The 576,716-nt window shown below is 37.5% G+C and overlaps 1 protein-coding gene and 3 pseudogenes across 1 annotated transcript; 2 read left to right on the top strand and 2 right to left on the bottom strand.

Annotated features, from left to right (window-relative positions):
* Window positions 1–178,721: 178,721 nt before the first annotated feature.
* Window positions 178,722–180,485, bottom strand: Acat2-ps2 (acetyl-CoA acetyltransferase 2, pseudogene 2; annotated as a pseudogene).
* Window positions 180,486–322,189: 141,704 nt separating this feature from the next.
* Kctd8 (potassium channel tetramerization domain containing 8) lies at window positions 322,190–567,098 on the bottom strand. Its single transcript, NM_001100172.1, has 2 exons — window positions 565,761–567,098; window positions 322,190–323,691 (listed from the first exon to the last, which is right to left on the bottom strand). Exons 1-2 carry the CDS (start codon window positions 566,728–566,730, stop codon window positions 323,231–323,233), a joined length of 1,431 nt encoding a protein of 476 aa, NP_001093642.1. The 5' UTR covers window positions 566,731–567,098; the 3' UTR covers window positions 322,190–323,230.
* Hspd1-ps4 (heat shock protein family D (Hsp60) member 1, pseudogene 4) lies at window positions 365,873–368,103 on the top strand (annotated as a pseudogene).
* Window positions 556,777–557,649, top strand: Rpl7-ps23 (ribosomal protein L7, pseudogene 23; annotated as a pseudogene).
* Window positions 567,099–576,716: the final 9,618 nt, after the last annotated feature.

Genomic DNA, 576,716 nt, shown 5'->3' with positions numbered 1-576,716 from the left:
TAAGATAACTGTGATTATTTCTATCTTCTTGCATCTGTTGAGGCCTGTTTTGTGACCTATTATATGGTCGATTTTGGAAAAGGTACCTTGAGGTGCTGAGAAGAAGGTATAATTTTTGTTTTAGGACAAAATGTTCTCTAAATATCTCTTATATCATTTGCTTCATAACTTCAGGTAGTTTCTCTATGTCTCTGCTTAGTTTCTGTTTCCATGAACTGTCCATTGATGAGAGTGGGGTGTTGAAATCTCCTACTATTATTGTGTGAGGTGCAATGTATGCTTTGAGCTTTAGTAAGGTTTCTTTTATGAATGTAGGTGCCCTTGTATTTGGAGCAAAGATATTTAGGATTGAGAGTTCATCTTGGTGGATTTTCCTTCTAATATCAGAAATACCTGATGTTATCTCATGTTGATCAGGTATAAATTTATTTAGGGACCTGTTAATTGTGACCAAGATATGCATGCCACTGAACCCTTAGGGTTATTATGCCAGGCTTGTCACTCTTTTAATTCATAGGCATCCTACAGGGTAGGACTATTCTTTATTTCCATTGTTTGAAATCTTGAGTGCCATCTTCTGATACCATAAAAGCTAGTTTTCAAGTAGGAGGCATTTGGGTCAGTTATAGCTCCCAACCATTGAATTGTGTGTTCAAATTATGCATTTGATTTCTTTCAACAATAAAGAATTACCCTTAACCATTAGGAGGAGATCAAGGGCAAAAATAATAGCCTATAACATTTTTGAAGCCTGTTGACCAACAACTAAACAAAACAGGAAGACATCTCATGCCTAGTGTTAGAGTTTTTGTTAAATAGTCTATGACTCTTGTGGGGAGCTGTGTTAGCCCTGATGGGAAAGTTTTACTTAAAGTGTGTACATGTATATATGAACTTATGTGCCTTATATGTAATTTTAGGTAGATAAGTAATACTATGATTCATTGTCACTTTTTCAAACATCCTCACTGCTATTTTACCTTTTTTCTCTTATGTTTATCTCCTTAGGTTCCCTAAGTAAAGCTCCCTCCAGTTTTCCATCCACCATCAATTTTCATGTACCCTGCCACAGACATTTCCATCACCCTTCTTTTATCCCCAGTGGACATTTATTGCCCTCTTAATTTTTGCAGTTACTCAAGATTATATATTGATATCTGAAGATATTTGTGGTGGTTTGAATGATAATGGACCGCATAGGCTCATAGATTTGAATGTCAAAAAATTAAAATTCTTTAACAGAATTTGAAGGGTTAGGCGTTTTGGCCTTGTAGGAAGAAGGGGTTACTGGGGGAAGGGTTTATTGGTTTCAAAAGCCTTTGCTTGGGGACCAGAATGTAATTCTTAGCCACTGCTCCATTGCTGTGAGTATCACCATGCTCCTGCCATGCACCCATTGTGACAACAATGTCCTAACTCTCTGAAGGCATAAACAAACTACCCAATCAATTACTTTATTGTGTAAGAGTTCCCTCAGTTAAAGTAGCACTTCATGGAAAGGATATGTTACAAAGCAACCTGTTGAGCTCATGAATTTTAATCAGAGGAGGGAAAAGTAAATGGGTATTGTAGCGAATGTAGTTTTGTGGATTTTTATCCCATCTTGGACCATTTCATTCCCAAGTAAAAGACACATAATCTTTATATTTATTTAAGCCTTAAAGCCCTTAAAGCATTAGAAATGTACAGATATCTACCCTCTATGCTAGTTTGTCTATTTCCCTGTCAATAACCCTAAGATATCACTTGCCATGATTCCTACAGGCCTGCCCTCATGGCCTTGTGTTTGTAATCCACCTAATCCATGGAGATTCCTTCCTTTTCTTGTTTCTTCTCTTCTCACCCTTGGTCCCTACCTGATACCCCAAACCTGGGAACTTTGGTCTGCCCACTCTCTTCTGTCTTGCCCAGGCTGTAGGCCTTTTTATTAACCAATCAGAGATAATTTGGGGACCAATCTCTTTACACATCAGAAACTGGTATATGTGAGGATCTATTGGTCTTGAAGCAACTGGATCTTGGAATGCATTATTTAGCGTTTGAATACCCATCAGCACCAGCTCAACCCAGTACAAATGGACAGGGTTTCAAACTACCCTCTGAGGCAATTTCCAGTGTCCTATGTATCTCCCACTAGACTCAAAGCTCTTCCACTACATTCTAGTAGCGCCACCTTAAAGACTAATGTTTTAGTCGAGAGTTTTCCAGGCATACCTAACTCATGAAAGTTTTTCAGGCACACATCAAAGACATTTACTGTGGGTTTTTCATGAGACATGTGATATTCTGAGAACTTCAAATATATTTCTCACTTATTTATTTATTCATTCATTTATGAAGTACTTCACAAAGTGAAGTAGTTAATAGGATCTCCCTTACATGACTTTTATATCTAATACAAGTTACCATACAGAAATTTAAATGTTCTAATTCTTATATTACTAGACGTAGAATTTAAAGTTTCCAAGAGTGTGCAGTATATTGATACACATTCAGTTATAAGGCTTCTTCTTCCATAGATTGGTATTCTTTGAGATGAAAAGTACTGGCTTCTGTGTAAAGCACAGTAGTTGTCCATGATATACCCATCTATGTAGAATAATAAAGAAAATGCAGTCTTCAACAAATATTGCTGGGGAAATATTGATAGCATTATATAAATGAATACATCTTACATACTTTCTAGTAATTAACCTGGACAAATAAACAGCTTGAATGTTAAAGCCTAAGTTATGAAATCCTCAAATGCAACATTCAAAAATATATAGATAACATGATGTTCAATGGGGATGTTTTAGTTGCATTAACAATACCATGTTCCATGAAAATATCATTGATAAAAAGATTTATTATAATGGACAATGTTATCTGACAGAACATTCGTAGTAAAATGGAAACACAAAGGGTATAGGGTGGATAAATGAATTTGAGAAGACCACAGTTGTAGAATAAATAGTAACAGATTTCAAGTCATTGTATAAAGCATATACCATGAGATGTTATGCTATTGCTATCCAGACAAATAGGATAGTGAAGTAGAAGCGACAGTTCAGAAATACATTCATAGCACACCTGAGTTAATAAAAAGGAGTAAAATCAGTTCATACAGAATGTTAGCCTTTCAACAAATGATCCTGGACTATTTTTATCCAAGAGAAGAAGCCAAATCCTTATGTAATGCCTCATAAAAATAAGATAAAAATGACTATATACCTAAATGTAACAGCTAAAATTATAAACCTACTAGACTACAATAAAAATATCTACTTACTAATGTACTAGCCAAGTATTTATTACTAGAAATGTCACAATCTGTAAAAGAGAAATAACAAGTGAGTAAGATTTCAGCAAAATTCAGTAACTTTGTTCTTTGAAAGGCTCATAACACAAATCAAGCTACGGACTTGGAGAAATATACTTTAATTGTATATTTAATAATGTAAAAAAGACTAGATTATGAAAAAAATCCAATGAAACTGAAACTTTTTGACTAGCTATTTTATCCCTAATGATATATTTGCAGTAAAGAATAAATGAAAGAATGCTCACCATCACTAATTATCAGAGAAATACCAATTAAAAACACAGTGACATACTACTACCTATGAATACTTATAACCAAAAATTGAAAATGCATGTGGAAGAACTGAGTATAGAAAATATAAGGAGAGCAATATTCATGACAGTACTGACCAAGTTGTATTTGTATTAAAATGAACTGAAAATAAGATCATTGTTAACCATCAATGTAAAAGGGATTATCATATGAGGAAATTTTTATTTGGTTTATCTTGTAGACAAACTTGAAAAAAAGCTTTCTAGACAAATATAAGTATTAGAAATAAAGGTGAACTAGATGATCTCACTGTAATTACATTTTATTTAAAAGTCCTGTCTTGTTAGTTGATAGAAAAAATAGATTGAAAAGTGACCCATTTAAGCGTGTAAACCAACTTGATCCAATTGTTGTTTACAGACTACTTCAGAGTGCATAGTATCTTCTCCTTTTATTCTGTTCTGAAAATCAATTATTAAGAGTTGAGAGAGTTCCTTCATTCTTTCTTTAATGTCATAAGAAGTTCAATGGATTATATCTGACAATGGGTGAAAGTAAGTAGAGGGGAAGAAGAGGGGGAAGGGATGGGGAGAGAGAGCATGGGGATGAGAAACAGAAAAGAGAGAGAGGTGGGGGAGGGAGAGGGAGAATTGGTAATCTAATCCTTTAAAAGCCTACTCCCAGTGACACTGTCTTCAACAAGGGCATACCACTTAATCCTTCCCAAGTATTTCCACCTTCTGGAGTTCAGGCATTTTAACACATGAGCCTATGGGTCAAAACATCCAATTTCCCTTTCCTCTGATCCTTAGTTGATCAGGTTCAGATTTCTTAAACTTTAGAACTGGTCACTTCAGATTACATTTTCCCCCTTTATCCCTCATATCTTCTTATGCAGATTCTGGCAATATTTTCTCTAGCGTTAAATTCTACATTGTTTAGTTACCATTGTTTAGTTTAGACCCTTGTTTTACTAATTACCAAAAAACATTGTTCTTTCATTCATAACTCTCCAGTCTGCTTTGTCCCACATTAAATGGCTGAGTTCTATTAGAAACTTTCTTTTTTATCTTCATTCCACTGGGCCTTGAGCTGTGTATCCAAATCCTCCTGAACTTTATCTATGTATTTTTCCAAGGCTGCCTCTCCATTCTGAACATCCTAATCCCTGTATTTCATCCCAGCTGCTTTCTCATTATTCAACATGTTCTCCTGAATCCTACCCTTAAGCCTGAATTCACACTGTTTCCTCCAGCGGTTCCCAGTTCAATCATGCAATTTTGTTCACATCTCAGTTTCAATCACACAGGCATTAAACAATTTAAGAAGAAACATTAAAATAAGATTCAAGTCTCTGGCCATTTTCAATCCTGGTCAAAGTCTTTTTTTTCCTTGGTGAAAAGTTAAAATGAAAATGTTCATCTTGGTTAGGATGCATTTTCATGTTTTATTTCTCTCAATAAGATTTTGTTATAACCACAAATGGCATATATTATTTAATCATAATAAAATCCACATATGTCACCTGTTTAACAGTTTCATGGGCAATATAATTGCAGAGGAAGGTTTTAGAACTCTGAAGATGGTAAAAAGAATGTGATGCCCTAATTATTTAGAGTCTTCTAAGAATGATTACTGTGGAAGAGAGATTTACTATGCAAGTTTTTGATGCTTCCTGCTCACATTTGTATATAGTATTTAACCTGGTGTTTTAGTCCCAGGATAATGGTGCATATTTGGAAATGATTTTTAATGTGCACAATTCTTCTCCTCCTTTAGTTGATTAACCAGCTTCTCCTAATCTGCATCTGAAACAGAAACCTTGCATATAGCTGCCTGTACATTACTGAAAATGCTTCAGTACACTGAGGTTATCTATAAGGGGGGACAGATGGACTAATGGACAAACACCTAGACATAGCATTCTAAACAGAAGCACCTTATTTGACAGCAAAGTCCACCTTTTCCTGGCAACTGTAGCCATTTCAAATCATATCATATATATTTATATGTATATATTATGTAATTATATATTATAATGGTATGTATACATATATATGATATTTCTTTATTTTATAAAGACTGAAATTCTTCTGATTCACTATACCATGGTTTTCTGTAGGAATGAGACTTTTGAATAAGAGCATAACCTTTTACAATACCCTGGAACACAGGAAAAGCCAGGAAATAATTGAAGTTGACAGAGCACTTACACTGTGAGGAAGAGGCTCCTAAAACATACTGTATAATTGCAATATAAACTCACCCATTTGGACTAATAGAATTTTCAACTGATAGAACCTATCTCATTTTTCCTAATATAATTTTGCCAAAATTAGATGTATTATTTAGTTAAGGAGTTAATTTGTTTTATTCAGATGTGAGGTAGATGCCATTTTTCCAACATTATTCCAATAATAGTTGGCAGAATCTTTATTCACTGATTTTTGAGGAGGTAAGATTACTACTATATAATAATATATGTACATAAATGATTTATAAGTAATACATTTCATCATTAAATAATAAATCCATAATAACATATATTCATCTTTCCCTTCCCTTCTGTTCAGTCTAAGTCATTGTAAATTTCTCATATTTATTTATGTATCCTTTAATCATATTTTGCTTACCCGAGTTAACAAATTTTTATACTTTTTCTAATTTTATATGGAAGGTACCATACTCTAGGCATTGCTTTAAACAAGATGTTTCTTCATAGGGTACTTTTAAGGACTTTCAGTATGAGTGTCCTTGACTTTATTAACCCACACTTTTTCACTTATATGTGTCTTCCCCTGTTGAAAGACAGTAATATGACTATATCCTGGCCTTACTATCGATGCTGCATATGTTACATGAAAAATAAACTCTGTACATTGTTCTCTGGCAACAGACATGCTTAGAACAGTTCTGTGAAAGAAACTTTAAAACAAACTGATTAGTTTCTGGCTTTAGGAATTACAGTAATTTTTATTCCCACCCACAATGAATTATTCTGACTCCTCAATGATTTAATCAATAAGGAATGTAATCAAATTTGAGATTTTCTATTTTTTCTTTTTCCTTATAAATTAATTGAGTGAATGATGGCATGGTGTAACTTCAATTTGTATAGCTTTTGCTACTGCAAGAAATCTGTGTATCTCTCAAAGAGCAATAAGTGGTGTTTATTTGTACCTTTGCTTAGCTACTTAACTCTGGCCAATTTGGCTTTACCTGTCTCTGGTTACAATTTATCTCTAAAGTTTGTTTTCCCCTTCTTCTTGGTATCATTGTCCAACTTGAATACTTATATACACATATTTTTACAGAGACAAGACATGCTAACATGAGTCCTTCATAAAAGAGAGTGAGCAGGTGTATGTTTCATATTTTAATGGGACACTGAAATATAAGCCAGCATTCTCAGGTTTTAGTTTGTGAAAACTCCTCAAGACCTACAAAAGAAACCTGTGTTTCAGGGTATTGTTGGTCAGACTGGCTTCTGTTTTATACTCTGCTGTCTTCCTACCTGCCAGCATCTATCTGTAACCCTCTGGATTGGTCTACAAGCTCCTCTCACTCTTCTCATTCCTTCTCTTCTCTTCTTTGTCTATCCTATTGCACTCAATTCAGCACAAGACCCCTCAATCGAAACTAGGCAGCTCAGAGGAGATAGATTTCAGGAACGTAGTTGACCGTGGGCTTCCATGAAGCAGCCGTTCATTTAGTGTGGCAAATGGAAAAAGTTAAACAGCGTTTATAGCAGCAGGTTTGCAACTGGGAACTTTTGGTAAATTGTATCATGGTTTTGATCATGTACACAAAGAACAGAGTTTCATGCCTATCTATCAATAATTTCTGGCTGTGGTTCTTAGAATATGTAAAAATGTGCTTTTTCTTTTTCCTGGTATAGTTATCATGCTGAAGTCTAGGCAAATGATTTTTCTCTGAAGGAATGCAGGCTTACCCTTCCGGCAGAGCTGATACGGCCAATGCTTGGGTAATTGAAATCTCCCATGAACAGTATCTGATTGTTACTGGTTCTTTTTTCATCTCTACAAATATTTTGTGATTTGATTTTAGTAATGGCTTTTACAGATCCATATGAAACAAGATGGATCATGTTTACATTTTATTGTTAAAAATACCTGGATAGTAGGACACTGTCAAAGCAAGAACATTCAATGATTAAATAAAAATATAATTATAAAATTATAAAGTACAGACAAACTAACATGCTTTAATATTATGGCCCCTTTTTTATTTGGAATGGCATACTATTGCACTCCTAGTGGTACTTAGATTTAAAATAAAAATATTTCAAAACAGGACCAGTAAAATGTGTCACATGACTCAGTGAATAAGCATCCTTAACTCAAACTCTGAAACTTGTATTTGATACCTAGAACCACCATGGCGGAATGAGAAACCAATACTCATGAGGTCATCTTTGACTTCCACACTCATGTATTGCATGCTTGAATGCGGCATTCATACAATTTCACATGTGCGAATGCATAAAATAAAAAAGAATAAAAATGTTTTAAAAGCAAATGCTCAAGACCAATTGAATATCAATCATGTAGACAAATCACACAAATCAAATTTTGTTTTATGATTCTCTTTATATTCTGTTTTCTTTTAAAATTGTGTATGTTTTCATCTTAAAATTATTATTTAAATTAATTTTAATGCTCTACTAAAACACATTTCACACATTTACTGGATATCTTACGATTTTCAACACATGTATATATTATATAATGTTTAAAACTAACGAGAAATCTGTCTCATCATTTCTTTGAGGTGTCAAAATAATTCAAAATGCACTCCTACACTTAAGTTTATTCCAAATTACATAGAATTACATAGTAACTTTCTGAACAATGTTAGAAATAACTTTATTAACCATTTTATATTAAGAAAACAACACATTTAGAATATCTTTTGCATACAGATAGTGTTTTTATTGCCTAGGAACTGGAGTTTTTCTTGTGTTTTACTATCGAGTTTAAAGTGTTTTTGCCAAACCTTAGGTTATGGATAGATTTCCTCTTATTATCTCCTAGATATTCTATAGTTTGACATTTTGTGTTTTTTCATGTGATCCTGTTTTTGTAATGTCTGCTTATTTTTTGAATTTTCTTTTTATTATTATTAATTTTTTGAAGCAAAGGAATGTTTGCTCTATTTTACATTTTTCTTTATTGGATATTTTTAATTTACATTTTATATATTATCCCCTTTCCCAGTTTCCCATCCAGAAACCAGCTATTCTATCCCCCCTCCCACTGCTTCTATGAGGGTGCTTCCTCACCCACTAATCCACAACCTCCCATCTCCCTGCCATGACATTCCACTACACTGGAGCATGGAGCCTGACAGGACCAAGAGACCCTCCTCCCATTGATGCCTGATAAGGCCATCCTCTGCTACATACATAGATGGCTGGAGTCATAGGTCTATCCCTGTGTACTCTTGGGATGGTGGTTTAGTGTCTGGAAGCTATCGGAGGTCTGGTTGGTTAATATTGTTGTTCTTCTTATGAGGTTGTAAACCACTTCATCTCCTTCAGTCCTTTCTCTAACTCCTCCATTTGGGACCTCGTTTTCAGTCCAATGGTTGGCTGCCAACATCCACCTCTGTAAAGCCTCTCAGGAGACAGCAATATCAGGCTCCTGTTAGCACTTCTTAGCATACTCAATATTGTGGGTCTGGTATATGGGCGATCGATCCCCAAGGTGGGGCAGTCTCAAGATGGCTTTTTTCAGTCTCTGCTTCATCCTTTTCTCCATATTTCCTTCTGTGAGTATTTTTGTTCACCCTTCTAAGAAGATCTGAAGCATCCACATTTTGGTCATCCTTCTTGAGCTTCCTGTGGTCTGTGGATTGCATCTTGGGTAATTTGAGCTTTTGGGCTAATAATATCCACTTATTAAGGAGTGAATATCAAGTGTGTTTTTCTGTGATTGGATTACCTCACTCAGGATGATATTTTCTAGTTCATTCCATTTGCCTATGAATTTCATGACGTCATTGTTTTTGATAGCTGAGTAGTACTCCATTGGGTAGATGTACCACATTTTTTTAAATCCATTCCTCTGTTGAAAGGCATCTGGGTTCTTTCCAGCTTCTGGTTATTATAAATAAGACTGCTACTAACATAGTGGAACATGTGTCTTTGTTGTATGTTGGAGCATCTTTTGGGTATATATATGCCCAGGAGAGGTATTGCTGGGTCCTCAGGTAATGCAATGTCCAATTTTCTGAGGAACATCCAGACTGAGTTCCAGAATGGTTGTACCAGTCTGCAATCCCACCAACAATGGAGGAGTGTTCCTCTTTCTACCTATCCTTGCCAGCATCTGCTGTCACCTGAGTTTTTGATCTTAGCCCTTCTGACTGGCGTGAGGTGGAATCTCAGGTTTGTTTTGATTTGCATTTCCTTGATGACTAAGGATGTTGAACATTTCTTTTGGTGCTTCTCAGCCATTTGATATTTCCCAACTGAGAATGGTTTGTTCAGCTCTGTACCCCATTTTAATATGGTTATTTGGTTCTCTGAAGTCTAACTTCTTGAGTTCTTTGTATATATTGGATATTAACCCTTTATTGGATATAGAATTGGTAAAGATCTTTTCCCAATCTGTTGGTTGCAATTTTGTCTTAATGACAGTGTCTTTGCCTTACAGAAGCTTTGCAATTTTATGATGTCCCATTTTTCAATTCTTGATCTTAGTGCATAAGCCATTGGTTTTCTGTTCAAGAAATTTTCCCCAATGCCCATGTGCTCGAGGCTCTTACCCACTTTCTTTCTATTAGCTTGAGTGTATCTAGTTTCATGTGGAAGTCCAAGATTCACTTGGACTTGAGCTTTGTACAAGGCAATAAGAATGGATTGATTTGCATTCTTCTACATGCTGACCTCCAGTTGAACCTGCAACACTTGTTGAAAATGCTATCTTTTTTCCATTGGATGGTTTTAGCTCCTTTGGCAAAGATCAAGTGATCACAGGTGTGTGGGTTCATTTCTGGGTCTTCAGTTATTTCATCGAATTACCTGCCTGTCTCTGTACCAACAACATACTGCTTTTATCACCAGTGCTCTGTAATAGAGCTGGAGGATAGGGGTGTTGATTCCCCCAGAACTTCTTTTCTTGTCAAGTATAGTTTTTGCTATCCTGGGTTTTTTGTTTTTCCAAATGAATTTGCAAATTGTTCTTTCTAACTCTGTGAACAATTGACTTGGAATTTTGATAGGGATTGCATTGAATCTGTAGATTGATTTTGGCACGATGTCCACTTTTACTATATTAATCCTGCCAATTTATGAGCATGGGAGATCTTTCCATCTTCTGAGATCTTCAATTTCTTTCTTCAGAGACTTGAAGTTCCTGTCATACAGATCTCCCACTTGCTTGGTTAGAATCACACCAATGTATTTTATATTTTTGACTACTTTGAAGGGTGTCATTTCCATAATTTCTTTGTCAGCCTGTTTATCTTTTGATGACAGGAAGGCTACTGATTTGTTTGAGTTAACTATGTCAAGCAACTTTGCTGAAGTTGTTTATCAGCTGTAGGAGTTCTCTGGTAGAACTGCGGAGGTCACTTAAGAATACTATCATATCATCTGCAAATAGTGTTAATTTGATTTCTTCTGTTAGATTCGTATCTCATTGAACCCTTTTTGTTGTCTAATTGCTCTGATTAAGACTTGAAGTACTAAATTGAATAGGTAAAGAGTGGGCAGTCTTGTCTAGTCCCTGATTTTATTGGGATTGCTTCAACTTTCTCTCCATTTAGCTTGATGTTGGCTACTGCTTTGCTGTAGATTGCTTTTTCTATGTTAGGTATGGGCCTTGAATTCCTAATCTTTCCAGACTTTTATCATGAGGGGCTGTTGGATTTGTCAAATGTTTTCTCAGCATCTAATGAGATGATCATGTGGTTTTGTCTTTGAATTTGTTTATATAGTGGATTATGTTGATATATTTCCATATGTCCAACCTCCCTGCAATTTTGGTTGAGGTTTTCTTGATCATGATGAATGATCATTTTGATGTGTTCTTGGATTCAGTTTGTGAAAATCTTTTTGAGTATTTTGGCATCAATATTAAAAAGGAAAATTGGTCTGAAGTTCTCTTTCTTTGTTGGGTCTTTGTACGGTTTAGGTATAATTGTGGCTTCATAGACAAATTGAGTAGTGTCCCTTCTGTTCCTATTTTGTGGAATAGTTTGGAGAGTATTGGTATTAGGTCTTCTAGGAAAATATGATATAATTTTGCAATAAAGCCATCTAGTCCTTGGATTTTTGTAGTTGGGAGATTTTTAATCACTGTTTCACTTTCTTTAGGGGTTATAGAAATATTTAATGGTTTATCTGATCCTGATTTAACCTTGGTACATGTTATCTGTCTAGGAAATTGACCATTTCATCCAGATTTCCCAGGTTTGTTCTGCATAGGATTTTGTAGTAGGATCTGATGATTTTTTGAGTTTCCCCAGATTCTGTTGTTATATGTCCCTTTTCATTTCTGATTTTTTTTTTAAATTTGGATTCTCCTTATGTCCTATGCTTAGTCTATCTATGGATTTATCTATAATTTTAATTTTCTCAAAGAACCAGCTCTTGATTTTGTTGATTCTTCATATAGTTCTTTTTGTTTCTGCTTGGATGATTTCAGCTGAGTTTGATTGTCCACTCCTCTTAGGTGCATTTGCTTTATTCTAGAGCTTAAGGTGTGCTGTCAAGCTGCTAGTCTATGCTCTCTTCAGTTTCTTTTGGGAGTCACTCAAAAGTATGAATTTTCCTTTTAGCACTGCTTTCATTGGGTCACAAAGTTAGGGTATGTTGTGCCTTCATTTCCATTAAATTCTAAAGAGTCTTTAATTTCTTCCCTGAATGTTTTTTCATTGAATAGAGTGTTGTTCAGGTTCCATGTATATATGGGCTTTCTGTCCTTTTTGTTGTTATGAACACCAGCTTTAGTCCATGATGATCTGATAGTATACATGGGATTATTTCTATCATATTGCATCTATTGAGGCCTGTTTGGGACTGATTGGTCAACTTTGGAGAAGAAACTGTGATGTGCTGAGAAAAAGGTTTATTTTTTTGTATTAGGATGAAATGTCTTATAGATATCTGGTAAATCCATTTGATTCATAGCTTCTATTAGTTTCATTGTTTCTCTGTTTAGTTTCTCTTTCCATGACCTGTGCCTTTATGAGAGCAGGGTGTTGTAGTCACCCAATGTTATTGTGTGCAGTGTAGTGTGTACTTTGAGATTTAGTAAAGTCTCCTTTATGAATACGGATGCCCTTGCATTTCAAGCATAACTATTCAGAATTGAGAGTTCACTGTGGTAGATTTTTTTCCTTCAACAAGTATGAAGTTTCCTGTCTTATCAATTTTGATAACTTTTGGTTGATAGTCGATTTAATTCAATATTAAAATGGGTACTACAGTCTGTTTCTTGGGACCCATTGCTTGGAAAAAATGATTTCCAGCCTTTTATTCTGAGAGAGTGTCTGTCTTTGTCACTGAGGTATGTTTTCTGTATGCAGCAAAATACTGGCTCCTCTTTCCTTATTCAGTCTGTTAGTCTATGTCTTTTTATTTGGGGAACTGAGTCAATTAAAGTTAAGAAATATTAGGTAATAGTGTTGTTGTTCCCTGTTATTTTTGTTGCTAGAGGTGGTATTATATTTTTGTGGCTATCTTCTTTTGGGTTACTTGAAAGAAGATTACTTTCTTGGTTTTTCTAGGATGTAGTTTCCCTCCTGAGTTGGAGTTTTCAACCTATTGTCCTTTGTAGGGTTGAAATTTTTCCCCCCAGTGGTGAAGGTCTCTTTTATTTTAACTTGAGTATTTCTTATTTACATTTTGTGTGTTATTCCCTTTCCCAGTTTCCAGGCCAACATCCCCCTAACCCCTCCCCTTCTTTATGGGTGTTCCCCTCCCCATCCTCCCCTCATTGCCCCCCTCCCCCCAACAATCACGTTCACTGGGGGTTCAGTCTTAGCAGGACCCAGGGCTTCCCCTTACACTGGTGCTCTTACTAGGATATTCAATGCTACCTATGAGGTCAGAGTCCAGGGTCAGTCCATGTATAGTCTTTAGGTAGTGGCTTGGTCCTTGGAAGCTCTGGTTGCTTGGCATTGTTGTTCATATGGGGTCTCAAGCCCCTTCAAGCTCTTCCAGCTCTTTCTCTGATTCCTTCAACGGGGGTCCTGTTCTCAGTTAAGTGGTTTGCTCCTGGCATTCGCCTCTGTATATGCTGTATTCTGGCTGTGTCTCTCAGGAGAGATCTACATCCGGCTCCTGTCGGCCTGCACTACTTTGCTTCATCCATCTTGTCTAATTGTGTGGCTGTATATGTATGGGCCACATGTTGGGCAGGCTCTGAATGGGTGTTTCTTCTGTGTCTGTTTTAATCTTTGCTTCTCTCTTCCCTGCCAAAGGTATTCTTGTTCCCCTTTAAAGAAGGAGTGAAGCATTCACATTTTGATCATCCGTCTTGAGTTTCACTTGTTCTAGGCATCTAGGGTAATTCAAGCATTTGGGCTAATAGCCACTTATCAATGAGTGTATACCATGTGTGTTTTTCTGTGTTTGGGTTACCTCATTCAGGATGATATTTTCCAGTTCCAACCACTTGTCTATGAATTTCATAAAGGCATTGTTTTTGATAGCTGAGTAATATTCCATTGCGTAGATGTACCACATTTTCTGTATCCATTCCTCTGTTGAAGGGCATCTGGGTTCTTTCCAGCTTCTGGCTATTATAAATAAGGCTGCTATGAACACAGTGGAGCACGTGTCTTTTTTATATGTTGGGGCATCTTTTGGGTATATGCCCAAGAGAGGTATAGCTGGATCCTCAGGCAGTTCAATGTCCAATTTTCTGAAGAACCTCGAGACTGATTTCCAGAATGGTTGTACCAGTTTGCAATCCCACCAACAATGGAGGAGTGTTCCTCTTTCTCCACATCCTCACCAGCATTTGCTGTCACCTGAGTTTTTGATCTTAGCCATTCTCACTGGTGTGAGGTGAAATCTCAGGGTTGTTTTGGTTTGCATTTCCCTTATGACTAAAGATGTTGAACATTTCTTTAGGTGTTTCTCAGCAATTTGGCATTCCTCAGCTGTGAATTCTTTGTTTAGCTCTGAACCCCATTTTTTAATAGGGTTATTTGTCTCCCTGCGGTCTAACTTCTTGAGTTCTTTGTATGTTTTGGATATAAGGCCTCTGTCTGTTGTAGGATTGGTAAAGATCTTTTCCCAATCTGTTGGTTGCCGTTTTGTCCTAACCACAGTGTCCTTTGCCTTACAGAAGCTTTGCAGTTTTATGAGATCCCATTTGTTGATTCTTGATTTTAGAGCATAAGTCATTGGTGTTTTGTTCAGGAAATTTTTTCTAGTGCCCATGTGTTTGAGATGGTGCCCTAGTTTTTTTTCTATTAGTTTGAGTGTATCTGGTTTGATGTGGAGGTCCTTGATCCACTTGGACTTAAGCTTTGTACAACGTGATAAGCATGGATTGATATGCATTCTTCTACATGTTGACCTCCAGTTGAACCAGCACCATTTGCTAAAAATGCTATCTTTTTCCATTGGAAGGTTTTGGCTCCTTTGTCAAAAATCAAGTCCCCATAGGTGTGTGGGTTCATTTCTGGGTCTTCAATTCTGTTCCATTGGTCTATCTGTGTGTCTCGGTACTAATACCATGCAGTTTTTATCACTATTGCTCTGTAATAGTGCTTGAGTTCAGGGATAGTGATTCCCCCTGAATTCCTTTTATTGTTGAGGATAGTTTTAGCTATCCTGGGTTTTTTGTTATTCCAGATGAATTTGTAAATTGTTCTGTCTAACTCTTTGAAGAAATGGATTGGTATTTTGATGGGGATTGCATTGAATGTGTACATTGCTTTTGGTAAAATGGCCATTTTTACTATATTAATCTTGCCAATCCATGAGCATGGGAGATCTTTCCATCTTCTGAGGTCTTCTTCAATTTCTTTTTTTTTTAAATTTTTTTTATTAACTTGAGTATTTCTTATAAACATTTCGAGTGTTATTCCCTTTCCCGGTATCCGGGCAAACATCCCCCTCCCCCCTCCCTTTCCTTATGGTTGTTCCCCTCCCAACCCTCCCCACATTGCCGCCCTCCCCCCACCAGTCTAGTTCACTGCGGGTTCAGTCTTAGCAGGACCCAGGGCTTCCCCTTCCACTGGTGCTCTTACTAGGATATTCATTGCTACCTAAGAGGTCAGAGTCCAGGGTCAGTCCATGTATAGTCTTTAGATAGTGGCTTAGTCCCTGGAAGCTCTGGTTGCTTAGCATTGTTGTACATATGGGGTCTCGAGCCCCTTCAAGATCTTCCAGTTCTTTCTCTGATTCCTTCAACGGGGGTCCTATTCTCAGTTCAGTGGTTTGCTGCTGGCATTCGCCTCTGTATTTGCTGTATTCTGGCTGTGTCTCTCAGGAGTGATCTACATCCGGCTCCTGTCGGTCTGCACTTCTTTGCTTCATCCATCTTGTCTACTTGTGTGGCTGTATATGTATGGGCCACATGTGGGGCAGGCTCTGAATGGGTGTTCCTTCAATCTCTGTTTTAATATTTGCCTCTTTCTTCCCTGCCAAGTGTATTCTTGTTCCCCTTTTAAAGAAGGAGTGAAGCATTCACATTTTGATCATCCGTCTTGAGTTTCATTTGATCTAGGTATCCAGGGTAATTCAAGCATTTGGGCTAATAGCCACTTATCAATGAATGCATACCATGTATGCCTTTCTGTGATTGGGTTAGCTCACTCAGGATGATATTTTCCAGTTACAACCATTTGCCTACGAATTTCATAAAGTCGTTGTTTTTGATAGCTGAGTAATATTCCATTGTGTAGATGTACCACATTTTCTGTATCCATTCCTCTGTTGAAGGGCATCTGGGTTCTTTCCAGCTTCTGGCTATTATAAATAAGGCTGCAATGAACATAGTGGAGCACGTGTCTTTTTTATATGTTGGGGTATCTTTTGGGTATATGCCCAAGAGAGGTATAGCTGGATCCTCAGGATGTTCAATGTCCAATTTTCTGAGGAACCTCCAGACTGATTTCCAGAATGGTTGTACCAGTCTGCAATCCCAACAACAATGGAGGAGTGTTCCTCTTTCTCCACATCCTCGCCAGCATCTGTTGTCCCCTGAGTTTTTGATCATAGCCATTCTCACTGGTGTGAGGTGAAATCTCAGGGTTGTTTTGATTTGCATTTCCCTCATGACTAAAGATGTTGAACATTTCTTTAGGTGTTTCTCAGCCATTTGGCATTCCTCAGCTGTGAATTCTTTGTTTAGCTCTGAACCCCATTTTTTAATAGGGTTATTTGTTTCCCTGCGGTCTAACTTCTTGAGTTCTTTGTATATTTTGGATATAAGGCCTCTGTCTGTTGTAGGATTGATAAAGATCTTTTCCCAATCTGTTGGTTGCCGTTTTGTCCTAACCACAGTGTCCTTTGCCTTACAGAAGCTTTACAGTTTTATGAGATCCCATTTGTCGATTCTTGATCTTAGAGCATAAGCCATTGGTGTTTTGTTTAGGAATTTTTTTCCAGTGCCCATGTGTTCCAGATGCTTCCCTAGTTTTTCTTCTATTAGTTTGAGTGTGTCTGGTTTGATGTGGAGGTCCTTGATCCACTTGGACTTAAGCTTTGTACAGGGTGATAAGCATGGATCGATCTGCATTCTTCTACATGTTGACCTCCAGTTGAACCAGCACCATTTGCTGAAAATGCTATCTTTTTTCCATTGGATGGTTTTGGCTCCTTTGTCAAAAATCAAGTGACCATAGGTGTGTGGGTTCATTTCTGGGTCTTCAATTCTATTCCATTGGTCTATCTGTCTGTCTCTGTACCAATACCATGCAGTTTTTATCACTATTGCTCTGTAATAGTGCTTGAGTTCAGGGATAGTGATTCCCCCTGAAGTACTTTTATTGTTGAGGATAGCTTTAGCTATCCTGGGTTTTTTGTTATTCCAGATGAATTTGCAAATTGTTCTGTCTAACTCTTTGAAGAATTGGATTGGTATTTTGATGGGGATTGCATTGAATCTGTAGAATGCTTTGGTAAAATGGCCATTTTTACTATATTAATCCTGCCAATCCATGAGCATGGGAGATCTTTCCATCTTCTGAGGTCTTCTTCAATTTCCTTCTTCAGTGTCTTGAAGTTCTTATTGTACAGATCTTTTACTTGCTTGGTTAAAGTCACACCGAGGTACTTTATATTATTTGAGTCTATTATGAAGGGTGTCGTTTCCCTAATTTCTTTCTCGGCTTGTTTCTCTTTTGTATAGAGGAAAGCAACTGATTTATTTGAGGTAATTTTATACCCAGCCACTTTGCTGAAGTTGTCTATCAGCTTTAGTAGTTCTCTGGTGGAACGTTTGGGATCACTTAAATATACTATCATATCATCTGCAAATAGTGATATTTTGACTTCTTCTTTTCTGATCTGTATCCCCTTGACCTCCTTTTGTTCTCTGATTGCTCTGGCTAGAACTTCAAGAACTATATTGAATAAGTAGGGAGAGAGAGTGGGCAGCGTTGTCTAGTCCCTGATTTTAGTGGGATTGCTTCAAGTTTCTCTCCATTTAATTTAATGTTAGCAACTGGTTTGCTGATTATGGCTTTTACTATGTTCAGGTATGGGCCTTGAATTCCTATTCTTTCCAGGACTTTTATCATGAAGGGGGGTTGAATTTTGTCAAATGCTTTCTCAGCGTCTAATGAAATGATCATGTGGTTTTGTTCTTTCAGTTTGTTTATATAATGGATCACGTTGATGGTTTTCCGTATATTAAACCATCCCTGCATGCCTGGGATGAACCTGGTGGATGATTGTTTTGATGTGCTCTTGGATTCGGTTTGCCAGAATTTTGTTGAGTATTTTTGCGTCGATATTCATAAGGGAAATTGGTCTGAAGTTCTCCTTCTTTGTTGTGTCTTTGTGTGGTTTAGGTATAAGAGTAATTGTGGCTTCGTAGAAGGTATTCGGTAGTGATCCATCTGTTTCAATTTTGTGGAGTAGTTTGGATAATATTGGTATGAGGTCTTCTATGAAGGTTTGATAGAATTCTGCAGTAAACCCGTCTGGACCTGGGCTCTTTTTGGTTGGGAGACCTTTAATGACTGCTTCTATTTCCTTAGGAGTTATGGGGTTGTTTAACTGGTTTATCTGTTCCTGATTTAACTTCGGTACCTTGTATCTGTCTAGGAAATTGTCCATTTCCTGAAGATTTTCAAGTTTTGTTGAATATAGGTTTTTATAGTAAGATCTGATGATTTTTTGAATTTCCTCTGAATCTGTAGTTATGTCTCCCTTTTCATTTCTGATTTTGTTAATTTGGACACACTCTCTGTGTCCTCTCCTTAGTCTGGCTAAGGGTTTATCTATCTTGTTGATTTTCTCAAAGAACCAACTTTTGGTTCTGTTGATACTTTCTATGGTCCTTTTTGTTTCTACTTGGTTGATTTCAGCTCTGAGTTTGATTATTTCCTGCCTTCTACTCTTCCTGGGTGTATTTGCTTCTTTTTGTTCTAGAGCTTTTAGGTGTGCTGTCAAGCTGCTGACATATGCTCTTTTCTGTTTCTTTCTGCAGGCACTCAGCGCTATTAGTTTTCCTCTTAGCACAGCTTTCATTGTGTCCCATAAGTTTGGGTATGTTGTACCTTCATTTTCATTAAATTCTAAAAAGTTTTTAATTTCTTTCTTTATTTCTTCCTTGACCAGGTTATCATTGAGTAGAGCATTGTTCAATTTCCAAGTGTATGTGGGCATTCTTCCTTGAATGTTATTGAAGACCAGTTTTAGGCCGTGGTGGTCTGATAGCACGCATGGGATTATTTCTATCTTTCTGTACCTGTTGAGGCCCGTTTTTTGACCAATTATATGGTCAATTTTGGAGAAAGTACCATGAGGAGCTGAGAAGAAGGTATATCTTTTTGCTTTAGGATAGAATGTTCTATAAATATCCGTTAAGTCCATTTGGCTCATGACTTCTCTTAGTCTGTCTACATCTCTGTTTAATTTCTGTTTCCATGATCTGTCCATTGATGAGAGTGGGGTGTTGAAATCTCCCACTATTATTGTGTGAGGTGAAATGTGTGTTTTGAGCTTTAGTAAGGTTTCTTTTACATATGTAGGTGCCCTTGTATTTGGGGCATAGATATTTAGGATTGAGAGTTCATCTTGGTGGATTTTTCCTTTGATGAATATGAAGTGTCCTTCCTTATCTTTTTTGATGACTTTTAGTTGAAAATTGATTTTATTTGATATTAGAATGGCTACTCCAGCTTGCTTCTTTTGACTATTTGCTTGGAAAGTTGTTTTCCAGCCTTTCACTCTGAGGTAGTGTCTGTCTTTGTCTCTGAGGTGTGTTTCCTGTAGGCAGCAGAATGCAGGGTCCTCGTTGCGTATCCAGTTTGTTAATCTATGTCTTTTTATTGGGGAGTTGAGGCCATTGATATTGAGAGTTATTAAGGAATAGTGATTATTGCTTCCCTTTATATTCATATTTGGAAGTGAGGTTATGTTTGTGTGCTTTCATTCTCTTTGTTTTGTTGCCAAGACGATTAGTTTCTTGCTTCTTCTAGGGTATAGCTTGCCTCCTTATGTTGGGCTTACCATTTATTATCCTTTGTAGTGCTGGATTTGTAGAAAGATATTGTATAAATTTGGTTTTGTCATGGAATATCTTGGTTTCTCCATCAATGTTAATTGAGAGTTTTGCTGGATACAGTAACCTGGGCTGGCATTTGTGTTCTCTTAGGGTCTGTATGACATCAGTCCAGGATCTTCTGGCCTTCATAGTTTCTGGCGAGAAGTCTGGTGTGATTCTGATAGGTCTGCCTTTATATGTTACTTGACCTTTTTCCCTTACTGCTTTTAATATTCTTTCTTTATTTTGTGCGTTTGGTGTTTTGACTATTATGTGACGGGAGGTGTTTCTTTTCTGGTCCAATCTATTTGGAGTTCTGTAGGCTTCTTGTATGCCTATGGGTATCTCTTTCTTTAGGTTAGGGAAGTTTTCTTCTATGATTTTGTTGAAGATATTTACTGGTCTTTGAGCTGGGTGTCTTCACTCTCTTGTATACCTATTATCCTTAGGTTTGATCTTCTCATTGAGTCCTGGATTTCCTGTATGTTTTGGACCAGTAGCTTTTTCCACTTTACATTATCTTTGACAGTTGAGTCAATGATTTCTATGGAATCTTCTGCTCCTGAGATTCTCTCTTCCATCTCTTGTATTCTGTTGGTGATGCTTGTATCTAAGGCTCCTTGTCTCTTCCTTTGGTTTTCTATATCCAGGGTGTTTCCATGTGTTCTGTCTTGATTGCTTCTATTTCCATTTTTAATTCCTTCAACTGTTTGATTGTGTTTTCCTGGAATTCTTTCAGGGATTTTTGCGATTCCTCTCTGTAGGCTTCTACTTGTTCTCTAAGGGAGTTCTTCACGTCTTTCTTGAAGTCCTCCAGCATCATGATCAAATATGATTTTGAAACTAGATCTTGCTTTTCTGGTGTGTTTGGATATTCCATGTTTGTTTGGTGGGAGAATTGGGCTCCGATGATGCCATGTAGTCTTGGTTTGTTGCTTGGGTTCCTGCGCTTGCCTCTCGCCGTCAGATTATCTCTAGTGTTACTTTGTTCTGCTATTTCTGACAGTGGCTAGACTGTCCTATAAGCCTGTGTGTCAGGAGTGCTGTAGACCTGTTTTCCTCTCTTTCAGTCAGTTATGGGGACAGAGTGTTCTGCTTTCGGGCGTGTAGTTTTTCCTCTCTACAGGTCTTCAGCTGTTCCTGTGGGCCTGTGTCTTGAGTTCACCAGGTGGGGCGCTGCCCAAGGGCTCTCTGCTGCTGCAGCAACCAGGAAGACCTGTGCTGCCCCTTCCGGGAGCTTCAGTGCACCAGGGTTCCAGATGGCCTTTGGTGTTTTCCTCTGGCGTCTGAGATGTATGTACAGAGAGCAGTCTCTTCTGGTTTCCCAGGCTTGTCTGCCTCTCTGAAGGTTCAGCTCTCCCTCCCACGGGATTTGGGTGCAGAGAACTGTTTATCTGGTCTGTTTCCCTCAGGTTCCGGTGGTGTCTCAGGCAGGGGTCCTGCCGCTCCCGGGCCCTCCCCCATGGGAGCCCAGAGGCCTTATACAGTTTCCTCTTGGGCCAGGGATGTGGGCAGGGGTGGGCAGTGTTGGTGGTCTCTTCCGCTCTGCAGCCTCAGGAGTGGCCACCTGACCAGGCGTTGAGGTCTCTTTCCCACGGGGTCTGGGAGCAGAGAGCTGCTGCGGGTTGGGATCCGCCGGCGTGGCACCTCTGGCAAACACAGGATGTGCCAGGTCCTAGATGAACTCTGCCTCTGTGTGTCCTGATCTCACCAGGCAGCTCTCTTGCAGCAGACAAGTTGGTCTTACCTGTGGTCCCGAGGCTCAAGTTTGCTCACGGGGTACTGCCCAAGGGCTCTCTGCGGCGGCAGCAACCAGGAAGCCAATTTCTTTTTTCAGAGTCTTGAAGCTCTTATTGTACAGATCTTTTACTTGCTTGGCTAAAGTCACACTGAGGTACTTTATATTATTTGGGTCTAGTATGAAGGGTGTCATTTCCGCAATTTCTTTCTCGGCTTGTTTCTCTTTTGTGTAGAGGAAGGCTACTGATTTATTTGAGTTAATTTTATACCCAGCCACTTTGCTGAAGTTGTTTATCAGCTTTAGTAGTTCTCTGGTGGAACTTTTGGGATCACTTAAATATACTATCATATCATCTGCAAATATTGATATTTTGACTTCTTCTTTTCCAATCTGTATCCCCTTGATCTCTTTTTGTTGTCTGATTGCTCTGGCTAGAACTTCAAGAACTATATTGAATAAGTAGGGAGAGAGTGGGCAGCCTTGTCTAGTTGTAGGGTTGAATTTATATGAAGATATTATATAAATTTGGCTTTGTCATGGAATATCTTGCTTTCTCCATCTATATTAATTGAGAATCTTGCTGTGCATAGTAGCCTGGGCTGGCATTTGTGTTCTCTTAGGGTTTGTATAACATCTGCCCAGTATCTTCTGGCTTTTAGATTCTCTGGTGAGAAGTCTGATGTAATTCTGTTAGGTCTGCATTTGTATGCTACTTGACGTTTTCCCTTACTGCTTTTAGTAGTCTCTCTCTCCCTCCCTCCCTCCCTCCCTCTCTCTCTTTCTTTTTTCTTTCTTTCTTTCCAATGCATTTGGTGTTTTGACTATTATCTGATGGGAGGAATTTCTTTTCTGGTCCAATCTATTTGTAGTTCTGTAGGTTTCTTGTATGCTTATGGGCATCTCTTTTAAGGTTAGAGAAGTTTTCTTCTATAATTTTTTTGAAGATATTTACTGGTCCTTTAAGTTGGGAGTCTTCACTCTATTCTATACCTATTTTCCTTAGTTTTGATCTTCTCATTCTGCCTTGGATTTCCTGGATGCTTTGTGTTTGGATCTTTTTGCATTTTGACTTTTCTTTGACTGTTGTATCAGTGTTTTCTATGGTATCCTCTGCCTCTGTGATTCTCTCTTCAATCTCTTGTATTCTGTTGTGACGCTTGTGTCTATGACTCCTGATCTCTTTCATAGGTTTTTATCTCCAAGGTTTTCTCCTTTTGTGATTTCTTTATTGCTTCTATTTTAACTGGATCCTGGATGGTTTTGTTCAATTCCTTCCCCTGTTTTGTTGTGTTTTCCTGTAATTCTTTAAGGGATTTTTGTGTTTCTTCTCTAATGGCTTCTATCTGTTTACCTGTGCTGTCCTGTATTTCTTTAAGGGAGTTATTTATGTCTTTCTCAAAGTCCTCTAACATGATCATGAGTTGTGAATTTAAATCAAATCTTGGTTTTCTGTTGTGTTGGGGTATCCTGGATTTGTTGTCATCGGATAACTGTGTTCTGATAATGCCAAGTATCCTTCATTTCTGTTGCTTACGATCTTGCATTTGCCTCTCACCATCTGCTTATCTTTGGTCTTAGCTGGTCTTGCTGTCTCTGACAGTGGTTTGACCCTCCTGTAAGACTGTGTGTCAGCACTCCTGGGAGACCAGCTCTCTCCTGGCAGGGTACAGAGAGCTGTAACACAGCGTCATCTCTGGGCATAGAATGAAATTGGAAGTATCCTGTCCTAGGCTGCTCCTGCATTCCTGTGTCCTGAGGGACCCAGGTGGTCCCTCTGGGTAGAAGTGGTGGTCTTACCTATGCTTTGAGGTGTGTCAGCACTCTTGGTAGTACAGCTCTCTTCTGGTGGGATCTGGGACCGGAGAGCTGTGCCACAGGGTCAGCTTTCAGAGAAGATTGATGTGTATTTTTTCTGTATCTTTATTCTTTACCATTTTGGATATATGTTTATTACAGTAGCACCTTTGAAAAATATTTTTTCTTTACAATATTGTCTGCTTGTTGTTAAGAAAAATAATTTTATTAGATTATTTTGTTCATACTATTAATAAGTAGTTTATTTAAAGTCCTTAGATTTCTTGTGATTTTCTTTAATTATACATGAGAGTTTCTAAGCCTAAAGACATTCTAGCATTTATATTTTAACCAAGGTTAGAAAATCTTGACTACCATTTCACAAAGTTGTATTTGTGTAGACATTTTCTTATATTTTATTAAAATTATAAAGTTTGGAAAATGAATTCATAATAAATATTAACACTATATTTTTTCAGTACTTTGATTAATTACAAAGGGTTGAAGAAAAACAAGCCAGGTCCTTCAATATTTTTGGCAGAGTTAATTCCATAAAATCCCTGATAAAGAAAGGTATGTGGAGTCACAGATCTCAGTAGAATGTGACGGCTATAAAATCTATTTATCCCTAGCTATTTTATTTTTTCTTTTGTGGCTCCTGATTTTAGTGTTCAGATTCTGAATGTTCATCTTGTTATGTCTTGTACAACCATAGTTGGCCACTTCTCCCTCTTTCTATTGAAATAACTCATCATCCTCAAGGAAATTAATTCTGTTATGTTAATAGCATACAGTTAGATGGACTAATGAAAAGAAGTCCTGGTTATACAGATCAAAAAGAATGTCCCTCTGTACTCATCCCATTTCATACACTCATCTCTTCTTTTAAACTTGGCTTCATCTCAAATTGATTTGCTTCTAAGAGCCAAATATCCTAACATCTGCCAATATCTTTTCTTTAAAGCATTTCAGCTATGCAGCTTACTGTTAGTATTCTTTTTCTGTTTGGTGATCTTCTTTTCATTTAAATATTCATCAAACTTGTATTCAATGTAATTGATAATATAGATGATGTTCCATACAAATTTCCCATTTTCTTTTTTCATTAACTTCTTTCATTTATTTGATTTCCCTCTCATGCCAAGAGCAACACATGATACATAACTAGCATGCGACTCTCTGCTCATCTTGAAAGGCTCAATGTTCCCACCCAATTTAACATTTTTCATGTTTTTAAATTATGTGTTTTCTTTTAAGTTAAAACTTTTTTGTTGTCATTTAAGAGATTTCTATCTCATATCTGATTTATAGTCGAAGACATTAGGACTTATTTATTAATTATTTTTGCCTTAGTTTGTCATTTTGCTTTCAGGATGTGTTTTACAAACTGTTAATATGAATATGTCAAACTCCTTTGTCATAATTTAATGACTTTGGCACATTCATTTTGAAAACTCAACTTCTTTAATAACATCTCTATATAAGTCTTTTGAGCTTGTCAGATCTCTCGTTTTCCATAATATAAAGCAGAACAAATTGTATAATTCTCTGAAATATGCATAAAATATACTAAAAGGTGTTCATTTTTTCGGTGTTTCTAATGATTTCTTCCTTTACAAAATTATTCTCACTAAGGCTTTTGGGCCTAGCACCAGGTACCTCTAACTACTGATCTACCTCACCAGCCCTAGGGATATCTTTTTTTCAATTGTGTCTACACACTAAAGGCAGCATCAAATTCATAATGATTTTGAGATAAATAGTAATAGTGAAAACAACATAGCACATTGCTCAGAACAGATGTATAGGTATAATTTTTTTTACAAGAATGGGAAAATTGCTTAATGGTTAAGAACATTTGTTGTTCTTGCAGAGGAACCAGGATTAATTCCTTCAACCTACATAACCACTTAACAACCATCTGTAACTCATTTCTAGAACATCCTAAGCCATCTTCTGGCTTCCGTGGGTACTAGACACATATGTACTGCACAGACATCAATGCAAGCTTGTACATATACATATAAAATAAAAACTATAAATATTTTTAACTCAGTTGAGTATATTAAAAATGGAATTTTAACAAAGTACATTTTTAAATGCTAGGTTCACAGTCCTTCATCTATTATGTATATATACTTTCTGTGTCTCCATTCATAATACTCTTACCAGGAATTTTTGTTGTTTGCCGAACACTTTATCATGTAAATATAATGGCTAATGGAATTACATTCTGCATTTTAAAAATAATTTGTTGAATGCAAGAAGAATTTAAAATTTGAGAGCAGAAGTAGGAGATTTCTGAGGAACCAAGATTTTGATAATTAGCCTAGTTTGTTACAAACTAGGCTTTACCCTTTCTTTATATGACTAAAACATTTCTAATATCCCTTTATCTTTCTTATGTCTCATCATTTAATTCCTCTAGAATTAACTTGGAAAGTATTTACAGTTTTTAAAGTTAGAATATTCATGAAATGTCAAAGTTTGAGGTACATTGACATTTTTAATTTCAAAGAATGTGGATTCTAATTTGAGAGAAAGGTTGACACAGAAGGTTGAAAAGTTGATCCTGAAATAGAAGATCAACTTTAACTAAGAGAAAAGATCTAAACAGGCAATAAAAATTCCACTTTTTATCTCTGCATCTGCATAGCTATGTTACATAAAAAGTATAATATTCCCTTGAGCCTTAAAAATCAGTTTAAAGGTACAAATGTGTTAAAATTATATATTTCATCACATATGAAACTTAAGGGTGTTAATATTGAACTTCCCAAAAACAGGACTGCTGCTTTCCTGTCCCATCTCCAGCCCAGAAAACACAAGTGATGCTCAATAAATATTTACTAAGTGAGTAATAAAGGAAGAGAATTTTAAGGAAGACTCTATGAGGTATAATGAATATTTATAAGTACTCGGTCTTAGTAGGCTCTACAATGATATTGGCTTTGTATGGCAAGAAATCCCATATTTTTATCACTCATTTTTAGGTTCATGTCAAAGACTTCTAAAATGGAATAAGACCTACAAGAGAAAATTATTTGCATAAGGAAATACACATTTCATATATACCACAGGTGTCATGAAGATCAGTTACTTAATTACTCCTATCTTCTCCAGTTCTTTGGTTTAGATAGAAAGCCCCTCTGGCTAGTGAAACTTTCTGAAGAAATTACAGAGAATGAAGAAGTTTAGAAAACATTATCCCCAAATTTGGCAACTTTGCATATGGAAAGAAAACTGACATAGAAAAATCACTCTTATTTTTTTCAATTGTCTACTTTAAAACATAGAAGTAGATTCTCAAATTTAAGTTTCTCTTTTTGAACAGAGGTGAGCAATATCACATAGATATGCATAAAGAATCTGAGCAAATGGACCTTCATAAATTCTACATATCTGAGTTTATTACCATCATATTACACCTTCTTGCCCTACAACAATATTTTAACTGTTCATAAAAGCACATATCGTCATCTACTTCTACTGTCTTCATTTATCAAAACTTCCATATCCTGTAAAACTTCAATTACATAATGCATGCTTTTTCTCTAATAACTCTGTCACCTGGCCAGGAAGCTTATTCCTTGATCCAGTCCTGAATGAACCATTCATGTTTTAAACTTTTATCACATTGTTATAATTTGTATTAGGTTGATGAGAGCATTTTATTTTGCTAAAATTGTCAATCTTTTCTACACATTACCTATTGCTTCGTAGGAAAGGTAAAATATTTTATATTTCATGTTCAAGAAGTATTTCAAATTGACCATGATCACAAGATCATAAACAATGTGGAGTTCACTAGGAAAATTAAAATGCATTAGCCACAGAAGACATTTCCATATTTTCTTGAAAATACAAAGCTTCTTTTATCATCCTTCTATGTCTGCAGCTCCTTGGAAGATGCCAAAGCTGCAGGCAGATTAGTGCTCTATGTAAATGAAGAAAAGAAAATTAAAATTCTGAGCATTTTCCCACCCCTGAGCAAGTCTGTTTAAAGAAAATCAATAAATAAATGGCTTCCGTCACTTGCATGCCACCGAGACACAGGTTTAAATCACTGCGGCTCTGTAATGTAAGTCATGTTTAGAAATCCAACAAGGCGTAAGAGAAGACCCTCTGAAGCTAGGCAGCAGTGTCTGATTGATGCAGCTGTCCTCTGAAAGTGTTTAAATGCTCATTCACCTTGCTGTGGGTCCGATCATTCAGAAATTCCAAAGACACAAAGTAGTGCTTGCTTTGACATTAAACCATAAGAAAGAGCTTAGATTCAGTTTTTTGCTAAACATGATTATTTCACTTTCATTCCCTCTTAGGAGTTACACTCATTTCAGTTTGGAAGGACGGGGCTGGGATCTGAATTAACAAGTGTTGAATCTACCAGAGCCTTTCAAGCCCTTTTCTCAAAATACTCAGGTTTTCAACCATGTAAAATCACTCATCTCTTAACACCCAAGGTACAACATAGAATTATAAGCAGTAACTGAGGGTCAATAAGAGATTTGAGAATGAATAGCAAATTGTACCTGCTTGGCACATGTTTGGAAATCTCTCTGGGGGTGTAGATCCATAACATGATTCTGGCGAGATATGCCTATATGTTCAAGAATAGTGCAAATATTATAGGAGTAAAAAACAACCTTATAATAGTATTTAAGTCTGACCCAATGGGAAGAAAGTCATAGCAGACACTGCAAATCTAAGCAAGAATCTACAGCTATGGAGCTCATAGATTCTGGGAGTGAAACTACTGGCATTAATTTGGTAAATGAACATATTTTCCAAATGTCTTCTAACTCTGTATCCCTCTACCAATAGTTTAGTTCATCTCACACCATCATCAGAGAAGCATCTTTGAGCAGTAGATGGCAGTTAATGAAGTGACTTGCAACTGGCCAAAGTGTAGACAACTAATATCTGGTGTGTTCATCTATAAATGGGGCATCTGTATTATATGTACACACACTCATGAACCTTGTAAATTTTGCCTAAGGCACTGGGAATATCTTGATAGAGGAAAAGAAAGATTTCGAGGCAGAACTTGAAGAGGGCTAGGCAGAAGAGGCATCTTGTGAACATGATTAGTGCTATCATGCACTAACAGCAACTGTGGTTGCCTATCCAAAGACCAGCCAGTCACCATTCCTGCATGATTGGGGGAATGGACACAGGAGCCCCTACATCTAATTGAGAAGTAGTTGGCATTTGGTGGCTGATGGAGGGAAAACACTCAGTTTTTTTTTCTAGAGGTGTAGTTAAGAGAGTAGGTTTGTAGAAAGAGGTGGGGGAAGAGAGAGAGGTGGGGGAGTAGGAAGGTGTTCAGGAAGTTCTGGAGGAGATAGAGAAGGATAATAGAGTCAGCAAAATAAAACAATGTTTTATTCAAGAAGAAAATTGTCAAAAAAAGACTATATATTTTTAAAGCCCACATGGGCAAAACAAAGTTCAAATGGGCAAGAATAATTATAAAAAATAAAATAAGAAAAGATAAGTCATTTTTAAACTTTCCTAAATTGGAATATCTTCATTGTAAGAACATGAGTGAAATCATCAACAATTTATAGTTCCATTGACTAACAAAACGGTATCCCTCTTAGTATAATAATATGTAAACTCCTTTAAAGATGTTAGTCTACTGTATTCAAATACATAATTAATTTTTTCTTTTGATGCTTGTCACTACCACATATTTTAGTTTTCTCCTTTCTTAGCTGCAGCTATGTACTGTGTACTCAATGTTCCTTGAGCATCATGCTTGTAATGACAATGCCTAGCTCCAGTTTGATCCACTGACGAGTGCTTTACAGATTTTTATCCATCAACAACAAGTTTCTCTAAGTTCTTCTGACATCACTGTGGTTTGAAATTAGAATAATTCTTATTCCAGCTCACACAGTATTTTATAAAGGATGATATGTGACCTGTATATCACAAGTGTTTAATTTTCAAGATTCAAGCCCCTTTTTCAAAATATTCAGTTTCCCTACTATTTAAAACTACCCATCCCTCGGACCTGTAGAATGATTAAGTGAAGCCAATAGCATTTCTAACCAAGAAATCAGAACATCACAAATGTAACCACATTTAATCAGGTGGTAGGTAAAAGGCCCAATCATCATAATTAAATAGAACATGTACTAGTAAGGAATTAATTTTGCTCTGGGAATTCAAGAACAAGGTAAACACTGTCATTTTGATGTCAGATTAAGCATGGAGATAAAGATGAGAAATGACTAATTAACAGCAGGAATTAAAAAACAATGCTGTTGTGATAATAATGGTTTAGTCTTCAATGATGTCATGGTAAAAATTTGGGTTCCACCAGATATTTCTGTCGTTGGTACTTCAAAACTGACAGCAACAAAACAAACATTCTGAACTGTCCGGTGCCATCTAGAAAAGGCTATGGGGATATAAGTGATGTTCTAGAAAAGACATCTACTATTGCATGGTTTGTGGTGGACAATTCTGAATTGCATGGCTTTCATAAATCTCATCCTAAGATTTATTCTTGTAGTTGATATGCCTTTCCTATCATTATTAACTTAATATAACAACCCCTGAACATTAGCCCAGGATAGTGAGCAGATTTTTGTATATCAACAAAGATGTACTGTCTTGTACTGATTCTATGAAGACAAACAGATGATTTCTTAATTCCAAATAATTGTTATTTAGAGTTTCTAAGTTTATACTATTAATTATTGACTAGTTTATTGAAAGGGCTTCAATTAAGGCCCAGTAAGTCTTCCTGTGTCAGGAACTATTTGCTCTAAAATAGAAAGCAGGTGTGAGACAGATTTATTATTAAGGGCAACCTTCATTGAGGCTATAAAACCATTTTCTGATAACTAAAGGTCATTAAAGGGAATGCACAGTTTATTGCTGGTGTAAAAACAGAAGATAAAATTTTGACTGGGTTTACTTACCCAAGACTTAAATACCAGTAAGACACTAGGCAAATGATTCCCTTTTGACATTTCCTATTAACTTAGACCTAAGAACTATAGTTTTGAACTTTTAATGGGTTGGTGGAGCTAGTGGCAGATGATAAATGTTTAGATAATTAGTCTTAATGGAAACATATGCATACGTTAAAGATATTTGGAATACCATGATCATGTATTCTGAAAAAGTATATTAGGGACTGAGAACAACAACAAGAGTCAGACAGGTCTCCACCTCCCAAAAGGACATGAATGGTATATATTCATTGACAAGTGGATATTAGTTAAGATACAGAATATCTATCCATGATACAATTTACAGACCATATGATGGTTAACGAGAAGGAAGAAGCAAATTGATGCTTCAATCCCAAGTAGAAAGAGGAACAAATAATTATGGGAGACACAGAGAGAGAGAGGGACCTGGGTAGGCAGGGTAAGGATCAGATAAGGGGGGAGAGAGTCCCATATGGTCAAGACAATTAATGGAAGTTTGCAGCTTCTGGGGATGAGGGTTGGGGGAACATTTAGAAAGTCCCAGAAACTTGGGAGACTCTCAGGGACTCAATGTGTATGACCTTAGCCAAAATGCCCAAGAGTGGGGAAACAGAACCTGAAGGGATATAAAACCTCCAGTAGTCAGACAGGACCCCCAATGTAGAGAATGATGGCACTATCTGAACTATAAAATTTTTGAACCCAAATCCCTCCTGTTTAAAAGGAATGCAGGGAAGAAAATGAAACGGAGACTGGAAGAATGGTCAACCAGTGTCCAGCCCAACTTGGGATCCATCCCATAGGAGGACAACAATCCCTAAGAATATTATTGTTATTTTTTAGTTGTATAACTTCTTTTTATTGGATATTTTCTTTACTTACATTTCAAATCTTAGCTCCTTTACTTATTTCCAATCTGGAGTCTCCTTATCCCTTCCCTCTAGCTCTGCCTCTATGAGAGTGTTCTCCCACCTATCCACCCACTCCCCCCCCATCTCCTTACCCTGGCATTTTCCTAAATAGGAAGGCATTGAGCCTTCACAGGGCCAAGAGCCTCTCCTCTCATTGATGCCTGATAAGGCCATCCTCTCCTACATATGTGACTGGAGCCATGGGTCCCTCCATGTGTATTCTTTGGTTGGTGGTTTAGTCTCTGGGAGCACTGGTGGGTCTGATTGGTTAATGTTGTTTTTCCTATGAGGTTGAAAACCCCTTCAGCTCTTTCAGTCCTTTTTCTATCTCCTCCATTGGAGGCCCCATTTTCAATCCAATTGTTGGTTGTAAGCATCTGACTCTGTATTTCTCAGTCTCTGGCAGAGCCTCTCAGGAGACATCTGTATCAGGCTCCTGTCAGCATGCACCTCTTGGCATCAGCAATATAGTCTGGGTTTGGTGACTATATATGGGATGGATGCCCAGTTGGGGCCATCTATGGTTGACCTTTCCCTCAATCTCTGCCCCACACTTGGTCTCTAATTCTTCCTGTGAATATTTTCTTCTCCGTCCTAAGGAAGGGTTTAAACATCCATTCTTCCGTCTTACTACTTCTTGAGCTTCATGTAGTCTGTGGATTATATCTTGGGTATTCAGAGCTTTAGGGCTAATATCCACTTATCAGTGAGTGTATACCATGGGTGTATTTTTGTGATTGGATTACCTCACTCAGGATGATATTTTCTAGTTCAGTTCATTTGTCTAAAAATTTCATAAAGTCATTGTTTTTAATAGCTGAGTAGTACTCCATTGTGTAAATGTACCACATACTATGTATCCATTCCTCTTTTGGGGGACATATGGCTTGTTGCCAGCTTCTGGATATTATTAATAAGTCTGCTGTGAACATGTGGAGCATGTGTCTTTGTTATATTGTGGAGCATCTTTTGGGTATATGCCCAGAAGCGGTATAGCTGGGTCCTCAGGTAGTACTATGTCCAATTTTCTGAGGAATTCCAGACTTATTTCCTGGTTGTGCCAGCTTACAATCCCACCAACAATGACGGAGTTTTTCCTCTTTCTCCACATCCTTGCCAGCACCTGTTGTCACCTGAGTTTTTGATTTTAGCCATTCTGACTCGTGTGAGGTGAAATCTCATGCTTGTTTTGATTTGCGTTTCCCTGATGACTAAGGATGTTGAACATTTCTTTAGGTGCTTCTCGGCCATTTGATATTCTTCATTTGAGGATTCTTTGTTTAGCTCTATCACCCATTTTTTAATAGGGTTATTTGATTCTTTGGAATGTATGCTATGATTTGCTTGCAGAAAGGAGACTAGCATGGCTGTGCTCTGAGAGGTTCTACCAGCAACTGACTGAGACAAATACAGAAATTTACAGCCAACCATTGTACTGAGGTAAAGAACCCCTATGGAGGAATTAGGGGAAGAATTGAAGAGCTGAAAAGGATCACAAGCCCTAAGTAGACCAACAGTCTCCACTAATCTGGGCCCTTGGGTGTTCCCAGAGACTGATCCAGCATTCAAAGAGCATACATGTGGTAGTTTGAGGCCACTGGCACATATGTAGCAGCCTTGTCTGGTCTCTTAGAAAAGTATGCACCCAATCCTGTAGAAATTCAGTGCCCTAGGGTAGGGGAATACCCAGGGGGAGGACATACTCTCATAGGTAAAGGGTAGAAGGGAAGGGAGGAAAAACTCTACAAGGGGTATAAATATATAAGATAATTAACTAATTGAGAGAGAGAGCGAGAGAGAGAGAGAGAGAGAGAGAGAGAAGAAAGAAAGAAAGAACGAACAAAAGAAAGAAAGAGAGAAAAAGAAAGAGAAAGATTAGAATCTATTTTAAAGTATTTGCTTCATTCTACAATAAACTCTAAAACTCTACCTGGCAAGGAGTTAGTGAAATCCCCAGCCTCTGAGCCCAGGTCCCTGTAAGATCTATGGGAATAGAACAAATATGTCTTGTTCTGTGGCTGTTAAACAGTTTGAATGTTAATAGCCTGAGGCCTTCATTTCCTCCTCTACTATCCTCCAAGTGAGGTCCGAATCTCCAATTCATTTAAGAATTGAGTATAAATTTCCATTCTTATGTTGAGACCTCCATCTCTTATTGTCCTAGGAACATGTATTCTCATCATTTATAATAATTTGGGCTTTGAAGTTCCTTAACCCAAGAACAAGTACAGACTGCGAAGTGAAGAGTTTAGAAGTTTGTCTCTCCTTGATGCTGATTGGAGTTCACTTTATCAGAAAAATAATGCTTTCATTGCTGTAACTACATATCTTAGCTCTCTTTGTCTTGTAATATTCAAAATTATGGTATGCTACAAACCTCAATTGAATGACTTTTCTTTTTCTAATAAATGAACACAGACAAAATAAATGGATAACTTGCTTTCCTGGAGGTTTAGTCTTACCTTTCTTACTTTACTAATCATTTTGGCATGCATACAATGAGAGTTTCCTAAGACTAAATGGATTTTCCACTGAAAGTAAAATTAATTTACCTTATAATTGAGCATTAATTTTTTATCCTTCTCACTCATTGAACCCCAGATTTTATTAAGCAGTATATGTAAGCTTTGCATACTTGTAAGTATGCTTATGAGGCTTGGTCTTAACCAAAAAAATTTTAAATCAATATTTAATAGTTTAGAGATTAAAGAAAAATGTTATGCTCATTCTTTAAAACAATTTGAGAGTATATTTTTAATTTATCTGACACAACTGGGTGTACTGGTATATTAGCATCAATAGAACATTTACAAATATACTATATGTATATATAATTAGATATTCATTTACATGTATAATGTAGAAGTATTAATAGTATATGCATAGATAAGTATATACACTTATATATACTTATTCTATATAAGTATATATGCACACATACACACACACTTATATATATATATAGAGAGAGAGAGAGAAAGAAGATTGCTAGATATAATTTAGAAATCAATATGTGAGAGAGATGAAGAAAACAAGGCTTCGTAATAAGGTAAAATGGTTTTAATTTTCAGTGGAAAGGTTGTGTTAGTCTTAGGAAATGTTTATTTTAAGCAAGCCAATGTAATTATTAAAAATAAATCAAGAATGGTAAAGCTTTCGATCCAGGAGAGTACCTCATCCATTTACTTTGTTCATTTCACATTAGAAAAAAAAAGTGAGTCAAGGTAAGGTTTTTAACACAGCATGATTTTTGAATAATGCAATAAAAGAGAACTTAAGAAATGTAGGTAGAGGATTATATAGTGCTATTATACTGCTGATTCAATACACATTCTAAAGATTAAGAATCAGGAACAAAAGATGGACTAAGGTAAAACATACGGAAAGTAATTTTAGAATTGTAATTTTGCACTCCAATGGTTGAAGCCAAGATGTGGAAAGGCTTCATCGTTTAAAAATGGGTTAAATGTTCAAGTCCTGTGTATTTATATATTTCCTTCTGCCTTATTTACAGGAACATTTCACATTGAGTTGCTGGTATCATACTGTCACCACCATTATACCTCACAATTAAATTAATTTTGCTCCTATAATAAAGAATTAGTGTTGTTTTGATAATTTAATTGCATTAAACACCATGAAATTAGATTTGAAAATCTATTCATCTGTTTGTGTTGTTGTTGTTATATTTTGAAAGAATATATTCAAATTCTATTTTACAGAAGTACTTTCTAGAAGTCGTTGCTTTCTGAAAGTCTTTGTTTAAGAAGGTGATGATTTGAGAGATTAACAGGACGGGTACACAATCCAGAGTTTTGTGCAAGGTAATTCCAAGGATGACACTTTTTCATGTATATGGAACACATTTGAGTGCATAATATGGCATTATTTTGATTAGCAATCCACATGACATTTTAATTTTTTAAAGGAACCCATGGTCATAATCAACATTGTAGACATTACAGCATATGAGTTTACCAAGGGAATATTTAGTGCTCTATATCCTGCTAAAGCAGAAGAGTTTAACATATTTTTGAAAATTATTTTTGAGATTTGAAATCATTTAGGCCCCCATATAATCATATAATAAGAAAATTTCAGTGGGGCTGTAAAGATGACTCAGCGATTAAGAGCACTTGCAATTTTTTGCAAAGGATCTGAGTTTGATTCCCAGCACTGACACGATTACGTGCTGCTCATGATTACCATTGCAGTTCTAGGGGATTTACCATCTTTCTATAGATTTCACAGAACCATAGAATTATATATTGTGCACACACACACGTTTTTGAAAAACATTTTATAAATAAAATACATCTTTTAAAAGTAATTTTAACAAAACACTAAGAATCTAGTAACTTTTTTTCTCCAGATGTAATCTTCATTTTGGAGACTTACTGCTGAATAAGGTTACCTACACGAGTTTTTTTCTGAACTTTGACAGTCTGCTTCAATTTAACAGTTCTGACTCAAACACCTTTCCAAACTGACTGATTCAATCTGGCTTCTCTCAGCTTCTCTAGAATTTTTCCTCTTGGCATCAAACTATTTCTGACAATTTGTTCTAATCCTCCGGCTCCTTCTTGTTCTCCGGCTTCACCTGTTGCTGCTAACCTGCACTGAACTTCAGGAACTCAGGAAAGAACTCAACTCCCCTGCACTGTGCTCAACTCCCCTGCACTGTGCTCAACTCCCCTGCACTGTGCTCAACTCCCCTGCACTGTGCTCAACTCCCCTGCACTGTGCTCAACTCCCCTGCACTGTGCTCAACTCCCCTGCACTGTGCTCAACTCCCCTGCTCACTGTGCTCGCTGCACAGACTCCCATCTAACTGTCTGTCTCTCCCTGCTCTGCTCTTCTAAATCCTTTCCTGTAGGTTCTCTTGAGAGTTGAGCTTATCCTATCTCTGATTCATTCTATCAAAGCTTTTTTTTTCTGATTTGTCACTTTGTCTGGCCCTCAATTAAACTTTACATCATGGCTGATTCCTTATCCAAACTAGCCTTAGATACATTGTTTGGCGTCAAAGGTGTGTACTAATGGCCTGTCTGTATTTCAGCCAGATAAAACTGTAGTCCAGGGCTTGTGTGTCTGCACTCCAGCTAGATCATATAGACCTGTATAGATCACGTCTTTGGAGGTGATCCCTTGCCAGAGAAGCCATGTTACTGGATTAAATTCCTCTACAATAATGTCTGAAGTTTGAGTGGTAACATGTTTACTGACAATGTGATCAAAAGGAAAGAAAGTAACATGTTATTCAGGTTAATATCTACGTTCCTTGATGAAATATGTCATTAGAATTAAATCAATTATAGATATTTGCCCTTACATTCTCATCTTTCTGAAAATGAATGAAGTTTTTCAGGATGGGAAGGAATTACAGAAGAATATTCACTAACTTCAGCAGAATGAAACGACCACCATTCCTTTCTGCTGGCATTTCTGTCTCCCCATCACTTCCTCATTCTTCACAAGGAATTGCCAAACCTAGATCACTGTCCCTTTCCTCCCTCTCCACCAGCATCCTCACCCAGCATGCTTTGCACATCACAGTCCAGCAATCACAATTATGCAAATACAACTGTAGGGTTCTTTATCTTGATATTTCCACATTCTGCCAGTTCCCTGTGTCAACCCATAAATTCATTGAAGTACCATTTTTGTTGGGGTTTGTTTGCTTTTGAGACAATGTTCTCTGTGTTCCAGCCCTGGCTGTCCTGGGACAAACACTGTAGACCAGGCTGACCTGAAACTGACAGAGATCTGCCTGCTTCTGCTTCCTGAGTGCTGGAAAGATGTGCTGTAGAGAGCGGCGCGGCGAAACAAAGATGGCGCCGACATCCAGCCAAAGCATCATTTTAAGACAACTCACTTTAGAACTCCTTTTAGCCACTACTTCTATTTTTTTTTTCTTTCCACAGAACAAGAACATTACAAAGTCCAATGCAGCCTAACTTCTATGGCTTTTCTTCTTCTTTTTTTGTCAAACACCAGACAAAATTACAGCCTTGCTTCCATTGAGGTATCCATCTAATTTCTGCTCAGCTAAAATTACGTAAAGAAAAGAACATTACGAACTTTCAGACTGAAATTACTTTAACAATTACTATCAACCCAAAACGATTCACACTCCAGGAGAACTATCCCTTATTTCTTCCCCCCTTTAAAAGTCAAGTAGTATTTTTCTCCGTATTTCATAGAAAGAAAAATTTTGTTGAGATGATTTCTATTTTTTATTGATTCCCTAATCAATGATGTCTTTTACCATTGATTTTGAAACGTGAATGGTTTTCCATATATTATAGTAGCTGAGAACTTCAAAAGGGATTCTTCTTTTTACCAACAGTCTATTGCTGGGCTGTTTCAGCATGGTCAATAGCTTTAGATAACATTCTAGAATAGTATTAACCACCTGGTCACTCTCCAGAGCTTCACACACACATACCCTCTACATGTCTATTTTATTAGTCTCTCTAACCATTCCAGACGCATCGGAGTCACTCATTTAGATCCCCAACATATTAAATTAATAAAATTTCATGTATTAATTCCATAATTGAGACCATTGGCCTTTCTAATAACTAGCATAAAGATAAACTCATTGTAGTCTTTTCAACATTATTGTATCATCAAATGTTCGCTGTCATAATTATTCTAAGTCAGAAATTAAAGTTTGGTACAGCTCCACTAAGCATCCTAATAGGGCTTCCTAATCATCTTGAATCCTTCTTCTACACAGTTTATAAAATAGAGACAACCGAGTCAGCTCACCTGAACCCCTGGGAGCTCCGAGACAGAGCCACCAACCAAAGAGCATATACAGATTGGAATGAGGTCCCACCACATATGTAGCAGACATGCAGTCCAATCTTTATGTGGGTCACTCAACAAATGGAGCAGAGGTTCTCCCTAAAGCTGTAACCTGACTGTGCCACCCATTCCCAACAAGGCCTCGTCTGGCCTCAATGGGAGAAGATGTGCCTAATCTGACAGATTTGATATGCTAAGGTTGGGGAGCAGGATTCACAGGGGGACCCTACCATCCCAAAGGAAAAGGGAAGGAGCTGAGGGGAGATGCTTTGTGAGAGGGAGCATTTGAGATGAAAATAAATAAATAAATAAATAAATAAATAAATAAATAAATAAATAAATAAATATTTTTTTAAAATACCCCTTGAGTTGAGATTGGCCCATGAAAAAGGATGTTGAGAAATGCCTCCTAGTGTCTTGTACTTTTGATAATATAATTCCAAGACCAAGAACTCTGAGCCACTGTGTCTACCACTTTATTCCATATCGTCCATATCACATATTAACGAACAAGCACTGTGATATACATGTATTTCTGTCTTCATTAGGAACATCTTGCCCTATGAACTCCAGTCTTCTTATAACTGTCAAGGTCACTTGTACAGGAGCGAGCCTGGGTGAGATTTAGTGTTTCAGAGGTTTAGACTTTAGGACCATCATGACAGGGAGCTTACGTCTGCATTCATATGCACGAGGCAACAGAGAGACACAGGGAATGACTTCAAAGCATAGCTCCTCCAACAAGGCCATACCTCCTAACAGAGAGATCCACCAGATGGGAGAAGAGTCTTCAAACATATGAGCCTGTGGGAGTCGGATTCATTCAAATAATCATATTTTCTTAATAAATAAAAATCACATCACTATATTTCCACTTACTCCTGTAAGCTAATTAATTGGTCATACTACTTTCATAGAATAACTAGCCATTTTCATTAAGTAAACTCACAATCATTTAGTGAGATTTATTCTTATTATTTTAGGAAAAGAAAAATAATTTTGATGGTGTGCTTACTTTCTGTTATAGGAAAGCTGTTTTTATGGTATATGGTTGTGTCAATTTCATTAGCCATTTATAAAACTCAATAATTCTAAACAAACAATTTTCCAATGTTTCCACCAACCTTGTATGTATAATGCTATATGACTTAAAGATAACAATATTTTTAAAAATAGTTTTGCTCTAGATACAATAAGTATTTATGTCCATTCAGTCCCAAAATACAAATGGCAACTTATTTAGGCATAAGCACATCTTAAGGAGAAACTATTCTCTATGTATGTTGTGTATAGCTTGGTGTAATCACTTTCCTCAGTCTATTACTTGCAAATATTTTAAGTTTTCATAGTTACACAAACATATATGCCACTTCACTTTCCTCAAGTATTAGTCTATGAAATTTTCAATTTGTTTTTATATACTTCACATGTGCTCAGTCTTCCTAAATACTTTTCTAACCTCCCCCAAAGAACTTTATACATTTTACATTTTTATTTCCTATATCTTTTTATCCTCTTTATCTTTTCTTGTGAAATTATTATCTAAATTTCTATATTATCTGCAGATGATTTTAGTAAAGTATGTCAAAGGGGATTATCATATCCTTACAAGTATACTGGGACATCTTTATTCATGGGATATTTTGGTGACTCAAGCTCTATAAATGATTTATTTTGTAGGAACATTTTAATTTGTGGAAGAGTATGATGAAATTCATAAGGTTAACAATCAAAGAAAATAGAAAAATGTTCTCCCCTCATCTTTTATGGGAGTAGAAATTATGACTGTTTTGACAACCACAGTGAAATGTCAAGCCATTGTAAGCTTGATTGGGTGAACATTAAAACCACCAACTTGCTAATTGAATAGCAAGTGATATGCATACCTTCTAGTATAGTCAAATAAAATCATATTTATATCTGAAGGTCTTTACCCGTTTGCTATTGTCTAGTTTTATAATCATGTGAAATTCATAAATAAAATACATATTCTTTCTGCAACATACAAAGACTACATATGTATATGTGCTGACATTTCATATTCACACACAGACACAGACAGACAGACACATACACACACACACACACACACACACACACACACAAGTAAATAATCCCCAGTGTTATTTTTAAGACTCTTTCGTGCTGTATTCTATGTATACCAACGTCATTTTCTTGAATGTACTGTTTCTCATACTCCCCTCTGGCATGGAAGTCTACATTAGCTCCAGTTAAAAGGAGGAAGACCAGGAGAGAGCCTGAACCACATGTCCTGGGAGAAGTGATGGCAACCTTACCTGGTCACTTCAGTCAGGCAGATATTAAATTAGAAAATGTGTTGTAGATGCCTCAGATCTGCCTGCCACTCTTAGCTTCTTAGCTTACCGTTGTCCTATATTAGCGAGTTTAACAGATTACATGTACATTTTGGTCTTGTCAAAAGGTTTTAATTTTCTACTTCTACTTTGTCAAAACTTTCTAAGTTGTTTAGAGCCAATACTGTTATTTTTCCCGAAGACACACACACACACACACACACACACACACACACACACACACACACACATTATGCTTAGGATTATATCGTTTCTGGTATTTTAGCTTGCCTTTGTATACATCTTTTGTTTACTATGTTTGTAATATTTTCTCCAAAGATGAGTAAATTCCTAGGAGAGAGACAGCTGATTTCTCCCACATCAAATTTTTTCTGTGACGTGGCCATTTTTATTATACTTTCAGAATCTAGCTATTTATCAATAAACCTGCATTTCCCATTTCCCGTACTTAGCGAGGAAGGAAGTTCTGACAGTCAAAGGTAAGTGGAAACCTTGTAGCAATGCTGAAGACTTTATTTTTCTTTTCTTATACAATACAACCTGGCATAGTTTCCCTTCCCTCCACTCATCCCAGTTGCCCCCACTTCAACTCTCCCCAGGTTTGTTCTTTTATTCTTTCAACCATCAACTACCAACAACAGAGACCTGAGGAATAAAAATGACAGCTGCAAAATATGATAGAAAAATGAGCAGGAAGAAATCTAGATTTTTAGAAATTAGTTTTATTTGTATTGGTGGTATTGGAGTTGGTAGGTGTGTGTGTGTGTGTGTGTGTGTGTGTGTGTGTGTGTGTGTGTGTGTGTACCTGCTTATACTAAGAGCACAGCATCTTCCTCTGCTATCATGTAAGCCTCAGAGATTCAGGGATCAAACTCTGGTGATCAGAGTGTGAGATAAAAGAATACTCACTGAGTCATCTCACTGGCTCTGCAGGCCAGTTTCTTAAGCCTTGAAACCTGAGTAGCTAATGTTTATTTTGTAGTATTATAATTCTGAAATTAGTATATACTATCTTGAAGATTAGTTTCAGTGTCATTTGCAAATATACCCATTGTACTTTCTTTTTACTCTTCTGGCACATCAGTGTTCAAACATAAAAAAAAAGTTGTTATAAGTTATTACTCATAAAAATAAATACCCTAGGATATAATGTAATTAAATTGATAAACTGAAAAATATTCTTTAGAACTCAGTTTGGGATTAGTGTGGGTGGTATTTCACTTAATTGCTTGAGGAGATGTTACTAATTTGATCTCTACTTACTCAGAATTTATGATAATTTGATAATTCAGCATTATCTAGGGAAAAGGGCTGTGATTTAACATTAACAATATAAACATAGTTAACAGATTTTGATGCATCATTTTAAATGTAAACATAGATATACTAATTTTTAATTTCCCACATCTGCTAAAATCAGGTCCCCAAACACCCAATTTAGACAGTGTTTGTTTATGCTCAAGTTCCTTTGTGGCTTCCGTGGGAAGAATGTTCCCTTTCTTATGAAATAGTCCCCAGTGAAAATATTTTAGCACTGTAGAACATTTAACTTGAAGGCAGATACAAGTACAGAAAAATGTCATAAATTTTAGCTACTTTACAAGATAAGGCTTTTGAGTGTGGCATAATCTGTTGCATGCGAACTCCATGCCAAATACCTGCATAGCAGCAGTAGCTTGACCATCCCTTCTCTCCATGGCTAGTCATGGGCTTAGGAGGCAGTGGAGAACAGACCCTCATTTTGTTTTATCAAGATCATAAGTAGATTTGCAAGCCAACTCAGTTACATCATCTTTATGAACAAGTATTGCCACATATTATAAAATATAAAATACATATGAAGGTTTATTAAGAGAGTTTCTTTTCATATTTCCAAAGGTTAAAACTTTATAGGGTTTTAAAAAGTCATCATTTCAGATAAACAAAATACTAAGGTGCAGAAAATGTATGTCCTGAGTGATGCATAGTAGGCAATATTGCTTGTAAGCTTGACTTGATAAAAAAATCCTTAGAAAAATTCAAAACACAAGTATGGATTGTGCTTTAAAGTTATTTTCAGAGATGATTGACAAACAGATCAGAAAACTGAGGCAGGGCCGTGGACCGTGAATACCTTGTGAGACAGTCCAATAGCTTCAGTGCAGCTATACGGGAACAGCTCATCAAGGAGAAGCTTGTGTGCATGAAAACTTGATTCTATTTGAACAGGTGCAGATTTGTTGTTGAGAGGCCATGGACATGAGACTCTTCATCAATTTGTCAGCCTGTAATGCAAACATAACATCTCCAGTCCAGGGAGCCTGTGGGTCTTTAATATTACACTGAAACTGCCTTTGCCTTCTTGTTCTGAGGTCCCAGCACCATAGGCTGAAAAGCTTGTTAGTTTCTCTGATTCTTCTAATTGGTCTTTTTGCCATTGTGGCCTTTTTAATGTTTTAAACTAATCAAACAACACACTACTATGGTAATCTACATGGTCTATTGGTTTTCCTCCTTTAGAAAATGTAGACAGATACACTATAATAATTTTTATGTAAGAAAAAAATGATTATCATTTATGGTCAGATTTCCTTATACACAGAAAATAGTAATAAAATTAGGTTCTTGTAAAGGAAAACAGTAATATGAGATAAGATGACAGAATACTTTTTTCCTGTAAACATTTTTTTGTTAGTATGTTTAACTGAATGAATATACCAGTACTATTTAAAGCACTTTATGATTTCTTTTAACTGAATTATTCACAATCATTGTGGAATATTTTGGGATATAAGTCTTGAATAATTAAAACAGAAACTGAGATGTGTCTATTTTAACCATTTAATTGGTATAATCTAACATTAACATATAGATAATAAATTAAAAATTACTTAGAAATTTGTTTATGAATATAATGTTCTTACATTTATTTTGACTTTTCAAAGAATTCATATTTAAGGAAACTTTCAATATTCATGTATGGGAAAACAAAGCATTCTTCTGTAAATTTCTTATTAATTTTTAGCCTAGTATCTACAGAAAATGTTTAATGCTTTCTCCTTCCTTATATACGTAAATACCACAAGAGTGTTAATGGTTATCATATGTAAAGTCTACCATTTGTAATGAGCACGTGCTTAGAATGTGGGTTAATGTTTTTGATGAAATGTCTAACAGGACCTTATTATAATTAACATCATTAGGCCCCTTTAACCTCTGCTCCCAAATTCTTAAGTTAAGGAAGATATTTTCTTAACTCACTCCCTTAAATATTTATAATGGCTGCTGATTTTCAGCTGTGTAGGCACCACCTATTATAGTGATAAATTTTTATGGAGCAAGTCTTTCTACCAACATTGTTTCCCATTTCATTATATCACTCTGCACCTCATACATGCAGAGAATTTGGATGTAATCTGTTGAAAATCCCTCCCTGAAGGTTTTATTCATATGCTTTGTGAACCATCTAAGTGCCTAAATTTTTATATCCACATAGAAAACATATCCGCATATGTAAAAACTGCAACAAACAGTGTAACTGAAATGCAACAGCTGCTCCTAAGTGGCAAATAAACAGGCAGGAGTCTGTTTAAACTTGCATGCCTTCCGCTCTCTAGGAGTCAATGTACAGCAAGTTTATTTTGTTCCCTGATGCATTAGTTAACGCTGCTACCATCTGCCTCATTATAAAATTTAGAAATACAGTAAGTTAAGCATTAGGTTAAAATCACACAGTCTTAAGTGGTAGACCTAGTTAAAAATCCGAGCACTCTGAGTCTGTGACCTGTGCTCTTAGTAATTATGCTATCAAGAGCATTAAGCAATTTGTAGGACGTCTATGGTACTGATTGCCAACAAGAATGAATGAATGGATGAAGATTGAATACATAAAAGGTTAAAGCACTGGAATATCGGGGACTGCAAACAATCTACTCCTAATATAGTTCAATATACAATTGGAACTAACATTTCCTCCCCTTCACAGTTACAATATGGGGATTTTAGGTAACCCTCCCTATTTAAAACTGGAAACATTCACTGGGGGTTCAGTCTTGGCAGGACCCAGGGCTTCCCCTTCCACTGGTGCTCTTACTAGGATATTCATTGCTACCTATGAGGTCAGAGTCCAGGGTCAGTCCATGTATAGTCTTTAGGTTTGGCTTAGTCCCTGGAAGCTCTGGTTGCTTGGCATTGTTGTTCATAGGGGGATGTTTGCCCAGAAACTGGGAAAGGGAATAACACTCGAAATGTAAATAAGAAACACTCAAGTTAATAAAAACAAACAAACAAACAAACAAACAAACAAAAAAACCACAGTATGACTACCAAGTATAGAATGGAACTGAGCTGAGACTGTGAAAGGAGCTCTCTGTGTTGGGAGTGGGAAATCCAGAGACATTTAGTGGTCTAGGCTCTATGAAGGACAGGAGATTATTAGTGAGTTTCAGATGTCAGATGTTGGTCTGTGGCATTTAATTGGCACTGTTAGAGTTCAGTTTTGATTTGATCTTATGGCTGTATTTTCATCCATCCCTTATGGACTAAGACATATTTAACTTATTTTTACATCTTATAGGAGCCCACAAATAGGATACTTGGGATTTTTGGAGACTTTGGACTTTTTAAAAGAGACTGAACTTTTAAGACTATAGGAATTTTAAAAGTTAGAGTAAGTTTTACATTGTGTTATTAATATTAAAATAATACCTTTCATATTTGTTGTATTCAAACTAATTAAATGCACCATTTGATCAAAATTTATAGTTCATCATGATAATAAATTTTATTTTTTTAAAAAAAACAAAAAACTGGAAACATTATGTGACTCATTGTTGAATATAAAATACATTGTTTTTTTTAAATTCTAAATTGTCACCATTGACAATACAAAAAATAAATAGATGGAAAGATAATAAATAGAAAATGAATGGTTTTCAAAATATCACTGTTATCAAGATCACAATATAGCTATTATTCTCAAAACTTTCTTTTGTACACTTTGTAATGTACTTCTCTGCTTCTCATATTTATAGAAATAACTGGACAGTTTCTGTTTACTCTACATTAATTTTTTGCATGTAGAATTGTATTTTTCAAAATTTTTTAAAAATTAATGAATTAGTTAATTTTATTACTCCGTATTTTATTATTCTTCCAGTCTACCTCCCACTGTTCCACATCCTATTTCTCCAATCTGCCCACACTTTCTCCCAGAGGATATCCCCACTCCACCTACCTCACCAGACCACTAAATTCTCTGGGGCAAGTCTCATAAGAGTTAAGTGCATTTTCTCTGATTGAACCCACATCTGGGTGTCTTCTGCTGTATATGTGTTGGGAGCCTCATCTCAGCTGGTGTATGCTGCCTGATTGATGATCCAGCATCTGAGAAATCTTGGGGATCCAGGTTAATTGAGACTGCATGTCCTCTTACAGGGTTGCCCTCCTCCTCAGCTTCTTGCAGCTTTTCCCTAATTCAACCAGAGTGGTCAGCAGCTTCTGTCCATTGGTTGGGTGCACATATCTGTATCTGACTCTTTCAGCTGCTTGTTGGGTCTTTTGGAGAGCAGTCATGATAGGTTCCTTTTTGTGAGCGCCCCATAGCTTCAGTAATGGTGTCATGTCTTGGGGCCTCCCTGTGAGCTGGATCCCAATTGGGGCCTGTCACTAGATCTTCTTTTCCTCAGGCTCTTCTCCATTTCCATCCCTGCAGTTTTTTTCATACAGGAAGAATTATGGGTCAGAGTTTTGACTGTGAGAGCAAACCCATCCCTCACTTGATGCCCTATCTTATACTGGAGGTGGGATCAACAAGTTCCCTCTCCCTACTGTAGGGCATTTAATCTATGGTCCCACAACTGACTTTGAGTCCTAGAAGCCTCTTACCTCCCAGGTCTCTCGTACATTCAGGAGATTTCCCAACCTCCTACCTCCCTAGGCTGTCTGTTTCCATTCTTTCTGCTGGCCCTCATGGCTTGAGTCCTTTCCCGCCCACCCAATCATTACCAGATCAAGTTCCCCTCTCCCCCAACCCCAGTCCCCTTTTCCTCCCAAGTTCCTCCTTCACCCCTTCTAGTTGCTTTTTTCTCCTTCCAAAGTGGGACTGAGGTGTCATCACTTCGGCCCTTCGGTTTGTTGATTTTTGCGTTCTGTGGACTGTATCTTGGTTATTTTGTAGTTTTTCTGTTTCTGGGTTGTTTTTTTTTTTTTTTTTTTTTTTTTTTTTTTTTTGCTATTATCCACTTATAAGTGAGTACATACTGTGCATGTCCTGTTGGTTCTGAGTTACCTCACTCAAGATGATATTTTCTAGCTCCATCCTGCAAAACTCAGGATGTCCTTGTTCATAATAACCAAGTATTATTCTGAAAGCAAAGGGTATTGGGTGTATGTGGAAGAGAATGGGGAATAAGAGACTCGAAGAAGGACGCCAAGACAAGAGTCTGATCAAGGCAACAATTTTATTTTTTCCCAAGACTGAATTTATACCATAACATGGGTAACAGAGAGAGAGGGGAAGAGTGAAACATTTACACAGGCCAAGGACATAGTATTCGTGTGATCAGGGAATGGGTTGATGTTGACAGGATGTTAGAAAGGTCACAGGTTTGTCATATTATTAGTCAGCAGGAGAACTTTATCATATTATTATTTATCTTGACCACCAGATTTGTATTAGTCTTCTGCACTGGCTGGGGATTTTCCATGAACCTAGTTATACTTAATTCTAACCATAATAATAACATCAACAATGGAGGGCTTCAAGGGCATCGCTCCCAACGTTATTCAACTGTGTAAATGAATCACATTTTCTCTTTCCATCCTTCTATTGTGGATATCTGCGTTGTTTCCAGCTTTTGGTTATCAAAAATAAGGTCACTATGAACATAGTGGAAGAAGTGGAATGGTGGGGCATCTTTTGGGTATATTCCCAAGAGTGAAATTGCTGGTTCTTTAGTAACTCTATTTCCAATTTTCTGAGGAGCATCCAAATTGATTTCCCGAGTGGTCACCATTTTGATTGGTGTAAAGTGGAATCTCAGGGTCATTTTCATTTGCACTTCTCTGATCACTAAGGACTTTGACCATTTCTTTAGGTGCTTTTTGGCCATTCTACATTCTTCTTGTGAATTCTCAGTTTAGTACTATAACCCATTTTGATTGGTTTGTTTGGTGTTTTTGGTGGTTAACTTCTTGAGTTCATTATATATTTTGGATATTAGCTCTCTATTGGATGAGGGGTTAGTGAAGATTTTTTCAAGTCTGTTGGTTGCCAATTTGTTTTATTGACTATGTGCTTTGCTATACAGAAACTTTCTAGTTTTATGAGGTCCCATTTATCAATTTTTGATCTTAGAGCATGAGCCATTGAAGTTCTGTTTAGAAATTTCCCCTGTGCCAATGAGTTCAAGGTTCTTTCCCAATTCCTCTTCTATTAGATAGATGTATTTGGTTTTATGTTGAGGTCCTTGATTTGCATGGACTTGAGCTTTCTTCAAGGTGACAAATATGGGTCTGTTTTCATTTTTCTACATACAGATAACCAGTTAGACTAGCACCATTTTTTGAAGGTGCTTTCTTTTTGCCATTGTATATTTTTGGCTTCTCTGTCAAGGATCAAGTGTGCATAAGTATGTGGTTTAATTCTGGGTCTTCAATTCTATTTCATCAATCAATGTGTCTGTCTCTGTACAAATACCATGCATTTTTTGTCACTATTGTTCTGTAGTAAAGTTTGAGGTCAGGGATGATGATTCCCCTAGCCATTCTTTTATTTTTAAGAATTGTTTTTGGAGTTAGAGAAAGGATTGAAGGAGCTAAAGGAACTTACAACTCCATAAGAATAGCAATACCAACCAACTAGAGCTTCCAGGGACTAAAACCACTACCCAAAAAATACACATAGACAGACCCATGACTCCAGCTGCATACGTAGCAGAGGATGGCCTTGTTGGGAACCAGTGGGAGGAGAAGCTCTTGTTCCTGCCAAGGCTGGACCTCCCAGTGTAGGGGAATGTCAGAGCAGGGAGGAGGAAAGGGGTAGTTGGTTGGGGAGGGGGAAAACACTCATAGAAGAAGGGGAAGGGGATAGGATAGGGGTCGTATGGACAGGAAACTGGGAAAGGGAATAACATTTAGAATGTAAATAAAAACATATCCAATAAAATTTTTGCTATTCTGTGTTTTTTGCCTTTCCAGATGAATTTGAGAATTGTTTTTTTTTTCTATGTCTTTGAAGAATTGAGTTGTGATTTTGATGGATGTTCCATTGAATCTAGAGATTGTCTTTTGTTGGATGGCTATTTTTACTATGTTAGTTCTGCCAATCCAAGAGCATGGGGGATTGCTCCATTTTCTGACTTCTTCAATTTCTTTCTTGAGACTTGAAGTTATTGTCTTACAGATCATTCACTTGTTTGGTTAGAGTTACCCCAAGATATTTTATATTGTCTATGACTATTGTGAAGGGAGTCGTTTTCCTAATTTCTTTCTCAACCTGTTTATCATTTGCAGAAAGAAGACTACTGATTTGTGTTAATTTTATGTCTAGCCACTTTGCTGAAGTTCTTTATCAGCTGGAGAAGATCTTTGGTAGAATTTCTAGTGTCACTTATGTCCCTTCAACTTTTTGTTGTTGTCTTATTTTTCTAGCTATCGTTAGAGTAGTATATTGAATAGATATGGGGAGAGTGGGCATCTTTGTCTTGTCCTTGATTTTAGTGGGATTGTTTCAAGTATCTCCCCATTTAATTTGATATTGGCAGTTGGTTTGCAGTAAATTGCTTTTATCATGTTTAGATATGGGCCTTGAATTCCTGATATCTCCAATACTTTTAAAATGAAGGGGTGGTTGTATTTTGCCAAATGCTTTTTCTGAATCTAAGGAGATGATCATGTGATTTTTTTCTTGAGTTTGTTTATATAGTGGATTATGTTAATGGATTTTTGTATATTGAATCAACCTTGCATCCCTGGGATGAAGTCTACTTTATCCTGGTGAATGATGGCTTTGATGTGTTCTTGGATATGGTTTGTAAGGATTTTTTTTTTTTGAGTATTTTTGAATGAAAATTCACAAATGAGATTAGTCTGAAGTTCTCTTATTTGGTAGTGTCCTTGTGTGGTTTAGGTATCAGAGTAATTGTGGCTTCATAGAATGAATTAGGTAGTGTTCTTTTTGTTTCTATATTATGGAATAATTTGAGGAATATTAGTATCAGGTCTTCTTTGAAGGTCTGGTAGAATTCTGAACCAAATAACTAAATCCATCTGGCGCTCGGCTTTTGTGTGGGGGGAGCTTTTTTATTTTCTTATGGGAAATGGGCCTGTTTAGAAATTTGACCTACTCTTGGTTTAACTTTGGAATGTTGTAACTGTCTAGAAATCCATCCCTTTCTTCATCTAGACTTTCCAATTTTGTTGAGTATAACCTTTTGTAGTAAGATCTGATGACTTTTTGAATTTCCTCCATTTCTGTTATTATTCTCCCTTTTCATTTCTGATTTTGTTAATTTGCAGACTGCCTCTTGGCTCCTTAGCTTGACTAGGGGTTTGTTTATCTTGTTGATTGTCTCAACAAAACAAAAAGCAAAAAAAAAAAAAAAAAAAAAAAAAACAAAAAAACAAACAAACAAACAAACAAACAAAAATAACCCAGCTCCTGGTTTTGCCTATTTTTATGTTGTTCTCTTTGTTTCTATTTGGTTGATTCCAGCCCTGAATTTGAATATTTCCTGCCATTTATTCCTTTTGGATGAATTTGCTTCCTTTTGTTCTAGAGCTCTCAGGTATGCTGTTAAGTTGCTAGTGTAAGATCTCTTCAGTTTCTTTATCAGTGCACTTAGTGCTATTAATTTTCCTCTTACCACTGCTTTTGTTGTGTTCCATAAGTTTGTATATGGTGTGTCAACATTTTCATTAAGCTCCAGGTAGTCTTTAATGTCTTTCTTTATTCCATGCCTAACAAAATCATCGTTGAGTAGAGAATTGTTCAGTTTCCATGTGTATGTGGGCTTTCTGTCATTTTTGTTGTTTTTGAAGACCAGTCTTAGGCCATGGGATGCCTGGGACAGGTACCTGATAGAGTGCATTGGATTATTTCACTCTTCTTGTATCGGTTGAGGGCTGTTTTGTGACCAATTATATGGTTAATTTTGGAGAAAGTAGATGAGGTGTTGAAAAGAAGGTATATCCTTTTGTTTTAGGGTAAAATGTTCTGTAGATATCTGTTCAATCCATTTGGTTCATTACCTCTATTAGTTTCTACATGTCTTTGTTTAGTTTCTTTTTCAATGACCTGTCCATTGATGAGAGAGGGGTGTTGAAGTCTCCCACTACAATTGTGTGGGGTTCAAAGTATATTTTGAGATTTAGAAAAGTTTCTTTTATGAATGTGGGTGCTCTTGCATTTGGGGCATAGATGTTCAGAATTGAGACTTCCTCTTGGTGGATTTTTCCCTTTGATGATTATGAGGTATCCTTCATTATTACACTTGGTAACTTTTGGTTGAAAGTCTATTTTATTGGATATTAGGCTAGCAACTCCAGCTTGTTTCTTAGGACCATTTGCTTGGAAGACCTCTTTCCATCCGTTTTCTTTGAGATAATGTCTCTTTGTTATTGAGTTGTGTTTCTTGTATGCAGCAAAATGCTGGATCTTGTTTTAGTATCCAGTCTGTTAGCTTATATCTTTTTATGGGTGATTTGAGTCCATTAACATTGAGAGATATTAAAGACAGATGACTGTTGCTTCCTATTATATTTGTTTTTGTAGGTGGCTTTATGTGCTTGTGGTTCTCTCCTTTTGACTTCTTTGTAAGGTGCTTAATTTATTGTCTTTTCTTTGGTGTAGGTATCTTCCTCATGTTGGAGTTTTCCTTCTAGGATCCTCTGCAGGGCTGGATTGGTAGATGGATACTGTTTGAATTTGGTTTTGTCTTGGAATATTTTGGTTTCTTCATCTTTATTTATTGAGAGTTTTGCTGGGTATAGGAAGCTGGGCTCGCATTTGTGTTCTCTTAGAGTCTGTATGACCTCTCACCAGGCTTTTCTGGCTTTCATTAGTCTCTGTTGAGAAGTCTGGTGTAATTTTGATAGGTCTATATTTGTATGTTATTTGGCTCTTTTCCCTTGCAGCTTTTAATATTCTTTCTTTGATTATTATATGATGAGAGAATTTTCATTTCTGATCCAATTTGTTTGGTGTTCTATAGGCTTATTGTACCTTTATGACCATCTCTTTAGGTTGGGGAAGTTTTCTTCTATGATTTTGTTGAAGACACTGTCAGGTCTTTTGATCTAGAATCTTCCTTCCCCTCTATTCTAATTATTCTTAGATTTGGTGTTTTCATTATGTTCTGAATTTCCTGGATGTTTTTGGTTAAAAGTTTTTATGTTTTGAATTTTCTTTCACAGCTGTGTCGATCTCTTCTATAGTATGTTTTACACCTGAGATTCTCATTTCTATCTCTTGTATTCTGTTGTGATACTTATATCTGTAATACCTGAACTCTTTCTTGGGTTTTCCATTTTCAGGTTTGCCTCCATTTGTTTTCTTTATTGTTTCTACTTCCCCTTTTAGGTCTTGGATCTCCTTATGCAATTCCTTCACCTGTTTGGTTGTGTTTTCCAGTATTTCTTTAAGGGATTTGTTTGCTCTTTAAGGGATTCTACCTATTTATCTGTGTTTTCCTGTACTTCTTTCAGTGAGTTATTTATATCCTCCTTAAAGGACTCTATTATCTTCATGAGATAGGATTTTTGGTGAGCTTCCTGATTTTCAGGTGTGTTGATGCATTTAGGGCTTTCTGTGGTGGAAGAACAGGGTTCTGTGATACCCAATATATTGGCTTCTGTTGTTTACGGTCTTGTGCTTTCCTCTTGCCATGTGCTTATCCCTAGTGTTTGCTGGTCTGTATGACTCTGCCTGGAGTCTGCCTCTACAGGTTTCCTAGTAGCCCTGCAGCTCTGGCTATAGCAGACCTCCTGTGGGACCTTTCTAGTGGAGTGTCTTCAGAGGGACATAGAAGCTGCTGATTAGTTGCCCTGACTGCAGTAGATCTCCTGGGAGGTCTTTAGATTGTTGGGTCTTCAGAGTAGCAGTCAATCTGTTGTCCTGTGTGAAGCTCTTCTTCAGGGGATGAGAGATATGTCAACGGACTGTGGTTTCTGTTTCCTTATGTGCAGCTGAACTCCAGAGGGGCTTTCAGTCTTTTGTGTCATTTTCCCTGCATGCCACGGAGCCCCTGAGAGGTCTTCAGACTGTGGTGTCAATTGCCCAGTTGCCCTATGACAGGGGAACTCCTGGGATGCTTTCAAGCTCTGGTGTCTTGGGTGCAGTGGATCTCCTGAAATGTTTCTGGTTCTGTTGTCAGATGCCCTTGGTGCAGGAGGTCTGCTGGGATGCCTAAGAATGTGGTATCAAATGATCTGAGTGCATTGTTTCTTCTTGCATTCTTCAGGATAGGATGTCAAATGTTCTGAGTGCCACTGATCCTCTGGTATACCTTAGCAGTCTGTCCCAGCAGAAAGGACCAGGAAGAAGGGGAGTGGTGGTATTTAACTGGTGGGGGGTTTAGGTGGATGGTTGGTCCCCGAGTCCATTGGCTGTTAGTGGGAGGGCAGCTGTGGGATTTCAGTGAGGTTCTTACCAAATGCTGTGAGTACAGAGGTTTCTCTAGTATGTCTCGTTCCAATTTTAGTATATGTGCTGCCGAAGCGAGCACGTATGTCTCAGAATATAGATTATTCCAGGGAGCAGTTTAGCAAGCAGTTGGTCCCAGCAGAAAGGACCAGGCAGGAGGGCCCAAGCTGTTCTTTTAATGATGCATTTGTTTTGATTTTCATATTAATTCTATTCTGGCATGTGCAGAAGTTTGTGTCATCTTTACTGAATAGTGTTGAATTGAAAATATATGTCACATTTTGTTGATTCTATCTCCTGAACAGTTGACAGTTTCTAGTTTAGACTATTACAAATATAGCTCATTTCAAAACTCAAAAAAATATTTGAGCATATGTTTTTCATTCCCATGGTAAAACATATAAGGAAACATCTGAATTATATGAAGGGTGGCTTTTTATTTTTAAAAAGTGGGAGATTTTGCAGAGTAAGTGAACCCTTGTGGTATGCACAGTGGAATATTTTTATCTTATAGAAATATGACATTCTCAGGTAAATGGATGCAGGTGGAAGTTACCATTTTAAGTGAAGTGGCCCATACCAAGAAAGATGGGTGCTATACAGTCTCACTCATATGGGAAGGCTAAATTTGGAAGTGTTAATATTTATGTTCCAAGTGGCATATCTACAGAACTCAGGAAATTAGTAAGGGACCCTGTGAAGACTTGAACCATATGAAGACAAAGCCATATGAAGGAGAAAAAATGAAATGGGAAGAGCTAAGGAAGATGGAGGGCAGGTATGAGGGAGGTTATATGAGGAAAACTGATGCCAAAGGTCTTTCAAACTGCCACATAGAAACTGACCACTATAAAAACTTCCTGACATATCTTTATATGCATGGACATAATGTAACAGAGAATAGCCTTGTTGGGGCACCAGGGGAAGGGGAAGCCCCTGGTCCTGCCAAGGTTGCACCCCCAGTGGAGGGGAATATGGAAGGTGCAATAAAGGGGATATATAGGGGGAATACCCATATGGGGGAGGGGGAGAGGGAGGGGAGGGAATAGGGGCTTATGGACAGGAAACTGGGAAGGGGAATAACGTTTTGTAAGTAAAGAAGTATATCTAATAAAAAGATAAAAAAAGAAGAAGTTTAAGGGAGTGATCCTAGTACAAGCACCATAAATCTCAAATTAAAGTTCTGTTTTTAGGAATGGGTTTCCTCTCTTTTAGATTTTGGCTAGAGTGATATCTTATACCCCTATCCAAATACTACTATTCGTATTAGTTACCATCCAGAACTTGATAAAACCCTACTCTAAAAGTTATCACATATCTGAGTCACAGGACTTGGAGACAATAAGCTTGTACTGATTAGAAAGTGTCAACCTTACTAACTAGTTTCAGAAGGCTGGAAGGTGTTGCACATGGTAACAGGGTAGAAAAATAACCATCAATTTTACCTAACTGCTAACATTATAAGCTGAATTTACTTTTGTCTTAGATATTACTAGAAAAGTAACTTTATTTTTAAAGTAAGTGGTGGTTAATATAGATACCTATATCTGGTCAATATATAGTGAATGAAAGATTATATGATGTTTTTACATTCTAAGTGGGATATTTATCACACACACACACACACACACACACACACACACACACACACACACCCTTTCCAAATCTCAGTAATCATTATTGCAAGAGCGAATAAAGAGACAGAGGAGGCAATGGAAGCCTGCAGCATTATTTGCTGGACAGGAAAAGGCCGTTGAGCCATGAACTCACAGGTGCTAGGAATGTTATGCAGATTGAGCCTGCCAGTGTCCTTGGATGGTCATTAGGATGAGTTAAGGACTGCAAAGTGCTAGATTAAAAGTTATTGGTAACTGATGACTGCCAGAGAAAGAGAGTAAGTTTTCAGGAATTGGACCCTGAAAGACTACTAATACCCCTGAGGATGGCTCTACACCATGTACCAAAAGACAGAGCTACATGGTATTAAAAAAATAAGAGTACATTCAATTATAAGATAAAGTAGTGGGAAAGTGGAAGTAGAGAGTTGGAGAGGAAGATTTGATCAAAATACATTATATGAATACATGAGATGAACATTTATAAAATAAAATATCTCTATACTAAAATAACCCAAAACTGTAAATTTCTTGAGAAAATGAAGGATTATAAATGTGTACTAGAAATATATCTTAGATATGATGTAGTATGATATAATTGATCAAATAACTGTTTAGAGCCTTGAAAGATGAAACACATCATTCAGGAAACTGAGTACAAGACAGTCTATGCTGTGAAGTGAAACTCTATCTAAACACACGACAGGAATAAAATGAAACACTTTTATAAAGAAGGCTTGATCTATGTTAAATTCTTTTCTATTTTCAAAAAAACATTACTATAACAATAAAATTATAAAGCATACAATGTGGACAGATTTATTCACTATGTGTCTACAATATATTTTCTACTGTATCTGATCGTTATCTCAGCATAATTGCTTTATAAGCTATATTACTAGTGTCCAAAATAGTTCTCTGCACATATTAGGTCTTCAGTATATAGTTTATCAGTGAAGAAATTACGAACTGATTAAACAGATATGTCATCTAATGTGGAGTCACGTGGAGTCACTCTGAACTCTTGCTATCAGTAAGTACTCAGTTCATCTTGGAAGGGACCATTAATGGAAATATTTATAACATGACCCAAAATGATGCTAATGCTGTAATCCTGTGACTGCTCAGTATGTGTCCACTGTGTAAAGAATGACTCACCTCAAGATATAAGTCAGTTATAAAATTTGAAACCTGACATTGTTTTTATAAGAATTTACAGTTTCTTCATGAGGGTACAAGTGAGATCATCAAAGGAAGAATAGCCAAAAAGACGGAATGCTTAGAAGAGGGAAAGAAGAAAGAAAACAATGTGTTTATACTCTCTGTTTTGTGCTTGCAATTCAAGCTTCTACTCAAGTTGCCATGCTTGCATGCCTGCTACAGCTGGTTGGCCATTATGATCTCTAACTCTCTGGAACATGAAACCAATTTATGTGTTCTATAGAGTGCCTTTATCAAAGTGTCTTATTGCAGTAATGGAAACATAACTAATTCAGCAAGAAGATAAAAAAAATCTCCTGAATATCTCAGCAGACGCAGGAAAGACTGGATAGGGTCAACATCTCATCATGACAAAAATGCTATGCACATGATGAAACATATATTGCCACATAACAAAGGCTGCATACAAAAGAACTAAAGCCCCAAAACATTTTAAATGAGGAAATAATCTGAGAACCTTTGTACAAAGATCAAGAATGACTCAGCTTATTTGATTTTCCCACTTTCTGCAATATGACACATGTTGTCTTGGAACAATGAGACAAGAAAAACCTGAAACAGATATGAATCAGGGAGGTGCAAGTCAAGCTACTTGTGTGTTCAGATGGTGTAATTTTATGCATTAGAAACCCTAAAGATTACTAGAGATCTTTCAGAACATACAACAGCTGTCAGCAATGTAGTAGGATGTAAAAGAAACATGCAGAAGCAGCATCTACTTTATGTGCCAATTAAGAACACTCTGAAGACAAAATCGTGTATACAATTCTATTCACAACAACCTACAAAACAAATAAGTCTGTATTAGTTACTCTTCTTGCTGCTGTCACAGCAAACATGATGTAAGAAATTTAATGGAGAAAGGTTTATTTTATCTTAAAATTAAAGGCTACACACTAGCACAATGGGGAAATCATGGAAGTAGAAGTTTGGGAGGAAGTATGGTCACTGAGTCTACAATCAGGAAACAAAGAGTGATGAACTCTACTGCTCACCTCCCTTTCTTCTATTTATTCAGTCTAAGACGTTAGCACATGAAATGGTACTACCCACAATAATGAAGGGCCATCTTACTTTAACCTAATTGAGAAAATCCTTCATGATCCTGTCAAATATCTGTTATTAGATATTTTATTTATTTACATTTCAAATTTTATCCCCTTTCCTGGTTTCCCCTCTGTAAATCCCCTAGTCCATTGCTCTACCCCTCCCTGCTTTATGGGGATGCTCTCCCACCCACCCACTCCCACCTCACTGCCCTGCTGTTCCACTATACTGGGTTATGGAGTCTTCACAGGACCAAGAGCCTCTCATCCTGATGATGCCAGATAAGGCCGTCCTCTGCTACATATGCAGATGGAGCCATGGCTCCCTCCATGTGTACCCTTTGGTTAGAGGGTTAGTCACTGGGAGCTCTGGGGGGGGGGTTGGCTGGTTGATATTGTTCTTCCTGTGAGGTTTCAAGCCAAATCCTTTTCAAAAAAGGAAAAGCTTAACTACAATTTAAAATTTATACATCAAAGATAGCAATCCAAGATTAAACTAGAAAATGGAAAGTGTGCCCATAGGGTCAGAGTTTTCAAGTTCACATAGAAGTACAAAATATGATGAATAAACAAAGGAATCCTGAACAACAACAACAACAACAACAACAACAACAACAACAACAACAACACACACACACACACACACACACACACACTTTTGGGGAAGTGGTAACAGTGTCTGATTGTAAATATAGCACAGAGCCATAGTAAGAAAACCTACATAGATTTCTGAAACAAAACAAGATATGTAGATCATTGGAGTAGAATGATGAACCTAGAAATAGATCAAAAGAGCCATGGCTATATGTAAATTTGACAAGGATACAAAAAAAACCCCATACATTATAGAAAAAAGTGTTTGCAAATAACTCAAAAAAAAAAAAAAGAAAAGAAAGTGTGTGTGTATGTGTGGGGTTGGGGGGATGACAAGTGAGACTGATTTCAACTGTTAGCCATATAGTCAAAATAGTTCAAAGGCCTACATATAAGAGTTGAAACTCAATGAATAAAAGGAAGACTTTTCTAGATATAAGGCATTGACATGCAAGTTGTCTCTGCAGGAAGCAAAGGTCACCTACTAAAATCACCAGTATCATAAATGAGAAACCTGTTTTGAGTTGTTGGTTGGGGCTGTCCAAGGCTGTCTATGGCTGTTGCCCTTGCTTGTCAAGCCCCAAAGGTAGAAGTTAAGTCTGAATTGCTGAAAACACCATGTACCTCAGAAACAGAGACTAGAAACCACTGAGATGGATCTGACCTGAATGCCTCCTCCCCGAATACTAGCTTTCATGGTACTGTGATACAGGGTTCATAGGGATACATACAATCAAGACAGTCAGAGGGGAGGAAGAGGACTACCTGTGTAGGGGGGAGAATTTATGGGGTCAAGGGAGTATGTGAATTAATAAGTATTAATGAAGGCTGCTACTACTGAACATTGCAGTAAGAAATTTATGAAACAAATAATTTCAAATTTCTTTTCCATGATGATTAATTTTCCACCTTATTCTTGCACAAATGAATAAATTTTAAAAGGCTGTGTAATGTTCACTAGTTTAACACCCCTACTTGCTAACAACTACAAAAGGCTTTTTATATGGGAGGAAAGTTGGACTTCAATTGTCCAATTGAGGCAGAGGGCTTGTTATACATTTACTGGTGTACTTTATTCTTTTGCCACTTCTGTAGGGAATTAACTAGAACATAGTGAGTGCACATCTGATATCTGACATTTGAATAACGTCAAAGCTGTCACCTAGGTATGCATCGACATGTTGTTAAATACTATAGTGTTTATCGCACATTTTATTGAGAAAAATACATTTAAAAGGTGAACCTCAATCTTTAAGTAACTTACTTCAGTGATGGAACTAACAAGGCAATATTACCTTACGTAGACAGTACTAGACCTACAATTCGTCATTTCGGTTCTTTTGAAAAAAACTCTAACTCTCCCTTCAAATTTCAGAACTTTAAATATAGACAAGCCAAAGTCATGTTTCCAAAACCTCTATACATAATTTCTTAACACCTGCAGCAGATATTTCTCTCCAACAGGAAGTGCGAATACTCTACCACAGTGCTCACACTGATCATTAGTCTTCATTGTGCATTCCTCATACAGATTCACGTCATAGCAAAATGCTGCTCTCCTGCACGGGAACCAAAGGATTACCTTGGTCCAAGTCCTATAAATATGCTAAAACCACCCAAGTTTAGAATTAGTTTTTGATCTAAGATTAGGTACAAGGTAAAACCTGTTCCACTCAGTCAGAGACTGCTTCTTATATGCAAAATGAAATCTGAATCCACATTTGTATACTTATCCTGTTATTTAGGAAACATTTTTCTAAGAAAATGTGGCAGTATGTTTAGCCATACTTAGACAAACTTGGCAAGCTTGGAGAATTGCAATATCACCATTATGTGAATGGAGTTCACAGAATTCCCCTTGCCTATCTTTAAGACATTGGATGTGACAGAAGTTTGTGAAATGTGTCACAAAATTAGTGAGGTGTTTTCTGTCTATTTTACATGTACTCATAACCATTAGTCATAAAAGCTAAGTTTACAAATTATCAAGTTAAACAAATTTGGATTCAAAATAAAACTTTCCTATTTATTGTTTCTGATATTGAGCAAGAAAATTGATCTTTTCAATTGTCCATCTTATCGTCAGCAAATGTATTGTTAACGCTTAACTTATGCATCTGTTGGAAGATATTTTTGGAGTTAAATAAAGGAATAAAAGTCTTGACACCAAGTAGATAATTAATCAAACAAACCAGCAAATAAATACTGGGACTTATATTAAGTTCCATTCCATTAAGTAGCCAAAATAATGAAATAGCTTCAAAGGCATTTTACTCCACACAAGCCTAACAACCATTTAAATGTTTCATAATCTCTTCAAATTGTAATCTGTTCAATAAAAGCTTTTCATTTAATGTAACTTACATTTGTTTATTTCAGCAGTGTTATTTCAAACAGTGCCTGTGATACAAATAAGGATGGGTTAATGAGACAACCATTCACACAGAGTTCATGCCTAATGATTAGTCTTTGGGCCTTTATACACTTAAGGGGTTGTTTCCAGTATTTCTATAGGAATTAAGTAGATACAAAGAAAATTTTTAAAAGTGAAATAAAAATCCTTGCCCAAGTTTCTCACTGGTGTCCACAAAAGCAGCCTACATTGCATAGCAACCAAAATGTTATGAGTCTAGACACAATGAATTCAAATTAAAGCATAATCTCCTTTCAGTGAGGCAACAGTTTAGCCAGCCTTTCCCCTACATGCCATCCAGTAGTTTTCTAAGGAGTTCAATTGTGGTTACAGTTACACCTTTTTCAGCATCCCACAAAGTTCAATTTAAAAAGTGTAGGAACCTCTTTGCATCCCTGGCATTTCTCCAAGGCTCTGAATCGTGTTTTCTGCTTTCTTTCATGTATGAAAATTAATCACTTTGGGAGGATTAAAGCTTTTGGGAGGGAGGGCAGGAAGGCAGATTCTATTCCAGGCTTCAAGTTTAGTACAATATTAGAGAGGAGAGAAAAGTTTGTGAGTTTGTGCATTGTAAAATCCAGTTTCCAATTCTACTGAAATATTTTTGGATTTTCTGTTCCTGTTCAGCTTAATGTTGGATCTTGGAAAAGCTGTAACTTCCTTGAATTTTTAGCAATGCGTTTCTTGAGATGTTCATGATGGCAGGAGCAAACAGAACTATCTACAGAAGTACTCACAGACTTTAGGGCAACAAAGAATTTTGGTGCAAGTCCTTCCGTCTTGCAGGTTAATCAGTTTGGAGGTTTGGGATAAGTAGACCTAACAACAGAAATTTTTGGATCAGGAATAACACTCATTTCTTTGAAAAGTCATTCCTAGCTTTGAGCAGCACATTCCTACTGGGTTTGTTTGCAAAGGTTGAGGAGAAAAGCAAGGCTGTCCTTACCTGGAACATCAGCATTATAATCATGAAAGGCACAATTTTGTCTTGAAATCCTTCAGGATCCTAAACGTAATTGAAATGAAACCTGTTGTTAGTAGTCATCAGTCTGGTCAGTAAGTCTTAAATCAAGTTAAAAACATTTCTGAAAACAGAAGTTCAGGTGGTTTCAACTCAGGAAATGCACCAGTGATTTCCTGGATGTTGACAGAGAGCTTAGGACATTTAAAAAATTCAAATGTTTATAAATATTTTCAATATATACATACATATACATATATTTATATATGCTTATATATGTAGACCTCATATAAAGTTCATACATACAATATGTATGTATGTGCTACAAATACATATCAATATTTTATTTATCTTTATGTTAACCATTTATGTTTGAAAGAGATTTTAGTATGTCCTTAACTTAAAGCTTAGGTAAAAGCTTACTTCCTTGTTAAATATTTTAGAAGATAACTTTTCTAAATTAATTGCCTTTGCAATAAATTCTACGAAGTGAAGTCTACACATCAATTTCAAAATATGAACCAGAAAAATCTTGATTCAGTGCTTAATGGACAGCAAAATCAAATCAAAAGGGTGATACCTGACTTGGTTGAATATGAAATTCTTTCACCAATATAAAAATAGAGAGGAACCTCTGGAGTTTTATTGGCTTTGAATCATGCTTCCTGTGTTTTGTCTAACTTGTTTTAGTTCATAATCCATGCGTATTAGGATGTTAGGTTTCAAAAGAGAAGGTTATAAGTAATTCAGATAACCAATAGAGCTGATGATTTTTATGTGTTGAAGCCATAGTAAAATAGCAAATTTTAATTTTGTCAAAAAATATTCATGCATTTACTCTGGAATTAACAAGTTGCTTATATCATATGTAATCACTGTGCAGATCTTGGTACTTTTAGATTGTATCTTCAGTTAAGGTGGTATTCTTTAGTGATGGACACTACTCTTCCTACCCCTTATTAAGACATAGTACCCGAAAAAAAGGAGTTTTGCTCCAGTTCAGAAAAAAACTCTGGGCCCTCTGCTTACACAGGAACCTCCATTTACAGCATTCAGGATTTGAGAAGCTGGCTTCTTTTTTAAGTTAATTAATTCATTAATTCATTAATCCCAAATGCTGCCTACCTCTTCATACCATCTCATAAAATTCCTCCTCTATTCTGCTTCCTTTCACCTCTTAGACGGCAGTGTTTCCATATGTGGCACTGTGTCTTCTCTTCAGGATTAGCATTTCTTTTAAACAGGATCCACTTTTAGATTTGTAGGTGGGTTGGTGTCCCCATTCATCTGACAGAGGGCTAATATCATATATATATATTTCTCAAGATGGTAGACTGCATAAAACCTCCCAAAATCAAATAACATAATTTAAAAAATGGGATATAGAATTAAACAAAAAATTCTCAACAGAGAAATTTAGAAAGGCCCAGAAGCACTTAAAGAGATGTTCATTGTTCTTAGTCTTCAGGGAAATGCAAATCAAAATGACCCTGAGGTTCTACCTTTTACCAATCAGAATGGCAATGATCAAAAACTCATGTGACAGCATATGCTGGCAAGGATGTAGTGAAAGAGGAACGCTCCTCCATGCTGGTGGGATAACAAACTTGTAAAACCACTCTGCATATCAATCTGGTAATTTCTCAGAGCATTGGAAATAGCTCTACCTGAAGACCCAGCTATACTGATCCTGAGTATATACACCCAAATGATGCTCCACCATCCCACAAGTTACATGTTCTACCTGTTCATGGCAGCTTTATTCGTAATAGTCAGAAACTGGAATCAACCCAGATGCTCTTCAACTGTAGGTTGGACACAGAAAATGTGGTGTATTTACACAATGAAAAGAATCCATACATCCTTCAACAGAGGAATGGATACAGAAAATGTATCCATTTACACAATGGACTATTACTCAGCTATTTAAAACAAAGACATTATGAATTTCACAGGTAAGTGAATGGAATTAGAAAATATATCCTGAGTAAGGTATCACAGACCCAAGAGTACATGCATGGTATATATTCACTGATCAGTGGTTATTAGCCAGAAAGTTCAGAATACTAATGATATACTGCACAGACCCAAAGAAGTTAAGCAAGATGGCCCAAGTGAGGACGCTTGAATCCCACTTAGAAGGGGGAACAACATAGTCATGAAAGGCAGAGGGAGGGAGGCACCTTGGTGGTAGATGGTAGTGGAAGGGATAAAGGGACAGGATCAGTCATGGGGAAATATAAGAGAGAGGCCCAGAGGGCCATGAGAATGAATACAAATATGCAGATTGTAGGGGTTGGGGGGGACAGCAGGATATTCTAGAAAGTACCAGAGACCTGAGACCAGGGATGAGGGACGTTCCCAGGATTCAATGCAGGTGACCTTAGCTGAGATGCTCTACAGTGGGGATATGAAGCCAGAAGTAACTTCTTCTGGTAACTAAATTTCTTGACTTCTATGTTCCAATGTGAAGCAAAAATCAAAAACAGTGATACAGAATCACCTGTTCTGTTGCTGTTGTGATTTAAATCAAAAGTTCTCATGTTTTCTTAGCAAAGACAACCCTTTAACAGATCACTTTTCAATACAGCTTACACCAGGTGGACCAGACCCATATTGTCCTTTCAGGCCCAGCATCTGAAATGGATCAACGTTATTGCAAACTTCAGAGAGCTTTACTGCTTTCCTTTAACTCTGACAATACATATTTGGACAGGGAATGTAGTATTGGGAGCACATATTTTCAATGTAAGCCATTTCGGGATTCTGTCTGACTTGGTTTCCAGGGATGGGATGACAGAATTTGAGCAATAAAAATTAAGAAAAAATTGCTAGACCAAGATTGGATAATGTGCCTTGATACATTTTATTACTGAAGCATTTATACAATGCATAGTGGTACTACAAAGCTGATAGAGACAGTAGGCTCAGGTATCATTCATAGTCCAAGCATTGGCAAACTAATAAATTTGATGAATGAGTGAATGAATCATGTAATTCCATTCTTACTATATGAAAATTTTATACAGTTAAGTTCAGAAAAGCTGTACCAAATTAACAATGATTTTAAAAATCATATATGTTTTCAAATAGAATTAATTTTTAGAATTCTGACAAAGTAATAAGATCTAAGGATACTCAAGTTCTTTATGTAAAATAATAGCTTTAGTAATAATAGTAATAGTTTTCTGTAATCTAGGAAATCTTCCAGTAGACATACATAGTTTTGATTATATCTGGGTTACTGATAATACTGAACCAGAGTTAATGCTATTTATATTGTTGTTTAATATATTTTATAAACAATGTATAAGCTATATTGTTTAAGAATGATGGGGACCATATATATACATATATGTATATGCATATATTTTTAACAAATGTATTAAATAAATAATGTTGGTTGTACTTATGAATAGAGAATCAAAAATGCTGAGGACAAGCCGTCCGAAGTGAGAGTGACCTAAAGAATAACTGATAATGTTTAATGAATCATACAGAATTTATTTTCTGAATATTGGTAATAATACACTTCACTTATTTCTGAAAAGATCAACAATGTGATAAGTAAATATGATTCATATTATATTTGTAGATTTGAGATTCCAATTTATAAATGACTTAGAAATCAAATAGATGATTCCTGATTAATCTAGATATAAAACTAATGATATAAGAAAATAAATTCAAAACAATAACTTGAAAGCATTATTTTTGTTACAAAAATATCACCTGTAGAGCTGTGACATGAAAATCTAAAATATAACCTGATTCTATGTAGAAACAGTATCTTTAGGTGTAAATATTGAAGACCAAAGTAGGAACACATTCATAAGTGGCTCAAGAAGCTGTAAGAAGGGCAGGCTAACAATGTCAAACCATGGCTCTCAAGATGCGTGCTGTTTCCCCACTCTCTTATTTTCTACTGTGTTTTTCTTTACCATATTACATGGAATTCAGTGTTTATTTCAATCAGTAATAAGCTATAGTCTCCACTCACATCAGCATAGCTCCTGGTGACAGCATGGCCATGGACAGCAACATGACTTCAGGCTGCTTCACAGGTCACAGACACCCATATGGCCTTAGGTAGAAACATAGACCACCACCAATTGTCCTACTGTAACAGGGAGTCATATTCGAGGTCTGTGCTATTGCAGAATCCGTGTGGAGGTTCACAATGTATGTTCCCACTGACTGAAAAGCAGGAAGGCTACCATTGCTGTGATTGGTGACTGCACAGCTTCTATGACAGTCCTTCCCTCCCAATTCCATGCCCAAAATGCAATAGCATAGACAGAAAGTCACCTAAGAGAACTCTTACATTGTGTGATGGGGATGCTGAACACTAGCTCTCCGCATTGACAGCTTCTGGTGGAGGTTCTGGTGGAGAAAGACTCAATGCTATTGAAGGGATAGGCCACTAAGAGTTTAACCATGCTCCAGTGAGTATATAGATAACACAAATTGACATGTTTATACATCTTATTTTCATTTTTAACTTTTTAGGGGAAAGCCACAAGGTTGGGGTGGTCATGGAATGTCTGGTAAGTGAACATGATCAGGTTGGGATGTGAAACTCCCAGAGAATTAATAAAAATATTATGCTAGAAAAGAAAAGCTATGGTTTGCCTTATGTTGCATATTCTTTATAATCTATTAGGTTAGACAGTTAAAGTTATTAATATTCAATATTATTCATTGTAAAGTAATTAACATGATTTTGGCAACAGAAATGTCTTCCAAAATTGCATAGTTGCTAACATGTTAATGATTATTTTCTAACTTTATTAGTGAACATTAATATTTACAGAGCAGAGTTTTAAGATTTTTTAAGATCAAAGTCTCCAAGATTTGTAAGCTTTAAAAATCTTTCAAAAAAGTAAGTTCCTGTGAATCTTCAAACATGAAATTCTGAATTTAAATGAGCCGTTGAAAAATAGATTGCCTTAGTTGTGGAAAACAGCATCAGAAATTGCTTTTACAAGCCATTTTAGAGTTCCACCTGCTCACGGAAGAAGAATGTCAGGGAGTAATGAATCAACATCATGCACATTGAAGATGGAAAATGGGATTCAGATCAAATGTCTCTGAGAGATAAAACTTACAAACAAATGAAGTTTTGACACTGAAGGGTGCACTGTAGCCTATCTTTGAATATCCACAGGGGCACAGTATACAACTTTGTTTCTGGTGCCTTTAACTATCCTACAATAGAGTTAGGCATGGTAGGAAAATAGGGGATGATAATCTCATGGGAGTGCAGCACTATTGTGAAAATGAATAAATCTATACAAGTTTTCATTAATTTCGATTGCAATTTCTAAATCCTGGAGGTTTATATCACTGTAACCGGGTACCTATTTTATCTAACAGAGAAGGCATATTTGAAAATAACTTTGGACGGGGCAGTGTTACTCAAACTGAGTAATATTGAACAAATATTGAACAAAAACTTAAAAAACTGGTTTGGTTGAGACCCAGAATTTACCTATGAGTTTTTGTTCATTTTTTTACAATTTACACCTACTTATATAACTAGCTCCATATTGCTTTTTTTCCAACTATGAAAATGAACAGTTCTGAGTGAATACTAAAACCTGCAGTCCATACTGAAATATTTTTTTAAAACCATCATAGAAGGGTACTGTGAACAATGACAGAAGAAGGTTATGAGTGTTAAATGCCCAAAACTGTATTTTTTTATTTATTTATTTTTTTATTAACTTGAGTATTTCTTATATACATTTCAAGTGTTATTCCCTTTCCCGGTTTCCGGGCAAACATCCCCCTCCCCCCTCCCCTTCCTTATGGGTGTTCCCCTCCCAACCCTCCCCCCATTGATGCCCTCCCCCCACAGTCTAGTTCACTGGGGATTCAGTCTTAGCAGGACCCAGGGCTTCCCCTTCCACTGGTGCTCTTACTAGGATATTCATTGCTACCTATGGGGTCAGAGTCCAGGGTCAGTCCATGTATAGTCTTTAGGTAGTGGCTTAGTCCCTGGAAGCTCTGGTTGCTTGACATTGTTGTACTTTTGGGGTCTCGAGCCCCTTCAAGCTCTTCCAGTTCTTTCTCTGATTCCTTCAACAGGGGACCTATTCTCAGTTCAGTGGTTTGCTGCTGGCATTTGCCTCTGTATTTGCTATATTCTGGCTGTGTCTCTCAGGAGCGATCTACATCCGGCTCCTGTCGGTCTGCACTTCTTTGCTTCATCCATCTTGTCTAAATGGGTGGCTGTATATGTATGGGCCACATGTGGGGCAGGCTCTAAATGGGTGTTCCTTCAGTCTCTGTTTTAATCTTTGCCTCTCCCTTCCCTGCCAAGGGTATTCTTTTTCCTCATTTAAAGAAGGAGTGAAGCATTCACATTTTGATCATCCGTCTTGAGTTTCTTTGTTCTAGGGATCTAGGGTAATTCAAGCATTTGGGCTAATAGCCACTTATCAATGAGTGCATACAATGTATGTCTTTCTGTGATTGGGTTAGCTCACTCAGGATGATATTTTCCAGTTCCAACCATTTGCCTACGAATTTCATAAAGCCGTTGTTTTTGATAGCTGAGTAATATTCCATTGTGTAGATGTACCACATTTTCTGTATCCATTCCTCTGTTGAAGGGCATCTGGGTTCTTTCCATTTTCTGGCTATTATAAATAAGGCTGCGATGAACATAGTGGAGCACGTGTCTCTTTTGTATGTTGAGGCATCTTTTGGGTATATGCCCAAGAGAGGTATAGCTGGATCCTCAGGCAGTTCAATGTCCAATTTTCTGAGGAAACTCCAGACTGATTTCCAGAATGGTTTTACCAGTCTGCAATCCCACCAACAATGGAGGAGTGTTCCTCTTTCTCCATATCCTCGCCAGCATCTGCTGTCACCTGAGTTTTTGATCTTAGCCATTCTCACTGGTGTGAGGTGAAATCTCAGGGTTGTTTTGATTTGCATTTCCCTTATGACTAAAGATGTTGAACATTTCTTTATGTGTTTCTCAGCCATTCGGCATTCCTCAGCTGTGAATTCTTTGTTTAGCTCTGAACCCCATTTTTTAATAGGGTTATTTGTTTCCCTGCGGTCTAACTTGAGTTCTTTGTATATTTTGGATATAAGGCCTCTATCTGTTGTAGGATTGGTAAAGATCTTTTCCCAATCTGTTGGTTGCCGTTTTGTCCTAACCACAGTGTCCTTTGCCTTACAGAAGCTTTGCAGTTTTATGAGATCCCATTTGTCGATTCTTGATCTTAGAGCATAAGCCATTGGTGTTTTGTTCAGGAAATTTTTTCCAGTGCCCATGTGTTCCAGATGCTTCCCTAGTTTTTCTTCTATTAGTTTGAGTGTGTCTGGTTTGATGTGGAGGTCCTTGATCCACTTGGACTTAAGCTTTGTACAGGGATATAAGCATGGATCGATCTGCATTCTTCTACATGTTGCCCTCCAGTTGAACCAGCACCATTTGCTGAAAATGCTATCTTTTTTCCATTGGATGGTTTTGGCTCCTTTGTCAAAAATCAAGTGACCATAGGTGTGTGGGTTCATTTCTGGGTCTTCAATTCTATTCCATTGGTCTATCTGTCTGTCTCTGTGCAAATACCATGCAGTTTTTATCACTATTGCTCTGTAATACTGCTTGAGTTCAGGGATAGTGATTCCCCCTGAAGTCCTTTTATTGTTGAGGATAGCTTTAACTATCCTGGGTTTTTTGTTATTCCAGATGAATTTGCAAATTGTTCTGTCTAACTCTTTGAAGAATTGAATTGGTATTTTGATGGGGATTGCATTGAATCTGTAGATTGCTTTTGGTAAAATGGCCATTTTTACTATATTAATCCTGCCAATCCATGAGCATGGGAGATCTTTCCATCTTCTGAGGTCTTCTTCAATTTCTTTCCTCAGTGTCTTGAAGTTCTTATTGTACAGATCTTTTACTTGCTTGGTTAAAGTCACACCGAGGTACTTTATATTATTTGGGTCTATTATGAAGGGTGTCGTTTCCCTAATTTCTTTCTCGGCTTGTTTCTCTTTTGTATAGAGGAAGGCAACTGATTTATTTGAGTTAATTTTATACCCAGCCACTTTGCTGAAGTTGTTTATCAGCTTTAGTAGTTCTCTGGTGGAACTTTTGGGATCACTTAAATATACTATCATGTCATCTGCAAATAGTGATATTTTGACCTCTTCTTTTCCGATCTGTATCCCCTTGATCTCCTTTTGTTGTCTGATTGCTCTGGCTAGAACTTCAAGAACTATATTGAATAAGTAGGGAGAGAGTGGGCAGCCTTGCCTAGTCCCTGATTTTAGTGGGATTGCTTCCAGTTTCTCTCCATTTATTTTAATGTTAGCAACTGGTTTGCTGTATATGGCTTTTACTATGTTTAGGTATGGGCCTTGAATTCCTATTCTTTCCAGGACTTTTATCATGAAGGGGTATTGAATTTTGTCAAATGCTTTCTCAGCATCTAATGAAATGATCATGTGGTTCTGTTCTTTCAGTTTGTTTATATAATGGATCACGTTGATAGTTTTCCGTATATTAAACCATCCCTGCATGCCTGGGATGAAGCCTACTTGATCATGGTGGGTGATTGTTTTGATGTGCTCTTGAATTCGGTTTGCCCGAATTTTATTGAGTATTTTTTCGTCGATATTCATAAGGGAAATTGGTCTGAAGTTCTCTTTCTTTGTAGTGTCTTTGTGTGGTTTAGGTATAAGAGTAATTGTGGCTTCGTAGAAGGAATTCGGTAGGGCTCCATCTGTTTCAATTTTGTGGAATAGTTTGGATAATATTGGTATGAGGTCTTCTATGAAGGTTTGATAGAATTCTGCACTAAACCCGTCTGGACCTGGGCTCTTTTTGGTTGGGAGACCTTTAATGACTGCTTCTATTTCCTTAGGAGTTATGGGGTTGTTTACCTGGTTTATCTGTTCCTGATTTAACTTCGATACCTGGTATCTGTCTAGGAAATTGTCCATTTCCTGAAGATTTTCAAGTTTTGTTGAATATAGGTTTTTATACTAAGATCTGATGATTTTTTGAATTTCCTCTGCATCTGCAGTTATGTCTCCCTTTTCATTTCTGATTTTTTTAATTTGGATGCACTCTCTGTGTCCTCTCGTTAGTCTGGCTAAGGGTTTATCTATCTTGTCGATTTTCTCAAAGAACCAACTTTTGGTTCTGTTGATTCTTTCTATGGTCCTTTTTGTTTCTACTTGGTTGATTTCAGCTCTGAGTTTGATTATTTCCTGCCTTCTACTCCTCCTGGGTGTATTTGCTTCTTTTTGTTCTAGAGCTTTTAGGTGTGCTGTCAAGCTGCTGACATATGCTCTTTCCTGTTTCTTTCTGCAGGCACTCAGCGCTATGAGTTTTCCTCTTAGCACAGCTTTCATTGTGTCCCATATGTTTGAGTATGTTGTACCTTCATTTTCATTAAATTCTAAAAAGTTTTTAATTTCTTTCTTTATTTCTTCCTTGACCAGGTTATCATTGAGTAGAGCATTGTTCAATTTCCACCTATATGTGGGCATTCTTCCCTTATTGTTATTGAAGACCAGTTTTAGGCCGTGGTGGTCCGATAGCACGCATGGGATTATTTCTATCTTTCTGTACCTGTTGAGGCCCATTTTTTGACCAATTATATGGTCAATTTTGGAGAAAGTACCATGAGGAGCTGAGAAGAAGGTATATCCTTTTGCTTTAGGATAGAATGTTCTATAAATATCCGTTAATTCCATTTGGCTCATGACTTCTCTTAGTCTGTCGACATCACTGTTTAATTTCTGTTTCCATGATCTGTCCATTGATGAGAGTGGGGTGTTGAAATCTCCCACTATTATTGTGTGAGGTGCAATGTGTGTTTTGAGCTTTAGTAAGGTTTCTTTTACGTATGTAGGTGCCCTTGTATTTGGGGCATAGATATTTAGGATTGAGAGTTCATCTTGGTGGATTTTTCCTTTGATGAATATGAAGTGTCCTTCCTTATCTTTTTGATGACTTTTAGTTGGAAATTGATTTTATTTGATATTAGAATGGCTACTTCAGCTTGCTTCTTCTGACCATTTGCTTGGAAAGTTGTTTTCCAGCCTTTCACTCTGAGGTAGTGTCTGTCTTTGTCTCTGAGTTGTGTTTCCTGTAGGCAGCAGAATGCAGGGTCCTCATTGCATAACCAGTTTGTTAATCTATGTCTTTTTATTGGGGAGTTGAGGCCATTGATATTGAGAGATATTATGGAATAGTGATTATTGCTTCCCGTTATATTCATATTTGGATGTGAGGTTATGTTTGTGTGCTTTCATTCTCTTTGTTTTGTTGCCAAGACGATTAGTTTCTTGCTTCTTCTAGGGTATAGCTTGCCTCCTTATGTTGGGCTTTACCATTTATTATCCTTTGTAGTGCTGGATTTGTAGAAAGATATTTTGTAAATTTGGTTTTGTCATGGAATATCTTGGTTTCTCCATCAATGTTAATTGAGAGTTTTGCTGGATACAGTAACCTGGGCTGGCATTTGTGTTCTCTTAGGGTCTGTATGACATCAGTCCAGGATCTTCTGGCCTTCATAGTTTCTGGCGAGAAGTCTGATGTGATTCTGATAGGTCTGCCTTTATATGTTACTTGTCCTTTTTCCCTTACTGCTTTTAATATTTTTTCTTTATTTTGTGCGTTTGGTGTTTTGACAATTATGTGACAGGAGGTGTTTCTTTTCTGGTCCAATCTATTTGGAGTTCTGTAGGCTTCTTGTATGTCTATGGGTACCTCTTTTTTTAGGTTAGGGAAGTTTTCTTCTATGATTTTGTTGAAGATATTTACTGGTCCTTTGAGCTGGGAGTCTTCACTCTCTTCTATACCTATTATCCTTAGGTTTGATCTTCTCATTGAGTCCTGGATTTCCTGTATGTTTTGGACCAGTAGCTTTTTCCGCTTTACATTATCTTTGACAGTTGAATCAATGATTTCTATGGAATATTCTGCTCCTGAGATTCTCTCTTCCATCTCTTGTATTTGGTGGTGAAGCTTGTATCTACAGTTCCTTGTCTCTTCTTTTGGTTTTCTATATCCAGGGTTGTTTCCATGTGTTCTTTCTTGATTGCTTCTATTTCCATTTTTAATTCCTTCAACTGTTTGATTGTGTTTTCCTGGAATTCTTTCAGGGATTTTTGTGTCTCCTCTCTATGGGCTTCTACTTGTTTATTTATGTTTTCCTGGAATTCTTTGAGGCATTTTTGCGATTCCTCTCTGTAGGCTTCTACTTGTTCTCTAAGGGAGTTCTTCACGTCTTTCTTGAAGTCCTCCAGCATCATGATCAAATATGATTTTGAAGCTAGATCTTGCTTTTCTGGTGTGTTTGGATATTCCATGTTTGTTTTGATGGGAGAATTGGGCTCCGATGGTGCCATGTAGTCTTGGTTTCTGTTGCTTGGGTTCCTGCGCTTGCCTCTCGCCATCAGATTATCTCTAGTGTTACTTTGCTCTGCTATTTCTGACAGTGGCTAGACTGTCCCATAAGCCTGTGTGTCAGGAGTGCTGTAGACCTGTTTTCCTCTCTTTCAGTCAGTTATGGGGTCAGAGTGTTCTGCTTTCGGACGTGTAGTTTTTCCTCTCTACAGGTCTTCAGCTGTTCCTGTGGGCCTGTGTCTTGAGTTCTTGACCTGTGCCGCCCCTTTCGGGAGCTTCAGTGCACCAGGGTTCCAGATGGTCTTTGGCTTTTTCCTCTGGCATCCGAGATGTGTGTGCAGAGAGCAGTCTCTTCTGGTTTCCCAGGCTTGTCTGCCTCTCTGAAGGTTTAGCTCTCCCTCCCACGGGATTTGGGTGCAGAGAACTGTTTATCTGGTCTGTTTCCTTCAGGTTCTGGTGGTGTCTCAGGCAGGGGTCCTGCTGCTCCTGGGCCCTCCTCCACGGGAGCCCAGAGGCCTTATACAGTTTCCTCTTGGGCCAGGGATGTGGGCAGGGGTGAGCAGTGTTGGTGGTCTCTTCTGCTCTGCAGCCTCAGGAGTGCCCACCTGACTAGGCGGTTGGGTCTCTCTCTCTCTCATGGGGTCTGGGAGCAGAGAGCTGCTGCGGGCCGGGATCCGCGGGTGTGGGACTTCCGGTAAACACAGAACGTGCCCGGTCCTAGAGGAATTCTGCTTCCGTGTGTCCCAAGCTCACCAGGCAGCTTTCTTGCAGCAGAAAAGTTGGTCTTTCCTGTGGTCCTGAGGCTCAAGTTCGCTCGCGGGGTGCTACCCGCGGGCTCTCTGCATTGGCAGCAACCAGGAAGACCTGTGCCGCCGTTTCCGGGAGCTTCAGTGCACCAGGGTTCCAGATGGTCTTTGGCTTTTTCCTCTGGTGTCCAAGATGTGTGTGCAGAGAGCAGTCTCTTCTGGTTTCCCAGGCTTGTCTGCCTCTCTGAAGGGTTAGCTCTCCCTCCCACGGGATTTGGGTGCAGAGAACTGTTTATCCTGTCTGTTTCCTTCAGGTTCCGGCGGTGTTTCAGGCAGGGGTCCTGCCGCTCCTGGGCTCTCCCCCACGGGAGCCCAGAGGCCTTATACAGTTTCCTCTTGGGCCAGGGATGTGGGCAGGGGTGAGCAGTGTTGGTGGTCTCTTCTGCTCTGCAGCCTCAGGAGTGCTCAAAACTGTATTTTTATGCTACACTCAAAGACCTGAACATTTTAAAATGACCAATCGATAGGACATTAACGCAATAGAATGACATCTGAATTTTAATCCAGGCTGGGGGATTATGGATAGTTAGTGTGAACAAATAATACTATATAGCTAATAAAATACAAAATGCACAGTTCCATATTGTCACTGAGCCATGATGAAACTGCCAAATGTGACTTTAGCAGCCTCGAATTAGAAAGAAATCTGGTGTTATAGGACATTGTCCAGGCCAAATCCATTCAAAATATTTAGAAACCATTTAGTTAATTAGTGTTTCATCAGATTTTCTTCTTTCTTATTTTTGAAATACATTAGAATCTAAAAATACAGTGTGGGCAAAAATTAAAAGTAATCTCCTGAGAGACTCTACCAGATCCTTACCTATAAAAATATTGACGCTTGCAGCCAACCATCAGACTGAGCATGGGGACCACAATGGAGATGTTAAGGGAAGGACTGATGGAGCTAAAGGAGTTTGCAACCCCATAGGAAGAACAACAATATCAACCAACCAGACCCTCCCTGCCCCAGAGCTCCCAGGGACTAAACCACATGACAAAGAATACACATGGAGGGACCCATGGCTGCAGCTGCTTATGTAGCAGAGGATGGCCTTGATGCCCCAGAGTAGGGGAATACTAGGGCAGTGAGGCAAAAGTGGGTGGGTGAGGAGGTGAGCACTCTCCCAGGAGCAGGGGGTGATGGGATAGAGGTTCTCAGAGGGGAAATGAGGAAGGGGGATAACATTTGAAATGTAAATAAAATAACCAATAAAAATTACAAAAAATATTCTCCTCTTTGTAAAAGATGTTTCAACTGTCAGTGTTACTGTGTGTGTTCTTACCATTCTCAATTGAAGAATAGAGATATGGAGTTCATAACCAATTTAGAGTCATAACAACTTTCTTAGTTTCTTAGGAGGCATAATATTTTTTGTAATTTTACTGCTTCACAACTTAAAGCACCAACCATTTTGTACTCCAAAGATTTAGTAATCAGAAATTGTGGAGTAACTTGGTGACTCCTTAGGAGTGAAAGTTGACATACTGTGAACAATCAAAAAATGGAAAACATGAAAAAGTGAGAGAAGCTGAATAGATTTTACAACACAATTTTAAACGTGGAGGAGAACAGTGTTTGCTGTTTCGTACTAGATACACAGCTCAGTTATGCATCAGCATAGAGATGACCTGAACGTGTGCAGCGCTCACCTCTTTAAACACATAGGTGGCCAGCACTAAATGGGCTCAGCAAAATGTCTAGATAGATAAAACTAAGGTGGAGCTAGCAAGTGTGTCAGAGGAAGACTGGGAGGAGGGAGAAGATGGGGTGGAAATAATGTAAAACACTATTAATATATAAAATTCCCGAAATAGAACAAAAATGCTAGAAACTGAAGGAAAAGCCATCCAGAGACTGACCCACCAGGGGATCCAGCCCATAGACATGAAGTCACCAAACTCAGACAATATTGCTGATGCCGAGAAGTGCATGCGGGGAGGAGCCTGATAAAGCCATGGCACCTGAGAAGCTCTGTCAGAGTATGACAAATTCAGAGGCAAATGCTTGCAGCCAACCATTGAACTGAGAACAGTTCCTCCCATTTGAGGAGGTGGCAAAAGGATTGAAGGAGCTGAAGGAGTTTGCAACACCATAAGAACAATAATACCATCCAACCAGAGCTTCCAGGGACTAAACCACCATCCAAAGACAGACCCATAGCTCCAGCTGCATATGTACCAGAAGATGGCCTTCTTGGAGAGAGAGACCCAACCGCCTGTTCAGGTGGGCACTCCTGAGGCTGCAGAGCGGAAGAGACCACCAACTCTGCTCACCCCTGCCCACATCCCTGGCCCAAGAGGAAACTGTATAAGGCCTCTGGGCTCCCGTGGGGAAGGGCCCAGGAGCGGCAGGACCCCTGTGCCTGAGACACCGCCGGAACCTGAAAGAAACAGACCGGATAAACAGTTCTCTGCACCCAAATCCCGTGGGAGGGAGAGCTAAACCTTCAGAGAGGCAGACAAGCCTGGGAAACCAAAAGTGACTGCTCCCTGCACACACATCTCGGACGCCAGAGGAAAAAGCCAAAGACCATCTGGAACCCTGGTGCACTGAAGCCCCCGGAAGGGGCGGCACAGGTCTTCCTGGTTGCTGCCGCTGCAGAGAGCCCGTGGGCAGCACCCCACGAGCGAACTTGAGCCTCAGGACCACAGGTAAGACCAAATTTTCTGCTGCAAGAAAGCTGCCTGGTGAACTCAAGACACAGGCCCACAGGAACAGCTGAAGACCTGTAGAGAGGAAAAACTACACACCCGAAAGCAGAACACTCTGTCCCCATAACTGACTGAAAGAGAGGAAAACAGGTCTACAGCACTCCTGACACACAGGCTTATAGGACAGTCTAGCCACTGTCAGAAATAGCAGAACAAAGTAACACTAGAGATAATCTGATGGCGAGAGGCAAGCGCAGGAACACAAGCAACAGAAACCAAGACTACATGGCATCATCGGAGCCCAATTCTCCCATCAAAACAAACATGGAATATCCAAACAGACCAGAAAAGCAAGATCTTTTTTCAAAATATATTTGATCATGATGCTGGAGGACTTCAAGAAAGACATGAAGAACTCCCTTAGAGAACAAGTAGAAGCCTACAGAGTGGAATCGCAAAAATGCCTGAAAGAATCGCAAAAATCCCTGAAAGAATTCCAGGAAAACATAAATAAACAAGTAGAAGCCCATAGAGAGGAGACACAAAAATCCCTGAAAGAATTCCAGGAAAACATAAATAAACAAGTAGAAGCCCATAGAGAGGAGACACAAAAATCCCTGAAAGAATTCCAGGAAAACACAATCAAACAGTTAAAGGAATTAAAAATGGAAGTAGAAGCAATCAAGAAAGAACACATGGAAACAACCCTGGATATAGAAAACCAAAAGAAGAGACAAGGAGCTGTAGATACAAGCTTCACCAACAGAATACAAGAGATGGAAGAGAGAATCTCAGGAGCAGAAGATTCCATAGAAATCATTGACTCAACTGTCAAAGATAATGTAAAGCGGAAAAAGCTACTGGTCCAAAACATACAGGAAATCCAGGACTCAATGAGAAGATCAAACCTAAGGATAATAGGTATAGAAGAGAGTGAAGACTCCCAGCTCAAAGGACCAGTAAATATCTTCAACAAAATCATAGAAGAAAACTTCCCTAACCTAAAAAAAGAGATACCCATAGACATACAAGAAGCCTACAGAACTCCAAATAGATTGGACCAGAAAAGAAAAACCTCCCGTCACATAATTGTCAAAACACCAAACGCACAAAATAAAGAAAGAATATTAAAAGCAGTAAGGGAAAAAGGTCAAGTAACATATAAAGGGAGACCTATCAGAATCACACCAGACTTCTCGCCAGAAACTATGAAGGCCAGAAGATCCTGGACTGATGTCATACAGACCCTAAGAGAACACAAATGCCAGCCCAGGTTACTGTATCCAGCAAAACTCTCAATTAACATTGATGGAGAAACCAAGATATTCCATGACAAAACCAAATTTACACAATATCTTTCTACAAATCCAGCACTACAAAGGATAATAAATGGTAAAGCCCAACATAAGGAGGCAAGCTATACCCTAGAAGAAGCAAGAAACTAATCGTCTTGGCAACAAAACAAAGAGAATGAAAGCACACAAACATAACCACACATCCAAATATGAATATAAAGGGAAACAATAATCACTATTCCTTAATATCTCTCAATATCAATGGCCTCAACTCCCCAATAAAAAGACATAGATTAACAAACTGGATACGCAACGAGGACCCTGCATTCTGCTGCCTACAGGAAACACACCTCAGAGACAAAGACAGACACTACCTCAGAGTGAAAGGCTGGAAAACAGCTTTCCAAGCAAATGGTCAGAAGAAGTAAGCTGGAGTAGCCATTCTAATATCAAATAAAATCAATTTCCAACTAAAAGTCATCAAAAAAGATAAGGAAGGACACTTCATATTCATCAAAGGAAAAATCCACCAAGATGAACTCTCAATCCTAAATATCTATGCCCCAAATACAAGGGCACCTACATACGTAAAAGAAACCTTACTAAAGCTCAAAACACACATTGCACCTCACACAATAATAGTGGGAGATTTCAACACCCCACTCTCATCAATGGACAGATCATGGAAACAGAAATTAAACAGTGATGTCGACAGACTAAGAGAAGTCATGAGCCAAATGGACTTAACGGATATTTATAGAACACTCTATCCTAAAGCAAAAGGATATACCTTCTTCTCAGCTCCTCATGGTACTTTCTTCAAAATTGACCATATAATTGGTCAAAAAACGGGCCTCAACAGGTACAGAAAGATAGAAATAATCCCATGCGTGCTATCGGACCACCACGGCCTAAAACTGGTCTTCAATAACAATAAGGGAAGAATGCCCACATATACGTGGAAATTAAACAATGCTCTATTCAATGATAACCTGGTCAAGGAAGAAATAAAGAAAGAAATTAAAAACTCTTTAGAATTTAATGAAAATGAAGATACAACATACTCAAACTTATGGGACACAATGAAAGCTGTGCTAAGAGGAAAACTCATAGCGCTGAGTGCCTGCAGAAAGAAACAAGAAAGAGCATATGTCAGTAGCTTGACAGCACACCTAAAAGCTCTAGAACAAAAAGAAGCAAATACACCCAGGAGGAGTAGAAGGCAGGAAATAATCAAACTCAGAGCTGAAATCAACCAAGTAGAAACAAAAAGGACCATAGAAAGAATCAACAGAACCAAAAGTTGGTTCTTTGAGAAAATCAACAAGATAGATAAACCCTTAGCCAGACTAACGAGAGGACACAGAGACTGCGTCCAAATTAACAAAATCAGAAATGAAAAGGGAGGCATAACTACAGATTCAGAGGAAATTCAAAAAATCATCAGATCTTACTATAAAACCTATATTCAACAAAATTTGAAAATCTTCAGGAAATGGACAATTTCCTAGACAGATACCAGGTATCGAAGTTAAATCAGGAACAGATAAACCAGTTAAACAACCCCATAACTCCTAAGGAAATAGAAGCAGTCATTAAAGGTCTCCCAACCAAAAAGAGCCCAGATCCAGACGGGTTTAGTGCAGAATTCTATCAAACCTTCATAGAAGACCTCATACCAATATTATCCAAACTATTCCACAAAATTGAAACAGATGGAGCACTACCGAATTCCTTCTACGAAGCCACAATTACTCTTATACCTAAACCACACAAAGACACTACAAAGAAAGAGAACTTCAGACCAATTTCCCTTATGAATATCGACGCAAAAATACTCAATAAAATTCTGACAAACCGAATTCAAGAACACATCAAAACAATCACCCACCATGATCAAGTAGGCTTCATCCCAGGCATGCAGGGATGGTTTAATATACGGAAAACCATCAACGTGATCCATTATATAAACAAACTGAAAGAACAGAACCACATGATCATTTCATTAGATGCTGAGAAAGCATTTGACAAAATTCAACACCCCTTCATGATAAAAGTCCTGGAAAGAATAGGAATTCAAGGCCCATACCTAAACATAGTAAAAGCCATATACAGCAAACCAGTTGCTAACATTAAACTAAATGGAGAGAAACTGGAAGCAATCCCACTAGAATCAGGGACTAGGCAAGGCTGCCCACTCTCTCCCTACTTATTCAATATAGTTCTCGAAGTTCTAGCCAGAGCAATCAGACAACAAAAGGAGATCAAGGGGATACAGATCGGAAAAGAAGAGGTCAAAATATAACTATTTGCAGATGACATGATAGTATATTTAAGTGATCCCAAAAGTTCCACCAGAGAACTACTAAAGCTGATAAACAACTTCAGCAAAGTGGCTGGGTATAAAATTAACTCAAATAAATCAGTTGCCTTCCTCTATACAAAAGAGAAACAAGCCGAGAAAGAAATAAGGGAAACGACACCCTTCATAATAGACCCAAATAATATAAAGTACCTCGGTGTGACTTTAACCAAGCAAGTAAAAGATCTGTACAATAAGAACTTCAAGACACTGAGGAAAGAAATTGAAGAAGACCTCAGAAGATGGAAAGATCTCCCATGCTCATGGATTGGCAGGATTAATATAGTAAAAATGGCCATTTTACCAAAAGCAATCTACAGATTCAATGCAATCCCCATCAAAATACCAATCCAATTCTTCAAAGAGTTAGACAGAACAATTTGCAAATTCATCTGGAATAACAAAAAACCCAGGATAGCTAAAACTATCCTCAACAATAAAAGGACTTCAGGGGGAATCACTATCCCTGAACTCAAGCAGTATTACAGAGCAATAGTGATAAAAACTGCATGGTATTGGTACAGAGACAGACAGATAGACCAATGGAATAGAATTGAAGACCCAGAAATGAACCCACACACCTATGGTCACTTGATTTTTGACAAAGGAGCCAAAACCATCCAATGGAAAAAAGATAGCATTTTCAGCAAATGGTGCTGGTTCAACTGGAGGGCAACACGTAGAAGAATGCAGATCGATCCATGCTTATCACCCTGTACAAAGCTTAAGTCCAAGTGGATCAAGGACCTCCACATCAAACCAGACACACTCAAACTAATAGAAGAAAAACTAGGGAAGCATCTGGAACACATGGGCACTGGAAAAAATTTCCTGAACAAAACACCAGTGGCTTATGCTCTAAGATCAAGAATCGACAAATGGGATCTCATAAAACTGCAAAGCTTCTGTAAGGCAAAGGACACTGTGGTTAGAACAAAACGGCAAGCAACAGATTGGGAAAAGATCTTACCAATCCTACAACAGATAGAAGCCTTATATCCAAAATATACAAAGAACTCAAGTTAGACCACAGGGAAACAAATAACCCTATTAAAAATGGGGTTTAGAGCTAAACAAAGAATTCACTGCTGAGGAATGCCGAATGGCTGAGAAACACCTAAAGAAATGTTCAACATCTTTAGTCATAAGGGAAATGCAAATCAAAACAACCCTGAGATTTCACCTCACACCAGTGAGAATGGCTAAGATCAAAAACTCAGGTGACAGCATATGCTGGCGAGGATGTGGAGAAAGAGGAACACTCCTCCATTGTTGGTGGGATTGCAGACTGGTAAAACCATTCTGGAAATCAGTCTGGAGGATCCTCAGAAAATTGGACATTGAACTGCCTGAGGATCCAGCTATACCTCTCTTGGGCATATACCCAAAAGATGCCTCAACATATAAAAGAGACACGTGCTCCACTATGTTCATCACAGCCTTATTTATAATAGCCAGAAAATGGAAAGAACCCAGATGCCCTTCAACAGAGGAATGGATACAGAAAATGTGGTACATCTACACAATGGAATATTACTCAGCTATCAAAAACAACGAGTTTATGAAATTCGTAGGCAAATGGTTGGAACTGGAAAATATCATCCTGAGTGAGCTAACCCAATCACAGAAAGACATACATGGTATGCACTCATTGATAAGTGGCTATTAGCCCAAATGCTTGAATTACCCTAGATCCCTAGAACAAACGAAACTCAAGACGGATGATCAAAATGTGAATGCTTCACTCCTTCTTTAAATGAGGAAAAAGAATATCCTTGGCAGGGAATAGAGAGGCAAAGATTAAAACAGACACAGAAGGAACACCCATTCAGAGCCTGCCCCACATGTGGCCCATACATATACAGCCACCCAATTAGACAAGATGGATGAAGCAAAGAAGTGCAGACCGACAGGAGCCGGATGTAGATCGCTCCTGAGAGACACAGCCAGAATACAGCAAATACAGAGGCGAATGCCAGCAGCAAACCACTGAACTGAGAATAGGTCCCCTATTGAAGAAATCGGAGAAAGAACTGTAAGATCTTGAAGGAGCTCGAGACCCCAAAAGTACAACAATGTCAAGCAACCAGAGCTTCCAGGGACTAAGCGACTACCTAAATACTATACATGGACTGACCCTGGACTCTGACCCCATAGGTAGCGATGAATATCCTAGTAAGAGCACCAGTGGAAGGGGAAGCCCTGGGTCCTGCTAAGACTGAACCCCCAGTGAACTAGTCTATGGGGGAGGGCGGCAATGGGGGGAGGGTTGGGAGGGGAACACCCATAAGGAAGGGGAGGGGGGAGGGGGATGTTTGCCTGGAAACCGGGAAAGGGAATAACACTCGAAATGTATATAAGAAATACTCAAGTTAATAAAAAAAAAAAAAAAGAAGATGGCCTTCTTGGGCACCAGTGGGAGGAGAAGCCCTTGGTCCAGCCAGTGTAGGGGAATGTCAGGGTGGGAGGTGAGATGGTGGGTGGATGGGTGGGGGAACATCCTCATAGAATGAGGGGGAGGAGGGATGGGATGGGGGTTTATGGAAGGGAAACCAGGAAAGGGTTTAACATTTGAAATGTAAATTAAAAAAATAAAATAAACTGGCTTATTTTTGTGGCTGACTGTCACAAAGATGAAATCAAGGATTTTACATAGAGAAAAATAACCCTAATAGCCCTAAGTAGGAATAAAGAGAATAATAGAGCCCATATGTCTAAATAATTAATCTAGATAACCATGTAAGTGAGGAGTAAATGAAAAAGGCTTAATTTTAAACATTACTGTTGTTGATTCTTTTACGAATGGCATTAAAGTTAAACTCATGACTTACCTCATGTGTTTGGTTTTAAATGTTTTGTTATGGAATAAACAGTTTTCACTTCATTAATTCTGCATAGTATGTCAAATAGTTGATTTTGTATTATATTATTATATGTGTTAGGGATTGCTTTACAACAAATAGCAAAATGTAGATAATTTAATCTTCTTCTTCTTCTTCTTCTTCTTCTTCTTCTTCTTCTTCTTCTTCTTCTTCTTCTTCCTCTTCTTCCTCTTCTTCTTCTTTTTCCTCCTCCTCCTCCTCCTTCTCCTCCTCTTCCTCCTCCTCCTCCTCCTCCTTCTCCTCTTCTTCCTCCTCCTCCTCCTTTTTCTTCCTCTTCTTCTTCTTTTACAGTCCAGTCTTTATCCCCTTCCCGGTCATCTAATTGAGAGGCAGACAATGTGACTAATCACAGAAAGATTGGACAGAGTATGTCAGGGATAGGACCACCCCAACTCTCACACAGGAAAGATCAGTTACTTAAGAGCAGCACAGAGAGAAATGTGGGCCTGTGTGTGCTTGTGTGTGTGTGTGTGTGTGTGTGTGTGTGTGTGTGTGTGCATGCAGGGACAGTTTTACAGACAGGTTCCAGAATAAACAAGCTAGACACAAGTGAAGACAGAATAAGCCAGAGAATGAGGAGGCACCAGAAAATTAGAACATACAGCCAACATTAATACAGAGTTAGGCAGAACAATTCAGTGATAAGCCGAAAAAAGCTAGATTGAATTAATTAGCCTTGAAGATTAGATTGTATGAGGGGTCGAAGTTTCTAGGTCTAGGTCTAAGGATATATAGATCAGAGAAATGCTATAGGTTCAGCCAATGTTGTGTATTTGCACACCTTGGATGCAACTCTCATCTCATTCCTCCGTATGAGGAGATAAAAGACTCATTTTCTTTCTTTTTTTAAAAAATTTTATTAGATATATTTCTTTACTTACATTTCAAATATTGTCCCCCTTTCCCATCCATAAGCCCTCTCTCCCTTCTCCTCCCTCTCCCCCATACGGGTATTCCCCCTATACGTCCCCCTTGCTGCCCCCCCATATTCCTCTACACTGGGGGGTCTAATCTTGGCAGGACCAAAGGCTTCCCTTTCCACTGGTGCCCCAACAAGTTTATTCTCTGCTACATATACAGTTGGAGCCCTAGGTCAGTTACATGTATAGTTTTTAGGAGTGGTTTAGTCCCTGGAAGCTCTGGTTGGTTGGCATTGTTGTTTTTATGGGGTTGCAAGCTCCTTCAACTCTTTCAATACTTCCTCTAATTCCCCCCAAGGGAGTCCTATTCTCAGTTCAGTGATTTGCTGCTAGCATTGACCTCTGTATTGGACAAGCTCTGGATGTGTCTCTCAGGAGATATCTATATCTGGTCACTTTCAGCATGCATTTTCTAGCTTCATCCATCTTATCTAGCTGTATATATATGGGCCACATGTGGGGTAGGCTCTGAATGGCTGTTCCTTCAGTAAAAGACACATTTTCATCAGAGCCATGGCTACCTTATTATCTTATTATGCTGTAGTTCAATTTTAAAAATGTCCACAGTCTTTAACAGTCCTAATATTGTTCAAGAGTTAAAAAAATCAGAGATGGAAGGTAATCTTTTTTCTCTTTTCTGTTTTTTTCTTAACATTTTTCTTTTTTTTCTAACTTTATTTTCCTTGGATATTTTATGTATTTATATTTCAAATGTTATCCTCTTTCCCCCGTTCCATACTCCCTCCCCCTGTCTCTGCTTCCCAATCCCACCCACCCACTCCAACCTCAATGCCCTGGCATTACCCTAGATCGGGGAAAAGAGCCTTCACAGGACCAAGGGCTTTTTCTCCTATCGATGCTAGATAATGCCATCGTCTGCTGCATATGTTGTTGGAGTCATGGGTCCCTCAATATATACTCATTGGTTTGTGGTTTAGTCCCTGGGAGCTCTGGTGAGATCTGGTTGGTTGATATTGTTGTTCTTCCCATAGGGTTGAAAACCCCTTCAGCTCCTTCAGTCTTTTCTCTAACTCCTCCATTGGTTCCTTTGTTCACTCCAATGGTTATCTGCAAGCATCCTAATCTGTATCAGTAGGGCTCTGGCAAAGCCTCTCAGGAGACACCCATATCTGGCTCCTGCCACCAAGCACTTCTTGGCATCAGCAATAGTGACTGGGTTTGGTGACTGCATATGGGATGAATCACCTAGTGGGGCACTCTCGGAACAATGTTTTTTTCAGTCCCTGCTCCACCGTTTGTCCCTGTATTTCTTGATGCAAGTATTTTGTTCTCCCTTCTTTGTCTTCCTTCTTCTTGGCTACATGTAATCTGTGTAATTTTTCTTGGGTATTACAAGCTTTTGGGCTAATATCCACTTAGCAGTGAGTGCATACCATGTGTGTTTTTCTGTGATTGAGTTACCTCACTCAGGATGATATTTTCTAGTTCCATCCATTTGCCTAAGAAATTCATGTATTCATTGTTTTTAATAGCTGAGTAGTACTCCATTGTGTAAATGTACCACATTTTCTGTATCCATTCCTCTGTTGAGGGACATCTGGGTTCTTTCCAGCTTCTGCCTATTATAAATAAGGCTGCTATGAACATAGTGGAGCATGTGTGTTTGTTGTATGTTGGAGCATCTTTTGGGTGAATGCCCAGGAGTAGTATAGCTGGGTCCTCAGGTAGTACTATGTCCAATTTTTTGAGGAACTGCCAGACTGGTTTTTAGAGTGGTTGTACCAGATTGCAATCCCACCAACATTGGAGGAGTGTTTGTATTTCTCCACATCCTTGCCAGCATCTACTGTAACCTGAGTTTTTTGATCTTAGCCATTCTGACTGCTGTGAAGTGATATTTCAGGATTAGTTGTTTTGATTTGCATTTCCCTGATGACTAAGGATGTTAATCATTTCTTTAGGTGCTTCTCAGCCATTCAATATTCCTTAGTCAAGACAACATTTCTCTGTGTAGCCCTCGATGTCCTGGAACCTATTCTGCAGATGGATCTTGCTTCAAATTCAGGATCCACCAGCCTCTACGTCATGGGTGTTAGGATTAAAGGCATGGAACTTGAGCCTCGGGACCACAGGTAAGACCAACTTGTCTGCTGCAAGAGAGCTGCCTGGTGAGATCGGGACACACAGAGGCAGAGTTCATCTAGGACCGGGCACGTCTTGTGTTTGCCGGAGGTCCCACGCCCGCGGACCCCAGCCAGCAGCAGCTCTCTGCTCCCAGACCCCTTGGGAAAGAGGCCTCACCGCCTGGTCAGGTGGGCACTCCTGAGGCTGCAGAGTGGAAGACACCACCAACACTGCCCACCCATGCCCACATCCCTGGCCCAAGAGGAAACTGTATAAGGCCTCTGGGCTCCCGTGGGGGAGGGCCCAGGAACGGCAGGACCCCTGCCTGAGACACCGCCAGAACCTGAAGGAAACAGACCGGATAAACAGTTCTCTGTACCCAAATCCCATGGGAGGGAGAGCTAAACCTTCAGAGAGGCAGACAAGCCTGGGAAACCAGAAGAGACTGCTCTCTGCGCACACATCTCGGACGCCAGAGGAAAACACCAAAGGCCATCTTGAACCCTGGTGCACTGAAGCCCCCAGAAGGGGCGGCACAGGTCTTCCTGGTTGCTGCCGCTGCAGAGAGCCCGTGGGCAGCACCCCACGAGCGAACTTGAGCCTCAGGACCACAGGTAAGACCAACTTTTCTGCTGCAAGAAAGCTGCCTGGTGAACTCAAGACACAGGCCCACAGGAACAGCTGAAGACCTGTAGAGAGGAAAAACTACACGCCCTAAAACAGAACACTCTCCCCATAACTGACTGAAAGAGAGGAAAACAGGTCTACAGCACTCCTGACACACAGGCTTATAGGACAGTCTAGCCACTGTCAGAAATAGCAGAACAAAGTAACACTAGAGATAATCTGATGGTGAGAGGCAAGCGCAGGAACCCAAGCAACAGAAACCAAGACTACATGGCATCATCGGAGCCCAATTCTCCCACCAAAACAAACATGGAATATCCAAACACACCAGAAAAGCAAGATCTAGTTTCAAAATCATATTTGATCATGATGCTGGAGGACTTCAAGAAAGACGTGAAGAACTCCCTTAGGGAAACACAGGAAAACATTAATAAACAAGTAGAAGCCTACAGAGAGGAATCGCAAAAATCCCTGAAAGAATTCCAGGAAAACACAATCAAACAGTTGAAGGAATTAAAAATGGAAATAGAAGCAATCAAGAAAGAACACATGGAAACAACCCTGGATATAGAAAACCAAAAGAAGAGACAAGGAGCTGTAGATACAAGCTTCACCAACAGAATACAAGAGATGGAAGAGAGAATCTCAGGAGCAGAAGATTCCATAGAAATCATTGACTCAACTGTCAAAGATAATGTAAAGCAGAAAAAGCTACTGGTCCAAAATATACAGGAAATCCAGGACTCAATGAGAAGATCAAACCTAAGGATAATAGGTATAGAAGAGAGTGAAGACTCCCAGCTCAAAGGACCAGTAAATATCTTCAACAAAATCATAGAAGAAAACTTCCCTAACCTAAAAAAAAAGATACCCATAGGCATACAAGAAGCCTACAGAACTCCAAATAGATTGGACCAGAAAAGAAACACATCCCGTCACACAATAGTCAAAACACCAAACGCACAAAATAAAGAAAGAATATTAAAAGCAGTAAGGGAAAAAGGTCAAGTAACATATAAAGGCAGACCTATCAGAATCACACCAGACTTCTCGCCAGAAACTATGAAGGCCAGAAGATCCTGGACTGATGTCATACAGACCCTAAGAGAACACAAATGCCAGCCCAGGTTACTGTATCCTGCAAAACTCTCAATTAACATAGATGGAGAAAAAAGATATTCCATGACAAAACCAAATTTACCCAATATCTTTCTACAAATCCAGCACTACAAAGGATAATAAATGGTAAAGCCCAACATAAGGAGGCAAGCTATACCCTAGAAGAAGCAAGAAACTAATCGTCTTGGCAACAAAACAAAGAGAATGAAAGCACACAAACATAACCTCACATCCAAATATGAATATAACAGGAAGCAATAATCACTATTCCTTAATATCTCTCAACATCAATGGCCTCAACTCCCCAATATAAAGACATAGATCAACAAACTGGATACGCAACAGGGACCCTGCATTCTGCTGCCTACAGGAAACACACCTCAGAGACAAAGACAGACACTACCTCAGAGTGAAAGGCTGGAAAACAATTTTCCAAGCAAATGGTCAGAAGAAGCGGAGTATCCATTCTAATATCAAATAAAATCAATTTCCAACTAAAAGTCATCAAAAAAAATAAGGAAGGACACTTCATATTCATCAAAGGAAAAATCCACCAAGATGAACTCTCAATCCTAAATATCTATGCCCCAAATACAAGGGCACCTACATATGTAAAAGAAACCTTACTAAGGCTCAAAACACACATTGCACCTCACACAATAATAGTGGGAGATTTCAACACCCCACTCTCATCAATGGACAGATCATGGAAACAGAAATTAAACAGAGATGTAGACAGATTAAGAGAAGTCATGAGTCAAATGGACTTAACAGATATTTATAGAACATTCTATCCTAAAGCAAAAGGATATACCTTCTTCTCAGCTCCTCATGGTACTTTCTCCAAAATTGACCATATAATTGGTCAAAAAACGGGCCTCAACAGGTACAGAAAGATAGAAATAATCCCATGCATGCTATCGGACCACCACGGTCTAAAACTGGTCTTCAATAACAATCAAGGAAGAATGCCCACATATACTTGGAAATTGAACAATGCTCACTCAATGATAACCTGGTCAAGGAAGAAATAAAGAAAGAAATAAAAAACTTTTTAGAATTTAATGAAAATAAAGGTACAACATACCCAAACTTATGGGACACAATGAAAGCTGTGCTAAGAGGAAAACTCATAGCGCTGAGTGCCTGCAGAAAGAAACAGGAAAGAGCATATGTCAGCAGCTTGACAGCACACCTAAAAGCTCTAGAACAAAAAGAAGCAAATACACCCAGGAGGAGTAGAAGGCAGGAAATAATCAAACTCAGAGCTGAAATCAACCAAGTAGAAACAAAAAGGACCATAGAAAGAATCAACAGAACCAAAAGTTGGTTCTTTGAGAAAATCAACAAGATAGATAAACCCTTAGCCAGACTAACGAGAGGACACAGAGACTGCGTCCAAATTAACAAAATCAGAAATGAAAAGGGAGACATAACTACAGATTCAGAAGAAATTCAAAAAATCATCAGATCTTACTATAAAAACCTATATTCAACAAAACTTGAAAATCTTCAGGAAATGGACAATTTCCTAGACAGATACCAGGTACCGAAGTTAAATCAGGAACAGATAAACCAGTTAAACAACCCCATAACTCCTAAGGAAATAGAAGCAGTCATTAAAGGTCTCCCAACCAAAAAGAGCCCAGGTCCAGACGGGTTTAGTGCACAATTCTATCAAACCTTCATAGAAGACCTCATAACAATATTATCCAAACTATTCCACAAAATTGAAACAGATGGATCACTACCGAATACCTTCTACGAAGCCACAATTACTCTTATACCTAAACCACACAAAGACACAACAAAGAAAGAGAACTTCAGACCAATTTCCCTTATGAATATCGACGCAAAAATACTCAACAAAATTCTGGCAAACCGAATCCAAGAGCACATCAAAACAATCATCCACCATGACCAAGTAGGCTTCATCCCAGGCATGCAGGGATGGTTTAATATATGGAAACCATCAACGTGATCCATTATATAAACAAACTGAAAGAACAGAACCACATGATCATTTCATTAGACGCTGAGAAAGCATTTGACAAAATTCAACACCCCTTCATGATAAAAGTCCTGGAAAGAATAGGAATTCAAGGCCCATACCTGAACATAGTAAAAGCCATATACAGCAAACCAGTTGCTAACATTAAACTAAATGGAGAGAAACTGGAAGCAATCCCACTAAAATCAGGGACTAGACAAGGCTGCCCACTCTCTCCCTACTTATTCAATATAGTTCTTGAAGTTCTAGCCAGAGCAATCAGACAACAAAAGGAGGTCAAGGGGATACAGATCGGAAAAGAAGAGGTCAAAATATCACTATTTGCAGATGACATGATAGTATATTTAAGTGATCCCAAAAGTTCCACCAGAGAACTACTAAAGCTGATAAACAACTTCAGTAAAGTGGCTGGGTATAAAATTAACTCAAATAAATCAGTTGCCTTCCTCTATACAAAAGAGAAACAAGCCGAGAAAGAAATTAGGGAAACGACACCCTTCATAATAGACCCAAATAATATAAAGTACCTCGGTGTGACTTTAACCAAGCAAGTAAAAGATCTGTACAATAAGAACTTCAAGACACTGAAGAAGGTAATTGAAGAAGACCTCAGAAGATGGAAAGATCTCCCATGCTCATGGATTGGCAGGATTAATATAGTAAAAATGGCCATTTTACCAAAAGCAATCTACAGATTCAATGCAATCCCCATCAAAATACCAATCCAATTCTTCAAAGAGTTAGACAGAACAATTTGCAAATTCATCTGGAATAACAAAAAACCCAGGATAGCTAAAGCTATCCTCAACAATAAAAGGACTTCAGGGGGAATCACTATCCCTGAACTCAAGCAGTATTACAGAGCAATAGTGATAAAAACTGCATGGTATTGGTACAGAGACAGACAGATAGACCAATGGAATAGAATTGAAGACCCAGAAATGAACCCACACACCTATGGTCACTTGATTTTTGACAAAGGAGCCAAAACCATCCAATGGAAAAAAGATAGCATTTTCAGCAAATGGTGCTGGTTCAACTGGAGGGCAACATGTAGAAGAATGCAGATCGATCCATGCTTATCACACTGTACAAAGCTTAAGTCCAAGTGGATCAAGGACCTCCACATCAAACCAGACACACTCAAACTAATAGAAGAAAAACCAGGGAAGCATCTGGAACACATGGGCACTGGAAAAAATTTCCTAAACAAAACACCAATGGCTTACGGTCTAAGATCAAGAATCGACAAATGGGATCTCATAAAACTGCAAAGCTTCTGTAAGGCAAAGAACACTGTGGTTAGGACAAAACGGCAACCAACAGATTGGGAAAAGATCTTTACCAATCCTACAACAGATAGAAGCCTTATATCCAAAATATACAAAGAACTCAAGAAGTTAGACCGCAGGGAAACAAATAACCCTATTAAAAATGGGGTTCAGAGCTAAACAAAGAATTCACAGCTGAGGAATGCCAAATGGCTGAGAAACACCTAAAGAAATGTTCAACATCTTTAGTCATAAGGGAAATGCAAACCAAAACAACCCTGAGATTTCACCTCACACCAGTGAGAATGGCTATGATCAAAAACTCAGGGGACAACAGATGCTGGCGAGGATGTGGAGAAAGAGGAACACTCCTCCATTGTTGGTGGTATTGCAAACTGGTAAAACCATTCTGTAAATCAGTCTGGAGGATCCTCAGAAAATTGGACATTGAACTGCCTGAGGATCCAGCTATACCTCTCTTGGGCATATACCCAAAAGATGCCTCAACATATAAAAAAGACACGTGCTCCACTATGTTCATTGCAGCCTTATTTAATAGCCAGAAGCTGGAAAGAACCCAGATGTCCTTCAACAGAGGAATGGATACAGAAAATGTGGTACATCTACACAATGGAATATTACTCAGCTATCAAAAACAACGACTTTATGAAATTCGTAGGCAAATGGTTGGAACTGGAAAACATCATCCTGAGTGAGCTAACCCAATCACAGAAAGACATACATGGTATGCACTCATTGATAAGTGGCTATTAGCCCAAATGCTTGAATTACCCTAGATGCCTAGAACAAATGAAACTCAAGACAGATGATCAAAATGTGAATGCTTCACTCCTTCTTTAAATGAGGAAAAAGAATACCCTTGGCAGGGAAGAGAGAGGCAAATATTAAAACAGAGACTGAAGGAACACCCATTCAGAGCCTGCCCCACATGTGGCCCATACATATACAGCCACCCAATTAGACAAGATGGATGAAGCAAAGAAGTGCAGACCGACAGGAGCTGGATGTAGATCGCTCCTGAGAGACACAGCCAGAACACAGCAAATACAGAGGCGAATGCCAGCAGCAAACCACTGAACTGAGAATAGGACCTCCGTTGAAGGAATCAGAGAAAGAACTGGAAGAGCTTGAAAGGGCTCGAGACCCCATATGTACAACAATGCTAAGCAACCAGAGCTTCCAGGGACTAAGCCACTACCTAAAGACTATACATGGACTGACCCTGGACTCTGACCTCATAGGTAGCAATGAATATCCTAGTAAGAGCACCAGTGGAAGGGGAAGCCCTGGGTCCTGCTAAGACTGAACCCCCAGTGAACTAGACTGGTGGGGGGAGGGCGGCAATGGGGGGAGGGTTGGGAGGGGATCACCCATATGGAAGGGGAGGGGGGAGGGGGATGTTTGCCCGGATACCGGGAAAGGGAATAACACTCAAAATGTATATAAGAAATACTCAAGTTAATAAAAAAAAAGGCATGCATGATCTTTTATTAAAGTGTCCTATACAGCAAGAAGTAAACAAACTATCAATTTCCAATGACATATAAAATGTCTTTTACTTTAGAAAAGTGTTATTGAGTCCATAATAAGAAAAAATTGATTCAAAGAGAGACTGAAACAAAGGAAAACAAACGTCAATTCTCCATGTTCATCATGTGGGGTTTCTAATGATGTTACTGCATGTCCAAGGCGCTTAGGTGCTTTCTCCACACCTCCACTTCTGCTACCTGCCACATGCAGTTAGCTCTTGGCTGCTTCTACTCCCTCATGCAACTCTCCTTGGCTGACGTTCCAAGGTTCTGCAGCCTAGTGTCTTGGGTTCTCCGTTGCAACACAAGGTTTATCCAATAGCTTCCATATGTATTTGTTTTTAAACTACTTCAATCAAATGGTACCATTACTCTTTGGCAATTATTATATATTTTACTGACTAATATTACTCAAATAAAATCACCATTAGTAATTTGTCTTTGATGTTACTTCTATTTAAGTGTCCTGATTTGGAAGTTCTATTGTTTGTTTTGTTTGGAGAAAAGTACTCGCTCCTTGTCTGCATTCTCACTTTCTATGTTTTTAGTAAAAGACGGACAATAACGGCTTAAGTCCATTGAGTAAAAATTTCATAAATAAACAACTAATGTCTTTTAAATTGTTTGGTATTTTTAATAATATAAAGAAGTCTTACACATTCCATATTTTCTAACACAAGAGATGAATTATATGTTTTCTACCATAACTATATTGTATTAACTGTAATAATAATAATAATAATAATAATGTACTAATATTAATGGTATTATCACAATGGATTTTTGGTTAACAGGAATTACTTTGCTCACATATTGTTATCACTGGAGGTATAGGGTTACAAACAGTAGAAGTCAAAGCTTATAAATAAACATTATTTTATAAGCATGAATAAGAAATTTTAGCTTTGTGTGTCTATGTAAGAGTGCAATAGGTTATATCTACATTTAATTTATTTGACTAAAATATTATAAAATACATGTTATGTTTTCTGTAAAAAATGGAGACATACATGGATTATATTGGTTCAGATTCTTTTGATAATTTTACTACTTAACTACTAATAATCTTAACTACTTCTATTAACAATATAAGACATCATATATAAGCTGTCATTGTTGAACATCCCTATAAGTCAAGTATTTTGGAGAGAAAAGCTGGAGGATCACTAGGTAAATCTCATTATCAGCTTTATGGACAGCCTGGGCTAAGAAGAGATAGGATGGGGAATATAGAAACTGTTGTAATAATTAGAGTAGTATAAGAGAATTCTAAAGAATGCATAATTCCTAACTTCTAGATGCATTCCAAATGAAGATAAGGCTCCAGAGTCCCCCTTTTTCGATGGATCTATTCAAACTCTCTGAAGTCTAATAATCTTATTATTTTTTATAAGGATTTCATGGAGGGAAGGCCTAGAAGGGTGATAACATTTGAAATGAAGAAACAATAAAGCATTTAACAAATTAAAAAAGAATTTTTTGCTGTATTCTTTATTCTATAACTCCATGCCTCTATCCAATGTTCCATGGTGTGAAACGTTTTGGAATGAATATTGTGGCAATCTAGTATGTGTTAATAGAGTTAAAAGTACATTTCACAAAGCTTTTAGAATTCATCAGTCTGATTTGGAGTTCCTTCCATGAGTAGTTAGTATTGACCCTCTGGAAGTAGAAACAGTTCAGTAAAGATATTAACAATCTGTGCTCATTAGCAATTCCATTCATTAGTGTACATTCTTTTTAAAAGCCACGCCCCAGATTGTCTCAAGCATCTATTACAAAACCAGTTCAGTATTTTCCCTTTCACACTATGTTAGGGACAATCAATGAGGTACTGCTCATTTTTTTGTATTTAAATTAAAAAATAGGCCATGCAAAATGATAAGTGAATATTGATTTATTTGAGAACCTTAGATTTTCCCTAGGTGGCTATACAGTGAAGTCAATAGGCGCCTTGTTTGAATAGTGTCCAAATATAAGGGAAGTATTTTAAACAATTTGAAACAATACAATAGAATGAATCCTTATAGCAAAATATGGTTGACTGTCTGTTAGAAAAATTCATTCCCAGGTTCTTCAGGAAACTGAGAAGGACTGGAATAAATATGACGTATAAACTGACGTAGACTAGGACCTCATCATTTATGATCATTAAGCCCAGAACAAAAGACCAACATTTGGGCAGTGAAGAATTATGTGTTTTAAATTGTATTTTAAGGAAATGGACAAATATGTTTTAAGATTAGGTACTTTATGTTCATTTGCCCTTTGCCTTAGACTAGACATTGATTGGCTTATACAATTATGACACAATTTTGATAAAACAAACTGTTATCAACATGGCACCTATCTGTTTTTAAAAAGAAATTGTAAGTATGTGTACAATGGTAAAGTCTGCTTGTTTTTCTGAATCTTTTCAGTTCAATAGTTAAAGACAATTTCAATAACTGTCTTCAGAGAATCAACTTCTCTCAAAAAGAGTATTATTTTCTGTAGTGGAAAAATATAATTTCCTGTATTCAGGAAACTCATTTGAAATAGCTATGTATATTCTATGCTTGGCTAATCAAGGAATGTCATTGAAACACATTATGGATTTCTTTTTATAATACAAAGCAACATGTAATTTTCAAATGATATTATCATCTTATTTTTGAAAATGATCTTATATTTTAAGGATGAAATGTATCATCTCTTTATGTCTCATTCAGAGCTAAGCTAGAATTAGATGCTAGTTTTCTTTAAATTTAATGATTTGTGCAAACAAAATGATTTGAAATGATTCTGATACTTACATATAATTGTTATATTTAGATGAAATACATATTGTTGAATGATGATAGTAGTATAATTCATTTAAATACAGGTTACCTTTACAAGTTTTCCATTACATATTTGTAAGAAGAAATCCTGTTCTACATATTTGATATAAGGAAAAATATATGCAACAATAGTTCTAATTCTGGGTAGTGTTTTGTCAACCGAACACAAGCTAGAGTCATCCTGGATAAGAGATCTTGATTGATAAACTGCCTTTGTGGATAAATAAGTATGATCCATTTTTGATTGATGACTGATGTCGGAGGGCCCAGATCACTAAAGACAGTGCCACTATTGGGCTGGTGGTTCTGAGTCCAATGACAAAACAAGCTGAGCAAGCCATTGCAAGCAGCCAGTAAGGATAACTACACTGAGGTTTCTGATTAGTTTCCAGCCCCAAGTTCCCGTTTAAGTTCCTGCCCTGATGTCCATGGATGATGGGTCAGAAGCTGCAAGATGAATTAAATGCTTTTGTTCTCAACTTAGTTTTTGTTATGGTGCTTTATTCAAACAACACAGAAACCATAACTGAGACAATTTTGAACATGGGAGCCATTGAAGTGACTGTTGTGTTTCAACTGACATCAGATTTTCAGTGGCATTACAAAGAATCTACATTCTGAATTACAGGTCTTACTTATATTTGTTTTTTTATGGAATGTGTGGCTTTTTAATGACAGAGTCCATTTTTTGCATGTGTTAAGTTTTCGATGTGTTAATAATATGTATACACAGGAATACAGATTGATTTTTTTGTCTTTACAGAAACAATCCCTTTGAAAATAAAATTCATGATAAAGTAACTTTATTTTTCAGTGATTTATGCAAGATGTCATGGAGGATCCTTTTAAAATTCAGTGACACCAGTTATTTTTAAATATGTTTTGGATATGTACCATTCTTGATTTACTACATAGATTTTTTGTACCAAATCATGTATCTCTTCCAGTTTCTTTTGTACTTTCACATAGACCACAATAAAGTTTCTAATAATCAGATGTGCTCCTCATATTATTTGCGATGTGTTTTTCCTATTAAACTCCTGCATCGTGTTTAGCCATAAAAACATGAAAAATGTGTACCAAGAAAGCACAGACAAGAACAAACTGAGCCAACCAAATTGAGAGACATATGGTGGAGTTTGGATACATTCCATTGGCCAACTGAAGATCCTGGGAGAGAGGAGTGATCTCTATAATCTGTCTCAACTTCATAAATTTGGAGTTCAAACCACGCATGGAAAGAATACACTATTCCCTTGTCTTGGTGATTTTGACTGCCTCTCCCCTGAGTCACATATAACAGGTTCTGTATTCCAATTCAGAAATGTTTATTCACATTTTAATTAAATGCATGGTACATGATCATATAAGATATCAGATTACATGAATTTAAGAAATATCAATTATGAGCAAGCTCTATCACAGACTATTTTAATAATAAAACTTTAGAGAACCTGCCATTTTGTTTCACATTCCAATTACCTTCTAAGTTCTAAGCTAAGGCTAATTCAATAATGCATGAAGTATATCCCGACCAAAAGAAACATGGTGAGATTAAAAATAGGGGAGAGTGGTTAGAAGTGAAGAATAAAAATTACTACAAATCTTCTACTATTTTATTTTCTATTTAGTATTGGTTGTAAGGGAAAGACTGGGCAGCTCTTTTTAAATTTCATTTTTTTTAATCATAGACCCTTGAACTAAAAGCCACTGACTGCCAGATATGTTACATTATTGTTGTTTATTTTTTACTTTTTTTGGTTTTTGGGGTTTAGTTTTTGTTTCTGTTTTGGTCAAGTAATAGGTACCAAGATGACAATGAAATATATGAATTTATTTTAATTTTCAAAATGGTGTGGTAGTTGTGATAGTGGTGGTGGTGGTGGTATTGGTGGTGGTAGTGGTGGTGGTGGGGTTGTGGTGGTGGTGGTGGTAGGGTGGTGGTGGTGGTGGTGGGGTTGTGGTGGTGGTGGTGGTGGTGGTAGGGTGGTGTGTGTGTGTGTGTGTGTGTGTGTGTGTGTGTGTGTGTGTGTAGCTACATTTAATGTGCAAACATTAATATGGAGAGGTCAGAGGTCAGCATTGATGGTGTCCCTCAATCATTCTCCACCTTAGTGTTAGAGACTGGGTCTCTGTTCACAGAGAACTTGCACAATAATCTCAGTGGCCTCGCCAGAGTCCCTTTTATGTTTGTACATATATTAAATGTATGTACTGCTTCTAATATGGGTGCTGGAATCTGAATCAGGTCCTAATGCTTCAAAATCTAGGATTTTAATTATGGAGAGAACTCCCTCTGACTATTTAATTTGATGTTTTTATGAATGTGTGTCACATTGACTATTTTCACAAAAATAAATTATAGCTTAATATACTGATAGAAATAATATCTACTTAAGATCAAGAAGGTATATTAAAATACAAAATAATTTTCAAAATTAGTCACCTGATGTGGTTGCATGATGGTGGCAATCTATTTGGTACAGTTGCCTTGTCAAACCATGTCCACTAGCAACAAGTGGAAGCTCTTGGAGTCATTTGATCATATCATTTTGGAGGAAGACAACTGCCTAGTGATTACTTATGTGTAATAGAGTTGATCACATATCCTATCTAACCTTCACTAATCCACCAAAACCTAATTATTTGATTCTAATTCACATTATAACTGCTTGAAAAAATAGGACTGAACCAGAAAGTAGCATAACTCACCAACTTAGATTCAAAAGGTAAAATGCAAGAGTAGCTACATGGCAATGACTAGAGAAAAGAGACACACATGGTGCACGCATGCATACACACACACACACACACACACACACACACACACACACACACACCAAAAAATCAGATATTTATAACAACGCTGAATAATAAAACAACTACTAACCAGAACTCAATTTGTAAAACAAACCTATACTAATAAATCTGCATCACGCTGGCGTAATGTTTCTATGAAACATTGTTCAATAGAATCTTATCGAAGATCCAGACATAAGTCCATATATATTTTGAGCATCTATCTTTTAAATAAGAAGCCAAAAAAAAACTGGAATAAAAATCAGCTTCTTCAATTAATGGTGTTAGTCAAACTGAATGGCTGCATAGTTGAGAATGCAAATAGACCCATACTCATAATCCCACACAAAACTCATCTTCAAATGGTGATGAGCATAAGCCAGATATCCTGAGTCTGATAGAAAAGAAAAAAGGCTTGAATTCTTTGGGACAGGAGACAATTTTTTGAACAGAACACTGATAGCATAGACACTAAGAATAACAATTAATAAATGGAAACTCATGAAACTAAAAAGCCTCCATATGACAAAGAACAGAATGATTAGGATAAAGCAGCAGGCTGCAGAGTGGGGGAAAATCTTTGCCAATTATTTATCCCATAGAAGGTTAATGTTAAATATATAAAGTATTAAAACACTGGATATCAAACAAACAAGTAGCCCAATTTAAAAATTGGGAATTGATCTAAACAGCGTACTAAAAAGGGAAAATACCAACATCTGAGAAACATAAGGAAATGTTTAAAATCCTTAGACATCAGGGAAATTCAAATCAAACTATCTTTGAAATTTCATCTTAGATCAGTCAAAATAGCCAAGGTCAGTATAACAAATTACAGTTCATACTGGAGAATTATGTTATCTAACGGGAACACATAAGTTTTGGTGGCATTGAAAACTTGTACAACTACTGTGGAAATCAGTGTGGTGGTTCCTCAGTATGTTGATTGATTTACCTCAAGATGTATATACCACTCTTCGACATATATCCACAGGACTTTACATCCTAGTCCTGAGATCCTTCTTCATCGGTGTTCATGGCTGTAGTACAGTAGCCAGAAACTGGAAAGAGCCTGAATGCCTATTAATAAATGAGTGGATAAAGAAAATTTGGTTTATTTAGAAAATGGACCATTGTTCAACTGTTAAAAGGTGAAATCATTCTGTTTACAGACAAATATATGAAACTAGAAAAGAAAAACCTCACTGGTGTACCAAGCTTGACTTCAGGAGTAAGTCTGTTGTGGTATCTATCTGGGCTGGATAGATGGGTGTTTAGTTACTATCAAGCAAAAGTTTTGTGACAAGAAACCTCGTGTCACTAACTTAAATTTTTGTTCCAAGAATGGGTTTGATCTAAAGTTGTTGCCCAAAGAATCCTTAATGGAATCCCCTAAACAACTCAGAGTATGGTCTACTGTACTGGTTGCTCTCTAAAACCTGATGAAAACATCCCATTGCTGAAGAAAACATTTACCTAGGTTTTAAATCAGCATAATTTATTTGACTTACTGAAATTTATTTATATTGCTGCTTACTGAGTTTCTGCATATGAGGCTGATAATGTGCTACGCAAGTTTTCTACTGTTTGATCTATGTATTAGGAAAGGCTTTGAGTTTCTGTTGATGATTTCCACTTGGCCTTTACTATCTCCATTCTCCTCTTTAATCTCCATGTTGTCTGGCTGATAACCATTCTCTGAGGTTCACTATTGAAACATGATGGTTAATTGTGATTATCAATTTGAAAAGACCATGAAAACAATCCTCTGGGTATACCAATGAATACTTTTTCTAGAATAGTAGAGGTAGAAAGCTTATTCTAGCTTGATATAATACCATTCTATGGAGAGAGTTGCTGAACTAATACATAAAAGCAAAGCCAGCTGAATATGGGTTTTCATCCTTTGCTTCCTGACTGCAGAGTCAGTGAGATTAGCTGTTTCACATTGCTGCCACTGTGCCTTTCCTGATATAGACTTTATCTATTAAGACTTTAAGCTAAACAGTCCCTTTCTTTCTTAAATATCCTCTAGTCAGATATTAGATCACACCAATGACAAAACTAATTAATAGTGTGATAGTCGATTTTTTAAAGTTCAAAATTGAATGATTTAGAAATAGAATCTATAGCAAGGGAATATTTGTAGATTTAAAAAAATACCTAAGTAGGTAACATGTCAGTAATTTGTTATTGACATGCATCAAGATTTCCCAGTCTTTTGATTGAGGCTGCAAAACACATACATCAATTAATTCTCAGTAATTTATTGTACTATTCTAAAAGGTCAGCATTCTAGATTGGAGCATGAATTGTACTTTATACTTAAGAGAGTAGTGATCATGCCTTTTGTCTTCTGTTTTTCTGCAACCATTTAATTTAAGGGTCAGTGCAAGTGGTTTCCTGGAGATTAATGATAGATCCAGGCCTGTCCATGTCCCTGGGATGAGTACCTAACCATTAATCTTTCATAAATATGATGAACCAATGTCATCATTGCCATCAACAATGACAACTTATTTTGGTTCAGGTAAATTCTTTATTTCAAGTTGATGAAATGCCTGATGAGAAAAATAAACAAAGTGTTTTATTAATGTACTAAACAAGTTTATCAGAGAAGCAAAGAAGGAAGGGAGGACAACACACACAAACATTTTATCAGATATTGCAAACTACACTCCTAAGTGTTTAAATTAGGTTTATTGTACTATTGAAAAGGTAATTTAATGACTATGATATCTTTACTGTATGTTTGATTTTCTAATGAATATTCTCTTAGTTCAGGAGCTATTTGGTTATTTATTTGATTTTCTAGGAGTCTGTGTGCCTGTTTCATAGCTTCATTAATTATTCTGTATGTATTTTGATAGGTTCAAATCAGTTTTATAGCATGGGCTATTGAAATGATCAGTGGACAAATGATAAGTTTTTATTTTTTTCTAAAATTATAGATGAAAATCAGTAGGTTTTTGTGAATGTATAGCCACGTAAAAATCTATTTCAGTCTTTCTCTGAATCAAAATGTATACAGTGAGTACATGCCCTGTGATAGCTACCTATTGAAATGTAGAGAGTTGAGTTATGGCAATGGGAGATGAGGTTTTGTCCTTAGGAATATACCTATTTCAAAAAAAGCACAGATGGAATTATAAGCAAGATGACAATATATTTAGCATAGCCAGATACAGTCAAGTGCTGTGTATGAAATCAAAAGGTCAGTGATTTAAGATGAGGTGCAACTTCTGTCAAGCTGTTCACAAGATGTTCCCTGAATACTGAGTATTTACATTAATGTAGATGACCAGGTCATATAAAGATGTCAAATATAAGGCTACAGGGAAAGGGAACAGCAAGTCCCAAGCCTGTGATAATACACTATCTGCTGTATTTAATGAATATAAAGGTCAACAGGCTGGAGCAGAATTAGCAAGGAGTCAGAAAAAATCTGATGTTCTATAGAAAGGTCATTTAAATCTTTAGATACAACATTAAGGGGTTTGATATTCTTCTAAGTGCTATGACAAGCCATTGAAGAGTGCTTTTATAGTGTGTGGCAAAAACTGTTACATTTTTTAAAAACAAGATATTCCTAGATCGTACCAGATATTTTATCCTTGAAAAAAAACCTAACAAGACTCTTAGGAGCCCTTTCCTTGACTAGATCTCTATATTTTAAGAATACACAAATTGGAGAGACCCAACCGCCTGGTCAGGTGGGAACTCCTGAGGCTGCAGAGCGGAAGAGACCACCAACTCTGCTCACCCCTGCCCACATCCCTGGCCCAAGAGGAAACTGTATAAGGCCTCTGGGCTCCCGTGAGAAAGGGCCCAGGAGCGGCAGGACCCCTGTGCCTGAGACACCGCCGGAACCTGAAAGAAACAGACCGGATAAACAGTTCTCTGCACCCAAATCCCGTGGGAGGGAGAGCTAAACCTTCAGAGAGGCAGACAAGCCTGGGAAACCAAAAGTGACTGCTCCCTGCACACACATCTCGGACGCCAGAGGAAAAAGCCAAAGACCATCTGGAACCCTGGTGCACTGAAGCCCCCGGAAGGGGCGGCACAGGTCTTCCTGGTTGCTGCCGCTGCAGAGAGCCCGTGGGCAGCACCCCACAAGCGAACCTGAGCCTCGGGACCACAGGTAAGACCAAATTTTCTGCTGCAAGAAAGCTGCCTGGTGAACTCAAGACACAGGCCCACAGGAACAGCTGAAGACCTGTAGAGAGGAAAAACTACACACCCGAAAGCAGAACACTCTGTCCCCATAACTGACTGAAAGAGAGGAAAACAGGTCTACAGCACTCCTGTCACACAGGCTTATAGGACAGTCTAGCCACTGTCAGAAATAGCAGAACAAAGTAACACTAGAGATAATCTGATGGCGAGAGGCAAGCGCAGGAACCCAAGCAACAGAAACCAAGACTACATGGCATCATCGGAGCCCAATTCTCCCACCAAAACAAACATGGAATATCCAAACACACCAGAAAAGCAAGATCTAGTTTCAAAATCATATTTGATCATGATGCTGGAGGACTTCAAGAAAGACATGAACACACTTAGGGAAGCACAGGAAAACATTAATAAACAAGTAAAAGCCTACAGAGAGGAATCGCAAAAATCCCTGAAAGAATTCCAGGAAAACACAATCAAACAGTTGAAGGAATTAAAAATGGAAATAGAAGCAATCAAGAAAGAACACATGGAAACAACCCTGGATATAGAAAACCAAAAGAAGAGAAAAGGAGCTGTAGATACAAGCCTCACCAACAGAATTCAAGAGATGGAAGAGAGAATCTCAGGAGCAGAAGATTCCATAGAAATCATTGACTCAACTGTCAAAGATAATGTAAAGCGGAAAAAGCTACTGGTCCAAAACATACAGGAAATCCAGGACTCAATGAGAAGATCAAACCTAAGGATAATAGGTATAGAAGAGAGTGAAGACTCCCAGCTCAAAGGACCAGTAAATATCTTCAACAAAATCATAGAAGAAAACTTCCCTAACCTAAAAAAAGAGATACCCATAGACATACAAGAAGCCTACAGAACTCCAAATAGATTGGACCAGAAAAGAAACACCTCCCGTCACATAATTGTCAAAACACCAAACGCACAAAATAAAGAAAGAATATTAAAAGCAGTAAGGGAAAAAGGTCAAGTAACATATAAAGGGAGACCTATCAGAATCACACCAGACTTCTCGCCAGAAACTATGAAGGCCAGAAGATCCTGGACTGATGTCATACAGACCCTAAGAGAACACAAATGCCAGCCCAGGTTACTGTATCCAGCAAAACTCTCAATTAACATTGATGGAGAAACCAAGATATTCCATGACAAAACCAAATTTACACAATATCTTTCTACAAATCCAGCACTACAAAGGATAATAAATGGTAAAGCCCAACATAAGGAGGCAAGCTATACCCTAGAAGAAGCAAGAAACTAATCGTCTTGGCAACAAAACAAAGAGAATGAAAGCACACAAACATAACCTCACATCCAAATATGAATATAAAGGGAAGCAATAATCACTATTCCTTAATATCTCTCAATATCAATGGCCTCAACTCCCCAATAAAAAGACATAGATTAACAAACTGGTTATGCAATGAGGACCCTGCATTCTGCTGCCTACAGGAAACACACCTCAGAGACAAAGACAGACACTACCTCAGAGTGAAAGGCTGGAAAACAACTTTCCAAGCAAATGGTCAGAAGAAGCAAGCTGGAGTAGCCATTCTAATATCAAATAAAATCAATTTCCAACTAAAAGTCATCAAAAAAGATAAGGAAGGACACTTCATATTCATCAAAGGAAAAATCCACCAAGATGAACTCTCAATCCTAAATATCTATGCCCCAAATACAAGGGCACCTACATACGTAAAAGAAACCTTACTAAAGCTCAAAACACACATTGCACCTCACACAATAATAGTGGGAGACTTCAACACCCCACTCTCATCAATGGACAGATCATGGAAACAGAAATTAAACAGTGATGTCGACAGACTAAGAGAAGTCATGAGCCAAATGGACTTAACGGATATTTATAGAACATTCTATCCTAAAGCAAAAGGATATACCTTCTTCTCAGCTCCTCATGGTACTTTCTCCAAAATTGACCATATAATTGGTCAAAAAACGGGCCTCAACAGGTACAGAAAGATAGAGATAATCCCATGCGTGCTATCGGACCACCACGGCCTAAAACTGGTCTTCAATAACAATAAGGGAAGAATGCCCACATATACGTGGAAATTGAACAATGCTCTACTCAATGATAACCTGGTCAAGGAAGAAATAAAGAAAGAAATTAAAAACTTTTTAGAATTTAATGAAAGTGAAGATACAACATACCCAAACTTATGGGACACAATGAAAGCTGTGCTAAGAGGAAAACTCATAGCGCTGAGTGCCTGTAGAAAGAAACAGGAAAGAGCATATGTCAGCAGCTTGACAGCACACCTAAAAGCTCTAGAACAAAAAGAAGCAAATACAGCCAGGAGGAGTAGAAGGCAGGAAATAATCAAACTCAGAGCTGAAATCAACCAAGCAGAAACAAAAAGGACCATAGAAAGAATCAACAGAACCAAAAGTTGGTTCTTTGAGAAAATCAACAAGATAGATAAACCCTTGGCCAGACTAACGAGAGGACACAGAGAGTGCGTCCAAATTAAAAAAATTAGAAATGAAAAGGGAGACATAACTACAGATTCAGAGGAAATTCAAAAAATCATCAGATCTTACTATAAAAACCTATATTCAACAAAATTTGAAAATCTTCAGGAAATGGACAATTTCCTAGACAGATACCAGGTATCGAAGTTAAATCAGGAACAGATAAACCAGGTAAACAACCCCATAACTCCTAAGGAAATAGAAGCAGTCATTAAAGGTCTTCCAACCAAAAAGAGCCCAGGTCCAGACGGGTTTAGTGCAGAATTCTATCAAACCTTCATAGAAGACCTCATACCAATATTATCCAAACTATTCCACAAAATTGAAACAGATGGAGCACTACCGAATTCCTTCTACGAAGCCACAATTACTCTTATACCTAAACCACACAAAGACACAACAAAGAAAGAGAACTTCAGACCAATTTCCCTTATGAATATCGACGCAAAAATACTCAATAAAATTCTGGCAAACCGAATTCAAGAGCACATCAAAACAGTCATCCACCATGATCAAGTAGGCTTCATCCCAGGCATGCAGGGATGGTTTAATATACGGAAAACCATCAACGTGATCCATCATATAAACAAACTGAAAGAACAAAACCACATGATCATTTCATTAGATGCTGAGAAACATTTGACAAAATTCAACACCCCTTCATGATAAAAGTCCTGGAAAGAATAGGAATTCAAGGCCCATACCTAAACATAGTAAAAGCCATATACAGCAAACCAGTTGCTAACATTAAACTAAATGGAGAGAAACTCGAAGCAATCCCACTAAAATCAGGGACTAGACAAGGCTGCCCACTCTCTCCCTACTTATTCAATATAGTTCTTGAAGTTCTAGCCAGAGCAATCAGACAACAAAAGGAGATCAAGGGGATACAGATCGGAAAAGAAGAAGTCAAAATATCACTATTTGCAGATGACATGATAGTATATTTAAGTGATCCCAAAAGTTCCACCAGAGAACTACTAAAGCTGATAAACAACTTCAGCAAAGTGGCTGGGTATAAAATTAACTCAAATAAATCAGTTGCCTTCCTCTATACAAAAGAGAAACAAGCCGAGAAAGAAATTAGGGAAACGACACCCTTCATAATAGACCCAAATAATATAAAGTACCTCGGTGTGACTTTAACCAAGCAAGTAAAAGATCTGTACAATAAGAACTTCAAGACACTGAGGAAAGAAATTGAAGAAGACCTCAGAAGATGGAAAGATCTCCCATGCTCATGGATTGGCAGGATTAATATAGTAAAAATGGCCATTTTACCAAAAGCAATCTACAGATTCAATGCAATCCCCATCAAAATACCAATCCAATTCTTCAAAGAGTTAGACAGAACAATTTGCAAATTCATCTGGAATAACAAAAAACCCAGGATAGCTAAAGCTATCCTCAACAATAAAAGGACTTCAGGGGGAATCACTATCCCTGAACTCAAGCAGTATTACAGAGCAATAGTGATAAAAACTGCATGGTATTGGTACAGAGACAGACAGATAGACCAATGGAATAGAATTGAAGACCCAGAAATGAACCCACACACCTATGGGCACTTGATTTTTGACAAAGGAGCCAAAACCATCCAATGGAAAATAGATAGCATTTTCAGCAAATGGTGCTGGTTCAACTGGAGGGCAACATGTAGAAGAATGCAGATCGATCCATGCTTATCACCCTGTACAAAGCTTAAGTCCAAGTGGATCAAGGACCTGCACATCAAACCAGACACACTCAAACTAATAGAAGAAAAACTAGGGAAGCATCTGGAACACATGGGCACTGGAAAAAATTTCCTGAACAAAACACCAATGGCTTATGCTCTAAGATCAAGAATCGACAAATGGGATCTCATAAAACTGCAAAGCTTCTGTAAGGCAAAGGACACGGTGGTTAGGACAAAACGGCAACCAACAGATTGGGAAAAGATCTTTACCAATCCTACAACAGATAGAGGCCTTATATCCAAAATATACAAAGAACTCAAGAAGTTAGACCGCAGGGAAACAAATAACCCTATTAAAAAATGGGGTTCAGAGCTAAACAAAGAATTCACAGCTGAGGAATGCCGAATGGCTGAGAAACACCTAAAGAAATGTTCAACATCTTTAGTCATAAGGGAAATGCAAATCAAAACAACCCTGAGATTTCACCTCACACCAGTGAGAATGGCTAAGATCAAAAACTCAGGTGACAGCAGATGCTGGCGAGGATGTGGAGAAAGAGGAACACTCCTCCATTGTTGGTGGGATTGCAGACTGGTAAAACCATTCTGGAAATCAGTCTGGAGGTTCCTCAGAAAATTGGACATTGAACTGCCTGAGGATCCAGCTATACCTCTCTTGGGCATATACCCAAAAGATGCCTCAACATATAAAAGAGACACGTGCTCCACTATGTTCATCGCAGCCTTATTTATAATAGCCAGAAAATGGAAAGAACCGAGATGCCCTTCAACAGAGGAATGGATACAGAAAATGTGGTACATCTACACAATGGAATATTACTCAGCTATCAAAAACAACGAGTCTATGAAATTCGTAGGCAAATGGTTGGAACTGGAAAATATCATCCTGAGTGAGCTAACCCAATCACAGAAAGACATACATGGTATGCACTCATTGATAAGTGGCTATTAGCCCAAATGCTTGAATTACCCTAGATCCCTAGAACAAAGGAACCTCAAGACGGATGATCAAAATGTGAATGCTTCGGGGCTGGGGATTTAGCTCAGTGGTAGAGCGCTTACCTAGGAAGCGCAAGGCCCTGGGTTCGGTCCCCAGCTCCGAAAAAAAAAAGAACCAAAAAAAAAAATGTGAATGCTTCACTCCTTCTTTAAATGAGGAAAAAGAATACCCTTGGCTGGGAAGGGAGAGGCAAAGATTAAAACAGAGACTGAAGGAACACCCATTCAGAGCCTGCCCCACAGGTGGCCCATACATATACAGCCACCCAATTGGACAAGATGGATGAAGCAAAGAAGTGCAGACCGACAGGAGCCGGATGTAGATCGCTCCTGAGAGACACAGCCAGAATACAGCAAATACAGAGGCGAATGCCAGCAGCAAACCACTGAGCTGAGAATAGGTCCCCCGTTGAAGGAATCAGAGAAAGAACTGGAAGAGCTTGAAGGGGCTCGAGACCCCAAAAGTACAACAATGTCAAGCAACCAGAGCTTCCAGGGACTAAGCCACTACCTAAAGACTATATATGGACTGACCCTGGACTCTGACCCCATAGGTAGCAATGAATATCCTAGTAAGAGCACCAGTGGAAGGGGAAGCCCTGGGTCCTGCTAAGACTGAACCCCCAGTGAACTAGACTATGGGGGGAGGGCGGCAATGGGGGGAGGGTTGGGAGGGGAACACCCATAAGGAAGGGGAGGGGGGAGGGGGATTTTGCCCGGAAACCGGGAAAGGGAATAACACTTGAAATGTATATAAGAAATACTCAAGTTAATAAAAAAAAATAAAATAAAAAAAAAGAAAAAAAAAGAATACACAAATTATTAGCAAATGTTATTTAATCCATAGCAAATCATTCCCCTTCCCCTGTATAGAGACACACTCACAACCAAATGTTAGAATAGCCCAGTTCAAACCGTATTCCTAAAGTTAGGTAAGTTCAGCTAAAGTAAGTTCCTTCTTGTGGAAGGAAAATGCTGACCACAGAATGTGCTTTGTTCCAGCTTTTAACTGAATCCAATCACTCCATTGCTAGAGAGGGGATAGCAGCATAGTTTCAGATAAGGGAGTTAAGAAATACATACCCTGATCAAATTAATAATACCTCCTTCCTGCATTTTGAAATCTCTTTCCTCAATCTTCTCTAGGACCCAACACTCCATAGTCTACCTTCTAAAGGACAAGTTCAATTTATGAGTCATCTTTGCTCTTTCAGTAATTACTAAACAAATCTTTATCTCTGCCTCTCTCTCCCAAGGTGCATGTGCATGTACATGTGTGTGTGTGTGTGTGTGTGTGTGTGTGTGTGTGTGTGTGTGTGTGCATGTACATGTGTGTGTGTGCATGTGCATGTGTGTCTATGAATACAGCTGTGCTTGCACATATGTGTGCATGTAAGTACTGGCCATTGGTGAACATAACATGTCTTCCTCAAGGGTAACCTTTACTGTAATATTTTTGCAACAAGATGTTTCACAGGACTTGAAGCTCACACATTCATTCTACACTTGACTGCAAATTCCAGATCTTCCTGTCTGTGTTTCCACAGTCCAGAATTTATAGATGCATTAAGACAAGTTCAGCTTTTTCATGTGAATTCTGGATCTCTACCCTCACACTTACTGAACCTTTCCCCTAACCCTCTAACTATTTAAATAGTGGTAGCCTTCATTTTTCTTCCACATGACTTAATGGACATAACAATTGTAAGGGAATGTAATAGTTAATCTTGATTGTCAGCTTGACTCATGTCTGGAATTAAATAAAACTCAGGCAGCTGGGCACACATGGGCACACGTATATGAAGACACTAAACTTGAGGCACATGTTCTAGTAGCTGCCTGCAAGGAGCTCTCATAGAAAAAGCTAATAAATAGTAGGTGATCTTTCTGAGATTACTTTGTGTTGAATTAAAAATATATAAGTGTCCCAAAAACAAGGCCCAGGAGTAATGATTTTAGGAAATATTTCTGATGCTAGTATGCTTTTCCTGTTATTTTTAAACATAAATGACAATCACTAGGTATTAGCCTATGAGCAGATTTTTGCAGATCTCTGAAGATATATTGACTTGTAATGATAGTATATAAATAGAGGACATCTTAATTTTTAATGATGATCCTAAAAAATTCCTAAAATAATATCAGTATTTATTAAGCTCTTTTATAGTGGGATTGTTATTAGGTCCTTTCTATATTCAAAATTGTCATGAAAAATTTGCCCGTCTCCTACATGTCACCAGTTAAATGTTCTTAGACTGTAAGCAGACTTTCTACTATTCAGAGACTATTCCAAGAAATTGGAAAACCATTAACCACAGGTCATAAAAAGGGGACGAATGATGAATTATAGGTGCTAGGACAGAAGATAAAAATTGACTACTCTCATCTATACAAAATTTCATCAGTAACTTAGTTATAGTTTTAACTCTCCATGAACCTGCTGAGCTCTGACAGGTAATGAATGGTTAGCTAGATAATTTGCTCTAATAAATATGCATGTAAACATGCACTAGTGCAAACTACCTATTCAATTTATGATTTGAATTTATGTGTAAACATGTAATGAACTTTTTACCATGTGAATACATGTTATCATGTATTCTGAAAGATGTCCCACTTAGGATATTCATGATCATTCTGCCTTTCCCCTTTTTCTTTTTTACCACTTAGAAATAAATGCTAAATTCACTTTTCAAAGTGTCCCTTTTTCTTCTTGTGATTTCAAGGAGCAGGCTGAAAGTTAGAGTCACTCAGTTCCTGTGGAGATAGAACAAAGACTACATTACTTAATCCCTGGCTGTTAGGCTGCAGATATTAATTGCCTAAACCAGTGGCTTTTAACCCTCAGAAAGAGCAATAACTTTTTTTCTTAGAACTTTAAGGAGTTATCATCAGCATTCAGTATAGTTAGAGAGTTAGAACATCTGGAGACCCTTAGAATTTTAAGCTACACCAGTCCTCTAGTCTATCAGTTTCAAACTGCTCCAGGCAGGCAAGCTCTCAGCAACAGCTTATGTGAAAAGACAAAGAGGAATCTTTTACCTTTGCTTGCTTGCCCTTACTCTTACTAGTAAGTTTACCTGCTCTGTTACTGAGGAATTCAGTTGATGGTATTAGAAACTCCTTTTTCAGTATTTCAGTACAGTCTCGTGACCAGTAGCTCTACAGAAATCCTTAGAGACTGCAATACAAAATTGGGACTGCTGTAGTAGCTAGTTTGAAGACTGATTTGCCACCAAATTCTTTTTCTTTCTGTTGGGAAGAACCATTGATGATTTCCCTGGATGCTAGACTTTAACTTACCCTAATGTCTACTTTTAATATACAAGTTAATAATATAATATACATAATATATGTTATTATATTAAATAATATATATTTGAAAACATATTAATCTTTACAACATAATATATAGCTTACTATATTATATAACATATTACATAATGTACAATATACTATATATAATATTGTATTATATATAATATCACATATTTTGTAAATTTTAATATATAGTTATTTTAAATTTTCTGATTCCTCACAGAACTTTGACTAATACAGGGAGTTAATATTAAAGTAGACAATTAAAGAAGCTAATGAAGTGGCTTGATAATATTACTCATCAGAGTCATAACAGTAGTTGCTATTGTGGAGCAAGTTATCATAGCAGTAAAAAAAAGGTACATTTAGTTATATTTACATTCTGTTCAAATGTTGATTAATGCTTTGAGTGTTATTCTGTTAATCAGTTTTTCAAATACATTATTAGTTCTTTGAGATTATTCTAAAATGTATTTTGAATATGTTAATCCTCTTCTACAACTGTCCCCATTAACACAATGTACCATCCCTTCATATCAACTTAGAAGTTACCTCTTTCTTGTTTTCTTTTTCTTTACTCATCTAGTCCAGTTCACATTGCCTGCTTAGTGTAGGGAGTAGCACATGCCCTGATAGTTGGACAATTTTTCATGGGTCACACCATGTAGGAAAACTGACCCTCTTTCCTAGGAGCCATGAAAATACTTTCATTGTTTGTATAAGTTTTGCACTAATTTGGGTAACATTTTTTGAATTAGTAACATGTACACAAAATGATACATGGTTCTAAAAAATAGTTTCTTCAGTTTTGATAACAGAGTAAGTCTTATAGAGCATTCAGTAATTTTCCATCATTCCTGTATTCTTATGTGTCTCTTTTCATCTCAGACTCCTCAGAAAAATGTAAAAAAAGCCCTGCAAACAACAGTTCTGTTTCTTTTCACTATAGTTTAGTTTAATTTATCCTGCAATGTCTTATAAATTGACTCATTAAGTATATGTGTTTATATGTTAACATAATATTTTGAAACTCATTTTTAGTTTTCTGTCTATTATTGTATTTTGTTTTATTGTGTCATGTACTCACATAGGTAATTTCACTGAACCACCTTTATATGTTAAAAATGTAATATACATTGTGATGTAATTAACTCATTAGACCTTCCTTTGGGATAAGATTGTGTTTAGGATAAGTCAAGAAGATTGAAGGCCTGAGTATGGCATTAGTACTTATGTAAGAAAAAAAGAGGAGATAAAATTTTTTCTGTTTTCTCTTGCACAAAAATCTAGTAAAATGCAGAAAGCCTCAAGACAAAAAGAGTGATGTCACTAAAACGTAACTGTGGTGGCATAAATGATAATGAATTCCTTAACTGAAGAAATGGGAGAAATAAATCTGACTTAATTAAGGCACCAAGTCTAAGACATTTTGTTGCCTACTCTGAAATAACAAAGGCAGCATATTATCAATTTTGCAGTTTTAACAGTGTTTTGCTGTTGTAGGTTTTTGTTTGGGTCTTTTTTTTTGTTAGTCTGTTTATTTACATAGTTTTGGTTTAACAGTGAATGAGTTGTTTCCAGGATGCTATTAATTATAATATAATGACCATTGGATGAAGATGTTTTCCTTTGTAGATACATAGGTAAAGAATTACGAGGCTATAGGGCAAAATCATGTGTAATGGTATCAGAAATTTTCAGAATTATTCCCCAGCAACTGGCAATTGCTCTTGTACTTTTGTCAATCCCAATATATATAATACACACACACACACACACACACACACACACACACACACACACACATATATATATATATATATATATATATATATATATATATATATCCAGAGCCTGAGGTACTATCAGGACCATTAATTGCATAGAAGGAGAAAGAATCTGGTTGATTGTAGTTTTAACAAAATGAATATTCATATTCATATTAATTTTATTCGTTTTGTGTATAGTGCCCAATTTTTATAATTGTCTGTGGTTGACTGTTCTCCTTTAAATACTGCATCATTATATTTGTTTATATATTCAGAGTAATATTCATTTGCTAGTTTATGGATATGTTAAAATAAACCCCAAATCTTTGTCTGTTCCTAGATTATTCTGTTGTTCTTTTTTTTGTTGTTGTTGTTCTCAAATGTCTTTTAAGTATTTCAGTTAAGGGTATCATGCATCTCAAATTAACTTTTGTACTTGTTATAACACCTGGATCTGTTTTATATTTTATACATATATAAAATTTTTCATCATCATTTTCTCAAAAGACTTTTCTATCCCCACCTAACCTCTATAGCTAAAAGTCAACCAGTCACAGAGTTGGAAGTCTACTGCTACAGTCTTTGAATATGTGTGTGTGTGTGTGTGTGTGTGTGTGTGTGTGTGTGTGTGTATGTATGTATGTATGTATTAGATAGATAGACAGAATATACATACATACGTACATACATACATGCATACATACATACAAAATGCATAGATGGCAGATAGAAATAGAGAACTACAAATAAAGATATATAGAGAGCTATTTAGACATAGACATAGAGATTCTATTCTCTTGTGCACATTTAAGACTTTCAGCTTTATAGTTTGGGATACATATTGATAGTAGATACCTACATTCAAGAAACAAGTTGATATCTCAACATGATTTTATTTTGTGGGAAGAACATCTAAAATCAGTTGAATGAAAATTTCCAAACATAACACAATTTTATTAGTCACAGTCCTCAAATTGTTAAGGTGCTCTCCAGATGTGTTTATACTACATATCAACTACTTTGCATCTATTATTAGATATATGTTTTTCTATGTAAGCCAATACACACTGTGCAGTATAGAATTGTTATAAATATTAAAGAATATAGTATAGTTAAATCATTTGAAGGTTTGTCTTATTGTGAATACTTTCACCTCTGGGTCCATGTATAATGACATTTTCTGCTCACTCTGCAGAGCAGGCTGAATATACCTTCATTTCTAAACATAAACACAATATTATCCTCCTTTACTACAAATGAGAGAATAACTTTGGGTATGAAATATTGGTCTGTACAATATTTTCAACAGTAAATGTCTAGTTTTGAGCAAGCTTATAGAAAAAGTTTGAATTGTTAGACTCTAAAATGTAGATGAGAGTGGAAAGTGAAATATCATGTTCCGTGTTTAGTTTCAGCCTAAGTCTATAATGTAGCTTCCAGATAAGAGCCTGAGATTAGCAACTGCAAAGTGTTCATCCATAGAACAGAATGACCCTCTCTGTCCTCTGCTTCACTTCAGACTGTATCAAGACTGAAGCTCTTTAGAGGAAGTCAGAAGGTGGCAAACACTATTATTCTCTTCATTCCGAACTTTACAGAACACAGTAGTTTGGTTTCTCAAAACTATAATTTTTTAAAAATAATATTATAGCAAGATTTCCCATGGAAAATCTTTAAAAATGTAAAAATACATTAAGAAGAAATAATAACTTTCACACAAGACACCATGCTTTTTTAAATGTTTTATGTCTTCCTGGATAGTCTATTCTAGCATTAATTGAAAATCTAAATTCACCTAATTTGTTTTCAATAGGAAGCATAGGGAACTCCTGCTGAGAACATTATAAAAATATATTTATTTATTCATTAATTTGCAAATGCAGTGTAGGGCTGAGTATGACTTTGCTGTTAGTAAGATAATCTCATCCTTGGCAAAAGTCTGAAATGAAGACTAAAATGAAGATGATGAATTCAACTCTATTTTCCTCACCTTCCAAATGGTTTGGACCTCAACAAAGCAAGCACTGAATTCTGTCAAGGATGCTATTATCTGCTTGGAATACAGTTTGATGGAAGCACGAGCATAATGAAGACATATATTTCTAGCTCAGTTTGTGAGCATTGTGTGCTTCTTTGAACTCAAAGCAGGCCTGGAAGAATTAATAGTCTGTAACTGTGACCTATATATATATATATATATATATATATATATATATATATATATATATATATATATATATAAAGAACTACCATAGAGAGTGTAAAAGCCTTTAAAAATACTCAAAGATAAATGTTTTCTGAGCTTTGAAAATGCTGCAGTGAGCTTGGTGCTTTCTCTTGTACCCCTAAATCCAAATTTTATATTCATGAAACCATCAAAATAATACAATATCTGTGACAGGGTACAGTTAAAGTTGGCTGAGAATGATGGGGTGGAATGGAAATAGACAGGGAGTCTATTATAGCTGACCACACCAGGAGGGTAAATGGGTAGGGTAAATAATCAGAATCTCTAAAGTCCTGGGGTTGAATTTAAACAGTGTGTTTCAGGCCTAATGTACCCTCTTTAAACCCGCGTCTTTAGTAGAGCTCCTATTCTAAGCCATTACACTCTGAACAGTGTCTTCGCTTAGTTCATCCTCACACCGCCGCATTAAGTATCAGTGATGTGCAAACCGGAAGAGCAGCAGAGGGACTGGCTGGAATGAAATACATTTTCTTAGTTTGGTTTCTAAAATAGATTATTAATAAAATGTAAGCTGCTTGAAGCTTCTACTCATTGATTTGAGTTAGTGTTCTACCATACAAGGTTGCATTCATTTATAATGGTGAATTTATAATGCTTTAAAAATGAGCCATCTTGCAGTAAGTCCTTTATATGCATTGCTGTGACCAATCCTAAAACAGAGAGACTATCCATGTAGTAAACAGAGTTAAAAAGGAAACAAAACAAAACAAACAAACGAACAAAATTAGCCTGGAAGCAGATACACAGATTAGAATCCTAAATCTTACCTACATTAGTCATGTGATTTAAGGCAAGTTACTTATTATTTTTGCTTTACTTTCTTTATGTGCAAAGCAGAAGCAGTAATGCTAACTATACTCAGAAACCTGGGACAAACTAATATTATCTGAGAAATTCTTAAGGCACAGCTCCACAACAACAACAGATAAATTGTGTATGTGTCATTGTAATAACTTACATGCACTTCAAAAGGTTTAATTAGAAGCCTCGTGTTTTCACAGCTTATTGGTATTAAATGTAGAAGGATTTTTAAATAAAACTTTGGCTAAACACATTCCTTCAGTGTCACCACTTTTCAGGAGTTAATCATCCAGGACAATATATGACATGATTATTTTGCTGAATTTATTTACAGAATAGTATTTAAAGGAAGCAAATAGCTTTGTTGTTGATGAATGACATTTCAGCAAGGGACACCTAAAAGTAATGTGATATTAGCCTACTTTCATCAACTCTTGTCTGACACCAAATACCTGGAGTTTCCTAGTAAGATGCAGATATAAACCCATATCCATGCTAAAAGGCAGACGAAATTCAACACAAATACACAAAGAACCACAAAAAATGCTCAAATGAATAAAAAAGTGAAAACTTCACCCACACACATAAGCATACTCACATACATACACAAGCATACACACACAACACATACTTATACGAACATACACATACAACAGAAAACACACAACTATACAGAGACTACACAGACACACAGAAACATACAAACACATCACACATACACAGACACACACACACACACACAAACACACACACACACACACACACACAAAGAAAACAAAAAATTGTGGTTTATTTTGAGTTAGCCAATTACTACTTGGCATGACATGAACCCGCCCTAGATTGTGGTATATATACCAGTGGACACTCATTGGAGGAAACAGATTTTACCTTTACCAATGGATATCAACTGTAAGTAGCTTCTTCTTTAAAAGTGGAACTCCATGACTACTTCCTCCTTTCAATGCTAGAACCATATCTGTCTTGAACAACTTCCTTGGAAACACCTGAGGTTTTCCTCTGGCCTTGCACATCTGCCACTCATATTTATCTGCAAAACGCTAAATACTCATAAACAAACAAGCAAACAATCAGAGAGACAGATAAACCTGTACTGTGGTATCACTGGGTGAAGACATATTTACTTATTCACTTTGTATCCCAAATGCAGTTGCCCCTTTTTATTCTCCTCCCAGTCCCAACCTCACATGCCTCTTTCCCCATGATCCCCCACTTCTCTGAGAAGCGGAAGACTCCCTAGTGTCAACCTGTCCTGATAAAACAAGTTGTAGCAGGACTAATTGCAACACCTCCCACTGAGACCAGACAAGGCAGCCCAGTTAGGGGAAGGGGATCCAAAGGCAGGTAGCAGAGTCAAATAGAGGTCCTGCTCCAATTGTTAGGGGACTTGTATGAAGACAAAGCCACACATCTGCCCCAAATATGAATGGGGTGGATAAGTGGAGCTCATGCATGCTCTTCAGTTAGTGATTTAATCCCCAAGAGCCCCCATGGTTATTTGATTCTGTAGTCCTCTGTGATGTCTTTGATGTTCCCAGCTCCCTCAATCCTATCCCCCAGTCTTCTAAAAGTGGCCTGGTGCTCTGGCTAATATTTGTTTGTTTCCATCAGTTTCCAGTTGAAGTCTCTCACAAGACCATTATTCTAGGCTCCTGCCTGCAAGATAGCAGAAGACCATTGTATCAGTGGTTGGCTCTCTTCCATGGGGTGGGTCTCAATTTGGGCCAGTCATTTCCTCAAATTCTGCTCTATATTTATCCCTGAAGAATCTTATAGGTAGGACAAATTTTGGGTCTAGGTCAAAGGTTTTGCAGGTGGGTTGGTGTCCCCCTCCCTGCACTGAAAGTCTCTCCTGGAGAGACAGGAAGTGGTCCCTTCAGTATCCATGTTCCCAGCTGCTAGGATTTTCTGATCCCACTTCAGTTCCTCTCATCCATGTACCGTTGATATCTGTTTTATTTTCCCTTCTATGTGAGATTCATGCTTTCAGCCTGGGTCCTCTCTGCAACTTAGCCTCTTTAGGTCTGTGGCCTGTAATATCTTTATCTTATACTTTATGGCTAATGTCCACTTATAAGTGAGTACATACTGTGAATATCTTTCTATGCCTTGGTTACTTCACTCAGAATGATGTTTTCTAGTTCCACCCATTTCGTGCAAATTTCACAATGTCTTTGTTTTTAATACCTGAGTGGTATAGCATTGTGTAAAAATACCTTATTTACTTTATCCATTTCTCTTACTGTCTCTTAGTTATCCAATAATTTACTTTTTCTTTGGATAAGGGACATTCAGATTTTTTTCCAGTTTCCAGTTACTACACATAAAGCTGCTCTGAAAATAGTTCAGCAAGTGTCTTTGGTATAGTGGACCATGATTTGAGTATATTTTCTTTGTGTAATATTTTCAATTGGATGTTTTATTTATTTACATTTCCTGGTTTCCCTTCTGGACACCCACTCTCCCATGCTTTCTCCCCCTGCTTCTATGAGGGTTTTGACCCACCCACTCCCATCTCACTGCCCTAACATTTCCCTACACTGGAGCATTGAGCATTCACAGGACCAAGTACCTCTCCTCCCACTGACACCAGATAAGGCTATTCTCTGCTACATATGCAGCTGCAGCCATAGAACCCTCCATCTGTCTTCTTTGGTTGTTGGTTTAAGCCCTGGGAGATCGAGGGGTCTGGTGGACTAATATTGTTGTTCTTCCTATGGGATTGCAAAGAGTAATATAACTGGTTATTGAGGTATATCTACTCTCAATTTTCTAGAAAATTGCCATATCGATTTCCAATATGGCGGTACAAGTTTGCCATTCCTCCAGCAATGGAATATGTTCCCCTTGCTCCATACCCTTGGCAGCCTAAGCTGTCCCTTGTATCTTTGGTCTTTATCATCCTAATGTTAGTAAAATGGAATCTCAGAGTCATTTTGATTTTTATTTCCCTATGACTAAGGATGTTGAACATTTCTCTTACTGTCTCTTAGTTATTCAAGATTCCTCTGTTTAGAATTCTCTCCACTTTTTAATTAGGTTTTTGATTTGTTGCTATCTAAATTCTTGAATTGTTTATATATTTTAGAAATTAGTTCTCTGTCAGATGCAGGGTTGGTGAATATCTTTTCCCATTCTGTAAGCTGCCATTTAGTCCTATTGATGGTGCCTTTGCCTTACAGAAGTCTTTCATTTACATGAGGTCCTACTTATTAATTGTTGGGTTAATAGAAAGACATTGTTTCAATTTGGTTCTGTCATAGAATATCATATTTTTTTCCATCTATAGTGATTGAAGTTATTCCTGGCTCTTGTGTCTGGGCTGACATCTGTTATCTCTTAGAGTCTACAAGACATCTACCCTGGACCTTTTGGCTTTTAGAGTCTCTGTTGAGAAGTTGTGTGTAGTTCTGATAGGACTGTCTTTATTTGTTACTTGATCTTCTTTTCTAGAAGCTTTCAATGCTCCTTTTCATTTCAGTACATTTAGTGTTTTGGTTATTATGTGTGGTAGTGGGATTTTCTTTCCTTTTTCTAAACTCTTTGGAGTTCTTAATCTTCCTAAATGTTTTTAGATATCTCTTTCTTTAGGTTGGGGAAGTGTTTTTCTGATTTTTTTGAAAATATTTTCTTTGCTTGGAGCTGGGTGTCTTCATCTATTCCTATTATTTTTAGGTTTGTTTTTTCATAGTATCCTATATTTCTTGGATGTCTTGTATCAGTAAGATTTTAGATTTGACAGTTTCTATGACTGATATATCTATTTATTCAATCTATGTATGAGCTTCTCTGTTTCATCTCTTGTATTCTATTGTGATATGTGAATCTGTAGTTTCTGTTCTTTTTCCTAGGTTTTCTATCTCTAAGATTCCCTCAGCCTGTGTCTTCATTATTGCTATTTTTTTTTCATTTTTAGATCTTGAACAGTTGTATTCATTCCCTTCACCTATTTAAAAGCATTTCCTAAATTTCTTTAGGAATTTATTGATTTCCCCTTCAAGGCCTTTGCCATCATTATTAAGATTGAATTTAAGGCCATCTTCTTGTGCTTTGGTGTGTTAGGGTATCCGGTCTTGCTCTAGGCTCTGGTGGTACCACATTGCTCGTCCTCTGGCTGATTGGGTTTCTATACTGCCCTTTAGTCATTGCCCATGCTGTTGTCTGGATGTTCATGACTCATCAGGGAGTCAGGCACAGTCATGGGCCTGGCAACGGAGCTCAGCGAACAGTAAGTGCTTACCTCTGCTCTCTGTTCCCCAGGCGGACCTGAATATTTCTAAACCTTTGTAGCCTTATTCAGGCAGGGAGGTTATGGGATAATTATTTACTGTTTTTTCAATCTGTTTCATGTTCTATTTAATTTTTTTCTATTAAAATAAAAACACTAAGTTAATTCTCTGTGTTCCTGTTATAGGAAACAAAATCACATCCCAACAATTGGCTGAAAATAACTATTATATGAAGGCCCAGAGTACTAGAGTACAACTTGGGTTAGATTCCAATGTTACCAATTACTAACTCATTTCAGTGAAATTGTTTCAGGTGTAAATGATATAATATTTTTATTTCATTAGATTATAGTATTTAAATGTCATTTGTAAGCTATTTAGCACCATTTCTTAATAATGTTAATCTCTCACTAATTGCTGGTTGACAATCTTATGTTGCTTGAACTTTTTAAATTCAAACTCTTCATTTTCTTCTTACTCCTGAACATATTCTACTTCAAAGTACTATACTATATTGTCACATTCAGCACAATCCTACCCAGCTTCTTATTTTATTGAAAGATTTTAAAAAAATGGAGAGAGAGTAAAGTTTTGTGTAAACTTTGTTATTTTCATAAATTTTGCCAGGATTTTTTTTCTTTTTTTGTCTATAACATATTAGCTATCTTCTAATAATGTTATTTTTTTCAAAAAATTTTATGTTTCCATATTTAAGCATGAACATATCATTAATTTTGAATTATTAGCAAATATAAGAAATTTTAAAATTAGAATATCCATACTTTTGTGATTTTTTGGGGGAACTAAATGTATGAGAAATTGTAAGAGGAAGTAACAAATAATTTCTATAATTAGAAGGGCTTTCAAATACACCATAAGATACATAAATGATAGAAAATTAAGCAAAATCAAAGGAAATCTTTGTTATTATGGTCTGAGTTTTTATCCATCATTTCCATGTGAAATCATACAAGAATTATAGCCACAGAATCTGGAGGAGACTGACAAGTAAAACATCATTCCACCAACAAAGTCAGACATAAGATATCACAACTGCCACAATCCACAGAAAATTAGTTTACAGAATTTTTTAGACATGCTGAGGAATGGGATTTCAGTTATATTATTTCTATTTCTAGGTAGCTTTCACATGTTCCAGAAGGATGAAAAACAGGAAGCAATATTCATCATTGTATCAGTTTTGTACCCCAGGTAAAATACCTCTGCCTGTAAGCAAAATACTGTAAGGGATGCTACAAAGATGTTGTGAGGCTTAAAGAAACACCACGGATAACACACGCACACACACACACACTACAGATGATGATATAAAAATATTTCCTACTATACTTTTAAAATTTCAAGGAAAACAATTATCTTTATTTCTATATTGAAGTGTTTAAGACAGACATTTGATTTTGATTGGACTCTACTTCTCTCTAAATATCTATTCCATTCCTATGAACTATACATCATAAAATTATCATATTACTTTCCAAAAATGGCTCTCTTTTCTGTGATACATTCATGTATTTGGAAACAGATATCAGCTTAGTAATTAAGATATATGAAATGTTTAAATCATTGCAGAGTCTCTTTTTTAAAAAAGATAATTATCAGCAGAAACAAAAGATCCTAGGGGTTGTACTGACCAGTGTTCTTAAAAGACATAAAGGTTGAAAGTAGTAAGTCTGCCTATCTCTTCAGGCCTGGTGTTTTCTAACTCAGTTTGCAATATGATTGAGGTAATCATTCCTGTGACCCAATCTATTCAGATGAATTTGACAATAAGAGTAGTCTAACTTAATATTGTTCTGAACATACTAAAGTTTCTAATTTTAAGCAGACTCCTAATTGGCATTAATAAAACAAGTTGTTGTCATTAAAACAAAGAAATGTAATGAATTATTACCTTTAACACTGCTAGCTGCAAATATTTTCAGAATGTTAATGCATAATAGTCATGATAATAACTGTGGTCATATCTCATACATGAAATAATATATAACTAACAGATAAGTGTTTTTTAAATGCACAGTGTATTCAATATTCTCAGATGTTTTCGTAAGTGTATATTTAGCAACATTAGTACAATTTTTTTTTGTTTTGTTTTGTTTTTCGGAGCTGGGGACCGAACCCAGGGCCTTGCGCTTCCTAGGTAAGCGCTCTACCACTGAGCTAAATCCCCAGCCCCACATTAGTACAATTTTAACACATTATATGAGAGCTAGTAGTTCAGGTAGTGGTAAGTGGAGGAAGTGACCTGTAAAATCACCATTGTCTAAAGTTGAGACTTAATAACTTAAGTATGATAGTTAATTAATATTTAGTTATGGGTACCATGAGCACAGTGTTGATGATCTTTTCTTTGGGGAATTATGTCATATGCAAATTATTTCCTTGGGTGCCCAGGAATTGGCTGTGACCTGTTCTTTATTCCCTTAGCTTTAGTGAACATAAGCATTAAGAAATGAGCTCAGTGGCTTATTTGAGGGTTTTCAGCAGTTTACACTGATATGTCCACTTTAGCTCTGAGGAGAAAATCTTAGGCAGAAAATGATGGAAGAGAGTATTTCAACTAAGATTTGGCTCCACATTAAATTGAAATTCCTAAGGCTGGAGCTCAAAGAATAGTTAAGTTGATAGGGTCTATTTGTGTAATAAAAATCTTACTTCAGGGAAAGTTATATTGGCACATTCTAGGGCGGCATGGGAAGGCATTTTAACAACTATTTGTCAGTATTGCTTCAGGATGTTGCCCTTTCCTTGGAATCCGTGTGAAACACTCAGGTGTTCATGGAGAAATACCGAACTCTGATTCTGCCACACACAACATGGAGAACGGGATCTCATTAAACAGAGATGTGTTTATCTAGGGAGACATTATCCAGTTAGATCACATTCTAGTGCTTTGAAAATAATATGCAGTCAAGAGAATGGTTATTTAGAAGGTCAAATATTTCTCTGCCCAGCCATTTGGGTTTGTGTTAATTAGAAAATAAGTGCTATAAATACATATTGTTAATTGCAACAACATTAAATATTCATTTGTAACATTTACTCTAAAACATTGATTTCTTAATGAATATGAAATGAATAGGTCATAGTTTTAGTGCACACAGAATTTTTTTGCAATTCATTAACAAATTGAACCAGCATATGATAGCATTGACTTTCTGCATGATATAGAAATCTTCTTCTTTTGAGATTTTATTATTTCTTGATGTAATAATATTCTCCTATAATCTTAATTTTTGAAAGTAGTGAGTCTTTTGTTTGCAAGGTAAATTCTAATAATAGTAGGAATTTTTTTTTACTTTGTTAGCTGGATTCTATTCTTCTAATATTCTTGAAATTACAACAGACATAAAGCATTATGCACAGCATCCAGAAATTTCATAGATATTTCCTGACCTACTTCCCACCATTCCATTTCTTGATCAATAGCTAAGTCCTTACGTTTTCTTTTTATAAATACAAATAACTGCAAGGTAAGAGTCTTTCCTGTGACTGAATTCTCTATCTTCTTCTGTAGCTTGCATTTTCATTATTGTTTTGTTTTCTCACAAGAGCAACATGAGCATTGTGATTGTTTCTTAAGCTTCCTGAGCACCTAACTAAGGCCATCCACAAAACTTCCCACCAAACAGCTATATACCGTTTTTAATATAGGCTCAACACATCTTTATCATCGGTGTCCAGCCATAGTCCGCATCATTGCCTGTATGTAGCTTTTTCTTGTTTTGATTTTCACTATCTGGGGAACCATTTGCCTTCTGATATCATGCATAGTCACATAGCTATTCTTTCATTGTTTCTCTCCCTTACCAAATGTAACTTGTGCTAGAATGTTTTCGTCTGCCTTTATAATTTAAATTCAATTGGATTAGTGTATGAATATAGTAGGCTACCATAGTTTTCTGCTACTGAGAAGTCTTTCTTTTGCTGTTATATATTGAATTTGAGGCCTGACTAAGATGAACTGTGCATAAAACAAAATACTATGTGCTGTATGGAGAAAAAAAATACCCTTCTGGAGGTGCGATCCTATTATCTCTGACTTTAAATTTTGACTTAACACATATCAGGATGATAAGGTGTGTCATGGTCATAGAATACTATTGAGTTACAGACTTCCTTTTAGAGTCCTGGGTATGATAAGGATTTTGGTGTGCTCATAGAATACTAATGGGATAAAACAGAAATCATGAATAAACCCCAGGACAGCCTGCGGCCTGAGTGTCAGTCAAACGTATGAGACTGGCGTCATGTTTATGTTGCCTTTTAGAACACTTCCATGACAGACATGTTTTTAGCTCAATCTGTAATATAACTAAACATGTTTATGGTATTACGCATGACATAATTAAACAAGGGCAGAAGGAAATGAAAATCTTCACTAACTCCGCATATAATCATGGAGCACTCTATGTTGTTTATTCTAATTTCTGAGTTTGTGATCCACTATCACCTCTCTGACTAGAAGATAAGGAGGATGCTTCTTGGCATATCTGCGTATAGACACTAATTCATTGACAGGAATATGAAAATACATGAGACCAAAAGAACATGTAAGCAAATATTTACTCAATTATGAAAAGAATATATTAGCCCCTTAAAAAGCATCATTATGATTTGAGAGAAAACCAATACAGATAACCATTCATAGAAAATAGAAATGAAACATGCATTACACCAATGCTAACCTTTAGAATCCACCATAATGTATGAGGTTAATTTATTTTTCCTAGCAGATTATTGTCCCCATCACACTGCAGTGAAAGTGAAGTATATGTGGCCTAGACACAGTGTAGAATATTTGATTATCCTCTTCAGATTTTGGGGATGCTGATTGTACGTGTATTATATAAACAGTGGACATCTGTTTTCTAGCCACGGAGCCAGGTTGCAACTTAACACAGTGGTGTTCAATGGATGGCATTGTGAGGCTTAACTAGAGCTCTTTCTAAAAGCCATTTCTGGTTTGAATTATTGCTTTGAAACTGCATATTTTTCTTGATATTACTCTCTGTTTTGATTACTTTCCAAGTACCATTTGTATTCATGGGTGTTTATTGTTTTTTTTATGATATTTTTAAACAAATAAAACAAAGCACACTTTGAGACTAATAAATACTTGAAATTGACTAAAAGTATACTTCAGGATAGTGACTAGGAGTCCCTAGTAGTGAGTGAGAACTAAAAAAAGATATGAAAATGGGTAACTGACAAAGATGGTTGAAAATTTATATTCACACAATATTCAGGAAGTGAATTATTAATGTGTTTATATTGATGGTTTATCAACAATTTCATTTTTAAAGTAATCATTAAAAAAGCCACTTGGAAAGTGTTTTCATCTGAGGATTTTTCATGGAAAGTAAATCTGCTGACTAGAGTGTCTTTGATATTAATCTGTCAGGACTTAGTGGAATGGGAAAGATATTACATACAGAGAGTGTCAGGCTCCACTAATTGTGATGCTTGCCTTATGAATAAGCTAGCACTATCGACTTTTTGTCATTGTATAATTTTTTCAGTGGTTTAAAGACACATTGCCACTTCTATCTCCTCTAGAAAACACAAACTATAAAGATAATGTTGAATATATATGCTTTTCTGGTCATTATTTTCTGTTATAAGAGATAACCTAGAATATATCTTTAATTAATTTATTTTGCTGTTGATGAGGTCTTATTCTCTACTTAGCCTGAAATTCCAATCTGCTGTCTGAAGAGTGCAGGGACTAGACCATTTCTCTTACTTTCAAACCACGTTTCTTTCCCTCTTGTCTGCTCAAAGAAACAGAAATATGACAGGCTAGAGAGAACAATAGCCTTTGTATTTATCATACTAGTGTACAGGAGGACTAGGATAATATTGCTGAAATTATTATTATATGGTAATAGAGAATACAGAAAAAATGACAATAAGAAAGCATCAACTCTTGCCAAACACTGAGCTAGAAATAAATGTTAAGGTTTGAGTCTGAGACCACATTTTTCTTTCATTGCTGACTTTGATATGAAATGGGTTAATAAATTCTCACAGGAAGTCCAGAGTGTACTGTTGTGGATATTTATATTAATTGGAAGAGAAAATAAAGCATTAAATGATTATGAGCTTTAAACTAAAACATCTCTGCTATCCTTATGAAAGGTCTGAATGTGACACAAATGTAAATTATCTTACATACAACAGGGCATCTTTTTGTTGTCATTAATAAATCTACTTCAAAAGTAGTTTTATTCGGCTTCTAACTTTTCCAATTTCTGAAACGAAATTAATATTAATAGCTTTACCTCTGATGAAGTGAGGTCTGGCTTAACTCTGATATGTGTGATAGTTCAGTCATTTTCACTTATTTCTCAGAATAAAAAAATGCTTCAAGAGCATAAATTTGGAACAAAGAACTACGACTTTTGGTCTTGGGACCAATTAGGTAGCAGAGTTCTTCATGATTCCAGAATATTTGCTTTAAGCATTCTCCAATATCTCCTCATGACTAGAGCACTATTCTCAAAATGATTACCTCTAATACCAAATTCCTCTAGTCCCCTTTATCCTTAATAAAAGTAACTGGAACACAGCAGTATTGCCTTTAAATTATAAGAATTATGGCTGTTGTAGCCTCAACAAGGAAATGTGAATTTCTATACCAGTCACTGAAACGATAATAATCTCATTTTTTCATAAGTAGTGTATTTTCTCATAACCTTGAAATACCATTTCTATAACCTAAATGAATATTTTGGTTATAGAAATGGAATAATCAAAGGATTTATGTGGAAGGAAATTAATACAGCTCAACAAATCAAAGAACAATGTCAAAAAACGCAACATTGACTTTAACCGTCATCATTGGTCTTTGATCTACCTTTAGCATATTCGAAATTTTATTGAGAAACATCTCAGAGTCTTCAAAATTCTGATGTAATATTTCATTTATAAACAGTACCTTGGAAGTGACTGATAACATTCGTTGCTGCAAGTTTACACAAGGACAAAAAACATGTATAATTTTTTTAACTTCAGCATGCGAAATAATATAGCAAAGCCTTTTTAAAATCTAAGTGAACTCTGTGTTGGAGAGAGAGAGAGAGAGAGAGAGAGAGAGAGAGAGAGAGAGAGAGAGAGAGAGAGAGAGAGAACATACAATTGTAAGTGAACTTGTGAACATCTGAGGGTGAAAGAGAAATAAGAAGAGGGGGAATAAATATTGATTTCAAAAGTAATATTTTCACAGAAACATTAGGCTGTAGTTTTCCATTTGGTGTATAAATATATTTTGTTTATTTTTTCTATATATTTTGATCATGTTTTACCCTCCTCCAACTGCTCACAGAACTCTACCTCCTACCTACTCACACTTAATCCCCCACTTTCAAAAATAACCAAAACAAAAACAGACAGCAGGAAAACCAAACAAGCAAAAGACCAATAAATAAGACAAAAATGAAAACAAAAGAAAACAAAGGAATAAAAAAGTGTCACCAGCTATTTCAACTGCACTCCATGGCAGACTCCAGGCTTGTTCTCAAGAGTAACTAACCAAAATAATCCTTTTACATTGTAAATATCTGTCTTTAAATCCACAGAGAAGTGAAGTCCTTACTACTCATCAAGAAAACGTCTCTTCGTAACACAGAAATACTATTACGGAAAGCCACAACCAGCCAAAATGCAGACGTGTGGAGCACAGTCAAGTCTCAAGTGATAATGTATAAAACAACTCCCACCAAAGCCTTCACAATCATTGTGATAGACTGGGCAGAAAGAGTGTAATCTCCAGAATATCAGGAGTTTACTCTGAGACGGTATCTCATAGAAATCTTTATACATTATACCCATAAAAACTCGACAACGTGACAGACCAGACCTGGGAGATACATAGAAAACAACAATAAACATGCAAGTGTGGACAAAGAAAAGCTAATAGAAATCAGGGCAACTAAGAAATGCGGAGGATGGGAGAAATGGTCTTCCCTAGGGATGAGCACAATGATTGGTTATCCAGTATCAAATGATAAACCGTGGAAACATTCTCACAAATGACATACAGACTTAGCATGATCTGTTTGTGTATTTATGGAAATATATATATACACATATACGTGTATGATGAAACAATGATTAATGAGAAAAGGGGCTGTGAGTGTGTAAAGGAACTAAGAGGGGTAAAGTGGGGGAGATATGTTTGGAGGAAGGAAAGGAAAGGGGAAATGATGCAATTACAATCTCAAAGAATAAAATAAGGTATTTTTAAAAGTAATCTTGAAAATTAAGATATTATTAATTATATTGAAACACTTTTAGCACTAGGCTGGTGACACACCTATGTAAGACTTATTCATACATGAGTTTCAAAATAGTAAATATTTCCACAGTAAAACTCACCATAAAATAACTTTATAAACTGGTCATCAAAAACCTTTGAAAAGAGTGGTGCATAGTTTGAGCAGAGTCTTTCAGAAAAATAATCCTACCTGGGAAAATCAGCATGTTACTCCCTCACCAAAAGTAGAGAATAAAATGTCAACAGGAGAAATCTTCAGGAATTTGAGCTTAGATTTTACTTGTATATTCATCAAGCATTCAAATTGTAACTCCTAGAAGAGAAAGTTCAATGTTTAACCACAGCCTGGCTCCCTTTGCTCTTTCCTCTCACTGGAAATGGTAAGTACCTGAGACAAGCAGTTTGACTCTGAATAATACGAGATACCCAGTTTCCTGTCACGCTTGGCTTGGACCTGTTCTGAACTTCCCCTCTACTATACTGCAGGCAAATACATATGTTCATATGTTATCATTCCGTCCAACCAAATCATTTTTGAATGCTACAAAATAAGAAAAACATAAAAAGCTGTTTACAAAGTTTGTGAACACAGAAGTTTTTATTTTTTTTCTAAAATAATTTTCCCCAGTAAATTCATACCCATGCTTGAGATGAGCTTCTCTAATTTGTCACAAACACTGTCATTTCCATCTTCTTATCCTCCACTCCACTGCCATCTTTCTGTAATCTTTTCTATTCTTTTACCCTGGGTGGCCATCATCTCCTTACAGAATACAGCATGTGTGGCTAATGGCTCCTTAGCCTGCTGTCGCTCCTAGTTATAGCCTTTCCCTGTTTCTATTTATCTTTATAAAATTCAAATTCAATCAAGTCAGTCTCTCGTTTAAAACTTTTATTGATTCCCTGGTGACTCCCTGTACCCCCAGTGACTCAACTGCATTGATTTAAGCATGGAAGGAACAGAAATTGAAATATTTCCCACCAGGCGGCTGTTCATTATACTGTTCAGTTGCTCTATGGAAAATGATGTATTTCTTCCAATCAGTGTGTGAATTGCCCAAGGAATTTACTCAGCTGTGTTTATTGGGTCTTATTTGTGAGTTATCATTCCTAGATATTATAATAATGCTATCTTCGTGGAGCTTATACAACTCTCCAAAGAGAGGGAAAAGGCAGATGTGGGTGGGCATGATAGCTCAACAAGTAAAAGCAATTGCGACCAAACTTGATAATGCGAACTCAGTTCTCTGAACTCTTACGGTTCTGACTCCAGAAAATCGTTATCTGATTTCCACAGGAAAGTGTGACGCACATATACACTTTACTTTATGTTTCTCCTTTGGAGGAATGTCTTCTTTGCAAAACTAATGACTTCATGATAATCAGAGATGTCAAGAATACAGGAGGCAATGGTTTGTCTATCTCTCGTCATAATGATAGAACGCTGTGAGATTTGGGAGAGCCCTAAAGCTGTGGGAAAGAGCACTGACATCAGGAGTTCAAAAATACATAATTTCTCAAAAATGCTATATATAAGGATGCATTATGAGTTAATAAGGAGTTTTACAGATCTAAAGGAACAGAGGCAGCCTGCTCATAGCAGGCAATTATCACAGCTCTCTACTTGGAGTTAGCGACTAATTTTCCCTATCCTAGTTCTGAGCCGTGGTGAAATTCCCCACGTGATTCAGACAAAATCTGTATATAAATCTATCCTAAAAGCAAATAATCCTAATTTTATAAATTCACAGTTCAATCAATATCTGCCCCTAGAAGTAGGCAGCTTCCATTCTCTGGCCATCTGACTCAGAGCAGCCATCTTGTGTCTTTTCACATCAGGGGAATCAGAGCCCTCTTTCTCTGTTTCAAGGTTCCAGTACTTGAGTCAACATGTGATTTGATTCTGCTCTGCTCACCAAACCTCCAAATTTCTAACTAAATTAGTAATTAAAGGCTATGAACCTTACATTTTGAGGGAATTCTTGCCCGCCACTTTGGATGTCGTCTGTTGCATGAAATAATATAGAAAGAATCCCAAGCTACCACTGGCATGGCAACTGTTGGCAGATCTGTCTGTCCCGTTCTCATCCCTATAGACTCTCTGACCCTGGAGCTCTGAAATCTCTACACCTGGCTTGCCAAGTTCCCATTGTGGGTCACTGCCCCAGGCGTCCAAATTCCCATGGCTGGCTGGGGTGCCCTGCAACCATACATTTCCCTGGAACGCAGCTGAGTCACCACATGAAGGAAAACACCACCCAATCTTGGTTTAGAATCAATAGATAATTCAATCACCGGACGCAGCAGCTAGCATTCTAATTTTGTAAGCTATTATAAATAAAACTCCTTAGGTAGCAAACCCTGGCAGATCCATCATCTAAACCAGAGGCCTCTTCTTAGTTACATTTTGTCCTCCAAGCTCTCCCCATCCAAAAACAAGTCCTCTTTTCCTGCCCCCCCACCCCCACCCACCTGTTTTACTGTTGGTCTTGTGCTTGCTGTCTCTAAGAATCAAGGGGCTAGGGTCATCAGATGCTGATTCATGGCATAATCAGAAGGGGAGCTGGGGTAATGAGTGAAACAATAATTTTAAAAAGCTGTTCTAGATAATCCTTCTGAAAACATCACTAACTAGAGAGATTTCACATGGACATCTTTTGGGTCTTAGGAGAAAATCCCATTTGAGTGTTCTTCTATCTGTCTAACTTGACCAGAGATTTAAGTATGATTGTTGTTTTAGTTTTCATTATATTTTTATCTGAGTCTCTTGCCTGGGAATTTATAGTATTTCTGCATCAAGATACTTAATCAAATGTGAGATGAATGGCTGTGACAAACTAGGTTTTGGAAACAAAATATTTTAAGTATTTTCTTTCTTAAAGGAACATCATAAGTCAGATAGACAGTTGTAAGTAAAAATTTGTGATTATTTACTGACACTACACATAACATAATTTAAAAAAGACATAGATATCCAAATTTTAAGTAGTATAAATTTAAAAATTTCAAAGAAAACATTGAAATATACTATTCTTGACATAGAGAAAAGTTACCCATGTTTGAAAGACAAATTTAGAGGAAAGAGAATATTCACAATTACACAAAAACACAAGATCAAAGATTTTAATGTAAGGAGAAAGGAAAAAGAAAAAGGGAAGGGAATGGGGTGAAGGAAGAGACACAAAGAATATGAGGAACATACAATAATATATTTGAAAGAAAAACCATATTTAGTAAATGAAACAGTTATAACAGAAGTGGGGACATATTTCCAACTTACAGTCTGAAAGGTACATACCCTATAAAATAAGAAAAGTTAAATAAAAATTACTGAAAATACTTAGAAATAAATGTCCGCATTAAATTTAAAGAAATAAATGCATAGAAAACTAAAATATTACAGATGTGATGGTTAAAGAATGAGTGGCTCAGTGAGCTTCTTTGAGAGTCTTAATTAAGACCACAAGACTCAGAAGAATATAAATTAAAAAGAATTATTAGCTAAACATTGTCAATAAGAGTATTATATAGTCCAAGCAAAGGCCACATCTATCATCCTCAATCATTGTGTGAGAGCAGCATGAAGCACTCTTGTGTTCGTGTGAGCACTGAGGTATATCCAAAAGTGTATTGTGGGTAGATATGCTTACAAGACAGAGTCTTGAAGATGATCTGAATGTGGTACCTACTAAGGCCACAAAACTCATGAAAATAAAGAGCATCACTCAAAGTGATAATTTAGGCAGATAATTTCATGAATCATTGAGGAAGCTTTGAACATTATCCACGGACTCTGAGAAAATGTGAGAATGTCAGGTTACTAGATGGAGGATATGCTGATAGATAAATAATAGATAGATAGATGATAGATAGAAGATATATATATATATATATATATAGATGATAGATGATAGATAGAAGAGAGATGAGATAAATATGATGCCATAGTAACAGAAATGTTAAATATATGACTATATTAATATATATAATATATTGGGTATTTATATAAATATATTACCATTTGGAACCTGTTAAGTAGTACACAAAGCATTTAAAATACATTTTAATGTTAGTGGTACAAGATAATATAAAATATTAGAAAATGAAAGGAGAAAAATAAATATAAAATATTACACAAGCAAATGTTTCATGAAAAGGTACAGAATAAAAACAACACACTTTAACTAATTATAAAATAAAAATTAAATGTAATATAAATATGCTATACTGTATAAATATAAAATATAATATAGTATAAAATGCCTCAAAACCACAACACCTTATATACCAAAAGTAAAAATAATAATTGCTTTAGAAGTCAATTTCAAAATGTATCAAAGATCTTAATATAAAACCTAAAACTGAAACTGTTGAAGTCAGAAAAATTATCTGGAAATTATGGTAAAAGCAAGCACTTCATAACATGATTTAGTAGTACAGAAAATAATCTCAGGAACTGATAAATGGGATTGCATCATTAGAAAACTTCTGTGCAGCAAAGGAAATGACAGTGATTGAAGAGACACAGTGAATGAAGAAGGAGAATGCAGTCCTGGAGTTCTTTACCTTTCTCATAGAGCAATAATATCTGAAATACACAAATAATTCAATAAGTTAAATAAGAAGAAATCAAATAAACCAATAAAGAAATGAGCTCATAAAATAAACAGATGGTTCTTCAAAGATGAAGTAAAAAGTAAAATATGGGAGCCGTTTAATATCATCAGCCATCAAAGAAATCCAAATAAAAATGTTCCCTGTGGCCATCTCATAAGTCACAATAGCAGTTATTTTTATTTCTTATATGCTGGCAGAAAAGAGACAGATCAAAACAGACTCTCCAGTGATGCTGGTAGCAATGTAAATTATGCCAATCACTATGGAAATCAATATGGAAATTTCCTTCAAACTAAGCAAATGATCCAGTTATAGCACTCATGGTGCTTACCTGAAGGAATTTACATCACTATAAAACAGAGGTAATAGTGTATCGATGAGTTTCATAGTGCTGATTACTATAGCTTATGAGATTAACCTCTGCATATATTTTAGCTTTCAGTGTAATATTTTGTAGAGGTTCCTGAGTGTGTGAATGGGTAGATCTCCTCTTGGGGCTCTTTTTATTCTGCTGGATTTCCTTGTCCAAATATAATATTATAGTTTTTATATAATTATATATTATATTATATTATGCTTTACTGTTGTCTCTTGGCAGCCTGTTATTCACAGGAATTGGATGGATTCATATGGAAGGGAATATACAGAAGAGCTGGGAGGAATGCAGAGGGGGTGAAACTGTAATCACAAAATAGTCTTTAAAATTTTTTCAGTAAAGGAAAAATAATTTTCAGTAAATGGTGCTGATTCAATTGGAAGTCAGCATGTAGAAGAATGGAAATAGATCTATTCTTATCACCCTGTACAAAGCTTAAGTCCAAGTGGATCAAGGACCTCCAAATTAAACCAGATACGCTCAAACTAATAGAAGAAAAAGTGGGGAAGAGTCTCAGTCACATGGGCACTGGAGAAAATTTCCTGAACAAAATACCAATGACTTATGCTCTAAGATCAAGAATTGACAAATGGGATCTCATAAAACTGCAAAGTTTCTGTAAGGCAAAGGACACTGTTGTTAGGACAAAATGGCAACCAAAAGATTGGGAAACTTTTTTTACCAATCCTACATCTGATAGAGGGCTAATATCCAAAATATACAAAGAAATGAAGAAGTTAGAATCCAGACAGCCAAATAACCCTCCTAAAAATGGGGTACAGAGCTAAACAAAGAATTCTCAACTGAGGAATTTTGAATGGCTGAGATGTGCTTAAAGAAATGCTCAACATCCTTAGTCATCAGGGAAATGCAAATCAAAACAACTCTCAGGTTACCCTCACACCAGTCAGAATGGCTAAGTTTAAATCTCAGGTGACAACAAATGCTGGCAAGGATGTAGAGAAGGAGGAACACACCTCCATTGTTGGTGGGATTACGACGTGATAATCCCACCTTTGGAAATCAGTCTCGAGATTCTTCAGAAATTTGGACATTGCACTACCTGAAAACCTAGCCATACCTCTCCTGGGCATATACCCAAAAGATGCTCCAACATACAACAAGGACACATGCTCCACTATGTTCATAGTTGCCTTATTTATAATAGCCAGAAGCTGGAAAGAACCCAGATGCCCTTCAACAGAGGAATGGATACAGAAAATGTGATACATTGACACAATGAAGTACTACTTGGCTATCAAAAACAATGACTTCATAAAATTCATAGGCAAATGGATGGAACTAGAAAATATCATTCTGTATGAGGCAACCCAATCACAGGAAAATATGCATGGTATGCATTCACTGATAAGTGGATATTAGCCGATAAGCTCTAATTACCAAAGATAAAACCCACAGACCACATTAAACTCAAGATGACCAAAGTACGAATGCTTCACCCCTTTTTAAAAGGGGGAACAAAAATATTCATAAGAGGGGATTTGGAGGTAAAGTTTGGAACAGTAGATGCTGGCAAGGATCCTTATCTAGTTTTGGTGGAGATATATATATATATATATATATATATATATATATATATATATATATGATATATCATATATATATATGAAGCTTAGAAGTGCATGCTGACAGGAGCCTGATATAACTGTTCCCTGAGAGGCCCAGCCAGAGTATGTCAAACACAGAGGCAAATGCTAGCAACAAACCATTGAACTGAGAATAGCATCCCCGTTGGAGGAATTAGAGAAAGCATTGAAAGAACTGAAGGAGTTTGCAACCCCGTAAGAACAAAATGCAAACCAACCAGAGCTCCCTGGGACTAAACCACTACCCAAAGACTATACATGGATTTACCCATGACTCCAGCTGCATATGTAGCAGAGGATGGCCTTGTTGGGCACTAATGGAAGAAGACCTTAGTCTTCCCAAGGTTGGACTACCCCCAGTGTAGGGAAATGTTGGGAGGCCATCAGGAAAGAGGAATGGATGGGTGGGGAACACTCTTATAGAAGGATAGGGGGATGGGATGGGGGCTTATGTCCATGAAACCGACAAAGTGAATAACATTTTAAATGTAAATAAAAATATCCAATAAAAGAAAAAAATGAAATATACAGCATAATAAAATGATAAGTTTCCTCAGAAAGAAAGAAAAGAGAGAAGAGAGAGAGAGAAAGAGAGAGAGAAAGAAAGAAAGAAAGAAAAAGCTCTCATAGCTCAACTTTTCTAGGCCATGAATACAAATAAGGGTCATACTTAACAATGTAAGGTAGCATGATGCCAGACTCTTTGCCACAGCCTTTAACTTATATGGCCGGTTTTGACCATCAGGATCAAATTCAAGGCTTTTGATGTGGTGGAAGTGTAAAGCAGAAATTAGTATCTACTCTTTAAAGCACAGAATTATGCATTATATGATATACAACTTTATTTCAACTGGCTTTCGCATAATCCTTGCTTTTAAAACTTAAAATTTAAAGCCTCATTCTAAAAGCCAAAAGGGCTTTATTGATTGGATGCCACTTGGTACATTCATTGGACATTCATTGATTTTCCTCCAAAGAAATATATAACCACATATGAGATTTTATATGTTCATCTAATTAAAATGCTAAAGAATATCATTTAACATGCAGCATTAAACATAGGTAACATCTAAAAACAGAATTTGTGTCTAGGTTTCAGGTAAAATTGGATATTTCATCTTTCAAAAATAACCAGAAATTAGAAAATTTGTGATTCCAAATAAATGTAGAGCACAGTGAATCCGATGGGTATTGTGATAATAAATTAAACAACAAAAGAGGATCTAATGTAGAGATAAGTTACAGATATATGCTTGAATATAAATTTTAAAAGGGCTTACAGTTTGATGTGGATTAAATCACTTTTTTCAAATATACAATGAATGTCCCAATAAAGTCATAAAAATGAGCAAATGTTAAACAGTTTACAGATATAACACTATCAGAATAGTCCATGGTACATTACAAGTGCTGATAAAGTTTTTATATTACAAGTGGGGTCATCTTAACAAAGGAAACCTGTCATGATTACTCTAGGAAATAAAGAGAAAACATTACTAGAACAGATTAGCATTGACCGTCTGGGAAATATATGATGACTGACAGTATGGCATAGCTACAACCCAAAACACATGAAGAAGTTAGTGGCTTCTGTGTCTTTTCACCCAAATCAGAACAGGACTCCAAGGTTGAACTAGAGAAAATGCAAATGCAGGAAAAGCATTAAGGAAAAAACCTAGTTGGTGAACTAAAACACTTTCCAGGTGTCCAGTGACTACACACTCCACCAGCAGCCATTTCTGTGGCCATGAAAGAGTCTGCAAGAAGGAAGCGAGCATTCAGCACTCCTCCAGAGCTCTGCATCAGTTCCTGGCACCAGGATCGTTCCTTGTCTGGGTTTCTACCCTGAATCTCTTCCGTCTGAGTGATGATCTGGAAGAGTAGATGAAATAAACCCTTTCCTCCTCAAGCTGAACTGGGTCTTATTGTTTCATCACAGTGATAGAAACTCTAAGACAATTAGGCAAGGAGAAAGGCCTTGCCAGAAACTAACACTGTTGACCTGTCAGGTATAGATTTCCATCCTCCACCCCCATAATACAGACACATAAAAGAAGAGTCCAAAATGTCTTTTGAGCAGTCATTTAACTGTGAACCTCTGTTAAGTCAAATTATTATGTACTCTACACTGGTAAAACACAATCACTTCTGTTCTTGGAGACGAGAATTGGAGTAACAATGAAATTTAAAAAAAATACCTACTTTCCAAAACACTAAACTCCAAAGCTCTATTTGTGGCCTCTGAAATTCTTACTGTCATCATATGGACTGAATCCTGTGGCTTATATGCAAAGACATATAAAGAAACGTGCATAGCTGCCCACTTTGCCTCCTCCTTAGTGAGAGCATCCATCACTGTTATTTCCACACTTCAGTGACGTGAAACTTTTTCACCCTTTTGATTTGGACTCAGTAACAGCAACTCTCCAAGGAGCTCAAGATCTTCATTACTGATTTTCTAATGCAGAGACATACGGCTTTGTTAATAATAATTCAAGACCATCTTCCTTTCTACCATATAGGAGGCTATTTTTTAGCTACACACTTCTCTATCATTTAAGTCAGTTTAGTTACTTTCCTTCTAATGCATTAGCTCTGTTCCTGACCTGCCTAACACAGCAACCATAAACAAGGCAATACACGATGATGTTTAAACTTAATAACCTACGGAAGAGCAAAGTCAGCTGTTTTACAGATATGCTGATAAAGTAAACCACAGTCCCAGGCTTAAATTTGTTTTAGGGACTTAAGATATGGCTCTGGGGGTAAAAACTTTGTTGTACATTCTTAGGTACCTGAGTATGAATCTTTAAAATGCACTTTAAACCAAACCTAGTAACTCACATCTATAACCCCAGTGATCTTATGCCTGTACAGAAGATGTAGATTCAAGAATACCTAGCTAAGCAAAGACTAAGTAGCATAACACACACAGAAATATTGAGCAAAAAAATCTATCTTAAACATGACATAAAGCAAATCATTCACTTGAGCTTTTCTCTGACTTCCACATACAATTTCCCCCAATGTATTTGAGCTCATACATAAACATACCTGTGTCCTGCATACATACATGCATACACACACACACACACACACACACACATGCATGCACGCATGCACGCACATGTACCCACACATGCATAGGAACATGCACATATACATGCATGTGAATGCACACACACAGTTGTACACAATCCTATACCTGTACACATAGGTATACATATAATAGCTGTAGGAGAAAGTGATTTTAACAGTATTTACTGAGATTGAATTGATCATTGTGAAGAGAAAGAACCGAAAATATTAATTATAAGTATTATATGATTATACAGCATATAAGTTATTTTCTTTTTATTTCTTTTTATTAGACATTTTATGTATTTATGTTTCAATGTTATCCCTTTCCCGGTTCCCCCGCTCTCCCTTAGCCCCATCTCCGTGTTTATATGAGGATGCTCTACCTTCTACTCACTCACTCCCACCTCAACACCCTGGCTTCTCCTACACTAGGGGAAAAGACTTCTAGAACCAAGGGATTTTCCTTCTATTGATGCCAGACAATGCCATCCTCTGCTACATATGCAGCAGCTAGAGCCATGGGTCCTATCATGTGTACTCTTTTTATTTTTGGTCTATTGCTCTCGTTATGTTTAAATAAATGATTGCTTGAAAAATGAAATGATCTGTGAAAATCTAAAGCAAGAAATCATTCAAAAAGGATGCATTCATTTCTTTGAAGATTAAGCCATAATGTTACACATAAGAATCTTGCATTTCTGTTAAAGTTTATTGTCAGGTATAACAATCTTTAATTTATGGTGCCTAACCCTTTAACAATTCTTTCAAATTTTATATTTTTTATATTGTAATCTGGTTTACATATAACCAAATGTTAGCATATGACATCTGTAAGTCCCCATGTTAGCACAATGTAGGCAAGATTTAGAACCTGCCTCTCACAGAAAGGTGACTAAGAACCTCTCGTCTTTTTGTTTTCCCATTGGTTTCATTTCTCTTACTCAAGAAACATAAGATTTGTTTTGCTTCTTCTGTCATTCCCATGTGTACTAATCAGTTGGTGGCTTAGTTCCTGAGAGTTCTGGGGGGGTCTTATTTGTTGATATTGTTCTTCCTATGGGAATGCCAATTCCTTTAGTTCCTTCAGTCCTTTCTCTAACTCCCCATTGGGGTTGCTGTGCTCAGTCTAATGGTTAGTCTAATGATGCTGCAAGCATTTTAATCTGTATCAGTAAGGCTCTGACAGAGCTTCTCAGGAGACATCCATATCAGGCTCCTGTCAGCAATCACTTCTTGGCATCAGCAATAGTGACTTGGTTTGGTGTCTGCATATAAGATGGATCCACAGGTAGGGCAGCCTCTGGGTGGCCTTTCTTTTGGTCTCTATTTCACTCATTGTCCCTGTATTTCCTCCAGTGAGTATTTTGTTTCCCCCTTCTAAGAACTGATGCATCCACATTTTTGTCTTCCTTCTTCTTGAGCTTAATGTGGTTGGTGGATTGTATCTTGGGTAACCTGGGTTTTCGTGGGTGATATCCACTTAACAGTGAGTGCACACTGTGTGTGTTTTTGTGATTGGGTTACCTTACTCAAGATGATATTTTCTATTTCCATCCATTTGCCTTAGAATTTCATGAAGTCATTCTTTTCAATAGATGAGTAGTGCTCCATCTTGTACCACATTTTCAGTATCCATTGCTTTATTGAAGGACATCTAGATTCTTTCCAGCTTCTGCCTATTATTAAGGCTGCTATGAACATAGAGGAGCATGTGTCCTTGTTATATGTTGGAGCATCTTTTGGGCATATGCTGAGGCATGGTATGTATCTGCGTCCTCAGGTAATACTATATCCAATTTTCTGAGGAACTGTCAGAATGATTTCTAGAGTGGTTGTACCAGCTTGAAATCCCACCAAAAATGGAGGAGTGTTGCTCTTTCTCCACATCCTCACCAACATCTGCTGTCACCTGAATTTTTGATCTTAGCCATTCTGACTGGTGTGAGGTGGAATCTCAGGGTTGTTTTGATTTGCACTTCCCTGATGACTAAGGATGTTGAACACTTCTTCAGGTGATTCTTGACCACTTGATATTCCTCATTTGAGAATTCTTGTTTAGCATTGTACCCCATTTTTTCATACTATTATTTGATTTTCTGGACTTGAACTTCTTGAGTTCTTTGTATATATTTGATATGAGCCCTGTATCATATGTAGGACCGGAAAACAAATACAACTGAAAACCCACATACACATGGAAGCTCTATAAAGCCCTACTCAATAATAATTTGGCAAAGGAAGAAATAATGAAAGAAACTAAAGACTTTTTAAAATTTAATGAAAATGAAGCCAAAACATACCTAAATTTGTAGGATACAATGAAAGCAGTGCAAAGAGAAAAACTCATAGATCTGAGTGCCTCCAAAAAGAAACTGGATAGAGCATACACTAACATATTCATAGCACAGATGAAAGGTCTAGAACAGAAAGAAGCAAATGCACCCAAGAGGAGTAGATGGCAGGAAATAATCAAACAGAGTGGTAAAATAAACCAAGTAGAGACAAAAAGATTTATACAAACATTCAACAAAAGCAGAAGCTGGTTCTTTCAGAAAATCAATCAGATTGATAAACGCTTAGCTAGACTAAGAGGGCACAGAGGCATTATCCAAATTAACAAAATCAGAAATGAAAAGAAAGATATAACAACAGAAACTGAGAAAACTCCAAAAAAAAATCATCAGATCGTACTAGAAAAGCCTATACTCAACAAAAATGGAAATTCTGGAGGAAATGGATATTTTTCTAGACAGATACCAGGTACCAAAGTTAAATCAGGAACAGATAAACCATCTAAACAGTCCCATAATCACTAAAGAAAGAGAAGCAGTCATTGAAAGTCTCCCAACCAACAAAATTCCAAGGACCAGATAGGTTTAGGGCAGAATTCTATCAGAACTTCAAAGAAGACTTAATACCAATACTCTTCAAATAATTCCATGAAATAGAAACAGAAGGAGCATTACTCCAATTTGTTCTTTGAAGCCACAATTATGCTTATACCTAAACCACAAAAAGACCATACAAAAAAAGAGAATTTCAGATCAATTTTACTCATGAATATTGATGCAAAAATACTCAATAAAATTTTTGAAAATTGAGTTTAATAACACATCAAAATGATTATTCACCATGAACAAGTAGGCTTTATCCCAGGGATGCAGGGATGGTTCAATATATGGAAATCCATAAACGTAGTCCTCTATGTAAACCAACTCAAGAGGAAAAAAACAACATGATCATCTTATCAGATGCTGAGAAAGCATTTGACAAAATTCAACATACCTTTATGGTAAAAGTCATGGAAAGATCAGGAATTCAAGGCCCATACATAAACATAGTAAAAGCAATGTACAGCAAACCAGTAGCCAACATCAAACTTAATGGAAGGAACTTGAAGCAATCCAACTAAAATCAGGGAGTAGAAAAGGATACCCACTCTCTCCCTAGCTACTCAATATAGTACTTGAATTTGTAGCCAGAGAATTAGACAACACAAACAGATCGAAGGGATACAAATTGAAAAGGAAGAAGTCAAAATATCACTATTTGCAGATGATATGATAGTATGCTTAAGTGTCCCCAAAAATTTCACCAGAAAACTCCTAAACCTGATAAACAACTTCGGCAAAGGAGCAGGATATGAAATTAACTCAAATAAATGAATAGATTTCCTCTACTCTAAAGATAAACAGGCTGAGAAAGAAATTAGGGAAATGACACCCTTCACAATAGTCAGAAATAATATAAAAAATCTTGGTGTGACTCTAAACAAGCAAGGGAAAGATCTGTATGACAAGATCTTCAAGTCTCTGAAGAAAGAAATTAAGATCTCTCAGAAGATAAAACTCTCCCATGCTCTTAGATTGGCAGGATTATCATAGTAAAAATGGCCATCTTGCTGAAAGCAATCTGTGGATTCAATGCCATTCCCATCAAAATTCCAATTCAGTTCTTCATAGAGTTAGAAAAGGCAATTTGCAAATTCATTTGGAAAAACAAAAACAAACAAAAAAAACCCCAGGATAGCAAAAACTCTACTCAACAATAAAAGAATTTCTCGGGGAATCACCACCCCTGACCTCAAGTATCATTATAGAACAATCATGATAAGAACTGCATGGTAGTGGTACAAAGATAGGTAGGTAAATCAATGGAACAGAATTGAAGACCCAGAAATGAACCCACACATCTATAATCACTTGATATTTGACAAAGAAGCTAAAACCATCCAATGGAAAAGGACATTGTTTTCAACAAATTGTGCTTTTTCAAGTGGCAGTCTGCTTATAGAAGAATGTAAATTGATCCATTCATATCTCCTTGTTCAAATTCAAGTCCAAGTGGATCAAGGACCTCCACTTAATACCAGATACACTGAAACTAATAAAACGAAAAGTTGGAAAGAGACTTGAACACATTTAGAATGTAAATAAATAAAATAATTTAATAACAATAATAAAAAACTGCCAGATATAAAAAAATATAGAAGAGAAACTGGGGAAGAGCACAGGGGAAAATATCCCTTTGAGAACATGAATGGCTTATGCTCTAAGATCAAGAATGGACAAATGGGACCTCTTAAAATTGCAAAGCTTCTGTAAGGCAAAGGACACTGTCAACAGGACAAAATGACAACCAACTGATTGGGAAAAGATCTTTACCAATCCTACAGCTGAGAGAGAGCAAATACCTAATATATACAAAGAATTCAAGAAGTTAGACTCCAGAGATCCAAATAACCCTATTAAAAATGAGATGCAGGCCTTGGATTCCTGATCCTTCCAAGACTTTTTATCATGAAAGGGTTTTGAATTTTGTCAAATGCTATCTCAGCATCTAATGAGATGGTCATGTCATTTTTTTCTCTTGAGTTGGTGTATAGTGGATTATATTGATGCATTCCCATATATTGAACCATCCCTGCATCCCTGCATACCTGTTCACAGTGAATGATCATTTTGATGTGTTTTCAAATTAGGTTTGTGAGAATTTTATTGAGTATTTTTGCATCAATATTCATAAAGGAAATTGATCTGAAGTTCTCTTTGTTTTAATGTTATTGTCTTGGATATTTTATGTATTTACATTTGAGATGTTATCTTCTTTCCCCCTTCTCCAATACCCCCTCTCCTTCCCACTGTTTCTATGAGGATGCTCCACTTGCACCCTCCCACTTCTACCTCAATGCCTTTGCATTCCTCTACCTTGGGGCAAGGCACTTTTACAGAACTAAGGGCGTTTCTTTCGATTGATACTGGGCAATGCCATTCTCTGCTACATATGTGGATGGTGTCATGTGTCCCTACATGTATACTCATTGGTTGTTAATTTAGTCTCTGGGAGCTCTGATGGGGACTGGTGGGTTGATTCTGTTATGCTTCCTATGGGGTTGCAAATTTCTTCAGCTCCTTCAGTCTTTTCTCTAACTCCTCCATTGGGGTCCCCTTATATTCCAATGGTTAGCTGCAACTCATAGAATCTGAGTAAATTCAAAAAATTATCAGATCTTACTACAAAAGCCTATCTTCAAATAAACTGGAAAATCTGGAGGAAATGGACAATTTTCTAGACAAATACCAGGTAGCAAAATTAAATCAGGAACAGATAAGCCATCTAAACAACCCCATAACTCCTAAAGAAATAGAAGCAGTCATTAAAAGTCTCCTAACCAAAAAGAGCCCAGAACTAGATGGGTTTAGTGCAGAATTCTATCAGACCTTCATAGAAGACCTCATATCAAAACTGTCCAAACTATTCCATGCAATAATAACTTTGTTTGTAGCTGCATTACAGAATGATAAAATCTCACAAAAACACAGGCAAGCAACATTTTTTTTGGGGAAGTTTGAAGGTAAGCATGAACTTCTAGGTTTGGGTCCACAAAATAAATGCCAAGGTAGCTGTGATACCACCAGACACTTTAAAGATGAAAAATGCATAGACAAGTGAAGAATGAAAGCATTGACAGTGATTCTAAAACTATCTAGAATGAGTGCTTTATCTATGAAATATGAACATAAAGATTCAAATTCATTGATAAGTTGTGATCCATTACTGTGTAAGGGATAGGCCTGAAATACTCAATGTAATGAGATGACGGCACACCTTCACAGTGGAAAGGATGATAAGCTAACCGGAGCTATCGAAATATTTTGTTAGGTATGACTCATAATCCTTTTCCTTTCATATCCCTAATTATAGTCACACTTGTGAGTAGAATTGTATAAAGCCTCAGCTGATTCTACTGTGCTGTGTACTTTGGGGGAGTAATATTTTTATACTGGTAACATCTTGTTCCCTGCTTTGTTCTCAATTGCATCTGGATTTGGGGTGAGATGACTTTGTCAAAGAGTGTTTTGCCTTTGAGAAAGCAATGTGATCGCTTTTATGTATGTAATAGGAGACAGTAAATTATGGAGTTAGCGGAGATACTGTGACCTTTTCAGTATTCAGTACCTTGAAGAGCTGGTCTCTTTCCGCCCTGCTTGATTAAAGCTCCACTAATCATCAAGAAAGTTAATGCAAGATAAAACATTTTTTTAAATGGCACGACATTAATCCATTCATATGGCAGAAGTTAGAATGGAGACCGTTAGACATTTGTAACAAATATCAATGCCTCTGCTGTAGCTGAAAATCTTTAGACAGCAGCCATTGACTTTGTATGATAAAATCATGACCTGGAGAAACCTTGATCCAGCACTTTTGAGAGTAATAGTATATTACTAATGTGCCTTCCACACACAGATTGTAGCCATGACCTTGAGAGATAACAGGAAAGACTCACTCTCTGATGGGCCAGTAGAGACAAATTCTACCTGCAGAAAAACCTGATTATAAACATATCTAATGACATTAAATTTTAAAGCATCTTTCAGTAATCCATTGTAAATAAAACATTTAACTTCGCTCAATGAGGTAATTTGTAGTTGTTATAAATCTATACCAGGCAGGTAGCTAGCTATTGTTAATTATTCAATAAATAATGATTTACTAGAAGGTATTAAATAACAAACATTTTCCTAACAATGTAATTGTAGAAAGCTCTTGTACATAGTCATAATCAAGAATCAAAGACACCATGTCACTGACCAGTCTCAGAAAATATTGGATCAAATTCTAGGCAACAGGAAGGTTCTACAAATAAGAGAGGATAAACTCTTGCGTTCTATAATGTTAGGCTTATTTCATTTAGCAGATTGTCATAAGGACAAACATAAGTGTAATTAATACTCTATTATACTCTAGAAATGAGGCTTTAAGTCTTCTAACCACAAAAAGAATGAAGCTGAATTGACAGAAACATTAATTGGCTTAGGAGTATAGTTATTTAATTGTGAGTATGCATATCAAAAAAGCTTTATGCCTTAAGTGTATACAATTAATATTTATTTTGAGTACATAAAGAAAAAAGAAACCCCCTATATTTCAACACATTAGAAATTCCTTGTATAGTAAACATATGATTCCTTTTCATTGAAGATTATATGTTTTCTTGAATATTGTGTAAGATAAAGAGTTGTGGTGCAAACAGTTGCTGCCCCATGTACTGTTCATAGCAAACTTTCATGTTTGACACAATGTGAGTTCCCAAGTCAGATGGCAGTAAATGGCTGACACCGAATGAGAAAATAAATATTAAATGCGTGGATATCTTATTAAAAACCCTATAAAGTTAGTGTGACCTACTTTTAGCTGAATGACAGATTTAAAGTTAGAATAATCAGTATTTATTATTAAAAGAATATTATAAAATGAATTTATACATGTACGCTACTACTTTTATATTGAAAAATTAACTAACAAGTATTAAAATTATTTGAAACTAAATAAACATCTCAATTAGAAAACAGTTTTATTTTTGTAACTTTAATGGAGACATAACTTTCTGTAATTTTGTAATGACTGGAGGCAAACATATCTTAATTTCAATTACCCTCTTCCAAGAAATATTATTTACTTTTAAGTCGCATAAAGAATTCAATGAGTTTTTTATTTTTCTAGCTTCTATATGTGTATTTTTTTTTTTTGGTAAAGATGATTATCTTTTCAGGTTCTCAACTCAAAAGTCAGTACAGATCATTTTAAAATAGTCATTATTTTTATCTCCATTGTTTCTTAATTCAAAACTCTAAGCTCTATTCTAAATATGACGAACCCTGAACAGGTAGAAAAGTGTTTCTTATATTTAGTTATAATGTCCACTTAAGGAAAAATAAGTTTTAATGTTTTATAAATGTATTTTGAAAATAGTAGGCTTGTCTCATGAGAGGCTCAGCCAGAGCATGACAAATACAGAGTCGAATGTTAGCAGCAAACCATTGAACTGAGAACAGGATCCCAGTTTGAGGAATCAGAGAAAGAGCTGAAGGGGCTTGCAACCTCGTTAAGAACAAAAATACCAACCAATCAAAGCTCTAAACTAAACCACTACCCAAAGACTACACATGGACAGATTCATGGTCCAGCTGCATATGTAGCAGAGGATGGCCTTGTTGGGCACCAATGGGAGGAGAAGCCCTTGTTCCTGCCAAGGCTGGATCCCCCATTGTAGAGGAATGTCAGGGCAGGTAGGCAGAAAGGGGTGAGTGGGTGGATCAGGGAACACCCTCGAAAAATAGGGAGGGAGGGGGATGAGGGCTTATGGATGGGAAACTGGGAAAGGAGATAACATTTGAAATGTAAATAAAAATATTCAATAAAAAATAAAATAAAAATAATCAAACATGAAAATGAAAAAAAAAACAAAATAAAGAAAATAGAAGGCTTAAACTGGTTCTCTAAAAAGTTATGCTTTTAGTATCCAGAACATTTATAATTCAATAACTTTTGTTTTAATCTAATTTGTTTATAAAGTATTTAGTATATGCCTAGTATATATTACTGGTTTCTGTTAAAAGAACACAATAGTGGCTTTAATTTATGCTTTAAATTTTTGTTTCTTTTCCCATTTTTACTTTTTAAATATTTATAATTAACAAATTATGTTATATATCAGTAAACATAAAAATTTCATTTATAATTAGCAAAAGAGACAGATGCGCTAAAAATTATAATGATAGAATTGTGGATAAGCGACAACATACTTAGACGTAATCCTCAGAAAAATATCAAAATTGAATTTAATATAGGGGATTTGTCCACACTATCTTTTTTATGTAGTTTACATATTTTCTATTAAAGGCATTAAAATGACATTATAACACTTTTTAGAAAAATCAAAATAACAACAGAATAAAACAATAGTTAACCAACGTGACTTGAAAATGAATTTATTTATGTTCACAGATTCTTAATCATTTTCTACTTCACTATAATTCTGTGCCATTGCTTTGCTATATATTTTTACATTTAATGAATTCAATTTACAGTTAGTAAATAATATTTATTCTGCATTGTATATGTAAAATAGCTTCTTGTCACTGAGGGGGAAATAAATTAAAGGAATCTCAGTACGCATGAAAGAATGTGCAGTACCAAACCCTATGTGTATGATGACTTTTCTAGAGTATACATCTATAGTATAAGCTCAATGTAAGAATAACATTAATAACAACCCACAAAATATAATGTAAAATTATGACGTAATGAAAATGAGAAAAGACTTAAGAATAATTTATTAAACTTTAGCTTACTATAACTTACTTCAGAAGACTATGAGAAATTGAAGCTATAGAAAACCAAAACCATGTGTAGTAAGCATCTTGGGAGACCAAAAACAAGAAAACCATACCTTGCAGATCAAGGGCTATGTTTGCAATTAAGGGAGTCATGAATAATTTCCTTTTTGTCTTATGTTTGTTTAACCTGTCTGCACTGGATATGCTTAATCCTTTATCCCATATGGGCTTGATTGGTATGAGGGCAGGAAATATATACACTTGACCCTCATGGGATGCAGGTGGGAGATACATAGGTAGGAAATATGTCATCAGGATGTATGCTCGCCCCTGATCGGACATGATGGGAAATGCAATGAATTACAGGATTTGCCTTTTTATGCCCCTGCAAAACGTGATTGGTGGGAACTTCCTGGATCCCAAAATTGATGTGACTAGAGTCCATCCTGGTCAGCACTTAATTAAAGCTTGCTTAAAATTTCATTCAAAATTAAAATTTCATTCAAGCATATAACTGTTTCATTAATGCCTCATCATATTCGTTATGGGAAAGAGTTCCCAGCTGATCAGCTCTCTGAGGTGGGGCACTGATAGATTTAAAACATGAACATAGATTATATCTTTATTTTAGAGTGAGTGCACTATTTCTTATTGAGTCAATACCATCTTGAACATTTCTCCTTGTGTGTACATATTGAACAGCTGAGAAAATTTAAAGGGAAGGTTCTATGTCTATTTGCAGGGGGAAAGGAAGAATGAAAGGGAGAGAGGGCAATTATTCTAAATCAACTTTAGAAAATTAATCCATTGCATTCTTGCTCCTTTACATATCTAGGTAAAATTTTCCTTATTTGATTTCTGCGCTCACGGTCATGGTTGTGAATTAGGAAGGCTATCCTTTGAATGTTGAAAGAAATTTCTGATTACCAAATGTTAAAAACTTGGATTTATCTTTGCGCCATTTCCCTTAGGGAAATAATCAATAAATCACTCAGTAGAGCCTTGTGAGTTATGCAAGATGTAAATGCAGAGGAGCAACTGAAAAGAAGAATTTATGGATTAAGCACCTAAATGCTCTGTTTGCTAACATGTATTTACTGCTACTGTAGCAGATTTATGTCTCTGCATGGGCTTTTCTTAGATTAATGTCCGTTTGCTTCTTTCCCTGTAAAGCAAGATTTCGATTACCCTCAGTCTTTAGTCAGGCTTATTCTTGAAGGAGTTGTGCAATGCTGACTTTCAGCAGTTTCTGAAATCTCCAAACTAATGTCTTCCTCCTTTATTGTGGATAAGGAAGAATAAATATAGACAAAAGTTATTAGACACAACCTGATAACCTACTTTAATATGTTAATGCTAAGAGGGCATCCATGTTATTATTTCTGATTGCTTTAGATCTTAGGAATTCATGTTTTCTGAAAAATGTATCAATGCCCACCATGCTGTTATATGTGCTTGTCTACTTTACAATCCTCTACAAAGGCAATCTGTCTGTGAGTATAAAGTAGGGCTTTACATTGCCTACACCTAGATTCCACCATCAGAAAACAAAGAAAAAAACAAAACAAAACAAAGTCAACAACAACAACATCCTTTTTCTGCACAGTACTGTTTGAACAGTAGAATCTACTCATAGATGAGACCTTACTGCTCTCATCTTCTAAGAGGGACCTTTAACTGGCTGCACATAGGTGATGCCTTTTCATATTCAAACTCGGCTATTCAGTGATCAACTTTCAGTGTGCTTACAGAAAGCCGAACTTCACTACTTCACTTCTTCACTATGCAGATAATAATGAAAGTCTTAGAGAAAGACTAGATACCTGCAGTTATTCAGACAATCATGTACATAACACACAAAGGGATCCTCCTACTCCTCTACCTCCTTTTATTTGTGTATAATGTGCAACATGAATATGGAGCTCTCTCCAAAATAGGAGCAAGGCAAGGGGATTGGGAAATAAGGAACTCTTCGGGACAGCAGCAATTAATAAGATGTAGACCCTATAATAGTTAATATTTAGTATATTTAACTGTAAATGCATTACCAAATAAATTAGACAATCCCCAAAATACAGTAAAATTGACCACTGAAAGAGATTTGCACAGGGGAGAGATATGGAAGAGAACTGTGAAATGTAGGCAGCCTAACTGAAAAGGTTCTGCTACGAAAGAAACACTGAGAAACCTGAGCTTTATAAGAAGTAAAGATGAAATGATTTTGAGGAACATTAAAAGAAATGTGTTCCAAGAGTTTTGTTGGGTTGACTATAGAGGTATAATTAAAAGAATGAATCATGAATGCAGATTCTTGCTTTGCTGCCTTTGAATAATCTGACTAAACAGGGTTGGAGAAGTAGCATTTTTCTTCTTTATTTGTATGCTAGTGATTTTGGGGTTCGGGTTCTGTGGGTTTGTTTCCTGTATATTGTAATGTTAAATTCTGTACCTGATGGTCTATTGGCCTATGAGTGAACTCTCACTTTTATCAGCTTTGGTTGTGAAAACTTTGTTCCTTAATTTAAAATTATTGATTAAATAAAAATATCTATAGCCAATTACTGAAAGGGCTAGAGAGGATGTGGATTTGGATTTGCTTTGTTGGAGGTTGCAGAGAGACTGGAGGGAAGAAAGGCACACATGAGAGAAGGCCCTCATGAGGAGAGAGACCAGGAGCACGTGTCCAGGAGATCAGCAATCTTTAGGTTATACTGCTTGGGAAATAGCCATGAAAGCAGTTAGGAAAGCAGATTAGAGGGGTTACCTCAGTAATTGTTAATGACAAAAACAAAACAAAATATAGTCTGAGTCTTATTCATTCATAAACTGGACAAGGATAAGATTAAATTTGTTTAACTACAGGATTCCATTGGAAAAAGAAATAAGTCAGAGAGAATCTACCTCATGCAACAACTAAAGGACATGTAAAAGCACGAACCAGAGGAACTCCATTCACCCTCACTCTGCTGACTTGAATGACTGGAATCAATCACCCATGGAGCTGATCTTCCTCATTTGTTCCACAGGAATTGCTGCCATGCTGCAGTTTGCCACATGTACTTGAGCATATGAAATATTTTGAAAAGTCTAGCTCAGCAAATCTGAAAAACACAGTCAATCTTAGCTATGTTCTTTTACTTAGAATGATTTAGAATGCTGCGGAGAGAGGCAACGCCATAACTATCATTCTCCATCAGTTCAGGACCTTAAAATGCTTGTCATCCACATGATAAAGCCTAAGGAGAGCACACACTGCTTATTTAGCTCTGATGCTGTTAGTAAGTAAGTAGACATTATGTTTAGATACCTAATATTCTGAACGCAACCCCCACAGAATCATAAAAGCACCTCTTCCCACTTATAGAATCCAGCACATTGATATCACTTTTCTTCTCACAGAATTTGAATGCTCACTAGTAAAATAAATACAGCAATGGAAAACATCATTATTCTCATAAGAAAGTATGTTTATGGATACATTGATGAAGATTTATGTAAGTGGTATTCTCTTTTCCTACCCCTCCCAGTTCTTAGCTGCATGTTATTACCTGTATAAACACTACTTTAAAGGGTAGTACCAGAATTGACTTCCTGGTTACCAGTTTAACAATGGACTTACTACCGCTAGTGCTTCAAGGAAGCCACCTCATAGGAGGATGCATAGTAAATGGGAAAGGAAAAGCAAACCTCAGCTTCCAACCGGTTTTATGTAAATACATGTGGTGCCTGGTGAATTTTACATTAAGTACTGAACTGCTGCTGATGGCAAGAATCTACATAGACTTCCATTATGAACGACTGTGTCTGTTCAAGATCAACATCTAATCTTTCTTCATCTCAACTCCTCAGTTTAAAATGTGCAAATATTGGGTGAGCTCTGGAAATATTAATTTACAATAAAACTTATCAACTAAACTTCAGCAGAGAAAGGCAGTTTATACACAGAACTGTAATACACAAAACCAAAATTACCAAGATAGTGTCAGAGACAGAATTGACTTCAAGTGTACATGGTCTTCACAGGGATCCTGGTTGACACAGAATCTCTAAAGACTGGGTTTAGGACTATATAACGTCTCTCTTCATATTCTTGTAATACTTTCGTTTAAATTCCTACTTTAAAAGTAGAATCTAACTTGTCAATGAGCATGCATTAACCAATACATGGCATTTTCTTTCTTCCCTCCCTACGATCATTTCCTGCATCTTCCTGGTGATCTCTCTGACGCTTATTTTCCAGCTTCTGTGCAGCAACTGCTGTCCCATTCCACTAGACAGAAGTATACAGGGAAGGTGTGACGCATCTGTGCAGAGTTGTGGGGCAGGACTCCATGTACCTACATTATACAAGTAATACATTAATTATTGTAAATTAATACATTAATCTACAATAAATGTATGAGGCTCCCCATGCCAAAACAAAGAAAAACACACTAAAGGTGTGTTAAACAGGCAATAAAAATCACAGTGAAATGTAAAAACAGAGGCAACAGAAGAAAATTGTTTTCTTCGTTTTTGAACGAGAGTAGCCACATTTCTATTGGTCAGAAGAACTTGTGAATTATGAAGCTGCCCCTGATTCCACATGCACCTGATTGTGAAGTATCACATCACTACTTATTAACTAAAGGTTTTGTCTTCTGCTACAGCAATGAACAGAGAACAATCTTTATAAGAAACAGTGCTGAGGGACCGTTGAGCTGACATTAATTCAGCATCTAAATCAATTTAAACCTACAAAACTAGAGATCACCCTCTGGCAAGCCATGGGATTCTCAAATATGACATTAAACCTGGAAAACGCTTCCTGGGGAATTTATTTGATAAATCTGAACCAGGGTCCGAATGCTCTGATCCTATAGTTATATTATTGATTGGGCATGATGAAGGCACATGGCTTAGAAAATGATTGTACACTGAATGCAATCCACTGTTATGTTTCCAGAGAAAAATGTGTCTGTGTTCTGAAACAGCAAGATGAATTTGAGGTTCGAGCTGGTTTGTATGCTGGATACGGACTGACAGTGTCGTGTTTGAGGCGATTTTAGCTGTAGCTGTTAGGGATATGGAAATTAAATACAGCTGACATACCCCTCCAGCTCTGCTCTGCCCCACATCTGTAATTAAAAATTCCCACACCAGCAGCAAAGTTAGATCTATATCTTCCCTCCCTGCCTATCCAGTCATTTGTACTCATGTTTTTCCCTTACCCATCTCCATATCTTCACTCGTTAAATTTTAAACGTGCAAAAAGCTCATACAAATTCCTAATTGAAACATAAAAGGGCACTAAGCATTCATATAAAAATGTTCCGAGCTTCTGGCAAGCTTCTTCCCTCTGTGGTACTGAGGAAGGCAGTACATCAGGGAGGTTTAGCCTGGGATATAGACAGATTATTTTCTATGGAGTGTCCAAAGTAAATACTTCTTCAAATGCTGTTTTTAAAGCCTAATTTCACCACGAAGGCAAAGTAATTCAGAGAACATCTTTCCAGTAAGGAGACTTTAAATTCATAAATATAACAGACAGTTTGCACTTTCTGACACAGCCAAAACAAATATATAATTTACTCTTTGGGCTCATTATCAGGGACCTGTGCACATCAAGCGTCTTCCCAGATAGCCTGTATGAGATGTTGACAGGTTGTATTTAAATTCAGGCCCAAAGATGTAGATGCTGTTCCACTTTTTCATGACACAGGTTGTCAAGAGCATGACAAAAATAAGAACCAGGTTTTACTGCACTTAAGTATTCTGACTGAAGTAATATTTCAAACCCACTAAGCACTTATGCTGTTTATAGGAAAGGAGATTTTACAGTTCTTCCTCCATGGACTAACATTACCTCGAACTAAGACAATCAAATTATATAAAGTAAAAAATACTTGAGGGATTATTAAAGGAAACTCACAGGAAGTGTGTGGTAAAAGTGAAGACACTTGGAAACTAGATATAGAAGGTGAACATAAGAAGTTTCCTCTAAGAAAACAAGGGCAGGTTACGTGCACAGTTCACTGGGTTATGAATAGACTCTGAAGCTCCATGGTTACATACACGAGACACTGATCTGAGCTTCTCAGTTCTTCTATGAAAATTTCCCTAGTCAAATATTTCTGTATTCAGAATTCAGGAGGAATCTTATATTGAGACTGACATAAATTGGATTACTCAAAATCTCCATGACTAAGGATCTAATTTTGATACCATAAGCCTGTCCTCCAGACATGGTTATGTAAGTATATACATTCGGACATATTTTCTCATAGACTTGCTAACTCTTCTTGGCTCTGTCTCTCTTTATTTCTTGAATATTCCTAAATATTACGATTTTCAAATTCTTTTTCAAATATTTGATCTGTCTCCTCCAAATAAAGGTCATTTAATTATTTCCTTACTAATGTGTATTTATATTAAACTTCGTGAAATATAATCAGAGAAAAACATGTCTCTAATATATTACTTTGCCAGCAGAGTGATATATCCTAGCTAAGACAGACACATTTCCTTGTACATATACCAAATATCTTGTTTTAAAATATAAAATTAGTGAAACTATATAGACAGGGAAGTACTTCTTATTTTCCTGTTTTTAAATTATGATTGGACGGAATATATGATATAGATAAGAAAAAGTCAGTTGTACTGAGTCTTAGTTGGACTTCTAAAACCATCTTATGAAGTTTATTAAAATAGAAGATTCTGAACAATATCATAAAATAAATTCACAGGCCTGTTATTCACAAAAGGTTTTATGTAACCTAGTACCTACCACTAACCTATCCTAATTTTGATATGCCTTCTAGCAAATTCCCAGCACACCTTTGTACTGGACACCATATATTGTAATCTGCAGTTGTATTGTTTAGTTGTTAAGTTTCAAAAATATTATTTAAGAGAAATCTAGCATTTAATTTCTATATCCCTAACATCCTTACATCAAAATTCCTTATGTCAAAACAAAATTAAATCATTTAAAATATTCAAAAAGTATATATTTCAAATGTCCCCACCACAAAAGATTATGTGTACATAGTAACAGGTATATTCATTAGCTTGAGTAAATAATTCTATAACGTGCATACAGCAAAATACCACTTAGTAATGATAGATACAATAGATATTCCATTTAAAATGGAGGAGTTACAAAGAATACAAAAAAATCTTTTTTAAAATAAAACTAAACATAATAAGCCTCGGAACCTCAGGTAGGACCAACTTTTCCCCTGCAAGTGACCTGCCTGGTGAACTCAGGACACACAGAGGCAAAATTCCTCTAGGACCGGGCACTTCCTGTGTTTACCGGAAGTCCCACACCTGCGGATCCCGGCCCACAGCAGCTCTCTGCTCCCAAACCCCGTGGGAGAGAGACCTCACCGCCTGGTCAGGTGGGCACTCCTGAGGCTGCAGAGCGGAGGAGACCACCAACACTGCCCACCCCTGCCCACATCCCTGGCCCAAGAGGAAACTGTATAAGGCCTCTGGGTTCCCGTAGGGGAGGGCCCAGGAGCGGCAGGACCCCTGCGCCTGAGACACCACTGGAACCTGAAGGAAACAGACCAGATAAACAGTTCTCTGCACCCAAATCCCGTGGGAGGGAGAGCTAAAACTACAGAGAGGCAGACACGCCTGGGAAACCAGAAGAGACTGCACTATGCGCACATCCAGATGCCAGAGGAAAACACCAAATGCCATCTGGAACCCTGGTGCACGGAGGCTCCCGGAAAGAGCGGCACAGATCTTCTTGGTTGTTGCTGCCACAGAGAGGACTTAGGCAGTACCCCACGAGCACACTTGAGCCTCGGAACCTCAGGTAGGACCAACTTTTCCCCTGCAAGTGACCTGCCTGGTGAACTCAAGACACAGGCCCACAGGAACAGCTGAAGACCTGTAGAGAGGAAAAACTACACGCCTGAAAGCAGAACACTCTGTCCCCATAACTGGCTGAAAGAAAACAGGAAAACAGGTCGACAGCACTCCTGACACACAGGCTTATAGGACAGTCTAGCCACTGTCAGAAATAGCAGAACAAAGTAACACTAGAGATAATCTGATGGCAGGAGGCAAGCGCAGGAACCCAAGCAACAGAAACCAAGACTACATGGCATCATCGGAGCCCAATTCTCCCACCAAAATAAACATGGAATATCCAAACACACCAGAAAAGCAAGATCTAGTTTCAAAATCATATTTGATCATGATGCTGGAGGACTTCAAGAAAGACGTGAAGAATCCATTAGAGAACAAGTAGAAGCCTACAGAGAGGAATCGCAAAAATGCCTAAAGGAATTCCAGGAAAACACAATCAAACAGTTGAAGGAATTAAAAATGGAAATAGAAGCAATCAAGAAAGAACACATGGAAACAACCCTGGATATAGAAAATCAAAAGAAGAGACAAGGAGCTGTAAATAGAAGCCTCAACAACAGAATACAAGAGATGGAAGAGAGAATCTCAGGAGCAGAAGATTCCCTAGAAATCATTGACTCAACTGTCAAAGATAATGTAAAGCAGAAAAAGCTACTGGTCCAAAACATACAGGAAATCCAGGACTCAATGAGAAGATCAAACCTAAGGATAATAGGTATAGAAGAGAGTGAAGACTCCCAGCTCAAAGGACCAGTAAATATCTTCAACAAAATCATAGAAGAAAACTTCCCTAACCTAAAAAAAGTGATACCCATAGGCATACAAGAAGCCTACAGAACTCCAAATAGATTGGACCAGAAAAGTAACACATCCCGTCACATAATAGTCAAAACACCAAACACACAAAATAAAGAAAGAATATTAAAAGCAGTAAGGGAAAAAGGTCAAGTAACATATAAAGGCAGACCTATCAGAATCACACCAGACTTTTCCCCAGAACTATGAAGGCCAGAAGATCCTGGACAGATGTCATACAGACCCTAAGAGAACACAAGTGCCAGCCCAGGTTACTGTATCCTGCAAAACTCTCAATTAACATAGATGGAGAAACCAAGATATTCCATGACAAAACCAAATTTACACAATATCTTTCTACAAATCCAGCACTACAAAGGATAATAAAGGGTAAAGCCCAACATAAGGAGGCAAGCTATACCCTAGAAGAAGCAAGAAACTAATCGTCTTGGCAAAAAAACAAAGAGAATGAAAGCACACAAATATAACCTCACATCCAAATATGAATATAACGAGAAGCAATAATCAATATTCCTTAATATCTCTCAATATCAATGGCCTCAACTCCCCACTAAAAAGACATAGACTAACAAACTGGATACGCAACGAGGACCCTGCATTCTGCTGCCTACAGGAAACACACCTCAGAGACAAAGACAGACACTACCTCAGAGTGAAAGGCAGGAAAACAACTTTCCAAGCAAATGGTCAGAAGAAGCAAGCTGGAGTAGCCATTCTAATATCAAATAAAATCAATTTTCAATTAAAAGTCATCAAAAAAGATAAGGAAGGACACTTCATATTCATCAAAGGAAAAATCCACCAAGATGAACTCTCAATCCTAAATATCTATGCCCCAAATACAAGGGCACCTACATACGTAAAAGAAACCTTACTAAAGCTCAAAACACACATTGCACCTCACACAATAATAGTGGGAGATTTCAACACCCCACTCTCATCAATGGACAGATCATGGAAACAGAAATTACACAGAGACGTAGACAGACTAAGAGAAGTCATGAGCCAAATGGACTTAACAGATATTTATAGAACATTCTATCCTAAAGCAAAAGGATATACCTTCTTCTCAGCTCCTCGTGGTACTTTCTCCAAAATTGACCATATAGTTGGTCAAAAAACGGGCCTCAACAGGTACAGAAAGATAGAAATAATCCCATGCGTGCTATCAGACCACCACAGCCTAAAACTGGTCTTCAATAACAATAAGGGAAGAATGCCCACATATACGTGGAAATTGAACAATGCTCTACTCAATGATAACCTAGTCAAGGAATAAATAAAGCAAGAAATTAAAAACTTTTTAGAATTTAATGAAAATGAAGGTACAACATACCCAAACTTATGGGACACAATGAGAGCTGTGCTAAGAGGAAAACACATAGCGCTGTGTGCCTGCAGAAAGAAACAGGAAAGAGCATATGTCAGCAGCTTGACAGCATACCTAAAAGCTCTAGAGCAAAAAGAAGCAAATACACCCAGGAGGAGTAGAAGGCAGGAAATAATCAAACTCAGAGCGGAAATCAACCAAGTAGAAACAAAAAGGACCATAGAAAGAATCAACAGAACCAAAAGTTGGTTCTTTGAGAAAAATCAACAAGATAGATAAACCCTTAGCCAGACTAACGAGAGGACCCAGAGAGTGTCTCCAAATTACCAAAATCAGAAATGAAAAGGGAGACATAACTACAGATTCAGAGGAAATTCAAAAAATCATCAGATCTTACTATAAAAGCCTATATTCAACAAAACTTGAAAATCTACAGGAAATGGACAATTTCCTAGACAAATATCAGGTACCGAAGTTAAATCTGGAACAGATAAACCAGTTAAACAACCCCATAACTCCTAAGGAAATAGAAGCAGTCATTAAAGGTCTCCCAACCAAAAAGAGCCCAGGTCCAGAATGGTTTAGTGCAGAATTCTATCAAACCTTCATAGAAGACCTCATACCAATATTATCCAAACTATTCCACAAAATTGAAACAGATGGATCACTCCCGAATTCCTTCTATGAAGCCACAATTACTCTTATACCTAAACCACACAAAGACCCAACAAAGAAAGAGAACTTCAGACCAATTTCCCTTATGAATATCGACGCAAAAATACTCAATAAAATTCTGGCAAACTGAATCCAAGAGCACATCAAAACAATCATCCACCATGATCAAGTAGGCTTCATCCCAGGCATGCAGGAATGGTTTAATATACGGAAAACCATCAACGTGATCCATTATATAAACAAACTGAAAGGACAAAACCACATGATCATTTCATTAGATGCTGAGAAAGCATTTGACAAAATTCAACACCCCTTCATGATAAAAGTCCTGGAAAGAATAGGAATTCGAGGCCCATACCTAAACATAGTAAAAGCCATATACAGCAAACCAGTTGCTAACATTAAACTAAATGGAGCGAAACTTGAAGCAATCCCACTAAAATCAGGGACTAGACAAGGCTGCCCACTCTCTCCCTACTTATTCAATATAGTTCTTGAAGTTCTAGCCAGAGCAATCAGACAACAAAAGGAGGTCAAGGGGATACAGATTGGAAAAGAAGAAGTCAAAATATCACTATTTGCAGATGATATGATGGTTTATTTAAGTGATCCCAAAAGTTCCACCAGAGAACTACTAAAGCTGATAAACAACTTCAGCAAAGTGGCTGGGTATAAAATTAACTCAAATAAATCAGTAGCCTTCCTCTACACAAAAGAGAAACAAGCCGAGAAAGAAATTAGGGAAACGACACCCTTCATAATAGACCCAAATAATATAAAGTACCTCGGTGTGACTTTAACCAAGCAAGTAAAAGATCTGTACAATAAGAACTTCAAGACACTGAAGAAAGAAACTGAAGAAGACCTCAGAAGATGGAAAGATCTCCCATGCTCATGGATTGGCAGGATTAATATAGTAAAAATGGTCATTTTACCAAAAGCGATCTACAGATTCAATGCAATCCCCATCAAAATACCAATCCAATTCTTCAAAGAGTTAGACAGAACAATTTGCAAATTCATCTGGAATAACAAAAAACCCAGGATAGCTAAAACTATCCTCAACAATAAAAGGACTTCAGGGGGAATCACCATCCCTGAACTCAAGCAGTATTACAGAGCAATAGTGATAAAAACTGCATGGTATTGAAACAGAGACAGACAGATAGACCAATGGAATAGAATTGAAGACCCAGAAATGAACCCACACACCTATGGTCACTTGATTTTTGAAAAAGGAGTCAAAACCATCCAATGGAAAAAAGATAGCATTTTCAGCAAATGGTGCTGGTTCAACTGGAGGTCAACATGTAGAAGAATGCAGATTGATCCATGCTTATCACCCTGTACAAAGCTTAAGTCCAAGTGGATCAAGGACCTCCACATCAAACCAGACACACTCAAACTAATAGAAGAAAAACTAGGGAAGCATCTGGAACACATGGGCACTGGAAAAAATTCCCTGAACAAAACACCAATGGCTTATGCTCTAAGATCAAGAATCGACAAATGGGATCTCATAAAACTGCAAAGCTTCTGTAAGGCAAAGGACACTGTGGTTGGGACAAATCGGCAACCAACAGATTGGGAAAAGATCTTTACCAATCCTACAACAGATAGAGGCCTTATATCCAAAATATACAAAGAACTCAAGAAGTTAGACCGCAGGGAGACAAATAACCCTATTAAAAAATGGGGTTCAGAGCTAAACAAAGAATTCACAGCTGAGGAATGCCGAATGGCTGAGAAACACCTAAAGAAATGTTCAACATCTTTAGTCATAAGGGAAATGCAAATCAAAACAACCCTGAGATTTCACCTCACACCAGTGAGAATGGCTAAGATCAAAAACTCAGGTGACTGCAGATGCTGGCGAGAATGCGGAGAAAGAGGAACACTCCTCCATTGTTGGTGGGATTGCAGACTGGTACAACCATTCTGGAAATCAGTCTGGAGGTTCCTCAAAAAATTGGACATTGAACTGCCTGAGGATCCAGCTATACCTCTCTTGGGCATATACCCAAAAGATGCCCCAACATATAAAAAAGACACGTGCTCCACTATGTTCATCGCAGCCTTATTTATAATAGCCAGAAGCTGGAAAGAACCCAGATGCCCTTCAACAGAGGAATGGATACAGAAAATGTGGTACATCTACACAATGGAATATTACTCAGCTATCAAAAACAACGGCTTTATGAAATTCGTAGGCAAATGGTTGGAACTGGAAAATATCATCCTGAGTGAGCTAACCCAAACACAGAAAGACATACGGTATGCACTCACTGATCAGTGGCTATTAGTCCAAATGCTTGAATTACCCTAGATGCCTAGAACAAATGAAACTCAAGACGGATGATCAAAATGTGAATGCTTCACTCCTTCTCTAAAAGGGGAACAAGAATACCCTTGGCAGGGAAGAGAGAGGCAAAGATTAAAACAGAGACTGAAGGAACTCCCATTCAGAGCCTGCCCCACATGCGGCCCATACATATACAGCCACCCAATTAGACAAGATGGATGAAGCAAAGAAGTGCAGACCGACAGGAGCCGGATGTAGATCTCTCCTGAGAGACACAGCCAGAATACAGCAAATACAGAGGCGAATGCCAGCAGCAAACCACTGAACTGAGAATAGGACCCCCGTTGAAGGAATCAGAGAAAGAACTGGAAGTGCTTGAAGGGGCTCGAGACCCCATATGAACATCAATGCCGACCAACCAGAGCTTCCAGGGACTAAGCCACTACCTAAAGACTATACATGGACTGACCCTGGACTCTGACCTCATAGGTAGCAATGAATATCCTAGTAAGAGCACCAGTGGAAGGGGAAGCCCTGGGTCCTGCTAAGACTGAACCCCCAGTGAACTAGACTGTTGGGGGGAGGGCGGCAATGGGGGGAGGTTTGGGAGGGGAACACCCATAAGGAAGGGGAAGGGGAGGGGGATGTTTGCCCGGAAACTAAAGAATTATTATTAAGTATTAAATAAATTAAAAATAAAAAAAGAAAATATCAAAAAAATAAAGGATCTATTATTCATCTACTTAAAAAAATAAAAATAAAAAAATAAAACTAAACATAATAAGTAACAATTTAATCAACTTCATGGAAAATTTTTCTTTGGGTTCCACAATAAAGGTGTTGATGCAGTGTTGATTTAAACAAGAAGCTCCCTTTGAAGAAAGGACTAAGGTGCAGCTGGGATGGTGAGTACGAAGGTTTCCGTGAGTGGTGAAGAAGACAATGAGTGTCTTGTATTAATAGTACCTATTATGAGAGAAATACCAACATAATCACTTTGTAGTTGATGAAAATTGTAAAATAATTGTTACGGCAGTTTCTTTTTTCAAGTAGTATTCTAGATTAGCAGTATTGTTATCAACTGTGAATTTGTATCTGTCTATACTTCGCTACCATTTTCCACTGTATATCCTCTCACATATTGTTCCCATTGTTGCCATTTATCAGCTGGGCGTGAGGAGTCACCAATAGCTAAACACCACTGTAGTTTCTTTCCTAGAAAGGAGGTGGTTAGATCCATGGTTAAAGAATAAAACATTTAGAAGATGACTGGGTTCTCAGACACAAGTTACTTATATGCTTATCAACATATCTGAAACCATTCATAGTCCCTTCTTCCTCTTTGAGAGTCCCTGTGGGCCTACAAAGAGATGACTATTTGTGTGAAATAGATTTTCATTTAATGAGGCTGTCACTGAAGTTATCCTAACAAATTTTCCAGCTTCTCTTTTACCATGATTGTACGTAACTTTATGAAGCACTACCCAATTAGATGTTTGGACTATTTCAGCATGGCAATTAAGCATATGTTAAATGGATGTTAATTGCAAATGACAGGAAGGAAAATCAATTCAATAAACCATATTAGTGTGTTGGTGACTTTTGCATCAATATGACCAAAATCCTGAGACAATAGCTTTATGATGACTGTTTTATTTTGGCTCATGAAGTCAGGTCATGTTTCCTTGAATCAAACCATTCAATAGTGGCAGGACCATGGAAAGGAGGAGGATTTCAGCTCATAATTGCCAGGAAGCAGAGAAGAAAGAGGATCTGCCTCCAATGGTAACTATCAAAAGTGTGGTTTTGAGCCCTACTCTCTCAAAAATAAAGGGCCAACTCTGATTCGTAAAGGTTCTGCAACCTTCCAAAATGCAACCCCCACCTAACAACTATATACTTAATACGTGATACTGTTAGGAACATTTCAAATTCACACACACACACGCACACAGATGGGAGGTCATAGTAAAACATCATTAGGTAATCAATCCAGGGTGCACACAAAAGGAGTTTCATGCTCTTGTGGTGAATAGACTGCCTATCTACTCTATACAAGCTAGAATCACCAAAGAAGGAAATCCCAGTGAGAATTCGTTCATCACATTGATCTATGGCCACACTCATGAATCGTTATCTTGATTCTATCTAGGAAGGCTGGTTCACTGTCTGTGGTATCTTATCCTGGGCAAAGGACTGTGGATTGTATAAGAGAAGCCACTTCAACACTATCATGTAATAATTAATTATACTTGACTCTTTAATGTAGATACAATGTGGCCAGTTCTTTAAGGACCCTGCCACTGTGATTGCCCTGCTATGTTCAACTATAACTGAGCCAAAAAAAGCACTTTTCCTTGTAAGTTTCCTTTGTTAGGATATATTTCTAACAGCAGGAAAGAAAACAAAGACAACCTACATAAAATAAATCCTAGAGAGTGGACCAGTAGCTTTTATAAAAGCACATGGTCAATGACTTCTTTGGAGAGCACATAAATGAGTCCTTCTCAGAATAAATGAACTTCAAAGGACTATTACTTTAATAAAATAATCAATAATTCAAATTATATTAAATAAGGAATCAATAAAAATCATAATTTCTTACTGCTATTTAAAACAATAAAATCTGGTGTAGAGTTGATAAAATGTTTAAAATATATTTAACTCTTAATAAAAATAGCTGAAAGCAAAGTAATAGTCAACTTAAGGAGAGAGTAGGAAATAAATGAAAAGATCAATAGAAAGAAACTTCAAAATATAAACAGAAATGGAAGATCTTTATTGAAGAATAAAAGGTAAGTTTTGGAAATACAAAGTGTATTCAAGTGACACATAAAAATTCAAATTAATTAAAGGGACAATAAATATCCCACTAGTTAAGTAAATTATGAAATAGCATGTTAGCAAGCAATATATATCAATAAAGTTTAAAGTATATATAAAAAAGGTATGAAATGCAAAAGACCACTATAACTTCCAAATTAAAGAAGTAGTAATCTTGAATAGTAGTGTTATTAAACTTATTACAATGAGGAGAAAGTACAAAATAGTAGAATAAAAAACTATACATTATATAAAAATACACACAACTGAAAAGTCACGGACACATACACATGTGCAATGGCACATGCTCAAGCATATGCATAAGTTATATTAAAGTGGTTGCTGCTAGAAACTAAACTATCAGAGAAAATAGATGTCAATACATAAAATGTTTTATGGCAGTGAAATGAACAAGGTAACTCCATTTGGCTTAAATACCTCCATGTGTGCTCTGCTCTACTTAGCTATGAAATAACTTGTCCCAAACTTCCACACCCTTCCTGAATGATCAGCAAGAGCCACCCAGGGCCAATCAGTTCCTTGGTGACACAGTCACAACTTATTCCAGTAAACAACAAGTTGCCTCTAGTGCCTCACACCCTACCCCTATTGGTGTTTGTTTGTTTGTTTGTTTGTTTGTTTGTTTGTTTGTTTTTAACTTAAAAAAGCTTCTGGGCCACCTGCTTGTGGTCCTGGTTTCAGATCCCACGTCTGGGCATTTCCTTAGTCTATTAGCCTTAGAAATCCGAGTTAAATAAATTGTTACTGCTTAACTTGTACTGCATGGTCCTCATTGTTTATAACCACAGACCCAAGAGTAGAAAAAGAAATATAGAGAAGTAAAGATTCTTAAACTCTATAACAATCTCCTAACTGCTGAGAGGAAAATTAAATGACAAAGGAAAATGATTTACGAGAGTTTTGTAAATGATTTTGTGAAACAAAGAACAGAACTTAATACCACATCCCATACACCAACCTTATGGGAAATATCTCAGGGATGCACAAAACTAAAATAACTTCTCATGTTGACACCAATTTGGATGCTTTGCCAGTCTCATCTTGAGTAACTGTGTCAAAAGTAGAAATTCACTGGTAGTTTGGCAAAATTATTTTGATATGTCTCCCTGTAAAAACTTTTTTACTTTAATTTTTTGGGTAGTTAAAATGTTATATAAACATTATGTAACGACTCATAAATGATTTATATGAACTCTTATTTGAAGGAGATAGTACAAAGAGAAACAGGTTTGTTTGTTTTAGCTCCTGTCAGGATGAACATTGGATGATGGGTGAGTGAAATGAACCCAGTTTCTGGCATGCAGACGTGCTCCGCTGCATCAAACAGGAGCATTGGCTTCCTGCTTCATAACTGAGTCCTACACATCACTCTGCAGGCAAGACATATTAACGTGTGTCTCTTTTAAAACAAAGGGAAACATTCTCCATTAAAACTAATCTTATCTATAAATGAAATGTCACGTTGCAAAATTTTCAATTTATTGGTAAAGGTTGAAAACAATTCCTTACAACCAATTCAAAACTCGGGTTTTCATTGTACTTAATTAAAGATATTCTGTGTTCATTTGTCAGCAAAATTCCTGATTTAAAAAACTCCTGCAGAATATTGATTTCATCTCGGTCCACATTTTAATGTTTGCCATGTCATAGCACAACCAAGGCAACTGCCCATCATATTTAATGAGATCTTTAATGACTTTGTAAATGAGGTACTCTAGTCAATAAGTACCTTGTGATTTATTGTAAGACTCATCATTATTCCTGAGTAATCTGTGGTTCTCTAATCAATTTACATATCATGCTGAAATAAACATACAATTACCTCTCATGTTTATATTAAAATAAATCAACAACTCTGTGAAATGTTTCTCAGTGGCATTGTACTTCATGCTTTCTCAGGGAGTTGTATAAATGTTCTCAGTCATTTAATTTTATAATTAATTTCTAAGAGCATACCTTACTGTGATATTTTTTTAATATTTCTATGATTTAACACATGGTAAAATAGTACTAGATATAAGCCTGTTATAAAATTAGCAGATTTTAGGTTGCTATGTCCCTAGATCATAGGCTTCTGTAAATATGTATCAATTACTATCATAATACTCAACACAACACAATTCACACATTTACAATTCAAACTATCCTATACACTTTTTAAAAATAATTTTCCACAGCCTGCAACCCTTTCAAAACTCCTATTGCATTTAGTCCCCAAGAGGCTTAAAGGAGTTCTGAGTTGAAGAGGCTGTGAAGGTTTTGCTCCCATACATGTGACTGGGGCTTCAATAAAAGGACTTCGGACCCTAATTGTTTTTCTTTTTTCCTTCCATTGTTTGGTATTGATTTGGCAAGGATCCAGAACTTTGAAAAACTATCAGTCTGTGGCAGTGTATTTCACAGCCCAATTGACTAGGGTTCCCCCACCCATCCCCAACCCCACCCTTGCCACAGCAACACTATTTCAGGTCATTTCCTTTGCTTTGTGATTTTTCTGTAGAGTGGTGGTGCTGATCAGGAAACAGTGCTACTGATGCTGAAGGATTCTGCCCTCAAATGGTTTCTGATCTGTCAATAAAGATGCCAGTGGCCAAGGGCTAGGCAGAGAAAAAGAGGTGGGACCTCCAGGTTTCTGTAGGTGAGGGGAGAGTAAAAGGAGAATCAAGATACTGGGGGAGGAGACTGGATAGACTCAGAGCTACAGAGGAGTTCTTCTAAAATGTAGGCAGAAAGGGAATGCCATCCAAAAGTGTCTTCAGCATTAAGACCAATGGGCTTCATAGCAGGTAACTGGACAACGAAACCGATGAAAGATGTAGAGGTTGTTGAGCTAGGATTGAAGGTAAGGTATAATAGCCATAAGAGGGTTAGAAGTACTCAGCCACGAGCTAAGCATTATTAAAACGAAGCTAGTGTGTGTGTGTGTGTGTGTGTGTGTGTGCGTGCGTGCGCTTGTGTGTTTTAGATCCTAGATAACCTCTGGGCAGGTGTGTGCATGCATGCATCCAGCCAGGAACACAAATATATGTAGTCAAAACTGCATACTACACTTTGCTCCTCCTTTCTTGTTTCTATTTGATAATGTGGCAGCAAAACAAAGAAATGACACAATTTCTGAATAGGTGAAGTTGAGTATAATGTGCCACACATTTAATGTAGAGTCATGTAAAAATCTACCCTCCTTTTCCTCAGAATGAAACAGTTAATCATTTTTATGTCAGTGGTGAATAAAATAACATTGCCTGAAGAAGACAAGATTTAAATTGGCCTATATCTGATAGAGGGCTAATATGCAATATATACAATGAACTTGAGAAGTTAGACTCCAGAGAAACAAATAACCCTATTCAAATGGGGTACAGGGCTAAACAAAGCATTCTCAACTAAGGAATATTAAATGGCTGAGAAGCGCCTAAAGAAATGTTCAATGTCCTTAGTCATAAGGGAAATGCAAATCAAAACAACCCTGAGATTCCACCTCACACCAGTCAGAATGGCTAAGATCAAAAACTCAGATGATAACAAATACTGACGAGGACGTGGAGAAAGAGAAACACTCCTCCATTGTTGGTGGGATTGCAAGCTGGTATAACCACTCTGGAAATCAGTCTGGAGGTTCCTCAGAAAATTGGACATTGTACCACATGAGGACCCAGCTATACCACTCTTGGGCATATACGCAAAAGATGCTCTAACATATGACAAGGACACATGCTCCACTATGTTCATAGCAGCCTTTTTTATAATAGCTAGAAACTGGAAAGAAACTATATTTCTCCCAAACAGAGGAACAGATACAGGAAATGCACTACATTTAGACACTGGAGTACTACTCAGCTATTAAAAACAATGACTTCATGAATTTCATAGGCAAATAGATGGAAATAGAAAATATCTTGAATAAGGTAACCCAAATATAAAAAACCACACATGGTATGCACTCACTGATAATTGGATATTAGACCAAATGCTTAGATTACCCAAGATACAATTCACAGACCACATGAAGCTCAAGAAGACAAACAAAGTGCAGATGCTTCAGTCCTTCTTAGAAGGGGGAATGAAAATGTTCATAGGAGGGAATATGGGGACAAATTTTGGAGCAGAGACTGAAGGAAAGACCATCCAGAGCCTGCTCTACCTTGGGATCCATCCCATATACGTACAGTCACCAAACCCAAACAATATTGCTGATACCAAAAGGTGCAACTGACAGGAACCTTATAAAGCTGTCCCCTGAGAGACTCTACCAGAGCATGACAAATACAGAGGTGGATACTTGCAGCCAACCATTGATCTGCGAACAGGGTCCCCATTGGAGATGTTAGAGAAAGGATTGAAGGGGCAGAAGGGGTTTGCAACCCCATAAGAACAAGAATATCAACCAACCAGAGCTCCCAGGGACTAAATCACCAACCAAAGACTATACATGGACAGACCCATGGCTCCAGTTGCATATGTAACAGAGGATGGCCTTGTTGGGCATCAATGGGAGGAGAAGCTCTTGGTTCTGCCAAGGTTCAACCCCCTAGTGTAGGTGAATGTCAGGGTGGGGATGCAGGAAGGGGTGGGTGGGTAGATAGGGGAACACCCTCATAGAAGCAGTGGAAGGGGGATGGGGGTTTATGGATGGGAAACTTGGAAAGGACATAATATTTGAAATGTAAATTAAAAATCCAATAAAATATCCAATAACAAGAAAAAGGTTTAAATTGTCTAAGGTATCATTTTTAGTTGTCCAAAAATTGTTCAAAAGTGAGTAAAATTTTGTGCATCAGGGAGATTATCCTAGATTATCACATGATCCCAGTATAATAAAAAATATCTGTATTATGACAGAATCAATCATACACAGAGTTGAAGAACTGACTTGAATTGAGGAGACAGAGTCCTTGAAGCTGAGGCTCAACAACGGAAAATGTGGTAGCCTAGAAGCTGAGGACGACAAGTGAGCCGATCCTCTCTGTATCAAAAGACCTGTTCTAGCCTCTCACTTCCATATTGTGAAATGATAAATCATTGCCACTTCAAGGTATGGTAATTGTCACATTGCAATAAGAAAGAAGTGATCTTGCTACTGTGAACTCATCACACCATTCAACACCATGTCTGTTTCTCCTCTTTACCCTGTGATAGTCCGCTGACCCTGCTTCCATTACCTGGAATTGAGAACTTTGGTATAGGTGCTTTACAGGGCCAACTGGTTCTTTCCCCCGTGTTTACAATCTGTTTTGGATTTTATTCTATATTTTCACAAGGGCAGTGCGTACATGTGTACTTTTGTGCATTGTTAATGTATTCTCTAGAATTTATTTTAGAGAAAATGGAGAAGATATATAAACAACAATGTAAATGTTTCTCAAAAATCATAAAACAGAAAAATCCTAAGATTTAACCCGAACAAATCCACATATGGAGCATCTGAAAAACTGTAAAATCACTGCCTGGCTGTTGGTGACTTTAAGAGATATTTCTGGATCGGATAGAGTTTACATATGAATAAGTAAAGAACTGATTTATAAAACGAGATCTGCCTCCCAACATGTTCTCGCTCATGACAGCTTCTAAATTTTTTTCCTAACCATCAATCTTCACTTCTTGTCGCTCTCCTATTCTGCTGCTCTCTTCCTGGAGTCGTCTAAGTCCTGAGTCCTACATATGTGATTACCCCATGACCAATACAAACCCTTAGGTCTAGTATCCAGTGGTGGCAAGCATTGTTTCTCTTCTAGTCAGAAAGCCTCATTCTCATGTTTTCCTTCATTCCAAGGGCATTAAAGGATTATAGGACATTAATAGAGAATAGCATTCTCCAGTCTGCAATGGTACTATGCAAATTAAAATCTAGCTCATTGTGAGTGATTTTGCATGTGCTCTTGTGTACAGTCATTCCCCAAACTCCACTAAAATAACAATGAAGGCATGTTTGGAATTATTAACCATAAAGGAAAAAAGAAAGAATGGATATTTGAAAAAGTTAGAATAAAAAATTAAAGGAAGAGGTTGGGGATTTAGCTCAGTGGTAGAGCGCTTGCCTAGCACACAAGGCCCTGGGTTCAGTCCCCAGCTCCAAAAAAAAAAAAAAAAAAAAATAAATAAATAAAGGAAGTTGGGTGATATTATTAAGATGATTCAAATCATAGGCTTTTGAAAGTCTGGGAGAACACCTTCAAGGGATATCAGCAGGTGTGTGTGTGTGTGTGTGTGTGTGTGTGTGTGTGTGTGTGTGTGTGTGTGTGTATGTGTGTGTGTTCATGAGAATATGTGCAGGAGAGTAGGTGTGTGTATTTATATGCTGTGATGGTCAGAGGGTAGCTTCAGGTACCTCTTACACTGCTTTCTACCTTACCTTTGAGATAGATTTTCTCACTGATGAGGAGTTCAGTTCTGAAAGAACAGTTAGCCAAGGCAGTCTAGGGATCCTCCCATCTCTGACTCTGAAACTTTAGAATTAGTCTTCAGTGTCTTCACTCCCAGCTAGCATGGGTGCTGGTGATCCATACTTGGTTTTCCTTCCCTGCATGGCACGCACTTTATTGACTGAGCCATCTCCTCAAGCCTGCTATTTTGGTTAACAGATCTTATATGATATTTGATAGCTTTTACTTAAATTCAAATAAAAGCTAACAAAAGTACAAAGAATGGTTTAACTACTAACTGATGTTGACATTTTTAATCATTTTTCACTTTTTAAAATGTCCCCCAAAATACATACTTCTTTTCAAATAACAAGTATACATGTTCATGTATACAACAGGTACAATAGCTCAATGAACTATTAAAGATGTTTAAATTAGTTTTCTTAATTTATGACATTAAAACCTAATTTACTTTTATTCAACTGTAGTAAATCCAATTTAAGCTTATCCTAGACTAGTTTACAAGTAAATGAGACTCAGACTATGGCTATATTTTTAGACTTTGACCTTTACAGGGCAGGTAACCCCTAATTTACTTTTCTAGCTGCTGGCCTGAACACCTCTCCAGCAGTGTACCCCAGATACCTGCTGTTTCTCCTGGCCATGTGATCATGATCCATCTATCCTCTTGGAAGCCTCCCCTTCTTCTTCCTTCTCCTCCTGCTCTCTCCTCAGTTCTCCACCACCAACCACACATACCTCTAATCCCTTCCATAATTGGCTGTCACCTTTATTTAACCAATAGTTTTAAATCAGGTGGCAAGGTTTGCACAGCAAAAGCTTGTAAACGTGAGATCCTAGGCCTTGACCTTCTGGTACACAATTTAGCTTTACAATACATAGCAACAGACCAAACCTCAACATTCAATGTTTTTTCCAAGGCAGGTTATGATTCACATCAGCACTCAGATGTTATAATGATATCTGAACTGTGCAGACAGATAGCCAATGCTGTATAGCGAACTCGAATTACACCTAATGTCTAATTGATTTCATTGCAGCCTCACTCACATTGGACTTATTCTTGGTACTAGATGAACTGCAAGCTTTTTTAAAGATAGTTCTTCATTTTTCAAAGGCATACATACTTAAAACATCTGTAAGTTACAAACCATGTAATTAATATTATAGTTACTCCACTAGTGAAATGGAAATATAAAACCAAAGAAAAATATTAGCATTATTATCTGAAAGATTTGTAGAGGACACCTCCATCTGTTTTCTGTATTACATGTCCTCCAAGAACAGATATACCCATGGTGTTGAATAATATTTTCAACAATTGAGAAGCTAACAATGGACATCTAAAATTCTTATTCATCAAAATATTTAAATTTATTTTAATAACACTGCTTCAAAATATATTTTGAAAGGAAACATCTTGAACTTAAGAGTTTCTTTCCCAATCTGACGATATTCACTAGCTTTCTCAAACAACAGACATGACAAATGGCAACATAACACCATTTTTAAGTAGACTGATAAAATATTTTTTCAAGTATGTAGCTAAATTTCACAAAGTGAAACTCTCAATAATAATATCAAGTATTAGAAACATGATAGTGAATGAATATTTCAGTGTCTGATGGCCTTCACTGTTAATTTAAAAGATTGCACATATGGCTAGATTTCTCAATGATTTATAACAGGGAACAATAATATGGGGCAGACTAATATATGGACCAGGCACATAAAAACCTACAGTATATTAAGTATGTAAAGATAAAAATTCACTGTCCATTACACCGGCATTCAAATGAAGAGAAGACAGACTTAAATTCTTCATTGACTATGTGAGCCACAATATCTATGATAAAAATAAACAGGGTTTACCTTATGAGAGAGGTCCAGATTTTCAATCACATGCCTAGAGGTTTTAGAATACAACTGATATAACATACAAAATTTTGGGAGTAAAATTTTAGCTAAAGATAAAAATAGGAGTTGTGAACCTATAGAGCGTAGAACACACAGAAATTCTGATACTGGTTATAATGAAATTTAAAGTCTTAAACACTTAAACCTATAAAGTCAAAAACACCCTTCTTTCTTCTAAACTCATCTGTGTATGGTATTTGATTAAATACTTACTTTTATTTTATGTCCTTACAAATTGTGGTTCTCTGTCTTTTACGTTTACCCAAACGTAACACTAATAATGGTTCTGTCTTCATTTTTACTCCAGTTTCATTTGAAACAACACAATGCTCTCTAATTCATCTTTTTTCAGAACGTTGGAGATTTTGCCTGTGTCCCCAAATAACTCCTGTTTTTACTCACTTAATAAAAAAGAGGCAGATGTCTATCTTTGCACTGACACAGTAAAATAAACCTAGAGTAGGAAATTCTCAATATAAGTCTGGGTTTCATGACTGGACAGAAATGAGTCAGTGTCACTTTGTGAAAAACAGTTCCCATAGTCTGCATTCAAGTGTCTGTGTATAACTCCCCAGGCTCTCTCTTTCTTTCTTCCTTGAGAAACACACCAGTAATGGTGAACACCGTATTTGCTATAGCAGAGGAAATCAGCCAAGTGAGAGAAGCCAGAACTTTCTGTCCCAGTTCAAACTCTATGCAACATTTAAAGACTTGGCACAGAAGAAGATCCTTCGCCATCCCGCTAACTCATCCATACTATAAATCTTGCTGAACCATGAAGTTGGTCTTTAACTCCAGGATAACATACCTTATTGTGGCCTACTACGGTAGAAAGCATTTTGCATGTGTGGTAAATTGAGGGTATTTATGGACTATATTGTCACGTGTAATGTGTGATAACACATTTCCTCTTGGTTCTTAAGCCTCCGCTGCCTCTCATATTCCCTTCCCCATAAATTGGTCTTTTCTCCTATTCATCATGCAGAGTGGTTTAGGCATTCTGTCCATCACATCCACCATGCAGCTAAAGGAATATTCCATTGCAGTGCATCACTCTGAGAAATGCAACTAAGATTATAAATGTCAGACACTATTATCTGGCACTTGGTTGTTGAAGAAAAACAGTGAGGTATTAGGATGTGGATTTATGATTTATGGAGAGGTCTGTATGGCCTTCAAGGGTACATCTTTAAAGTTGTAAAAACTCTGCCCTGAAAACCTTCAATGATCCAATTAACACAGTTGAAGCCTGCTAGGAAAATATTTAGAGACTGCAAATGTTCAAGAGCTTTTAATATTTAAAAAGTCAAGCCACAATTAGAGATTCCACACCTGATATCTGTGTTAAAAGAAGCATTACCCCATTACTAATATTATGAACATTTAATGAACATAATTCATTCCTATTGCCCTACCCTTGTTCCATGTCTATTGATGTATGGCCGGCTGCAAAATTATTAGAAATGTTATCACATGGAGCAGTTCTAATTATTTTCGCTGATTAAAGTTCAGATACATCAAAGAGCCTGATCTTACACGTGGCCACCAAATGGGAGGATTGTGTTTTTAATTAATCTCTGCCATTAAAATTAAAACAACAGCATCACTATTGGTTAAGAACTTTACTATGTTTTTCTTTCTTGTTTCTTTCTAATTTATGAATTGATTAATTACCAAATTTAATATATCTTGGAGAAAATAAAGTGCTACTATGAGGAAGGGTATCAGGTGCTGTTTTTAGTTCAAGGAGAAACAGAGTTGTGCATCTGTCAGGAAAGTTCAACCTCCAGCAAATGAATCTTCTGGAGAGATTTCCTGGCATAGTTTGAGCTCAGACTCTTTTTGGGAAAAAATAATGATAGTCTGAGGCACAGTTTCCAACTTATATTCCCATGGACAGAGTTCTATAGACATTCTCATTTCATTTATAATGAGAATTTTAAAACTGGAATCAGTAATTAAGCCCTCACCACAGGAGACAGTATTTAAGAAAATAGGGTCAACATAATTTTTTTCCTAAACTATACAGAAAGATAGTTTAGATTTTGGAATTAGTGAGATAAAATTTGATTTTTTTGTCTGTTTATTTTACTTATGGAGTCTAGCTAATGTTGTCTATATACACCCAAACACTGGAGCAACGAGGCATTGGAGACCTGCTCGTGTTCACTTCTCCAAGGAAAGTGACCGTTTCCCACTCAGTCATCAACTGCTCATTGCTCAACTACTAAGGGCGGTGCCCAGTGAGCGCCTTACCCTGCCCTGGTGGAATTGTCAACTGTCTTGACCATTCTAGGTTTCGGGCAGGATAGACAGAGCTGCAGTATTTTGACACATGCATTGGTAATATACTGACTGATGGATATTTCACAGAACTCCTCATCATCCTCTGTTTCTTAGATTCTTTCCATCCCCATTTTCAAGATAATGAAGCTTACAGAGGAAAAATAATTGACATGTTTTCTTTCTCAGCTGCTTACTCAGCACATTCCAGCACTAGAAAATTTAGCCAGCAGAGAGAGAATTTTCGGGTTCATTCAAGACTAATTTGTATATCCCCTTCAAACAAAGTAAACATCTTCAGCAGTGAAGTTTTACCAACTAGCTGTAGTAGGCAACAAGGAACAAGAACAAAATGCTGTTTGTTTTGCTACTTATGTTTTTTCTTGGATTGTTAGTCTATAGGTTCCTAAGTAGTTTCTTCATGACATACCACTTCACTACCTACTAGCCTAGTATCCATAGGATCTCCCCTCTTTACTTAGATTACCCTCTTATTTTTACTATATTCCTTCCTGATAATTGTCCACCCTAGATTCCTAGTATCTACATGTATGCCAGGTTAAGCACATAAAATGAAAGATTTGAAGCTAAGCCATATCTATGTAATAAAACATACTTTTTTTTTTGGAGACTGAGTGACTTAACTCAGTATAAAAATTTCCAGCTCTATTCATTCAATTGCAAATCTCATTACCTCGTTTTTACTTACAGTTGAATAAAGTTCAGTGGTGCAAGGTGATGGATGACTAAGTTGATGCCATTTCTTGACTATCGTGAATAGGTTATCAATGACCATGAATGTGCAAGGATAGTTATGGTAGAAGCATTTCTTGAACATATGCCCCAGAGTGGAATAATTGGTCTTATTATAGACTGATTTCTAGATTTTTGAGAAAAGTCTCTGTACACTCAAAACCACAGTATATAAAGGCTGCCATTCCCCATGTCACATTTGCTAGCTAGTCTTCATGATTATGGAAATTTTGTCTGGGTGAGATGGTAATCTGCACTCAAATAATAACAAAAGATTTTGAACACTTTTGAAGTGTTTACTGGCCATCTTTCAATTCTTTCCTTCCTTCCTTTCTTTCCTTCTTCTTCTTTCCTTATCTCATTTTTAAACTAATTCATTCATTGTTGTGGTGTTTAGTTTTTTAGGTATTTGTATATTCTGGATAAAAGTCCTCTGTCAAATATAATTTGACAAAGACGTTCTGCTATTCTGAGTGCTACAATTTCACTGGATTGACAGTTTACTTTGCTGTGCAGAATCGTGTAATTTTCATGGGATTCTATATGTCCATTTTGTTTTCCTAAGCTTCTGGATTCCTATTCAGAGAGTCCTTGCGTGTGGCAATAAGTTGAAGTTCTCTTCCTGGTTTTTCTCTAGCAGCTTCGGTGTGTCAAATCTTATCCTGAAGTTCACAATAAATTTGCCACAGTCTTTATGAATACAGTTTCATTTAAATTTTCTGCAAATAAAATCCAGGTTTTATTTCCCAGCACTGATTGTTGAAGATGTTTGTTTTCCTACAGTGCATATGTTTAGAATCTCTATTAATATCAGGTAGCTGTAGTTGTAGAGTTGTGTCAGGGTCTTATATTATATTACATTGATCCATGTCAGTTTCTGTGCCAGAGTCATGCTGTTTTAATACAATGCCTCTGTCGCATAATTTCAAAACAAGTGTATTGATACATCTTGTGGTTTTCTTTTTGTTACAGATTACTTTTGGTTTCCTTTGCCCTTTGTACCTCCAAATAAATTTTGAGAGATTATTTTTTCTAGGTCTGGGAAGAAAGATTCTGATGTTTTCACTGGAGTTTCAATGAATCTGAAGATTGGTTTTGGTAGGAAAGATAGGTATTTTAATAATACTTCTCGGAAGTTAAAAGTGTGTGTGTGTGTGTGTGTGTGTGTGTGTGCATGCGTGTGCATGTGCAAGTTTGTGTGTGTGTGAATGAGTGCATTTACAGCTTCTTTTTCTGCATGCATGACATATACCATATATTTCAGTGTCATCTTCATTAGATTGGTTGGGAGTGGAAATACAGAGGCTTTGAGCTACCATGTGGACACTGGGGATCAAATCTTGCAAAACAGCAGGTGTAACCATGACCCATTGCTTCAGCCCCTGAAGTTAATTTTTTATGTGACTTTAAAACTTACTCAAGGAGGTTATTTGACTCATAAGAGTTTTCCTTCCTTAAGAAGTGTTTTAAAGAAAATCACTGACACTAAATTATTACTGTCAATTACCTGTTAAATAATCTTTGAGGGTATTGTTTAAATAGGTAACAAAAGAATTTTAATAATTGAGACCATGTTTCAACCACAATAAAGAGATGACAACCTCCTGTGCATTCGATAGCTCATTTGCAAGAAAATACCTGAAATAATTATAAAGAGAAATTCTATGTCCAAAACTCCCTTAGCCCGAGTCGAAATCATGATGAAAACTATTCTTTCAGTTGAAATAAATTGTTCAGAAGAAAACTTCACATAGGCAGCTTGTTCCATAAGTATGGAAGTGCGATAAATATTTAAATGGTATTCATATAAATGGCTTATGAGTCAATCAATTTAGTTCACAGGAAAACTAATTCAATAAAACATATGAAATCCACTGTTCAAAGCAATAAACACTATAGATATAAGCAAATTACACAATCTTAATATTTCAGCAGATACCAAATTCTAAACAACTATGATGTACACAAAGTCAAAGAAAACATCTATTTAATAACAATAAACTACTAGAATTTCCTTTTGCTAATTCCATTCATAGAATATTAGCCATTATAAATCCAATTCATAGCGTGGAGTAAACAAAATTATGCTTATCTTAGGCACACAATTTTTAAAGTGGAAATAAAGTAATACAGAAAAAATTCTTTGAAACAAACTTGCCATAGCTAAGACTATGATTTTGTTTGTAGAATTGGTACCTTTCAAAATCACTCTGCTATTTGCATTTTGATTCTCAGAATTAAAAGGAATCTATAGCTCAGCCTTAAAATAACAAACTTTCCTCTCAGAATTTTTCTATGTTTTTAACCATCAAATAATATGATACAATAAATAAAATTAATTGGAGAGTGAAGTGCCACCTGCGTTTAGTGAGTGGCATTAGCTCAGAAGCCGCAGGATATGGTAACCTGCTTTCTTTACTTTCTAGACCTAAATTAACGTCACAGACATTCCATCAATTAAGATCGTATTAATACACAAATGGCTATTTCTTGGTATTATTTTATTAACTTTCAATGAATATTTGTTATGTATTTCACATAATTTTGTGATTATATTGAAATATATACTATCTTAGAATATAAGCAGTTAAAATTTTTATCTTTGATGAAGACCACATAGTTACTAAGTGTGAGAATTTAGTCATTTTAAGCACACGCTCTTATTAAATCTAATATATAATCTTTTTCTGTACACTATTAAACTAATGGGAATTAATTAAATTAGTTGGTTATCATCAAATATCTATGTTATTATCAGAACCTGATATAAGAAGTTGGAAAAATGTAGAAAAATAGGAAAGAATTATTTACTATAAATTGATATATACAAATGAGCATGATAAAAATATCTAACTGTATAAGAATAAATTGTATAAATCAGTGTTATTATTTTCATGACATGTTAAAATATTTAGGGAAAATATTTTTTGCTATTATAAATGTAAAAGTATATTGAAAACCCACTTAAGACTTATTGATGGATTCTTAGTTCAGATTTTAAGTTAACAAATGGTGATATCAGCAAGGAGGCTGAATAGGCTTGCCTGGCATTCTTATCTCCACAGTGGCAGACCAAAATAGATAGCATTGAAGACGTTTAGGAAAAGGTTTGTGGATATCTACTGATACGTAGCTACCAGATACATAGATAGATACATAGATAGATACATAGGTAGATAGATAGATAAATGATAGATAATACAAATATACATACATGCATGTATGCATACATAAACACATGCATACATACATGCATACACAGATAGACAGATATAGACTGGACAGAGACAGAGAGATTTAAAATAGATTAATTAAAATGAATTTTCCCTAATTTTGTGTGTGTGTGTGTGTGTGTGTGTGTGTGTGTGTGTTAAACACCAGAAGCAGCTGTGTTTAAAAAAATTAATAAGCATCCAAGGCCAATCCTCTGTTGGCCAGTTGAAGTTTTGTAGACTCATCCGTTTCCAGACATTACAGAATATCTCCGTTATTCTTGATTAACATCCAAAACTTGAAAATGTGATCCTATTCTTTTTTTTTAAGGGAGGAAAGAGTTTATTTGGCTTTCAATTCCAGTTACAGTTCATCATTTCAGAGAAGTCAAGGTACCATCCTGTCTGGTAACGCAGAGAAATAAATGTACGGAAGGCGCTTGCTGCTCACTTTCCAACAACCCAGAGGCACACTTGTCAGGCCTGCCAGTCTTCTGACTAGAATAGCTAGAATACCTATCCCACCACCTCAGCTTAGAAGAAGTCACTGAATCCAATTTCCACTACAGGATTGATCTTGATTTGATCAGTGGGAAACCACAAGGCAATAAGCAAGCAGGGGTGTTTAAGCGAAGAGCCTGAAGTTCAAACCAGAAGCCACATCCCCATTCCTTGAACGGATCATTTTAGGGGCCCTGCATAATGGCGCATGCCTTTAATTCAGGTACTTAGGAGGCATAGAAAGGTGGATCTCTGGGAGTTCAAAGCCAACCTCATCTACAAAACGATTTTCAGGCTATATGGTAAGACCCTGACTCAAAAACAAACAAACAAACAAACAAACAAACAAATCAATGATCAGAGAAAACTATACCCAGAAAGCAAAGACAATGAACATGGAAATTAAGAAATTGTCGTTTACTCTGGAGCCCTTAATGACTGAGTGGATTTTCCTTTTTTATAACAGTGTCAAGTGCAATGTCTCAACGTCTTAGCCTTGGGTGTCTCACATTAAAGTACCTCAATCTGTCCACCTGGGTTCCTATCCTCACTTTGGTCCTTTGGTCTCATGTTCTGTTTATTGTTTTAATGAGAACGGTCCAAGGGTGGCTCATCCTCTCTGAACACACATTGCGATCCCCATCCCACCCCCAATGCACAGGGCTGCAACACCACATGTCCCACCCACTCTCTCCAGGGTGTGTAACAAGGTCACTAGAATCCTACAGTCAGATGCTCCCAGAGGATGGCCCAAGGCAATGGCTCCTCCATTGATGTTCACCTTCTCGGGTTTAATCCAAGTTCTTTAGCTATTGCTGCAGACACTGTTGCGGAAGGCTTCATTGATTTCAAACTCGTCAACATCCTCCAGGGACCAGCCTGCCCTTGCAACAGCTTGCTTTACGGCTGGAATCGGTCCTACTCCCATAACAGAAGGCTCCACACCAGCTTGGGGCCAGGAGACTACTTGTGATAAAGGTTTCAGTATCTTGCCTTCGTCTTTGTTGTGGTTTGCCCTGAAGTTATTTGTATTTTGATGCTAATTCTACTGCCCCAAGGACAACTGCCTAGTCAGTACTCAGGAATCAGGTGACTTCACCACCTCCCCATTGAATGTGTAAAGTACAGGTGAGGGGCAGGTGCAGGATAGAAGGAGGCCTGTCATTGGAGGAGAAGAAAGGATGGGCGGGAGAGAAGTTTGAAGGAGGAGGAGGAGATGAGAAGAGAAGGGAAGACAGGAGAGAGGGGAGAAGCCATGGCAGGTGATGTTAAGATTCTGCTCTATGTATTTACAGGTTGTTATCAATGTTCTTAAAGGATGGATGGTACTGGGCTTTGTATGTTTAAGTGGGCAATTATATGTTACCTATTGGGTCAAAGATTATTGTGTTGTGTGTTCTTTTATGTGAGGGTTTGTACGTAGGAAAGTGTGCGGTGGCAGGAGACTCTGGGCCGCTGAGGAGTTGGGATATGCTTCCACCAAGATATCTAGCAGACATCTTGGGACACTGAGGTGCTGGATCTAGTGGGTAAAAAACACCGATACTTTTTTATTTTTATATTTTTACAACAACACGTCTTCTTCATAAGAACCACAGCAGCAGCACCATGTTTCATTCCTGATGCGTTCGTTGGGGACTTTTCCAGTCCCATCAGTAAGAAAGTAAGGTTTCAGCTTGACCATGGCTTCAAGGTTATTCCCATGATGAGGAAACTCACTGATTTACACTTCAGTAAGACCTTTTCTAGAAGACACTAGCACTGGCACAATCTCCTTGTCAAAGTGGCCAGCTTTCTGCGCATGCTCTGCCCTATTCTAGGACACAACTGCAACCTTGTCCTGGGCCTCTCTGCTTACTTGCCACTTTTTGGCTACGTTTTCAGCTGTGATGCCCATGTGGTAGTTGTGAAATGCATCTGTAAGACCATCACAGAGTATCCTGTCAGCGAGTGGCACCTCACCCATCTTGACTCCTGATCTCAGGTGAGCCAAGGGAGGAGCATTGCTCATGTTCTCCACGCCTCCAGCAACCACAATGGTGGAGTCACCCATGGCTATGGACTGAGCTGCAAGGCACACAGTTTTTATGCCCCAGCCACAGATCATCTGGTAGCTCCATGCTGGCACGGAGTAGGGGATCCCTGCACCCACACTGGCTTGCCGAGTAGGATTCTGCCCATAACCTGCCATCAAAACGTGTCCAAATTTGACCTCGGATACCACTTCTGGAGCCACCTTGGCCCTCTGAAGGACTTCTTTGATGACAATTGTCCCCAAGTTGTGGACAGGCATGGTGGACAGGGCACCATTGAAGGAACCTATGGCGGTCCGCACCACTGAGATGATGACCACGGGGTATGAGCCTGCATTCATCCCTGTCGCTCTGATGTCTGCTAGCTCTCAGCCTTGTGCTGTCTGTGACTATGATCCTATTCTTGATGACATCACCTACTTAAGTCATAGAAGATGGAGAAATAAAGCCCTATACTTGTTACCAGAGGATAAAAGTAATTGTCATTCTTATCTAGGTAAGGACTTCTGTGATCAACAACAAGACACAAGGTAAGTGTACTGCTGAAATAGAAGCAAGACCATCATGAGAGGAATAACCGAAACATACCAAAGCAAAGCCTTTTCTGTTCATTTGTTTGATTTATTTATTTTAAAACTCACTCTACAAGATGAATTCTATATTTGGTTTCATTATTGGGTCAAGAACCTATGACCAGAGAGGTCATAGGACCAGGGGGTAGAACTTCTGCTAACCTAATTCTAATAACTCATCATTATACTCCTAGGTTAGTCACCCTTAGTCCTCATCTGAGAAGCTTCTCTCTGCAGGATACAGTGAATAGCACAGGCTAAGCTAGACCAAATTTCAGCATAGAAAGGGGAATGAGGTGTGCAATTCTACCTCTAGTCATATAGCTGGATCCACAGATGTTTTCAATTTTGATATGAGCTGAGCAAGTTTCGTGGAAGCCTGTTAAAGCACCCATCATAGCCATCACAATGTACCTAATCAACAACGAGGTGCACTCACAGAGTAAAGACTTTAAAAGAGTGTTCCAAAATGTTTTAAGGAAATGGCCTGTCAGATAGGGAAAAAGAAAATAATAACAAAAAATAATGAACAAGTATATCTAATACCTCTAAAGAAACTTAAGACTTTTGTCACAACAGAATTCTCAACAAGAGAAAACTGGATTTTCTGAAAAAGAATTAAAAATAATTTTAAGAAAATATAACAGCATATGAGAGAATAAAAAAGACAATAAATCTACAGAGACTGTTTATATGGAGGAGAACACTGACAAAGAGCTAGAGATCCTTAAAATAGTCGAGAAAACCTATGAGAAACTGTGGCTAATGGATTCTATGAAGGACGTACTTCTTGATCTTCTTTATCCAGTTGTATTTCAATACAGTGCCATTTAGCTTCTAGAAGGACTTATATATATGTTCCTTAGTTGTTGATATCTACCTTTAAGTCACATTAGTCAGATAGAATGCAGAGTGCAATTGCAATTATTCCCATATTTTCTGAGAATTGCTTTGTGTCAAATATGTGGTCTTGTTTGAGGAAGTTTCAATGGGCAATTAAAACATATTTAGTTTAATATTATGGTTGAATTTTCTGTAGATATTGAAAGATCCTAGCTCGAGTCTCAGGATGGTTCGCCCCAGGAAACACCGATCCTGGACGAGCCCCCAAATGAAAGAACCTAGCTCGAGTCTCAGGATGGCACGCCCCAGGAAACACCGATCCCGGACGAGCCCCCAAATAAAAGATCCTCGAAGAGAGACCAAACTCCAGACACAGAGAGACCATTTTGGATGTAATAAGCAAAGGCGAGGTTTATTATGGAGATCTATTACAGGGATCTCCGGGCCGACACGTATCCTGTGCAGGAGACAGAGGTGTCGACCCCGAAGCTCAAAAGTCAGGGGTTTATATAGGGAAGGCTAGGGGGTTTGGCGCGGTTACACACAATTGGCTAATTTCTGGCGCGGCTATAAGTGATTGGCTCATTTAAACATGGCAGTGAGATTATAGCACAGCAGGCAAGTATGTATTGACTGGAGTGTACAGGATTTTAGAAGCTAGGGGTGTATCAGGGTATGAAGGACATCTGGTTAAGGTGTGACTCTGAGTAAGCTGGGGGAGATGCCCTTCTTCTAGATGGTTTGAGTCAGTCCTGATAACTTGGGCTGGTTCCTGCATTCCTTTTATTTTATGGTCTGTTAGTCCTAGCGGCAGGGCGGGGCTGCTGGACTTGCTTTTCACAATGTTTAGCCCTGAGTCTGTGAATTTTGAAACTTACTCTTTTAACTTCATATTTTTAAACCTTAAATGTGTATAATTTTCCTTTCAATATCTGTTTTTTAAACTGATATACCTGCTCACTTCTTGCTTCCATTTTCTTAAAATACCTCTTTCCATCCTTTTACTGCATGGGAGTGCTTTTAAATGGTCATGGGGAGTATTTTTTGGTATATCCATCAAAAAGATACTTCTGGTCTAATATGTTAGTTTATGTCATTTTATTTGGTAGTTTAGACCACTAACATTAAGAGTTTCATTTTGCAGTGTTATTTACAGTGCAATTCTTGTTCATTTTTTGATGTTTTGGGTGAGTTACTATTGGTACCGGAGACTCAACAATTGAGCTAGTATGGTTGGCCAATGAAAGCCAGTGGATCTGCTTGACTGCTTTCACAGTCCTTGAATTACACATATTCAGTTAAGCTGGTGTTTGAACAAAGTGCTAACTAACTCAGGACCTCATGCTTGCAAGGCAAACACTTACCAGGGATCTTTCTCCTCATCCTGTAAATTTGAGTGTTTATAAATTGATTTTGGTTACAAAGCCCGAAGAGCTTTCCATCTCACCTGTTTAAGCTATAGCAAACTCTCTTAGTACTGTCGTATTTAATATGCAAAATGTTCTTATTCACAAAATAAAATTTGGTTTTAAATTTTAAATGAATACTGCATCTTAAATTTTAAATTGTCTAACAATATTTTTCTCTATTTTCATTGGTGATGGCTATTCAATTCCCACAAAAGCCGTGCTTGCTCTACCTGACAATTTCCACCTGTTGGTTTGTGTCTTCATCCACTTCTGTTGGCAGCAGAATGCATTGTTCTATTGGAATATGTAGCCTGTTACTGCACACCAGTGTTCTCCAGACTTTAAACACATGAAAGCATACTAAGACAGAACATGTGTCCTATCATAAAATTACAATTCAATAAGTATAAGAAAATATCTACACATTTTTATTTCAAGTAGATTTCCAGTAGCTGCTGAGATGTTTTTTGGAAAAGAAAATATACTTTGGCAGTTACTGTTATGTAATTTCTTGAAATCTATTTCACTAAAAGTGTTTATGGCCTTTTAAGCAATGGAATATAATTAAAAATATTAATCTTAAATATCAGAAAGACAATCCAAAGTGTATTCCTTATATGCATTGTTTGCTCTACATTTTTTATGAAGAGCAATTTACCATCCCCCTCATATTTGGTATTGCTACACTCTCTCACAGGAGTTTTATCAACCTTTGTTGGCAAGGACTTTACCTAACTTTAGAGCTATAATGACACACTTTGATAGCAGTGTATATTTTGGATTAATAAAAATGGGTATTGTTTATTACTTCAGATGACAATCTGAGTAGATATGTTATTAGATTTTGTGATTCCTTGATTTAAGTATAGACCTTTTCTGCACTTGGTGCGGGGCTCACCTTAATGGAAGATTCATGTACCAGCAACACCCCCTTCCAGGGATGACTGACATGTTTTGAGAGTCTGTTAACATCTGTTTCATTCAGTTCTAGGAGACACAGCTGTGATATCATGTTAACTCCTAAGTGTACCTTATGTTCACTCAATCCTTCTACTCAGCCTCATGGCACTACCAAAATTCTGATTTTTCTCACATCCAAGGCTGTCAACAAAACCATCCCCACTTAAGAACATAAAGGCCCAAAGCAACAAGACCCTAACTTCTGTGAGTTTTAATTTCCCAGATAAACTGACATGCCTTAGAGCTAAACAAAGCTATAGGTAACCCATACAATGGATTTAAAACCTGTTAAGGCTGGGAGGGACCCACCCCCCCCCCCAGTGTAGGGGACAGTCAGGGCAGGGAGGTGGGAAGAGGTGGGTTGTTGGGTGGGGGGAATGTTGTTGTAAAAATATAAAAATAAAAAAAAAGGTATAGTTGTCTTTTACCATGCTAGGTCGGGCACCGCGGTGTCCCAAGATATCTGCTAGATAACACATCCCAACTCCGTGGCTGCCCAGTGTCTCCTGCCACCGCACACTTTCCTACACTCAAACCATCACATAAAAGAACACACAACAAATAATCTTTTATCCAATTGGTAAGATATAATTGCCCACTTAAACATACAAAACCCAGCACCATCCATCCCTTAGGAACATTGATAACAACCTGTAAATACACAGAGAGAGATCTTTACCTCAGCCTCCATTGTCCTGCCACAGTTTCTCTCCTTCTCTCTCCCTCTGGTCTCTTTCCGTTCCAGTCTCCTCCTGTTCCTTCAAACTTCTCTCCACCCATCCTTCCTTCTCCTCCAATGACAGGCCTCCTCCTATCCTGTAGCTGCCCCTCACCTGTATTTTACAAATTCAATGGGGAGGTTTTGGTGAAGTCACCTGATTCCTGAGTAGTGACTAGGCAGCTGTCCTTAGAGCAGTGGAATTAGTGTCAAAATACAGATAACTCTGGGCAAACCACAACAGTGGAAAGGAGATAACATTTGAAATGTAAATAAAAAATGTCCAATAAACTTTTTTAAAAGAGAAAAGAAGAGTTCATGAATATAAAATTCATATAAAAACTGAAACATGGGATCATAAACTCTGTACAGTTCTGCGGATACTTGAGAGAACAGCACCTAAGTGTAACTAAAATACCATTTTGTCCGCTAACAGTTGAAGCTGCACACCACGAGCTAGAGTGCACATCATTCACCAGACACTCTTGCTAAATTTTAAATGCTAACAAACTGCAAAGTCTAATGTTTTGTTTCACATGATTATAACACCTTTGGCTTTCTGGGCAAATTTATTCACAATTTTGAAAATAATTACAGTAAAATTATCAGTGTTTGTGAAATTGAGTGAACAAAAAATGTTACTATATATTATAGTAATTTTTAATTTTCTCTGTCCACTGAACATTGTGCAACAGACTGTCTCAGCATATTATCAGTGTAGTAGGATCAATATGTTCATGAATAATTAATATGAGAGAATCACAACATTTTCACTTATTGAGAACAACTGATAGTATAAAAATTGTCATTAAGTCCATAATACTGGGCCAATTAAACTGACAGTTGATCCTGTCACTTTCTGCCTAACTTTCATCTAGTCATTTAACTTCCCTGTGTCTGTTTCCTAGACATGAAGAAAGAAACATAAAAATTAACCTTTCTATACTATATCAAATTCTCTCTGTCATTTTCTTCTTCTATGCCACTGCTGTTGTGAAAAAGCTCCTACTGATGTCTTGGCTTCATTGTATAATAGTATTTTTGCCTCAAGCTGTGTCACATATATTGTTCTTTTTCCCAGTTAGTTCTCTGATGTGCAACATAAAACATTAGGGAAAACTATTTAATACTCAAATACATTCAACAAGGAGATGAGAGAGTACTACCACCATTGGGTCACCCTGGTTGAATGCAGACAGAAGTTAATGAATAAATATTTCTTGTCTTGTCTCCCATGATGGTTCCGTGTCTTTCAACTATTATAAATTTAAGCACTCCCACAACAAAATCCATGTTGAATTTCTGCCTTCCACTATTGCTCCTTGGAATAATTGTCTTAGATAAGCTTCCAGTATTCAAATGTTTCCTTTGGGATGTTGTAATGAATACCTGTTAGAAGAGAGCTGGAAACTAAGATTTTAGAAAAAAAATTCTAAGATAGGATTTCTGTTTCCCCTTGGTTACAAATTAGAGGTGATAGGAATGCCCAAATATGGACAAATTCTATCATGTTGTGGCAGAATTATGTCACTGTTACAGTTAGTGAAACTCTTTTCTGTGCTTCACTGGAGTAAAGCTCAAGTGAAGGTAAGTTATTAAATTACTCAGTAATCAAGAGGGATGGAAGCAAGTGCCGGTGTCAGTATTGTGGAGGTGGCTAGATTTCTTAACAATATTTAAAGTTTTTATGGAACAAAATATTTTCAGTTATCCAGTTCTTTATGCTGGCGATGAAAGGAAGCCAGATTACAGGAAAACATAGAAGTCAGATAGCCTGGAGAAACAATAAACTGAAAGGCTTGCCAGGATTTTTATTAAGGGCAGTAAAACTACAAATGAGATTAGAAATATATACCAAAGGTGTTCTCTGTCAGAACAGCTTCTGATATTGGGAAGAGATTGTTTGAGTATACCTTAGTCTTACTATTATAGCTACAATCTGCCACCGGCCAGCTTGGACAGGTTAGGAAAACAGAAGAGGACCATGGAGTTGATGAGAAAAGTCAGCAGACTTTTTCTCTGAGGAAGCAAAACTTAATTTTCTGGGGCCAGTAAAAAAGCAGAAACACACACACACACACACACACACACACACACACACACACACACACACACACATGCATACGGATTTGGTGGATAAAGCAAGCCTCAGCAAGCTCCAACAACTTTATTTTTATCTCAGACTTTTTATATTATATTCTAAGTAAGACAAAAGAGGACCTCATAGCCACAGGTTACATATTCTCCAAAAACAATCACCCAAACTCATTTTCTTTGAAAACAGATTAAGATTATTATACAAAAGGAAATTATAACAGGATTATTATGTATTTTCCTTTTGAAACACTTGCCTAACTAAACATTTCCTATCTTTCTTTCTCTTTACAAGTTTATTGCAACTGTAAAGAAATAATTCTTTTGTCATTAACAAAGCTTATGCTAGTCACATCTATAGTAGCAAGTTTTCTCGATGTTTAGCAGATGATGATTTGAATTTACCAAAAAACGGACCATCTATATTATAACTTAAGTTTGAAGTCTTGTTCAGTTCAACTGGCTAATTATTTATTCTCTAGTCTTATAGTAGAGAATTCATAGTAACATGATTTACTCTTTATTCACATCCGTGCCTTTTTATGGTGCACATCAAAACCTGTGACCAAATCCCCATATCACAAGATCAAAGAACTCAGACCCAACCTCGAATGAATATTTTCTATGTCTCAAGCCTATTTTTGTCTTCCCCAGATAATTATGTGCTTGTAACACATGAAAGCCCACTGCACTCCTTTTCTAACCTTATGTAACCCTTGCTATTCTACAATGTTTGGGAACATTCTACTCTTAGTTCTAACTGTATTGTATCTTTCTTGCAAAACACGTAAACCATCTCTATAAACTTTCTATCAACTACCCTAATTTCCTAAATCTAATTAAATAAAATCTGGAACTCTGTACAAAAATCATCAATTCATCTATACAGTATTATTTTAGGAAAGTTCTTCATATTGATCTGCAGGGAAAGTGCGCAGTAGAGTGGGCTGTCTCCTAAGAAGTAATTGCACTAGATTGTACACAATGGAGGTCTCCCTGCACCCATTCAAAGGATGCTAGATACAGGAGGAACATAGCAATGAAAACTATGAAAAGGAACAGAAGCAGCATAAACCAATCCTGAGATGAACCCTCCTGGGGCTGTGCCTCTCTGAGGTACATCTTTGCTGAATTGTAAAACGGCAGACTGTCTCCAGGAAGGGCACTTGCCCACCATAGTTCCTTCTGCACGGTGTCCACCATCAAACCAATTAATTTTTCCATTAATCTCCATTAGTTTATAGGAAAAACTCAAATGCCAAAGAAGAGGATGACTCCCAACACCGTGATTTCAGCACATGATACTCTGGATAAGCTACATAGACTGCACCCGGGTTTATTTTATAACCATTACTTGGTGTTACTCTGGACCACTGAACTTGTAATTATTTACAGTGAATCATTGATGGCTTGGAGTTTTACAAAACTTCAAAAAAAGTGTAGCCAGATTACAACTGTTATGTTAATTTTTCAAAACTTGAAAACAAAAATTAGGAATACTTAATAACAGCCTAATTCCAGAAATATCTTTCCATAATCTTGAGCCAGGAGAGAGATGGTTCATGTAGACAAATGAGGCGAAAACAGACTTGTAAGTCTGAGGACTAGGTTGTTAAAGAAGATATACCAGCATCATTAATGCGATATTCAATTCTATGGGCTACACCAGCACTTATAAAATGTTTTAAAAATGGCTATTCTCTATGGTCTGTACTTGAATATTAATATTTAGCACGTTGCTGTATGAGACAGAGAGTCCAGAAGACAAAGGTTGGGGGATAGATTATAATCATTTAATCCTTGACAGAGATCATTATATACCAACCAACACGTTCAGAAAACAATCAGAAAGCCACCTACCAAGGGAGTCTGAAGCAATAGACTGAAACATAGATTGCTGCTTGTTGTTTCACAAAACTGGGAAAAATGTATCAAACTAAAATATTTACATCTAGCAAGAGGAAATCCTGCATCATCTGTCACAAAGACGTATGAAGTACCTTAGTCACTCATTAAAACTAAAAATACCATATATATCTCACATGTATTCAAGATAAATGTCAAGCACTTCCCCTAGAAGAAATTAGCAGCCTTACACTGCAGAAGTGAAATTCTAGACTTTAAAAATATCAGCTATGGAATCTAAGCAAGAAATGGATGAAAGAGAACATTTAATTTTGTTTTATTTAGAGTCAGATGCACTGACATAAGTAAGCTATAGAAATATTGTGTGTAAGAGGAATTGAATACTAAGTTGATGTTGGCATACTCAGAAAAGTGGCCTGAAATAACGTGAAAAGGAAAGCGCATGCAAGTATGTATTTAGCATATCATATCTGAGAAATGCCTCAACGACTTCCCTACCCAGCTAGACTTCCCCCTCCTCCCTGAGCACCTTTAGTATCCAACGCTTGATACAAACACTATAGTGACAAACAACAAGAGAATAGTTGATGGTAATTAAATTTTGTAGAGAGAAAAATAAAACTTTTCCTGAAAAGGATTTTTTAATTGCTCTGAAAATAAGAGAATATACATATATATAATTGGACTTAATACCCAAGAACAGTGGCCTGGAGATGACACTATAAAGACAATTACATGTAAAACTTTCAGAGAGAATCAAGTGCAAGAATCATTCACACAATGAACAGGATTAAAGATGACTGAATAGAATTCTGATGAGTCTCTGCCCCTTAGATAGTCATGAGCAAAAGTAGAGGACACATTGAAGTCTCTCAAGTTTTACTGCTTGGGAGAGCATCGGATATATTTGTTAATTTGGAGATATAATGGAGACAAATATCAATTTGATTTTACTATTGTTTTTTAAAATATGTGGTTGCTGTATGGGAAGGGAAGGTAATAGGAATAGAAATGCAGGGAGTGGTGGCTGAGCTCTAGGCAGACATGATGGCAACCAAGGGATAAGCGCTGATATGTGTGAACTCTTCCAAAATTAAACAGAAGCACCCCTCAATGGGTACAATTTGGAATCTATTTTTAGACAAAAATAAGCAAAAATAAATACATACATAAATAGATAACAGAAAAACAACAACAAAACCATATGATTCTTTCCTGAACAGTTAAAGTAATGGTGGAAACCAGGGACAGTGCTTAGAAGTCAGGAGTTCTGTTTCAAACACGTTAAATTTTAATGGCTGTGCTAAACAGTTAAATACAGGCATCCATAAAGGAGAATCGCTTTGGTGATTTCAACTTGGTAATCATAACATGTGATATGTTATGTGATAGCCATGTTTAGGAGCCCAGATAAAATCACTGAATGTATGAGTGTGGAAGGCTCATGTATTGAATGGAAGGCTCAAGAATGATTACCAGGACATTACATTATTGCGATGACAGAGGGAAGGGAAAGAAAATAGGAAGGAAAATATTTAGCGGGAAATACATGGCCTAGATTAGATTTGGAAAGCTGGTTCCCAATACTTCAAAAACAGATAGGTCTTATTAATGCTGAAGTATGATGAATGTTCAACACAGAATGCCTGCCAGCTAAAAATAAATCACACAGAGTCCAATTACTGATAATGTGTTCTAGGATTAAAGGAGATAGCTGCAATGTATATATTTAACTAAATTCACCCACAAGTCTTAAATTGTGTGCAAATGTCAATATAATCTGTAACGGCTGAAGAGCCTAGTCAGTAGCCGTCAGGGCTTCATTGGTTTATTCAAAACAACTAAATCCACACGCTCTGGTGTATGAAACTAACTTTATTTTTAAATCTATAAAACATCTTTATTTTTCTGAAAGAACTCAGGGTATGCTAATCCTTGTAGTATGTCTTTCTTGCAAGCAATTCTATATAAAACTTACATTGTACCTCCTATCAGCAGACAGTTGCAATTGTTGTCAGAGGAAATCAAGACAAACAAAATGTGGTTGCTGTGCATTAAGGCTGCGTGAAAGAATTCCCACAATAGCTGTTCGCTAAAGGCAATGTTTTATAGTCTTAATTATAAAACCTCTAGAAAATCACAGGGCATACACAAATTCATTTACCTCATTTATTTCTTACCCTTAGGTGTAATATTGTAAACAAGTGTACTTGAAATCTGAAACAGAGATTTATTTCACAATAGCATTTATTCATTTCTAGCAAAATGGATTTCCTTTGAGCAGTATGTCTTTGCAGATAATATTTGGCATGCCAGAGTTTTAATTTTATTATATGGCACCTACTTTATAACTCCAAATGGTTGCCACTGTTTGTTGCTTAAGAACTTAGTAATAATTGGAAAATGTGAACTGATTTGGGAGGACATTTTGGCAAAGTCAGTAACTTAATAATTACTGCCTCTATAAAGATTAATGAAAATGAATAAACAAATATGCTAAAAAGCTATCACACATCTTGCTTTGTCACTAAGTGGAAGTCGAGTCATCTCTGAGAGGTAAACCTTCATTTGTTTTGAACAGAATAAAGCAAGGTGAATGAAGCATCCCGTGGAAGTGATGAAGTCTAATCAGGACATCAGACAGATGACTTTTCCCATCTGTTACTTGAATAGCTTAGTATGTTTATCTAAAGCAATCTTTGCATTTTGTATTATATGTCTCAAAAGCTCAATTCAAGATATGATGGCATTATCGATCAGTGAAATATTTATCTTTGAAATTAGGAAGAAATGGTGCCAGAGGATGGAGACCCCTCCACATACTCCACTGAATGAAGATGTCAGAGATTTCCCTGCTGTTTCCATTCTGCCTTCAATCTCTAAGGAAATCACCGTCAGTAGACACCAAGAGCTTCCCAGAGAGAAACTGACTGATCGTCTCTCAGAGACTTGTTTGTGATTGAGCTTTCTATGTTTCCTTGCATTCAATAATTCGTCACGGAAGACAGAAGAACTGGCAAAAATTAGTTCTATTAATTAAAATTGTATTCTAATTAATTGTAAAAATTCTATTAGTTAAAATCATAAAACGATAAAGTAAAACTAGGTGGTCAAACTGTGATTAGGAAAAAATAGAAGATAATCATCACCATTAGAAATACCTCTCAATCTATCAGAACTGGACTTCCCAGACAGTCTCTGCCAGCACAACCATCATGACAGCTATTGCGATGGAGACAATCCTACCTCCTAGCTTACAACACGATCATAAGAAGCCACGGACACAAATGCACCATGACCACAAATATGTGTTCTGTCCCAGAGCATCAACTCTTATCCTACTTTTGATGAAGTCACACATAAAAGAACTCTTGGATATTTCTGATTATTATGTGTCTAATGAATGCCAAAAGGAAGAAACAGAATAGATGAGCATCAAAAATGAGAATGTCATACATTCTCTTTGAATTAGAATTAATCTCCTAGACATGACCTTTGTATTAAGACAATGTTGGATACTCATAAAGAAAGATTCTATAATGAAATCCCACATAAATGCTAAGTATATATCAGGAACTTTTCTCCAAAAGGTATAGACAGGATTCCCACTAAACTTTTAATTGATGTAATCCCTGAGTAATTATAAATAGGTTAAGATCAAATAAAACTACACTTTTAACATATTTTCATGCCTGAGGTGGTCTCTCTGAGATGCTGAAGTACATTTGGTTTCTCACTTCCACCATTCCCAGAGAATATAGTTACTGGGAATATAATAAACATATTAGTCTTGGGTCAGAGTTATTATTGGAAAGGCAAAGATATTACATTTCATGAGTTATAAGGAAAGTATAAATAGGGGCTGGAGAGATGGCTCAGCGGTTAAGAGCACCTGACTGCTCTTCTAGAGGTCATGAGTTCAATTCCCAGCAACCACATGGTGGCTCACAACCACCTGTAAAGAGATCTGATGCCCTCTTCTGGTGTGTCTGAAGACAGATACAGTGTACTTATATATAATAAATAAATAAATCTTTTAAAAAAAGTATAAATAAAAGCAATTGTATCGGACGTTAAAATCATCACTATCTATGAGGGTAGAGTAATAATTTACATGACAGGTCATTTTAGGTACATTATTTGGCAAGAACCAGAGACAGATGGGCCTTTGAGAATGGCTGAATTAACATAAGCTTAATTAGATGGAGTTTCTGATTACAGCTGTTGCTCCAGATGTGTAGCTAGAGAGCAAATCAGTAGAGTAGAAAAGGACATAGAACACTTGGTGTCTTCCGTTGGAGGAATTGCTAGTTGATCCTGCTGCCTCCTTGACATCACGGGATGACAGTCTACAGTAAAAATATGTATAATTTATAGTCAATCGATATTCTACAGTATGTCTTACATCTGGATGAGCGAAAAGCTTTGAAGTAGAAGAGGATAAGAGACACAAGAATATGTCCTACATGGGGGCAATTCTGTGTCATATGAATAATTGTTAAGGGCTTTAATGTCCTTTACGATCATGTTATCCATATGCAGAAGTGTAAAATGCCCTACCAGGAAGTCTACTTAGTTAATGTCTACCATTCCGATGCTTGTTTACTGGACTTAGAAATGCAGTACCTAGAAGTAGCACATCTATATGCCAGTAAGTTGGTTCCACTCGTTTACTTTTATTTGTGACCTGTACTCAGATACTAAATTTTATACTTTCTAGAATTTTCTATCAACTGATTTCAGATTAGGAGTAAGGCAAATGCTCCATACTAGTGGTAGACTGAACACAGGGGAAAGAGGCAATGGAGTTAGGTTGTTTTCTTCCTTTCTTTCTTTCCAGCACAATCTATTGCAATCACTTTATCATTCTAGTTTCAAGTCCTACAAGGCATCTACAGCAGGAGTCATCTTTGGCTTTGTCCTTCCTGCCCTAAGTTCCTTTTATCTCATTGAAATACTGCTCAACCCTCAAATTTTTTGCATTGTTTTAATTACTGTCCTGAATTCGATATAGCTGTACATTTTTGAATGAGTCTGGACTGGGAGGTATCTCCCAGAGCCATAGGAGAAACACCCACTGGGTCCAGATTATTATTTCTATATCAATGGCTTCTATGTCAACATTAGAGCATTTCTGTGTTTAAACAGTGACTGCCCACATTTTCTCCAAATCTACTTTTAAAGCTTTATTCTCCAAATATGTAATCATTTTTGTGATAACCTCTAGAATGGCATTTGCAATTATAAAAATTAAAACAAATGTACTTATACCACCTATATGTCATAACCCACAGGTGAGACTCAAATAAAGAAACAATATAGCTAATAGAATTTAAAAAAAATTTAACATAGCCTTGTTGAAACTTTAGTGACTGATCGCCCTGATATGAGCATTCCAACAGAACAGGCTGGCCAGAAAATATGAACATTTTCTTGTCCAAATTCTATTGGACCAAAGTCTGTGCTTCAACCTGGAATATTCAAAACCTCCTTTCCCAGCTTATACTTCAAACACAGATACACTTCAAAAATATACACTTAAAAAGTAAGTTCATAATAATAAGTTGAGCATACAAAAATTAACTTTAGTCAATAGTGCTAATTTCAGAAACTACTATTTGTAGCTGTAAGTATGCATTTTGTTAAACAGTAAACAAACAACACCATAGCAACAAAACATTCTTGGAAGTATAAGTCAAAGAGTTCTTATTTTATACTTGTTAGCTATTCATTTTATAATGAAAGTGATCAGAAAAGCAACAGCATTTGAGTTTAATCAACACCTTAACCATCAATAATTGCAGAATACTAGCAAAGCCCATAATCTGCATGCATCCAAACACCGATTATATAATTATAATCAATCAATCAATCAATGCCAAGGGATTTTCCCTTTCAGTCTAAGGATGCTGTGTGCAATTCTGTCCTCCAGCTACTACATGGTCATTATCACCTTGAAATCATATCAGGTTTCATTCTTGTAGAGCCTTTTTAAGATTGAACCTATTAAGATTTACTATGGAAGCATTTGGGTAACGGAGGAGGTTCATTAGACTCTTACTTGAGATATAGCAAGTCTCTCTCGTTCTCATCGAGGTGCACTAACACTTCCCCAGCTTCAAGGTAGACCTAGGAGATGGGACAGTAAGCAAGGCTAACAAGAAAAGGTGCTATCTATACAAAGTTTTGAGAGGTCCTAAATTTGCTGTGGTAATAGTTGAATGAATGTAGCTGTTCGGTGGCAGTCACTTACAACTCCTTTAATTATTCATGCATGATTTTTTAAGCTAGTACAATAAACTCAGTGGTTTACTAACCTAGAGTCAGATGGAATCCTTTCTTTAGTGTCTCCCAGATGCCCTAGAAGGAACAGGGACATGTTTATTCTTACCCCCATGGAAACTACAAAAAGAAATACCAGTAATTTCTTTATAATTTAATTTATAATTTATATTTTTATGTGACAAGTTAATTTGGCTTACTTAATACAAAATTATTCAGAAATATTCTTTGGAATGTATTACAATTGATTTACAGCTTTTTCTAAATATTGTTAAACTATGAAAAAGGAAAGAAGATAAAACTTACCAAGACAAAAGACCCTGAAAAATAGAGGAGTATGTTCAGTCTGGTAAACCTAAAAAGACACATGGCTATGAAAATGGATGCCTATTTGCCAGGAAATACAAAGAGCATAAGATAGAATAAAATGATATCAAAACTATTAACTTAAAGATAGTATAATTACAAAAATAATAGAAATAATTGAATGTCTGTACAAATGTTTATTTCTCTTAAATATTCCAGCTAGCATAACATATTCGAAGAAATACATTTTTCAGTACACTTAACACAGATTGAAACAGAAAGAACAATGTAGAAACTACTCATGTAGAGCTCCATGTTTTTCAGCCTAGGTGAAGATGTTTCCATCAAAGCCTAGAGTTGGTAAGAGGGAAACATAATAATGAAGACAATATGTTTCAAGAATAAATTACTATAACTTCTGCTCTAGGAATCTCTCTGGAAGTTTTAAAATCTACTAAGTGATCTGGTTAATTTTGAGTCTCTGTAGACTTGCAGTATAAATAAAATAAAGCAAAAGAGAATGAAGGAAAACGGGTGCTAGGACATTACAGATACCAAAATTTCATTGGAATTCTCATTGGTAATTTTAGAAGCTGAGAAACAATAGGATAATAGATTGGAATTTGAGACAAGAAACTCCTGAGTTCATATCCATCTTGGAATAAATAGTGGCACCCTGCCCTAAAAATAGAGACTGAAAAAAACAGGGAGGAGAAAGAAAAGAAGGAGAGAGGGGAGGAGATAGAGAAGAGGAGGAGTTACATATTGATACAATTAAAAGAGTTGAGTAAAATTAAAAAGAAGGAATATGAGATTGATCTCAAACTTACAAAAATATAGACAAATTTGCAAGGCCAAAAACTCACAGCCTTACACAGAAGAAATGCAAAACAGTAATTTTTCATTATATTATATTGTTCATATGTTAATTTTATATTCTACTAATAACTGAAAATTAGCACAAGGTAAATAATACAGATGTACAGGAGGATACAGGTGCACCTGGTAATATCATGTAGAGAAAAGTTGAATTAACATATCGTTAATTGGAAATCAGTGTTTAACTTGTGAAAATGTAAATGAGGAACAACCACATATATACACAATGTGATGCAGATAATAATAGGTTTCCACTAAGGGAGTGAGATGAAAGTGAGTCTACATCAGGGACAGTATGCGGAAAGTCTGGGAGAATATATATATATATATATATATATATATATATAAATAATTGCATTTTTCCTGTATTTATTATCATATATAATCCCTTTCCTATTTTTTCTCCATCTTTATAACTTGCATATTCTTTATTTACATTTCAATTGTTATTACCTTTCCTGGTTTCCAGGCCAACATCCCCCTAACCCCTCCCCTTCCCCTTCTCTATGGGTGTTCCCCTCCCCATCCTCCCCCCATTACCACCCTCCCCCCAACAATCACGTTCACTGGGGTTTCAGTCTTGACAGGACCAAGGGCTTCCCCTTCCACTGGTGCCCTTACTAGGGTATTCATTGCTATGTTACATTATGAAAATACAAGTTAAAAGAATTTAGTAAAAAACTAAAAATGTAAGAGTGGGGATGCTTGTCACTATGCCTGATAGCTTGTGTTCTATTACCTGGACCCAAAGCATAGAACGGACTCCCACCAGTTGGGATCTATGCATGTCCTCTGACACATGTACCATATAAACATGGTGATGATGATGGGGATGACGATGATGATGATAATTAAAATTGTTAAAAATAAGCTAGTAAAGCCATGATATTCCAAAAAAAGTCAAGAAGCACATGTCCTTTCCACTGATTAAGTCCATCTGTATTTCTCAGTCACTCTTAATACATATGTCAGAGGTCTTTACAGTGGACATCCATCCCATCTCCATAGCCAAAAGCAACTGTAAATGACACACTCTTGTTTGGACAGCCTAAATGAATTAGCCCTTATAAAAAGGTTCCAGGTGAAATGTCCTATCTCTAATAGGAATCAGTTTTGCAAGCCTATGTTATAACCCTTATTGGCACTCTTCATACCCCCTGATCTTATTCACTTAGTTAAAAATTCCTACGTCAACTTTGCATGTAATTCTTCCTAATTGGAAATAATAGCAGAACAAAACTCAAAGTTAAGTCTGCTTCGTATCTGCACTTACTCCTTAACAACATGTTTTAAACTCATTAAAATTTGCATAGTATTCTACACACATGCCATTTATTTTCCTTTTATGTTTTCTCTTATAATTATGTTATGAACAGCGTGACTGCAGGAGACGAGCATTCATATTTTTAAGTCATTCTTATAACAAAAGGCACATTGTCTTTTCATAACAGAAGCTAATTGGCAAAATTACTTTAAAATATATTTCTATGGCTGCTGCCTGAATGTTGAGCACATTAAATTGGTAGCAATCAGTATTAAACCACTGTGGTATTTATTACCTATGAAGATCACTTCCTGTATACAAGGAAAATGTGTTTTTTAAAAAGTGAGGCTTGTGAGATTGGTAAGGCATATAGTATGTTAGGATTTAAATTGGCCATTAAAATAATGTTGATAAAATTTTAATGCTAGAGCTCAATTGAACCTTCAATGTATCCCAAGGGCAGTGAACATAACTACCATGAAGATATAGCAAGATATATTCTACATTTCTAGGTAGCTAAGTCAGTGTTGGAAGTAAAATAGGAAAAGCTTACGTGAGTCAAGAATTTCATCCCTGGTAGAACTGGACATGACATTTCTATTTTCAACATGAACACTCACTCTGGAGAATTTCTTGTCAAATCCTGACCAAATTGATTAACACTGGGTCCACCTAATAATTGGTTCTAGCAATGACCCTGACAAATGAATTACCAAACCTGTCTATGTGCTGTTCTATCAGGTAATGCATGCATACTCTACTACTAGGAATGGTTTAAGAATACAATAGGGGGGTGGTTGGGGATTTGGGTCAGTGGTAGAGCGCTTGCCTAGCAAGCATAAGGCCCTGGGTTCGGTCCCCAGCTCCAGAAAAAAAATCCTTTAAGAATACATAAGGGGGCTTATGGACAGAAAACCGGGAAGGGAAATAACCTTTAAAATGTAAGTAAAGAAATATATAATAAAAAATAAAAACGAATACATAAGGATTTGTCCTTTGAACAGTACCCTGCTCCATTCCTCCACTCTGTAATTATCTGTCTCCCATGTGTCAGTTTGTTAGTGTGTGTGTGTGTGTGTGTGTGTGTGTGTGTTTATTTGTGGCTAGGAGTCACATAGATTTTAAGCAAAAAGTCTGACTCTGCTGAGTTTGTAATTTGAATGTTTTTAAAATCTAACTCTATCCTATTACAAATTCTATTTCATTCCTATACTAAAATATAATTTTTGTTCTCATTATTTAAACATCTGAAAAAGACAGTCTTAAATGTGCACAGAAGTGATAACACTGTTAGTTCTTCTTTAGATTGCACTGCAGTTTCTCCTTCATTATAGTCATTTTGCCTCCTGCTTCTCCATGGGCGAATCGTGCTTCTCTTCCCAACATACAGAAACTGTTTGGATTATAATCTTCTTTTCTTCTGAAATAAAAATACCTTCAGTTCTTTTCACTTGTTTGTTCATGTGGTATAGTCTCGATGTGCTTTGCCAAATAGAGCTCTAAACTGAAATGACTTAGAAAACTGTGTCTGTTTGAAAATGAAATTACGAGAAGGAAGGATGACAATCAGCTCTGGAGCTTTATTCCTCTGCGGTGTTTAGCATCAAGAAAAGAGTGGTGTTCCCTAAAGCAACAGTACAGTGGATGATAAAGCATACTTGTCTAGAAAGCAGTAGCATCTAGGAGACAGAAACAACTGAGATGCCCTTCAAATGAGGAATGAATAATGGTAACGCAGTACATACATCTATTACAACTCGATTGAGTTGCAAGGAAAAATGAATTATGAAATTTGAAGCAATTGGATGGAGCTGAAGAATGTTATGTGGAGTGAGATAACCCAGTCCCTGAAAGACTAATACCGTATGCTTTCTCATCTTTGTGGATCTTATCTCCAAATCCTTAGATTTGTGTATATAAACTGAAGTAGCGGCAGAACCTAGAAAAGTAGAAATTGACATTGTTGCAAAGGGGAGAAGGAAGCTTGCAGAGGGCTACATGGCAAACAGGTGCTGTGAAAGCAGACAGAGGAAGTAGGGCCAGACTTTATGTGGGGAAGAGAGAAGAGGAAGACGGAAACGGGATGAAGCAGAGTTAAATAACACTAGGCTTCTGAAAAAGCCACAAGGAGACAATGGTTTATAATCTTACTTAAAAATACAATAAATTAAAAAAGCTTTAATGGGGTATCTCTAGATAGATTGATGTAGGACACAGGCTTTATGAAGTGGGGGTGGGAAAAGAATTTACTGGAAAGGTGGGAGGGAAGAAACCACAGAGGGAGAGCAAACCAGATTAAAAACACTAAGGTTATTCAAAAATTCGTAAGGGAATGTAATATTATAAATTTTGTGAAAATACATATAAGTGCATATAATTTTACATGTATGAGCACACACATGTGTGTGCTTGTGTGGAAGCGCACATGTGTGTGTGTGTGTGTGTGTGTGTGTGTGTGTGTGTGTTTCTAGCTAGAAAGGGAACAGGAACAGGAAGGAATATTGAAAGAGAAATAGAATATAGTGTTATAAATGGGGAGGAATCGAGTGGCATGTGATGACAAGCTAAATAAGGAAATAGGGAAGGGACTTTTGTCTTGTTTTTTAGCAAGTTACCTTGCACTTGTTAGTTAACAAGAAAGGCCTTTTGAAGAGTCATATGGAAACATACTCTTACAGGAAATTGTCTTAATTTGAATTACTATTGCTATGATGAAACAACAATACCCAAGCATCTTAGTGTGGAAATGGCATATATCATTCCCATTTTCATGTATACAGTACATCATCAAAAGCCTGTAAGGCAGGGAGTAATCTGGAGGCAGAGTCTAAAGCTGAGGCCATGGAGGAATGCCTCTCAGGGACTGGTCAGCCTGATTTCTTATAGAACCCAGTACTATTCAGGCTCGGCCCTCTCCCATAAATCACAAATTGAGAAAATACCTTATAAACATGACAACTACCCTTTCTTAGGGAGGCATTTCCTCAAGGGAGGTTACTTTTACTCAGAAGAATAGCTTGTGTCAAGTTGACCTAACACTAACCAGCATAGGTCTTTCTCAAATATACAGATATATGAAAGAGATTTAATGAAGTCACTATAGAACGAGGAGAGAATGCCCCAAGTCCTCTTATCTTATAGGACTAAGGAAAACCTCGGTTGACAGGAATAGTTACATCTTAAAACACTGACTGAAGGGGAAGGGGTTCTTCGGAAATCCCTAAGCATCACAGACTGTTTCTATGGCTCTTCGTGGTTCACCACAATCTGGTGGTAAGGACCTAGTACTAAAGATAAGACACACTTACGTTGTTGAACTTGAAGAAGTCTACCGAACTAAGAGAATCTTCGTTGTTACTGATTCTTATTCATGGGGGTGCAAGATCATTTGTATAATATTTGAGGAGAAAAGAAATCATTAATACTACCCAGATATGAACTCTGAGACCCGCGACCGAAACCTGTGTACAAGATACATGGATTCAGTAGAGGCAAAAATATTATGGGAGTAATCAACCACCTTTTGATTGGATGTAAGACCCACTTGATGTGAGACAACCCCTATCTTGAAGCCCCAAGATCCTGAGGTTAAATAGGTCATGAGTTTTGGGGGAAACCTACTTTATTATTCTGCTACATAGAAATAGCAACAAAATGATTCCTAATAAGCTATTACTATACTCAAATGACAGCTTCTTTGTCTTCAGAGAAGCTTCAGAGAAACTTTTTATACAGGGACCCACAACTGGGAAATGCATTTAACTTGAAAGAGTTTGGAGGATTCTCCCTAAATCATCTTTAGTAAATCCCTTCCCTCAATGCTCTGTATGTATACCGAAGAGGAGGTGGGAAGATTATAAGGGCCAGAGGTTGATGACTCCAATGAAGCATTGCAATACAGACACTGCAAGGCTGATGCTCATAGGAATCAACAAAAATCGTGACTGCAAACACAAGATCTGTATTTATCTAAACCAGACAAAATGGCAGCAAGAAGGTGAAGTAAACAGACACTCCCACCCCTAACGAATACATTATTTGCAATTAATATTTGTTGGGATAAAGAAAAGTAGATTTCTCCATTGGAGTATTATCCTCACTGGATATATCAATCTCACTCCAGAACAGATCCCTTTGCCCAGGAGTAGTTGGCCAACACAAAATATATTCCAGTTTTGTTTGCACATGAAATGTGTGATTGTGTGCATGTGTGCATGCAAGTGTCTGTGTTTGTGTCTGTGCTTCTCTCTGTATGGGTGTGCACTTTTCATTTTGTTTTGAGAATTTTTTTGTAGGTATTTCGATTACTGAAATAGTTTCTTTTCTCATATAATACATCTCAAACACAATTTCCCTCTCTTTACTCCTCATACCGTCTTCCACATTTGCCTTCTCCCCTAGATGCATTGCCCTTCTATTTCCTCACAGAAAGAGCAGGCCTCTTAGAGATGACAGCCAAACAGAACAAAACAAATTAATACAACAAGGACAAAGGTCTCATCATGTTGCTGTACAAAGCAACCCAACAGGAAGAAACATGTCTCAAGAGCAGCAAAAGAGTCAGAAATGTGCCTACCCCACAGTTAGGATTCTCACAAAAACATCAAGATAACAACCGTAACATATATGTAGAGGACCTCGTGCAGACCAATAATACAGTCCTGTGCTTGCCTTTCTCTGTGAGCCTACGTGAGCCCTACTCAATTGATTTAGTCTGCCATGCTCTCCTGTGTCCTCTATTCTATGACTCCTACCATCTTTTCTTGCCCTGTTTTTGTGCTTCTCTGTTCTCTAAGGGGAAGGATACATTGCAGACGTCTAGTTTAGATTCTCTCGTCATAACATCTGGCTGTGGCCTCAGTAATTGCTCTTATTTACTGCCAGAGCACAAGCTCCTCTGATGACAGCTTTTACCTACGAGTCAATGGCAATGACCTATGAGTATATGAGTATAGCAGAATATTAGTGGGAATAACTCCACTGATTTTTGTTTGTTTAGTTTTTATGAAAGAGAGATAGAAGAACATGAAGTTTGGTGGAGAGAGAGGTGGGGAGTATCTGGAAGAAATTGGGGAGGGGAATATGATCAATTTATATTTATAAAAATTAAATAAAAATTTAATTAAAAAGATAAAGTGAAAAAGAAATAAATAAAACATTCCAAAGACTTCTGATACTGTTTTAATAGTCTTTAGACCATGCTGAATATCCTTAATCTCGATTGTTATCAACAGTTTCAAAACTATGTTATAATATTACTTCATCAGCTTTGCCAATCATTAAAGTTTCCAGGGAACTTATTAAAACTTGTTGGTGCGTATGGATCCTATTTCTGTGCTTTTGCAATATATCCCATTATTATGATTGAGATTTTCAAGGTTCACTTGTAAAAACTCTTATTAATTTGGAGCCATATATTAAAGTGTATAGGGGAAATTCTCGAACCTCAATTACACTGCCTAAAGCAGGAGTTTCTTACTAGCATTGTGCTGTTTATAGATGGGATAAATGCTCCTTCATTCAATGTTCAGGGAAAATTTTATGGACTAAATAGTGCATGTAGTTGTATCTGTGCATTTATTGAGTATCTCTGTCACTTAACACATTTCTCTGTCTTATCTACATCAATGTTCTGCCCTACAGGATTTCCAAGTGCTTTACTGCATTCTGATAAGACCTGACTGGTATTTCTCACTGTTCATAAATCTACCAGAGGTTGTCTCGGTAGGAAAATCAGTGGACATTTATTGAGGCTTCAATCCTTCAGAATATGCAATTTATTTATGGATAGATTCTGAGATGACCTTTATACTCCACAAACAAGACTTCAAAAGGCTTTAACACACCATAGGTACTTGATTTCATAAACTAGAAAGGATTACGACCTCTTATTTTGCCTTATCTAACTGACTGCTAATCATGTGACATTAAGTTTGTTAATATGTGCATATTTCAAAGCATATGTTCAAGTCTTAATAATCATTTGCAAATGAAATTCTGAGATTTGATTCACAATAAATGTAACATAAAAGGAGAACAAAGTGATTAAAATGATAAAAATCTTCTTGTGCTTCTCATTTTTGTTGTATTTACATATTTAGGAGTGTGTGTGTGTGTGTGTGTGTGTGTGTGTGTGTGTGAACAATTAAAGAAAATCAGGCTTCGAATTTGAGAGAGAAAGAGATATGAAAAAATGGTACATGGAGGGTTTAAAAGGAGGTCAATAAACAGGGAAGTGATTTCATTTCTATAATTTCAAGATAAAATATCTCTTAATCCAAAGGTTCCTAATGATGAGTACAGTGCCACATTTAGTAATCTCATAAGTGTTTGCTTTAAAACCATCTGAGTATCTCAGTGGATGGCCTCAAGCTTGCCACTCTCTGACTTCAGCCTCCTCAGTGCTTCTGTTACAGCAGAGTTCCGAGCACGCCCAGGGATACTGGATTCATTCAACCCTGTTTCTGAATCATGCAAAGCACCTCAATCTGACGTGAGCTCATTTGCATGATTAAGATTACAACTCTGTTAACCAAATCAACATTCCAGAGATAAGAAATAGTCAATAAGGAAGTGCACGGGAAAGAAAGCAAAATGACATTTGTTCCTCAGGTAGACCACAGGACCAAGCCCTTCTGCCAGGAAAGCTAAAAAGAATAAGATGACTCTGCATTATATGCACACTCTCATATGCTAAAGTATAAATTAGGAACTCTGCTACTATTGGGTATAGGTGTGGAGGAAGGATAAATAACTACTACAAATACCTTAAAAATACAAAATTGAGCTATCCTCAAAAATAAAAGGACTTCAGGGGGAAACACTATCCCTGAACTCAAGCAGTATTACAGAGCAATAGTGATAAAAACTGCATGGTATTGGTACAGAGACAGACAGATAGACCAATGGAATAGAATTGAAGACCCAGAAATGAACCCACACACCTATGGGCACTTGATTTTTGACAAAGGAGCCAAAACCATCCAATGGAAAAAAGATAGCATTTTCAGCAAATGGTGCTGGTTCAACTGGAGGTCAACATGTAGAAGAATGCAGATCGGCCCATGCTTATCACCCTGTACAAAGCTTAAGTCCAAGTGGATCAAGGACCTCCACATCAAACCTGATACACTCAAACTAATAGAAGAAAAACTAGGCCATCATCTCAAACACATGGGCACTGGAAAAAAATTTCCTGAACAAAACACCAATGGCTTACACTCTAAGATCAAGAATCAACAAATGGGATCTCATAAAACTGCAAAGCTTCTGTAAGGCAAAGGACACTGTGATTAGGAAAAAACGGCAACCAACAGATTGGGAAAAGATCTTTACCAATCCTACAACTGATAGAGGGCTTATATCCAAAATATACAAAGAACTCAAGAAGTTAGACCACAGGGAGACAAATAACCCTATTAAAAATGGGGTTCAGAGATAAACAAAGAATTCACAGCTGAGGAATGCCGAATGGCTGAGAAACACCTAAAGAAATGTTCAATATCTTTAGTCATAAGGGAAATGCAAATCAAAACAACCCTGAGATTTCACCTCACACCAGTGAGAATGGCTAAGATCAAAAACTCAGGTGACAGCAAATGCTGGCGAGGATGTGGAGAAAGAGGAACACTCCTCCATTGTTGGTGGGATTGCAGACTGGTACAACCATTCTGGAAATCAGTCTGGAGGTTCCTCAGAAAATTGGACATTGAACTGCCTGAGGATCCAGCTATACCTCTCTTGGGCATATACCCAAAAGATGCCTCAACATATAAAAGAGACACGTGCTCCACTATGTTCATCGCAGCCTTATTTATAATAGCCAGAAACTGGAAAGAACCAGATGCCCTTCAACAGAGGAATGGATACAGAAAATGTGGTACATCTACACAATGGAATATTACTCAGCTATCAAAAACAACAAGTTTATGAAATTCGTAGGCAAATGGTTGGAACTGGAAAATATCATCCTGAGTGAGCTAACCCAATCACAGAAAGACATACATTGTATGCACTCATTGATAAGTGGCTATTAGCCCAAATGCTTGAATTACCCTAGATCCCTAGAACAAACGAAACTCAAGACGGATGATCAAAATGTGAATGCTTCACTCCTTCTTTAAATGAGGAAAAAGAATACCCTTGGCAGGGAAGGGAGAGGCAAAGATTAAAACAGAGACTGAAGGAACACCCATTCAGAGCCTGCCCCACATGTGGCCCATACATATACAGCCACCCAATTAGATAAGATGGATGAAGCAAAGAAGTGCAGACCGACAGGAGCCGGATGTAGATCTCTCCTGAGAGACACAGCCAGAATACAGCAAATACAGAGGCGAATGCCAGCAGCAAACCACTGAACTCAGAATAGGACCCCCGTTGAAGGAATCAGAGAAAGAACTGGAAGAGCTTGAAGGGGCTCGAGACCCCATATGTACAACAATGCCAAGCAACCAGAGCTTCCAGGGACTAAGCCACTACCTAAAGACTATACATGGACTGACCCTGGACTCTGACCCCATAGGTAGCAATGAATATCCTAGTAAGAGCACCAGTGGAAGGGGAAGCCCTGGGTCCTGCTAAGACTGAACCCCCAGTGAACTAGACTATGGGGGGGAGGGCGGCAATGGGGGGAGGGTTGGGAGGGGAACACCCATAAGGAAGGGGAGGGGGGAGGGGGATGTTTGCCCGGAAACCGGGAAAGGGAATAACACTCGAAATGTATATAAGAAATACTCAAGTTAATAAAAAAAATACAAAATTGATTTTTATATTAATGCTTTGAGGATCTCTGATTCCAAAGATATGAACTCTTATCATGATTAAAATATATTTAATAATTTAATAACGAGACCTCTTAGAACTTCATGTATTCGCGTGGTATATTTAATTATCAGCAAACATTAATAAAGTATACCAAGCATCACGAGGAGCAGAAGTGCTTTGCGAATCAACAGAAGACAATGTCCTTGTTCTCATTGTGAGATTGATAAAACACTGACAAATCAAAATTAGTTTTATCATGAAGTTGTATACAGGACTTGAGAAGACTAATAATAAATTAAATAAATTAGAACATTTGGGTAGCTTCAAGGGTGTATTTTAGCTTTACATTTAAAGAAAATGAATGACTAGGTAAGACAGGTAGTAGGAAAAGTGGTCTGGGTCAAGGCACCCCCATAGGCAAGGCTTATTATATTAGGGTCAATGATTAGAGCAATGGTATGATGTCATGTACCTATAGGGATTAATGCAAAGAAGCGGGTTAGAGGGAAACAAGGCTGCCAGAATTTAAGTTCCACCGCATATATATCCAAAAGCAACACATGGAGGTATGGCTAAGCTCCGTGGAGGGATTTTTATTTAGCCATCCCTAACACCATGAGTGTAATATCTATTCCAAAGAGATAAAAGAAGCCAGATGGCTACTGGTCCAATCATTAATTCATGAGAAATGTTAAATGGGTAGGCATGACATGAGAAGGTGCTTTTCTCAAGTCGCCCCTCTTAGCATTGGCTTAGAATCACTTTTTGAAGTGTGTTTACTAGTTTATAGTCTACAAGTTATTATTCACGATGGAGCAAATATATTGATAGATATACTGACACTTTCAATTTTAATATCATGTGGCATACCGTTCATTTTACTACTACCCTCTTGTATTTTTCTTACTTAAAATGGCAGCATCCACAAGTAGAAATCATCAAAATTAATCATAACGTAGGAAGTGTGTCAAGAACTATTTGTGGGTCACTTAACTTTATCTATACCTGAACATAAGGCAGGAGATACTATTCTTTAAAGAGAGTAAGTAACTTTCCCGTGTGTACACAGTAGAAAGTAAGTAGAATTCACATACATAAATAATTGTATCTATTAGCAAGTGAGATGCCGAGCTCCCACTCCCTTCTTTTTTTTTCAGTTTTTTTTAATTTATTTAATACTTAATAATAATTCTTTGGTTTCCAGGCAAACATCCCCCTCCCCCCTCCCCTTCCTTAGGGGTGTTCCCCTCCCAACCCTCCCCCCATTGCCGCCCTCCCCCCAACAGTCTAGTTCACTGGGGGTTCAGTCTTAGCAGGACCCAGGGCTTCCCCTTCCACTGGTGCTCTTACTAGGATATTCATTGCTACCTATGAGGTCAGAGTCCAGGGTCAGTCCATGCATAGTCTTTAGGTAGTGGCATAGTCCCTGGAAGCTCTGGTTGCTTGGCATTGTTGTACATATGGGGTCTCGAGCCCCTTCAAGCCCTTCCAGTTCTTTCTCTGATTCCTTCAACGGGGGTCCTATTCTGAGTTCAGTGGTTTGCTGCTGGCATTCGCCTCTGTATTTGCTGTATTCTGGCTGTGTCTCTCAGGAGAGATCTACATCCGGCTCCTGTCGGTCTGCACTTCTTTGCTTCATCCATCTTATCTAATTGGGTGGCTGTATATGTATGGGCCACGTGTGGGGCAGGCTCTGAATGGGAGTTCCTTCAGTCTCTGTTTTAATCTTTGCCTCTCTCTTCCCTGCCAAGGGTATTCTTGTTCCCCTTTTAGAGAAGGAGTGAAGCATTCACATTTTGATCATCCGTCTTGAGTTTCATTTGTTCTAGGCATCTAGGGTAATTCAAGCATTTGGGCTAATAGCCACTTATCAGTGAGTGCATACCATGTATATCTTTCTGTGTTTGGGTTAGCTCACTCAGGATGATATTTTCCAGTTCCAACCATTTGCCTATGAATTTCATAAAGCCGTTGTTTTTGATAGCTGAGTAATATTCCATTGTGTAGATGTACCACATTTTCTGTATCCATTCCTCTGTTGAAGGGCATCTGGGTTCTTTCCAGCTTCTGGCTATTATGAATAAGGCTGCGATGAACATAGTGGAGCACGTGTCTCTTTTATATGTTGAGGCATCTTTTGGGTATATGCCCAAGAGAGGTATAGCTGGATCCTCAGGCAGTTCAAAGTCCTATTTTCTGAGGAACCTCCAGACTGATTTCCAGAATAGTTGTACCAGTCTGCAATCCCACCAACAATGGAGGAGTGTTCCTCTTTCTCCGCATCCTCGCCAGCATTTGCTGTCACCTGAGTTTTTGATCTTAGCCATTCTCACTGGTGTGTGGTGAAATCTAAGGGTTGTTTTGATTTGCATTTCCATTATGACTAAAGATGTTGAACATTTCTTTAGGTGTTTCTCAGCCATTCGGCATTCCTCAGCTGTGAATTCTTTGTTTAGCTCTGAACCCCATTTTTTAATAGGATTATTTGTCTCCCTGCGGTCTAACTTCTTGAGTTCTTTGTATATTTTGGATATAAGGCCTCTATCTGTTGTAGGATTGGTAAAGATCTTTTCCCAATCTGTTGGTTGCCGTTTTGTCCTAACCACAGTGTCCTTTGCCTTACAGAAGCTTTGCAGTTTTATGAGATCCCATTTGTCGATTCTTGATCTTAGAGCATAAGCCATTTGTGTTTTGTTCAGGAAATTTTTTCCAGTGCCCATGTGTTCCAGATGCTTCCCCAGTTTTTCTTCTATTAGTTTGAGTGTATCAGGTTTGATGTGGAGGTCCTTGATCCACTTGGACTTAAGCTTTGTACAGGGTGATAAGCATGGATCAATCTGCATTCTTCTACATGTTGCCCTCCAGTTGAACCAGCACCATTTGCTGAAAATGCTATCTTTTTTCCATTGGATGGTTTTGGCTCCTTTGTCAAAAATCAAGTGCCCATAGGTGTGTGGGTTCATTTCTGGGTCTTCAGTTCTGTTCCATTGGTCTATCTGTCTCTCTCTGTACCAATACCATGCAGTTTTTATCACTATTGCTCTGTAATACTGCTTGACTTCAGGGATAGTGATTCCCCTGAAGTCCTTTTATTTTTGAGGATAGTTTTAGCTATCCTGGGTTTTTTGTTATTCCAGATGAATTTGCAAATTGTTCTGTCTAACTCTTTGAAGAATTGGATTGGTATTTTGATGGGGATTGCATTGAATCTGTAGATCGCTTTTGGTAAAATGGCCATTTTTACTATATTAATCCTGCCAATCCATGAGCATGGGAGATCTTTCCATCTTCTGAGGTCTTCTTCAGTTTCTTTCTTCAGTGTCTTGAAGTTCTTATTGTACAGATCTTTTACTTGCTTGGTTAAAGTCACACCGAGGTACTTTATATTATTTGGGTCTATTATGAAGGGTGTCGTTTCCCTAATTTCTTTCTCGGCTTGTTTCTCTTAACTGTACCCGTTACACATAAATATTCTGTTTATTTAATAATGAGCAATAGATATCTTTGCATTCTACTTGTAACCTGTTTTGCATAAGATTATAAGGTACTTGAAACTTCTCAAAGAGTATATGGTGCTCTATTTAGTCTTATTGCTGCTGCAAATAAAATAAAACATAACAGAGAGAACACTGCTGAGTGAGCTGCAATGTGAGGTGAGGCTCAGAGACACTAATGTGTCTGTACGGAAACTTGGAGCACATTCAGCCAGAGCATTTTAAGTAAGAATCCATTTTGGATTATGCTAAACTGTGTGAAATTATACTCAGACATTTCTCTACTTCACTAATCCCCTTTTTACAAGAATGCAACTGAAACCTGGTTTATTAACAGTAAAAGATTTCAGTTTTCTAGGTTAGATATTACAAAATATAACTTGATAGGTCTATCAAATTTATAACTAGATGGTTAATTTATGTTCATGTTACATAGAAATCAATTATTCTTTACATTAGGCTACAAATGTTTTCAAAAATATTACTTCTCCGATATTGATAAGTTAGATACTTTTATTCATTCAACCCTGAAGAGATTATTAGAAGAAATGTTCTTTAAGAAACATTATAGTACTAGACAAAAATTCGAACACTGGGAGACGAAAGCAATAGTATATTAAAAAATAAACGGCAGCAATTAACATACCACAGCATTTGAAGCCGGAAAGTCATGGTTTCAAGTAACGTGCTTTCTACTTTTGTCACCTCACTCCGGGTAGTTAACCCTGCTAATGTTCTGCTCCTTAACCTGTAAAGAGGCACTTATGCAACCCTATTCCGAGGTTGGGGGGGGCATTGAATACAGTATGTGTGAAATGACTTGGATAATATCATAGCTGAATAAAGGCTGCCCTACTCGGTCTCCCTACACTTCAGTTGAAAACAGGTACAATTTGAATTATAAGGGGGAGTTCCTGCAGGTAATTTAATTCATATCCACTACTTAATAAATAAGGAACTGGGCCGCAGTAATACAGCAAATAAAAGAAAGTAAATATCTCACATCGGTTTGTTTCAATGTAACCTTCATAGGTTATCTCATGCCGTTTCATCCTGAGGGTAAAACTGTTTTGAAATGCAAAACTAATTTTTTTGTTTTTATTGGATATTAATTTTTTAAAAAGGTATTTTGGTCTAGGAGGAGAAGGAAGAATTCAGCCTCAGTGGTACAGCAAACAAACAATAGCACGGAATCTTAATGCCTTGCCGTGCAAAAAAAAATAGAAAAAAAGAAAAAAAGAAAAAAGAAAGAAAGAAAGAGAGAGGGAAAGAAAGAAATGAAGGAAGGAAGGAAGGAAGGAAGGAAGGAAGGAAGGAAGGAAGGAAGAGAAAGGAAATCTACTATGAAATCTAACTGTCCTAGACCATAATGCCATAAAATTTAAAAGTGAAATGAGAACAGAAAAAACAAATGAAAAACAAATGAAGTAAAAGAAATTGAGTTCAAGAAGATCTGCTTAGCTTTACCCAATTCATAAGAATCAAAACAGAATTAGACTTTGGAAGTGTAAAATGGTGATAGAGTCATACTTTCAAGCTATATAGAAAGAAATTTAAGCAAAAATCATTAAGGAAAATAGACTACCAGAGCTGCTTGGTATAACGGGGTTCTGATGTGTCTGGTGATAGCTGCTATGTGCAACTTGGAGATTACAGGCTGCACAGCATGGCGGCTCTGTACATAAACCCTAGATACGAAAGCTTTGAAATACTTCAAAAAGTTAAGATGTTAGAAAACAGTGCAGAGTTTTTAAGTGGCACACTCAGAGGTAAACACTCCTCTACTATGCTTCTGCTAAATTTTAAACAATCCCTAAACTCAAAATGAGAGCAGTCATACAAGATGGTTTTGGTTTTCACTTCTGCCAAGCCCTGAATTTCCCTGGGAACCTCTTTCTACCTAATGATCCATAAGAAATCTCCACTGTGGGATGGTGGAGCATCTTTAGGTATATGTCCAGGAATGGTGTAGCTGTGTCTTGAGGTTTCACTATTCCCAGTTTGTGAGAAACTTTTGCATGAATTTCCAGAGCACTTGTACAAGTTTGCTTTCCCACCAGCAGTGTAGTATTCCCCTGACTCCACATCCTCACCGGCGTGTGATGTCTTTTCAGTTTTTTGTCTTAGCCATTCTGTGGGTATAAGCAGAATGTCAGAGTTGTTTTGATTTGCATTTTTCTAATGACTAAGGATATTAAGTGTCATTAGAGATTCCTCTGTTGAGAATTCTGTTTAGCTCTATACCCCATTTATATAATGTTTTATTTGTATTGAAATCTAACTTATTGAGTTCTTCATATATTTTAGATATTAATCCTCTTTCAGATAGACGGTTGGTGAAGATCTTTTCCCAATATGTGGGCTGTCATTTTATCTTATTGACAGTGTCATTTGACTTTTAGAAGTTTTTTAGTTTTGTGAGGTCCTATTTATTAATTTTTTATTTTAATGCCTGAGCCACTGGTTAAGGAAGTTTTCTCCTATATCAATGAGTTCAAGGCTGTTGCCCATCTTATGTTCTATTATATTTAGTGTATCTGGTTTTACATTAAGGTCTTTGATCCATTTTGTTCGGGGTGATAACTATGGGTTTATTTGCATTCTTCTGCATGTAGGCATCCAGCTAGACCAACACCATGTGTTAAAAATGCTCTTCATTTTCCATTGTATGGTTTCTTGGCTTCCTTGTTCAAAACCCAAGTTTCTGTAGGTGTGTGGGTTTATTTCTGGGTCTTGAATTTGGTTCCATTGATCTACCTGTCTGTTTCTATGCCAATTCTGTGTATTTTATAAAAAGATGAGGGGAGAAGGAATATATTTGGTGGATGTGTAGTCAGGAATCGGGGAAATGGTACCTCCTCTGTAGGGCCCATTCTGAGGCATCCCTTCCCCTTGAGGAACCGCCACAGATGGAAGGTATAATATAGAATAGAATTTATTCAGGGTATGGGGGGGACTTGAGAAGGTAGTAGAGAAAGAGAAAGGCAGAGAGAGAGAGAGAGAGAGAGAGAGAGAGAGAGAGAGAGAGAGAGGAAAGGAATAGAGGCTGACCAGAGCACAGCATGTGGAGAGAAAGGTTGGAGGTGAATGGGGAGAGAGGGGGAAGGGAGGAGAGGAAAGAGTGAGAGCAAGAAGGCAAGAGACCAAAAGAGAACCTGATGGGGCAAGCAGCCCATTTTATAGTGAGTCAGGTACACCAGGCTGTTGCCAGGTAACTGTAGGGCAGAGCTTAACAAAATGCTAAGAATACTGTGTTGTTTTTATCACCATTGCTTTGTAGTACAGCTTGAAGTCAGTGACGGCAATACTGATACCTCCAGAAGTTCTTTTACTGAATGGGATTATTTTTTTAGCTACCCTTGTTTTATTTTGTTTCTTTGTTTTTCTTTTTACATAGGAAGTTGAGTTCTTTCAAGGTCTGTAAAGAATTGTGTTGAAATTCGATGGGAATTGCATTGAATCTATAGATTACTTTTGATAAGGTGGCCATTTTCACTATGTCAGCCCTACTGATCCATGAGCATGGGAGATTTTTCCGTCTTCTGATATTTTCTGTAATTTATTGATTCAGAGGCTTGAAGGTTTTGTCATACAAATCTTTATTTGCTTGGCATAGGAGCTGTGTTTTAATATCTAGAAACTGAAAATGTAGGTATTTATCATCTGAAGAATGGTTAAAGAAAACGTTGTTTATTTACACAATGAAATAGTACTCACCTATTAAAAACAAGTGTCTCATGAATTTTGCAAGCAAATGGACAGAAATAGAAAATATCATCCTGAGTAAGGTAATCTAGGCCCAAAAGGATATGCATGACAGCATTCTACCATAACTGGTCCATAATTCCACTCAACAGCTGACTCAAACAGATGTAGAGACCCACTGACAAACATTAGATGGAGCTGGAGGAGTCTTGTGGAATAGTGGGGTGGGGGTGGACAAGAATGAGGGACTCCAAGTGGTTAGGGAATCCACAGGAATTCCAAGAGTTAAGTAATCCAGCCCTTAGGAGAGTCCAGAGACTGAACCAACAAAGAACAAGCATGAACTGGATCAAGGTCCTCTGAGTATGTGTAGCTAATGTGCAGCTTAGTCTTCATGCAAGTCCCCCTCCCGACTGGAATGGGTATGTCCTTGTATTTGTTGCCTGCCTGTGGGTCCCTTCCCTAGCTAGGCCACTTTGTTTGGCCTCAGTGAGAGAGGTTGTGCCTAGTCCTTTAAGTGACTGGTGTGCACAGGATGGGAGAAGTGCAGGGTGGGGGTCCTCCTTTTTATTTTATTTATTTACAATCCAGTCATTGCCTCCTCCTGGTCCCCTCTCTTGCAGTTTCTCATCCCATTCCTCGTCTCTGATAGGATGCTCCCCCTCCACCAGACTTTCCCTCTCTCTGGGACCTCAAGTTTCTCCTCTTGAAGATCAGGCACATCTTCTCCCACTGAGGTCAGACCAGGCAATCCTTTGCTATGTATGTGCTGGGGTTCTCAGACCAGCTCTTGTAAGCTGCCTGGTTGGTGGATCAGTATCTGGGAGCTTCCAGGGGTCCAGGTTAATTGAGACTGCTGGTTTTCCTATGAAGTTGCCCTCCCCTTTGGCTTCTTCAATCCTTCCCCTAATTCACCATAGGGGTCCTGGACTTCAGTCCAATAGCTCAGTCAGCTGCTTGTTTTGTCTCCCAAAGGACAGCCATGCCAGGGTCCTGTCTGTAAAACATCATAGCATCAATAATAGTGTTAGGCCTTGATGCCGTCCTCCCCTATGAGATGGGTCCCAAATTGCTCTGGTCACTGGACTGCTTTTCTTTTAGTCTCTTCTCCATTTTTGTCCTTGCAGTTCTTTTAAACAGGAAAAATTCTGCATCAAAAATTTTGACTTGGGTTGGTAATCCCTGTCCCTCCACTTTAAACCTGTCTCTCTATCGGAGGTGGACTCCTTGAGTTCCCTCTCGCCATTGTATGCCATTTCATTGTTAGAGGAGAATGAGAAGGGAGAATGAGGGAGAAAGTGCAAGAGGTGGGGACTGAGAGGCCAGAGGTGTTGTTTAAATATTGGTACGCGCCGGATAAAGCACCCCATGCCAACATAGTTCCAAGTGGAGAGGTTCAATGAGAGAAGAAGAGGAGAGGAGAGGAAAGGAGGCCGGCCGGCCATGGGCATGTGGAGGGAAAGGGGTTCGGGGGAGAAGTGACAGGGAAGAGGAGAAAAGCAGGGAAGAAGAACAAAGAGAAGAGTAAGAAAGAGCAAGAGGGAGAGGAGGGGGCAAGCAGCCCCCTTTATAGTCAGGCAGAGCTGGCAGTTGTCAGGCAACTGTGGGGCTGAGCATACCTGGCTGTTCCCAGGTAGCTGTAGGGGTGGAGCTTAGACAGAATACCAACAAGTGGAGCTGGTATAGAGATGTAAAGTGAATAAATTAAATTATTAATTTTAAAAAGAAGCCTCCAGGGGTTGGGGATTTAGCTCAGTGGTAGAGCACTTGCCTAGCAAAAAGAAGAAGAAGAAGAAGAAGAAGAAGAAGAAGAAGAAGAAGAAGAAGAAGAAGAAGAAGAAGAAGAAGAAGAAGAAGAAGAAGAAGAAGAAGAAGAAGAAGAAAAGAAGCCTCCATTATTTCACGGACAAGTCAATATAGCACAGAGAGCAAACATGCTATCCAGTAAATTTCAAAGCCCCATCATCTGGTACGTTGCATGAAACTACTCTAGCAAATCTTATTCACAGACTCATTAAGATTGTCGAGAAAGCAAAGGACACTTGAGTTATAAAGGAAACCACAGGTAATTTTGATGCAATCTAGAGCCAGTTACTTAGGTTTCACCCTGCTCTAACTGAGAAATCTTGAAATGTGTGATACATCTGGGTGAATGGAGAAACTTTACCGAGGTTCCTGGGCTAAGGTCAAGAAAGCAAAGCCACGGAGAAACTCTGTTTTGAAAGCATACTGTCTTGGCATTCTGGGGATGAACAAGAGTCTATCCTAGCTCTGTGCCTCCTGGCCTGTCAAGAGAAAAGAGATGTCCCTGGGGTCCGCGGAAATAATTCATTTGTGCAGCACTCAGCAGGAGAAACTAGCACTTCTTTCTGAGAATTTCAGATTTGAGTGAATTTAAACCTAAAATGATTTACAAAAACCTCAGAATGACTGCATTATGACATTTGCTATATTGCATTTTCTGCCAGTGTGTAGAATGTGACAGAAATGTCTTGAGGTAGAAATTTCATTCTATTTTATAAGAATCAAAATAATGTCCTTTCTTGTGCTACTATACTTGCAACCTTTAAAAAATATTAATAATAAAATTAAGACATTAGTATTTCAAAAAATTACATAATAGAGTTTTCGACAAGACTTAAGCTATTCTTTTATATTTTTTAAAAAGCTCAGTTCTCTGTACACCTCAGTTCTCCAACTCATGTTACAAAGGGAAAATTAATTAAAAAATCTAAAATTAACCCTTCAAACTACCAAGGCTGCTGGCCTCTACCTGAAGTAACAATGCCTCCCTCACATCGCTTTTGCCTTTGCAATGTTATTACACATTCGTGAAAGTCAAGGTTATATTTCACGGCTAAAACGACTGATCTTTTCCATCCTGAACCACGGTGAGACTATATCATCGTTATAGACATAGAAATGATGCTATTTCATTGATAAACTTATAGGAACTCCCAAAAGCTTCTCTTTTCCTTAAGGAATAGGACAGATAATCAGCAAAGCATTCACACAGGAGAATAAATCTGCTTTAATGTTCTTGGGTTCTATGTAATGCTATGCTAGCATTGGAGATGGAATAATGGGAGGATACATTGCCCTACTGGTAGCTTCCAGCTTCTTTCTATTCAACTAGCTGAACTGAGACAGTTACATTTCGAGTTGAGCGTGTTCATGCTTTACTACACCAGGTAATATGCCAGCTTTCTAAGATACTTCCTGGCGGATTGTGCTCTGTGAACTCTGAAATAGACATTTTGTTCAAGATGGTATATAATTTTCCAATGATATTCACCTATGTGCTACAATGTAGTTATATAAATGTCATGTGCTGTTTTATATTTTTATATACACTTTAATTAAAATTTAATTTCATTGTTTTCCCCTTACTATTCCTCCCTCTAGTTCTTCCTAAGTTCCCCCCTCCAACTTAGTCCATCTACCCCTACTGTCAAACACATAAACACATAGCCTCTTCTACCTGATTATTTTTGCTACACACACACACACACACACACACACACACACACACACACAGAGAGAGAGAGAGAGAGAGAGAGAGAGAGAGAGGAGTCTGCTTTTGCTTTTTGTGTTCAGATGGTCCTAGGATAACTATTTTATACTGGACAACAAATTAGCGGACTCAGGCCTAGAAGAAGCTGACTGTCACTCTCTCAACAGTCTGCCTGCAGACCCTAGCACAGCCTTGTGAGAATTTTCCTCTTCTGTGTCACCCTTTCTCTTGATACTTCAATATTCACATCTTGGTTTTTGAGCCATTTCTATGAGAAACTATTTTCCATAGCAGAGTTCCATGTACTCTGTCTCTTATAATCATCCCATGCCCTCTTCTGTGATATTCCTTGAGACATATTACATCTGTAATGCAATGTCGAGTTTTCCCACTGCCCATTCTGTTGATCTCTGTGGATTTCTATTATCTAAATAATAGATAATTTCTATTATCTAAAAATGGAATCTGCTTTCAAGAGAGATGCTAACTAAACTTAATATCTGAAGATTTGTATATAGAAATTGCAGATTAGAGAGAACATGAGACCTTCGTTTATTGGGGTATGTTTTACATAGCATATGTTTTACATATTAGTAGTATGTTTTACATATTATATGTTTTACATATAATATTTTCTAGGTCTATTCACTTATTTGAAAATTCTTACTTTGATTTGTTTACAGTTATATTTAGCTATATTCCATTGTGTATATGTATCACTTCTTCATTATCCACTCAACTGGCACATTCACTTAGTAGGTTGTTTTGGTTTCCTGGTTATTGTCAATAAGGCCAGAATTAACATGTATATTCCATGTTCTGTGTTGGAAGAGAAGGAAACCTAAAAAGGAGAGAGTAAGTTGATATGAAAGGAGCAAAACCCTTCACTTAATAACACTCTTCATGGTTCTGGGCTTACAATATACTTAATAACAGAAATATGATTAATTCTTTTCCATAAGTGGACTCAGAGGGTGAAGATTTCAAAGGATGTTCAAAACAATGGAAAGACATATTTTTCACATCTACAGTATCCAGCTTGGCTAAGGACGTAGTTTAAAATAGATTGAGCCACAAAGAAGATTTTAATAATGGATTTTACCCAGTCTTAGAAGTACTTAAATTAAAGATGAAACTAACTGTTGCTTTATCTAGGTCATACCCTGGAGGGGTAGCAGGATTTTTTTTACAATTTAATGCCTTTGATTCTGTATCTAACTCCATATGGTTCTGGCAGTGGGGTATCTACAGCATCATTTGCAAAAGGCAATTTTGACACAATTTTTTTAATCTTACACTTAGGAAATCTTTACAGATTTTCTGAATAATTTTCTCATTTATTTAATCACATTTATGTGACAATTCTTGGTTTAAAGGTGCATATTACATTAAATCCTGGTCATAACAAAAAGCAAAATTTTTTTTGCCAATAGTAAAGTTAAGTAGTACTAAAAAGAGTGCACCCAGTGTAAGCACCATTTCCTCCATCTGACATCAGAGGGATACCAAGAAGTGTTGGCTTCTATGCAATGCCTTAATTACATTTTATTAACACGTCTAAGTGGCACTAGTAACTCATTGGCCTTGTTTGGATTGTCCTCAGTGCTGAACTAATTAGACAAACCCAACTGTGGTAATTAAACTATCTAGACAAGAGTTTTAAAATGGCGGTCTAAAGAGCCAGAGCGATGGCTTGGTAAGAAAATTTGCTGTGAATCCATGCTATATCCATGTCTATGTACATTCAGCCTACCTTCTCCACCTTGCTCTCTATAACTGCCTGTCTCTCTGTCTCTGCCTCTGCCTCTGTCTGTCTGTCTGTCTCTCTCTCTCTCACACGCACACACACCAACACACACTTGCACTGCACTAATTTCCTGTTGCTATGGCTTTCAATATTATACCTATTTAATTGGAAGCATCGAAAACTGAAGTGCTGGACAAAATGTGGCTTTACTGTCCCACTGAAAATACTGCAAGCTCAAAGAGAGAGAAAGCAAGGAAAATAGGAAAGGCTAGCGGTGAAGGTGAAGGTGGGGATGACATGGAAGGTAACTGGGAGAGACCAGGTGGAGGAATCTGAAAGGATAGAGACGGATGTGAGCAGAAGGACAGCACTTCTGGGCTAGCAGAGTCTTTTGGTGACAACTACTCCTTTTTGCCGCACAGTCCCTTTAGTGATTATCTATACTATAACTTTCCTGCAATTCTCTCCAGGCCCTATTCTTTTACACCAGAGACTCTACATTTGATTGTTAACCTACACCATTGCTTATGCTTACCTTAGTGCATAGTCCTTAATTTGTGTCTATTAGATGCATTTTTTTCTCTGCCTATATTTTCCACGAAATGTCAAAGTACATTGTTCTCTCTCAGTTTTCTCCTCTATATGATTATTATTGGAGATCGTCCTTACGTCGTGACAATCTCCTGCTGAAGCCAGCAGTTCTTGCTCTATTTTGGGTTAATGTTTGTATGCTTTGGAGGCTTCACTGATGTAATCAGTGTAGGTTGATCATATCCATCCACTACTCCCACATTCAGATTTGTTCTCTAAGGGATCCGACTTCATCCTAATCAGAATGGCCTAGATCATGAATAAAAATAACAACAAATGTTACTATGTACATGTAGAGAAGGGAAGATTGGTATACTGCTTCCTGGTGGGAGTTAAATTTAGAGGAGGCACTTTGAAACTCAGTCTGAAGGATTCTCAAAAGTCTGCAAATTGAACTACCATATAATTAAGGTAAAAAATGCCAAGAAATATATTCATAGAACTTCATATCCTACTACAAGGAGATGTTGCTGTCCATGTTCATTGTACTTTATTCACTGTGTCCAGGAAATAGAATTAAATTAGATGCCCATGAACTGATGACACATAATAAAAAGTTAGTACATAAACTCAATGGAAGACAATGGAATATTGCTCAGCTGTAAGGGAAACCATTAACTTTGGATTGAAACGGATAGAATTGGAAGGGGGGATTATATAATGAATGTGGCCTTCTGAGCCTAAAACAACACATCTGTGTATTCGCTTACCTAGGTACAAACTAGGTATTGTATGTTTGATTTGGTTGGCATTTGGAAACCAGACCCTAAAAAATGAAGGAATTAGAGAAAGAAAGATGGCAAAAAGCGGGTTAATTAAAAGAGATGGCGGTGATAAAAGAGTTCAAACAGAAATGTTCTGGAGAAATAAAGTGAGATTGGGTAAGATAAGAGGTAATTATAATGATGGTGCATTAAAAAATCTTGTTTCAGACCTATGATGTTATAACCTAACAAAAATTAATTAGAATGGTAAATAGTAAAACACACATAACATGAAAGGATGATATGATACTGGAGGTTTAGTGTTTATGCAGAAATAGGGATGGGGAGATCGGGGGAAAGAAGTGACAGAGTAACCAAAAAGAAAAAAGAATATTTGAAAGTCTGTGGAAACCCACTGGTTTGTAATATAATTAAAAATTTAAAAGGTGATTTTGATCTCTTAAACTCCATCATGGTTCATATCAAAGAGAAAGAAAGAAAGGAAGGAAGGAAGGAAGGAAGGAAGGAAGGAAGGAAGGAAGGAAGGAAGGAAGAAAGAAAGAAAGACAGACAGAAAGAAAGACAGACAGAAAGAAAGACAGACAGAAAGAAAGACAGAAAGAAAGAAATTTTTGATCATGAGTTAATTCCTCCTACGCTGTTAATTTTCCTCCTTGGAGACATTGGGCAAATTTTACATGACCCACCATACAGTTAGTGTGAATTGTCAGCTTCACAAAATCTAGAATCACCTGGGAGAAGAGTTTTTGGATAGCCAGAGAAGTATGATCTTTATCAGGATGTTTGAGATAGAAACCTTTGACTGCTGTGATAGCATCCTCTCTGACTGAGATCCTAGACTGGATAAGAAAGTGAGCTGAGGGAAAGCAAGCATTCTTCCATGTATGGCTTCCTACTTCTTCATTAGGAATGCGATGAGACTAGCTAGCTCCTGTCCCCGAAACTGCAATAGTAGATTATGCTTTGATGTGCGAGATGAGAGAACCTTCCTTCCAAGCTGCTCTTGTGAGAGGGTTTTGACTCATTTTTAAGTTTCACTCCATTTTAAATCACATGTATATGCCTGTAACTATGTGTGGGCATGTGCATGAGGGTGTACAGAAAAGGATATGGAATTACCTAGAAAAAAGTTCAATGGTTATGGGCCATCTCTGTGAAGCAGTATGTGCTTTTTATCACTGAGCCATATTTCCAGCCCTTGTCAGAATATTTTATCTTAGCATCAGAAAAGAAATTAAATAGATATTAAAACCAAGAAGTTCAGCCATTATTGTGATTAAAGTAACTCTGTTGCATTTAGATCAGCATAACTGTTTCATAGGTAAAATGTGGGGATTATTTTTTGCAGTTTTAGGGTACAGTCTTGAACTCTAGCATCAGAGCTCCATGGGATGTTCTGGAGAGAGCTTGGAATCAAGAATGATACTAAGTGCAGGGATATCAAAACTTAGCTCAAGAATCTGAAAGATGAAAGGCTGTAAGAAGTGGTCTAAGGATCATTGATGTCACATTTGCACAAGAATTTGGCCTCATTCTGCCTGTCTTCTAATAACTACAATGAAGTTTAATTCAAAAACGAAACTTTAGAGACAAGGAATACAAAGCTATGCCTTAAAATTAACATGGTTCAATAAGTGAAGAGCTGACAAAAAGTCAAATTGTGATGGTTAGCATATCACCTTAATGAAATCTAGAACTATGTGGAAGAAAGTGTCTTTGGGCATGCACTTGGGCAATTAGTTATATTATAATGATTGAGGAGGGAAGATCTATGTACTGTGAGGGGTAGCATTCCCCATTAGGATCCTGTATAAGAGAAGGACCTAATCAACATGCATTTGCTTTTATGATTTCCTTACTATCGTGGATTGTAAACTAGTAAAAGGAGATGAATAAATAATTTTTTATTTTCATTTTATTATCTTTAATCTTTTTTTTACAGTCCAATCGTTATACCCCTTCCAGTTTGCCCTCTGACAGTTCCTCATCCACATTCTTCCTCCCCCATCTCCAAGAAGATATTACCACATACCCAATTCTACCAGGCCTCCCCACTTACTGGGGTCTCAAGGCTCTACTGAGGCCAGCTTAGGCAGTCCTCTGCTTTATATGTGTCAGGGGCTCTGATCAGAGTGGTTGTACCAGTTTGCAATCCCACCAGCAATGGCTGAGTGTTCCTCTTTCTCCGCATTCTTGGTAACATATGCTGTCATCTGAGTTTTTGATCTTAGAGATTCTGCTTAGTGTGAGGTAGAATCTCAGAGACATTTTGATTTGCATTTCCCTAATAACTAAGGACTTTGAACATTTCTTTAATGCTTCTCAGCCATTCAAGATTCCTCTCCAGAAACAGGGGGTGGAGCAGAGACTGAAGGAAAGCCCATTCACAGACTGCCCCACCTAGGGACATATGCATCCTGTCTGCAGACACCAAACCCAGACACAATTGCTGATGCCATGAAGGACTTGCTGATAGGAGCCTGGTATAGGTGTCCCCTGAGAGACTGTGCCAGAGCCTGATCAATAAAGATACAGATACTAGCAGCCAACCATAGGACTGAATACTGAGATCACAATGGAGGAGTTAGGAGAAGAACTGAAGCAATTAAAGGTGTGTGTGACCCCATAGGAAGAACAACAATATAAATCAACCAGACACCCCAGAGCTTCCAGGGACTAAACCACCAATCAAAGAGTACATATGGAGGAACCAATGGCTCTAAATGCACATGTAGCAGAGGTGTGCCTTATCTGGCATCAATGGGAGGGGGAGACTTTGGTCCTGTGGAGGCTTGATGTCTCAGTGTAGGGGACTGCTAGAGTAATGAGGTAGGGGTGGGTGGGTAGTGGGGGAGCACCCTTATAGAAGCAGAAGGGAGGGGGGATGGGATACGGAGGTTATGGAAGGGAAACTAGAAGGGGGATAGCATTTGAAATGTAAGTAAATAAAATAACCAATAAAAATATTTTGGATATAAGCCATCAATCAGATGTGGCATCAGTGAAGAATTTTGCCCAATCTGTAAATTTTTGATGTGCCCTATTGACTTTGTCTTTTGCCTTACAGAAGCTTTTCAGTTTCATGAGGTCCCATTTATAAATTATTGATCTTACAGACAGAGCCTTTGGAAATGTTTATGAAATGCCCCTGCCCCCCATCCCATGCCAACAAGTTTGAAGCTCTTCCCCACTTTTTCTTCTATTAGACTCAGTGTATCTGGTTTTATATTGAGATCCTTGATACACTTGGACTTGAACTTTGTGCATTTTGACAAATATTGATCTATTTTTATTTTTCTACATACGAACTGCCAGTTAGACCAGAACTATTTATTAAAGATGCATTCATTTTCCACTGCATATTTTTGGCTTATTTGTCAAAGATCAAGTGTCCATAAGTATGTGGTTTTATTTCTTGGTCTTCAGTTCCATTCCATGGATCATCCTGTCTGTTTCTGTACCAATACCATGCAGTTTTATTACTGTTGCTGTGCAGTATAGCTTGATGTCAGAGATGGTGATTCCAATAGAAGTTCTTTTATTGTTGAAAATTTTTTTGCTATCCTAGGTGTTTTGGTTTTCCATATGAAAATGAGAATTGCCCTTTCCAGGTCTTTGAAGAATTGTATTGGGATTTTGATGGGGATTGCATTTAATCTGTAAATTGCCTTTGACAGAATGGCCAATTTTACTGTTAATTCTGTCAATACATAAGTATGGGAGATCTCTCCATTTTCTGAGATCTTCGATTTCTTTCTTTAGAGACTTGAAATTATTGTCATATAGATTTCTCACTTGTTTAGGTAGAGTTACCACAAGGTATTTTATGTTATTTGTGAGTATTGTGAAGGGTGTTGTTTCCCTATTTTCTTTCTCATCAATACATTTTTTTCTTTTATTTTTTTCTCTTATTGGATTATATTTTACATTTCAAATGTTATTCCCTTTCCTGGTTTCCTGAACATAAGAACCCTATCTGATCCCCTTCCCTTCTTCTACAAGGGCATTCCCCCCCTTACTGCCCCTCCGACGTTCCTCTACACTGAGGGTACAACCTTGGCAGGAACAAGGGCTTCCCCTTCCACTGGTGCCTAACTAGGCCATTCTCTGCTACATATGCAGCTAGAGCCATGGGTCTATCCATGTGTACTCTTTGGGTAGTGGTTTAGCCTCTGGGAGCTCTGGTTGGTTGGCATTGTTGTTCTTATGGGGTTGCAAGCCGCTTCAGCTCTTTCAATCCTTTCTCTAATAACTGCAACTGAGATCCCATTTTCAGTTCAATGGTTTGCTGCTAGCATTCACCTTTGTATTTGACATGGTCTGGCTGTGCCTCTCAGGAGATAGCTATATCTTGCTCCTGTCAGTATGCGCTTCTTAACTTCATCAATCTCACCAAGTTTTGGTGGCTGCATATATATATATATATATATATATGCATATATATATACATACATACATACATATACATATTGTGTACTCATGTGGGGTGGGGCTGGCTCTGAATGCCCATTTCTTCAGTCTCTGCTCTAAAGTTTGCCTCCCTATCTTCTCCTATGGATAGTTTTGTTCCCCTTAAAGAAGGAGTGTAGTATACACACTTTGGTCATCCTTCTTCTTTTCTTCATATGGTCTGTGGATTATATCTTGGGTAATTTGACCTTTTGAGATAATATATACTTATCAATGAGTGCATACTAAGTGTGTTCTTCTGTGATTGGGTTACCTCACTCAGGATGATACTTCCTACCTCCATCCTTTTGCATATGAATTTCATGAAGTCATTGTTTTTGATAGTTGAGTAGATGTACCACATCTCCATTGTATAGATGTACCACATTTTTCTATATCTATTCCTCTGTTGAAGGGCATCTGGGTTCTTTCCAGCTTCTGGCTATTATAAATAAGGCTGCTATGAACATAGTGGAGCATGTGTCTGTGCTATATGTTAGAGAATCATTTGGGTATATACCCAGGAGAGGTATAGCTAGATCCTCAGGTAGTGCAGTGTCCAAATTTCTGAGGAACCTCCAGACTGATTTCCAGAACTGTTACACCACCTTGCAATCCCACCAACAATGGAGGAGTGTTCCTCCTTCTCCACATCCTTGTCAGCCATTGTTGTCATCTGAGATTTTAATCTTAGCCATTCTGACTGGTGGGAGGTGGAATCTCAGGATTGTTTCGATTTCCATTTCCCAGATGACTAAGGATGTTGAGCATTTACTTAGGTACTTCTTAGCCATTCGGCATTCCTCAGCTGTGAATTCTTTGTTTAGCTCTGTACCCCATTTTAATAGGGTTATTTGACTCTCTCGAGTCTAATTTCTTGAGTTATTTTTATATTTTGGATATTAGCCTTCTGTCAGATATGGGATTGGTAAAGATGTTTTCGAAATCTGATGGTTGCTGTTTTGTCCTAACAACAGTGTCCGTTGCCTTACAGAAGCTTTGTAGTTTTATGAGGTTCCATTTGTCAATTCTTGATAGACCATAAGCCATAAATGTTCTGCTCAAGAAATTCTCTCCAATTCCCATGTAATTGAAACCCTTCCCCACCTTTTCTTCTACTAGTTTAAATGTGTCTGGTTTGATGTGGAGGTCCTTGATCCACTTGGACTTAAGCTTTGTACAGAGCAATAAGTATCAATTGATTTACATTCTTCTACAAGCTGACATCCAGTTGAATCAGCACCATTTGTTGAAAATGCTAACTTTTTTTCATTGGATGGTTTTAGCTCCTTTGTTAAAGATCAAATGACAATAGTATGTGAGTTCACTTCTGGTTCTTCAATTCTATTTCACTGATCTATCTGCTTGTCTCTGTACCAATACTATACAGTTTTTATCACTATTCCTCTGTAATACTGCTTGAGGTCAGGAATGGTGATTCCGAGTTTCTTTTATTATTGAGTAGAGTTTTTACTATCCTGGGTTTTTTCTTATTCCAAATGAATTTGCAAATTGCTCTTTCTAATTCTTTGAAGAATTGAGTAGAATTTGTTGGAAATTGCATTGAATCTGAAGATTGCTTTTTGCAAAATGGCCATTTTTACTATATTATTCTTGCCAATCCATGAGCATGAGAGTTCTTTCTATCTTCTGAGACCTTCTTCAGTTTCTTTCTTCAAAGAATCGAAGTTCTTGTCATACAGATCTTTCACTTGCTTTGTTAGAGACACACCGAGGTATTTTATATTACTGGGGACTATTGTGAATGAAGGGTGCCATTTCCCTAACTTCGTTCTCAGCCTGTTTAGCCTTTGAGTAGAGGAAGGCTTCTGATTAGTTTGAGTTAATTTTATGCCCAGCCACTTTGTTGAAGTTATTTATCAGGCTTAGTAGTTCTCTGGTAGAACTTCTCAGATCACTTAAGTATACTATCATATCATCTGCAAATAGTGATACTTTGACTTCTTCCTTTCCATTCTGTATCCCTTTGACCTCCTTTTGTTGTCTGATTTCTCTGGCTAGGACTTCAAGTACTATATTGAATAAGTAGGGAGAGTGTGGGCAGCCTTGTCTAGTCCCTGATTTTAGAGAGATTGCTTCAAATTTCTCTCCATTTAGTTAATATTAGTTACTGGATTACTGTACATGGCTTTTACTATGTTTAGGTATGGGCCTTGCATTCCTGATCTTTCCAGGACTTTTATCATGAAGGGGTGTTACATTTTATCAAATGCTTTCTCAGCATCTAATGAAATAATCGTGTGGTTTTTTTTCTTTGAATTTGTTTATATAGTGGATTACCTTGATGGATTTTCATATATTGAACCATCCCTGCATCCTTGAGATGAAGCCTACTTGATTATGATGGATGGTAGTTTTGATGTGTTCTTGGATTCCAATATGTTTGTGTTGATATTCATAGGGAATTTGTTCTAAAGTTCTCTTTGTTTGTTGGGTCTTTGTGTGGTTTAGGTATAAACATAATTGTGGCTTCATAGAAGGAATTGGGTAGTAATCCTTCTTTTTCTATTTTGTTGAATAATTTGGACACTATTGGTATGATGTCTAATTCTGCAATAGAACCATCTGGTCCTGGGCTCTTTTGGTTTGGAAACTTTTAATAACTGCTTTTATTTCTTTAATGTATGCTCTCTCCTATTTCTTTTGGTCACACTCAGAGCTATGAGTTTTCCTCTTAGCACTGCTTTCACTGTGTCTCATAAATTTGGGTATATTGTGCTTTCATTTTCATTAAATTCTAAAAGGTGTTTAATTGCTTTCTTTATTTCTTCTTTGACCAGGTTATCGTTATATATATATATATGAACTTTATGCCATTTTTTGTTGTTATTGAAGACCAGCCTTAGTCCATGGTGATCTGATAGGATGCATGGTACTATTTCTATATTCCTGTATGTGATGAGGACTGTTTTGTGACCAATTATGGTCAATTTTTGAGAAGGAACCCTGAGATGCTGAGAAGAAGGTGTATCCTTTTGTTTTATGGTGAAATGTTTTATAAATATCTGTTATGTCCATTTGGTTCACATCTTCTGCTAGTTTCTCTATGTCTCTGTTTAATTTCTGTTTCCATGATATGTCCGGTGATGAAAGTGGTGGGTTGAAATCTCCTACTATTATTGTGTGAGGTACAATGTGTGCTTTGAGGTTTAGTAAGGTTTCTTTTATGAATGTAGGTGCCTTTGCATTTGGAACTTAGATATTTAGAATTGATAGTTCATCTTGATGGATTTTTCCTTTGATGTATATGAAGTGTCCTTCCTTATTTTTTTTGATAACTTTTGGTTGAAAGTCAATTTTACTTGATATTAGAATGGCCACTCCAACTTGTTTCAATGACCTTGGAAAGTTGTTTTCCAGCCTTTTACTCTGAGGTAGTGTTTGTCTTTTTCTCTAAGGTATGTTTCCCGTATGCAGCAAAATACTGGGTCCTTTTTAGGAATCCAGGCTGTTAGTCTATGTCTTCTTATTGGGGAATTGAGTCCATTGATATTAAGAGTTATGAAGGAATAATGATTGTTGCTTCCTGTTATCTTTTTTGTTAGATTTGGAATTATGATTGTACCTCTCTTCTTTTGGTTTTGTTGCAAGGAGATTACTTTCTTGCTTTTCTAGGGTGTAGTTTTCCTCCTTGTGTTGGAGTTTTCCATCTATTATCCTTTGTAGAGCTGGATTTGTAGAAAGATATTGTGTAAATTTGGTTTTGTCATGTATTATCTTGGTTTCTCCATATATGTTAATTGAGCTTTTGCTGGATATAGTACACTGAGCTGGCATTTGTGTTCTCTTAGGATCTCTATGACATCTGCCCAGGATCTTCTGGCTTTCAAAGTCTCTGGTGAGAAGTCTCGTGTAATTCTGATAGGTCTGCCATTATATATTACTTGACCTTTTCCCCTTACTGCTTTTAATATTCTTTCTTTGTTTTGTGCATTTGGTGTTTCATCTATTTTGTGTTTGGAGGAATTTCTCTTCTAGTCCAATCTGTTTGAGTTCTTGTATGTTTATGGGTATCTCTTTCTTTAGGTTACGGAAGTTTTCTTCTATAATTTTTTGAAGATATTTACTGACCCTTTAAGTTGGGAATTTTCACTCTCTTCTATACCAATTATCTTTAGGTTTGATCTTCTCATTGTGTCCTGGATTTCCTGGATGTTTTGGGCTAGAGCTTTTTCCGTTTTACATTATCTTTAATGGTTTTGTCAATGTTTTCTAAGGTATATTCTGCCTCTGAGTTTGTCTCTTCTATCTCTTGTATTTTGTTGGTGATGCTTGCATCTATGATTCCTGACCTTTTCCATCTCCAGGGTTATCTCCATTTGTGTTTTCTTTATTGTTTCTGTTTCCACTTTAAAATCCTGGATTTTTCTTCTCAATTCCTTCATCTTTTTGGTTTTGTTTTCCTGTAATTCTTTAGGAGATTTTTCCGATTCCTCTCTAAGGGCTTCTACTTGTTTACTTTCGTTTTTCTGTATTTCTTTAAGGGAGTTATTTATGTCCTCAAAGTCCTACATCATTATCGTAAGGTGTGATTTTAAATCCAAAGCTTGCTTTTCTGGTGTGTTTGGATATCCAGTATTTGCTTTGGTTGGGAAACTGGGCTCTGATAATGACAAGTAGTCTTGGTTTCTGTTGCTTAGGTTCCTGTGTTTGCCTCTTGCCCTCAGGTTCTCTCTGATGTTAGCTTGTCTTGCTGTCTCTGACAGTGGCCTAACCTCTAGGCCTGTGTGTCAACACTCCTGTCAATGTGTTTTCTTTCAGCTGGATCTGGGAACAGAGAGCTGCTTCTGGTTTTGTGTGACCTGAAGCCTCCAGGTGGATTAATTGATGCAGAACAGTTGGTCTTACCTCTGCTCTCAGGAGTGTCTGCACTCCTGGTGACTGTCTTTCAGCTCTTTGTGAAGGCAGAAACCCAAAGGGTCCTGCCCTGAATGATCCTAGATCCCTGTGCCTAGAAGGCACAGATGGCTTGAGGGAATTTCCTCTTGGGTCTGGAATGTGGGCAGAAAGTACTTGTCTCCTCTAAGTTCTCAGGATTGTCCACAGTTCTGAGGGTCCAGCTCTCTCCCCGATGGGATTTGGGTGCAGGGACTGGTTGAGTTCAGTTCTGGGCACAGACAGAAACCAGCAGGTTGCTGCTGCTGCCTGCTCCTATATTCCTGTATCCAGAGGCTACTCTGCATGTTCCTCTTTGGCCAGGAATGTGAACAAAAGTGGGAAGGAGTGGCAGTCTTCCCTGAGGTCTCAGAATTGTCTGCACTTCTGGGAGTTCAGCTCTCTCACCCATGCGATTGGGGGACAAAGCCATTTTTCTTAAGTTACTTTTCTGTATGTTTTCTCAGAGCAACTGGAAAAGAAAACTTTTCCAGATGATCATACCTTTACTTTTCATTGCTAAACATTAATTTAAGCATTAATTAATTATATTTCGGGTTTTATTGTGCCACATAAAGCCATTTTATAAAGATACAAATTTGTCAGTTTTAAGCAACTTGGACCCTTTAACCAACAGACGCTCTCAGGAACTCAATTTGTATACCTCAGTGTACCTTACGGCCTGTATGGTCCTCTTCATTGAAGTTAAAACAAAAACTTTCAAGGGTTTATTTTAAAAATGATGCAAACTTAAAATGAAAAGAGAAGGGGTGAGCTGGGGAAGACTTGTGGAGGTGAATATGACCGAAATATATGGTATAAAACTCTCAGTGTACTAATTAAAAATATTAAAATGAAATATCAATTCATTACATCTAAAAGTTTAAAGATTTCAAGATGGTTTGTGATTTATACTTTATTAACCATATATTTCTTAGTATGCTATTGATTGTCAGAATTGGATATATTCTCCCTCCATTATAAAATTGCTTCCCTTTTGTAGAGTATTTCAAATCTTTTTCACTAAAAGAAATCTTCAAATTATATCTCATCATAAAACACTTCACTTCCAGAAAGTGCATTGATTCTCTCATTCTTCTGCTTTTACGCCATTTAAGAAGCTCTGTGATACACATGCATTTCACTTGAAGCCCTTGAGTGTGCGTTTCCTTATTATGTAACATTACTATGGATTTGCCAAGACTGCACTGAAAGTCTCTTAAAACTAAACATAAGACATAGCTAAATAGGTGTTCTTATCCATTTTCAATTGGTAGTTTGAGTCGCTCAGTTATTTTCTATAACTTTTCCATGTAATACCATTGAAAATGTCCTACTTATGTCCAAAATCCCTGTTTAACTCTAAAATAAGTCATCCATTGTTTTCTTCTTGAAAGTTGAAACCCTATCTTATTATGTAACAAAACATATATATACATATACATATATAATTTTGATTTAGAGACTATAATAGCTCCATTTTCTTTTCCTTTAAACTAAGCTCAAGAATCCACATCCCTGTTTATGACTCTGTAAAGATCCATATCTACCTTCACATCCACATCCACACACACATTCACACTCACATTCACATACGCATACACATGTATATTCATTTGATATTGTTCACATGCATATGTGTTTAGGGACAAGAATTTGTGATTTAATAACTTATCAGGGAAACTGATTTCCCTTCGCTCAGCAGCCATTAATTGCCTGTAACTTTTCATGTAGAGTTAGGGCCTTCTAAGACACCTGGTGGTGCCTTTTCACAATTGTTTAGGTTACAGTGTTGGGACTTCGTGAGTGTAGCTAGAATCATATATAGAAGACACTGTCTATCACACCTGGCTCTCTGATTCTTGCATTCTATAGTATTTTCTGAGCCTTGAGTATAGAAGTTGTATTACAGATGGATCAGTTTTGGCATTGAGCACTCAGAGGTGAGTTGTTCTCCGCATTTTGAATAATTGTAGATTTTCAACTACTGCAAAAAGATTCTTTTGATAATGAGATGGTTTTAGGTTAAATTAGGGTCTTTTTCGATTCCAGAGAGAAAGACTCTGTTTGTACAATTATATGAACATCACTAGTAGACCCTGCAAGTCCAGATGGCTGAAGTCCGTGCTTCTTGCTGATGCAAGCAAGTACCTCGCTTTATGCTATTTTAATTACTTAAGGACCATGGAAAGAAAAATGTCTCCTTTGTTTCCTCCTAAAAATGCTAACCTCAGGCCATTTCTATTTTTAAATTTGGCTACATACTCCCATCCAGGCTGCAAACAATAATATGCAATATATTTATGAACTTAAAACTGTTTGCTTTGGTAATAGGAGCCTTTGCATTTCTTTCTTTTTTGGGATGGAGGGTATTTTTTATTAACATTTCAAATGTTATCCCCTTTCCCAGTTTCCCATCCATAAGCTCCCTATCCCATCCACTCCTCCCTTTTCTATGAGGGTGCTCCCCTCCCCATCCACCCACCCCTTTCTTCCTCCCTGCCCTGACATTTCCCTACACTGGGGTCCAGCCTTGGCAGGACCAAAGGCCTCTCCTCCAATTGGTGCCTAACAAGGCCACCCTCTGCTACACACTCAGCTGGAGCCATGGGTCTGCCCATGTGTACTCTTTGGATGGTGGTTTAGTCACTGGGAGCTCTGGTTGGTTGGTATTGTTTTTCTTATGTGGTTGCAAACCCCTTCAGCTCCTTCATTCCTTTCTCTAGCTCCTCCAATAGGGACCTCATTCTCAGTTCAATGGTTGACTTCGAGCGTCTACCTCTTTATTTGTCATACTCTGGCTGAGCCTCTCTGGAGACAGCTGTATCAGGTTTCTGTCAGCAAACCCTAGTAAAGTGGTTGTCCGTGTCTACTTATTAACTCTTGATCCATCCCTGGAGAATAGAGTCAATATGGAATGAATAATTTGTTTTAATATGGCTCAGTATATTTTGAAATTGTTTGTGTACCTACACCATGGTATAATATTATGAAAATGCACTTATATTCATTTTTTGGAGTAGACTTATGAAAATTATCAATTTTCATATTTGTTTTATTTTGTAAAAACAAATATAATTATTATTTATTCAGTGAATACTTTATTCTTCATTTACTTTAACTTCTAGATATAAGCACTGTCAGAAATTAGGGTATATTCTATTTTCCATATTGAAAAATAAAAAAAATTATAAGAAGAAATACTGGGGAAAATTAGAAGGACCAAAAAAGTGAAGGCACATTACTTTCTTAATTTACTACATATTTACTATAGAATTAGAGTTGTTTAGGGCATTTTGTATATTTAAATTTATACAGTTGTTAAACTGGCTGATAAAAAAGATGAACTGACAGAGGCATGGATTAAATATATTTTGTTAAATTATATTCACCAGAGTCAGAATGTGCATCAAGTATTTTAAGAGCTCCTGATCCACAAAACCCTAAGCAAAATTAAATTTCTGTTTAAGGTGTTATATTTTAGGGTATTTTGTTGAAATTGACTATTTAATCTCAGGATTATTTTTGACCTCAAATGGTATGAAAGATCTGGAAAAATGTTTTGTGAGTCATCAGCCTAACAGCAAAAATCAAACAATAATGCATTCCCCACACTAATCTGAATTTAAAAAATATAGAAGTAAGAGGCACATGTGAAAATGTGCACTATCAAAATTAGTTTATATGACTGTGCTATTGATAAGTTTAAAAGTCTTGAATCAGGTCCACAGAAAGGGTGGATTGAATCCTTGAGAAAGGTTTGAAATTTCAGGTTAAAAGTGAACAAGCTCTTCCTCAAGGAATCCTCAGATCTGGGATGAACAGGTCTAACTAAATTATTCAGGATAATATAACTTAAAGTAATTGCAGATGTGAGCAATACTGCCAAATCCCCTCGTAAAACCATGGACATTAGTGTTTTGTTGCCTAGCTGATTGACTTAGCACTTTATACTGATCACCACAGCATATAAATATGTTCTTTCAAATGACCTCAGGAGAAGCAGTCCGGTAAGGTCAGATGCAGGGTGACCATGAGGATGAGTTGTCTAAGTCAGAAAGCAGGCTAGTTGTCTCTAGTAGGGATCTTTGAGTGTGTTTATTGGCACAGAAAGCATGCAGATAAAGTGCTACTCAGCTGTCTTTGTTGTTGTCCTTGTTAGAGCATTTCAGACAGATCTTAGTGAGATATTCTCCAACCAAAACATTTCAATGCCTTCACACTGCTCAATATAATTTGTTGTTTTGCAGTGTCAGTGAGATCCAGGAGGCTTTAAAAAATCATCTCAGCTTAAACTTATCTCAGTGTATTTTTCTTCATCCTATCCTCAAAATGACATTGAACCCTTTGAGACAGCCACTTTAAGAAGAAGTTCTATTCTATTCTGGTAGCTTGGTGTATCAGTAAACATATCCTGAATAAGTCAAGCAAATAGAACCAAAAACACACCATCATGACAGGTACTAATAGAAAGTTGTATTTTTCATGTAATCGTTCAGCATGTAATTTCCACTGGGAATGAAGTACAAGAGTTCCACTCATTTTGAGTTATGTTAACTTTGAGAGTGATGGTATCTTAGCCATCAGTACAAAGTTTACGAGGGTGCTGTTTGAATCTCCATTCCAGTTTACTCCTAAGCTTCATGAGCCATCTCTGGAAGAGACACGGTGACCCCTGTTTAACTCTCTTTTGCAATACTTTAATCACACATGATTATTGAATTTCACATAGAGTTGTCATTCCCATCTGATGCTCAGGTACACATCTGATGCCACAGAACAGCTACAGCACAACAAAAACAGAAACAAAACAAAAACCAACCAAACAAAAACCAGACAACCCTAGAACAATGTCCCACACATGGTAACCATCATTCCCCTTTCCATTGTGTATAAAAACTATGATCATTTGCCCTGAAACAACTTTCCAGATGGCATCGATTGCAAGATTTACTGCAGTAGAAAGTCAGGATAATGATTCTTAATGTTCTCAACATCTAGCACATTTCTTGGTGCATAGATTGAATTATAATGATTAAATGAAATAAAATAATACAACGTGGCGTACATCTTTCTAAAAGTCAATCAGATAGAGAAGACCCCCAACACATAAGAGATTGGTATGTTGACACTGCACGATAAGCGTCCCAAACTTTCCAGAAACTAAGTTTACATGTTTTGCTTAAAGAATACATATAGATTTTAGCTTTAATAGAAGGGAATATAAAAAGATACTGAATAAAAGATAAAAGGAAAGTTAAGCCAACTGGCTAAATACATCTAGAAAGTATTTTGATTGTGATTGTGTTTTTTTAAGTGAAAATTGTGGCAAAAATGTATCCTAGGATATGGAAAACAAACAGCTTTCTTTATTGTTCCCAAATGTCTAGACTTGGATTCAATTGTTTCATAGCAAGCAAAAAATAGCATGCCCTCAGTAATTCAAGGTTAATGATATCCAATTTTGGATTTTCTCGGTTGTCAAAAGAAGTATACTTTCTCAAGTAACTGAGGAGTTATATAACTAAACAGGCCTATTTTATTACTGGAGTCAGGGAATTTTGAGTGCCTTTGCTTACAGATATGTTCCAAACGTCAAAGGTTATTTTACAAGGAGGTCTTGCCGCCTCTTGCTGTCTTGGGCTAACCTCTGATTTCACTTTCAAAATTAAATCTTAAATTTGATATACTCTTGGCAGTACAAGTACCAAAATAAACCATGGGAATATTTACCCCTGCTCCATAAGAACGTTGCACTTTCCTGGGCCTTATGTCAAAAACGAAAATCCTCCTCAGTATGTTCTTGTTCTATTTCTTTACCTTTCACTCTGGAATCTTGATCTCAGAAATCTTCACTTGTGGGAAGATAAAGTCGCCCATCTATATGGTCATGATTTTTGCAGAACTAGAGGTGCATTTGCCCATGGAACAACTTCTCAACTCCCTTTTTATATGTACTGTCAGATCATCATGGTCATTAACAGCTTTCCAGATGCAGCAAGGGATGAAATCTATGAATATAAGACATTGAAGAAGAAAGACCTTAAATAGTCCAATATCAATCCAGTTTTTTCCGGTTCGGGGAGTTTTTGAATCTGATCTTCACTTAGTATGTACTGTCTTCCCATAGAACATGATGCCAACCCTGAACTATCAGAAAGGAAACACAACGAACAATTTCAGAAGCACATATTTATTTACTTGTCCCAGTGACTTCTCAGTTCTAGTGTTAGCCTAATGTCAGTAGGAATGAAGGCAAGGGGTTGATCTTTAAGGAAACAGAATATAAGCTACACTTGCAATTGCTGTGGAGACGAAGGAGCTTTATTTAGTACGGAAGTACTCCTGAGTGTTGTGACTGTGTCTGTTAGTAACACAGCACATTGGACTTTGGAGTCTTAGGGCAACATGAGTTAATGGTGATAAAAGAACCAGCCATGATCAACGAATTAGGAACTACGAATCCCCTAGGTTTTAAAAAGAAATAGATTCCTGTCTACTATTAAGAAGGTCTTTTACCTCTACTCACTTTCGGTAAATACACCAAATCTTACTGGGAACAAACAATTACCAGTGCAGGAAAAAAAAGAGTTTGGATATAGCTTAGTACATATTGAGTGAATGAATGAAAGGATTGAGTGAGTATTATTTTGCAAGAGGTGAAATTAAGCTATAATTTTTAAATGATTAAAAATCCACTTGCATGAGATGATAATATCACTTTTGCATGGGCATTGCCTGTATTCCTTGTAGATACCTATATGCTTATTTGCATATCTGTGGGTATAAATGTATAGAGGCACACCTGTGTGGGTATACCTGTGTGTAAATACATGAGGAATCCAGAGGTTGATGTCAGGTGTCATCCATAAGTTGATTGCTTACTGCTTTATATAGTGAGGGCAGTGTCTAACACTTAAAACTATGGTTTACTGGTTACTAGTCTCCCAAGCCAGACTGCTACTGGGATGCTGTGTTTCTGTCTCCTAAATATTGTGATTACAAGCAAGTTTTAAGCCCACAAGGTATTTTGAACACAGGCTATCTGAACACTGGTTCTTATGCTACCAGGGAAAACTGAGTCATGTCCACAGGTCAATACTTTTAACATAATTAGCTGCTTTCAATCACCAAAGTTATTAGGCTAGCATAAAATTCTTAGGGGAATTTCTCTTTATTTATCAGATAAATATTAAAAATATTTTGAGATTTATTACAAAGCTCTTCATCTCTAAAAGTGGAAAATTAAGAATAATTTTATGTTTATAGTGTGCAAACATTTCAATGTCTAATTTTAGAATATTTTGCCATTCTTAAAATAAGGCTCATGATAGTAATATTGGTCTTTTTCAATTATGCAATATCCTCATAACCACATCTACATAGTGATTAATTCCACTTCTTTTATTTGGTAATTTAGATATTTTACATCAATGCTATCAGAAAATAAGCAGCTATTACTTTCCTTATTTATTATAACAATTTTCAGTTTTGGCCAAGTTTTAAGATGTGTCAGTCTGCATTACTCTGTGTTATAGACTCATTTCCATTGTACATATATATCACATTTTATGCATTCATTCATTCACCAGATGGTCTTCATCTGAACGTTTCCTATTACAGTCTGTTATAAATAGTATTACTATGAAATTTAGAACGTAGGTTTTTCATGGAATAAGTTTGCATTCTCTTGGATTGAATTGAATAATAGGAATATGGCAGCCTCTATATGCTTCTTATAACCTAGATTTCCATTAATATTTAATTTTTATCCACACCGCTCTGAAAGAGAAAAGCATCTAGACCACAATTTCTGTTGTAGAACGTCCATTGCTTCTTATGTAGTAGGAAGAACAAAAGCTCATCTACATGGAGAGGGTGTCCTGCTGTACTTACGATAGATATTTGTCATTACGATTCATGAAGACATAAGCCTCTCTTTGAATTTTTTCTAGCAAAGTTCTTAGAAACAAAATAATTTTAAAATTTTGTTGGCAGAGTGAATACAAATTTTACACACTTCATCCAAATTCAAGAGAGAAGACTCAGTTGCTTTCATGTAAGTAGTCACGGCATTGCTGCTATTTAACTTCAGATATCTGGTATACATCCTTTTAAAATAGTAGGTCTGTTTATTTTGTGGTCATTTAGCATAGTAAGAAATATGACTCACTGGATCCAAACCTGGATCCAAAATTTTGATACTGGATGGTCCTGGAAATTTTGTGTTTTCATTTGAAAAAAAAATTGTGGGGAAATTACTAAACATTTCTAACAAATCCTGCTCAAACTACACATCAGCTTTTTTAATAAGTCCAATGATACAATGTTTATGACCTCATAGACACTAATCTTAGCATCTGACATGAATAAAAGATTGAATAAAAATATCTCAGCGCTTACAACATTTAGCCAGAGGAAGGGGTAACCACTGGAAAGTTCTGCATGTAAGATAGACCTAAAAAGAATGCTCCAGGGACACAATGTCAGGAGAGTTTTGACATGCTATAAGTTTTCTCTTCAACTTCTTCCTCAACACATCCTTGCCTTCACCCACACGATGAGTCTGAGAACATACAGCATCCACTCAGAAAGCTGATGTGCATCCAATTCTGTTGACAGCAAGTATTCAAGTTGCCAACACTTAGCTTATACCTAGAACCTTAAAAAAAAACCAGATGGATATATTTATGAAACAAAGAATTTTTCTTGTTTACAAATTTCTTTGTAAATGATAAGAAGACTCAAGCAGATCATTGGGTTCTGAAAGATAATAATTTCAAGTAGTTCCAATATACTTAACTGATTCTTAGTAAGTTCAACTCACTAATATCTGTGATATTCATTTATGTATTACCTCATTAGTAATTGTGTGAGTAATCAATTTATTATTCATAGTTTTCTGATTTCTGTTTCCACATATTTGAGTACAAGATAACAAGAGCACCTAAATCTTGCAACAGTTGTAATGATGGTATGTAACATATGAGAGAAGAATAAAACATGGTTATAATTAATAATAATAATAATAATAATATTAATAAATTAATATCAGAATGTATGATACAGAATCCATCTATTTTAGTGTCTCATTATTACCTTATTTTTATGAATGTTAAGGTGGTGTTATGAAAATGACCTTCTCTGCCCTATAGTAGGTTCTGAAATTCCACACCAGTTCTGTAAATAGTCACCTCCTTCTGGCCTCCTTCTGCTAAACCAGCAAAACTGCTGCAGAAACTTAGACGAGCATAATATCTAAATGGAAAGGCATTCTTGTAAAGTATGAAAACTGAATTTCCCAGGAAAAAATATTGAATTAAATGTGCGTGAATGATCCTTTTGAGAAGAGGATATAATGTAAAAAGTGTGAATTCAGAAATTTTAATGAACACAGCTTTCAATTTAGGGATTTTTTTTATAACTTTAAAAAGAATGGTAAATAATTTCTCCTGCTTTGATTCTCTCTTTTGTGGTCTGTTTATTTTGTTTTATCTAGGCTTTATTTTTATCACTGAAAATGTTTTAGGACAAAACAGTTTGTGAATGCAAACATTCTTTATCTGAACGCTTATACCAAAAATGTAGTTTTCCACAGTTATCTAATGAAAGTTGTAGTGTCTTATTCAGATCAGCACACTCATTGGCTTAGGCTTACTCATTGCTTTCCCTTAACCCGATGACTGTGGTAGTTATGGATGTGACTGTTACTCACATGTTGCAGATACTGCCCATGGAAGTAGAGAGCTAACTGTCAACCAAAGTGCATCATACCAGTTAGAAAGATTTCTGAATTTTACTCAGAACAAATATACACTTTTGTTAAAATGAAGTAAACAAAGGAAACAGTTGCTCAGGAGAAAATACATCTTTGACCAAGTTAACACACACAAAATATCAACAGAGTTAAAAACAGGATAATATCCCTCGTACCGCTTTCCCCCAACTGTAGAATGCATATTGCAGTAGCAGATCAAATTAATACAAATACAATAAGCAACTGCCTTATCAAGGATGCCAGTAGATAAGAAAAATAAAGAAGAGAAAATCTCAGAGAAGTTGAAAATTTAGGGGGTGGGGAAAAGGTTTATTCAGTTTACACATCTACATTGATAGGAAGTCAGAACAGGAAGAAACCTGGAGGCAGGAGCTGATGTAGAGGCCATGGAGGGATGCTGCTTAGTAGATTGCTTCCCCTGGCTTGCTCAGCTTTCTTTCTTACAGAGCCCACGACTACCAGTCCAGGATGGCACCAACCACAATGGGCCTTCCCACTCTTGATCACTAATTGAGAAAATGCCTTACAGTTGGATCTCATAGAGCCATTTCCTCAAGAGAGGCTCCTTTGTGGTAACTCCAGCTTGTGTCAAGTTGACGTACAAAGCTGGCCAGTACACAGGTCTATCTATCTCCAGTGCCTCTGTAACAGACAAGATGCTAATAGATAGCACATAGTCCCAGTTTATTAGACTTCTAATTTAGCCAACATTATACAAATCACACTTTAGGTGAAACAACATTAATTAGATGAGTGTGGGAGAAGGCAAAAGACCTGAGAGGCCCTCAGGAAACTGACTTTTGTAAGGACAAGAATGCATTGTCACCAAATGTGCACTCACTTGCATAATGGTGCATATTTACATTGTGCAAATCTGTACATGGAATAATGGAATATATTTTCTGAGCAGGTTCCTTCAGTAAAGGATTTCTATGATGATATTGCCTCCATCAAATGAAACACAATGGAGCCATTTCAAATTGTGTCTTCAGAACATTCAATGACTTCTAAAACATTCCTATTACATGAAATGTAAAATGCCGATCTTCCTCTGAAGAGTATTTTGCTAAAAGAACGTTTCAGAGAAGGAGAAACGGAAAACAGAGTGATATGTTAGAGGCTATCATCTCTGCATGGTGCTACCAGGCGTGCCCTTACACTTTACACTTACTATTGCTTTAATGAACTATAAATTCTTACTGTACAATAGTATATGTTTTATCATGTTTACCTCTTGTCAACATCCTGTTCTCTAACCATGCCGTGTTTTGTGTTCCATTTAAACCTTTTTTAAAAAAAAAGTTTATTCTTTTCACATACATTACAAAATACAGTTTTTCCTCCCTCCACTTCTAATTTCTCCCCCAAGACCCCAGATCAACACTTCCTATATCCTGTCAAAAAAGAAAAAGAGACAGACAGACAGATGGATGGACAGACAGAAGAAAAAAGAAGAAAAGAGCAAGCCTCCCAGGGAAATCCACTGAAGAGAGCCTAATAAGATAAAGTAGTACTAGGCATATCACCTGGACCTGGCAACCCAGTTGGAAGAAAAGGATTGCAAGCACAAGCAAAAAATAAGAGACATGCCGCCCTTCCATTGGTGGAGTCCCACAAGATCACCAAGCTACACAGCACAATTTTTATTTAATAGCGTAAGTCTACTGCCATATGATGCAGAGTAATTCCATTCTAAGTTGTTTTAAATGTTTTTGTAAGTTGTAATTTGAAATTAGATTTCTAGCCAGTGGGTTTCCATAAGGCCTTTTCATATATCATAAGTTTAGTTTCAACCACACAATAATGCCTACTCTCTCCTATCCCCTGAGCCCATCCCTACTTGATCTCTGAACATTTAAACCCTGGATGCTCAGTACATCTTCTAGAAATCAATTACTTCAATTTACCTAAGAAAGTTTTTAATACCTCTTTTGAATATGACATATGGATTCACCAGATGCAGAGTTTTCTGTTGATGGTTTCTTTCTCCAAACCTTTCTCTTATTTCCCTCCCCTCCTTTCCTTCCACAGTTTATCAAAAGTCAGATGTGATTCCAATTGTCTTACCATAGGTAATATGTTTGTATTTTCTGTCACCTTTAGGAATTGTTTTCATCATTTTATGTACTTTGAAATTATAACGTGAAAGCATCTATGTAGTTTCCTAGGGCTATTGTTTGATATTCCATATTATGACAGTGTCTTAGATATTGCTGAACACGTGCCTCTTCAACAGATGTACTTGCTGATTTTGTGGGTCAATTTGACACAAGTTGAAGTTATCACAGAGAAAGGAGACTCCACTGAGGAATTGACTCCATGAGACACAGTTATAAGGCATTTTCTCAATTAGCGTTCAGTGAGGGAGTGTTCATCGTAAGTGGTGTCATCCCTGGGCTAGTAGCCCTGGGTTCTATTAGAAAGCAGGCCAAGCAAGCCAAAAGAAACAATCCAATAAGCAGCACCCCTCCATGGCCTCTGCATCGGCTCCTGGCTCCATGTTCCTGCCCTGTATGAGATAATGGCCTGACTTCCTTTGGTGATGAACAGAAATGTGGAAGTGTAAGCTGAATAAACCCTTTCCTCCCCAACTTGCTTCTTGGTCATGATGTTTGTGCAGGAATAGAAACCCTGATTAAGACAACAGGTAATTTTAAGAGTTTCTCTATTCATATTTTCTTTTGTTAAGGGGGTGGCTATTCAATAGGTTATTAATGAGTTTTTCCATCCCACTGTGACAGTTAGGCTTTAATAACACCAAAAATTCTTCAGCCCTGTCAAATAGACCATGATCGAGATTTGCCTGAAGTACTGCCACTTCAACTCAGTACTGGATACCTAAGGGCTTTATTTTTCTATCTCTGATATTTACTGAGTACTTGGTTGATTTTCCAGATGTAACCATGCTATATTCTAAATTTTGTAAGATTAAACAAAGTTTAAACGCTCAAACTTCTTCACAATTACCTTTCAGAACTTGTCAGCCACAGCTCACATTCTATACTCTCTTCACTGTCCAGGAAGGAGTGCCCTGAACGTCTGCTCTATGAAGCTTGGCCTTCTCTTGCTTATTTACCAGCACTCCTCACATGTAAGGGAGTTCCCTTCTCTCTTGTGGACCCTAGAGTTGATGGTTCTCCGCATTCCTCAAGGGAAGGACAAAAATAAAAGAGCTCCATATAATCTTAATGTACATTATAACCTAGAATAAGTAATTTTAGGGTTTAAATACAGGAAGATACTATTGTGTAAAGCAGTTCAGGACGTAAGTACTTTTGAAGGTTCAATGGTGAGTTCATTTATGCTATTTTTATGTGGAAGGATAGACTATGGTATAAATTAAGAATATGTTTATTGAAGAATGATTGAAGTAACAGACAACGTTGAGAAAGGTAACTTTTTTTCTGCCTACAGATATGGAAAACCTCACAATATTTACACATAGTTACAGACAGGGCTTGGTGGTAGGAGTAGTAGTATAATAGGTGGTGGTGGTGGTGGTGGTGGTGGTGGTGGTGGTGGTGGTGGTGGTGATGGTGGTGTATTTATTGTTGATTTTGAGGTTGATTTTGGCTCTCATGGTGGTGGGCATGGTGACATATTTGTTGTTGTTCGTGGTGGTAGTAGTGGTGCTGGTTGCTATGATTTTAGGTTGGGCCCAGTATGCTAAGGAGAAAGAAGATGTAGACCATTCAGTTAATATATTGTGAAGAAGTAAAAATGATGTTTAATAAAAATTTGAAGAAACAAAATTATATGTCACAAAAGGAAAGATACAGGAGAGAGAGAGACCCAACCCCCTGGTCAGGTGGGCACTCCTGAGGCTGCAGAGCAGAAGAGACCACCAACACTGCTCACCCCTGCCCACATCCCTGGCCCAAGAGGAAACTGTATAAGGCCTCTGGGCTCCCGTGGGGGAGGGCCCGGGAGCGGCAGGACCCCTGCCTGAGACACCACCGGAACCTGAAGGAAACAGACCGGATAAACAGTTCTCTGCACCCACATCCTGTGGGAGGGAGAGCTAAACCTTCAGAGAGGCAGACAAGCCTGGGAAACCAGAAGAGACTGCTCTCTGCACACACATCTCAGACGCCAGAGGAAAAAGCCAAAGACCATCTGGAACCCTGGTGCACTGAAGCTCCCGGAAGGGGCGGCACAGGACTTCCTGGTTGCTGCCGCTGCAGAGAGCCCGTGGGCAGCACCCCACGAGCGAACTTGAGCCTCGGGACCACAGGTAAGACCAAATTTTCTGCTGCAAGAAAGCAGCCTGGTGAACTCAAGACACAGGCCCACAGGAACGGCTAAAGACCTGTAGAGAGGAAAAACTACATGCCCGAAAGCAGAACACTCTGTCCCCATAACTGACTGAAAGAGAGGAAAACAGGTCTACAGCACTCCTGACACACAGGCTTATAGGACAGTCTAGCCACTGTCAGAAATAGCAGAACAAAGTAACACTAGAGATAATCTGATGGCGAGAGGCAAGCGCAGGAACCCAAGCAACAGAAACCAAGACTACGTGGCACCATCGGAGCCCAATTCTCCCATCAAAACAAACATGGAATATCCAAACACACCAGAAAAGCAAGATTTAGTTTCAAAATCATTTTTGATCATGATGCTGGAGGACTTCAAGAAAGACGTGAAGAACTCCCTTAGAGAACAAGTAGAAGCCTACAGAGAGGAATCGCAAAAATGCCTGAAAGAATTCCAGGAAAACATAAATAAACAAGTAGAAGCCCATAGAGAGGAGACACAAAAATCCCTGAAAGAATTCCAGGAAAACATAAATAAACAAGTATAAGCCCATAGAGAGGAGACACAAAAATCCCTGAAAGAATTCCAGGAAAACATAAATAAACAAGTAGAAGCCCATAGAGAGGAGACACAAAAATCCCTGAAAGAATTCCAGGAAAACACAATCAAACAGTTGAAGGAATTAAAAATGGAAATAGAAGCAATCAAGAAAGAACACATGGAAACAACCCTGGATATAGAAAACCAAAAGAAGAGACAAGGAGCTGTAGATACAAGCTTCACCAACAGAATACAAGAGATGGAAGAGAGAATCTCAGGAGCAGAAGATTCCATAGAAATCATTGACTCAACTGTCAAAGGTAATGTAAAGCAGAAAAAGTTATTGGTCCAAAACATACAGGAAATCCAGGACTCAATAAGAAGATCAAACCTAAGGATAATAGGTATAGAAGAGAGTGAAGACTCCCAGCTCAAAGAACCAGTAAATATCTTCAACAAAATCATAGAAGAAAGCTTCCCTAACCTAACAAAAGAGATACCCATAGACATACAAGAAGCCTACAGAACTCCAAATAGATTGGACCAGAAAAGAAACACCTCCCGTCACATAATTGTCAAAACACCAAACGCACAAAATAAAGAAAGAATATTAAAAGCAGTAAGGGAAAAAGTCAAGTAACATATAAAGGCAGACCTATCAGAATCACACCAGACTTCTCGCCAGAAACTATGAAGGCCAGAAGATCCTGGACTGATGTCATACAGACCCTAAGAGAACACAAATGCCAGCCCAAGTTACTGTATCCAGCAAAACTCTCAATTAACATTGATGGAGAAACCAAGATATTCCATGACAAAACCAAATTTACACAATATCTTTCTACAAATCCAGCACTACAAAGGATAATAAATGGTAAAGCCCAACATAAGGAGGCAAGGTATACCCTAGAATAAGCAAGAAACTAATCGTCTTGGCAACAAAACAAAGAGAATGAAAGCAAACAAACATAACCTCACATCCAAATATGAATATAACGGGAAGCAATAATCACTATTCCTTAATATCTCTCAATATCAATGGCCTCAACTCCCCACTAAAAAGACATAGATTAACAAACTGGATACGCAACGAGGACCCTGCATTCTGTTGCCTACAGGAAACACACCTCAGAGACAAAGACAGACACTACCTCAGAGTGAAAGGCTGGAAAACAACTTTCCAAGCAAATGGTCAGAAGAAGCAAGCTGGAGTAGCCATTCTAATATCAAATAAAATCAACTTCCAACTAAAAGTCATCAAAAAAGATAAGGAAGGACACTTCATATTCATCAAAGGAAAAATCCACCAAGATGAACTCTCGATCCTAAATATCTATGCCCCAAATACAAGGGCAACTACATACGTAAAAGAAACCTTACTAAAGCTCAAAACACACATTGCACCTCACACAATAATAGTGGGAGATTTCAACACCCCACTCTCATCAATGGACAGATCATGGAAACAGAAATTAAACAGTGATGTCGACAGACTAAGAGAAGTCATGAGCCAAATGGACTTAACGGATATTTATAGAACATTCTATCCTAAAGCAAAAGGATATACCTTCTTCTCAGCTCCTCATGGTACTTTCTCCAAAATTGACCATATAATTGGTCAAAAAACGGGCCTCAACAGGTACAGAGAGATAGAAATAATCCCATGCGTGCTATCGGACCACCACGGCCTAAAACTGGTCTTCAATAACAATAAGGGAAAATGCCCACATATACGTGGAAATTGAACAATGCTCTACTCAATGATAACCTGGTCAAGGAAGAAATAAAGAAATTAAAAACTTTTTAGAATTTAATGAAAATGAAGGTACAACATACCCAAACTTATGGGACACAATGAAAGCTGTGCTAAGAGGAAAACTCAGAGCGCTGAGTGCCTGCAGAAAGAAACAGGAAAGAGCATATGTCAGCGGCTTGACTGCACACCTAAAAGCTCTAGAACAAAAAGAAGCAAATACACCCAGGAGGAGTAGAAGGCAGGAAATAATCAAACTCAGAGCTGAAATCAACCAAGTAGAAACAAAAAGGACCATAGAAAGAATCAACAGAAACAAAAGTTGGTTCTTTGAGAAAATCAACAAGATAGATAAACCCTTAGCCAGACTAACGAGAGGACACAGAGAGTGCGTCCAAATTAACAAAATCAGAAATGAAAAGGGAGACATAACTACAGATTCAGAGGAAATTCAAAAAATCATCATATCTTACTATAAAAACCTATATTCAACAAAACTTGAAAATCTTCAGGAAATGGACAATTTCCTAGACAGATACCAGGTATCGAAGTTAAATCAGGAACAGATAAACCAGTTAAACAACCCCATAACTCCTAAGGAAATAGAAGCAGTCATTAAAGGTCTCCCAACCAAAAAGAGCCCAGGTCCAGACGGGTTTAGTGCAGAATTCTATCAAACCTTCATAGAAGACCTCATACCAATATTATCCAAACTATTCCACAAAATTGAAACAGATGGAGCCCTACCGAATTCCTTCTACGAAGCCACAATTACTCTTATACCTAAACCACACAAAGACCCAACAAAGAAAGAGAACTTCAGACCAATTTCCCTTATGAATATTGACGCAAAAATACTCAATAAAATTCTGGCAAACCGAATTCAAGAGCACATCAAAACAATCATCCACCATGATCAAGTAGGCTTCATCCTAGGCATGCAGGGATGGTTTAATATACGGAAAACCATCAACGTGATCCATCATATAAACAAACTGAAAGAACAGAACCACATGATCATTTCATTAGATGCTGAGAAAGCATTTGACAAAATTCAACACCCCTTCATGATAAAAGTCCTGGAAAGAATAGGAATTCGAGGCCCATACCTAAACATAGTAAAAGCCATATACAGCAAACCAGTTGCTAACATTAAACTAAATGGAGAGAAACTTGAAGCAATCCCACTAAAATCAGGGACTAGAAAAGGCTGCCCACTCTCTCCCTACTTATTCAATATAGTTCTTGAAGTTCTAGCCAGAGCAATCAGACAACAAAAGGAGATCAAGGGGATACAGATCGGAAAAGAAGAGGTCAAAAATCACTATTTGCAGACGACATGATAGTATATTTAAGTGATCCCAAAAGTTCCACCAGAGAACTACTAAAGCTGATAAACAACTTCAGCAAAGTGGCTGGGTATAAAATTAACTCAAATAAATCAGTTGCCTTCCTCTATACAAAAGAGAAACAAGCCGAGAAAGAAATTAGGGAAACGACACCCTTCATAATAGACCCAAATAATATAAAGTACCTCGGTGTGACTTTAACCAAGCAAGTAAAAGATCTGTACAAAAAGAACTTCAAGACACTGAGGAAAGAAATTGAAGAAGATCTCAGAAGATGGAAAGATCTCCCATGCTCATGGATTGGCAGGATTAATATAGTAAAAATGGCCATTTTACCAAAAGCAATCTACAGATTCAATGCAATCCCCATCAAAATACCAATCCAATTCTTCAAAGAGTTAGACAGAACAATTTGCAAATTCATCTGGAATAACAAAAAACCCAGGATAGCTAAAACTATCCTCAACAATAAAAGGACTTCAGGGGGAATCACTATTCCTGAACTCAAGTACTATTACAGAGCAATAGTGATAAAACCTGCATGGTATTGGTACAGAGACAGACAGATAGACCAATGGAATAGAATTGAAGACCCAGAAATGAACCCACACACCTATGGTCACTTGATTTTTGAAAAAGGAGTCAAAACCATCCAATGGAAAAAAGATAGCATTTTCAGCAAATGGTGCTGGTTCAACTGGAGGTCAACATGTAGAAGAATGCAGATTGATCCATGCTTATCACCCTGTACAAAGCTTAAGTCCAAGTGGATCAAGGACCTCCACATCAAACCTGATACACTCAAACTAATCGAAGAAAAACTAGGGAAGCATCTGGAACACATGGGCACTGGAAAACATTTCCTGAACAAAACACCAATGGCTTATGCTCTAAGATCAAGAATCGACAAATGGGATCTCATAAAACTGCAAAGCTTCTGTAAGGCAAAGGACACTGTGGTTAGGACAAATCGGCAACCAACAGATTGGGAAAAGATCTTTACCAATCCTACAACAGATAGAGGCCTTATATCCAAAATATACAAAGAACTCAAGAAGTTAGACCGCAGGGAGACAAATAACCCTATTAAAAAATGGGGTTCAGAGCTAAACAAATAATTCACAGCTGAGGAATGCCGAATGGCTGAGAAACACCTAAAGAAATGTTCAACATCTTTAGTCATAAGGGAAATGCAAATCAAAACAACCCTGAGATTTCACCTCACACCAGTGAGAATAGCTAAGATCAAAAACTCAGGTGACAGCACATGCTGGCAAGGATGTGGAGAAAGAGGAACACTCCTCCATAGTTGGTGGGATTGCAGACTGGTAAAACCATTCTGGAAATCAGTCTGGAGGTTCCTCAGAGAATTGGACATTGAACTGCCTGAGGATCCAGCTATACCTCTCTTGGGCATATACCCAAAAATGCCTCAACATATAAAAGAGACACGTGCTCCACTATGTTCATTGCAGCCTTATTTATAATAGCCAGAAACTGGAAAGAACCCAGATCCCCTTCAACAGAGGAATGGATACAGAAAATGTGGTACATCTACGCAATGGAATATTACTCAGCTATCAAAAACAACGAGTTTATGAAATTCGTAGGCAAATGGTTGGAACTGGAAAATATCATCCTGAGTGAGGTAACCCAATCACAGAAAGACATACATGGTATGCCCTCATTGATAAGTGGCTATTAGCCCAAATGCTTGAATTACCCTAGATCCCTAGAACATACGAAACTCAAGATGGATGATCAAAATGTGAATGCTTCACTCCTTCTTTAAATGAGGAAAAAGAATACCCTTGGCAGGGAAGGGAGAGGCAAAGATTAAAACAGAGACTGAAGGAACACCCATTCAGAGCCTGCCCCACATGTGGCCCATACATATACAGCCACCCAATTAGACAAGATGGATGAAGCAAAGAAGTGCAGACCGACAGGAGCCGGATGTAGATCGCTCCTGAGAGACACAGCCAGAATACAGCAAATACAGAGGCGAATGCCAGCAGCAAACCACTGAACTGAGAATAGGTCCCCCATTGAAGGAATCAGAGAAAGAACTGGAAGAGCTTGAAGGTGCTCGAGACCCCAAAAGTACAACAATGTCAAGGAACCAGAGCTTCCAGGGACTAAGCCACTACCTAAAGACTATACATGGACTGACCCTGGACTCTGACCCCATAGGTAGCAATGAATATCCTAGTAAGAGCACCCGTGGAAGGGGAAGCCCTGGGTCCTGCTAAGACTGAACCCCCAGTGAACTAGACTATGGCGGAGGGCGGCAATGGGGGGAGGGTTGGGAGGGGAACACCCATAAGGAAGGGGAGGGGGGAGGGGGATGTTTGTCCGGAAACCGGGAAAGGGAATAACACTTGAAATGTATATAAGAAATACTCAAGTTAATAAAAAAAAAATAAAGTTTCAAAAAAAAAAAAACTCACAAAAAAAAAAGGAAAGATACGAAACCTATATGGAGAGACAAAAGGCACATGATTCCCAAATAGAAACAAATAATATTTTACAGCATAGATTAACCATTCTAGTTATATTCTAGAGACAATTGTAAAGTATAGTTAATTAGGTTCTGTTTTACCATAAAGCCAATACACTTTTTGAAGTTGATTTAAATTGGAGAAATTCCACTGAAATGCATAAAAGTAAATAGCAAACAGAGTTATATGGATTTTAGAGTTTATTATTTTTATTGAACTCTATTTAGCAACTAGGAAAATGTTGGTTCTTAATTGCTCTAGGTAATTGGGTCTGTCCTGATTAAGTTATGGAGAAAATTAAATGGTTACCGATTGATTTTAAGTCTGTGAATATCCTAATTAATTTCATGATACAGAATATAAGTTTAGAATTTGCTTCCCAATTCTTACTACTTTTGTAAAGGAAATAGTCTGCTTGAGTTTTGAATCGAACAGCAACCCTGATTGTTCTTTATCTGGGCCATAGACTTCTCAATTTTTGGCTTTTTCTTGGTCAGGACAGACTGATTATAATAAAGTCTGAACAGTTCTACATAAAAATCAAAGCAACAACAAAGGCATCTTGTTGACGTATTTACCACGTGATTTTTTTTTAAAATCTCACAGGAAACTACATTTTAGGACATGTGCAGAGAAGGCTGTATAGGTTGATTTTTTTATTTTGAACTTTCATTCTCTACCAAACTATCACCGCAAGTCGTTCTGTTCAAAACATTTATAAATATTATGGAAATTTGAGAGTTTTACAAGCTCTTATGATTTCTAGCAGTCAGTTCACTAGCCATATTTGGACACTAAGCAACTGTCCAGGTAAAGTTAGAACACTCATAAACTTGCATATAGTCACTACTGTGGTACAGTTCAGAGGATGACAACTTTGTAGGCTTTAGTGAATCACGAATGATCTTTAGGCTATGCACTAACGTGTTTGGCTGCTAACATTTTCTCCTATATTCCAGTTACTGGCTTGAAGTTCCAGCTTCTAAGCTTTGAAGGGTTGTCATTTTGACTCTGGAAAGAATAAGATAAAAATCTCCAATACATTCTAAATTCCAGCACTAAAATTCTCCATTTACTCATGAGAAATAGGCAGGTAATTATTTAAAAAAAACAATACTTAGATGGGTCAACATTGAATACTTGGAAAAACACTGGTAGTCTTTCCTGTTTACTATAAGCAAAGTGAAAATAGGATCAGGAAGCCGTGTGAACAACAGAAAGACAATCTAATCAATCCAGGGCCACATGAAACTAATAGCAGCTAGCTCAACCATAAACGAATTGAACATTTTTAATGTATGCCAGCTTTTTAATGAGAAAGCCATTAAAATCTGAGTGTTCCTTTTGCTTCTGTATCAAATATCCATAGGATTGTTGCATGAGTAAAACATAAATAATTAAATAATATAACATTTGCTAAGCCATCAGCCAAGCACATATAGTTTGCATGTTTGTAAATACATATTAAGTAATCCAAACATAATTTCTCATTTGATTTGGAGGTTATTATTACAGAATAAACATGGGTGGCTAAGAATAAGGAATCAGAAAATGCTAAACAAGTGAAGAGTTATATAATTTTCTTCTTTGAATCTGTTACCATATGCTGTTTAATTGTGTAAGCAAAGACAAGAACCATGACATATCTTAAGGAATAAGAATTAAGTTTCTTTATTATGCCTTTGTGTTCAGTTACCTTAAGGCTTAAATATTTTGAAAGGCTTTATTAATCATGATGACAATTACGTTATAAAGAACAGATACAATGTCATTACAGTGTTGCAGGCACTATCATAAGTCATCCTGCATGCTTATTTTATTTGCTAAGCATCCCTGCTACCATATGCGTAGAGGGAAACAAGTATTAAGGCATTGTGGCCAATATTCGGTCCCCAGTAACTTCTGGTTCAAAATTCACTCAAAATGTAGAGTTTACAAGTCACTATCTACTTATGTATTTATATTTGTTAGCAATAGACATTTCTCATTTATCTTATAAAAATTAATATTGAGTAAAATAGGTAATTGACATATACAGTAACATGTATTTTTATTTTTTTATTAATTTTAATTTCATTATGTGTATGTGTATTTTACTTGAGTGTATTTATGTGCATCACAAGGTGGGCTAGAGCCTGGGGCAGGGGAACAAAAGAGGCTGTGGGATCGATCTCCTAGAACTGGAGTTACAGACTGTTGTAAGCTTCCAGTTGGGTGCTCATAACTGAAACCCAGTCCTCTGGAGAATCAGTCAGTGCTCTAAAGCCCTGAGCCATCTCTCCAGTCTCATTTGTCCACTTTTCTAATTTCATAATTTTAAGATACTAACAAGTAACAAATATAATATTTTCACTTAAAATTCTTGGTGCTCTTGTTTTATAAAACATTTCATCCTTACCTTGTAATATTTACTGTCACTGCATAAACTGTTGAAAGCGCTCTATTTTCTTAGCTAAAGAGTGTTTTCCTGGCTGAGTCTAGCAATGGAACCTGAAGACAGCACGGGTGTGTTACGTGAGGCAAAGTATACACAGTAGACTGAATCATTACCGTAGCCATGGCTTCTGACACAGCTCCTGAAGTAGAATTGCATTATTTGAGAAATGACTGGTTTCTACTTTTGTGGCATCTGGATACTTCTGTAAAAACATATAAGTCGAGGTGGGCACTCCTGAGGCTGCAGAGCGGAAGAGACCACCAACACTGCTCACCCCTGCCCACATCCCTGGCCCAAGAGGAAACTGTATAAGGCCTCTGGGCTCCCATGGGGGAGGGCCCAGGAGCGGCAGGACCCCTGTGCCTGAGACACCACCAGAACCTGAAGGAAACAGACCGGATAAACAGTTCTCTGCACCCAAATCCCGTGGGAGGGAGAGCTGAACCTTCAGAGAGGCAGACAAGCCTGGGAAACCAGAAGAGACTGCTCTCTGCACACACATCTCGGACGCCAGAGGAAAAAGCCAAAGACCATCTGGAACCCTGGTGCACTGAAGCTCCCGGAAACGGAGGCAGAGGTATTCCTGGTTGCTGCAGCTGCAGAGAGCCAGTGGGCAGCACCCCGCGAGCAAACTTGAGCCCCAGGACCACAGGTAAGACCAACTTTTCTGCTGCAAGAAAGCTGCCTGGTGAGCTTGGGACACAGGGAAGCAGAATTCCTCTAGGACCGGGCACGTTCTGTGTTTACCGGAAGTCCCACACCCCCGGATCCCGGCCCGCAGCAGCTCTCTGCCCCCAGACACTGTGAGAGAGAGACCCAACCGCCTGGTCAGGTGGGCACTCCTGAGGCTGCAGAGCAGAAGAGACCACCAACACTGCTCACCCCTGCCCACATCCCTGGCCTAAGAGGAAACTGTATAAGGCCTCTGGGCTCCCATGGGGGAGGGCCCAGGAGCGGCAGGACCCTTGTGCCTGAGACACCACCAGAACCTGAAGGAAACAGACTGGATAAACAGTTCTCTGCACCCAAATCCCGTGGGAGGGAGAGCTAAACCTTCAGAAAGGCAGACAAGCCTGGGAAACCAGAAGAGACTGCTCTCTGCACACACATCTCAGACGCCAGAGGAAAAAGCCAAAGACCATCTGGAACCCTGGTGCACTGAAGCTCCCGGAAACGGCAGCACAAGTCTTCCTGGTTGCTGCCGCGGCAGAGAGCCCGTGGGCAGCACCCCACGAGCGAACTTGAGCCTCGGGACCACAGGTAAGACCAAATTTTCTGCTGCAAGAAAGCTGCCTGGTGAACTCAAGACACAGGCCCACAGGAACAGCTGAAGACCTGTAGAGAGGAAAAACTACACACCGGAAAGCAGAACACTATGTCCCCATAACTGACTGAAAGAGAGGAAAACAGGTCTACAGCACTCCTGACACACAGGCTTATAGGACAGTCTAGCCACTGTCAGAAATAGCAGAACAAAGTAACACTAGAGATAATCTGATGGCGAGAGGCAAGCGCAGGAACCCAAGCAACAGAAACCAAGACAACATGGCATCATCGGAGCCCAATTCTCCCATCAAAACAAACATGGAATATCCAAACACACCAGAAAAGCAAGATTTAGTTTCAAAATCATTTTTGATCATGATGCTGGAGGACTTCAAGAAAGACGTGAAGAACTCCCTTAGAGAACAAGTAGAAGCCTACAGAGAGGAATCGCAAAAATGCCTGAAAGAATTCCAGGAAAACATAAATAAACAAGTAGAAGCCCATAGAGAGGAGACACAAAAATCCCTGAAAGAATTCCAGGAAAACATAAATAAACAAGTAGAAGCCCATAGAGAGGAGACACAAAAATCCCTGAAAGAATTCCAGGAAAACACAATCAAACAGTTGAAGGAATTAAAAATGGAAATAGAAGCAATTAAGAAAGAACACATGGAAACAACCCTGGATATAGAAAACCAAAAGAAAAGACAAGGAGCTGTAGATACAAGCTTCACCAACAGAATACAAGAGATGGAAGAGAGAATCTCAGGAGCAGAAGATTCCATAGAAATCATTGACTCAACTGTCAAAGATAATGTAAAGCAGAAAAAGCTACTGGTCCAAAACATACAGGAAATCCAGGACTCAATGAGAAGATCAAACCTAAAGATAATAGGTATAGAAGAGAGTGAAGACTCCCAGCTCAAAGGACCAGTAAATATCTTCAACAAAATCATAGAAGAAAACTTCCCTAACCTAACAAAAGAGATACCCATAGACATACAAGAAGCCTACAGAACTCCAAATAGATTGGACCAGAAAAGAAACACCTCCCGTCACATAATTGTCAAAACACCAAACGCACAAAATAAAGAAAGAATATTAAAAGCAGTAAGGGAAAAGGTCAAGTAACATATAAAGGCAGACCTATCAGAATCACACCAGTCTTCTCGCCAGAAACTATGAAGGCCAGAAGATCCTGGACTGATGTCATACAGACCCTAAGAGAACACAAATGCCAGCCCAGTTTACTGTATCCAGCAAAACTCTCAATTAACATTGATGGAGAAACCAAGATATTCCATGACAAAACCAAATTTACACAATATCTTTCTACAAATCCAGCACTACAAAGGATAATAAATGGTAAAGCCCAACATAAGGAGGCAAGGTATACCCTAGAATAAGCAAGAAACTAATCGTCTTGGCAACAAAACAAAGAGAATGAAAGCAAACAAACATAACCTCACATCCAAATATGAATATAACGGGAAGCAATAATCACTATTCCTTAATATCTCTCAATATCAATGGCCTCAACTCCCCACTAAAAAGACATAGATTAACAAACTGGATACGCAACGAGGACCCTGCATTCTGCTGCCTACAGGAAACACACCTCAGAGACAAAGACAGACACTACCTCAGAGTGAAAGGCTGGAAAACAACTTTCCAAGCAAATGGTCAGAAGAAGCAAGCTGGAGTAGCCATTCTAATATCAAATAAAATCAACTTCCAACTAAAAGTCATCAAAAAAGATAAGGAAGGACACTTCATATTCATCAAAGGAAAAATCCACCAAGATGAACTCTCGGTCCTAAATATCTATGCCCCAAATACAAGGGCACCTACATACGTAAAAGAAACCTTACTAAAGCTCAAAACACACATTGCACCTCACACAATAATAGTGGGAGATTTCAACACCCCACTCTCATCAATGGACAGATCATGGAAACAGAAATTAAACAGTGATGTCGACAGACTAAGAGAAGTCATGAGCCAAATGGACTTAACGGATATTTATAGAACATTCTATCCTAAAGCAAAAGGATATACCTTCTTCTCAGCTCCTCATGGTACTTTCTCCAAAATTGACCATATAATTGGTCAAAAAACGGGCCTCAACAGGTACAGAAAGATAGAAATAATCCCATGCGTGCTATCGGACCACCACGGCCTAAAACTGGTCTTCAATAACAATAAGGGAAGAATGCCCACATATACATGGAAATTGAACAATGCTCTACTCAATGATAACCTGGTCAAGGAAGAAATAAAGAAAGAAATTAAAAACTTTTTAGAATTTAATGAAAATGAAGATACAACATACCCAAACTTATGGGACACAATGAAAGCTGTGATAAGAGGAAAACTCATAGCGCTGAGTGCCTGCAGAAAGAAACAGGAAAGAGCATATGTCAGCAGCTTGACAGCACACCTAAAAGCTCTAGAACAAAAAGAAGCAAATACACCCAGGAGGAGTAGAAGGCAGGAAATAATCAAACTCAGAGCTAAAATCAACCAAGTAGAAACAAAAAGGACCATAGAAAGAATCAACAGAACCAAAAGTTGGTTCTTTGAGAAAATCAACAAGATACATAAACCCTTAGCCAGACTAACGAGAGGACACAGAGAGTGCGTCCAAATTAACAAAATCAGAAATGAAAAGGGAGACATAACTACAGATTCAGAGGAAATTCAAAAAATCATCATATCTTACTATAAAAACCTATATTCAACAAAACTTGAAAATCTTCAGGAAATGGACAGTTTCCTAGATAGATACCAGGTATCGAAGTTAAATCAGGAACAGATAAACCAGTTAAACAACCCCATAACTCCTAAGGAAATAGAAGCAGTCATTAAAGGTCTCCCAACCAAAAAGAGCCCAGGTCCAGACGGGTTTAGTGCAGAATTCTATCAAACCTCAATAGAAGACCTCATACCAATATTATCCAAACTATTCCACAAAATTGAAACAGATGGAGCACTACCGAATTCCTTCTACGAAGCCACAATTACTCTTATACCTAAACCACACAAAGACCCAACAAAGAAAGAGAACTTCAGACCAATTTCCCTTATGAATATTGACGCAAAAATACTCAATAAAATTCTGGCAAACCGAATTCAAGAGCACATCAAAACAATCATCCACCATGATCAAGTAGGCTTCATCCTAGGCATGCAGGGATGGTTTAATATACGGAAAACCATCAACGTGATCCATCATATAAACAAACTGAAAGAACAGAACCACATGATCATTTCATTAGATGCTGAGAAAGCATTTGACAAAATTCAACACCCCTTCATGATAAAAGTCCTGGAAAGAATAGGAATTCGAGGCCCATACCTAAACATAGTAAAAGCCATATACAGCAAACCAGTTGCTAACATTAAACTAAATGGAGAGAAACTTGAAGCAATCCCACTAAAATCAGGGACTAGAAAAGGCTGCCCACTCTCTCCCTACTTATTCAATATAGTTCTTGAAGTTCTAGCCAGAGCAATCAGACAACAAAAGGAGATCAAGGGGATACAGATCGGAAAAGAAGAGATCAAAATATCACTATTTGCAGATGACATGATAGTATATTTAAGTGATCCCAAAAGTTCCACCAGAGAACAACTAAAGCTGATAAACAACTTCAGCAAAGTGGCTGGGTATAAAATTAACTCAAATAAATCAGTTGCCTTCCTCTATACAAAAGAGAAACAAGCCGAGAAAGAAATTAGGGAAACGACACCCTTCATAATAGACCCAAATAATATAAAGTACCTCGGTGTGACTTTAACCAAGCAAGTAAAAGATCTGTACAATAAGAACTTCAAGACACTGAGGAAAGAAATTGAAGAAGACCTCAGAAGATGGAAAGATCTCCCATGCTCATGGATTGGCAGGATTAATATAGTAAAAATGGCCATTTTACCAAAAGCAATCTACAGATTCAATGCAATCCCCATCAAAATACCAATCCAATTCTTCAAAGAGTTAGACAGAACAATTTGCAAATTCATCTGGAATAACAAAAAACCCAGGATAGCTAAAGCTATCCTCAACAATAAAAGGACTTCAGGGGGAATCACTATCCCTGAACTCAAGCAGTATTACAGAGCAATAGTGATAAAACCTGCATGGTATTGGTACAGAGACAGACAGATAGACCAATGGAATAGAATTGAAGACCCAGAAATGAACCCACACACCTATGGGCACTTGATTTTTGACAAAGGAGCCAAAACCATCCAATGGAAAAAAGATAGCATTTTCAGCAAATGGTGCTGGTTCAACTGGAGGTCAACATGTAGAAGAATGCAGATTGATCCATGCTTATCACCCTGTACAAAGCTTAAGTCCAAGTGGATCAAGGACCTCCACATCAAACCAGACACACTCAAACTAATAGAAGAAAAACTAGGGAAGCATCTGGAACACATGGGCACTGGAAAACATTTCCTGAACAAAACACCAATGGCTTATGCTCTAAGATCAAGAATCGACAAATGGGATCTCATAAAACTGCAAAGCTTCTGTAAGGCAAAGCACACTGTGGTTAGGACAAAACGGCAACCAACAGATTGGGAAAAGATCTTTACCAATCCTACAACAGATAGAGGCCTTATATCCAAAATATACAAAGAACTCAAGAAGTTAGACTGCAGGGAAACAAATAACCCTATTAAAAAATGGGGTTCAGAGCTAAACAAATAATTCACAGCTGAGGAATGCCGAATGGCTGAGAAACACCTAAAGAAATGTTCAACATCTTTAGTCATAAGGGAAATGCAAATCAAAACAACCCTGAGATTTCACCTCACACCAGTGAGAATGGCTAAGATCAAAAACTCAGGTGACAGCAGATGCTGGCAAGGATGTGGAGAAAGAGGAACATCTTCCATTGTTGGTGCGATTGCAGACTGGTAAAACCATTCTGGAAATCAGTCTGGAGGTTCCTCAGAAAATTGGACATTGAACTGCCTGAGGATCCAGCTATACCTCTCTTGGGCATATACCCAAAAGATGCTTCAACATATAAAAGAGACACGTGCTCCACTATGTTCATCGCAGCCTTATTTATAATAGCCAGAAAATGGAAAGAACCCAGATGCCCTTCAACAGAGGAATGGATACAGAAAATGTGGTACATCTACACAATGGAATATTACTCAGCTATCAAAAACAACGAGTTTATGAAATTCGTAGGCAAATGGTTGGAACTGGAAAATATCATCCTGAGCGAGCTAACCCACTCACTGAAAGACATACATGGTATGCACTCATTGATAAGTGGCTATTAGCCCAAATGCTTGAAATACCCTAGATCTCTAGAACAAAGGAAACTCAAGACGGATGATCAAAATGTGAATGCTTCACTCCTTCTTTAAATGAGGAAAAAGAATACCCTTGGCAGGGAAGGGAGAGGCAAAGATTAAAACAGAGACTGAAGGAACACCCATTCAGAGCCTGCCCCACATGTGGCCCATACATATACAGCCACCCAATTAGACAAGATGGATGAAGCAAAGAAGTGCAGACCGACAGGAGCTGGATGTAAATCGCTCCTGAGAGACACAGCCAGAGTACAGCAAATACAGAGGCGAATGCCAGCAGCAAACCACTGAACTGAGAATAGGTCCCCCGTTGAAGGAATCAGAGAAAGAACTGGAAGAGCTTGAAGGTGCTTGAGACCCCAAAAGTACAACAATGTCAAGCAACTAGAGCTTCCAGGGACTAAGCCACTACCTAAATACTATACATGGACTGACCCTGGACTCTGACCCCATAGGTAGCAATGAATATCCTAGTAAGAGCACCAGTGGAAGGGGAAGCCCTGGGTCCTGCTAAGACTGAACCCCCAGTGACCTAGACTATGGGGGGAGGGCGGCAATGGGGGGAGGGTTGGGAGGGGAACACCCATAAGGAAGGGGAGGGGGGAGGGTGATGTTTGCCCGGGAAACCGGGAAAGGGAATAACACTTGTAATGTATATAAGAAATACTCAAGTTAATAAAAAAAAAACACATATAAGTCAAACGATGGGTAATAAAAGATATTGATAACTGAGAATTACCAATGGCAGTTATAAATTGTTGAGAATAGTATGGGGAAAATATAAAATTTACAGGGTCCACAGTTTTTCACTTCCAGGGTACAAATTCATTCCTCCATGAAGAGAAATGATTGTGAGGGTGTAAGTGTAAAGGGTTGTGATTGATTTCTTGGGTGACTAGAAGCTATCAGTCTCTTCCTTTTGAATTACAGCTCATATGTCACAACTCAAAGAGCCTTAATGCTAGTTAATGTCTGCAGCAGGAAGAACAAATAATGAACTCATGGATTGCCTTTCTTCCTACACTTCATTTAGGCAAGCTAATTGTTTAGGGAATAGACGTTCCGTGGCTCATTGGCTTAATAATACAGGAAACTCTCTTGGTATTCCAGACAAGGGTGCTAAACACAGCCTAAATGAATAATCTTTCCTTAACTCACACATGTGAGAAGAGGCAGAAAACCTTATTAAATCTAAACCAATAGTGAATGAATTCACTAACTATCCTTCCCTGCTGGGGCATTTAGCCTTTAGTAGCCTTGAGGTCTAAACTGTGCAGAATGTAAATCCTCATTAGTTTGAAGCAAAAGAAAGTCACAAATGTAACATTCACTTACAAAAATCTACCTTCTAATTTAAAGTGATAGGAATTAGGAATAAGAGCTCTATTCTCTAGGCAGCTAGTCAGGCCACAGGCTTAAGCAAACAAAAGGATCTGTATGTCTTGGCAAATCTGGAAGCTAAGCCTGAGAACAAAAGTTTCCTAATAGACGCCACACAATTAGAGATAAACCCAAGGACGAGGAAAAGCCCTCAGGAGCTAAAATTCTGAAGACTGCCCAGGCTAATGAAAAAACACACAGTTGCCAGGCTGTCTTCTTTTTAATTTCCTGATTTATTTTCCCTTGGGCCTATTGTGGACTTTTCCCGAGTCTTCACTTTTCCACTTTATCCCTTGACCAATCAGTCAATCCATTGACTCTACCCATTGAACTCTCCAAATATTCTAAGTAGATAATTAGTTTTATCCTACTTGATGCCTTGATTGTATATATGCATGAACAAATTGGCCACTTCCTAAGTTATAAAAGCAGTTACTTTTCAAAATATTGCTTGACAATCCATGTCGAGACTTCTCCTTGCTGAAGGGAGCTGTTATTCTACACTTCTCAATTAAACCTTGTCTTCTACTCCTTCAGTTGCATTTGTAATTCTTCCATTTGGATTATGATACAATAAGGTAACTTTGACGCAGGCATCTCCTAACAAAAGGAATTCTCCTTTAGGGGCACCACAATAACTTGTCTGTAATGTCCTTATTATTGTACTATATTACTTGGTTTCATGAGATCTCATAGAGTACCAGCAGTTCCACAATAACATCATTCTCTTGAATTGATTTTCTGAGTGGAAATTCAGAATAGGAAAGACTAGATTGATGTTTCAGCCACTATACCTAGAACACCTATGTTTCTAGACTTGCATATTTTACTTGTGAAAACCACCATTTATGTGTGTGAAAATGAACAGATTAAGAATTAAAATGTCTTAATGTTTTATATTTCATTTAAAGAAGTAAAAATGCTTATAGTCAAGGTCTACATACTTGAAGAAAAGAAATGAACACATGTACAATTGTCCTCTGAGATATATTATTATAGATTATATTGATATAATAAATCAATGAGTCATACAGGTACAACTTTGCTATGATAAAATTGTACTACTGTTTTTATAAGTATAATTTTTGGAGACAATGAATACAGCTCATTCTACAAGTTTTTCTACATTTATGGCCTAGTGTTTCTCTTTTAATTTTGCTTTTTGCTTTTAATTTTTGTTTTTGTTTTGAGACAGAATTTCTGTCTGTAGCTGTCTTGGGACTCATTCTGTAAACAAGACTGGCCTTGACCTCAGAGATCCTTTGGCTTCTGCCTTCCCAGTGTGTGTGCCAGTTCCATGCTTGACTCAAAATTTAGTATATATAAATTAACTATTCAAACAATAAAAGTTATATCCATTAAAACAAGGCTATAATTCAGATGACTATAATTTCTAATGCAATGGACTAAACCACCAACCAAAGAGTGCATATGGAGGAACCCATAGCTCCAGCCGCATATGTAGCAAATGATGGCATTGTCTGGCATCATTAGAAGGAGAAGCCATTGGTCCTCTGAAGGTTCATTTTTCCGATATAGGGGAATTCCAGGGTGATGAGGTGGGAGAGGGTGGGTGAGAGGGGAATCATTCTCATAGAAGCAGGGGGAGGAGGGATGGGAGAGGGAGGAACTAGGAAAGGGGATAAGATTTGAAATGTAAATACCTAAAGCATCCAAGAAAAAATTTTTTAAAAGCAAACAAATATGTCCACACCATTTATTCATCAAATTTATCTCAACCTTTCTTAAAGACAAGGATGAATAAACTTGAAATAGAGAAACTACAAGAGGATGCAGTAGAACTTGTGGCATTTTGAAAGGTAATTTGTTTTCCTTCAATTTATGACCTTGATTAATTTCTCTAGAATTTATGCAATCCATAATTATTAATAATATTGCACTTTCTACAATAAAAATATAATTGTCTTCAAAAATTAATGTTGAATTAATCCAAAGGAGATTTTCCTGGATTTTGAAGATGTGTCTTTCTCCACAAGTCATACTGCCCTTTAAAGCTGTGTCACACAGTGCAGGATATTTTTCCTTTCACCTGTGTCTACTTCAGGAAAACACTCTTTCATGTGTTTACTCCAGCAAAATGGAATCCAACACAACTGACTTTTCAAAGAACCCTTAGGTTTCCACTTCAGTTTTCTGAACAGGAAAAGGAGCTAATACTGGAAGACCTACAGGGGAAACTGGGCTGAACTCTGAATACTAGGAGAGAAAAGGATACATACCTTAGTGAGCTAAAGTGGGGTAGGGGGACCAGTGAGGACCCATGGGTTAATAGCTACAAAAGTCTCAAACAAGAAAGGTATGCTTTTCAAATTTAAAGCACTTTTCTTTTTCTTTTTTTCTGTGAATGTGGGTCAAAGATTCAGTCATTGAAGCTGTGAGATGAAGAACTTGATTGGATACCAAGTATGAGGTGCTCAAGTGACAGCAGATTCCTTGTTCAAACTGGATCTAGAAAGGACAACATGGAACTCCAAAGAACACTAAGGGGAGCCCCAGTAAAGCTTAGACAGCAGAGAGCTGAGCAACGTTAGCAGATATGCTGACTTGGATGCCCCACCAAGATCTCTAGTTGTGAGAGGACTATAGAAAGACCCAAGTCACAGGTTTCCTCCAAAAATGACTAATTGTCATTGCATAGTGTCAACAGGGAAGCATAACGTAATGAGGACTTCTCATCACTCAGTTCCTTCAGAAGGAGGAACACTGAAGCTATATGGAAAGTTGTAAAATTTAGATCTACCTATTCTGTGTTTTGTCACCTTTGCTTAATGTAGCAAATATAGACTTCTCCATAGGCTCACCTCTGTGACTACCATTTCATCCCTTGGAAAATTATCGTTTTTTTTCTAAGCTGAAAGGAAAAACAGTACCTATATCACCTGTCACCTAGATTATTTTGAAGCCTCATAATCTTTCCTTTAAAATTTTAGAAAATTTAACAAGTCTTCCTAGATGGCATCTGAACAAGTTGTAGCAGAGACAGGGACATCTGCATTGACTTCAAATCATAGACAGAAATAGAGCATCACACTCAAGCTGGCATCACAGAATATATTTGCCGAGCAGGTTCCTTAAGTGAAAGAGTTCTGTGACGATATTGCCTCGATCAAATGAAACACAATGGAGCCATTTTAAATTGTGTCTTCAGAACATTCAATGACTTCTAAAACATTCCTGTTACAGGAAATGTAAACTGTTGATCTCACTCTGAAGACTATTTTGCTAAAAGAAAGTTTCAGAGAAGGAGGAACAGAAAACAGAGTGATATGTTAGAGGCTATCATCCCTACATGGTGCTACCGGGTGTACCCTTACACTTTACACTTATTTTTGTTTTTATGAATTATAAATTCTTACTGTATAATAGTACATAGTTAATAAATGAATTTATGGCTTTTAGAACCAAGAAAAATCAAACTGGGGAAATACAGCATTAACATTTATGATGACTTCGGTGATATAAAAGTGAATAATACTCATGCCGAACTTCCCCTAATTCCTAATGTCCTTATTCTAAGTTCACACAGGGACAGTGAAAGTCAAAAAACTTCACTGGCATTAACCCAGCCTATATTTCACAGCATGTCGCAAATGAAACTTTACTCTGTCTCTCTAGCTATAAAAAGTGGTAGGGAAATCAGAAACACTTTATGATCTTTCCCAGCTAAGATGTTCCATAATTCCCAATTCTGTGATTCACTGACAGAGTTTTTAAATGTTCTCAAACTTTGATGCTGATTAGAATTTTCATTTGGTTTAAAGAAAATACAAACTCAAGACCTACTTCCTTAGAGTGTATAATAAATGGAGAGAGACCTGGGATAGATAAATACTGAAGCACAATCAAGCATGGCACTGGGGAGGCCTTGGGTATCACCACTTACAAATGTGTGACTAGGGACAGGATACTTCATTTCACTGTGTCTCAAGTTTCACATGTAATAATAATAAGACAAACTACTCAGTTAATAGCATTGGCCCAGAAACTAATTAATTCATTAATACCAGACACTTACGAAAGTATTTGGCCTATGTAAAATGAATATTCACTAGTATTATTTTACTTACTTCCTTACATAGGAAAAATAAAATGGACCAAATGAAAAATGTAGGTCATGAGGTATGAAGCCGTTTTTCCAATGTTAGGAAAGGACTGGCAGGGACAGACACAATGTCTCAGGTAAGGCAACCTTATGAACTTTATGGTTATTTCTCCTCTAAAGCCTAGTCTTTATCTTCAGTAATATGGAGAATATATGGAGAAATACTTGTGGACATGTTGCTGAAAATGGTGAAATGTTTATGAGATTCTAGCTGGGAATGAAGGATTACTTAGTTTCTACCTTATTTTCAAAATTCAATTCTCACCATGCCTTAAAGGCAACTCATATGCCATCTTGACAGGCCTTCAAGGCCGCTTAAATGACATTTTCTCTAGGAACATTTCCCGTCATCTTTTTGTGGTGACACATGCACTCCTTTTTCCAGTCTCATTGAGAAAAAGAGTGAAGTGTATTAACAAGTTATTCAACATGTATTTGATAGTGTATACTATAGCCTGAGTTCCGATACTCAACATGTATTTGATAGTGTATACTATAGCCTGAGTTCCGGTCTAGCATTTTGAAAATAGTATCTCATGCAATTGTTATGAGGAGCTACGAAATCAGCCATAATTTTTCACATCTGTATTTGCACACTTCTTTTGACCATTCTTTGCCCATTTTTCTCAACTGCTCTAAATTCTGTCATTCTGCTAAGTTTGTTTTGATAGAGTAGCGGAGGCATTTTGCTTGTCAAAACTTGAGGCTTACAGGGTCATTGTCTATGGTTTATGTATAAACTAGAGATAATATTATTCCTATTTGACAAATTAAAAGGTCAAATGTGACACAAGTCGTCAGAGGAAGTGTTTGTCATCTGTCCTGTCAGCACACTGTCTAACACACAGGCATCATGCTTTACTTTAAGGTGAACCTGTGTGCTGTGTATATGACAAAGCCTCGGTAAATACTGCATATAAATAAGGGATGGCATGACATTCGATCTTTGCTTAATTTATCACACTTCCTTTTGAAATAAGGGCATTCACATTTTTGTGTTGCTCCACTGCAGATCCTAAATGCCACTAAATATTTGATAATTGCCTATGAAGCTGCCAGGAGTCATGATAATAACTTTGCGATGCCTACATGGAACCAATCTCTGTTTCATGTCTCCTTTATGATCAACTCATGAAGGAGACTTCAGATACAATTATCTTTAAAAGTTGAAAATTTTTGGAAGACAAGGTAGTCTGATAAAATTCAGATGGACAAAATGTTCTGTGATAGCTTCTAGGCAAGTAGATATTCGACCTAAATATGTGGCAGGAAAAAGGGAGGTTCTATTTTAGTTAACCATGCCACTTCTCCACATAGAAAATTTTAAAGAGTTCTTCTTCATTGTCATCATCATCATCAGTACACACACACACATACACACACACACACACACACACACACACACACACACACACACACACACACACAGAGACACTTTACCCTTCAGTAGGACATATGCTGGTGATTTAACTTAATTCCCGAGAAGAAATCATAGATAACATATGTGAACCTCAATTGCTAATACGGTTCAGACACCTTTGATTTATAATTAAATGAATAAATATCGCAAATTCTTAGCAAGCTTAAATATCAGGCCTCCTGACCTATTCAGATGCTAATTTCTCATTGAAGTTTTTGCCTTTGCCTGAGGAAAATGGAACTCATGGGAGAATCATGAATACCAGCCCCAGGAGGTTGAACTTTAATAGCCAATGCAATCACCAGGAAGGCACGATCTATGTAAGTCAAGAGGATGCACTCAAAGGAAAATGTAAACATGTTATCTTTCCTTCATTGCTCCTCCCCTCCCTCCCACACCCGTGTCCTTTTGGACACTGTAAGTCCATTGGACAAGCATAAGTTTGCTGGTTTAGCTATAGGCATTAACTGTGAAGGTCAGAAAAATGTGAAAAGCACATTAACTGCAATTCCAGAAGACTTTAATGCAAAAATCTTTCCATTCCACACAAGACCATGTTACTTTGGATGAAACTTAATTTTCCGTATGGAATGATACACTAGACACCTGTGTGATGATTTTTATGGTGCCTAATTTTATGTTAAGAAAACCCAGAAACTAAAGAACAGAATCAAGAAAGCAAGGAGAGGAGAGAAAGATATAGTCTCTCCTCATCATTTTCTTGTCTTTTTATTTTATCCTTTTGCAGAAATACATTAATAATAGAAGTATTTAAATCTTAGACTTAGAACTTAATGGATTCCAGGCTGAGACAGTGAGCAACAGAGCATGTGTACATTCCTGTGCACACAACTAAAGATAAGAATGATCTGGGTGTAACTAAGCTGTTCATGTTGACGATGTAGTTTGCCTTTGAAGTTCCAGCCTTCACAGGTGAGGGAATTTGTTTCAAAGCCTAGATATCGTATTTCTTTGTCTGTTTTTTTCTCTACAATGTTTGACTAAAAGATTTACATAAAAATGAAGATGAGGAAAAAAATGAAGATGAGATTAAAATAATCTTTTTTAGCTCAATTTATGATAAGTACATACTTTAATTCTAGATTCCAAACTGTCACTGATTCCCTCTTTATCTTTCTATATTGCCACAAACATTTCAGATTTAAACTCTGGGACCCCTTGGGAAAGATGGAGCTGCAAGCCAAACTCTGAACATATAAGTAGGCATTTGGATGTAGGGTCAGGTCTATTCCACACTCCAGGAGCTAGATACATGACAGAAGAGGAAAGTGACAGACCAGCATTGCCTTCGAAGTCATCTTAATGAGCCCCATCGCACCAGTAGAGTAATAGACTCCTCTGGGGTCACAAGGAATGAGTGGAAAAGTGAGAAGTAGCCCCACGTGCTTCTATGCCGCTTTGTCCCTCAAGGAGAACCAAATGCCAGTCAAAAAAATAAATGAATAAAAGTAGAAAAAGTGTATTCTTGGATAAAGTGTTAAAACTGGTTAATTTTAACACAACTTAACCCAACAAACACTGATTAAACAGGTTCCTAAAAGATAAAACATTTTTATATAAGCCTTTTATTATTGCTTTAACAATGCAGTGTAGACATTTGATGCCCTCAGAACATAAAGTGGGAGGAGTAAACAAACAAGCAAGGAAAAGAGAGAGAGAGAGGGCAGGGTTTGGAAGTAGATGGAGGAGGTATAGATCATGGAGAACTATCACATAAAATCTTGTATTTAAAACACTAGAGAGTGAGTACAGGCAGATGTATGAGTAGAAGGAAACAGTTAATATTTTCTTTTTAAAAAATTACTTCAGCAAGATATTGTCAAATCCAAATCAGTATAAGAAGAGTTTTTTCAAGGGCCTTGGCAGAGCAGAGCAAGTCTGAACTCAGTTCACCAGAAGCCTGGGGTACCCAAAGCTGCAGAGAAGAGACAGATTACAGCTCAAAGCCCTCCTGTACTTGATTGCCTTTACATAAAGGGAAAGTTGGGCTTCCTTTAATCTTCTTATTCCTTAAACTTAAGGCAATTTTAAAACTTAGATAAAATCTTTATCAGGATGAAATCTGAACCGAAAGGCCAAAGCTGAAAATATGAAAACCTGATTGTCTCACTCTAGTTAGCATAACTATTATCAAAATGATTAGAAAAAATATGATAGTGATGGTATGGAGAAAAGAAACTTTTGCACACTGTTTATAAGTGTATAAATGTGGCCCATTTAGAGTTTAGTATGGACTCTCTTCAAAAACACAGCCCTATGATCCAATATTTCATGCCTAGGACCATGTCCAAAAGAAATTATTTTATCATACAACAGTATCCTGGTTTCTTGTGGTGCTATCCACAAAGGCGCACATGTGAGGTCAGTGTATGCTTCCAATCAATGTACCACTGGACAAAGAAATTGTGGTATATGCATACAATGGAATATTGTTCACTGTTGGACTTAGAATGGATACAAGTATTCGTACTCGTGGTTTCCAAATAAAATAAGTCACAAGAAGACAAGGACTCTGTGTCCTCTCTTCTGGAGCAACTAATATCCCCAATGACCAAACCAAAGATTAAACTGAAAGAAGAATGTAAGTAAGGGACAGGTGGCAAAAGAGATACAGTGGGTTCCATAACCAGTGCATGCTTGAAACAGGTATGGAAATGCCACACTAAACACATTAATGTCTACAGTTAACACATGGTCAGAAAAATAAAGTTCACTGTCACCATTGCCTTCTCCCATACAGAGAGAAACTACCATTGATAGCACTATCTTCCTTGATGACTGACTTTCAAAGAGACACTTCCTAAGTCCTTCAAAAAGATAGTTTAGGTTGACAAGTTAGGAAACATTTTCAGGAAAGCATTTACGTCTTTGATGCAGAGAAATTGTTACAAGTGACCTCAAATACTGTGTGTCAAATGGCGAAGCCAGAAACTAGAGTCACGAGAAAGCCTCTCAGTAGCTTAGCCAAATTAAAGGGACAGTGAAGTTTCATCTTGGTCAATATCATGAGCAGGACTTCCAAAGGAGAGAGGAAAAATGGGGAGAAAACATGATTAAATCAATGCTGGTGGGATCTAAATTGAGGTTAAAGACATGAGCCTGGGGAATGACGGGAGAGTGCTCCCTTACTCAGCATCTTATAGCTCAGGTTTACAGGAAAGAGCTGCACTGATAGACAGAGCACTGAAAAGGTGTTGTTCTAATGGGGGTCTTATGGGATTAGTAAGAACCTGTCTGTCTTTGTCCTTAGGTGCATCAGTATATGAATATATAGGCAGACACAACAAGCCAGCAGACCAATTTCATTAGGAGAAGCAATGTTATGGAGGAAGCAAAGCAAGCCGTGCTGGCAGCTTTTCCTTGCTGGCATCTTTTGGATTTGTTTTAAATGGGTCAGAGGTGTTGTCGGGAGAGATCCAGTGTGGATTATTTGACTCATTCCATCTTGTACAACAATTACATTATGGAATGAGTTATACAACTCTGCCCTTGGCACATACATAATTAACTTGAAGCTGAGGGGACTTACACACTAGAGCTAATCTTCCTCTCATTTGCTCTTACATAGTTGTTTGATAGGGATGTTAGGGAGCTTGAAAAGCTCTGGAGTTTTATAAATGGTGATAATTTGGAAAATGCAGGAGGGCAACTCCCTTATAAAATCACCGTTCCTTAAGAATAGACAAGTGAGACCAACATGTTCCCCATTATGTGCAAGAACAAGGAGAGGGTAGTACAATGAAGAGATTGATTCCCTTCCCTGGTCCCTGATTTTCAGCTTAGAAACCATTTCTCCTGAGGAAATGATGTCAAAGTTATGAAAAGTACTGATAAGTCAATGACTTAGAGCCTGGTCTCAGTACTAAAACTTTTGTCTATGTACATTTCAAAAATAATCTTTAAAAAACTGAAATGCTTTAAAAATATGACAATTAATGTGTAATTATTAATATGAAAGGAGAAAAACCATATTGAATCAGATGCTGTGGTATTAATAGGCAGATTAAAGGTCCCTTACCCATAGAACTCTAAAATAAAGAGATCACATTAAGAAAGAAAATTAAAAAGCAAACATCATTAAAAAGAAATTAAGCTTTAATATGAATTATGATAAGAGTACATAGCAATTTAAAATTAATTTATAACCCAAGTCCAAGTTATGGAAAGAAATCATTGTGAATGCTGAACAGTCCAAAATATCCAAGAGCCCTGGAATATTCACAGAGTGTAAAAGTTACATTGATAAGAAAACAAAGGACATGTTCAAACTCTTTTATTTAAATGGTGAAATAGGTAAGTTTTCTTTAAAAGACTTATGAGTCAGACACATATTTACTGTTTGGTTACTTTAAAGCATGGGTGCTTTGTTAGTGACTTGAAATGATAAATGCTCACTCATAACCAAAAAAAAACCCATATTTTTTTTAAGATTGAATTAATTTCATAGCCTGCAGTGTCCAATTAGTTCAGGCAGATAGAAGTGCTTAGGTATAACTACTGAGACACAGGAAACCCACTAAGGCCTAAAGAACAATGACTTCCCTTATGCTAGAAGCATTATGGGTAATAGTTCCTCAGCTGCGTCTTGAGCCTGTGATTTCTCTGTCACTATGGCTAGAAAATTGACTAGTGTAGTTCTGTGTTTGCCTTCTGAAGGTTGCCTCAGCTACTATGAGCTGTAGAGTGCATTGGCCCTGTCTTGTCCAGAAGATACTATTTGCAGCAGGTTTTCAAAATGACTGGGAGGAGGTGGAGAGTAGAAGATGAAAATAGTCAAAATGTATGATATATGTATGAAAATTTCAAAGAATAATAGCATTAAAAATAATCGATTTCTTTTTGTCTTATCAATTTATGTTTTGCAGTGTTACAAAATTAAGCATATTTTGAAAGTGAGAAATGGTCTATAGTAGATGTCTGATTGACCATAGAAAATATTTCTATAAAACATATTATTATGTATATTGACACGTGTATAAAATATGTATCATACATTTATCCTTTATGAAGACTAAACAGTGATTCATTTATGAATGAAGGTACAAATGATTTAAACAAAAATGATTATTTACTTTCACATATTAAAAGTCATTTGGTTTTAAATGTATGTAATATAAACAATCCCTAAATATTTTCAATTACCTTTATGGTATTACTATATAATATATCTCATATATCTTATATTTCTGACATATCTTAGATGATTTTGTCAATATTAAAGTTAATTTAGGATTCTTCTATTGAGCAGAAACCTGGGGGAGTATCAGATAGGTGAAGGCTAACATCAGCATTCCAAAATCTATTTCCTCTCCTTTTTTAATTAGATAATTAATTATTGGATTAATTAATTTTTACTATATGTAAAGAAGTAGTGAATGCCTGGTCACTTCTCTAGGATTTCCAAAATACATTCCTAAGGAAGACTTTGATATTAGTTATTACAGAATTTCATTTCTGCCTTTTCCCTTTGTAATTGCTTTGAAAGAGTTCATTTACCTACACTGTTAACTTTAGATTTTTCCATCCATTCAATAACCCTGAGGAGACACAACAATCATTTCTATGCTGCTTTTACTGAAAAGCATGAGACCATGGCATTCAACCAGTGTGTTAAATATACTATCCTTTTAGAGTACATGCACAAAGAACTGACCATATACATCGTTATGATAACAGATCAAAACTAATCCAAGTGAGTGTTGAACAGATATACCTACCTCCTAAATGGTGGGAATTATTTCTAATTTTGAGGCAATAATCATCTTTGTGACTGAGATCACTCTTTTTAAGCAATGGAAACTTCTTTTTAGAATCGTGCACAGAATCAAATGAAAGCCATACCTGATCGGGACTGCTGAACTATGTGTTTCTCCATTCACTGCCTAATTCTTCTGTCCAACCCCAAATTCATTTCAGTGTTCTGAAGACAGAATTGGGATCCCTGGACTCCTTGACCTGCTTTTTCAAGAACAATCGGGATATTTGGCTTGTACTTTTGACAAAAATCCAGCAAGAAGCATAATTTTATACTGTGACAGGAATGTTAAAGAATTTACATATTTATTCTTATGATTATCAATTCAATGGACAACTCAATAGAGTTCATGTCTTGATAGCTTCTCAAGAATAGATTCTTTAAATTGACAATAATACAGTTCTTCAGTAATGTTGTATATTCCTTTAAAATCTAGATTTTCCTATATCTTCTGCTAAAGTTATCACACACACACACACACACACACACACACCTTTTCATTTTATTTTAAATTATGTATACTAGTCTTAATCTATGTGGGAAAATTGGTTGATTAGTTCAGGTTCATGTGTAGGCTAGAGGTGAGCTTCCCAACATGACTGATTAAACATGGGTCTTTTGAAAGAGCTATATGTGCTCTCTCCCTAACCACTGAACCAACCCTCCAACCTTCACATGTAACATTCTCAGCAAGTATTTGGCTGTTCGGCTCAGGCATAGCTGGCCTTTTATAGATTCAAGCTACACTATTTATTTATTGTAGGCTCACATTATTAAACAAGCAAAGAAATGAAAGTACTGGCCACTTTCCCCCTGTATTCTATACTCTTTTCTGACTATTGCTTGAGCATGTTCCTTGAGAGGCACTGACTTACTTTTTCTATCAGCAACACTGATATAATTCCTCTTCCAAGTCAACAGGTTTCTATTTCAATGTGTTCTGCTGTAATGAATTTACTGATCAATACATTTTATACCTTAAAACTAAGTATGCATTAAGGAAGGTCTTAATATCCTTGCAGAAGCTTTGCTTTAGCCCTAGGCTTTGGTCTGACTTGGTACCCAGAAAAAACGCAAGGTAAACCTATGCTACTTTCAAATCATCCTTCCTTTGCCTCCTTCTTCCTTCCAACCAATTTAAGTATGATGATGCCATTCTTCACATAGATAGTCACTGTGTCTGTTTGGCCCTCGACTTTGTTTGAATTCTATCTACAGATCTTTATTTTATTTCAGCCTGGAAATAACAGATCTTTAATTGGCTACAATCTTTTTTGAAGCATTCATGGCCCCTGACACACCCTCCAACTGTAAAAGGAAGTCAGAATCTAAAATGATTCCCATTCCAAAAGACAGCACTTAAATCTCTAGGATAGGACAGTGTAACTGCCAGGAGAAGTATCATTCCAGGATACTGGAAGCAAACATTCCTGAAAAGCTACCCACCTCCTTACATTTTATTGCGATGATGTTGCCTGTGTGGAATTCAGAACTGATGCTGCTTACCTGCTTAACATTCTGGAGGTAAGTTCCACGACATGTAGGCCACTTCATGTCTGATATTTCCTTATAGGCTTCTGCTCATCATTTCTGTACATATCCTAAAATAAAAAGTCAACAAAACCACCTAGAACCCACATGACAGTCACTACCATGACTGTCTGAAACCCTGTCACTTTTTCTTGTCATGTCTGATGTCTTATGATTTTCTAAGAACTAATCTCAGAGACTTTCCCCCTGGTAAAGTATGCATACTTTTCTCAGCTCACCACTGGGTTGTGGTCTTAGGATAGTCTCAGATAGGCTTTATTGGAGTACCTGCTATGCAGAACAACTAGTTTGTATATATTTCTATGTGTATTCTGCTAAGCTAAGAATTCTCTAAGTTAAGTACTGTGCTTTCCATTAGGGAACATGGCTCTCCCAATGTAAGGAGTATTCCGCTGACTGCTAGGACATTTCTAATTATCTGCACTATCTTCAGCATTTTACTTTTTATTGGATATTTTTAAATTATAATTCAAATGTTATCCCCTTTCCTGGTTTCCTGTCCCTAAATCCTCTATCCCACCCCACCTTCCTCTTCTACTAAGAGGGTGTTCCCCCACCCATCCACTTACCCCTTTCCACCTCCCTGCCCTGAAATTCACCTACACTGGGGGTCCATCCCTGGCAGGACCAAGGGCCTCTCCTCCCATTGGTGCCCAACAAGGCCACCCTCTGCTACATTTGCAGCTGGCGCCATGGCTCCGTCCATGTGTACTCTTTGGTTGGTAGTTTAATCCCTGGAGTTCTGGTTGGTATTGTTGCTCTTATTGGGTTGCAAACCCCTCATCTCTTTAATCCTTTCTCTAACTCCTTCAGTGGTAACCCCATTCCCAGTTCAATGGTGGGCTTCCAGCACTTGCCTCTGTATTTGTCATGCTCTGGAAGAGCCTCTCAGGAGACAGCTATATCAGGCTCCTGTCAGCACACTCTTCTTAGCATCAGCAATATTGGGTTTGGTGGCTGTGTATATATATATATGGGCTGTATATATATATATATGGGCTGATCCACAGGTGGAGCAGTCTCTGAATGGCCATTCCTTCAGTTTCTGCTCCAAGCTTTGTCTACATATCTCCTCCTATGAATATTTTTGTTCTCCTCCGAAGAAGGACTGCACCATCTGCACCTTAGTGATTCCTCTTCTTGAGCTTCATGGGGTCAATGGTTTGTATCTTGAGTAATCTGAGTTTTGGGGCTAATATCCGCTTATCAGTGAGTACATAAGTGTGTTCTTTTTTTGTGATTGTAATACCTCACTCAGGATAATATTTTATAGTTCCATCCATTTGCCTAAGAATTTCATGAAGTCATTGTTTTTGATAGATGAGTAGTACTCCATTGTGTAAATGTACCACATTTTCTGTATCCACTCCTCATTTGAAGGACATCTGGGTTCTTTCCAGCTTTGGGCTATTATAAATAAGGCTGCTATGAGCATAGTGGAGCATGTGTCCTTGTTATATGTTGGAGCATCTTTTGGGCATATGCCCAGCAATGGTATAGCTGGGTCCTCAGGTCATATGTCCAATTTTCTGAAGAACCTCCAGCCTGATTTCCAGAGTGGTTGTACCAGTTTGCAATCTCACAAACAATGGAAGAGTGTTCCTCTTTCTCTACGTTCTTGCCAGCATCTCCTGTCATCTGAGTTTTTGATCTTAGCTATTCTGACTGGTGTGAGGTGGAATCTCAGGGTTGTTTTGATTTGCGTTTCCCTGTACTTTAGGTGCTTCTCATCCATTCAATATTCCTCAGCTGTGAATTCTTTTTTTTAGCTCTGTACCCCATTTTTAATAGGGATTCTAACTTCTTGTGTTCTTTGTATATATTGGATATTGGCCCTCTATCAGATGTAGGATTGGTAAAGATCTTTTCCCAATCTGTAGGTTGGCCTTTTGTCTTAATGACAGTGCCCTTTGCCTTACAGAAAGAAGCCTTGCAATTTTATGAGGTCCCATTTGTTAATTCTTGATCTTAGAGCATAGGTCATTGGTAATTAACCCCAGTGCCCATCTGTTTGAGGATTTTCCCCACTTTTTCTTCTGTTACTTTGAGTGTATCTGGTTTTATGTGGAGGGCCTTGATCCACTAGGACATAAGCTTTGTACAAGGAAATAAGAATGGATTAATTTGCATTCTCCAACAGGCTGACTGCCAGCTGAACCAGCACCATTTGTATTATTTCCACTGGATGGTTTTAGCTCCATTATCAAAGATCAAGTTACCTTAGGTGTGTGGGTTCATTTATGGGTCTTCAATTCTATTCCACTGGTCTATCTGCCTGTCTCTGTACCAATACCATGCAGTTTTTACCACTATTGCTCTGTAATACACCTTGAGGTCAAGGATGGTGATTCCCACAGAAGTTCTTTTATTGTTGAGGATAGATTTCGCTCTCCTGGGTTTTTTGTTATTCCAAATGAATTTGCAAATTGCTCTTGTCTAACTCTATAAAGAATTGAATTGGAATTTTGATGGGATATGCATTGAATCTGAAGATTATTGCTTTTGCCAAAATGGTCATTTTTACTATATTAATCTTGTCAATCCATGAGCATGGGAGGTGTTTCCATCTTCTGAGATCTTCAGTTTCTTTCTTCAGAGAATTGAAGTTCTTGTCCTACAGGTCTTTCATGCTTGCTTAGAGTCACACCGAGGTGTTTTACATTAATTGTGACTGTTGTGCAGGGTGTTGTTTCCCTAATTTTTTTTTCAGCCTGTTTATTCTTCGAGTAGATGAAGGCTACTGATTTGTATGAGTTAACTTTATATCCAGCCACTTTGCTAATATTGCTTATCAGGCCTAGGAATTCTCTGGTGGAACTTTTGGGGTTACTTAAGTACACTATCATATCATCTACAAATAGTGATATTTTGACTTTTTTCTTTCCAATTTGTATCCCTTTGACCTCCTTCATTGTCTGATGGCTCTGGCTAGGACTTCAAGAATTATATTGAATAAGTAGGGAGAGAGTGGGCAGCCTTGTCTAGTCCCTGATTTTAGTGGGATTGCTTCAAATTTCTCTCCATTTAGTTTGAGGTTAGCTACTGGTTTGCTGTATATTGCTTTTACTATGTTTAGGTATGGGCCTTGAATTCCTGATCTTTCCAAGCCTTTTAACCTGAAGGGGTGTTGAATTTTGTCAAATGCTTTCTCAGCATCTAATGAGATGATCACGTGTTTTTTTAAATGAGTTGGTTTTATAGTGGATTACATTGGTAGATTTCCTTATATTGAATGATCCCTGCATCCCTGGGGTGAAGCCTATTTGACTATTATGGATGATCATTTTGATATGTTCTTATATTTGTTTTTGGAGAATTTTATTCAGTAATTTTGTGTTGATATTCATAAGGGGAATTAGTCTGAAGTTCTCTTTCTTTGTTGGGTGTTTGTGTGGTTTGGTATAAGCATAATTGTGGCTTCATAGAAGGAATTTGTTAGAGTTCCTTCTATTTCTATTTTGTGGAATAGTTTGGATAATATTGATACTAGGTCTTCTATGATTTCTGATAGAATTCTGCACTAAACTCATCTGGTCCTGGCTCTTTGTGGTTGTTGTTGTTTTTTGTTGTTGTTGTTGTTGTTGTTGTTGTGAGACTTTAATAACTTTCTATTTCTTTAGGAGTTATGAGTTTGTTTAGATGCTTTATCTGATTCAGATTTAACTTTGGTATCTGCTATCTATCTAGAAAATTGTCCATTTCATCCAGATTTTCAAGTTTTGTTGCATATAGGCTTTTGTAATCGGCTCTGGCAATTTTTAAAATTTCCTTATATTCTGTTGTAATGTCTTTCTTTTCATTTCTGATTTTGTTAATTTGTATAGTCACTCTGTGCCCTCTGGATAGTCTGGCTAAGGGTTTATCTATCTTGTTGACATTCTGAAAAACCAGCTCCTGATTTTATTGATTCTTTGTATAGTTCATTTTGTTTTAACTTGGTTAATTTCAGCCCTGAGTTTATTTCCTGCTGTATACTCCTCTTGGAGGTATTTGCTTCATTTTGTTCTTGAGCTTTCAAGTGTGCTGTCAAGCTGCTTTGGAGGCACTCAGAGCTATGAGTTTTTCCTCTTACCACTGCTTTCATTGTTTCCCATAAATTTGGGTATGTTGTGCCTTCATTTTCATTAAATTCTAAAAAGCCTTTACCTTTTTTAAAATTCTTCCTTGACCAAGTCATCAGTGAGTAGAGCACTGTTGAGCTTCCATGTGTATGTGGGCTTTCTGTCATTTTTGCTGTTATTGAAGACTATTCTTTTTTTCCCCATCTTTATTAACTTGGGTATTTCTTATTTACATTTTGATTGTTATTTCCTTTCTCCGTTTCCAGGCCAACATCCCCCTAACCTAACTCCTCCCCCTCCCCTTCTCTAGGGGTGTTTCCCTCCCCATCCTCCTCCAATTACCACCCTCCCCCGAACAATCACGTTCACTGGGGGTTCAGTCTTGTCAGGACCCAGGGCTTCCCCTTCCACTGGTGCTCTTACTAGGATATTCATTGCTACCTATGAGGTCAGAGTCCAGGGTCAGTCCATGTATAGTCTTTGGGTAGTGGCTTAGTCCCTGGACGCTCTGGTTGGTTGGCATTGTTGTTCATATGGGGTCTCAAGCCCCTTCAATCTATCGAAGACTATTCTTGGTCTATGGTGATCTGATAGGATGTGTGGGAGTATTGTCTTGTTTCTGTTGAGACCTGTTTTGTGACCGATTATAGGGTCACTTTTGGAGAAGGTAACATGAGGTGCTGAGAAGAAGGTACATTCTTTTGTTTTAGGATGAAATGTTCTATAGATATCTGTTAAATCCAGTTGGTTCATGACTTATGTTAGTTTCTCTGCGTCTCTGTTTAGTTTCTGTTTCTATGATCTGTCCATTGCTAAGAGTGGGCTGTTGAAGTCTCCCAGTATTATTGTGTGAGGTGCAATGTATGCTTGGAGCTTTATAAGGTTACGTTTATAAATTTAGACGACCTTACATTTGGAGTATAGATATTCAGGATGGAGAGTTCATCTTGGTGGATTTTTCCTTTGATGAATATGAAATGTACTTTTTTGGTTTTTTTTTTGTTTGTTTGTTTTTGATAACTTTTGGTTGAATGTCAATTTTATTCAATATAAGAATGGCTATCCCAGCTTGTTACTTGGGACCATTTGCTTGTAAAGTTTTTTTTCAGCATTTTACTCTAAGGTTGTGTCTATCTTTGCCACTGATGTGTGTTTCCTGTATGGAGCAAAATACTGGGTCCTGTGTGTGCATGTGTGTGTGTGCGTGTGCGTGTGTGTGTGTACTTGGATCATCATGTACCTCTGTGTGTACCTCGAGATTCTATGCTAGAAAAACTTGTCTATTCTTGTGGTGTGGCTCAGCCCAAGGACACACATGGGAGAGCTTTCTGTTTAGTGTAATAAAAAATTGAATAAAGTCAAGAGGTAGAGCACACAGCCAGCTGATGAGGAATAAACATAGGAAAATAACCTAGAGAGTGAGAGATCTCAGGAGGACACATAAAAAGATGCATAGGAAGTAGAACAGAGAAACCTTCAGCTGAAAGAATTTTTGTGACAATACAGAGAAGGAGAACTAGCTCTTTCCTTCTGGGACATTGGTTGAAGTGAAATGTCAGTTGGGTACTTTCTCGTCTCTCAAGCTAACAGGCTTTTACTACAGTGTCAGGCTTCTGAGTCTTCATTTAGTAAAATTGAATGTTTGGGATTCTGCTTTAGACTCAACACTATCCTTGACCTGTTTTACCTAGATTTTAAAGATAAAACACATGTCTTCAGTTTTACAAGGCACTTTATCATTTGCATTATCCTCGCATGTTCTTATTTAGAAGCCTTTAAGTGATATCTTTTTAAAATTATATTTATATAACTCAAATATTTAACTCATTTTAACTTCATTCCAGATATTTTTAACTAACAAGAACTTCTGTTAACTCTACATTTATAGCTATATATGCTCACAATATTAATAGACAAAAATATCCTTTCTGACAGTTGATAGAAGGACTTCAGACATGCATCCAATTAAAATAAAACTTCTTCATGAATCAGAACTTAAGGCAACATGTGTTTCTGGAAGTATGATTGTAATTGGTATTAAAATCTTCAGGAGCTGGATCCCTAAATGTGTAAGTGTGCGTTGTTTTGACACAGTGGAGACAATGCATCAATAAATAGGGTTTTTATTGTTGTTGGGTTTTTTGACACTTTAGAGCTTCAAAATCATTTCTTCTAGTTGCATTTTTTAAAAAAGTAGTCTTTATAAGCAATGAAATACTAATCTAGTAAGGTTTGTCAAACTCTTTTCAGGAAATAGGATCCTTTGTGGTCATTTTTTTATATTATTATATTTTACCAGGAGTTTTCATGGCATTTTATCTGGTTGTGTCCCCCATTTCTCTGTTCCCTCTTTGCTTGTACCCTCTGCCTCCAACCTTCTCTGCACCACTTTTTCCTCACATGTGAATAACAGTCAATAATTTTTATGTGAGTGTGAAGAAGTTCAGTCTTTAGGCTAGACTACAGAACTGTGTAAGCTATACATTATCTGCTTAAGGAGTTTATGTACAGGCAATATGTATGAACTTTCCTTGGAAACATAATCTTTTTCTTAAATTGGTTCATAACACACAGTAAAATATATTGACATTTTTGGTAAAGAATTATCCCTCATAGATTATCTAGCAAAAGCTTTATACAAACCATCAATAGCATCGCTGCTTGCCATCTTGAAATCATTGGGCTTCTGCAATAATTAATCTTCTTCTCTATCCTACATTTATTCAATTCTCTGCCTCTTAGCATCACCCTTCTAGCCACCTCCTGTCAATACTTGGAATCCTGGAATGGAGCAAGGTTACAGAAAAGAGCATGGCTATCGTTAGAATATGGATTTGTGCCCTTTACTGCCTGTCTGTTCTTTGATCTTGTCTGAGACTGTCTATCTGTAGAATAAGAATAAATATAATGGAAACATAGGAATTTAGACACATGTATATCCAAATAATTAAACTTCTTGAAAGGATAGGCAAATCATAAGGCTTGAAATTTAAGCCTTGTTATGCAGTACTCTAAAACAAATACTGTATAACAACCTATAATGGAGTATATCTAGGTTAGGGTCATTCTATTTGATTTCATAGCACTGACTATTTCATGTGACTTTACTGTAAGGGACAATGAAGTTATTGGCAAAGCTGCCAAAAGAAATGAGAACAAGAGATATACTATGAGAAGTTGTTGTGCCATTAAATAATTCTCCACTCTGTCACATTCAAGCCAGTGAGTCAGAAGACCTGAGAGTCTAATCCTAGTCTGAAACTGAAGCTCTGAGAGCCAAAGAAATTGAGGATGTAAATCCGTGTCTAAGTATAGACAATAATAACTCCTCTCAAACTGCCAGCTAAGAAGTACTAGGAGAAAAATTTTTCTCTCACTTCTCCTCCAGAAATCAGTGGATTGAATGGTGCACATTCTGAAATACAAATTCAATTGCTCATCACTTCTGAAAACATCTCAGGAAGATACCTTTGGAAGTGTTGCTCAAAGTAGACACACTGTGAAAGCTAATTAAAGAAAACTGTACTCCATCCTTTCAAAAATGACCCCTACTTCCAAAGTCTCCTGTCCTTTTCTTTTATTTTTTTATTGGATTTTTTTAAATTTAATTTCAAATGGTATTTCCTTTTCCAGTTTCCTGGACATAATCCCTCTATCCCTTCCCTCTGTCCTTCTTCTATAAGGATGTTACCCTCCTCTCAATCTGCTTCCCCTCCTTCCACAGATGTTCCCCTACACTGGGGGTCCAACCTTGGAGGACCAAATGCTTCTCCTTCCATTGGTGCACAACGAGGCCTTCCTCTGCTACATATGTAGTTGGAGCCATGGGTGAGTCCATGTATAGTCTTTGAGTAGTGGTTTAGTCCCTGGGAGCTCTAGTTGTTTGGCATTGTTGTTTTTATGGGGTTGCAAGCCCCTTCAGCTCTTTCAATCTTTCTCTACTTCCTTCAGCAGGAGTTCCTTTCTCAGTTCAGTCGTCTGGCTGTGTCTCTCAGAAGACATTTATATCTGATTCCTGTCAGCATGCACTTCTTAGCTTCATCAATCTTATCTAGTATTGGTGACTGTATATACAAATATATTATATACAAATATATTATATATATATATATATATATATATATATATATATATATATATATATATGGGGCAGGCTCTGAATGGCTGTTCGTTCAGTCTCTGTCCAAACTCTGTCTCCATATTCCCTCCTATGATTGTTTTTGCCCCAACTTTTAAGAAGGGGTGAAGCATCTGCATTTTGGTCATCCTTCTTGAGCTTCATGTGGTCTGTGGATTGTATCTTGGGTGATTCGAGCTTTTGGTCTAATATCCACTTATCAGTGAGAGCATACCATGAGTGGTTTTCTGTGATTGAGTTACCTCATTCTGGATATTTTCTAGTTCAATCCATTTGCCTATGTACTTCATGAAGTCATTGTTTTTGATAGCTGAGTAGTATTCCATTGTGTAGATGTACCACATTTTCCACAGCCTTTCCTCTGTTGAAGGCCATCTGGATTCTCTCCAGCTTCTGGCTATTATAAATAAGGCTTCTATGAACATAGTAGAGCATGTGTCTTTGTTGTATGTTGGGGCATCTTTTGGGTATATGCCCAGGAGAGGTATAGCTGGGTCCTCAGGTAGTGCAATGCCTAATATTCTGAGGAATGTTCAGACTGATTTCCAGAGTGGTTGTACCAGTTTGAAATCCCACAAACAATGGAGGAGTGTTCTTCTTCTATTCCCAATCTTAAGTCTTAAGGCTGATCATTCACCACATTCATAACGAACGTTCAAGAGGGCATCCTTAATGTTTTTACCACGTTGTACTATCTCACAGGAATCTCAGAGCACCACAGTCCCAAATGACTAACCACTCCTTATGCCCAAACTTATTATCTCTCTACGATACCATATTTTAATAATAATTTGCTCAATAGCTTTAATCATAAATAGATGGTATTTGAAGTCTTCCTTTGCTTTATTCCCTCCAATATCCAAATCCTTCTGCTCTTTTCCTTCTTTGGGCCTTTATAAAGGCCTTTTCCTCTTTGAGGACCATACTGTCTCAATGTTTCCTAAACTCTTTCATTTGGACTAGTGGTTCTCAACCTGTATGTCATGATCTCTTTGTGTGTAGCATGTCAGATATCCTGCACATCAAATATTTACATTTGAATCATAACTGTTTCAAAATTACAGTTATGAAATAGCAATGAAAATGTTATGGTTGGGGGTCAAAGCTAATGTATTTCAGGTTTGCAGCGTTAGAAAAGCTGAGAACCATTGATCTGGATGGATTCACATACTTCACCAATACAAACTACACTTTGTTTTCAGGGTTTTTTAATGACTGTATGATACAAAATAAAGCTGTGTGCTATTAAATTCATAACCTTTAAAAGCATACACCCTATCTGAGTAAGAAATATACTCTCACCTTCTTTTATAAGATATCCTATAAGCTTCTTCCATACCATTTTGAAAGCCTCCTTCCTTAAATCCAAATATCAACCTATTTCATCAGATTATACTAACCGGAACTGTTTTTGTAACTTTTAGAGATTTTAAGATAATTTTATCTTATTGTTTGCATATGTTTGGTTCATGGTTATATTTTCAACATGGTATCTATCTTTGTCCTCAACAATTTTAATTTTCACCTAGATGACAATATCCAGACCCATCATTTCTTGGCATACAAAATATAAGTCTCTTCTCACTTTAAAGGTATTCCTGGCATAAACTCCTACAATTAGTACAAATTTGTTTTCATTTGACCCTCTGGCATGTTACAGGTAGTGCAGATATCTATTATAAAGATAAAGTACACCTGACACCTCCTCCTTTTCCATTGTACCATTACTGTAGCACACATTATAAGTTACAGCTACAAAATTTATTCCTTTGAACAAACTACTATCTTAAGGACATTGTTGTTAAAAATGTGTGTGCATCTACGTTTGTGATTGTACACCTGCATTTTGACCACATATATGTCTGTGTACCACATGTATACCTGATTCCTGCAGAGGCCGGAAAAGGTTGTCAGATATCCTGAAATTGGAGTTCTGGGTGGTTATGAGGTTCAAAGAGTGTGCGGTAACCACTATGTGGATTCTCTGGGAAAGTACCCACTGTTCTCAACCAATGAATCAGTTCTATAGAACAGGAAATGTTACATTTGACAGCTTATAACATGGATCAGCTAGCAAAAGCTGCCTAGCAAGTCTGAAAATCTGAGATCAATGTCTTAAACTTATATGGTGAAAGGAGAGAATCTGCTATTGAAAATTTACCTGTGACCTACCTACCTACACAACACACACACACACACACACACACACACACACACACACACACAGGGGAATGAATAAATGAACGTAAAGTACAACAAAACAATTATAGACATTACTAATATATTGATTTTACTTTTAAACTAGATATTAAATTATACTGATGTATGTGCCAGAAATTGAACTCATATCTGTAGAGAAAATCTCTTGTATTCTATGGAAAGGTCATCTGTCAATAAAATGCTGATGGCCCGTTCTCTTAGGCAGGAAATATGGAAGTAGAATTTCTAGTACAGAGAGAGGATTTCTGAGTAAGGTGCAAAAGAGATTCACTTTGGATAGAAGAAGACAGGTGTATAAAACCTGAGCAAAGTTAACTGGCTATGTTCATGACTTAGAATAGAAAACGGGTAATTTAAGTTATGAGCTAGTCAGGGAATGATCCAAGGCTTTGGCCTAGACATTTATTAAAATCTAGGAGGTCTCAGAGTTGTTGTTATGGGGAACTTATCCATTGGTGGCAAAATATGGGGTTACATCAAGGCTTTAGCTACTCAGATACTTTCAAAAGAAAAGCTTGCTCTTGACCTCCGGAATCTTCATCTCTACTGGCTAGTTTTCACAGTGGTGGAAAGTGCTATCATAGAAGAAAAGAAGTTCCTGAGCTTACTCAGCTATATACCATGGCACCTACAATAATGACCTGGCAAAATATGTTCACTAGTAAAAATGGTGAAAAAGTGTTATGGAAATTATCATTAACTTTCTGAGTGGATCAAAAATCTACTCCAAATATAAAAACTTATCCATGGTACCGTGTCTGAATCCATGAACCTGTGGTTAGAGGATGTCACAGGGATCCTGAGAGAGAAATGTGTTACTAGTATTTTGATGAATGGGCATAAATTTAAACATAATAATTATATCCATATATTTTGCACCTTTTAACAGTCAATATGATCAAAGTGCATTGAATACAATTCTCAAAGAAGTAATATAAGGGTGAGAAAAAAACCCACTAGTTTGAAAGAATTGTTACCTGTTACATGATTTAAGAACAAGGAAACTGAAATCTTTCCGTTTTGCACGTATTTTCCCTGTCTAACGCCTTTGATTCTTTATGCTTTAGATTGCTGAACTATATGATTTTCTTCTCACAAAAGCTTCAGTGTCACTTGTTAGAGGAACTTATAACCAGTAACTTACTCAAAAATGTTTTACAGAAGAAAATGTTTAAGTTGGTAAGCAACTGTTTTATTTTGATAATTTGCTCCTTCCTTTCTTATTTTAGCAGAAATTACCCCACCGAGAGAGGGAATTGTGTCACCTAGCTCCTATTTGTTTAGTTATCTTAGATTTTCTGCAGTTTGGCATATCCATATATGTAGAGGTCAGCCTCATTCTTGCCTCACAGGTAACTTCTGTCCTCACCGGGATAAGCACCATACATAGGGGTCAATTTATGGAGTTTGATTTTGTTGTTGTTGTTGCTGCTGCTGTTGTTGTTTTTGTTGCATTTCTGATCCATCTCTTCAGTTTACAACTCTACTCATGTATTCTAAAGCTAAGCGATGCTTTTCTCAGTTTACTACTGAATTTGTACAAATATTTAAATCACCATGCTAGTTTTTTAATATCTCACATCTTTCAGTTCTTTTTCAGGATTTCCATGTTTACATTGCCCATCTGTTCTTCATGCTGTCTGTTCTACCCATTAGTTCTCTGAATATAATAATGATGGTTGGTTAAGGTTTCAGAACCATTCATTTCAAAATTCTCACCACAGTTTAGATGCTTGCTTTTCCTCCTAAAATCACCATGGCCCTCTTAGTAAGCAATCTATTTTTTTTTCTTGAAAGATAGATGTGGTAATGAGGCAGAAGAAACATCTGTAAGTAGGCAGCTAATGATGTAATTGGGATGTGAGAACCAATCTAGACTCCTATGAACAGTTTTCAAGTGTTTGGTGAGTTACTGTCTCTAGGTAGCAAAATTTACAGTATTTCTTAGAACCCTAGACCACTTAAACAGGGAGCAATGGCTGGAACATGACACAATTGGGTATTTGTCTTGACTAGGTGAGCTAGACTCTGATAAACCCCAGTAGAGAGTATTAGGTAAAATAGCTCTTCTTAGGGTATGTCTGTTGAACAAAATGCTCTAATTATTTCCTTCCTGTTCCCACTGAGACATATGGGAGATAAAATGCATTGAGTCATCTACATGTCTACATACTGCCTGCTCCTTAGAGGTTTTAATTCCCCAGCTTTTCATACAGAATAACCAACAATTTGGTTTCTCCCAAAGTTTCTGTGAGTGGGTCTCCAACGCACATGTTTCTCTGCCTCTTTCCTTCTTCTGCTTGGAAGGAGAGAGGACGCTACAGCTTAATACCCTGGAAAACCTAAAGAGAATGTGACTTTTTGAACCACTCCATCATTAGTAGAGTCCAACTCTGGTGGTAAGAGCTGAGCTCCATATGTATAAAACCAGACACTTTGTAGTATTTCTTTTAATCCACCCCTTCTCCTCCATGACTTCTTAGCCATTCCACTCATTCAGTTAGCTCTGTAGGAAACTTGAAATCTGCCTCATACTGTGCTCTGTCTCCCTCTTCCCCCACTATCCCTTTCATTCCCCTTTCTTCTCTACTTAGTCAACTCTGTGCTGAATTCAGGGCTCATGCTGGGTAAATATTTTAGCAGGGAGCTGTATCCATTTTTTTATTTCATATTTTTAAATTTTAAGACATTTGTCAACTCAGTAGCCCAGGCTGACCTTATACTGTGTTTCCCCTGTCTCAGCTTTCCTTGTTGTTGGGAAAATAGAATAGTTTTGAAGCTTAGCTTTAAAGTATAGTACTTTATGCCACAAAAGACTTGTAGTGTGTACTAATGAAGTGAATTATGTGCATTATCTTCATGGACATATTTTTCTTGTCTCCAGTCCAAAGCACAAGACCAGAAGCCTCCTTTAACTGCACATCATCTTGTATCTATATTTCTGTCTACTTCATCCTAGTAAAAATTTCAAATATTATGATTTCATACTACCTATATCTTCTTAAAACAAAACACTTTCTTCCATACATATATGTTTGTTCTCTCTCTCTCTCTCTCTCTCTCTCTCTCTCTCTCTCTCTCTCTCTGTGTGTGTGTGTGTGTGTGTGTGTGTGTGTGTGTGTGTGTGCATGCGCACTTTCGTGTATGTGTTGCATTGGTTGCATTTAGATACCCTGAACGTCAGGAGAGGGCATCGGTTCACTGTAACTGGTGCTAGAGCCATTAATGAGCTGCTCTGTAGATGATAGAAACTGAGCCTGAATCTTTCATAAGAATAGCAAGGGTTCTTTACCACTTAGTTCTAAATTGTCTCTTCAACCCAATAAAACCAGTATTCCTTCTAAGACACTTGATAAACTATCCATATCAAGGTCATTGGTAACTTTTCTGTAACTAAAATCAATAGCCAATACTTTACTGCCCCTTGACATAGCAAATGCACTTTAGAAAAATATCCTAGCATTCATTATTCTGAAATTATTTTCATTAATTTATAGACTTCTGGTCATTCGTATCACACTAGCTCTTTAAAGTTTGTGTATATGTAGGCTTGCATGTTTATATATGTGATGTTGGTGGCAGCAATGTGGGGCCATTCATTTGCTACCAGGCCTCATTCAAATTTCCTCTCCAGAGTCCTTGAAGTCCTTACCCTGGTCATGTTGGCAGCTTCTTGTAATAATTCTTCACACTTTCTTTTGTCCTGTTCTTGGGAGAGGTAGTTTTATGTTTACATGACAATGCAGGTAAAGTCTGAATTCTTATATTCCTCCTCAGTCCCTCTGATCTTCTGTTACTAATATTTTGCATGCACTTAAATTAGTATTCGTATCTTATTAGCTACAGTCATTGCTATGTGCTTGCATTAGTGCTAGTCTTTATGTTATACATGTCAACAGAAAAACCATACCTCTCTTCTTAAAGGGAATAAGATATACTTTATTCTAGAGCCATTTTGAGTGACCATTGCCTTCAAACATGGACTAAACCCCTCAGATTTTCAAGTTTTGTGAAGGTTTTATGGTTTCACTAGTCAGAGACAGTAATAAATCAGTGCACGTTTAAAATAGAATGATGGGCATATCAGTAAGAAACGTACATCCAGATGGGGAAACTTGTCTATAGGCCTTAGATTCTGTCTGGTGACATTCTTAGCTTTTGGATTAGCAGACACTAGTTGGTTGCTAATTTAATCGATTCTAAAAGGTTTTTATTGATTGTCATAAATGGTTAGATCATTAATTCTTACATAGAGGAACAAGGAATGACTGTTTGAGGGCCAGAATTTAGCTCAAGATAAGGTAATATTAGCCACTGGAGCTGGAATACTCCAGTCTCTCCACAGTACTGAAATTTAGTTAGCCATCAGTGTTGGCAGACATGGTGCTTTTGTTTTGTTTTGTAGTCTCAGACAGATTTTTTCAGAAGTTTTTATTGATATAAATTTATGAATTTTGAAAATTTTAATGACCCGTATTTGCTATTCATTCATAATAATCTGTTTGAAAATGAAAGTGCTCTACTAATCCCTCATTCTTTCTAGAGAACTCCTGGACATAATTTCACTGGCTTTACTTTTCAAAGATGTTCAAATCATAGAACTCTATATTATAAGGGTTTACTTATTTATTTATTTTTGGTATGGACTTCATTTTATTACTGTTGTGCCAGGAAGCATTCGTGAACCCTGAATGACCACCAAGTAGCCATATCCAATCTGATGTAATAGAATTAGGGTCTCTTTATTACTAGCTTGGTCTTGGACTCTTCTTCAGTCCAATCCTGACACAACCAGACAGGAAGAGAAAGCAGAGCAGCCTCAAACCCTCACAGGACAAACTTTTATAGAAAAAATGGGAGCAAGTGAGAAGTTGAGGGGTGTCCAATCTGACAAGTTTGTAATACAATGACTATAAGCCAACAGGGGGGAGCTCTGAAGCAAGACCATATACAATCACAAACCCTCTGAACATACATCTGAAACAATCAGACTAATCTTTGATTAACTGTTGCTAGGAAGTAGCCTGGGAGTAACTCTGCCCAGGGACGTAGCTGGAGAGCTCATTTATTTCAGATTGTGCCGTCAGGCATCTGTCATATAAATGAACCACAGCTTATTTTTCCATTTTTTTTAGAAAGATGATTACTATTGGTTTGAATATTCATGTTTAGGATTTGTCCTCGTGACGTTTTACATGACATTGGATTGCATCAAACAGAAAAAAATGCTCAGTTGTAAATAGAAACCTATTCAATGACCTTCCAGAGTTTTTCTTAGATGCCTTCTTTCAGATGTGAGCTCTATTCCTCTGTCATGACCTTGACATTTTCAACAGAGAGTGATTATGTCCTCTCAAACTACTTGAAACTAGACTACAGCTCCACCCCCTCTCAACTCTTCTGTGGTAGAATTTGCTGGTGTCACCTCTGAGAAGTGACAAGTTAACATAGGCACAGCCCTTGTGAACTAGTATCTTTGATCAATGTCATCCTAGATAATACTCTCATCTCTCCAGCCTTGTGAAGACACATTGAATAGATGGCTATCTGTAATCCTGGGAATGACATTCACCAGATCCCAAATCTTCCAGTGACTTGACTGAAGGTCTTTCCAGCCTTCAAAAACGTAGGGAATAATGTTTCATTGTTTATAGGCATCCAATCTATTGTCTTTGATTATGCTATTCTGAGTTTGTTAACATAACACCGTACCATTTCAGAACATAAATGTAAATAATTAATTATAGCATACTACATATCATCTGATGCGATTAATATATAATTCAGATAAGAATGGGCTTATTTTTCCATTTTTTTCTTTTAAATACCTTATTTCCAAATCTTCAGAGAGTAGATCATGAAGGCCATTTAAATAATTATTAACTTGAAAGTCATTTAAGTTCCAAAACATTTTAGAGCCTGAGTTTTTAATCAATTTACAAACTAAACTAGTGTGATGCAATTTCATGGATGCTAGAGAAGAAAGAGGCGACTGTGTTAGAAAAACACTAGATACGGTCCAGCAAGAGTTATGCATCTGAGGGTCAAGTTTAATCAGGTCAAGGACAGGCCAACATGGAAATCTGTTTAAAAATTTTTAGAAAGGGGGCTGTTGAGGTGGCACAGCTATTAAGAGCACCAGCTGCCTTTCCAGATTTCCTGCATTCAATTTCCAGTAGCCCCATGGTGACTCACGACCACCTATAATGAGATCTGGTACCCTCTTCTGGCATGCAGGAATCCATGTAGATAGAGCACTCAAGTATAAAATAAATAATTGTCTTAAGTAAAAACAAACAAAACTTTTAAATTCTTTAGAAAGACAACTAAAACATATTTCTTTTGTATTTTGTTGATTTAGCTAATGGCATCAACTTAACATTAGCTTCATATATGACTTAAAATCTGTTACTCAACAAAGACTTTTATAATGCAATATAAAAATAGCAGCAGTTCTTCTGTACCATTCAAAATAAATATACTTTTATTTCCTATAAAGGGGTCTCATCTCTCTCTGGGCATTCATTAAGAGATGAGTAATGTTTAAAAATCCTGGTAAATACTTTTAAAGTCACTATGCTAAGTCCTTATGTAAAAAATTGCTGATGTTGATGGTCTTATGAAATAGTATAAAATATAGGAGGACTGTAACTTAACTTCTTAACTTATACTTATTGGAATTTTCCTTGGTGTCTAGATGTCTTGAGAGTATAAGATACTCAGGCAAGTGGCAAGTAAACCAACCATTTCACAAGCAGCAGCCACTCTAAACTCTCAACAGTTGACCCCTTGAGGGAGAGACATGACTAGTGAGTGAGGGTGAAGTACAACTCAAGCGGGTGAAGGTGTGTAAACCCCTCCCCCGGCCAGGCTGGACTGTTCTAATGTACATTTTATAAGACAATGACAAGCTTCAATGTACATTAGATAATTCTTCGGTTTTTCCATTCCAACCAGAAAGAAAACATTTTTCTTGGCGGACCAGTAAAGAAACTGTTGTGACTTTTACAAAAAGGACAGTATTATGAAAACTTTAATGCAACACACTTAAGTTTCATGAAGGTCTGCAGTGATGACTGCAAACACTCCTCTGGGTGCAAGTAGGCTGCCTCATTGTGCAGCTGGCTAGGAGACACTGTATTATCTCCCTTTCTATTTCTGTGATCAGACACCAGGACTAAAGCAAGTAATAGGAAGGAGAGTTTAATTTGAGCTTATTGTCACCAAGGGTTAAAGTTCATGATGATGAAGAGGGCATGGCAGGGAGCAAGCAGTGGGGGCAGCAACTAAGATCTCATATCTCCAACATAAACAGGAACATGCAGAGAGCATACTCATAAAGGTGTGAATCTTTTGGAACGTCAAACTCTTCCCTTAGTGGTATACTTGTCCATCAAGACTCTACATCATTATCATATACAAACAACCACGAATGGCCAAGCATTCAAATGCTAAAGATTAATGTACAACATCTCAGATAAATCAACACAGTCATCTTTTTGTGCAGCCACTTCTGTTGCTTCGAAAGTTAGGACTTCAGTTGTACCTCCTTTCTACTTTTGACATCAATCTTTGTTAGAGCTGGCTGATTTGTTAACAAAGATGGCGTGATAGATGTGACCCTGAGGGTGGATCAGCAGTGACACTAGAGAGTCTGGAATAAATTGCATAAACAGGAGAGGCAGACAGTGGCCAGTAACATCACAGTTGCTAAAATGCCCTCACGAGCAGTAACAGCATAAACAGAGGAACTTCAAAGTGGCTATGATGTTGGCATAATCAGCAGCAAACACAGGAGCAGAAGTTGATACCCGGGTGATCCCAGCCTTGACGCTGACCTCAGTAACAGGACACAGCTGCTAATTCAATAGAGCACTTGGGCAAGGAATGAGAGAACATTCCCAAGTAGAGAGAATCCAAGAGAGAAGCTGAGTCAAAAACAAAGTACAGAAAGCTATGAAGAACCAGAGAAAAGAGGATGCAGACCCTAGTCTGTGGAAAAGCTCTGTAGAACTCAATGGGACCATAAGGGTCTCAGACACTGCCAGTCCAGGATCCATAGCACTGCCTAGTGTTAAGGGCTCAGGAAACATGAAACACTGGCCCAGAAGCAGGTCTCTGTCAACACAAGACTGTCTCTAGATAAACGGAAGACACTGTAAGGCAGTAGTTCTCAAAACAAAATGAGTCACAACCACTTTGGAGGTCCCATATCAGATATCCTTCTATCAGATATTTACATTGCAATTCATAGCAGTAGCAAAATTACAGTTATGAACTGGTAATGAAGTAAGTTTACCATGGGGGGTTACCACAACATGAAAAACTGTATTAAAGGTTCACAGCATTAGAAAGGGTGAGAACTGATGCTTTAGAGTTCAAGGTTTCAGTATCAGAGGTTTGCAGTAGAGCTGTGATCTCAGAGGACACCATCTTCTATTTGTCCCAGCTGACTGCTGCTGTCACTTCCCAGTGTCAACTGCCAAGAGCAACAAATACCAATGCTGGAAGATTTTTTTGCCTATACTGGATTTCTATCAGGAGAGGACTCTGACTCAAACAGGATGATTTATAGCCATATGTGACATAAAAGGTAATGATTTTTAAAGATACCTTTTTACAGGATAACAAAAGACAATTAAAGTGCTATTATTATTATTATTATTATTATTATTATTATTATTAGTTTTGGATCAGAGCTCTTAGCTCACTGTGCCTTGAGAGTGAAGCACTCCACTTCCTGTTCCCTATACTAAGACCACTGCAACAGTACTTGTACTTTTTACACTCTATTGTCTTCCTTAAATTCACTGCTTACAATGTTGCTCGAGAGTTTATGGTTAAACTATCTAAAAGTAGAGAATATTCATGTTTTTCATTCTACTACTTTGAATAGCTGTCTGGCTTCCCTTAGTAAAGTATTTAAAAATTACACATATGCCTGTATCCTGCCATCAAATGTATCTATGGAGAAATCAAATACATGTTGCAAAATAAAAGAAATCTTACTATGGAGCTCTGAAAGCTTAAAAAGAAACCCAGTGCTATTTACTGGTATGTTTAGCCTGGAATCAATTTGTATTCACAGTTAGAGTTTACCCTCTCTTAAAAGGAAAATAAATGGTATACAGTAAAACCTGATTCTATAGGCTTCTTAGATGGTACATTTTCAGTAACAATGATAGCATGGTTTGTACTTCAACAGCAGTGACCAAAGCAGTTAGGAGGATTAGGCTTGAATCTATGATGCCTAGAAAGTCATATAATTACTTCTCACGAATGTCATGGAATAACCAACTTATTGCAGAGTAGAGGTTTGATATGCTATAAGGGTAAGCTTTTGGGATTAGGTTTAAAAAATCCAGTAACACAGCTGCCAGTTTTGTGACATTGAACAAATTCTGTCACTCTCTGGGCTTTAATATTTACACTTATAAGACAGAGACAACACATTTCATTTCGTCTTATGTACTACAATAATTATTTTGAATTTTGCCTACCTATGGATGAAGAACTATATAATAGCTTGCTACGCATTTTATTTTATCTAACCATCTAAAAGTAACTGCTGTAGTGAGGAAACTGAAAAACAGAAGGGCTATATCATGCATTCAAAGACACACAGAAAGAAAAATTAAAAAAAAATGCAGATAGGAAGAGATCTGTGGCTGAATTAGAAATCTATTTACTTATGACATGGGACTGAACAAAGGAATGTATATAAAGCTATGTGACATAATCCAGGTTATATTATGGCAGATATGTCCATAAGCAAATTAAACAGATATGACCATAAGCAAATTAAGGGCAGATAAGGTTCAGAGCCAGTTTGTAAATTCAAAGTTTTCTGGAATTATTAGAATAAAACACTAGACAAGAAGAAACACCACAATTGCTGGCCTTTTCATCATTATCAATGATTTATACCATGAATCATGCAAAAAATACTTTTACGACAATGAACCCCTAGAACAGGGGACAAGAGAATGCATCAACAGGGATAAATGTTGGGTAATTAAAACGCTTCTCTGTCAGAGGCAGGCTGTTGTAAGGGGCTGAGACAAGACATAAGAATATTAAACTTCTTGCAAACTTTGAGATCATTTTATAGTCTTAAACTAAAGGAGAGATTTCAGGAAGGATAAACTCATGTGAATCCACACTAAATAGTTCACAACTTCCCATTTGCTTGTTTCTTACTTTGCTTCTTACTGCCATATTTCCTTTTGACATTGCTAAAAAACACATCCTAATTTGTACTAAAGTCGCATATATAGGCAGATTTTTGGACACTTCTGAAACCCACATTCATATGTACCTTTAGCAAAATACTCACTTTGCAAAATCTGTTCATAACTCACTAACAGAGGCATCCCTTTTACAAGTGTCCTCCCCAGAGCCCAGTGAGGGACATCCGGACTAGATTCTCTCCTGGCTGGGTGTTAGCATAGTTTCTGGGCAATGTTTCTAAGCTACTGAGTGAAAAGTACTTTTGTAGTTTGTATAGGAGGCAATTCAGAGGATGATAGCAAGTTAGGCTTAGCAAAACGAAGTGCCAGAATCTGGATGCTTTAAACAACTATCCTTGGTCTAAGGTGACATTATAAGAGAGGAAAGCTGTTTGTTTTCTTTTTCTCTGAGGCAGCTCTCTTTACAGAAGAGCTCTGCATTCGCACACCCTCTTCTCTCTGTCATCGTGATCTACTTACTATAATGTCTCTACTCTGAATGGATGAATGCTCATCCTCCCAGCCTCCTGCAGTCCAGTGAGTGCCTACGAACTGCTTCTGAGACCTCACTCTGGAGCCATTTCACACACATTCTGCCTTACAAGATTTAATTCAGGGATACTCATGGAAGTAAAACAATAGAGATTGAGTTTACGATGATTATGGGCATTTCTAGGCTTCCTATCACCTTCTTTTTCATAGTTATTAAAGAACAGTCCCAGTCACTCGAGCCAGAAGTTCACTTCAGTTTTTTTTGTTTTGTTTTGGTTTATTTCTGCATATTGTCTCAATGATGCATTTATAGACAAGAAAAAGCTGTTAGTGCAGGATTCAATGAGATGTTCTAGTCGGCAGCCGCATACATAACCTTCTTCCATGTCCATAACTGAGGGAATGAGAGGAGAGAGGAAAGCAGAAATTACTTTCAGTTTTTCCAGGATGTTTCCTTTTGTTTCCCAGTCTCCTAAGAGGCCTATGATAAGTAAAGATATTCTAAAGAGACATTTAAGTTTCTCAGGCTGACTATGAAACTCTTGAAAGAATATACCCAAAGAAATGAGAAATTTCCCCTGGAAGCTAATGCTTGAGAAGGAAAATCATTCAGTCAGAAAAGATACTTGGCATTAAGAAAGAGTTCACACTTTTCTGACAACTTAAAAGACTACCTTATAAAATAAGGCTGAAGGCCAGACAATGATGAGTAAATGATAGGCAGGTCTATACCTTCACAGGGACTATTTGGATCTTCAAATGCATAGACTTCTGTTTAAACACCAATGCTACTTCAAGACCCAAAGATTTTGTAGGGCAGATCACTGGATATCTCTTTATCTCTTTGCCCCTCTTCCAAATATGACCGCACTGAAAAAATTCTTCTTTCTTCTGATTTCCTCTTTGATTTTGAGTCCTTTAATTGACTTATTTAGGGTCAATGTCTGGACCTAACTTGTAGTACTAAGTGTCTGACCCATGGGAGTGGGTGGTGTGTTGTTGTGAAAGCTGGTTCTAGTGGCAGCAAAAAGATTTAGGCAAGCATCCTCTCTCATCTTTGTCTGATTCATGGAGGACCCAGGAGAAGCAAATTTAAAATTAGAATCGTTTTGGTTACCAACCCTGATGGCAGACACAAGGCCTATCACTCTATGTGAGACTCTTCTGTACTTGACCAGTTCATTTGGCTCTGTGAATACATGTATTCCTGGGGACAACTGGCATTTGTTCATGTTTATAGTATTTACCATTTTTACATTTCCCATTTTCGTTTTTTAAAATGTCTTGAGGCCAAAGGCACTAGGTGCATTGTGTAAATTCAGTGAGAAATAAACAGATTTAGCAAAGAGGAAAATGGCATGCTGTCCTTTAGAAGTATTCCTGGGCAAATTTTGCAAATTGGTGATCCTGGACGGACTACTGTTGAATAAATTAAACCCCTCAGTGAGTGAGTGAGTGAGTGTGTGTGTGTGTGTGTGTGTGTGTGTGTGTGTGTGTGTGTGTTCATGTGTGTAAACCTCCATTGCCTCAGTCCTTGTCAGGGCTCTTTCTGGACTTTAGAGCTATTTTGACAGCTTTTGGTTTTTTTTTTATGTATGCATTCATTGTTCTTGCCTTAATCTTCTTACTCTTAACCCCCCTCTACACATCCACACACTGGTTTAGTGTTTCTTCCTGCTGCATTGAAAACAAATGCAGAGAATGGCCCATTAGCCTCATTGATTCTAAATCATTAGTAACCATTAATTACATAATAACAAAAGATCCACAAACAGCCGATACCTAATTCTAAAACCTTAGCATCACTTTCTTCACAACCATGTAAAACTTGCTTTGTTTATATAAATGTGTGATATCACTTTCTCGAAATGGTTTAAGCCTGCATTTTAGTACCCTTCCCTGAAATAATGGTTGTTCTTTCTTCTCTGCCCTGCTTTTGCTCATGATTCCCTTTTGCATGTCACTTTTAATATCACAAAGCTCATGGACACATATTCTTTGACAAAAATGAATTCCATTTTAATAGCAGGGTTCTCGTTCTCTTTAAAATTTTTGATTAATCATTGAAACCAGTGAGGTTTTTCCTTTTCAAACTTGAAATTGGGGGACTGAAATGAATATTAACTTCTCTATCTTTGTTCGTGATGAATTTCTGGAAACATTCCAATTAAACCACAGTGGTTTGATTCTTTTTTTTCCAATTTGAGAGATAGTGCTAAACATTACAAGTATGAATAAATCCATAAGTCATATGCACATAGTTGGTGCTTAATACATACCACATAAATGAAGGACTAAAAGAATCAAGAGAAGTGGAAGTAGAATTATGGTCTTTATAAAAAGTGTACTATTTATAAGAAGCCATATTTCAAAGCAGTCAGTGCTAATGTTTGTAAACCCCGCATTGTAGAGAAGGATAGAAGCACAGCACATCCTTTGTTTTGCTAATCTTCCTGCATGAAATAACCTCAAGTATTGTCCCACTTTGATATGAATCCAAAGGAAAAGAAGAACATTCCAGAAGATAGCTTCCGTCTGTGTGACATTCAAACCTATTTTCAGTATGATCATTTCTGTCGTTGCCTGTCTTCCTAAATCCGACTTGCCTTGTGACACTGTTCCTGGAGATACATAAACATGCAGCTTGCCAGTAGAGGTTGCATGGCAGACCAAAGAAAGAATATCACTAAAGCCCAACGTAGTGACCTAACTAATTTTATTGTGGTCACTTACAGGGGTATAGGGGAGGGTCACCCATAGGACCAGAAATGACTGAAATGCAGCTAGATCATCAAATGCACACTCCAGCATGAGAGACCTCTCATGAACCTGGAAACCTGCAGACATTTAAAGGCTGATAGAATATCCTTTACAGGATGCTCAGTTTGTCAGTCATTTCTATATAGTTCAACTGGCCTCTACTTCTCCTAGACAGGTTGGATGTTCTCTGTTTCTTCTACATGATTTGCCTGGTTAAAGCCTCAACCAGGCTTTAACCTCAACTTACATGAACATCTTCTAGGCAACTCAGCTGCCCTGTCTCTATGGTTGCTTGACTAATCTGACAGTGTCTCTCAGAAATCCTTTCTATTTATATGCATGGGTGTGTGTGTGTGTGTGTGTGGTGGGGGAGATGCTAGAAGGAAGAGTCAATTCTAGGGACTTTATGAAGCTTCTGAGTTGTTACTTTCTAAGATTACGGAGGTTCCTGACAGAGTGGACTGTTTCGCCTCGCCTTAGAAGATGCTGCTGTTTTCCCTTTCTTTGATATCCTGTATCTTAGGAAGCTACCCCGAAGATGGACAATTTTATCTCAGAAGAAATAAGGAGACAGCATACCTTCATTTTCTGCCATGTATTTTTTTCCTATCAGTTTTTACTGTTTTTTTTATTCTCAGCTCTTGTTCCTTTTTTTAAAAGATTCTTTACCTAAGCTGATTAAAATTTACATTTTATCATAATTGGCCCACACAACTGCAAGAATTATAACCTATAATGTACTGTGAAATATTTTAACACATGTAGCTTCTATAATATTTAAATGTAATTAAACCTATCTCCTGAATTACTTGGTGTCTTTGTGGAGAAATATTTGAAATCCTTCTACAGAAGGAAACAGTTCTTACCCCTCTCTACATTCCAACATTAGTCTACCTCACTACTGCATCGCTTGCTCTCCTGACTCCTAGCAATTGTTCTTACTTCTATTAGGTTAACTTTTTAAAATCCACATTTGACTCAAATTAGGCTGCCCTACTCTGCAGTCCCTTTCATCATATTGAAAACAATGGAATTTCATTCGAGTTTTGTGAGTGAAATGTATTCCATCGTGCATGTGTGTTTGTGTAGATATGTGTGTGTCTATCTTTGATGCATTTGTTTTCATTTTTTTAATTTTAAGATTATAATATAATGATACATCTTTACTCTGTACTTTTCTCCAAATACCCTACTTGATCTTTTTCAGATTTATGGTTTCAACTTTCAACTTCATAGCCCCCTTTTCTTTAAGTGTTTTGTGTGTGTGTGTGTGTGTGTGTGTGTGTGTGTGTGTGTGTGTGTGTGTGTGTGTTTAGGAAAATATAAATGTATTATGCACATTGTCATGCATTAAGGAATAGACTTATATATTAAATATTAATATATAGTAACTTGCCTAAATTCATAATAAATAAGTACAACTTTCTCAGTCTACATAAGTTTATTTGCATAATCCTATTGGATAATCAACTGTCATGCTCTTCCATGGGGAGAACTGTTTCTTCCACTACCACCATTCCTTTAGTTGTTTCTAATTCTTTTTCAAGAAGGGGGCCCAAAGGTGTTCCCCCTTCCCTGCTAGCACACCTACTGGCATCGTCAATTTTCAGATCATTTGGAGTTGGTCTCGTTGGTGAGACTTCATTGGTTTAGCTTCTGAAACCTAAAAGACCCAGTCTCACAGCAAACTCCCTTTTCCTCAGTTATGGTATTTGTGTCCCTCTTTTATTATGGTCTTTGGTGGAAGAGGTGTGTTGTATATGATCATTGTAACAGAGACCCACAACTCTGTGTTTTGGTAGATTCTGTTTAGAAATGATGGTCTCTTTTTGTTACAAAGACAAGTTTCCTTTGAGGACTACATTTATTTGTATGTATAAGAACAATTATTGAAAATGTAGTCATTATCCTGCTTTAGTTAAGCAAAATTTATATAGTTTCCCTCATGATCCATGATTTCACTTGCCCTGGCTAGTTGGCAAGGTTCCTCTGCCAGGCATGATTTCCCCTTGTTCAGCAGGTCGGAAATCCTGATCTGATAGCCTCTTTTCTGAGTACTAGCTTTCATGGCACCAACTGGCCCCATTAAAGCTTCTAAGTATGAAAGAAACCAAGTGTTTTATAACTATGAACCACAACAACAGCCTGCATGGTATATTGTCTCTAAGGGTACAAGAGTGACATGCATAACTTGGTGGTCACCCATAACCCTTATCTACCCATCAGTTGATGTAAACTTGTGTTGAACTTTGTTCTTTCTTTCCTTCCTTATTTTAGTTTATGTTATTTTATTTGCCTCTCACATTATTTAAGGCTAGCTTTGAAAGCATTCCTAAACTATGGATCTGTTGAATTAGCCAGGGTCCGAGATAAGTCATCCCCCTGTCATATCAATTTTTCATATGCTGTAAGTAACACTGCAATAAATGTGATTTTTAACTACTGGTTTCATTACTTGGGGTATATACAGGGCCTAATTAGTGAAGCATACAGTAATTCTAGTATTACTTTTTAGAAGCACCTCCATACTGTTTTTTTATTATATTATACCAATAGATATTCTCAACAATTGTGTGAGGGCATCTCTTTTTTTTTTTTCTTTTTCTTTTTTTCGGAGCTGGGGACCGAACCCAGGGCCTTGCGTTTGCCAGGCAAGCGCTCTACCACTGAGCTAAATCCCCAACCCCGAGGGCATCTCTTATTAATCACACTCTCAACAGAATTTGCTATCTGTTTTTATGTAATAATGGTAATCATATTTTCAGAGTATATTAAGCTTTATTTTTCCCCTTGAATTTATCTTTCTTCTTTTATCCATTCTGTTTCTTTTTTTAATTCCCCCTGTTTCTTTTTAAATATCACACAATATTATGTTTTTTTTTTATTAACTTGAGTATTTCTTATTTACATTTTGAATGTTATTCCCTTTCCCGGTTTCCGGGCAAATATCCCCCTAATCCCTCCCCCTCCCCTTCTTTATGGGTGTTCCCCTCCCCACCCTCCCCCCATTGCCGCCCTTCCCCAACCTCACGTTTACTGGGGGTTCAGTCTTGGCAGGACCAAGGGCTTCCCCTTCCACTGGTGCTCTTACCAGGCTATTCATTGCAACCTATGAGGTCAGAGTCCAGGGTCAGTCCATGTATAGTCTTTAGGTAGTGGCTTAGTCCCTGGAAGCTCTGGTTGCTTGGCATTGTTGTTGATAAGGGGTCTCAAGCCCCTTCAAGCTCTTCCAGTTCTTTCTCTGATTCCTTCAACGGGGGTCCTATTCTCAGTTCAGTGGTTTGCTGCTGGCATTCGCCTCTGTATTTGCTGTATTCTGGCTGTGTCTCTCAGGAGAGATCTACATCTGGCTCCTGTCGGCCTGCACTTCTTTGCTTCATCCGTCTTGTCTAATTGGGTGACTGTATATATATGGGCCACATGTGGGGCAGGCTCTGAATGGGTGTTCCTTCTGTCTCTGTTTTAATCTTTGCCTCTCTATTCCCTGCCAAGGGTATTCTTGTTCTCCCTTTTAAAGAAGGAGTGAAGCATTCACATTTTGATCATCCGTCTTGAGTTTCATGTGTTCTAGGCATCTAGGGTAATTCAAGCATTTGGGATAATAGCCACTTATCAATGAGTGCATACCATGTGTGTTTTTCTGTGATTGGGTTACCTCACTCAGGATGGTATTTTACCGTTCCAACCATTTGCCTACGAATATTATGTTTTTTATTTAATGCTTTCTCCTTTGTACTACTTTTCCTCCAATATACACAAAGTATTGTATATATGTACTTTAGTACATGCTTGTTTGCAAGTGTGTGATATTGATTGCCCTTTCAGATCTTATTCTGAGCATCATGTGTTCATTGCTCTAATCTCATAACAGAATTTTACTGTAGGCCATCTGGTGATGGTTTTTATGCTGGATCTTATAATCCATTGCTTTTAAAATTCTAACAAGGAAGATTAGCATTATTAGTAAAAACTATGTACCATTCAGAATGTCAAAAGTGGAGCATATATTTTGAATGTTTACCAAGGTAATGCTCATAAGTACTGATAGAAATGAGATAAACCAGAAATATCTTTCTTCTGGGTTTTATTTAGAATTTATCCTTCAGTTAAGCACCTTGATAGAAGAATTTCAAAAGTTCTTTTACTGTGAACCTTCTCCTTCCTATGCTCCAGGTATTATGTGCCAAGGAATGAAAATTGCAGAAGGGTACCTTATACTTCGCAAACATGTTTTTTTCTAAAAAATATGAACTTACATTGTAGAAAGTAAGAATGAAAAAATGATAGAATAGGGAGGCAGAAACAAAGAGAGAATCATAGGAAGCAAGAAAGGAAGAGATAAAAGAAGGAAGAAAAGCAGAAAAGAAAGCAAGCAGTGGGGTGTTTAGGGAGGGAAGGAGGAAAGAAAAGCAAAATTCGAATCTGTAAGATAATCAAATTATTTGCTTGGACTATAATATTCATATCATGAAAATTCTGAAAGATAAAGACAATTCTGCTTCATCTGAAAATGAGCATTTTAATTAAATACTCGTATATGGACTGTAGCAAATATGACTCTGATTAGATCAAAGAATGGAATCTATAAGAAGACTAAGTTGGCCCCCTCAGAATCCTTTTCATGTAGATCCTTTGTGGTTATGAATGATCATGATAGATTGTTTATAAATACCTACAAAATACTTATATTAACTTTGCTGATGAATCATAATATTTGAATACAACTCTGAGAAATAAAGTAATCAAATGAACCTTAATTGATCCAGATGTGAGATATCAACTTTGTGTGGTATGGAGAATTGTGAGCAGAACTTGAGGTGGCTGTTATATCTGTAAGAGAATTAACTAGATGCTTTCTTTAGCACGTACATTTCCAGAGTAATTGGAAGCTGTTGGTGAAAGAAGCCAAACATTGCCATATTGCGAGCATGAAAGATTTTGACACACATTCTAGTAGGATTAAATACCTGCTCTTAGAGTCATTTCAATTTCCCAAACCAGGAGTGTGGGGGAAATTCACCAGGGAAAGAAAACATCATAAAGTCAGCCTCCTCACTTTCATATTTCCTTCTAAGGAAGCAAATAAAATAACCTTGATCTTACATTGCCAGTTTCTCAAATGCTGGTGAGTGATTCAATTTCTTATCTCCTTGGATGCATTTTGGACTAAAGAAGCCACACTCCTTTTGTGCCTCTGTTAAAATAGGTCACAAAGTAAAAGTAAGATGAAGGTATAGCAAAGATGGTTGAAGGCATACCTGTGGACAAATGCTACGGCCTGTAGAAATTCCCTGTGATCCCAGATACAATCTCAAAGTGTATGGGGACATCTCAGAAGGCATTGCTCATAAATAGTCTAACAGGAAACACTAGGAAACTGGCGGGTTCCACAGATTCACAGAGAGGGATTAACAGAAGAGCAGAGGCCACAGAATGTCTGTCTAAGAAAGCAAACTGTGGAAGCATCAGGAGAGACTAAATAGAGAATGATGAAAGCAGAGAGACAGGACAACCTTCCACTTAGAAGACAGGCTAGAAGACAAACCCAAGATATAACTTCTGTAAGGTAGGCCATAGACTAGGTCATTGGGTAACCTAATGGTCACAAAATATTCAGGCCATATGTTTTAGAATCTGGGTTTGGATTCCACAGTTTCTTGAAGAAACAGTCTATCATTAGGAAAAGACCAAAGAAAAGTAGTCTCCCTGCACCCAGGACTAAATATAGGAGTTATGGCAAAAATAACATGAAATTGAAGTGTTAATTTGAATGAAATAAAATAAGCATTAGAGCCAAGTATGAAAAATATCACTTGTAAGATAAATAAATTTGGTTATGTTTGTGAAAAATATTGTTATGATATATGTAAAATAAGAAATCTTATTTCTATATCATGTTTATAAAAGCAAATGTTTTATCATATTTGCATAGATGGTAAACTTTCTTTAAAAAAGATTTTTGAAGAGAAATCATATGAAAGGGAAAATTCCAAGCACCTACCCTAAGGCACAGGCATAGAATTCATGTTTATCAGACTGAGGTAATTGGTTATTTTTTCTCAAAGATGTATTATATACTCTTGATTTTTAAAATTCATGCATGCTGGCCAGAAGCACTGTAAATTTCCTCAGCACCACATTACATAATCCAGATTTTTCCAGCAAGCAGGAGTTTCAGCATAACAGATTCTGCAGAATCTTCCCCCATGCACATTCTTTCTTGCTAATTAGGTATTTTAGGCACCAGTGACTAATGGGTAAGCCCTTTAAGTGGGAAGGATAATTTAGCTGTGTTTGATGACTATTGGAAATTTAGAATGTGTGTGTAATCCAGCCAAAGGAAATAGAATGGAAACAATTAAGGGATAAGAAGTTATCAAATTGAGTATTTAGCATTGTGCTTAAAGGAAGCTCTTTTTTCTTTCTTTTTTTCTTTTAGTTCATTTTACCCATTTTTGCCGTGCTTCTGATTTTACAATTGCACAGCTATAAAAAGGAGGATTTGCTGCTATTGGTAACCAACACCACGATCTTTCTAACTGTTGGGAATCCTGATGACTATTTCCTAGCATCCATGAACCTCACATTAGTTCAACCTTTCTACCATCACTTTCTATAAAATATCCCAAGAGATAAAGCCTGATTAACTCTTGTAGTGAAGAATTCTATCAGCACTCAGGCTGTTTCAACAAGTTTTGAATAATGAAAGATATTATAAGGAAGTATAATCATCTCACAGAGAGCCATTCAAAGGATTGTTTTCAAATGTACATTTCAAAATAATACTGCATAACTTAGGTCAGTTAGAAATTATGAAATCAAACATAATAGTAAGTGTGATTTTGCTTTAAACTATATAGTAACAAGAAAACTTACATGGCATGGTATGTAAAAGAAAAGAATTATTGACTCTGAGATGCAAATTGTAGAAGAAAACATTAAAATCAAATTTAATAGTGTTACATATGGTTGCCCATATTTAATGTATTTTATATAAATATTAATGGCAAAATTTAATTACAATCTCTAATAGGTAATAGCAATATGTATACATATGCATGATAAATATATATTAAACTTAAAACAACTAAAAATAATTATATAGCCTTATAAATTATAAATTTTATGTAATGGATTAAATTACATATAAATACCATATGTAAGTGTGCTTCATGGACATTTGTTTCTCTGTGTATAATTACATCTTATAGATGATACATTTGCTAATTTTTTTGCTATAATACCTTAACCAAGGAAAATAGAATTGCTAATATATAGTGATTCTTCTAGAAATTATTGTCTAAATTTATCAGATAAATAAATCTTCTACATAACAGATATTATATGCATGATCAGATGCCATGAAGTTTTATGTTATTTTCCACTGTTCTGTGAATGATTTAATTAATTTCGTTGAAGTATCCTCAGCTCTACAGTCATTTGGACTCCTAGGAACATTTTGCTGAATTCATGTGTTCATAGCTGAAGGAAACTATATTTTAACAAATGTTCAAGAACCTTTCTTAGCTCACCAAGCTGGACTATTTACAGGCTATCTAGCACAGTGATCCAATTTATGAATATTCTCTGAAATGAAGAATAGCAATAGAGAACATGACTGTATTCAGTTTCATCTATTACTGAAGTTATTACATCTTCACTTACTGGGGTAGAACAACTATAAGAAATTCTGAAGATATAAAGGAACAATGATCTTAGCTAACAATGATTCTTAGCTAATGATCCAAGATCCATGGCATCATTATTGAAAAAGTAATAGTCCTGTAATTTTAGCTTTAATTGCCAGCTCGAAACAACTTAGAAACAATTGCAAAGAAATCCCAGTGAGGGACTCAGCGACAGTCCATGTTAGGTGGATGCTGAACATGTCTGGAGGGGTTGTTTAACTAAGCTAATTTATATAGAAATATCAAGTACTCCGTCTATGAAATATTCCCAGGCAGGGGTTTGGAACTGAATAAAATTGAGGAAATTGAACTGAGCACGAGCAAACCTGTGGTCATGCATGCAACATTCCTTTCGGCTCTTTGTCTGATATGATGGATTGTTTGAAGCTTCTGCCTTGACTTAGCTACAGTAATGAATTCAAATATGGAAGGATAAACTCAGATGAATTTCCCTGTCCCCCAAGTTATGTTTTGTCATATTTTTTTAATCTTTTGATTTGATATTTTTATTTATTTTCCAAATGTTATCCCCTTTCTTGGTTTCCTGGCCATAAGCCCTCTATCCCATCTGCCCCCCTTTCTTCTATAAACCAATACCCTCTCCTGCCTCCCCCCTCCCCGACATTCTTTTACACTGGGGAGGTCCAGTCTTGGCACAACCAGGTCATCCTCTGCTACAAATGCAGCTGGAGCCGTGGGTCTGTCCATGTGTAGTCTTTGGGTAGTGGTTTAGTCCCTGGGAGCTCTGGTTGGTTTCCATTGTTGTTCTTATGGGGTTGCAAGCCCCTTCAGGTCTTCCGTCCTTTCTCTAATTCCTCCAACAGGGACCCCATTCTCAGTTCATGGTTTACTGCTAGCATTTGCCTCTGCATTTGACATTTGGCATGCTCTGGAAGAGCCTCTCAAGAGACAGCTACATCAGGCTTCTGTCAGCCTACACTTCTTGGCTTCATCAATATTGTCTAGTTATATATATATATATATATCTCCCAGGTGGGGCAGGCTCCAAACTTTGTCTCCATATCCCCTCGATGAATATTATTTTCCCCTTTTAAGAAGGACTGAAGCATCCACACTTTGGTTGTCCTTCTTCTTGAGCTTCATGTGGTCTGTGGATTGTATCTTGTGTAATTTGAACTTTTGGGCTAATATCCACTTATCGGTGAGTGCATACCATGTGTGTTTTTTTGTGATTGGGTGTCATAGAATTTTTTTATAGCATTAGAAATGAAAATAGAACACTCTATCAAGACTTTTATAGCAACCATTTGACTAGAAACACATAACCAAAATTATGGTAAATACACACATACACACACACACACACACACACACATATATATATATATATGTATATATATATATATATATATATATAAATGTGGCACAGTCTTCACTCACAAGAAAAGTGTGCCTGTCAATCATCTCCTGTCATACATATGAAAACAAAATTATTTTATTTTATTAAAAATAAAATCTCACACTCCCACCTCAACACCCTGGCATTCCACTACATTGTGGAAAAAAGACTTCACAGGACCAAAGGCTTTTCCTCCTATTGATGCTGGACAATTCCATCCTCTGCTACATATGTGGCTGGAGCATGTGTATGCATTGTTGGTGTTTTAGTCCCTGGGAGCTTGGAAAAACTAAGAAAAATCCAAAATAAAAGTTCGTGTAATACATATGAAAATAAAATTATTTTACTTTACTAAAATTTTAATTTTTAAAAGTTAAAATGAAAACCAAAATCAGTTGAATGTGTGTTTAGATCAGTTAACACCTATTTTACTTTCCTTGGGGACACAGTGCATTCAAACATTGCCATAATATGTATCCCATAATTATTCTCAGTTGTCTACACACTACAATTTAGAAATAAAAAGATATTATTTATGTAAAGTAGATAAGAGGTCAAAATTATCTGAAGTTCTTTAAAAATTTAATAGATATAGTTATCTGGGAATCAAAACAAAAGTCACAGTGAAATAAGACTTAAATCGGCACAAAAGGAGTAGCTTCTAGGGCTCTGTGCCTTGGCTACCAGTCAGTACCATAGCAATCCTGCTACAAGCAGAATGATTGCACCACACTGATTTCTTCTTTTTAATTTTATTTTTCTTGGATATTTTATGTATTTACATTTCAAATGTTATTCCCCTTTCCCCATCTCCCATATGCCCGCCCCCTGATTTTATGAGGATGTTCCCACTCGCACTCACACACTTCTACCTCAACACCCTGGCATTCCTCTAATCGTGGAAACAAGCCTTCACAGGACCAAGGGCTTTTTCTCCTATTGATGCTAGACAGTTTCATCCTCTGCTACATTTGTAGCTGGAGTCATGGGTCTCTCCATGTGTACACATTGGTTGGTGTTTTAGTCCCTGGGAGCTTGGAATACCTAAGAAAAAATTCATAGATCATATGAAGTTCAAGAAGAAGGAAAGACCACAAGATAGATGCTTCATTCCTTCATAGAAGGGAGAACAAAATACCCACGGGAGCAAATAAGAGGGGAGCAGGGACTGAAGGAAGGGTCATCCAGACACTGCCCTATCTGGGAATTCATCCCATATGCAGACACAAAACCCAGTCACTATTGCTGATGCCAAGAAGTACATGCTGACAGGAGCGAGATATGGGTGTCTCCAAAGAGTCTCTGCCAGAGCCCTACTGATATAGATGAGGATGCTTGCAGCTAGCAATTGGACTGATTTCTTTAGTAACTCTGCTCTAGAGTTCATTAAACAAACACTGAAGGATAAGGAAAAGAGTGCATTGCTAGGAAATAGGACAAAGCAATGTAATGCTTCCTAATGGACAAAGGTGGCAGTGGCTACAGCAAGAAAGCAAGCGTAGAAGGAAGTCTGAATCCTGAGTATCCCTAATATGTAACTATCGATAGTTATGAGTTGTTCTTGTGTTCTTGGTCATCAGTATATACTCACCTTGCGCTGCTTGAACTAGCCCCCTGAACCACAGGCATGCATTCTTTTCTTTTTTTCTTTTTCTTTTCTTTTCTTTCTTTTTTGATGTCCCCAAAAGATAGATATAAATATAGATAGAGATATAGACAGAGACAGAGACAGAAATAGAGATAGAAATAGATATAGATATAGATATAGATATAGATACAGATACAGATACAGATACAGATACAGATACAGATACAGATATAGATATAGATATAGATATAGATAAATAAATATCTTAAAAGGTACAACAACAGTAGACTTTGCTGGTCAGTTTCCTGATTAACTCAAAGGAATGGAAGAAAGTTCTGTGACAGGACAGGATACATTTTACAGGAAAAAATCAACATGATTTGCAAACCAGACTTCAACCTGGTTTTCCACAAGGCTTTGTGTTTCTGCAGGCGTGTCATTCGACAAGTACCTGGGAGTATCAGTACGCTGTGGCTAAGAACATGCAATGGGGCACTAAACATGTTTTCAGACATCTCTATGTAGAATGGATTATCCCTAGTCTCTGTTCACCTGACTTCCTGAATAACTATCATGATTAATCTAGTTTACTTTGCTTTCTGCTTAGAATGGTGATTTTCCATATGTAATATAAAAGTCTCTGTACATTTGTATCTGTTAGGGACTTCGTACCTCGATTGTATCTTATAATTAGTTTAAGGAAACTGGTTTTCAGAGGGGGCTATAACTGTGCTCGGATTTCAGCTGCATTCACTGCTCTCCTTGCTAATCCCAAGTATATCTTATTATAATTGTTATGAAATGATTATGAAAGGCTAAGGTCACAGTTGCGTTCATGACAGACATACAAAAGTATCCAAAGACTATTTTCTTGTTGGTATTGTTGTGCATAACTATCATCTCCAGCCTAGGAAAGGTAAGGCAGAACTATAGCCATGACTTCAAAGTCAACCTAAGCTACATAAATAATAAAACTATAGTCCAGGACTGTATACATACATAAACACACACACAAACACACACACACACACACACACACACACACACACACACAGAGAGAGAGAGAGAGAGAGAGAGAGAGAGGGAATTTTCTGCTTTTGATGTCATCTCTCTGAGTAATCAGTGGGAATTTTTAAGTGATAATAGAACCCTTTGGAGTGACTTTTTAGCATACAGAGTAAACCTTGCTGCCAATAGGATCAGCTAAGGGCAATGATTGATGTAGTGGAAAGAGAAGCCATAGTAACATAGGAAAGTTTTCCTTGTGTTTTTACTATCCTATGCATGAACCCACACTAGCATCTATGAAGTGCAAATCTCACCCCACTTTAAAAACGGAGGCTGTCTGCTCTCCAAGGGCATGTTTCTGCTCTGAGATGGATGAATTCTCAGAAGCCTTCCATAGTAACCAACAAATCAGTAAACAATTGAAGGGTTTCGTGGGCAGATATTTGGAGCGGTGAATGATTTCATGAGACTCTCATTTGTTCTCGGCAGTTCTAGGGGTAAGTTTCCTTGCCATAATGAAAGTGATTTACTCCGGAGCACATGACACTTGTTAACAGCAAGGTTGCCAAATATAACTTCGTCTATTTACAATGTATCTCATATTGTTCACACCCCCGGGCCACAAGAAATGGAATTTCCAGTGAAGAATATTATTTGAGAGTCTGGCTTGAGATTTGATCAATTTAGTTATGAGAATATAATGTAGAAGTAGATTCTTCTTTCTGTACTACAATGCTGGTATGGAGTAGTTCATGTGACTGTAGAAACACTGCTCTCTCCCATGACTGTATTTTTCTCTTTTGAGGAAAAAGAAATGCCATGTTGCTGAAAATACCTACCAAAGAGGTGAATTGCACAGGATTGGAGGAGGGGCGGTGTTAATCACTGTGCTATGGAACATAGTCGTTTGTGTTTTGCACTGTTAGAAGCTATGCTTTCTTAATTTCTACAGGACCATGCACTCTCCAGTAAGAGGTAATTTATTAGACTCTGAGTACATCTTGTCAGAGTGAACTATGCCAGCACCCACATGCCAGGCCAGCGAGCTGCTCTGCTCTCCGCTGATTTTCTTTCCTTTAATGGAACTTTGAAAGGTCAATATTTCCTTTCGGAACTAGTGTTGACAAAGATGACTATCCTAAGTAAAAAATATTTTACTGCAAGATGATTTAATCAAGGCAAGGTGTGAGCTCTTTCTAAGTGATTGGATTTACTTAGCGTGAAAGCGTTAGGGTGGGCTGCTTTCTCTCAGGCACCTGCTTTCTAGAAGGGATGCAGGGAAACTTGGAGTTTGGGAAGGCAGATCTAAAAGTAATGCTGATGACCTTTGCTCTTCCTCTAGACAAAAAGAGCTGCATGCAGCATGGTTTCTGTCCATGGTTAGATCCAAGCTGCATGTATTTTCAACTCCAAGAAATATGCCTTTCAGCATATCACGTGGTCCCTGATCTAAGCTTTTCTCCTGCAGCCCGATTTTGCAAGATGCTTAATTCCTTGAATTTTAAATACAAAGAGTGAGAAAATCAAGAAGTGAAAATACACTAAGTGACTATCCCTATGGGTTTTGCTCCATTAAAGTTAATTAGGATAAGTTTTAACTGCAGCTATTAAAGCTGTGGTGGGGAGGGCACCATCCTGCAAGAGTTTATAGGATAGTTAAACATACCATAGGCTTGTTGACTTTTAATGCAAAGAAAAAAATGTATTATTCCTTAACAAAGAATTTTTCAGAAAAGCAAAAATATTAAAATGGTATCAATTTCAAACGAAAAGAGTATTTCCGTAAGTCTTTTCCTCTTGTGGAAATCACTCTAAATATGGTCACGGTCTGTTGTATGGGTGACATAGGTTTTGCTATGATAATAATCCTGGGGGCTTAATGGAAGTGTCCTTAGATATAAATAACAGTATTGGAGATAAAGAACCTGAAGAGGTTACCTCCTGTAGCCAGTCAGGAACCTCACTGGAGCAATAGGGACACCAACCCACCCACGAAACTTTTTTTTAAATTTTTATTTATTTATTTATTTATTTATTTATTTATTTATTTTTTATTAACTTGAGTATTTCTTATATACATTTCTAGTGTTATTCCCTTTCCCGGTTTCCGGGCAAACATTCCCCTCCCCCTCCCCTTCCTTATGGGTGTTCCCCTCCCAACCCTCCCCCCATTGCCGCCCTCCCCCCACCAGTCTAGTTCACTGGGGGTTCAGTCTTAGCAGGACCCAGGGCTTCCCCTTCCACTGGTGCTCTTACTAGGATATTCATTGCTACCTATGAGGTCAGAGTCCAGGGTCAGTCCATGTATAGTCTTTAGGTAGTGGCTTAGTCCCTGGAAGCTCTGGTTGCTTGGCATTGTTGTTCATATGGGGTCTCGAGCCCCTTCAAGCTCTTCCAGTTCTTTCTCTGATTCCTTCAACGGGGGTCCTATTCTCAGTTCAGTGGTTTGCTGCTGGCATTCGCCTCTGTATTTGCTGTATTCTGGCTGTGTCTCTCGGGAGAGATCTACATCCAGCTCCTGTCGGCCTGCACTTCTTTGCTTCATCCATCTTGTCTAATTGGGTGGCTGTATATGTATGGGCCACATGAAACTTTTGACCCAAAATTTATTCTGTCTACAAGAAATGTAGGGATGGATCGATGAAGCAGAGAATGAAGGAATGGCCAACCAACAACCAGCCCAACTTGAGACCTATCCTACGGGCAGCACCAATTCCTGGCACTAATGGTGTTTTGTTATGCTTGCAGACAGGAGTCTGGCATGGCTGTCTTCTGCAAGGATCCACCCAGCAGTTGACTCAGACAGATGTAGACATCCACAGACAAACAGTGGATAGAGCTTGGCGACTCTGAAGGAAGAATAGGAGGAAGGATTACAGCCTCTGAGGAGCTGGGAATTCACAGGACGAGAAACAGAGTCAACTAAACTGGATCCTTGGTGCTCTCAGGGACTGAACTACCAAACATGGTCTAGACTTAGGCCTTCCCACACATATGTAGATGGGCAGCTTGGTCTTCATGTGGGTCCTGTACAACTAGACTGGGGGCTATTTCAATATATTCCTTAGCTGGGATGAATTGGCTTGCCTCAGTGGGAGAGGATGTACTATGCCTTACAAAGAATTGGTGTGCCAGGGTGAGGAGATACGCAGTGGGGCCCCCACCCACTCAGAGGAGAAGCAACAAGATATGTGGGAAGGTTTATGGGAGGGATACTCTGGAGGGGCAGTGAGTGTTTTGTAAAGTGAATGAGTAAAATACTAATACTAATACTAATACTAATACTAATACTAATACTAATAAATTAACCTTGAAAAAAAGAATGTTGGATATAATCCCTCTTCTCTCCTAGGGAATATTATTCCACTCCTCTTTAGACTATTTATGTGGGTTACTAGACACCACTCTGGACTCTAAAGCATATTCTAACTCTCTTATCTATGGTGCAAATATTCTATGATGTCCAGTAGATGCAGAAAAATGAGAGCAGTCCAAATTCCACATATACTATGACTTTCCTATTGAGTTAGGACACAGCCCAATAAATCTAAAAACATGCTAAATCAAAGATGTTTCATGGAAATTGCTTCCTGATGTTTAACATATAAATATATGCAAGAGAGAAAATCTATAAAGATTAACTGTCAATATTGACTGTCACATATTATGTAGGGAAATGCAAAAGATTAGTCAATGATTGCTAATATGACTTTCTTCCCAAGGATAATAAAAAGTTCTGAATACTAGTATGATGAAAATCTGCTAACTACTGAAGCATGGAATTCTGTATTTCAAAAACCTGAATTACACCTCAATAACAACAAAAGCCAATAAAGTATTTGGACTACAGGAAATATAATCCACTTTTAATATATTATATATCCAAAATGCTCATTGACTACATAGAACAAACATTTAGAAATTTTCTCCTTTGGAGATAGTGGTATGCTTGTCTTTAGTACACTATGAAAGCACATAAGCAGTTACATGATTCAGATTTTAACTACATGGGTGTGGATAGGTTAGAGTCTTAGGCTGAATGACTATTTACACAAATAAATATCTACATGTCAGCATTGACTTGTGGGGTTAATTTTAAATTTTTCTTTGGTACATAGAACTCCGTGAACCTTAGGTAAGTTTTCTGCCTAAGATTGTATATTTTCCTGAAAGTTTGTGTAGCATAAAATTTCCGAGAATGCAGAAGTCAGACATAATTAAGAGGAACACTTGTACTTCAGTTTTCTGAAACAGAAAGGTGATGAATAGTTAATGGATTCTGATAATTCAGAAGTCCAAGCTGTAGTGAAACTTCATATGAAAAAATTAACTTCCTATTGCAGAACACATTGGAATTTGTGATAATTCATTTCTCCTTAAATTTCACTATATAAATTCATGCTATATTGTTTAACTTCTTCATTACTTTTGCCTCTCATTCTTTCAATTATTCTTACTCTTTTAAGTTATAGTATTTAAGAGTTGATGAACCACAAGTATTATCAAGTAATTGATATGTTTTACTATCACATTTGGTTGAGTTTATGTAGAGGATGTGTGTATGTGCTGTATAGCATGTGTGTGGAACTCTGAGAACAACAACTCCGTCTTCTGTTGTGTGAATCCCAGGTATCAAACTCAGGTTGTCAGGCTTGACAGCAAGTCCATTGTACCTGCTGAACCATATTGCTGGGCTCACAATTCTTAAAATGAATACAAAAATACCAGGTGTCATTTATGCCTTTTCATGTAACTGTAGAGTGAGCTCCTGGTAACATGTAACTGTCTTCTCAGACACAGAGCAAGGAAATCAAATAAACAACTCTCATAAAGAGAACGTCTCCCCACAATTAGTTTTAGAAAACCGACACAGTGACAGACATTGTTCTAAATATCTGTTAGAGGACAATTCTAGATTCAGGCAACCTTTTATTACTTACAGTGTGATGCCTGTTCCAAGTAGCCAAGTATAAGAGGTGGGTTTTATAGAGAGAAAAGTTGAAGAAAGCAGAAACAGCAATGAATAGTAAATTTCACTTTTCAACATTACTGTTTCTTTAAGGCAGGAAATAGAAACTATAATACTGAAAAAAAATACTGTTGCATTAACAAGGGTCGACTCCGGTTACTTCTTACATGCACAGATTAGAGCCAAGCTATCTCTACCAGACCAAAACCAACTGGCATCATCTGGAGTTTGGGCTGTTATTTTTCTCATTATGATTACTGACAGAGACTTGTAGTACTGTAAGAGTACACAAAACAATTGCTGGCCCATCTCCCATCCTTACACTTCTTGTAGACAGGATAACTTTTGCATCACAAGTTTTGTGGCTGAATTGGTGTCCCTATTGCTTCAGTGGGGTTCCAGTGTGAGCCCAGCAAGAAGGTTCCATATTCCCAATCCTCTAAGGCTATTTCCATTGATTTCTGGGTGCTTCCCCTCTCTAAGGACTCTGACACACACTTGCAAACTATTATAGAAAAGTTGGAGGAAGGATTATAGACTGCCAGGGACAGGAATTCCACAGGATGACCAACAGAGTCGAATAACTGGGAACCTTGGGATTCTTAGAGACTGAACCAAAGAGCTCACAGTGACAGAGGATGCACCTAGCCTTGAAGGGATTTGATGTACCAGGCGGGAGGAATGCCCAGTTGGGGCCTCCACTCCTTCAGAGGAGAAGGGGATGAGGGTAATTGGGAAAGGAATTATGGGAGGGGGTAGCTAGGAGGATGGTAGTAAGTGGAATGTAAAATGACACAAATAAATGTCCCTGCCAGCGGGGACCCAGCTATTCAGGGTCCTGAAGAGGCTTTCTACCTGTGGGCCAAATGGGGGTGAAGAGAAGAAGGAGGCCAAGCAAGATTCTATTGTCAAGGTCTCATTTATTGGGGTGAATGTTACAGCTTTTAAGGCTTTCAGGTAGGGAGAGTGTCCTTTGTGAAACACGAAGGATGGAGGGATGAGGGTATAGGCAGTGATAGCAGGAGGCAAAGAGGTCAGGCAGTAGACGATGAGGTCAGGCGGTGGAGACACCGGGTGTTGACTCAGGAGATAACTGGTATCTGCTCGAGCTGAGGCATCCCTTGAATATTATCTTCCTGTGCCGTAAATTCATGGGAGAGGCTTTTGTCCAACAATCTCAAGACATTATGGCAGTCATCTTAGGGGTGAATATCTGTGGTCATCTAGCTACTTTGAGCCATGCAGTCAAAAAGCGGTCAGCCCCAAATCCAATATGGCTCCCTACAAATAAATAGATAAATAAATAAATAATAAAATGGTATACAAACAATGCTATGCTGTTACTGTTAAATGATGTAAGTGATGATACATCACATAAAACCAGGAGTTATTAGAAAAGGAGTGTGTTCTGTACTTTCTTCTCTCTCTTTCTACCCTGTTACCCAATATAAGTAAGTATACTAGTAAATCTTTCTCCTTGTGTTTAGGGTGAGGTAGAAGAGAACATGAAAATCTGTTAACAATTATTTTAATATTCAGAGTAAACATTACATTAGTGATATAACAAAGGAAGTATTAAATTTTACTTGAAACATTAAAGTATGCAAAAAGAGCTGGGGAAAACTATACAAAATATTTGAGTGCTTTTGTGTTTATTCTTTGTGTAACACATGTGTATATAGCATGAAGACCAGTCAAGGAAGAGAAGAAAAGAAAAGGGAGGAAGTTTTCTTTTTGTTTTGTTTTTTTCTTTTGTTTTGTTTTTTGCAGAACATGGCCTGGAGGCCCGGACACCCACTAAAATCTCACTTATAGCCAGATTGACTCAGATTGATGCTTTCCTGTGGCCAGGTAATACATCTTTGAAATAAGATCATATAGAGATGAGCATGTGACTTTTTTATATGTTGGGGCATCTTTTGGGTATATGCCCAAGAGAGGTATAGCTGGATCCTCAGGCATTTCAATGTCCAATTTTCTGAGGAACCTCCAGACTGATTTCCAGAATGGTTGTACCAGTCTGCAATCCCACCAACAATGGAGGAGTGTTCCTCTTTCTCCGCATCCTCGCCAGCATCTGCTGTCACCTGAGTTTTTGATCTTAGCCATTCTCACTGGTGTGAGGTGAAATCTCAGGGTTGTTTTGATTTGCATTTCCCTGATGACTAAGGATGTTGACCATTTCTTTAGGTGTTTCTCAGCCATTTGTCATTCCTCAGCTGTGAATTCTTTGTTTAGCTCTGAACCCCATTTTTTAATAGGGTTATTTGTCTCCCTGCGGTCTAACTTCTTGAATTCTTTGTATATTTTGGATATAAGGCCTCTATCTGTTGTAGGATAGGTAAAGATCTTTTCCCAATCTGTTGGTTGTCGTTTTGTCCTAACCACAGTGATTATAAAAGATGTCAAAGGTTACACACACCAATTTTAAACTGTCTGATCTCATTCAGTTTAGGACACAAGGCTGGGACTTTTTTATTGTTATAATTTATTTTTTCCATCTTTATTAAATTGGGTATTTCTTATTTACATTTCAAATGCTATTCCCTTTCCTGGTTTCCAGGCCCACATCCCCCTAGCCCCTCCCCCTCCATTTCTGTATGGGCTTCCTTTCCCCATCCTCCCCCCATTACCACCCTCCCCCCAACAATCCCGTTCACTGGGGGTTCAGTCTTGGCAGAACCAAGGGCTTCCCCTTCCACTGGTGCTCTTACTAGGCTATTCATTGCTACCTATGCAGTTGAAGCCCAGGGTCAGTCCATGTATAGTCTTTGGGTAGTGGCTTAGTCCCTCGAAGCTCTGGTTGGTTGGCATTGTTGTTCCTATGGGGTCTCAAGCCCCTGCAGTCCTTTCTCTGAATCCTTCAACGGGGGTCCCGTTCTCAGTTTAGTGGTTTGCTACTGGCATTCACCTATGTATTTGCTGTATTCTGGCTGTGTCTCTCAGGAGCGATCTACATCCGGCTCCTGTCGGTCTGCACTTCTTTGCTTCATCCATCTTGTCTAATTGGGTGGCTGTATATGTATGGGCCACATGTGGGGCAGGCTCTGGGGAGGAAGTTTTATGTAAAGAAAATTTTAATTGTTTTCTCTAGTAGACAGTGAGATAAAGATTTTAATCAAGAGAAAAATACAAAAAACTATGATATAGAAATATACCTTCAGTATCTTCCTCAGCAATCCTCTAATTAGCTTCCTCTTATAGGATCATCATTAAGAATTTAAAAACCATTTATTTGTTAAAATAGCACCACCATAAGACAGCAGTACATCTTCATTGTTCTGCAGAGATCTGCTGAAAAGGGTGGGCTAATCCACTGTGATTATCATATATATTTAATAATACAAAAAGCATATTAATATCAGCAATCTTTCCTAAAAATAAATTCTCCTGGGCCTTGACTACAGGAACAAATCCATTGTAGATTTTAATCCAAGGCAGACCCATCTTAGGAAGGTCAGCTGCTAGTTTAAGCTCTCTCTGAGAGCTCTTAACAGGATAGCTCAGAAGCTCACAATAGAACCAAAAACAAAAAGAAAAAAAATGTCAATGAAATGATCCCTAATGCTTTTTTGCTATACTATACTTAGATTGGTATCTAGACCAACTGTCATCAGACAGGCTTTATCCAGAAATTGATGTAAACATATATTGAGACCCACAGTGAAACATTAGACAGTTCTTGAGGAATTCAGCAATAGAGGGATGGAAGGATGGACACACCAGAAAACCCACAGAATCAACTAAACTGGGCACATATGGCTCACATAGTTTGAACTGCCACCCAAGGAGTCTGCATGGGTCTGACAGCTCCCCGCACATATAGTACAGTTGTGTAGCTCAGTTTTGTGTCACGCATAACACTGGGAGCAGGAACTCTCTGAGTATGTGTATTGCCTTTGGGACCCTTTCCCCCTAGTGGGTTGCCTTCTGCAGCCTTAGGAGAAGATGAGGAGCCAAATCAGTCTGCAAGTTGTTGTGCCAGCGCTGATAGAAATCCAGAGAAAGAGAGGAGGAGTATATGGATGGCGAGTTGGGAGAGGGGTGGAGTGTGAGGGACTGGGAGAGGAAAAGGGAGGGTAAGCTTCAATTGGGATATAAAATAAATAAAGCGATCTAAAGTAACATTAATACCCAGAGACCAAAATAGTTATTGCAGCTAAGATAAACATGATGAGAGTCTGAACATGAACTTCTCATTATAGTTGGGATAGGAATTTTATGGACTCTTGTTAATTCTTCTTAAAGACCACTCCTATCATTCTGTTTTCTAGACTGTTTTCTTCCTTTTGTAATTGTATATTTTATGTATTGCATTTCAAATATTATCCCCTTTCCCAGTTTTCTCTCTGTAACCCCCTATACTATCCCTTCTCCTCCTGCTTCTGTGAGGGTGCTCCACCTCCCACTCACCCACTCCTACCTCACTACCATGGCATTCCCTTACACTGGGGAATTGAGTCTTCAGGACCAAGGGCCTCTCCTCCTACTGACATCAGACAAGGCCATCCACTGCTACCTATGCAGCTAGAGCCATAGGTCCCTCCATGTATGCTCTTTGGTTGGTGGTTTAGTTCCTGGGAGCTCTGGGGTGTCTGGTTGGTTGATATTGTTGTTCTTCCAATGGGGTTGCAACCCCTTCAGCTCCTTCAGTCCTTTTTTAAACACCTTTATTGGGGTCCCTTTTCTCAGTCAAGTAGTTGGCTGTGAGCATCCATCTCTGTATTATCAGGCTTTGGCCGAGCCTCTCAGGTGACAACTATAACAGGCTCCTGTCAGTATGCACTTTTTGGCATCTGCAATAGTATCTTTGTTTTGTTTCTGTATATGGGATGGATCCCCGGGTGGGGAAGTCTCTGGATGGTCTTCCCTTCAGTCTCTACTCCACACTTTGTCTCCATATGTTTTTTAGACTGGAGCAATTCTGGGTGGCACCATTCCCCAATTGGGGACCTTGCCCAACCTCTGGAAATGGTCCCTATAGGTTCTCCCTCCACTTTGTTGGGCATTTCAGCTAATCTCATCCCTGTTGGGTCCTGGGATCCTCTTGCTTTCCTGCCATCTGGGACTTGCTGGTGGCTACCCCCAGTTCCCCATCCACCATTGCTAAACACCTCTCTTCAAATTCCTGACCCTCTGTGTAGTATCCCTGTCTCCTTGATTGCCTGATCCTACCTCCCCTTATGTCTGCCCCTTCTCTTTTCCTCTCATGTCCCTTTTACCCTCTACCTCCTGTGAGTTATTTTGTTCCCCCCTCTAAGAAGTACTAAAGCATCCACACTTTGGGTTACTGGTTACTTCTTCTTGAGCTTCATATGGTCTGTGAATTGTATCTTGGCTATTCTGAGCATTTGGGCTAATAACCACTTATCAGTGAGTGCATACCATGTATGTTTTTTTGTGACTGGGTTACCTCACTCAGGATGACATTTTCTAGTTCCATCCATTTGCCTATGAATTTCATGAAGTCATTGTTTTTAATAGCTGAGTAGTACTCCATTGTGTAAATGTACCACATTTTCTGTATCCATTCCTCTGTTAAAGAACATCTGGGTTCTTTCTGCTTCTGGCTATTATAAATAAGGCTGCTATGAACATAGTAAAGCATGTGTCCTTGGTATATGTTGGAGCATCTTATGAGTATATGCCCAGAAGTGGTATAGCTGGGTCCTCAGGTAGTACTATATCCAATTTTCTGAGGAACCTCCTGACTGATTTTCAGAGTGGTGGTCTTCTACATTAGAACATCAGGCATAATCTATATGTGGGGTAGGACTAATGTACTACAGTGATAGATAGTAAAGGGGGAACAATCAAATGACAATAAAAGCAACAATTAATTATTCTCTTTTTATCATCCTGCCTTTGCAATTTAAACAGCAGTATTAGAATAGTCTATCTAAAATATTTTGTCAATGCAAGTTCTTACATGGTAGTGTTGCTGTTGTTGATGATGTATGATTGATTAGTTTCCATTTTGTGTAAAAACATTTTAACATTCCTAACCATGTAGATATCAAAGTAATGCATCTATATTAACATGGATTGGTACCTGTTTGTTAAAAGTTCAATTTCAAAACTTGTTATTTTAGTAGCACATATACATAGGCATGAGCATGCAAGCGCGTGCACACACATGCATGCACACACACACGCGCACACATGCGTGCACGTGTGCGCATACACACACACGCACACACACACACGCACACGTGCACGCACACACACGTGCACGAACACACACACACGCACACACATGCATGCCCACACACGCATACACGCACACACACACACACACACACACGCGCACACACACACACACTTGCCCAACCTGATGTGTAATAGAAGTTATTGTGCTTTATATTCCTCTTTTGATATTTGTCCAGGGACAGACAAATGTCAGAATGTCTTCTTTGGTCAGTGAATAGTACAGATTCCATGACGCTAGCTTTCTCAGCTCCCAGTTTCAGAATAAGAGGGAATAAGCCAACTGTGAAATGACCACCCTGTTATTTTCTGCATCTATATTATTCCTAGATTTCCTGACAAACTTTTTGTAGACTTTTATAGTCAGCAAAAACAAAGCTAATAAAAATCTGAAAATCTACTCTAAACTCTCCTCTAGAACAGTGAACTTCAGCATTGACTCACTTCTTTTCTTGTTTGGTATTTGGGATTTCACTGGAGGCCATAAAGCATTTCCAGCAGAAGGAAACAATCTTGGAAGAAGACATCTTCATTTTTTTTTCATTTTTGTGCTCATCAATTTCTTTTTTTTTCTTTTTAGATTTTTTCATTTTATTATTTTAATTTTTTCTTTTATTGGATGTTTCTTATTTACATTTCAAATATTATTTCCTTTCCCAGTTTCCCAGAAATAAGCCCTCTATCCCCTCCCACTCCCCTTCTGCTATAAGGGTATCCCCCTCCCCATCTACCCCTCTTCCCACCCACCCCCAACATTACCCTAAACTGGGGGCTCCAGCCTTGCCAGGGAGGGGTTCATCCATTTCACATCCTGATCATTAGGGAAGAAAGCAGTATAAACCAATTTCAGTCTACCTTACCTCTGATGCTTTATGTCACTTTTTCTTCACTAAAAAAAGTCCTTTGTGTAGTCGATTCATTTGTTTCCTTTAATGGCTACTAGAGGTGAGTCAAGTTCTAGCCTCTATTGAGAGAAAAAAAAAGCTTAAAAAATCAGACTTTAAGCCTTTCCTTAGGGAAAGGGGTGATAATTGATGCTTGGTAATGTGTTGCTGACATTCCAAATAAGTGCTTTCCATATGGTTATGTCAAAAAAAAAAACCAAACAGACAAATAAAACTTAAGATATGGTAATTTTTATCCCATGCCCTGAACTCTTATTCTTGTTTATCAAGAAGGAATGTAGACTTGTGTGTATGACTTTCTAAGGAGGCTGAGATAGGTGGAACAGAAAACATACTCCTATTGAATTCTTTCTACTAGAATTCTATTTGAGCTAGTTCATTAGAAAACTTGCAGAGGAGTCAAGGGAGTTCCTAATCATCATCCTTGCCATTTATGTCTGGACTTTGTCTCATAGGGAGTGAGGACTTTTCACGTGTATGTTTTTGGCCAGCTGGCTTCTACTTATGTTGGAATATGGAAGGCATATGCAAGAAATAAGAATGTTGAAGGAAATTGTGGGAGAAAGTAATTTCCCCTTCTGTCTTTGCTTGGGTTCTGTCTTTGGAAGTGAGTGTGACTTATTAAAGGTGATTTATTAGATTTCTTGCCACTCTGTATTCTACATTTACTGTTTGATAGTGATGGTTACTTAATTCTATAGGATGATCATTTTGTTCTACTTCCATACCAGATCAAGGAAAAATAGTTGCATATTTATGTAAATTATATCCTAGGGAGTTTCTCATTATAATTTTGATAATGAGTGTTTGCGTGTGTATCTGTGAATCAGGGTGTCTGTGTGTGTGTGCACACACATACACACATGGGTATGTGTTCTGCATATGTACTTATGTGAGTAGGCACATGCAGTACAGGTATGCATGGAAGCCAAAGCTTTATATCAGATATCTCCTTCATCTTTCTCCGTCATGTGTATTAAACGGATCACTCATCAGAGCCAGATGTTTTAGAATCAGCTTCTCTCACTAGCTAGCCTGATCCTTTCTAGGTTTGGAGACCTGAACTCTGGCCATCAAGAGACACAAAACAAGCTCTTTATCTGCTGAGCTCCAACCCTCTGAAATCATCCCTATAATGCAAACCTTTTATTATTTGTCAGATACGTAGAGGATGAAGGATAGATGTTGGATGGGAAGCTTGGAAACCTGTCAATCTCCATTACCTGGCCAGTGTTTTGCATGTATATCCAACCATACTGAAACTGTCAACTTCCTGAAATTATAAGCAGAAATTGAGAGATGATATATACCCAAAACTTGACAGAAAACTGGAAGTTAATCATATCTTACGTGTCTTTTATAGTACTTTGTAGATACTACTTTATATAATGGCACTAGGAAAATCAAAAACGATCCACAAATAAATGCAGTTTTTTTTAATGTTGCAAATGAAGGTGTTCTAATCCTATGTCTGCTTGAAGAAAGGACTTTGCAAGTACCACCCACTCCATCTCTAAGTCACCACAAGAAACTGAAATTCATTCTTGAGGATATTTTTACCTCTCTCAGCCTATTTTCTTTAGCTAGACTTCATGATATTTTGTATTTATTTCTGTGGAGTTTGAAGCATAATTGTGTGGCTTTTGATCAGGATGTGCCTGTCCCCACATACTGGGGAAGAAAACACTTTTCATCAAGAGTGACCTTTCAGCACGCTGTTGACATTTTTGTCTCTTGCTTTGTAAGAGATAACTTTCCAATTTATTGTGGAGAGGCCTTTCACTCTGGTTGTCAGTGAAAATAAAATTTCAGTATATTATCAAATGAGCTCTTTCTTCTTTTGTGGACTGAGGATTTATAAAGCAAGACACAACGATCTGGCTCTCTACCTCAGTTTGAATTATGTTCAATCTTTCCAACATTTGAATTTGTCAACCATTCTCTAATATGGTGTTTAAATGAACATCAAAGATGATAAAAAATATTTTTTAAAGAAAAGTCAGAAGAAATTAAGGAATTCTAATACATTTTCCATTTTTAATAAACACATAAAGCTCTTTGCCATTTCCTTCAATTATTTTGATTAACATGATAATGGAATCTTTTAAATCATCATTATACGAGTTTCACAGCCTGATGTAAAAAGACTCATTTCACAGAAATATTCATGATTAGTTTTGATTGATGAATGTTGATGCTATAACATAACAGAATAAAGCATATTTACACCATCTTAACATACGGAAACACCTTACATTTACACAAAAGAACCACAGATCGGGAACAAAAAAGTTCAATCCTAGACAGTTTACAATTACAGGCTTTGCCTGAAACTATTATATATATTACATATATATATATATTTGCTTTATTTTTTAATATTTTTTCTTTCAAAGCCACAAACAGTTCTTCCCTATTTCTTGAGATTTATTTGTAACATTGTGTTCATGCAAAAAATAATACTTGTTTTAATGCATTAACATTTAAACAGTTGTATATTTGGGTCCTAAAACCATCGTTGAAATTTTTATTTCATGTCTTTTCATGTACATTCTTGTCTCAATCGGTGTGATATGATAACTTGTTGTTTTGTGAGTTACAGAATGACAAACATGTCCAGTCAACCACAGCTCGAAAATCAAGATTCTAAGTTTCTTGATCATGCACATTATACGCTCATTATTACAAAATGGCTTGAATCAGATAGCTAAACCATTTTGATACACACTTGTTGGTTTCATTTTTAAAATTATCTTTCTAAAAACAACAATAAAAGTAATGAAAAAAAATACTGTCCCACATCCACTGTTCACAGAAAGGAAGAGCAGCAAGAATCACACCAGCCATCAGTTAGGCGGTGACATGGTAGTAAACATTGAACGCCATCGAAACACGCCCAGAACATCATCATTACTACAACCCATATTTTTGGAGCAGTTCAGATTGCCACTGGCGTTTGCGCTCTGGAAAACAATCTGGAATGTGGATTTTTTTAAAATCCTGAATACACTTTTTCATTTCTTCTTCCACACTTAGCTTCTCGCAGACCTTCTTTTTGGAGAGATTTGTCTCTCGGGACTTGCTGATGAGTGACTGAAAGAGTTCACTGTTTCTGCGCTTGTCTGGTGGCGGCATCCACTGAACAGGGGCTTTCCGGGAGGGTCTATCCAAGGTTAAGGTGTTAGGCTGCTGAGATACAGCCTGCTGAGTGTTGACCAGGTTGTCCTGTGGAGTGCTGGCCTCTGAGTGGCTGTCACAGCTGGATGTGGAGAGCTCATTGCAGGAAGTCCCACTCTCACTTCCTTTGTCTGTGACTTTGTCACATTTCCTGTCTTCATGTTCTTGTTTGGGTGACACTATTTTCTGAGGTGGTCCTGAAAGAGACAAGGAAAAGGTAGAAAATAATTGAATTGGAAGTTCTAGCTAGAGCAATTGGCCAAAAGGAGATCAAGGCAATACAAATTGTAAAGGAAGAAGTCAAAGTGTTACTGTTTCCAGATAATAAGATAGTATACATAAGCAACCCACAGAATTCTGCCGGAGAACTCCTACAGCTGATAACCAACTTTAGCAAAATGGTTGAATATAAAATTAACTCAAACAAATCAATAGTCTTCCTTTCCACAAATGATAAACAGGATGAGAAAGAAATTTGTGACTCTTTACAGTAGTCACAAATAGTATAAAATATCTTGGTGTAACTCTTAACAATCCAGTGAAAGATCAGTATGACAAAAACTTCAAATCCCTGAAGAAATCAAAGAAGACCTCAGAAAACGGAAAGATCTCCCAAGCTCAAGGATTGGTAGATTAACATAGTAAAAAAGGGCCATTTTACCAAAAGCAATCTACAGATTCAGTGCAGTTCCAAACAAAATTCCAACACAATTGCATAGACTTGGAAAGAGCAATTCTCAACTTCATATGGAAAAAAAAAACCCAGGATAGCCAAAAAAAAGTCTCAACAACAAAAGAACTTCTGGGTAATCACTGTCCCTGACCTAAACCTGTACTACAAAGCAATAGTGATAAAAATCCACACAGTATTGGTACAGAAACAGGTTTATCAATGGAATAGAATTGAAGTCCCAGAAGTAAACCCACACACCTATGGATACTTAATCTCTGAAAAAGGAGTGAAAAACATACAGTGGAAAAAGTAACATCTTCCCCAAATAGTGCTGGTCTAGCTGGCAGTCCGTATGTAGAAAAATGAAATTATATCCATATTTATCACCCTACACAAAGTTCAAGTCCAAGTGGATCAAGGACATCAACATAAAACTAGATACACTGAATCTAACAAAAGTGGGAAAGAGCCTTGAACTCATTGGCAAGGAGGGAAATGGCTCAGGCTCTAAGATCAACAATTAATAAATGGGACCTCATGAAATGGGACCTGTGTTTTCTATTGTAATTTAAGAATGTCTATTTGAAGGAAAAGTGTTCCTCTAGCCTGAATCTGCGAGGTTGGAGAGCAGCCTTGTGTTAGTACATACAAACACGCAGAAAGCCAATTTACTACTTACACCAGAAACCTTTTAGAGTTCTATTTAGTGACCTTTCAATACAAGATCATGAATCTTATCATGCAGAAAGGAAGGTCTTTGTTCATTTATTTTCTGACTCCTAACGTTGGGAGTGAAAAACAGAAGATACTACATACAAATGGAAGCAGTCTTGGATCTGTGCCTCTAGAAGAAGCTTTTGTGTGTGTGTGTGTGTGTGTGTGTGTGTGTGTGTGTGTGTGTGTGTGTGACAACCAGGATCCTGAACACAGCCCTTTGTGTACTTACTTTTCCACTACAAAACAGGAAATGGCACTGCTCACTTAAGTAAGGCAGTGGGCTCAGCCTCAGGTATGAATACGTCATTCCTGTTCCTGCTGTCTGACTAGTAGAAACTGATTTAAACAGAATCCTCAAATTCCTCATCATTTTCCCTGCCTGCTTTGTTGGACAAATTTGAAACTGTGATGCAGTATATAGGTTTAAAATTATGATGACTATATATAGCTAAAATATAATACTCCTTCAAAATAAGTGGTTTTGCTATTTGAGGTAAACTACATAACAAGGACAATTTCAAAAAGTGTCAGTTTTTCAAAAGGTATAAAATATCATTCAATAAATGTTAAAGAACAATAGCAATCCTACAGTTGAATTAAGAGAAATAAAATATGTATCCTCTTGGAAATAATCTGTTAAAATATTTACAATAATTATCATTAAAATTATAATTTTAACTGCATCCTAAATATGCTTTTACCCACAGAAAAGTGTAGCTCTCACCCACATCGAGGAAACTTTATCTTGCAACAGATGGAGGACATTATAGAAAGACACTGCCCAAAATGCAGAGAAAAGTGACTGCGTGTATGTAGCCCCAAAAAATACACAAACAATGCAAACCCTTAAATTTTTTATCATGAAATTATCTAAATTAAAAAATGAAAATGAAGGAACATTTTATCATGAATTAAATTAATTCCTCGAAGAAAAGAGCAATTTCAATTTATGTGTACTTTATAGTATATCAAGTACAACTTTCTACAAGCTCAATGAAGTTTAGTCCTAGAAGAACATTATCAACTAATGTTCATTTTATTATACATATTTTTATTCTTCAAACCTAGGCAAGAGAACACTAAGGTTGCATAATCTGTTCAGTGTGGTTTTACACTCTAGTTCAGCAACGTCCAAACTTTTTTATCTCTGACTACATTTAATTCAGCAATGAATGTCCAAACTTTGTCTTTTATGACTATATTTTAAATTTGGGAGACTGAATTTCTTCTGTTTGAATTCCAACGAGTTTTTGCAAGGGATATATATGAAGTATTTTGATTGACTCTGGTATGCTCAAATACTAATTGCTATTGATAAGAATATGTAATCCTGCGCTGTTGAAGATGGAAATGAAACACTATTATTCATTTCAAATTGACCCAGAGACTAAGGAATCCAAATAATTTCATTGTAATTCTAGCTCTGCTCATATTTACTATGCAGAAATAAATAGGGCCTTAGTTTCAGTGTCTTTGATTCTGAATTTTTTGTTTTATCTATTGAAATAAAATTAAAATGGTAATACCTGTTCACATGGTCACAGTAAAATTTAAATATGTGGGTAATATATATGTAAGGTATTTGTAACCTTTAAAATTCTATTTCTGATAAACTATTATTAATCCAGAGTCTAGATTCATTTACCATTGCAATTCTAATTAAACTCTTATGTTCAAGAATGAGTTATTTAAGAAAATGAAAGTCCCCTCATCAGTTTTCCAAAAGTGTAAACTCAAGGCAACTATAAAACTAGGTATGTGACTTAGTACAGTGTGTTTCTTAGAAAGAGAGTGAATACCTGTGTTTGAGCATTGATACCACAAACATAGGAGTAACAAAAAAAATGCTAGGGTAACCAGTGGATTGGGAAAAGATCTTTACATATACTAAATCCGATAGAGGGCTACTATCTAATATATACAAAGAACTCAGGAAGTTAGACTCCCAAGAATTAAATAACCCTATTAAAAATGGGATACAAGGCTAAACAAAGAATTCTCAACTAAGGAATATCAAATGGCTGAGAACCACCTAAAGAAATGTTCAACATCCATAGTCATCAGGGAAATGCAAATCAAAACACTAGTCAGCATGACTAAGATCAAAAACACAAGTGACAGCGGATGCTGACGAGGATGTGAGGATGTGGAGAAACAGGAAAACTCCTCTATTGTTGGTGGGATTGCAAGCTGGTACAACCACTCTGGAAATCAGTCTGGCAGTTCCTCAGAAAATTAGACATAGTGCTACCTGAGGACCCAGCTGTACCACTCCTGGGCATACCCAAAAGATGCTCCAACATATAACAAAGACACATGCTCCACTATGTTCATAGCAGTCCTCTTTATAATAGCCAGAAGCCAGAAAGAACCCAGATGTCCTTCAATAGAGGAATGGATTCAGAAAATGTGATACATTTACAATGGAGTACTACTCAGCTATAAAAAACAATGACTTCATGAAATTTTTAGGCAGATAGATGGAACTAGAAAATATCATCCTAAGTGAGGTAACCCAATCTCTCTCTCTCTCTCTCTCTCTCTCTCTCTCTCTCTCTCTCTCTCTCTCACATACACACACACACACGCACACACACACACACACAAAACCCACCAAACACAAACACATGGTATACACTCACTGATAAGTAGATATTAGCCTAAAAGCTTGTACAACCCAAGATACAATCCATAGACCACATGAAGTTCAAGAAGAAGGATGGCCAAAGTGCAGGTGCTTCAGTCCTTCTTAGAAGCGGGAACAAAAATACGGAAGACAAAATGTGGAGGAAAGAATGAAGAAAAGGCTATCCAGAGACTGCCCCTCTTTGGGTTCTATCCCATATACAGCTATCAAACCCAGACAATATTATGGATTCCAAGAAGTGCATGCTGGCAGGAGCCTGATATAGCTGTCTCCTGAGAGGTTCTGCCAGGGCCTGACAAATACAGAGGTGGATGCTCACAGTCAACCATTGGACTGAGAATGAGGTCCTCAATGGAGGAACTAGAGAAAGGACTGAATGAGCTGAAGGGTTTTTCAAACCCACAAGAAGAACGACAATATTAACCAACCAGACCAGCCCCCCAACCCCTAACAGCTCCCAGGGAGTAAATCACTATCCAAAGAGTACATAGGAATGCACCCATGGCTATAGGGGAATGTCAGGGTTGGGAGGCAGGAGGGAGGGGGGAAAGCATCCTCATAGAAGTAGGGGAGGGGGATAGGCTGCCAGATGTATAGAGGGAAAACGGAATAACATTTGAAATGTAAAAAAAAAATAGTGCATCAAACAAAATAGAATAGACAATATCACAATAGCCTCAAATTTGTTAAACAGCAAAATAAAGCTTTGGATGAATTCCATTGGGATATTTTTATATTGCAATAAAAAGGAAGAAAATGGTAACTTTCTCAGCCATTTGGAAGAGAGTATGGTATAGAAATTAAATGTCAGTTCTTGTATCTGTCAAGATGCTTGCAAGCTCTGTAATGCAATGTGGATATTCTCAGTCATCAGACCACACTAGAGCCCTTTTTAATAGAGTTGTTTATAAATGAAGTCTATATAAAACTTCATACCTTACAAATTGTATTTTAATCTCTTTCTATGCTGAGTGATGATTCAAAGTACTGGGTATGTAAAATTTTATGCAGCAGATGTAATTCCTAGAAGGAAAATAACCTTTTAGAGGTGCTAAATTCAATTGTGTGTGAATGGTTATGTGGTGCTTGGATAGAAAGTGCAATGCATCGAAAAGGATTTTAAGTATTACGCAGTTGCACAAACGACAGGAAAAACGAAGGTTTGTGATTCTACAAAACTCTGCTGTATATCCATATGTATGTGGAACAATTACTTAGAGGAACCTCAAAAATGCACCAGATCCCTGGCAATGGTCCTAGTATCAGTTGTCAGAACTTCTATGGTAGATGAATGCATATGTAACTGAAGCTTAAATACTGCATGCACAGATGTGAAAAACTATGATGTTTTTGAATTGAATGAAGAAACAGAATACATTTTATCATGGATTACTGAAATTCCAGTTACGAATTGAAGTTTCACATAGGAGAAGCATTCATCTTCAAGTAAAGGTTATTTAAATCCAGAAAAAGTAATTTGTATTAAGGAAAATAAAGGCCTTTCTGTATATTTCTTCTATTTTTTATTGGAATTATCACATTTATGGCTGAAAAAGAATTAAGAAAAAACACTAATAATGTTTGATAAAGCCTCAGGAGTTGTAGTTACCTAAAGTTATATATAACATATGCAATATTTAATTTATATAATTTTCAGTAAAGCTATGACATTCAAGCTGACAATTTCCCCCACAAGAGCATTAGACAACCTTAAAACTCCCGTCATGAACAACACTTCTTCAAGTGATTGGTCAGGGTAGTCCACGTGACTGGCAAAACAATGGGGATGCCTCTTAGAGGTTAAGGATAAGTCTCTATTGTTGAAGATGTCGTATACTTAGGATACAGAGCTCAAACCCTTTTATATAGATCTGACTTGGGAAAAAAAACACCCTTCCTGTGGTCTTGAATTCATAATACCAGAAAAGACTATGCAAGCTGCCAAGTACAAGAAGCAATCAATAGGTCTCTCCACCCATGATGCCTATGAATCACAACACTGATCAGAATGTCAGAATAACCTTAACAGTGCAGTAATGGCACACATGCCTTGGTGGTAACCAATAGCTGTCTTATTGGAATAAGGGTCTGCTCAACAGAGCATAGCTTTTTTTAGAAACATTCAATTACAAAGGGATGGTGGAGTTATGGATCTTAAAACAAATACTACTATGGTCACTTTACTAGACTACCATAATTATTAATTATATTTTAAAAATGTATCCTACAACCACAGTTAAGTGTAATCCTTAAAACTTTCTTTTAAGGAAAACTGAAGGAAACAACAACTGGATATAAGTCAGAGATCAATGGATTACAGGGAACCCAGCCTCTGTGACTACACAAATCTTGAACCTAATGTAGGGAACATCTTAGAAGAGGGTCAGAAAGATTTAAGAGCCACAGAATCAGGAAATCTACACTGAGGCTGTGTATCCTAAAAATGGCTGACAAAAGCAATAGACATACTAACACGGAAACGGGAAAATCTGAGTTACATCCCAAAACAAAGAAATGAGAAAAGTAGTGACTGCTGACAGGGAGAATTTGGTTATTACAGGAATCATCCCATGTTTATTCAATAAAATACAGCCAGCCCTAAAACCGTATATATGTACACACAACGAAAAACAGGCTCAGTATTTGTGTGTGTGTGTGTGTGTCTGTCTGTCTGTCTGTCTATCTGTCTGTCTGTCTATCTGTCTGTCTTTCTGTCTATCTGTCTTTGGCCATTGAGATGAGAAGACAGAGGCAAATAGAGGATTGGAGAGAGGGCATATGAGATACATTAGAAAGAGGAAAAGCAGAGAAGAGATTGGTGTAATTGTATTTCAATTAAATTATATTGAATAACAAAAAAGACAAACAGAATAAATAAAGATCTAGGAAGGAAGAAAAGAAGGAATAAAGGTTAGAAAGAAGGGAAAAGAACAGCATAATTAAAGCAGAAATGAGTAGTTTCTGTATTTTCCTATGGTCATGCTCCTTACTAGCTTAGTCTTCTAGTTATCTCAGTAGTTGTTTTTTTATCATGTTTTATTTATTTTACTGTGTCTTTTAGTGCAAAATTCAGATTCCATAGAGACAGAAACTGTGCCTTTACCATGTTACTTCACAAAAGTCTTGCAATGATCTTCCTGCCTCCGAGTCTGTGTCTGTGTAAACTGACACCACCATTCATCTGGCAGCTTGCATTCACCACTTGGTGTGTTACTAAGGATTCTCCTAACACACTGTGAAGTAGTATGCTAATCATGTTTCCATGTTTGAGGCAAAATACCCAGATAACTATGAGGATGAAACATTTAGTTTTGCTCGAAAATTCAACTGCTTCCCTCAAGGGTCAGAGGGCTCTCTTGCTTTGCTCCCAGAGAAAGGCAGAAAATCATGGCAGAGGGGAGATGACTGAGCGCTCACTTCATGGCAGGGGAGGCACTAATTCATGACTTCCAGGAGGCAGAAGACAGACAAGATAGGCACTCCAACATCTTCCAAGACAGGATCCCAGTGATTTAACATTTCTCAATAAAGTTCACCAACTCTCCAACCATTTTAATCCAGCCACTAGCCCTCGTCTAGGGACCTATCTTTTAACGTATGGACATTTGGAAACCTTTTACTCTCTAGCGTACACCATGTTAACAGAATTCCCCCACCATCCCTCCACAAAAAACTATGATCTCACGATCACAAACTCTGTGTGTGCCTCCTGTCTCCCTTAAAAAATTATCATTTTATAAAAACATGAACTATTACTTGTATTTCTCTTTTTCATTCAGGTAGTTCAGAAAATTTATTTGTATGATCTCCAAAACTATTATGAAACAACATAAGCAAATAAAATATAACATTATGATGAGAAAATATATTTGTTTAGTGAAGAATGCATTAAAGGAAGTCTCTAACAGTGATCTTTTCTACTACTTTTTATTAAAAATAGATGTTTTTATAAAATAGATTCAGATTATAGTATCCTCCCCTCCAACTCCTGCAATCTTATTGCTTTTTCTTAAATATTCAAAGCCCACTAAACATGGTGGCATACACTGGTCTGGTCTGCATAAAAAAGCCAAGACAGCCAGGGCTATATAAAATGTTTGTTTCAAAAAACAAACAATACGAAAAATAAAGGTTCAAAGCCTATTTCAAATACTGCTTTCAGACTTAAACCTTTTTACGGTTGGATGAATTTTTTTCTCTTATTGACCCACATGTAGTCGGTTTAAGTTCATATCAAAGTACTAGTTTTATTTTGTTTTAAATAATTTTCCAGTGTTCCTGTTTCCTGTTTCAGATTTGAGTCTATGCTTTGTCTCAACAAACACACACCACATCCACACTGTATACATCTACAGACCAAATACCAAACACATCCACTACCATCATAAACTACATGCACACACACACACACACACATACACACACACACACACACACACACACACACACACAAATCATACTACTGCAGTTACTATGGAGCAGAAATTACTTTTCTTGTAATTTCTGAAGCACCGTCCAAGTAATAGTTACAAAATATTTTAAAAACACATATGAGCTGATTTATTTTAAAGACACTTTTCTTATTTTGATTCATGTATATAAAATTAAAAATATGTGCAAAATATAATTAGGCTCAAGTGATATGACAGGAGTGAGGAAATCCCCAAGGAATTGAGTGAAATCAACCTCTGGTGATGTCCCATAAAGAAATCACAATTTGTAGCTAGTAAATACATCATTTAGGGGAGAAAGTCCTGCTTTCCTCTTTAGACTATTTCAGAGAAATAAATATTTAAAAAACATACATAATTATGAAATGGTTTGCTCTGCTATGCATGTGAACATTCTGTCAGTTCCATAGTTGCTGCTGTGTACATCTAGGAAAAAAATGTGTTGAGTCTGTCTATCCACCTAGAGGCCTTGTCATCTGGAAAATTGTCAGAGAGACCTCACCAGGGCCCAATATTTAAGAATGATCTTCACACTGCACCCATAGAAGCTAAGATTCTATGCTTTACTACCATTTTGGTGCTTAAAACAAACCAACAGACAAGAGAAAGGGAGTTGTTCAGGTTCCTTTGGGATCTTTCAATTAAGACTACAAAATGCTTCAGTTTCCTCTGTTTGAATCTCTTGTTCGTTATAGATGTTGGTGTATTTTTCATGTATCACATTAGCCACCTCCTTCCAATGACCTCCCTTTAACTGACACATAGCACAAGGCTAGAATGATTTATCTGTTTATGAAATTTGTGAACAAAAGCATATGCTTGCTTGTTCAACATCTATAAAACTTGCATCGTAACACCTACAAGATCCTTGGCAAGGATTAATGAGATGTTGTCTTGACAACATCTCTGATTGCTTGGGGGCTGCGGTGGAGGGAGAAGAGGCTCTATAAATAAGGGTGGAAGTTGTTCTTATGGTGTATTATATATGACAAATTTATATGAACATAAAATAGTGGTGTTATAAATTATGCTTGTCTCATACAAAGTCAAACAACTGCTTCAAGTATGACAAAAAGTATATTCTTATTAAGAAATTTTCATACACGTGTATCACTTACTTTAGCTCATATTCACCTTTTCTGCCACCCACCCCAGAGTAATCCCTCAACTTTTTGATACAAGGTTTGTTCTCTCTCTCTCTCTCTCTCTCTCTCTCTCTCTCTCTCTCTCTCTCTCTCTCTCTTTCTCTCTCTCTCTCTCGGGGGGGGGCAGGGGGCAGAGGGATAATCTTGAGCATCATTCCTTGGGAATTGTGTATCTTGTTTCCAGGGACACTGTCTCTCAATAGTCAGGCTTATTCACAGGACTAGAATGGATGACTAGGGAGCCCCTCAGTCTCTTGTTTATTCCTGTAATATTACACATGTGCACTGCCACATCTGGCTTTGAAATGGTGTGGTGGGGGCTTGCTCCGGTCCTCATGGCACTGCAGAATAAGGACTATGAGCTCTGAGTTCTTCCCAGCTTTGAAATAAGACCCCTGATGAAAACAGATGCAGAGAAGACCAGATGGCAAAGCCAACCTGCAATTACAACACGTGTGGAGCAGGGCAGGAGGATTGCTCGTTTTGAGCCTAGCAGTACACAGCAAGTACAAGGCCTGTTAGAGTTCCAGAGGCAGACACGGATGGAAAGACAATAACAACGTAATCAAACTTGTGAAGAATGAAAGAAGCCAACAACAGACCAAAACTTAGATTCATGGGGCAGAAATGATTGCCAGGAGAAAGCCAGCGTTCCGGGGATTTTTATCTGCCAGATCGCTGCAGATCTGGAGTGCTCATTTGGCAACAGATGCTTTCAAGTGTTTCCAGTAATGTGCAGTGAGTTACAACTTCTTGTAGTTGCTTTGCCATTTTATGTGAGTGCTGCCTCCTTTCCCTTTGAGATTTACAAATGTCTCTTATGGAAGTAATTGGGTCCATAATCACGAGGCTGATGGGAAACAGAAGCACGCATGTGCACAGCAGAGTTGAATTTCACTTTGCGGTGCAACTAAAAAAAATGTTTGTCTTTGAAACTAGCAAAACTGTGCTCACAGTAGAAGTGTTGATACCTACTAGCTAGATCTTTAGAAAGTCAATTTGCTACCCTGTTTCAGAAGGATGAAAAATGTGGTATCAGTCTGCTAGGGTGGTTATTCTGCCAGGATTTCAGTGGAGAAGACATTTACATTGGCTCAATGTAGCTGTAACAGGAAGGGATGTAATGAGGGACATAGATGAGACATTGAAGAGAGAGACACAGATAGTGAGTGTCTATGAAAAATAATTTTAATTTAGTGGTGGCAAAAATGACATTTCCTTGTTTGTCTTGCAGTCCTGAGGATAGATCCTAGGACTTTACACGTACCAGAAAAGTTCTCTACCACTGAGCCAGGTGTTTGACTTTTCTGATATTGTACAGTAAGTGATGATAGAAGAGAGAGGGGAGGAAAATGACAGTTAGAAGATACTGTGTGTTGTCAAGGCATATTTTATAAAAATTTCCTTGGGAATTGCATATCAAAATAATCCTGAGATTCTACCTCATACCAGTTAGAATGGCTAAGATCAAAAACTCTGGTGACATCAGATGCTGGTAAGAATGTGGAGAAGGAGCAACACTCCTCCACTGTTGGTGTGATTGCAAGCTGGTACAACCACTCTGCAAATAAGTCTGGAGGTTCCTCAGAAAATTGGACATAGTACTACCTGAGGATCCAAGTATTCCACTCCTTGGCATATACCCAAAGGATGCTCCAACATATAACAAGGGCACATGCTCCACTATGCTCAAAGCAGCCTTATTTATAATAGTCAGAAGCTGGAAAGAACCCAGATGTCCTTCAACAGAGGAATGGATACAGAAAATGTGGAACATTTACACAATGGAATACTACTCAGCTATTAAAAACAAAGACTTCATGAAATTCATAGGCAAATGGATGGAACTAGAAAATTCATCCTGAAAAAAGCACACATGCTATGCACTCACTGATAAGTGGATATTAGCCCAAAAGCTCAAATTACACAAGATACAATCCACAGACCACATGAAACTCAAGAAGAAGGACGACCGAAGTGAGGATGCTTCAGTCCTTCCTAGAAGGGAGAGCAAAAATATTCATAGGAGGAATATGGAGACAAAGTTTGGAGCAGAGACCGAAGAAATGCCCATTCAGAGCCTTCCCCATCTGTGGATCCAGTCCATATACATACAGCTAATAAACCCAGACAATATCGTTGAATCCAAAAAGCACATGCTGACATGAGCCTGATATAACTGTCTCCTGAAAAGCTCTGCTAGAGCATGACAAATACAGAGGCAAATGCTAGCAGCCAACCATTGAACTGAGAGCAGGGTCCCCACTGGAGGAATTAGAGAAAGGATTGAAGGAGCTGAAAGGGTTTGCAACCCCATAAGAACAACAATGCCAACCAACCAGAGCTCCCAGGGACTAAACCACCTTCCAAAGCGTATACATGGACAGACTCATGGTTCCATCTGCATATGTAGCAGAGGATGACTACAGGAGGAGAAGCCTTTGGTCTTGCCAAAGCTGGAAAGCCCAGTGTAGGGGGATGTCAGTACTGGGAGGCGGGGAAAGGTGGGTGGTTGGGTGGGGGAAGTGGGGATAATATTTGAAATGTAAATAAATAAAAATAGGGAACAAAAAAGAAAATATGAAAAAATGTCCTTTGGAAATCTGGTACCATGTATTCTATCTATCTATCTATCTATCTATCCATCCATACATATATATATGTATGTATGTATACACACACACACACACACATACACACACACACACAAATTAAAAACAAAAAATAGTTTCCTAAGACAAGAGAGTTCCCTTTTTAGTGTCACTTCATGTGACAAAAGCCTTTGCAATTATAATCAAAAATTTTGCAGTGGTGGAAATATACTGGATTATTTTATTTGAACCCTTAAATCAATGAGATATTTCTTTCCAGTAGGAAGGAAGAGAGATATTATTGCACAAAGAAGAAGGGCAGGTCAGAATGTGAGCTTAAAGGCTAACACAGGAATAACTCCATCACCAATAGAAAGCATAGTTGTCACCATAGGCTGGGAGAAAGAAACCAGCGCTCACCCAATGTTTATCAAGGAGCAGAGACTTTCTGATATGCCTCTTTAATCTCTGTAAAAGTGACTGAAGACCTCAGTCTGCCAATGATTCTAGACAATGCATTTATGTTTCTCTGAAATTCCCACATTTACAGCAGTTTTAGAAACTAAAGTTCAGTTGAGTGCCTCTCTCTTACCAGATGCTGAATAATATCATCCTATTTATGTAATCATGGTTAAATTATTAATGCCAGGATACATTGGATTTGATTATAGGACCTCAATTTCTCTTGCAAGATCCCTTGCAAGATCTGAGACGGTTTCATCCTTTTTCTGTGTGAGTACCTCCCATAACAATACGGTCAATATGTATATTACTGTAAACGGTTAACTTTGGGGGATATCCTTGTAGGTAGAAAAGACTTCCAAGTACTTCTCATGGATACTATCTTAATCTTTCAGGGAAATATGTGTTGACTGTTCCCGTCTTTATATTAATGGCCTTTGATATTATTAAATGATTATGATACTTATTCTGTGTCTTCCAATTCATATACATAAATTACCATATGGATGAGGTTGAATAGTCTCCTCCTCGCATCAATTATCCAATTATAAATTTTCTTTCTCTTTCTGCAAACAAACATAGCTGACCACTGTCTCCAATACACATAAATAGCACACAGCCTAACACAGAAGAAATGACTTAATAACACTTCTTCTATAGCTCACACCACATCCCTACTACCTCTCCATTCATTGTTTTTTCTGCCCTATGTTTTTTTTTTGTTTTTTTTGTTTTTTTTTTTTTTTTTTTTTTTTTGGAGCTGGGGACCGAACCCAGGGCCTTGTGCTTGCTAGGCAAATTCTCTACCACTTGGCTAAATCCCTAACCCCCTGCCCTATGTTTTTATTTTCTTGCATTCTCCTATACTTTTAAAATATGTTAAAAATATCAAATAAAATCAATTTTCAACTAAAAGTCATCAAAAAAGATAAGGAAGGACACTTCATATTCATCAAAGGAAAAATCCACCAAGATGAACTCCCAATCCTGAATATCTATAGCCCAAATACAAGGGCACCTACATACGTAAAAGAAACCTTACTAAAGCTCAAAACACACATTGAACCTCACACAATAATAGTAGGAGATTTCAACACCCCACCCTCATCAATGGACAGATCATGGAAACAGAAATTAAACAGAGACGTAGACAGACTAAGAGAAGTCATGAGCCAAATGGACTTAACGCATATTTATAGAACATTCTATCCTAAAGCAAAAGGATATACCTTCTTCTCAGCTCCTCATGGTACTTTCTCCACAATTGACCATATAAATGGTCAAAAAACGGGCCTCAACAGGTACAGAAAGATAGAAATAATCCCATGCGTCCCATCATACCACCATGGCCTAAAGCTGGTCTTCAATAACAATAAGGGAAGAACGCCCACATATACGTGGAAGTTGAACAATGCTCTACTCAATGATAACCTGGTCAAGGAAGAAATAAAGAAAGAAACTAAAGACTTTTTAGAATTTAATGAAAATGAAGGTACAACATACCCAAACTTATGGGACACAATGAAAGCTGTGCTAAGAGGAAAACTCATACTGCTGAGTGCCTGCAGAAAGAAACAGGAAAGAGCATATGTCAGCAGCTTGACAGCACACCTAAAAGCTTTAGAAAAAAAAGAAGCAAATACACCCAGGAGGAGTAGAAGGCAGGAAATAATCAAACTCAGAGCTGAAATCAACCAAGTAGAAACAAAAAGGACCATAGAAAGAATCAACAGAACCAAAAGTTGGTTCTTTGAGAAAATCAACAAGATAGATAAACCGTTAGCCAGACTAACAAGAGGACACAGAGAGTGTGTCCAAATTAACAAAATCAGAAATGAAAAGGGAGACATAACTACAGATTCAGAGGAAATTCAAAAAATCATCAGATCTTACTATAAAAGCCTATATTCAACAAAACTTGAAAATCTTCAGGAAATGGACAATTTCCTAGACAGATACCAGGTACCAAAGTTAAATCAGAAACAGATAAATCATTTAAACAACCCCATAACTCCTAAGGAAATAGAAGCAGTCATTGAAGGTCTCCCAACCAAAAAGAGCCCAGGTCCAGACGGGTTTAGTGCAGAATTCTATCAGACCTTCATAGAAGACCTCATACCAATATTATCCAAACTATTACACAAAATTGAAACAGATGGAGCACTACCGAATTCCTTCTATGAAGCCACAATTACCCTTATACCTAAACCACACAAAGACCCAACAAAGAAAGAGAACTTCAGACCAATTTCCCTTATGAATATCGACGCAAAAATACTCAATAAAATTCTGGCAAACGGAATTCAAGAGCACATCAAAACAATCATCCACCATGATCAAGTAGGCTTCATCCCAGGCATGCAGGGATGGTTTAATATACAGAAAACCATCAACGTGATCCATTATATAAACAAACTGAAAGAACAAATCCACATGATCATTTCATTAGATGCTGAGAAAGCATTTGACAAAATTCAACACCCCTTCATAATAAAAGTCCTGGAAAGATAGGAATTCAAGGCCCATACCTAAATATAGTAAAAGCCATATACAGCAAACCAGTTGCTAACATTAAACTAAATGGGGAGAAACTTGAAGCAATCCCACTAAAATCAGGGACTAGACAAGGCTGCCCACTCTCTCCCTACTTATTCAATATAGTTCTTGAAGTTCTAGCCAGAGCAGTCAGACAACAAAAGGAGGTCAAGGGGAAACAGATCAGAAAAGAAGAAGTCAAAATATCACTATTTGCAGATGATATGATAGTATATTTAAATGATCCCAAACGTTCCACCAGAGAACTACTAAAGCTGATAAACAACTTCAGCAAAGTGGCTGGGTATAAAATTAACTCAAATAAATCAGTAGCTTTCCTCTACACAAAAGAGAAACAAGTCGAGAAAGAAATTAGGGAAATGACACCCTTCATAATAGACCCAAATAATATAAAGTACCTCAGTGTGACTTTAACCAAGCAAGTAAAAGATATGTACAATAAGAACTTCAAGACTCTGAAGAAAGAAATTGAAGAAGACCACAGAAGATGGAAAGATCTCCCATGCTCATGGATTGGCAGGATTAATATAGTCAAAATGGCCATTTTACCAAAAGCGATCTACAGATTCAATGCAATCCCCATCAAAATACCAATCCAATTCTTCAAAGAGTTAGACAGAACAATTTGCAAATTCATCTGGAATAACAAAAAACCCAGGATAGCTAAAACTATTCTCAACAATAAAAGGACTTCAGGGGGAATCACTATCCCTGAAGTCAAGCAGTATTACAGAGCAATAGTGATAAAAACTGCATGGTATTGGTACAGAGAGAGACAGATAGACCAGTGGAACAGAATTGAAGACCCAGAAATGAACCCACACACCTATGGGCACTTGATTTTTGATAAAGGAGCCAAAACCATCAAATGGAAAAAAGATAGCATTTTCAGCAAATGGTGCTTGTTCAACTGGAGGTCAACATGTAGAAGAATGCAGATCGATCCATTCTTATCACCCTGTACAAAGCTTAAGTCCAAGTGGATGAAGGACCTCCACATCAAACCAGATACACTCAAACTAATAGAAGAAAAACTAGGGCAGCATCTCGAACACATGGGCACTGGAAAAAATTTTCTGAACAAAACACCAATGGCTTATGCTCTAAGATCAAGAATCAACAAATGGCATCTCATAAAACTGCAAAGCTTCTGTAAGGCAAAGGACACTGTGGTTAGGACAAAACGGCAACCCACAGATTGGGAAAAGACCTTTACCAATCCTACAACAGATAGAGGCCTTATATCCAAAATATATAAAGAACTCAAGAAGTTAGACCACAGGGAGACAAATAACCCTATTAAAAAATGGGGTTCAGAGCTAAACAAAGAATTCACAGCTGAGGAATGCCGAATGGCTGAGAAACACCTAAAGAAATGTTGGACATCTTTAGTCATAAGGGAAATGCAAATCAAAACAACCCTGAGATTTCACCTCACACCAGTGAGAATGGCTAAGACCAAAAACTCAGGTGACAGCAGATGCTGGCGAGGATGTAGAGAAAGAGAAACACTCCTCCATTGTTGGTGGGATTGCAGACTGGTACAACCATTCTGGAAATCAGTCTGGAGGTTCCTCAGAAAATTGGACATTGAACTACCTGAGGACCCAGGTATACTTCTCTTGGGCATATACCCAAAAGATGCTCCAACATATAACAAAGACACATGCTCCACTATGTTCATAGCAGCTTTATTTATAATAGCCAGAAGCTGAAAAGAACCCAGATGCCCTTCAATAGAGGAATGGATACAGAAAACGTGGTACATCTACACAATGGAATATTACTCAGCTATCAAATCAATGCCTTTATGAAATTCATAGGCAAATGGTTGGAACTGGAAAATATCATCCTGAGTGAGGTAACCCAATCACAGAAAAACACACATGGTATGCACTCATTAATAAGTGGCTATTAGCTCAAATGCTTGAATTACCGTAGATGCCTAGAGCACATGAAACTCAAGACAGATGATCAAAATGTGAATGCTTCACTCCTTCTTTAAAAGGGGAACAAGAATACCCTTGGCAGGGAATAGAGTGGCAAAGATTAAAACAGAGACAGAAGGAACACCCATTCAGAGCCTGCCCCACATGTGGCCCATACATATACAGCCACCCAGTTATAGAAGATGGATGAAGCAAAGAAGTGCAGGCCGACAGAAGCTGGATGTAGATCGCTCCTGAGAGACACAGCCAGAATACAGCAAATACAGAGGCGAATGCCAGCAGCAAACCACTAAACTGAGAATAGGACCCCCGTTGAAGGAATCAGAGAAAGAACTGGAAGAGCTTGAAGGGCCTCGAGACCCCATATGTACAACAATACCAAGCAACCAGAGCTTCCAGGGACTAAGCCACTACCCAAAGACTATACATAGACTGACCCTGGGGTCCAATGTCATAGGTAGCAATGAATATCCTAGTAAGAGCACCAGTGGAAGGGGAAGCTCTGGGTCCTGCTAAGACTGAACCCCCAGTGAACGTGATTGTTGCAGGGAGGGCGGCAATGGGGGGAGGATGGGGAGGGGAACACCCATAAATTAGGGGAGGAGGAAGGGTTAGGGTGATGTTGGCCCGGAAACCGGGAAACGGAATAACACTCGAAATGTAAATAAGAAATACTCAAGTTAATAATAAAAAAATCGATACTATTGTTTTTCTCTTGTTTTTATTCATTTTTAAAATTATATGAATGTAGCTGTGGACACAAAGCTTAGGCAAGTACGTGCTCAGGCAGGACAGGATCAGGAAACAAATCTCCTGGAGCTAGAGTTAAAGGTGGTGATGGGCTGCCCGACCTGGAAGCTGGGGATCAAACCCAGGTCCTCTGCACAGCAGAACATGATTTAAAGCTGTGATCATCTCCTGACCATTATATTCTTTCCATCCCAACCAGTTCTTCTATGTACACTTTGCTTTTTAAAAACAAATATCATAATCAAGTGTACCATCATGTACTTAGGAAATGAATTATTTTAAATCCTTGTATGAGGTTTTTGTCGACACATGAAGCTATCTGATTGCATACTTTAAAAATATTTCTTTCATTGCAGTTCGGTTTTTTTCCCACAGCAACAATCCCCATCAACGCACTGCGCTATTGTAAGGACTCTTACTCCTACAGTTTCATTCGTTTCTAATCTCAATTTTCTGTTATCCAAACACCAAGATCCCAGCTCCACAGTAGTGAAATGGATTATAAAGAATGTACCCGTTCTCTGATACTTTCATTTCCTTTTGGTAAAAAAAAAAATCCCATTTCTTAGCCTCAGAGACAGTATACTCTGTAACCCAGTCTCCATTTAAAATCAAAAGATTGATTTTTAGTACTTTCATCCACTATTCAATACAAATTGAAAGAATTAGTATTAACTTAAATGTCATCAATTATCCACCATGTAATACAAGGCTGATCCGTGTTTTAAGCTATACTAATGTGCATGAAGTAAGCTCTTCACTGTGTGTGTGTGTGTGTGTGTGTGTGTGTGTGTGTGTGTGTGGTGTGTGTGTGTGTGTGTGTGTGTGTGTGTGTGTGTGTGTGTGTGTGTTGGAGGGGTAAGAATATGCTTAGTGCTCTGTGTACTTACTTTATTTAAGAGAGTCAAATGCCAGGCTACAGTAGAAGTAGACTTATTATCTTCACTGAACCATTTACAATACCTTACTTAGCTCCATGATCTACTGCATGGGTACAGGTGAGGAAGCATGTAATTATGGTTGTTGAAGACTGGGAAGTTTACGAGATGTGTTAAACTGCTCAAGAGGAGAAGGAAAGAGAAGCACCTTACAACTTTGCACAAAGAGCATTCAGATATGAAAGCATCTGACTAAATCCCTGAGACATTCTGAAGAAAATCTGAACAGGAACGTCTATAATGATAGAAAGTTATGGTGACTAGATCACTAATTCTTTAGGGGAAATGTATCTGTTTGATGAGTAACTATGGACCACATAAAATATAAATATAGGTGGCAATACTTGTCAGTGTCTGTGAGGTGCTCAATATTTAAGCAAAGAGTCTCTCTCTCTCTCTCTCTCTCTCTCTCTCTCTCTCTCTCTCTCCCCCTTCCTCTCTATGTGTACACATGCACATGTGTGTGGGGGCATGTAAAACATATGGGAAAAATATACTTTGCAAACCTGCAAATCATGATGAAGTCTAACTGGAACTTTCTTCCAGAAATAAGATAAGTGAAGTATTGGTTCTATACATCAGCAGAGAATGCTAATGTACTGTTTAATGTGTGAATTAACACTTGAAAGAATAAATGTTTGTTTTAACCTAATATTTATAAATAATAATTATAAATATTGGAGAACCATAGTGTATGTGAGACATAAAAGTATAGTCTATATGCATTTTTGAGTTTATTATGAGAATAATATATTGAAATGAAAGAAAAAGTTACCTTCATTGGGAATCTTGAGTAACAGGGTCATGCATGCCTGTTCCTTATGCCTGAGTGGATATTAATGACCCTATTATTATTACTGTTTTCAAACTGGTTTCTATTGTTTAAGTGGAAGAAATGTGTTTCATCTGTTCTAGTTTTTTCAGAACTATTGTATTTTCTTCATATTTTACCTCATAATTTGAGATTTATAGCAATAATAGCATGCCTCATGCATTTTACAAGGTTTTGCATTTATATTCCCAAATAACTTTGGATAGCAGGCATCATATATAGATTCTTTCTGTGGCACATATATTAGCCTAAGTATTCAGTATAGACTAAATTGCTAATAAAATCTCAGGATTCTTTACTGACCTCCTTAAAATAATCCTAAGAATGGTGCTAAGAACATAATTTTTAAAACTCAACCTAAAATGTGATCAACCATATGTTTCATGCTCTGAAAGAATAAGCCAAGATGCCTATCTATGAAAAGTTGAGGGTTAAGTGTCTTATGCAGCTGAAGTGTTTATGTTTATTAAAAGTTGTTTACAATATTGTATTTCAAATCATACACGAAGCTAAAACAATATGTGTGTATTACAAAATGGGTCTTGTGTTTTCCACCTCATTAATTCTTCTATTATTGTGGTTCAACCACTTATCCACCACTTAGGCCACCTATCCGCCAATTTATCTTAAATTATTTTCTTTTTTCCCATTTCAAAACAAAGAATGAGGTTGCATTGTCTTCTGAAGTGAATATTCTAAGGAATTCACCAACTATTTAGACTATTTTTAATTAATAAGATAGGCCTGGAATAAGATGACACACCACATGATATAAAGGGAAAACATATTATTTGTAATATGAATCCTACAAAAGTTTAAGAGAGAGATGCAGAAAGCAGATTAGCTTTCAAAAGAATTAAACGACATAGCAGAACAGAGAACAAGTCACGCACATTCTTTGGCCTCTGATTTCTCAAGAATTGTGCTCTCTACTACTCAAAGTTTTATTGCAGGCACATTTAAGATGCAACTTTCACTGATATGCACATCATGATCAGAAGGGTTCTGACATACAGACGGCAATTTCTGTAAGAGCCCCCACAACTTAATTTAATCATGAGTGGATTCTGCCCCTGTCAAGCTGCCTTCAACTTCTCCTGTCACTTCATAATGCACTTTAGTTCAAAATTAATATTTTAAAAGCAGCAGCAGCATCTTTCTTCTTTTAACATTGAAGCCAAAAAAAGGGGAACATAGTGAAATGCTATTCATGAAACTATGTCAAGATGAAGATAGAGTTTTAAACCTTCCTTGTAAATATATCCAATTGCTACATCAAAAATTTACATTGGAGATTTGAGATCCTGAAGGAAACCCATATCTAATTACTAGAGGTACACGGGTCAGTCACGCATTAATAAAAGAACTAATTTTTTAAATATGAAGCATTAGTAGCAGATTTCTCTCTTGGTGTAATTCACATTGTAAATGTTTCCATGAAACTTCACAAAAAAAGGATTCATAAGAACCAGCTACTTTTACTGTATTCATTGATGTTTTTCAATGAAATGAATCTGTAATATCCACTTATCTTTCATGTTACAAAAATTTCTTGACAGAATAATGTGCTTTTTAATAAAAATTATAAATATATTTTTATTATAGAAGAAACATATCTACACTGAGAGCCATAATTAGCTATTTAAAATGACTCATATTACTAGTTAATTATAATTAAAATTTACAATATAATTATCTTAGTGTAATTGTAACTATGTTGACATTACAGAGTTATAAAGAAAATTTTATTAAAGCATTAATTAAGGAATCATACTCCTTCCTTTGGGTGGACACCATTTGCGTTTGTTTATAATGTGCAAACAAATATACAAGATGAAAGACAAAAGTCATACAGAAGACAGAGAAGAGTATGATTTTATAGCTCAGAGACAAAAGAAAAATTGTTTTTATGCTGTTGTTATTGATTTTGCTATGCTCACTGAGTCCTTTTGATTACCATAAAAGTGACATAGAAATACTAGAAAAATATAATTATAATCTGTAGTATGGTATGCCCAAGTAACTCAACAGTTAATAGTACAAATATTATCTTATAGTATAGTTTCAGCTAATTCAAGTTTTATTTAAAATATTACATTGTCATACAACATTTTCAAGAATTCAAAGTTATATACAGGAATAAGTCATAGATCCATGTTATGTGTATCGGTGCTATGCACTTTTAGATCATAACCAGGGAATGTAGTATTATGCTTATAGTTTTATAGGATTAGTGAACTGACTTTGCTGTTTCATGATCTGGTCTAGAAAGGTAAGAGAATGGATGGAATTGGACAAGATAACAAATAGTTTCTTCTGTAGTCACTTATCCATGACAAAAATAAATAAAGGGGATAGAAAGATGAGAGAGAAAACACAGCAATTATCAACTTGACAAGATGTGAAAGTAGCACAGACGCACACCTCTGGGTGTATCTTTGACAGTACTCTCAGAAAGGTTTACCAATGAGCAAGGACACACCCTGAAGGTGATGACACCATGCCACCATTTAAGGTTCTGGACTAACTAAAAAGACTGTCACCAGAACACCAATTCTCCATCTCAGCTTCTCAACAAGAGAACAAATGTGATCAGGTCCTGCCACCACTTCTTTCTTGCCAAGATGGACTATACCCTCAAACCATGAGCCAAAACATCCTCCTCCTCCTCCTCCTCTTCCTCCTCCTCTTCCTCCTCCTCCTCTTCTTCTCCTTCTCCTTCTGCTTCTGCTTCTGCTTCTTCTTATGATATTCCTGTCATATATTATGACATGACATGTATTATGTATTCTTGTAAAGCAAGAAAAATAAGGAGTGCAAAATCCAAACAATGTAAGCCATGGAGCAGTGCTAGATCATGTACATATTTGTGCTTGAATATAAATCATCCTATATGAGCAGAGAAGTTTGGACATGTAATAAGCAGTGCAATGCTGTGCCATTGCAATGTCATTTTCTAGGTGAGGTGATGACATATTAGTATAAGAAAGAAATGAAAAATAATAGAACTGTTCAGAGTTGAGAGGGAATTGGCCATAGCAGTCACCATGTTTAGGTTTCCAACAATCATAAACAATGGATTGGATGAAAAATAGCACATTGAGAAAGTGATTTTGAATGAAAATTAAGTTTATAGAAAAATAAAAGAAAACATGGTTCTAGTCTTTCAAATATTTTGGCCCTGTGGAGATTACATGTTCAGATGGGAATTCAGGTGTCCCTCGGGTGCATAAACTTGTGTCTGTTTTAGAAAACAACTTGGCTCTGAAGTATCAAAATAAAGAGACAAAGAATATAAATAGAAATGTTGAAAAATGAGTTTTTAAGTTATGCTATTAATGACGATTAGCATTCTCAAGCTATAATCCTGATGATTGTAACAGGAAATAAAGGCTGAGAAGAAAGAACAAATCATTTTGACAGATCTTGCATGCTAGTAAACTAAATAAAATGTTAGTATTAAAACATATATAATTTTCAAAGTGTTAAGTATATAATCATATGACATTAACTTTGCATAAGCATGTAGGAAGGAAAGCTCACTGACAGCCACAAGTATACAAATTGTTTGTCACAAGAACTTGCTAAAATAGGGAAATTAAAGAATGACATTCTAACAGTGACATTCCAACAAATCAATAGCAGGTATCATGTACTTAAACTTTTGGCTGAACCAATGACATAAAAAAAAAAGAAATTCATAGTTCTCTTTTGTCCTACTCCTGCGTTGTTCAACAATAACTTAAAATCAGGAGGTTCATATCAACTGTATTTTGTGTAGTGTTTCATTGTTCTGGTAAGAAATAAAAGGCAAAGCAGAATAGTAACAATGTGATTGTTTTTCCATTTTTATTAAATTGTGTATTTCTTATTTACATTTCAAATATTCTCTTCTTTCCCGGTTTCCTGTCCATCACCCCCTAACCCTTTCCCCTCTTCTTCTATATGGGTGTTCCCCTCCCCAGCCACCTCCCCATTACTGCCCCCTCAACAATGATTTTAATGACTCTACATATCAGTGAATGCATGGAGAACTATAGAGTACAACCTTTTCTAACACAACATTAACACACACACAAACACACACACACCATGTTTGATATTGAAATATGGTTTGGATATTTACATGTGAATGGTCACCCACAAATTATAATAAAAGCTTAGTCCTGCCTAAGTGATTTGGTCCTGAGGACTCTACTTTTATTAGCAGATTGATTCATTGAATCATAACTCAATAACATTATTAATATGTAGTAAAATCTTCTGGAGGTTGAAGAAGCACACTGGGGTACCTTGATAACATTATTAATGTGTAGTATAATCTGGAGGAAGTGACAGGTTGAAGAGCACACTGGGGTGTGTTCTTAGAGGCCATGGTTAGTGCTAGCACATTTACTCTGCTTTTTCCTTAAGGTACAGAACTAACTCACTCCAGCACATTCTCCACAGTGTTGTTCTGCTTCACCTAACCCTGCAAACAATGCAGCCAAAGCACCAGGGAAGAAAATCATTGAGGCCAGGAGAACTTTCTTCTTAACTAAGTTATGTGTCATCGTGAGAGAAAATTGACTGCCACAAATCACCAAGGTGAACAGTAAAATTCATGCTAAATTAAAACGTTCGTCACTTACAGCAATATCAGATGCGAAATAGTAAAATGCGTCACAGACAGACACAGAATCCACTATAAATTGAGAAAGTGCCTTAGGCAGTGTTCTATTGTTGCAAAGAAACACTATGACCATGGACAATCATTAAAAAAAAGAATTTAATCAGCATCTGCTTATAGGTTCAGAGGCTTAGTCTACTGTCATCATGGTGGAGGAAATCATAAGAAAGAGAATTGTAGTCTTAAATATATTATTTAACTTACAGTGAAAAGGGATTGGAACATAAGAACTAAGTCTTCAACTCATTATACTGTAATAGAGTAAAATAAAGCAAAAAATAGATTTTAAACAGCAAAAAAATAGGCAAACAGTAACACAAAAGGTAAGTAGAGAACTCAACAGGTTATATGTATATATGTATATACATGTACAATTTTATACATATGTAGATATGTAACAAATAGTAAAAACGTCTATTAACGAGGGGGCATGAGAGGGGCCCAAGGGAGAGTAGCTGGGAGGGAAAAGTGGAAGGTAGGGAAGAGAAATGTGATATAATTATATTTAAATTAAAAACATTAAAATGAGTATTAAAAACTAGTATAGAAAACTAGAAAATTTTGGTATATGTTATAAAAAGAAGGTAGACCCCTTAGGTTGATACAGGGACTTACCTCAGAAAAAAGGACTAGAAATAATTAAAGATATAGAGGATTTAAATGATGGAAATGAATCATTAATAATATAACATCAATATACTTGAAATTATTTTCCTCCTAAACATATAAAATATCAAATTTGACTCATTAAGAATTATAAAGTATTAAGCATGCAACCCACTGAGTCTAATAAAAACGAAAAAATGAGAAATAATTTTAGGGTGCAAACTCTGTGAGGACGCTGTGGACAAACTTCAGAGAAGGGATCCTTTAAAGAAGTGATAAGATCTCTGAGGCAAAAATTCAGCCAAACAATAGGAAATAAAAGGTTTCAGAATTACTTCTGAAAGCAGGAATAACTGTGAAGCTATCAAAATTAATTGTATATAAAAAAGAGTCCTTTGCTTCATGTACTTTCTAAACCTAAAGTAAAATTATCTTAAATAAACAATGTATCAAAAGAAAAATATTTATATATAAAATGAAAGTATCATCATTAATTATGTGCCACCTTTTCAAAATGAACACAATTATAACACCCAATATATATATAATAAAGTTGGTAAATTTAGTTTTTATAATCTGATTTAAAATTTTAAAAAAGGTAAACTAGGAATTGAATGAGAAAATATTTTTAACTTTGAAAGAAAATAAGCAAGGAAAATTTTAATCCTTTTCACTTTTAAGATTTTTTATTTTTCTTTTATATACATTGGTATTCTGTCTGCATGCATCGCTCTATATCCTAGAAGGAGAGTTACAGTTAGATTTGAACTTTTTTTTTATGTATTTTATTAAAGTATATTACAATAGACAGATCAATTTATTTTTTTTCTAGTTATATGTTCTCGTTTATATTTGTTTTACATCATTTTTTTTCTTTTTTTTTTATTAACTTGAGTATTTCTTATATACATTTCGAGTGTTATTCCCTTTCCCGGTTTCCGGGCAAACATCCCCCTCCCCCCTCCCCTTCCTTATGGGTGTTCCCCTCCCAACCCTTCCCCCATTGCCGCCCTCCCCCCATAGACTAGTTCACTGGGGGTTCAGTCTTAGCAGGACCCAGGGCTTCCCCTTAGATTTGAACTTTTATGTGGGTGCTGAGAATCAGCAAGAAAAAACAGTAAGTGCTCTTGAATGCTAAGTCATCGCTCCAGCCCAAGAGTACTTTTTTTTTAAATCTCACTGTATTTACCTTTTAAAGCAGAATGTGATTGGACACTCTTATTTCAATTCACAAGCCCTGCTGAGTTACAAGACCTAGGGCAACTTAGGGTTTTGTTCTCCGTACTTTGGAAAACAAGCCACTTGGGGAATTCCTCTCTCAAGTTGTTTTAACTTGTGTTTACTTCTAAAACTAGGACATGCAGAATTAACTACAGGGAATGAAAAAAATGTAAGATGAAACTTAAGCCATCTTAATTTGGTCTACTAAGGATTCAGCACAACAGCTAAATACCTCAGACTCGAAAAACATCAACAGTAGGTTATATCACGTCTTACAACAAACATTCTACCAACCTCTTGTATCACAGCATCACGTGTAGAAACTTCATCTTCTCCATACTTTTCATGCCACTTAGATGTTTTAAGTATTAACAAAAATAAACAAAGATCATGGAAAATATATTATGAGAAGGAATGAAGGTAAGCATCAAACACATAATTCTGGTGAAGCTTAGCAACAAGAAGTGCCAACCCGGAGGGAGATGATGACACATCACGCATGGAAGAAGTAGACTAAGCCTCACTAAGAGTATGTTTAACTGATGTCAGAAATAAACTACAACACGTAACTTGAGGATCATTCTTTGATCATATTGAAGGATCTAGTCCAAAAAACCAAAAGTAAAGACAATGAATATAAAGCACATTCGGGAAAATGAGTATAATGCATTTCCCGGATGACTAAGGATGTTGAACATTTCTTAAGGTGCATCTTGGCCATTACATATTCCTCAGTTGAAAATTCTTCATTTAGCTCTGTACCCCATTTTAAAAAGGGGTATTTGATTCTCTGGAGTCTAACTTCTTGAGTTCTTTGTATATATTGGATATTAGCCCTCTATCAGATGTAGGGTTAGTAAACTCTTTGTTCCAATCTGTTGGTTGCCTTTTTGTGCTATTGACAGTGTCCTTTGCTTACAGAAGCTTTGCAATTTTATGAGGTCCCGTTTTTTTAATTCTTGATCTTAGAGCATAAGCCATGGCTGTACTGTTAAAGAAATCTGCCTCTGTGCCTATGTGTTCGAGGTTCATTCCCACTTTCTCTTTTATTAGTTTCAGTGCATTTAGTTGTATGTGGAGGTCCTTGATCCACTTGACTTGAACTTTGTACAAGGAGATAAGAATGGATTGATTTGCATTCTTCTACAAGCTGACTACCAGTTGAACCAACACCATTTGTTGAAAATGCTGTCTTATTTCCACTGGATGGTTTTAGCTCCATTGTCAAAGATCAAGTGACCATAAGTGTGTTGATTCATTTCTGGGTCTTCAATTCTATTCCACTGGTCTATCTGCCTGTCTCTGTACCAATACCATTCAGTTCTTATCACTATCGCTCTGTAATACAGCTTGTGATTAGAGATGGTGACTTGTCAAAAGTTCTTTTATTGTTGAGAATAGTTTTTGATATCCTGAGATTTTTATTATTCCAAATGAATTTGCAAATTGCTCTAACTCTATGAAGAGTTGAGCTGGAATTTTGATGGGGATTGCATTGAATCTGTAGAATGCTTTCAACAAGATCGCCATTTTTACTATATTAATCCTGCCAATACATGAGCATGGGAGGTCTTTCCATCTTCTGGGATCTTCAATTTCTTTCTTAAGAGACATGAAATTTTTGTCAGATAGATCTTTTACTTGCTTGGATAGAATCACACCAAGGTATTTTAAATTAGTTGTGACTATTGTGATGGGTGTTGTTTCCATAATTTCTTTCTCAGCCTGTTTATCCTTTGAGTAGAGGAAGGCTACTGATTTGTTTGAGTTAATTTTATACCCAGATACTTTGCTGAACTTGTTCATCAGTTTAGGAATTTACTGGTGGAAATTTTGGGGTCACTTAAATATACTACTATATCATCTGCAAATAGTGATATTTTGATCCCTTCCCTTCCAGTTTATATGCTTTTGGCCTCTTTTTGTTGTCTGATTGCTCTGGCTAGGACTTGAAGTACTATATTGAATAGGTAGGGAGAGAGTGGGCAGCCTTTTCTAGTACCTGATTTTAGTGGGATTGCTTCAAGTTTCACTCCATTTAGTTTGATGTTGGCTACTGGTTTGCTGTATATTGCTTTTACTATGCTTAGGTATGGGCCTTGAATTCTTGTTATTTCAAAGACTTTTAACATGAAGGGGTGTTGCATTTTGTCAAATGCTTTCTCAGCAACTAATGAAATGATCATGTGGGTTTTTTAAATTTGTTTATATAGTGGATTACTTTGATGAATTATGTATATTGAACCATCCCTGCATCCCTGGGATGAAATCTACTTGATCATGATAGATGATCCCCCTGTTTCAATTTTGTGGAAGAGTTTGAAGAGTACTAGAATTAGGTCTTCTTGAAGGTCTGATAGAATTCTGCACTAAACCCATCTATATGATCTTGGGCTGTTTTTGGTTGAATGATGTTAATGAATACTTCTATTTCTTTAGGGGTTATGGGACTCTTTAGATGTTTTATCTGATTCTGATTTAATTTTGTTATCTAGTAACTGTCTGGAAAATTTTCCATTTCCTCCAGGTTTTCCAGTTTTGCTGAGTATTGGCTTTTGTAGTCGGATGTACTAATTTTTTTTAATTTCCTCAGTGTCTGTTGTTATGTCTCCCTTTTCATTTCTTAGAGAGATTCTGTCTCTGTGCCCTCTGGTTAGTCTGGCTGAAGTTTTATCTATCTTGTTGATTTTCTCAAAGAACCATTTCCAAGTTTTGTCGATATTTTTTATATAGGTCTTTTTGTTTCTACTTGGTTGATTTCAGCTCTGAGTTTGATTATTTCCTGCCATCTACTCATCTTGGGTGTATTTGCCTCTAGAACTTTCAGCTGTGCTGTCAAGGTGCTCTCCCCAGTTTCTGTCTGGAGGAACTCAGAGCTAAGAGTTTTCCTCTTAGCACTGCTTTCATTGTGTCCCATAAGTTTGGGTTTGTTGCTCCTTCATTTTTCATTAAATTCTAAAGTCTTTTTTTTTCTTTATTTCTTCCTTGACCAAGGTATGATTGAGTAGAGCATTGTTCAGCTTCCATGTGTATGTGAGCTTTCTTTGTTTTCAGCCTTACTTAGTCCATGGTGATAGAATACATGGGATTATTTTGATCTCCTAGTATGTGTTGAGGCCTGCCCTGTTTTCTGACCAATTATATGGTCAAATTTGGACACGGCATCATTTGGTGCTGAGAAGAAGGTATATTCTTTTGTTTTAGGATGAAATGTTCTATAGATGTATATTAAGTACATTTGATTCATAACTTTTGTTTGTGACACAGTGTCTCTGTATAGCTTCCTTTTCCATTATCTGTCCATTGATGAGAGTGAGATATTGAAAAATCTGACTATTATTGTGTGAGGTGCTATGAGTGCTTTAAGATTATTAAAGTTTCTTTTATGAATGTGGGTGTCCTTGCTTTTGGAACATAGATACTCAGAATTGAAAGTTCATCCTGATAGATTTTTCCTTTGATGAGTAAATGTTTGTGACTGAGGTTAAGTTTCCTATATGCAGCAGAATGCTGGGTCCTGTTTACATATCCAATCTGTTATTCTATTTCTTGTATTGGGGAATTGAATCCATTGATGCTAAGAGATATTAAGAAAAAAAAGATTGTTGCTTTCTGTTATTTTTGTTGTTAGAGTTGGAATTATGTTTGTGTGGCTATCTTCTTTTGGGTTTGCTGCAGGAAAATTACTTTCTTGCTTTTTCTAGGTTGTATTTTCTCTTCTTGTGTTGGAATTTTTCCATCTATTATCCTTTTAGGGCTGAATTTGTGTGAAGATATTGTATAAACTTGGTTTTTGTTATGGAATATCTTAGTTTCTCCATCTATGGTAATTGATAGTTTTGCTGGATATGGTAGCCTGGACTGGCATTTGTGTTCTCTTAGGGTCTGTATGACATCTGCCCAGGATCCTCTGGCTTTCATAGTCTCTATTGAGAAGTCTGGTGCAATTCTGATAGGTCTGCCTTTATATGTTACTTGACCTTTTTCCTGTAATGCTTTTACTATTCTTTTGTTTTGTTTTGTTTTGTTTTGTTTTGTGCTTTTGGTGTTTTGATTATTATTGGACAGAAGGAATTTCTTTGCTGGTCTAGTCTGTTTGGAGTTCTGTAGATTCTTGTATATTCATGGGTACCTCTTTCTTTAGGTTAGGGAAGTTTTCTTCTATAATTTTGTTGAAGATATTTACTGGCCTTTTAAGTTGGGAATCTTTACTTTCTTCTATACCTATTATCCTTAGATTTGTTCTTGTCATTGTGTCCTGGATTTCCTGGATGTTTGGGGTTAAGAGTTTTTTTTTCTTTTTTTTCTTTTTTCTTTTTTCTTTTTTTTTTTGCATTTTGTATTTTCTTTGACTGTTGTGTCTGTTTTCTATGGTATCTTTCGCACCTAAGATTCTCTCTTCTATCTATTTTATTCTGTTGGTGATGCTTGCCTCTATGACTTCTGATCTCTTTTCTAGGTTTTCTATTTCCCAGGTTGTCTCTTTTTGTGATTTTTTTATTGTTTCTATTTCCATTTTTAGATACTGGATGGTTTTGTTCAATTCTTTCACCTGTTCAGTTGTGTTTTCCTATAATTCTTTAAGGGATTTTTGTGTTTTCTCTTTGAGGGCTGTTTCCTGTATACCTGTGTTTTCCTGTATTTATTTAAGGGAGTTATTTATGTCCTTCCTAAAGTCCTCTATTGTCATCATGGGATGTGATTTTAAATCCAAATATTGTTTTTCTCGTGTGATAGGGTATCCAAGACTTGCTGTAGTAGGAGAACTGGGTTCTAATGATGCCAAGTAGCATTGGTTTCTGTTGCTTATGTTCTTGTGCCTGCCTCCTGTCATTGGTTATCTCTAGTTTTATCTGCCCTTTCTGTCTCTAACTGTAGTCAGGCCCTCCTGTGATCCTGGTTGTGTCAGAACTCCTCAGAGTCCAACTGTCTTTGTGATCCTATGTTTCTGGGATCCTGTGATCCTAAGATCCTGGTTGTGTCTGGTTTCCTGAAGGTCTAACTTCCTCTGTGATCCTGTGATCCTATAATTCTGGGTATTTCAGAGCACCTCTGATCCTGGGCTCGTTAGACCACCTGGGAGTCTGGCCCGGAATCGGCACCCAAGGTCTGCTCAGGGCACTGGTTCAGACCCAAAGGATCCCATGTCCCTGCCTGGGCAAGAGTTACTGTGTCCCTGGATTCCAGGAGTTACTTCAGGTATTGGGGCAGTTGTTGTAGCCTCCTCACTTCTGATCCTGGGCATGTTAGAGCACCTGGGAATCGGGCTTCCTCTGGGTGTTCTAGGAAAGGATGCAGAGCCAGTGCCCAAGTTCTGCTAAGGCATTGATTCAGAGTGGATTGAACCTATGCCACTGGCTGGGCAGGGGTTCCTGAGTGCCTGGATCCTGGGGCATCCAATTTTACTCCAGGTATTGGGGCAGATGTTGTGGCCTCCTCATCTCTGATCCTTAGCATGTTAGAGCACCTGGGATTCGGCCTACCTCTAGGTGTTGTGGGACTGGGTGAGGAGCCAGTACTCAATGTCTGCTCTGGGCACTGGTTCAGAGCAGAAGGCTAATTTTACTATTTCTTATACAAATAAAACCAATGTGTGACTAGTACAAATAAAAAATATAAAATTTGAAAGACTGCTCCCAAATCATATAGAAAGAGAAGTTGTCCAAATAAGCTAAAATGATTTGAAACAGAAAATCTGAGGCATTTGTCCTCATAAATATTTGATTTAAAATGTTCGCATGACAGAAAGGGAACAGACTAAGACACATCATTGCATTGAAACACCAGGGTTTCTAATAAAACATACATATATATATATATACATATATATATATATATATGAGAGAGATTTAGTCAATAACTATCAAATAAATACTATGGAGCTTTGAAAAATGGACTTCTGTATTTTAATTGAAGTCATAAAAATAATGAAACTATTAACTTGAAAAAAACTACAGATTTACTCACAAAAGTATACAATTTTCTTTTCAGAAAGGGATCACTGCTACATTAAAGTGAAGCCACACCATCATGGTTCAATTCAGATGCAGCTGAGGGAGTAACAGCAATCTACTTTAATAGAGATCAAATTGTCACTTAACCACAAAAGAAATATTGGATTGACTGTGAAGGATAGGGAAGAGGGAAATTATGTGATTTTTTTTGCATTACAATGTAGTCCATATAAAAGTCGTAAGAGATAAAAGAACACACATTTTGATGATGGTCTGTATAGGGGAAAGTGCTTCATACTCTGGGTCTGAGCAAGATCTTTCCTGCATGTTTACTTTTTAACAACAATAAATATGTCTGTATTGTCCTGAGAGTATAAATATAAGTGAGAAGCCAAGACAAGGGTTGGATCTGTTAGCAGTGACAGAGTGTTTGTGGTGAGGGGGCCCTACAGTTTTGGACTCTAACTCACTGGTATGCCAGTGTGAAACAGTTATCAAGGAGGATCTGAGCCACATATATGTGCTTTGTAATTTGTAAAGGTCCCATCAGAAAGAAATAGACATCTGGAATAGAGTGGTTAGATAGTAACAGCTTTAGATCTATCCCTTCTGTCAGAACAGCTGGACACTTCAAGTCCTGTGTAACCAGGGTTCACTATAGCCGTCAAAATAGACAAAACTCTAGCACATTAAGTGCACAGGTTCCTTCCATGCCAGGCATGAAAATCTGTCTCTCTGTCATTCAAAATGCTGCTGACAGCTTGTTCTTACTATATGTTTTAGACCTTATGTGCCCTGAGAAAGAAGGCTTCTCTCTCATAATCACAATATAATTCTAATTGCCTTAATTCCCAGTGGTGGTTGAAGCTCTGAGAGCAACTGATGTCTGCAATACTTCTGAGGGTACCAATTCAAAGAGAGGTAGCCTCAAGTTTATCCTCGGGCATGACGTTTCATGTCTGCAGGAGATCACAAGTGAGATATCAGAATATCTCCTACAGTCAGGGTGCTTTCAGTTTTGGAGGATTGTTGCAAGGATTATATGAAACATGTTCTGGAATATATTTCTCATTAAAAGTACTTACCTTTTTCAAAGTAAGACTATAAAAGTAACAGCATTATTAACTCAAAACAACCTTTCACTTTTTCTCAAGTTCTTATGAGCATCACATTTCACCATCTTTTTAGATCATATAATTATGACCCCAAGCATCAGATGAAGATCTTTGTGTGCAAACGAAATTCCTGATTCTTGGAGGTGTGTGAGGTCTTAGTTTGGAGGTGCACTGTGCCTGATGAGCTGTTTGTGTACACAAAGCTACTTGAACTCTTCATGTATTGGCTCCTCAATATTATGTGTAACATAGTGATTTAAATGTGTATTTTGCAAGTAATTGCAGTTTAAAATTGGTGCATTTGTTTCATGCCTGAGGCTGTGATAAAATACTGTGACAAAATCAACATTAAGGAATAAAAGATTTTATCCTCTTGTAATTCTGGCCCACCATTGTAGAAAAATCAAGTCAAGAAGTTGAACCAACTAGTAACATCCACAGTAGCATGCAGAGAAAACAATGAACGTGTTTATGCTGACTTGTGGCAGTTCACTCTCTACACTTGATGTATTCAGACCCAAACCTAAGGAATGAAGCCACCACGGTGGGCTGGGTCTTCCCACATCAATTATTGAAACCCACACAATCCCCAACAAATGGAGCCACAAGGCAACCTAGGCTCACCGATTTTCTGTTGAAACTTTCTTCCCAAATGATTCTATATTGTTGTAAGTTAACAAAAGTATTAAAGTAGATACTCAGTAAATATTTAAAAGTAAATGAGAAAATCTTTAAATGTACAGCAGGCATGAAGGCATGATGTAAATATTATTTTATGTATTTGGCAAATATCATGTCTGTGAATTCCTCCTTTATCCTAAATAATAAATCAGCTCCATTTCTTCCTGGTTTTCCTTCAATCACTCTAATACATGATGGAATTTATGTTTTCTTTCTCTTTTTTTTTTCAGCTTATTCCATCAGTATCTTATACGCAGCATCCGTTATATACTACACAGTTCACATATCACATGTACTGGATGAAGATGATAGTGAATTAACAAACCAATGAATGAGATATTGAAATGACCTCAATTTTCAAGGAATCCTAGCCTATAATGAGTTAAGGAAGTCTGTGCCTGCCATAGAGATTTTATTTGTGGATATCAGAATTGAGTAAATGCCTGAAGACTTCGTCTAGCTTTCTTAGGATTATCCTCAATTTCCTCGGCAATAATCACTCTACTTTTCTTTCCTCTGTTGGAGCATCATTTCTGATCATTATCATAAATGTGACATAGTAATTGCATTTTGTGTTTAACCAAAGGCGCCATTAGCAATTACTATTGCAACAGTTTTACTAGGTCAATAACAACTAGCGTCATCTCTCACATTTGGCCCTGTATATCCTGACACTGTGAAATATCCTCTCTGAGAAGTAATGACCTGGGAGCATGGCCATTGGGACCTCTGAGAACAGAATGAATCTTAATGAGTGGGCTTTGAATCATCACCTCCACCCTTTCTCACTGCTTCCATAAAAAGAAGGTTTCTCTAATTAGGAGTATAATATCAGCCCACAAAACAGAATGCAAATTGCATTAAAAAAATTGAAAAAAGTAGCATCAAAGAAATAGTTTCGTATGCTCCAAAAGTAAAATGTATGCATTTTTTCACCCTAAAAGAAACAGATTGTGATCAAGGGAAGATTAATTATGCTCAATTATTGACACCTTTGCCCCACAATATCTCATTGATATATTTCTCTCTCTTTCAATTCATTTGTCCTGATAAAGGTCAAATAGAATTTCCCTTTCTGAACCGGATGTAGATCTCTCCTGAGAGACACAGCCAGAATACAGCAAATACATAGGTGAATGCCAGCAGCAAACCACTGAACTGAGAACGGGACTCCCGTCAGAGAAAGGACTGAAAGAGCTGAAGAGGCTTGAGACCCCATATGAACAACAACCAGGGCTTCCAGGGTCTAAACCACTACTCAAAGACTATACATGGACTGACCCTGGGCTCCAACTGCATAGGTAGCAATGAATAGCCTAGCAAGAGCACCAGTGGAAGGGGAAGCCCTTTGTCCTGCCAAGGCTAGACCCCCAGTTAACAGAATTCTTGGGGGGAGGGCGGCAATGCGGGGAGGATAAGGAAGGGAACACCCATATAGAAGGGGAGAGGGAGGGGTTAGGGGGATGTTGGCCTGCAAACCGGGAAAGGGAATAACATTTGAAATGTAAATAAGAAATAACCAATTTAATAAAGATGGGGGAAAAAAGAATTTCCCTTCATGTCTAAATACTGCAACAGTTGAATAAGGCAAAGACAACATCTCCATATTAGCAGTAAAAAGAAGACTAGGGAGGATATGTTTGTTCTGACACTGATTGTCAGCTCTGATTTGATAGTGGTTAAGTCAGGACGGAAAAGTACATAAACCTTTAAGGCCTATTTTTTGCTCCCCAGAAAGAAATATTTAGGGCAGTACAAGTGATCATAGTTGTTTGTTTGCTGCTTAAGAAGCATTTAATTTCCTTTCATGAAGAAGTTACTTGAGGGTTTGTTATTTTAGTAATGGCAGGTGATTTCTGATAAGTATCCTAATATGAAAATTAAAATAAAGAATAAAAGTGTCCAGTATACAATCTTGGATTTCTAACTCGCCACTAGCAATAACATTTAATGATCTGTTAAAATGGTGTGTTCTGGATCGCTTTTATTATGCATACACAGCAGGACTTGCTTTAGAATGCCTGCTCTTGCAAGGAAAAAGAGAGAGGAGGTGGTATGATAGGATAGAGCACTTAATAAACTAATATGAGAGTTAGAGTTTCTGTTCAAAGAAAAGATACCCACCCGGGTTCAAATATGATTTCCATCTTTTGGAGTTCACTCTTCAAGCTAAGTAAACATGTTACTTTAGAGAATTCAGAAACAAAGACTACTTTCTCCACCTTTTGGCACGTGCCTATGTTACTCTCTTTCTCATTTCCTCTCTTCAGAGATATTGACGTAGGCAAATGAGCATCTTGAGAAACAGAGAGAGGTAGCAATGAGAAATAGCTACACTAATGGAGATGTACTGATGTTTGTTGTTCCATTCCTGTGTTTTAGGCATTACTTTGAGTTTCCTTCTTTGCCTGTGATTAGTGTGCTAAAACTAAAATAGAATATTTGATGTTATATTAGTCGCATTATAAGTATAGCATATCACAGACATTTTGTAACTCCACACATTGAGAGATACAGTTAGATTGCAGAGTGGAGAAATGGTTTATAGAAAACAAAGCTGTAAAGAAGACACTAGGAGGCAAATTAACTTCTCTGAACTGACCTTGCAACCATTCATTCTTTTTGTTGTTGTTTTGAGATGAGCGTCATTAAGCAGTTTTGGCCGGCTTGGAACTCTCTTTGTAAACCAGGCTGGCCTCCATCTCACAGAGATTTGTTTGCCTCAGCCTTTTAAGCATTGGGGTTAATGGCAAGTTCTGGAAAGTCAGACTAGTTAGTTGGATGTAGGAGTAGCATGGGAAAAAATGGCTGATTCATTTCCCTTTTCGTTATATGCACTTACTTCCAAGAGTCAGAATAGAGTGTTTGGTCTTTTTTTTCTGAAAACAAAAAGAATTAATCTGGATATATTTAAGTAACATAATTTGAAGAGGAACTCTTGACAAATGGGCTTGAACATAGAAGTGAGTAGAAAAGTATTAACGAGTTTAAAAGATACAAGTGGTATCTTGGCTGCTGTGTCATGATTTTTGGTATCATTCACAAAGCATCTGTTCTCTGTGTATTTTGGGGATCATATACAAAGAAAATAACTTAAAAATAACAGTAGATATCAGGTAGATAGGGTTATTATGCTAGAGTAATTTCCTGAGTGGAAAACTATGATTAAATTAATATCTAGTTATAACACAGAGATCAGTTAGAACAGCTTATCCAGGAAAAAATATGAGGAGAAAGGTGATACAATGTCTGCTTTTACAATGACTGGAGTCTGGGTCATTTGTTAATGTGTGTGTATAGCATAAATTTGATTTGTAACTAATAGTGTTATTGGGGTATAGTACAAACTCTGGGGGTTTTGTACTTTATTGCAGCTGTTAAGCTATTGATAATTTGCTTCATGAAGTATATTGTGTCTCTAGTCCCTAGCAAACCTCTTCTTTCCCTCTCTGATGTCATAAATTGAGCAGCCGTCCACTGACTCTCCCTTACACGACAATGTTCTGTCTCGTGGCAGGGCCCAGAAGCCATGAACAAAGAGGAAACAGTGAGCTGAAATAAATCTTTCCTCTTTTATGTTTATCTCAGCAATTTGGACATGGTGACAGATAGCTAACACAGCCCTGCCGTGAAACACTGAGCACATAGATTTCTATGGGAGCTTCTGGTAAAAGTTTAAAGAAGGATGGATGAAATCTTGCTCTCTGATGACAAGCAGAGACTGGATGTCATCATTAGTCAATACAGCAGCAGGTCCAAGCACACTGCAAAGTAAAAGTGCACCCTTGAGGTTTAGCAGTGCTCTAGAAACAGACATTGTTCATCCTGACTGCTGAATATTTATCCTTAATACTATATTTAAGAATGGACTTTCCTTTCCACCAGCTGATTTTATCCTTACAAACTTACACCATAAGAATGGAGAATGTTATCAAACACATTAGTTATTTAAATTTATTATTTATTATTAATAGAGAGAAAAAGAACCATAATGTCATAGACAGCAAAAAATAAGAATGTGGCATCAAATGTAAGAAGTACATTTTTGGGTCAGTACCCTTGAGGTTTCCTGTTGTGTCTCTGCTTTCATGCCTCAACATACCCCATGAAGAAGTCTATTATTTTTAAATTTTAACCAATTTTCCTTCTCTTAAGTACATTGTCTGGGGGTTTGCATACATGGTTCAGTGGTCATGAGCACTGATACCCTTCCAGAGAACCCAGATTCATTTCCTAGCACCCTCATGGTAGCTTGCAACTGTCCATAGCTACAATTCCGAGGGAACCACTACCTGTATACAGACATGTTTGTAGGCAAAATATAAATGCACATGAAATAATCATAAATACATTATTTGAAAGACTAAAATACATTTTTGGTTTTTGTTTGTTTTGAGCAAGCTATCGTGATTATTTTCATATTCAAAAGTTGATCCAAAATAACTGGTCATTGTAACACAAATGTCCATCTTCTGCTATTTATTTAGGCTCAACTATTGGGGAACTTTTGTACACACATAATTACAATTATTTTCTAATTGATTTCTATCATGTAAGTTTTTTCATAGCCAAGCCCAAGAATCTTGGAAAATATAAGAAATTCATGTCTCTACCATGTACACATGTAAATTTTTTTGGCTCTTGTTTTCGTTCTTTGTTTTGTTTATTCCTTCTTGCTTCTGGTGGTATTTCACAAATACAAAAATGTGATCTCTATAGCGAAGGTCTTAGTGCTTGACGAAAAAGTACCTATTCATGACAGTGATATACAGCATTTCCTAGTACAAAATCAAATACACTAAAATCTGTCTGAATTATTAAATAAAATAATTAACAATGGTAAATGAAAAATTCTTGACTACACTATTTAATGAGAAAGACTACATGGTGGGGAGAGGAGGACTTAAAGGATATTAATCAGTTAGTGACCACACACAAAACTAAGGGAACAATTGTGTACTATGAGCCGAAACCTTAATTTAAATAAAATGTCTCTCAAGCCACTGTTTCTTGTCTATAAACAAGCTCTTAACCCAAAGCCCTGAGAAATAAGAATGGCTTCTCCTTCTGGGCTACACCGCCTCCATGATTACTCACTTGCTCCAGGTTTCCCTGCTTCACATTACATATTTATCTCTAATGTAGGTCACTGGATTTTCCTTTCCCAAGGTGTATAACAAATGCTCTTCAGTCTGTTCCAACTGCTACCTTGCCCAGCTTCTCGTCATTTTGGGAACTTGTTCCAAGGTCTGGCCCTGTTTGGCTAGCACCTGTCATGTTTCAGTAATCTTTTGTAGTGGAAATATCACCTATTTTGTTTTGATATAACAATGTCAACCCAAGGAAAATTTAAAATTAGAAATGAAGATGATGAATAATTCAATTAAAATTATATGAAATAATAAATTCTTGAGACTGAACTACATTTTAAGTCATGTATGTTATTTATATAGAAACACATGTTAGTGTCAATATAAAAATATATGCATTTGCATTTCATATTTCTTAATTTTGTCTTTGATATTTAATTAGGAGATGATAAAATACTACTGTATTTTAACTAATTGATAGATTAATATTTTATTCTATAACTATATGTATTTTATTCTAATGCATAATTATTCTTCTGTCACAATTCTTTGAGGAACTTGCAGAAAAAAATAGCAGAGTTGTTCTTGAATCTTATTCATGGTCTGCTTTGAGATGCTTGGTAATAAACACCTCACTGAATTTACACAGAAATTTAATGAACTCAGACTTATGTATTAAGAGAATACTTTTGGATATTTGTGGACCAATGCTAACTTTTCTAGTTCTCTTGAAGGGAAAGGGACTCCTGATGAGAAAAAGAGCAGAATCTCTGCTCCCACTGATGTGTCCTAAATTTTTAAAGACCAGAATCTGTCTCTTAGGTAGTGATACGTCTTCTGAGAAGGTCACAAAAAGTGCTAAAGATTAACACTGTGGTTACATCCACAAGAAGCAACAGTTAACTAAGATTACCTGATATTCACTGACAGCGAGACACTTTATTTCTTATGACTCAGAGAGTACAAGTGAATGGACACAATGAAAAAGAGAAGATGTTCACGGGGTGGGGAGGACTTTGGGAACCATGAAAAAGTCCCAGAGGTTCCCAGGACCCAATGGGGGTGATTAGCTAAAATACCCAATAGCATGGAGATAGAACCTAAAGAGACAACCTTCCAGTAGAGAGAGATTGCCCCCTGTGTAGGGATGGGGCCACTCAACCATATAAAATTTTTTAACCCATAATTGTCCATGTTTAAAGGAAATGCAGGGACAAAAATGGAGCAGAGGCTGAAAGAAAGGTCATCCAGAGGCTGTCCCACCTAGGTATCCATTCCATACTAAGACACCAAACATAGATACTTTGCTGATGCCAAGATGTGGTTGCAAACAGGAGCTTGGTATGGCTGTCCTCTGAAAGGCTCTGCCAGCACCAAGACACATGCAGATACTCACAGGCAACCACTGAACTGAGCATTGGAAGCAGAATGGAAGAGTTAGGGGAAAGGCTGAGGAAGCCTAAGGGGATTGCAACCCCATAGGAAGAACAACAGTATCAATTAACCACACCCCTCAGAGCTCTCAGGGACTAAACCACTAACCAAAGACACATGGTTGGGTCTACCACTCCAGCTACATCTGTAGCAGAGGATGGCCTAACCTGGCATCAACGGGAGGGAAGGCATTTCTTCCTGTGGAGGCTTGGTGTCACAGAGAAAGGAGATGCTAGAGGGTTGAGGCCAGAGTTAGTGGGTGCCTTGGGGAGCAACCTCTTAGAGGCAAAGGGGAGGGGAATGGGGTAGAGGGTTCACAGAGGGGAGATAGGAAAGGGGAATAACATTTGAAATCTAAACAAATAAAATGATTAAAAAAATAAGTAACTCATTAAAAAAATAAATGTGTGTGAACACTTTGGTGACAGCCCAGATAAAAGGACAAAGACAAAGAAAATTTTGATTTTTGCCTGCTTGCTCCACCACTTTCTCTTTTGCTGGGGTGTTTTTTCCCTGATTTTAGAACCAAGCTGTTCAGGATTCCAAAATAGACCGAAGAAGACCTGCAGCCCCCAATAGTCCTCAATACTCAGCTCAGTAACAGGACTGTAGATACAGTCAGCCTTACAGATCGAACATTACTGGATTCTCAGCCTCTTCCTTATGTGATAGCTATTTTCAGACTACCCAAACCATATTCATTAGCCAACCTAATAAATTCCCATTTAAAATATATATATATATATTCATTTTTTCAGTTCTGATACTTTAAAAGAACCTTGACTAATACAGCAACAATAATTAACCAATACAACACTTATCCATTTCATCAGACAGTAATTAAACTTGAAAAGAAAAACCTTGATGTTGTGACAAATAAATCAGGCACAGAAAACAAACATCACATAACGTCGATGAATGTCACTGAGGTGTTAACACAGAAGCAGAGCATAAAGTTCCAGAACAACTTCACAGAAGCAGAGTAATACCAGAACCTGGGAAGGATATGGGGCTTAGGGGTGAGGAAAGGATATTTAGAGTTATAAGCAATAATTGAATGGGAGGAATAACTTCCAGTGTTTTATAGACCACTGGACAGTTGTTGTGGCCAACAATGAATAGTGGCAATAATGAACAACTGGATAATCCCAGGGAGCAACAGAGAATCTTGTAGATATTCATAGCATAAAAGAACATTAACGCCTAAGGAAATAGATATGCCAATTATCTGGTTTGATCATTAGAGTACATATGGATGTTTAAATGTCACAAATTACCCCATAAATTGTATAATTACTATGTGTCAATTAATATCACTTATTTTAAAAAATGAATTAACTTTTAAAACTGTACAAATGAGCATTCAGTAAATTTAACAGGTGATCCATGTATACAGAGTAAAAGCACACACACACATGCATAAGGCACACATACATATACATGAACACCCATAGATGAAAGGAGAGACTTCTCATGAGGTACAGATGAGAAAGTGAATGTAAACCACATTTATGAACTCTGTATAATGCTTCACAGCACAACCAAAGCTCTTCTAGTGTCAGTCAAATCATTATTAACATTTTGGAGGGGTTAGGACAATGCTCAAAACTATGCAGAAGTGACCAGTATTACTGCAGTTCAATCACTTTAGTAAGGCCAAAATTCTTGAAAGATGGATATATTGTACTTTCTCCCAGGTCATCCTGCCTCCAAGTTATCTCCCTTTTTCAAAATCCATGGCTACACATTGACTTATTCCTACAAAATTTTCTTTATTCTTAAACTTCATAGCAATCCCATTTCCATGAGAGAAAAATTAACTTAAGTTTTAATATGATTTGTTTTTAAAATTGTCTCCAAAATTCTCCTTTAAAACAGTCATTTGTAGGCTGGGTTCCTCACTCGCCACAAACTGCCTGCCTTGCCTCGTGTTCTCTCGCTGACCGGCAGAAATGCTTTGATTACCCACAGTCCTTTGCCAGATCAGACCAGTGTCTCAGGCACTGGCTCCTCATCTCACTCAGGCCTATGCCAAAGATGTAAAATTTGGTGCGGATCTCAAGCCTTAATGCTTCAAGGTGTAGACCTTTTAGCTGATGCTGTAGCTGTTCCAATGGGGCCAAAAGGAAGAACAGTGATTATTGAACAGAGTTGGGGAAGTCCCAAAGTGACAAAAGATGGGGTCACTGTTGCAAAGTCAATCGATTTAAAGGATAAATACAAAAATATTGGAACTGAACTTGTTCAGGATGTTGCCGATAACACAAACAAAGAGGCTGGGGATGGCACCACCACTGCCACTGTTTTGGCACGGTCTATTGCCAAGGAGGGCTTGGAGAAGATCAGCCAAGGGGCTAATCCAGTGGAAATCCAGAGACCTGTGATGTTGGCTGTTGATGCTGTAATTGCTGAACTTAAGAAACAATCTAAACCTGTGACAACCCCTGAAGAGACTGCTCAGGTTGCTACAACTTCTGCAAACGGAGACAAAGACACTGGGAACATCATTTCTGATGCAGTGAAGAAGGTTGGAAGAAAGGGCGTCATCACAGTGAATGATGGAAAACCCTGAATGATGAGCTAGAAATTATTAAAGGCATGAAGTTTGATAGAGGATATATTTCCCCATATTTTATTAACACATCAAAAGGTCAAAAATGTGAGTTCCAAGATGCCTATGTTTTGTTGAGTGAAAAGAAAATTTCTAGTGTTCAGTCCATTGTACGTGCTCTTGAAATTGCCAATGCTCATCGGAAGCCCTTGGTCACAATTGCTGAAGATGTTGATGGAGAAGCTCTTAGCACACCGGTTTTGAACAGGCTAAAAGTTGGTCTTCAGGTTGTAGCAGACAAAGCTCCAGGGTTTGGGGACAACAGGAAGAACCAGCTTAAAGATATGACTATCGCTACTGGTAGTGCAGTGTTTGGAGAAGAGGAGTTGAATCTAAATCTTGAAGATGTTCAAGCTCATGATTTAGGAAAAGTTGGACAGGTCATTGTCACCAAAGATGATGCCATGCTTTTGAAAGGAAAAGGTGACAAAGCTCACTTTGAAAAACGTAATCAAGAAATCACTGAGCAGCTAGACGTCACAACTAGTGAATATGAAAAGGAAAAGCTGAACGAGCGACTTGCTAAACTTCCAGATGGAGTAGCTGTGTTGAAGGTTGGAGGGACAAGTGATGTTGAAGTGAATGAGGAGAAAGACAGAGTTACAGATGCTCTCAATGCCACAAGAGCAGCTGTTGAAGAAGCCATTGTTCTGGAGGGGACTGTGCTCTGCTTTGGTGCATCCCAGCCTTGGATTCATTAAACCTGCTAATGAAGATCAGAAGATAGGTATAGAAATTATTAAAAGAGCACTTAAAATTCCTGCAATGACGATTGCTAAGAATGCAGGTGTTGAAGGATCTTTGATAGTTGAGAAAATTCTGCAGAGTTCCTCAGAGTTGGTTATGACGCCATGCTTGGAGATTTTGTGAACATGGTGAAAAGGGAGTCATTGATCCAACAAAGGTTGTAAGAACTGCTTTACTGGATGCTGCTGGGGTGGTCTCCTTGCTAACTACAGCTGAAGCTGTAGTGACAGAAATTCCTAAAGAAGAGAAGGACCCTGGAATGGGTTCAATGAGTGGAATGCGAGGGGCTGTGGGAGGTGGCCTGTTCTAACTCTTAGAATAGTGCTTTGCCCTTATCAATGAACTGTGACAGGAAGCTCCAGGCAGGTTCCTCACCAATAACTTCAGAGAAGTCACCTGAAGAAAATGACTGAAGAGAAGGCTGGCTGATCACTGTAACCGTCACTTATTGGTTTCCTTTGACAATACATAATGGTTTACTGTTGTCATTGTCCACGCCTACAGATAATTTATTCTGTATTTTTGAATAAAGACATTAGTACATTCCTGATGCTGGGTGCAAGAGTCATATACCAGTGTCCTGCTTTCACGTTAAATCATTGAAGCATCTCTACTGTTCTGTCAGCATCAGGACTGTAGCGCTGTGTCACCACATGAGAAGTTCAGAAGCAGCCTTTCTGTGGAGGGTGAGAATGATTGTGTACCGAGTAGAGAAGTATCCAATTATATGACAACCTTTGTGTAATAAAATTTTGTTTAAAGTTAAAAAAGTTACTTGTATTGCACATTCACAGATCTGGTTATTTAATTGTTGATAATGTTTTCTATTCCTTAGAAAGCAACTTGAAAAGGCAACAACTTATCTTTTCACTGAATCTCTCTCTCTCTCTCTTTCTCTCTCTCTCTCTCTCTCTCTCTCTCTCTCTCTCTCTCTCTCTCACACACACACACACACACACACACACACCATAAAATAGGCAATTTCTTATGCACTGTTCCAATTTTGTTCTGCTGCCAAAGCATACAATATCAAGAAAAAGGCAGAAATCTTGAAAAGGTATGGATATTGAACTTTATCTATGAATGTTCATGTCTATGTATGTGTATGTTTTATGCATATATGTGTATGTGTGCTTGTGTGCTTGTAGGTACACCCTTCCATGCCTGTGTGTGTAAGCAGAGGTTGACATTGGCTATTTTGCTTTATTATTATCCATCTTGTTTCTTCAGATATGGTCTCTAACTGGCCCTCAACCTAAATTATTTGTCTACATGGGGTATACAGTGACCCTCTAAATTCCTTCGGTCTCCTTTTCTCCAAGTCCTAATTTCATAGACCCACATTGCCATGCCTAGTTTTTTCATGTTTGCTGTGGATACAAATGTAGGTCTTCATGATTACATTGTACAGGTTTTAACCACTGAGTAGTCTCCCAGTCATCATGTTCAAGGTGAATTTGGAATTATTCAGTGATCTAGGAAGTCTAGTGTAGTATACCAAGCAATGAAGGCACTACACCTGCTATTTATAAAAAACTGTGGTAAGGAAACAGAGATAGCTGGCATGAAAAGAAGGAATATGAAAGATTTTAGAAAATACCATGGACATGAGTGACTACTAGTAAAGAATAGAAGGTTAGAAGTGTGATTAAAATATTAATCATGGAAGTCCTTGTTGGTTATGCTGAAATTTATTCTAAACTCAATGGAAAGTCACTTACATTTTAACCAGAAAAGTAAGTGATTTAATTGAGTATCTAACACAAAATGTGTATTACTTCTGAAAGCATGCACTGTGTTGCTATAATCTAGAGTAAATTGATGTTGGGACGAAAACAGATTTCTAGAAATGTCAAGGCGATTTCTCATTCATCTGAGCTCCAGATACTCTGGAACAAATTAAATCTTTTTTCTCATGAACTATATTTAGTGAAGTAATCTTCCAATTGCTTAGATCATTATTTAACTGAGTACTTAGCATGATCCCAGTTATGTTGATGATTAGACCCAACATACAGCATGATACACTGGTGCAACAATTCTGTCTGAACATACGCAGAATATGCAGCACTTTTCTTTCCCCTTTCATCCATTCATTGGTAAGCAGTTGGTAGTCTATAACAGCTTTTATAAAGCACTTTCTATTGGAATACAGAAATGCTATTCATGTATTATGATCTGTGGCTGACTGTTCATATTAGAATATCAGATCTAAACAGTTGCAACATGGAATAAAGCTTCAAATATTCATGCTTTGTTTCTACAAAGAACTATGTAGAGCTCTGACCTTCTGTTTCTTCAAGTCAGCCCCTCATATAGATCAGCACTAGACTGGCAACTCAGACTTTGTTTTTATATTTTCTTCAAAAATCAGGGGGAAAGAACACATGGTATAAATAAAAATATAAAATGACATCTTCCAATTTCTTTTACTTTTGACTCTATAATACTCATTCATAATCATTAAATACGTTCTATTGTTTCACAGATTAATTATGAATACAGATGCTGATATTCAAAGGCCTGGCCATCTCCAGTTCATGAGGTAAATGAAGGTATAGGTAAAGCAGTTTGAATGAATGTGACTTTGTTCCTAGAAAACTTTATTTATAAAAGCAGATGATGGTCACACAAATAACTCAACAGATAATTGCTGGGAAGCCTGAAAACTTGAATTCTATCTCTGGATCTTATACGCGTAAAGGGGTGATATCTTCTACACATCAGCTATGTACTGTGAAACACTACACAATGGAGTACTACTCAGCTATCAAAGACAATGACTTCATGAAATTCATAAGCAAGTGGATGGAGCTAGAAAATGTCATCCCGAGTGAGGTAACCCAATCACAGAAAAACACACATGGTATGCACTTATTGATAAGTGAATATTACCCAAGATGCACAGACCACATGAACCTCAAGAAGGATGACCAAAATGTGGATGCTGCACTCCTTCTTTAAAAGTGGAACAAAAAGAGGAGATAGGGAGGCAAAGTTTAGAGCAGAGACTGAAGGAACGGTCATCCAGAGCCTGCCCCACATGTGGCCCATATATATACAGCCACCAAAACTAAATAAGATGGATGAAGCTAAGAAGTGCATGTGACAGGAACCGGATATAGATCTCTCCTGAGAGACACAGCCAGAACATGTCAAATACAGAGGCGAATGCCAGCAGCAAACCACTGAACTGAGAACAGGCCCCCCATTGGAGGAATTAGAGAAAGAACTGAAGAGCTGAAGGGGCTTGGGACCCCATAAGAACAACAATGCCAACCAACCAGAGCTTCCAGGGACTAAGCCACTACCGAAAGACTATACATGAAATGACCCAGGGCCCCAACTGCATATGTAGCAGAGAATAGCCTTGTTGGGGCACCAGTGGAAGGGAAAGCCCTTGGTCCTGCCAAGGTTCGACCCCCAGTGCAGGGGAATGTCGGGGTGGGGGGGAGTCGGTAAGGGGGGTATATGGGGGAGTGGGAGGGGAAAGACTTTCTGAATAAGCTCCAAGCATCTGTCTTGTTCCCAGGTCAGGGGAGATGCCCAGATTGCAAATAGCTAGTCACAACTCTGGCCTTCATTTTCTCCTTGAAAGAGGAATATCTCCTCCTCTAAGGCCCAGTGCAAGATCCATAGGGGGAATTAAAGGAATGATTGATAAAAGTTGTTCCTCCTGTGGACTGATGTCTATATGCAGGTGAGGGCATGTACAAGATAAGGCAAGGCCTGTGATTGGGCAATGAAAAAGAAAGGCAGGGGCAGAGTTTTTGAGAGGCCAGAGAGATAGGAGAAGAAAAGATGGAGAAGAATGACCCACCCGTGTGTGGCTTTAATTAGGCACAGGTAGCTATGAACATCTTACAAGGGATGGATTACTACAGGACAATTTGTCTTATCTAGGAGGGCAGTTTGTATCAATGTCAATTGACTCTGTGTTTAATGAGTGAATGTTTTGTGGAGTAAGAATTTACTGATATAAATCTGACTGATAAATAAAAAGTAAAAATAAAAATAAAACCAAGCAGGTTAGTAACCCCTGATATCAAAATGTTGGTAAATGTTTTTAATTTCTTTCTTTTTCTTTTTGGTTTGTTTTTGTTTTTGTTTTGTTTTGTTTCTTTTGTGTTTGTTTCTTTTGGTTTGGGCATGGAAGAGTGGAGTAGTGCCAAACAGATATCTTCCAGTTTGTTTGATTTCCTATCTACTGTAGATTCAATAATTAAATAATTGATTTTAGAACCTAGAGTGGCAGAGGGTACATAGTTGGTCCGGTGTACCTACTGTGTTAGAAACAAAACTCAGAGAGAACATCTGTCGGATATTTCATCATTCTCTTTATCTGTGGATGAATGTCATTGAAAAATAATAGCATTTAGAAGGACTCCACAGGCTGTATAATTATACTATGAACATACTGCATCAGAAAGTCTGAGTTCATTCTTGCTCCCTTTACTTTTATTCAGTTTGGGTTTATATCACTATTTTACGCTGTTATCTTCACAACTTCAGTCATCCTTGTCCTTAAAATGCATTTAAAATATCACCATCTACTAAAATTGCAGGTCTTCACACAGTCTGATTGTTGTATTATCTTAGCAAACCAGGACTCACGGGAGGCAAGAAGTGAAGCAGAAACCATAGAAGAAGGCGGCTTCTCCTGGCTCATTCAGCTACATTTCTTTTAAAGCTCAGGTCGATTAACCTAAGGATGGCTCACCCAAGAGTGGGCTGAGCCTTTATAAACAGTCAAAAAAAAGTCCCATAATCTTGTCAACGGCCAATCAGAAGGAGGCAACTCCTTTCCTCTTCCTAAATGTATTGATTTGACAATCAATATTAGTGATCACAGTCCCTCAAATTGTTCCAAATTTCTATTGATTATTTCTCATCTCTCTCTTCTGGGTTCCTGGTAATCTTTATATCCCTTCCTAGTTTTTCTCTCTCTATCTGATGGTGCCGGTCTTATTCTTTTATAACCAAACCAGTCACATTGGCTTAAAGACGTATGACCTCTTTTACACTGGTAATGTTCAAATATTCTCTCTTCAAATATAACCATGTTCAAAAGAACTAAAGTAGGGGTTTCAAGAAGTGAATTTATGGAGACATAAGACAGAGCATTTCCTGGTTGTTCAAAGACACACACACACACACACACACACACACACACACACATGCGCACGCGCTATATATTTCCCCTTGCCTTTCTTTTGCTTGTTCCTTACTGCTTTTCACATATCTGAATTTTCCTCTTACCTTTTCGTCCTCTTTACAACCTTCTAAGAGGATTCTTTCCTCTTCAATGAGTCTAAAGCACTGAGCTGCCCACTGTTCCCTTGTCAGAGCCTAGTTGAGCAGGTGCTTCCCTATTTGAAATAATACTTTTCTCCCTAGACTCATCTGTTGCCCTTTTCCTAGGTGCATAATAGTGAAACTATGAAATACTAAAGTCTCTTAATACACATAAGATTGTTCACTTCCATTTCCAAAATAATCATTCTTTTAAAAAACAATGTTAAAAATAACTTTTTCTAAAAATTAAAATGCTCAGACTCTAAGCCAATTCTTGCATATAATTCTCTCCCACGCCATCTCGTTTTTATTAAGGCAAATTAAGTAGCTATATTTTCATTCAGTCTTCACAGCTGCAAAATAGAGTTGATACTGTGCCCATGGACTGTAATATTATCATATCAGACTAAATTTTGTAAAAGATTTATACTCCTATACATCACATAATCAATGCTATACAAATTTTTGATATTATTAAATGAAATATACAGCTCAGTATTAGTTGCTATCATTGATCAAATGAGATGAAGGCTTTCATTTTTCAGGGTTTTCCTCATCACTAAGAGGACTGTATTGTGATTTATATAGTGCTCAGCTTAATTATTTAAGGCAATGAAATGACACAAGTGTGAAATATTTGTAATTATAAGGAAAATGAAGAAAGACCATTAAAATGGTTTGGCCTCACACAGTCATTCTTCCATTAAAGATCATATTACTTATTGACTTTTCCATCTCCCTTATTCTGTACTCTAATACCTGTGGTTGGCAAGAAATTTTTCTCTATTGCATGTTCTCTTTCTGAAATATTTCTTTAAATTTTCCCTTCATGTTGTGAAGAGACAAATTTATGGCAAAAATCTATAACAGAATTAAAAATGTCTCAGTCTTTCAACTGATACGCAGAAGTTAACTGTTTGTGGGCTAAGAAAGAAGACCCAACCTTGAAGAGCACTGGCTGCCCTTTCAGAGGACTCGAGCTCCATTTCCAATTCCCACATGGCAGCAGCGACTGTCTGAAACTCTAGCTCCAGACTATCTGACTCTCTCCTCTTGTGTCCATGGCCACTGCATGCCCATGATCCACAGATATACACGCAGGCGAAATACCTGTGTGCATTAAATAAAAACAAATATAGTTTCTCTTAAAAATGTTCTCTGCACCACCAAGTGTCTGTCTCATGGAAGAATTCTTGAGCTAAACTCTTATTTCAATTTTGCCATTCAATTCCTTGATATTCTATGCCTTCCTGTAGCGTTTTGAAATCTTAAAACACACCACTTCACCAGATAATGGTTGGAAATAGCTACACTCTCAAAACTAATGGGTGGAAATCAGTGTGATTTCTGAGACCATCTGGTGATTTGCGCTGGACAGCTCCAAGCAAACACCATGAAAATATTGATTTTCTTTGCAAATTTATAAATCAGGTCCTAAATTCTCTGTGTTTGTTTAGTGTCCCTGCCCTGGGCAGGAAGGATGCTAAATGGTAATGACAAACACACATTTAGGTGATTGTTTTGTGTTCCAGACACCTGTACCAAAAGGCTGCTGCAGCTGCCATGTGACCATTTACTTGTAGGCTAAGGAATGCTCATACATCTCACCCGCGTTCCCCCCCTACAATAGCCTATCTCTGATTTTCAGGCCCTTCTATAATTGTTCCAATCAATGCTATATCACCCTAAGTGGATATTTATGGAAAATCAATTTAGAACACTGTAATTAGCAAGCACTGTAATCCTCTAACTGCTAGTGCACAGCAGTCACTCCAAGCAGGACTTACCCATAATGAGGCGTGTATGAAAATACTTAAGACCCTCACCAGCACTAACTTGGTTGACGCTCAATGGTGGCATTAATTTGTTTATTTGAGATAGTACCAAGGTCTTTCCTTATTTCCACAAACAATGATGATGCACAACATGCTAAAACTCCATTCTGTCAATACAGAATGCCATCTCTGATATGTGGTCCAAAAGTTTTGAACATTATGCTGTAAGAAATCCAGTTTCCCATTATTTTTGTGAAATAATATTAATGTTGCTTAGGTATCAGGCAGGAATACTAGAAAAATACAATTGCATTAGAGTTTTCATTTCAGTGGCTTACAAAGATATTTTGGACCCCTCCCCCCAGCTCCTCCTTTTCTATCTGTGTCCCCATCTTGCTGGCATAGAAGTTGTTATAACTTCAGGTTAATTCTAGGCACAGATGTAAGAAATGAAGCCAGAATCACTGCTGCTTAAATCAAGGGCCCAGGGGCAAGACTCTCTGCTTTTATAGTAGAAAGAAAACGCTTTTAAATTAGATATTTCTAAGGCTACCACTACTCTCCAAACTTTATAGCTCATCAAAATCTTATCTGCAGAAGGACATTGTTGCTAGGTAAGCTTGAAGATCCTTAACATATAAAGTTAATGCATTGAATGACATGATGCCTCCTTAGTTAAACATTCAGGTAAGGTTTTAGTGATTTAGAGCAGCATTGTTATTAGACCAGTGTGTGTGTGTGTGTGTGTGTGTGTGTGTGTGTGTGTGTGTGTGTGTTTGTGTGTGTGTGTGTGTTACTCAAATATTTCTAACTTTCTTTTAATATTTTTAAATATTCTGTTTATATTTAATAACACAAAATATCAATTGTTTATGAATAGTTGGAATGATTTAGGGAACCAGGAAACCCTGAACAGGATAGCGAAGACTCACATATACTCTTTCTCCTATCTGTCTTAAACTAGCTCCTCCCAGAGTACAAACTGACTGAATCAGAATGAAGTTTGACAATCATTGACGTGTTAGGAATAATTTGCACACCTCTATGATAAAGGGAGTTGCATGAATAGGAAAAGAAGTGACCACTACCTTCTGAATAAGGAAAGCTCATCACACACACACACACACACACACACACACACACACAAAGGATTCAGCACTGATGAATCAACTTTGCATTAAATTTTCCACCTGAAATATGATGAAAAATTCACCAATTGCAGTTCTAAACTAATACAAATAATAGGACACAACCTGAGGATACTATGTTTCTTTAGGAAAGACCAGTCTAGCTGTAGCTGGTAGGTATGTTTCCTATGTATGTATGTATGTATGTATGTATGTATGTATGTATGTATGTATTGTTTATTTATTTATTTTACTTACTTGCAGTGCTTGTGTATAAACCAAAGGTCCCTATTTCCAGCTGGTAGGTTTTATTTTCTCAAATTGAAACACAGATCACTTATATTTTGGTATGCAGGACTTTTATTGGGGGAGGGGGCCGGGCTAGGGTGAGACATGGTCTCACTAGGGAATCCAAGTAATGTAGGCCAGTCTAACCTGTCACATGAAATTCTTTTACCCCAACATACTCAGTGCTGGAATTGTGCATCTACTGTTTATTAAATATTTAAATAGAATGATCTTAAATGCTTGTTAGCTAGAAATGCAAAGTAACATGTTCAGATACCAAGAGAAAGAGGAGATAATTATTGTCTCTAGGAGCTTACACTGAGAATGGAAAATTAGAAAATACAGAGAGTATTTTTTATTACAGAAATTAAAATATAAGTGAACCCTTTAAGCTACGCAATTCACTATTCAGTTGACATAACCTTAATAAGAGCCTTAAAGTTCGTTAATAGATTTTGTCTCCATATTTTTAACTTTTGATCTCATAACACATTGTGTTTCTTCATTTGGTATGAGAAAGGTGCTTCATTTGGACGCTCAGCTGATGCTGCTCCTTCCAGAAAGGAAAACAAGAGGAAGGCCCTTGCCTTCCTCTTACTGGTGACTCACACTCTCAAGGTGACTTTGACCTGTGTTGCTCAGGGACCATGCCTCTGGTCTGTCTGAATCCTTTCTGCCTTTTGTCCTTCAGAACATTTTACTCAAGATCCACTTTCCTTTCTATCAGTGTCTAACCTTTCATTTCAGTGTTTTGTGAAACTGATCTTCACAAATATAATCTGTTTCAAGTAGCTTCCTAATTCACTTCAGAGTGACTTGGTAGTCCAGTTCCACCATCGTTGTTGCTTATCATAGCAACGTTTAAAACCAATGAATCTACCAATCCATAATCTGATTAAGATTAGATTGTTTTACTATAATAGATACAGTTGACCCTGATTTTGATAATGAATTAAAAGGCAGAATACAGATTTTGTTATAAAGAATTGTCCTGTGTCATTCATATATACATACTTTTTTTTTGCAGGCAGTGGGGTACAAAAGGCAGCATCATCTAGATAAAGATTGCAATATACCAAAAAATATCCTTGAAAAAGCAAGGCATGCATTATGTTGTTCAGAACAATTTTAATTTTTTTCTCAGAAATGTTTTCTTCAAATCAACCGTTATGAGGTAATGACAAGGTAGAACTTTCAGTACTATAGCAGCATCTGCATGTGGTGATTTCAAATGCTTTACTGTGAAATCAGCTGCATGATTTTGAGGAATCTGCTAACCTCTCTAATTTTAAATTTGCCTTCATTACAGAGAGACTTGTAATAGCATCTCTGCTGTAAAATGAGAGGTTTCTAATAATAAGAGCAAATGTTATATGCATCGTGCACCATATGTCAGGCACTGTGTAAGCCTCTTGGTCATAATACTTACTTAATCCTTAAAGCAGCTTGTGTGAGAGGCCTGTCTAACATCTGGATCTTGTATATGAAGACACTGATGCTGCCTGACCCTTGGAGACAGTGCGGTCTCTAACAGAGAAGGTTTCTACATACCAAACACAGAAGACAAGCTTTTAGAACAGAGAGTGCCCAGCATTCCATACGGGTAATGAGGAAGGACAGATGCAGAATGTAGGCTGCTCTGAAAGGTGAAGGCGTAAACCCCAAGGCGAAAGAAAATGAGAGAAAACAGCGAGCTGCTGTGTGTGTCCTGAGAATGACAGCTCTATAGGTGACAAGAAGCATGGTCTCTGCCAGAGATCTGTTGTAAGCAGAAATCAAAGACGAGTTGAAGGAAAGACCTTTCCACATGAGTAAAGGAGAATGAACACTGCTCTTTGTTCCACTAGTGCATGCCACTGCACAGAGAAAATAATTGGAAAGAAGTTCAGTCCTGTCCAAGGGCAGACAGCATGCATGGTGAGGTGGCATTGTGTCTCTGCTTTGATTCCATGGGGACCAAAGCAGAAGGTGACTCTGTGACAGACCCATCTTTGCTCTTTTCAGTTATGTGAATGTAAGAGTTTAGTCCAAGGTAAGTCCTATTGGGAAACAACAAGTATGACAGAGAACATTGCTGTCCTTGGAGACTGGAAATACCCAAGTCACCTAACTGAAACTGGCACATCTGTATGGGTAGTGTGATGGTTTGCATATGCTTGGCCCAGGGAGTGGCACTATTAGAAAGTGTGGCCTGTTGGAGGAAGTGTATCACTGTGGTGGTGGGCTTGGAGACCCTCCTCCTAGCTACCTGGGGATGCTGAGTCTGTTCCTGGCTTCCTTTGGGTGAAGATGGAGAACTCAGCTCCTCCTGCACCATGCCTGCCTGGATGCTGCCATGCTCCCGCCTTGATGATAATGGACTAAACCTCTGAACCTGTAAGCCAGCCCCAGTTAAATATTGTCCTTTATAAAACTTACATTGGCATGATGTCTGTTCACAGCAATAAGACCCTAAGACAGGTGGTGTATGTTTCATTTTTATGTTTTGCTCTTTAAGACAAACACTGCCTCAGAGTAAAAGACTGGAGAAAGGTCTTCCAAGAAAATAGTACAAAAAATAAGCTGGAGTTGCCATTCTAATATCCAATAAAATACTTTCAACCAAAAGTTATCAAGCAAGATGAGAAAGGACACTTAATATTCATCCAAGGAAATATCTACCAAGAGAAACTCTCAATTCTAAACATCTATGCACAAATGCAAGGGCACCGACATTTAGAAAAGAAGCTTTATTAAAGCTCAAAGCACACATTGAAACCCAAACAATAATAAGAGGAGACTTAACATCCCATTATCACTAATGAACAGGTCATTTAAACAGAAAATGAACAGAGACATAGAGAAACTAAAGGAGGATATGAACCAAATAGACTTAACAGATAGCGACAGAACATTTTACCCTAAAACAAACGAATATATCTTCTTCTCAGCACCTCATGGTACCTTCTCCAAAATTGACCATATAATTGGGCACAAAAGAAGCCTCAACTGATATAAGAAGATTGAAATAATCCCATGTATCCTATCAGAGCCATGGCATAAGGCTGGTCTTCAATAACAACAAAAACAAAAGAAAGCCCCCACACACGTGGGAACTGAACAACTATCTGCTCAATGATAACTTGGTCAGGGAGAAAATAAAGAAAAACATTAAAGACTTCCTGGAAATTAATGAAAGTAAAGGCACAACATACCCAAACTTATGAGACACAAAGAAAACAGTGCTAAGAGGAAAATTCATAGCACTAAGTGCCCAGGTAAAAAAATTGAGGCTATCCTACTCTAGCAACTTAACAGCACACCTGAGAGATCTAAAACAAAAAGAAGCAAACACACCCAAGAGGAGTAGATGGTAGGAAATAGTTAAACTCAGGGCTGAAATCAACCAAATAGAAACAAAGAGAACATTATAGAGAAACAGTAAAATCAAAAGCTAGTTCTTTGAGAGAATCAACAAGATAGATAAACCCTTAGCCAAACTAACCAAAGTGCCCAGTGATTGTATCAAAATTAACAAAATCAGAAATCAAAAGGGAGGCATAGCAAGAGAAATGGAGGAAATTAAAAAATATCATCAGACCCTATTACGAAAGGCTATTCTCAACGGAACTGGAAAATCTAGAGGAAATGGATGGTTTTCTAGACAGATACCACATACCAAAGTTAAATCAAGAGCAGTAAACTCTAAACAGGTCCATATCCCCTAAAAAAATGTAAGAAGTTATTAAAAACCTCCCAACAGCAACAGCAAAAGCTCAGGGCCATGTGGCTTTAGTGAAGAATACTACCAGACCTTCACAAAAGACCTAACACCAATATTCCTCAAACTATTCCGTGAAATAGAAACAGAAAGAAACACTACATAATTCATTCTATGAAGCTGCAATTATTCTGATACCTAAACCACACAAGAATGCAATAACAACAAGAGAGAGAGAAAGAGAGAGAGAGAGAGAGAGAGAGAGAGAGAGAACGAAACTCAGACTAATTTTGCTCTTGAATAGATGCGAAAATACTCAATAAAATTCTTGCAACCATAATCCAGGAACACATCAAAATCATCATTCACCATAATCAAGTTGGCTTCATCCCAGGGATGCAAGGTTGATTTACTATCAAATATCCATTAACACAATCCACTATATAAACAAACTCAAAGAAAGAAATCGCATGATCATCTCCTTAGATGCTAAAAATGCATTTGACAAAATACAATGCCCCTTCATGATAAAAATAATGGAGGGATCAGGAAATCAAGGCCCAGACCAAAACATAACAAAAGGCAATTTACTGCAAACCAACAGCTAACAAAATGGAGAGATATTTGAAGCAATTCCACTAAAATTGGGGACAAGGATGCCCCCTCTCTGCATATCTATTCAATATAGTACTTAAAGTTCTAGCTAGAACAATAAGACAGAAAAGGGGATTAAGGGGATACAAATTGGCAAAGAAGAAGTAGAGGTTCACTATTTGCAGATGATATCATAGTATTCATAAGCGACCCCAAAAAATCTATGAGAACTTCTATAGCAGCTAAACAACTTCAGCAATTTGACTGTATATAAAATTAACTCAAATAAATCAGTAGCCTTCCTTTATACAAGTGATAAACAGGCAGAGAAAGAAATTACTGAAACAACTCCCTTCGCAATAGCCACAAATAATACAAAATAATTTGCAGTAACTCTGACCAAGCAAGTGAAAGATCTGTATGACAGTAACTTCAAGTCTCTCAAAAAAGAAATTGAAAATCTCAGAAAATGGAGAGACCTCCCATACTCACAGATTGACAGAAGTAGTAAAGTAAAAATGGCCATCCTGCCAAAGGCAATTTACAGATTCAATGCAATTCCCATCAAATTCCCCACACAGTTCTTCAAAGACATGGAATGAGCGATCCTCAAATTCATCAGGAAAGGCAAAAATTCTATAGTAGCAAAACAATCTTGACAATAAAAGAACTGCTGTGGGAATCACAATTCCTGACCTCAAGCTACAGTATAGAGCAATAGTGATAAAAACTGTATGGTATTGGTACAGAGATAGACACAACTGATCAATGGAATAGAATCGAAGAACCAGAAATAAAACCACACACTACACACACTTGATCTTTGACAAAGAAGCCGAAAATATACAATGGAAAAAAGAAAGCATCTTCAATAAATGGTACTGGCAGTCTGCATGTAGAAAAATGAAAATAGATACATAGTGGTTACCTTGCACAAAGTCATGTCTAAGTGGATCAAGGATCTCAACATAAAACCAGATACACTGAATCTAATAGAAGAGAAAGTGAGAAAGAGCCTTGAACTCATTGGCACAGGGTAAAATTTCCTAAATAGAAATCCAAGTGCTACTTGAGTAGCACTTTACCTGTTGGGAACATTTTTTGAGCAAATCTTTATCCAGTTGTTACTTTATATGTAGATGGTTCTAGAATACTGACTACTCATCCCATTACTCCCATGTTCTTCTTATGCAGGGCTAAAAAGCACAACTGGATGCCCTTGAGAAAGGGCTATTTTCAGAGTGCCTGGATGGACAGCAAAGAAATCAAACCAACCACTTAAATAAAAATTTATTGACAATAAATAATTTTATACATTAAAAAAGAACCCTTAACACAATTTGTAGGAAGTCAGTATGTATTTTTGGCTTGACTTGTGCTTTCTGTAGAAAAACAGCTGTCTTCATACTTATAAAAAAAAAAAGAAATCCAATGGATCATGCTCTAAGATCAAGAATTGATAAATGGAACCTCATGAAACAGGAGAGTATCCATAAAGCAAAGGACACTGTCAATAGGATGAATCGTCAAGAAGCAGACTGGGAAAAAAACTTCACTAACCGAACATCTCATAGAGGGGTAATAACCAAAATATACAAAGAACTCAAGAAGCTAACTACCAAAATAAAAAAAAATCCAATCAAAAAATAATGTATAGAACTAAACAGAGAATTCACAACAAAGGATCTCAAATGGATGAAAAGCTCTTAAAGAAATGTTCAAAGTTCTTAGTGATCAGTCAAATGTAAATCAAAATGACCCCGAGAGATTCCAACTTACATCAATCAGAATGGCTAAGCTCAAAACCTCAGATGACAGTACCTGTTGGCTAAAATGTGGAGAAAGAGGAACACTCCTCCATTGTTGGTGGGATAGCAAACTGGTACAACCATTCTGGAAATCAACCTGGAAATTCCACAGAAAATTGGAAATAGTCCTACCTAAAGTCTCAGCAAGACCACTCTTGGGCATATACCCAAAAGATGCTCTACCGTGCCACAGGGACACGTGTTCCACTATGTTCATAGTGGCCCTGTTTGTGACAGCCAGAATCGGGAAACAACTCAGATGTCTCAAAACAGAAGAATGGACACAGAAAATGTTGTTCATTTACACAATGGAATACTACTCAGCTGTTAACTAGGACATCCTACGTTTTGCAGGCAAATGGATGGAACTAGAAAATATCCTGAGTGAGATAACTCAGACCCAAAATGACATGGTATATACTCACCAATAAGTGGATATTAGCAAAAACAAACAAACAGTACAGAGTACCCAGGATACAGTCCCCAGAACTCAAAAAGGCTAACAAGCAGAAGGGCCCAAGGGTGGAAGCCTCAATCCCACTTGGGAGGGAGAAGAGAGCAATTACACGATGGGGGAAGGAAGGGAGGTCCTGGGTGGAAAAGGGAACAGGGAGGGAAAGAAGGGGACATGATCAGGTATTGAGTAGGTGAAAAGGACTGAATCTCTGAGGGCCAACAGAAAGAATGGGAACAGGCAACCTCAGGAAGTAGGAGGTGGGAGACCCTCCAGAATATACCAGGGACCTGGGAGCTGAGAGACTCTCAGCACTCAAAGGCCGAATCCTAGATGAAATGCCCTACCGTAGGGAGAGGGCACTAGTAGAGCCCACCTCCAGCAGAAAGACAGGGCATCAAGTGATGGTTGCCATCCTACAGTCAAAAAACTCTGAACCATAATTGTTCTTGTCTGAATGAACTGCAGTGCCAAAAGTGGAGAAGAGCCTGAGGAAAAGGAGGTCCAGTGACTGGCCCAAAGTGGGATCCAGGTCAAGAGGTGGCCCCAAGGCTTGTCACCATTACTGAGGCTATGTAGCACTCACAAAAAGGGACCTATCATGACTGCCCTCCAAAAGACCCAAGAACCAGTTGAAAAATTCAAATACAGATATTTGCACCCAACCAATGGACAGAAGCTGCTGACCCCTGTGGTTGAATTATGGAAAATCTGGAAGAAGCTGAGAAGGAGGGCCACCCTGTAGGAGGACTAGCAGACTCAATTAACATGTACCTCCAAAATCTCTCAGACATTGGAGCACCAGCCAGGCAGCATACACCAACTGATATGAAGCACCCAACATATATAGCAGAGAACTGCCAAGTCTGGGTTAAGTCAGAAAACAGGCACCTAACCTGGAGACTGGAGGCCCCAGGGAAATCAAAGGTCTGGTGGTGTGGGGTGGGGACATTCTTGTGGAGACAGGGTATGGGATGGGGAACAGTCAGAGGGTGAACCAGGAGGACAATAAAATCTGGAGTGCAAATAAAAAAGATTAAATAAAATTTAAAAAATAAAGGACACAATCTCAAACATGTGCACTTAGGCTCCATTCTATCTTACAGTGCTTTAATGACTGCAGTGAAAAATGCACCTACTTCATAGCCATACTCTAGGATGTGGAATGTATGAGAAATGGCCCAGAACCAAGTGGACTTTATCTTCCAACTTAATAGCAAGTCAAGGTGAACTAGAGCACTATAGTACTCACGCATCTCACAATGGAAATGATAACGGAGCTAACTTGTACCAGAGAACCACACTACAGAGCATAGGTACACCAGACATAGGGCCTTTGTGGCAAGAGATGGAATTGTGCTGTTCAGAAGAGTGCATGGTGTTAAATGTAAAAAGGACCATTCAATATTCGTGATTGCAGTTGTCTGCACGTAATTAAAACTGTGAAAAGTTAGATTGCGATAATAGGAAAATGAGCGTTGAAGAGGTGTCAGGCAGTGTGATAAGCAGTGGAACTATGGCGTCTTCTTTATACTCCAAACCTGTGAAAAACCTTGAGACAAAGAAATCAGTACAGAGTCATAGAAACATTGAGACTACTTAGACCTTTGTTTATTCTCTCTCTCTCTCTCTCTCTCTCTCTCTCTCTCTCTCTCTCCCTCCCTCCTCCCTTCCTCCCTCCCTCTCTAGCTTCCTCCTTTCCTCCCTCTGCCTCTCATTCTAAGAAAGACTGTATCTCATATGCCAAAGTTGTGCACTTTAAGGGAACTTTTGCCTGTAACAACACACTATTGTGAGGGTTTTGGTGCGCATTTTGCACTTATACCAGAGCATCCTTACACATGGCCTGTCTTTCTGTGATTTTGTTAACAATATCATTTAGTGAGAAGTCTTACTTATATTTTTATTGGGTATTTTATGTATTTACATTTCAAATGTTACCCCCTTTCCCGCTCTCCCATGCCCCTGCTCAAGGCTCTGGCACATTCAATAAAGCATCACAAAGAGAGAGATGAGGGCTGCTTACTGGCTTGCTTCTCATGGCTTTTTAAACCTGCTTTCTTATAAAACCCAAGACCACCTGCCCAGGGTGGGACAACTCACAAAGGATTGGGCCTTGCGTCATCAATCACTAATGAAGAAAAAGCCCTATTGACTTGCCTGCAGCCTGACCCTATGAAGGCATTTTCTCAACTGTGACTCCATTTTCTCAGGTGACTACAGCTTGTGTCAAGATGACATAAAACTGTAAGCACACATATCTTGTCACTTCTGTCCCAAGAAGGGGAATAATATCTAGCTTGCAAGTGTCTCCAAATGGTATTTTGCTTCACCTTTTATTTTCTGCCGAGTTTTCCTTGTATGAAGTAGTACAGTAGACCACAACTGAAAGATGAGGTTAGTGCCACAAATGCAAACCTTATGTACTGCTGTTGGAGATGGTTGTGTAGGTAGGTGGTAGGCAGCAGAGTTGTCAATAATCCCAGTAAGGAGAACTATTCATTCATTTAATCCTATAAGAAAGATCAATTGTAAACTAGATGTTAGCTCTGTTTTCAAGCTCAAGTAGTCAATAGTGAAGCTATCTTTAGACCTCCAGCAGGCTCACACACATATTCTTTGAATGATTTTCTGTGAAGGAAAGAGAAATGATCTTTGTTGCTTTATGCTGAGAAGCCAAACAGCAACTATCTTAAAGAATGAAAAGCAGAAGAATTTTCTTTTTTTTTTTTTTATTAACTTGAGTATTTCTTATATACATTTCGAGTGTTATTCCCTTTCCCGGTTTCCGGGCAAACATCCCCCTCCCCCCTCCCCTTCCTTATGGGTATTCCCCTCCCAACCCTCCCCCCATTGCCGCCCTCCCCCCAACAATCTAGTTCACTGGGGGTTCAGTCTTAGCAGGACCCAGGGCTTCCCCTTCCACTGGCGCTCTTACTAGGATATTCATTGCTACCTATGAGGTCAGAGTCCAGGGTCAGTCCATGTATAGTCTTTAGGTAGTGGCTTAGTCCCTGGAAGCTCTGGTTGCTTGGCATTGTTGTACGTATGGGGTCTCGAGCCCCTTCAAGCTCTTCCAGTTCTTTCTCTGATTCCTTCAACGGGGGTCCTATTCTCAGTTCAGTGGTTTGCTGCTGGCATTCGCCTCTGTATTTGCTGTATTCTGGCTGTGTCTCTCAGGAGCGATCTACATCCGGCTCCTGTCGGTCTGCACTTCTTTGCTTCATCCATCTTGTCTAATTGGGTGGCTGTATATGTATGGGCCACATGTGGGGCAGGCTCTGAATGGGTGTTCCTTCAGTCTCTGTTTTAATCTTTGCCTCTCTCTTCCCTGCCAAGGGTATTCTTGTTCCCCTTTTAAAGAAGGCGTGAAACATTCACATTTTGATCATCTGTCTTGAGTTTCATTTGTTCTAGGCATCTAGGGTAATTCAAGCATTTGGGCTAATAGCCACTTATCAATGAGTGCATACCATGTATGTCTTTCTGTGATTGGGTTAGCTCACTCAGAATGATATTTTCCAGTTCCAACCATTTGCCTACGAATTTCATAAAGTCGTTGTTTTTGATAGCTGAGTAATATTCCATTGTGTAGATGTACCACATTTTCTGTATCCATTCCTCTGTTGAAGGGCATCTGGGTTCTTTCCAGCTTCTGGCTATTATAAATAAGGCTGCGATGAACATAGTGGAGCATGTGTCTTTGTTATATGTTGGGGCATCTTTTGGGTATATGCCCAAGAGAGGTATAGCTGGATCCTCAGGCAGTTCAGTGTCCAATTTTCTGAGGAACCTCCAGACTGATTTCCAGAATGGTTTTACCAGTCTGCAATCCCACCAACAATGGAGGAGTGTTCCTCTTTCTCCACATCCTCACCAGCATCTGCTGTCACCTGAGTTTTTGATCTTAGCCATTCTCACTGGTGTGAGGTGAAATCTCAGGGTTGTTTTGATTTGCATTTCCCTTATGACTAAAGATGTTGAACATTTCTTTAGGTGTTTCTCAGCCATTCGGCATTCCTCAGCTGTCAATTCTTTGTTTAGCTCTGAACCCCATTTTTTAATAGGGTTATTTGTCTCCCTGCGGTCTAACTTCTTGAGTTCTTTGTATATTTTGGATATAAGGCCTCTATCTGTTGTAGGATTGGTAAAGATGCAGAAGAATTTTCTAACCCTCCGCAGAGACGCATTTTATAACAACGCTCGCCCACTTACTCCCTTTCATCATAGGATCAGGGAAACGAGTCTAAATGGACCTCAGGTGCTGGAGAAGTGATGAGCTGCTGAGAGACTGAGCAGAAACCAATGAAACAGCTGAGGACCGAATTTTAGCCTCTATTTCTGTGAGCATAACACCTAAATCTGTGTCAGTCATTCATTGCTCCCTTCCCAAATGACCTTCTAAAATCAACAAGAAATGAAAAGCATAAAAAGCAAACTTCTCAGCATCCCCAGTTCTCCCTCTCTGGAATAATCTTATATCTAAATTTCCCTTTACTGATCCTGTTTCTTCAAATTCAATGTTCTTCTTCTGCCTCAGCTTTTTTGTGTGTACCATTTCTTCTGCCAAAAAAGTTCTCACCAGGGCCCTAGTTCCTTCTGCCCCTCATTGTTGTTCAAATTAAGCTTCCTCCCAAGAAGTTTCCTTCCTATGGAAACATTTATCTGTAATACCATGTTCATAAAATATTCGTAGTGTTCATATTTTCATTTTAGCCGAAGTTAGGATAGTTTTGTCAATTTGAAACAACCTGTAATCATCTATAAAAAGAATCTCTAGGAAGAGTTGACTGGGTCAGGTTTGCCTGTGAACCTGAAAATACAAGATTACTTTCATTAATTGATGTGGGAAGACCCAACCTACTATGGGTGGCATCATTAGGAAGCAGAATGCATTCATTTCTCCATGCTCCTGACTATGGGTGTACCATAACTACCTGATCAAGGTCCTGTTGCCCTGATCTCCAAACAATGGTGAACATGAGCCATAGAAACCTTTCTGTTCGAAGTTGCTGTTTATCAGACAATTTTCTCACCCCAACAAGAAACTAGGACAACTGTTGCATGCTCTCGCACCACTTCAACCTTCTTCCACATTCTCTTGTGCCCTAATTGCTCTAGTTTGGTTTCTGTTGATGTAGAAAACACCATAAGCACAAGCAATTAGGAGGAAGGGGGTTTATTTCTGTTTTTCAGTTACAGCTCATGATAGAGAACATTCAGGGAAGAGCTTGTTGCAGAGACAATAGAGGAATGAAGTTCATTGGATCTCTTTCCCTCCCCCTCTCCCTCTCCCTCTCTCTCCCTCCTCCCTCTGTGTGTGTGTGTGTGTTTATGTGTCTCCGTCTCCCCCCTTTCTGGCTTGCGTATCTGGCTTTCTTTACATCCCAGGCACACTTGACTAATGATAAAAATCCCTCCATAGTGAACTGGACCCTACTCCATCAATTAGCACTTTAAAAATGAGTCAAAATCATGACCGCAAGGCAGTGTGATCTAGGCAATTCTTCATCTGAGATTCTCTTTACTCAGGTTCCTCTAGTTTTATGCCACTTTGACTGGTGAAGTTAACTATAAAACTAACTGTGATGTTTTATTTATTGATATTTCATTTATTATTTGGTTAAGGATTATTTCCACACAGATGATAAAGGAAATATTTTGCTCATCTACTATTTATAAATTTAACGAATGGATAAAGAATTGAATGCAAATGAATGTGCATATATCATGTAGCAAATGTCCAAAGCAATGCTGACAAGATGGATATTTAGACCTGGAGAGATGGCTATGCAGGTGGCAAACTTGTTGCTCCTTCAGGAGACTAAGGGATCTGACACACCGTCTTCTAATCACCATGAACATCAGCAATGAACATACATATATTCAGGAAAAAAAATCTCATACACACAAAATAAAGTGAAATTTTACTTGTCTTAGAATACAGGGCTTTAGTATATTCTTAGTTAAAATACTGCAGATGAGAAAGTAAGCTGCTTTCTGCATAGGACGAGAGGTTCGACTGTTTTAAAAGCAAAAATGCTCATTTTGTTTTTATAGCCTTAAGAATAAATTCTGCTGTCATACAGGGAAGTAACTTCTTTACTCTTCATATTGATTATCCTATTTTATAAAGTCTTTATAACTCACATAAACATTACCAACAGTATCGATTGCTTTAAATACCAGCATATACAAATGAGTTTTCTAAATTAAATAATTTCCTAAACAGGTGCTTTAGCCACCGAAACTTTTGTTTTGTCTTATTGACTTTACGCGGTTTCTCTCTGTGTCCCAGGTTGGCCCCAGACTAGCAGCTATCATCCTGGTTTAGCTTCCCAAAGAGTTACAGGCATGTGCGACTCTACCTATCATCAACAGTTTTATACCTGCTTTTACTTGTGAATGAAACCACGAGATGTTCAAAATCAGAATGGTACTTGCAGAGTGTTATTGAAATAAAAGGAGCATAGGGGTCCTAATGCGTTTGGCAAATTTCTCATCATGTCGAGGCGTAAAGTCAAGCAGGCTGAACCTAAGTGTGAATGAAGAGAGCAGTATGTGTGCTTTTCCATTTCCACAGGACAATTTCAAAGATCATAATGTAGGCTTGACTCGTGATAGAAATCCATTGTGTAAATCAAATCTAAAACAGTCACAGTTTATTCCTCTTTGTAAAATTTCCCAGAGGATCTTGATGCTGCTGTGGTCTTTACATCCCCTCCAAATATGCAAATATAGGAACTGAGAATATATCCTCGAAAGCCAGATGCTGATCTGAAATTCTAGCTTGCACACCTAACTAAGGGAACTCAGGCAGGACACATAACTTGTCTGTAACACTGTTTCCTCAGAAGTAATATGCAGTCCACCATGTCCAAGTAAGACCTCTAGCTCATTCAAAATCAGAGCTTTTCTAGCTCTTTGCAGCATACCCTCCTTCTCAACAGGACTTCCTCTTCTCTGCCTGATCCTCTCTGTGGTGCATCTCAAAGCACGGGTGCCTGACATTATCTACAGGATGACCTTGCAGAAAGCTTCCTGTAAGCACAGCATGACTAAACCCATAAATCCCACTCAGACCTTCACAGCACATGATAATTAGGTACTGTGTTGTGACCAGTCAGGCATCCCCACATGTAACCCCAAAACCCTTTGAGGAAAGTCACATAGCCTACTGCTATGCAGTCAGCTCCCTCTGTTCTATTAAGACCCTTCCTGAAAGGTTCTTAGAATTCTTCTTAGTATAAATGAAGCATCCTCAGGCCTCCACCCTAGCCAATAAAGTACATTCACCCTGGAAAACCCTACCCACTCCCAAGATCTATATAACTCTTGTTCAGTCTTGCTGAAGCTGATTCTGGATCCTTGGAAGCATTTCTTACACCTGCCAATCCCTGCCTCTCCCATTTCTGCCCCCTTTGTCCTGGAGGACCAGTGGCCAACAGTCCCAGGGAGAAGGGAGGGTCACAATTGACCTGATGGGATCATCTTACAGATGAAGAGTGGGATGTTGGAAGAAAAGAATAATCTATGCTTATTATTTATAGACAATCATTCTTGGGAATGTTATCATATAAGCTTCCATCCTGCTATATAAATATTTTTTATATATTTACCATGGGAGACAAAAACTGTATTAGGCAGACTAATTCTGTAGTCATCTAATGAGGGAGAAAATAAACTTTACATTTGGGATTTGGGAAATTACTTTTGAGTCATGGTCTCACTATGTTACCCTGGCTAGTGTGAAATGTGTTGTGCATACCAGGCTACCACAGATTCATGAAAATCTATCTGCCTCTGTCTCCAGCATGGTGTAACTGAAGGCACACAGGTCACACCTAGCCAAATGTGCTGGATAATTTATCAAAGGGAAATATAAATAGACAATTGTGTCTTGAGAATATTCATCATTCTTCCTTTACTGTTCTCACCACCATCCTGCTACCCCCTTTGCTTTGGGTGTCTCTTCTTCTACACTGAGAGGTGTACCTACTTTTTCATCTCCAGGCCTCCATGTTTCTATTGATAGTTTGATTTCTACTCTTGAAACTTGGCTTATAAGCTTAGACTTTCCTTCAGTCTTTGGCAAGCTGTCATGTATCTGTCATACATTACATCTCCATGTGGATTTAGTAACAAACGTGTAAGAGAAAAGGCCAACTAAGAACTCCTGAAGAAATCATTGGGACTTTGCATAATTCTGTGTATCAAGATTCCGCTGATAGTCTCATTACATGAAGTGGCTTCCCTTGGAAGCCTGTTTGAATCAATTTGGAAAATTCTTCAAGATGCTAACAAATGATTTCTGGAAATTGAGCTGTAATTGGTGTCTTCTTGGCAGTCAAACGTGGTATTGGATAGCAAAACACAGTCTTGTGAGTTTTGCATGGTTTATTTTGAAGAGACCTTCAGACTTCACTTTATCTACTCCATTAATGAGACTTTTGACCGAAATATACCAAAAATAATGGTATATTTTTGTCTATAGTCATATTTCTTAACTTTTCAAGGGATATGTCAGGAATCAAATTTCTTCAAGAATCAGAGCTGAGCTAATTGCTACTGCAGCTTTCAAAGTGCTTCTAAGTTTAAACGTCTACAGTTCTATGGATGTTATCCTGGACAAAATATTGTGTATCCGATATATGGAGTCTGCATAGCACCATAGGCTATTATTCAGCTACATAATGCATTTTCAGGTACACACATTAATATGTTTTCAGCTATCTTACCTAGTCTGTCAGATGTTGATACTGCACAGCTTCTGGCCTTTGTTCCTTTCTCCATGAACCTTCATGATCCTAGGCAGAATCCTACTATGATACAAAGTTTCACACCCAAACCCTATGTAATTAAATTTCTGCATTGCCCCACAACACCAAGTCCACTTTCAGTATTCAGTTACTAGAATACTAGTAAATATTACAGTGTCAATATTTTTCCAACTGCTAAATCCTTAATTTCAGTTTTCAATCTCTTCTCTGTTGGTGGGCTTGCAAATACTATCAACAAATTTTGCATATATTTTGTTTTCTAAAATTTGAAAATAGGACCATACATATCATTTTTATATTAGCATTCAAAACATTAATATTTGAAAGCATATAATCTATAAAATCTATGAAAATGTTTTCAGAGTTTTGAAGAGAAAATTAAATAATGTTTAATAATGTAAGATCAAAATGAAATAACCTACATTGGATATGCATTCATGACTTGATATTCTATACTTATACACAAGCACTATTTTTAATCAAGCAAAAATTAATTAGATGGGCATATATGTACAGGTTGCCTTCTAAGTTTATAGATTCTGGGTCCAGAAATTTATTCAATTGACAAATTTGAAAGTATTTTAGGACAAATAACTTTCTCCAATGAGTATATATAGTTTTTGTTTTTACATTGTTCTTGAATCATTATGCTATTCTAGTAACTATTTGCATAGCATTTAAGTTCAATGTATTTCATAAGTTGTATAATTATAATAATGACCAGTAATTATAAGAGATGACTTAAACATATTGAAAAATGGACACAGGTTTTATGACATTTACATGAAGGTAGTATAGCAGTTTACATGAAGGATGCACATACTCTGAGATTTTAGTCTCAAAGCAATGTGAGTCCTAAAATTAATTGTCTGAAGGTGACAGATGAGGTACAACTGCACAAACAAAGATAAATGCACTCCGACATGCATATAGACCCATCTAGTTCACAAAATCCTACTGTGATCAGCTTCATTTCATGACATGAGTGAACTGTTGCATAGGACAGTTAAGAAGCTTTGTAAGATGTTAGAGTTAAACAGATGACAGTCACATTTGGAACCTAATTATCTTCTTGTATAGCTAATTCATAAGTTGCTAATGATCATGTAGTACATACACCATGGAGGGTATAAAGATACTTTTCACTTGTGGAAGCACTTAGGGAATCTACATTTTAACAACGATTGTTATTTAATATTATTGTTGGATACTACTGTTCGATAATTTGTTGATTTATTTGTGTATATACATGTGTGTGTATGTAGATGTATGTCATGAGATTGGCTCATGTGTGGAGATGGCTGGACAACTTGTAGGAGTTGGTTCTCTCTTTTCACCATATAGTTTCCAGGGATCTAATTCAGGTTATTAGGTTCTTGAGCATGCCTTTATCTGGTAGATCATCTCACTGGCCCAGAAAAGTCTAATTTCATGAAGGACAATTACTATCATGTATGGAAAAAGAAATCTCAGTTCATTGAAAAAGATGGAATCCAAGTAAAGCAAGAGCCTTTCTTTTAGATGGCAAAGTTAATGAGGGTCTAAGTAATGTACAACCCGACATTCATGAGTACACATCAAACCTTTAGATCCACATAAAGGAATATGTGATGGACATCACTTCTGAGTTAGTTGAAGGAGTCATCTTAAAATACCTTCTAGTCTTGTCCTTGAGCCTTGATTGAGGCTTTTTAATGATCATGCACTGGATTCTATTGATGGCGTTTCTCTATTCTGCAACTCAGTCATTGCTTTAACAGAGTCCAGAGTAGCTTTCCACGATAATACCAACCATCAGCTTCAAGACATGCAAGCATTCAATATGAATGGAACATTTCTAAGATATGACTATTTTTGGTAGGTATACCAAGACAACACAAGAAACCCATGTGATATTGGGACATAATTTTCAGTCATCCAACTATGAAAAAGCATTCGATATTGCCTTCAAAACTTAACTGTGTTTATTATTAAAATATATGTCTGTCTTTGTGTCTCTGTGTGTCTCAGTTTGTGTGTCTCTGTGCGTGTGTCTTTGTATGATGTATGCACGAATGCAGACTCATACATGCCATGGAATATGTGCTCCTTTCAGGGCGTGTCAGTCAGAAGTTCACCCTTCCATTACACAATGGCTTCTGAGGATAAAACTCAGCTTACTCAGCTTACGTGTTAAGAGCTTTCACCTGGTGAGCTGTCTCACTAGCCCAAGGCAGCCTATGTTTCTCCTTTCTACATTTGATCTCACTGTTGTCAGAAGTCATTGGCCTAACCCAGTAGAGCACTTCTATTAGGCAATAAACTCCCTATTCATATGCTTTAAAATATATTTAACATGTTTGTCATATCTCCATATTAGGCATGAAAATTTTTACTGAACGTGATATTTTATGTTTCACTGTAATAATGACAATTTATAGTGGAAAACCTTTTTGGTACATGTTATTTTTCTAGATTATTTTGAATAAAGAATAAAGGCCAATCTTTCTCTGTTTCTTTCTTTATCATGAATAAAACAACAAAGATAAGTTTATATTTATGACCTTCAAAGCTCTATCAAACCTGATAAAAAGAAAAATTGTCAAGAGTAAAATAAATAGGAAATGTTAAAATAACTTTCTTCTAAAAAATACAAATATAGGAGATGGATAATTTTCAAAATACATAAACTAATAGCACTAATACCCTGAGAGTGAAGAAAATGCAAGATGCACCTTACTGAGAAAAAAAAGACCAATAATATTGGAATGGACTAAAATGAATATATCTACTAGAAACCTCATAAAATGTCTCAGAGGAAGAAAAAAACTAACACATTTGGAACATTGTTTATGGTATCTGGTTTAATAAATATACACTTTTTATGTGCTTTTACTTTTATAGCAAAAATTCATAGTATAATTTTGTCTTTAAATTTATTTGAACGAGAATATTTTATAATAAGATAGGTTTCATAACCTAGTGAGATGATAATAAAGCTTATCAGGAAAATGTAATCAAGTTTAGATCAATCAATGTTAAAATATCAATATTCCAATAACTGTCAACCGTAAATTCAAATTAATTGGTATTTTTTCTTATCAAGCAATAAATCAAGTAGCAGACTGATCACATAAAAAATTACCCTTGACGTGCTGGAGAGATGGCTCAGCGGTTAAGAGTACTGACTGCTCTTCCTGAGGTCCTGAGTTCAAATCCCAGCAACCACATGGTGGCTCACAACCATCTGTAATGAGATCTGATGCCCTCTTCTGGTGTGTCTGAAGACAGTTATAGTGTACTTATACATAAAATAAATAAAAAAATTAAAAAAACCCTTGAATTAGTCTGATGCTAGTTTTCTAGAAATAAGTTTACTCCAAGTAGATCCTCCAAAAGGTGTTCATTCTTGAACACCATGAACAAGGTGAGCATATTCAAAACACAATATACATTTCTATCAAGTAATCAATTGTCTTTACATAATACTTCCAGAACTGTACCTTTCTTTCCATAGATTTTCTAGCCACAGAAAACACTAAATGAACAGACAAATGACACAATATTCTTTTTATTAAAGATGAGATATATGGGAAGGATCTGAGCTGGAGTTATGGATGCTAACATATGAAGCAGCTGCACAATCTACTCATTTCCATTATGTGAGGAATTCTTCAAATCCATTATAAAATTCCACTGAGAGAAAGCATTTAAAATCTACTCAGACAGTCTTCCAGGTAAGAGAACCTTTAATGTTTTGCATTGCTTCTTTTATTTCCTACTGAAAGGGGAAAGTGAAGCCATTGGGCTTCTGATGTAGCTACTGGTTATGGTTCTTCATTGCTTGCTCTATTTCAGAATGAAGTCTTGGTCTCTTATTTCAACATTGTCTTTCTGCTTGTAGTCATTGACCTTTTATTATCCTTTCCTTCGATGACTGTGTTCCCTGGGTCATATATAATTCCCTCGGAGTAGTTACTTAAAACGATCTTTCTTCCAAAGGAAGAAACTCAACTTTCTCAAGGTTTGAAGAGCAGCCCCTCCCCATCTTAGGTTTCTAACTACAATTATCTCTCGGTTTTTCTCTTCCAATGTCTTTGAAAAGCCACCAGCCCTTCATCATGCCTCACTGAATCCCTTCCCTACTGTCAAGGCTACATATTCCTCTGAAACTAGCCTTGTCAACACTTACTGTGTGGAGACTACCAAGTTGTCTGACTATTCAGGAGTCATTCACTTATTTTCCAACCACTTGTACACAGACTCAGGAATTCTGCCTGTCATCTCCTGCTGCAGCTTCAAACTCTGTACTCTTCCAGCTTGAACAGATGAATATTTTCCCTCATTCTGCACTAGAACTGTGTCGGGGTTCTTCCTCCTCTTTAATAGAACATCTCCCTCTTATTTATAGTACTATTTGGAGCCTGAACATCTCCAATTTATTGGCCCAGTACAGACATCTTATAGCAATCAGAAAAATATACATCTCCCACCTCACTAGCCATTGTCATCACCGGAACGACTCACAAATCAATCAATGAAATCATATGGTCTCAAACTTATCATCTTTACAAGCTCCAAGGCCTCTGTTCCCTCACACCCTTAAATATACTCTTTTAGTTTATACATTCCCAATCTCTGTTTATAGTGTAAGTATATCCCAAGAAGAAAAGAATGGGTTCATTTTTAGTGATTTATACTTATCCATATTAGTTACTTATTTCTGGAAGTTCAAATGATTTTCGAGTAGGCTTTATTTGTTCTTTGACTCTGACCTAAACCTTTACTAAAAGTTCTCTCTCTCTCTCTCTCTCTCTCTCTCTCTCTCTCTCTCTCTCTCTCTCTCTCTCTCTCTCTCTCTCTCCAGATCACATAATATAAGAACTACCTCCTTCATAATTTTAAGTGCACAATATGCTATTGTTAACACCAATTTCTGGAACTGTATTATCTTGCAGAATCAAATATTACACCATGGCAATCATCATTCTTCTCTCTGTTGCTATGAGTCTATTTTAGATATTTTATACAAGCAGAGACTTACAACCCTGATCCTTCTGGCAAGCTTACTTTATTATCTTGATATGCCCTACAGGTTTATTCTCGCTGCTGCCTGTGGTGTGATTTCTTTCTTTTTTAAGCCTGGAGAATAATAATATGATGGCTATAATTTTATGGCATGATTCCATGTTATAGCTTATGTCATATTTTCTTTATTTATTTCCAACTAAAGCTCATGGCATTTCTAAATATTGGCTAACCTGGATAATGGCATAATGAACACTCCTCAAAAATATTAAAAGCTTCCCTACCATGAAACAGACTCCCCTCTGGCTTTATATTCAAAGAAATTGAAAACGGAATTTTGCTAAGATCATATAGATTTTTTCACTATTTCTTTCAGCTTTTTATGTCTTATCATTTTTAATGTATATTATATGCTGCCAATATAACTTGCTCTGGTTTTTAGAGTGCTAGTGATGAAATGCAGGACTTCAAGCACTCTATCAATGGGCGGTGATCTCATTCAGAGTGACATTTTTAAATTTTCTACATGACTGTGTGCATAGTCAGTTTTCATTTCTCAGATTGATGTGTGGTTATGAGTGTCCACTGAACAAACCATCTCAACAGAAACACATATTATCTGTGCATAATCCATAGTCATTGTCCTCACTGGGTTTCCATTGCTGTGATGAGACACCATGACCAAGGTAACTTTTAAAAAGGACAATATTTAGTTGTGACTAGCTTATGGGTTCAGAGGTACAGTCTATTATCATCGTAGCAGTAAGGATGGCAGCCTGCAGGCAGGCATGGTACTGGAGGAGCAAAGAATTTTACATCTTGATCTGAAGTCAGCTGGAAACTTATTTGTCCACAATGGGTGGAGCTTGAGCATCCGACCTCAAAGCCTATCCCAACAGTGACACACTTCCTCTAAGACCACAGCTATTCCAACAAAGATACACTTCGAAATAATGTCATTCCCTGTTGGCCAAACTTTCAAACACATGAGTCTTGGGGGGCCAGTCCTATTCATACCATTACAGTCATAAAATGTTCAAAGGCTGCAATTCAATGTTCTTTAGAATGGATACAAAAAGGACCCCCCAACCCCTTTGTTGGTCATAACCCCATTACTGCTACCCTTAGTAAATGAAAACTTAAAAAGTCCTTTCACTATCCTAAAGAAACTTCTTCAGAATGTTTGGTGGTAGGGGAACATCTCCTGTTTTAGACATTATGTCCATTTCCTAATCAGCTTGTTTTACTAATTGGCTATACTTTCTTGTACTTGGAACTGAAATATAAATTGTCAACTGTGGAAATATTATTTAATATATTTATTGCTAAGTGTATCTACCACATACTGACTGCATAGAAGAATACAGATTAACAATGGCCTGCAAAATTTAGCCAATATGCTACAGAATTCCTATCACATATAGTCTCTACCAAACCACATAGTAACTCAAGAGTAACAATGAATTACATTCATATTTTATCACCCTCTCCCTGCTCCTTCCCTTTTCATTGGCTAATCTTTTCCTCTTTCTCTTCTACCTTCTTTTAGTTTCCCTCCTATTTTTTCAATCTGTAAAACATTACAAATTAAAATATAGTCACACTTCCTATGGTATTAGAATATTTCTTCCCTTCATTCTATTCAGAGGTAACCATGATTCTGGATTTGGTATATTTGTTAAAATTTGAATATGCTTGGCCCAGGGGGTGACTATATAGAGGCATGGCCTTACTGGAGTAGGTGTGGCCTTGTTGAAGGAAGTGTGTCACTATAGGTGTGGGCTGTAATACACTCCTCCTGGATACCTGGAAGCTAATCTTCTACCTACCTTTGAAACAAGGTGTAGAATTTTCAGCTCCTCTTACACCATGCCTGCCTGGATGCTCTCATGCTCCCACCTTGATGATAATGAACTGTATCTCTGAACCTGAAAGCCTGCCCCAATTAAATGTTGTCATTATAAGTGTTGCCTTGATCATGGTGTTTTCTCACAGCAGTAAAACCCTAACTAAGACAGTGTGTATGACATATATGCTAGGGTATTTCTGCCCTGGATGTACAGGTATCCTTAAATTATGTACATTGTTTTGCTTGTTGAGACAAGGCCTCAGGATGCAGCCCCTAAATTCACAAACCTCCTGTCTTGTCTTTCTACATGCTGCGATACTGACATAACACTTGTACACATCTATTTCAAGCACATTTAATTAAAATTATATAAATGGAACACTTTTACATACTTTTACTGACATTTTCTTCAGTAAAAGACTTGTGCTTGTGTACTGTATGTCTCAGTAAAAGTTTACAAGTGCACAAAGGTGAGATTTTTCTTTTTCTTACAAGTAAAAATATTGAGTACTAGCATTTCTCGGTTTTCAATTTTACTTTTGTCAAATTAAATTTTACATTATATGTGATGGTTTTAATGGAAATATATTAATTTCTGCTACTGCATGTCTTGTCACCTGTATATTTAACTGACTTAATGATTTTTTTTTGTCTATTTAGTGAGAGTTCAGTGGAAAGCCATTGTTTTTACACTAACTACTTGGTACTATTATTATTTCAAGTGTGAGACTAAACAGATTTTGTCTATTAAGACATTTAATCATCCGTGGAAATACTTATTTTCATCTTGCTGTGTAGCTGAAGAAAAATAGATCCCCAGTATTTAAATTAATTTGAGGAAGGACGCAGTTTGTTGTTACATAGCCAGACTCTGTATCCAGGCAGACCTAGTCGAATGCCCTGGTTCTTATTCATAAACTGGTATGTACCTCACTAGGACTGATGACGATGTCATCGATGAATGTATTTCATATATCATTTCGGGTAATTGTAAAATGTCCATGATTCATTGGCTCATACTACATGTGTGTGAGTGCATATGTGTGCATGTCTGTGTGTATGTCTCTACGTACATGTTGGCTTGTAGAAGTTTCTACTGTTTTCTTCTTCTGCTTTGCTCAGTTGTCTCAAACCATGACGTCACACATGAGAGGTACTGGAAAGAGCTCTACCACACTAACAGTTTCTTATTATAGACTCTGAGAAGCTAACATGATTTCAGTTCTACAATATACAGCTGCCCTTTAATTTTCCAAGAATTTGGGCTATAATTTTGATTAATTTTTTTAATTTTTGGTATTTAATTTTATTTTTGAAAATGTACCATTCATATTCACCCTTTTCTGACAGTCATTTAAATTGGTTTCTGAGAAATTTCTTTTATTTCAAGATTCTACTTTTACTGTCTTTGTTCCCATGAATTATAATGCTATCTGCACTAACTTCTGAAATTTTAAGAAAATATTTTCACAAAGATAATTTTCTCTTTACACATATCAAATTACTACACCTTCCTATTTAATAATATGTATTTCTTTTTTTTTTTTTTTGGTTCTTTTTTTCGGAGCTGGGGACCGAACCCAGGGCCTTGCGCTTCCTAGGTAAGCGCTCTACCACTGAGCTAAATCCCCAGCCCCAATAATATGTATTTCTTTACATTGGTCGTAACATCAGTCCATGCTAGCCTTCCTACTTAGCTGTACACTTTGGGATTTATTCGAAAAGTTAGGTAAATTAAAACCAACTACCTGTCAACCCACTGCTGCCTCAGAACCCTACCATTCTCCTACCCTGGGTCATCAAGCCTCCACAAGACCAAGTCACTCCCCTCCCAGTGATGCCAGATAAGGCCATCCTCTGTTACATAACCAGCTGGAGCCATGGGTGCCCCCATGTGTACACTTTGGATGGTGGTTTAGTGTCTAGGGGCTTTCAGGAATCTGCCTGGTTGATATTATTTTTAATGGTAGATTTTAAGCAGCTCACAGACACTTGTAACTCTAGCTCCAAAGAATTTAATGCCATCTTCTGGCTTCTAGGGCTACATATATACATGTGACACTTACCCCCCCCACGTATATAATTAATATAAATAAATACCTTTAAAATTCCCCTGAAAGGTTCAATTGGTATACTGTTCATTTCTTAGGGTAACCTGTAATGTATTGATTACATTTATTTAAGAGAAAATATTTGGTTTTTTTATTATATTTGCCAAAGGTCAGTTCATAGTAAAATAAAGTAGATCATGCCCTGTTAATTTTAATATTTCTGTTTTTCATCTTATGATACATCCTCTTTATTATTCTCAGTGTGTAATGTCAGTGACCTAGACTTTTCAAAGTTTTGAGCTTTTACCTGTTTTTTATACAGATTATTTACAATATAACATAGACCAGATATTTTTCTTACTAATATAATTTATTGTATCATTTTAATGCATTTATTAAAATGCAAGTTTTGGCTCATAATGACTACTAAAACTATTTTTCAATAAAGTATTATCTTTTAAAGATTTTTTTTTGTTGGTTAAAGATAACCTTTCTTTTCTTTTTTGAAATAAACACACAGGGCTATTTTAATTTTAACCTTTAAAGAATATATTGTTCTCAACATCTCCTTAGGCTGCTTGTTCAAATATTATTTTTAGAGAATGGATAAACTTTTCCCTTTAGAAATCTGATCCGTGGGATCTATAAGCAGAGAAATTTCAGATGAAAAATATTACATGGTAAACACTAGCATCTTTCTATATGGTTTAGTAGATAGGTAAGCTGGCATGATCCCTATAGATGTGAAATGTACAATTGCAAAATTGGAAGGGGATACGAAGGAGATAAGATGCTGCTAATCTGATTGTGCACAATTTAGAGCAGGCCATGTCCTCTTTTCAGATAAGAGTCATGTTTATGTGTTTCCTTTCATTTCTGACTCAGATTTGGAGGCTAATTTTTCTCTGTACAAATGAAAGTTACTGATAAAAAGCAACAGTCCTCACCTTAGGATTATCAGTATAATAATGTGTCTTTTCTCTCATCCTTAGTGGGCTATCCACTAAGGCCAATGTCAAGGGGATTGTGGATATTTTTGCTTGTCCTTACAGTGTTCAGGGTTTGACAAACAGAGCCCTACAGAATCCAAAATAGATGTGTCAGATCTGAGGCCAGCCCATAGAAGGATTCATAGGCTCTTCTGTGCGTTTGCCCTGCGCTGACGCACCAAACAAAGACAGGAGCTTGAAGAGTTGGACAGGGGAGTGGGAAATGATATAAATAATGTGTGCCCATATATGAAATTCTAAAAGAATAAATTCTAAAAGAACAAAAGAATCCACTTGCATGGTGAACACAAGTAGACAGAGAGAGAAGTCAGCCTTTCTCAGTTTCTCTTTTTAGCCTGCCAAACAGTTACTTACAACCACTCTGCCCCTCTCACCTGAGATACTCTCTGGTTATTTCTTCATAAGAGACCACATTGTAGGTTAGGGGATTAAGTGATTGATCCAATCAGATCTTCTGTATTCTGCCACTGCAAAGACCCTCAGGATCTACCAACACATTCTTTCATCAAGTAAACTGCAGTGCCAGCTGTTTACATGTGGTTAGAATTCTGGCATATCTTGTTATAATACTCGAGGACTTTCCCTTCTGTACACATTAAGATATGAGGTACATGATTTAAATATTTTTCTATTGTATCTTAAACCCATAATATACCTAAACCATTTTTGCTATCTTCCCACTTCTATTTTTCTGATAATTTAATTTTTAATGCATTCATTTCATAATGTGATATATTAATTTCAATCATTCTCACATCCCTGTCAGTAACCCACTTTTGCTGCATAGAATTATAATTGTGAAAAATTTATTTTTGTCCAGAAATTCATAAATTAAGAAAAATAAATTCAGAAAACTTGAGGGGCTGGAGAGATGGCTCAGCAGTGAAGAGCACTGACTGCTTTTCCAGAGGTCGTGAGTTCAAATCCCAGCAACCACGTGGAGGCTCACAACTATCTGTAATGGGATCTGCAGTGCACTCATATAAATAAATTAAATAAATAAACAGATAAATAAGTAAATAATGCATGGGAAAATGTATTCATCTTTGATACTATAACTAAAATCTGCTACAAATAAATTTCAGGTATAATTATGAAAGGAAAACTAATTACAGTGTGACATTGAAATATATGAGGATCTACTGACTACAACAATAAGTGTTCATCATAAAAAGACTACAAATTGATTTTAACATTTGCAGCTAAGTGTTTCTGCTCAATGAGAACAACATGGAAAACACAGTTCACGAAACAGATGTCTCAAATTTTATGCAAAAATAATCTTGATCCATTGGCATACATTTTCATTTTATAGGAGACAAGTACCTAAGAGAGGCTGATGAAAAAGCCACTGGCTATATAATCTATAAATGCAGAGATCTCAGACATATTTAATCATATAAAAGAGCCTTTAAGATCAAACTAAGACTATAAGCTTCAATTAAACAGCCGAAGAATAGAGTAGATCACCCAAGCAAAACTACATATGTGAATACAGAGTAAACACGTGTGAGCTGGGTTGCTTTTGACGCTTTCTTGTTGTGCTATCCAGCTATGTACTCTAAGTTGAAACAGTCCCTCCTGAAGGAAGTAGGTAAATTCATGAGACACATGTTGTGAACAAGGTACAAGTCCAGGAGAGCTGAAGCTTTCAAGGCCCTCCTCAATGTTATAGAAACACTCAATAATGGCGAGGGAGAGTCTCTAAGTGGAACAGCCTGTGATGAATTCGGTCCATCTGCTCAGAAGCCCCGCAGCAAGCTCCTAGCATGCAGCTTCTGTGAGGGCTCATCCAAAGTAGAATATTTCTAATGATGCTGCCTCTGATCTATCCCCTCTCATGAAAGTAACCCTTCACCCTGTTTTAGTCAGGGTTTGTGTTCCTGCGCAAACATCATGACCAAGAAACAAGCTTTATTGAGCATACACTTCCACATTACTGTTCAGCACCAAAGGAAGTCAGGACAGAAACTCACATAGGGCAGGAACTTGGAACCAGGAGCTGTTGCAGAGGCTATGGAGGGATGCTGTTTTCTGTATTGTTTCTCCTGGCTTGCTCAGCTTGCTTTGCTATAGAACCTAAGACTACCAGCCCAGGGAGAGCACCACCCACAGTGGACTGGGCCACTTGATCACTCATTGAGAGAATGCTTTGCAGCTGAACCTCATGGAGGCATTTCCTGAAGGGAGGCTCCTTTCTCTGTGATAAGTCCATCTTGGGTGAAGTAGACACACAAAACCAGCCAGTACACATCTAGGTTTGCCAAATTGGACTTCCATAATATCTGTTCTTTGATCTTTCATTGGTATCATTTACCTGGAGTCAGTAGACATTTGTGCTGCATTTTCCCAGAGAAGGTTCCACGGAACACTACTAAAAAATTGATGAGGATGTAAAAAAAGTCTTCATGTACTGCTGGTGGGAAGGTAAGCTGGTGGCACATTTTACATTTTGCAAAGCTCTGTGGCAATGTAGTTGGTGCTAAACCTGAACCTTTGTGACCAACAGACAGATGACCCCAACGGAGTCACAGACTAATCATCAGACCCTGTGAAAGCATCCGGATTTAGAATGGTCAAGAGGTTTGGGATGAAGCACAGTGGTAAAAGTATTTTATAGACTTCTGAGTTCCAGATGCACCTGTGTTGTTTGAGTCCATTATATTTGGAATAATTTAATAGAAATGAATATACTCTGTTGAACCTACCATTTACTATATCTAGCATAGGACATCTTTTTCAGGAGAGATACCAGAATGTTTATATCAATAAAGTTTGGTGCTTTAAGCTTGAATCCAGTTTCTTACCAAGATATACTGAAAAGAAAATTGTAACGTTTGCTCAGCAGAGAACACATGTCATGTTAAATATGAATGATCTATAATTATGGGAAATGTTACAAGTGGTATCAACCTCATTATATTGCTAGAATCAGTATACAAACAATAAAAGTTGTATGATATAATGTATACAAAACAAATATGTGGTCTGGCACGGGATAACATACTTTTAAACTCAGCACTATAAGAAAGCTAAGAAAGACAAGAGGACCCTAATTTTAAACTTAATCTATTCTATAGTTAGAGCATGTCTCAGAAATGTAAAACAAAACATGAAGTGAAATCAATGATTATGGAATATTTGATTGACTGATATATTTGAATGGTATACATCTGGAAGAGCTCTGAGCACAGAAGGCTACAAACCCAGGGTCCTGAAGTGCTGCTAATGTTCATTACTTAAAATTAGTCACAGCTAACAAGGGTTACTAGCCTCTGAAATCTATCAATTTTTATGTATTTAGCTTATACTTTAATTAAAAGTGCAAAAATAAATTAAAACACATTACACAGAAATTTCATTTGATTGAAAATAAGGAAGATTAAAATCCATGTACATTTTAAATCATTAAAAATTTTTAAATGATTTTCAAAAGCCATCTTAGATAATTCATCAAAACATAAACCAAGGGCTTTCTGAGGTCTTATTTGAAACCTGAAATATTCTCTCAAGGCCCAGCGGGCTTGCCTGAGGCTAACAATGTCCCCAGAGTGCTGCCTTAAGGCCATGCATATTTAATTGAACCGTTAATTGAAATACACATAGAAAAATATTCCTTCAAGCTGACCCAATATGATGATAAAAGTTCTCCTCTAATTTATTTTGCTCACATCCCACTTGGGACTTGAACCTTAATTTAGGTTACATTTTTAGCTATACGCACTTTGGCTGGGTACCTCTCCATTCCAAACAATCTATCAAGATTTTTCCATTCTTCCACTTAAGGAACACTGATGTTCTCAAGGCCTGCATCTTTATGTTCAATGTGACAAGGAATGGGAATGGGGCACAGGGCCATCGTCTGTGTGACAAAACCTTGGAAGGATTGAAACGATCACTCCTCTTCATCTACTGCTACAAACAACGGTGGAAAGCCTCCACCACCAAGATACAGAAGTCTTGATTTATTGACCTAAGCTTCATTTTGTAAGAGGTGAATACCTGTGTGTTTGGTTATATGCATGGATAACGTAATCTTGACTGAATTGCACTATATCAAATTCCTTCTAGTTTACAATTTATATTTCAATTCTCATCAAGGGTTGTGTATTTTGAGTTGTTTAGTGTGTTTCAGAGAGTTAGAAAGATAATGACATGTGGTAAGAAAGTTATGTACTCAAGGAATTCAGTTCACAAACAAATTTCACAGACAGATATATAGTAGTAGTGTATTTCAATAATTTATTTCTGTGTTTCAAAAAGAACTGAATATTCAAAACATCAAGATTTGTCCTAGGAATAAATATACCAAATATCATGAAATGCGTTATACTTATAATAAAATATTTACATGTATTTTCTATACTTCCTGAGTATCATAATATGCATATTAAGAAAAACATTACAAGCCAAAATCTTAAAATTAACCTGCAGGCAAGCTTTGAGTTACAACATAATAGAATGAAGTGGAGGTCTCACTCTCTATAATTTGAAATTAATTTCTCATTTTTAGTTATGACAGTGGACTTGGATAAATTTTTTTCAATTTCTTGACAAAATAATGTCTGACATTGAATTCTTCTTTTTTGTAACCCATTCTAGTAGTCATAGAAATCTGCATTATCCTCTGTCCTCCACTCCATTTGAAATAACTATTTCTGAGCATTTTGACTATTTTGACCTGTCTAAGCTCAACTCTGCACAAAAGCCAACGAATCATGTTGATGCCAGGTGAGTATACCAGAACAGGACAACTAAACCAGAAGCTTTCAACTTTAGAAAACTTCTAAAGAAGTATTCAAACTTGTGATTAAAAAAATCCAACTGTTACATTTGAGTCAAAAATTAAAAATACACATAATACCTAAAATGTCTCTAAGAAGCAAAGATGTGAGAAACACTAGTAAACCAAAGTTATCAACATAAATTATTAACAAGCAGAAATCAATAGATATAAAAGTAGAGTCATTAAGAGAGGCAACCGAATTGGCAGATGTAAAAGAAGGATGGTTTGGAATGCAAGCAGGGCAGTATACAGTTCTCTGAGTGGAAAGCTGGGAGCATATATCCTGAACAAAGAAAGTACCGGAATATCTCAGCCATGAAAGAAACAGACATCTGAAAGTTGAAAACAGTACTTGATGGGGCAGTTCTCTAAAAACATCAGCCTGAACCATTAAGCATATGAGGAACTCCTGAATATTGTCAGTCATTAATGAAATGCCAATAAACTGATAATAGGATGCTACTTCACACCCTTTGCAATATGCATAGAGTCAGACAACAGTAAGTGTTGACAAAGATACAGTTCAGGTAGATGACAGTGGGGATGTAAAATACTTCAATTTCTAAAAGAAAAATAAACTGACAAATGCCTTCAAATTTTTTAAAGATTTATTTATTTTGCTTATGAGTACACTGTAGTTGTCTTCAGACACACCAGAAGAAGGCATCAGATCCCATTACAGATGGTTGTGAGCCACCATGTGGTTGCTGGGAATTGAACTCAGGACCTCTGGAAGAGCAGTCAGCACTCTTAACCGCAGAGCCATCTGTCCAGCCCTGCCTTCAAATTTTTAATCACACTGTATCAAGTGACTCAGAAAATACATTCCTCATTATATATATATAAAAGAACTTAAAATACAGGCATTCAAAATAGGTGAACAGATGTTCACAGTAGTCTTAATTATAATTATTAGCAAATGGGATCAACATAAATGTTTACCAGCTGGTGAATCTACATACAATGTTTTCTATATTGATACCAAGAAATATTGTTCTCTAATACTGAGAAATAAGGTACTAATACATGCTAAGGCATGCTGGATATTTTTTTCAAGAGGAATGCATGTACTTAAAGTACAACACTTACACAAGGGTCCTAAGTGTTCCATACCTAAGGATATAGAAGAAATTAATGGTGGTGGAGATTGGGGCAAGGAGTGGATGAAGAATAACAGTGTGTAAAGGGATTACATTGGAAGTGGCATTACCAAAATGGACCACTCTTTCCATACAAGAACCAAAGGAAGGAAAGATGGTGTGAAGATAGGGATTGAGGGATAGAAGAAAGATGAAAGGGAAGGAGTGTTCTCTTTAAATAGACTTATTTTGCATCATGTAAATTATGTTGATGGAGATTTACTTCAAAGACCATTGCTTGAAAAGCATTAATGTACTCACAGAACTAGTTATAGAAGAAATATTTTCATCGTTCTGTAGCTCATATGAAATATTTGTGAATGTCCACAGTAAGGAACAACAAATGGTCATTGCTATCTTGCCATCTAGAAAGTAAATAGTTTCTAGACATTATTTCCATTCTGAATGAACATTTGAGATACTGAAACCGCCTAAAAACACTCCCAAATATCTAAAAATGAGGTCAAAGACTTAGTCCTGATTCTGGAAAAATAGTGTCTTTCCAGCACTTGTATTTTTGAAGGCAGTATTTATGGCATAGTTTTGCATATTTTCCAAGTGAGTTTTTTTAATGTTATCTGGCTTACATGTGTGATATGCTTGCTTGTACATTTGTGCACCTCACCTATGCCTGGTGCCCTTAGAGGCCAGAATAGACACTAGATCTCTTAGAATTAGAGTTATAGATAGTTTTGAGCTACATTGTCTGTACTGGGAATTGAAACTGGATCTTCTGGATGAGCAAGAATGTTCTTACAACTGATCCATCTTTCCAGAACTGAGGATTTTTAAAGTTTGAACATGCATAAGCTTGACAGCAATGTCAGGAAGAAAGGGAAGAAAGGACAATTTTCAACTTCTTTTATGTCCCGTAAGGAAGAAGGCATGCTACGAATGTCCTAAGCTGGATTCTGCAGTATAGCAGGCAGGGTCTTTGTGTTACAGCTCTGAGGGGAAAGGTAACCTGAAAGTCAAGAGCCAAGCAATACCCAATATCACACTACACAAAAATGTCACCCGAGAGATCTATTGGAAGGGAAGAATCCAAGAAGGTGGCTGCCTCTGCTTGACTGAGAAACAGCAAAAGACTGAACAGAAGATAGGGCATACATAGTGTCTCCTGGAGACGGTGGGAGCTTTCCAGGGAAAGAGATGTCCAGGGTGGGGACTTTGCGATTTCAAGCTCAGAGCTTGAGCGTTATACTAAATAAAACAAGGTAATTGTTCCAGCCATTAGGGCAGTTAGCATCTTCTGTGGCTGGAATCTGGAAGTAGGAGGGACTCAGGGGAGCAGCCTGTCCACTCTTAAAGAGGCTTGTAGACCTGACACATTAAGATTTTGAATTTACAAAAACAAAACAAAACAAAACAAAACAACAACAACAAAAAACCCTCTACATTTCGTTCAAGTTGATTTGGAAGGAAGGGAAGAAATTAAAACATTATTTAGCTCACTTTCCTAAATAAGCCTCTTGACAAGAGAATGTCAACCTGTTTCAATTCATAAAGTAATCTTCCCAGGCATGGAATTATTTCCTTTCATAAGAAGATTTATATTTACCCTTGGTTCTCTGTATATTTATGAGCCTAGAAGAGGGCATCCTGATCCCTGGGGCAAGGACTCACAAGTTCTTGGGAATAGCCCAGCATGATTAGTAGGATTGGAAGTTAGGCCCTCTGCAAGGGTAGTGAGCACTCTTCTCAGCTGAGCAGCTCAGATCCCCAAGGATTTTTTTTCTAAAGCAAACCTCACTCAGAGTAAGAGATGACAGCCACACTCAAATTACAGCTCTTTTCCTTATGCATGATGCTGTTCTGCACAGAAACTGCCTTAAGTTTATTACCAATTTGTGATACGTTTAAAGCCATTAATGCAAGAAGTCTTGATGTGCATAAAAAGCTTCTAAAGACAAATCATGCTTTATGGATATGTTCTTTGACGTACATTGAGTTTCTTCATGGCTTTTCTTAGCCAAAAGTAATTCTTAAATATGCCACTTGATCCAAACTAAACATTTTGAAAATATGGTTATGTGTTCGGTTCTAATTCACAGATTTAACTACGAAGGGAAGACAGTATTTCCACAAATACATTTCAGTGTCCCATAGTTATTTTGATGTTAGGAAACCAGGTCAAACATGTAAATAAATTTCTTATGTTTGAAGTTCTAAAAAAAGACATAAAAAAGAAACACAAGAGATTTCTAGAACATACAACCTATAATAGTTGACATTGGTTATCCCCATAAACTGTAAGATAAGTCCTATTGCATGCACCTCAGAAACAAGGTTTAGAAATCTGTACTAGAACTTGCTAGAATGGTCCTTCTCTGTGGACTAGATGTCATAGTACTAGAAGGTACTGGGAAAACTTCCAAAAATGGGGGCGGTCAGCATTTCTACCGAGCTATAGCCTTTATGAGTCATCAACTACCAGAATAGCACTACAACCTGAAGGATGTGTTAGTGGTACACATACCTTGGCAGTAGCTAACATTCTCTAATTGGACTTAAGATCTGCCACACAAGAGGGACACCATGTCATACTAAAAACCTTGCTCTCTAATCAGTGCAGGTAAAGTCATGGTTATTGGAGGAGGATCTACCGCCACTAAATCACTAAACCAATGTAATCCCTTACAAAAACTCTGTGAACATTGGTCCTTTTACCCACAGTGTAGCCTTCACCTCTCCTCAAGGAACCTTCTTTTTGCAACAAACAGAATTTACTACAGAAACCCACAAACAATAAAAACATAGAGTTCTGGAACCCAGTCTCAGTGACTACATCTATAGGCATAATATTATTGTTCCCATGTAAATAAAGATTATCCTTATATTATTCAAATGCTGGTTTCTGTGCCTCCATATCCAGTTGCAATCATTATTATACGAATCTCCTGTTTCAATGTTGTATAAATATTGCTCCCCAGTTATTCCCTGACTGGTCAATAAGAAGCTGTTTCACCAATGACTGAGCAGAGGAGAGAATAGGGCTGGACTTTCATTGTGAAGAGAAGGGAGAGAGAGAAAGTGGGGATTCCAGCACTAGCAATGTGTCCAGGAGACATAAACCAGCTGGAGCAGAGAAAGCCATAAAATGCAAGTGTCTCAGGGGTTTATAGCTTAGTTTAGAGGATTAATACTGCTCAGTTGTTGTGTCTGAATGCTGTTAAATGAATAAAATAGTCATGTTTCAGTTATTTGGGGGCTAATCAGGTTAAGAGAAAACTGTAACTTTTATAAATTTGCACAAACATCTACATAATACTCTGAAGACTCTGAATATTGCAAAAAGAGAGAACTGAAAAGGTGTAGGGGCCAAAGAATTAGGGGATCAATGTGCTTGAGAATCTGCACTAGGAGAAGTGCCTCCTGGTAATACAAAGATCTACACGCATAAAGTCCCACCAACATAACAGCTTAAGTGGGAGCTGAAAAGGGATGACACCAATGAGCATGCCTAACAGAATCAGAAAACGCCCATGAGGTCTCACCCCTACACATAGAGTTATGAGCAACTGAGGAAAGCTGAAACTTTCCAGTTTGGATGACCAGTGCCAACTAGTCATCCCTGAATGTAAGCATGCAAGTAAGGTAACATGGACTCAACAGGTTATATTTAAGAATAACACAGTAACAATTAATAAAAAAAAGCGGTCACAAATTTGACGGAGAATGGGCAGGAATGTATGGGAGAATTTGGAGACAGAAAAGCTAAAGGAGAAATGGTATATTTAAAATATAATCTCAAAATTCATATTATGGTTCAAGGTGAATACCAAAGTCTAAATTTGCTGGGAATCATTGCAAGGTCAGATGGGTATGAACAAGAGACTATGGATTTTGTTCTAAAGAGGATAACTCCAGTTGCTCCTGGAAAGAAAATTTCAGCAAAATAAGACTAAATGTAATAATGACTAAAGTACTAGCTAGTCTCCCGATTCAAAGCACAAATGCCATGCACGTGTCTTGACTGTCTTATTACCCTCCTGGTTCACACATGCTGTTAGGAAGGGCAGGTATCTGCAGGTCTAAGGCTGAATAATGTTCTATTTAAAAAGAGACAATTATGTGTGGTTATTTTCATATGGATTAATCTGGTCGTGGTAATCATTCACAGATATTTTTTCCGATATATATCATTACTATTAAAATAAAATGAGTGAAGGATGTCTCAGATTTGAAGTCTGTTGCCTATAAACTACAAACACCGGTAGTGAGAGTATCAGGAGGAGCACAAGTTACTGAGTGGAAACAGTTGTGTGGAGACAGAAGACCCAGACCCAGGAGGGTATCATGTTTTGAAAAACAAGGAATTGAAATACTGCTAAAAGGAACTGTGTCTCATCATCAAATGATTATGACAGATTTGCATATGAACACCATCAATGTGCTTGAGAATCTGTAAGTCCTAGCCATGTGTTTTTCACTTTGCTGATTTTCATTTTTGAGACCCTGTGCTTATGCATCAAGGGCTGACCTAGAATTCATTATCGTTCTGCTTTGTCCTCCCTAGTGTTGGATCCATAAGCTTGGAGTACCACAACCTGTCATCACAGAGGATGTTAGCATTCATTGAACTAAGTGATGAATGGAGTCATTTAAAAGTATTAATTGTAAAGTGTTTAAGAGTGAGTTAGAAGTGAGAAAGTAGGTAATTCAGAATATTTTCCAAAAGATAACAGATGAAGATACGGCTGCATGTATCTGTGCATTCAATACTTGTATGCTTGGTGCTTACAAAGACCAGCAAAAGGCATTGGTTCCTCTGATACTGGATTTATGGGTGGTTGTAGAACAACATTTGTGTGATGGAAATCAAACCCAGGTCCTCTGGAAGAGCAGTTAGGGCTCTTAACTGCAGAGTCATCTCTCCAGTCCCTGAAGGCATTTCTTAATGAAAATATACTCCAAATTTTCATAAACCATTCTACAATAGGGTAAACAAAATGAACCTATTTTATTTATATTAAAGTGTCATAAGGAGTGAGTATGCTATTTGCATGTTGCCATTAAGTTAATTTCTAGATACTGTATTTCAGCTAGTGAGATGACTCAATGGTTGAAGACCAAAATTTGGTTCTCAGAAGCTTTCAACTGCGTAAAACTCTTGCTTTTGGGGATCTACCAATCTCTTCTGTCTCCTGGAAGCACTGCACATACATACATAGACATACAAATACACACATACCCAAACATACACACATGTGCACAAACAAACACATATCTACATTATTGAAAATAAAAAATAAAATACTTTAATAATATCCTTAAATTAGGAGCTACATTAACTTTTGATCACATCATCTTTAGTCAATGTCTTATATCAATCTGTCTCTGTCTCTGTCTGTCTGTCTGTCTCTCTCTCTCTCTCTCTCTCACACACACACACATTTACACACTTTTTTTGCAGAAAAATACATTTGCCCCTTAGAACTTTAGAATGTTATTAAGTGTGATTATTTATCACTAGGAACATGAGCACACATGTGAATTTCAGGTACACAGCCCAGAACTGCCTACTGGGAGCTGCTCAACAATTATGGTGTAGCATATTTTATGGTGTTTTTCCAACTTCAAAGTGAGACCTTTGATGTAATTTGCATGAAAACTTGAGAAAAGTGGAATATGCGGTACTATGAAATTAGACATAAGTTAAATTACCACAATAAAAGATCATCTTAGGGCCAGAGGCTGCTGCTTGTCTTCTAAAAGCTTTGGTAATTCTTTTACCCCACTCATCACTATTCTAAATTTTACTCCAATGTATTCTTTCTTCTGCCAATGTGGCATTAAAAAGCATATGATATTTTGTGTTGGTCTTATACCTTTTAAAGCTTTGTTATGTCACATTTTAGACATAACAGTAAGTTGAAATCTACTTTTTTTATTATAGTAACCACACATTGATGTTAAATCTCTGTTAGACTAAGAGATGGAATTATTTTACTTTTCAAAATCCTAGTTCTATAAAACAGATATACCTCTAGAATCATTAAAAAGAAGTAAGACTATTGATGTTGTCTTGTCATCTGCCAGTACTCAATGGGGTTGCCTCTGTTAGTAGACACTATTATTTGGGACCACTCCTTAATTATTTGGTATTTATTCAACCTCTCTAAACCTATATGTAGAAATAGTACATTTTCATTGTCTGTAGGACTGATACATCTAATTCAACTAACATTACTTAGATAAGCAGAATTAAATTAGAAGAAAATTATGCAAATAAGGAAAGGAGAGGAAAAGCTAGACAGGAGAGTCCTCATTCTGAAAACCTAGTTGCATAAATTATTAGGACTGTTGATGATCAAAATACATCTTCAGGCAACATGATTAAAAAGAACTTGAGACAATGTGTCAAGTCAAAAAGTAGATATGTTTAATTATGAGCAGGATAGCATCCATCAGCCACTGCTCCAATCATCAGTACCTTTTGTCTCTGTAGAAACCTATAGTGCTCCAGAGAAGGCTCCTGTTCTACACAGATATCCTGAAAATGGTAATGTTCTCTCTGTGTAGAAATTGTCCCTATTCAGCAAGGAAAACCACAACAGTACCCTCAGGATATAATTCAGAATATGCTGCCAGAATTCTTGTTTCTTGATTGAATAATCAATAAAAATTATGTATTAACTCTTATATTGACTGGTTATTGTAGAGATTAAATATTTAACAAATGACTATGCTATAAATCATAGGGGGCATAATTAAAGAATTGATTACATATTGGTAACTCTAGATAACTACTAGGCTTAATTAATATAAGAGAGCAACTTCTTTGAAAGCACAATATTCAAAGTTACTTTGAACACTAGCTTTGAACACTAGATCATTTGAATAAAACCCTTAGCTGACCCTAATTAAGCAAGAATTCTATATCTGTTTCCATTATTCTTTATCCACTATAAAAACCAAATCACGTGATATGACTTCTGGAAACTTGCATTATCTTAATTGCACCACATCAGAGCATTTAGAAGTCTTGTCTGAGTGTTTGTGTTACATTGTGTTACCTGACAAGAAATAGCAGACTTTCGGTAGGAGTGTTCACTTGCATATATATATATATATATATATATATATATATATATATACATATATATATGTACATATATACATATATATATATGGGTTCTATAGTTTGAATAATACTTTTGGAATTTTCAACATTTTGGAAAATTGGGAAAGTTTCCAAAATTCACACGTAATCTGAAAACAGTAGGCTGATAAGTTCTGTCTATTTGCCAGAACCAGCATTTAGTTTAGTCCTCTACCTAAGAGAAAAATTCTCAAAAACTAATAATCAAATCACACATAAGAGAGATGGAGGGAGGGAAGGAGGAAGGGAGGGAGGGAGGGGGAGAGGGAAGGAGATTGTGGCATTTGACATTTAAGATATTAAAACAACAAAAACTCAAACAGCAACAACAAAACATGGTGTCAGGTATCTGGGACAACATGGTTAGTGACACAATTTCTCGCTTGAGAAATTCACAATGTTCCCTGATGCTGATCACATTTAGTGATTAACTCAAGGCCATTGTTACACCTCAAATGGTGAATGCACATTGCATTTATGTGCATGGGGTAAGACTTGGGAGAAGGGGATGGACCATTCAGACTCTGATTGGATAGTTGTCTGGTGACATCATAATTGATGCACTATAATGTGGTGAGGCTAATTTCAGAGCTAGGACCTACTTGAAAATCATAAAGCCTTAAGAGTAAATCCCAGGATTACATCGTATACCTTGCTCTCCCCTCTCATGATTCCTTTTCCTTATTACATCATGTGTGATGATCTGTCTTGCTCTATCATAATTTCTTACTTCTCCATGAGCTCAGGAGAAACAGAGCCATGTTACTGTGGAATAAGACCTCTGAAACCAATATAAATCTTCTCCTTTAAGTTGATTTCCTCAGGTATTTTACCACAGGTTTGGAGTATTGATTCCCATAGTCATTACAATAGAGAATTTCTAATATAAAAACACAGAATTCTTCTCCAACTCTACTAACATTAAGTAGGCCCATAGTTGTCAAGATCCTCAAATAAGAGTATAAATGCACTTGTATGTGTGGTCATCCCCTTTCACTTCTAAGATACATCATCTATTCAGAACCACATGTACTTGACGTGAAGTGCTAGTTGGCAAAACATAATTAGAAAATGGAAGGAATCATGGCTGAGTCACAAATGTACTTAAGTAAGCTTAAAAGGTATATGACATTTCCTTTCTCTAGTGCCCTATTCCCCCAAACAAGACATTCCCTTATGTATGTCAGGCATTTATAAATATTCAGGAGACAGCTTTCTTCCCATATTTATCACTTCCTCTGTGCTATCATTACACAGGTACAGTGTATTGAGAGAGGGCTGGGTGAGCATTTGAATTTCGTAGTTTGGTCTCTCTGTATCAAGTTTACACACATACACACACACACACACACACACACACACACACACACGTACACTTTCCAAACATATAGTGACAGTCTGCTTCATAAATATTTTCTAAGAAAATGCAGCTAAGACATTCATAATGTGAGAATTGTAAAATTTTAATGACTTACATAAGTGAAAAGGAACAGATGTTTGCAATTTGAATTATAAATATTATAAAAGGTTAGAAATATCTCCCAAGACAGCAGTTTGATCACAATGAGGAGGGTGACAATTTCAGGAGAGTTATTCAACTTTCATTAACCTTTAAAAAAGCTCACAAGATCTTAATTTATCCACTAACGGCTAAAAATATGCATTAAAAAGAAATACAATTTCGGGTAGGTTAGTCTTATCAAGTCTGTTCTAACTCTGTATTTCATAGAGTTGAGTACATTTTCTAGTTGTCTCTTTATAACTCCACGCCAGGGTAATCAGGCCATTATTAGAATTTGTCACTTTTATTCTACAACCAAACTTTGACCAACATTAAGCACACAACTCACTTAAAATGGCCACAGCCTGTAGCCAGGCAGGATTCCCACTAGAGGGATAAGGACAGTAATCCACCCACAGAACCTTCGACCCAGTACAATGTATCCTGACTACAAGATGTATAGAGACAAAGAGCAAAGTCTGAGGGAATGACCAACAAATGACTGACCCAAACTGAGACCCATCCCATGGGCAGAAAACCAATCCCTGACACTATTAATGATACTGTTATCCTGTCAGACAGGATTCTAGCATAACTAGCTCTCCTCTGAGAGGCTTCATCAAGCAGCCAATGGAAACAGATGCAGAGACACACAGCCAGAGATTAAATGGAGCTCAGGGAGTCTTGTGGAAGAGTTAGGGGAAGGATTGAGGGACCCAAAGAGGACAGGGACTCCACAGGAAGACCAACAGAAACAACTAACCTGGATCCTTGGGTGATCCCAGAGACAGAACCATCAACCAAAGAGCAAGCAAGTACAGCACTGGGGCTCCTACATGTATATGGCAGATGTGCAGCTTGGTCTTCATGCAGGACCCTCAACAACCGGAGAGGAGGCTGTCTCTGAACCTGTTGCCTGCCTGTGGATCCCATTCTCCTAACTAATACTACCTTGTCTGGCCTCAGTAACAGGAAGGACCTAGTCCTGGAGTGACTTATGGTGCCAGGATGGGGTGATACCCAGAGTTGTTCCCCATTCTCAGAGAATAAGGGGAGGTGGGAGAGAGGAAAGCAGTCAGGGAGGGGACTGGGAAGACAGATATTTAGATGTAAAGTAAATAATTCATTAATTAATGAAAAATTTCAATTAAAATAAAATAAATACAATTGTAAAGTTTTTAAAAGCTAATAACAACAAAAGTGAGATGAGGAAAAATTACCAGGTAATCCAAACAATCCAGATGTTTGTGTAATGATTTAAAAGTGCTAAATCCTCTTAGACTGTTGTGATAATGTGCTTCGTTATGTGTCATAAGTATGATTACATGTTTCGTTTTCTCACACTTAGTGGGGCGGTTAAAAGATGTGCTATTTGTACCAAGGAAAAGGCACAAATCCATGCATCTCTATTTCTTTGACTAAAACCTAGCTGATTAAAACAATGTAAATATTAACAGATTAAAAAGAGTCTCATTAAGTTTACTTTCCTAAATTGAAAATGACTTAAGAACCTTCCAGATTCGTATCAGCGGAACCACTATCTGAAAGCATCAATTTTAGCTACAGAGTTAGTTTTAGTAAATTCAATAACAATGGTCATGTCATTACGGTTGTGAGAAAATTAACAACCCCTCTCCCCTGCCTGCCCCAGATGAAGAGCTACAGGTAATCAAAGGCTCCTAAGAAAGGTAGAATTAATCTTCTACAGGATAAACTCACTTTGATGTTATTCAGTTCCAAGATATCAGCCCAAAATGACTACACATATGAGCAACATTGAATTATCTGGGTGTATTTATATATACATAAGGTTATAAATGTGGAATAATAATTAAAGATGAGGTCGTGAGTTTGGGGCAGTATGGGCAGGGCGTCAGTAGAAGAGTTCTATAGAGTAGGAGGGGCGGAAACAATATAAGTACAATACTCATGTATAAATTATATATTCTTTAATCCAAATAAATCTTAAATAATAAAAATATTATCTAAGTCTATGACTTTTGACAGGAAACACTGTCAGCTAAAGAGAGAGAGAAAGAAAAAGAGAGAATAAAACACACACACACACACACACACACACACACATATATATATATATGACACATATATAGTACATATGTATGTGTGTACTATAGGAAGATATCTGTGCTGTATAGTTTTTGTAAACATAATATTGTGATTTCTCGAAGCTTCATCAAATAACCTGGCTGTTATTCATCCTCTTGTCCCTCCTTTCTTCCTTTTTTCTTCTGTGATAGCCTCCTGTGTTGGACACCCATCCCCATTTTTCTGTTTTGCACCTGGTCTCAATTGTACCGCCATAGTCCCCTCTCAAGACTCCCACCATCTAGTGTTCATTTGAACTTTCTTAGATATTTAAGTTACTCTGTATTGTATATTCACAAAAGTCCCAGTAATGATCACATGAGGCCTTCTTTAGTTAGCACAATGCAAGTGATTCACAAACAACAGAGGTTACTTTCTGCTGCCTCTGAGATGTTAAAGGTTAGCTACTTTCGTTGAAACACTTAAAAACAGGGCTTGAATAATTTGATCTATATCTAACCTGAAAGCCTCCTCTCTGTGGTCTGGCTTTCATGGTACTATAAAATACTATGCAAGCTATCAAAGGAGGGAAGCAATTAATAATTCTACTCAACTGGGCTACCTATAAGTCCCACGCCTAGACAATGAGTCACATGCAGCTAATGACTGCTGGGAGGGAGTCTGGGGAGGATCTTCACTATTGTTTATCCAATACAAAGTGTGCAGCCTTGAAATTGTATACACAGAAACAACAAAAATAAACTCTGTATGCATATGCTTACATTTTATATACATACTCATATGCATACAAATATGAATACATGCATACATTCATACATGCAAACTCATGTACATGTAGCAACAATAATAAAAGAAACAAAGGCTGTCTATTTGGTAGTGAAACAGTATGTGAAATGTTAGATGGGGAGTATTTAGCTGGTACTGGGAAGAAAAAAGAAAACAGGTAATGAAATTTATTATAGAGATAAATTCTATTTAAAACTATAAAATCAAGAGTCCTTAGACCTCGGATGTTGAAAAGTATGAACCAAAATACAACTCTTTTCTAAGACAAGCTTGGGAGCCTCAAGCGTTTTGACATAATACCTGAAATGGACAAGTGTCCCATAGGTATGATATGATAACCAATTTTAAATGTGTTTTCTTCCTTGGACTACTTTGAGGACACCATACTTTAAGAACTTTCTAACTTTAAGAAATGCTACAGAAGACAATAGCGTCATTGTTGTCTTAAGTGATTATTGTATTTCCAGACACATCTACTTACTCACCTTCTTCTATTGCTTTTAAAAGCAATCACATTTATGCAATATTTTACTGTTGAGTCTCCATAACCACAACATGAAGATATCTAACTTTACCCTGACCTGATCAAGCCTGATGTTTCCTGTTCGTCAGTCCTTCGAGCTGCTGCTCTGACCACTGATACTCTGTATGCTATGTTGTAACTCATTGCAATTGTTTTAATTAACCCACCTTAACTGCACAATGCTAAGACTTTTTCTTTGCCTAAAGGGGAGATTAAATAAAAAAAATAGTATGAGCATAATAATTAGAAAAAATGAGCTTGAATTCATGAAGTTTTCTTTCTGTGTGATCAGTTGGCATATCTAGTTTTATCATTAAAACCTAAAAGCAATGAAAATTCAAAAGGTGCTGTTTCTGTGTGGTGAGTTCAATGGATTCCACTTACTAATTTACTGCATTTGAATGAACTCAATTTCTCTAGTCTTTCAAAACTGATTTATTTTAAATTGAAAGGATGTCTTAAGGAAACTATTACTACTGATTATTGAATGAAATTTAGTGAAAGTATTTTTTCAAATAAGGGATAGAGATCCTTAAAAATCCAGCTCATGCACAGAATATGACTGAAGGGGAAGGCAATTGCTGCCAAGCCCGAAGGCCTGAGTTTGATCTCTAGGACCCACATTGTGAAAGAAGAGAACTCTCTCCTCTGACTTGCAGACACAGAGAAACATACATACATCCTGCAACATGTGTGCACACATAAGCATGAACAACCACATCAATCAATCAATCAATCAACCAATCAATAGCTTCCTCCAATGTTTGAGGTCTTTGAAGCACAACACTGTCACCTTACCTTTGGTCCAAATCCAGATCAGTATATTAATCTCTGTCATTGAGAAAAAGGTCTTGGAATTTTTATCAATATTATGAAAAAATAAATAAAAATGTCCCCTTCACTCAATTGTTTCGATTATTAAATGAATTACTATATAAAGTATAGCTCCTGAAGATGATTTAAAAGCTGGTTGATGTCCAGTATATCGACAGTTACGTTAAAAATCGTGATGGGTAGCCTCATGCTAAAGTGAATATTTTGTGACACTGAGTCTATGAAGCTGTCAAAGAAAAGACATTGTTCACGAAAATATAAGAAATAAAAACTGAAATGAAAGATCTTCGTGTCAAACTATCAGGCTCAATTATTTACCATTCATGTTTTCATTCATAGAACTTGACAGCATGGAAGTTCGTTTAGTTTTGTTAAGTTCTGACTTTTTCAGCGTATGACACCAGGGGATCATTTTACAGGAAATACCTATTGGAGAATTGGAGAAAGGGTTCCACAACATATGCCACCCATCCACATATTGATCTGTTCTGGAAAGTTATCAAGAAACAGCCAAATGATAAACAATAATGTCAAGCCTTATACAATCTGAGGAAGTATTAGAAATAATTAATTGGTATTAAGTTATTGCACATTAATTTCCATCAACATTTCTAAACACTGTTTTGTCACTTAATTTCTTTAAAGTTTTTATAATGTATTAATGTTTGGTGAATGAGAATTCCCTGTACATATTTATATATGTATGTGCACGGTGTACATTCTTCATGCCCACAGCGGTCAGAAGAGAGCACTAGACCCGTGGAACTAGAATTATAAAGGCAGTGAGCTGCTTTGTGGGTGCTGGGAACTGAACATGGGTCCTCCGAAAGAGCACTGACTGCTAATAACACTGAGCCTCTCTCTAACACCACTCAATCTCTTTTCAAACCTTAATCTCAATCACTTATATAAATGATGAGAACCATATTTAAAACAGAGACCCTGGTTTTTAAGTTTTAGAGTCACACAATTCTAATTACAGAATTGGACAACTGACCAACATGCTCTAGATTCCAAAATCTGGATCCTAACTACACTGCTCACTTAAAGTAGATATCTAAGGACGATTGCATGTGTGTGCGTGCGTGTGTGCGTGCGTGTGTGCGTGCGTGCGTGCGTGCGTGCGTGCGTGTGTGTGTGTGTGTGTGTGTGTGTGTGTGTGTGTATCCAGAGAGCTTCTTTAATCTTCTTCTGTTGGCTCACCTCCTCAAACCTTAGATCTATGAACCCACTGTAATTGTTTACTTTAAGCATTAGTTTCCTGGAAGAATGGGCATCTCTCTGTCCACCATTGCTTTTGGTTTCTTCTGTTTTAGTTTGGATATTGAAATATAACAGTGCCATTTACAGAGATGTTTGTTCAGTCTTGTTTTCTACAGAAGTTAAAACAATGAATCTTAGAAAAAATCCAAGTATACAGCTATCAGTATGAGAGAGTCATTATCAGTCCTTAAATGTGTCTGTACATTCTGAGCTCCCCGGTACAGTCCTTCTGCATTGCACGATTTCTTCCCTCCTCCCTTCTACACTTCCTAATGAAACTGATTTTTATAATGAAGAAGATCGCTCTTTTTAGCAGAAAAGAAATGCCATTTTAAATCAAAATATTGATAGAGTGGAAGAGTAATTATTTAAGTATCAACTAATAATGAAGATGAATGTGCCAATGAGCTACATTTGAAGAAAAAGAAATTGTTCACTGATTTCTAGCTTCATCTTGAGAAATTGTCTTGGAGTTGATATGTACCACGCCAAGATCTGTAAATAGAATTTGAGTAGAAAAAAAGAGTGGCTGAAATCGTACATCAGGGGTTTGGGTGGTCAGTCTCACAGCTTGTCTAGCCTCATATTTTTATCATTCTGGCCTCTCTTAAGAGAACTGACAACGGTGTGTCCATTATTTCTTAGCTGTGCTAATGGACAGAGCCTCCATTGACCAATGCTGTCCGCCTGCATGCCTTAACATTTTTCTTCTTGAGAGGGTGTGCTCCACTGCCAGGTCATCTACTAAATACTTTTGGTCTTTATCTTCCTCAATGGTAAAAAGTTTCCTCTTAGCTTGGTGGAAACCAACTGTAATAAAATAATAAAATATTAATGTTCTTAAGTACCTGTTATGCTCATAAGTGGTAGCTGGGATAGTATCTGTTCCTGTATGGTTCTTTCTTAATCTACTAAATGGAAATAACTTTATCAAAGTGTGTTCATTTTCTATGACTGCATAATAAATGGTTATGAACTTACTTACCTAAACAGATAACTATGTATTGTTTCATAGTTCACATGGGTCAGAAGTTTAAGCACATGGTGGTTCACTGAAGATGTCTACACAAGATCTCGAAAGCAAGAAGTGAGGAAATTTATGCTGTGCTTGGTATGTGAGACATAATGTGCAAAATGGTCCTTATAGTTGCATCTATATGTGTTCCACTGAACCAGCCAGGGGTTATTTACACCGTAGTGCATACAGTATCTTCTTATTTCTACTGAGTTCAGTCAATCTATAAAACTGTCAGTTTCTAAGCATCTGGAACTTTCCCCAAATTAAATAATGCTGGCCACATCCCTTTTTAGTGATTTGTAATCTTTCTTATTGTTACAGAGTTATCACTATACATTCTGTTTTCATAAAGCATGTGCCTCAGTTTCCTTTAGGAGACATATTGCCCCACTCAGATAAGAAAGAAGATGTGCCATCTTGCTTTCGCCCATGCACTTACAAACTACAAATGACTCCAGTAACAGGAATGTTTGCTTCTGATGTCTTCTTCTACACATTGCTTAGAGCACATTCATGTGTACACTCATTAAACGCTAGTGTTGAGCCAATAGGAATGTTCACTGGGCATCCTGCCTAATGATGTTAAGACAGACTTCCCAATTTGTACTTGTAGTGATTTACTATTCTTGTCCCAGCTGTAATGATGGAAAATACTTTTCCTTTCTTATTTAATTAGCCCAGAAATCCTGTTAGAATTATTGTTTAAAATGTACCAGCATAGAAATAATTGAAAGAAACTACAAGCATCTGCTTGAAGAAAGAACAATCCTAGCAGCATTGCATGATATTAAAGAATGTCCATAAAGGAACCATTATTTATCATAAATAAATTAGATACAAAGGTTCTTCATCTTAAGGAGCTCTGCTCCATACCTTTATAAAGAAGAGTCTTAACCAAAATATTTGAAATATTATTTCTGATCCTGGGATGCTATTTCAACCCCCATAAGAAATGGGATATTTGAAAGTTACCTTGGGGATGAACAGCATGCTAAAAATCCTTTAAATAATTATAAAGTTATTTTAGGACAACGAAGAATGTATGCTTTGATTAAATAGATATAGGAATGAATTATAGTGAGATAAAGTTTTGAATCTTATCATATGTTTATCTGATCTCAAAAAATATCAGTCATGTCTGAAAATATTATATGTAACACAGAAGAAATGTGAATATATCTGGGGTCATGAGAAACTTACAGTCTCCAGTAGAAATAGAAATATGTTAGAAATGAAGGTAAACGACGTACAGATGATGAAAGCACAGTAAGTGAAACTGATGTTAATATATATGTCAGAATTTTATGGTGGTGATTCTGAAATGTCTTGTTTTATTTAAGCTTCTCCGCAGACAATGGAAGATACTCAACTAAAAACAATTTTTATGTTTCATGAGACAGACAAACTTTGGTGAGCCAATTTCAATTAAAAATAATGAGAAAATAAAGCGAAACATTCGATCTCGTAAGTGAAACAGATGGAAACTCTCAATTGCATTCTGACTCTCAGGCATAAAACTCTAGTATTATTAATAATTTTGAGGCTGGAATCTGCATCATTCTCATATTGTCTTGTTTCAATTTAAAAAATATGCAAATCAATCATGATGGACTTGAGAGTAAAAACCATTAGCCATGTATCAAAGTTGAGGTAAGTAATACTGCTTTTTATGTTGAAGTACAGGTTAATAGTTTTTGGAATTACTAATTTATACATAAGCTAGAACCTGGAAACCTGCCTATAAAGGTGTAGTAAAGAGTAAATCATATGTCTGTCTGAACTAAATGATTTTATTACACCAGGAGGCAAAACAACATCAAAAATTTCACTATAGAAAGAAGTGATTCCTCTGTATACATTTTGAAGTATTAAGGCAAGGTGTTATAAATAAGGGTCAGAAATTGTGCTTCAGTTATTAATACTGAGAATGAGAGGCATTCTTACTCAGAGTTTTTATAGAAGGTACTTTTTGCAGAAATAATTGATTAATGCTTACTTTTCATAATTGAAAACATTATGTTTCTATCCTTTAAAAATGAAAGACTATCAAAGCACTTAAATTATTTCTATGTGTTGCTCACATCCAGAAACTTAATCATTTGGGAAATGTCTTATGTAATTTTCCAAACAATTTTCTTTTTCTCCTTTCATTCTCTTTGAAATTGTCCCATTTCACAGGAGAGAACTTGGAGCTTTCTATCAACTAATGGCTTTTCTTCCTATTTCTCATTAAAAATTTTTCAGGAATAACCATGACATTTTACAGTGCCTTGTATCTGATTATGAGCGACTGTACCCACATCTTCTATCTTTCTGTGAAGAAGCCATCTGTGTTGTCTAATGGCGATGTCTGTATTGTCGCGGGAAACTATTGTTCCTTACTAAGCCAGGGACCTTGTCTATCATCTACTTTTATATCCCTGACATTTTGAGTTCCATCTGGAACTCATTTCCATTAACACATGAACAACACAAATGAGATACAATGTTTCCATTCCAAACAGACCAAAACAATAAACTGACCTGAACTCATTTTAAGTTTCAAACTACATTCCACATCAGTTTGTTACCTATGCAGATTTTCTTGATAGAAGTGTGTATATTTTCTGTCTCTAACTACAATTCTGTGTGTCTCCTGGCTCTTGTGGATCAAGTGATATAGTTCTTGAGAGCAGTGGGTACAGAGATGACAATGGATGGGAAGCCCTGTGAGTAGCTATGGTGGATGACTATATCGGGGACCAGCTATCAGGAGACAGATCAACTATACTTACGGTGATTCAAGGCTTAAAGTTTTGGAGGACTAAAGGTAGGAACATCTAAGATGGTCAAAGGTATTGGCTAAGGGCTTAAGGGACAAAATGTGTTTTAGCGTGGGGAAGCATTTTTTGAATCTAAGATGCTAGCTGAACAGGTTCTTACCAGGAGAAAAGAAGTTGAACCTGTAACCTAACTAAGACTACGTGATAATCCTCCCTTAGAGGCATGTGTGGGGGCTTAGAATTCCCAAGACAAGATCAGAAAATAAGAAGCTCAGCTAATGGAGGGATTCTTCTCTATCGTGCCTGGCCCAGAGGCTATTCAATATGCTGGACTTTGATATTAATTACCAGAGTTTTCCTACACAAGTCTATTTCTCTTGAACCAACTAAGATTGCAGCTCCATCATTCCACAAAATGTTCCTAGTAGAGGCACTATGTATTTCCTTATTACTATATCCTGTGGTTCATCTAATTTCAGTTTATTTGATTTGTTAACAAAGCTTGACATTGATAGTCCCCTATTTCTTTGTATATATGTGCAATGTGCCTATATCTGTGTATGTGTGTGCTCATATACGTGTGTGTGTGTGTGTGTGTGTGTGTGTGTGTGTGTGTGCGCGCGCGCGCATGAGGGCTTCCTCTGCTGTTTGGATAGGTACACACTCTCCATATAGCACAAATGAAGATTGATGGGCAATTTCAGGTGTTTTTCCCTGGCTTTTACTTGTTTGAGTCAGGGTGTAATTAATCTGTGCATGCCAAACCAGCTGGCCTACAAATTTCCAGAGATGCTCTGGTTTCTGTATCTGATAGTCCAGACTTGTGCTATTATGCCAAGTTCTTCTGAGGTTTCTTGGGAGTTATAACTTAATTACTTACCAGTATGAATCAGTTTCATCGAATGGATCATTTCTCCTGTCCCCTTTCTTCATACATACTTGCCACTGGGTATTCAAGTACTGAAGTCTTCTCATCAATCATTCCTTCTGGTACTCCAGTGAGTATACTATTCCTCTTCCCAAGTGCTCCATTTTATTTTAATGCTCCCCAGATGAGGAATTCTATTTTGCAATGCTTACTCTGCCATCCAATGAAGGAATCTGTGACTTTAGATGCTAAGGATATTTTAACAATTCATACATTCTACCTAAAGTGAGAGTTCTTTCCCCAATGACAGGTTCATATATTCAGTCCTCAGATAAGTCAAATGCCCAAATCCCAAATCATATATTTCCCAAACTGAATCTCTTCTGTTAATTGTTGGCACTACATCTCTCTAGTAACTCAGGCAAACAATGTGGAGTATTGGTGGATTCCCTCTCTAGGGGCTGCAGTAATAATACCACCAATTAAGAATATCAGCTACTCTTATAGAAGAACCAAGTCTGAAGGAACAGGAGATCTGATGCCCTCTTCTATGATCATCTTCATATGCACTTTTCTACACACACACACACACACACACACACACACACACACACACAAAACAAATTGAATAATCAAAACAAAAAGAAATCTTTGGAGTGCTCCTGTCATAATTTATTTGTCAGAAATAAATGGTGATCCTTTCAAAAATGCACGATAAATGGATTTCTTATCCTCAAATCATCTCAGATTATCTTTAGTATTACTATATGTTTTACTTGTACAAGTATGACATTATCCTAAAAGACGATAATCAGTGAGATTAAGTATGTTGATAAAGGAAGAACAGTGACCACAGTAAAAAATGCCCATGTCTCAGAATGTTGGGCTTTTAAGGAAAAGGTAAGAAACTTGGATTTTATACAACTATCATAAGAATTTCTTAGAGAGTATTAAGCACAGAGAAGATAGGATATTATATATGCTGTACAAAAAGATGACTTCACCACTAGAAAGGGAATATCAGAAATGAGGGGCAAGTGTGGAAGCAGAAGGATCAAAAAGGAAGCATTGACTCAGTCAAGGGAGGGTGATCAATAAAATGGATATGAAGGCTGATTTCAGAACTGAATTATAGACTGCTGGACTGTTGATATACTGGTTGAAGAAAATCAGCAGAGTAAGAAAGCAAATGTCTAAGGCAGTTTTGAAGGTAGTAGGGCTAATAATGTTAGGGATGATACATTGATTACAAGTTCACAACTCTTCCAGTGTATAATGTAAAGGCAATTGCTATCAATTAGATATTCCACAGACTAAAACCATGCAATTGTGTATATGTTCATAAAGATAATGACTAAAACATAAATTTTATATATGTAATAATTCACTCTTGATTTAAAATTAAGAGTGATGCCTTATTCATGCTGATAAAATACTTTCTACCACTTAAACTCACCTATTTGAAATTTCTATTATATTCAATATTTCTCAGTCATGCACATGATAATTATGTGGGAAAAACAATCATGAATAAGTAACCCCACCTTACCCAAAGGAATTTTATGCGGAATTCAATATTTAGATCTATCTAGTTACCTGCTTTTTCCTTATATTCAGCCAAAATTAGTCCTAATTTTGCTGTTGGATGTTAATAATGAGCATCTAATCTAGGATAAACAGGTTTTTTTTCACTTTTGGGCATTTCTATACTCAAAGTAGACATTACTAATCAATTTCTACCAATTTTGGCTGATGTAGTGAAATTGAAATTCAATCAGAGTATTTCTGGAACCTGCCAGAAGTCAATAATGATAAAACTAAGTCAACTCAAAAGAGAATTTTTGAGTGTTTATGTTTCTATATTTAAGGGACTCATATCTATACTTGCATACCGATGACCATCAAACAGCTTCATAAAAATTGTTTGAGAAGGAAAATACAAAAAAACAGTTGCCTGACCACCTTTTTCTAACAATCACATATTTAGTCAGATATATATCTTCTTGGTTTTCTTTTCAACCAAATACATGTACTTAAGGTCTTCGATTCTTACGCTAAAAGAAAATGCTAATTGTTGATGTGTGAATGTCACATACAACCTGCACACCATTACTATTAAAACATAGCTGAGAAATTGATATAGATGAGTTTAAGCTTGAAAGTGTAAGGGAATAATTGTGTGCTCAGTCAGGGTCTCTACAGTAACCGGGGGTTCTACTAATTGTTCATGAACCAGGCAATTAGTCAGGAAAGAAGCATGTCATTAGATGTGCACAGCAGACCAACACTGAACACTGGCTAGCAAGTTTATAAACAAACTGAAAGAACAAAACCACATGATCATTTCATTAGATGCTGAGAAAGCATTTGACAAAATTCAACACCCCTTCATGATAAAAGTCCTGGAAAGAATAGGAATTCAAGGCCATACCTAAGCACAGTAAAAGCCATATGCAGCAAACCAGTTGCTAACATTAAACTAAATGGAGAGAAAATTGAAGCAATCCCACTAAAATCAGGGACTAGACAAGGCTCCCCACTCTCTCCCTACTTATTCAATATAGTTCCATTTCTAGATCTTGAATGCTACAGTCCTGATCTGCATTACTGTTATGATGGAAACCAGCCACTTTCTGATCAGATTTTAAGCCTGTTTCACAAGAGAGAGTTCATAATTCATCTTGGGTAATACATCCCTGGTCAATAACCCAATGTCTGAGGATACTATACTCTCTACAAGGGTACACTATTTCCTGTTTCATTAAAAAAAAGTTGTCAATACATACATACGTCCAAGAAGGTAACAGCCAATTAACAGTTGCTCCAATCACATAATTTTGTTGTTGTTTTAAATTAGAGGACGAAAATTTTATTCATGGTTAGAGTACCCCCTCTTTGCCATACTCTAGATAACTGTTTTCCTGTTTAGTTTTACATTAATGTATTTTGTCATTTAAAAATTGTAGTATCATTTACTGATTGCATAAAATAATAGGTTTCATTATGACATTTCATATATGAATATAATATACTCTGATCATCTTCAATTTCTCATTACCAAATCCTGCTTCTACTTTGCACTGTGACCCTTCTCCAACTTCCAATTTCTTCCCTTGCTTTCGTATAGTATCTGTGTTGTTACCTTTTTCATAGATATTGTTTTTATAGGAGTTATAGACCTAAATGCATGTTATTATTGTCGCAGGGGAAGAGTTGAGAGAGCTCCATTCATGCCAGGAAACAACCTTGCAGAAAAACGTATTTAAACTTAGAGTCTCAATATGAATTCTCCCTCTGTTATATGAGAAGAACTATAAACTCAGCACTCACTCTCATCTCCCTCATTCTTTAACCACTGAGATAACTCTCCAGTCGCTCATCATGTATTAAAGGATGTTAGTTATGTAGGACTTACCCTTATAATGGAAGTAAGTGTGCATGTGTTGTTCAGTTTTAAAATGTTAAAGAAAGAAAAATAATCATAAAGGTAATCATCTGATTACTCAAAGGTTAATAGCAACAAAAGATGAGCATAAATTCTTTCCAAGCACTGGAATAGATTTATAATAATCCTCTTTGATTTGTTCATTTAAATAGGAGACCCTCTGCTTCTTATTTCTTCTCAAAAATTATGTAAGTCACTGACTTACTATTCACCTTTTACTATTTCATGTAGAAACAGTCATATATGATGAGACTAAAATATTTTAATTTAAAATTTAATGTAAAGGAACACACAGTTGTATTTAATTTTACATAAAATGTAGAACCTTAGGGAATTTATTAAAATATTTTACTCTTCCTATGTGTACATGAGATAAAAATCAGTGCTGTCTAAAATGATTTATATTAGTATAGATTAACACACATTTTCTTTTCTCTGTGCAATTAAGTCTACTTACTTACAAGTAATTTAGGATAGTGTTCAGTGTTCTGAAGGTATGATATTTATCAGAGACATATTATGCTTTTTCCTTTCCTTATCGTGATTTTATTGCTACTCATAAAAGCAATAGTAAGTGTTAAGCACCTTCCAAAATGGGCTTATTTCCAATGATGCTATCAGAATAAAGATTGTATTCACATAGTTTATGAGGGAATTAGATGGTGTTGCATTCTTTTAAATGAGAACTTATGTGAACCATTACATTATGAGATTGCAAGGAGAATAATGAGACCTGATATCTCATCCCAACAAGAGAAAATACTCTCATAGGTAATAACTACCAGAATACTACAATTATTCCAATATGCTAGATGTGAGAGTCAAACAAATCTCATGTCAGTGAGATTGTCAATAAATATGCTTAAATGGTTAAATGTTTTTCAGGATGAAGTACATTTAGGCAACATTTTTTAATTAGTAAATACCTAGCAGTAAGAATGCTGTGTTCCAGTTTCTTAACTGCAAGATGAATAAAGTCAAGTATGAATATGTTAGTTCTAAAGCACTAAGTAAAAATAAATTTATAAATAAATTATTGAACTTACCCTGATAGCTTATTACCTAACAGGGTTGGAGATATAACTCAGATAGCAGAATGATTGCCTAGCATTTGGAAGCCCTCACTTCAATCCTCAGCCTTCCCTAAACAGAACCTGGTAGCCCATAGCTATAAGGCTAACACTTGGAAAGTGAGAGTTGGTGTTCAAGTGTTCAATTTTATTCTTTTCTACACATTTAGTCCAAGCCAGTCTGAAATAGCCTACTCTGACTAGTCTCTCTCTCTCTCTCTGTGTGTGTGTGTGTGTGTGTGTGTGTGTGTGTGTACCTAACACTAACCTGTGGCCATATATCCCCTTTAACCATTAACCATATCTTCTATAATAAGGAGACATTTCTTAACTGGAAGCATGTGCAGTTTGACACTCTGAACTTCTCCAAACAATAGCTACATTTCCTGTTGCATAGGAATAGTTTCCTTCTACCAATTTGTTTGGTTTTGTTTAACTTTTACCTAACCACAAAAGAAATAAAACAAAAATAAGGAAAGTTTAATGAATGGAGTACAGATCATTCTAGGTGACAGTTGGGTTGATAGTCTGACGTGGACAATGTCTTCCATAAATAACTGCTGATAAAATGAGAAAAGAGAAAAATAGAACTGATGAGAAGCTGAAGTTCTGCACTTTCATAATCGCGTCTCAGATTAGCAAGATAGCTCAGAAAGAAGTAGTCCTTGCTGCATAATTCTCATGACCATAGTTCTAGTCCCATATCTGCTATTAGAGAGAAGCAACTGTCACAAGTTGTCTTGACATTACCCAACATTGGCTCGTGGCTGTGTAATTCACTTATCCTGTACAATCTCTTGATTATACAGAGATATTAATTCTCCAAACCATCATTTGTGTGCCAGAGAAGAAAATCAGTATCGTTAGATATCTTGTTAGTCTACAATTTATTTTTAAATCCAAATAATGTATACAGTTCACTTGTGTTATATTTTGTTATTCACAAAGCAACCTCATTTTTTTCTCAAAATTTCAATAAGGGAATTACTATTCTCTCTATTTTACAGATTGTAAAAGGGACTCAATAATTATCAGTCTATGGGTTCTAGATCACTTCCCTCCAAAGTCCTGTGTTTTTCCTTGTATTTTTGACATGAAATAATATTCACTTAAAATTATATTTACAAGTGAGTAGACCAAGTTGTCAATGTGAGATATTATAAAGTCAACCTAAGTAAATACTGTAATGTAATTATATATTTTTACTTAGAAATAACACATTCATGTCTTGACAAGATCACCAAAATTATCTTAAATTTTCACATAAATTTTTAGAGAAGCTATTTTTATTAAACTTAAATTTTAGACTGTTTAAAAAAATAAGAATGTGATGGTAGCCTCTTAAGCTGGTTTTTGTTCTCTCTCACTGCAGTAGTAAGTTTGAGATGCTAGTTAAAGATTGCATGCCACTTCTCCAGGGTCTGAGAATTCCTGTCTTTTTATCATTCTGTCCTTTCAGTTTAGTAAATGTCAGTTCTTCTTTGGCACAGAATGGCTGCCCTGCTTCTTGTTTCTGAATTACAAGTAGATACGTCAAAAGGTTAACAGAAAATTGTCTGTTAATGAGAGTCAATTCCTTTGTAAAGGTAATTTCATGGAAAATATCCAGCATTTTATGCTTACATATCATTTTCCAGAAGTTAATCAATGGTTATGTCAAAAAGAATTTATCTGGTATAAACTCATTTGTATATAAATGAAAACAAAAGTTTTATGTAATAGAAAAGATGTTCTTCTCTCTTTTTAACTATATTAGAAGAAGAATGAGAGAGAGAAAGAGAAAGAGAGAGAGAGAGAGAGAGAGAGAGAGAGAGAGAACCTGATTAACTTATAACGTAAAGACAAGTTCTGAAATGGTCAAGGAGTTCAGAGACACCTATAACATATTTGAATGTACTCAAGGTATCTTGTCTTTAAGGAATGATGTATCATTTGTCTTCAAAAATGGGATTACCTATTTAACTGCTACTGGCACAGAAATGCCCAGTGAAGAATTCCTAGAAACAAACAAAACTGAGTTTGAGACAAGGGAAGATTTGGGGCATGAGCTACCTCATCAAAAACTAGGTCAATCAACAACTCCCTGGACACGAGATATTTCTTAAGTAAAAGACTGAGTTTTATCACAGAAGGTTGAATGGTCTAGGTGGAAGTTTTGATTGGGAAAAACCTGAAACACTCTACAAGTCCATGGTCAGATATTAGCAATAAAGATGACATTGTCTCTCTGCTTATCATGGACACAATTAGTATGCAATATATAATGCAACAAAGTCAACTTATGCTTTGTTGTCTAAAACTAGTCCCTTTAGTAAACACATATTTTAGTATAAAATCCCTCATACTTGTCATTCCTAGTTATTTTTTAAGAATCATATCATCGCACAAAGTAGCCCAGCATTAGATAATCATGTTCTCAATAAGTTTCATCAAAGATAATGATGACATACACTCAAATGCAATGAACCAGGGTTATGGAATCTAATTACACCTAAAATATGAACCTTCCACTGAAAAATAGGCCACTGGCCCAAACCTCACATTGCAATTTATTTTCCAATTAATTGCATAATTAACCATCAAATACCAAGAGAAAACATTCTAATTGAAGTTTCACATTAGTCTATGGTTTTTCATTATTGCATCACCTAACACAGTGGATAAGGTAACAATGATCATGAAATGTAAAATGTGCACATGAATACTATACTAAAAACTTATCAATGAATAAAAGATTTAGGCAAAACTCGTAAAATAAATATATTATAAACTTTACATATACCTATTTAGAGTCATGTGAAAAGTAGATTCATCAATTAGGGAAAAAACCTGAAGCATTTCTTGTAATGAATATGCAGCTTGGTCCTTATTTGAGAGCCCTAAAAGAAGGAACAAAGGCTGTCGATGACTCTGTGGCCTACCTCTGGATCTCATGCTCATGGATCTGTAGGACTAATTGAGTAAAAATAGCCATTCTACTAAAATCAAGCTATAGTGTCAATGCAATCTCCATGGAAATTCCAACAGAAATTTTCATATATCTAAAAAGGACATTTTAATCTCAATTTTTGCCTTGACTCATATTTTATTTAATTTATAAACATAAACTAATTAAGAAATAAAACAAACTTTTATTGGTTTATATGAGTACCAAGTATGTGATATTTTGGAAATCAGTTTGAAATACAAATAAACTTAAAGTGATTAAGTAACTTATGACAGATTGCGTCTATGTGTATGCAGTGGGGACTGTGAATGGACTACTTTTGAATACAAACGGTTTTCACATATAATATAGAGCCAAGAAACTCTAGTGTTAGCAAAGTGTTGTTAAATTAGAATGTTTTTAACAATACAATATAAAAATCAATAGAGGAATTTAGTAAATAAAATGCTAAGATTTAGAAATAATAACTTTAAACATGTTTTTCAAAAAACTCAGATCTTCTTACGTGGTCTCTTATGATTTAGCCGAATGATACAGCTGGTAAATGATATTCAGGAGTAAAAAGGAAATAGACTTTCAATACAAAAGCATTTATATCTTATACAATGTCTTTTACATTGTGTAAACTTAAATATGTTGAAATGTTTCAGTGTTACCCATCTTGTAAACATGACTTCAATATTCCAAAGAAAGATGAAGAAATTCATACAGAAATCAGAGCACACAAAATAATTAGTACAGCCAGCTCCAAAGTGCAGAGTCTGCAGATGTGATGAAGGATGCCGTAAGCATAAATCCTATTTAAACATCTCAAAATGTTTTGTTTGAATAACGTATAGTGAGTCAGTAAGTGGAGTCCTGATTCTGATAGTTTCTGGCTTCTATGGCTCTATTTCCAGGTCTGACCTTGAGTAAATGCCCTGATGATGGTCTGTGGTTCAAACCTATCAAATGAAAGAGACCCCTTTTTCCTACAAGTTCCTTGTGTCCGAATGTTTCATCAAGCAACAGAAATACAAACTAGAATAATTAATAAGGCAGTCATAAGAATTACATTTGCTCTATTATATAAACCATGTGTGCTCTTGATCCAAAGCTCTATAATCATTCAAATGTACAACATCAAAACTACCAAAATTTTTGTCCTGTATCCCGAAGCCAACCATTATTGATCTTTGCACATTTTAGGACATATGGACCTTGTGTTTTCAAATATTTCCTCAAGTTTTATCACATAATTTACTGACCTTAAACCTTCATTGTTCTCTGCATATGTAAGTTGAGACATTTTGAGACTTCAGACAAACTTTGTGTTGCTTTCCTTACGTGTCAAAATTCACTTCTATCATTTACTTTTTTCATTTCTATGATTTACTTTTTGGATTATGGTTTGTTTTCCTTTGATAGTTACCAAAGTAGGAAATAGCACATCATTACATCTTCCCTTTGATTAGTCAGAGTATTTTATCAAAATAATATTGCATCTCTGAAGGGAAAGGCTTTCTCTACAGCAATGCTCTGCTCCAAGAGGAGTAATCAGGAACCAAGGAATACAATAATCATACCACACAACAAACCTCTCACAAAAGAGATTTATTTGGGCTAAAGGATGGGAACCAGGGAGGTGGCTGTTTCTTCTTCAGTAAGAAGCACCAGGGAACTGACAGAAGACAGGACTTATAAAAGGTTTCATGGGAGGGAGGGTCTTTCCAGGGTAGGGAGTTCCAGGTTGAAGATTGGTGATATTTCAAGTCCTAAAGTTAAAGTGAGCCTAGGGATTGGTGGGATTCAGTTTGTTGGCCCTGGTCTTGGGCTTGGTGTTACATCAGAATAGACCATACATTCCCTGGACCAATTATCCTATAATTTGTTCATTCTCTTCTGTAAATAAAAACTCTAAGAGTAACTTTGTCTCAGTGGCAACATGCTAAAACATTAAACTGTCCTGTGATATCATGTGAGGAATTGACACAACAGAGTTGTTTTTGATTGAGACTCATTGCTTCTTTGGTTGTATATTCTGTTCTCTGTGATTACAGTCTTTTTCTACTGAGAATTTCCTTAAATGATTTTTTTCAGAAATATGTATTGCTTACTTTTGTTTATTCTTATAAGTTGATACAGGTGTACAGTGATCATACTTTCCACTATCTGTCTCTTCCTAACACCCCTCCCATATGCTAGATAGTTATGTGTCAACTAGACAATCTCTGAGAAGAGCGAAGCTCAATTGAGAAGCTGCCTCCTTAAGACCAAGCTGTAGGCAAAGCTTGAATGTCATTTCCTTAGTGATCGATATGGGAGAACTTAGTCTGCTGTGCTTGGGGCCAGTTTTGGGTTGGTGGTCCTGGTTTCTATAGGAAGTAGGCATGAGTTGCCAGCCAGTAAGCAGCATCCCTCCATGTCATATGAATTAACACCTGTCACCGGGATCTTCCCCTGTGTAAGTTCTTGTGCTGGCCTCATTTGATGCTAAACAGTGATGTGGAAAGTGTAAGACAAATAAATCCTTTCCTCCCCAAGTTGCTTTTGGCCACTGTGTTTCATCACAGCAATAGTAAGCCTAAGACACCCCAATCCTCAAACATTTCACTCTCAAATTTGAAGTCTGTTTCTGTTTTTTATAACTCGCAAACTTCTGTTCGTGCAGTGTATGAGCATGGGTGTGGGACCATCCCCCTGAACATAGAAATCCTACCAGAGGCTACATTATTAAAAAATTCTCCCCTCTCAGTAGCTGTCAACTGTCAATAACTCCCCAGTAAGGGTAGAGCCTAGAGATCCTCTACTCCAACCATGAGGGTATTTTGTCTTGACCTTATGTAGGTAACCACAGGTACTATAGCTAATGAGTGTAACAGTCGTGACATATTTTATTTTTGTGAAGTTCCATAGTTCTGATACAATTTCTAAGTGATTCAGGTCTGAAAATATTTGGAATTACTCCCATATTTAACTAATAAGATATCAAAATAGAGAACTATACATTTGATGTATTCTTTTCTCTGACTTAGGTTGTTCTGAGGTTCAGTTTTCTTTCAATAAGTTTAATATCTTAATGCATACTAATCCATTGATATCAACATGATTGGTGTAATCACTTTTATTGCAATTATGAAGATTGCACGCAAAGACCCATATATGCTCAGTAGGACTCTGCTACTGATCTTCATTCACAGTCAGCTAGTTTCCTTCTGGATGGTTTCAAGATTATCCCTTTGAACCTTGATATCCTTCAATTTTATTATTTAAGGTTTCTTTTGTTAATTATTTTCCACTCTTGAAGAACCTGTGCTCATTTATAGAGAATGTGAGGAAAGCAATTCAGTGCCTACATCCTCTACATTGTCTCCTTTCAGGCATACTGTGAGCTTACTCAGCTCCATTTTCCAGCTACGTGACTTTTTATATAATCTTTAATTTTGTGTGTCCAAATTCTGTCAGACTTTCTTGTTTTATTTACCTTTCAGACATTATTTTAGTTTGTTCTTTGAAATGGTTTCTTCTCCATGTATTCCCTTATTATGCTCACTTCTACCATTCAAAAATTCTTCCACTATCATTTCTGTCAATGTTCTAAAAGGTTCTGATTAGTTTTCCCAAGAGGCTCAACTTATGACTACATCTTTATAAGGACAAGTAGGATTATCTTTAAATATTGAAATGTTCTTTTGTTTTATCCATATTGTCTATTTTATCCAAGACAGCCCTATAATTGAGTGTGTCTGTGTGTCTCTCTGTGTGCTATCTGTTGGTTTACCTGTGTACTGTCATTTCATGTACATTTATACATATAAAAGAAGCACTATGTTAACTCATAGGAGTTAATATAATTTTCTTTTTATTTCTAGTTGCTTATATCTTTTTTCACTGAAAGCACCTTGAATCAGAGAAACAACAATCATTTCTACATGAATATTTAAACATTTCTGGGTGTTAAAAATATTTGTGTGTGTTAACAGGCCATATTTCAGTAGGATTAAGTGCTTAACAAACAGACAAACAAACAAACAAACAAACAAACAAAACCACAACAAAACCAGTCAAAACTGCAGTTAATAGAATAAAAGAAATGTCACTTGTCAGTAGTGAGCTCCTCTTACCACTAAACATACTTAGCGTTCTTTTTATTTCTCTCCTTTTTTCATGCCCTGACTTCAAGCATGTTACTCATGAAACAATGATTTTGTGTTTTAAGTTTTCTGAATTTCTTTATGGATGGTGTAAAAGAGCTTTCATGCTTCACCAATGGACTTAGGTCAGAAAACATATGCCCAATAAAATCTAAAGTATTTGCTCTGTGATACTTTTGTTTAAAACAGTTTTTCAGCTCTTGGTCAAGGGAATTCTTATGTTCTTTTTTTAAAATTTTATATTCTACTTCTTCATTTTTATCCAACTCACTGCCCTCCTCCAGGTCAACCCCTCTCACAATTTTTCCACCATCTCCTATCACCTTCTTCTTTGAGTGGGTGGGGGTTCCTTGGGTATCCTCCCTGCCCTGCCACTTCAAGTCTCTTCAAGGCTAAGTGCTTCTTCTCCCACTAAGGTCAGACAAAGCATCCCAGCTAGTAGAACATATCCCACATCCAGGAAACAGCTTTTGAGAGAGCCCCGGTTCCAGCTGTTTATCCAGCAACTACATCAGACAGATACTGACACCCACAACTGAACAGTGGATGGAGACTGGGGACTGTTATGAAAGAAAGGTGAAAGGGTTATGGACACTGAAGAGGATAGGAAATCCAGGAAGACTAACGGAGTCTACTAGCCAGGACACTTGGGGTTCTCAGAGTTTGAACCACCACCCAAAGAGCATACACAGGCTGGAACAAGTTCTGTTTATGTTCCAAATCCTCTTTCAGTTCTCTAATAATCAAGAGTAGTTCTGTTCCCTTAGATCAGGGTCTGTATCAGAAAAAAATTCTCAGAATTAGATTGAGGTAATAAACTTGATTTACTGAGTTTGTGGTGTACAAGAGAGAAAGGCTGTATCTCCACTGTATTTGAAATTACTTGATTGATCCACATTGACTTTTATTTGTTGACTCTGAACTTTAAGGATTTCTTGACATTGGTAAAACGTCCCCTGTTTAACTCTGATACATTGCATTACAATTTCTGCAATAATTTCTGTATCAGTTCAACACACAGTGCTTTCTCTGTTTCAAATATCATAACTATTGTATCTACTTCCAATATCATTTCTTGTTGGTTTTCATTGTTATGATTCTGTATCTCTTGTCATGGTGAAGTGTCTAAGAACTCTGACAACTTGGGATATGAGCAAAGTAAATTGTAGGCTTAGTCAAATGGAGATGGGAATGGTGCTTTGGTTATGGAAACAAGGATCTCATTGGTCACTTTAGAGAAAGATACAATGCAAGAGGACTCTTGAAGGAAGAGGGCAGAGACAAGTAGTTTAAAGAATGAAAAAGATAAAGAAATGGATAAAGAGACTGCAAAGAGAAAAATCATCTATAAGGAGTCATGGGATTAAATTTGTGGACTTTGTTTAATTATTTATTTTTTTTGACATAGAGAATGTATCTCAATAGAAAGTGGTAGAAACATTGAGACAAAAGGATGGAAAAGAAAGCGAGGTTGAGAGAATAATTTATGAAGTGCATTCCTGAAAAAGCAGAGAAGAATGAACAGAAGCACAGATGGAAAAACTCGCATTAGGCTCGAGGCTAGATGGGAGGAGAAGATGGGCGTGGATGGAGTCTGGAAATAGAAGGTACTGAGTGGCAAAGGTTTGTATCTCATCGCCCTTATTTTCCATAAGAAATAAAATCTGCAGATGCACTTTAGGTACTAGAGAAACTACAAAATTCAAAAAGGGTTGAGAAACATGTCCCAGTGGATAGAACAAGAGACAGACTTTGGATAACAATGAAAACTGAGTGAGAATTTAAGGCTCAAGAGAGAATATATATCATTAGTTTACAAAGACCCAAGAGTAAGTCTGCAATTTTACCAAAAGGATTCCATAGCCTGAGGAAGAGGACAATGGCTAGGGGGTTTACCTCTGAAGGTCATAGGACATTCCATTAACTTTGGATCATGAAGATTATATAGAACTTGGGAAAGGAAAGAATTTTAACACATCTCTTGTTTTTAAAAAAAAGGCAAGTGAGGTGAGGTCTGTGGAATTAGTTAAGCATAGAGCGCTTGCCTATTGTGTGTAAAGGTCTGGGTCCTCTCCATGTCTGAAAGTTGGCAGTTAAGAAGAAGAAGAAACAGAATGAATGATCAGAGTCATTCATAATCACTTGAAAAAAGAAAGCGATGATGTGGTTGATTTCTTGTGTAAATAAAGAAATTGTTGTGAATTAAATTTTTACAGGAAGTTGAACAATAATTGACTTCCAGGGAGGAGTAAGTGGTGTGTGAATGTCCATTAATAAAGGGCCTGTAGTCCGAAGTCCAGCCCATCATCACATTTTCCTACTTTCCAGGGACACTAGGATTAAGCAGACAGCACTGGAGAAAGGTAAACTGTGTCACCTGATCTCCTTGAACTTAGAATGATGAACTGACCCAGTACTGTTTTCACCTCCACTCCCTATCCATCCTTCCTGTTCACATCACGTAAAGACAATGACTCATTCATATAAATTTTCAGAAAATTAAGATCTGGGAGAAAAGTTTAGTCTAAAGCTAGTGATTTTTATTCTAAGACACTACAAAGAATATATATATAATATATATGTATATATACTATAAAACACTACACATATATATTATCCTTCATTTGTATATATAATATAGATAGGTATGTAAATATCTCTTTCTGAATATATATAGTGCCATAAGAAAGAAATATGTATAATTATTTGTACATAATATATATGTAAATATCTCCTTCTTACAGATATATAATATATAGATATGTAAATATCTTTTTCATATATATATGTATATATATATATATAAACCATAGATAGTTACTCTATATATTATAGTCTTGCCTTAAACTGTAGCTATACATGTTATGATCTGGATATATACAGCTATGGCTACTCGATGAGACATTTCTTGTAAATATTATAAGATGAGGCTTTATACATTTTGGGGGGGTGTCATAAAGCGATTCCCTGAAGAACAGGCCGAACCCAAAAATGTGTTCATATTTTGAAAGTGTAATTACAACCTTAGAGGATTGTGCTATAATTCTTTTTGCAGGAAGCTTCTGAATGGTAGCTGGGATTAAATAACATAAAGCAGGGGGATGTTTGAGAAAGAGGGAGTGCATTAACTGATCTGTAGTAAATCTCTCTGAAGTGGCGACCAGAGCAAGGGCAGAGGCAAAGGAAAGTTCACTGATCATTCTTACTGTCTTAAGAGCCTAATAAGTCCAGGTAAGTAATGTGCATCCCCCTTTGCTTGTTTCCTTTCTCAGAGATATAAGGTGAACAGAAGCATGAGGGTAGAGTCACATAGTCCAAGAGTAAAAGCAAAGAGCTTTGGGAAGTAGCGTCTTTAGGTGGCTATGCAGATGCTGTTCACATCTTCTCACAATGCTCCTCTTGTCAGTGTCATTACTCACAGCAAATTTCACTGACCACGGTAGGGAAACACCAGCTGCAGTTTTACATATCCTTATTTACATTTATTCTGATCCCTGGTTAACAACATGAGCCATAGTATTAGGGAGAATTCTATTTTGTATACAACGTACACCAGGAATCTTGAACAAACTATATACCTTTTAATTAAAACTTTTGATATATTTTTCAACTATCACAATATGTGTCCTGAGGCTGACATTAGGGATGGGGAGGGGAACACCTTTATAGAAGAAGGGGAGGAGGATGGGATAGGGAGCTTATGTCCAGGAAACCGGGAAAGGGAATAACATTTGAAATATAAATTTAAAAAATCCAATAAAAGAAAAAAAGAGTTTAAAGCCAAAAAATTATTGTCACAATACAGAGGCGAATGCTAGCAGCAAACCATTGATCTGAGAATAGGGTCCCTCTTGGAGGAGTTAGAGAAAGGATTGATGGATTTGAAGGGGCTTGCATTTCCCTAAGAACAATAACAACCAACCAGAGCTCCCAGGCACTAAACCACTACCCAAAGAGTACACATGAACAGACTCATGGCTCCAGCTGCATATGTAGCAGAGAATGGCCTTGTAGGGCACTAAGGGGATGGCAAGTCCTTGGACCTGCCAAGGCTGGACCCCCAGTATAGGTCAATGTCAGGGTGGAGAGGTGGGAGGGAGGGGTGGTTGGGTAGGGGGAACGCCCTTATAGAAGAACGGGGGATGGGATAGGGGGATTATGGGTGGGAAACCAGGAAAGGGAATACATTTGAAATGTAAATTAAAAATATCCAATAAAAAAAATTGTCACTTGGGGTAAGTGTAGGAGGAACTGAAAAACCTGACAACGGGGAAGCCAACGGGATAACTGCTTAGTTTGATTTGATTTTTCTACAATCAAGTATTCAGAAGTTCATTCAGGAAAGGTCTAACAGCTCTTTAGGACCATTACTGTCTGTGCGATTTTGATTCTATGGTGTTGGTGATGGTTTTCTCAGAGCTACCATCCTTTATGAGGATCTGGAACCTGCTGTCTTTGTATGTTTGTGTAAGCTGGAAATATTTCAAATGATTAGGGATCTGATGGCAAGAGGTCTAAGCACCCATGAGAGACATGCAGTATTAAAATCATCGTCACGGAGTACTTGACAGTCGCCCAAGTATAACTGTGCACTGTTAAACACTGTAAAGGAAATAAATTTATCTAAAGCAGTGCTAAGGTAGCTAATGATTGCTAGAAGGATGAGAGACTGGAGAAATGTCCATTTTCCTATGAGAAACCTCACTCCCATGCTGCTCATGCCTTACATAACTACCTTAGGGAAGAACATTGTTAAACACACACAGACACACACACACACACACACACACACACACACACACACACACACACACACACACGCTCCACATGGAAATAAAATGAAGGATGGTTCAGTAGAAGAAGGGATCCATTGAAAGAAGAAGGGTACAAGAAAAGATAATGGCGGATAAGTATAAACAGAATATAATGTATACATAAAAATAAGCTGAAATGAAATCCATTATTTCATATAATTAATATTGGTAATAAAAACATAATGAAAAAGAGAGGCTAAGAGCAGTGAGTTAAAACAAAGGAAAAGCACTTACTGTACTTAATATCTATGGTGAGATTAGGTTATCTGGTGTGTGTATCTTCCGCAAACGAATGCCCTTACCCTGACACAGGGAACATTTGAATGGGCGCAGCTTTACATCTCGGACTTTCTCCTTACTGTGCTTCAGGTTCCAGTGATCGTGATTCCATTGAACATGGGCTCCCTTTGGTTAATATTTTGTATCCAATTAAAACTTAATTTGCAATATGGAAGTTAGTCTTGTTCTTTCAAAGAAATAGGTGTGTGCTTGGTCTCATTTATTATAGGTTGACATATCAGTTTAACTCAAAATTACATTTAAAGTTTTCCCAAGTTCTCTTGGAACATTCATGCATATTTTTAAAATATAAACTGTCCATTCAGTAGATTATATAATAGACTGTAAGCTGCACATAATAGAATGTAGGCTAACTCACATGAGAGATTGTGTGCATTTTAGATTTAAAGCTACTTAATAAATATTCATCACGGAATGTTGTCCAGTGTTTGATTAACTTTCCTTCCATTGCCCATAGTCCAGGCAATGTTTATAAAGAATAGTCTAAGAATAACTATTCCCTTTACTGGTATCATATTGACAGGCTCAAAAACCTTTTGCTGATTTCCTCTATACACAAGCATATGTCACTGTATGTTTTGAGTAACTTATATTCATAATTAACAACACCAAAGACCTGTCAGCCCAATAGTGTGTGTGTGTGTGTGTGCATGTGCGTGTGTGTGTGCACGTGTGCACGCTATTCTGTTTGTATTGGTAGCTTTCTATATTGTCTAGATTTATAACAGGTAAGAAGATTTGACGGGAGGTTCTTCTATCTTGATCCTTAGGAATTTAGAATTGTGACTACTGTCGTTCTATTTGCTGAAAGTTATTAAGACAATGACATGAAGAAATCTCATATCAACACGCCATACTTTTGCTGATTTTGGAATATGAACCCCAATAAAAATGGTTTACGTTCCCCATGGAGTTTGCCCTGTTTGCGCAGGCTTCATCCTATGTTCACACGTCTGTGTCTGCTCTTCCTTCTGCAGCAGACGAGCCGCCGCCCTTCCCTGTGGTGCACAGCACACTTGTCTGCCAGTTCCTTTTCCTTGTGTTGTTGGTGAGATCCATACGGTTATGTCTCTAATTTACAAACAGTGGAAGGCAAGCTGTTTCCCGTAATGTTTCTGTGCATGAATACCAGGTACACTAACAGTGAAACCACAGCTTGTCTGTTGCATCCTCTGTCCTCCCGAAAAGAGAAAGCTAATCTTCTTACATAAAATATCCCTACTTCCGCCTCTCTTCAGCCACCTCTGGCATGCTCCAGTTGGCTCTCAACTTGCAAATGAAATTACGAAAGGATGAAGGCGAAGCTTGTTTCAGAACACTTTCAAGGAAGATTTGTTCCTCTAATGACTCTTTGGCAAATAATATGGTTTTTAATTTGTGAGAAAATAAAACTGCAGTTTAAACGACTGAAGCATATAAAGGCAGGGGGTCAAAGAATTTTCTAATTTCTGTAGCAAGAAAATTCAAGCTCCATGTGCAGTGAAATTAAAAATACACTTTTGTTTTGCTTTAATTCTACATCTAGCAGTTTGTGTAGTTCATCTGCAAACAACTAAGATTAAATCAAGTCCTCAAATGTGAATTTTTCATGCACACTAGTCTCTCAGATGCTGTTTTCCTCAAGAAAGTATACTACGTGTGAACCGTCTACCCACCTCTCTTTTCATACAATTATGATTCGGTTTCATACTCTCTAGTAAAAATAATATTTCTAACTTGATACACGGGGCAATAAAGAATTTTTGCATAAGGTTCCTCACAGTTTCTATGGTTGCGAGAGATTTTTATAAATACAAAAACTCAAGTTAAACCCTCAGGGTGAAATGAAATAATCATTGCTTAAGAGTAATAATAGCATGAGATAAAATTATTTATTATTATTTACACCATTGTTGATTTAATTCTATGTATGTATGTCTAGTAGGTCGAAACTAATCCGTTATGGAAATGAACTCTATTTTGCATTGTGGATTTCCCACCAACTGGTTTATAACTTTTGACAAATCACTCAGTGTCTAAATGACTTGATATTTTGTTCCATAGAATAAAAAGGACCAAGAGTAAAGTACCTAACTCACAGTTGTGAAACCTTCCAGGATTTTTTTTTTTAAATCTGTCATTCACTGTGTACCTGTGCTTGCTGTCAAACACTGCTATGAGCAATTTACAATACAACATTACTAAATTTGAAAGAGTTTTAAAATATTAACTGCCAAAGCACTTTGGGAATGTGTGCATACCTTCAAGGGTATTTCCTTTATAGGGAATAAAAGCAATGCCTCTTTCTCAAATCCAATACCAATGTAATACTTTATTTTCTGACATTTAAATAACCTGCACAGAGATCCATGCCATCGCAATTGCTTTCAAATGCAAATGAATAATTATTAAAATTATTGCATGGCAACGTGCTTTGTATGAAACATAAACACAAAATGTTCAACAAACAAAATCCTATGCTTATAAATAGGAACATTTTATTTTATCTTAATTAAGCATCAATAAAATCAAAAGAAACACAGTTGAATTTTAAAAAGAGCTGTTTTGAAGAGAGAGACTTTCCTTGCCAAAACAAAGCAGTTCCTTGTAGCTGTGAGTTATTAAACAAAAATCCCATGATGGAGATGGGATACTGAATTAGGAGTTTTCATTGGGAAGACCCAAAGGTCCCCAAACAGCTAGCTCGTGACATTCATCTTGATTGCTCCTCAGAGATATTTCCTAATAGGGAATAGTTCCACCTTCTTACTGAAGGCATCATTCACCTCTGATAGGTGAAACCGGAAGTGAGCAGGAAGCTTCCTTCCTGCTGCCATGCTCTCATACTCTTGGAACGTGCTATGCAAGCTACTGAGGGAAGAAAGGGTGTCAGGTAACCGAATGATACCCTGTTGTAATTGACTAATATTAAAATGATCTTTCCTAATTGCTCCTCCTCCGGATAGAACAAATCTGAACTCTCCAGTGGTTGGCGCATGCTCGACAATTGGATAAGTGCATCCTTAACAATTAAAGATGAGCAAACACAGCTGTCCTTCCACTATGTGTTCTTGTGATTTAAGCTGTGTCTTTCAACTGCTTAAAGCGTTTGCATCATTACACATATAAAACACCTAATAAAAATAATACTAGAGAATTTTCCACGAAGAACACAAAGTGCTGAGTGTTCTGCCCCAGCCAAGATCAAGAGATTCCACCAGCTGCACAATAGGAAGCTTCCAGAGTTACTTTAAGCTCCAAAGAGAAATAGACATGGAAAATGGCACTAAAATTGATCCTTTTTTGGTTGATCTGACTCTTTTCACCAGTAATTTTGTAAAATCCATCAGTCCATTAAATCTTATGAGAGCTCCTTGATTATCAACTGTTGTAGAGGCTGCTCCCATCTGCCACTCCATAGCAGACAAGGAAGGGGACACAAGGAGACCTGACTTCTATCCCTTTGCACAGACAGAGAGGCGCTTATCTAAGTCACCTACTCACCCAGGGCTTCTGCTTTCCCATTCTAGACTTCTAAACTAAATTTCTCTCTTATGATCCAAACTAAACATTCCCAGTTAAATCTTCTCATTTAGGATGTTGTTATATTTTGGAGTGACAGACAGTATAAAAGGGTTTTGCTAGACATATGTCTGAAGGTCAAGCACTTGGGAGACTGAGGCAGATCATAAAAATCAAGAAAAATTCATACACACACCTAAAACCTGTCAAACAAACAAGTAGCTGCTAGTACAATTGTTAGACTTTCTTATGAAAGACTACGTCAGAGTCAATATTTGCTTAATATCTTTAAATAAGCAATGGGTTTGATGCTTTAAGAGCAAACTCCCTTCCTGTTTTAAACCATACTTCCCTCTTCCTTTCTGTATGTATTCTATTCCAAAACCACTAAGCTATCAAGAAAGGACCACTCATAAATCACATGCCCAGTGAAAGTAAAGACTTTTAGGCAGTGTTCAGAAAATGTTTAGAACAAGAAAAGTCATTTCTAGATTTACATATTATTTAATAAGCAAGAAATACTCTCCTCCCCCATTAGTTTCTTTCTGTATTACTGTCAGTGACATCAGCATGAGGAGTCACATTAAGCTATTAAAATTCCATGGCCATTAAAGCAGTTTATAAATTGAAGTCTTTGTAGACATAGATTCGATTATTCCAGTGGTCTTCAGGAGTCAATCTGTAACTATTTTACAAATTAGACTAAAAACAAGACTGCCTAACACAAACCTTTTTTACTAGAATACAAGTAATTCATAAAAATATTTAAAGTAAAGCATTGAATTGAGAATGGGAGCACCTACCGTAGATATACTGTGAGAAGATCTCTGTCAGCATGGCTTCCTTAAGATAGAAATGAGTCAAGTCACTGGCTTCAATTTTCAGTGTCAAAATGCCAACATGAATGGGTAGTGACAATTAGAGAAGATGAAACATAGATTTTACATCCTAATTATAATTCAAACTATATTTATACAGCTCATTTGTGAAACACTGATAGAATTTTAGGTTATAAATCTGGAAATTATTTTTAATAACACAAACAAATGGCTAAATTACTAAATCCTATGAGCACATGTTATACACACACACACACACACACACACACACACACACACACACACACACATATAGTTTCACCCATATATGTTGAAGTTATTCAGATAGATTTTTATCCTACAGGAAACAACAGTGCAAACAATCAGGTTTTCCCTTAGGAAAACAGGCACATATGCCTACTTGTATTTACAACGATTATATTATGAAGCTTTATACCCAATACTGAAGTCTAGCCCAACTTTATACTCAAGGTAAAACAGCTTACTACATCATTTCAGATAAAAATGTGATGAGCCTATAGATTTTATTAGCATACTATTTTACAGTACATCTAAAATGCCTCATATTTCTGATGTCGGAGTCTGTGCCTAATCTTTTACTTAATCCCCTGGCCATCTGTAATACATTGTGGGAATTGCCTTTAAGATCCGCACATGCTTTGCCTCAGGCGTCTGTATCAGTTATTAAAGTGATACCTACATGGATTAAATGGAAAAAGCAGCCATTCCTGCCCTTACTTCTTTGCAGCACTGCAGCTAGGTGATCTTGATGCTTTATTCAGTTATATTGATCTAGAACACATCTGTTTCTCATCTAAGATTACGACAGATTTAGAGATTACATTAGTGTAGGGCATTATTTTGAAATTCCAATGCTCACCACAGCCTTGCTACCCATGAATGCTATCAATGCCCCAGGATGCTCAGGTACCTTGCAAGGTCTCCAATCTCTTTCACAGAAGTTAGTAGGATGTAAGTAAGGAGACAAACTGGCTATGCAGTAACTACAAACTAAAACCAGACAGACTTGGGCATACATTCAGAATCTGACAGGAACAACAGCTATGGATTTGAGCAAAGTCATATAATTTCTCTGAACTTCAGGGAGTTTCTACATAAATCTTATCAGAGAAAAGACTATCAGGAAAGAGTGCTGTGGAAATCAAATGAGCTGCTACATGCAGGTCACCAAGAACATGATGAGGTCCCATCCTCAGTGTCATCCTGGGGCCATTTGTGATAATGAGGACTACAGCATGCAAGGTGAAGTCAATGTGTCAATGGCTCCAGCTTCGAGTGCTTTCCTGCTTGAGCAAGAGAAGAAGGAATTCTAATACAAGGTGTTTTCTTGGATGAAATAGAAGATGGGCCAGACTGTGACACTTGCCTAACCTTCATTACATGCCCTTAAGAAACAGCAGTGGTTTTGATGAAAATCTAAAAAAAAAAAAACCCAACTTTGTGGAATAAAACTACTGCATATTATTTACTGCTGGAGGAGTTACTAGCATGCAGCTGCCTTGGAAGACATATACTTCATAAGATTTCTAAAGAAATATCATGCCAGCAGAAGACACAAAGATGTAATTTTATGCAGTCTGTTTCTTCTTGGTTAGGCAATAGTTTTGGTGGAATTAGTGGCTCTAATCATCAGGTTCTAAATGCTTCTTTTTCTATACTCTAATCCTGTTACAAAAAAGTGAGGACAAGATTGTTTATTTCAAAGAATGGACCCCATGTTGAGCATATTTTAATTCAGTGCTGATGGAAACTATAGTTAGCTCCAAGAATGTGGCAGTCTTAGAATTACATATCACATTATTTTTGAAAAAAAAGTCTATTTCTTCTGATGTTCTCTATTGTATTATAAAGTATGCAGTGTGGGATTGGGACATGGGAAAAATGGATCATAGAATGACTTTTAACAATGGGGTATTGTTCTTTAAGATAAGTGTGAGAAAATGGGGATATAAATTGGTCTGAACACAGCATAACACTTTTTGAGTAGAAAGTACACCAGCAATCTTCCTTATTATTTTTAAAGTATGGATAACTTGATTAAGCCGCTGTGTATAGTGCAGGAGGAAAGGGCAGCACCATAAAATCTGTGTAAATATTTATAACATTCTGAGGCCAATTATTCAAAAATACTAAAGAATACATAGATTACATAACTACTTCACAAAGTCTAATATCTGCTTTCAAATAAACCAACCAAATCTCTCTATAATCATCACCTTTTTAATAGGTACAAATCCAATGCATTATTCAGATGAAAACTGCCTAAGATTTTAAATCACTGAACATCGTTTATTTTCTAGGCCCTGGTCTTAATTCACCCACCCTCCAAATGTCAGTGTCCCTAAAAGACCTAAAGTGAAAAACTCAGCAGTGTTCCTGGGTTGCTGAAGATGTGATTCCTTCCTTCAAGGACTCTCAACAATGCCGGTCTTGCCAGGGGACCACTGTGTGTCTGTTATTCAGGGATGACGAGAGGAACACGATGACAGACCTTTAGTGCTGTCTATTGCACAGAGCCCTTACATAATAAACCTTACACAGTTTCCAATCTCATTATGCTGCCTCTGTGTCCATGGTCCCACTGAAAAAATCTAATCTCTTCACACAAAATGGAGGAAATAGAAATGCACACTGTTATTCTCGAGAGTGGAGTCAAGTCCTGGAGAAACACAATGAACAGTGTTTAACTTAAATGGCGGCACCGGCAGTGATCCCTTTGTGTGCTATTTTCACTTTCACACGGCAGTTTCACACAAAGTTTCAGGCTCTCTTGCCACCCTCACTAACGAAGTAGGAATAGCAGGTTTATATAAATGGAGGTAAGTTCTTTGTCACCATATTACTCCTTCTCTTAAAACAAAATGTTAATGGGAAAAATATATCCATCACATAAATTAATCTGACTTTATCAAAATAGATACATAAAAGTTCCAAATTCATATTGCTGGTTAAAAAAATAAGCATTTTATAGCTTGGGCCAGAGACCCAAGACTCTGATAGTTTTCAGATTTCTGGGAGGGTAGCTATATGCCAGGAAGCCCTCTTCTGTGAACTAAAATGTTTGATTATCTTTCCCACCATAGGGGTTGAATATGAAATGGTCATTAGAGATTCTTTTATTGTGGATGACAGTTGATTGTCTTTTTGGATACAATCACATCTTTAATATTCTGACATTATCAGTGGCTTAACCTCTTGATTAATTAACAGCCTGTTACCTTTGTTGGAAAAAGGAGAAAGTATGAACTGAGGCCTATTAGACTGAATAAGATCACTGAGTTTTATCTAGAAAGACATAAACTGCCTCTTGACTTTACTCTTTGGTTCATGGACATATTGATACTGGGACCAGCATGGTCTTGGTACAGGTGGAATGACATAGTTGCCTGCCTCTGGAGCAGAGCCAGCAGGGAACGTGGGCGTCTACCAGTGTTGAAAGTTGTTGGGTGTAGGGCTTATTTGTATATTAGTGTACATAGCTTTGTGTTCCTCCTTCATGGAAAGCTTTCTTTGCCATTATTGATGATCCCATGATGGTTAGAAACTGCAAGCAGGTGAGGATGTGGCTATGTCTTAGCAAAATGGTAAACACTGGACCTTAAGAACAGCCCTTAACACTGTGGGAAAGGACTCTGAAAACAGGAGTCCAAAAACTGTGGAATTTCTCAACTATTCAAAATATAAGGATGCAATATGAATGGTATAGGGAGCTTCATATATCCAAAGGAACAGAGGCAGCTGCACTATGAGATACTCTGCCAGAAAGATACTAAGAAAGGAGATAAAGAGATTTAGGGAGTAGTGATGCCTGGAGATGCCACCCAGCTAAGTTTTGCTTGCAAAGTCAGTCAAAGTCCTAAGTTCAAGGTCAGTTTGGCATAGAGAGAATTTAAGTCCAGGCACAAGCTTCCAGGGACTAAGCCATTACCTAAAGACTATACATGGACTGACCCTGGACTCTGACCTCATAGGTAGCATTGAATATCCTAGTAAGAGCACCAGTGGAAGGGGAAGCCCTGGGTCCTGCTAAGACTGAACCCCCAGTGAATGTGATTGTTGGGGGGAGGGCAGCAATGGGGGGAGGGTGGGGAGGGGAACACCCATAAAGAAGGGGAAGGGGAGGGGTTGGGGAATGTTGGCCCGGAAACCAGGAAAGGGAATAACACTCAAAATGTAAATAAGAAATACTCAAGTTAATTAAAAAAAAGAAAGAAAGAAAGAAATGGCAATTCCAAGTTGCTGTTCCATCCAGCTGGCTTATGGTCTGTGCCTAACAAAGACAGACAGATCTCTGAATTCCTTTGCAGTGTTAAAAAAAAAGTGTGCTTGCTGTCTTCTAAGAATCAAGAGGATGGGGTCATGGTATGCTGGTCCATAGGGTAACTAAAATGGAACCTGGAGTAAATGACTGGGTTGAGATCTCCAGAAAAAGGTGTTGAGAGGGGTGAGATAGGCTGATTACATTACAGCCTTCAAGTTGGAAGTTATGGAGACTAGACCTAAATCTCTGTTTCCAAATTGGGCAGTTCCAGGCAAGCCCAAATAAGCCACAAGTCAGTTACTGAAGATAAAAAGGGCTTCAGACAGCCAGACAGATGCCACCTAGCCTGAGACAAGGACCGTGAGTCAGCAGCAGTTTCTAGACTTCTTCAGAAATAGTTTTCAGTGCCAGGCCCCGGCAATGGTTCTGGAATTTCTGTAGAGATGGACCCAACAGTTTAAGATAGAGGTCACCTATCCTGAAATTCTCCTAATGTGCTTTAAATTGGGTCTACAAGGTCATATTGGAGTCTTCTACCTTGGTAATGGGAGAGCCCAGCATGCTGGTCTTCTGCAGAATAAAACACTCTGCCTTTATGTATTATTTGAGTATGGGTTCAATTCTTCTGGGAATCCTGTACCCTTACAAAAGCAGAACAGAGAGCAAGCAATCTGGAAAGCTGTCTCCAGCAGAATATAGACTGCCAGCTTGGACCCACGATTTGACTTCAAGTTTTTTTTTTTTTTTGTTTTTGCCACCCCCAGACACCCCTTTTCTCAGAAACCCTCTCCAAGCCAATGCTGGTTCTTGACATGATGAGATGAACATAATCTTCACAAGCTACTGTCACCATGAAGTTCTGCCTCATATTGGGATAGGGGCAATAGAAAATGGGTAGAAACCCTGCACCTTTGATCAAAAACTACAATTCTGCTCATTGAAACTCATTGTATCTCATTTGTCATCCTTGAGAAAGGTAAACAGCGTCTGGTCTTTGTTCTGTCCATCTTCCCACAACCTCCAATGCAACAATCTCATGATACTAAGAATGAAACATCACCCTCACTTGACATACACCTGACACACAACACAGGCCAATCACAAGGACTGCTTCATTTCAATGTACCTGCCAGCTTCATGGATCTTTAAATTGATTGTCCAGGATAAACCGACAGCACTGCCATTCCAGTTTTGCTGTCTTTTTTGTTCTTCTTTCTCCTCTTATGTTCATGTGTGCTGTATGCCTTTCTGTTTGTATGCATGTGTGGTTGCCTGTGTGTTGCCCATATTTGGAAAGTAAGCATATAGTTGGCATCCAAGGTTGATTTCTAGTGCCTTCATGTTTCTTCTATTTTACTCTTTTGAAATAGGATCCCTTAATCATAGCCTAAGTTCACAATTACAGCCAGTAGCTATGGCATGTCCATCTTAGCATGTCAAAGACCAGCCAGCTGGCTTTGGGAATCCCCTCTTGTGAAATTCATGAAGCATTTGCATGAATTCTACCAGGAGAATAAACATTCTGAAAATCCTTTTTTGCCTTCAGAAACTGAACATTTTCCGGACCTTACAACCAAATTTATAATCTTCTTCAACACCATTTGAAACTATGTACTAACTAGCTTTTAAGAAAAGAATGTACCAAAACTTACTAGAAGTTGCATTCGCTGTGTATCCTACTTTTATAACCTCAACTAAAAGCATTTATTCACTTTCCATCCCACTCGCAGCCTGCCCTCTTCCCAGTCCCACTGTTCAGACATTCCCTATCATCTTCCCCTTGCCCTTCTTTCCTGAGAAGGGCAAGCCCTTCCCTCCCCATGCCCTATATATCAACCCACCCTGGCACATCAAGTTACTGCAGGTCTAGGCACATCCCACCCTACAGAGGCCAGAAAAGTCAGTTCAGTTAGGGGAACCAAATCCACAGGCAGGCAACAGAGTCAAGGACAGCCTCTTCACCAGTTGTTGAGGAAACCTGCATGAAGACCAAGCTGTACACCCATTTGATATGTGCAGGGGGCCTAGGTCCAGTCAATACTTGCTATTTGGTTGATGGTTCAATCTCTGGGAGCTCCCCAGGGTCCCGGTTAGTTGACTCTGTTGGTCTTCTTGTAGAGCCTCTATCCTCTTTAGGTCCCTCAATCCTCACCCAGCTCTTGCACAAGATTCCCTGGGATCTATCTAATGCTTGGATGTGGATCTCTACCTCTGTTTCCATTGGCTGCTGGATAGTGCCTCTCAGAGAACAATTAGGTTAGGATCCTGTCTTGAAGCATAAAGCATATAGTATCAGGGACTGGTGCTTGCCCACAGAATGGACCATAAGTTGGGTCAGTCATCGGTTTGCCATTCCCTCCTTCTCTGCTTTATCTTTGTCCCTGCACATCTTATTGGCCAGACATATTTGGGTTAAAAGTTTTGTGGGTGGATTGGTATCCTTATCCCTACACTGAGAGTCCTGCCTGGCTACAGGAGTTAGCCTCTTAAGGATCCTTATCTGCCACTGCTAGGAGTCTCAGCTAGAGTCACCACCATAGATTTCCTGGAGCCTCTCCCATCACAGGTCTCGGGAATGTCCTAGAGATGCCCAGTAGCCCTGCTTACCACCAATATTCTTTCTCCCCTGTTCTCCCTACATGTGAGCCCCCACCTGTTCTCCTACCCATCTGCTCTCCCTCTCTTGGCTATATACCCAAAGGGTGCTCCACCATACTGCTCTGTTCATAACAGCTATATTCATAATAGCCAAAAACTGGAAACAACCCAGATTATCTCTCAACTGAAGAACTGATAAAGGAAATGTACTTGATTCACACAATGAAATACTATGCTAGTATTAAAAACAAGGACATCACGGTATTTGTAGGCAAATGGATGGAACTAGAAAGGTAAAGTGGTGGGCATGATATATAACTTTAATTTTAAATTTTGTAGTCTCTCATGATCCCTACCCAGATTGGTATGTGTGTGTGTGTGTGTGTGTGTGTGTATGAGAGAGAGAGAGAGAGAGAGAGAGAGAGAGAGAGAGAGAGAGAGAGAGAGATGTTTTAACCTTTTTTGAAAGGAACCAACAATTGAAAACAACTTTTAAGAAAAATATCCATCATTAATATTGGAAATAGCATATGGATATAAGTTTTATATTATCTTTTTGTGGATTCTAATGCTATTCTGGGTTAGCTGGGTTCTGTAAAGTAACTTCTACTCTTGTAAAATCCTGTTGACAATTTCTGAAGAAAAGAATTTCATATTTCTTCCTCATATTATGATCTTTCTTCTTTTCAAAAAATATAAAGCAAAGTGGTTTGTTAGTGATGATGAGGACATATAGACATCAGACACCCACAACAGAGGATTGACAGGCCACAAAATCACAAATAACAGAAAGATAGGAAACAGTAAGAGATGTTTCTTCTTGGCCTAAACTACTCTAAAAGGAAAACTCTAAATCTTAATGTGATCTCGGTGCATTCTAAAGATTAGAACTTCCTTGTAGCTTGCCACCAAACTGTTTTCACCATTAGACCATGGCCTGAGACACACATTCTTTCTACTTAATCATGGAAATATCAGCTGATCTCACTGGTATCTTGACATTTTATATTGAGGAGACAATGGTATGAATGCCTCATAGACTATTAAGTATAATCTTGAAATAACTGTACTTTTTATGAATATTCAAGATGAGGATCGAAAATTCCAAAGGAGGGTGTAGGAAAGGAGTGCAACTTATAAACAGAGTTTGCTTCCCAGATCATGTATGCAGTGTGGGCTGTGGAGAAAATATCTGGCAATTGAAAGGACTAAACATGGACAGACCCATGGCTCCAGCTGCATATGTAGCAGTGGATGACCTTGTTGGGCACCAACAGGAGGAGAAGCCCTTGGTCCTGCCATGGCTGGACACCCCAGTGTGAGGAATGTAGGGTAGGTGTGAGGTGGTGTTGTTGGAGAGGGGAACACCCTTATAGAAGAAGGTGGGTATGGTATAGGGGGCTTATGGACAGAAAACAGGGAAAGGGAATAACGTAAATGTAAATAAAATTATCCAATTAAAAGAAAAAAAACACTCCAGCCACCCAAGGAAGTGATCCCATTAGAGGTGTTCTGGATACTGTCTTTAAAACGAAACCAGAACTTAAATCTTAAACTCAACTCATAATCTCCTGTAATATGAATCTTAATCTTCAAGGATAGTGATAGTTATAACCTAGGTAGATTCCCATGATTATGTAGCAACAATGTAGCTCCTCTAGGGTCATGAATCATGGCATATATTTTATTTTATATTTTTGTTTAAGTGATTGTCTTGAGTTTCTTGTGGTAAGATCACCATATGAATACCCAGCTAACTTAAAAATCACTATGCATGCCAGGTTAGCCTAGAGATAACAACTCTGATGCCTTAGTTTCCCCAGTGTTGACACGTGCAAGGTTGACACTTTATGACAGACATGTGGCATAAAGTCAAGCTGTGGGATACACATGACGGTAGTAAGGACCCTCCACAATTTAGTTAAATTAGAATCTCCAGTAAGGTTTCCATTCCATCATTATGTTCTATGCAGACATTCAAGAAATTTAATTGTCCAGAAACCACAAAAGAGGGACTATCTAAAAAAACAAAACAAAACACAAAAACAAAAACAAAAAACAAAAACCCCAAACCTAATATTAATGTTGAACAAAATAGAATAGTCTCGCTGAAATTTTACTTGCTTTGTCAGAGTTACACTAAGATATTTTAGTCTTATTAGTGAGTTATAATAAATTTAAATATTTAATAATTAGTAAATTAATACAGAAGAATAATAGAGCAATTATAAAATATTTATCCAATAAATATCACAGAAATTTGAATTCTTTAATGCTACAATGTCTAATCAAATAAATATCAATAAGAGAAACTGTGAATGTAGATTTTTCTGGTGGCCTCATATCCACAGCAGTGGATACTGCCAGGTACTTTGTTCTGGATTCAGATCTTACCAACAATGACTGTCATAAGCATGCTACTCTAAAAACTTAGACAACTTTGTTGATGTATTTCCTGATGCGAAAATTAATTGAATAACAATAAATGTACCTAGCTTGGCAATTTTAATGGCAATAGTTTTCAAGATGATCCTACTGGCTTAGAAATTTGTCTCAGGAAATTCAGGTTCTTTCGTTACTTATGTTACCTCTTGTTTTACATGTGGCTTCTTGCAACCTGTGAACAGCTAAGTACGGACATGTGCACAGGGAAAAAGCAGTTCTGTGGTGTCAGGTTCTGAGTTACATATGATAATTCAAACATTCTGTAAAACCAAGAAAAGGTGAAGGACACCGAGGACAACAATATGACAAGCAAGTGGGTCAAGAACTGAAATTGGTGGAGAAAAACTGATTGGGGAACTAATTGGAAAATTCTTCTAAAAACAAACACAATTCAATCATAGTTTTAAAAGGAAGGAATTGCCTGAGACTGGCGTATAAAATAACCTGTGCTTATAATTGAAAAGCTCCCTTTCCTGTGCCTCGAGCATACTGGAAGATAATGAGTATGGAAGACAGAGGCTTCTGGTATTTTCAACGAGAAGAGGCATTCTATATAAGAAAAATCAAATTTAGTTATTTGAATTTTTAGTATTAAAAAACCAGTGCATTTAAAAGCATATTGAGGGTTCAGAGACTGGAAAAAAGGAGGCTTAAATCATGAAGTCTCTGATTTAAATAGAGGGGCCCTTTGAGGTTCCATGACTTTCCCCCATTAACAGTACCTGCCCCATTTAGCTATTGTGGTTGTTTTAAGGTTAAACACAATATAAACATGTATAGTTAGCAAACTGATGGCTACCTGAGATATGGCATCTTTTAAAAAGGCAAAACTTGGGTCCCTGAGGTGGGTCAGTAGGTTGAGGTAATTGCCACCAAGACTGATGTCTCTAGGGCTGAAAAAATGAAAGAGGTGGAGTCATTACCACATGTTTCTCTGACCTTCAGACAAATACTGTGTCAATCTCATATCCCCACTGACAGATATCATATGTACATGTACACACACACACACACACACACACACACACACACACTAAAGTAGTAATCATTCTTAAAATGCAAAACTTTCTCTTTTTCTAATCTAAAACCTAACTACAGCTCAGATTTTCTTGCTGGGTCAGAGGAACTGCCACCTACTGAGTCAAATGAGTGATTTAGGGATCTGTGTTATACAGCAGAAGGATTCCTCAAGTCACAAAGGAATTTTAAAATGGGTACCATCATTTAAGATTTTTAGAATCCTGAATAAATGATTTAAACATACCAAAATATTAGTTCAGCTACATGAAAAACTAGTGCAGATAAAACTAGTTTATGTGTGTGGTTAATTTCTCTAAATTTCAAACAGAATACAAAAGTGATTAAGGGTGTGGAGGTAGGAGGCATCCAGGATTTAGGAAGTCAATCCAGTACATCTGCAAGCCCTTAAAATAGAAGAGTATAGAAAATGAGTAAATCAGGGATGACACAATAGGATTCACTACACTGTTTGGGCTTTGAATTATTTAGGAAAATACCACGTGCCAAGGAATTCCATGGCTTCTGAAGGATGGACATGACCTTCACTCCTCAGGCAACAAAAGGAGCCAAATTTGTTCCCTAAGAATATGCAAATTAACCCTACCCTCGAACTTAAAGAACAGGTGTGTGCTCACACAGAGTCAAGATGTACAGCCCTACATATACCTACAAGTCCACCTAGACGTTACATCTGGGGTTCTCAGTGGGCTTATGATCAGTGGCTTGAAATACACTTGGATTTGTCATTTATTTATTGTATTGGAGAACTGTGCAGCCCAAGCTAATATTGAACTTCCATATCCCAATCTGGTTTCTAGCTCATAGAGATATTCTTGCTTCCACATGCAAAGTGCTGTGATTACAGGCTTATGGCATCATGACTAGTTTATATTCACTAAATTTATAGCAGTTTCTATGGTCACCATTAAACATATCTAGTGAAAAGTGATAACCAAAAATTCTCCTGTTTTGTCTAGTATCTCTGAGAAGACCAACTGGATAAGAATCATTCATGCTAATGAACTACAATGTCTTTGAAAATGAAGCAATCATAAAAGGGTAGCCTATAATGAATAACGCTCATTAAAAAGAAATGTAAAGTGGGTTTAAAGTAATCTAAAAGTGATTCTTTGTTCTCAGGAAACACATTTAGTAGACTTTATATTTATCCATATTTTACAATTTGCAAACTAAGTAATGCTTAGAAAGATAAATCTCCCAACATCTCTCAGATGATACAATGCAGAGATGAAACTTAAACTCTAATCCCAAGCAATTACCCTGCCGTAATATTATGATATCTGTTTTGTATGTACCATTAAAGTATTGGCAAAATCATTTTGCATTATTTGCTAACATGCATATTTTGTAGGCTCGATAGTCCAAATACTCTCATATAAGTGATATAAAAAATTATAACCTATAAACTTGCTAAAATATACTACCATATGAGGTTTTAAAAGTTTATTACAAAACACTTCTACCATTAACATTAATATATGAGAACATTACCAAGAAAGGATTGAATTAAAGAACTGTCATATAATTTCTCTGGAAAGTTAAGATAGAAAGTCTCTATTCATGTAGCAATTTGACTTTGAAAAAGGTTTGTATTTAGGCTACTTCGGATTTTTTAAATTTGAACTTAGGAACATTTGATTTTTATGGGTCTAATTCACCACCCTTATTCATACAAAGGACAGGCATCACCAAATATATGAAAGGGCGTGAAGAATCAGGAACCTGTGGTTATACCCCATTGGTAGGAAACTGGTCCAGTTCCTACTTCAGTTAACTCCTCCAAAATGACCTCTCACAGTCAGGTTCCCAGGCCACCGTGAATTACATAACTCCTTACTAAGACTCTCTTCCTATGCAATTCTAGATTATGCCAAGCTGACAGTTAAAACTAACCTATACAAATGAATCCATTAAACAGCACATGAAAGTTGTATACACTTTAATATTTATAACATAAGTGAAGTCCACACTCTGCTACATGAAATTAGGTGTAGCATCATCAATCATTTAGGGACTTAAATACTGCACGACTAAAACAAAAAAATACCAAATATTTTATTTTGAACTAATAAATATGTTAATATCAACACTAACATAATTATGGTCACTTAAATCAATGTTGCCCTGAGAATTAACTGGTCACTGCACCATAAATTTGCATTTCATTTAGTACACCTATGTCAGTTATTGAGATGAATTAGTGCTTTGTGTTTTTTGTTGCTGTTTTCTTTTTCTTTTTTCTCCACCGAAGTCACAAGAGAACATTCAGTTTCACGAAAATGTATTTGCTTTGGCCCTGATGGATCTTCTATTCACTGTCTCCACACTCTTCTCTTATTACTGGTTACAAAGTTTAAGCGGTCTCCAAAACATGACTCAAAATCATGTGCGATCACTGACCTGTGATATATGATATATGACTTCTCATACAATGACCAAGAACTTGACTCAGAATGTGTCTTAACACTCTCTCTCTCTCTCTCTCTCTCTCTCTCTCTCTCTCTCTCTCTCTCTCTCTCTCTTCCCTACCCTCCCCCCTTCCTTTCTTGCACATATGAAGTCCAGAAGCTGAAGCTGGGTATTTTCTATCATTTTTTTGAGACAGGATTTTTCATAGAATCTGGAAGTCATTTGTAGATGAGGATAAATGGGCCCTGAACTGCAGAGTTTCTGCTCCCTGTGTCCTAGCCCTCCGGGCTGGGATTAGAGACATGCTCTGCCAAGCTTTACATTTTAGGTGGGTGCTTGGATTCTAAACTCCTGCTTGAATAGCAAGCATTTTCTTCATTGACCTTTCTCTCCAGTCCTCTGCAATAGAATGGCAATAGAATATTTGTAGTAAGGAATTACCATCTATGTGTGAAAGAATGAAACTCTTTAAACAAATGTAGGAGTGCTACTGTGAATTTTTCTTTCTTTGGGCAACATACCTTTCTTTGAGCAATAGGGCAGAAAGGAGCCAAGGCTCCCTCCTCCTGCGTGTCCTTACACTTCTATTCAGCTCACATTAGTCTCTTCCCTCTAGTTTTTGTGCTTTTATCACTCCCCAGGCATCATGCTACCACCTTCCTTGTACCTCAGGGCATGCTGTGTTTGAACTATTCTCTTTGGCCTTCAAGCCTCAGTATTTTGAACAATGTAGACTGTCACATATTCACCAATTCTGGGACCTATTTTACTAAGTTCTGGCAGTCTAGTACTTATACAGATATTTTAGCAAACATTGAACAAAATATAGGTTAGCATTTAACATAATCTATTATAGGAATTATATTTAATCCACTCCAAGTCCCAAAGTCTTATAAACCATTTTCAAGAAAAACAAGTAGAAATAGCATACCATATATCTTCAAATATTATAAAGAGAGTTTGAAATGTTCCTGAACATGTGCTTTTAACAGACTGAAATAAAATGATCCCAAGAAAATGGCTTTATATCTTGTCAGCCAAAAAAACAAAAACAAAAAATGGCAACACAGAGAACTACTGTGACAAATGACAAATTATGGAGATGTATTCAACTAGCCTGAATTATTAAAACAAAAATATGCCACAGGTCTTAGCTACCAAAATGGGTATGTTTATATGCCATTAATATTCATATTGTTAAGTGCTGTGCAAAATCAGCAGAACCAGAATCAATAAATGATTTATGTAAAGCATTACTGTAAAATATCAGCAAGTGTCTCTATTTAGTGTACATGCTTATCAAGGGTACAATATCCTTCATAACCTAAACAGAAGCATATTCTCTTCGAGTCAAGGTTCTGGTATTTGTTTATTTGATTGAAATCTACATATGTTTCTTCATGCATAGTGGATTCTCTGCAAAGCTCACACTAGGAAAAATAATATATTATGTAATGTAAAAATATTTAAATACTATGTAGATTAGAATAAAATATAGCCTTGTAATAATTGTATCACAAGGTTAACAGAAATTAAACAAGATTGGGATACAGGATGGACAACAGATTGTGTACCACTTGCTACATAGATTCTGTCTAAAATAAATGGAACCAGCAAAAGACAGATATAAAGAACAAATTTAAGGGATATAACTGGGAAATGCAAAAGTATGAAATTATTATAACAAGCTAAACAATGCTCATCTGGTTTTGAAGATTTTAAATTTGTACAAGCTAAAAGGCATTTCAAGATATTTATGATCCATATTATTTAATTTCAACAAGTTGGTGCCATAGGAAAAAAAAATGCTATCAAACTTCAGTATGAGCTGCTTAAGAATCGTATTGCAGGGGAAGGGGAAGCCCTTGGTCCTGCCAAGGTTGGACCCCTAGTGCAGGGGAATATGGGGGGGTGCAATAAGGGGGATATATAGGGGGAATACCCGTATTGGGGAGGGGAAGAGAGAGGGGAGGGAATGGGAGCTTATGGACAGGAAGCCTGGAAGGGGAATAACCTTTGAAATATAAGTAAAGAAATATATCTAGTAAAAATTAAAAAAAAGAATCTTATTGCTAGAATTACTTAGATTATATAAACATTATTATACCTCAAAGTCTTGTCAAACCTACATTATGATTTGAAGATTATTCTGTTTAGTTTGCTTGTTGATTGTTATAACCTTATGATCTAGTCTTTATTTCAAAGGTATTTATTGGAAAGATATAATACTGATTATAAGAGGTGAGGTATTTTGTATCCAAATAGCTCATATTTTACATTGTTTAGATTGAAAGCTAGTGTTTTGTTTAATATAAATTAAGTGATTATTTCAACCAGTAGTAAAATCTCTAAAAGGGAAGCCTAACAACTAATTGACTTTACCAGCCTCAACAACAAGCACACAAGGTTGAAATAGTGTAAACGAAGGAAAGGGTTGTCATGGTGAGCTTCAAGATTCAGAGAAAGAGTGAAACTGACTGAAATTTGAAATATGTACAGATATCGATGTCTCCTTCCCCCTGTTACAGAAAAGGCCCTTGTTGTTCATGTTAAAACAGGCCAAAGGAGAAACAAAGAAACAAGGGAAAGGCTGCATTGCCTTAGCTACCAACTGCCCTGAGTCCGAGATTTTGTTTTTTAATGGAGAGCTCTTCCTCATAAAATATACATTCTTATACAGCTGCATGTTGGCTAGTAGAAATCTGGTTTGTAAACTATGGTTTACAAACCATGAGCATAAATGGGAGGTGTGTATTTGGAAGAAGAAAACTTAGACCTGAGCTTAATCTCTTAAGATCTCAGCAGAAAATTAATGTATTCTGTGTTCCAAGGAGTTCTCTAGTGACCATAGAGCTTAGATTATCCAAAATGCCTTATCTTGGATACTGCAATGACTCTAATTCATTGGGGCAAATACAAAGTATCTTGCTTAAGTCAAAACAGAAGCTACTGCTCAGACACTCTGAAAAAGAATAGACAAATTATGGCCATGTGAAGGTAAGTGTCAGGACCACTCATAGAAAGGAACAATTACTCGCGTTATTTCAAAATTCAGTCACACCTTATTAAAAATGGTAACTTCAGAATTATGTATACCTAGGGAGTGACAGTGACAGTGAGGTTTATCAGATTAAGGCCTGGACCATCAAGGTAAGAACACAAGCCTTGCACCACAGACAGTACAAACCAACCTTTAAAGAGTCAACAATGGCTAAACACAAAAGAGAAGATGACAAATGACCAAGAACACTAGGATGAAAAAACACCCAGAACACATGGTTTGTCCCCTAGGGAGACCCCAACCCCCATTCTTAGTGTTTAATACACTGTGTAATCTCTGATTTCCCCTATGAGTTGCATGTCCTCTAGTTCTTTGTTCCTGTCCCTTGTCAACTCAACTTGCTTCACACTTCACACTACTTCTCTGCCAACCTTGAGCAAGTAAGGTGGCTTTTGCCATGTAAATATTTTATGCTGAAAAATTTTATAATTAGTTTAACAGGTAATTTCATAGTTTACAAAAAAGTAAAATCATCCTAACATCAGTGCAAGCAACCACATGTTTCTCCTGATACCATTAAGGAAATAATTAGATCAATACTTTTATATAAAAATGTCATTATTATCCCTGTAGGGCATAATCTTAGCCTTTTACTTGACTTAAGCCAGCAAGTTATCTTTGTGAAAAATACTAATATTAATACCCCTGTTGGAGAACTGATTGCTGAATATGCACAGCAGGTAAATAAATTATAGCCCAATTTTGCGTGGAAATACACTATTCTCTTCTAATGAGTGTGTCCAATTTTAAACAACATAGGAGTGCATTAAGACTATAATGAGAGTAATTGTTCTGTAGAAGAAAAGAAAGTAGAACTTTACATGGTGTTCTGTGGGTCAACTGCGAAAGCCATTAAAGAAAATAACACTACTAATTGGGCTAAATATAAAACAAGTACAACATTTTTCAAATGCTTGCTTTTACACTTCGCGTTGAGTTCAACATTAAATAAATAACAAGAGTGCAGGTGGCATGTGCAGCATCAACCTGAAACTCCCACTTGGCTCTGTAAAATGAAAGTATACATCAACAAAAGATTATGCGAACTCTGGTGGCTTCAACTAGGGAAGAAACTGGACACAAAGTTCACTCAAAAAAGAACAAAAAGTAATCAGAATCCCTAAGACAGGTGAATAGGTATGTCTATATGTGTGTGTGTTTCCTTTTATTTTATTTTGAAAAATTACATACATTCTAATGATGAGTAGCTGTGTGTTCTAAAGGGTGTAATTTGTGATGTGCAAGCTATTGTCAAACCCAAAATAATCAAAATTCTTAAAAAGAAAGCTGCATCTATTACGTCAGAGGGAAATAGTATTTCTTTATAGTATTTGATATTATTAAGTTTTTAACCCATCCATCTTGGAAAGTAATGATTCCTCCTGGCATATGCTGCTTACAGACATTTGTGATCATATTTAAAGACAAAATAACATTTCAGAAGCCAAACAAACCCAAAAGGTACAAGTACTTTGGCTTCGCTGCTGTGTTTACCTATCAGAATATAGTATCAAAACCAAACTTCATAGCCCGTGATACTGAGTCCCGCCTCCTCACAGAAACTTCCCTCCACTGGCACAATCCTCTTTCTACCCTTGAGCCATCTGTGTTTCTGGTTTAACTTTACTTTTCTTTTTTCTCCAATTGTAAAGTTGTATTACTAGATGAGAATAGGGAAAGACAAGCAATGCTAAAGTCTCTCTCTTTTCTCATCTCCAACATTCCTCAACATCTTGTAACAGCTGCAGTATGTCTTCTCAATGTGATTTTCACAATTTCATGATCCTGGAACAAATCTTATAAAAATGGGGACAGGACAGTGTTTATGGGGAACAGTGTTGAAAGTGGGGAAGCTAGGGTAGAAAAATCCTTCATAATGATAAGGATTTGATAATTCTGTAAGGTGGGAGGGAGGGATGCGGAGACAGGATCTCAGCGGTAAGCAAGAGAGATCATAGAGAATTGACAATGCTCTGTCTAAACCAATGAAATGCTTGAAAGCATGGAATGAATGTTCAGTATAAAAAACTGTCCCATGTGGGAAAAAACAAAACAAAGAAACAAGCAAAACCAAACCAGACCTCAGCATTCCTGAAATGCTCTGTCAATTGGTAGAAGGGAATTCTGCGAAAAAATGGTGTCCTGATACCAACAGGTAGCGTGGATCATAAAAGGAACACAGCTTGACAAATAACACTGTGTAATTTTTTTTCTAAAGTATCCCTTTTGTTGTTGTTGTTCTTTGTGGTTTTGTTTTGTTTTGAATGTCCCTTTTGGAAGCAAGATCTGAGTGCATTACCATGATGGCTGTCATCTTTGAAAGCCTTCCACTCACATGACTAGACTTTACTGTGGCCTGGAGCAATCTATCTCATTTCTCCCTATCAGTCTGTTCAAGACCCAGTTATCTAGTTTATCATCCAAATACAAAAATGAATATACTTATTGATGTTTAAAAGCCCACAATTAGTACTGTTGTATATTAATACCTTATTAATTATTAAGCAAACATGAAATTTGAAGCTGTTATCTATTTCCCACCAAAGCATTGACCTAATGGTTCCGTCTGGTTTATCCAAGACACAGTAGAAATGACAATTCAAAGAAATGGAAATGCATGCTTTGAGCTGCTGTTATCTTCTGTCCTTTGTTAAGTATATATTTCTCAGCTTATACTCTCTAAGAACATAGTTAAAATACTTACATAGATTCTGCACAATTAATCAGAGACAAGACTTTGAGATCAAAAGGAACTTTTGTTATTATACTAATTAATGTATATTATTTTTCTTCCCTTGTTTGTTCTTCTCTGCAGTGTCCAACCAGATAAATTTCTATCTTGCATGGATCTCATTATTTCATACCTATAATTTCCCTCTTTTATCTTTCATAATTATGTATTAATTATGAGAATTATGGGGATCCCACTATATTCTCATCAGTGAAAATCCACCTTATATGTGACAGCCTACATCATATCCCCCTTTTTGAAACACTACTATAAATGTTTATATAAAACTGAAATTAAAAGTTGTTAAGGAGATAGTTATTAACTATATGTATCCTATGTGCTATTGTACACATTTATTTTCTGGTATTCTTTTTTAAAAGATTTTATTTGTAAGTGTGTGTGTGTGTGTGTGTGTGTGTTTGTGTGTGTATTTCTGTATGTGTGTGTGTGTGCATGTGTTTACATGCACATAAGTGCAGACACCTGTGGCCAGAAGAAGCTGCTGGATTCTAGGAGTTACGTGTAGTTATGACTATGTGGTGTTGGAAACTGAAAAAAAAAGGGTCCTTTATAAAAGGAGTATGTGCTCTCCCTCACTGATCTATCTGCCTAGCCAATGTTTCATCTCAGGACAAGTAAAGTCTGAAGTGAAAGTCATATACACTCTGACTGATATGAAGGTATAAATAATAGAGCTTCTAGCACAAGTTCTGTTATAGAAGATTCTGTGCATAACATTATCCATGGACATATAAGCTAAGAAGTCTATCAGATTACTGAGTGTGGATATAAGGATACTTTGTCAATATATATTTCCATAAAAGGTAATTATGTCAAGTTCTGATAATCAGTTTTATATGTCATTGGTATAAAATGCGATCATAATGAATCTGCAGTACTGGGCCATAATTTAAATTATTTATTTAACAAATATTGATTTTCAGGCCTAAGGATAACTGTCAATAACTGCTCTTGTGTTAATTTCCGGTCCAAAATGTCTACTCCTGTTCAACTTCTCTTTCCATCACTTATAAACATGGATCTATTGACCAATAACTAAATGCTGGTTTCTTCCTATTATAAATTCAGATTTGTTCAATATCTCACTTTCACTTTGATCCCTATTCAAAGAGAGATCTTTTTTAAAAAAAGAGAAATATCTCCACTAAATGCTAGATTCCTCTTATTATAAATTTAGATTTGTCCAATATTTCAATTTTACTTTGATCCTTATTCAAAAAGAGATCTTCTTTTAAGAAGAAATGTCTCCACATTTATTCTTTTTCTCATTATTGTTCCCATTTATGTTTAATGAGCAGAATAATTTATATATTGATCTTGTAATTGTTGGGGTTTGAGTGTTTGTTTGTTTGTTTGTTTTTGTATGTTTTTCATCTTCTTTCTTGGAATATTCCATCAAGAAGGGGATGGAGAGCCTGTTTCATCCGCACCTAGAACAGAACAAGTATGGGCTGCCAAGAAATTTAAGTCTTTTTGACTGCATAAATAGACGCTATCTGAAGCTATCACAATGGATGCCTCTGCTGTTGCATTTATTAATCCATTCCATAGCTGATATCTTGCTCATTATTCCTTTTTGGAATGATGGAGGGAATACCATAAAAAACATTTGTGTTATTATTTGTATAGTGTAAAAATCCAGGAAGAATTACTTGTGTAACCTAGTGATATCTATCATAGGACACAGTATCAAAACTCCCCAAAAGCATAACTGGATTTTCCCTACACCTACATATCCTTATGTAGGTCAAAGGACTAGTGTCAGGTATAACTGTTTAACACAGAAAGAGAAAATCATATTACTTTAAAATGATTTTAGTTATAAGAAGCATAGGAGAGATACTAATAAACAGACTAGAAAAGCATAAGATTTTGCTAATTGTGGGGAATTTTTAAAATTCTTGCAATACATAAAACAAATTGAAAACTTTAACAACACAATGGTTGTTTGTATAATAGATTCTATTTATCATCTATCTTTTATCTGTCTATGTGTCACATATCTGTATTTCTAAGAGGTAATCAAAATGTGTCAAAATATATAAATTTTCTTGAAGTAGTTTAGGTCAGACATTGAACTATAGACAAATTGTGTACTATAATTTTTTAAGACAGATTCTCATCCTTAAAGCTTGACTTTATTTTTAAAAACTTTCAAATGTGTATATAATGAAGCTGAAACTTTCTCCCATCAAACTTCTCTATATTTCTCCCAACCCAGCCCTCTCTAAGTTTCATGACATTTTTTAATAACCCAGTACATCCAGTTAGGTTTGCCTGTATATTCATGGGCCATCTAGAAACCAACCAATGGCCACATCATCAATAAAGAATGATTATACTCACTCCCCAGCATCTATTCATAGTTAATAGCTCTTTCTTCTGGGGGAGGCCCAGAAGACCATCTACCCCATCTATTTTCGGATCCCAGCTAGCTTGCCCTTCTTTAGGTTTTATGAAAGTAACCACAAGTGCCCTCATGTTTAATAGTGAGAGCCCTGCCTGGCCTGGAAGACAGCAGTCACAGCGTACCTTCCCAGTCACATACTTGTCTGCCTCTTCTTCCCAGATATTCCATTTAGGGCTGAAGACTGAACCCCATGTGCCCAGAACTTTCACCAGTTACGCATTTCTCCATTGATTCTCTCCACAGCATAAATACGCTTCTTTTCTCCTTCCAGTAGCAGCAGACACCATTACAAAAAGCCACAATAGATGTAACAACTGATGGAGGGCTGACCATTTACATTGAATGCAGCTGTAACACACGTCTGTGCCTCTGGAATCCAACAATAAATAAGTACACAAATAATAAATAAATAAATTGAAACAGTGAAAGACTGTATGACCCAGAGGACCTAGGTATCTGCTCCAAGAGTGTGTCTTCTATATATGATGGGGCGGCTACAGACATGAAATTTCAGCTATATGATCAACTAAACAAGACCTGAACAATGACACCAGTTGGCATGCCAATGTGGATACAGAAATATCACCGATACATGAAGAGCTACAAGCGATAAATGGTTAGGATCATTCTACATCTTTTGGTAATAGTAGAGTTGTTCTGGCTACCTTATTTTTAATTTTTGAAACAGGGTCTTTTGGTGCAAATACAACTGACCTTAAACTCGCAGCAAATCCTTCCATCTCAAATTTTCAAATTCTAAGATTAGTGGCTTGAGCCACTCTACATAGATTACTCTAGTTTTGTTATTATTTATATTTGAATATGTAAGTTTCCATTCATAAGATTAACTGTTTACATGTTATTACATACTTAAACATAACTACTTGTATTGGCTTCTGTCATATTGCATCAACATCAAGATAGATATTGCATTTGTTTTTTATTACTTCATAACCTAGAAGAGTTCCATTGATAACTGCGGAAATTGTTTCTACCTAATCCACATAAATCGCACAGAAGCCTCACATAACTTTATGTAGGTTTTTATTTTCTAGAAATTGTGGAGCAGAGACTGAAGTAAAGACCATCCAGAGACTGCCCCACCTGAGGATCCATCCCATATACAGACACTATTGCAGATGCCAAAAAGTGCTTATTGACAGGAGCCTGTTATAGCTGTCCCTGAGAGGCTCTGCCAGAGCCGGACAAATATAGAGGCTCACAGCTAACCATTGGACTGAGCATGGGGAACCCAATGGAGGAGAGAGGAAAGACTGAAGAAGCTGAAGGGGTTTGCAACTTCATAGGAAGAACAGTATCAACCAACCAGACCCCCAAGAGCTCCCGGGGACTAAACCGCCAACCAATGAGTACACATGAAGGGACCCATGGCTCCAACTTCATATGTAGCAGAGGATGGCATTGTTTGGCATCAATTCTGTGAAGGCTCGAATCTCCAGTGTAGGGGAATGCCAGGGCAGTGAGGTGGAAGTGGGTGGATAGGAGGAGGAGCACCATCACAGAAGCAGGAGGAGGGGCAGTGGGATAGTGAGGATCTGGTGGGGAAACCAGGAATGGGGATAACATTAGAAATGTAAATACATAAAATATCCAATAAAAATTTAAAAAACCAGTAATATGTTTTTAAATGCTTGTAAGTACTATGCTTCAGTTCCTTCCAATGCACTATGCTTATAGTCCTTTCCATATTATACTGATACATTCTAAAATTCACACTTTCTAAGAACATTTACATAAGCCCTTGCAAATAAAAATAAACATAATGATATGTTTACATAGTAAATATCTGTTACTGACAAGTGAGATTAATAGTCAGGAGGTATTATTCTTATTGAACATGGGATAGTATATGAAAATGAGTAACAGCACATGAATTAGGAAAAGGAAAGCATTAGTGATCCCTGCAATGTACTACATTTCATTCTGTTGACACATTAGGGACATTGGATCTAATTGAAAATAATGGGTCAATATGCTATGATGCTGTTTTCCCAGGTAATCCAGTAAGTCATCATTTCAAAACTTATTTGAAATTTTGATGATAATAATTACTGAAAGATCTATTTTTCTCCAGATCATTGCTTTTATTCTCAATTTTGTTGTTCTTATGATACGAGATAGGATCTTAATTTCTAACTGGCTATCCTGAATCTCACAATCCCTTTGCCTTGGGCTTCTGTGTGTTGATATTGTAGGGCATTCCTTTTGTTTCTACTGTTTCTTAAAACACAGAAGAGAACATTTGATTCATCTTCTTCTTAATAACAGAGTAAGTAGACATAGTGTTCTATGCTGTGCAGCGAGCAGGTCTACATAAGAGGAATGGGTAAAACTAGGCCGCTCTGTGCCTCATTGTGTGGCCTTATGCCTACTCATGCTGTTGGTGGATTCTGGTCTTAAAATTACTAGCATGATCAGAATAACTTTACAATCAATACATACCCTCTTGTTATTATAGGTAATTTTAATGTGATTGCATTCCTATACAAGTTTGGCAATATGGTTTCCACAAAGAAATTAATCATAGTATGTCAAAATTAACTTCCAAGCAACAGGAAATGTAAGATTATTGCTTAAGTGCGGTATTTAGATAAATAGAGTACATTGCTGATCAATATCTCATTGAAAATAATTTGGTCTCCATATGAAGGAATGAGGGTGGTCAATTGAGAAATGCAGATTGCCATATATCTCCATTTACAATATCTATCCCCAACTATTAATTTGACCAATCCAACTTTATATTCCACATGGCACAGTGTAGTTACTTAGATTTATTAATAAATGAGAAAGTTATTGAAAAGGTGAGAATAATCACTTAAGAAAATTCATTAGCCTTATAGAAAATAATCAGTAACTTTGAGAGTATTATCAAGTCAGTCGTTTGTATTCAAAGTCTAAACAGAATGTGACTGCAGACATATTGGAGTGCCCGTTCTCAATCTTAAATATCCATACACTATCTTAATTTCTCATCCTATTTTCACAGATCATGCTTAAATAGTCAACATCTTTATACTTTCTATTTTACAGTGTTTTTTAATTTTCAGAATTTGATGACAGCTTAACAGTTTATGCTTTCAACAGCATTTTTGATAGTTTGTTCTGCTTTTTCCTTCTCAACTTTATTCCTTGGTCCAGTTTGCCAAAAATTGAGTAAAGTTCTAGTAACTCCAAAGGCTTTGAATTGAGGATGGCTGTTGTGAGATCTAATTTTTTCATTTCTTGTTTCATAGAAAAATAAAAAGGAAATACAAAGAAAGACCAAGCACTGTAAACTGGCCACTACAATGTGAATAAATCTTTCTGTGTGCTTATTAAAAAGAGTCTTACATCTCCATTTCCCCCGCCTCCTGTCAGGTGCCCTGGGGGTAGCATGAAATGAAAAGAATAGTTAACTATAATTCTTACACTTCATATTCCACTTTTTATGGGAGATATTTCCTCTCTGTGTTATTTGTGAAGGTATGCTTAAGCCATGTGAGAAAATAACCATTGATCCAGTTGTATAAATTTGCCATAAAATTCAATTAATTCTGTTTCAAACAGTATTTTTAAAAACTTACATGGTAATAAATCATGCACTACTATAATAGTTTTGAAGAAAATCCTCCTCAGAAACGTGGCATATACTCCACTGAATTCTAAAGGTATTGCTTTCAAAGGAAGACAAAATTTAAAAATTCAAATAAAAAATACAAACAGGATTTAATGCTTAAATTAATCTTAATGCTTAAATTAATTATCTCAGCTTCTGTTATACTATAGTTCCTCCCTTTAACAATGAGCTCATTCAAACACACTGTTTTAAATAAGAAAAGAAGTTGGCAACAAGATGTAAAGGGCTGCAGCTGTGGGGGTAAGATTGCTGTGTGGCCTTCGCCATGGTCTAGCACTCACCTCTTCATTATTATCAATTCACTAAAACAGGAATGGTCAGCATGGGACTAATGAGGGATTTAAGTTTTCTTTGCTCAGTTTAGAATAATCTCTGCAACAAACAGTTATATTAAATAATTCTGTCTTGGAAGGAAGGAGAAATGTCTTAGTAAGAGAATTGGGGCCTGAACTTGGATACCAAAATACCAAATCAACACCAAACCAAACCAAAACGAAACACTCAGCATGCCAAGAGACAGGCATGTCTGTAACAGAGCACGAGATGCAGGAGAGACAAGGAGGAATTTGAAATCGGAGGTCTCTGGGCTTGATGGTTAGCCAGAAAAAAAGTCATCTCCTGATGCAGTGAAAGACCACAACTCAAGGGAATAAGTAAAGGAAGCTGTGTAAGTTCAGTATAATTTATATATAGATAGTACTTTCCTTAAAATAAATTCTGTCATCTTCTGTCATCAAAATAAAAAAAAACATGAAAATTAAAGAAAATTATATCTGGCATGGTAAGATTCATGAACACACTCCTTAATTAGAAATTCCGGGTTTTCATTTCCTTTATTGTACTCATAGAAGTGTGGAAAATACCTTGCGAAGATAGAAATGCTTGCATCAGTATTACTCATGGCAACCTTGAATGGTATCAAAGCGTCTGATATAAAAGGAGAAACTGTGTTGGAATATCTCCCAAACCCAGAGGAAGGGCTTAACAAGGTCAGCATACATCCCTCTTAAAATGATATGCCTCTCCTAACAATCTGAGAGCAAGAACTTCTTTAAATGTTAGGTAAGACTCCTGTGTAACTAGAAGCATAAAAGCGTTTCAGTAAAAGCTAGTGTATGAAGGCTAAATAGTACGTATGGCAAAATTGACCGTGAAGTGCTGCTATGTCTATGATGAGCTAACTGATCTTTGAGGTAAGCATACAAGTGGTCTACCCAGGGCATATGCAACCATACGTCATCCTGACTTCCATAGTGGCTGGTCTAATATTCCTACCAGCCATCTGCAGGTGGGATCTTTCACACCAATCCTCACAGTCATTTGCTGCATTTCCTGTTATTTGTTCTTATGGTAGTTATTTTTTTGGAAATGTGTTGGGCTCACATTGTATTCCTGTTTTAAATTTCCCTAATGTCTAAAGAATTTTCCATGTGGTTACCAGTCATTTTTTTGTTTATTAAATCAAAATGTATTTGCTCATCTAATGATTTCTTTTTTAATTTGGGGACAGACGTTATTCTGATTTCCATTGTGAAAATTTATTCACACCAGCATTGGATCCCTAACCACTTGGTTGCTTGTTCTTCTGCTGTTTAATTTCTTGGGTTATTTAAATGGTCTAGATAAAGTTCAACAAATAGTTGAACCCATGCAGGGGTCCTTCTCTTAACTCTTCTTGTCCATTCGTTCACACTCTTTTTAATTACATCCCCTCTTTCACTTCTGATTTTTTTCCTTGCCTATTGAGTTCTTCTTCAGAAAACTCACTGCCTATTCTGATACTTGTTGAAAACCTTCTTCCTTCTGATTGCCTTGATTTTCAGGTTGTTGGAATCTAAGGTCTTTGATCCATTTGAAGCTGATCGTCACACAAGCTGAGAGATACGGACCATTTTTCATTCTTATACCTCTGAATACCCAGCAGGATTTGTTAAAGACATCATTTTCCTAAGGCTTTTTGGCACTTTTGCCAGCAATCAGATGGTTGTGGCACTGTGGCCCTCTCCATCTTCTCTTCCTCCCTGTGTGTGGTTGAGTCCCAGCACCGTGTTGTCATCAGCACATTAGTAATATTTGAAGGTCGCATCAGCGTAATTATTTTTTTCACATAGGACAGTTTGGTATTTTCAAGTATGCCTACCCAGAAGTGTTTTACACTTCCGAAAAGGTTATTAGGATTTTAGTATGTATTATATGGTACTTTCAGGTCACTTTTGGTAAAGGGGACATTTTCACAATATTTAATCTGCTGAGGTACAAACATGGGAGATCATTCCCTTGTCTAGTGTCTTCTTCAGGTTTTTCTTCTGTGATTTTACTTTTTGTATGAAGATTTCTAATACCTTTGGTCATGTCTATATTTAGATCTACCTTTGTGGCTATTGTAAATGGAATTTTACGTGACTCCTTTTGAAATGAACTCATTATTTGTATATAGAAAAGCTACTGAGGTTGGGTGTTTCTGGGAGAAGTGCAACCTTCAAGATCAAAGAATTCTTGAGATATAATCTGTGAATTTTATCAGCAAGCTCATCTCACTTTTTAAGCATACAATGTCTATCCTGTTTGTTTGACTCACTGTATTAGTCTCTCTCTCTCTCTCTCTCTCTCTCTCTCTCTCTCTCTCTCTCTCTATCTCTATCTCTATCTCTATCTCTATCTCTATCTCTCCCTCCCTCTCTCTCTCTCTCGCTCTCGCTCTCTCGCTCTCTCTCATTACTCCACAACTTAGTTATCTCTGTATTTACTATAAAGGGAAGAAGCAGTTCAAGGTTTAGCCTATTCTCCACAGTACAGCATGTGGCAGATTTCATGAAACAAAAGACATTCAAATATCATTCTTCAGCATTCCTACACAAATCTATTTGTAGTTGTAATAAGTTACAGTATATCATAGAGGCTCTAGAACCCTCATGCAGAGGTTTGAGTCCTGGTCTTTGCCTCTTTGCTCAATGCCCCACAGTAAGGCATCATCTGTGTTTTTGCATTCTTCTGTAGAACATTAGGTGGTTTTTAAAAATAAATATTTTTTCTATTTTTTATTGGATATTTTTTATTTACATTTCAAATGTTATCTCCCCTTTCCCGGTTTCTCATCTATAAACCTGTATCCTGTCCCCTTCCCCCTTTTTCTATGAGTGTATTCCCCCACATATCCACCCATCCCTTCCCAGTTCCCTGCCCTGACATTCTCTTACACTGGGGGATACAGCCTTGGCAGAATGAAGGACTTGTCCTCCCATTGGTGCCCAAAAAGGCCATCCTCTGCTACATATGCAGATGGAGCCATGGGTCAGTCTATGTATAGTCTTTGAATGTTGGTTTAGTCCCTGGAAGCTCTGGTTGGTTGGTATCGTTGTTCTTATGGGGTTGCAAACCCCTTCAGCTCTTTCAATCCTTTCTCTAACTCTTCCAATGTGAAGCCCATTTTGTAAGTGTAAATATTGCAACCTCACCTGGCACAGACTAAGTGCTTTGTAATACATGTTAGTACTTATTTAGTTGAATTATTTTCTGTTAACAACAAGTTAAAAATCAGTTTATGGGAGAAATAGCTTCCAATTAGAGGGTAGAAATGACTGTCCCAAATTCTACAGATAAACAGAAATTAGAAGAGTGATAAATTAAAAACCCTATCACTTTATAAACAAAAGATATATAACTGAAACTTGTAATAATGTCCCTTTGTGGGTACAAAATGCTGCTCTCAGAATTCCTGGGCCTTTAAGTGAGAACCTATGTACCAAGCTTGGAGGTCATTCCTGTGAGTCATTAGCCAGAGACATCATTCATGTGCTGGCACCACTAATTAGACAAATGGGTTAAAAATAGAAGACAAAACAGGAAAACAGGTATCACAGGAGGTTGTCCTGGAGGAGTTGGAGGAGCAGGAGATAAGGGATATGATCAAAAAATATTAAAAACGTGTGAAAACCAAAATTAAAAAGCATTTAAAATAAATTAAAAACCATATTTGACACTTAGATAATAGTCAGTGCACATGAACAAGAATCAGGAAAATTCTAATAAAACAATAAAAAGTAAGTAAATTAAAAGTAAAAAAGGAACATATTAAAACAGTCATATGTTTGCTATTTATTAGTAAAGAAAGAAAAATTAGAAAGATAAAAGATTTTATAATATACAAATATATTATATATTTATATATATTGTATCAAATATATATAGCACCCAGGTACTACATCAGCAACATGTTCTCGCTGACCCACTGGCCTACTTCCTGTATGATCCATTCTAATGTGGAGCAGTGGTTGTCATTTTGATTCAGTTTCCCACACTTTGGGATTGCATGTGTTTGCCATTTTACTTGGTTGGAAGATTATTATTTCACTGAATCTACTGTTTTTTTTTTAGGTTGTGCAGCCTTTTCAGGATATAAAATGTACTCCCAAAATACTTATCCAGCACAAGTGAGCGTCTGCCTCCCTACTATAATCCCTTAGAAAGACAATTCCACTCCCCTTCCACCACCTCGATAGACTAGACATACACGTTCACGGCAGAAAAAAATTTAGTGACTGCTTATTGTGAATGGAAACCCAGAAACCAAAATGTCCCTCTATTATCTAAAAATAGTCAGAAATAAAAAAAGAACCCAGCTTAGACAGTTCAAAGCTCTCTGCTGTGGATACTTCAGAAGATGAAGCCCATGATGAGAAAGACATGCAGTTGTCCATCACAGAGTCCGAAGGCCACCAAATTTTAGTGCGTGAAACTTAGTGTTTGAGGGATGCTCTGATTTCCACTTGTTTTCACAGCAGACTGTCCGGAAGCCCGGGGATTGAACTCTCCTACGTTGTACAGTCTAGCTTCCAATAGTTAACTGGGCTATGATTCTGATCCTGACAAACGATCCACACAGATCACCACAGGATGATAACAAAATGTGGACACTGACAGCCTAGATGCAAAATAAGACCTGCACGCCCAATGTAAAGTAATTCTGCAAAGATTTACAGGGGTGCTAGAGCCACAGATTTTTTTTAAAAAATCAATTTTAGTTTTTTAAAAACTTGGCAAGTACAAGCACAAGAAAGACAATCTAACACTAGGAATCAAACTCAGAAAGAAAGAAAGAAAGAAAGAAAGAAAGAAAGAAAGAAAGAAAGAAAGAAAGAGAGAGAGAGAGAGAGAGAGGGAGGGAGGGAGGGAGGGAGGGAGGGAGGGGGGGGGAGGGAGGGAGGGAGGGAGGGAGGGAGGGAGGGAGGGAGGGAGGGAGGGAGGAAGGGACATGCAGAATTTCTCCACAGAAAATACAACTTTTTCATGAATGATGTTATAGAAAGACCTAAAATTTATGCTATATATCACATTTATTGACTAGAACATACAAAACTATGAAGTACAGATTTTTCACAAATCCCTCTAGACATCGAATAAAATTCAAATGAAAGCACAAGTTTAAACCTCTAATTATTTATATGTATATATTTTTATGTCTATGTAGCTCTGTGTGTGACTGTATGTCTCTGTATGTGACTGTGTGTGTGCATGTGTGTGTGTTTGTGTTGGTGTATATGTGTGTGTGTTGGTGTGTGTGTGTTGGTGTGTGTGTATGTGTTGGTGTGTGTGTGTTGGTGTGTGTGTATATGTGCTGGTGTGTGTGTGTGTTGGTGTGTGTGTCTGTGTGTGTTGGTATGTGTGTGTGTGTTGGTATGTGTGTGAGTTGGTATGTGTGTTGGTGTGTGTTGGTATGTGTGTGTGTTGGTATGTGTGTGTGTGTGTTGGTGTGTGTGTGTGCTACCATACTGATAGAATGATGTGTATGCAAAGATCCAACAGGAGACTATGCACACTATTAAAGAAAATCAAAACAGAAAAATGTGCTGGATGAGAAGTCAGGATTTTAAATCCATAACCAGGAAGACAGTGTGCAGTATGATATTGGCACAAGGAAAGACACGTGTGTAATCACCAAACAGTCTACTACCAGATGCATGCAAGTATTGACAAGTACTTAAGAACAAAGTAAACACTCCATGCAGTGAGAAAAGCCGGTCTTTTTCAGGAAATAATTCAAGAACAGTTTAATACCCATATTCAATAAAATGGAACTTGACATTTATGTCACCTCATACTCAAAAAATCAATTCTAAGTAAATTGAGATAAAGGATAAAGGATAAAATAGCAAAGAAGACCTGGAGTGTGCAACAAGGCAGTGTCTTTATGATAAAATAGATAAGGAATTCTTCATTAGGACACAATAAATATTAATCACGAAAAGAAACCACTTGCTAAACTGTGTTACATGCAAATTAAGAATTTATGTTTCCAACACGTAGCACTAAGTGGTTGAAAATACAAGCCATACACTGAAAGAAAAACATATGCACAGCAAACATAACTAGTGGCGGATATTGTAATCTGTGTGTGTGCATATGTATTCTTGTTTGTACTGTGTACCAGTCAGATAAATCAATGATGGCCAAGAAAACACATAGGGAAACGTAACTTTTTAAATGAACACTTAACTAAAGGTCAAATAGAATCCAGGTTCTCCAGTGATACCTACATCTTCAAACTGTGTTCTGACAATATAGCACCCTAACCAGAGCGACCGAACCTTAAACACATTAAAATGCCATGCAAAGCAAGGAATTACAGCAGCAAAAAAATAAATAACAATAATGGAATGATTAAAACCAATTTGTGAAACACATTGTGATTAACTTCATGTTCCACCAGAGTATTCATCCAAATATAAAAGAAAAAATGACATTTTAAATATCCACCGAACAGAGACTACATTTGAAAATTGTAAACTATCCATGAAGACAGCTCACAAAATACAGAAAATACAACTCTGTTAAAGGAGGAAGCCAGGAAGGTATAAGGGTGAATGATGTCTGATTCTGTGTCCTAGAAAGTATGAGGTAAACATGTAAAGGGTGGATATTTTAGAATTTACAATAGAAAGCAAACAAATTAAGAATTTTATTAGGAATACTAATTTTAGCCAGAATAAAACTTAAAATGAGGAGCATAGACAGAATTTTGGCGAAGATCTTGTTCCTGTCCTGTTTCATGGTAGCTCATGTGTCTTCCTGGCCAGTCGTTGAAGGCTCCGTCTACTTCCTGGCTTATCGTACACCTAATAACATGATCTCATCCCTCCGTCCCTTCCCACCCCTCTCTCCCTAACTCCCTCTCTCTCTTCCCATCACTCTCTTGACCTCACTCTGTGCTTGTGTGTGTGTGTGTGTGTGTGTGTGTGTGTGTGCGCGCGCGCGCGCGCGCCTGTGTGCGCATGTCCACAGGTCTCTGTGTGTGCACACAGACACCACAGGGATTTTACTGAACCACTCACACTTTGCACATTATTCCTGTGGCAACCATAATCCCAAGCAGCCTCCTTTCACTCTTCAAACTGTTGGATTGCAAGCATGCATGTGACTACCCCTGGCTTTTTATGTGGGTTCTGGAATGCAAGCTTAGGCCTTAGCTGGTACAACCGCATGCTTACGCACTGAGCCATGCCGACAACCCCAAGGAATTTTTATATGGTTTTGAATAATATTGCAAATAATAGCTACATAATTTAGCAGTTTAATAAAATAAATTTTTCCATAATAATTTATTTGTAGATTTACTGATATGTGAATGGTATGGTTCACATAGCTCAGAGGCCATCTGTAATTTATACAAGCTATTTTGCTTTCCTCTACCTTCTCTAGCAGTAAAGTACCACAAAACTCAAGCACTCAGCATCATTTAATCATTTTATGCAAATATATTTTATTTAGTGAGTTATTTAACTCTCTCTTTTGGGGGAGGGTTGTTGTGTACCTGAGACTTAATTCATGCAGATTAGGAAGTGAATTTATATGCAGCCTTTATCTTTTTTTACACTTAATTAAAATTCCAAGGACCATTGTAAGTAACTCAACGTTAATCATGAAACGCAAATGATCAGGAGAACAAATGAGAAATACATTTTATATATTTTAAAAATTGAATTTACTTCTCCCTGGAATATACTTGAGCCAATGCTGCCTACGTGAGACACAGGTAGTAAGATCTAATGTTTCCATGCATGAGAGTTAACGACGATGTCCCTGAACATTTTCCTTTACAGTTAATAAAATATTTCATTTATAAAAAGAGAAACCTAAAATATATAAATTATAATGTAATGTAATGAGGGTCTAATATCCAAGGTTTGGCATAGGCAAATTCTCTACAAAACTACAAAATTTACATGCACTTTATGGATTCTTATTCATTCTCAGAGGCAAAGCAAGTTGTGACTGGCTCTGATGCTACTGTGCCTTCTCTCTCACTGCACATGTTTTTATTTACACACTGCTGTCATTGCTGATACAGGAGTCTCTCCTGAAAGTTCCATACATTTCTTAAGATATAGAAACTGCTGAGGGAAAAGTTAAAGATGTCTGAGGGAAAGTGACAATACTATTTGCACTAATGAATGGCTTCAACAACCTGAAACCTACCAGGAGAGTGGGAATGATTAAACATTGTGTATACTTTCTCCAATTGCCAGGGTACAACTGGAAGTGATATTGCTTCTTTAAATTCAATTGTTCAACATGAACAAAAGTGAATGGAGAACCCTCTGTGCAATCCTTTGAGGAGAGTCGTCATAAACCCTAAGATATAGACTTAAGACACAGTACTAGTTGCAAAGCTGTATCCTTTCCAAACACAATAAGAAATTATTTTAAGTTAATATGTAATATAGTCTTCTATGGAAGATGCTTTTCGTCTACAGAGTTTGGGGCAAGACTGCTACATAAAGACACCATGGGGGATATGAGGAAGGTATTGCTAGAACATCACGTGGGAGATGAAGTAAAAAGCAAGAGTAGTTGCACAGGATGCACACTAGAAAGGAAATATGTCAAATGTCACTAAAATTAAATTGTATAAACTTTAATTAGCAGTGCAGAACTTAGTAAAACAACTTTGAATGCCTAATTCCTTCTTTTCAAATAAAAATCACCTCACAGTTAAATTTTATACCATTATAGAACCAAACACAACTGGTAATAATAATAATAATAATAATAATAGTAGTAGTAGTAGTAGTAGTAGTAGTAGTAGTAGTAGTAGTAGTAATGCCAATGAAATTATACCTACTGGTACTCTGCTATATTTATAGATTGGTGCCTAAACCAATTGTCATCAGAGAAGTTTCATCCAACAAGTGATGGAAACAGATGGAAAGATCCATAGCCAAACATTAGGCTGAGCCTGGGGAATCCTGCAGAAGCAGGGTGTGTGTGTGTGTGTGTGTGTGTGTGTGTGTGTGTGTGTGTGTGTTATATGAAGGTTATCAGAGCCAGAGGGGTCATGATGCCACAAGAAAACCTACAGAATCAACTCATCTGGGTAACTAAGGGTTCACAAAGACTGAACAAACAACTGGAAACTAGCAGGGGACTGACGAGACCCTCCGCAGCAATGTTCCAGATGTGCAGTTTGGTCTTCTGGTGGGACTATTAACCGTGGGAGAAGAAGCTCTATCTGAATATTTTTGCCAGCTTTTGGAACCCTTTTCCTCATTTGTCTTGCTCAGCATTAAAGCCAGGGGAAGTGCCTACTCTTATTTCAACTTGATATACCTTTTTTGGTTAATATCCATGGGAGACCTGCCCATTTCCAAATAGAAATGGAGGAAAAGTAGGGAACAGGTCCAGAAGCAAGGTGGCAGGGAAGGGACTCAGAGGAGACAAGGGAGGGGACACTGCAGTCAGGATGTAAAAAATTAATAATAATTTTAAAAACTCAAAGAAACAACATTAAAGGTCCTTTGAAAATATCTATATATTTGAGCAGGAACCTATAGCACACCGATTCAAAGCATAACTTTCTAAATACAAAAAGTAGAAGAAGATGCACAATAATATTTAAAACATCTATTTGGTTTTTCCCTTTTGTGATCTGACTTAAAATAACCCAATAAAGTCAGCACAAATGTTACATTTATTATATCCATTAAAAATAATCTTAGAATTTTATATGTGGTTTACTTACTTATGCCAGAAAAGCATTTCTGTGCAAGGCAATAATTTAATCAAGCTGTTACAGGGATCTTAAATGCATTGATTTGTCAGGTCCACTGAAAACATCATTAATTCTTAGTGTTTCTTTGATGCCTGTCACCATGGGAGCAAAGCACAGAACTATTAAGAGAGATGCATTAAAACTAAAGCTTCTTTGCCTCTCTTTTTTTTCTTCCAGTGTAAGTCAGATCAAAACCTAGAAACTGGAGAAATAATTCTGGTTTTTATTCTAAGGTTAAAAGGGAACACTGAAAAATACTTTTGAAATATCCTTGAAAATTGTAATGCATAGACTCGAGCTGGTCCCTAAGGGTAAAGATCTGGAGCTGGGGAATCTGCCTGCAACTGGGTACATCAAACAATGAAAAGACAGAGAGAGACTGCAGTAGAGGCTGACACCAAATAGCAATGACGGGGACTAAGAAGGATGAAAACACTGTTGTCAGAAGGACCAAAACAGAGAAGGAAAATGATTAAAAGAAACAGAAAAGACACGTATATTTTTTAATACCTTGGGAATAGTTTTCCCTCCTCCTCTGTTTCCCTTCAGAAAAGGGCAGATCTCGCAGGGACATGACCAGTACATGGCATAACAAGCTGCACTAAGACAAGGAACAAACCTTCATATCAAGGCTGTAGGAGGAAAAGGATCCCAAGAACAGGCGAAAGAGGCAGACACACACACACACACACACACACACACACACACTGTTAGGAGTCCCTCCAAAATACCACACTTCACAGCTATAGTATATATGGAGCAGACCTAGCTCAGAGTAATACAATCTTCCTAAAGCTTGCTTCAGTCTCCGTGTGCCCCTATGAGCCCTGATTAGTTATTTCTGTGGGTTATGTTCTTATGGTGTCCTTGACCTGGTTCCTACAATCCTTCCTCCCCTCCTCTGCAGAATTTCCAGATCCAGATGCTTAGTGGTAGATCTTTGCTCCTATCAGGTGCTAGATGAAGCCTCTCTGATGGCGATTATGTCATATTCCAGCATATGAACATTACAATCATTTCATTGACTATATTTTTTCCCAGTTGAGTCAAAACACCACTTAAATTGAGCATGAAGGAAGCATGGCTCCTAGTGATTTCATATAAATGGAAGTTACTTATCCACTTATAAAAGCAACGAAATCAGAAGTAGTTAAACATTCATACCTATGTCCAAATTGACAGCTACAGTAATATTCTGTGTCAATAACACAGATCTGGTCAGAATTTAAACAAGATCCAGAAACATCCATGGTGATTAGCTGACAGGATATTTTCATGGAAACCCTTATTAAAATTGAAACCTTAATTTTCAAAAAGTCAGTTAAAAACAGAACATGTACTTACATGCAAAATAAAGAAAGTTAAATTCCTGAATGATGAGAGAAAAGCTAGGTGACCTTGGATTTGATAGTCACAGATACAACTCCAAAAGCACTATCCAGGATGAAAATTTATATTATATTTCATCACAATTAATAAACCTACTCTCTGCAAAATGCTACTAAGAGAATCAAAAGGCAAGGTGCAGAAGAACATATTGGCAAATACAGGTAGAGTAAAAAAAAACTATTTACTAAAAAAACAAAACCAAATAAATACAAAAAGAAACTCTTATGAATCAATTCAATCAATTATAACTCAATCATAAGAAAACAAAAGGCCTATTTTAAGATACTAAAAGTTGTATATCTTAAACTTTATATAGAAGAAATTGCCCCTAGATGGCTAAGACAGTTGTGAGCAAGAAGTGTAATTCAGTAGGTATTACTATCCCAGGCTTGAAGTTATGCCACAGATCCATAAAATAAAAACAGTGTGGCACAGGCATGAAACTATAGGAGAAGATTAGTGGGATAGAATATAAGATGCAGATTTAAATCAACTCTGTTATACCCGTGTGCATTTTGAAGAGATATTGCACTAGAGAAAAAATTTCTTCAAAAATGATGTTGGGGAAACTGAGAGGCTGTGTCAAATGTAGAAGAACTAAACCAAAATTCATCTCTCTACACACTAATGAATTTTAAATAGATCAAAGATTTTAATGTGAAACAGAAACTTCCAGAAGAAAAAGTAGACCATATACCAAAAGACAGACCCTGGAGAAATCAAGATTTAGCCACTCCAGAAATAAAGTCAATAACTGACAAATGGAACCCAGTGAAAGTAAAAGCTTCTTCACAGGGCCAGCAAGATGTCTCGCCAAAACTGACCTAGGAACTCCACATACATACTGTGCCATGTGGAAGCTCATGCATGTACATGCACAGGCAAACACACACATCAAACATGGGCTCATCAAGAAGTGTATGCGACAGGAACCTAATGTAACTGTCTCCTGAGACGCTCAGCCAGAGCATGTCAAGTAAAAAGGTGAGTACTAGCAACAAACTACTAAACTGAGAACAGGGTCCCCACTGGAGGAATTAGAGAAAGAATTGGACGAGCTGAGGGGGCTTGCAACCCCATAAGAGCAACAATACCAACCAACCAGAGCTCCCAGAGACTAAACCACCATCCAAAGAGTACACATGAATAGACCCACGGCTCCAGCTGTGTATATAGCAAAGGATGACCTTGTTGGGCACCAATGAGAGGAGAAGCTCTTGGTTCTGCCAAGGCTGGACCTCTCCCCAGTGTAGGAGAATTTCAGAGGGTGGGAAGGGAGTGGTTGGGGAGGGGGGAACAACCTTATAGAAGAAAGGGAGGGGGATGGGATAGGGGACTTATGCCTGGGAAACCGGGAAATGGAATAATATTTGAAATATAAATTAAAAATACCCAATTACAAAAACATGATCTCATAAAATTAAATCAATAAATAGACTAGAACTGTATCATGAAATTTTACATTGTTAGCTATGCATTAATAAAATTTAGAAACTTTGATATTCTACCATCCAACAGTTAGAATAACTAATATCAAGGAATATAATGACAATATATAAGGGAGCCAATGTGAGAGGTGCTTTCATTTATTACTGATGACAGAACAAACCTGTGCAATTGCTGTGATAGTAATTGTGAAGGTTCCTAAAAAGAGATGTAACTAGGAGTTACATGCATAGCTCAGAGTTTAAGAACAGATATTTCTCTTGTATAGGACTGAGTTTAGTTTCTAGTAGCCACATCTGAAGTATTGCAACTGCATGTTAATCAAGTTCCAGGGAAAAGTTACACCACCTCAGACCTCCACAAGCACCATGAACATATCCATACACAAACATATACACATACATATAAGTTAAAATCACCTTTAAAGCTAGAAACAAAACAACAATATAACTCAATTATTCCATTCCTAGACAAATAACCAAAACACTCTATATCCTGCTACAGACAAACTAGCTCACCGATGTTCATTGCTACTTTATAGCTGGGATGCCAGTTTTGAATAAGTAGCTTCATATGTTGCACTAAAGTGGTGATTTATCTTAAAGGGGGAGATATAATTTAATGTTATATGAAAAAAGAGAAATAAAATCCTGGTTATGGAAAGATTTAACAAGTGAGGGGTGAGCAAAAGAAATATGAAAGGACAAGGAGAGGTTTAACCAAACCAAGAGTTGATGAAAAGCATAATACTAATACATGAACCTACCATCTTATAACCTAATTACAAAGTATATACACGTGCATATTGTTTAAAGTGTCAGGTATGGAAAGATTCCTTAGAAGTTTGTCAGTTAGGCTACAGAGACACCAAAAGTAATTCTTCTGTCTTTCCTGTTGGTTATTCACCAAGAAATAGAGTGTAAGACATGATTTGTAAAGACATCACTATTGGTAAAGATGTGCCTTGACTGTAAAACGCAGAGGACTGGTGTAGAAACTTGCTCCCCACTGGCTAACATTCATAGTGCTCTTTGGGTTGGGAAAGAAGAGAAATGCTTAAGCTCTGTTTATTGGGCCATAGTAGTAGAGGTATGGAAGGCAGTGGTGTTTGGGGGGTTTGGTTTTTAACTTGGGGATCTGGCTCAAAATGTTTCAAAAGAAAAGAATTTAAGTAAGTGGCTGAGGAATTGTTCCTCTGTTCTTTTGGTGTAGAATGTGGTTGCCCTTTGTCCTTGTTGATGAGTCTGTCTGAGGCTAAAGTGAAGAGATTTAGATTAATTTCATCGACAAAGAAAATCTCAAAACAGCCGAGCATAGACTCTGCCTTCTGATTCACTCTTATGAAGAGAATTTTGATCAGAAGTATCAAACCGAGAAAGGAAGCAGAGAAAGGAAGAGTACAAAATGTATGGTTCAAGAGTTAATGGAGATAATCAGTTTGAAAATATTAAATGGACTTAAAGTGGTGACCTTGGGGCAAGATCAGCTAAATTTCTATCTTACTGAAATGAAAAGCTTAGGTCCAGGTGAGGTAGTACATACCTTGACATTTCAGCACCTGGGAGACAGAGGCGTACAGATCTCTGAGTTCAAGGCCAGCCTGGTCTACAGAGCAAACTCCAGAGCAACCAAGCTGAAGCCATGTAAATAGAAAGTGGGTGAAGATGTAGCTGAACAAGGGAACCGTGTTTCAGTCCCTGCAAGCAGGAGGACTTGGCTGTTTCCACCTTGTGATTCTGACTTCAGAGTCTAGAAATCTCCCTCTATGACTAAGGAGAGTTGCTGAGGTCAGGTGTGTGGCCTGCAGAGATGCTGCTGAATGGAGGCCAGAGACGCCATTGTGTGAAGCTATAAAAAACTATCATATGGAGCTACGAAGTTAAAGCTGGGGAGATACCTGCCAAGGAGAGATGCTAAAAGGGAGTGTTAGCTAAACAGAAAGAAGTGTGTTGCAGTCAACAAAGCTGAAATGAGTTTGAGATTGGAAGAGCATTTTGACATTAGACATGGACTTGCAGAGGTTGGAGTTTGCCCAACTGGTCCTTAGTGTTGCTTTGGTCCAGTATTGTTATAATGTGCCCTTCCCTGCATTTTGGAATGGTAATGGATATCCTCTGCCATTGTTAGCTGAAAATATATTATGGTTTTCATTGGTATTGTAAGGAATTATAGTTGAGGGATTGCATGAATCTCAGAGAGATGCTGAACTTTGTATTTTAAACAAACTAAGAAAATTTGGAAAGAAGATTGTAAAATTAAGTTTATACCATGCTTTCTCCATGTATGTGTTTAGACATTTGTCTCCATCTTATGTGAAAAGAGAGTGGGTTGGAACAGCCATATGCATTTATTTTATTTCTCACTTTGTCAAAATTTGAACTTAGAAAACACAATAAAATGTGTAGGTAATGGCAGGGAAGAGAGATGCAAAGATTAAAACAGAGACTGAAGGAACACCCATTCAGAGCCTGCCCCACATGTGGCCCATACATATACAGCCACCCAATTAGACAAGATGGATGAAGCAAAGAAGTGCAGACCGACAGGAGCCGGATGTAGATCGCTCCTGAGAGACACAGCCAGAATACAGCAAATACAGAGGCGAATGCCAGCAGCAAACCACTGAACTGAGAATAGGACCCCCTGTTGAAGGAATCAGAGAAAGAACTGGAAGAGCTTGAAGGGGCTCGAGACCCCATATGTACAACAATGCCAAGCAACCAGAGCTTCCAGGGACTACGCCACTACCTAAAGACTATACATGGACTGACCCTGGACTCTGACCTCATAGGTAGCAATGAATATCCTAGTAAGAGCAGCAGTGGAAGGGGAAGCCCTGGGTCCTGCTAAGACTGAACCCCCAGTGAACTAGACTGTTGGGGGGAGGGCGGCAATGGGGGGAGGGTTGGGAGGGGAACACCCATAAGGAAGGGGAGGGGGGAGGGGGATGTTTGCCCGGAAACCAAATAATTATTATTAAGTATTAAATAAATTTAAAAAAAAGAAAAAGAAAAAAATGTGTAGGTAAGCAAACAAGTAAAGCCAGGCAAAGCCAGGAAGTAAGGACATGAAGATAGCCAAGAAAGAGCCACAGTCATGTGATTAGGATTTCTCAAATTACTATCATATATGCGCCTATGGTTTGGAGATAAAACATTATCATCAGTTTATGGAAACCTTAAGAAATCTGTCATTTGAGAGTCCTAGAAAAACCCTAAGCAGATGAAACACATGCACAAGTTCATGCACAGACACACACACACACACACACACACACACACACACACACACACACAGAGAGACAGAGACAGAGACAGAGAGGAAGAGAGAAAGAGAGAGAGGAGGGGAGAGAGGACAGAGACAGAGAGACAGAGAGGAGAAAGAGACAGAGACAGAGGGGTGGGGTAGGAGAGAGAGAGAGAGAGAGAGAGAGAGAGAGAGAGAGATACATACACACACAAACTTCCTCTGACTTCACAGCCTGAAAGGTTTCCTTTGAGAGGAGAAAGAGACAGAGACAGAGGGGTGAGGGAGAGGAGAGGAGAGGAGAGGAGAGGGAGAGAGAGAGAGAGAGAGAGAGAGAGAGAGAGAGAGAGAGAGAGAGAGAGAGAGAGGCACATACATCCTCTGACTTCACAACCTGAAAGGTTTCCTTTGAACAGGAATTCTATTAAGTTGCATGTATGCTGTCCTGCACCACTTATCACTTTAAACTTTTAATGTATTCACTCTGCTACTCCAGTCAAGACAGTCAACATAAAAGTGCTTAAAATCATTGATGAGAGGTTGTATTTTAAGTCTCCAGCTTCAGGGTGAGGATTCTTCTCACTACAGACATGATATGACCCTCAGTCCATTGTACCTACTGTGTTCTCCACCTCTATAGGATATGCATCTTTCTGTTACCATTTCTATTAGTTAAAACCCTTACCATCCTCTTCAGTTTGATGAAGGAAGCAGCCCTGAGGGGCAATATACTTACCATCTCCGACCATCTGGGATTTCTTATTTCACTCTATATAACATCATGCACTTCTTCTTTGTTGCTCTCACCACAACTGTGATTCATGAGAGAATTTCCTAATGGCTATGACTGTACTCCACTATGAGCTCCAAGCATACAGAGAGCCTTTTTCCTTAAGATTAAATTCCCTACCCACACCCTAAGACCAAGAAGATATTCGATAAGTCATTCATTGAGTGAAATAATAAACCCATCAATTAGCCAACACATCAAACAATACCAAGGCATAGAGAAGATTTAGAGGTCTGTCCTCTGTTACCAGAACACCTTAGCATATGAGGTTCTGAAGCTTACATTGTCTATTAAGTACACAATAACCACTACAGACTGACAATCACTGGCTTTATAAGGAAGTGCTCTTAATTATCAGGAAGAAATGAAAAGAAGCACAAGGAAACATAAAGGATTTTTTTCCTCAGAATCTCTCAGTATTAAACTTTCATTCTGTCTTCACATTTGTGGAAATTGAATCAGTGCTGCTTTCTACTCACTAATTTTAAAACATTCAACATCTCCAAGATAGATATTCTCTCTCTCTCTCTCTCTCTCTCTCTCTCTCTCTCTCTCTCTCTCTCTCTCTCTCTCTCTTCTTTGACTACTCATGCTGAGGTTAATCAAACCTTTCTAGCTATGCAGTTTTACTACATACCACATAGTATGAGTGAAAAACTTCATCCACCCAAAGATATTCATGATTTATTTAAACTTTAAAGGATCACTCTAGGTTGCTCTCTTAAACTGTAACAAAAAGAAAAAGAGTCACAGAGAATGGAAAGAGTGTTTATCTTCAGGGAATATGTTAGTTGTTCCATGGATACATTATGGGTACACTGAACATAAACATTAATGCATTGATACAAGGTTTACCTAGGAAGTGAGATGAAGGATTACTGTCAAAATTTTCATACACCACAGCACATTTCTATGCAGTTTCTTCAGCATCTGCTTCACATCTTTCTATAGGCAAACCCTACTGTACGTCAGTTAGGCCATGGAATTGGAGCCAGTTATTCCTATAGCTTTGTGTATCAAATACTTTTTGATGGCATTAAAGAGAAGTTCACATCTGAGTTAATGACTAATCTCAAGTTAACAGGTAGAGTATGTGATGCTGTGCACCCTCAGACTATAGAACTAGTCAGCAGCAAGGAGGTAAATATAGATTTTAGCGTACAGGACAGGAACAGTTTTCGAAGTACATTTATATCCAAATTAACAAGTAAAGAGGTAAACTCAGATATAATTGCTAATAGCGTTCATTAGCCTTTTCCTTACCACGTAAAATGATCGAAATCTCTTATTGTACATGAAGAAATTTTAAGCTCTATGGTGATACGAACAAAGCTCAATGACGATATTTTGGGAAAGGGTTAAGGTTTCTCTCCTCCTTAACATACACCTTTAGAAAACTTTTCCTGCAGGGACCTTTCACACTCTCCTCCAGGTTGCTTCTAGTTTAAGGATTACACTTGACTGGACTTTGGTGAAACAGCAGTTGGGATACTGTTAAACCCTTCCAGTCCTTTTTTGTTGGAAAATTACATGCCAGCTAGTCGTCCAGGATTGCTACTCCATTTGAACAGGAATTGTGCTCACCGAAATATCTGGAAGACTAGGAATGAATGGATTTCTTTTCTGTTAAGTGAGGAATGATAGGGCACTCACTAACACAGAAAGCTCTACATAGAAGAATATGTATTAAAAGGGAAGAAAATTCCTGTACCAAAATCTTCTGCATTTGAGTAAACACATACGATGGGGGTTATATACCTATAGTAACTCTATTTCTAATTGGGTGATAATGTAGATTCCTACAAGGTAAGTCCCTAGGCATGTTTTCTGTGTTCCAAGTAGGTGAGCTAAGTATGACCATAGGTCAAATGAGGTAGAAAGATGGTAAGAGGTGGAAGACTAGGAACTTTGCTGTGAGTTGGTTTCCCAGCAGCACAAGGATATATTAAGTCTCTCCAATAGGTTTACCTGAATCTCCGCTGAACAAGGTTGACTCCACTCCTTTTCAATTCTGCATCATCACAAAAAGAAGCATGTGGAGCCATTTTCTGAAATCAAATCTAGTATATATTTTTTTGTTTTGTTTTGTTTTGTTTTATTTTAAGAATTCTTGCAAAGTTGTCCAGGCTGGCTTTCTTTTTTTTTTTTTTTTTATTAGTAACTTGAGTATTTCTTATTTACATTTCGAGTGTTATTCCCTTTCCCGGTTTCCGGGCCAACATCCCCCCTCCCCTTCCTAATGGGTGTTCCCCTCCCAACCCTCCCCCCATTGCCACCCTCCCCCCAACAATCATGTTCACTGGGGGTTCAATCTTAGCAGGACCAAGGGCTTCCACTTCCACTGGTGCTCTTTCTAGGATATTCATTGCTACCTTTGAGGTCAGAGTCCAGGGTCAGTCCATGTATAGTCTTTGGGTAGTGGCTTAGTCCCTGGAAGCTCTGGTTGCTTGACATTGTTGTACATATGGGGTCTCCAGCCCCTTCAAGCTCTTCCAGTTCTTTCTCCGATTCCTTCAACAGGGGGTCCTATTCTCAGTTCAGTGGTTTGCTGCTGGCATTCGCCTCAGTATTTGCTATATTCTGGCTGTGTCTCTCAGGAGAGATCTACATCCGGCTCCTGTCTGCCTGCACTACTTTGCTTCATCCATCTTGTCTAATTGGGTGGCTGTATATGTATGGGCCACATGTGGGGCAGGCTCTGAATGGGTGTTCCTTCCGTCTCTGTTTTAATCTTTGACTCTCTATGCCCTACCAAGGGTATTCTTTTTCCCCTTTTAAAGAAGGAGTGAGGCATTCACATTTTGATCATCCGTCTTGAGTTTCATGTGTTCTATGCATCTAGGGTAATTCAAGCATTTGGGCTAATAGACACTTATCAATGAGTGCATACCATGTTTGTTTTTTTGTGTTTGGGTTACCTCACTCAGGATGGTATTTTCCAGTTCCAACCACTTGTCTATGAATTTCATAAAGGCATTGTTTTTGATAGCTGAGTAATTGTGTAGATGTACCACATTTTCTGTATCCATTCCTCTGTTGAAGGGCATCTGGGTTCTTTCCAGCTTCTGGCTATTATAAATAAGGCTGCGATGAACATAGTGGAGCACGTGTCTTTTTTATATGTTGGGGCATCTTGTGGGTATATGTCCAAGAGAGGTATAGCTGGATACTCAGGTAGTTCAATGTCCAATTTTCTGAGGAACCTCCAGACTGATTTCCAGAATGGTTGTACCAGTCTGCAATCCTACCAACAATGGAGGAGAGTTCCTCTTTCTCCACATCCTCGCCAGCATCTGTTGTCCCCTGAGTTTTTGATCTTAGCCATTCTCACTGGTGTGAGGTGAAATCTCAGGGTTGTTTTGATTTGCATTTCCCTTATGACTAAAGATGTTGAACATTTCTTTAGGTGTTTCTCAACCATACAGCATTCCTCAGCTGTGAATTCTTTGTTTAGCTCTGAACCCCATTTTTAATAGGGCTATTTGTCTCCCTGCGGTCTAACTTCTTGAGTTCTTTGTATATTTTGGATATAAGCACTCTATCTGTTGTAGGATTGGTAAAGATCTTTTCCCAATCTGTTGGTTGCCGTTTTGTCCTAACCACAGTGTCCTTTGCCTTACAGAAGCTTTGCAGTTTTATGAGATCCCATTTGTCGATTCTTAATCTTAGAGCATAAGCCATTGGTGTTTTGTTCAGGAAATTTTTTCCAGTGCCCATGTGTTCAAGATGCTGCCCTAGTTTTTCTTCTATTAGTTTGAGTGTATCTGGTTTGATGTGGAGGTCCTTGATCCACTTGGACTTAAGCTTTGTACAGGGTGATAAGCATGGATCGATCTGCATTCATCTACATGTTGACCTCCAGTTGAACCAGCACCATTTGCTAAAAATGCTATCTTTTTTCCATTTGATGGTTTTGGCTCCTTTGTCAAAAATCAAGTGACCATAGGTGTGTGGGTTCATTTCTGGGTCTTCAATTCTGTTCCATTGGTCGATCTGTCTGTCTCTGTACCAATACCATGCAGTTTTTATCACTATTGCTCTGCAATACTGCTTGAGTTCAGGGATAGTGATTCCCCCTGAAGTCCTTTTATTGTTGAGAATAGTTTTAGCTATCCTGGGTTCTTTGTTATTCCAGATGAATTTGCAAATTGTTCAGTCTAACTCTTTGAAGAATTGGATTGGTATTTTGATGGGGATTGCATTGAATCTGTAGATCGCTTTTGGTAGAATGGCCATTTTTACTATATTAATCCTGCCAATCCATGAGCATGGGAGTTCTTTCCATCTTCTGAGGTCTTCTTCATTTTCTTTCTTCAGAGTCTTGAAGTTCTTATTGTACAGATCTTTTACTTGCTTGGTTAAAGTCACACCAAGGTACTTTATATTGTTTGGGTCTATTATGAAAGGTGTCATTTCCCTAATTTCTTTCTCGGCTTGTATCTCTTTTGTGTAGAGGAAGGCTTCTGATTTATTTGAGTTAATTTTATACCCAGCCACTTTGCTGAAGTTGTTTATCAGCTTTAGTTGTTCTCTGGTGGAACTTTTGGGATCACTTAAATATACTATCATATCATCTGCAAATAGTGATATTTTGACTACTTCTTTTCTGATCTGTATCCCCTTGACCTCCTTTTGTTGTCTGATTGCTCTGGCTAGAACTTCAAGAACTATATTGAATAAGTAGGGAGATAGTGGGCAGCCTTGTCTAGTCCCTGATTTTAGTGGGATTGCTTCAAGTTTCTCTCCATTTAGTTTAATGTTAGCAACTGGTTTGCTGTGTATAGCTTTCACTATGTTTATGTATGGGCCTTGGATTCCTATTCTTTCCAGGACTTTTATCATGAAGGGGTTTTGAATTTTGTCAAATGTTTTCTCACCATCTAATGAAATGATCATGTGGTTTTGTTCTTTCAGTTTGTTTATATAATGGATCACGTTGATGGTTTTCCGTATATGAAACCATCCCTGCATGCCTGGGATGAAGCCTACTTGATCATGGTGGATGATTGTTTTGATGTGCTCTTGGATTCGGTTTGCCAGAATTTTATTGAGTATTTTTGCGTCGATATTCATAAGGGAAATTGGTCTGAAGTTCTCTTTCTTTGTTCGGTCTTTGTGTGGTTTAGGTATAAGAGTAAATGTGGCTTCATAGAAGGAATTCGGTAATGCTCCATCTGTTTCAATTTTGTGGAATAGTTTGGATAGTATTGGTATGACGTCTTCTATGAAGGTCTGATAGAATTCTGCACTAAACCTGTCTGGACCTGGGCTCTTTTTGGTTGGGAGACCTTTAACGACTCCTTCTATTTCCTTGGGAGTTATGGGGTTGTTTAACTGGTTTATCTGTTCCTGATTTAACTTCGGTACCTGGTATCTGTCTAGGAAATTGTCCATTTCCTGCAGATTTTCAAGTTTTGTTGAATATAGGCTTCTATAGAAAGATCTGATGATTTTTTGAATTTCCTCTGAATCTGTAGTTATGTCTCCCTTTTCATTTCTGATTTTGATAATTTGGACACACTCTCTGTGTCCTCTCATTAGTCTGGCTAAGGGTTTATCTATCTTGTTGATTTTCTCAAAGAACCAACTTTTGGTTCTGTTGATTCTTTCTATGGTCCTTTTTGTTTCTACTTGGTTGATTTCAGCTCTGAGTTTGATTATTTCCTGCCTTCTACTCCTCCTGGGTGTATTTGCTTCTTTTTGTTCTAGAGATTTTAGGTGTGCTGTCAAGCTGCTGACACATGCTCTTTCCTGTTTTTTTCTGCAGGTACTCAGAGCTATGAGTTTTCCTCTTAGCACAGCTTTCATCGTGTCCCATAAGTTTGGGTATGTTGTACCTTCATTTTCATTAAATTCTAAGAAGTCTTTAATATCTTTCTTTATTTCTTCCTTGACCCAGTTATCGTTGAGTAGAACATTGTTCAATTTCCACGTATATGTGGGCATTCTTCCCTTATTGTTATTGAAGACCAGCTTTAGGCCGTGGTGGTCTGATAACATGCACGGGATTATTTCTATCTTTCTGTACCTGTTGAGGCCCGTTTTTTGACCAATTATATGGTCAATTTTGGAGAAAGTACCATGAGGAGCTGAGAAGAAGGTATATCCTTTTGCTTTAGGATGGAATGTTCTATAAATATCTGTTAAGTCCATTTGGTTCATGACTTCTCTTAGTCTGTCTACGTCTCTGTTTAATTTCTGTTTCCATGATCTGTCCATTGATGACAGTGGGGTGTTGAAATCTCCTACTATTATTGTGTGAGGTTCAATGTGTGTTTTGAGCTTTAGTAAGGTTTCTTTTACTATGTAGGTGCCCTTGTATTTGGGGCATAGATATTTAGGATTGAGAGTTCATCTTAGTGGATTTTTCCTTTGATGAATATGAAGTGTCCTTCCTTATCTTTTTTGATGACTTTTAGTTGAAAATTGATTTTATTTGATATTAGAATGGCTACTCCAGCTTGCTTTTTCCGACCATTTGCTTGGAAAGTTGTTTTCCAGCCTTTCACTCTGAGGTAGTGTCTGTCTTTTTCTCTGAGGTGTGTTTCCTGTAGGCAGCAGAATGCAGGGTCCTCGTTGCGTATCCAGTTTGTTAGTCTATTTCTTTTTATTGGGGAGTTGAGGCCATTGATGTTGAGAGATATTAAGGAGTAGTGATTATGGCTTCCTGTTATATTCTTATTTGGATGTGAGGTTATGTTTGTGTGCTTTTCTTCTCTTTGTTTTGTTGCCAAGACGATTAGTTTCTTGCTTTTTCTAGGGTGTAGCTTACCTCCTTATGTTGGGCTTTACCATTTATTATCCTTTGTAGTGCTGGATTTGTAGAAAGATATTGTGTAAATTTGGTTTTGTAATGGAATATCTTGGCTTCTCCATCTATGTTAATTGAGAGTTTTGCAGGATACTGTAACCTGGGCTGGCATTTTTGTTCTCTTAGGGTGTGTATGACATCTGTCCAGGATCTTCTGGCATTCATAGTGTCTGGCGAAAAGTCGGGTGTGATTCTGATAGGTCTGCCTTTATATGTTATTTGACCTTTTTTCCTTACTGCTTTTAATATTCTTTCTTTATTTTGTGCATTTGGTGTTTTGACTGTTATGTGTCGGGAGGTGTTTCTTTTCTGGTCCAATCTATTTGGAGTTCTGTAGGCTTCTTGTATGCCTATGGGTATCTCTGTTTTTAGGTTAGGGAAGTTTTCTTCTATGATTTTGTTGAAGATATTTACTGGTCCTTTGAGCTGGGAGTCTTCACTCTCTTCTATACCTATTATCCTTAGGTTTGATCTTCTCATTGAGTCCTGGATTTCCTATATGTTTTGGATCAGTAGCTTTTTCCGCTTTACACTATCTTTGACAGTTGAGTCGATGATTTCTATGGTATCTTCTACTCCTGAGATTCTCTCTTCTATCTCTTGTATTCTGTTGGTGATGCTTGTATCTACGGCTCCATGTCTCTTCCTTTGGTTTTCTATATCCAGGGTTGTTTCCATGTGTTCTTTCTTGATTGCTTCTATTTCCATTTTTAATTTCTTCAATTGTTTGATTGTGTTTTCCTGGAATTCTTTCAGGGATTTTTGTGATTCCTCTCTATAGGCTTCTACTTGTTTATTTATGATTTCCTGATATTCTTTCAGGGATTTTTGTGTCTCCTCTCTATGGGCTTCTACTTGTTTATTTATGTTTTCCTGGAATTCTTTCAGGGATTTTTGTGATTCCTCTCTGTAGGCTTCTACTTGTTTATTAATGTTTTCCTGTGTTTCTCTAAGGGAGTTCTTCATGTCTTCCTTGAAGTCCTCCAGCATCATGATCAAATATGATTTTGAAACTAGATCTTGCTTTTCTGGTGTGTTTGGTTATTCAGTGTTTGCTTTGGTGGGAATATTGGGCTCCAATGATGCCATGTAGTCTTGGTTTCTGTTGCTTGGGTTCCTGTGCTTGCCTCTCGCCATCAGATTATCTCTAGTGTTACTTTGTTCTGCTATTTCTGACAGTGGCTAGACTGTCCTATAAGCCTGTGTGTCAGGAGTGCTGTAGACCTGTTTTCTTGTTTTCTTTCAGTCAGTTATGGGAACAGAGTGTTCTGCTTTCGAGCATGTAGTTTTTCTTATCTACAGGTCTTCAGCTGTTCCTGTGGGCCTGTGTCTTGAGTTCACCAGGCAGGTCGCTTGCAACAGAAAAGTTGGTCTTACCTTCGGTCCCGAGGCTCAAGTTTGCTCGTGGGGTGTTGCTTATGAGCTCTCCGCGGGGGCAGCAACCAGGAAGATCTGTGCCGCCCTTTCCGGGAGCTTCTGTGCACCAGGGTTCCAGATGGCATTTGGTGTTTTCCTCTGGAGTCAGAGATGTGGGCAGAGTGTAGTCTCTTCTGGTTTCCCAGGTGTGTCTGCCTCTCTGAAGGTATAGCTCTCCCTCCCACGGGATTTGGGTGCAGAGAACTGTTTATCTGGTTGGTCCCTTCAGGTTCCAGCGGTGTCTCAGATGCAGCGGACCTGCTGCTCCTGGGCCCTCCCCCACGGGAGCCCAGAGGCCTTATACAGTTTCCTCTTGGGCCAGGGATGTGGGCAGGGGTGGGCAGTGTTGGTGGTCTCTTCCGCTCTGCAGCCTCAGGAGTGCCCACCTGTCCCGGCAGTGAACTCTCTCTCCCACAGGGTTTGGGAGCAGTGAGTGGGAGGCAGGGAGTGCGAGATTGGGACTCCCCTAGTATTTTTGTTATTAAACACATACTGTGCATTGAAGACATATGACTGAGACGTAACTGCACTTCCAATGGGTGCTCTTTGTGTTTTGAGATGAAATTGTTTCAAATTTGAATTCGTCAGTTTAGTGACATGTGCCAGAGGCCATGCTGGTGTGTCCTGCCATTATAAGGCACACACAATTTACTTTATCAGAATTTCCCCTAAAGTCTTTCAGGTGGAGTTATTCCTTATAGCATAGTTTAAATTTTTGGGACATAAAAGCAGTTTGGCTATAGAAGATATTATTATTTTGTCTAGTTGTAGCTCTCAGGAAATCTGACTAGTCATAATTTAGCAAGTAAGAGATTTATCAACATAAAACTCACTCTCTCTCTCTCTCTCTCTCTCTTCCTTCTCTCTCTCTCTACACACACACACACACACACACACACACACACACACACACACACACACACTATTAGGTGCTCAGTGATACTATCAGGAGCAGGATGTTCAAGGTTTTCCTGTTCTGAGCTCTTCAAAAGGATTTCTTCTTGCATTGTGTTCTGCTTGCATTCTCAAAAGTTGACAAAAAATAATCATAGCCCAAATACCATGCTTCCTTTGAAAGTACAGAAAGAAACAGAATGATTGTCAAGAAGCTCAATTGTCGTTCCTCTTTACAGGAAAAGCAAAAATTCCCAAGAAGCCTTGCCCTTCACGTGCATTTCAATCACATAAGCCACATCTGAGTTGCATGAACAGCTGCATTTGGAAGAGACATTTGGAATGTTTCTTTTCTAGCTTCAATATCTGAGATTGTCAAAAGTGCAGGACATGAATGTCAAGTTAGCCAGTTGACAGGATTGTCGAGAAAACTGTGGATGGTCAGATATTATGTGAGTTGTGTTAACAGATGTGTGTGTGTGTGTGTGTGTGTGTATGTGTGTGTGTATGTGTGTGTGTTTGGTGTATATTGTATATGAGTGAGTACAGACCTAAGAAAGCAAGTGTTGAATCCAGAAGTTAATATCTGATACTATCCTTTATCAATCTCCACCTCATTATTTTGAGAAAGTTTCTCTCCCTGAAAGTCTAGACTGACTTAGACAGACTAGCCCATCTGTCCCTGCAATGCCTGTACCCAGTGTAAGGTTTCCAGTCTTATACCACAAAGTCAGAGTTCTATGCACACACTGGTGACCCAGACTCAGGTCCTCTTGCTTTTGCAGTGACTATTTTAAGAACACATTCTCCTAAGCCAGTGCAAGCCTGAAAACTACAAAAGCCTGTGGAGAGTTGTCTGGTAAAAAAAACAAAAAAAAAAAAAACAGGAAAACCAAAATGAAATTCAATGGCAATTCATTATAACCAGGACATCAAGGGTATATATCCACTTCCGAGTATGATATCCACGAGCCAGTAGTCAGTGTTCTAAGGCAGCTTGAAATCGCTTCAGTCAAATTACAGAGTAACTGTGCCTGACTCTGTTTGGTTTTTTTATTTGAATTCTCAATGAACAGGACAATATTTTTTTTCACTTTTTGTTGTTCAGTCTGAGTTTTCAAATACTAAAGTTTTAGAAACACTAAAGAGGCATACTTAGAAATAATAACCTGCTACTTATCTGGTAGTACTTCAAGTTGACAAATGAAGCAAGTTATTGGAGAACATTGACATCATGCCCTGGATTTTGCACCTCCAAAATGGAGTCTGTTGCTTGTCTCAGTTTGATGAATGAATGAATGAACTGACAAAGAAATGGAATGTATGCAATCATTTACAGTATGTTTAAAAGATATAAAACCATTGAAATTGTCCCATTAAGTATTAACAAGGAAAGTGGAGCATATATCTATGTATTATGTGATGCCAGTTCTAAAATATGCACATATAAATATAGCTGAAAAGAAACCTCATAATTTTAAGAGTGAATGTTTTCATGAAATATTATTGTGAATTACCACTATGTTGTGTCTCAGCATCTTAGCTACAAATGAGTAATAACTTTATCGCTCAAAGTTATTCTAAGTGTGATATGAAATGAATATGTTAGTATTTTAGACATACAGGAGCATGTACTTTGTTCTCTTCATTTTTAATTATACTTTTGGTAAATTTAAAACTTTGATTTGTGCTTCAACTTTGCTTTTCATCTTTATTCTGCCCATCCTTACTTGAGATAATTTGTGTAAAATTTAGAGCTTATGTTCTGTACCTGTAGCCAATCTTCACTATAACACACGCACACACACACACACACACACACACACTACATCACACACTGTACTGACTGGTTTTGTGTGTCAACTTGACATAAACTGGAGTTATCAAAGAGAAAGGAGTCTCCCTTGAGGAAATGCTTCCATGAGATGTAACTGTAAAGCATTTCACAATTAGAAATCAAGGGTGACATGGTCCATTGTGGGTGGTACCATCCCTGGACTGGCAGTCTTGAGTTCTACAGGAAAGCAAGCTGAACAAGCCAGGGGAAGCAAGCCAGTAAGTAACATCCCTCCATGGCCCCTGCATCCGCTCCTGCTTCCTGACTGGCTTGAATTCCAGTCTTAACTTCCTTTAGTGATGAACAGCAATGTGGAAGTGTAAGCTGAACAAACCCTTTCCTCCCCAACTTGCTTCTTGGTCACGATGTTTTGTGCAGGAATATAGACACTGACTAAGACGAATTGGTACCAGCTTGATGGGGTATTCCTGTGACAACCTGATCATCTTTGGGTGGAAGACTGTGGAAGGACTTTAGAAATTTAGGCTAGAAGAGTCATTGGGTATTAAGAGTTCTGTGGGATGTTCTGTAGAAGCTTGGAAGATAATGTTGAGAACAGTTCAGAAGATGGAGGCCTGACTTGTGAAATTTCAGAAGGAAGATTACAGTCTCTTATCAGGGTCATTGCTGTTTTGATTGTGAAGATTCTGTGGTTTTGGTTAGCTGGGGCTGAAGGATCAGCTGTGATTAACAAGACACCAGAACTACTAAACCAAACCTTTGCATTACTGGGACTATTGATGCTGGTTAGTTAGAACTAAGAAATTCGTGGTAATTAAGAAAAGATCAGCATAGTTGAGGTGAAATCTGGGAAGTGTTTTCTGAGAGCACTAAGAGGCTGGGTTCCAAAGATAAGCAAGCTTGTACTTCATGCTGCATCTGAACTTGGTAATGTGTAAGAGTCACCCATGTGGTACTGTTTTTGAAGGCATGAAGGGGTCATGAAGAGCAGCTGAGGCTTGACTCTGTGAGAGGCCATGGAAGGCCACTTATGAAAGTGCAGCCTCAGTTACAGTTGATGGCCCAGGACTGAAGGGGCCATGCAAAGGATTTGAGGTTTGGCACCATGAAGAGAGCCTATGAGAGGCTATTGGTGAAGCCTAGTTGCAGAGGAAGACAGCAGTGTTTTGAAGATGCCGGTATCATGAGATAGCCACCAAGAACAGCATTAGCAGTGGAGTACAGGTAACTGGAGACTAGAAGACAAGGTGTGTGCTACAAAGGGCAAAGCTGGGGAAGCCCAAAAGATTGTGAGTGGATCCAAGACATTAGACAGTTAGCTTGATTTTGCTCTTTTTTCTCAATATTCATAATTTTTATTACTTTTTTTATAGTCCAGTCATTGCCCCCATGGGGGCTGCTCTCCCACAGTTCCTTATCTCATTCCTCTGCACCTCTGTTTTCACAAGGATGCCCTGCCCCTCTGCCAAGGATTTCCACTCCCTGGAATCTCAAGTCTCTTGAAACTTAGGCACATCTTCCACTGAGACCAGAGCAGAAAGTACTGTGCTATATATGTGTTGGGCCAACTAGTGCATGCAGCCTGTTGGTGACTCAATGTCTGATTGATCTCAGGGGTCTGGGTTAGTTGAGACTGCTGCTCTTCCTATGGTGTTGCCCTTCTCCTAAGTTTCTTCCATTCTTTCCCTAATTCGACCACAGGGGCCCCTGACTTCAGTCCCATGGTTGGGTGTAAGTATCTGCTTCTGTCTCATTCAGCTGCTTGTTGGGCCTCTCAGAGGACAACCATGCTAGGCTCCTGTCTATAAGCACACCATAGCATCAGTAATAGTGTCAGGCCTGGAAGCCTCTCCTTGAGATGGATCCCAAGTTGGGCCAATCACTGGACCTCCTTTGCCTCAGTCTCTTCTCCAATTTTGTCCCTGCAGTTCTTTCAGACAGGGACAATTCTGGGTCAGAGTTTTTGACTGTGGGATGGCAACCCATCCCTCCAGTTGATGTCCTGTCTTTGTACTGGAGGTGGACTCTACATGTTCCCTCTCCCCACTGTTGGGAGAACCTTCATCTAAGGTTCCTCCCTTTGAGTCTTGAGTCTTGAGTCTCTGGTACTTTCTAGAGGGTCCCCCACCTCCCATATCCAAGGTTGTATATTTCAAGTCATTCTGGTTGCCCTCACAGCTTCTTTCCTGCCCCCACCCCCCATTACCTGATTATGTTTCCCTTTTTCCCTCCCCTTCCCCTCTCACACTCAAATCAAAGAAGAAAATAGCTATTACAGCCAGCATCCTACATTATTACTTATTAGTGTCTACAGCCAAACTTGATAGAAAACAAGAATCCCAAACTGATCAGGCTCGATCTATTGATTATTGTAAACAAAACTAATATTTCAAATCTGTGTTTTTACACTTTTTATTATTTTTATTAGATATTTTTATTTACACTTCAAATGTGTGATGGTTTGCATATGCTTGGCCCAGGGAGTGGCACTATTAGAAGGTGTGGCCTTGTTGGAGGAAGTGTATCACTGTGGTGGTAGGCTTGGAGACCTTCCTTTTAGCTGACTGAGGATGCTCAGTCAGTTCCTGGCTTCCTTCAGATGAAGATGTAGAACTCTCAGCTCCTCCCAAATCATGCCTGCCTGGGTGATGCCATGCTTCCACTTTGATGATAATGGACTGAACCTCTGAACCTGTAAGCCAGCCCCAATTAAATGTAATCCTTTATAAAACTTGCATTAGTCATGGTGTCTGTTCACAACAATAAAGCCCTATCTAAGACAAAATATTATTCCTTTTCCTAGTTTCCCATCCATAACCCCCTATCCCCTCCCTTCTTTCTTCTCCTATGAGGATGCTCCCTTACCCAACTACCTACCCCTTCCAGCCTCCCCTCCCTGACATTCCCCTACTGGAGGGTCCAGCCTTGGCAGGAGATATTCTGTGCAGGAATGGAAACTGTGACTAACACACACACATAGCGTTTCCCTCTCTTACATACATATACAAAGCACACCACAGGCATACACATATATGTATGCATATTGGTGACCATCTCCGTCTTCTTGGCAGCAATGTATATTTTTTCCTTTTAGGTAATTGAAATAGCATTATTTCTCAAAAAGCAATTTTGAATGTGAAATGGCCCATACTGTCAAGCAGCTCATGGTAGAGATGAAATAAAATCATGAGTTAGCCAAAATATGCTATGCTGGTGCTTAACCAATCAGGCTGTCTTTGTGCAGGCAGATAAGAAGGGAACAGGATCCAGGCTTATGAAGGAGGTCATGGAAGAGCATACTCATCCCACAGAAACAGCTGGCCCAAAACGGGAGGGAAAGGATCTACAGAACACCCCCCACAAGTCTCCGTTGGTAGGTGGAGGTACTGGTGGCAGGTTTCCATCTGGACACTTAATTCACAAGCCCATTCCAAGATGCAACAAGTTCCAGATTAATGAAATTGCATCAGCCTTTCAGCAACCTCTTAGCAGATGATTTAAGAATGCACTCCCAGGCAAAGTCTTGTCTGGTAATTTATGCTTCTGCAAATCAGCTCAGATTTCATACACACTTTTTCAATTCCCTTAAAAACGAGAGACATGATTACAAGTTGTAGCCTTAGTACAGAGAAATAACTCCCCATTATCTTTCGCTGTGGCAATTCTATAATAAAATCCCAGCTGTGCCAAATCCACGTGGTAGGCTTTAGCGCCTCATTCCAAGCACAGGAGGACGCTTTCCTATCTAGAATGATTCATCTCTAGCAGATGCCTTGTCCCTTATGTAAAGTAGATTCAAACCCAAAGCCTTTGTCTGTACAGTGAGGCTCAGCCTTCTTGAAGTTCACCCTTCTTGCCTTGCTGACTTAGGCCAGGCCACCAACAAGCACAAATACGACCTTCTCTGATTCCATTACGATCCTCAAACCTGGGTAGAGAATTCTTTTGCTTTGTACCTCTGCCTTCCCTTCATCTTTGACCTCACAAATGCCTAAAAAGTGGCATCTCCTTTACTTTGCTCATACGATGTACAAACATTAAGAAATGCCAGTGCTAAGTTACAGTAAAAATCTAAAGCTCCATAGCTGACTTCAAGTCTAACCGTGCCGCTCAATGCCTTAGGAACGCACATAACTAGTCTGTTTGTTTCTCAGTGCTCTTATGCATGCCAACCTCATCGGGAAGCCATGAAAATTAAATGATTTATACTTGAATCTTCACTGTGGATCTTGGTCAATAGTAAGGGCTGAAATCCTTGTAACCATTCCTATTGCATTCCTGGCTCATTCCCTCAACGTGAGGGTTTCCTCGGACATATATGAACATTGCAGACCGCACAATCAAGCTTCCTCTATACTAGTGAGAAATGGGTGTTGCTTGGGTTTTGGGAAGGTAGATTGACAATCTTCTCTTGGGCAGAATGGATAACAGAAAGAGGGCAGCAGCAGCCATGGGCGTGGGTTCAGCTATAGGCTATGAGTACAAGAATAGAGTCCTGAGTAGCTCAAACAGAACTAAAAGAAAGAAGTGCAACTGCCAAGGAGGAACCAGAACTTGGTCCTACAACACTGTGGGGTGAAATACAACTGTAGTATAAGGGTAGTTCTTCTGTGGGGGAATGGAATGAGTAGACGTGGATCTGGTTGTCCTTTCTTTTTCATTTACTTTCTTTCTTTTTCAGACAGGGTTTCATTTGGCCTTGCCTGGCTTTAAACATCTGATATTTTTATCTCCCCTTACCAAGTCCTGAGATTACAAGAATCAGCCTATTTTGTTCTTTGTCTCCTTTATTCATTATCCTGTATATAATACATCCATTCAGGGTAGTCAATGGTGAGATGAAAAGTGGTGGCAGCAATGCAGATGTCAAGATCTGTCTGACAATCCATAAGTCTGCTATTATCATATTTTGTTTCATCCCCTTCTTCCTATGATGCATACATTTTTGGAGCTGAAGCATCAGTCCCATTAAAAGAATCCTTTTGCTACTTCATTAGAGAAGTCTTCACATCATTCTACTCAACATACACAGACAAGTGTAGTAAATAAGCATATTTTCCTCCACAGACTGTGGCAAAATTAGCATGTGTGTGCATGTGTGAGTGTGTGCGTATGTATGCACAAGTATGTGTGTGTATGTGTGTATACATGTGTGTGTGTGTATCAGATATGTGTATGTAAATAAACTGAACCACCTATAACATGAGAGTCAAATTTGGAATAGAAACTACAACCTGAATAACTGAATTATTATTGAATTACTTGTTCACAAGTAATAATAATTACTTGTTAGTATTATTAATAATGAATAATCATTATTAATTATTGAATTACTGCATAATTCAATATTATATTATTGGAATCAAACACACATCACTACTGTGATGAGAATGACAAAATCTTATCTATTTCACTTATAAGCAAAAAAACCCCAAAAACACCAGGGAGTATCTTACATATAAATAAGAGTTCAGTGAGTATGTAAAGCCCTGAATCACAAGAGTTGAGGGTTATATTATTTTCCCAAAACTTCTATGTACAGACCACACATTTTCAATGTCCACTAGCAACCATAAAATTCTTGACCCAAAAATATTCATTCATCTGTATAGTTCTGGAAGTTAGAAATGTGAACCCAGTCTTACTAGACAAAACTGTGAGTGGGTATCAGGGCTGGTCTTCCCATACATAGCCTCTAGGGGAGAATGTTTAATTCCCATGGATAAACTCTGATTACCATCTCAATCCTAGTCACCACCTCAATCCTAATCTTCACCTCTTTCCTTTCTCATAGCATCATAGTATCTCCAAAGCCAACTGCAGAAAATTGGTCAGCCATTTTCTCCTTCTGACTCTGAACATCTTGTTTTTTGTAAGGACCCAAGGTGATTACATTGAATTTACCTGGATTATCCCCATCAATCTCTTTAACTTAAAATATATTCTAACCTCAGCTCCAAAAAAAAGAAAAAATAGTCTAATTGTGTATACATATAATTTATACATACATATGTATATATATTTGTATATATACATATACAAACACACACACACATATATATATGTATATACATAAATATATATACATATATATATATACATAAAATGTTTTAGAAGCCTCAACTACAATCTGAATATCTTGGATATTATCATTCTGCCTGTCATAAAAGTCATGGCTGTAATGTATGACTTGAATAATTCTGTAGGTAAACATAAGTGTTTACCAATTTGAATAAAACATACTAAGAATAAAAGTGTGCACACTTGTTCCTAACCATCACAAGTAAACGTGTCTTCAAATGAGACAGTGAAGACACAGACCCTTGAAACCTAGTGTTACATTTTTGCATAGCCAGTCTTATTACTGTGTATAGTATTTCTTGGACAGAACCTTTTTCGACCTGATGTGTGTAGATCTTATAGAAATTGCATGATCTGTATATAAACATTGATTAGAAACTGCAAAAGAGAACATGGTATGTGAATGCATGTTGATAGTTAATAATTATATTGTGTTTTCTTCATATTTTATTATAAAATGTCCTCGATGAGGTGGCCTACTGCAAAGGATATGACTTATAATTGGATTGAAACAACATATTAAGACATTAAAAGTGTTACATATTCTTGTTATAGAAAATTAATTTATGGGTTACTGGTATTATTTTAATCAATTTACCTTATGACCACTACATATACCACAGTAATCTTCCAATTATTCAAACTTAACGTGTTTTAAATGTCATCTAAATTGTAAAATTTTAATATCTCTGTAATCTCCCTTACATGGCTAAGAATCTTCTTTTCAATTAAATAAATCCCATCCAAATGCTTCATATTTCTCTTGAATATTAACAATAGATATTCATTTCTTAGCCAGATATGGCAGTGAACATCATAATATCAGTGTAGAAACAGAAGTGAATGATCACTGTGAAATCAAGGTCAACGTGCCAACAGATCTGGTTGTTTTGTTTCATAACATTCCATATGAAGATAAACAAATCAAGTATTTTATGCTTCTACTTCAAGTCTACAAATATTTGAATTTCTAGGCCTTGGCATTGAGTTGTTGTATCAAGTTTTGGGTTTGATTTTGAGAAAGAACTTAAAATTGGGTAGGTAAGGAGAAAGAAGATTTTAATAATCTTGGGAAAGGAAAAAATATGAGTGAAATTTGTTGAAATTTTAAAATCATTTTAATAATAAAAGTAAGACATAAATCCATAATACATAAGTATGTGCCTCCTTTAACTGTCATTTCTTTCATGGACTATGTCACTAGCCATTATGATACTGTCCAAATTCATGACCAATACATCACTATAACCATTATGATATTGTCTAAATTCATGACCAAGGTACTCTGAGTTTGTTTCTGCTAGATGACTTCCACAAGATCTTGTGTCATTGTACAATTGAGTCACGGTTGTCTAGTCTTTGCCAATAGTGACAAGAACATCATGATAAATTCAGCATTTCATACACTATAGAATTGATTTATCATTCCCCTCTATTGATCAGAAAGCATATCTTTATCTGGTTTTCCTCGTAAAATTTTGAAACACAAAACCTTTTTCTTCATTCTTGTTCACAAAGGGGACAAAATGTAAAATGTTCCTTTATTTAATTTCCAGTGAGTAGAATTATTAATGCAAGCATTCTTTATTGCTTTGTCTCAATAGTATTGAAATTGTTTTTCGGATCTAACTAGTTAATGCTGTAACTCTCACTGACCTATTATGTTTAAACTTATTTTGAAATTTACATTATTTTGTTAACAAAATTAGGAGTAAAAATTTAATCCTAATTTTAGCAGTTAAGTCTTATATAATATGTACCTATATTTGATTTATAAGTATCATATAAATATTTCATTTTAAGTTACATCTGTAACGATCTTTTTTTTCCTTTTTCGGTGCTGGGGATCAAACCCAGGACCTTGCGCTTCCTAGGCAAGCACTCTACCACTGAGCCAAATCCCCAACCCCCTGTAACGATCTTTTTGAAAGAAAGTTTTAGTTAAAAAGCTTGCCTTAGATTTAGTTAATACTTTCATTAAAATTACAAACAATTAAATGATGATTTAAAATTGATATATAATGGAAAACCTAAACAAGAAATTGAAGCAGCAATTCGACTTATAATACAAAAATAGAATACTTAGAACTAAGATTAGCTAAAACAAATAAGGCTTATGTAATTAAATTTACAAAATACAACATTTTGGAATATATTTAAGAAACACACATAAATGAAAAGCAATCCTGCCTGCCTCCATAGACTTGAAGGGGTAAGGACTGCTCAAAGTGTTCTAAGAATTAATGTCCTTGTCATCACAATCACAGTAGAATGTTCGGTAGAAAAACCAAAATCGAGGCAAAAGTTATATGTAATCCCATTATTTGTCAAATAATTTTGAAAAATATAGTTATTATAATAATCTCAAAACATTGTGAGGGAGGGAGGAGAGGAGAGGAGAGAGAGAGAGAGAGAGAGAGAGAGAACGCTATTGAGAGGGAAAGGGAGTGAGGAAGGGAGGGAAGGAGAGGTTGGAAGGGAAGGAGGGAGGGAGGGAAATAATAGCAAAGATAAGGGCTTGTTAAGCATGTGTAGAAACTGGAAGCTCCATATAGACCAAGTAGGCAAGGCAATAATGCAATAGCTACAGAAAACTATACAGATGCCCCTCAGAAATTCAAAATAGAACTCCCATACGAATCAGCTATTTTGGTTTGAGGTATTTACCCAAAATAATTGAAAGCAGGATATATAATAGGTTTCTATATGTACTTATAGAAACCAGGTTAACTTCAACAAATATATAAAAACAAGACAAAAAGTGCTCATGTTTAGGTAAAGAAATGAGGTGTATAAGAGACTTTCACTGAGTTTTAAAATAGAGAGGTCCTTCTGAAATAGGCCAATTATCAATAAAAAGATACCAAGGGACTTCACACTGAATTACACATGATATTTGCCCCTCAAAGGTAAATACTCTATGTGTGACTACATTTAGGCAAGGTGCCTAGATCAGCTGAATTCAGAGAGACAGTATCAGAAGTATTCTGTGTGAGGAACAGCTGTATATAGATGAAAGAGTATAAAGTATAAGTACTTTTTAAAAGGAGGGGGAGGGGTAAATTGGTTATACCAGAATAAATTACTTAACACTACTGAGCTGAACTTATAATGTAGCAGTTCAAGTGTGTTTTATAAAATTTCAGGAGCATCTTAGTGTTAGAACACTAGTGTAAAGTGTTTACACGGAAGTGTAATCCCCTGCTTTGGAAAATAATAAGTGGAAGAAAAACCAGATTTATATGTCATAAAATGCTCAGAATGGGTGTCCAAATGTTTAGAATCACTGCAAGTAGTATGCTTTCTTGCAGCTACCTGATTACACACCACATCATCCACCATAAATGTCACACAGTGGCTATTAACCAAGTTAAGTCCTCTAAAACCCAAACTTCAAGTCGAAGAACATTAATGTGCAAATTATCATCCCTGCCATAAATTACCCTAAAACGAATGGTGCTGAGTACTTGCCTAAAATGATCTTAAAGTCATTTTAATACTTGTGAAATTTTCAGCTTTGACATACAGAGAGATGACATATATTTGGCCTCATGTCCTTGTTTTGCCTGAACTTTCTCGGACCATAATATTTAGACTGGTGCTGTTTCATTAATCCGTGGAGATGGCTTTCTAAATCTGGCCCTACTCTAAATATCAAAGACGGCCACTCCTTCCTTACATTGGTGCCAGAAGGAAAAATGGAGATGGAAGAGTGGATCCTGGGGACAGAATGCAGAATCACTCTCAGGCCTTGGAAGTATTACTCTAAAATCATTTAGTACTAACTACTTTGTCATGCTTCATTTTTGCTGCACAATGCAGAGTAACCCCTTCCATTTTATACCTCAGTGACATCTCCTTTGTTACTGTCCCACAGCTTGTTGTTTCAGTGGAGAAGACCACTTGCACATGTTTATCGCCCATCTTCAGATTTTGTTGAGCATGGCTAACAACACACCAGCACTAGGCCTTCTGCAAAAAGTAATTTTTAACAAAATATGTAAAATGGAGTTCTGTGGTCCATCTATAACACTTGGACTATTACTATGAAAAGTAGTTGAGTTTACAGTCTGGAAGTTTACATGATCTGGGTGAGTCCAACTTACTACAGGAGCAAACACAAAGCTCAACTGCAGCATGGGTGAGCTTGGAGAAGACTTAAAGCACAAGGCTGTGCCCTGCCAAAGTCCATATGTAATAAGGCAGATGGCCTTATTAAGTCTGATAAACTTATATAAAATACCATCTTAAAAGGTAAGAGGAGTGGATAAAAAGCCTTCAAGAGATAAGCATAATCAAGTGTAATTAATCTTAAGTGATAGACATTACTAGTGTCCCACATAAATAAGGCGACATTTTTAAATAGCCTGCAAAAGACCGTTTACCTTCACCATAATTTCTGCCATGAATACTGCAATGTAAATTTTATTATAAACCTTAGTTCTGTACAGCTGAAAAAAAAAAACATCTATTTTTACTGAATGCCAAAAATACCACCAAATGATATTCATGAGAGGAACCTAAATATATCAAATTGTCAGAACAGATATGGACAAAGAAGCACTTTCTTCCCCAGCGTGCAGAGCAAGAATACTGATCACCATTGAGCTCTGGGGAAAGTGCTGACGCTGAATCTCAATTCTGACTAGAAATAGTGACACCAGGAAATATGGGAAAGGAGAGATATCATGACAGGGAAGTCAAAGCCGCATTTGCTCACTGAGACATTGACTATAGTGAGCATACTTCCACACCCTAGATGAGTAGGCATTTTCAAGAGCATTGTAAGGACAGATTAAATACAGCCCTGGTGAATCTCTAGGAACATGTGTCCCAGCAAATGAGACACAGGACGATGAAAAGCTGAAGTTATTCTGCATGCAGAAATCTGTAGAGTGGGTTAAGAACACAATGTAAATTCATCTTGACAGTAACAAATCTCTTAAGGAATTCGTGTCAACGTGTTTTCAATGTGCATAAAAGTTAACCAAAAACCAAGAGACCAAAATGATAAAATGAGCAATGAAACAAAGTTAGAAAATTGCAACTACACCAATAAAAATTGGCAAGTATAATACATTCAGATAGAACAGTCAATAAAAGTTTCACACACACACACACACACACACACACACACACTCACACACACACACACACACCATGGAAATGAGACCTACTTACTTCCTTTTTAACACTGAGGTACTACATTCAAGTTTCAAAATGTACTCAAAAATATCAAACAAACATTTATAAATACCTTCATGCATCAACTATGAGACATATAAATAGTGATAATCAGTATATGAAAATATTTTATGAATTATTAAGATAAACACAATGTTATGTAGAATGACACTACAAAACACACACATATTGCTTCTGATTTTCTAATCTACATAGTATGGCTCACTGAAATTACAATGTAGAGTTCAGGATAAAATAAACTGTTGGACCGCCCTACAAGCTTGCTTAACTTGAAGTACTTTACTTTCACGTCAAGTAGAAGGGAACATGAAAAACATTCTTCATAAAAAATAATTGGATGTAGCAAAGTCAAATAAAAATTAGTGGCAAAACATCTGATTTTCCAGTAGCATAGAAAACACTGTTTTTCACAAATACTAGTCTGCACTTGATAGGAAGTTCGAAAATGGTCTCCTTCACAAGAGAAAAACACAAGTTTGGAAAGATCTAGTAACCAGTGAAAGTTCATAGTTCACAAGAATAGGATTAGAGTACTTGTCTTCTGTGTGCTTCCTGTGACCTCAACATCCAGGGTAGTTCATCTCAAATAAAACTTAGGAAGGGGCTAGGAAGATGGATAAGTGTATAAAGAATTTGTAACACAAACATGACAACCTGTGTTCAATCCATGGAACTAGCATAACTTCAAAAAGCTGTCCTTGATGCTGGCACTGTCCCCTACAACACACACACACACACACACACACACACACACACACACACAGAGGCATCCACATACACACGTACAAACATTAAAGTAAGCTTTAAAAAATAAAGAAAACTTAGAGACTAGAGGTATAACTGAGGTGGTAGAACATTTGCTTAGCCTATATAAGACCCTGGATGTGGCAGCATACATATGCAAGATGACACTTAGCAAAAAGCAGGAAAAGAGCTGAGTGGAGGGAGAGCAACATCTTTGGACTTTGCCAGTACAAGAGAAAGAGCCTTCAGTATTATGACCACTATGTACATCCATATTATAATATTTTTTGTCACAAAATTCTGTGATGTACTCAATATGGTTATATCCCATAAGGATATATCCCAGCATCAAATTAAACCTACAATTATATCATAAAAGATCCCTAAACCCAATGAGGATAATCTGATTTGCAGGCCATATTACAGATGTGGTGTAAAATAATGAAGGATTTCATCTAAGGACATTGGGAATCAAATTCTCAAAAACATTAAAATCTCATATATTAGGTAAAGAAAGAGACATTGCATTCATTAGGGATAAATTTACCTGAAAATAGTGGAAAAATGTGTGGACAGTGACAACAACTTATAAACAAAACAAACAAAAGCAAAACAAAAACAAAAGCAAGCAAGCAGACAAACAAAAAATCATTTAAGAAGACTGGTATAGTAGTTCACACCTATAGTCCCAGGACTAAGAAGTAGAGGAGTGAATATTGAGTTAAAGAACTATCTAATGTACAGAGAGACTAAAAAAAAAAGTGATGGGGCTGAAGAGACGTTAAAACTGATACTGTTCTTCCAGAGGTTTGGAATTTGGTTTCCAGCACCCATATATCAAGTCAAAATGGCTGTAACTGGCACCAAGAGAACCAATACTTTGTTCTACTTTTGGTAACATATATTCATAGTGACATATATACACATAAATAAAAGTAATAAAAGCAAATCACTAAAAAGTAAATGACCCGGTGCAAAAGAACATTAGGGTGGAAAGAAATACTAGAGTTAAAATGAAATAATCCAGAACACCTGGATAAGAAACAATAGGCTTCCAGCAGTTATTAAGTAGCCAAGTTGACAAGAGAATGAACAGAGCTTAAGGAAGGAAAACACTCTACCACCATCACCACCACCACTACTGAAACACAGACACAGACACACACACAGACACACACACACACACACACACAGACACACACAGACACACACACAAACACACACAAACACACACACAGCGGAGGAGGGGGGAAAAGGGAGGAAGGGAGGGGAGGGAGAGAGAGAATGAAAGAGAGAGAGTAGAGAGGGAGAGGAGAGAGGGAGAGATAGGAGAGAGAGAAGGAAGGAAGGAGGAAGTGGGTTAGGGAGAGAAAGAGAAGAAGGGAGGGAGGGAGAGAGAGAGAGAGAGAGAGAGAGAGAGAGAGAGAGAGAGAGAGAGAGAGAGAGAGGCAGGCAAGCATAGAAAAATAGATACTCTGAGTAATTTGTTTCATTTATTTTAATTTCAGTGTAGCTAATTGTAGCAGACTAAATTAAAGATGACTTCCAACAAAAAGCTAATACCTGTTCTAGTAGGGAGATCACCTGAGACCACTCTGTATACAGCATAACATATACATATAAACTAGAGTTATATCTTGGTATCTGCCATAGGAATTAGCTATAGTAGAAATACAAGCTAGTGACTATATGTTGTATGTACAGGAGAACAAAGGATACTTCAGTTAATGGCTAGCAGACCCTGCTGGGGTCTAAGACCAGCAGCATTTGCAAGACAGGGGAGAAGTAGCTTCACCCAGAGATAATAGCTAACAAATGAGTCAAGGTCAACGGGTATCAAAGCAACAATTGGAGGTGGATAGAAGGCACAAGCACCTAACATCAGGTGACTAAACTGAAAATCTCGTGTCATATTTGTGGGTAATAGAAGTACATACACAGAGTGGTGCTGACCCTAATTGTATTGGCCCATGATAAAACCAGAAAATTAATGAATCTCAATAGAATATCCCTCCCTGCCTTTGTGCAGTATCTGTCAGGTTGACTTTTTGGCGATCATTGAGTGTTCAACTACCTAATGATTTTAGTTTGAACACTGAGTAGCAGAATTTCCACCTAAAATCAAAAATAAATACTTATGTTATTATACATGGTGTGGCACATTGATTTAGATATATTGAGGCTTGAATCTAATTTGCTTGCTATGGGATTATTGGATTCCATAATGATGAGGATCCAAGTTTGAAGACAGTGTCTCTCTTTGCACAGAGATTTTTTTCACTAAAGAAGAAAGGGATGGGTTGTCCATTGCTTTCTACTTCTAATTTGAAAGCAAAGTATTTCTTGGCTCATTCCCATCAGATTTCCTCCTAGGTCAAATATGTGTGTGCCTTAGTCAGGGTTTGTATTCCTGCACAAAACATCATGACCAAGAAGCAAGTTGGGGATGAAAGGTTTTATTCAGCTTACACTTCCACATGGCTGTTCATCACCAAAGGAAGTCAGGACAGGAACTCACCCAAGGTAGAAACTTGGAGGCAAGAGCCGTGGAGGAATGGTGCTTACTGACTTGCTTCCCCTGGCTTGCTCAGCTTACTTTCTTATAGAACCCAGGATGACCAGCCCAGGGATAGCACCACCTACAGTGGACTAGGCCCTCCCCGCTTGATCGCCGTACAGCTGGATCTCATGGAGGCATTTCCTTTCTTTGTGTTAACTCCAGCTTGCATCAAGTTACTCAATATAGTGTGCAATCTCTCAAATCCTAGTCACTAACAGGAAGCGCTGAAAGAAAATGTGTAAGCATCTCTAGGCACTATAGAAATCACAATCATGAGAACATACACAGGAAATAATTTTATGAGGAAGGCATGGAAAGATCGTTAAAATCATATGTGTCAAATAAAAATTGGGAAATTCCAAATAACTTTCTGCTTTTAGAGAGCTGCCTTTACTGCATAAAAATTGATAGAAGTATCAAGTATTTCAGTCCATTAAACAGGAGAGGGAAGGCCATGATGTCCACCTCTCTGAGGTAAGGTGTCCTCCTTAAGCCTTGCCATCTGCTCTCATATGATAGATAAATAAAATAAGCAATTTATTTCTCTGTGCAGTTTCTTACCCAAAGCAAAGGGTTTGAGTCACTTCCAGAGATAATTGAAGATTCCTTGCCTCTCTAAATTGATTTCTAGAGGCCCTGTAGAACTGAGGCCCCAAATGGAGGTCATCTGATCCAATCCTTAGATGAAGGCAAGTTTCAACACAAAAGGTAGATTGGGCGTTGAAAAATCGTTGATTCCTAAAAGAAGAAGACTGGAAATGAAGGCAATGCTAGAGACAAGACAAAAGGACCCCATTCGAATGAAGTATGTCTCTGTTTGCTTGAAGCTGCCCAGATTTTGAAATTTTAGTTGTGTTTAAGTAAACCCAAGAGGTGAGTGGAACAGGGAGGAAGATCCAGCAATACTGACATTAAAAAGAATCCAAAGGATACAGAATCTAACTCCATGAAGGGGCTGCGTGAGTGCAGAAAGAAAAGACAGATTATTGGTCTTTTCTAAGGAATTTGAAAAGAGCTGGGGTAGTCAGAGGAAAAATTTCCTGGATGAAATCAAAACAAGAGAGAAGGAATCAATGCCCTTAAAGAAATACGCAAGTCTAGGTCAGTTCTTAATTGAAGGTCCCCAAACAAGACATCACATGTCCAATAGAACAACAGACAACACATAGTTCAGGACCCTGAACAGAAAGTAAAATTGAGGGAAAAAATTCCTGTTAAATATCACAGTCTTTCTTGTGAAGTGAAAGGCGGCCATGGAGTCATCTGTAAAGTCTAAGGTTGGGCAATGCCAACCACAGAACTGAAGAAGGAACAGAGATGCTGGAACTTCACTTATGTTCCCAATGACAAAGGGACAAATGAATGTACCATTACTAAGCATAAACCCTAAAAGGCACTGCAGTGAAAGACAGCTCATAATATTCCATGAAAGGCAGCCCTTGTCACATTTCCTAAAATAAGATTTTCCTCTGTGCTTCAACCACCATTGTTTCTTAGTAAAACAAATAAAAATTAAAAAAATTAAAAAATAATAGTTTAATAGAGCTTAGAAACTAGAAACAAACTATTAAGTCAAGTGCAAGTACTAATTGTACATTTCCCATCTCTGTAACTGGTACTTCAATTGCTTATTCAATATTAAGTATTTAATTTACTTTTTAATCATATCACTAAATCAGACCAAGTTTTCTCAGCCATACTCAATTTCTAAAGAAAGAACATTCTGTCCTTTATTTTCTCCAAGGTTTTGAATTTCCAGTGCCCAACCAAAAACAACTGAGTGTTTGAGTCACACATAAAACTTTAAACCATCTTCTAAAGTGTAGCATTTCCTCTGCTTTCTCCAGATTTCAATCGAGGATTGATGTAAGGTAAAGGACAGTATTGCTGATCCTAACTTTACTGCTACTCTCCTGCTACCCTGCTAAACCAGAAAGAAACTTTAAAAATCAAAAGCATTTCTTTTAGCACATTCAATTCAGCAAGCTTAATCAACCTCTTGGGAATAAACCACATCAAGTTTCTTTTAGTTCAGTGGATACATTTCGTAGCCTTTTATTTTATCTTGAGTTTCTTAAGATGTATTTTGGTATGATGAGTAATCACTGCCAGCTTTTGGTGCCGAGATCTTTCAAGTGAGGTGTTATCATTCCTAACTTCAGAAGTCCCTTCTGATCAGTGTACCAGAAGCTCTGACTTCTTTAGAACTCTCAAGAATGGATGGATTCCACTGTTGCTTCCTTTACCTTAGTTCTCTGATTTGCATCTCCTTAAAATTCGAACTTATTCAAAGGTCACAGACATTTCAGGCCACCAGCCAAGTTCCTGAGGTTTGAAGTTAGAAAAATCTGGATTTGCAATATTTTCATACATGATGGATTACTTCTCTTCCCTTCCCTCCTAATTTGTGACTACAGACAGAAATACACATATATCAGTTTTTGATTTAGTATATATGATTGCCTCATATACAGTAAAGAAACTATCATTCGTATAATGTTTAAGAAAGGACTAATAAAACATAATACCTATTAAATAAATATCAGAACTGATTCTATTTCTTGAGGCCATCTCTGAGTGGCAAAATGCATTCACTAAACAACCCAAACGCTATGATGTTATTAGGAATAAATAAGTTCTGCTTATACATGATTGTATGTGTATGACAAGCCTTCCCAAAATAATCTGTTGCAGCACTGTGAAGCCTCAACAAAGCAAAATATGTAATAAGGACTAAGATGATGTGATCATGATCCCTTCAGAATAAAGGAAAATTCTGTAATCTGCAAATTTGATACAGGGCTTCCCTATGTAGACCAGGCTGGCCTTAATTCACAGAGATCCTCATGGCTCTGCCTCCTGAGGCACAGCAAGCATCATGTATTAACTTCTTGAATTCTAGTCATATTGTTATTTGAATTTTCACTTCTGAATCTATGAACTTAAGGCTTTCAACTTCAAATATACATTTTCTCCTTTAAGCACAGACCTATTTCCAAAAAATAATATAGCCTACCAATACAATCGTTTGAAAGCTCTGGCTTCTGAGCTTACTATGTAGTTGGGAAGAGAATGACAGTGTTTTACTTCTGTTTTGTAGAAATTGCCATTTGACATTTATATGTAGTAGATATATAACAATGCATAAATGTCACATTTTGACAATGAGAAGTACATGTTGGAACAGGCATAAGGCAATGCTTGGATTAACTGTTATGTGAATTTATAAGAGACTCTAGTCCTTAAGCCTAGGAGGAACCCTAAAAATGTAATCATGTTAAAATTTGCTTAATGTGTTTTAACTAAAATTACTAACAATTAGTGTCTTCATCCATGTTGAATTCTGTCACACACACACACACACACACACACACGCACACACACACACAACTGGCACTGTATTCATTTGAGCACTTAGGAAATGCCTTTATCAGAGTATACTAAACCAATGGAATGCACTACATCAAGCTTAATAGCTTACATTGCAGTCCTCCCTAGAAAAAAGGGGCTTTACAGAACATCCTTATTGGCCAACTTAGGTTCCTAACATAAAGATAAATGAAAGAAGACTCACTGCTGACCTCATGTGACCTATGTCACCAGCAGAAGAAACATCTGGCCATCAAGATCAGAAGAGGTGGAGCCATCAAGTCAGCTCAAACTTGAAAAAGTCTTGATTGTGAAAGATTCAACCCAGAACATTAAAGGAAACTGTGTTCGCATGACAGAAGCTTTGAGTTGACTTCGAGCATCAAAACCCGAAACCAAACATCAAAGAGAAACCTGTAATGGAGAAAACCTGACAAGGTGGTGAGAACCCTTGGTCCAGGATCATCCTCCACTCATCTACAAAAGAATATGTAGACACATGGAAGGCTAGAAAGCAAAAGATTTACTTAGAAAAAGATTATATGTACATATATATACATATATGTATACACACACGTATATATACACATATATGTATATACACACACACACATATATATGAAAAAGCAAAACCAGTACATATCGGAGAGTGCCACCCACATGCTCAGAGTGGAAACTGGATTAAGGGTTCTCGAGTTTTCAGATGCTGAGGAGGGAAGAGTGTTCAATGGAGATTGCTCTTCTGACTCATCTTCTATAATAAGTCAAATAGTACGTTCTAGAGCCTCGCTGTGGGGAAGTGTGCATTACAGATTATAAGTGACAGGACTTGACTAAGCAACAGTTTTCTTTCAATATGACCCTATTTTTCAGGCACTATACTAGTAGGCCACTCGAGGGCCATCTGGTAGACATCTTAGGGTACACGTTCAAGAGATTTGTTATTACCATTTTTTTTAAAATGACTTAGAGGAAGGAAATCTAGAAGGGGCAAATTGCTTTCATTTCTGAGTGTAAGAGGGAAATGGACAGTTTGTCTTCTAGTTTTTGAAGCAGGGGAAAGTGGAGTGAGGGATTTGGCCATTTTCTCCGAGTCTTGACTTGCAGAGTTTCAAAGTGGAAATTTCATCAACATACGGTGAAAGCTGAATATCACTCTTGTCAGCAATGCATAAACAGTGCAGCATAAGCAACTTCAAATGCATGTATCAGAAGAGGTGAGAACTGAAGAAAATAATATTCCTCAGTATTATTCTGCTGGTCACAGAGCTCGAGCAATACTGCAAAAATAGAGTGTGTCAATGTAGAACATGACAGGTTCTCTGTATTGCCAAGCTAAGACTAATCCCCAAACCTTCATCTGAAACCAAGGCTGCATTAACCTTCCAAATTTCTACAGAAAATTGTGTAAAGTCAAGGTTAATGTATACATATGTGCAGACACGTGTATTACATATAAAAGATAGAGATGCAGTGCATGTATTCAATATCCTAAGCAATGAAAATGTATTGTCTGGAGGCTGAAAGATTCTCCGATTATCATATGAGAAGCATTGATTTTTCCGAGGTATATTTCTGGGTTTTGTGTGCCAGTTTCTCTCCTGTCACACAGCTTTGCACCCTATCCTGGCATCCCTGTGCCTGGCCTCTCTGCCCTCCCAGGGCCATCTCTCAGTAGGCTCCCACTTTGGAGTCTCTCTCTCTCTCTCTCTCTCTCTCTCTCTCTCTCTCTCTCTCTCTCTCTCTCTCTCTCTTTCATCTTTATTAACTTGAATATTTCTAATTTACATTTCGATTGTTATTCCCCTCCAGGTTTCCAGGCCAACAGCCCCCTAGCTCCTCCCCCTCCCCGTCTCTGTGGGTGTTCCCCTCCCCATCCTCCCCCCATTACCACCCTCCCCACAACAATCATGTTCACTGAGAGTTCAGTCTTAGCACTTTGGAGTCTCTTGTTGGCACATCCTAATTTCAGCTTTTCATAAAGATCTGGGCAGACGAGTTCACAACACATCTTAAAGTCCTCACCTGCACTTTGGAGTTGTTTTTATTTCAGGTCTGTTTATCTTTAATTTACTTTCTGAGTTATATTAACTTTATACTTATGAATTTATGCAATTAAATGGTCTATATGTATATAACATATTTTGATCATATTCAGCCTCCATTACCCTCTCTTATTTAATGATCATTTTAAGTTTCTGATCCTAAATATCAGAAATTTTAACATGAAATTTAGAGAAATTTAATTAAGTATATAATAGACACTAAAAACAGGGAAAATGCTATTGATAAGATGTTCAAGACATATAACACTTGATCAGGTTCTCATTTATTGGTAATATTTTAATAATTCAGTAAGAAAGTGTGAACTTTATTTAAAGGGTGAAAAAAAGTCTCCAGTATTATGAAATTATTTTCATGGATTCTGGATGTTTCTAAAATTTGTCATCACTTTTAATTTTGAAATCTATTTCAAAACTAGGAATCATGTTTAGGATCTGAGATGCTTTGGGTCCCATCCTAGTAGAACCTGGAATGCCAGAATAGAGTGGGAGGTAACTAATTAAACATCAAAACTTAAATCAATGTGTATTACATTAAAATCAGGTAGGCTTAGTAAAAACAGGTAGGCTTATATCCTACAATGATATAGCCACTGGCACCCTAGCCTTGCTCAAGTAAATAGCAATACACACACATGTACATATACACATCACCCATAGTCCTGAAAGCAATCTTAATTAAATACACTCATACACACACACACACACACACACACAAATGCACACACGCTGGGTGAGCATGGATTAAGAGGGGGAAATGAAAGGTTTCTCAGAAGGGGAAGGGAGACAGGATAATACAATGGGACAGGATTAATGTTCTTAATTTATATTTATATATTTATATGTTTATATGTCTGAAAGCTGAAAGAATGTTTCTAAGATACACTCAATTTTGAAAAAAGTCATCACCTCTAAAATGGCAAGTATTAAATTTTTTTACAAAAGGCCAAAGGAGACTAAAATGTAATTTCTGTTCTACTTGGCTGGATACCTAACTGCTCTGAAAAGTCTAAACGTTAATTCCCTTGTATTATTCTTGGCATACTTTTCATGCCTTGTTTCTATACACACAAGAGTCAAATGCTCTGAATAAGGAAAAACTTTGTCTAGTGACATTAATAATCTCTACGTGAGCCTGATATTATCAAGATACCAAATAAACCATGCTGTCTTTTATATTAAAATCTCCTATGACATTCTTTAGTGTAACACTGATTGTGTAACTGCTGCATAGAACTTTCTTAGCATATTGGAATGCACTTAAGTGGTCTGTGTTTTGTCTTGGAACTGGGATAAAAAAAAGAATTCAGGGAGTAGTGTGAGTGACCTAAAGAGCTGGCTTCTTTGACAGACAGGAGGATTGAGAAAAAGAAATGAGCTTTGGGGCTTATAAAATTACCGTATTTTGTACTTGAGGAAATCCTCCACTTTAATTCATTCAATTCAGTCACATTGCCTTTAATTTTATGTGTGAGCTAATGTAAAAGCACTGAAGTTTGTCGAGCATCCCTACTCCAGATGTTCCTGAAATGCTGAAGAGGGAGGTCAGACTTGCAGAGGCTACATGCATTTTATATCTCAGAGTTCACCTTCACCTGTGTGCAAGATACTCTGATATTTTCAGGAAAAAGTACTTTGGCAAGGACTTCAGAGGATTGAGCAGTTAAGAGTTGATGGGGGTGAATCTTTGTATTTTTATTTTTATTTTTGCATAGTGTCCAAAAGTATGATCATCAAAGTCTGTGGAGTTAAGTATACAGGGAGTCACAGCTGTGGTTTGTATACTAAGTCTTTTTGTCTTATGCTCTGAATCCCTCTTATGACAGTTACACATGCACAGAAAAGATTTGCCAACTCTTATCTTAACCCAAGTAAGTAGTCATTCTGGGGATCCGTCATGGAAAGAGTTTTCCAAGGGCTTTGCCCACCCTGCACTCTCGGAGAACAATGATTCAGTCTCTCTGGTCCTGAAGTATCTGTATCCTCTGAGCCATTCTTCTACAGAGAGTTTTGGTGCAGAGCATTGGATAGCAGTGGAAGAAATGAGTGGCCATTTTAAAGGACGGGGTGAAGTTTTGCCAGCCCAGCCCCTTTTAAGATCAATATTTAAATTGTTCATTTTTGTCAGGTTAAGACTAATAGAAAATGTTAAATATGGAGGCTCCTTTGCTTTTCTTATACTAACGTGGAGTTGAAATGCCTCTTTCCTCCTCTTATATCATGACAATATACAAAAAGAAAATAATAATGGCATATGTAGTAAATGCCACTTCTGAGGTAAGTGTGGAAAAGAATCTGTGGCGGTCCTGACAACATCTACAATATATGACGGATGTATTTTTGGGTCAAATGACAGTCGATAATCTTAAAAACAGTCTTATACATTGAAAGACACTAGTCTTCTTTAAAACAGTGATCTGCAGAATACCAAGTCTTAGGAACAGGACATAGGAATATAAATATCATGCACAATTGAGAGCCTTTATTTGTAAAGAATAGTTGAAATAAAAAATCTTGCAAAAAGAACATTTTCATGATTCCAGTAGAGAAGATCCCATCTGTGCTCCTTGTCACAGTATTTTTATCCTCAAATTTACATATTGTATTTACAAATGTTTCTGTTCTCAGGTTAAATTGAAGAGCTCAAGTTGGGTTCTTAAACGTTCAAATAAAGCATAACAAAACAAATATAGACATACAAATTCTTCGTGTTACATACAAATAGTTTGCTATCTTTTTCTCTGGAATCAACCAACACTTGAGTTCCTTTCCATCTATCAAATAGCCTCCTAGGCCTATCAAGTTTTTTTTCAACCATTGTGATGATTTAAATAAAAAATGTCACCCACTGGCTCATGTTTTTAAATACATAGTTTCCTGTTGGTGGCACTGTTTGGAAGATTATGAAAACTTTAGCTGACAGAGCTAATTGAAATTAATCAGTAGGGCAGGCTTTGACAATGTATAACTTGTTTTACTTGCAGTTCACCCTCTGTTCTTCTGTGTGTGGGTAAAGATGTGATCTCACAACTTCCTGCTCAGATAACCTGATGCCTTGCCTCCGCCTGCCACCATGGACTCACCCTCTGGAGAAATTATGTATCAAAATAATTATATGGTTATATATCAAAAGCAACTCTTAAGTTGTTTTTGGTTATGATATTTTATTACAGCAGCAAAACACAACTGATACAATTGCCATATGGCTTTCCAAATGACTTGCTTTGTTTAGCCACAAAGCATTCTTTTTCGTATCACTTTAATCACTATTACCATAATCCTACATATTAACTAATTTAGTAGCACTATCCTCTCATTCTTCACACACTACTACACCAAGTTGTACATTTCATCAGCCTTGTTTCAAGTTGTCATCATTGTCATCTCAACAGCATACACTCAACTCATTTTTACATTACATCTTTTCATTTACCCTGATATGGTCATAACATTTCTTTTACTGTTATATCTCTTTTGTTATAACAATCTCTTAGCCATGATTGAAATCCTATAATAGTATGTTAAAACTTTCAGACATAATTTAAAGCTTCCTACTCTACTATCAAGGATAATGCTATAACATTTCTCTCCTATTATACTTCATTAGTACTATCATGATGATCTACTTGAGCTCTGCAAATAAATTTAAATCTCTTGTTACACATACTTTATATAAGGAGGGTTCAGAACATTCTTACTGCTAACTCAGTTCATATACTTAAGGAACTATTCTAATTTTCTTCATTCTAGATACTTCGTTATACCTATCCTGTCATCGAAGGTGATACAGTAGAGTGAGAACTATGTACCTTGAGCTTTTACTCAACTTTGAAACCAATTAGAGTTATATCTTCTGTCCAATATGAAGACAAATTAAACTCTTGAATCTTGTTTGATTTCCACAATTCAAGGGCCAATATGACCAATGCTGTGGTCAATGAAAGATCACACGAAACAGCATATTAAATACTTTCCAGGGAGAATGATCTTATCTAGTAATCATGCTTCTAAGTGTAATTGTATACTAGCAATTAAAATTAGGACTGTAAAACACTAAATGTTTATCAAACACAAAGTAAGTCACTGTAGTATTGTTTTATTGATGTCTGTGTATTTTTATTAACTCATAAAACTGATCATCTATACATGGTATATGTATTACATTTAACTAGAGTGTTTTACTAATGAGAGCAATAAGCCCATGAAATGGTGTGCCCACAAACAACTATAACATACGATGAAATGAAGGTGAAGATTCTCTAGTTGAGAAGGGTTTGAACAGATAATTTGTCAGTGTCATTTTAATAACCAAATCTCTTTAGTAAAATGATGGACAAAGTAAATAAGAACCATTGTGATATGTGCTGGAAGAATATAGAAACACAGCCTTTAACTGCAAAACAGACCAGCCGTAAACTTCAGAGTTATGGTGGAAAGGTACACCCAACACCAGAAGGCTAATGAAGAAAAGACAGTTCAATTTATTCTGATACCTAGGAGAATTTTTACCCTGTCATAACTCTGTTTAACTACATTTTATACATGCTCCTTCAATATTTTTTTAGAAAGCACGGTTTATGTCCTGTGAAATAAGATTAAAGTTGTGCCTGGTACCAACATTGGGTTAAGAACCTATGTCTAGAAAGGACATAGACCCTTTAGGAGACCATACTAGAAATATGCAACCAAATGGACATAGTATCAAACCAACTTCTAATGACTCATTGTTTTGCCCATTGATCAATCTATCTCTTCACTTTCACCAGAGAAGCTTCTTTTTCCAGTAGATGGTGATTAACAAAGATACAAACAACTGGTCAAAGAAAGTATGGAGACTAAGAGAATAAGAGTGCCCTACAAGGAGCATAGATACTGTCCCCTGCCCCAAGCTTCAGAGATTACATGGAAAGGGAGTGAAAAGGATTTTAAAAGCCAAAGGTAGTTAACTACAAAGTAACATTATCTTCTGGGCACAGCAGGGCTGCTGCACATAGGAATTAATAGTGATTGGGAAAACATGAATAAACCCTGTGCAAACCCAAACAATACTTAATCCCAGAATAGAGAGGACAGTTAATAGAAAAGACAGTTAGGAACATAATCCACCCCCAGCCATGTATCAAATGGCAATTGTTAGCCACTCAAGGAGGGAGGGTTTTCTCTAAGAGTATATTCACCAGTAAATCAATAATACTCATGTATATCCATTAATAATTTGAGCATCAGTAATTGCCCTTCAAGGGTTTAAAGAAAAAGACACAAAGTTGAGTGTGTTTGGAAGATGGGATTGATTTAAAATGAGTTAGAGGAGGAAATAAATGTGATTTTAAAAAGAAAAGTCATACAATACTGGAAATACTCAAAGAACTTAAAAAACATTTTTAAATCTAATGCTGTAGTAATAAAAAGAATGTTTTGGCTGGACGAACCATAGTAGTAGCCATGAAAGTCCCAACTTGAAGAAATCACGAAGAACTGAGAGGAAATGCAGACATTCAGAGGGGAAGCATATGAGGTGGAATCATGGGTGTGCTTTTTGGCTAAAATAAAAGTGTTCATTATAAAACAAAAACTATATTACCTTGTTACCGGGTGGACAGGGTCACTGAATCTTCTCTTTCATTATATAGAAAAATATACTAAAGTATTTATAAGTAGAAAATGAAAATGCTTTCAATACCTCTATATCTTTAAAAACAATAACCCTCATCCTTGGGTTTCCTGTTAATGGCACATCTGAAAAGGGGAAAGGTTTGGCGTAAATGTTCAAATAAAACACCTGGAAAACAACAACAGAAAAGTCAACTCAATGACTGGAATAATGGGCAGTTAGTAGAGCAGATGCAAATGCCCAGAGTATATTACAGAGCCTTCATTACGAGCTTTTTCAGACATTCCTAGTTTGGTTGTTCAGCAGAGGGTTGCTGTTTTAATAACATAATAAAAAGAATAATTTCCTTGATGGGAACGCTTCAAGAGCCATTTCCTGCCACATTATTTCTAAAATGCATCAGTTTCTCTCAGACTTACTCTAATTCTAAGTAAGGGAAACTTCATGCTGTCTGAAACAGAGCAATAAATAAGGCTTAAATACTTTGAACAGAAGCTACATGGTTTAATCTCTTTAATCTGTAGATTACATAGACATTTTGTTCAAAACAATGAGCATGACCTTCTCTTCTGATTGATCACTTATTGTTCCTGATTAATGGCTGGAGACAAAAAAATGGTTGATACAAGACTAAGCAAAACAATGAAGTGATAAACATTGCTGTATTCTTTTGGGCAAATGTATCATATTATTTATTTGTATTATTGAATTTTATCATCTCAAATATTTTATGACAACCACAATTGCTTTTTTACATTTTTCACTCAAAAATTTTGCGTACAAGGTTAAATAATATGTGTTGAGGAGAATTAACCTCAAGCCCTTAGGAAAAGGCTGGAAGAAGGAAGATAACCCCACAGGAAGACCAGCAGGCTCAACTAACCTGGACCCCTGAGATCTGTCATACACTGGGCCACCAACCAGGCAGCATACACTGCCTAATATGAGGCCCGCAGCACATATACAGCAGAGGACTTCTGGGTCACTCCTCAAAGAGTGAAGATGCACCTAACCCTCAAGAGTCTTGAAGCCCCCAGGAGTGGGGAGGTCTGTTGGGGTGGGAACATCCTCTTGGAGACAAGTGGGGGAGTGGAGGAGGAGTGAGATGAGGAATAGTCAGAGGGTAAAGCAAGAGGGAGAAAATGACTGAAATGTAAAATAATAATAATAAATAATGATAATAAATATTCTACTAAAGTGTAAGCTCTTAAATGTTCATTCCAAGATCCAGTGGCATGGATGTCATTGACTTTCATTTATCAAGGCAGCTTGCAAATATACTTTATCCTGGTAACCCTTTTTTGAGGAACTTTGGGATAGGTTCAATAAACTTAACATAAGTCTTCTGGGAGACTTGAGTCACCCTAAAAAGTTTATAATTAATACTTGTACTATAGAATATTGACTCAGTTGGATGCCACGGTGTGTATTGACATGTATATGGGTATGTGTAGCAGTAATAATTAAGTAAGAAGAGGCCATGAGCTTGAGAAAGAGTGGGGGAAGCACAGGAGAAGGGTAACAAGAAGAAAAAGCAAATGATGCAAATGTGCTATGCAAAAAAAATAAATAAACGCAAGAACCACGAAAATTCAAGTCATTTTTTTCTAATCATGCAATAGTGTTTGCTAGAAAAGTGGAAACACAATGACAAAACAAACCTATATATTTAAAATGTGATATTCATAGTGTTATAAATAGTATTGTGACCATCAAACCCTATGTTGAAATTCTAACCTTTGAAGCCTACGGAATGATAGCGTATTTGGATTAGGATCACTGAATAGTCAATTAGAATACATTTATACTGTACCAGAGTGGACCACTGTTCCACAGGAGATGCTGAAGGCAAATGCTAAATGACAACATTCACGCAATGGCATACAGCTTCTGGCAGCCAAGAGATGTCTGGAAGTGACAGACATCACCAGAACAACACCAGAAGCAACACCAGAATCTTGTGGAGCACTATGCTACTACCATGGGTAGGGTTCAGTGTTGAGGCTCTGCCAGAGCCTGAAAAATACAGAGGCAGATGTTCCCAGCCAACCACTGGATGGAGAATGTGGTCCCCAACGGAGGAGTTAGAAAAAGGACTAAGGTAACTGAAGGGGTTTGCAATACGTAGGAAGAACAACAATATCAAACAACCAGACACCCCAGAGCTCCCAGGGACTAAACCACCAACCAAAGAATAGAATACACATGGAGGGACCCATGGCTCCATCTGCATATGCATCAGAGGATGGGCCTTGTTGGAGATCAATGGGAGGAGAGGTCCTTGGTCCTGTGAAGGCTTGATGCCCCAGTGTAGGAGAATGCTATGGCAGTGAGGCAGGAGTGAGTGGAGAGCACCCTCATAGAAGCAGGGGAGGGGGGGTGGGATGGGAAACTGAGAAAGAGGATAAAACCTTTGAGATGTAAATAAAGAAAATATCTTTTAAAAAAAACAGAAGGAAGAAACAAAAAAAGAAAATCCAACTACTCATGTAGTCTACTTAGAACAGATATTATTTGCTCTCTGTAGTTGAAAAATTAACAAATCCACAACATTTTTCTCAAGAAAGGAAGCTATCAGCACAATCCAGTAAAATTATTATAATACTAACTAAGAACAGTGACACATAACATAATCGAGAAATATTACAGGCACTACTTCACACTGTCATTATCATGCTAACCACTAGGCTGTTGAACCTTTGTGGTACTTTACAAGAGGCCAAAAGCAGTATCCTTACCAAAAAAACAACAAAACCAAAAAACAAACCAAAAAAAAAAAAACAAAACAAAACAAAACAAAACCACACCCAACCAAAACAAATAAACAAACAAAAAGTCAATAGAATAGTGTTTTCTCAAATACTGGGGAAATGTTCACATCTGCATGGTGCATGCCTGAAAAGGCTTTAAAAGAGAAGACTAAATGCACCATTATCAGATGCATTTACTGAAGAACATTTAGTCATGTGTCTTTGACAATCAGCCTTCTCTGTAATAAGGTTGGTAGACAGAGTTTGGCTTATGGTAGCACAGCAATTAGTAATATTTAATTGGAACAAAACTGTTTCCAAAAATATATTGGAATAAAAAAGAAAGCACTTACTACAGTGACATTTAAGATACAGTTTAAAATAATATTGTCATTTCTCTGGGCATATTGCTGGCACTCACTAAATTATTTAATATGCTTAAGCTAGTTCCCGGGACTTCATGTAGATGATTTTAAATTATTCAAAGGGTTGGTTCAAAGCAGAAAGGGAAAGAAACATGGACATCTTTTCTCTCAACCTTTTATCCTCACATTCTTATGATCATTTGAAATTTATTTGTTAATTCAGAAAACTCAACCAAATGTGATATAAATGCTAAGTGGAAATCATCCCCGGATTAAAGGTGCTCACTATTCTATGAAATCCTGCACTTTAATAGAGTAAATCTTGTATTCATAGAACCTGCAACATCCTATTGCAATGCCCACATACTGCATGGGAGAGGAAACTCATTGAATAATTTACCTATATTGACAATGAGAAGCATGAGGACAACTAAATGAATCACAGAATCAGGCTAATTTGAGAAGACATTTACAGATGCTGCAAATGTCCTACGTAAAATATGTTACTTAGCAAAGCGTAGTTCCATGGAGGTAAATTCTCCAAGTAACTGACAATTTTATTTAAAGACAAAGTATGGAAAAAAAATCTCGCCACGCATCTAGGTAAAATCTCTAAGATACAGGATCCTTATGGACTGTAGTGCATAAAACGCTGGTTTGGACTTCTAAGTAACAGTAACTTTCAAGAGTTAAACTACTAAATTTAACTTAAAGAGTATCAAATGACCTACAAAAAAAGCCTTGCCCCAAAGACAAGGTTTCTTCAAAACAGGTACCTTGAAAGCAGTTCAGAAATGTAAGTGGGGTGCTGTTACATGCGAACCATATCATTTTGGAGTAAAGAGACTCCTGAGGGGTTTTAAAAACACAAAACAACAGCCTCCCTATATACTCGCCCTTCTTCAGATAGGTATGAACAGATTTTACAAGTTAAGAATTTTGAGATAGGTGTTAATGCTGTATTTTGTTCTCCATCTTTATTAAATTGGGTATTTCTTATTTACATTTCAATTGTTATTACCTTTCCTGGTTTCCAGGCAAACATCCCCCAACCCCTTCCCCTTCCCTTCTATATGGGCTTTCCCTTCCCATCCTCCTCCCATTACCTCCCTCCCCCGTTCTGTTAACTGGGTGTCCAGCCTTGGCAGGCCCAAGGGCTTCCCCTTCCACTGGTGCTCTTACTAGGATATTCATTGCTACCTATGAGGTCAGAGTCCAGGGTCAGTCCATGTTTAGTCTTTAGGTGGTGGCTTAGTCCCTGGAAGCTCTGGTTGCTTGGCTTTGTTGTTCATATGGGATCTCAAGCCCCTTCAAGTTCTTTCAGTCCTTTCTCTCATTCCTTCAACGGGGGTCCTGTTCTCAGTTCAGTGGTTTGCTGCTGGCATTCGCCTCTGTATTTGCTGTATTCTGGCTGTGTCTCTCAGGAGAGATCTACATCCGGTTTCTGTCGGCCTGCACTTCTTTGCTTCATCCATCTTGTCTAATTGGGTGGCTGTATATGTATGGGCCACATGTGGGGCAGGCTCTGAATGGGTGTTCCTTAAGCCTCTGTTCTAAACTTTGCCTCCCTATTCCCTCCCAAGGGTATTCTTCTCCCCTTTTTAAAGAAGGAGTGAAGCATTCACATTTTGATCATCCTTCTTGAGTTTCATATGTTCTGTGCATCTAGGGTAATTCAAGCATTTGGGCTAATAGCCACTTATCAATGAGTGCATACCATATGTGTTTTTCTGTGATTGGGTTACCTCACTCAGGATGATATTTTCTAGTTCCATCCATTTGACTATGAATTTCATAAAGTCATTGTTTTTGATAGCTGAAAAATATTCCATTGTGTAGATGTACCACATTTTCTGTATCCATTCGTCTGTTGAAGGGCATCTGGGTTCTTTCCAGCTTATGGCTATTATAAATAAGGCTGCATGAACATAGTGGAGCATCTGTCTTTGCTATATGTTGGAGCATCTTTTGGGTATATGCCCAAGAGAGGTATAGCTGGGTCCTCAGGCAGTTCAATGTCTAATTTTCTGAGGAACCTCCAGACTGATTTCCAGAATGGTTGTACCAGTCTGCAATCCCACCAACAATGGAGAAGTGTTCCTCTTTCTCCACATCCTCGCCAGCATCTGCTGTCACCTGAGTTTTTGATCTTAGCCATTCTCACTGGTGTGAGGTGAAATCTCAGGGTTGTTTTGATTTGCATTTCCCTTATGACTAAAGATGTTGAACATTTCTTTAGGTGCTTCTCAGCCATACAGTATTCTTCAGCTGTGAATTCTTTGTTTAGCTCTGCACCCCATTTTTAATAGGGTTATTTGTCTCGCTGTGGTCTAACGTCTTTAGTTCTTTGTATATTTTGGATATGAGCCCTCTATCAGTTGTAGGATTGGTAAAGATCTTTTCCCAATCTGTTGGTTGCCATTTTGTCCTAACAACAGTGTCCTTTGCCTTACAGAAGCTTTGCAGTTTTATGAGATCCCATTTGTCGATTCTTGATCTTAGAGCATAAGCCATTGGTGTTTTGTTCAGGAAATTTTCTCCAGTACTCGTGTGTTCGAGACTCTTCCCCACTTTTTCTTCTATTAGTTTGAGTGTGTCTGGTTTGATGTGGAGGTCCTTGATCCACTTGGACTTAAGCTTTGTACAGGGTGATAAGCATGGATCGATCTACGTTCTTCTACATGCTGACCTCCAGTTGAACAGCACCATTTGCTGAAAATGCTATCTATTTTCTATTGGATGGTTTTGGCTCCTTTGTCAAAAATCAAGTGCCCATAGGTGTGTGGATTCATTTCTGGGTCTTCAGTTCTATTCCACTTGTCTATCTGTCTGTCCCTGTACCAATACCATACAGGTTTTATCACTATTGCTCTGTAATACTGCTTGAGTTCAGGGATAGTGATTCCCCCTGCAGTCCTTTTATTGTTGAGGATAGTTTTAGCTATCCTGGGTTTTTGTTATTCCAGATGAATTTTCAAATTGTTCTGTCTAACTCTCTGAAGAATTGGATTGGTATTTTGATGGGGATTGTATTGAATCTGTAGATTGCTTTTGGTAAAATGGCCATTTTTAACTATATGGATCCTGCCAATCCATGATCATGGGAGATCTTTCCATCTTCTGAGATCTTCTTCAATTTCTTTCTTCAGAGGCTTGAAGTTCTTATCATACAGATCTTTCACTTGCTTGGTTAAAGTCACATTGCGGTATTTTATATTATGGACTATTATGAAGGGTTTCCTTTCCCTAATTTCTTTCTTGGCTTGTTTCTCTTTTGTGTAGAGGAAGGGTACTGATTTGAGTTAATTTTATACCTGGCCACTTTGCTGAAGGTGTTTATCAGGTTTAGTAGTTCTCTGGTGGAACTTTTGGGATCACTTAAACATACTATGATATCATCTGCAAATAGTGATATTTTGACTTCTTCCTTTCCATTCTGTATCCCTTTGATCTCCTTTTGTTTTGCTGATTGTTCTGGCTAGAACTTCGAGAACTACATTGAATAAGTAGGGAGAGAGTCGGCAGCCTTGTCTAGTCCCTGATTTTAGTGGGATTGCTTCAATTTTCCCTCCAGTTTAGTATTAGCTACTGGTTTGCTGTATATGGTTTTTACTGCTGTATTATTCACTATTTTCCACAATAATCTTCAGTAACAATGAGTGGACAAAGAATCAAATGATGATATGCTTTAAAAAGTCACATTAATGTCTTTGTAGATGAAAGGAATACAGGAGATGTCTTCCCATAAGGGAAACATGTAGACTTAGGATAGGTAAAAAGAAAGACTGATCCCTTAAATTTCCAAAAGGAACGTAGGAATTGGTAACAACTGTATGTTTATCCTGAAAAACCTTTCTGATTTCCAGTTTCTGAAACTTTAAGGTAATAACTTCATCATCTTTTAAGCAATTAAATAAATGGATCACAGCAGTGATGGGAAACCAGTGTCCTGTTCTTTATAGAGACTTTTAAGGAAAAGAATGAAGACCTTGTGTCCTAGGTTCATGGCACTTAACAGTTATATCAACATTTGAAAGACTGAGGCAGAGGGCTTACCAAGTGAAGGCTACTAGAGATTTCATAGGGAGATCATGTCTCAATATTTTTTAAGAAGCTAAATATTTTCAGGATGTTTATTTAGCAGTAAATTATTCTGATTATGGAAGGATAATCTCTTCTTGGTAAGAAGGACACCTGATACTTAAAGGAATATGGTATAATTGTATTATAATCCTACCAAAAATATTCTAAAGAAGAAATTTGAACTTCATATAAAAATTCTTTAGAGCAACGAAACCTGTTTTGATTTACTTTGTTCTTATCATGAAAATTTATCGAGTAAAATATTGGAAAATTGCTTTAGGTACTGAACTGTATTCCACCCATAAGGCCAACCGGTTATGTCTCTATTACAAATCAGTGAAAAGTAACAGAACTCTTTAGGACCTTGGAGTATATTTAAAATTTGAATTCTTAAACTCTTGACCTGTCCCTCAATTCTGAGGTTAGATTCTGGACTATTCTTGCTGAAATGTGAGGACTCTACCACTGGTCTTTCCTCATCCTTTAGCACACCTTTATCATGGCACTTTTTGAATAGATAAGTAAAAACTATGTGTTAAATTTCTATTGTGCATTATTTGAAGCATTTTGAACACCTTGGGTTCTTACATATGGTATACAGATAATAATCTTTATGATATAAAGACATTAGACATATTGGAGATCTTGCTATACTCTCTGTACTTTATTTCAAAATTGTGTAGTCATATTTTAATTCCTAAAACTTCCTGAAACATTACCAAGGAAAGAAATGATGCGTAAAACAACTAGCCAAAAACTGAGTCCTCATTTGTCTTACCTGAAAACCTAAGACTTGAACAGAAGTCAAAGAGATAACAACCGTAAGGTAACGGGCTGAAATATTCCTCTTCAGCAAACAACTCAAGAGAAGATAGTGTGAACAGCCTTCAATAGTGTGTTTATACAGTTTTCCTATCACACTAGCAGAGTTGAATTTATATCTCTCAGAAATTAAAATAAAAAACTTATCAAAAATTATTCCTGTAATATTGATCACAAGCTATCACTGCCTAGAAGAGTTTTGTTTACAAATTGTATTATGTAACAGAAAATTTTTCACTAAAAATTGTTTTCATAGCATAAAACATAAGCTTGCAGATTTTATAAGAAACCTGTACAAAATACCCATTTAAAATAGAGGTGTAATGAACATATCAATATATATTTAACTCCAAATCAGCAAATGATGTTAGTGTTAAGGCTGCCGATATAAAAATATACTATGTAAAATGAATACAAACGTATATAAATGTTTTAAATAGTTGGTGCTAAATGTAAAATATAAAATTAAAGAACTGAGAAGCACCTAAAGAATTGTTCAACATCCTTAGTTATCAGGGAAATGCAAATCAAAACAACCCTGAGATTCCTCCTCACAGCAGACTAAACCACCAACCAAAGAGTACACATGGAGGGACCCTTGGCTCCAGCCTCATATGAAGCAGAGGATGGCCTTGTGGGATATCAATGGGGGGAGAGGTCCTTGGTCCTGGGAAGGTCCAATGCCCCAATGTAGGGGAATGCCATGGCGGGGAGGCAGGAGTGGGTGGATGGGGGAGCACCCCCATAGAACCAGGGGAAAGGGAAGATAGGATAGGGGGTTCCCAGAGGGGAAACCGGGAAAAGGGATAACATTTGAAATGTAAATAAATAAAATATCCAATAAAAAAAGAAAAAGAACCTCCACATCAAACCAGACACACTCAAACTAATAGAAGAAAAACTAGGGAAGCATCTGGAACACATGGGCACTGGAAAAAATTTCCTGAACAAAACACCAATGGCTTATGCTCTAAGATCAAGAATCGACAAATGGGATCTCATAAAACTGCAAAGCTTCTGTAAGGCAAAGGACACTGTGGTTAGGACAAAACGGCAACCAACAGATTGGGAAATGATCTTTACCAATCCTACAACAGATAGAGGCCTTATATCCAAAATATACAAAGAACTCAAGAAGTTAGACCGCAGGGAAACAAATAACCCTATTAAAAAATGGGGTTCAGAGCTAAACAAAGAATTCACAGCTGAGGAATGCCGAATGGCTGAGAAACACCTAAAGAAATGTTCAACATCTTTAGTCATAAGGGAAATGCAAATCAAAACAACCCTGAGATTTCACCTCACACCAGTGCGATTGGCTAAGATCAAAAACTCAGGTGACAGCAGATGCTGGCGAGGATGTGGAGAAAGAGGAACACTCCTCCATTGTTGGTGGGATTGCAGACTGGTAAAACCATTCTGGAAATCAGTCTGGAGGTTCCTCAGAAAATTGGACATTGAACTGCCTGAGGATCCAGCTATACCTCTCTTGGGCATATACCCAAAAGATGCCTCAACATATAAAAGAGACACGTGCTCCACTATGTTCATCGCAGCCTTATTTATAATAGCCAGAAGCTGGAATGAACCCAGATGCCCTTCAACAGAGGAATGGATACAGAAAATGTGGTACATCTACACAATGGAATATTACTCAGCTATCAAAAACAACGAGTTTATGAAATTCGTAGGCAAATGGTTGGAACTGGAAAATATCATCCTGAGTGAGCTAACCCAATCACAGAAAGACATACATGGTATGCACTCATTGATAAGTGGCTATTAGCCCAAATGCTTGAATTACCCTAGATCCCTAGAACAAACGAAACTCAAGACGGATGATCAAAATGTGAATGCTTCACTCCTTCTTTAAATGAGGAAAAAGAATACCCTTGGCAGGGAAGGGAGAGGCAAAGATTAAAACAGAGACTGAAGGAACACCCATTCAGAGCCTGCCCCACATGTGGCCCATACATATACAGCCACCCAATTAGACAAGATGGATGAAGCAAAGAAGTGCAGACCGACAGGAGCCGGATGTAGATCGCTCCTGAGAGACACAGCCAGAATACAGCAAATATAGAGGCGAATGCCAGCAGCAAACCACTGAACTGAGAATAGGTCCCCTATTGAAGGAATCAGAGAAAGAACTGGAAGAGCTTGAAGGGGCTCGAGACCCCAAAAGTACAACAATGCCAAGCAACCAGAGCTTCCAGGGACTAAGCCACTACCTAAAGACTATACATGGACTGACCCTGGACTCTGACCCCATAGGTAGCAATGAATATCCTAGTAAGAGCACCAGTGGAAGGGGAAGCCCTGGGTCCTGCTAAGACTGAATCCCCAGTGAACTGGTCTATGGGGGGAGGGCGGCAATGGGGGGAGGGTTGGGAGGGGAACACCCATAAGGAAGGGGAGGGGGGAGGGGGATGTTTGCCCGGAAACCGGGAAAGGGAATAACACTCGAAATGTATATAAGAAATACTCAAGTTAATAAAAAAAAAAACAAAAAACAAAAAAAAAGCCAAAAAAAAAAGAAAAGAAAAAGAAAAAGAAAAGAACCAATTTCTTTGGGAATTCCAGTATGTACTGCAGACCAACTGAGACATACAGCATCATTGACTGAACAACTACTGGATTCTTAGACTTTTTGATGAGAGACAACCGTTGTTGAACTAGTTGGACCATAGCCTGTTTGCTATTCTAATAAATGCATTTATCTTTTCTTTATCTTTATCTTTATCTTTATCTTTATCTTTATCCATACGTATGTATACATATATCGATTCTGTATGAACCCAGACATCTGTACTCGAACACACAGAAAACTCAACTACACCACCTTATGCAAGAAACAGTGGTAGTTTGCTGCCTTCTGAATACTGTTTGAGACGACATTTCATCAAAAAACAGTGAACAGAAAATCCACCTTTTGTAAAACCTACTCCGTGACTCTTAGAATTCTAAAATGTCTACCTCATTGTGATTTACTGAAACTGAGTAAAATCTTTCTAAAAAGGTTATTACGATTAAAAATAAATCTAGAACTATCTAAAAATGACACCAGCCAGTTGCCAATACATATCTGATTTCTTAAGTTGATGAATGGACTGAATGGATGACGAGAACTTAAATTGCTGTCATCGATAAAGCATTTGAGCTGAAAGGAAAAGAAAATCAATCTAAATTTGGCTTTATAAATGCAACGTTTAATTTCCTTTTTAAATTCAATTTGTTTAAATGAATATAAGCCACTAGACTCAAGAATAAAGGATGCTGATTACAGAAGTTAATTAAAAATACTTTATTTGGCCGGACAAGATGAGCTACATGAAGAAATATTATTCAGACTCAGTCAATTTTCAGAGAACTGTCAGGCAAGATTAAAAAGTTGACTTTGTGGCAAAAACAGGCATACAAAATGCTATTTTCATGTATAGCCTGGCTTACTAAAGAATAATTTTGAATATGTGTTAATAGGCAATAGGATAAAGGGAAATTGAGTATGCAACTGCTTTTTTATTATCATTTTTCAAGAAGCTAAAACAAGCCATAACTAGTAATATAATCTCACAGACACTAATTGATATCATACAATAAAACTAGTTATTAACTACTACGTTTTAAGCACTGTTGACACCCTGTGGTTAGCTGCATAAGTAAGATGTTGTTCTGCACTTGGGAAGCTCCGAGTTAGACACAGCACACATGAACAAAGGTGACTGGCCTAAAGACTTTGAGAAGAATGCTCTGATCTAGACCCAACTGAACAGCTAAATGGGAGCACACAATGTGTCAAAAACAACTTTGGAGGGCACTGTCAAAGTCGTCACAGAGAAAACCACGTAGGTCTTTTATTCTGGAATGATGATGGTACGAAAGACATCACAGGTAGAGGTAATATCATGAGAACAAAGAACAGTAAAACCAAGGACAGCATTGTATCATTGCTTACTGACAGATCCCGCATTATGTGACTATGGACAGAGAGGATGTCATCTATCAACTATTGGCCAGAGGGGTCACCGTAAGACTAAGGCTGTGCCGGGTTTATGGCAAGCAATCAGACTTTTTATACCATTATCAGCAACAGATATAATGGTGATTGCCAGAACACAATGGTGTTTGCAAGCTGTACAGGGTATACAAGATTAAGGTTTAAGACTAAGTGATCTGTCAAACTTCTATGTGCTTCACTGAATGCACAAATACACAGGTGGTCTGAATGCTCCACTGATTAGGAGTGCTTCAGTTTCCCAGGAACTGAAGGAAGACAGTAGCCCAGGAGCCAGGGACTCTAACTTGAACAACCTATAACACGCTCCTTTCAAGGCACTGTGGCACTTCCGTTTCATATATCCTCCCAACAGAACTTATAACAGAGGACTTTACATTTTTACTTTATATTCTTAGGAGTAAATCACAAGCACAGAGGAGGTTGACAGAGGAGGTTGGAAATGAGAAGGGAGCTAGTTTGAGATGTTCCTACAGAGGAAGTGAAATGGAAGAGAGAGAGAGAAAAATAAACGCAGTCTTACTGAATACATGAGGGCATGCCAATGTTCAAGGTGTGGTGTGTACATCATGGCATGACTTTGGTGAAATTCCAGTTTCAATGATTTGTTCTTTCACTCCAAAGAACACATACATTCATTCGTCAAGCCCCAGTATCCCTATCTGCAAAGCTGTGAAAACGAATTCTCTGTATCTCCTAGGTCAACTAAGATCACATACAAAGTATTCAGTATTGTATGAGGCACCCAGTAAAAGATGTAATCTGGGTGAATTTTTCTGTGCAAACAAGAGGACTGGACATATCTTGAATTCTCAACCCCAAAGTGTGATTTTTCAACCAGGGTGTTTACTAGATACTTTTGTGTTGCTGTTATAAAACACCATGTCCAAACATGAATTATAGAAGATAGCATTTACTTTGATTTATGGTTCCAGATAAAGGAATCCCATCATGGTGGGGAGGCATGGCAGCAAGCAGTAGACATAGTGACTGAAGCAGAAAGCTGTATGATCACATTTGCATGAAGCACAGGGCAAACTGAAAGTGAGCTGAGACTGTAAACTCTTAAATCCTGCCCCTCTAATAAGGCTTCACCTCACCACAACCTCGCCAAACAGTGCCACCAACTGAGGACAGCTGTTCAAATATGTGAGCCAGTGGTAAACACTTATTCAATGTTCCACTGGTATGTACAATAATTAAAAGATAATACCAACAGATAAAAAAGAAGCTATATGGTTCATGTAGTATAATAAAATTTTATTTTATTACCTATTTATCATTTTACTTACTAATTTTTTTTTGTGAATCTTATACACACATGTGTACCTTGGGATGTGGAAAACCAAAGGTGGAATTCTGATGTTTTCTACAATGATTCTCCACCATATCTTTCAAGACAGGATTTATGCCTGAATTTAAAGCTCACTGATTCAACTAGACTAATGGTCTAGTGAGGTCTGGGGATGCCATATTACTGGTATTATAAGTGTGCTCTGGTACCCCATTTTATAGAGGGGAGATGAATGGGAGATGAATCTATCTGTGTGCAAAGCAAGCTCTTTTTGTGTTGAGTGATTACTTCCCATTCTATTTTCATTCACTTTACATAGTTGTTTTAAAATAATACTCCATAATTTTATTATAGCCATCTTAAAAGAATACTTTCATATTTGAAGAAACACTAATATTTTCATTAATTTATACCAGCGACAAAACCTTAAAATAAAGCCAAAGAATGAACTGCGATACTTCAAACCATCTCATCATTAGCCCCAACAGTAGAAAATACAGATGAAAGTTCAAGGACATAGCAGAACACATGGAATAGAAGTCTGTGAAAGGAATTACTAGTTGAATTATTCTCATCCATATAACCTATCAGAGGTTCAGCTTAATTTCTCAAAGCAACAGCTCCCATGACAGAAGAATGAGAATGGTTATCTTCCCTCTCCTCACAGAGGAATTAACATGATTAATGAAAATATTAAAAAGGGACCATGATAGTGTCTCCTAGCTGGCATAGTTCCAGACAATATTCTTTTCTATCCTTACCAGCAGTATCACAATGTTCCTACTGTGGACATTGTTATTAGTTAGGGAAGGGATGGCTTCCACAAAACTTCTTCAACTAATACCATTTTAGCTACTTACATTCCTGAGGTAAATTTAATACCAATATTAGCTGTTAACTCTCAGCGAGGACCCTTTTGCCCCTCAGGAAACATTTGGCACTTGGGGGACATTTTTCACTGTTGCATCAGCAGAGGGGAGGAGAGGGGTGGGCAAACAGTACTTATGGGGCAAAGGTCAAGGATTCTACTAGGCAGGGTAGGTGTTATTGCTTCTACACAAATAATTATTGCAGTAGTAATGGTAACAGTTGCTAGGTTTAAAATGCTTCAACTAAATGTTGGCACACTTATTTCCTCTATGCAGAAGATAGATTGCAGGTATTTTCTCTCTAGGAGTGTCTGAAGTAGACAATGTGAATATTCTGAATTCAAAGTAGCCTGTCAGTAAAACAGTTACACTTTTAACTGCTTCATAAACTGTCAAGATAACTGGTGCAAGAACTTTTGTAGTTCATTAACTGACACACTTGTGATTCTAGAAATTACTGACAGTTGTGTCTAATTAATGACCAGTGATCCAATCCCTCGATTTAAGCTGGATGAAGTTCCTGACAATGTTCCACAAAAGAGTCTAGAAATGTCAAGGAAATGGATGATATAAAGAACTTTTTCTCCCTAAGCAATCAACCACTGTGTAATAAAATTATTTTATTTGGATAGTCAATAAAATATATTTTAAATCCAACTGAGAGGTAAACAAAAGATGAGCTGCTTAATAGACTTAATAGTCGTAGTAATGATGATGATGATGGTGGTAGTGGTGGTGGTGGTGGTGATGATGATGATGATGATGATGATGATGATGATGATGATGATGTGCATACACATCCATCCTAGAGGCATTTTTTGATCTGTTATCTGGAGAAAGCTCAATTTCCAGAGAAGGTATATAATGGCAACTCTGAATTATCCTTGAGGTGTTATGATAGAAAAGTTCATTCAGCAAGGGCTTTTAAGTGTCAGTGGTAGTTAGTTAGCAGGACAACATAATTATAACTTGCATTTGTACCTCAGAAAAACAATCCTAAGCTTATATCAGTTTTACATAATAGTATCCATCTTTAGATTCTCCTAGATGGGCTCTAGATTGATTTAAAATGATCAGTGTCATCACATCTTTAGATCCAAGAACACAGTTTACCAATAGAGTTGATGAGTCTTATAAAAATGTATTGGAGTTATGGTGTAAATAGGAAATGACCTCAGCATGTGTCAGTGATTTTAAAAATGTGCAGTCTTAAAATATGGATTCTGGATACTGGGGATAAATGCAATTTTTAAAAGCTGTATCCACCCCAGCTCTACTCTAGAGCACTCGGGTTCATCATTGCTGCTACTTGAACAGTCATTGGCACAAATTTCCACCATAGAGACAGAGCCATTCATATTGCCACCTGTTCTTTGCATTGATGGAAAGAAATTCCCCTGAAACTGTGGATAAAATTATCCTTTAAAATGTTTCTGTAAGTGTCTAATCACAGAGAAAAGTAACAAACACATGGCCACAGAAGACTCTCGTCTAGGTATCCTACCATCTTCCCTAGAGTTGTAGGTATAATCAAGCAGGTGAGTAGCTATTCTCCCTAGTAGTAGCCAGCATTGCAGGTGTTAGCTACTCACTCTCACTGAGAGCCTTGAAATCCCAGGCTCCCTCTAAACAGAACCTACCCTTTATGTTAACAGTCATTTTACCCCTTCTCTTTCATTCAAAGCCACCACTGTATTTATGAACAATTTAGATTAGTTTAATAGAATGAAGAAATTAAGCATTTTATATGAAATATTGTTCAGGATTAAAAGAATTCATATTTGCTCTAGGACATGTAGTTATTCCCCTTAAATAATCAGGGCTTTCCCACCAAAAAATATTTACCAATTGTTTTAAATTATCAGGCCTGAAATCTAAACATAAGTTGATATTCTAAGGAACCTAGAAATCAACTCCAACAACAAGAAAACAGGATATATTGTACTAATTTCATTACAGAGAATATCTTCCAGAAATATTTATTTTATTATTATAATCATAGAAACAAACTATTATGTTGTATAATTCCCACAGATACAGACAAAATTGAGGACCCTGAAACATATGCATTAAATAATTTCCATCAATACCTCATAATGTGACCCTACTTGAAAACAGTGTCTTTAAGGAGAGGTGGTAGTCCATGTAAATAAATAAATTTAAATAAAAGTGATTTAAATAAAGTGATTAAAATGGGCTGGCTTTGTGGTTATTTTGATGGAGATTGGTCCCCATAGGCAGATATGTTATAGTGCTTAATCCCCAGCATGACCAAACTGTTTGGGAAGGATTTGGAGGTGTGGTCTCACTGCAGTGCGTGTGACCTTGTGTGTGTGTGAGTGAGATTGGACTTAAGGTTTCAAAAGCCCACACCAGACCCATCCAGTACATCAAGACATAGAGCTCTCAGCCAGTTCTCCAGCAGCATACCAAAGAGTCTTAGTCATGTTCTCCCACAGCACAGATCATGAACTAATCCTATAGCATGCTAATAAAGACAGTAATTCAATATACTCCCTTATAAGTTGACTTGGTCATGGTATCTTCACAACAATAGAACACTAACTATGACAGGCTCTTACTTTTTATAACTGGTATTTATAAGAAGACACATTCACAGACAAATGCTTGAAAAGACCGCAGAAGAAGATAAATATCTACAAGCCACAGGAACAGGTCAAATAAAAACTGAGGCTGAAGTACTTTGATCTTAAACTTCCAAAGTGTGAGAAAATCAGTTTCTGCTGTTTAAGTAATACAGACTGTGGTAATTTGTTATGACAACTGCAGAAAAGTAATACAACCCTTAAGCCTAAATATTTTTATTCGATACAGGAGGAAATAAAGGAGAGAGGAAAGAGGGTACTCGTTATACAAGATTTTTCCCTATATAAACCTCAAAGAAATCAATAATGAGAAATATTCACCCAATCTCCTATTTCTCTTCGAACTATCACATTATATAGTGACTAGCAAGTCAATTAACTTTGTATTTAATAATAACAAGACAATATTTCATTTTGTCATCGAAACAAAATATTTGATTAATACAGATATAAGTACTAGGAGTTAGAAGTTTATTGTGTATTTTTTGTCATTAATTCTAAACATCTATAACTATTCTGAACGCTGCCATTGCATAAGTAGTAGGTGATGAATCTTGACAATAACCAATGAATAGAAAATACTAGAGGTCGTTTTTTGATCATGATAAGGTGGTAAACCCCCATGGCTTTTCTTTTTCACAAATGGACCCTAAGGATAAAACTTAAAAGGAACCATGTGGGTGCAAAGGCCATATGCTGTAGATTAACATAAATTTTTCCCAATCGGCTTGTGTTCTTGTGTACTTGGTTTCCAAATGGTGCTGCTCTTTGGGATCATCTTTATGTAACAGGGCTTCACTGGAAGGAGTTGGTCACTAGAGATGTGCCTTGGAATTTTATAGCCCCTCTCAACTTTCTATCTATGCTGCTCCCTATTGCTGACCTGACTGTAGGTACACTGTTACCCTATGTCTCAAACTTCTGCCATCATGCCTTCCATGTCAGGATCCATTTATCCATTCTAAACTTAAGCCATAATATATGCTTCTTCCTTTAGTTGATTCATTATTATTATTATTATTATTATTATTATTATTATTATTATTATTATTGGATTTTAAAATTTACATTTCAAATGCTATCCCCTTTCCTGGTTTCCCATCCATAAACCTCATATCCCATCCCCCATCTCCCTTCTTCTCTGAGGGTGTTCCCCCTCCCCATCCATTCACCCCTTCCCACCTCCCTGCCCTGACATTCCCTTACACTGGGGGTTTGAGCCTTTGCAGGACCAAGGGCATCTCCCATTGGTGCCCAACAAGGCCAACCTCTGCTACATATGCAACTGGAGCCATGCATCTGTTCATGTGTATTCTTTGGATGGTGCTTTAGTCCCTGGGAGCTCTGGTTGATTGGTATTGTTGTTCTTATGGGATTGCCAGCCCCTTCAGCTCCTTCAATCCTTTCTCTAAGTCCTCCAATGAAGACCCCATTCTCAGTTCAGTGGTCGGCTACAAACATTCACAACTGTATTTGCCAGTCTCTGGGAGAGCCTTAGTTGATTCTTATTGGGGATTTGATCACCAAGGATCACGTTCATTGTAAAAAATTGTGAGAAGCTCCACCATGTCATATGCCAGAGAGGGGCCAAGCTCAGCACCTCAGGGGAATCTAGGGACAGATCATATTATTGCCTCTTCTAGGCATTGTCTTAGTAGGGTAATTGTTCCACATCATGTGAAAAATAGGACCAAAAAGTGACAGTACATCTATCAAACAAAGTTGCCCAACAGAAGCAAGAGGTAGCCATAAAAACAAAAGAGGAATTTTACAAACTACTCACCAAAAATCAAAATAATGACAAACTAAAATGAAAAACATTGTGAAAATTTAAAATGAGTAACAAATGTCAGAATATATGAAGTATTGACTTAATGAGTAAAGATGGTTGATACTTGCCCTGCCTACCCAAGTTTCATCGGCCTGGTGCATGTCATGGAGAAACCCCCACAAGCCGTTGTTTGACTCCCATGTGAACTCAGTGGTACAAGTCCTTCCCTCAACGCACACACTGTTTTTAAATGTATGAGTAATTGAATTCTTTTTTTAATTTACATTTTAAATGCTTTAATTCTTATAGAATACTATTTTTATATGAGGATGAAGAAGTCCTTGATGGTTAAGAGTACTCACTGCTTTTCTAAAAAGCCTAACATTCATTTTCAGAAACCACAAGAAGCAATTGACTACTACATGTTATTCCAGATACAGGTGATCCAATGCCCTTCCTGGGCCTCATGGACCTGAACACACATGTAGCGAGGGCTCACATGTGTACACACACACACACACACACACACACACACACCGATAAAAGTAAATTCATCTTTAAAATATGGTTTATTTGTATGACATCAAATGTTTTATTGTGAACAGTACTGCATGTAAAAGTATACATTTATACCTTATGGATTGGCTACAACTCTAAGTATACTATATTGCAAAGTTATCATTTTTGTGGTAATAACTTCTCTAGAAAATATCTACTCTCCTTACATATTTAATGGTTAGTATTTCATCATTGACTAGAGTCCCTTTGCCATCCAAAGTTAACTTTAAATTTATTCCTCCTATAATTGTAGGTGAAGAATAGGAAGAACTTTATTAAAATGTATCATTTATAAGTAAATTTATTTAGTGTACTGAGAAAAGTCTGATGCTTTGTTTTGATTTTTTAAAGAGTCTATCCTCAAACATTGGAAACGATAAAGGAAGAGAAGAGCAAAGCTAGAGAAATTGCAAGTAAAATTAAATAAAAATGTTAGCAATGGATCAATGGAGAATAAATACAACAGAAAAGAAAGTGATTTAGAGTCTTAATGTCACCAACAGAGTTTTTAAAAACTTGTCTTCTTAAGTGGGAATAAAATTGAGAGCAAAGAAGACGGTACAAGAACAAAATAGAAAAGAGTTATTGAGAAATGGAAGCAGAAAAGTAGAGAGAGGAGTAGAGAATAGAGGAGAGACAGAGAGAACAAGACAGAGAGAAGGTAATAAGAAATAGAACATTGAGGCGAGAAATAGCTATGAAGTTAAAAGGACTAATATTCTAAGCCACCAAATTTGAAGACCTAAACAAAAACACGTATTTGTGAAAAAAATGTCAAAGTAGTAACAAAAAATATAAATGTTAGTAGGATTTATAAATAATAAAGAAATGTACGAGGCTCTTCCTACCCTAAATTATCTGGTCTGATCAAATTTAGTTATCTTTAACCAAACTATGAATGAAAGGATAATTCTTACCTCAAGTGAAACAAAAGGAGGAAGTTACCCATTTCACTAAGACTAGTAACATTCAAAACTAATTGGAGACAACATAAGAAAGTGATATAGTCTTTTCTCTAGTATTTGCAAGCATGTTTTTCCACATAAATATGCTAATTCTACAGAGTAATTTAAATTATGATTATGACAATAATAATGATAATGATGGAATCAAATCTGTCTCCCCTTAATACAGAAAGGCTATCTCAGCTTCTAAGTGTAGTTAAGAGCATACTGTATACACAAATATCTGCCCTTTTTATTTAGTATTTCATCAAAACCATATTTTTCAGGGAATATGCTTGACTATAGTGACTACATTCTTAAACAATAATCCAGAAAATTACCTAAATAATTTCCAAAGCAATATCCCACAGAGACTTGAATTCAGTAGAGAACAAATACTCATTTAAAATTAACTTCCCAAGTGACCCTACTTTGGACATTTTCAATTTGGACAGCTCTACCAATTCCTTTACCAACCCTAAAAGAAGCAGCTAGTCCCATCAACTCTTCACATTAGCATTTCGGCCAGCCTGCACTTATTCTTTCTAATATGTGTACTAAGAATTCACAGATGAGAATAGTCTAATATTGTACTCCCTCTGCTGCTGTAGCTACATCAGAGACTATCCTCCTGTAATACAATTTAGTACATCAAATTTTTAATTTCCTTTCATTTATCTCTAAAAGTCACTAATAAGCTCCTAATTGGTAAATCTATTTGCTGCTTTTGGCTTAATCTATAACTGTCTCTCTACTTCACCTACACTGGTGAAATGTTTAATATTTATGATTAACCCCCCCATTATTTTCATATTCATTCCTCTCTTCTGATTCTTCTAATATCTATTGACCATCCCCTTTCCCTGGTTCTTCCACACCCACAATCTGTGCCTCCCAAAACTCAGTGGTGAGTCATAACCCTCAGAATCTGCATACCTACCTATAACCTGAACAACAACTGCAAATGCAATATCTAAAAGTGACCTGCTAATCTTCCTAAGTAGGGCAAAAAGGCACCTTCATCCATTGTTTCTCCCTCTAAAATACACGATTCTAATTCTACTATAGGTCTTTATTATTTGTTGTTTGTTTTATGTGTATGAGTCTTCTATCTGCATGTACACCTGTGTGCTTAAAGAGGGCTTCAGATCCCGTTAAAGATCATTGTTAGCCATCATGTTGTTGCTGGAAACTGAACCTGGGACCTCTGGAAGAGCAAACAGTCCTCTTGATTGCTAAGCTGTCTCCCCAGTGATACAGTAGTCCTTGAGGTCTCTTTCCTGCCCTCTTCTCTTCAAACCCATAAAGTTTGTGATAACATCCACGATTGGATCAAAATCTCACAAATCAGAAATCAGAGGAGCAAGTTTCCTAAATGACTTCAAGCAATGGAAGCCTGGTGTCCCAGAGTTATAAAGACTAAGAACAGAAAGATTCACATAAGTTTGAGGACAGCTTGGGTTGCATAGTGATTTCTAAGGAGAATGGTGCAATGTGAGGTACAGTCTCAGAAAATACGGAGGCTGAGCTGAAACAAGAGCTGTCTGGACCATCCCGAATGACTTCCTTGTATTTTCTTCTGTCCATCATTGGACATTCAATACCTGACTCACAGTTTTCGATGAGGAATCTGTGGAAAATAATAAGAAATTTTGTGGATCCCTCACACATAAAACAGTGTGTGATCTTGAAAACTTCTACAATTCGTATACCCAGAAGATGAATAGGTGATATGGTATCCTCTAAGTTCTACATCATAGATTCTGTACCTAGATTCTTATTTACAGTATGTCACACTTCAGCCAGGGTCATCTGGCAAAGACCTTCATGTGATGAGGTCTCTTCCTGTGAGAAATATTCATCTTTTACTTGGCCAGCACTTGACAAGGAGATTAGAAATGATCATCTGTCTCCTTTCTTCAAGGCAGCTCCTAGGAAACTGAGTGAATGAATCACAGGCAAACTTCCTGATGCTTCAATTCCTTCCTCCCTAGAACACTTTGAGTGCATGGCCTTTAGAGAATTTATCTCCCACCCCTTGTTGTCACAGATATATTTTGGCTTAGTTCATCTCTAGCCTGAACCCTTCCAATAGCTCCCAACTAGCTAACCAAATTGAGTTTCTATGGTTCAGTGTTACAGTGCTTGCATAATTACGACTGGCAAATGTACATTGGAACGCATCATGTTCAGGTTAAAAACACATGATGAATATCTAATGTGCTGTGCCTTCTTGCCTCTCTATATATTTCCAGAATTCCCCATCCCCTAACACATTCTCTGATACTGATCATAATAAAACTATTTCCTCAGACCAGCCATGTGTTTGTGAACTAGCTTGTGCAGTCTCTCTCGCGCATGTGCACAATGCTGCCAACGGTTTGCAGCATCAGTTTTCTCACATTCTCCCCAGGAACATTCCATCCAGCCCAGGCAATGAGTTCCTTCTCTGTTTTGGCATAATGTTTTATAAATAAATACATAAATTGTTCATTTTAATGTGACTCGTACTTGACTTGAGTCCTATGCAAAGTGTTTTCTATCTGTCACATTGTTAAAAGCTTTCAGGGCAACACCCTGAAATAATATGATTGTATCCGATAACGTTTTAATACAGAAATCTAAGCTTTTCAAAAATAGAAATACCTAGTTATAAAGTTATTAGCAGTGGAAGATTTATGTGATAATGGAGTCCAGGTTTGCTGCAGAACTCTCCTCCTGAAACATGGTTAGTAGATGTCTCTATTCTCCTATGACACAAGTGACAATTGAGTAGGAACCCGACTTGAGGCTTTGCAGAATATGCACTGTGGTTTCAGGTTTCAGAGTAGATCTAACAAGAGAAACAAGATTTAGATTTATTTAAAATCTGGCCAATAGAACCAATCCTCATTACTTCAATCAAGAAATACCACTGAATGTCTGATATGTATAAGACTTTACAGCAAAAGCTGGCCAGTGCTGATGTAGACCATATTTCCTTAACATGGTTATCTTAAATATTTGCTTCTGACTTAATAATTTTGTGTTGTCTTAATAATGGGAAAATATTACACTGACCATTTACATTATCTACCCTCTCTATATGGTACTTAACTGAGTTAAGGTTATAAAAAATGCTGGGCAAAAGTTATTCACTGGTAAGCAATGAGAATATAATTTTATGAACATTAATTATATTAACAAGACACTGGAATGTTTTTCATAGCCCCTCTTGCTTGTATTTCTCCCAAAGCAATTTAAGATTTTTGTTTGTCTGTTCAATTGGTATGGTACAGTGCACCAGAGATGCTAAACAAAACTGACAAGGGTTATCTTTTCTATGCTCAGATCTTTTTTGATGTGGAAAATGGGGAGAGAATCTAAAATTGTTCATCTGATTTTCATGAAACCAGTACAAAGAGAGTGATAAAGACAAAACATAAACCAAGATCTTCAAAGTTTTTGTAAGCATTGCTAGAATCCTAAGGAACATTAATGGAACTACACTGTGATTGTCAACAACTCAAGGGGTCCTTAATTATCCTTTACACTATGTCTACATTGAGCTTGTGCTTTTTCCATAAAATAAATATTCCTCAGGCATGTCGTTACTGCTGCTGCTGTTGTTGTTGTTGTTGTTACTGCTGCTGTTACTGCTGTTGTTGTTGTTACTCAAACTGGGATTGTGCTTCCTGTACCTTTTGCACAATGATAATCTGCAAATAGGAAACTTTGTGGTAATAAGAACCAAATCACTAGTCCCATTCCCACTATATTCACAGCTCTTTGAATGGGAGTTCCTGGAAGGAAGCTGCAAACACAAAGGCTGAGTGACCAGGATTTCTATAACATGGAGAGGTTGGACTGTGGCAAGTGCAGAACCAAGTTATCTTGGGCAATCCTCATCCTTTAGCAGCCTTATGCTGCCCCTCTGTGTGTCAGCTAATTGTATTGCTAATACAATGTTTATTACTATAAAGCCTTATGGTAACTACAGCATTGGAACCTGGAACTTGACTCAACCCAAATCTGTGTTCCCAGGCCATGATCACTAATACTTGGCTCTAGAATAAACGATCGATTATCGAGTCTGAAGTAAGAGCTGAAATTTTAATTTTTGGCAGCACAGTCTGATTAAATACCGTCAGAAAACTATATAAAGTTGCATTTGCAGAATCATGACATGCATTAATATGAATGAAGTTGTAAGTAATTCAATACAGTTGTTGTCTTTTGGATGTTCTCAAATTCAAGTCAGATACAATACAGTGTGTGAGATCCAGGAATGAGTTGAGAAACATCTAGATGGCTGACTCTAAATTCCTCGACTCTGGAGAGACGAGATCGTACCTGTGACCAGTTATCCGGCAATTAGATGAGAAATAAAGACAAATAAGCTTCTGACTCTTATTCTGTGTCTCCTCTAGAAACTACATTTTAGGAACTTCATTATAAAAAAAATCTTCATTATAAAACTTCAGCCAATAGAACATGATAACCCACACTTTTGTAGACCCAATATAACTTTTAAATGAGACAATTTTGATCATTAAAAAATAACTTAGGGAGCTGGAAAGATGGCTCAGTGGTTAAGAGCACTGGTTGCTCTTCCAGAGGTCCTGAGTTCAATTCCCAGCAACCACATGGTGGCTCACAACCATCTATAATGGGATCTGATGCCCTCTTCTGGTGTGCCTGAAGACAGCAACAGTGCGCTTATATAACTAAAATAAATAAATCTTTAAAAAAATTAACATAGATACTAGGAAGAAACAGATCATTCATATCCACTAATTAATATCAGTAGCATTAAAATTGGGACAATCAGACATTGCACACTATTCAATATGCTAACCACCTATAAAATGTCTGGCCAGACATTCTAAAATACTGGTGACTTGCATGTTTAAGTATGTCAGAGCAAAATAGCATTATTCTCTGATTGCTTTAACATATCAGGAATGCAAGGCCATGATGGGATTATGATTTGATAATTTGTGGAAAGCTTTGTAAACTTCTGAGTTTTTGCTTGTTTATAATTTGCATTGTATGATTTTAACAAAGCAGTGGCAGCAGTGAAGACTAAGGAACCTACAAAAATGCAATCTTAGCAGGCACCGTGACTGATGCTCCTTCCCACAAAGGCCATGGCCCTGAGGACATAGCTGGCACCTTCTCCTAAGCCATTCCATTAACGTGAGAAATAACTGACTAGCAGAGGGCATAAAGGAGTCTTCACCTCTAAAATAATCATTAAGATGCTTCTGGCTAATTTGCTCTCAAAACTGTCCAGGAGAGCTCCAAGTGTTTTCAGGAATTAATGTTTTGCAAAAGCAAGTTAAAGACTGGCTTTGAACAGCAAGGGCTTTTTATCCCTTAAAGCAATTCAAAAGCCTATGACCTACAAACACATGAAGTGAGCTGTGAAATCTGTGTGGCTCTAAAGAGGCCATGCTGCCCAATGTGCCTCAGAGGTGACTGCCGAAGAGGACAGTTAACAGGAAAGAATTTCCCTAAAGACAGCTAAAAGAATCACATAAAGCAATAGACAAGGGGGAGGGGGTATTCGATGCAAGAGTCAAGCACTATGACATTGGTTTAACAAGAAATTCACTGTTATGCAGGAAAGAGCGTTTGTCCTGTCTGTAAAGCAGTGTTTACTGTGTAGATCTGTGGTTACTGTTTCCATTTGCCCATTCTCAGAACAGAAGAAGCTGTCACTAAAGTCAACCAGACTATTTGACAATGCTTAATGAATGCATTGGAGACATGAGACCTGTTAGCAGAAGTCACTGATGACTGTTCTACGGGAAACCTCACATGATATCATTCTGAACTTGGCAGGAAGATAAAAGCAAGCAGATGAAACTTGGGGCAAGTAATTGCATAAAGACAGTCCAGTTCATGGTTGGAAGCAGGAACATGTAAAGGTGTTACTATTGCTGCTGTTGGGGCTTTTGTTCTATTTATTTATGTATTTTTACTTATTTGTGTTATTTTATGAATGTGGTAGTTTAAAGGGCAATGCCTCCACTTGGCATTTTAATACTTGGTCACCAGAGGACACCATTTGAGACCACTCAGATTCACCTTGATGGAGGAAGTGTGTCACTGGAAGTGGGCTTGAGTGTTTAAAGCCTCCCTATCTCAAGTTGACTCTCTCTGCTTCTGGTTTGCAGTTAAAGGATGTGAGTTCTGAGCTGTTTTCTGCCACTATGCCAGGTACTTACTGCCATAAGCTTCTCCTCTGTAATGGTGAGGGACTCATCTCTTGGGAACCACAAGAGCCAAATAGCAACCCCACCCACCCACTCCTACCCTCGCCTTCTACAAGTCACCTTATTCATGGTATTTTGTCCGAGCAATATTAAAGTAACTAATGTATTGAATTATTTAGTCTTGAGGGTGGGGGGAGTGCATACACATGACCATGTACATGCCAAGTCATTCTTGATGTAAGAGAACAACTGAATAGAATCAATTTTCTGCTTCTACTACTTGGATTCCTGAGGGCTCGTGCACCCTTTACAAAGCTCCCTAGTAGCATTTAGACAAATGACATCTCTACACAACCGGAAGCCAGGCAACCCCATCACAGACATACAGCCAGATGATCCCAAATGACCATCATCATGCATGGGTCATCATGCATGACCCAGACCAAATACAGATGATGCTCTAATATGCGCCAGTTAAAACAATCTCTTTGATGGGTACAGAAAAATGAAGAACACACAATGTGAGTGAAAACAAAAACAAACTACCAGTGTAAGAAAGAAAACTAAATGCACATTCATGTTTTCAAGCATATATTTGAAAATGAAGATCTTTATGAAATATATGAGAATAGTTATTTCACATAGACACACATACCCACGTGTGTGTGTGTGTGTGTGTGTGTGTGTGTGTGTGTTATAATTGTTTGTATACAATGAAGGGATAAAGACTAAATGGTATAGAAAGTGAAAATATTTGTAGACTTGAGAACGTCTCATACAATGAGCACCATGCAGCATGAGGTTACACTGGTATTGTCTGGGCTTAACAGATCTACTTCACATATTTTCTTGTGTCCAGGGTTATGCACATGAATCAAGATGAGCCATAGTGGGAGCCAGGAACTATATTGAGGATCTTATTTTGAATGAATTGCATTAGGCACAGGATGTGTGAGTAGCTACAACAGGTGACCAGGAGGTTCTGGACTCTGGAATCTTTGACAAGCATCCCCTGACTACACAGCTCTATTTTAAATGTACAGTCTTCCTAACTAGTGTACTGTATCACAACTAGTGTAATATGTTACTCTAAAGTATCCTTTCCAGCTTTAGTCACCTAGAATGGAATCTATTATATGTAACTGGTCATTGAATATAGAAAATTTGAAAAACATTACTTTTTCCAGATTTTTTGAGGTAAGATTTTAATCAGATAAACATCTTGAAACCACTGTAGTCATTTATTTAGGTTGATGTAATGAAACCTCTTAAATTAATGATTTAATTGAATTGTAATTGAATAATATAATAATAATTAAATCAAATAATGTAAATCCTCAGTTCTCAATGTTGAAGTCTGTAACTGTATTGTTAGCATTTTTGGATCATCCTGGAAACCATAAGGAAATATTCATCCCTTGCTTCTTTCCTAGTTCTGATGCTTGTCAATCAGTATTGGCATTTCTGGTTTGTAAATGCCTGACAGATATCTCTCCCTTCGTCATTCTTCCTGTGTTTATATAATCATCTTCAATCTCTATTCAAAATTCCCCTTTAATGACAGCAAAGATACCCGAGAGCCCATCAGAGTGACCTCATTTTACCTGGAGCCCTATCAAGGCAACTACAAGGCAAGGTACAGAACAAGCAGAGCACGCAATTAGGGCTCGGCCATCTCTTCTGGAGAAACTATGGTTCAAACCATAAAACAACATATGCAGTGTGCCAAAAGAATGCTTCTGTTAGTCCCAGGGGTATAGTGGCTGTGCTGAAATGGTAGGTAAATCTTTTCTCTTTTTATGTTTAGCAAACTCTGAATATTAGTAAGCTTCACAAGTATGAGCGTTAAGGACCAAAGTATTATAATAATAAATGTAGCTTGGGAGCAGCAGCTATAATCCAGACAGCTTGAAAGAACTGTTTACTTTACAATCTGAAAATTCTCATACAGCATGAAAAAACTAAACATCATAATGGCTGTAGCACCTATTAGACTGATATTTTCATCAAACTAGCAGGAGGGGAAAAAGGAACAGATAAACTAAGCTGTGAAAACTTTAATCCTAGGCTTTCAGGCATATTTACTCTTGAGTCCACTTGTCAACAGCATTAATAACTATAACAAGGCTTTCTTCTGTTAGATGGCAAAGACCTATGGCCACTCTCATGAAGCCGGATAATGTGACTCAGCAGATGTACTGATTGAAATGGAGGGGAAAAGGCTAACTGTAATACCCTGCGGATTCTAATTTCATCTTAATTATAAGGTATTTGTCCGAGATAACTAGGAAAAACCTTAATTTGACATTAGAATTTGTTTCTGAGTAAGAGACAGTGTCAGCTACAGTGATGCCAAAAATCTAGACTCTTTAATAGATTTTACTTTTGTGAATTGTAAAGTTTCTCAGTAAGGAATTCAGATATAATTCAGAGACCAGAAAGACCATCACTAGGGGAAAAAAATCCTTAATTTTTCTCTAAATTTTTGTATGCCGGTTGTGAGAACATAAACTGGCCATTGTTTAGTCATTCTTCAACAGGCGTCTTTGTAGTGGTCTACATGCAATGAGTTACCTTGATACTTGACCAAAACATGCATGCACACATACATGTAGACATGTATATGTGTGTGTGCTATACACACATACACACACACACACACACATAAGCATGCACGCGCACACACACACACACACACACACACACACACACGGACACATACAATCTTGTGTCCAAAAATTAATAAATGATAAACTCAGTCTTCAGCCAGGAGCTAAATCTTTAAACATACCATCCTATTTGTTAAATGCGTGGTTATTCATTGGGGTGGTTTGAATTACAGTGACCTTCATGGGTTCATATATAAATACTTGGTTCTCAGTTACTTGAACTGTTTGGAAAGGACTAGGAAGTGTGGCCTTGTGGGAGATGTGTCACTGGGAAGAGACTTTGAGATTTTAAAACTAACTCTCTCCATCTATCTCTATCTTTCACTCCTTCCCCCTCCTCCTCCTCCTCCTCCTCCTCCTCTTACTCCTCCTCCTCCTCCTCTTACACCTCCTCCTCTTCCTCTTCCTCCTCTGTGCTAAGCAAGGATTTAAACTCTCATTTAGTGTGCCAGTGCCTTGCATACCTGCCTGCCTAACCCTTTAGAACTGTGAGCCCACTCAAATGTTTTCTTTTATAAGTTGCTGGGTTATGGTGATCTGTCACCACAATACAGAAGAAACTAAAATAGTCAGTGTGTCAGGCACATGGCAGGTGCCCTAAAGATAAGACAGGCAAGTGATATAGACCCATATGTCAGGGCCTTTGTATAGAGGATAGGAAATCCCTTCACTTATATTTACTATTATTCTTTCAGCATCTGTAATAATATAATGCTGGTGATGAATGCCTTAATGGAATAAGAGGACTAAACATTAGGTAAGATTCAATAGCTTAAAACCAGTTTCCTTAATTTCTCCTAGTTTTATAATTTTTACATTCTAAATTTTCAAGCCATTAAATGAGTAGTTCATGAAAGCCTATAACACTTCAAAAATGTTTTGGTAGTAATAATATATTCTACCCATTTTCTTTAAGAAATGACAGTTGGATCTATCAAAAGAGGAAGACACACCCTATCATTTTTCAATGCAAATTACCTGGCATAAATTATTTTCAACAGTCTATATGGGTAAGAAAAAGAAAAACAAGATCCGTTCCTACTATTGTTTCCTCTAAGAACTGAAATATATAAAAATAAAGGAACACATCAGACATCTGTATACCGATAAAAAATTAACATTATAAATCCAAAGATTCTGTTACTTTTTCCTCTTATTACAAATTATAATCGACATGAAAGACTCTTCCACTCCCAAGCTGATATAGAGATGACACCAATAATTCACAACCGCATTTGATTTTCTTCCACCATTCACTGTACGTTGCCATGGAAGCCACTCCCTTATCAAAACTGGGTTGCTGTGGAATTGAATTCCTGAATCTTTATCCTCCACCTGCAAAGCAAAGTGCTATCTGCAACCTCCACCAACTGGAAGAAACGAGGTCATAGACTTAGCGAATTACCCTGAAAGACTGACAACTTTTTCCTGCTTTCTTCAAATACCTGGATTTCAGCAACCAGAAGGCATCTATTCAGAGCGTGTTAGAGTTTCAATAGGACCTGATTGAGCTCACAGCTAACCACTCTCCTAGAATTGGAAATATGTGGACTTGAACTAAAATGCTGTCTTAAATTTTGGCCAAATGCCCGAACCCTGGGCAGCGTTTGAGTCCAAGTGTCTCTTGCATAAAACTGTTGACAACTGAAGCGGAAAACGTCCAACAAAAACGTAAATAAAGGAACTCGTGGAAGATGTGCTTCACTTGAATACACTTCATAGGTTGAGGCAATTTTCTTGAAAACCGGTGTTCTTATATTTCTTTGTGAGCCACAGCCTTAAAGGCTGAGCGGTCTCTCCAGCTCAAACTAGTGCTTTTAATAACTATATCAAAATTGACCAATTCCAGCAAGTAGACATGCAAGAATACATTTTTCTCAGGTTCAATAGTCCACTAGGATAAAGTTGTCTTAGCGATACACTAAAATCATGTTGTAAATAGTAGGTAAGTAGTTTAAAATTAAAACTCATTCATGATAACAGAACCTTCCTAGGCTGTTTTGTGTAACAATTGCTTTCCATCTTCTTCAAAAGCAATTATGTTATTGAACACTTTTCTGATGCAAAAGAATGACTATGTATTTGGGCTATAGTTAATACTTATTGAGCATTTTGTTTATGTCTAATATGATTATGTGTTTTATATAGATTACTTCTTTTAGCCATTATAACAAACCTATAAAGTAGATACTTCTGTTTCCCTCACATTCCCTTCAGGAAGGAAAATAAATTGTTTTTCCAATATCCACAAACCAGAGCCAGTAGATTTCAGAGAATCTATGAAATATTAAATCACTCATGGTGTTAATTATTTACTTCTAATGGCCAACAGTTTCCAGCATTGCTTCTGACTGATTATCTTGTCCTGTGAATTATAAAATATGCAATTATCAATGGATGTCAAAGCAATGTGATATAAATACCATAGTCAAAGTTTGTTACTATAAACAGTGAAAATGTTGAAGTGACACGAGTAAGTGGTAAAATCTCATACTGTTCTGGTTTCTGAATCAACATTTTATTTCTTGTATCTTTTGTGTCTTATTTCTTTGTTTTGTCATAGAAGAACCCATCATTAGATAAACAGTTACAATGTGTTAGGAATATCATTCTAGTTAAGTACTGACAAAGTGTTAACTAGTGACTTAGCATAAAACGATTGAGCATCCTATCAGAGGCCTCAAAATGAGTACAATTATTGTCATTTATTTCTTGTTGTTAACTCTTCCAAAACAAAGTCAATAGGTATGGGCAAAATTGATGATGTTATATTTATCACTAAACAATAGTACCTGATAAGTGCCTTTTAAACCTGAGTTCACTGGCATGTAGTGTTGTTTAGCTTCATGCATTCATTAGTAGGATAAACATAGATACATATTTTATGATTATAATTTATACCAAAACTGAATTTTTTAGTAATTTATTTTATTGTGTTAGTGCTTAGCACAAATGTGTGTGTGTTTGCTTCCTCTTTTTTTCCCGGCTGGAACCGCGGAGGCTGTACCAGAGGAGAAAAAGAAGGTTGCCGCTGTGCCAGGAACCTTTAGGAAGAAAAGGTTCCTGCTGTGCCAGAAACCCTTAAGAAAAAGCGAAGGAATTTCACAGAGCTGAAGGTGAAGCGCCTGAGGAAGACACTGCGGAAATGCAAGGAGGAAGCTCATCTGTGAGAAGGCAAAGCACTATCACAAGGAGTACAGACAGATGGACCGGACTGAGATTCGCATGGCGAGGACGGCAAGGAAAGCTGGGAACGTCTGTGAGCCCGCAGAACCAAAACTGGCCTTCGTCATCAGAATCCGAGGTATCAATGGAGTAAGCCCAAAGGTGCACATGGTGTTGCAGCTGCTTCGTCTTCGGCAGATCTCCAATGGCACCTTTGTTACTCTCAACAAGGCTTCAGTGAACATGCTGAGGATTGTACATTGCATGGGGGTACCCCAGCCTGAAGTCAGTAAATGAGATCATCTACAAGCGAGGCTATGGCAAAGTCAATAAAAAGCGCATTGCCTTGACAGATAACTCCTTGATTGCTCGATCTCTTGGTAAATTTGGCATCATCTGCATGGAGGATCTAATTCATGAGATCTATACAGCTGGGAAACGCTTCAAGGAAGCAAATAACTTCCTATGGCCCTTCAAATTATCTTCCCCACGAGGTGGCATGAAGAAAGAGACAACTCACTTTGTTGAAGGTGGAGATGCTGGCAACAGGAAGACCAGATAAACAGGCTTATTAGACGATGAACTAAGGTATTGTCCGTGGTATTTTTATAATCTGGCCGGTTAATAAACAGTCACAGCTCGGCAAATTGAAAAAGAAAATGTGTGTGTGTTTATGTTATATGCGGTGCCAGGTACCTGTGGAAGCTAAAAGGTCACTGAATCATCTACAAATGAAGTACAGATTGCTATAAGGCATCATATGGGTGCTGGGTCCGATGTTCTCTGCAAGAGCAACACATGCTTTCTAACCTTGCACCAAATCTAATATTCCACTCCTTATGCTTTTGTTCACAAACGTTTTGTATATACAGAAGCATGTGTGCATCCCTGTGTGGGTCTTTGGATGATAACGCCCACCGTAAGTTCAGGTGCTTCAGCGCTTGGTCCCCAGTCGGGGGGCCAATAGCACAGACTTGGAGTTGTGACCCCACTGGAAGAAGTAAGCCACTTGGTCAGCCTTTGAGCCACAGGTTGGTGCCAGTTCAGTCACTGCTTCCTCCTTGAGGGTCAGGGTGTAAGCCCTCAGCTCTGACCAGTAGCCAGGCCAGCTGCTTGGTGACAGGCTTTCTGCCAGTGACATCTTTCTATCCTTGCAGAACCATAAACAAGAGAAGAAACCCTTCCTTCTAAAGGTTAGTTTGGTTGTGCTTTCTACTGCAGTAATAGAATCATAGCTAACACCCTTGTGTTTACAATTCTAACAATTTAATACACAAGATCCTTTTGGTCTGTTCCACAGTGAATATTTTATTTATTTTCGTTCTTTATAGTTCTATGTAATCATAGTACATCACAGTATTCATGAAATTATCACTTCCCCTGGATAATAATACCAGGTATCACCACTGTAACATAATTCACACCAACGTAAAGTTTTATATGATCATTTTAAAGGCAAGGTTTCTGTCTTGTCCAAATGTGTTTGTGTGTGTGTGTGTGTGTGTGTGTGTGTGTGTGTGTGTGTGTGTGTGTGTGTGTGTAGACAGATATATCTTGCGAGATGCTCAGTGAGTGTACTTTAAACTGAAAGGAAACTAAATCCCAAACTTGGTGACTATCTTAATGGAATCTCTAACATCTCTCGTCGGTTCTCTAATCTACACAGTCATTCAGACACTGGACATTTATTAAATCCTTAAACACTGGTGTTGTCCATAATGCTGAGGATTAAGAACACAAACCTGTAACAATAAAAACTCACAAGTAAGAAGGAAAACTGTTGGGGAAAACCAACATAAGAAGAGATGAGTGCACACACAAGAAAATCAATTTTGGATCTACAATTACTGCACGGTGAAAGGAGAGAGAAGTGAAGACACTCCAGGTATAATAAGGATTTACTCCATGTTTCCTAACTATGAGACTAGAGGTATGGTAAGAAGCCAATGAGTAGGAAATATATTTGCAAGTAATACAGATCAGTACAGAATATTTCATGGTTTTTATTGTTGAAATGCAAACGATACATTTGTACAGTATTAGAAATTTGCACAGGGTCTACAGCTTTAACTCATGGATAGAAATTGTCTCTTCTGTGTGAATCTTTGAAGAAAGATGGGAGGGAGGGAGGGAGGGAGGGAGGGAGGGAGGGAGGGAGGGAGGGAGTAAGGGAAAGGTGAAAGAAGAAGGGAAAGTAGAAGGAAAGTGGGAAGGAAGAAGGGACGAGGGAGGGGGAGGGAGAAAGGAGAGAAGGGGAGAAAAACTGCGAGTTGGTTGTGGTGGCTCATGTCTACCATACCAATACTATAGAGATAGAAAGGTGGGAAGACTACTCTAAGTTGGAGTAGCCTGGGCTACATAGAGGGTCCCAGGACAGCTTGTGTTACATAGTACAGACTCTGTCTAAAACTAAATGGGAAAATGGGTAAAAAGTAAAGTTTTTTTTTTCTTTTTCACATCAAGCAGAAACTAGCGAGAACTGCGTAGTGGCTGGGAATGGGACACCAATTATCTTCTTCTCAGGTAAGCGCCTGGAATATTCTCAGTGAAAGTGACTAAAATTCTAGAAATAAAACTCATCTAATCTCTACTGAAGTTTCGACTGCCCTTTAAAGTAGCTGCCTCTTACTGTTGAACAGCACTGGATTCGAGGAGCTGTAGGCAGGGCTGCTTGTGGAGCAAAAAAAAAAAAAAAAAAAACAACATGAGATTCCTTAAAAGGAGGTCTCAAAAAATTACATCTGTATTTAAATCCCCTGTTAAGGTTAATCTGATACTCTGTTTTCCAAGTATTTCAGATTATTATTGTCAACTTTATCTTTTAGATTTCAAAACTACCAAAAGCCAGTCTCGATACCCAACGTATATTTGATGCATTTTTAAATCTAATTATATAAAATACAAGGGAGTAACCAGTATTTGCAACTTGAAGCAGCTACATAGTTAACTGATAATTCATTCTATCACTTTCTAAGAAAGTATGTTCTATTTATAGAGATAAAAAGGAATTTCTTAATTGGTCACTATTTAAATATGTAATTTGTCAAAAGGTAAATATTACTGTTTGAGAAATCTTGGAGTTAGTGCCCCCTCACAGTGTTAAAGACAGGAATATAATTTATTTTAATTTTAAGAAAATTATACATACGCACACACACATATATATACACATATATATGTATATACATATATGTATACATATGTATGTATTCAATTACCACTTCTTAAAGCACTGGAATCAAGGAGCTATCAGCATGCCTTGTAGGCTTCTGCTTGCTATGTAAAACAAATACTATGAAGTACCTTAAAAGGAGGTCTCAAAAATTATATCTATATATAAATCCACTGCTAAGCTCAATTTGAAGCTGTTAATATATATCCTTAATAAAAGGCACAAAATGTGTATTTGTTAAACTTTAAGGAAATTTTTTACAGGCAAAACATTATTACCCTCATACATGTTAATAGTTTGGTGTAAACCAAAACTATTTTTTTTCACTAAAGTTCTGAGAACCCAACTGCCATTGAACTATGTGTTTTTAATTGAGTGGTTTAAGTGTTTCTAGTACAGAGATAACGTTGGGTATTAGCTGGCTGCTCTACACCAGTGTTTTAACTGAAGCAGATGTTCATTACAAGGAATATTATAGGAAAGACTGTGTATACGCATCCCATATTCAAGTGTTGTAAGGCTTCCTTTTACTACACATTCTGTTTGGGAAAAGTCAACTTTCCCCCTAATATGTCAGGAAAAAGCAAAACTGGTAGTAAAATCTTTGTACCATGAAGAAGATTACTTTGGGGTGGAAACTAAGCCATTAGTAAGACTCCAAAGCACTTCCGCACCATCCAGGATAACTCCACACAGCTTCCCTTGTCCACCAGCCAGGATCACACCACACAGCTTCCCAACCTTTCGCATTCCAGTGATTTTTCACTTTCTCTCTGCTCTTCTGTCAGAACTATGTATGTATCACACTTATTGCTCAAGCAACATAGGGAGTTCAATACTTGACTATCATTACAGAAAAAAAAATGTGTACACTATCCTCACTGTGAGGAATAAAGGAAAATATATGCTAGTTTGAAGCACTGATCTACTTAGCACATTCAACCATACATATGTCTACAGGCATTCAGTATAGCAGAGAATGCCTTTTGTCTAGTGGCTTTAAAAAAAAAAAGCAAAACAGGACAAAACAAAACAAAATAGAAAACCCAGTAAACCATTCTGATTTCCCAAGAAAGGTCAATCTCATTTTCAGTGTATGAGGAGTAATAAGAAATTTAATCATAATGGTACTTGTTGTCTTATATTTAAAATTCTTTGTAAACAATGAGTTAAGACTGAGAACAGGTAAAATTGTTCTTTTAACCAAACCATGCTGGTATTTAATGTCCAATAGCTTGTCAATAGTCATGAGGATCTGAACTCATTATCTTAAATACAAGGTTGGCATTTATAAGAGAAATATCCTGAGGTTTCAAGTCCCACGAGAAGTATTAAAACACTTCTTCACCCTGCATTGGAAGTTAGTGGTAAGAGATTTGATCCAAACAAACTACTAAAATATGGGAATGTCTAGGTGACTTGATCTGAAATAATCAAGTTCTAGGAAAGCAGTACTTTATTATTTATGTATTTTTATTTCATGTACATTGGTGTTTTGTCTCCATATATGTCTAGGAGAGACTGTCAGATCCCCTGGAATTGGAGTTCTCTGAAAGAGCAGCCAGTGCCCTTAATCACTAGGCCACCTCTCCAGCCCAGAGAGTAGTGTTTAAATACTTACTGTAAACTTACAAAAATTCGATGCGCTGTTCTTCAAATTAATTTTCTAATAATCCATGTGATTGACTATACTTTCTATAAAAAATAAAAACTTAATGATAAAAGAATAACGGACTATACACTAGTAGCAACTGTTGTTTGTTGAGTCCAATTCTGAGGCAAGTACTTCACATGGTCTCTCCACTTCCATAAAGTTGGAAGTATGCCAAAACTCAGGATGCAGATGAAGAAGCTAAAACACGGACAAGTAAATGATTTGGCGCAGCACACACATTTGCTAATTAGCAATATCCAGGATTACTGAATCATTTATCCCCTCTTCCCATTCTTCAGGAATTTAGGATAGACAGTGAGCACTCGCTCCCACGGTCCTGTGTCTAACTACTGTCTTATTACTTGTAAAGAAGTATCAACCACTATGTCCATCAGCAACTTAAATTCAAAACACTATTAAAATGCCTGACACGTGACATTAAATAAATGTATGTTATGCACTGATTGAAGATTTGTGCTAAAATGTAAATAAATATAAATATATGAGGTTGCTCTTTTCTGCATCAGAACATGAGCAGAAATCAGGTCATCCAATAATTTGGATCTTATGACTATCATTGATAAGCATTTCCAATAGGTACCTGTCAAAAATAAATAATATATAGGTAGGTAGGTAGGTGGGTAGGTAGGTAGGTAGGTGGGTGGGTGGATGGATGGATGGATGAATGAATGGATGGATAGATACATAGATGGATAGATAGATAGATAGATAGATAGATAGATAGATAGATACATAGATACATAGATACATAGATACATAGATAGATACATAGACAGATAGATAGATACTTAGATAGATACATAGATAGATAGATAGATAGATAGATAGATAGATAGATAGATAGATAGATAGATACATAGATACATAGATACATAGATACATAGATACATAGATACATAGATAGATATAATCATTCTGGCATTGCCAAAACTGAACAGAATGAAAATAAGAAAAATAACATTATAATAATGTATGTTTACTTGCAAATAGTAAAAAGGGATTTGATTCAAAATAATCTGTCAAATAGAACACAGCAGTGCAAAACACACTATTAAAAATAAATTTTATACCCAGAAATATGACGACTATATTTGGTGAAACAGTGGATGGATCATGACTTCCAAAGTACAAACTTTAATATTATATTTTGTAGGTTTTCCTCCAAATTAGGATAATCCATTTAGAATTCTAACTTCAAGGTTGTTAGGAGAAAATTGCAGAGCTCATTAGGAACGGGAACACTGAAGAAGTGGTGGTTTTTATAATATGAAAACATAATTTTTATTTAATGTCACATCTTCAAAATATGCAACAGACACTAAATTTCAGGCGATTTTCAAATTAACAATTTCTAGTTTCAAGTTACTATTGTGTGGCATTGTTTTACCTTAATTTACAGACTGTATTTTCTTTTGGTAATGAACATGTTTTTAATTCCTCCTCCTTTCTTAGAGGACAAAACAAGAAAGAAAGAAAGAAAGAAAGAAAGAAAGAAAGAAAGAAAGAAAGAAAGAAAGAGAGAAAGAAAGAGAGAAAGAAAGAGAGAAAGAAAGAGAGAAAGGAAGAGAGAAAGGAAGGAAGGAAGAAAGACAAACTGAAATTAAGAAACTAAGAAACGCAACTCCATGTAAACAGCACTTACCCTTAGCCATCTGGTAAATGTCTAGAGTCTCTGTAACAAGGAGTCAAGAGTCACCATCCTGAACTACTCAACAGTAAAGGGCAGAGTGTTCAGTCAACTTGTTTTCAAAATCTCAACTAGACAGTTTTAATATGCAGGGGTTTGTACATATATATTGAATGGGGCTAAACTTCCAAGGTGGTCAAAGTAAAACTCAGGTAGGGATGGAGGCAGAGAAATTATTTGGCTTGCTCTTGCATTTTGCAAGGTACAAAAACCTTTAAAACCGTGTGTGTGTGTGTGTGTGTGTGTGTGTGTGTGTGTGTGTGTGTGTTCCTGAAAACCAGCCTCCGTCAGTCTAGTCAGTGCTTGATGATTTGACCCTGCAATTAAAAAACAAAATCATGGGCTGCACTCATGTTTATATCTTCTGTAAGAAAAACAAAAACAATAACAAAACAAGAAAAAGACAAACCCACAAAAGAATACTAACCACGAGAAATTAAATGCTCACTTCACATCATATTCTGAAATGGTTAGAAATATATCCTGGACGAATTGACTTAGAGCCTTAATGTATTCAAAATCCTGATAAGTATCTCTATGATAAGGAGGACCTTATTTCACTTTAAATATTTTAATTGCTCTATGTGGATGAAAGAGATGCTACTTTTACACAAGAAACTATTAACTTCCTTTTTGTGCTTTCCCAAATAAATACTGCTCTTTTTAAATAGTGTAACAAAGAGTTGTTTGTAAGAACAAAACATTGAGCCAGGCCTGTGTGGCATCAGTCCCGGGATGACAGCATTTGGAAGGAAGAGGCCTGAGGATTGAAAACTGAAGGCCAGCACGGACCACGTGGGAAGATCTTCATAAAAGATATATAAGTAGATGGGGTTAGATTTTATGTATCTTCGGTGGATATGTGTTTGCTCCTCTGCTGTAGAGATTTCCTCAGGAAACTCCAACATTGTCTCAAAATGTCACCTAACTTTCAGATAAGTGTTGCCACTCACCCTGCCTCCAAGGTTACCAAAAACATACACTGAATTGTATGCCAATCAACCCTGCACCTGCAGAAGGAGAGTCCTCTTCCCTGCTCTCTGCTCAAGTGTAGAAAATTAATCATTTTTGCTTTGCAATTGAGAGCTACTTAGTAAGGCAAACACAATGAGAGCCAGGCTACTTTCATTAGAGGCTTTTAGTGCTGTCCCCACCCTGCTGAATACACACACACACACACACACACACACACACACACACACACACACACACACGGTTTTAAAGCTTTTTGTATCTTGCCAAATGAAGGTATGAACCAAATAATTTCTCTGCCTCCATCCCTACCTGAGTTTTACTTTGATCACCTCGGAATCTTCGCTCCATTCAACATATACCTACAAACCCTGCACATTAAAACTGTGTTTAGTTGAGGTTTGGAACTCATGTTGATTCAATACTCTACCTCTTTCGCCACACAAACACACACACACACACACACACACACACACACACAAAGAGAGAGAGAGAGAGAGAGAGAGAGAGAGAGAGAGAGAGAGAGGTTTTATACTCTTCAATCCTGAGAGCTGCACTCTGAAGCCAAAACTCAATTCTCCTCTCTTGACTCCTGTCCAAAACAGTGGGCAATTACATAGGGGGCAAATGACAGAGGAAAACCTATATGTTCCTAATTAATGGGGTTCGTTTTACAGCAGCATTCCTCATGTGCCAGCTCCCAGGAGGAGGTATTCTAGAAGCACAGTCACCATTTCATGAGTAGCTTCCATGCAAAACCGCATGCAACTGGAGCTCTTTTGCGGGACCGCACAGGAGCTAATCCTGGCGTTCTTGGCGCTGTCTGCATCCTCTTAGCCCTTTAAAGAAATGCTCAAATAAACTGACCCCCTAAACTCACATCAGACAAGAGAAGGAGGTTCTATAGGCATGCGCGCGGACACACACACACACACACACACACACACACACACACACTACTATCTCCTTTTAATCCTATGCAGTGGAGGGTTTCTAAAGCATCCTGGAGCTAGGCGAGCTAAGAGGGCAGAAATCAATAAGTTCAAGAAGAGAGCCTGAATCCAGGAAAGGGGGAGGAGGGGAAGCATACTCTGCTCCGCTCAAGGGATGCTGACAGAAGAACTGGTACAGATTTGCAGGCTCCTTGCCAGGCCACTCATGCAGGGGACATCCCTTCCAGGCCATAGCAGGACTTCTGCCTCAAGTCTGCGATGGCAGAGAAAGAGTGTGAGGTGCATACATAGGTAGGTAGGTTGCTAACTTACGGAAGAAGATGTATTCAGTATAACTGCTCCAGATCTTGTCGTCTCGGTACTGGTTGACAAAGGCGGCAGTGCCAGAGGAGTTGCACGCCACCATGTGGAAGCCAGCCTCAGAGAGTCGATCGAATGCCTGCTCCAAGTAGGTGAACTTGAGGTAGAAGCGGGATGTGTACTTCTCAGGCTGACGGTCAGGGTCGCGACTCTCATTAAGAGTGTCCCCAAAGACCTCCTTGGCCAAGGCTATGCGCCCGCACACCATGATGCGCGCCACACGCCTAAACTTGGCATCTGCCTGGTTGTCTCGCACTGTGGTGTAGGAGCCACGGTAGCCCAGTGTGAGGAACCCAGAGCGCTTGTCCGGAGCGCTGCCGCCACTGACAACGCCACTGACACCGTGTGCCCCAGAACTCGAGGGCGCGCCGGCCGCCGCCCCACGCAGCAGCAGTGCGTCGCTGCTGCCCTGGGAAAGGTTGTCCTCCAGGTCGCTCTGGCAGCCCTCGTCGTTGAGCGAGTTCTGCTTGGTGACCTTGGGCGACAGCAGCTTGACCAGGTCAGTAAGCTGGAAGAACTCTGCCTCGCGCAGGAGCCTCTCCTTCTCGGGGAAGTGCTCGGGCAGCGCCAGCTGCTTGTCGCGCAGGTAATCCAGCACGTACCTAAAGAGGAAGCCGTCGCGGTCGATGAAGAAGCGCGCGCGGCTGTCCCTGGGCAAGTCGCCCCGGCGCCGAGCGCCGCCCCGGGGACTAGAGGGAGAGAACATGCTGGCCAGAGTGCTGTCCGGGACGCTGAGCAACGTCGAATGCTTGGTCACATAAACCTGGCCGCCAACATTCAGTTCTACTACCTCCGGGAAGGGAGACGGGGCGCAGGGCCCTGGGGCGGCGGCCAGCGGAGCGCCTGGAGAGCTGGACGCGGACACCATCTCGCTGATCGGGAGGATGGTGCTGCCGCCGCTGCCCGTGTCCTTCAAAGCCATGGTCCCCGCCACCGGCCAGGTGACCCGGGCGAGCCGCACAGCGCGCTTCCCAGAGCCTCGAGGTCTCGGGTCCTCGGCGTGCGCTCGGTCAACCGGCACTCTCTGGCTGACCGGCGCGGTCCTCCAGGCACCCGGCGCTGCTCAGGGTTCCGGGCAGCAGCGGCGTCGGAGTCGCCCGAGCTCCATCGGGGAGAGACTCTCAGGAATGGAGCTCCGCGAGCTCGGCTGCTCCTTTGGGGCGACCGACTGCAAGTGTACAAGAGACTTGGAGAGGTTCGGGGGCTGCGCGCGGCTCTGGGAGGGGAGGGCAGGAGGCGGGGCCCGAGCGAAGAAAACTCACCCCCGGCTGCTTGTGAGCCAGCGCGCCTCAGCCGGGAGCGCTGGCGCCGGCGCTAACTACTCGCAGCCCGGGAGGTGGCACTGACGTCAAGCTCCGAACTGGGACTGGAGCCACAGCTGTCATTTAAAGGGCTAGGCTCTGGGGCTGGGTTGGCGGATCCAGAGCTATGGAGCTGGGATGAGGGCAGAGGCAAAAGGAGAGAGACAGATGGAAGCAAAGCAGGAGAAGACAACAAAAAGAATCTAGCAACAGCGGACTACGACTCTCTTCATGGCATCCGAATCTCTTTTATTTTTCTCTCTCCCCAAACCCCCCCCCCCCGCCCAGTCTTATCTTTCTCCTCGGAGTTCTCCATAACAAAACTAGTTTCACTCTCTTCAAGAGGAGGACCTATAATCCTGATTCTCAACTCTCAATGTTTTACTGGCGTTTGGGCTGTGTTTGTTAAAGGGCTGAGAGCTAGGCAGAGTTGAGTCCCAATTAGTGGCTTTTAAATGAAGGGCAAATTCCCCTTGGGAATCAAATGGCATGATTCTAACTCATGTTCTATATTCTGTTAGGGTTTAAAGCTCATAAGTTTGGTTCCATTTCACAAACGCAATAAATGAGTATGAGTAACAAAGCAACTCTCTGTTCCCAAGGTCACAAAACTTGATGAAGCACAACCTCTCAGAGCAAGAGGACGATGGCTTATGCATTGTTATCTTCCTAACTCTAGTACTCTGCGCACAAACGCAAATCAGCGATATTTGTGACAGAAAAGGAAGACTGAAATTCAGAGGAGAAAGTCCTTTCCACTGCTAGATAATCTAACATGCTGCCCAGCATTGGACATAACTTAATGCCCAGAAACGTGAACCATTGACTTACAAAGTAGTAAAGAGAATATGGAGTTTTGTGACACAGAGTAATTTACTTCAAAAGTATTATAATAAAAATCATATACAGACTCCACTATTATAATCCCCATCCCAAGTGCTTGCCTCTGATTCCTTCATTCAAAATCACCAAAATAGTAGTGGGTTTGAGAGTCGGGTGTACCCTTAAATTTTCATAAATGATGAATATCCTATTATTTGAGCATTACAAGCTATATTTAATTCATTGATTCTTATAAGCCACATCCACAGAAAACGCCACATCAATTTTGAAAGTTAAATTACCTGAGGCAGACTGAGCTTAATGGACCAATGTAAGGACACAATACACTTGCCAAATGATTAAGACTTAAAATAAGCTTTGCAATGGGCATAGTCACTGAATCCCCTCACTCAGACAGATTCCCTCTTCCCCGAGTTATGCTGATTAATTAAGTCTTTTTTTTTAACCTAAAAGCTTGAATTGAGCATTGAAACCATCTGAAAAGGGACATTGTGTTCTACCTCATTTAAGGAATAAGAAAATATTTGGCCTTTAAAATAATAGTTTCTGGAAAATGAATTAAGGAAAGCTTTATAACTTCCATAGATGAATAAGTAATAATGCCTTGAACTGATGCTAATGAGGCCCATTTATCATGAGGAAAATGTCCCTAATGATGAGGATGGTGCAGACAATTGCATTCCAATGGAACGGATACACATACAGATACGAATATGGACACAGAAACAAGAGAGTGCCCATGCTATCAGCTTAAACTGTGTTTTCATTGATGTTACATGAAGCAAACTTATGAGATGGTCTGAATTTTATACTCGTAATAAAATCACCTTGGCAATTCACAATAAATCTTATTTCGAGTGGTATTATGTGATAGATTGCTCTTGAAAATTATCTCTTCGGCCTTTATGGTTTCTCCTTAATCTCTTCCTTCTGCATATTCTTGTTCCCAGCAACTGTTCTTAGCTACACTCTCCAACCAAACTCCTAACTGAACAAATAGCAAGTTGGAATGCCTCTACTCAGTGTGTTCTCTGACGAAAGTTTCTTTCGTCCTCCTACTCCCTTCCTGCTGCTTAACTTTCCCTCCCAGTATAAATATTACTTACTCTAGAAATCCTCCCACTACCTGACCAACTTCACCCTCACTCGTAATGTGTTTCCACCAGACCCTGTGCTCGTGCATGGACAAGTAGTAGGTCTCTGTACACCAGGCTGCAAGTGTGGCGTGCAGCAATATGGACTACTTCAGCATCAGGGTGGTTCCTAGTACCTGGGAGGCAGCCACTTTCTATTTCAGATTTACACTGCTTATAAATGGATGAACATTTCCTTGCCTTCACGATGGGCCATCAGGATAAGTGCAGAAACTGCAGAAATACATAGGATGTGGCTCTTAGCAATTAGAATCAAGTCAAGGAAGGAATTTCTTGTCCCAATAAATTCAACAAAGAAGGAAAAACAGAGTCCAGATTGTGGTGATCCACTTAGTGCACTGACCAGCGAACAAGGACCATGATCAGAACCGTTTCCCTGTAAACCACAGGCATTATTAATGTTCCTCAGACCTATCAAAAAACAAATCTGGGTCCTTTTAAGATCTGCTGCTGTGCAAAGGCAGGGCATCGGATTTCTCTGGCAGAAAGTGATGCACTTCCAGCACCTTTTAAAACAGCCCAGTCAGACCAGTGCGAGTCTCCAAAAGCACCGCAAATATCCACATAGGATAGATGGTTCCATAGCACAGAGGTGATTGGTGATCTGGAATAGCAAAAGAACTCGTGTGGTTAAGCAGGCAGGAACCAAGTTAAAAGCAGGGACTGGGTCTTCCTTGATGCAGACAAAGAATATAAACAGGTAACTACGAGATATGGCTAGAACGAGGTTAAAATCCAACCAGCTTTGCATTTTCTGCAAGTGATTTAATCTCTGGATACAGTTCCTTTTCGACACAGTGGGCATAATAAGATCACAGGTGTATCACGTCAGCAAGCGAGCCATCCACGCTTGCAGGAGTTTCTCACATGTGTTATGTCTATTTCTAAGAGTTGCAAAGAGCCAAATACTAACATAGATGGACCTAAGTGGAACTCTGGATACGAAGGCAGCTCAATGATAGAATGATGCCTACTATGCACAAGGCCGTCAGTCACAACCCCATCACCACACTTCATAAATATACCGATTAATACCATGCTATATATACCAATGTAGGAAGGGGGCGTGCACATGATGAGCACATTATGCATGTGTGCATTTGTGTGACCTTGCTTTACACACTGTTCTATGCATCCTAATATGCTCACAGAGCATGTTAGAGTGTGACCCCATCATCAAGAAGATCATCTATAGTACCATAGCCTTCTCTATCAGTATCCAGTGTGTATACTGCTTCACTCACTGGGTTTTCTGTAGTTCTCTTCTACTTCCTTTTTGCTGTTACTTAGCTTTTTTGTTGTTTTTTTGTTTGCTCAGTGCTTTGACTGAGTTTTGACTATGTTTTCTATTAGCATGTAAACTACATATAGAATTGTGAGGTTCTACTGACCACATTCAAAAGTATGAGCCATGAGCTAACACATGCTTTTATTCTGTATTCCCTCGGGAGGCACACACATAAAAGTATCTACAGGGCATGTGTATCTGTAAGCCATCCTGGTCTACAGGGAGAATTTCAGGCAAGCTGGCTGTTGTTGTTGTTGTTGTTGTTGCTGCTGCTGCTGCTGCTGCTGCTGTTGTTTTAAAGCTCTACCTTAAACAAACAGTGGGGGAGGGGACATAAAAGTAATATAATCCTTAAGTGATTTGTGTTCCTCTTATAAATGGTGGCAACTGAATAACTAACACCCATTTTTCTTGGAAGGGAAAAATGCCAGGGTAGGAGTCACACTGTGGATATACAGCCTTGTGCAGTGTAAGAAGTAAAGGGTTTTTCTGCCATAGCAACTGAGAGGGCTAACCTCTCCAGCAGTAGAGCTGGGGATGTGAAGGGAAGGAAACCACACAGTCAGCGATTCCTACCTGTCTTGAGAATTCTGGAAGCCAAGCAAATTCGAGTGTATTCCCAAATCCCAGACATCAGTTTTGAGACTATCCACCAGAAAACAAACCTTTTACAATGATATAGTAAGTAAACTCAGGTTATTTATGCTCAAGGCACATTTTACATAATATATTGTTTCTAATTAGACATCTCAATAAGGTAATTTCTGTAGTCGATTTACTTTTTTTTTTTTTTTTTTTTTTTGAGCTGAGGACCAAACCCAGGGCCTTGCGCTTAGCGCTCTACCACTGAGCTAAATCCCCAACCCTCTACATTAGAAATTCTTTATAGGCACTATCCAAAGTTAGGGTGAACTTAAATACCCGTCCAAATTGTGGAAATTTATATAGATTATGATTTGATGTAGCTAAACCTTTAATATATTCCATGGCATCTAAAAAGTGATCTTCTGGCATTTTGAAATAACATCATTTGCAAGCTGTTTTGAAATCAGCATATTTAATGTACATGTCCTGGTTTTGGAAGTGGGATGTCATCAATCTTGGGTATTTTTGAGTGATTGGGAAGATACTTAGCAAAAAGGTCTAGATTTTCATCCTCCCTCACTCTATGCATCCTTTAAAAGTGGCTCAGTTTCTCAAAGCCAATGGGAGAAAAATCAACATGTTGCCCGCACTCTAAGAACATTGTGGATACTAATTTTAGCTGCACTGGACAAATGAGGTGATTTTTACACCTGAGTGGATTCTAAGCTCCATCAAATAGTATCAACCAGGGCTCAAATGCTAGTGATGTTGGTTGTGTGTAAGAAACCCTGTGATATAATTTAAAAAGTGTCCCTCATTGGAAGGAGGCTCTGGAATATAGAGTAGATTTAAAATGCTACTTATAAGAACCAGTCAAAATTCCCTTGAGGGATAACACCAAACTTAACATTAACTTATTATTTTGACTGAAGATTCTTGACTACTGCATTTGGTTTTGTAGTCAAATCCTTATTTGTGGTGAGAGTTTATTATTTCTGGCACTTTTTAAGTTCTACCCATTAAGTTTGTCTAGAGGATCATTTAGACAATGACATTATAACAACACATGCTTCTTGAATAAAACCACGATGGAAATACTACTTACTCAAAATGCATTCTCCTTGGAGATGCCTGTCTACAATGGGAGCAAAGGGTGAATTATGCTATGAAAATAGTCAATCTAATGTTTAATTTAGCAAAACGTTTGAGAAATGTCCTAACCTAAAATAAAATAATTAAAATTACGGTCCCTAGGTAATCACCTGTTAGCGTTATAAAATAGAATGAAGGTGAAATGCTGCTAAACAAAATTAAACACAGCATTTATTGAGAAACAAGTCAAATCCCTTCTTTTATATGGGGGGCCTTTTTCTATCTGAACGTGAGGGGCTGGAGGAATGTATCAAGGGAGGGTTTGAATGCTCTTACTACTTAGAGGACCTTCCAGTCTTGTTCCCATCACCTCCATCTTCCACAGTTCCAACATTGCCTTCCAAGATGCTTTTGCACACACCTCTATCTATGTGCATACACTACATGCATACGACTATACACAATTTGAAAGTAAATCCTTAAAATAAAATAACTGGACATATGCAATTGATTGGTGTGCCTAACAGGGTTCCATTGTCCCAGTTTCACACATCACCTACAGCTATATGAGCATCTGCTCTATGCAATAGCTACTTTGTGCATAATTTTATATTGTTCAATCTGAGAGTTCTTAGCAACAGCAAAGTGAGTGTACTACCATATCAACAAATGCCCAAATAGTTAGAAGTGTATGATTTATAAGTTGCTTTTCTTTTCTTTTTTTTTTAATTAACTTGAGTATTTCTTATATACATTTCGAGTGTTATTCCCTTTCCCGGTATCCGGGCAAACATCCCCCTCCCCCTCCCCTTCCTTATGGGTGTTCCCCTCCCAACCCTCCCCCCATTGCCGCCCTCCCCCCACCAGTCTAGTTCACTGGGGGTTCAGTCTTAGCAGGACCCAGGGCTTCCCCTTCCACTGGTGCTCTTACTAGGATATTCATTGCTACCTATGGGGTCAGAGTCCAGGGTCAGTCCATGTATAGTCTTTAGGTAGTGGCTTAGTCCCTGGAAGCTCTGGTTGCTTGACATTGTTGTACATATGGGGTCTCGAGCCCCTTCAAGCTCTTCCAGTTCTTTCTCTGATTCCTTCAATAGGGGACCTATTCTCAGTTCAGTGGTTTGCTGCTGGTATTCGCCTCTGTATTTGCTGTATTCTGGCTGTGTCTCTCAGGAGCGATCTACATCCGGCTCCTGTCGGTCTGCACTTCTTTGCTTCATCCATCTTGTCTAATTGGGTGGCTGTATATGTATGGGCCACATGTGGGGCAGGCTCTGAATGGGTGTTCCGTCAGTCTCTGTTTTAATCTTTGACTCTCTCTTCCCTGCCAAGGGTATTCTTGTTCCCCTTTTAAAGAAGGAGTGAAGCATTCACGTTTTGATCATCCATCTTGAGTTTCATTTGTTCTAGGCATCTAGGGTAATTCAAGCATTTGGGCTAATAGCCACTTATCAATGAGTGCATACCATGTATGTCTTTCTGTGATTGGGTTAGCTCACTCAGGATGATGTTTTCCAGTTCAAACCATTTGCCTACGAATTTCATAAAGCCGTTGTTTTTGATAGCTGAGTAATATTCCATTGTGTAGATGTACCACATTTTCTGTATCCATTCCTCTGTTGAAGGGCATCTGGGTTCTTTCCAGCTTCTGGCTATTATAAATAAGGTTGCAATGAACATAGTGGAGCACGTGTCTTTTTTTATATGTTGGGGCATCTTTTGGGTATATGCCCAAGAGAGGTATAGCTGGATCCTCAGGCAGTTCAATGTCCAACTTTCTGAGGATCCTCCAGACTGATTTCCAGAATGGTTGTACCAGTCTGCAACCCCACCAACAATGGAGGAGTGTTCCTCTTTCTCCGCATCCTTGCCAGCATCTGCTGTCCCCTGAGTTTTTGATCTTAGCCATTCTCACTGGTGTGAGGTGAAATCTCAGGGTTGTTTTGATTTGCATTTCCCTTATGACTAAAGATGTTGAACATTTCTTTAGGTGTTTCTCAGCCATTCGGCATTCCTCAGCTGTGAATTCTTTGTTTAGCTCTGAGCCCCATTTTTTAATAGGGTTATTTGTTTCCCTGCGGTCTAACTTCTTGAGTTCTTTGTAAATTTTGGATATAAGCCCTCTATCTGTTGTAGGATTGGTAAAGATCTTTTCCCAATCTGTTGGTTGCCGATTTGTCCTAACCACAGTGTCCTTTGCCTTACAGAAGCTTTGCAGTTTTATGAGATCCCATTTGTCGATTCTTGATCTTAGAGCGTAAGCCATTGGTGTTTTGTTCAGGAAATTTTTTCCAGTGCCCATGTGTTCCAGATGCTTCCCTAGTTTTTCTTCTATTAGTTTGAGTGTGTCTGGTTTGATGTGGAGGTCCTTGATCCACTTGGACTTAAGCTTTGTACAGGGTGATAAGCATGGATTGATCTGCATTCTTCTACATGTTGACCTCCAGTTGAACCAGCACCATTTGCTGAAAATGCTATCTTTTTTCCATTGGATGGTTTTGGCTCCTTTGTCAAAAATCAAGTGACCATAGCTATGTGGGTTCATTTCTGGGTCTTCAATTCTATTCCATTGGTCTATCTGTCTGTCTCTGTACCAATACCATGCAGTTTTTATCACTATTGCTCTGTAATACTGCTTGAGTTCAGGGATAGTGATTCCCCCTGAAGTCCTTTTATTGTTGAGGATAGCTTTAGCTATCCTGGGTTTTTTGTTATTCCAGATGAATTTGAAAATTGTTCTGTCTAACTCTTTGAAGAATTGGATTGGTATTTTGATGGGGATTGCATTGAATCTGTAGATCGCTTTTGGTAAAATGGCCATTTTTACTATATTAATCCTGCCAATCCATGAGCATGGGAGATCTTTCCATCTTCTGAGGTCTTCTTCAATTTCCTTTTTCAGTGTCTTGAAGTTCTTATTGTACAGATCTTTTACTTGCTTGGTTAAAGTCACACCGAGGTACTTTATATTATTTGGGTCTATTATGAAGGGTGTCGTTTCCCTAATTTCTTTCTCGGCTTGTTTCTCTTTTGTATAGAGGAAGGCAACTGATTTATTTGAGTTAATTTTATACCCAGCCACTTTGCTGTTGCTTTTCAAATAAGCATGTCTATGTATACCAAATGTTTATATACGTACTGCTAAAGAAAGTTATATCTATAAATTTCACTCTTATGAGAACTTATGTATGCTTATACAAATAATTATTTGTTCATTATTGGTCAGTGATATTTTGATTTATCTTTCATTTGTGTCTGTTTCTGTCTGTAGTTAAAGGATCTCTCTGAATACAGACACTATTATGCAGTTGTTTTAACTTTATTCTGAGTGGGGAACTATTTCTCTATAGAGTGAACAAATTAGTGAGGTTTCTCCCTGCCTTTATTTTTCTATTTTTATTGGTTACTTTATTTATTTACATTTCAAATGTTATCTCCCTTCCCAGTTTCCCTTCCACAGCCCCCCTCCCCTCTACCCCTGCCTCTTTGAGGGTGCTTCCTCATCTACCCACTCACTCCTGCCTCAGCGCCCTAGCATTTCCCTACCCTCGGTCCACAGAACCAAGGGGCTCCCTTCCCAGTGATGCCCAATCTCAGTGGCTTTAGAAACAATATTTAATTTTTCTTTGCATTGCTGAATAGAGAAATACTTATTATTTGTATATCTCTAATGTCTACATTTAATAGTATACCAGTCAGTTCAAACCTAAATAGTAGAAGTAGAGCTAGGGATGTAGGTCAATGATTTCGAGCACAGGTTGTTCTCACAGTGGACTAGAGTGGATTCCTAGCATCTAAGTCAGGCTGCTCACAACAAACTTTAGCCCTAGTTCCAGGACCTCAAACACCTCTGTCTTCCAAGATCACCAGGTTACAAGTACAGTGAGCCACTAGATATTCATATTATATGCTCTTTTTTTGGTTCAATAAGCATCTGTTTTAAAAATTCAGCTTTTAAATAAAATGAGTGGTATAATATTTCTTGTCAGTAAATGTCAGAGTATATACTAGTTTTCTCCATCAAAGGAGAATCAAAACTGTGTCTGAGCAAAAAAGAAATTTACACAAGAAAGGAAAGACACAGATTTTTTTCAAGCCTTTTTCCTGCTGGTACACAAGCTAGCCAAATAGACACATTCTAGTGTCTCTGGGAAATTGTATTCAGTTGATATTAGCCTCACGACAAGCCAAATTCACACATTTAAGAGCAACAACTTTTCCTCCACCTTTGTGCTTCTGGGTTTAGCTAAATGATTATGGCTTAAGATTTATCACTAGTTTGATATCAGACAGTGGCTGAAGACTGTGAGACCCCGCCCACACCACCATCATCTTTTCCATCATTGTGACCCAGGGCTCTAAATTTACCAGAGAAGGAAAGGGCCAAGTAGAAATGGAACCGTTTTGTAACCTAGTGTAAGAAATTACAAAGTATACTTTCCATTCTATTTTAATAATCAATGTCACACGAAACCCTCCCAGATGTAGAAGGAGGAAATAGATTCTACTACTTGAGGAGAGGAAAAGAACCTTCTGGAAGTGCTTGAGAGCAAGTATATCATTGTAACCATTTGGAGAAGTACAATCTGCCATAAAAGCTGTCATAATTGCCCTCTTTCCATGTAAAAGCTTTACTTAATCTTAC

This window comes from Rattus norvegicus, chromosome 14 (assembly GCF_036323735.1).
Source record: "Rattus norvegicus strain BN/NHsdMcwi chromosome 14, GRCr8, whole genome shotgun sequence".
Classification (NCBI taxonomy): Eukaryota; Metazoa; Chordata; class Mammalia; order Rodentia; family Muridae; genus Rattus; species Rattus norvegicus.
This window is presented reverse-complemented; position numbering and strand designations above follow the sequence as displayed.

What these genes read in the sequence shown, in the direction of transcription:
- Kctd8 (NM_001100172.1), bottom strand. Translation starts at nt 566,730, where the DNA reads ATGGCTTTGAAGGACACGGGCAGCGGCGGCAGCACCATCCTCCCGATC. An exon ending in TACTGAATACATCTTCTTCC is followed by an intron (nt 323,692 to 565,760) that starts GTAAGTTAGCAA and finishes TGTCTCTTTCAG; the next exon opens with GACCACCTCAGAAAATAGTG.